This window comes from Dunckerocampus dactyliophorus, chromosome 8 (assembly GCF_027744805.1).
Source record: "Dunckerocampus dactyliophorus isolate RoL2022-P2 chromosome 8, RoL_Ddac_1.1, whole genome shotgun sequence".
Lineage (NCBI taxonomy): Eukaryota > Metazoa > Chordata > Actinopteri > Syngnathiformes > Syngnathidae > Dunckerocampus > Dunckerocampus dactyliophorus.
In genome coordinates, this window is record NC_072826.1 from 27632307 (window position 1) to 28120338 (window position 488032).

Consider the following 488032-nt stretch of genomic DNA (forward strand, 5'->3'; position numbering starts at 1 on the left):
TGTCAAATAGTACAAAAAATCGTTTCACACAAATAAAAGCAAAAAAGACAATCCTCCCAAACGTTTATTTTTTAATAATTATCTATTTGCCAGGGGCGCTTGGAATTGTCTAACGGCTCCCCTGACTAATAGCAAAGTTCTACAGTTAACCGATGTGACTGGTATCGGTTTCGGCCGATTTCACTCATGGATGATTGGTATCGGAATGTGCAGCATAAAACCTTGATCGTAGCATACCTAATAATAATATATATTGCCATACGTTGTCATTCACCCTGACTGGGATTGAAACCCTTACTTACAAAAAACCCCGAATACTATACATAACTTCCATTATTACCACGATACCGTTATTTCACGTAGAATTTCATTTCTGCTAGTAACTTTGAGCATCAGCATTCACTTACGCCAGTGATCACTGATGCTTGCAAATTTGGCGTTCAGCTAAATGTACCGAGCTTAAGTAGAACGGCTTGGTGATACAGGGTTCAGACACCTCCAAAACTCTCCACTATGTCATCATCTGGAGCACTTCGGAACCAATATTTATCTAACATGACAAAAACTTATCAAAAAAACTTTGACTACAAGATAAATCTACTCACCAGAGATGTCAGTTTCTCCTCCTCCATTGTTGGGGGCGTAACTTGGCTTGTCAAAAAGTTTTGCTCTGATCAACCAATCAGAGGTCAGAAAAAAAGCTGACGCTTGCTGACCCTGTGAGGCAAATCTGAAATCTGACCGTAAAAGAAACAGTCCTATTGCTAATAGTGTTTAAAGGGTCCCTGACATGATTCATCAACTTTGTTTGAATATATTATACATTGTTTGCAATTATGTTCTACGTTGTTTGATTTGTTGAAAGCCAACAGTAAATTTCACAGAAATTGCATTTGTTGTTCATGGCGCCATTCATGACGAACTAGCTCAGCCTCATTTGCGCGTGTGACGTAATCCGCGTAATACCGCTCAGCTTCACAATCGTAGCAGTGTACGGGACAGTGGATGTTTACAGTGATTATCGCGAAGATTTGAGCGATGTGTCAATACTCGAGGAGAAAAGAAGGAAGAAACAGAAACAGAAAACTTACCGAACACGGACTTAAGCCATAAGACATGGGGACAAAGATCGGTCGCCTTCAAAACACAGAATGGTAAGTGTTATATCGCTGTTTATGTTTATGTTTTTAGATGTTTATATATCATGTATGATGCTTTGCTAAACGTCTGATGGCAGGAGAGCAAGCTTTGCTGCCACTGACTGCACATCAGTGCTCAAACTTGACAAACTCGGCAGGCATTTCCAGATTCACCCATTGTGTGCAGGAACCTATCTTGAGTTTCACACTGAAATGGGCGCGATCGAAAGCTGAGCAGCTGTTCAATCAGCAGCGTCGCTCAAGTGTGAAGATAGGAGTCAAGGGTCAGAATGCGGAACAGGGGTTGGGAGAATTCCCTCCTCAGACACCAGAACATCTCTATCTCATTAACAGACAGGCAAGTAATTACAAACAGCACTGCAGACCCATCAACTAATGTCCCCCGGTGGGAGCGACTGTTCATAAATATAACCAGTGCCCTTTCAGCCGTCACCTGTTTGGCTGCACACATATAGAGATTACGTCTCGTCGTGGCTGCAACAACAGACTTTCAACAAGCCTGAAACAAGTGGATAGGATATTCATACAGGTACTATCGTGGTGCCTTTTCAGAATTCACATGAAGACCCAAAGACAAAGACGTCCACTCATGCACACATGCATACTGGAGGTCTCATTAGTGTTTGTGATTATGCATCACACGTCCAGTCAGGCAGCGGAGATGTAATTAACCTTTTCCAGGAGGAAACAGATGCCTGGATGTCACACACACACACACTCACACACACACACGCTGTCGGAGAAACAAAGCAAACGTCACGGTGTCACAGAAACAAAGTCCCCAAAAGCATCGCCTAGCACGCCGTGATAATCCCCTCTAGCATATTTAGGGTTTAGAAAACAGCTCAGTGCTGCTGTCTTCTGCCCAAATCTCTCTCCTCTTTGGTGGGCTTTTTGCCGACTACATTCATGGCCCGCCGTTTTCTGATCTGATGTGTTTTGTCTTGATTTATTCTCGATTTATTCAGACACCCAAAATAAGTGGACAGCTGTGATTGCGTTGGTTAATGTGCACTGTAAAAGTTTTTTTTAAAAGGCTAAACAACCAAGTCACTAATGATTGTATGCAGTATGCTTCATTGGAAACTGAGGATGTACTGTAAATCTCGTTGGGATAGACAATTCCATTTGAATCTACTGTAGATACACAGGTTACGGTGCGATTCACAAACGATATACAGTCAAACCTGTCTATAGCGGCCACTAAAGGGAAACGGCAAAAGTGGCCGCTATAGGCAGGTGGCCGTTATAGACAGGTTGGTGGCCATTTTGAATATGTTGACCAGTAGAGGGCACTGTGGGACTGCGGATAAAAGTTGGAAAGAACTACTAGGTTAATAAACCGCTGTTAATAAAGCGATTAAAGTGCATCGGCGACGTGAGTCTCTTCTTCCGCACAACAAGGGGCATTACAGTATTGACCAGTGTACATTGTCTCACACCAGGAAATAAACGGTGTCACTGTCTGCAACAAGCTCCAAAGAAGACGGCTTTTTTTTATGTGGAACAACTGACAGTTTGTGTGGATCTTGTGAATGATTGTGACTGAGCTACGACTCAGTAATTAAAGTCTACACACGACGGCTTCATTGCTTAAAAAACGAAACTTTTTCGTGCATGAAGCTTCTGCTTGAGTCGGCATTTTGGCCGCTATATGCGGTCAGATATTGACCAAGGGATACAAAATGGACAGGTGACAGGTGACTGCTATACACAGGGTCTATAACACGTAAATTTTCTATGGGGGATTTTTCAGTGGCCGCTATAGGCAGGTGGCCGTTCTATAAAGGTGGCCGCTAAGACAGGTTTGACTGTAGTTGAAAAACAGAACAATTCGATACGATTCAATACAGTGTACAAACGTAACATTTTGATTACGTAGACATTAATGTTACATTATAAAATAAAGAAGTCAATTCTATAAAAGTGACATTCTTACATTATTTTCAAATGTGTAAAAGAGCACATTATATTCCCAAGCGAGCTGTAAGGCAGGGGTCACCGACCACCCAAACTTTCAGGCGTAATGATTAAAAAAACACTGGAAAAAATATAGTAAATAACTACATCAAATTTTATGTACATATACAGTATGTCAATTTTGCAAATATATATATATATTTTTTTTTAATTGATATATATACAGTTAGAAATCCAACATATGTTGCATATATAGAGATAGTCCTTGACCACACCATCTAACTTTCTCCCATGCTGCACTACTATACTGTATTTTTCCCCTTTTCTTTCACCTCATGTTTGGTCCCAAATACTATGTGGGAATGCATAAAGGTAAGATTTGATTTCCTTATTGAGTGCTAATGTGCATATTTGTTCGGTCCACAACCTCAAATTAATTCATGCTAGCAAACAGCGACATACAGTATAATCTTCTCTCCGAAAAACAAACTCCAGGCTCGTGGCTGCAGGTAGATGGTGGATCTGTATTCATGTCATGCTTTTAATTTGATGTTGTTCCTGTCTTAGTTTTACACACTACATAGTATATGATAAATTAGAAGGCTATAAAGCTCTTTTGCACATTTGGGAATACTGTAAGAATGCCACTTTGATAGAGTTGGCTTCTTTATTTTATAATGGAGGTTTAATGTCTACATCAACAAATGTAACTGTAGAATCGTATCGAATCGTATTGTTTCTACACTGAATTGCAGCCATCACAAAATGGCGGACCTCGGTCCGGATCCGGACCCAGTGATGGCCCTTTACGGATCCGTGACCAATTCAAGTGAATGGGAAATATAAAAACATATAATTATGCTCGCGGACCGATCGCAGCAGCAGTTCGTGGGCGTAATTACCTCAGTTATTACGGTTAATGTGACAGCAAATGCGGACACTCAAAATAACCCAACAAAATCTTTTGTTTGTCCATCCAACCATTTTCTAAGCCGCTAAACTTCGAACGAGAACTACGGCTTGATCAAAAGTAAGGAGTTGATCGAGAAAATCGCACATTGAAAAGTGAAAGGACGGCCCAACATATGTTCAATCTACCAGAATCCAGTGCCACACCTCTGTGTCTCATATGCTCTGAAACTGTAGCGCACAGTGTGAAACATCTACGAGAGTCATAGCACATTCATTTACAGCACAGCAACATGCAAATGAGTCTTCACTGAGGATTGTACGGATATCGGAGCAAAACAAAACATCTGACGGGGGAGTTGTGAAGTAGTGCTTCTGCTGCAGAGAACTTACTCAAAGGTAAACAATGTACTGTTGCAGCTTTTCTGTTAAGGAGACATTTATTAAATTCATTATTATGTCTTTTTTTTTTCCCCAGTGAAACCGGCGCAGTTTTATTTAACTTAAAAACAAGGCAGTGAAGCATTCAAGCATTTAAATTGCATGCTGAGTACTACAAATTCAGACATGTTGGCAGGTGTGCAGTAATATTGAAAGCCCTCTCTGCCCCACGCCCCCCGACAGTTCACCACGCCCACCCTCCCCCAGGGGGACCCGCACCACTATTTGAGAAGCACTGGGTGTAGGGTGATGTACAGGGTTTCATTCCATTTAATATTCGTAGGAGCTATATACATATGAGCATATTTTTGAATCGTATCGTAACCTGTGTCGGCATGGGCCAGTTACCGGTTTCAAGGCATACCACGGTATGAAAAAGTCACAGTTTCAAAACCACTAAAATTGCGCGTCGTGCCGTTTCTACGATATCAGAGAAAGTGGAGGTCGAGTGTTGTCGCCGTTCTGGGTCAACATATTACTCATGTGGCGGGTCACCAAGAGTGGAGGGTAAGTGGTATAAACCATTTGTTCTTCACTGAACTTCAAGCAACATCCACTTAACAACGTCTCAGTTGCTAACAACAATCACATGACCCGGAAACGGAAGTTTGTGGAAAAGTACGACCTGCCGCTATGAAATAATAACATAACGTTAACATAACGAGTTTTTTTTATTATTATTTATGTTGTGACCTTCTTGACCCACTTGATTGCATTTATTTTCATTCTGCGTTGTTTTTTTTTTTCTTTTACTAAGAAAATATTTATTGTGTTGTGATTTAAAACGCAGGATTAGCCACAGAACTGCATTTTATTTATTTATTTAGAAAGAATTCAGTTCTTTTTTGTTATTTATTACATATGTTCCACTTTCATCATGTTATATTATATGGTTTAAAAATGACTGTTTTGACTTGACTTTTTTCTCTTTTCAATAAAGATATTTCAAAATTAGCTGCAATTACAATACAGTGAAAGTGTCAAACCGTGATACTTTTGTCCAAGGTTATCAGCCCGTATTGGTGCGGTGTCTGCGGACTCTGCATAAGTCCGTTGTGGTGAAAAGGGAGCTGAGCCGAAAGGCAAAGCTCTCAATTGACCCGTCGCTCTACGTTCCTACCCTCACCTACGGTCATGCGTTTTGGGCAGTGACCAAAAGGACAAGACTGCGGGTACAAGAGGTCGAAATTAGTTTTCTCTGTAGGGTGGCTGGGCTGTCCCTTACAGATAAAGTGAGAAGCACTGTCATCCGGTAGAAACTCGGAGTAGAAACTCTGTTCCTTCTTATTGAGAGGAGCCAGATGAGGTGGCTCGGGCATCTGGTCAGGACTGGTCAAGCACGTCCGACCAGTAGGAGGCCTCGGCCTCAACTGGCCTAGGAACACCTCGGAATCCTTCGGGAGGAGCTGGACGACGTCTGGGCTTCCCTGCTTAGGATACGCGACCTCGAATAAGCGGTAGAAGATGGATGGATGGATGGGTTATCATACCATCGGAATCTCATACCAGCCCATACCTAAACCTGTGTACCAAGATGTGTATCGAATCGTCTATCACAAAGACGTATACTGTACATCCTTCCTTTGCAGTCATTACAGGTTAGACGGAAGTAACACAAATCGCTCAATTCATAAGTTTCTGTTTTTCCTACAACAAGCTGTAAGTCGAGTTTTGAGGTAAGCCGGAACTTATACCTAAACACCTTAAACCTGAACACCGAAGTCACTCACACTGTCCACAAAACACATGGACATATAAAATACAGTCACAAAAAACCAAGGACCTCCTCTAGTGTTTTGACGATTCATTTCAGAATCTGCTTTCTTGCTTCCAAGACACAAGTTTAGTAAAATTGTGGTTTTAACATACTAGAGTAAAAAGCACACTTTTTTGCCGTAAGGTAATTTCTAGGGCTGTCAAATAATTAAAAATTTTGATCACATTAACCAAAGTTTTAAAAGTAATTAATCATGATTAATCACCATTTGCCACTAAGTGTGAAATACGCCCATTTTTGCTGTATTTTATGAAGAGAAAGATAAATGAGAGGACACAATTACACTAAGTGCCCAACTAACGAACACAACTGGTTCCAGACGACCGTTCTTATGTCGAATTGTTCTTAAGTAGGGGAAAAGGTAATATTAGCAATGATATAGGTACTACATGTACGTGTATACATATACAGTATATGCGTATGTATGTAAATATGAGTTTGGATGCAGTAGTAATATTAAACGAGGATAATTAATGAAAAAAACAATAATAAAAATGATATAATAATACGTAATGATAAATGTTATTTACCTTTGAAGAGGAGTGGTTGAGCATACGTCGTTGTGGTGGAGGAGATATTAAAAAAAAGGACAAGTCGTCGTCGTTAGACTCTTCTAAAAGAGGTAGTGTTCTGTGGGTGGTGTAGAATTAAACAGGCCTATTAACTCTTCATAAACTTTAATCACACGCTCTGTCCGGGTTGTACAATTTAGCTTTCCATTTAGCTTTATCTCCCCAGCATCTAACTCTTCCTCTGTTGGTTTCATTAGCTCTAAGGTTTCCTCTGTTGGTCCCATTAGCAACAGTGCCCTCTACTGGTCAAGCATGTACAGTAGCAGTATAAATACTGATTGAGCGACTACAAAGCAAAATAAAATAAAATATAGACCAATATAGCGAGTGTTCGCTAGTCGGATGTTCGCAAGTTGGGGACCTAGTGTATATATATTAGGATGTCTTAACATCTCCGATAACCACACATCTGAAAATGTATTTACCTAACGGTAGTCTCTTTCGTTGTAGCAGAATCACACTTAAATCGCGTTATTATGAGCTATGAAGGCTTGTGTTCAAAGACACCTCGTAACTTTCGTTGAATTCACATGTTTTGAGTGTAGATGTATTTTCTGGGATTTCCAAGCACGCGTCGATGCAGTAAATTGTACTTGCTCAGTCGTTATGTTAGTGAGAGAAAAGAATATCCACTTTGTGTTTCTGTTTATTTAGATCATACATGCACGCATAATACAGAGGTTGTTGTGATTTTTGGAGTGTCCGTGAATGCATCTCGTGGTAGTCCAGTGACAATGACGAAGTGTCGTTCCCAGGACGAGCGTACTAGAGACGTGCTTGTGAGTTGGAGATACATATATGATGTTGGAATTACACTGCTGTTGATGTGTTCAGGTCAGAATAAAGTCATTCAAGGGTCCCTGACATGGTTTATCAACATTGCTTAAATGTTATATATTGTTTATATTATGTTCTACATTGCTAAATTTTTGAAAGCTAACAGTAAATTCGCAAAAATTACATTTATAGTTTATGGCGCCACCCTTGACGAGCTAGTATCGGTACTATCACTCAGGTAAACAAACATAGCGGTGTACGAGACAGAGTATGTTTGCAGTGATTATAGTTAAGATTTGAGCGATGTCCATCCATCCATCCATCCATCCATCCATCCATTTTCCTCCGCTTATCCGGGTCCGGGTCGGGGGGGCAGCAGTCTCAATAGAAAAGCCCAGACTTCCTGGTCCCCGACCACCTCCTCCAGCTCCACCGGGAGGACACCAAGGCATTCGCTGGCCAGCTGTGAGACATAATCCCTCCAGTGTGTCCTAGGTTTGCCCAAGAGCCTTCTCCCGGCTGCATACATATCGCTGTGAAAAGATGTTTGTATAACATGTATAATGCTTTACAGCCTTGTTGCTGTCATGGAATAGTGTTTAGAAGACATGATATAAACGAGATATGACTTACTCTGTTTTGTGGCAAATTTGACGTTGTTCTTCTTGTCTTTCTTTCCTGTGTACCGGCGGAATAGCATCCTTTTTCAAAATGTGTTTATACAGTACCTTCAAGCCAAATGTTTCTTGTATAAGTGTTCCTTCATAACTGTCATCAGTGAAATGAACACTGCAAAGAGCAGAACTCGATGTGGGCGTCCATCTGTCTTTCATTCTCTGCACTTGCTTCGATCATTGTAGTCGTATACTAAACCTTCCTCTTTTGGAAAACAAAACTTACAGTATTGCATGTATCACTATAAACATCCAGCAGCAACACAGCATTTTGGCATGACTAAAATTTTGATGAAAAATATACTGAACCAAGTTGACAAGCTACCTCGAGAAGCGTTGGTTTGCTCTGCTTTAGCTGAGAGGTGTCACCCCAATGACGTCACTTCCGGAATGAGGCTGAATTGCGAGAGCTAGCTCGTCATGGGCGGCGCCGTCAAATATAAATGTAGTATTTGTCAATTAAAAAAAAATAAGAAATTAAACAATGTAGAACATAATTACAGACAATATACAGTGATGTGAAAATGTGCCCCTTCCGATGTCTTTTCAGTCAGATCATCAAACTAATTTAAATATTCGTCAATGACAACACAACTGAACACAAAATTCAATTTTTAAATTAAGCTTTTTATTATTAAGGGAGAAAAAAAATCCAAACCTACATAGCCCCGTTTGAAAAAGTGATTTGAAATGAAATTTGTTTGATGATTTAAAACATGTGTCACACTCCTGCCCTGGAGGGCCGAGACGCTGCAGGTTTTCTCTCCAACCAGTTTCTCCAGCAGGTGATTTAATTGATGAGCTCCTTCCCTCAAACTGAAGGTGTTGATCATTAAAATCACCTGCTTTAGTGACTGGCTGGAAGGAAAACCTGCAGTGTCTCGGCCCTCCATGGCACGAGTTTGACACCCCTGATTTAAAACGTTCAAGTGTGACAAACATGCAAAAAATAAGAAATCAGGGAGGCGGCAAACACTTTTTTACACCGTTGCATAACATATTTAAGCAAAGTTGATGAATCATGTCAAGGACCCTTTAAAGAGCGGCAGACTCTTTGTGACTCTGTGGGGAGGCTATTGTGGCTCCGTCTGCCCTTATAACTGAGATGTGGCTTGATACGATGTGCATGTGTTAATGACGGTAAAAAATTTTACCTAATGAATGAAATAAATGTGTTAATGCGCTATTTTTGATAGCCCTTGTAATTTCATGTATTTTCAGTAAACATACTGCTTCGGATATTTACTGTCACTACTGAAGTTATTTACTGTTATTTCGGCACACTGTTATTTAAGTGTATGCACCTGCATGGAATATACAGTACAGATTGCCTGTTTACAAACACGTGTACTGCGCTAATCAGAATTCAACAAAGCCTTAGCTATTTCATAGTGTAGAGCAAATTTGATGTTCCAATGCTGCTTCTAATGACGAGAGCCAGTGAGAGGAGGGGGTGGAAAGAGAAAAGATGAGAGGGAGGACTGAATGCGGAAGAGGGGGTCGAAGTGTAGACGGAGCAGTCATGCTAATTGGCTACAGTGGATAACTTTCTAAGACGGGATGTGTGTGTGTGTGTGTGTGTGTGTATGTGCGTGGTGGGGGTGGGATGGGAATGGAACGAACAGCCTGATCTGTTAGCATTACATTTGTTTACTGCTGCCTCCATTTCACTTCGTTAATGAGCGAAATATTTGCTCCAGTAATGGTGAATGACTTGAAATTGGTAGCGGTGCATTGCGTGCACACACACACATGCATGCATACTTATACGGGTATGCATATTTTCTCCTACTCATTTATGGATCCCTAATGGATCACAGCAATGTTCGGGGATTATAATTCAAGGACAAACTGATAAAAATAGAAGGGTGGTGCACGACTTCTGCAATGGCGGGGATGGGAGGAAGGATAGTAGGAGGAGGTGTGCATGTGCGAGAGGGAGGTTACAGTGAAAATAAGTCCTGTCGCATTAGATTTGGGTCAAGAATGGGGGGAGAAGAAGTAGAAGAAGAGGCGCATGTTACAGACAGTCGGGCGATTCATCACTTGCTTGGCCCTGCGTCTCTCCCTCCTCTGCTTAGAAACGAAATCACCTTCCTTTCACTTCCACACATACACCTACCAGAAATATGCCAAAAAAGACAAACAAGTAGCAGCAGGAAAGAAAAACAACAAAGAGAAGGTATAATGGGGGAGAAAAAGAGACCAAACCACAGCTAAGTTGCATCCTATTGTAATATTTACATTTGCAAGTCCATCCGGTGATTTTTACTGTATAATGAGGGAATTGGCAGTGCTAATGCCAGTTGGAGTATACTGTAAGCTCTGTATGTCTTTAACTTCAATAATGAACATAATTTGGAGCTGTGAAAATGTGCTGTTCCTCAGGGAGAGGAATCTTCAATAGCAGATTTATTAATGCTACATGATACAGGTCAGTTTTGCTTCCAGGGTGCCCTCATGTGCATCAGCCTGTAACGACTGCAATGCACTAAGTCACTCACTCAGGCTTAGGGTTGCCAACCGTCCCTTGGAAAACAGAATTGTCCCGTATTTAGAAATAAAAGTATGGAGCTGACAAGGGACGCACTTTGTCTGTTATTATCGTGAGAATCAAAACTTAGTCTGTAAAATGTCAGCAGAGTCCATTGGCATTAACATCATCACAGGCTAAGCCAGGGGTGTCAAACTCTTTGTCATTGAGGGCCACATCGCCGTTATGGCTGCACCCAGAGAGCCTTTTGTAACTGTCAATATACGGCGTGAAAAAGTGGTTGCCCCCTTCCTGATTTCTTATTTCTTTCGATTTTGGTCGCACTTAAATGTTTCAGATTGTCAAATATATTTAAATATTAGTCAATGACAACACAACTGAACAGAAAATGCAGTTTTTAAATGAAAGTTTTTATTATTAAGGGACAAAAACAATCCAAACCTACATGGTTCTGTGTGAAAAAGTGATGGCCCCCTAAACCTAATAAGTGGTTGGGCCACCCTTAGCAGCAACAACTGCAATCAAGCGTTTGTGATAACTTGCAATGAGTCTCTTACAGCGCTGTGGAGGAATTTTGGCCCACTCATCTTTGTTTTCCATCATGAAGCGCCTTTTTAAGGTCATGCCACAGCATCTCAATAGGATTCAGGTTAGGACTTGGACTAGGCCACTCCAAAGTCTTCATTTTGTTTTTTTCAGCCATTCAGAGGTGGACTTGCTGGTGTGTTTTGGATCATTGTCCTGCTGCAGAACCCAAGTTGGTCTCAGCTTGGTAGACAGCAGAATTCATGGTTCCATTTATCAAGTCTTCCAGGGCCTGAAGCAGCAAAACAACCCCAGACAATCACACTACCACCACCATATTTTACTTTTGCTATGATGTTCTTTTTCTGAAATGCGACATTACTTTTACGTCAGATGTAATGGAACACACATCTTCAAAAAGTTCAACTTTTGTCTCTTAAGACCACAGAGTCTTTTCCCAAAGGTCTTGGGGATCATCTTGGGGCCAAATTGAGACGAGCCTTAATGTTCTTTTTGTTCAGCAGTGGTTTTGGTCTTGGAACTCTGCCATGCAGGCCGTTTTTGCCCAGTGTCTTTCTTATGGTGGAGTCATGAACACTGACCTTAACTGAGGCAAGTGAGGCTTGCAGTTCTTTGGATGTTGTTGTGGGGTCTTTTGTGACCTCTTGGGTCATTTTGGTTGGCCGGCCATTCCTGGGAAGGTTCACCACTTCTTACCATATTCGGACAATGGCTGTCATTGTGGTTCGCTTTAGTGCCAAAGCTATGGAAATATTATAACCTTTTCCAGACTGATAGATCTCAATTAATCTCAGTTATGTTATTAACTTATGTTATTAAGTTATGTTTCAAAAGGGGGGCAATCACTTTTTCACACAGGGCCATGTAGGTTTGGATTTTTTTCTCCCTTAATAATAAGAAGTTTCATTTAAAAACTGCATTTTGTGTTCAGTTGTGTTGCAAAAAAAATAAGAACTCAAGAAGGAGGCACACACCTTCACACCTTCACACCACTGTAAATACAGGGTCAGGCAAAATGATCTGACACATTTGTAGGTTAAATAAAAGGCAAATAAAGTAAAGAAACAAGAAAGTGTTTTTATTTTGGAAAAGTACATATAATGCCATTCTGTTTCATTATGTTTTAAAAATGAAACCAGTCAAATGGGATCCATTATTGTCCACACACTCAATGCAGATCCAGTAGCTGTGAAGTTGGTAACCATAACAAGATGGTGTTTGGAGCTGCTACGGGATCATGTCTACCAAGATTGAAGGGCAAACGGAACGCTCGTTGTGTTGCAGTTACAGATTTGTTTGTTTTGATAAACTTTCCACAATGAAAGCCGATGCTCACCAGTCCAATTCATGGCAGCAACTGAAAAAGAAACAAAAAACAATGGCATTATAAAGAAACAAAGCAAAATGGCATTCTATGAAAAAAATGGCATTATATGTACTTTTCCAAAATAAAAACACTTTTTTGTTTCTTTACTTTATTTGCCTTTTATTTAACCTACAAATGTGTCAGATCATTTTGCCTGACCCTGTAGATTTCTCAGTCTCTGAGGAATTTTACCCATAAGGCAACATTATCCAGGCAGTCATAAAATTCATACATACAAACTAAGGCTGTCGATTAAAACAATTAATTGTATTTTGTCCATAGTTAACTCATAATTAATTGCAGATAGAAAGACATTTTTATCAATCATACCTTTGAAAAATGTTATTTTTTTTAATACACCTATCAACATGAGACTGGATCATGTTTGCTTTATGCACATTTTAGTTCATTAAACATTCTGGGTTTTTTTTAAATAGCTTAACACAAAATGGACCTCAATGTATAAAAAACAACCACCGTGTACAAGTGGACATTAGTTGTTATATTATATAAACACCCAGCATCTAAGTGAAATAAATAAAATAATAAATGAAGAACGAACGGTGGTCTAGTGGTTAGCATCTGGAAATTGGAAGACCTGGGTTTGATTCTCCCTTGGGCATTTCTGTGTGGAGTTTGCATGTTCTCCCCGTGTATGCGTCGGTTTTCTCCGGGTACTTTGGTTTCCTCCCACATTCCAAAAACTATATAATAATAATAATATAATAATATAATTAGGTTAATTGTCCATAGGTATGAATGTGAGTGTGAATGATTGTTTGTCTATATGTGCCTGCGATTGGCTGGCGACCAGTCCGGGGTGTACCCCGCCTCTCGCCCGAAGTCAGCTGGGATAGGCTCCAGCGACCCTAATGAGGATATGCGGCATAGAAAATGGATGGATGGAAATTCCCTTGCAAGCCTTTACTACCATCTCATTGAGCACTGTGTGTGTGTGTGCTCTCTCAAGCCCCTAAATAGCTGTCCTCGGCTATGCCTGTTGGTAACTAGCAGCTTGTAACCCAAATTTTAGCTTGCAGTTCAAAGCAAAAAATCAGCCGAGAGACGCCTCGCATCTAAAAAGAAACACTCATTAGTTGGGATACTTGTATGCCAAGGTAGCGCTGGATAAAAAAAATACCTACAGTGCTCCAGTACTTTCTCTTCTCGCTGGCATTGAAGAGTCGACGTACTATGTGACAACTCAGCTCACAGCGACAGTAGATGCAAATGACTTTGGTCTTGTGGAGAGAGCCATCTGCCAGGGCTTTAAAGCTAATCTTTCCATTCAGAATACCCGTTTCTTTCTCCATTTCTGCTCAATATTTGATCCCGCTTGTGGCTCCACATCAACTGCCACACCGATGCGTTTTCTCAAACTACAGTGTGGGCCAAGGGTCAAACAGGACGTAATCACACGTCCAAAAAAAAAAAAAAAACAGTGGCCTTAAAGTGAATTTTCATTAACTCATTATTCACCCGTTAACCGTCAGCCCTAATACAAGCATTTATCCCACAGGAAATAACGACAATAGTTTCAGGTTCAAGCTGCCACCACCATAAGCTCTTTATGAAACCTGCACAACATTCTCTGTGACACCATGAATGTGGCTTCGTGCAACATTGCAGGCATATTTTTCATAGATTCATAGTTCCACTGTCATTTTAATAGGCCATTTTTTCGGGAGCATATCACAGACCAGGTGGAACGAATAACACATGACTGATATTTTTTTTTTCTAAAAATACTACTAGGTGATGTCAAGAGATGTGTGATGTTGCGTGTTACATTGGTTGTTCATGGTAAATGTATTCATTATTCTTCAAAATTACTCAACTGGACACTTTTTGTGCTTAATACCAAAAATGTGTGATAGTCAAATTACTGTCACATGACAACCACTCCAAAATGTTTTGAGTAGGTCGTTTTGTTTCGGTCAGTTAATTAGGCAACGCAAGGAAAGGCCCGTTTATTTATTAAGCACAATTCGTACACAAGGTAATTCAAGGTGCTTTACAGAAAAGAAGGCTAAAATCACTTCATAAAATCATTCCATAAAACGTAAAAGTAAAAATGAATATAAAGTGAAGACCTGACCTCCATAGCAGTACACTGGCTGCTCGGAGCATGTGTCCGAATATAGTGCACTTTGCTGGGCCACAGCAGGTGGCTCCCTCCCCTCTATACTCTGGTTCTCCTGATGGTCATGATGTGGTAGTAGTGATGTTATGATGTTTGATTGGGACAAATCAGCAGGAGCAGTTGGTCAAATCTAATTTGAATCCTTCTTACCTTAGACATAAATTTAAAAATTTGATTAAGAAAAGTTATCGGTATTATATCGGCTTTGAGAAGCAGAAAGTTATCGGGGAAAGTTATTGCCAAAGTTCGGGAAGACTGTTCCAAATTTTGTCAGCATAAAACCAAAACGCAGCCTCCTCGTGTTTAGTCCTGACTCTGGGCACCCGCAGGAAACCACTCCCTGAGCTTCTCAGAGCCCGAAATATCATGAAAAGACTTGTACACAAGCAGAGCTGTTTAAAACTCCATTCTCTGAGTGACAGGAAGCCAATGCAGAAACCTGACTAATATGGTCATATTTCCTGGCTCTAGTCAGGACTCGAGCAGCATCATTCTGGATTTACTGTTTACAAAGCCTGGTGAGAACGCCATGACAGGAGTCCAGCCTGCTGGAGATTAAGTAGTCTCTCTAAATCTGGCTTAGATGCTATTCCCTTGATTTGGCAATGTTTTCTGACACATTTTATGAGCTCTTGCTTGTAAGTAACGCATACTGTACAGTAGATGCCTGAGGAGTCCTGAAACTAAGCTGAGTTATAACGTGCTGTTAAAAAGGTGAGCACGATGGCTTCTTAGCCGTAGCTGAGATTTAGGATCTCAGAAAATCCAGAGGGCTTTATCAGTAAATTTTGTGCTCCTCGAATAGAGGTGATGAAGAGGTTTAGTAGGAGTCCTGCAGTACAGTACAGTAGTCTCAACAGTGTTGTGTTCAGTGTTTTCCTGGAGAATATTTAGAGTCTTGCATTTTGGCAGGTACCAACCTCTTCATTCTGTCAAAGGAACAACAGCGGCTCTGCCAGCACAGTGTTACATCAAGTTTTAGGGGCTGATCTACTAAGATTCCAAATAACGAGCACAAAAAATGGCACACACCATATATGGGCGTGTTGCTATCATTGTGCAGTTTTTAACAGGCGCAAAAGTGGTGCAGGCAGCGCAATTTAAGTGAAGATTTTGCGAGAGTTTGGGAGAGCAGAGTGGCCGTAAACAAAAAAATGCTCTTTGAAGCAGTGGGGTCGGAGGTCTGCAAATTAACACACTGGTCAACTCCAGCAGAGACATCACAACATCATAATAATGTTATATTAGTCTAGTTTGTCATTTAATATACATGTTTCACAGTACAACCTATGAAACAATGCCATTTATGATTTACTAGGTCATGATATTCATGTGAACATGAGGAACTTATATAGCGTTAACTTCACTAAAGCATAGTTTGTGCTATTTGTGGTGTTCCCCAAACCACTGCAGTTTATTCTTTGCTCATGGAAAACGTAGTTGTGTTGACCGTGAAGGAATCACATCACCGCGCACCCAACCTGTAAGTCGAACGTAAGCACCATGCACGAAATCCGAGGCTGCTTCGGCGTACGGCTGTCGCTTCATTCTACAGCCAACGCACATACGTTTTAAGACCATCGTCAAACCGTCAAACTTACAGTACTGACCTTACGTTCTATGATGGCTTCGTATGAAGATTGCAAGGTACGGTGTGCATACCAATAACGTAAAATCCATACCGGAAAAATGATTGGTTCTGCACATCCGCAAGACCTACGTCCCTCCCTCCACTCGCAATCTTCTGCGACGTCACGTGTCATGATTTTGTTTTGTTTTTTCAATTTATCAACATAAATGGTCAATAACCATACGTAATATGTGTAATATATTGGGGGTTCTTTTCCTTAATGACGCTTGTTAAATGTAGATCAGGTAGATGGTCTTTATTCACCAACCGTGACCTCATGCAGCGCACATGCACAGATGCACCACAGGCGTACACCTCATATGCAGACACAATATGAATTGCAACAGGAATCAATTGCAGTATGTTACAATAGAGACATAGCAAACAGAGGATAAAACATACACAGTAGATTGATACAAATATACATAATAATAATAAACCATATTTAAAATAAATAGAATAATAATAATAATGAATGAATAATAATTAGAATAACAAATAGAATAAACCATATGAAACAAAGCCGCAAGCACCCCTGCAGCTTTATATACCCGAGTGTGCGATTGATGCACTCTCCCGTATAGGCAACACTTGACCCACTTACTCGACACACACGGAGCACGTAAGAAATATCTGAACGTGCGTTGGCTGCAGTAATTACGTGTGTGGGGTGCAAGTTTTGCCCAAACCCAACACCAGCAAAATGTACGAAAAACACGCGTTGGCCGTACGTACGACGCACAAAACAAACTGTACCAAGTGCGTAAGTTTGTGTTGCAACCTGAAAAAAGCGTAAGCGCCCGTAGAGATTGTTTGTACCTCTGTGCGGTTCCAAAATCAGCACATCACACGCGCGCCTTCCGTGCGTTGTCTGCGTTTTTGCACGTAGACCAGCCGTAAGAGCTGAGGCTTTATATAATTACATAGCCAGGTGAAATCAACACTGACATTCATACTTTTGCACTAAAAGGACACAACAGAAGTGCACGGCACAAACCGGTGCGCTGGAATGATCCGTGCACAAAAAGCAGTGTTGCATGGCAGATATGGCATGGCTCCTATTTGTGACTGGCGCCAAATCAGTCAATCCAGTTGCACAAATATGGAATTGTTGGCTAGACAGTATGTCTCTCCCATTTTTATTTCTGCCAGCCCAAAGATTCTCTCTCTCCGTCGTCTGTCATTGTACGTGCCTCCTGCTCGCTACAATGACCAGCCGTGCGTACGCACCAGCCTTTCAAATGTGCTAAAAAGGACACAAAAATAACTCGAGACGCACTCGGAGATCACAGACCTCCGCCAAGCGCCATAGTTCCCCCCATACATACATACTGTATATACATAGAAAATATTAATAATAATAATAATCCTATCTTTGATGTTTTGTAGAACCTGTTGGAAATTTGTCATGTATTTTTTTTCTGACCATTTTTTGCGGAGTTATATGCACAAAAGCCCAAACTGGTCCTATCTCACAATGTTAAAGAATCCTTTTGAAAAATTCCTGGATCCAGACGGTGATCCGGATCGCCGCCAAACTTGAATCAGTTCCTCTATATCCCATTTCAGACAATTCCATTCCAATGAATTTCATCCAAATCTTCCAGTTATTTTGAACACAAACAAACGCCGGCAAAAACATAACCTCCGAATGCACAGAAAAGAGAAGACGTGTCTGTTCATGCCTCACATAAGATTGTGGATGATGGGCAAAATTCCCAAAAAAGGGCAGTTTTCCTTTAAACGCCTGATTTTGTGGGAACTTTTGCCAAAATCTTTGCAGGGTTTTGTTTGTTGTTTATTGCAACAACAAAAAAATGCAGGAGAGCGTGAACGCTGCCATAGATAGTTGTGCTTTTCTGTAACTATAGTAGAATTTTTGGAAGAATATGTCATTGATTAATGAGCAAATATTAAAGAACAGCAACACAGAGAATTGGCCCTCAAAGCAACTTACCAACATGGCACACAAAAAAGATTACCATGACTACTAAAATGTAGCAAGGTAGCCTTTATTCAGCCACAACAGAGTACAATGTACACCGCTATTTCAAAAGAAAAATCATTAAGGTAAAATATTATCATAGCCTTCGTTTGAGGAAAAATATCACAGTAAAAAATCTAAAGTGCACACACTAATCAAAATGAAATACTCTCAAGGTACATACTACAGCCAACCTTCATTTATACATTATTCTCCCTTGGAAAAAAACAGGCGCGGATTTAGAGGGGGGTGTGGGGGGTGTACACGGCCGCCACCCTCTCCAATCCCCCCCACCCCCCACCCTGTTTTGAGGCACCCACGATTTTTTTTTGCCACAATAAAAGCTAATAACATGATAAACCATCCTGGATTGGTGGGTTTCTCCTAGTACCGCTCATTTTAGAAATAGAATGTTTTGGCTTAAACGATATATGCCAAGGATAAAAATAACAACAAACTCTTGAAATTAAGGACATCAAATTGGCCTCAGATATCACCAGATTGCAGGAAATGAGGTCTAATTTTAAAAAAATTTCTGGGGGAAGGCCCTCCGACCCCACGCTCCATTTCCAGCCACACCCCCCTTTTCAAAAAAGCTAGATCCGCCCCTGAAAAATGTACTTTAATAAAATGGTTGCTGAACTATGAAGGGTCTACTCACTCTTGTGAGATACCGCATGTGCGTATGGGCATATCGCTTCCGTACCATCAACCAAAAAGTGCAAACTTTGTTCGAGACAATTTACAGTGGTGTGAAAAAGTGTTTGCCCCCTTCCTGGTTTCTTTTTTTTTGTATGTTTGTCACACTTCGTTGTTTCAGATCAGATCATCGAACAAATTTAAATATTAGTCAGTGACAACACAACTGAACACAAAATGCACTTTTTGAATTACATTTTTATTATGAAGGAAGGTTCTGTGTGAAAATCCTGCCACCCCTGTTAAAACAGAACTTAACTGTGCTTTATCACACCTGAGTTCAAGTGGAAAAGCTTATAAAGCCATTTCTAAAGCTTTGGGACTCCCGGGAACCACAGTGACAGCCGTTATCCACAAATGGCCAAATGGCGAAAACATAGAACAGTGATGAAACTTCCCAGGGGTGGCCTGCCAACCAAAATGACCCCAAGAGCGCAGCGACGACTCATCCAAGAGGTCACAAAAGACCCCACAACAACATCCAAAGAACTGCAGGCCTCACTTGCCTCAGTTAAGGTCAGTGTTCATGACTCCACCATAAGAAAGACACTGGGCAAAAACGGCCTGCATGGTAGAGTTCCAAGACCAAAACCACTGCTGAACAAAAAAAAACATAAGGCTCGTCTCAATTTTGCCAGAAAACATCTTGTTGAGCCCCACAACCTTTGGGAAAATACTTTGTGGTCTGACAAGACAAAAGTTGAACTTTTTGGAAGGTGTGTGTCCCATTACATCTGGGGTAAAAGTAACGCCGCGTTTCAGAAAAATATGCCGGCAGTAAAAGGTGGTGGTGGTAGTGTGATGGTCTCGGGCTGTTTTGCTGTTTTTCTCTCCCTGAATAATAAAAAGTTTCCTTTAAAAACTGCATTTTGTGTTCAGTTGTGTTGTCATTGACTAATATTTCAATTTGTGTGATGATCTGACACATTTAAGTGACAAACATGCAAAATAATAAGAAACCAGGAAGGGGGCAAACCACCTGAGCTGGTCTTGCACACTGTAAATGTCGAGTTTGTGTAAAAATACATATTCCACAAACGTATTATTCATATTTTGTGCCTTTTGCAAAAGAACTACAATTGAGATGCACAGGGAAGAACAAAGATGGAACAAGTTAGCATAGCGAGATACCATATCTGAAAGTCACACACAGAAGAAAAACTAATAGCAGGAAATCAGCCAATCATTCGGGTGTCATTGACAACCTCTCAGCATGTTCAGGAAATGCACCAATTAATCAGTGAGTGTGGGAGTTTCTTTAGTGCAGGAGAGTGTGTTTAAAATGCAACACGCCACAAGAGTCCGAGAGAGCCACTTTTATACCGTGAAGCCTCATTAAAGGGACACTTGCCGCAAAGCAAAGATGTGCAGCCACACCACACACACACGTTTTTACACACACTCACCAACACTGGACGCCAACGCTCAGGCAAGCAAAAAGTGCTGTCCATGCAGAAGCTGTGGACAAATGCATTCAAGACCCATCTCACCAACTACAAACTCTATGAACAATTTCAATCGGGATTCCGTACTCACCGTAGCACAGAAACTGCCCCCCTCAAGGTCACAAACGACCTCATCTGGCCTTTTCTCTATTCTCATCATTCTCATTACACACAATCAACCGTTTCATTGTGCATTGCATTCATCACATCACACATTGACGACTGTAACAGCATTCTTTATGGCACACCAACCAATCTCCTTAGCAGACTTGAATACATTCAAAACCCGTACCCGTTCACGAGACCACATCGCCCTGTCCTTCAGAACCCCTGGCTCCCTACCCCTTACTGCATCCAACTGTGAAACATGAGCACACGCGCCTTTCCCTTTTCTGTGCGTTCCCAAGAGAGAAAAACAGTTAGCATGAGGGAGCTAACATTGCACGTCATGGGACACACCTGTTTAGACTAAAAGCCCTCCGAAAAACCTCCAACAACGTTTCATGGTTTATATACATGCTGTGACCATGCGCTAACAGGTACATTCACGATAATATGCAATACTAAGAGTATTTTGATCATTTTTTTATCATCATTACCGGAACTTCCATCGATAGGAACCAACGCTACTTCCGTCAGCGATAGCCGCATAGAAACAAACTACTAATCATGGCAGACTTTGTCAGAGCCACCGCTGCCGACGACTACTTTTGGACAAATGAGGATCCAGAACCTTATCTTTTTGAGCCCGAATATACGGAGGATGAGCTACAGGTTTTAGAAGCTGGGCCTGCAAGAAGAGAGAGTGAAAGTTCGTAGCAGATGGGGGGCAAGTCATTACACCGGCATGACTTGGTGGTGTAAATGTGGAGCTTGCCAAACCATGCCGAAAGAAATGGAGTGTTTCTGCTGCACTGAGTGGCATACAGTGTTACCGTGGATGGAAAGGCGTCGTGCGTATGGCAAAGGAGGACGTTTCTCCAAGAGATTGCATCACAGCGAACAAAGAATTATTAGCGCTAACAAACCCTGCAGCGATAGAAACTGGAAAAGACGACCCAGACCAGCTGGACCAGATGGACAACTGTCCATGGGGTAAGTCACCATGATATTGATTGTGATACATGGGGCACATAGCACATGATATCACAACACAGGCCATCTAGCCGTGTATAAACAAAACATGGAATGTGGGCTAATGCTTGACAGATAATTTGGTTGTCTATTCGTAGTTCTTCATATGTTTGTTTTTGTTTCCTAGTCAGTAGAGATTGGTGTCCTATCGCATTGTTTTGGAGTGGGCCCGTTACGTCTCGGCAGTGGCGTGAGGCGCTGCGTCCCTACGCCAGAAAAATAGTTCTTTGTGTTAGCTGCTACAATAACAATGTTGCTGCCGCTAGGTTTATATACAGGTCAGTTTATGTAAATGGAACATTGTTGTGGACGGGCTTTATAGGTGTGTCCCGTTATGTGCATTGTTAGCTCCCACATGCTAGCTGTTTTTTAGCTAGCTCTGAATGCGCAGAAAAGAGAATGTGTGGTCATGTTTCCCATAAGGATCGTGGATGATGGAGTTTGCTCCACCCCTACACCCCTTCCTGTACCCTGCGCCACTCAGGTGCAAACCTCCTGACTGTCCCTATGACCAAGCACCAAAAGAACCTGGGGGGTCAGAGCCTTCTCTGTTGCCCTCCCTTTGGAACTCACTTCCGCCACACATCCGTAACACTGCTGACCTTACCACTTTCAAGACTTACTTACGGGCTATCCACATGGAAACGTGTTCCTTTCAGCCTCTCATCCACACGGGAACGGCATTCTGGGTGCCCTGAAACGGTATTTTTTGGCTTGTCGTTGCCGTGCAAACAGCTCAACACGAGAACGATGGCGTCACCGACCCACCGCCGCCCCGTCGCCGTCACATGACCAGAAGTGCGTTTTGACTACAAGCCAACATAACATCTGACTACTTCAAAGGACATTCTGTTGGTTTTTGTTGTCTTATACTCCATAACGATTCGCAGAAATAATTCCACTTCTCGTAAGCCAAGACGGCGGACTTCTGCGCATGCGTTCTTTCTTCTTCTATGGTGTGTCACATGGTTCCCTCCGCGTGTGTGTTCACAGCACCAAACATAGGTGTGCCAGGGGTGTATTACATCATTTTCACTCAGTTATCCGTTCCCGTCTGGATGCAACTATTTCCTAATCCGGCACAGTGTGGATGCAGCTTTTTTTCAACCTCGCCACAAAAAAAAAATCCGGTGTGGACAGGGCCTAAAAAACACACTTGTTCCGCACTGCTTTTAACAGATAACTCTTTAAAACGTACGTTTTTAGTAATACATCACATTGCAAACTCTTAATCTTGTCTTTTGTACGCTTTTTTACTGTTATTTTTGCTGTTTTGTACACTTGTATTTGTTTGCTTTTACCATGTGGAGTGTCTGTGCTTTTGAAAAGCGTTCTATCAATAAAATGTATTATTATCAGAGATCTGCAATAATAAAGACATCAGTCTAAGTATCTCCTATATAATTTTATGTTCTCTTGCTCTGCATCACTCTCCTTGTTTTCCATAACATTAAAGTCCACACACTTCTCACTGACTTTATTTTTGGGATATTGTCTATTCTGTAGAGATGGGCTATGCTGTATCTTCTATCGTGTGCCTTTTTAACACGCAGGTATGAATAAATAATGTCAGTAACCACTGATTGACAAAGCCATATTGCCAGAAAGCCATGATGAAATGATAATGTAATATCTGTCCCAGTTTTGAATAAAGCACGGCCCCCACTGTTCTTCCCCTTGAAATGATCTCCCAGTTAAAGGAAGGCTCTGCAGCTGCACCTTACATTGCCTGATGACATTCTATGTACGTTTTTCACGAGTGTGCATATCTGAATAAAGCAAATGTCTCTTTCTATGCATCTGAGTGCTGTGCAGTTGTTTGAAGACAGTGATGAAGAGATGAATGCCATTTGTCCCCGAGTGGCTCTCCTGCTAATTGGCACGGAACGCAGACTCATCTCGCGGGCTGATGTTGACGGTCTAATAATGCATCGCTACTAGGTTGTGAGAAGGATTCAGATCATGTCTCCGCTCCCCGTGCAGGCTGATTAAACTGAAAAGCTGCACCAAAAATGTGGGGGAGACAGAGATGTAAATAATGAAATAGGAGCACGTTAAGTTGAAAGTCTGTAGGAGACACGAGAGGAGAGGTGGGGGGAGAGGCACAGCACAGAAAGAGAAAAATCACATCAGCAGCAGCTTCATACATTATGGATAATATATTAGCTGTATCACGTGCTTAATTTCACATATTCTTCATTAGCGCCATTTCATCTCTGTCCTCACTCTGACCTGTGGTGTGAGACTGTAAATAAAACACACATTTATGAGCATAAATGCTTGATGATGAGCTGCATGACTGTGTGGCTTTGATATGCTCTCATTAGCATATCAACACTGAGCTGACTGCCCGATGGGATACAGTAACAATAGCAACCGTGGCTGGATGGTCAATTATGGGAAACAGAGCCACAAATGGACTATCCCAGGCTTAAAGTGCTCATGACACCAAAACGCACGTTAATCTTATTATTTCCGCCATGAAGAATTGCATCGAAAGTAGGATTGTGAACGACAAACCGATGCGACCGGATATCCGGTTTGACAACGATTCCGGCATCAATAAGAATCAGACATAAATCTTTAGATTAATGGATTGTGGAGACGTGCGCGAGGTATCGCGAGCAAAGCAATCGGTTGACAGAGTGTCTTTCAAACAACACGAGAGCATGGGCTGCCAGCGAAAAGATTGTCGCGCACGCTCCATAGCTTGCCATGACTGAAGACGAGAATGGATGTAAACGTGCTAGCTGGCTCTAGCTAGCTTGGATTTTACAAGAAAGGCACAAAACTTGACCAGCCAGACCGACAGAGGTGAGTATGGTAACTTTTTTGGCTTTGTAACTTGATTACTTTGAAATGTTGCATCTTGGTTACGCGTGTTGAAAATACTATGCTCAATCTAAAATGTTCCACGCTTACTATTGTTATGACACTTTGAGTATGGGATTGTTTACTTTTCCAAGCATTGCACCCATGTGACGAAGAGTTCTACTTACTTCTGTGCTTGGATACATTTTTGCCACTTTTGAAGAGATGTGTCATTTAAAGGGGACCTATTAAACTAATTTTCGGGCCTTTGTATTGAGTTCTGGCGCAACTACACACAATAACCTGCACAGAAAGCTTTCTAGATCTTCCAGGCTCTGCACCTCTTACTGCAATGTTTCCTTGGGCTTCCTGCCTCCCGCCGAAATGGTCTGTGTAATTTACTCGACCCCCGGCCGTCCTCCAAGTAAGCCTCCCGCCGAGCCCACTGCTCTGTGATTGGTCACACTCCCTCCGCTCGCTGTATGCACACTCTATATATACACAGACAACCTCTTTTGTCCGGTCACTTACACAAAACAAACAGTTTGGACACTGATAAATTGGTACTTACAGGCTGCTCTTCTGACTCTTCAACACGACCCAGTAACGTTGGACAGGCGTTGGACTTCAGAAACAGTCTGGCAGATAGTCCAGCTCTGTAATGTCCCATGTTCACAAAACAGTCCCGTGTGAAATGCCGTTGACAGATGAGCATATTTTTCTCTTGCTGGTCGGGAAACAGCAATCCAACCAATTCTGGCTGATGCTTGCCTCTTTAGGCCCACGTAGGCATCGTTTCCTGGGAGCCATACGTGCTAAGACGGTGAACAGAGCAGTGCGAAGCAGAGCGGGGGGAGGGCAGGCCTACAGCGTTTAGCATATAAGGAAGTCCGGGTTGCGTTGCCGTCAGTGGAACTTGGTGTTAAAAAAAAAACCTCTGTAAAACACAGCAGGCAGGGTCATCCAAAACTGATTTCAAGTCTCACTTCCAAATGCGCAAACCTCATTATATGACGCGTTGGCATCGTTTAACACGAGAATACAACATTGTAAGAACATTTATAGGTCAGAAAAGAGGAAAAGCATAACTTTAAGGGGTTTTGCACTATTTATTTATTTTGTATTATTGATTGGACTGAAAGTTAAGACTGTTTTTTCATTGTTATATTTTATGTACCGTAAATTCCATTGTATAAGCCGCACCCATTAAATTTAGAGCAAATAAAAGATTTGTACATATATAAGCCGCACTGGACTATAAGCCGTAGGTATGTATGTCATAAAAATGGGATATTTAGTGCACAGAAAGACACAGAAAGATTTTTTTTCGACTTTTAATAATATAAATGCTTTTTTCCGCAAACAGTGCGTGTCAAACAGGCTATTTAAACAGTGCAGAACAGTACACAGCTAGTTAAACAGTGCCGAATAGTGCATGTAACATAGATAACAGTAGCCTACCAGAACAGTCATTCATCACCGTCCTCTTAGGGACTAAAACAACAAAAGTCTTCCTCTTCCGTGTCAGAATTGAACAACGTCATAATTTCTTCGTCACACACGTCATCGGTCTCTCTCTCTCTGTCAGTGTTGCTCTGTGTCCTCTTCTTCATCTGGCAGTAGTCCAGCCTTTCAAAACCCGTTGATGACCTGTTTGGTGGCTCCACTTCCATTTCTAGCAACCTTAAGACATGTTAAAACTTAAATGTTCCTAATGTAACAGCTTTAGAAATATAGATATAAAATATAGAATGTAAAATATTGATCCCATCAAACGAAAACATGTTCATTCAGCAAGTCTTTTGACATGTTATTCTGTTGAATTTATTTTTGCCAGTGCCTTACAGCATGGTTGGGGATATGATGTGCTCGTTTACACCTTGGAAAATACTGTAAGAATGCCACTTTCATAAAATCGGCATCTTTTTTGTGTAATGTAAGATGAATGTCAACAAACATTAACAAACATTAACCGTAGAATCGTTTGTACACTGAATCAAATCATATCAAATCATTCTGGTTTCAAATCGTATTGTAACCTATATTCAAATCGAATTGTCTATCACAAAGAGATTTACATCCCTAATTGAAAGGCATGTTTCCTATGTTAGATGTGTGCTCAAATGTTGACTTTTGTAGAGGTTTTGTTACTAAAAACAGTCTCTTTCCGGAGTCTGAAGAAGAATGCGGAAGTCAAGTCCATTGATTCAATTGTTTATGTGCTGTGGTGGCGCATTTTTGGATGAATTTCTGTTTTTGTGATACATATTTTTTTATATTATGCCTGAGCGTTGTGCAGGCTTTTGCTCAAACACTCGAGCAGAAGGAGTAAGCTTGTTCACTAGGAATGAGTCGGATACTCGTTTTAGACGAACGCAGTGCTTTTGAGAAAACTACCGTGAAAAAGACTGACAGATTATTTCCCTGTTTGCCATCACTGGATGTTCGCATGAATCAGCAACTTCACACAGATCATTAAAAAATAGTTTGATAATAAAGTCTTAGAGATCACTTACACACATACACGTAGCTGAATAATAAACAACAAATATAGCAGCTTCTGATCAATCCATGTGAATTCCCGACGATCTTTCCTCGACCCAGACTGGGTGCGAGTGAAAACACGAGCACCGACGCAGACGGCAAGACAAAAAGTGAAAAACCCAGAAGACGTTCGATGGTGGAAAAGTGTGGCAAGGTGACAGTAAGTAAATGCACATTTCTGTGCCAGATATATTATATATTTTTTTTCTACCCGATATTAGAATCATATGTGTTTTCATGTCAACTTTCCATGCTAGCGTACAAGCTAAACAGTCATCAATCACTGTTCACTGGTCTTGTAACTTATAGTCTGCATATACAGTATCTCTGTGGCAATCACTGCCAGCAAAACAACATTCCTATTATTATCATTTTTGTGTTTTTGTGGGTTACATCAGATGACAGTCTCCCACTGTCAGCTGGTGTGGACACATTGCTGTTGGCTGCCTGGTCTTCAGAGTCGTCAGAATCTGTAGCCATGTTGCTCTGTTGCTCGTCAAGATATGGCTCAAGTCTGTTTGGTCTCATGCCCAACGCTCCCTCAAACACAACTTCATTTTCTTCTACTTCAAAAAAGTCTTCAATTACCAAAGAACAGTCTGAAATGTCAGAAAATAGCTCTCTTTGCTCGTTCTCCTGTGCCTCCATGGCTGGACCGACTGCCAAGATGGCAGCGGTGAGAGAAACCCACTTGCGGACGTATCAAAATAGTGTCAAGGTAACAAAATAACCACTCATTTCACTCCTATTTAATAGTTGACCATTTATCTATGACACCAGTATGACAAAAATGTTTTATTAAGTGAGAACTTTGATTTTGTTGTTGTTTTTTTGGAAACTTTCTTTGGTTTCATGAGCGTCTGACTTTTCTTCCAATGGGGGGGAACTGGGCAGTGGCTAATTTGCATGAGACAAGACAGCCCCCAAAGGTGGCTGCTATGAACAGGGCTGTCTTAATGGTCTTAATGGGTCCATTACATGTTTCATCAACTTTGCTTAAATATGTTATATATTGTTTGGAATTATGTTGCACTTTGTTCGATTTTTTTAAAGCGAATGGTATATTCAATTAAATTCAAAAACTACATTTATAGTTCATGGCCACCCAAAGCCCCGCTCCCCACCATGCGCTCCTTCTACCGTGGAACCACAGACAGCATCCTGCCCAGCTGCATCACTGAGTGGTATGGAAGCTGCACCGATGCCGACACGCATAGTCAGAGCGGCTGAGAAGACCATCGGCATGCCTCTACCCTCCGTCCAAGACAGCACACGCTTGCCATCACACAGGACCCCACCCACCCCTCACATAATCTTTTCAGTCGCCTGCCATCTGGAAGGAGACTGAGGAGCCTGCGAGCGAGGACCAGTAGACTGACGGACCGCTCCATCCATCAGGCTGTCAGGATGCTCAACTCTCTCCCAGCTAAATTCCCTGTACTGTATATACACCTTCTTTTACGCTTTCATACTCCCTATTTATACTCTACTGTTTAATTTCATTGCACCGTGGAGGGGAAAACGTAATTTCGATGCTCTGTATGTCCTTGATATATGGTGCATTCACAATAAAGACTCTTGAATCCTGAATGATGAACTAGCTCTCACAATTTAGTCCCCTTACCAGAAGTGATGCCATCGGGGTACTATAACTCGGGTAAGCAAACATAGTGGTGTGCGAGACAGAGGATGTGGACAGCTATTATAGCGAAGATTTGAGCCATGTGTCGAGGAGGAACAAACCTTTGGAGACGAAATGGAGAACTTGCAGAACATGGACTTAAGCCTTAAAACATGGAGTTGAAGAGTGGTCGCCTTCGAAACACAGAATGGTAAGTGTACTTTGGAGTTGCTTAGCCATCAATTATTGTTTTAAATCAGCCTCTTGAGCATGAAGGGGTATTTATATTGATTGGATTTATGGCCGCTGCCGCCAAACTTGCTTCTTTGTTTTAAAAAGAAAATGTCACTGTGGTAGAAAGTCCCATTTGGAGTGTGCAGACGAAAAGCTAGGCGAATAACTCTAGCGTGTAAAACAAAGACGCAAGAAAAGTCGAACAGCATTAGGTTTGATCAGGGAGCGCTCAAAGACGCTGGCATTGATTGGTGGAACCTGTGTCAAGCGGTCAAACTGAAACCATTGAGGTTTTACAGACAAGTGTTGATTCTTGCGTGCCGACGTGACACAGCCACACGCCGATCGGGTTTTTTGATCGCTTTGAAAGGCATTTATTGGCATATGCCGATCACGTGTTTTTTACGGAAATCGACCGATACTAATCGGCGGTTCATCGCTCAGAGCATCCCTAATTGAATATGTATGGGGGCTTCTATTATTAGGGGGGAAGACAGATTGAATACTTCTCAGCACAAAGAGAACAAACAGGCTTCTTATCTCCGTGTGCAATTGTTGATGCAAAGGAAGAAGAGGATTTAGACCATAAGGGTTTGTTTCACACTCTGCTGTTTATTTGTAATAAAAACGGGAGCTTTACAGATTTTGGTTGCTGTTGTGGCAAGATAACGGGCTTTTTTGGGCTTCCCGAAGACACAACAGTTAATTGAATATCTCGATCGGTGTTCCGCACACCTTCATTTCCCCCACACAAAGGGGAGACAGGGAGGGTGGAAAAGAAAAGGTGAGAGGCAAATAGCTGTGAAAAGTCGAGAGCTTAAAAAAGCTTAACACTCACAAAGGAGCGCCTTTTTCCCCCCTAAAGACTTGAGAGGAATTGGATTTGTGGCTGTAAAATTCAATTCACCAATTCAAAGATAGTTGACCAAGATGTGCAACTCTCAAGCTGCTCTGAAGGCGTGTGTAAAATGTGTGTTTTGTCTTGCTTTGAATGGGTGTGTGCATACCAGCGACTGTGCACGCATGTGTGTGCGTGCATTTCACTTGTCCCATGAGATGTCCTAATTTTTTCATGACTGTACGTTGCGTGCCATTATTAGTTCCACTCCCTGCTAACTGTTACGCTTTTTGACAAAAGTCTTAGCACTAAAATTAAAGACTGTGAATCCTCTCAAGTCACTTTCATATGTGCCGACCTCTTTCTTTGACCTACTATTCAGAGTGGTTTTTAGGAATCGTCTAAGTAGGATTCACAAAAGTTCTAAACCTTCTGAAGTGCTTATTTTGTAGCGTAACCGGCCATCGATGCTTTTGGACGAGTATGAGACTGGGGTGCCGTTTGCACAAACAGTGGGTGGAATGTTGACTTCTATGAGGTTTGCTTGGGTGGTGAGGACTGTTAAAGATCCGGGACCTCATCTATAAAGCTTGCGTACACGCAAGACGGTGCCGAAAAGTTGGCATTAAGTACGGCATTTTCCACGCAAAGTGTGTGATCTATTAAAACTAGGGGTGTAACAATACGTGTATCTGCATCGAACCGTTCAATACACATGCGTACCGAACTGTGACCCCTGTATCGAACAATACGCAGTTTCATATTTACAGTATTTTATCAACTTCTGACAGCGCTCTGTGCTGGAAGCGCAGTGTATCTGCGATCGACTACTCTCACTTAGGTCGCATTGTCAAGCACAGAGCCACCGAGCTCCGCCTCCCACATTCATACCATAACGAAAATGTTGAAAAATGAGAAAACTGTGAAAAATGTTGGCAATTTCAATAAAATTCAAATTAAAAAAGGCAAGGTAATTTATTTTTTGTATGGAAAAAATATCGAACCGTAACACAAACGTAACGAACCAAACTGAATTTTGTGTATCGTTGCACCCCCGTATAAAAACACAACCTCACGAGAGACGGCACCTTGTAGCTGGCGTACTCACTTTTTGGAGACATGGCAAAAAGGAGACACACATTTCAAGGTGATGTTAGGAATAAACATGCAATGGAAGCCAATGAAGATTTATCCGTCATTGCATGAAAAGCAATGACTTGCCTGCAGCTTTTATTTTGAAGATTACTCATCTTATGTCAGAATTTGACAAACTACCTGGCAATATATAATTTAACAAATGTTTACAGCTATTATTTTGTGTAATATTCAAGTAACGGAGAACTGCTACGGGTTCTTGAACGTGACCAAACGCAGTTATGTAATGTAGATTAAAGGAATAAACCTAGATGGTGACTTGTTTACGTTTATAGTTTGTATGCGGTGGAAACACCCCCCTTCATAACAAACAGTGATTTAATATTAAGAAATGTGGAAACAAATTTCAAGTTTCATAATCCTCTACATCAGTGGTCCCCAACCTTTTTTGACCCACTGACCGGCTTGTGTTCCCACAAATCTCCCGCGGACCGGGAGGTGTGGTGGGGGTTATTGGGATTCGTACATTATAGCGATCTAATTTATCTTATCTCTGGAGTTTTCCAGAGAGATGATTACATCGCTGTTTGACGTGTGTGGTGAAAGGCAGTGTGCTAGCATGAATTCACTTGAGACAAATGTGCACATTAGCACTCAATAAGTCATCAGAACTTACCTTTATGCATTCCCACATAGTATCAGCATTTGACACCAAATATGAGGTGAAAGAAAAATGCTAAAAATACAGTAGTAGTCCATCTGTGCGTTAGCACACGCACAATGGACATGCGTCAAGTTAGACTGATGGAACAGAGAGAATCCGGCCACTTTTCAAAAATAAAACATCATGAAAATTTTTTCTTTCTGGGCGGCCCGGTACCAAATGACCCACGGCCCGGGGCCGCGGGGGTTGGGGATCACTGCTCTACATCATTCACTGTATTGCTTGACGGACGTTATGGTTGAAGCTGTGACGCCCCCAAACACATCGCCCCGCCCTTCCCACTACTAGTTTTTCTTTACAAAGACAGTTTTTTTAATTACAAAATACATGTATTAAGTTATAAATTGCCACAAAAGCCTAAAAAATATGTTCATAAATAAGCCATAAAAAAATATTAAACATAATAAATAGAATGGAAAATTATTTTTTTGGAATGCACAAATCCTTCCAAGTACAACCCCGCCTATCCCCCCTTCCCTCCACCTCAACAACTACAAAAGGGTGCTCCAAAAAACTTTGTCTTTTCCGTGTTTTGTTGACACAAATTAACGGCACTTTTATCATCATCTCCCACCTTCTTCCAACTAGCAGTCTAGGCTAAACCAACTCAGATCGACTCACAATCCCCTCCTTTTTATTTCACATTTTCGTAGTGAAATAACATGTCTGAGACTCTTGGTCACTGATATAATTAATCTGATAAAACATCAGCAATTAAGTATGTTTTATTTTTTAATAATTACTGCTGTAATTTACATGTTTTACTGTAATGAACCTGAGGACTGAGGCCCAGCGGCACCCGCCCCCGCTGCTCCTTTGGTTTGATCCACATCACGTGGTGGACGTTTGATCACTTTTGAGCAGCGAGTTGCTACTAGTTGGGGGCGCGAGTATCACGCCTGTAGAGGGCGCCCATCTTCCACACATATGCTGGCTTGATGAGGATATGATGAGCGCTGAGCATGAGTAAATAGGATTTTTTTTTCTTTCCACCCTGCGGCCAGGAGAATGCCGCCCTGGGCAATTGCCCACGTGGCCCATAGCTCGAACCTCCACTGGTAGGCGGTACGAAATATTTTCAGACATTTCGGAATTTTCTGACTAAATTAAAGTCTGCTCTGGGTCTCATATTTACAAAAAAAGGAGTCAATGAAGGTGAAACTGAGGAAACAGGCGGGTATTTACTTGAGGTAACACCTCCCCCACTTCATTATGCAAACCATACAGCAAGCTTTTGGAGCTAGAGTTGAACCAAAAAATACGGCATCGGTTCAACACACTTGAGGAACCACGATAATGGAAAACTAAAGCTCTGAAAACCTTCTCTGAACCAGCGCCGAACCAGTCACAGTGGAAAAGGGGTAAGTGTGAACCTCAGTTTTCCCTCTCACCTCCATCAATAACACCACAGATGCTTTCCTGCGTTTCACGGTCCTGCCACATACTTACATGCATACATACATACATACATACATACATACATACATACATACATGCATACATACATACATACATACATACATACATACATACATACATGCATACATACATACTTACATGCATACATACATACATACATACATACATACATACATACATACTTACATGCATACATACATACATACATACATACTTACATGCATACATACATACATACATACATACATACATACATACATACATGCATACATACATACTTACATGCATACATACATACATACATACATACATACATACATACATACATACATACATACATACATACTTACATGCATACATACATACATACATACATACTTACATGCATACATACATACATACATACATGCATACATACATACTTACATGCATACATACATACATACATACATACATACATACATACATACATACATCCTCCACATACTTTCAGAACCAAAGCCTGAGGGAGTGGAATAGAAAATAAAAACATCACAGATAAACAATATAAGGCAGCATTTTCAGTGGGTTGCAATTCAAAGAAGGCTGCCTTCTCTACAGCCTCATCAGGCACAATCACAGATGAAAGAAAGGTGACACACATACTCGTTGTCTTTAACCCTAAAAATCGAGTGTGATTGCTCTCAAGAACAAAATGTAATGATTAAATATGAAAAAGACAGTGCTTAGGGGTCAGGGTCAGGGGTCCATGCACAGGCCATCAAGCTCACATCGCCACATGATTTGTAGAAAGCGAATAGAAAATTCACAAAAATGACATTTATAGTTCACGCTGCCAGTCATGACAGACTAGTTCTCGTAACTCAGCCTCATTTCCGGGTGTGTCGTAATCACAGTAGTACCGCTCAGCTACACAAAAATGAGACAGAGGATGTTTACAGTGATTATAGTGAAGATATGAGCGATGTGTCGATGATTTGAGGAGGAAGAAACATTTGGAGATGATGGAGAACTTACAGAACATGGACGTAAGGAGAGCTTGTGAAATAGTTTGGAGCAGCTTGTGTAGTTAGGATGTGGCGCCATCTGCTGTACGTCCTCCTCAGTCACACGCCGCAGCACAGAAATTGGCTTGGGACAAGTGACGGTGGAGTATTGACCCAGTATTCAAAACTGGCAAGTTTTTTTACTGAACCGCGTTCACTTACCCTGCTGCTGCTAGCTAAATTAAAAAGGAGGTAACGTGGCATTAATTGTGCAAGTGTTACTCATTTGTATAAATGTATTAACCCTGTGGAAAAAGCAACAGATCTGAGGCCTCATCTGTAAAAATGTGCGTGGAACTCTGACTAAAAGTCTGCGTGCGACAGAAATGTGTGAACGGACAAAAATATTCAGACTTATAAAAAGTGGCGTACCCACACACCCAGGCCAATTTGTGGTTCAGAGATTCCACCTTGAGGAGAAATGTGCGTACGAAACCTCAAGTTACGCCACTTCACAAGAGAAGTTTAAAGAGCCTTTTTTCTGTTGCCTTAAATTAATGTATTACCAAATTATGTGTACACTAAGTCCCCAACCAACGAACACAATTGGTTCCAGACGACCGTTCCCAAGTCGATTTGTTCTGAAGTCGAAAAAAATGTAATATTACCAATGATATAGGTACTACATGTACGTGTATACATATACAGTATATGTGTATGTATGTAAATATGAGTTTGGATGTAGTAGTAATATTAAACGAGGATAATTAATGAAAAAAACAATAATAAAAATGATATAATACGTAATGATAAATGTTATTTACCTTTGAAGAGGAGTGGTCGAGCATACGTCGTTGTGGTGGAGTTGGAGGAGGAGTTATTGAAAAAAGGACAAATGGTCGTCGTCGTTAGACTCTTCTAAAAGAGGTAGTGTTCTGTGGGTGGTGTAGAATTAAGCAGGCCTATTAACTCTTCATAAACTTTAATCACACGCTCTGTCCGGGTTGTATCATACAGCTAGATCCCCCAGGACAGCATCCGTAGTCTCATTAGGAGCATGCCCCGACGTTGTCAGGCATGTTTACAAGCATGTGGGGGCCACACAAACTACTGAGAATCATTTTGAGTTGCTACAATGACATTTGAGCAAAATGGAGCAGTAAATACAGTAAGAGTGGGCGGAATTGGTGTGCCAGCACCCTCCTACTATTGGTTCCTTACACTACTATTGGTTCCTTACACTACAGTGTACAGTATAGATATAACACTACTATTGGTTCCTTACACTACAGTGTAAGGAACCAATAGTAGGAGGGTGTTGGCACACCAATTCCGCCCACTCTTACTGTATTTAAGGCCTAAGCTACCAGCACTTATTAGTTCGCTGACGAAGCTCTTCGGATGAGGAGCGAAACGTCCGACACCTTCTTCACAGAAGTACAGATGACGTCTCAAGAAGCCTTTTCCTCGATAACCTGGTTATTACTCATTCATTCAATGCTAAACGCTGCATCGTGATGTTGTATGTGTTGTGTGCCTTAAGCATCCAGCCGCCCAGCTGGTCACTAACGGCTAAGCAAAGTTAGCCTCGTCAGCATTGCCACCAATTCATTATATTGTTAGCATGCTATTTCGGTGTGTTTAGTGTACTGCTGGTAGTTGAGATGTTATGCTGCTGTGCATTTGTGTTTAGGTCTAGGGAGGGGCTGTCGCTGTGTATGACTGGCCAATCACAGAGCGTGAAGACTGAATACATAATGAGGATTTTCCGGATAATGACGAGCTGTACTCGTTTCAGGCTTGTACTCGGCAAAAATGCATCTTCCGTAACGGATACTCGTCTACAACCAGTACCCGGCTCATCCCTGGTCTTTATCATTGAAAGTGCTAAAAAAACACACACCCAAATAACGCCTGCTGAGCTTAAATCCAGTGTGTTATTTCCTAGTATCGATTTAATGGATTGATTACCTTTTAAACAATGTTACATCAATATATGTTGTCCGGAATGGAAACTTTCTGGATACAGATCAATGTAGTTGGCTCACAGGAATATAAATCGATGCATCGATGTTGCGGATGAATCGTTACACCCCTACTGGCTATAAATTCAATTTTAACAAGAGTGAGCTTCTCCCCATTCACCCCCTGTCCAGGGGGATGCCGGCTTCCTCCTTCCCATTTAAGGTCACTCCTGATGGGTTCTGATATCTGGGCATAGTCATCGCTGCATCTTTAAGGGCCTTTTTAGCAGGCTTGTTGAAAAATGTAAGCTTGATATGGCCCATTGGTCTTCCCTCCCCGTCTCTCCAACTGGCAGGGCTAGCCTGATTAACACGAGAAGTCCCAGGGTTTTCTTACTCCTGCTAGCATGCCCAGAGGACAGCTGAAAGCCTGTGTGGTTTCAAATGAACAACTTGATGGCCTACAATTACCCACCTTTGTTTTGCCATTACCTGCTGAATTAGTGGTTCGCAGACGTGTTAAGTGCTTGACTGGGCATCGGAATGTGGTTCGACCAGCATGCGCAGATCAGGGAGAGGGAAGGGTTATGTGTGAAAAAGCCTGGAAGCAGCATACCCCCGCGACCCTAGTGAGGAAGCAGCATAGAAGATGGACGGATGGATGCTGATAAACAGAAAATCTTGGTGAAAACAACAAAATACGAAAATAAATTTAAAAAATACACATAAAAAGATCGATGGAGAATGCAAAAGCATTAACAGAGCCAAACCAACTACTCCAGGGACAGTACCATATGCTGAAGCACTTGGGGGGGGAAAACTCTCAAGAGACTGTCAGAGCTCTATAATAATGTGTGGGAAAAGGGTCGACTACCAGCAAAGTGGAAAGAGGCAGTGGTCATTCCAATACGGAAAAGTGCTAAGGAATAGATCAAGTAAAACCATGAAGCTACAGGCCAACAGCACTGACCTCAAATATATGCAAAGTAATGGAAGGAATGATAACAGAAAGGTTAACCTACCAGATGGAGAAAGCAGCCAAGAAAGCAAACTACCAGAGTGATTTAGGAGGGGGAGGAGCACAATGCATCTAATAATACGGCTAAGGGGCAGAAACACTGAGCATCCATCCATCCATTTTCTATGCCTCTTCTCCTCATTAGGGTCGCGGGGGCATGCTGGAGCCTATCCCAGCTGACTTTGGGCGACAGGCGGGGTACACCCTGGATTGGTCGCCAGCCAATCGCAGAACACTGAGCATATGATTGGTAAACTTGAAGCAGCTATTGATCAAGTGACTGAAAGGGGATATGAATGAGGATGTAAGTTTTCAACAGAAACTGGGAAAAAAAAAACCTCAGAAGATATCAAGTGTAGGATAAGATATTGTTTTATTAGGTTGTTAGCTGAGATTTTAGAATAACTGCTTTGATGTTTATTGATTGAATTATTAACTGAGTGCCTTACTGTAACTGTTTTATGACTAAGTGAGTAATTACAAGCAGTTTATAGAAATAATTCTTTATTAACAAATTAGCTGAGTAGATGGACAAATGTTTATGTATCAAAGGTCAAACAGAAATAGTGCGACCTCACACATAGTGTACAATCAGCGAAGGCCAGTCAGTACCAGCAGCTAGATAAGGGAACAAAAACAAGTCAGTAGGCCTTGAGACAGACTGGGAAAGTATGTGCTTTTTGTGCAAGAAAAGTGTCTAAAATCTAATACCAAATCTAAAAATTAAAATTAAAATTAGGGGGTGTGGGAATTGGCTTAATCAATTTTCTAAAGTGGTCCTTTCGACCTTTAGTAGGTTGTGGAGAATTTAATCTCCAACACAAGTTAAAAATGTAGTAGATTGGCGGCAGTCTCGCCAAAGATAACTTTCTCCTGGATTCCTTGACGAAGCTTGCGACGCCAGCAGATGATGGCCGGCTCCTTCGCTGACCCGATAACACTTACTGTAGTTGTTGACATAAACAAAACATTCTTTTCTTCTGCTTACTTCAAGGCTCAGGCCAGTGTCTGTCTGTTTTGACTACATTCTGGACCATGCCTGGCTGCTGACCCTGGCTGGGTCAAGCCGTAGCAAACAGTATTTTTGTTTAATTTTTGACACACTTAAACAGATGTTCCATCTACTCAGCTAATTATTTAATAAAGCATTATTTCTATAAACTGCTTGTAATCATTCACTAAATTATGAGATTAATTCATTAAACAGTTATATCTATACTGTACTTATTGTAAGGCACTCAACAATAATTCAATCAATAGACATCAATGCAAACAATGCAAAATCTACTTGTAATAATGATTTACCCGCTCAGTAAATTATTTTTTTTACAAGGTATACACAGACGGGGCGAAAAATCCAGACACAGGGGTAACAGGGTTTGGGGTGACTGTATTAGGAAAAAAGTGGACATACACAAAAGCAGAGGGGATGGATTAGGGGTATACACAGTAGAAATGGTTGCAGTGTTGATGGCAGTAAGAAAGAGAAAACAGAGGAGAGAACAGAGGAAGACACCGTATCAAATCCAGCAAAAGGATTTGATAAAAGTCAAGGATTCAAGACTTGGCCGTAAGAGCGGGAGAGAAGAAGTGGTGATGACAAGATTGAGGACAAGGACAGTGTGCTGTTAACAAAAAGTTCTGGGGAAGCATGACACTGGATTGTGTGAAGAATGTCAGGAAGAGGGCTCAGGTGAGCATGTGATTCTGAGGTGCAAAAGGAGGTGATGGGGAGGGAACTGATGAAATAACACCACAAGGACTACTGAACATGGGTGAAAGGACACATCACAGGAAGTTGTTTGACTATTTAAGAAGCACAGGGTTGTTTAATAGAATATGACGGAAGGTGTGCTTAGTGTGGAGAATCAAGGTTTATGTTTCCGTGTGGCGCTAGTGTCTGTTCTCTATATACTCATTATTATTTACTATGACTAAAGATAAATCAGAACCAGAACTTTGAATACTATATTGTCATGTTACCTTATCATTTTCTTCTGTATTTTAAACTTGCAAGTGAACAAATGTATTGCAATTGATGTGAAACGGAAGAGGGTAGGATTAAATAAGCTTTCCTTTTTCCTACTCTGTTTGGACATGTGGAACTGTTAATTGTGTGATGTAGTCCAATGCAACTTGTATGCATGCAGAAATAAATGAAACCATTACCATTGCCATTACCATTACCCATCAGTAAAGGATTATGAAAGCTTCCAGAATAGAGAATAGGAATAGCGTTTACCGAGGGACAGAAGACAGTCATGCTTACATCATCTATCACTAGTAGTCATAAGGAACTACACGAACCCCAGTTAGTTGAACCCGTGCCTTACAAGCATGTGCATTTAAAGGGACTGCAACACACAACACAACTGCTTAGAAAACCTTTGAGTATTGCTAGCATGCTAATGTTAGCATACTAGCATTTTAACTATTTTCATGGGTAGACACATATACTTGTATAAACAATTAGCATTATCATGCTAGGTGTTAGCATGCTGAGGTTAGCTTGTTAGCATTGCTAGTGTGTTAACATTAGCATAGTAACATTTTTAGCCATTTTCATAGGTAGGCACTTAGACACTTCAGGAGAAACAGGTGCCAACCCCTGTTGTCACCTGTTCTCATTAAAGGAGGTGGTTCACACCTACAAATACCTGAGAGTGCATCTGCTGGAAATGTGAATTTATCTTGGAGATAAATAAAGTATCTAAAAACTTACTATCGTGCTAGGTGTTAGCATGCTAACGTTATAATGTTAGTATTGCTAGAATGCTACATTGGCATAGAAGCATTTGTAGTAATTTTCATAGCTAGACACATACACTCCTGATCAAAAACTTAAGACCAGTTGAAAAATTGCTAGAATTTGCATTTTGCACATTTGGATCTTAATGAGGTTTTAGGTAGAGCTACAATATGCAAAAACAAGAAGGGGGAGTGTCACAAAAAGCATTTTGAAAAAGAAATTTATTGAAAACAACAATTAAACTGAAATAGGCTGTTTATCAGCTGATCAAGAGCTTAAGACCATAGGATATAAAAGCCAAAATCTGCTCAGAATTGTCACTTTCTGTCAGGCATTCACACTGTCATGCCCTCCTGACGGCTAAAGCTAAGAAGGGCCGCTACAGTGAAATTTATGCTCCATTGGCGCCACCTTCTGGCAAGTGCGATCATTCACCAGAGGCCTCAGCATTCTTCAACTGCAGTGACCGACCTTTGGTAGCTGAGCGGCAAAGTCACTCACAAAGGTAGTGAAATGAAATAGTTTTAAGCAAATATAAGAAGTCTTCTGCTTTCTGCTTGCTTCCTCAATCATACAAGACAATGGACATTGAAAGACTTTGAATCTTTGACAACTCTCTGCATAAATGTTTGAACTGAAATACTTGTCAAAAGGTTAAATGTGCATCTAAGGTCAAATAATCATTTGATTTTTCGGCGTCAGTGTAATCTTGATATCACTGGGATAGCAATAGTTGAATTGTGCATTGTGTTCTGCGTCCTTCTGGTCTACTAGAGTGATCTATTGGTGCTCTGTTGTATGTGTCTGTTATTGTATTTACTACTGCTACCAGTAGAGGGTGTTGTATGCTCATGTGAGAGTTGAAGACCTGTCCAGATGTGTCCGGTTCATCTCAGTAAGCTACAACAGTCCTGATTGGCTAAGGGAGAACCCGCCCATTGTGTTCTGCGTTCTGATTGGCTGTAGGCCATTGTCAATCAATGTCCTTTGTGGAGGACTGTCTGTTTCCTGTTGCTAGCGATCGTACATGCTGACTGAAGGCAGAAGTTACAAGGTCTGTTGACGTCTTTGGCTTTTTGTCGCGGGAGCTACAGATCAAAGTCTTATTCATCTTGTGTGTGAATTTCTGACTTGTAGGCAATGTATTTCTGTCCCAGTAGGGGGCAACAGTTCTCTTTTCCTCCAAAGATTGTGGGTTGGGAGAGGAAAATGGCGAAACACATGCAGAAATTGAGCGGAGACAACAAATACAGGCAGCTAACACTGTCACAGAGCTTGTCTGGCGGTAGTGACGCGATCGCGAAAGATGGGTGTTGTAGGTGATGTAGACACAAATGCAGTTGATGCAGCTGAAGCAACAAGCTCGTGGTTAGCGTTGCTCAGCCATGTGGCGCGACACCAGAGCCTGACACCGGTTAGCAGTCCAGAGTCGGGTGACTCCGAACCCGACCAGCAACACTACCTACTGGTGCTGCTACTGTGTTGTTTGTGAGTTTGGAAAAGTTAACGCTAGGTTGTAAATCATGCCTTGCACGCGTATTGTAGGAGGTTGTGGTCAACATTTGAGATTCCACACACGACGCAACTGAAGCAGTGGATACTGGCTCTCAACTTAGACGCAAGCACGTGAGGACAAGATGGTGGTGTTCTCAACAACATAACGAAAAATGACAAGTTGGTCTTGGACGATGCGTAAATCAGCGTGGGTAACGCCTACGACACCAGCACAGGTACCATGTCAGCTATCAGCTAACTAGCATAGCATTTCTTCATGGCTTGTTAGCTCATGGAGTCAGCACCGCTGGGGTGGGGGGGGCTCTCATAAAAGCGTGATTGTTCCCCTGCAGGCATTTTCACAGCCCCCCGCAAGGGCGTGTACTTCTTCACCTTTACCTGCTTCACGGATAGCGGGTATATTAGTCTAGGTGTGGCTGCTAGGAAGAAGGATGGGAAGAGCGAGTGGATGATGCAGGTGTCTTACACCACCGCATATAAGCGCCACAGTGGGACCGTCAGCAGGATGATACACCTGGAGCAAGGAGATGAGGTGTATTCCTGGCCCCTATGGTACCCACGATCTTCAACGTCATAACGGACAAACCGTTTTCAGCGGCTTCCTCGTCCACCCCACGCAGAATCTGAACGCACCTCTGGAGGAGCTGGATGAAGTAGCATGTAAGTCAGAAAGAGTAAAGGTCATACGAGTGGATATGACCTGACACCTGATGTGTCATCTTGCAGACGAGCATGAGGTGGTGGTCTCAGTGTCAGGGGGCAACATAAAGAAAGATGACAAGTGGGTCTCGCACAAACTGTATGCCAACGTGTGTAACGCCTATAACACCAGTACAGGCGCCATGTTACCTAATGTCCAACTAGCATAGCATTTCTTCATAGCACTTTTGAGTCAGCACCACTGGAGGGCGCCAAGAAAGGTGGCACCACCAGCAGGATGGTACACCTGGAAGGTGTATGTCATGCCTTATGCTAACCATACTCGAACATTTTAACGGAGAAACGATTTTCAGCGGCTTCCTTATCAATCCTGTGTAAGATAGAGGTGGGCGCATCCATTTAGAATATTAGCGATAGCAGGGCAGTATTGGTATTATGCTAGCATGATGACACAAATATATTCGGTTAATGTTTAAAAATCTGTCGTTTTCTTGTGTGTAATGTTACATCGGCGTGTTGTGTGTAATTGTGTGACGCCGCATGGTCTGATCACGCACACTGGAAAAATAGATGTTGCTTGAGTTATAACTATAAACCATACGGGAAAAAACTATTTAAAGTATTTATTTACAAAAATCTTCATAGTATTAATGTACTTACTTTGTATTAGGTAGTAAATTTTGTATACAGTGTTCACTCAGTGTGAACCCACAATAAGTGAAATCTGCCAAGTAGCCAACTTAATTTTTTTTACAATGATTATACATGTAAAACCCCTCGCCATGCACTTGATACACTTTTCTCAGACAGGCATTAACATTTCCTCACATTTCTCCCTTGTTTAAACACTCTCAAAGTTCAAATTTAATTAGAATTTTAATGATCAATCTACTAGGTTGGACACAACCGTGCCTCGTCCTGGCGCCATTTGGCTGTAGCGTTTTTGGATCGTTAAAACATTGCTCCTGCGTCGTGTTTTCCTCAGCGACTACGCGAAAGGGGAACTGCGTTGTTGCGAGGGAGCACTCTATTGTTATGGACATTTGAATAATGATACCACTACCATTTACTTACGTAGGATCGGTAGCAGCACATTTTAAGAATACCAAGTAATATCTACCACAAAGTTCAATTTTGACTGGTATTACGTCTCAAAACTGTAAATATGTACAATGTTCCCTCGCTACTTTGCGGTTCACCTTTAGCGGATTCACTGTTTCGTGCAATTTTATATATATATTTTTTAACAGTGTATGAACGCCATTGTGTTCTGCATCCTTGTGGTTTATTAAAAGCAATCTATCGGTGCTCTGTTGTATGTGTTATTGTATTTACTGCGGCTACCAGTAGAGGGTGTTGTATACTCACACTGAAGACGTGTGCTGCTCCAGTTCTGTGTTTACATGCCTCTTCAAGCATATTAGGAACGCACAGTTGGCAATAGCCAGCTAAATATGGAGATACAACAGTCCTTATTGGCTAAGGAGAAGAACCCACCCTTTGTGTTCTGCATCCTAATTGGCTGTAGACCATTGTCAATCCATCTCTTCCTTGCCATTTGCTGTTGCGGTCAATAGTCGCTAGCAAACTCCCTGCGTGAACTAACCGCTTGCTAACCGCAAATATACAATAGGAGAAGCTAACCGACTAAAATTAATCTTTGGTTCAAGGATTAGGACGAGGACGACGACTATGGCAGGAGCAATGTTTTAACAAGGATACAAAAACGCTACAGCGACGAAGCAGTCAGAGGAGTGAATACGCTTGAGTCACTTAATGTGTCCAACCTAGTAGATTGATCCATTACATTTCAAAAGAAATTTGAAGAGTGTAATTTGAAGAGTGTTTAAACAGAGAAATGTGCAAAATGTTAACGCCTGTCTGTGAAAAGTGTATAAAGTGTATGGTCAGGGGTTTTATAGCCTTAAAACATATATAATTGTAAGCAAAGTTGGCTACTTCAGATTTTACTTATCGCGAGTTATTTTGGGAACCTATCCCCCGCGATAAACGATACATTGATGTGGAAGTGTTTGCCCCCTTCCTGATTTCTTATTTTTTTTGCACGTTTGTCACACTTACATGTTTCAGATCATCAAATTTAGTCAGTTGCAGCACGACTGAACACGAAATGCAGTTTTTAAATGAAACTTTTTATTAAGGGAGAAAAAAATCCAAACCTGTGGAATAGGTTATAAAGCCATTTCTAAAGCTTTGGGACTCCAGCGAACCACAGTGAGAGCCATTATCCACATATGCCGAAAAACATTGAACAGTGGTGAATGTTCCCAGAAGTGGCTGGCCAACCAAAACTACCCCAAGAGCGCAACAACGATTCATTCCAGAGGCCACAAAAGACCCCACAACAACATCCAAATAACTGCAGGCCTCACTTGCCTCAGTTAAGGTCAGTGTTCATGACTCCACCATAAGAAAGACACTGAGCAAAAACGGCCTGCATGGCAGAGTTCCGAGATGAAAACCACTGCTGAACAAAAAGAACATTCAGACTTGTCTCAACTTTGCCAGAAAACATCATGATGATCCCCAAAACCTTTAGGAAAACTCTGTGGTCTGATGAAACAAAGGTTGAACTTTTTTGGAAGGTGTGTGTCCCATTACATCTGGCTTAAAGTAACGCTGCATTTCAGAAAAGATCATAGCAACAGTACAATATGGTGGTGGCAGTGTGATGGTCTGGGGCTGTTTTGCTGCTCCAGGACCTGGAAGACTTGCTGTGATAAATGGAACCATGAATTCTGCTGACTACCAAAAATCCCTAAAGGAGAATGTCTGGCCATCTGTTGGTGACCTCAAGCTGAAACCAATTTGGGTTATGCAGCAGGACAATGATCCAAAACACACCAGCAAGTCCACCTCTGAATGGCTGAAGAAAAACAAAATGAAGACTTTGGAGTGGCCTAGTCAAAGTCCTGACCTGAATCCTATTGAGATGCTGTGGCATGACCTTAAAAAGGCGCTTCATGCTGGAAAACCCTCCATTGTGACTGAATGACAACAATTCTGCTAAGATGAGTGGGCCAAAATTCCTCCACAGCGCTATAAGAGACTCATTGCAAGTTATCACAAACGCTTGATTGCAGTTGTTGCTGCTAAGGGTGGCCCAACCAGTTATTAGGTTTAGGGGGCCATCACTTTTTCACACAAGGTCATGTAGGTTTGGATTGTTTTTTCTCCCTTAATAATAAAAAGTTTCATTTAAAAACTGCATTGTGTTGTCACTGACTAATATTTTCATTTGTTTGATGATCTGAAACATCTTGTGACAAACATGCAAAAGAAAAGACAGAAAGGGGGCAAACACTTTTTCCACACCACTGTATATGCTGGTTTGAGTGTTTTGATGCGCACTGTTGTGTTGATCCTGTGCTTGGATTCCACACATGCAGATAGCATTGCAGCAGAAGACAAAGTTGTAACACTCGGTGATGTTTGGGCGACAAGACCTCCAATGGCACCTTTTAAAACAGGGATTTTATTTGTCTTAAAAAAAATTCTATTTCATTGTCACTAATAGAAACAGTACGGAAGCACTGAGTCTTTGAGCACTGAAACTGCTCTTCAAGTATGTTAGTTGAGTTCATAGGTCATCTTCCTCGGCAGTCAAACGTCCAGGTGGCTTGAAGCTCTGAAGTACACATTGTGTCTCGATGGCGTGAAACCTCCAGAAGACAACCGTCATTAATATTATCATTTGATCCAGAGCCACGGATGGAGTCTTTAGCGAGGAAGAATTGGTCACAAAAGCTAACATTTAAACAAAAAGTCATTAGGAAAGTAAAAGATGGTGGATGGAGATAGATAAATTATAAATTAAAAATGAAGTGAATCAGCAGATGAGCGTTAAAAACAAATAAATATGCATTTGAATGACTCGCCTTAAAAGCAATACAAACGTGAACGAGGATGACGCAAACGTGTAAACAAATTCACTCAGGAGAGAGAAATCATGTGTGCGGTTCTCTCAAAGCCACAATCGCACCAAAGACGCCAAAGGAGCGGCCATCTTGTCTCTCTTGGGTGATGAAGTGATGGCCGTTAAGGAGCAGCATTGCAGCCACTGACCGGTCCGGTTGTGTGTTCGATTTAAAAAAGGCACCGCCATCAGGTCACCTGGGGTGCAGGAGGAAGCGATGCAGATATTCGGAGAAGGCGTACCAGTGCCTCCACAGGAAAGCCGTGAGGACGACGAGGAGCAGCGTGGAGAGCGTGCGGCTGCGCGTCTTCATCAGGGGCACCACGCAGTTGGCCACCGTGGACACGAACACCAGCAGGACGGCCATGACGGCCAGCAGCACGTTGATCAGTTTGCCCAGGAGAGTCCGCGCCGTGGCGTTCTCCAGACCCTCCAGCTGCACCACCTGCTGCTGCTGCTGCTGCAGCTGCAACTCCATCTTGGAGATGCGGGTCTGACACGCCTCCAGCGCCTCCTACGGGTAATGGACAGCACAAAGTGGGTGACGTGGTTTTTCGTGTTGGCTGCATTTAAGACTGCTAGGAAATTTGCGATTCAGACAAACACACACACATGGCTGAGAGTTTGAAGAAGCTGGTAGAGTGGAACCGGTTTAAGTATAACATAACATAATCTAAACCAAAACTAGCCCTTGCTTTGGAACTTTGGAATTGTGCCCACCATCCACAATCCTTGTGTGAAACGAGCACACATTCTTTCCCTTTTCTGTGCATTCTTAAGGGAAAAAAACAGTTAGCATGAGGGAGCTAACAATGCACATCATGGGACACACCCATTTAGACGATAAAGTCCTCAAATAAAAAACCAACAACAGGTACATTCACGATAACATGCAATACTGACAGTATTTTACCGTACTTTCATCATTTTAAAAACATTACCGGAACTTCTTTCCTAGGCGCATTGATTTACCTAGCCCAATGATAGGAACTAACGCTACTTCCGTCAACAATAGCGCCATGTGAAGAGAAAGTGAAACTTTGTAGCAGATGGGTGCAAGTCATTACACCGGTCTGAAGTTCACATTATGTGTCAAGGCAGACGTCAGCTCATTTGCAGATACACTTCCTTGATTCACTTTTAGCAACATTTTGTGCCGAATACTCTGTTCACGTTAAATGAGGTGTAACGTTTTATCACAGTTTGGTCAAAGTACATGTTTCGGATGCAGCAAAATGCGTTTGGTGCACCATGCGGTGATATACTTCTGGAAGTACGGCAGCTGAAACATAAGTTTCACCGTTTTTCATTATTTCATGTTTTTTAATGTCGCAAAATGATGACGCGGAAACGGGCTGAAATTGACATCAGATCATGTTTTATACGCAACAGCCACAAAGAAAGCATTCCATCGTGTAGCACACGACGCACACAGCTTGCGAGCGCGCGCACACACACACACATACTGTAGAGTGCTGCAGCACTCGCCCGCCTCTACCCACTGGGACAAAGACACTGAATGACTGACACTCGATTCATTCCACTATAGACCCGACGCGCGGAGACGGAGCGTGGGTCCTTAAATGTATGCAGCAAGCTGCTGGAGATCTTCTACCAGTCTGTGGTTGCCAGTGCCCTGAACTTTGCTGTGGTTTGTTGGGGGAGCAGCGCCAGCAAAAAGGACATAAACCGCACTGACAAACTGATCCGGAAAGCCGAACAAGTTATCGGCACTCATTTGGAGGCGTGTGAGAGAGGAGGACACCGGACAAACTGCTCTCAAGACAAGACAACCCCGCCCACCCACTCCACCGGACAACAGAGGGGCAGCGGAGCTCGTTCTCCAGTTCCGTTCCCACAGTACACACCATCCAGCTCTACAATACCTCACCTGTCTGTAAAAGATAATTCACCACGTTGCGCTGTACTGTCTGCCCTCCCTTTTATCAAGTGTAAATTTACTTATATTTAACATATTCTACACACTATTTGTAAATCTTGTTTATCTTATATTCTTTTTATTTATCTTCTGTTCTTTTTATTTCATTTTATCATATTGATATTGCGTTACATTTTGAGCTACTGTAACCAAGCCATTTCCCTTGTGTCTAAGTCTAAGGTCGATATATCGAGTCCGGCAAAATTATCGAGTTTTTATTCACCATGCGATTAATTGATTTATTGATTATCACGACAGGCCTAGTTGTTCAACATAGACAGGTTGTCAACGTATGAGGGTTTGACTGCAATTGTCTAGTTCTACTGTGATATCATTGCATGATGGCTTTCCTGTCAATGATCCCACTTTTTAGCTCCAGCAGAACAAGTCCAACCTTTGAGGAAAAGCTCAACCTTTGCTGACAATACGTGTATTGTTTTATTGAGCAGGTTGACTAAGAGGATAGGAGTGTGAGTAACAGTGTGACACATGACTCTGTCAGCACTCACACAATGAGACAGGGTGTGTTTGGCGAGGGCAGGGTCAGTATCGGTGTGCGTTTGTGCTCACCTGAATGTCTCTGGCTCGTTCGTTCGACTGGTAGGCAATCTTCTCCTCCATGCTGGCTAATTCCTGTTTCAAGTTGAGTATTTCATTCTGGTGCAGCTCTGTCAGATCATTGAGCTGCTCCTCTAAGCGTTCACACCTGCGGGAGAGCAGCATCACGGAGTTAAGCAAGCACGCGTCATGAGATACGCAGTAGTGTCTTCCAACCTGAATCGCTCCTCTTGCAGGGCCTCCATGATCATGGTGTAGTCCCGCTGATAGTGCGACTTTAAATTCTCAAAGGACTCCTCAAGTCGACCTTGGTTGTCCCGCAGCTCTTGGAGCTCGTGGAGTATCGCATCAAAGCCTGAGGCCTGCGACGGATCAAGCGTGTTCCCTCTGGAGCTGGGGGGCCCCCCTGGACCTCCGGTGGTGCTATTGGGCCCCGCTGAACCGGAGGTAGCACTCGAACAGTCATCCTCACTGCCATACTTTGGACTGGACTGCATGTGCCCCGTGCCAAGGGTCCTCATAACCCCGGTGCCGACGACCCCCTCATCTCCTTGGGTCTCATCCAGAGAGTCTTTGAGGGCTGCAATGTTGTCAGCGCTGCCGAACTTGTTGCGGATGAGGAAAGCGAATTCTTTGGGCTTGGACACCACGGCTCCAGCTGCTGAATGAGTGGCTTGGGAAATGCTGGAAAGGCCGCCTGTCACCTTGAATGGACGAGGGCAGCTTGTTAGCCATCATGCAAGAATACACCATCGACACCAGGGCTGGGTCTCAAGTGGAATACGGCCATACTTGCACCTCAATAAGTATCAGTGTTTCCCATACATTCATTCATAGCTAAATTAATAAAACACATTACAATGGGACTGTGTGTGAATGTAGCTTGTCGTCATCACTGTGCACAGTAGCTGGTGCTCGCTTCTTAACGCGCCTCATATGCATCTGGTCTGCCAGACAGTAAGAAACGGGCTGACAGGTGTATTAGTGACAGCATCGGCAACATTTAACGTGTTTATACCTTGGCGCCGACATCTTTGAGGCCCTGGTGCATGTCTCGTAAAACATCTTTGGGCTGACGCGGGATGCCGTTGTGCTCCACCTCGCGGAGCTTGCGGTGGTAGTTTTCCAGCTTCTTCTGCAGGTGCTGGATGGTCTGCGAGGACTTTTGGTTCTTCTTCTCAAACACCTGCTTGATCCGCACGCTCTGCAGCTTGTCGGCATTGTTGGCCAGCTTCAGGTACTCGGCCACGTTGTCGTCGCGCGCCGTCTGTTCGATTTTGATTTGCTCTGTGAGTTTGAGGATCTTCTGTTGGAGCTGGGCGATGGCCTGCTTGGTGCGCTGGGGGTCCGGCGTGCTGTCCACCGCATCGTAGCCGTCTGCGCCGCAGGAGACGGCGTTGGGGGAGACGGCGGGGGCCGATCCATCGTAACGATCCTGCTGTTGACAGAGAACACAATGCTCTCACGAGAAGTCGATAAAAAAAAAGCCCCACACGTATTCAAATTAGGGCTGTCAAATGATGAAACAATGTAATCAAATTAATCAGTTTTCAAATTAATTAATCACCATTTGCAACTATCTGAAATATGCTCATTTTACAGGATTTCTGAACAAAAAGATAAAGACAGGACAGGATTATATATACAATATATATATATTCCCAATATAGTAGATATAATCAGAGAAAATACGCCATTTAAGACATAAATAATACTCATGCTTGTGTGTGTTTCAATAAATGTCTTCTGGACGTCTGGACAGGAAGTCACGTTGGGGATTCAGAGTTGCTTGTCAGCTGTAGTACGGCCACAACAGTAGCCCATGTTATTATGATGACTGTCATTATTATTGTCATTATTATTCGTTTTGTGTTGTAAAATAATAAAAGCCTGTTGTTGGCGATCAAGTCTGGTGCGTGTTACTAGTGACACATAGTGGCCAGTTTAGTACAGTTCATCAACATCTTGTAATGCCTTAAACTGTACTTGTGGTTTAGTTCATTCTGAACATTTTTAGAATTGCAAATGCTTCATTTAGGCCAAGAAAAGGTAACGTTTATTTAAATATGCGGTTTTGGAACTAATAATAGTCAACCACAAAACAACTGTACACTCATAATGAAGACAACGTGTCGGTGAATGCACCTCGCTGTCATCTGGCGACAATGAGGAAGTGTAGTTCCCAGGATGAGCTGACTAGAGACGTGTTTGTGAGTTGGAGATACAAATATGGTGTTGGAATTGCACTGCTGTTGTGTTCAGGTCAGAATAAAGTTATTGAAGAAGGGCAGACTCTGTTGGGACACTACATTGTGCTTCCGTCTGTCATAACACATGAATGTGTCTTGACATGAAGGGCATGTGTTAATGGCGCTAAAAAAGTTTCACGTAATTAATGAGTTACTGTCATTAACATGCTATTTTACACAGCCCTCATAAAAAAGACAACGGTTACATGACTTACATTTGTGTTACTACACATTTTCATGTGGTGACTTGCAGTGTATTTAAGAAACAAACCAAAAAGGCTTTGAATCCTTGTACAGTTCAAAAAATTGCTTAACAAGGTGAGCAAAACTCAGCTGCTTCCTGCTTTTACTAACCTTGTCCGGCTCCTCAGTGGAGTGGTGGCTGGATGTGAGCAGCATGTCTGCCAGGGCGGGGCTGGTGGGCGTGTCCGTGGTGGAGGAGGAGCGAGGGCGCCCAGCCTGCAGCAGGGCCTCATGGGTGCTGCGCCGGTGAATCTGGGGGCTACCTTTCTGGGGGGCATCCCCGGTGATGGCCGCCTTGCTGCGGCGGCTCTGCAGGCTGGTGCCTCGCTTCATCATTGGCGGAGCACCGCGGATCTGCTGCAGGACGCGGCTCAGAGCTGCGGGAGGGGCGGAAGCGGCAGGGCCGTCAGAGTCCACAGAGAGAGCCGAAGGGGCCCGAGTGTCCCCGCTTTCTGAGACTGCGTCGGCGGTGGCCTCGGAAGGAGGGGCTCCGCCGCACGACGCGGCCGTGTCTTGTGGGGACACAGAGGAGCGTCTGCGCTGTGGCTGGAAGAGCTGTTTCAGGCCGTGGCCTAACGCTCCCATGTTCTCCAGGGCGTTGTGGGTGATTTTGGACAAACCGTGCTCCGACTCTGACGCCCTCCTGCCGCCTTCGTGCTCCGCCCGGCCTCCCGAGTCCGCTTCCTCTGGACACTGCTCACTACTACCCTGATCCATCAGAGGCCTCCAGTGCTACTTGGGGGGTGCACGGTACTAGCTACAAGGCGTCGACACCCCCCCCACCCCCTCCTTCTCTGAGAGGCTGCGTGGACGGCGCTCAGTTGAACTTTTTGGGTGGGCATGCATCTGTGGCCTGGCTCAATGTCATGCTTGTCTACCACAAAAACAAAAAAGTGATTGGAAAAATGAATTAAAACATGCAGCAGTGAGTAGTTAACAGAACAGAAGACAGGAAGCAGAACTAAGTGGGTTGGTGCAGAGACATCCACTATTTTCCCTTTTTTCTCCTCAAAGTCTCATACTATGTGGCATGACTGGCAGCACCAACTACCTGAAGCTAAAAAAAAAAAAAAAAAAATCTACAATTTCCATGAAAACAAAACAAAAGTCAGTTTCTGAAATGCTGTCCCGTTTTGTCTGGCGTTACATTTCAGAAACGATTCAAATGAGTGTGCTTGGATGATGCAAAGAGAGCATACTGAATGTGGAAAAATCTAGTGAGTGCTGGCAGTGGAGTCTGGCAGTCTCTTCCTTGCCTCACCTTTTTATTCTCATTTCAAGTTTAAAACCTGTAATGTAGTTACGGGCCGAGCCACTATTCTGGCTTCCAGTCAAGGACACACAGTACATGGATTCCTCTAATTAAGACAGTGGAAGTGATGAGAAAAGGCGATTGCTTACCATCAGCCCAGCCTTTCCCTCTTCTGACTCACAGAGCACCACTGGCTAAAGAAAACACAAATCAACACCTAAATCATTATTTGTTGAATATTAAATTACAGTCCAGCATGAACTAGAGAAATGAATAATTCAACACAAAGCCTATTAGTGTTTGCTAGTGGATGTCTAGACGCACCGAAGACATGCTGACCAGGGAAGAATAATCTGAAAGTAATTTGAATTGTAACTGTAATAACAACAGTATTGCAATACAAGCAGGGTTTCCCCTAGAATTTTTTGAAGCTGTGGCGGTGGGCTGCATGGGAGGGCGGACAGCCGCTGCTGCCGTGCCGCTGCTCAGTCTGCTTTTTCTTTTTTTAAATGACAAATAGCAATTTTTTATATTTATTAACTTATTTAACGTTTTTCAACAACCAGCGGGGCATGAACCAAATGAACATTGCAAAACTGTTAATTTAATGGCAAAGTTGCTGAGAGCACTTAAAGTGAAAGTGTAACATTTCACGCCTCCTTTTTTTACCCGACCTATTTAGTCCAATAGTACTGTGACTAGTACAAAAGTAAAACATTTTGTACTATTTGACACAAACCTAAATTTTATTTGATGCCTGTTTTAGAGTAATATGAATACATGAGAAATGCAAAGTTCAATAAAATATTTTGTACAAAATAACAATTTAAATATTTTTGTTACAGAAATCTGTCTTGTATAAACCGTACAATTTCAGAGTCCAGGGTTATAACACACGTGTATCCGACTTGCAGCATTATTAAAACACTATTAAAAAGAAAAGTAGCGGTGATCTATTTGACTGCCAACATTTAAATGGCACTTTACTTCCAAAGCACAGCTCCACTTAGTGTGCTCCTTTGTCATTAAATACAGGTGTCATGTTTGAATAGAAAACTTATAAAATACGACGAGGTGAAGCAAATATTATTTGGTGAACTACTCAAGATAGCGTCACTGTCTAAAGCTGCACACGCTACGTCTTTCAGGTGCACAACTTCGACACACAACTATTGTTTTGAAAACAAGCCATGAGCAGTGTAATGATAACAAGAGAACAAGATTGCTAAGTGACACTTTAATGATGATCGATGAATCCAATGAACGTAACCACTTGTAGCACCGAGCTAGCTCGATGTCGCCAACCAAGCATGTTAACAAAAATGCCATAAATGAGATTGAAACGTGCACGATCGCACACGCTGGCATAAATCGGCTTAGCATGTGACAAACTGTCGTCAATTGACTACACATTTTACGGGCTCTCAATTTCTGACACAGCAAAAGTCATAAGAGTATGAATGATTCGTGCCAATATTGGATTGATTTTGATAACGGCCAATATTCAAGGCTGCAATATCAATCTTTATTAATAGGTGTTGCTGAAAAGCCACAGAAAATGTAAAACACACCCACAAAGAATCATTTGATTCCAGCAGAGCTAACCTATGAATTTCAACACAACAAAACCCTTTCTTAGCCAATGTTGCAGCCTCAATGTAACACATCACTAATGGAATATATTTATAATCAAGTTGCTGACTCATGGAATCACGTTTCACTTTACTCCTCTTCTCTTAAAAGGTAAATATATAAAACGCTGCTTCTATAGGCTTGTGTGTATATTTGCTGGCTGGTTGACAGCAGGGATATTTGACAGGCGAGCAACCTCAACCCGCTTAGATGTAGCTGCACGCTGACAGTTCCTCGGAGCATGTTTCTGCCCTCATTTGTTTGCTAAATTTCTACATGAATTTTTGAATTATCCATTTTATATTTGATGTGTTCATTAAAAAAAAAAAAAAAACTTTCCCTACTCGGATTTTGGGTTTTATGATTTTGAAAATTTTGTATTTTGCAACAATACATACACTGTGTAAAGGGGAAAAAAATAACTGTAGTCGCACGTGAGGTTATACTAGGAAAAAAAGAAGCTAAGTAGAGCAAGCGAGTAGACAAAAGAAAAATAGTGAGATGTATTATTTATTATTATTACATATGTGGTATATATATATATATATAAAATAAATATATATATTTTCTTTACATAAAAAAGTATGTTTGTCCAGCCATTGTACTTTTCTTAAAATTTACATTAAAATCTTATCGCCTCTCGTCCTCGTAGACCCAATCTCGTGCATCGTCTCGCCCCATGACTTGGGGTAATTACCACCTTTATTTATGATTTCCTACAGGAAAACTGTTTTAGAAATAAGTATGGTTTAGAAATCGATAGATTCCCTTGCATACAAAAACAAAATGAGTGAATAATTGAAACGGTACCAATCATCCTGTCATAATGGCAGCCATTATCCAAGAGTTTCCCCAGGATGCGTGCACCTAAAAACCTTACACTGAAAGCAAACATCCCTCTGGCTTGGAGCAAATACTCCCACCGCCCTCAGCCATGAAATTACAGCAGCGTCTGACTCCTTCCTCTAAGCTGAGGGCAAAGTCATCTTGTTGAAATGGGTCAGCCAACATTCGCCTATCACTCTGTGCACATTGCAACACTGCAAGGTCACACCATCTACTGTGCGTGTGTGCGCGTGTGTGTGTGTGTGTGAGAGCATTTAAGCTTAAAAAGCAAGCAAGAAGCAATTGGTATTGTTACAGAAAGCTACTCAGTCCGTTAAAAATTATTGGAAAATTCCAGTTTCTTTGTAAAGCCTATAAAAACAGTGCAAACTGTCCACCAGCAATCATGATATAAATTCATTAAGATGACATACCTGTAGATGTGGTCATGCAGACACACCACAAGGAATAACAATCCAAAAAAAAAAAAACGTCCAACACCACCTCCTGTGGGTATACAAGTCCTCCAAAGGAAAATCTTATGGGGTGGCTTTTCGTTGTCTTTTTAGTCAGCTGTTTCCATGGACATTTAGAAAAATCACATGCTGCAAGATAAATACGCACACGCGTGAGAACAATCCCTACATGCCATGATTCATTAACGCAGCGCTTGTCTCTCTGTCTCCTCCCTATTGCACGTCCAGAAGCAGCAGGCAGACAATTTCAGAATAGAAAAGGTTGAACTTTTGTACAAAGGTTGTTTATCTTGAACAGAACAAGCAGAGCCAATGTTTGATGTACATCAGGTGGACGATGACACATAAAAGGAAAACACGAACCATAATGACTAAACATTTTTCAAAAGGTTGTGTTTCCACATTGTGGAAGACCTGCACCATGTTTAGAAGCCTCGTGACTATTAAACTCGCTGGCCAGAGCGAGATGGCTCCGCGCCCTGGCCGGGAAGGCTCACTGTGGGACCGGGTGTGAGTCCTTGAGTAAAAAAGGCAGTTTGTGATACAGCTTGTTTAGTTAAAAAAAAAAAAAACATTTATAAATTGTGTATGTCTAGAATTGGATCCCATTTTTCATTTCATGTGCAGCCCCACCCCTCAGTACTGACATCCAAGGCCCTTCATTATAAATTACACAATTACACAAACGTTAATTAAGGCGTGCATGGCCCCAATGGGACCACTGCAGGCTTGCCTATTTTTAATTACAGCAGCGCTGTCTGATAGTAAAACAAATGTCAATACTAATACTGCACAGTTCATTTACTTGTACAGCATGTAATACCTTCAACAATAAGGCATCCTGGGCCTCATAAATAAGTTACAGGTGCGTTCAGTGTATGTGATAGAGGTGGCGAGGAGCACAGATGTTAATTCAAGGTGCTGCCAGCCTGACAAATGTGTTGAAAACGTTGCACAAACAAACGACTTTACGGCACTAATAGTCTGAGCTCAACGGTTTAGAGTTAAGAAGAGGATGAACGAAGCCGCTTGCTAGCTAACGCTCCCAGGCCTCCCTTTAACGTTAAAAGAGCACGCACTCAACGCATACTTGGGACAACACGTCCTTTTAGTTTGTAATCGTTTCTAAGTGTTGTGATAGTTAAATTCTGTGGGCATTGCTGCGCTTTCTGCTGGCATGTGTGCCCTTTACAAACACAATTTAGCAGTGCACGCTAACGTGTTTGCGCCGGAGGGTGTTTTAGTGCACGCCGCACACCGGTGCGCGGAGACGCTTTAGTGTCGTTCGGCGTGTATTGCTTGCACAGCAGTGCCGAAAGGCTGTCACCTAGAACACGCCTTTGGCACTTAAACCTGCTGTTTATGTGTTAAATCACGCGAGGATAGTCATATTTTTTAGGTGTATGTCTTTAAATGCTTGTTAATTAATGAGTTGACAGTTGTATGACGTATTCTGTCGACCTTATTTATGTTTTGTATATTAGGTGGCATGGTCATTCCAATCAGATCGTGATATAGACATAAAAAAAATATTAATTTTAAGCCAAATGTAAACAAACGTCGCCCCACCCCGCCTAGCCTATCCTATCTTAGCCTAGCCTGACCGCTAAAACGGGCGCCCACTAGCCGGCCAATCAGTCTGTCAGTTAGCATGCTAGCCTCCGAGCTACATTACAGCCACAGCTAAGTTAGCCAGCTAGCTCCGGGCGAACATTCTGGCACGTCGACAAAGGCACAAACAAGCCGGCGCAAGCCTCCAGCCGAGCACAGGTCGCACGGCGGCACACGGAAGCGAATTTCACACAGAGAGTAATTGACAAAGTCGGCGGGTTTGTCGGCGTCAACTTACATGGGCGCTGAGAGGATTGTGTTGGTGAGCGTTCATCTCTCCCCATGGAGGAACACTCCCACGATGACGTCATATAGCATGCTCGGCGTCACAACACACAACAGTGGAGGACAGTGTAATGCATACGTGCAACACGACACTATATGTATGTTTAAAGACATTTCTTCTTTCACGCCTTTATATGATGTGGCAGAAGAAAATTAAAGTAAATAAAACAGCTTCATAAAGACGTGCATTTGATTGAATAAAATGTCAATTAGCCGTTTTTCCCCTGCTCTGTTGCTGTAAACAATACAGCACATGAGTGAACTAACCATGTAAAGGAATCCATTTTCCTATCACCCTCGTCTCTAATTAGCCTATAACATGCATGTTTTAGGAGGACATGTTCGAGATTCAAATTCAAATTTCCATACTGTGAAACAAACTAATCCACTATGACACAGATTTTGTGGAGTTCCGCAGGGTTACATCCCCTGCACTACATTTGTCTCATTATACCAGAGGTGTCCACACCTTTTCCACCAAGGGCTACGTACAGAAAAATCAAAAGGATGCAGGAGCCACTAAAAAAAAAAAAAATTAAAAAAACAAGTCAACTTTATCAAAATGCTGGCACTTGCAACTTTCTTTGACTCCATGGTGGGTTATTTTACAGTGCTGATGAGTAAGAAAAGCACAGACTTGAGGGGAGAAACACTACTGAATTGAAATAACTCCGAAAAACACGACGGTGATTTTGCTGGCACATCGTGCCTTTGTCGCACATCCTCAGTGAAGGTAAAAGTAACCTTAAAAGTCCCCCCCAGGGTGGGACTTTGTCTTTCCAGGTACATTTTTGCTCAGAACTTTGGTTGTTACTATATGGCATGATTTTTCCCGAAGAGGTTTTCTTTTTTCATGAAAATCAGAACATTTAAATTTCCTGATCTATGACAGAGCCCCAGCCCCCTAAAATATTTTATATGGAAAATAATTCATTTTTTCAGTGAGCTTATTGAATCATATGGGCATTTAGAGGGTTAAACATGTATTTAAATGTTTGGCTTTTACTTTTTTTTTTTAATTAGAACTCATGTTGATTGTTTTTACCTTTTCTTTGCTTAGATCTCTCAAACAAAAATTTTTGAGCAGACTTTTTCCCTCTAGGGACATGTGTGGGAAATTGAAGGGACCCCAGAAGGTTAATTTTAATTGTAAAATATAGAAGCATGTTCTGTGTCAACATCTTTGGTTTTCTGGAATGGATTAATTGGATTCACTTTTTTTTTTTTTTTAATAAATGGGAAAAAATGTATTCAGTGTAGGAGTACATTTCAGTTAGAGTCAGCGCTTCTGGAGCACATTAATGATGCTAACCAAGGCTCCATTGTATTAAAAGTTCACATTTAACTCATAGGCTCAATCACTGGCTTGTATTTGTGTAAATTCTGTCCATTTCAATTATTTATTTTTGTCGAATGGAACTCAAAACCTTACCCACACCTCAATAACACATTCAGACAACTGGAATCAAGAATCGCCTTTTATTTCCCAGGCTTTCCAAGAGTCCATCTTGTTAAGTACAACGCCAAAAAAAATATTTAAAAAAAAAAAAAAAAAAAGTGTCTGGCTGTGACCTTCCTGGGAAGCGTCACTTGTCACCAGCTCCTGCGTGACTTTAGCTGAGAAGGGGATTGCGTGAGCGTGTCACTCAAGCTGTTAGTCTAGTCTATGAGGGATGGTTGGCTGGAGGGTCTGCAAATCCATGAATCTTCTGGAGAGGGGGGTAGTACAGCGGCAGATAAGGCGGCGGGTAGTAAAAGGGCTTGTTTTGTTGGCGAGAGAAATATTTCCCTGGGGGGTACAAAACAGGGATCCGATAAGCCCGGGGGTACACATGTGGTGCCGTCAGTTCCAAGTGGGTCTTCTCAGGATCACTATCCGTTTGAATTTGACCATCTGGCTGCCACAGCTGTTTTGGAAGTGCTTTTTGGTCATGCCGAGTGGGGGCTTCTGTGGTTAGCATAGCCTCTGTCGTAGTGGTGGTGACAGCAGGCGCAGGAGAGGGTGCTGACTGGTAAAGCCAAGGTGCTATATGGAATTGTGGGACATAAGGAAAGCCGTAATGTGGCTGCAAAAAGGCAGGGTGAGCTCCAGGGTTCTTGAGTGGCGCTAGCGTTGCATATCCGGGAAACCAGTAGTGAGGCGACAACTCAGACATCATCGCAGGCACGCCTTGGTGCTGTGTGTTTATCCAGGAATGTGGAGCAGCATGTAATTGAGAGCGTGGTAATGCATGCGAGGGCACCACGGGACTTGACACTAACTGGGGGTCATCACTAGAGGGCGTCTTTGCTGTTGTTGGCCGGTTCTCAGCTAAGGAAGGGCACGAGGCTGACAGCTCAACGTCAGTCAGAAGAAGCGACAGAGAATGCACATCGTCCTGCAAAAGAAAGCCTGGATGAACATGTTTACCTTTTTAGTCTCCATTCAACAAGAGCAGCCTGCTTACCTTAGTCTCTATGCACAAGCCTTTGTGGTAGGGGGCAGTGAGGGACAGTCCTCCAGAGTACACTTCTATGGCCAACCCACAAGTGTTGCACATTGACGACAGGAACCTCCATGTGTCAGACACTGCCGTAGTTCCATTTCAAAACAAGGCTAATTAAGTTGGCAGCCATGTATTTTCCGTTGATAGTGAATCTACACTACAGCACTACGCAAAAGTAAAGTGGTGCCTTGGTTAACGTCAATCTGTTTCAGAAGGTCCGACAAACCAAAAGCAAATTTTCCCATAGAAAATAATGTAAATCCAATTATTCCGTTCCAGACACCCAAAAATGTTAACACAAAACACATTTTATAGACAATTATAGTTTTACATGCAGAAAATGATGCAAAAATAATTACAAATGAATGGACAACTGTACATTTATCACTTTTACTTGGTTTTGAAGTTTTTTTTCCCCAACAAAACTATCAATTAACAAAATAAAAACACATTCTGCTCCAAACCACAATTTGCAAAAATGTTTAAAAAAAAAAATCTAAATATCAAGGTTCTAGAACCAATAAACATGTACACCCTGCCGTTTAATACAGAAAATGGGGAGAAAAAAAAAATGCTGGCGGCAGTGACGTCGCTGAAGTGCGCCAGCAAGGATGCCTTATATCTGGTGACGATTGACTGCGGATGCCGCGAACATTCTACAGTAAGTTTGATTGTTTTGTTGGAACCAGAACTGAGTGTCATGGATGTAAAATGAGGCAGGCAGAAACAGAGTGTCACCCTCAACTGTGTTTGCAAGATTTCATCTTGTCCGCGTGATCCAAGATGGCGGCGTAAACAAACCAGATGGTATTTTGGACACTAAACAAGCGGTTGTTAACCAAAAAAACCCCGCTAACTGGGGCAGACATTAACCGAGGTACCACTGTATGTCCAAGTTTCATTTTAGTACCGTCACCTGACAAGAGGGGTAGCACTCACTTTTGTGAAGTACTGTACATTGTGTTACTACCTTTCACTTTGACCTCATTTTCTGTAACGCCACCAATCCTGACCACCATTCTGGCAGGGAAACAGGAAACGGAGGGTGGCCTTGACACGGCAGGGCATGACATGGTCATTGGGGCCCCCCACAGTCGAAGCGGCAGTACATAGTCACCACCCTGTAGTATATAAAAAGCAAACATTTATCAGTACAAGTATGCAGAGGGAAGGATTGATAAGGGAAAGGGCCACTTTGGGTTAAAAATGTATACATATACAGGTGGTCATCAAACAGAACCACATTAAAACCACCACATCACAAATCCACTACTACATGGGCGATAACCAAGCGCTAAACATAACACGTAACTTAACTTATTTATACACTGCTCAAAAAAAATGAGGAACACTTCGAAAACACATCAGATCTAAACTGGGGGAAAAATTATCTTGAATATCTTTCCCGATAATAAGTGGGTGATGTATTAGTAACAAAATGATGCCACATCATTTGATAGAAATGAAAATGATCACCCTATAGGAGGGGGGAAATCAAAGACACCCCAAAAATGAAAGTGAAAAAACGCTGCAGCACACTGGTCCATTTGGCTAAAATGTCATTGTAGCAACTCAAAATGATTCTCAGTAGTTTGTGTGGCCCCCACGTGCTTGTACGCATGCCTGGCAACGTCGGGGCATGCTCCTAATGAGACTACGGATGCTGTCCTGGGGGATCTCCTCCCAGATCTGGACCAGGGCATCACTGCGGTACCTGGACGCATGGAGGAGATTCCAGGAGACAGGTAGTTACTCCAGGAGAGCTGGACACGGCCATAGAAGGCCCTTCAACCCTCAGCAGGATTGGTCTCGGCTCCTTTGTGCAAGGAAGAACAGCATGAGCACTGCCAGAGCCCTACAAAATGACCTCCAGCAGGCCACTGGTGTGAATGTTTGACCAAACAATCAGAAACAGGCTCCATGAGGGTGGCCTGAGGGCCCGACGTCCTGTAGTGGGCCCTGTGCTCACTGCCCAGCACCGTAGGGCTCGATTGGCATTTGCCATAGACCACCAGAATTGGCAACTACACCACTGGTGCCCTGTGCTCTTCCCTGATGAGAGCAAGTTCAACCTGAGCACATGCGACAGACGTGAAAGGGTCTGGAGATGCCGTGGAGAACGTTATGCTGCCTGCAACATCATTCAGCATGACCGGTTTGGTGGTGGGTCAGTGATGGTCTGGGGAGGCATATCCCTGGAAGGACGCACAGACCTCTACAGGTTAGATAACGGCACCCTGACTGCTATTAGGTATCTGGATGAAATCCTTGGACCCATTGTCAGAACCTACGCTGGTGCAGTGGGACCTGGGTTCCTCCTGGTCCACAACAATGCCCGACCTCATGTGGCTAATGTATGCAGGTAGTTCCTGGAGGATGAAGGAATTGATACCATTGACTGGCCCCCACGTTCACCTGACCTAAACCCAATAGAACACATTTGGGACATTATGTTTAGGTCCATCCGGCGCCGCCAGGTTGCTCCTCAGACTGTCCAGGAGCTCATGGATGCCCTGGTCCAGATCTGGGGAGATCCCCCAAGACAGCATCCGTAGTCTCATTAGGAGCATGCCCCGACGTTGTCAGGCATGCGTACAAGCACGTGGGGGCCACACAAACTACTGAGAATCATTTTGAGTTGCTACAATGACATTTTAGCTAAATGGACCAGTCTGCTGCATCATTTTTTCACTTTCATTTTTGGGGTGTCTTTGATTTCCCCCCTCTATAGGGTGATCATTTTCATTTCTATCAAATTATGTGGCATCATTTTGTTACTAATACATCACCAACTTATTATCAGGAAAGATATTCAAGATCATTTTTCCCCCAGTTTAGATCTGATGTGTTTTTGAAGTGTTCCTCTAATTTTTTTGAGCAGTATATTTGCCTACAAGGCATGCTGGGTAGTCCAGTAGCAACAACAATAGGAGCTATGAACAATAAAAGTTTTGTAACATTCCTCCTTGTTTACTTCCTTGACGACCTCAATATATTTTGCAAATCAAGCAAAAAAAAAAAAAAATCAAGCAAAAATGCGACAAACACTGCAAAATGTTGGGAGAGAGTGCCACAAGTTACCCAGCATGCCTTGCAGCAGGAATATGAGTGTAATTTTGGTCCGGTATTGTACATAGATATTTGTATGCCCACATGGTGCAGTAGGTACGGTACGTTGCGAGTCACATGTGTGTTGACATGTGTTTTGATCGTCTTTTTGTACAAGCTACAGATTGCATCTGACCATTTCCTGTACGACTCAAGCGTGCCACAATAGCACTACAAGTCATGTTGCCCGATACAGCTTTGATGTTGAAGGTTTAAAAGAGGGGGGAAAAAAAAGAATTTGAAAATGCCTGGTGGGCCAGATTAAGACACTCCGCAACCCTAATGTGGCCAGCGGGCCGCTGTCTGCCAACGCCTACTATAGATATATGATGAATTGAGCACTCATTGAAGAATGTCTTGTATACCAGGGGTTTCCAACCAATAGGCCGCCATCTACTGGCCTGGCATGCATAATACAGGATGCTCTCTACCTTCTGCACATAAAGTATAATAATAAACAATCACTTCTATGCAGTTTTCTTGACCAAATCATTCACTTTCACATTTTGTGATTTCACTTCCTGTGTGGATGGAACGAAAGGAGCTCAGCATCAATGTAAAAAACGTTTGAATTATTTTGCCACTTTTCCTGCCTGCAGATATTTCAAGTCCGGATAATCGAGACAAACCAACGTCTGATCGTCAACGGTGTTGATTACCAATATTCGTAATGTCTAGAACAAAGGACTTCTGCTTCGGTTTCTGGCGCCGCACCTACAGAGGAGGAGGACGTGGAAGGAAGCCAGGAACACTACGGGAGATAATTGATGTTGAATGACATAAGGAACACTCTAAACAGCAAAATAGATTAACAGCGTGAAATCCCTAATGAAGCACATTTAGGATTTGAAGAATGAAAACGCATCACTTTGGAAACAAACGGATGGGTTGGAAGGAAAAGTGGATGCTTTAAAGAAGCAAAGTGAGGAAAAGGGTCGCATTATAAATCACAAATGACGTACGCAGTGGATGATGGAGCAGTCGATGATTGTGACTGGGCTTCACTTAACACTCGGGTCTTATGCGAGTGCAGCTGACAACAGCGGACAAGATGTTGCTCCAACAGAGCAACAGGAGGGCCAAAGTGGGTGGATGTGGGTGTCAGCAACATGGATACATGCATCCCAATGGGAGTATACTACGAAAGTGGTTCAGCAAAACCAGGCTTTGGGCTCAAGACGCAGCTCAACAAAACCTAAACTCCCCAAACAGAATTAAACAGCACCGTGACGGTGGTCATCAACCTAGTTTATCAAGTCCGCTTCTCAGCTTTGTGCTCAGTTCGCATTCACATAAAAAAGGGGTTTGACGTAAGTCTCTCAATAACAAGTTCGCCTGAACGCCTCACGGCGCACTTGTGAACGGAGCAGAAAGGAGACAGCACGCGATGTTGTTCATTGCTGTGTGCATCATATGCACAAGTAAGTAAGTTTGATGATTATATTGTGCATTAATGGTGTTTCATCTCAAAGATTTTATTTATATTGGTGTTCCAAACCCCGCACGGCGCAGCGGTGACAACTTGTCACTCTATAAATGGGGCTTTATCGTTGGTTGTATGTATTTTTGTACTCCAGATACTGCTTTATCATGATTGTTAAACTTTCCCCTTCAATTTGGTAATAAATTATGCAGATTTAAACAAATGCTATAGTCAGTGGACAAAAACAAGTTTAAGCCATTCAAACGGAATAATGCCAACATCAAACTGGAATAAAAGATATGTAGGATGATTACTTCTCTTTATCAGTGCTCATGTGACACTTTATCAAAATGTAACCATGCAAAACATATTTTGACCCAGAATTACTTTAAAATTAATTAACCAACCAATCATGTTCAATATTTGTAAAATGTTGTGAAAATGTGACCATGCAAAATACAGAATTTTGACCCGAAATTGCTATAAAATTAATACTAATTAAATTGTGTTCAATATGTCCAGTTAATATGAAAAGATGCGTTTAAGTGTGCAGGAGTTAGGGGGTACATGGCTTCAAGCCAAATGTCTGAAGGGGTACACCACTGTAAAAACTTTGGGAACCACTGCCCTATACGCAAAACACAAATCAGTTAATTCATGGCCATATCAAAGTGAAATAATTAATTACTCATTATCTGTGACAAAAAAAGTACTAGGTCGACTGGTGAGTTGGCTCAGTGTGGTCATGAGCTATGCTGTACCTCAGTAACCACTAGGTGGCAGCGTTGATGTGTTTTGTGACAACTTTTTCCTTTTTGTTGAAATAAGTGCGCCTATCTAGCGTATTCCCTCGGCTGAAAATCTCTCTCGCTTATAGATGGATCATTTCATCAGGGAATGCTAGCGGAAGCCACTCCCGTCGCAGTGCTGCTTGAGTGATTCTTGCTCCCAGGTTCTCAATAAAATGGTGGCACCACCTCCAAATGAGTTTAGCAGTGGCGCTTTCATAGCAGATTTTAAGCAGATAAACAAGGTAGCATTGCTGAGGCAGAGACGTACGATGAAAGAAACAAACATCAATGAGCACCTGACAAAAAACTCAATGCTGACATCGCCAAGAAGGCGCGCAACTTAAGGAAGCAGGGGAAAATTCAAGACACTTTGAGCGCCAACTACTAAATCTACATCAAGTTAAATGGAAGACCGGAGGACGCCAAAGGATTTGTTGTCAGAGACATCAAAGAACCGGATATTGTTCGGTAGTGAATTCACGTTTTCCATGATAATGGAAGGTACTGAAGCCTTTAATCTCCCTTTCTTAGCGAGCCGCACGGTTTTCATCTTAGCCCCGGCTCTGCTGCCTGGGTACGGCTTCTCTCAACAGGTAAACAGGGAATCACACCGATGTGGGACCTCGCTCTTAGAGCATGTTAAAAAAAAAAAAGATAGATTACTTAATAGCGTAGCGCTGTCACAAATAGCGCGTGAACGGCGGTAAGCAATGCATTAAACACATTACTTTTTTAGCTCCATTAACGCATCCGCCTTATGGCAAGCCACATCTTACTGTTATGACCACAGACGGCAGCACAGTAGTTCCCCACAGACTCTGACGATCTTTTATAGCTTTAATCTAACATGAACACATCAACAGCGGTGCAATTCCAACAACATTGTATGCATTTCCGACTCACAAACGCATCTTTTGTGCCTTCGTCGTCGGAACAACACTTGCTCATTGTCACTACACGACCGGTAGATGCATTCAGTGACACCGCGAACATCACAAGAACGTCTTTATTATGAGTCTAAATAAAACAGAAAGACAAAGAAAAACAATAAGTGGATATTTTTATCCCTCCCTTTGTAACTCTAAATGCGGAAGTACAATTTGCTGCATTTAAGTATGCTCGGAAATTCCAGTAAATATATTAAAAATGTAAAGTGAACTTACATGACGTGGTGTGTCCGAACGCAACCCCTCATTTCTAATAACAACACGGTTAGTGTGATTCAAATGTTCTACTACTATTAAAGAAAGTAGTGTTAGGTAAATACATTTCTAAAAAGGCATGTGGTATCTTTTAGCTTGATTAAAATTTTCAGTTCATTTGGTGCTGTTAATACAGGCAAATATATAATCTATACATAGAGGGAGTATATCAAATGTCACACATATCGTATCGGTTGGTATCAGAATCGGAAATTGAGAGTTGGACAATATCGGCATATCGGATATTGGCAAAAAGCAAATATTGGACATCTGAAACGGACATACCATACCATACGTTCTCTAAAGCTGTGGACCAAATTTATCCTAAGACAAGGAAAGGCTTACCTGTCTGGTGACATAGCATCCCTGGTAAGGAGCATCCAAGAGCACATCTCTGCGGGACCTCCTCAAGGAGAATCCACATCCAGAGGCCATTTTAGACACTGGGATGAGAGTTCCCTCACCTGTTTCCCCAAAAGAGTAAAAGAGATGATGAGGCTGATTTGGTGCTGCATTGCACACGTCTTATGCGGGAACCTACCGCTGTCCACAAGAAAATGAGGCACTCTGGCCTGTGTGACCCTCAGAGTCATGGCGTTGTCACGACATTGCACTGAGGGATCCATGCGTTTGAGTTTGGCATCCAGTACGCCGCTCGACACTGCAAGCGAGCACAGCCATGCTAATGATAATTGGCAACGTAGAGTAGATTCAATCAACACGGATGGCACTCATTAGAAGCGCAAATTAAGCTATGTGATGATGATCTACAACAACACTACTTCACACCACAAATAAAGTACGGGATGTTCAGTACGACTCACCAGCAGCGGGCTTTGCTTCAGTCGCTTTATCTAAAGCGAGATCAAGCAAGCCGGGCCGTGCGGGTCCCTGCTGAGGCAAAACATTGCTGAAGTGAAGTCGTCCTTTTTGGCCCACGTGAGGAGAAGATTTTGGCTCAACAGTTTCTCCATGGCACATCAGAATCAGGAGGAAACACAACGCAGGTGCTTGCTGATACATCACGCCTGATTTGACTCTTTTTGTTTTGTTAGCACTGGGCAAATGTGCCAAGGCTGCAGCTTACATATAGCTGCCATTGCTGCCTAATTGGCTGGCCAATCACACACCTGGTGGAGGTGTTGCTCACTCACTCATGCCAGACAGGGGATTTTTATATATTACTTTTGCCTTTTTTCCTTCATGCAACTCGATCCATACCGATTGTACAGCCGTGTGTGCACAGGAAGTCACTAAATCAAATAAAATAAACAAAATAAAACCAAATAAATACATTTTTTAGACCCGTATGAAGTCATAAAGTAAAACAAAAAACACTGCTGCAACTAAATTGTGCATTCAATTAAAATGTTTAACAATACTAATATGTGTAATGTTAACAGGATGAGGGACTTCATATAGTCCATTTTATTGAAAGCATCACATTCAGTTTGCTTTCACTGCACATGGACTGTTTTTTTTTTTAAATAATAGCTACATATAATATTCTTTTTAGCAGTTTTATTCATGACTTTATGGCTTTAATCTACACCCATTTTACAGCCATGTGTGCACAGGAACTGTAAAATTTGATGAAATACATTAAAATGGTGAACATATATATAAACAAGTACTGTAGTAAAAAAGTAATTTAAAAAAAACCACTGTTGCATATGTAGTTGTTGATGCATTAAATTAAAATGATTTAACTATATTAATTCACAATATGTCATTTTGACACGGTAATCAAATTTAAATGAGAGACTCCTTACAATGCATTTTATTGAAAGCACCACATTCAGTAAAAAAAAAAAAACAACAACAAAAAAAGCAAATCTTACTGCATTAATTCTTATTTGCATCCATTCCTTTCCATTATTTTGCTTCCAGTCATTCTGTTCTTTTTAATTATAGACGAGCTACTTTAAATCCAAATCATTGAACAATACTGACAAGTGTAACTGTTTAGTATATTGCTATCAAATTGAAAGCATGACATGCAGTAAAAAAACACATACACACACTGGATTCATTCTGATTGACCTTCATTTACACTTTTGACACATTAAATTAAAATGACTCGACAATACTTAAAAACTCTTATGTCCCTTTTGCACGGCTTTTGTCACAAGATGAGACAATTTATATCACATTCACAATTTGGATCCAACAATTGGTCTGTCTTACTGTACATACACAAATAACAAGATGGCCATATTACATTTTTTACCTTCAACTCCAACGTATGTAAAGAGTGAATTGCACCCACCATTTACTGGTACAGGTACAGTATTTCATTCTTTCCGCTGTTTTTGACACAGATGGTCATTCAATAGCATGAGAAAGTGCACCCAAAATGTTGACTGGTACTGAATGTCTGTGTCACCAGTTCCCCATACAGCAGGGGTGTCCAAAGTGCGGCCCGGGGGCCATTTACAGCCCGTGACTGCTTTTTTATTGGCCCTCGGCACCTTCTAAAAATACGATTAAACAATAAAATTTAAAAAAAAAAAACAGCAGCAAAAATGGAAAAAGAAGCAGTCATTTTAGAATAAAGACAAAATATTAAGGGAGTAAAGTCATTATATTAACAGAAAAAAAAATAGCAAAAAGTTGAAATATTATAGGAAAAAAATAATAATACGCTTTGTCACCGATAAAATGAATTTATATATTTTATATGTGTAAATATATATATATATATATATTAAATATTTTGTTTGGGTTTTGTTTTTTAAAAAAAAAGTAAAAGCGGCCCCCGCATCTTCTGATTTTTCAGTATGCGATCCTCAGTGGAAATAGTTTGGACACCCCTGCACTAAACTACGTTTTGCTGAGTTAGCTTAACATACACTCCTGATAAAAATTTTAAGACTATTTGAAAAATTGCAAGAATGTACATTTTTCACTGTTGGATCTTAAGGAGGTTCTAAGTAGAGCTTCAAAATGCAAAAAGAAGAAATGGGAGTGGGACAAGAATTGAGCAATTTATTGCAAACAAGCATCAAAGTGAAATGGGCTGTTCATCAGCTGATGAAAAGTTTAAGACCACAGCCTGTAAGACACACACATGGCAAAAATGTGGATTGAATGTGATTTAGTGTCAGGTATTCACACTGTCATGATCTCTTGATGGCAAAGGCAGAAAAGCTTCCTCTCGTCGAATGTGGTGGGATTGTTGAGCTGCATAAGCAAGGCCTCTTCCAGCGCACCATTGCTGCTGAGGTTGGACGCAGTAATACGAGGGTTATGGAACAAAAACGTCAAGTGGTAGCCCCCAAAAAATGTCACCGGCCCTGACCTGGAGGATCCCATTGGCTGTCCATGCACGGGACCATGCTCGGCCCAAATGAAGGTTGTTACTGGTGCCGAGTGCAGTCCAATAACCATCAGACAGCATCTGCCAGAGAAAAAAAAATCTTCAAAGGCCTCATCTTCAAAGCCACAAAATTGCCCGTTTGGAATTTGCAGGAGAGCACCAAACATGGGACATTGAAAGGTGGAAGAAAGATGGTGGCTGATGGCTTCCGACGTTACCGGCATGACAAGCAGATTCCACCTGAGATGTTTTCCACACGGCACAGTGGAGGGGGCGCCATCACGATCCTTCAATGGAACAATGGAGCTTCAGGTTGTGCAGGGGCGTCAAACGGCAACCGGGTATGTGGAGATGTTGCAGGGGGCATCCCTCATGACTGAAGGCCCTCATCTGTGTGGTAATGACTGGCTTTTTCAACAGGGCAACGCTGCACTACACAAAAGCTCACTCTTTTGGACCATCCTGCGTGTTCCCCTGATCTATATCCAACTGAGAACATTTGGGGATGGATGGCAAGGGAAGTTTACAAAAATGGACACCAGTTCCAGACAGTGGATGCCCTCCGTGAAGCCATCTTCACCACCTGGAGCAACATTCCCACTTGTCTCTGGACACACTGGCATCAAGCATGCCCAAACCCATTTTTGAAGCTCTACTTAGAACCTTTTTAAGATCCAACAGTGCAAAATGTATATTCTTGCAATTTTTCAACTGCTCTTAACATTTTGATCAGGAGTGTATGTTCACCTATTGGTTTTAGCATCTTTCATGCACAAAACGTATCAAAGTTGCTCCCTTGCATTCTTGAATTGTTCTGTATGAAAAACATAAGCAAGTCAGCTGAAGTTTGTTGCAAAGGTGACGGAGTCAATCATGCTGAGCTAATTGATAATAATCTAAGATGTTATGTCTTAAAAGTTGGTGACGTCTTCATCTGACCAATCATTCTGGTGTGATGGCGTTGATAACCTTGAGCTAAGCTCCTCTTCCCGATGCCGTTTTGGAGACTGCCCATTGCAACTGTGATCAGTGAGCGACTGTGACGGCTCCCTGGCTTGGAAGTGGTCCAAAGATGCCGGGATGGATTCTGTGTCCATCATCCAGCTGTAGCCAACATAAGCCGGAGGGAACGCCGCCGTGCCGTTCTCTCCATCAGAGTGCGTCCAAGAGGGAGGAGGTGGTGTGAACAGACTCCCGGCCAGGAGCTGTCCGTGATGAAGAGCACAGTCGATGCTGCGCCTCAAGTCAACGGGAGATGGCGGCCTCATGTCAAACTCGATAAGCGAGAGGATACATTCGCGCTCACCCACTTTTTGCCACAGGAGTGCGGCCTGAGGGTCACAGTTGCTGATGCCGGAGGGCTCGTGTTTGTATTCTGATACAATGACAGATGGTGGGTCACTACTATATGGACACATTATGTTGTTGGTGAAACTCGCTCGACAGAAGTTATTCTTTGCCAAGTTATTTGGCATCAGCTCTTTCCATTTCTTCTCACGCCGCTTGATCTGCCCTCGATGGACACAGGCTAAGACCCTGTCCCACACGCTTGTTTTCTTGGACGTCTTGCGCCCGCCACGCCTCCTAGAGGGCATCCAGAAGATCCAGGAGCCCAAAACAAGCAAGGAGAACCCCCAAGCTAACTCGAGGATCCGGGCCCAGAACTGACAGAGCCACCAGCCCCAACCGAAGCGCCTCCAGTTCCCCATCAGCCCGTAGAGCCAGAGGAGACTGCACATCTGAAGGCTGCAGCAGACAATGCCCGTGCAGGCGCACACGGCTGTGACTCGCTTTGAGCACATCTCGATCCTCTGTGAAGGAACCACCTGAGGAAGCGATGACCTGAGGAACATATTTACACGGGAAAGGGACTTGGTGAGGATTTCCATGCAGAACGGGAGGCCCCAACAAAGGGACAGAGTCTGCAGGAAAAGAGGGAGGAGTGGCAATAAATCTGTGAAAAGTACGTCTGCTGCTGAGAGAACCGTGCAGTGTGAGACAAGCAGCCCTGCAACCACCTGAGGCTGCTGAAGCATGACTGGGAAAAGGAACAATTTGAACCTCCTGGGTGTGACAAGCGTGAGGGTGACCTGAACCCACAGGAGCAGCTGCATGGGGACATTCTGCAGCGCCGCCAGGGCAGCGTGAGACACGATCTGACGGGTGCCGTAAGGATCCAGCAGCAGGTGGATGGCCCGCAGAGCACCGCTCACAATCAGGACGCTGTTAGCCAGCATCAGAGCGCCGCAGTGAGGGTAAGGGAGAGTGGAGGCACCGGCCAGTCCTAAAACGGCCAGGGACGCCATCAGAATGAAGAGGCCGGCCGAGCCGAAGACGTGGATTTCCCAGGCGAACGCCAGCGTGCGCCTCATGTCGTCCCACAGCAGGTTGGTGCCGTTGTAGTTGGTGAGAAGGACACAAGGTCTTTGGACGCATGGTCGTGCAGATCTTGACAGGTTGTCTTTTGTCGCTGAGGAAAATACACGAGTTCGGACAGGGTGGCCCCGACCTAAAAGGAGATACAGTACAGTTTCTATTGAATGACACATTTTCTCTTTCATTTATAACGTCTGCCGTTTATTAAAACAGGAGTGTCCAAACTTTTTCCACAACAACAAACAGAGATGCATTTCATTGATGGCATTTTGAGTGCAGAGAGATACTGTGACGCAACCCTGAGGCCCATTGTTGTGCCGTTCATCCACGACCGTCACCTCATGTTGCAGTATGATAATGCACGGCCCCACGTTGCGAGGATCTGTACACAATTCCTGGAAACTGAAAATATCCGAGTTCTTGCATGACCTGCATGTCACCCATGGAGCATGTTTGGGATGCTCTCGCTGTTTTGTGGTAGACTATGGTTTGTTATTAGTCAAAACATATTGAAATGCAAGTGATATGTAGTATTCTGGCCACTGGGCAGCAGTAATGTTACATGGATGAGGCATCCATCCTTACTGCATTACCCTGCGTTGCACTCAATGTAGCCAGCTGTGGATGCAGAGTGAAAAAAGGTTCTCCCATTCCATGTGGAAGTGGTAAGTTTGTAGCTTCTTACTTTGTCCTTCTTCATTACTCCGTTTGAAACCCTTTCTTAAGTTTAGAAGAAATAAATTTGAGGCTAACTGGTTAGCCTAGCTTTCCGTCAAGAGTCCCTGTAGCACAATCGTGCAATCCGTTGGAGTAGAATAGAAGCGGAGTCGTGACAATAGGGGTGTTATTTCATGTCTACAGGGCTCTAATAATGTTAAAAACCATATTTAGCAAGTCATAAACAGGTTTTCTATACTCTGACTATGAAAATAGTCCCTTTATTAACATTGAATCCGCTTTTGCGGAAATTCATTTATCGCGGTCAGATTTGAAGAGCTGAAGTTTGGAAGACCTGATTTCGAATCTCCGTTGAGCATCTATGTATGGAGTTTGCGTGGGTTTTCTCCGGTTACTCCGGTTTCCTCCTACATTCCAAAAACATGCATGTTAGGTTAATTGGCGACTCTAAAATTGTCCATAGGTATGAATGTGAGTGTGAATGGTTGTTTGTCTATATGTGCCCTGTGATTGGCTGGCGACCAGTCCAGGGTGTACTCCGCCTTTCGCCCGAAGTCAGGTGGGATAGGCTCCAGCATACCCGCGACCCAAGTGAGGACAAGCGGCATAGAAAATGGATGGATGGAAGTGTGACAAGATTTAGTCACATAAAAAGAGTGCTGACTAAGCATAATGTTTGTTTGTTTGTTATTAAACATGTTATTAAACGTTAATAGGTGCAACTAAGGATTATTTTCATAACCGATTAATGGAATTAATCAATTAATTAATTAATGGACTAATTGGCTAGTCTATAGAGGGACCAAATTAATATGAAGCAAACACCTACAATTAGTGGTTGGGTCCGCAAAATATCAGAAAACAGGCAAAAATCACTGTTTTCCAAAGTCAAAGCTGATATGTGTGAATATCTTGTTTTGGCTAAAACACAAAAGGAAATTTTTAAAAATTCACATTTGAGAGGCTGAAATCAGAGAATATTTACTTTTTTAAATCAAAAAACAATTAATCCATCACCAAAATAGTTGTCCTTTAACAGGGCAATCAATTAACCATCGATTAATCGATTAATTGTTGCAGCTCTAATATATAATACTTTGAATGGGGACACATTTAGCTCAGCACATTCACTGAAAATCTCAAGTATTTTCAAATCATCAGACTAAAGTCCGAGTCATGTCCCGAGTCACTGATGACAAAGCTCAAGTCAAATTAGCAATTCTTTGATGATATTGTCAAGTCGAATCCAAAGTCATCAAAATTGGGACTCGCGTCTGACTCGAGTCCACATCTCTGGTTTTCAGACCCCTCCCGGTCTATACAGTTCAACTGCACATTTTGGAGTGGCCTTTTATTGTGGCCAACCTAAGGCACACCGGTGCAATAAACATGCTGTCTAATCTGCATCTTGGTATGCCACACCTGTGGGGTGGATGAATCACGAATGCTGAGATTGTAAAAAACAAGCTGTGGGCCTAAAATGGCCCCCGGGTCGCAGTTTGGACACCCGTGCTCTATGGGAAATTGGTAGCACATACTGTACGTACAGTACCAGTCAAACGTTTGGACACATATAGTATGACAACGTGCATCCAAGCTTTGTGTTGGATGCACGTTGTTATGCTATTGAATCATCCATAACATATTCTGCAAAAAAGAGGTCCATGCTGTACTTTGGACTCCCTCCCCCAGTCATAAGGATGGGCATAATTATTGATGAACGATTAAAAATGTGTGTGATCGTGTTGATTGTTTCCTGAAGCAATCAAAATGGATTGCAGTACTTGGCGCTGGTGATGACAAACTAGTTTGCTGTCTAAAGAAACACAATCTGGAAAATTGGAGTGCAGAACATTCAGAGAGAGATTCTCTGATTCTATTAAAACTAATTTGAAAACAACAATGAATTTTTAACTAATCTATCGATAATTTTAGGGTTTTTTGGTTACATTTTCCACAAATAGTGCACAATTTGTGCAGTTGCGCCTGTGTTTTTTTTCCATTGCCTTAAGCCTAGGTCACTATGGCCTTTTTCGGCCGGTCTACGTGCAAACAAACGCAAGAAACGCACGGTGTGACGTTCTGATTTTTCGAGCCGTAGACTGGCCGCAAACTGGCCACAGAGGTTTTCTGTCAAACTCTACGGGCGTTTACGTTTTTTTCAGGTTGGAAGACAAACTTACGCACTTCGTACGTCTTTGTGGGTCGTCCGTACGGCCAACGTGTGTCTTTTGTGCGTTTTGCTGGTGTCAGGTTTGGGCAAAATGTCAATTCTTTTGCACGTCGCACTTGCGGACTCTTATGTGTGTCATGCGCCACATGTGCACCCCACATATGTAATTAGTGCAGCCAACGCACATTCAGATATTTCGTGCGTCCTCCATGCGTGTTGAGATCTTACTTCTTCATGGTCACCACAGTTACGGTACTTTCGCCACGAACAAAAACAAAAACGCAGCGTTTGGGGAAAGCCAAAAATCGCACGGCCAAAAAATTGTACGTCCAGTTGTGACCGAGGCTTTAAATAATTAAGATAGGCTTTTTTAAGACAATGAACCATATTTTGTAAGTAAACCTATATCTTAAATGAGCTAAAATTATAATTAAACATTTGAAAAACAACAAAGAATAATTAAATATCATTTAGCATTTATATTGTACTACTATATCATTATTCTGAAGATAATAATTCATGTCAAAATAAATATTAAATTAGATACAATTATATCAAAAATTAAAAAACAACAACTATATAATTCATAATAATACAGTCGTCCCTCATTTATTAGGGTTAATTGGTTCCAGACTCGACCTCTTTGAATTAATTTCCACGATACAGGATTCCATGCTAATAAATGGAATATTTTTGTAGTTAGAGCATAGAAAACCAATTTATGGCTTTCTAAATACGGTTTTTAACATGATTAGAGCCCTGTAGACATGAAATAACACCCCTATAGCCACCTTTACATTCCTATTATTCAGTGTTTACACCACAATGCAACTCTTATGCTGCAGGGACTCGAGACGGCCGCTAGCAAGCGAGGTAGCAAGCTAACCATTTTGCCCCAAATTTATTTCTTCGAAACTTCAGAAGCCAAAAGCGTACCACTTCCACACGGGATGGGAGGAGAACTTCTTTTCACTCTATCATGGGGGACATGCCATGACTGACTTCATGACTTTATGCAGTGTTAAGGTAATGTAGTGTAAGGTAATGTCTCAATGTTTTGTGGCACAACTGCCACCTAGTGACCAGAATACGACATATCACTTGTATTTACATATATCTTGATGAGTAATAGATCACAGTCTACCACGCAACAGCCATTATTTATTGATTAATTTCTGAAATACTGAAAAACTATAATAATGCAATTACATTATCAAATATATATATATATAGATTTTTGTTTTTAATTCAAAGGTTACTGATGTTATGAGCTCAAAATGAGGCAATGTTTTGCCAATTCTTTCAACTGTCATGTTGCTGTTGCCATTTCCCACTGCTGAGCGATAGTGATGACGCTAACAATACCGCGACACATATTGACATAAAAGGACCCATTTTTCATAAAAAAAACCTCCATGGCTGTCAGGTTTTATGTCAAGCACGTATATCGACCTCAAATTAGTAATAAGAACAACACGGTGGACCAGGACTTGATGACATAGATGGTTTGTCGACATAAACTGTCCGACTTAAGCGGGTTCCGCTGTATTAGCGTGTGTGCGTGTGTGCAAAGATAAATAGAAAAAAAACAATATTTATGTCGCACATACCAGTTAGGGCGCTGTTATCAACACTTGCAGTTTTGAGGCGCCCGTCCTGTGCCTTTACACTTGACCCACTTGACCGAGTGTGCATTGTAGCTGAAGTATTAGCGTCTGCAGCTCCAGAGGCTCCAGGCCCCGTTAAGTGAGGCAGTGGAACGGCGGTGGATCCAGTTGGGGTCAACCCCAACCCTGCTGGGTTTGCCGCTTGCTCATCTGGAACGGGGTGGCTTGTTCCACCCAGTCTGTGTGCACTGCTGTGTTCTGCATGGAGGATTGCTTCACTCAGTGGATGGACTTCTGTTTCTGGGTTTTGCTTGCTTCCAACCAAAGGGTAGCGGCCGTGTGAATCTGAAAAGCTGCCAAGCGAAGGCAGACAGACAGTCAGGGTAATGAGGAGCATGGCGGAACACCCCATTTTGGCCAGTGGAATCCAAATCCTGTGGAATAAAGCAGAATTACAACTTCATACGTACGTGACAACATAGGTCAACAATCAATGGTAGACAATGAATAGGATACCTGTGACTCCTTATGCCTTCATGGATGCATCATGTAAAACAGGTCCACAGCCGCCTGCTGCTGCCCTCTGATGACGTTCATCACGGACCATCACGCCTTCAAGCTGGCGTCTTTATTCTTATTACTGCACCGGCTGCTGACTTGGCAGCCTCCCATCACCATGCCGCCTGCAATCTACACAAACTCGGGACCTGATTACAGGTGGCATGAACGCATGGGCATATTCTCAAAGATCCCCTATTCGAAAGATAAACAAGTAAAAAAAAATTGAAAAAATAGTGACGTTTTGATTGTTGCCGTTTTAATTGTCACCTGCCGCTGTCTACAGCAGTTACGTTCAGGTAAATCCCTCTCAAAAGGATTACATTAATGTTCTTACGGAAGCACAAAGTCACATGAAGCACAGCCAACTACACACGAGCCCAGCAGTGTGAACGCTTTATAATGCCACTTTACATTGCATATGTAATCTGTGGGTGTAATGTAGGTCGTATGCCAAATGCAACGCTACAGTGCAGAGGAAATATGCAATAATAACTATGGCTGTCAATCCATTCAAATATTTCATTGCGATTAATTGCATTTTGTCCATAATAAACTCTGAATTAATTGCAGATAGAAGTAAGTGTTTATCTATAATAAGTAGGGACGTAAATATCTTTGTGGTAAACGATTCGATACGCAACTACAATGATAGCTACATCAAATTTCATGTAGAGGGAAATATGGGCCATTATTTTACTCAAAAAATAATATACCGTTAGAAATCCCCCAGTTTTTGCATTCTTAATGCGAGCGCCGTTTTGTGCCACTCTGTTTGATGGTTCACGAACGCACCTTCTAACTTTGTCCCACGCTGTACAGATAGACTACTATACTGTATTTAAACCTTTTTCTTTCACCTCATATTTGGTCGCAGATGCTGATACCATGTGGGAATGCATAAAGGTAATGCATTAATGACCGTTAATGAGTGCTAATGTGTATATTTGTGTGGTGCACCACTTTGAAAAAAACTCCAGGCTAGTACTGGTGGACGGTGGCTCTGTGTTCATTTTGTGCTTTTAATTTGATATTGTTCCTGCCATAATTTTGAACAATACATCATGAATAAGATAAATTAGATCGCTATAATGTACATAGGTTTTGCTGGTGTGCTGAAAATCTTTCCCGGTGACTAGCTGGTGTGCTGCTGATGCTATTTACATCCATTCTCGTCTTCATCTATACCTGTAGTCACATTGACACAAATAGCTGTCCTCGGCTATGCCTGCCGGTAGATAGCAGCTCATAAACCCAAATTTTAGCTTGCATTTCAAAGCAAAAAATCTGCAGAGAGAAAAAAAACACGTTGGTTGGGACACTCGTATGTCAAGATACCACTGTATAAATGACAATAAAAAATACCGGCAGTGCTCCAGTACCTTCTCACTTCTCTCTGGCAGGCGATGTACTCATACAAATAACTTTGGTGTTGATGCAAGAGCCATCTGCCAGGGCTTTGAAGGTAAATTTCAATCAGAATAACCTTTTCTGTGTCCATTTCTGCTCAATATTTGCTCCCACTTGTAGCTCCACGGTCACCATTTCTTCAGATTACGATACAGGCCGACGGTCAAACAGGACGTGCGCACGTTAATGGCACGTCAAAGTTAAAGGAAACTTCCGCGTTAACTTTGACAGCCCTAATAATAATGCGTAGGATTTCCTCATTTATTTAGATCCCCACTAGTGTCCGCTCCAGCGGTTGCTCGTCCTCCTGACTTTTTCCTCTTCATATTTTTACTTGACTTTTGTAAACTTACTGATTTTTCCATGTGTGGTGTTGTTGAGTTTGTTTGTTTTTTTAGTTTTCTTGTTAAATGATATTTTTCAAATGTGCCGAGGGCCGCACTTTGGACACCCCTGATAAAAAAGCATCAAAATAGCGGAGAATATACATCATATAGACATTTATGCTCAAGTAAAATTCTTTAAATCCACAAAATTGGTCCACCCTCGTTAAATACCACGTGTACACTTGACTTGATGTTTTTAGGCAAACGTCAAAAATAATAATACTTGGTAAATCGCTTATAATGGCCATTTTATTGTATTAATTTGACACAAAAAAACATTTAAAAAACCACTGTGTTTTTTAAGAAATTACTTTTAATATCCCTAAATTTTTGTGAGTTGGCATTTGGCTTTATAAGCTCTGCTTCTTCCAACTCCTTTTCAGACATGTCGAAATGTGCAAATGTCCTTCTTATCCATGCTCTAAATGAGACAACATTTTGTGACACCGCCATACCACGTCCTATTTGTCTAATCATGTTATCAATATGACGATGATTAGAGTTATTGTCCCAGAAACCACACAATATTGACAAACAATCATACACATGAGTACACACAGCCAAAGCATCACAAACACTTGCAGAAAAGCAGAAAGCAGAGCATTTAACCCTTGGCTGCCCAGTGCTCCATACATGGAGTCTGTGCACAGTTCCCATCTATCCCGGTCCACCTTAAGAGCAGCGGCGAGGCCCGTGAAGCGGAGCCGGCAGGGGGACGCCCTCGCCCGCACACGCCGGTCTCTTTAAGGGGGACTGGCCCGGTTAGATGCCGTTAAAGGTACACGCCTTCCTCTTCCAGTCAGTCGGGCTGAGCCTCATATCACATGTCACTTTAACAAATACCGAACTTTTTACTACTTATGATGACGGTTCCAGATCAACACTAGGCACACTTTGGCAATGAGAGAGCTATGGATCTAACAGTATGTGGTTGCAGTTTGCAACGGTGTGTAATTCCCCTGCATCAACGCGGATATTCTGCTGGGTACAAACTAGAATTTTTTGTAGCATAAGAGTGATTAGTCGTGAAAATGTGCCTGTTGCTAAATGAATTCCTCTCCGAGAGTGTCAATCAAAACAGAGTGAATGCTGTCTCTCTGAGAGAGACGACACTCTTTAAAAAAGTATATTTTAGAAGTTTTGGGTGAAATATAGCAGACTATAAAAATAACTAACTCCGCAGGCATTTTGGTTTGCAATATTTGAGTTACGTCACGTGAGATGTCGTGAAAATTGTCCATCAAAGTCTTTATTTTCATGCAAATGTTCTTTACTGCACATGACCAAAAAATACCAGTGTGAACGAAGTTTAGTATGTTAATACAATTAGTTAATAACTTAGTTTGATACACACAAGAATCGGATATATCAGCGGTGATTAGTAGTGAAAATGTGTAAATTCGTGTCTGCCAGTGTCAAAAACTATACATTTGAGTCTGAATAGAATATAATCTGCCATGCCACAGCTGCGATTAGGAGTGAAAACGTGTTGTTTTCGTACAGGATTTGCGCTATCAGGAGGACAGCCATTGTTCGCAAACTGCAGGGCTCGGATCGCCTTATGTTGTTTTTTCGGGGCCTTTTCTTCCGTCATTTCATATCATACGGAAGAACACCAACGAATGGCGTTGGATGGATGCATGTGTGTTATAAAATGCACCGCTCCTTGTCGCACTTGTGCTTAAATAAATATGCACTTCGCGGGAGGTGGAGAACTATAGCATGACACCGAAAAAGGCGCCTGGAAAAAAGACGCAGACGTCAGAGAGAGACCTCGCCTGCTAACCAACGCGTGTTGTTAAATTGTTATTGCAAACTATTCGCAGCGTTGTTTTGCGGGCATCCCATATGGACTGTGCGACGGCGTGGGTGGTATGCTGCTGGTAGCTGCTGGACGATCATCGGCTTTTTACTTTTAAACACCGTGCCTTGGCGCAAAGGAAAGGATTTGCTTTTATTTAAGGTAGCATGACAGGATCCACGGCGACCTAGCCTAGCTTGCTAATGTTAGCACGGTAGCTAGCGTCGTGTTGTCTGGTGTCATTGTCTGTCGCGGCGCCACACGGGTATATATTGTGGCGTCGTTAGTCATTTACAGTACACACCAACATGTTGGGTTGCATTAAAACGCATTTATCCACCGAGTTAACCACATACGTCGTCAAAACCCAGTCCGGCTAACAGTGCGAAGCTAGCATGCTAACAATTAGCGTGGCTAATGCATAAACTCCCGTTTGTTTGTTAACACAGGCTAGCGTTTATTTGGTTTCCGTGTTCATTTACACCAAATTATGGCTATAAATTAGTAAATTTAAAAATTTCCTGTCCGTTTCTGTTAAAATGTGGACTAAGTCTTCGTAGAAAGGCAACACGACCACACCAGTTCATACACTGTGCTAACTGTCAATAGCAGTGTTTTTTACTCCTATATCAAGTGCTAATGGTGCTCGATCATTGTACATTGTACATGATCATTGTACACGTCTTTGCTTTGGCCGCACACCTGCACTGCCCGTAACATTGTGTCAACCTTTTGACTGCTTCCCAGGTCCTGCGACAATGAACGAGCAGGAGGCTGGTGTGGTGTCGTTTGACGAATATGTGCGCCAGAAGGCCAGGACTGTACCCCAGCACAGGATGAAGGAGTTCCTGGAGTCCCTCTCCAAGGGCCCCGAGGTGCTGCAGGAGTTCAGTCAGCAGGGAGGAGGGGCCGCCACGACAACCACCACTACCACCACCACAGCCATGGTGTACCAGGAGCAGACCAACAACTGTGTCTACACTGACAGCACTGAGGTGGCAGGCTCCCTTCTGGAGCTGGCTTGTCCGGTAAGAACAACCTGTATTCCATCCATCCACTTTCTATACAGCATGGATGAGCTGGAGACTATCCCAGCTGACTTTGGGGAAAGGTCACCAGTCAGTCCCATGACCAAAAAAACATTGAGTCACGATTTGTCGATCTTATAAAGAAATCACACTTTTGCACACATTTAAGGTAAATGCTTTCCGCTTTCGGCTCTGAGTTCAGTCTGTGAAACCTGGATAATTAGGCCTGTCACGATGAAAAATTTTGCTGGCTGATGATTGTTCTACAAATTATTGGCGATAAACGATATTATCGTCAACATTCTTTTCAGACCATTTTTTTCTTTAATGTAATGACAATATATGGCATGATGATGTGAGTACACCATATCAAAAGCAATAAACTTTAATTTCTCAAGAGTATTTAAAGGGTCCCTTACATGATTTATCAACTTTGCTGAAATACGTTATATATTGATTGTAAATATGTTCTGCATTGTTCGATTTTTGAAAGCGAACGGTAAATTAGCAAAAATTACATTTATAGTTCATGGCGCCAGCCATGACAATCTAGCTCTCGCTGTTCGGTCTCGTTTCTGGAGTACTAGCACTCAGTTACAAAAGCATAGCGGTGTCCGAGACAGAGGATGTTTACATTGATTATAGCAAAGATTTGATGTGTCAGTAGTTTTTGAGTATTCTTCAATCATTGTTTTAAATCGGCGTCTTAATGGCCGTAGGGGTCTTGATAGCCTGATTTCATATTTCATTGCCCCCATTCCCCACGGTAAACATACATATCGCTGTCAAACGATGTTTATATAACATATATAATACTTTACAGCCTTGTCGCTATCATGGAATAGTGTTTAGAAGACATTATGTAAACTCACTTTGTTCTGTGGCAACTTTGACGTCGTTCTTGTCTCTTTTTTTTTACCAGCAGAATAGCATCCTTTTTTCAAAATGCGTTTATACTGTACTTTCAAGCCAAATGCTTCCTGTAAAGGTGTTCTTTCATAGCAGTCATCAGTGAAATGATCACTGCAAAGAACAGAACTTGAGGTGGGCGTCCGTCTGTCTCGTTTTCTGCACTTGCGTCGTCCAGTTTTATCTTTAAAGCTTCCTCTTTTGGAAAAGAAAACAAACGTACAGTATCACTCGGATACTGTGAACATCCAGCAGCAACACAACATTTTGGCATGACTACTATTTTGATGAAAAATATACTGCACCAAGTCGACCAACTACTTTAATAAAATAAACAAAGACCCAAAAAAAACCCCAGTGAAAATAATATGGACTCTATTAACAAAAATTGCGCTTAAATAAAAATCACAACCAAAAACAAGAATAAATAGACCTCCTAGAAGAAAAAAAACCACAATAAAAACAATAAATAAAATGGAGTATGGAGTCTCTGTAAACAATATTGCACTTCAATATATAATGACGTTATGGGGTGATGCCTGCTGTTGCGTGCCGTCATGCGGGACCAAATAATGCCAGGACTACTTCACGGATGCGGGAAGTGGTGGTGACAATGCATACCCATGCGGAAACAATGTGCATCATCACGCACGCTATGGTCGTGCACTAGACAAGGCGTAAATATGTCGTGCGGTAGCATGGTCAGTTCATGGCATTTTCGGTCATGAATTGCGTGCCACCTGTGTAATTTATGCGTAAACAGAATGCAAATAGTGCGCAAAATGAATGCAAACGGCGCTTTACTCCTCACTTGCACCACTCTGCGTGTGCACTCGCCAGCGGCCCCGCCTCCACCCACTGGGACAAAGAGACCGAATGACTGACAGGAGGGTTCACTCACTGCATTCATTCCACTACAGAACCAAAGCGCCCAGGTGTTGAGACAGATTTCACAGAGTGAACCCTCTTGTCATCCAGCCTGTTAGGTAGAGAGAGAGAGAGTGAAGGAAAACAAACGCATGCACATGTAAATATATGCTCCTGCATTGAGGCGCCAGTGTAAGCTACGCCCGCAAGTTCTTCCCCTTTCAAGCCTACCTGCGTAGCATGGCCTGCACCTCCAAAACAGTCTAACCCCCCAGCTCGTGATTCAATTCATGAATGCAATCGCTCCTCCCTCCAGCGAGACTCGCCAGCCAGGACAAATTTGCTTCGCTGTTCTGTCCAAGGATGTGTCGGCCGTCATGGTAACGTCAGTGCAGTGTTTGTGATGGAACTCGTTGAGCAACATGAAAAAATAAAATATTCATTTAGAAATTATATTGCGTTTTAGTGTGGACCATTTTTGTGCAGCCTTAAGTCACTCTCGCATTCATAGTCTCTAATTAGCGTGTTTTTTGTAGATGTGGGAGGAGACAACCCATGCAGCCTTTACTTATTAATAGGGGTGTAACTGTAAACATGGGTTTATTGAACCGTTTCGGTTCGGCATGTTCGGTTCGGTCCACTTATTTACCGTTTCGGTTAGATTTTATGTTATTTTTGTCATTCAATTTATTACAAGAGTGATCTATGCGCTTCACGTGGAACTAAAGTCCCGGGCAAGTTTCCACACGGATGCCTCTGAGTGTCGGACACTACCGACTGAGGGGGAGGAACGCTAGTAGCTCGCAGGTGTGACAAATGGCATCATGGAAAATGCAAACGAGAAGCCTGAGCTGGAAGACCCTCCCATCTGACTACGGTCTCCTGTTTGGGAACACTTTGGCCTCCCTGTTAAAATGACGGATGCACAAAGACAAGATGTGTGTCGACATTGTTCCACGGATATCGAGTATGCTGCAGGAAACGCGTCTAACATGTTAGCGCTCTTAAAACAACATCGTCAGGCAGTGAACGTTACATCTACAAGAAAGAAAACCAGCTTAGTGCAAACACCGATAACTTCAGCATATAAACAACCTCTAGCAAGCAACTCTGCCCGGGCCAAAGCAGTAACACATGGTATTGGAGTTTTTATAGCCACGAGATTGTGTCCATATTCAGTTGTTGAGAGTGCTGGCTTTAAGTACAGTCATGGAAAAAATGATTAGACCACCCTTTTTTCTACACTTTCTCATTCATTTTAATGCCCGACACAACTAAAGGTACCTTTTGCTTGGACAAATATAACAATGACAACAAAAATAGCTCATAAGACTTAAATTGTTTGGCAGTACAATGCTATAGCTATTCATGTAAGTGATTTTGGTTATTATCAAGAAAACCATTGAAGTTGCTAGATATCAGCTCTAAATTAAACTCTTATGAGCCATATTTGCTATCATTATTATATTTGTCCAAACAAATGTACCTTTAGTTGTACCAGGCATTACAATGGATCAATAAACTGAAGAAACAAGGGTGGTCTCATCATATTTTCTATGACTATATATGATTAGCGAGGTTCAAGAACTTTATTACAAAATACCATCACATCCTCACTTTAGCCAGAAAGTTCTACCAGCACTTTATGAAAAAGCTAAAAGCGATATCGTCAACGATCTATCACATGTGTCCGCTATTTCACTTACGACAGATGGATGGACTTCACGCGCAATAGAGAGCTATTTAACTGTAACTGTCCATTACATTTCGCCACAATGTTTAAACAGTTGCTTAAATACAACAGTTTATTTAATTATTATTTTTCTATTTTAAAAAAAAAAGGTCAGTCTAATTTATTTGAAATTTCACTGAAATGGGTCGCTTTTATTAATTTAAAAAAAGTTGTCTTTGCATTTTTTTTTAAATAAAAGCATTTTAAGTCTTTTTTTTCTTCTTTTTTTGTACTGAAAACTGAACCGAGCACTTCAAGAAACTGAACCAAACCGAAATTACATTGTTTAGTGTACGGTTACACTCCTACTAAATAAACAGTTGTATTGACTCCACTGCCCTAATTACTGCTTCTGCTGCTTTTGACAGGTACAGTTGACCTCAGCAGAGATTTCCCCTCAGCTTTCCATGCATTCAGAACCTGAACAACAGCTTCAAGTGCAGGTATTATAGTGTGCACGCCTGGGCCAGCTTCATTTCAAACACAAATAATTTCACGTAATATTCTGTGATAATATATACATACAGTATTCTTTGAAAAATGCAATTCTGTAATTCAATTCCTCCGTCCCATTAAACACCTTACCCTTAATAGATGTCCACGGTACTCTGCATTTGAGCGACTGCGTTTGTACACCTCTGCAAACGAAACATATTTTTAAAATTCATGTGTCTTTAACATTAGTAGCTTTGGCAAATGCAGAATTTGTAATACATCTCTTGTTTTGGAACTTATTAGTGTGTGCAAGTGTGCTTAATGTTGTGGCCATGGGTGCATTATCTGGTTGAGTGCAACCGTTACATTTTATCATCAGACAACTTTGTATCTGTTAATAAATAGCAACTCTTTTTATTATGGACCTGTTTATGTTTCATGCTCCTCCTCTGTGGCAGGTTCAGATCCAGGAGCAGCCGGTTCTGCAGATGGCAGCGTCCTCTCAACAGGACCTGCAGGGACTGTCAACCTCTCAACTTGTGCCCCAGGAAGGGCTCACAGAGGAGCAGAAACAGCAGGTATGCTATCAAAATAAAAGTAGACTGGCACCGTAAGGTCAAACACTATCTACACAGGATGCCTGTAATGAAATGACTCTCTCATTAATACTATAAGTTGTGATGGAGAAGTAGCCTGTAAGGAAGTGGCGAGATCGGTCGCATTCAGGCATCGCACTTCTTAACTGTCACACGAGTAAAAAGAACGCATTTACTGAGTGTGCCTGGAAGGCAAGCCTCTTCACATTTAGATCAGTCATATCGTACTGAGCAGAGATGTGTCCCTGCTTTTGTAGGGACCCTATGAAATCCGTTGTTTTTTCCCCAAATTCCGTTTAATTTTTTCCCATATTTTTTTTTCCGTTTACATTTTTTAGAACTCCGCTTTTTACCTTTTACACTTATTTTACTAGCATAGAGTGTGTGCTCCTTGGGTCAGTGAATAAAATGCCCATTAATTAAAAATACTTACATTTGTTGATGCATTTCATCACTGGCCAATTTTGCCCAGTAATTCACAAATGGATGTAGCCTGGCTAACTTCTCTCATGGGATGTCAGCCTCTGCACACATTGCTGCAAAATCTTCAACAAACCGTAACGATTAGGGAAGATGTAGTCACTGATGCAATTCCAATTGCATGATTAATGTACCCCATATTTTGTTTACACAATTAGACAAGCTATGGCAAACAGCGATCTTATTTTGAAGACCGGAAGTGTTTTGTGTGTGTTGAGAATGTTTGTTGACAAAGGTGGTGGTGACAAAGAATAAACGTGCCTCATCCTTTTTTTTCACTCAGACGTAGCACGACAACAGCGGCCTCCTTACATTAAAGTGGTAAAACGCAACACAATGTAAACACACTCATACAACCTGAGTCGCACACACACATCCGCACTCGCATGCTCTGCTAAACTAAGCTAACCCAGCTAGCTTCCATTCACGCTCCGTAAGAGGAGTTTTTCCGCCAACTTTGGCTGGTGTTTCAGGTCAAGAATTTTGACATGTTTAGTTCCGGAGGGGGCAGGTTAGTGTTTGTGATGAGATTCCGCCATGGTTGAGCAGTCCGCCGGCGAAATACTTCCCCCACGCAAACGTTCCTTCCCCTCTCGATGACAGGATTTCATTCACATTATGTCAATTTCCGTGAGATTCCGCGTTTAACAGTAAATTCCGTGTTTATTGGTCAATTCCATGATTTTGTTAACACGGAAATCACAGGGCCCGACTTTTTTTGTTTTGAGTATTTATCCTAAACAAGGAATGGGTTTGAAACTGAGTGAGGAAGAAGGACAAAATAAGCAGGCAAAAACGTACCACGTCCACATGGAATAGGCCACAGTCAGCCAGGCAACAGCGATGTATTAATGAATACTTCATCATCATTCAGTTATTAGTGAGTGAACGAGTGATATTTTAACCTCGATGTAGCAAGGCATGGCTGTACTTGGATTTGCCACATGGTACACATTAAAAGTGAGGGACAGGGAGTGTAACTGCCTTGCGTCAGGAGTCTACTTGCTAAACCAACACAGTGCGGCCCAGCCTCTGGCGAGCAGGAGTCATGGCTACTGGGAAGCCAGAGCTTGAAATCCCTCTTTTGTACACCGCTCGCAATAACCTATCCCAAGTACATTTTCAAGCTTGCCTGACACCCTGCAGCTGGGTTCTCATCAAACCTAATGTGTTTTGACAGATTCAGGCACAGCTGGTAGCAGCTGTGGGCGGAGAGCAACAGATTCAGTTGGCAAGTGGGCACCAAATCCAGCTGCAAGGTACACAACAGATACAACTAGCAGACGGCCAGCATATTCAGCTCGAGGCTGGCCAACAGATCCAGCTACAAGACGGGCAGCAGATCCAGCTCCCAGGTGGCCAACACATTCAGCTTCAGGGCGGTCAGCAGATTCAGCTACAAGACGGGCAGCAGATTCAGCAAATCCAGATACAAGACGGACAACAGATCCAGCAGATCCAGCTACAAGACGGACAACAGATCCAGCTACAAGACGGACAGCAGATCCAAATACAAGACGGACAACAAATTCAGCTACAAGATGGACAACAGATCCAGCAGATCCAGATACAAGACGGACAACAAATCCAGCTACAAGACGGACAGCAGATCCAGATACAAGATGGACAGCAAATCCAGCAGATCCGGATACAGGACGGACAGCAGATCCAACTACAAGATGGACAGCAGATCCAGCAAATTCAGCTACAGGGTGGTCAACACATTCAGCTCCCTGGGGGACAACAGATCCAGCTACAAGATGGACAGATTCAGCTAATGGGAGGACAGCAGATCCAACTACAAGGAGGACAGCAGATTCAGCTACAAGATGGACAACAGATCCACATCCAAACCATAGAGGCCATATCTCCTTCCCAGCAACAGAACTCTCCCAGGGAGACAGACCGGCGGGCCAGTAGCGTCTCCTCTGTCCTCCCACCCGTCAAGAAACGCAAGGTAGACACTCCTTTGACGGTGTCCTACGCCGTCCCACAGGGGCAGCAAGTGGCCACGGTCATTGCCATCCCTCAAGGGCAGCAGCAAAGCTATGTGTCCCTGCGGCCCGATTTGCTCACCGTTGACAGCACTCAGCTGTACGGCGCCACGGGGACAATCACGGGCCCCACAGGGGAGACGTGGACCATCCCCGTGTACTCCACCGCTCAGCAGCAGGGTGTGACTCACATCGCCATACCGCAGGAGACGTACAACACGGTGCAACTTGCCGCCGCCAATGGCAAGCCCGGCTCCTCGGCCAGGTCTGCGGACGTGTCGAGCGGGACGCAGGAGGAGATAGTACAGACACTGTTTCCCGCACAGTTTATGAACGGGAACATCCACATCCCGGTAGCTGTGCAGACCGTAGGAGGGACTTACAACACGACACAGTCAGTACACATATGGGACCCCAATCAGCAACAGAGCCAAGAAGATGGACAGGAACAACAACAACTGCAGCTTCAGGTTAGATCGGTCGCCCTCACCCCGCAAACATACATCCTTGGATACACCTAAGATAGATGATGAAATGTGTGTTTAATATCGTGGTTGCAGTTAACAGTAATATAGAAATGCACTGCATAAGTAGGACAAATATAAGAAATATATACCATTGCAAACTACAGCCATTAATACAGTACTTCTCTGACTGGGTCAAAAACCAAATCCACATCAGGCAGCTGAAATTGGCTCTTTGTAAAGGCAAATGTTCCGATGCAGCTCTTGTATTGGTTCCCATGAGATCATGTTGCTAAAGTTGTAGCCCTTTGTTGTTATCGAGACGTCTGATGGGTATTAAGTCTCATACTGTACTGATCCAGTGGAATTTTATTTTTGTTAAAAAAAAAAGAAAAAGAAGGGTCTTCTTTATATGTGATATATTTGGGTCAGTGCAGTTGTGGCTGCATGATGACATGCTGGTGGAAAGAAGTCATACGAAGTGAACTATGTTTGTGTGGTGCAGGCACAAGGAGAGACGGAGGGCAATGCCGAACCCTCCACAGAAATTCTAGTTCCAGTCTCTCTGAAGCCCGAAGAAGGCCTGGAGGTGTGGCGCCTTTGGGTAAAGCGGAAAAATGCCGAGCTAATCAAGCAGGACAAGACAAAGCTCGCACCCATCGGACGTAAGTGGGCTTGTAGCCATGTGACAGTCTCCAAATTTAACACGGCTGGCAGATCTCAGGGTTTCCCCTACCATTATATTAGGATTTTATTCATCCTTTTATTATTTCTATAAAAATATGATTTTTATGATTAATTTATTATCACCCATTCTCCTTATGTCGCTGACGACAGTCACCAGTAAATGCGCAAGCTATGGCTATTATGTTAACAACCGCTTATGTCGACGACATAAGGTTTGTGAAAGGTAACGATAGGAATAAGCCACGCCCCCTGCATTTCCAAAGGTCTAAGCATTGGGGAAACACTTAGACAGGAACACTGGTAAAAACGATCTCCTGGTGTGTGTCCAGGTCGCCAACCGCTGCGTTTTCAAGAAGACTTGATCTCCAGCGCGGTAGCCGAGCTGAACTTGGGTCTTTCCCTGATGACGCAGGAGGCCCGAGGAACAGAGGATGAGGAGTTTGCTCCAGATGTTCTCTATTACGTATTCTTGTGTATACAGAAGGTTGGTAATAATTGTGATCAAGCCTGAACGCATGTTACTGCAACAGGTGGTTATCTTAAGTTTTGTTTATTTTGTACTTTTCTTTCTTTATAGTATCTCTTTGAAAACGGTCGTGTGGACGATATTTTCTGCGATGCGTACTACACTCGTTTCTGTGAGAGCTTGCATAAAATCCTGACTGGATGGAAGCCCAGCGTGCATCATCTAGGTAAGAAACACTCTCGTTTGTCCACTATCTAGTGTGGATGCGAGGAGGTGACAAAGTTTTTCTGTGTCCTCTTGCAAGGTTACATCATTCCCAGTCATGTGACAGAGGAGATGCTGTGGGAGTGTAAACAGCTTGGTGCACATTCACCTGGCACCTTGTTAACAACTCTAATGTACTTCAACACAAAGTAAGTTTCCTCTATGAGAATTTCACTTTATTTCCTCATATTGTGGCCTCCTCGCTAATAAATGCCATCTAGGTGCATTGTCCACTTAAATACATGAACGCCACACCTCCTTTTTTTTGTGGGAGGCTCTAGTTACATGTACCTTTACGGTGACCCCCCATTTATCACGGTTAATTACATCCAAATCTAACTGCAATAAATTAATTTCCGCAAAGTAGGATTCAATATGGAATGTTTTTGTTAAGGCATAGAACATTTGTTTATGATCTTCTAAACACGGTTTTTAACATTAGAGCCCTCTAGACATGAAATAACACCCTTATAGCCACTTTTACATTTGTATTACCCAATATAGTAGATATAATCAGAGAAAATAAGACATATTGGACATAAATAAGATAACATAGACTCACATGTTAGCAGTTCCTTTTTTTCCTGCTGTGGCTATCGTCTCTTCAATGTATTGTAATGGCAGCTTTAAATTGTTTCCTAATAAGACGAAATACGAGTAAATAAGCCATTTTAAGACGTAAATAAAACTCCTGTTTGAGTAGTGTCACAGTAAATATGTTCCCTCGAGTACCTTAGTGGTGGGCGGACAGATGTGTGGAGGACAGGAAGTGACATCAGAGGTTCAGAGTTGAGTTTTAGCTTGTCGTGGGTTATGGCCCCCAAGAGTAGCCCGTGTTGTTATTATTATGAAAGCAAGTTAATAAGCATGTATTAATAAACATTTTACTTCTAATGGATGCCTGGTACTCTTTTCAGTTGAGTAAAAAACACCCTTCACCACTATACAGTATATTGGTTTCATTATCCTTATAAGAAAAGTGCACAAATATGTTTTCTTTTTATACTTGCATAAAAAATGCACTTGTGCAAATGACAGCATCCCTGTAATGTGCATCGCTAATAGATTCCTGGTACTCTCTTCAGTTGAGTAGATAAGTAAGGAAATGTGGTGGTGCTAAAAAAAAAAAATAAAAAAAAAAATGCTTGGTCCACAGGTGTTTTCGTCTGCTGACAGCTGAGCAACACCTGAGGGTGGCCTTCTCCAAGGTGTTGAGACACACCAGGAAGAACCCCACACACACCAAGGACAAAGCAACCACCATCCGCCTTCTGAAAGGCCAAAGTTCACATAAAGGTGTTTTGACTTCACCTCACCTGAGACTTAGACTGGAACTAGTAGTCATGTTGCTACCTGATGTGTGCTTTTTTCCCCTTTTTTCCCAGAAGACTTGTACGACGAGCAGGTGGAAGATCTTGAGAATCCTCTCCGTTGTCCCATCAAGCTGTATGACTTTTATCTCTTCAAATGGTGGGTCACACGCCAACAAATAATCGCACGCATTTCCCCCCCAGCCGTAACTCCTCTCCTCCCCCTCGTCGCAGCCCTCAAAGCGTCAAAGGCCGCAACGACACGTACTACATGACTCCGGAGCCCGTCGTGGCGCCAAACAGTCCCATGTGGTACTCCTCTCAGCCCCTCTCCATTCAGCAGTTGGAGCAAATGCTGGTGCGCATCTTGGTGGTGCGAGAGATCCAGGAGATCATCGGCGCCGGTTCCGAGAGCTAAAAAGGAGCGAAAGAGGACTGACTCAGAGCGAAAGGAATATTGGAATTCCGTCACCGATTGCTGACCCCGCAGTCCTCCCCCCATCATGACTTGATGAACTTGCCGACTCAACAATCACATGGAAACGCTAATGAACGAGTGAGTAAGTGATTTAAGTCAGTTAGCGACCCAGGACTGTGATGAAGTCTTTTCAAGATGAGGATATTTAACCGTTTACTCTTCTTTAACCTCATTTTTTTTCATTTTTGTTTTGTTTTGTTTTGTTATCATCTCAACCGTCTTGCAGGGACCACTGCTCACCTTTTTTTTTGTATTCTGTGTTGATATGTATAAAGACGACCTGGTGCCTGTTTTCAAAGTGTTTGATCTCTTCAGTTGTCTCGAGGTGAAATGCTCTAATGTAGTCCGTTCAGGAGACTGGAAAACTTTTTTTCTCAAGTCTAAGGCTGTGATTGAGACTCATAAAGGCATTTTTCAACATTTTCGTCTACACATTATTCAGTGTTCATTAGGGATGTCACAAGATCTCGCAAGATTTAAACGTGCCAAGATTTCCCATTAACTGTAGAAAACTGTCTCCGGAAAATAAATAAATAAATTAACAACACAGTAATTGTCAATTAAAACGTGAGAACAAACTTGCTCACCTCAAACACATCCACCCGACCCTTTTCCCATATGGGGGGGGGGGAATGCACATCAAGATGCAGAGCCTTCGTCTCAACAGTCGACACTCACCGGGATGTTTGGTCGACAAAGCAAATACACACGGAGCAACGCAAAATTGTGTGCGTTCACAGCAAGTCATCGCAAAACGAATGTTGCTCTTAAATACAGTTGGAAAGCCAGCATATCAAGAAATGCTGAAAACGTTAGACCGCGTGAGATAATACATGTCACAAACAACCGTTGCACAACTTTACAACAGATGACATTAAAGGAGCTATTGCAGTATTATGGTATGTTATAACAGTAGTGGCTTATTTGGTCTCCAAAAATGTAGACGGTAAAAAAACAAAAAACGATACACATTGAGATGCCGAACCTTCGCCCCCACAGTAAACACTAACTGAGGCGTGTGGTCGGCAAAGTAAATACAGCAAATACAACGGACCACAGAAAGGCATCGCAAAAGAAATGCTGCTCTTTAATACAGGTGAAAAAGCCAGCATTTCAAGAACTGCTGCAAATGTTTGACAGACAGCAGGTATTGCCTGTGAGAAAATACCAATTCCACAACTTTACAGAGTGAAAAATAAAATTACATATTAAAGAAAATATTGCATTATTATAACATTATATAATCATAACATTTGGGGTTTATGTGATCTCCAATAATGTTGACAATAATATCGTTTAGCGTAAATTTGTGGGACAAACGTTTCAAAATGCACCTGCATTGTTTTGTGACGCAGTTAAGTAAAAGTTTGTCCTGCCATATTTGTTTCTTATAAGGCTTTTTTAGGTCTGTGAAAAATGATGCGTTAATGGCAATAAATAATTTATTACCTTAAAATGTTTTGCGTAATTAACGCATGTGCACCATGTCTTTGTTATGATGGCACATAGACACAATAGTGTCCCCACAGTCTGCCGCTCTTTCATAACTTTATTCTGATCTGAACACATCAACAGCAGTGCAATTCCAACACCATGTAGAGTGGTGTGGAAAAAGTGCTTGCCCCCTTCCTGATTTCTTATTTGTTTGCATATTTGTCACACTTAAATGTTTCAGACCATCAAACAAATGTAAATATCAGTCAGTGACAACACAACTGAATACAAAATGCAGTTTTTAAATGTAACTTTTTATTAAGGGAGAAAAAACATCCAAACCTACATGGCCCTGTGTGGGGGAAAAAGTGCCCCCCATTAAAAAATAACTGAGATTGAGATCTATCAGTATGGAAAAGGTTATAAAGCCATTTCTAAAGCTTTGGGACTCCAGCGCACCACAGTGAGAGCCATTATCCACAAATGGCCAAAACATGGAACAGTGGGGAACCTTCCCAGGTGTGGCCGGCCAACCATAAGAGCGCAGCGACGACTCATCCAAGAGGTCACAAAAGACCCACAAAAACATCCAAGAACTGCAGGCCTCACTTGCCTCAGTTAAGGTCAGTGTTCATGACTCCACCATAAGAAAGACACTGGGCAAAAACAGGCTGCATGGCAGAGTTGCAAGACCAAAACCACGGCTGAACAAAAAGAACATTAAGGCTCGTCTCAGTTTTGCCAGAAAACATCTTGATGATCACCAAGACCTTTGGGAAAATACTCTGTGGTCTGACGAGACAAAAGTTGAACTTTTTGGAAGGTGTGTGTCCCATTACATCTGGCGTAAAAGTAACACAGCATTTCAGAAAAAGAACATCACACTAACAGTAAAATATGGTGGTGGTAGTGTGATGGTCTGGGGCTGTTTTGCTGCTTCAGGACCTGGAAGACTTGCTGTGATAAATGGAACCACGAATTCTGCGGTCTACCGAAAAATCTTGAAGGAAAATGTACGGTCATCTGTTGGTGACCTCAAGCTGAAACCTACTTGGGTTTTGCAGCAGGACAATGATCCAAAACACACCAGCAAGTCCACCTCTGAATGGCTTAAGAACAACAAAATGAAGACTTTGGAGTGGCCTAGTCCAAGTCCTGACCTGAATCCTATTGAGATGCTGTGGCATGACCTTAAAAAGGCGCTTCATGCTGGAAAACCCTCCAATGTTGCTGAATGACAACAATTCTGCAAAGATGAGCGGGCCAAAATTCCCCCCCAGCGCTGTAAGAGACTCATTGCAAGTTATCACAAACGCTTGATTGCAGTTGTTGCCGCTAAGGGTGGCCCAACCACTTATTAGATTCTCCAGCTCGCAAACAGTCTCATAGTCCTCCTCAGGACGACACTTTCTCATTGTCACAAGAAAACAACGTCTTAATTGCGTGTATATGTGGTCTAAATAAACAGAAAGACAGAAAAACAATAAGTAAATATTCTTAGCACACACTAGCAGAACTTCTACGGCAGGAGTACATTTTGCTGCATTTAAGTATGCTCGGAAATCCCATGAAATACATCTCCACTCAAAACACTGAATTCAACAAAATATTACGTGGTGTCTTTGACCGCAACTCAGATGTTCTGCTACTATAAAGACTAGATTTTCAGACATGTGGTATCTTTTTAGCATGATAAAATTTTCAATTTCATTTGGAGATGTTAACGGACGCAAATACTGTATATAAAATTCTGTCCTGTCATTTATATTTTTGTTTTAAAAAAAAAAAACAGTCAAAAGGCCCCATTTCTCACACAAATGGTGATTAATCATGATTAATTTGTAAACTGATTAATTTGACCAGAATTTTTAATCATATGACAGCTGTATTCTTTTATTGTACTTTTCTTAAAGTTAATGTTAAAATATCGTCCTATTTTCGTGGACCCAATCTCGGTCGTCTCGGAAGTTGGGTGTCTCCTGAGTCGTGACACCCCGAGTATTCATGCAAGTGAATCAACAGTCCAAAAAAAAACTACTCGCAAAAAGTCACACTTCTGATTCAAGTACTCTTTGCACTCTGTTGTGAGGCAAAATGTACTCTTTTAGAGTAGTGTACACGCCATCCATATTCTCATAACAAATCTAGGAACTGGCCTTTTATGATGCAACCACACATGCATTTACATTCATTTATTAAAAAAAAAAAAAAAGGCAATATAGCATCTAGATCCAATTCAAACAGTCATAGACATAAGGACAAAATAGCAAGAGCAAATGTTATTTGTCATCTTTTTCATTAGGAAATGTTAAATTCAGTTGACTGAGTGTTTGTTTGAAAAATTTAGGCAGCGGGCATGACACCCTGATGGTGGTGTTATCGGGTCCCGGCAGTGTCAGCTGTCGAGCGTGCAAGTGGAGTGGGACGTGCCGGACCTTGCTCTGTTCAAGGCGCAGCTTCCCCAGCACGCGTTCCGGCAGTTTCTGCAGGAGGGATATACGTATTTAATGTTCATATATTATGGCTGCGTGGCAAAAAAGGTTTGCTTTCCATAAATGACACTACCTGTGGTGCCAGTTTGCTCCAGTGCGAGTACTTGTGGTCACCCAAAATGGGGCATGCCAGCGCAAACGCCATATGGACCCTCATCTGGTGCTTCACTCCTGTGGGAAGAAGACACCACATGGATTGGACGCTGCACAGTCTTAAGTATCGTATCAGAGGTCATACCAGTAAGTGCTTGGAGCTCCACAAGGCTGCAGCCAGCGCTGCTGTCCAGGACTCGGTACTTTGTGACGGCAGGAAGGGCTTGGCGATGGCCTCGCATTTTAGTTACACCACTGCCTTCTTCGTTCATTCTGTAGACAGGGCTTAAAGCCATCTGAAACGGAATGGAATGTGACGAAAACGACCGTGTTGGCCACGGGTGTCCAAACTTTTTCTACCGAGTGCCACATACTAAAAACTGAAAGGATGCAAGGGCCATTTTTGTAAAAAAAAAATAATTTTTTCTGTAATATTTCAACTCTATCTTGGAGAGTTAGGAAAAATAAAATAGAATAACAACAAATAAACATGTAACATATCAATTTCAATAATAAATAATAATAATACATAATAAGTCCAGTCCGTTGTGTTTTTACCACTCCCCCTCTGTTGTGTTGAAAAGTCGCATGGCGTGGGGGAGGAATGATCTGCTCATTCTGTCGGTGGAGCAGAGCAGTGATAGTAATCTGCCAATGAAACTGCTCTTCTGTCGGGAGACGATGCTGTGCATTGGATGATGACAGTGACAGTGACATTTTCCTCATCATATTACGAGTGTATTCTCGTAAAATGTATACTTTTTCCCCCTCTTAATATTTTGATTTTATTCTTGTAAAATGACAGCTGTTTTTTTTTCAAATTTCAACTTTCTTTTTGTAATTTGTTTTCTCGTAATTATGACATTATCCCCATAAGGCTTCATGGTTATTATTACAAACTTTTTTGGCAACCTAATTTTCCAAAAATGACAACTTTATTTGCTGTTTGTTTAACATAATATGATTTTAAAACCTCCTTTCAATATTAATTTTTCAAAACAACTTTTTCTCGTTAGATTACAACTTTTGATTGTATTCTTGTAACAAATGTTTTTTTTCCGGTCTAAACTTTCTTCTTGTGCATTATTTCTCATAATTATGACTTTATTCCCATAATACTTTGACTTTATTTGTGTTCTAACATTTTCGGGAGCCTAATTTTCCAAAAACTACAACTTTATTTGTTGCTGTTTGTTTTTCATAATATTATGCCCTTAAATACTTTAAAGCCTTTCAATGGTAATTTGTCAAACCGACACTTTCTCGTTAGATTTAAACTTTTTTCCCTTAATATTTGTACCTTTTTTTTTTTTATTACTGCTGATTTATTTTTTAAATTTAGTTTCCTTGATAATTATACTTTTCGAATGTGCCGCGGGCTGCAAATGGCCCCCGGGGCCGCACTTTGTACACCTCTGGTGTAGCCGATAATCATACCGGTAAGGTGAGTTGGCCTACCTTGAAGTGAGGTTGGGAACCAGTGACTTCTCTTTCTATCATGGGAATGTCGATCATGCCCTCAGACGGCACCGGTACACCCACTGTGACGATCCTGAGGAGCGACGGTGGCCAATACATAGACTTTTTACTACTTAAATACATTTATGTCATTTGAAGATGATCAAATTTGTTCCCCAAGTGAAACTTACCAATATTTTCTCTGCACTTGATTATTTCTGTGGAGTTCTTGTATGTGCTCCACTGCTTTTTCACTCTTCGCCAAGAGGAGAACACCAGTCACCTCCTTCTCCAGTCCCAGACATGGCAGCAGCTGAGAGTCAGACCTGACCTTCATCCCGTCCATCATTTTGGACAGGACGGGAAGCACAGAGGAGATAGACGTCTCCCCGCTAGAATCTGACAATAGATGCCGCTTAACACCACTTAAAAGCAAAAGTGAGTGCAGTGAATTTTGGTTACCTCTGACGGGAACGTCGTAGGGTTTGTTGACAAGGACCACGTGCTGGTTCTGGTACAACACGCTTCTGCTGAGGTGCTTCGCCAGCACGTTGGGATGAACATTCTGAAGCTGCAGACTGAACTTTTTCAACTCCAAGACCTTCTTCTGCACGCCGAACACCGGGGCTTCAGCCGCCTGGGCATTGGACTTCTCCTGCTGGAGCTTTCGGGCCAGGTCTATGGCTCGAAGCCGACGTTTCTCTCCGTTGTCGGCGGCTGGAGCTTGCTTTGCGGCGACAGTAGCCTGACCCCGGCTGAGGCACGATGCCGCCGCCGAACACCGGCGACAACTTGTCCGTGTTTTTACGAGTGATATGAAGGTGTTCAAACCGGAGCTCCAGTTACCCGTTAATAAAGTTCTTCTACAGCTGTTCATCGTGTCAGTTTAAACCGCACAACATCGCAAGTAAACAACATTAACATTGGTCACAAGATAGCCTAGCATTTAGCTACTTCCGGGTTATTCCTTCCAGAGTAAATATTTTGTCGTAAAGTATTTAAAACCGCAATAACATCGTACTATGCAGTATTTTTCGTAACTACTCGTAAATTATTGCTGCATTAGAAATATAAAGACAGAAACCAGAATTGATCTTTTAATCGAACACTAGCTACAATACATTATAAGAAATATATCCAATAATATCCTGGCATAGCTTCATTTTTTGTTGTTTGTATTGTTTTATAGAGAAAACGAACACTTAATTGTATATTTACAGTTTGTCCAATTTGCGCAGTTAATTTGATATTTACCCAGTAACTGAAATTGAAAATACAAACAATTGAAAAAGAAAATAATATGATATAGATTATAGAATTAAAATAATATTTAACTGATATCATATAAAGGATGGAGCATCATTTATTTGTAGTGATCGAGAGTATTTATGACCTTCAAAATTTGTTTTACTCCTTTTACTTCCTGTTTTGTGACGTCATTTTCTGGTATTTTCTGGTAGGCTTGTTTTGGTGACAGAAAAAGCCCGCTGTCCATAATGTTAGCCAAACCGAAAAGGTCCCACCTTTTTACGACATAGCTGTAACCACATCAAACATACTAATGGCTAAAGCACATTTTTGGAGGGATAGATTGTTGGCCGATAGATGTATCCCAAAATGAATGTTATGCTCGACAGTACCTTGAAACAATGGACCAAATAAGGCAAAGAACCACGCACATTATCGCGTAAATTGTTTTTAATTTTATATGCGCTGACATTGTGAAACATGAAGCTCACGGACAGCGCGTTAAGGAGCTTCAGGGTTGCAAGGACCTACCGAGAAAATTCCGAGAAAGTCAATTGTTTAGACTACAGTCCAAACGGCGAAAATGCCATCTCAAGCAGCGACGACGACCGCATTGTGTTGTATGACATTGTCCGAGGAAAGTAAGTAAGCACTGGGAATGTCCACCTCTCATACTTCTATCTAAAACACTACACTGTGTGTGACTGAGCCATTGAACAATGTGTTTGTTCTCGTGTTTATTATCGTGCCTGGTAGTTTGTCGGGGTGGGCGGCACTGCAAATTTTGGCATCGATCCGAATCCAAATAAATCCGGTTTGGCTTTGCCAATACTGATACTGTTGTGGATACTTTTTACGTTAAAATGTTTGATACATTTAATGATTTTGCCTTTAATTTGTTGCTCGTGAGTATAATCAGAATAAAACACAGACTAAGCAAAAACTACTTTTGGCTCTCATTCACGTCCTTTTTATTTATCATATAGTCAGTTAGACTTAGTTGTTTTTGTATGTCAGTTTTATTTAGACTAAAACGACAATTTATTCAAACACTACATAATTATATAATTATGACAGTTTTATTCTCATTCTCTCATTAACTAAGGCATTATCGTACAATTTTAATTTTTCGTAATATTACAACTTTTTTCTCGATGACAGCAGTTTTAATTCTTCTAGTATTACAACTTTTTTAAAGAAAAAAAAAGCCCAATGTAATTCTTGTAATATTACATTTTTTTCATTAAAAACTTTAAAAAAGGTTTTAACACTATAAGAATTCAATTGTATTTTTTAAAGAAAAAAAAGCCCAATGTAATTCTTGTAATATTACATTTTTTTTCTTTAAAAAATACAATTTAATTCTTATAGTGTTAAAACCTTTTTTCTTAAAAAAAATAAGCACAATTTAATTATTGTATTACATTTTTTTCCGATAAAAAAAATAAAATTTTATTCTATAGTATTACAACTTTTTTCTTTAAAAAAAAAAACCCAAAAAACATTCTTGTAATATTACATTTTTTTCTTAAAAAAATACAATTGAATTCTTTTAGTATTAACTTTTTTCTAAAAAAAAAAAAAAAAACATACACAATTTAATCCTTGTAATATTACATTTTTTTCTTTGAAAATAATACAATTTAATTCTTACAGTATTATAACTTTATTTAAAAAAAAGCACATTTTAATTATGTTAATTTTTTTCTTTAAAAAAATACAATTTAATTCTTATAGTGTTACTACTTTTTCTAAATAAAAAAAGCACATTTTAATTCTTGTAATATTACAGATGTTTCTTTAAAAAAATAGAATAAACATAAATTGTGGCTAATAATAAAATGAAAGTGTGGTTACGTGTTGTTTTCATTGTAGTATTGATGTCAGATTATGTTACATTTCTATTTTGCTGATGTTTTTAATACCAGGCCCATTCAGACCCTGTACAGCAAGAAGTATGGTGTAGACCTGATCCGTTACACACATGGAGATTCCCAGAACGTCATCTACACTTCCAATAAACTGGATGGTAACGTAGCACAACAATACATAGAAGTAGTAGTAGTAGCGATTGACTGTATTTCAGATTCCACATACTGTACGGTATTTTTTATACTTTTATCGTGCACTACTGTCTTATGTTTAACTCATCCATCAGCATTGCACTTTTATCTGCTATTGTTTTTGCACTTGTACATTTTTTTTTACTGTACTACTGCCATTTGCACATAATATAATGGAAATTTCTTTGAAATATAAATATTATGAATAGGGGTGAGAAGAAGACAAGATTTTAACATGAATTTAAAGAAAAGTACAATGAAAAAAGCCGAGTCGCAAAACAATGCAGGTGCGTTTTGAAATGTTTGTCTCACAAATTGACAATAAACAGTATTATTGTCAACATTCTTTGAGACCAAAAAAACCCACTGATGTTATGATAATACAGTATATAGTAGTAATATGTCATAATAATGCAATACTTTCTTTAATATGCCATTTTTCACTCTGTAAAGTTGTGCAATTGGCATTTGTGGCATGTATTTTCTCCCAGTCAATACCTGTCCCGGCCTGTCTGTCAAACATTTGCAGCATTTATTGAAATGCTGGCTTTTCAACTGTATTAAATGGCAGCGTTTCTTTTGCAATGTCTTTCTGTGAACACGCGTAATTCTGCGCTGTTCCGTTGTATTTGCTGTATTTACTTCCCGACCAAACGTCTCAGTGGGTGCTGACTGTCGGGACGAAGGTTCTTCTGGTGTTTTGTTGCCTTTTATGTTGCTGCTACCACCTTGGCATACTGGCTCATTCGTGTTGGAGGGCTGACCTTGCTCATTATTAATATTCCCACGTGGGGGGCTGTGGCATTTGGCTTTGCAGGCACCTTTTTCCCTCCTAACTTCTACTGCGTTACCTTGCATTGCTCCCCATGAAGCGCCACTCTTTTGCTTTGTGTGTATGCTAGCGGCCCCGCCTCCCCCTACAGAAACAAAGCGACTATATGACTGACACAAGGTCTCATTCTGTCCAATGTTGTTCTATGAAGCGTCTACTTGCTGAAAGCAATGCACAACTTGAACCCTCTTCTAGCCGGTTATTCATATTTATGGTGTGATGCGTTTATTTTATTATCGCGATGCAGTTTTTGTCGGAACGAGAACTCTTGTCACGTTTTAATCTCGCAAGATCTTGTGACACAAAACCTTGTGACACCCCTAATTATTATTTTTATTGTATAAGTATAGACTCTACATTCGCTACACGCCAGGTTTCAGTTATTCTTGTTGTCTGACCTGCACGTTTAGGGCAATGGACACTGTATTAAAGAAAAAAAAATAAATATGAAAATATTTTCAAATGTTTCTTTGTGACCTGCAGATACGATCCGCTATCTGTCGCTGACTGACAACAAGTACATCAGATATTTCCGAGGTCACACTGCAAGGTGAGTTGTGAGTCAAGTACAATCTGTTTTATTTACTGTTGAAGTCTTTTTCTTCATTTTGGTCAAAACTAACAGAATGTTTCCTGCCTAAAATGTGTGGGTTTTTTTTTTTTTTTCAATTTAATACAGTGGTGTGAAAAAGTGTTTACCCCTTCCTGGTTTCTTTTTTTTTTGCATGTTTGTCACACTTAAATGTTTCAGATCATCAAACAAATGTAAATATTAGTCAATGACAACACAACTGAACACAAAATGCAGTTTTTAAATGAAACTTTTTATTATTAAGGGAAAAAAAATCCAAAGCTACATGGCCCCGTGTGAAAAAGTGATTGCCCCCTAAACCTAATAACTGGTTGGGCCACACTTAGAAGCAACAACTGCAATCAAGTGTTTGCCATAACTTGCAATGAGTCTCTTACAGCGCTGTGGAGGAATTTTGGCCCACTCATCTTTGCAGAATTGTTGTCATTCAGCCACATTGGAGGGTTTTCCAGCATGAAGCGCCTTTTTAAGGTCATGCCACAGCATCTCAATAGGATTCAGGTCAGGACTTGGACTAGGCCACTCCAAAGTCTTCATTTTGTTTTTCTTCAGCCATTCAGAGGTGGACTTGCTGGTGTGTTTTGGATCATTGTCCTGCTGCAGAACCCAAGTTGCTTTCAGCTTGAGGTCACCATCAGATGGCCGGACATTCTCCTTTAGCAGAATTCATGGTTCTATTTATCACAGCAAGTCTTCCAGATCCTGAAGCAGCAAAACAGCCCCAGACCATCACACTACCACCACCATATTTTACTGTTCTTTTTCTGAAATGCTGTGTTACTTTTATGCCAAATGAAATGGGACACACACCTTCCAAAAAGTTCAACTTTTGTCTCGTCAGACCACAGAGTATTTTCCCAAAGGTCTTGGGGATCATCATGATGTTTTCTGGCAAAATTGAGACGAGCCTTAATGTTCTTTTTGTTCAGCAGTGGTTTTGGTGTTTGAACTCTGCCATGCAGGCTGTTTTTGCCCAGTGTCTTTCTTATGGTGGAGTGATGAACACTGACCTTAACTGAGGCAAGTGAGGCCTGCCGTTCTTTGGATGTTGTTGTGGGGTCTTTTGTGACCTCTTGGATTAGTCGTCACTGCGCTCTTGGGGTCATTTTGGCTCGACGGCCACTCCTGGGAAGGTTCATTTTCGCCATTTGGGGCCATGTAGGTTTGGATTTTTTTCTCCCTTAATAATAAAAAGTTTCATGTAAAAACTGCGTTTTGTGTTCAGTTGTGTTGTCATTGACTAATATTTAAATTAGTTTGATGACCTGAAACATTTAAGTGTGACAAACATACAAAAAAATAAGAAATCAGGAAGGCGGCAAACACTTTTTCACACCACTATGTTTCTTCCCGATGCTGCTTTCCAGAGTTATTGCTCTGTCCATGTCACCAGTGGAAGACATGTTCATATCAGGATCCCTGGATAAGACCATACGCATCTGGGATCTGCGCTCTGAGAACTCTCAGGTGAGTAATACAGTGTGAAAGCGCACACACACACGAGCAAACCAGTCCTGATATAACAACAGTAAAATACATACAAATATATTAGATATTCAAAAGCAATACGGATTAAAATGAGAAAACAATTCTGTGATTCATATGCAGTCATATATTTGTATATTTCTATGGTTATTGTAACAAAAATAAAAAAAATCATAATATTAATAATGTGCATATAAATACTTGAAACATATGAGATATTAAAACATCTAATATACAACAAATACATCCTGTTATTTATTTGCATTTATAATGATTATATCTTTTTCTGACTACATCAAAGAATAATAAATAAATAAAATAATAATGTCATGAATAATAATAACATGCATATAAATGTTTGGAACATCAGATATTGAAAAATATATTTCTTATTTTTTGTAATTTATTTGCATTCATACGGTAACACAACATTTCTGTGATTACATATGAATATAATTGGAATATTTATCAATAGGCATGTCAATATTTGAAACATATCAGATATCGAAATATCAATATAATTAATATATTATAATGTATATATATTTTTTTACAATTAATTTGCATTTATACAATAACGATATTTCTGAGATTACATATTCTGAATCCAATTGAAATATATATTAATACCATGCATATAAACACTTATACGCATATCAGATGTTCATCTCTTATACAAAATGTTATATTTTTGCAATTTATTTATTATTACAATTATTACAATTTATATTATTATTTATTTTATTTTTAGGGTAGTTTTTAGCCTTTTTTACGTCCTTTACAGCATGTCTCACCTTACAAAGCGTTTATCTTGCCTGAGTTGGCTTCCTTTTTTTCCAGTGCAACCTCAATTAAGATAAACCTTTCACAAGAATTCACAATTCAGTAAGAGTTTGACTGAACTCAATGCAACCCCAGTGCAGGACTATTACTATCATGAAGTATTTGTGTTTTTCAGGGTCTAACAGACCCCCTGGGCAGACCTATTTGTTCCTTTGACCCAGACGGGCTCATTTTTGCCGTGGGGGTGGAATCGCAGACCATTAAGCTGTATGACGTGCGCGCCTTCGACAAGGTACCTTGCATGGAAATGGAGTCAGTAAGACGTCGTGAATGTTGAATCGGGATTTGTTGCGGTGCAAAGGGTCCGTTTAAGTCGTTCGAGCTGAGGCTGCATCGGAACTGCGTCTGGAGCGGGCTGAAGTTCAGCAACGACGGCAAGCAGATTCTCATCTCCACCAACGGAGGGATGATTTGCATCCTCAATGCTTTCAGTGGAGATATGATGCACACGTTCTCCGTAAGGCCACAAAGCTCACGTCACGCTTTTATTGGTTTCCAGCAACTTGCTACGCATGCTTACACTTTATTCAAGACGGATAAATACACACAGGAGTGGAAATGTGATGCTGAAGTATGTTCTTGCTGATGTGAAGGGCTACAACAACAGCAGAGGTTTAACCCTGGAGGCGTGCTTCACCCCGGACTCCCAGTTTGTGATGATAGGTCATCTCCTCTGCTTCATATATTCTTCTGCCTCCGTGAGATGTGTGCCTTGCGACAACCTCTCTCCTCGTGCTTTTAGGCTCCGAGGATGGGAGAGTCCATGTTTGGAATACTGACAACGGGATGAAGGTGGCTGTGCTGGACGGGAAACATCCAGGGCCCATCAGCGCCATCCAGTTTAACCCCAGATACATGACCTTTGCCACCGCCTGCACCAACATGGTGAGATGATGCACCGTGGACGCAAACCATTGGGACAAATACCGTAAATGCTCTCATTATAGCCGGGATGTTAATTGGAAGCAGGTGATAAGTGGTGAGACATGGTGGCCCGTGGGTCTGGACAGATACGCAAAAGCTATTACTAAAATTAATCAATTAGAACTATTTCACAAATATTTTATAATTTGTATAATTTTACAAATATTTTTAAATTTAATCAAATTTTTTTATATAAATACAAATGCTAAAATTAGTCAATTAAAATATGTATTACTATTATAAATAGTATTTATTCACATTATATATGAATAAATATTTTTCTTTCAATTTATTAATAATATAAATACATTAATAATATAAGTAAAAATATTAAAATGTATCCATTAAAAATAAAATATGTATCCATATTATGTGTGTATAATATGTATTCAAATTATATTGTGTGTATATGAATAAATATTTTCTTTTAATTGTCATGTTTGTATTTGTAGTCAATTTTATAAGTTCACAGCAGCAAGAGAACCGATGTTGTAATAGCCAACTGCTCAGCCAGCATTTATAGCGCTGATGATGTTCATTGTGAACAACAGTGCGGCAAAGCGCAACATGCATGACTTTCACAACAACCGCATTGCAACATTTGAAAGCGCACGCAGAGCTAGACACTTCAAATCTTGTGGAGTTAATACATTGTGACATCGGGAGGAGATTTCCTACAGCCACAGCTGCCAATGTTTTTTGACCTGGCGCTAATAAGTGACCCTGGCGGTTATAGACCAGACACCCGGTGACAAAAGGAGGCGGTAAATTGAATAGAGCTGTTAATTGGAGCATTTACGGCAGCTGTACTGCTATTTTTCATTCTTATGTTAGTTTATACTGTATTGCGATTCAGGTTGGTTCTAATTCTCTCTTGTTGGACTCTTCACAGACATTTTGGCTCCCAATCCTTGACGACACGTAAAAGACGCGACGGAGATTTCACATCTAACTATTTTACACTATTTTATTTGACTTTTTAAATTATTTTTTTTATTTTTTACATTACAGCAGTTTTTAACTCGGGTTGATGTTGGCTAAAGTCATGTACTGTAAGTTGTATTTTTATCGGTTTCGCCCTGCCCCAAAATGATTTTTAGCTTATTCATGTCTTTTTTTTAACAATATTTTTTAATGTTTTAACATCAGTGTTTTATTATATTGTCAGCTGCTTTTGATGACAAATAAAGTTGATTTTTTTAATTTTTATTTTGGGATAATCCAGGACGACTCTACCTACTCTTACTGGACAACATACATATTCAAATAGTTCACAAAAAATATGATCAGATATTTTGTAACATAAAATATTACAAAATAAAATAAGGCAATAAATTACAAAATAAGAAGTTAAACACATATATGCTAAAATATTTTGTAATAAAATATTACAAAATAAAAACTAGCAACAAATTACACGTACATAATTTTGTATATTATTTTATATTACAAAGTATTAACTAAATATTTTGCTCATATACAGTAATTTGCAGTTATTTTATTTGGTAATATTTTAAAAATATTTGTCTATTGCTAAATTAAAAAAAAATGCAATAAAGTACACATATCCATGTACATAGAATTGATTGCTAATTTGTTTACATTTTGTAATATTTTATAATTTAGTAGTACTTTTCCTGGTTAAATCAAACTAAAATAAAACAGTATAAAATGATCTGTTATTCCAATATCTTGGTTGGCCTACAACACATTCTAAAAAGATAATTTCACAAGAAAAAAAAACAGCAAAAATGGAAACACCAGCAGTAATTTTACAAGAATAAAGTCAAAATATTAAGAGAGAAAGGTCGTCATCTAATGAGAAAAAAGCTGAAATTTTCAAGGAATAACATTGTAACATTATGAAGAAATATAACATCTTATTTACGTTTTAGTAGCATAAAATTGAAATATTAAAGAAAAAGTACATTTAATTTTTTAAAGTAATATTATGAGAAACAAAACAAAAAGTAATTTTTGGACGAAATGTTTTGAAAATAAAGTCAAAATATTGGAATAAAGTCATAATTAAGAAAAAATTTACAAGAAAGTTGAAATAGAAAGTTTGGGTTTTTTTAAACAGCAACAGCAGAAATGAAAAAAAGATCACATTTTAAGATAATAAAGTCAAAATATTAAAGTTATATTCTGACAAAAAAAGTCCCAATTTTGTGAGAAAAAACTCATACGAGGCAAAATTGTCATTTTAGTAGTATAGTGTTGAACTGTTCAAGAAAAAATACATTTAAATTAAATTTGAATTTTTTTTTTTAAATGAGGTCGGGGAAAGTTACACTGGAATAAAGTCAAAATATTATATAAATAAAGTTATAATGTTACGGAAATAACATTTATGAAAATTATTTTAGAAGAAAGTTTAAATATTTGGACATTTTTACAAAAACAACAGCAAAAATGGGGGAAAAGACTGAAGTTGATACTAATAACAGCCGTTTTCAAGTATATGACGAAGCTGAGATGCAGTTTGACAAAATATCAAAGTGGCAACGTTGCATCCTTTCATTTTTCACAAACATCCATCCATTTTCTATACTGCTTCATCCTCATTAGGGTCGCGGGGGCATGCTGGAGCCTATTATCGGGCAACAGGCGGGGTACACCCTGGACTGGTCGCCAGCCAATCACAGGGCACATATAGACAAACAACCATTCATACTCACATTCATACCTATGGACAATTTAGAGTCGCCAATTAACCTCACCTGCATGTTTTTGGGAATGTGGGAGGAAGCCGGAGTGCCCGGAGGAAACCCACGCACACACGGGGAGAACATGCAAACTCCACACAGAAATGCCCAGGGGAGATTGGCCAACGTGCTAACCACTAGACCACCGTGCGGCCCTTTTCACAAACAACTTCTCCATTTTATTATAAATGGGCTCACTGATGACTTTATACTTTTATTTTTAGATTATTATTTATGATACAGTTGTCAGTAATGTTTTGTAAAACGTTAATCTCGATACAAAGCTGTATATATTTCACACAAATAATATTGAATAAATAAAACAATGGATGAGTTAATTTTAATAGAAATATGTGTGTGTGTGTGTGTGTGAGAGAGAGAGGGGTTGGTGGGAGTCGGTTCATATAAATAATGAATGAATGCTTGGGTTATGTACTCGCCACTAAATGAATAATGCACCGTGCCGTCACAGCTAACCTCACTGCTACACACTTTATCTTTCTCACAAGCACCTGTGTGTGTGTGTGCGTGCGTGCGTGATACGAGCCAACACGTTGCGTTAATTCATGGTTTCCTTGTTGGAGACATGGTACGCTAGCTTGCCCTTGAGCAACACCCAGAACTCTGTCTCAAGGGACAATCCTACAGAAGTGAAACTTGGATATACTTTAGAGTAGTCTGTGTGCAGCTTGTATAGCAGTATAGATTTACTATCCACTGACAGTAAATCCACACACAGCTATTATTGTCTACATAGCTGGCAACCCAAGTTGATGTGTACCAAGATAGTCAAGCGTGGTGGTGGTAGTGTCATGGTCTGGGGCTGCATGAGTGCGACCACCACTGAGGAGCTGGGGTTCATTGAGGGGAACATGAATTCCAAGATGGATGGATGGATGTACGGGAAGTCCACATTGTGGGATAAATTCAGGGATGAAAAGCGTCACTCTCAGCTTCATCCCTCATTGTCCGCGGCTGTCACGAGCGTCTGGCTCTTGCTGTCGTCGTGTGTCTTACGTTTGTTGTGACTGTGAATAAGGTTGACACCTTTGATGGTGTTGATGAAAACTCTTTGTTTTCCTCTCGCCTTCTCTGCTCCACTCAGGTAGCGCCGCCTCATTTTTCCCCAAAACCGCGCCAAAAAGTTTGTTTTGTTTTCCACAGTCTTCCTGAATCAATCTGCACATGCTCAGTAACGTGGAATAGTCCATCGCATGAGACGGGAGGAGGGAAGCGGTTTCCAGACTATAGAACGTACCGGTATTTAAGTTGCACCCACTAAATATGAAGAGGGGAAACACATTTGTCCAAACATAAGCTGCTTGTTTCCACGTCGTGACATTGGATATCTAGTCCACTGTTATTGTTGCCGTCTTTATCCTTCTCTTAAAAAGACCAGACGTCTCGTTGAATGAGCTTGTGATGGAACATGGAACCTTGAACATGGAACCTGGCCCAGCAAGGTGCACTGTGGTCGGACGCTCCCTCCACGTAGCCGATATGCTGCCTCGGAAGTCAGGGGAACCAGGGTAGAGAGCGAGTGAAGCCACCTGGTGTGGCCTAGCAAGGTGCGCTGTAGTCGGACACACTACAAGCGCCCCGGTGTGCCACCCTGGAGGTCGGTAGAACCAGGGTACAGAGCGAGTGGAGCCACCTGGCATGGCCCGGCAAGGTGCACTGTGGTCGGACACACTCTCCGAGCAGCCCTGGTATTCTGGCATGACAAGCAAGCGTCTCTTCTTCAGACATTTACTCAACATTACTGAGGATATAACTACTATACTATATACTACTACTATATAACTACATCTACAGGTCACATTTGGTACTACAATTTACCGCACGGCCCTCCCGACACCTCTCCAACACGTTCTCCATGATTAGGGCGCTCCTCGGGAGCACACGAGATGTCACGAGACCGGAACGTCACCACATATTAGCCGCATCACTGTAGGGTTCCCTGGAAATCTCGGGGCCTGAGGCAACTTCCTGTGTTTGCCTAATGTCTAGTCCGCCCCTGAATAAGTTCCATCCAGTCATTTGTAATCATTCCACATTGTTTTCTGCTTATTATTTCCAATGGGAAAAAATGCATTGTTTTTTGTACTGTGCATACAGTTTTCGTCAAAACCTTTGGAAGAAATGAATAACGGAATCTGAGACATACCACTGTACTGTATTCGCTTTTACGCCAAGGCACCAAACACACGCTGACCCCCTCCCAGCATCCTCGGTCCAGGGAGCAGTGTTGATTCTTGCCACGGTGTCACATTTCAGAGTGCAATTTGAGACAAAGCGATTAATGCCGAGCTCTTATATGAAAGACTGATAAAATGTCCTTCTGACATGCGCCACACCTGTGGATCAGGCACACACCCCTCCCCAAGACTCCTAAAAAAAATGCGCTCAGCGATCCGTGGGGGCTTTTAGATCAGTGGTCAGGCTGCCATATCCGCTGACAGCCGCAATATTACTCATCCAGTTCCGCAGATTGCATTTCAGGTGTGAGGAATCTCCAAACTCCCCCTTTCAAGGGTTGGTGTCACTGGTGTGTGTGTGTGTGTGTGTGTGTGTGTGTGTGTCTCTCTCTATCTTCCATCAGTGGACGGGTAGACTTCCCGCAGAGCGACAAGAGCGAAAGCGACAAAGCCGCTCCTTCCATGAAAGCAGCCCGGCGAGAGACGGCCAGAGAAGATGTCACACCAAACTGGAATTAACGGTATGTTTGCACTTTTGTCTTTTCAGGACATTTTTTCAAGTTTGTTTCCAAGTTAGGCTTCATTACTTTTGTGTGATTTACACTGCATTCACCCTCACACACTCGCACATGAATGCATTTTGATGGATTTCCTTCAAATTGGGAACATTTCTACAATTGGAACATCACCTCACTGCTGCAAATAGGATGACTTGTACGGTTTTCATGCTCACGAGGGATTCAAAGCATTCAATTGGAGTCAAAGTCACTTTGGAGGGTTTTTCATGAGTGTCATGGCATTTGGTAACAGGAGCACAGGTGGATGGTTGGCCTGCAGCGCACCTCTCTCACCTTTCTCACCTGATCATGCATCATTTATGAGTGCCGTGTTTGGTAACCATGGCGATGGGGGAAGAAGGGGAGGATGACACGTAACACAAATGTAGTTTTCTGCGCCAAACTCTTGGCTTTTAATGTTTTATTTGTATTTTTTGGCCTGTTTTTCCACCGTTGCTTATCGTCCGTTTTGTTTTGTTGGCTTGTGGAGGTCATGTGACTCCGGCCTGCGTGCTCTCAATGGGGTGTCTCAGGTTCTTCTTCACATCAGCGTGAGATGTTTTTCATCACAAATACAGTATCAAAGGACAATAATCTCTATTCTATTTTTAGATATTTTTTAATTACCAAATACTTTTCAGCCAACATTTGCAAGCCATTTTAATAAAGGCAGCAGTACTACAAAATAAAACAAGTCAAATTTATATACAGTAGTGTGAAAAAGTGTTTGCCCCCTTCCTGATTTGTTTATTTTTTGCATGTTTGTCACACTTAAATGTTTCAGATCATCAAACTAATTTAAATATTAGTCAATGACAACACAACTGAACAAAAATGGTGTTTTTAAATGAAAGAAAAAAATCCAAACATACATGGCCATGTGTGAAAAAGTGATTGCCTCACTTGCCTCAGTTAAGGTCAGTGTTCATGACTCCACCATAAGAAAGACACTGGGCAAAAACGGCCTGCATGGCAGAGTTCCAAGACCAAAACCACTGCTGAACAAAAAGAACATTAAGACTCATCTCAATTTTGCCAGAAAACATCTTGATGATCCCCAAGACCCACTCAGTGAGACAAAAGTTGAACTTTTTGGAAGGTGTGTGTCCCATTACATCTGGTGGAAAAGTAACCCCGCATTTCAGAAAAAGAGCATCATACCAGCATTAAAATATGGTGGTGGTAGTGTGATGGTCTGGGGCTGTTTTGCTGCTTCAGGACCTGGAAGACTTGCTGTGATAAATGGAAGCATGAATTCTGGTGAAGGAGAATGTCCGGCCATCTGTTGGTGACCTCAAGCTGAAAGCAACTTGGGTTGTGCAGCAGGACAATGATCCAAAACACACCAGCAAATCCACCTCTGAATGGCTAAAGAACAACAAAATGAAGACTTTGGAGTGGCCTAGTCCAAGTCCTGACCTGAATCCTATTGAGATGCTGTGGCATGACCTTAAAAAGGCGCTTCATGCTGGAAAACCCTCCAATGTGGCTGAATGATAACAATTCTGCAAAGATGAGTGGGCCAAAATTCCTCCACAGCGCTGTAAGAGACTCATTGCAAGTTATCACAAACGCTTGATTGCAGTTGTTGCTGCTAAGGGGGGCCCAACCACTTATTAGGTTTAGGGGGCAATCACTTTTTCACACAGGGACATGTAGCTTTGGATTGTTTTTTCTCCCTTAATAATAAAAGGTTTCATTTAAAAACTGCATTTTGTGTTGAGTTGTGTTGTCATTGACTAATATTTACATTTGTTTGATGATCTGAAACATTTAAGTGTGACAAACACGCAAAAAATAAGAAATCGGGAAGGGGGGAAACACTTTTTCACACCACTGTATGTCGAAGTCATGATTTTATAGATTTGACATATTATGGGTAAATAAATCATAATTTTAGCATGGCAGTAAAATAATAGTAAGAGAAATTATTACCGTTTCATATGAATGACACCCAAATTTTATGCGAATTAAATTTTAATACTGCCATTTATTTAGTGTGTGTGCATGTATACATTATTTATTTTACAAGAGTAAAGTTCCTCATACCAGAGGATAATTTGAAAGACTAAAGAGAGAAAATTGTGAGAAAAAAAGTGTTATATTACAAGAATAAAAGGGTTTTTGCAAGAATTAGGATATTTAATATTAGTATAAAGTTGGAATTTCATGTGAATAAAGTCATATAAGGAGGGGCAAAAAAAAATCACAGTTTTATAGGTAAAGTGGTCATGTTGAGAAAAAAAATATAAACGTCGTTTTATGGCACTAAAGTCACAGAATTGCAAGAAAAAAAATTGCAATGAACAATGAAGAACGCCATTGCATTATTATAAAGTCGAAATGTTAGGAGAAAATGATTTTAGGTGAGGAGAGTTATCAGCAATATCACGTGACTATTAGTAGAAGTCATTTCATTGCCTTCATAAACTGCGTGGAAATGAGGATATTGTCAATTTAGACTTTGGCATAAGTGAGACACTGTTTTGAACAAATATTAAATGATATTACCCAGCTGATATATGTCAGGTATGAGTGTTCATAATATTGCCTATTCTTATAAATGTATTGTAATTATATTTTATTATATTTTCGCCTGTTTTGCAGTATTTAGTTTTTACTGTGGTCCTAATACTTTTTTAATTTAATTATGAAATTATTTGTATTAAGTGATTAATATATAATATATAAAAATATATATTTAATATATAATTAATTAATTTAAATTTAAATAATTTAACTTTTACTTTTTGTGTTTTTATTGGTCATCAATCATAATGCCCTATTGTCCAATAACAAATTAACACATGTTTGGATGTCAAACTAGGGGCTTTTCACTGCTCTGTATTAAATATAAAATATCAATCGGGAATTACAGCTCCATCTGCCTTATTTATTCATATTTTCTGACTGGTTTCTAGCAACATCGGAGCTCAAAGACTTCCTGGCCCAAGCAAGGGACGGTGCCATCAGGATCATGAAGATCGTCATCAAAAATGGTAAGCCTGTTTTCACAGAGGACTTCAGGATCTCCACCCGGCTCACGTCAGATCTTTGTCCACAGAGGAGTTGGTGCTGGAGTCGTACAGACAGCCGGCACAGAGCTGGGACAAGGACTACGACCACTTCCTGTTGCCCCTGCTCACGCCACAGCAACCCTGCTACGTCCTCTACCGGCTAGACTCCCAGAATGCACTGGGCTACGAGTGGATCTTCATTGCGTGGTCACCTGACCAGTCACCAGTATGTCCGCGAGCACGCGCGTCACACAAACGTCACTCGGCCAGATTAAAACATGAGATGTCGTCCCTCGTTTATCGCAGTTAATTGGTTCCAGACCCATCCGTGACTTTCCGCGACGTACGATTCAATATTAATAAATGGAATATTTTCGTAGTTATGGCATAGAAGACCTGTTTCCAATCTTCTAAATACGTTTATTATTAGAGCCCTCAAGAGATGAAATAACACCCCTATAGTCACCTTTACATTTATATTACCCAATATAGTAGATATAATCAGAGAAAATAAAATAAATAAGATAACACGGATAATACCCTTGTTGACTTCCCCTACTTCCCCTTCCCATACCATAAGTGTTGGTCCATTTCTCCAAAAAGCTGAAGTGAACCATCAGGTTCACTTCAGCGGTAAGGGCGGTTTCCTCCCACATTCCAAAAACATGCATGTTAGGTTAATTGGAGACTCTAAATTGTCCATAGGTATGCATGTGAGTTTGAATGGTTGTTTGTCTATATGTGCCCTGCCATTGGCTGGCTTGCCCGAAATCAGCTGAGATAGGCTCCAACATGCCCCCACGACCCTAATGAGTCTAAGCGGCATAGAAAATGGATGAACTGTAGCGCTACACCTACAACTAGTGTAATTGTTTGGGGTGAAAGTGAACAAGGGAAGGTGCGTTCCATTTATTACATCCAGTCCTCCCACATCCACTTTTTTTTTTTTTTTTTTTTTTACATCCACTTTCCCTCAGCTCTGCAAGTGGCCTTCACATGACGTCAGCAATGATGTCATACCCAGTGCCTAGGGGAAGTCAACGAGGACAACTCGAACTGCTATTGGAGTGCAGCCATAGACTCACACGTGAGCAGTTTCGTGTTGTTTTTTTTTTCTGGGCAGCGTACTTCCGCCATTACAATACATCAACGTATTGATTTGCATACACACACTAACACAAGCCTGCTATATATCAATGTACTGTAATGGCAAACGGCTTTACACTCGTATTGTCCAATAAAGTAGAGGAAAATAAGAGTAAATAAGCCATTTACGGCGGAAATAAAATTCATGCTCGAGCAGTGTCACAATAAATATGTTCCCTAGGGAACCTTAATGTGACGAGTTGAGTCAGTAATTGTGTCACCGAACAATTACTGACATCTAGTGGCTCATGTAGAATAAAGTACAACCTACTCAATTGCAAGGCTTCTTCTGCTTTGTATTTGTATTTTAGTTCATTTAGCCATAAAGACACCAGAGTTACCTTTCAGTTTTTCTGTATCTTGGGCAACCCCCGATCTAAGATAACCGTGCGCTGCTGACCACGTGCAGGTCAGGCAGAAGATGGTGTACGCCGCCACTCGCGCCACCTTGAAGAAAGAATTCGGAGGAGGTCACATCAAAGACGAGGTGTTCGCCACAGTTGAGGTGAGAATGCAAGTCTTTGACGTCCGATTCACCCTCAGACTCACCTTTTATTATGGGTATCCCTTGGCAGGATGACGTGTGCTTCCAGGGATACCTGCGTCACATGACCTCCTGCTGCTCTCCGGCGCCCCTCACAGCAGCTGAACAGGAACTACAACGAATTCGAGTCACAGAGGTGAAGCTTGATTTAGTTGGGATATGAGGTGGAAATGGGAAATCGACTGAATGTCTGTATGTTTGCCCCGCAGGATAAAGTTGTATGGGTAAGTCGGTTTGATTGCCACATTTTTTTGGCTTAGTGTTTGTTTCAAATGTCTACAAACTAATGTTTGATTGTCCACAGGATGAGCGTAGACGAATTGGGACTCCTCGTGCAAGAGTATGTAACACACCACGCATCTATCTATCATATTGTATTTGTGGGATAGAATAAATAATAAATAAATAAACAAATCCAAATCCAAAACTCCTTCAGTACAAAAAAGGCTGTTTTTTATTGACCCTCTTGCAATTAAACAAGAAAACTAAAAAAAAAAAAAACAACTGAAAAAAAGAGAAAAAAATAGCATGGCGGTGAAATATGACAGACTAAAATATGTAATTAAAACAAACTAAACAACAACAAACTAAACAAGAAAGTGACAATTTTAGAAAAAAATGGTTTGGTAAATGCTATAAAATTACAATAATAAAGGATAGAAACATAATATCACAAGGAAAAATGTACGAGAAGTTAAATGCAGCCCTTAGTGGAAAAAGTTTGGGCATGTTGTACATTGAGGTGCATATTGTATACTGTACTCGAATATTGAAAGAAATGATATAAAACAAATATATGCCCAATATATTTGAAGTTTGTGTTAGTGTACGTTTTTTATGTGCAATAAATCAATAATATAAAGAATATCTAAAAAAAATATAATAATAAAATAATACATGTTGCATCAGTGTATGTATGCAAATGTTAATAATCAAATCAAATAAATATATGTTGTATGCAATAAAAAGTATAAAAATACACAGTCAGGAGAATATTGTTTAGTACACAATGTATGTGTTCTTGTGTTTGTATTTATATGCTATGGATTTAACTGCATTTTATTCTAGTATCGACATGTATTTATCTGCTATATGCAGCTATAATATTTATTTGATGACAAAGAGGATGAAAATGCACCAGATTTAGCGCAATAAATAAATAATATGATTAAAAAAACAATTTAAATGCAAAAATATTTGTAATGTTGTGTCAGTGAATGTTTGCAATTATGCATGGGGAAGAAATAGATATCCATGATACACGTGGCATATATTTTCTTATGTATTTTCAGGTTCCAATGGAGTTCGGCATAGACAAAAGGGTCTCTCAGGGTCTGGCGTTTCCATTACAAGAAGAGGCCAAACGTGCACTGCAGCAGCTCAAGCAGAAACGAATCAACTACATCCAACTGGTCGGCTCTGAGAAGACAACACTGAACGCTAAAACATACAGAAAAAAGTAGTGCCCGGCACGACTAAACTTGTTTTTTGTTGTTTGCAGAGGTTGGATGTGGAGAAAGAGACCATCGAGCTGGTTCACACTAAACCGACAGAGACGCGTGATCTCCCCTACAGGATCCCCACAGATTCACCCCGATATCACTTCTTCATCTTTCAACATTCTCACCAGGGCCGCACTCAGGAGGCGCTCGGTCAGTACGCGGCCGCAATGAACATTGAGCTGATTTGCAATACAGACCAGGCTTGGCCCGATACCGCTTTTTCATGTCTGATATCAATGCTGCAACATTGTATATCAGCCGATGCATGTCTACATATACTTGTATACATACCCATCCATACCAGTCCGATACAGATGCATGTACCTTGCCTAATCAGTGTTTCCCACAAGACTGCAATTTATCTGTGGGTGTAGATCAGAGCTTCTCAAATGGTCTCAACCTGGGACACTCATTTTCCAATGGTCATGAAGTCGCAAACCACTTTTATTTCCGTCATTTTTATTTATATTATTTTTTTTACACATTAATGTAAGTCATTTTTACTTTAAATTGTTTGTTTTGTTGTTTTATTTTACAATTTAAGCCATTTTTATTTGTTATTATTTTTTTTCTTTCATTGAAGTCATGTTTCTTTTTTATTTATTTTTAATGCTTTTATATGAGGCGTTTAAAATATTTATTTCTTTTTTATTTATGTTTTTTTTAAATTTTTAAGTCATTTTTATTTATTTGTATTATTTTTTTGCACTTTTATTTACCAGTAAGTCATTTTTATTTGTTATTATTTTTATGCTTTTACTTCAGTCATTTTTCTCTTTTTATTTATTTTTTTCATGCTGTTATAGGAGGCTTTTTTATATTCATTTATTTTTTATTGAGGTTTTTTATTTTTATTTCAGTCATTTTTATTCATTTTTATTATTTTTTCACACCTTTATTGAGGTCAGTTTTAGTTTAATAGTTTTTACTTTTATTTAAGTCATTTTTGTTTATTTTTATTTTTATTTTTCACGCTTTTATTTGATGTATTTTTTATTTGTATTTATTTTTTAAGCTCTATTTAAGTTTTGTTTGTTTTTATTTATTTATTACATTTTTATTGCAGTCCTTTATTTTTACAGTATTTAAGTTATTTATATTTGTATTTGTTTTAATTATTTTGTACACTTTCATTTGATTTTTTTCTTACACTCTTAAGTCATTTTTATTTCTGTTTATTTACCATTTAAATTTTTTTTTTAAATATTTTTTACACTTTTATATAAGTAATTTTGATTTTTGTATTATTTGATACACACATATCCAAAGTGGACTTCAGAGGAATTTATGAAGGCATTTTGTCAAGACCGCCCAGGATGGATCCGCGACCCACCAGTTAAGAATCACTGCGGTAGATAACGTCATCATCTAATTTGCATAATTGACCATGACGCGTGTGCGAGTCATTTTTATGGACACCGTGGGAGCAAAAAATATGAAAAGCAACACAAATATGTTTATACATACAAATTAACTTTCTTCTGTTGTTTTTTTTAATATCACAAGCAAGACAGAGCCGCCTGTGAGTGCCTTTAGATGGGCGTAGGGGGTTATAGATTTTTTCCAATATCTGATCTTCCAGTATCGGCTCGGACCACCCCTAACATAAACCTGATAAAAGATGGTTCAATGCAGCACAGGCCATTATTGCCTCCAGAGCAGGGGTGTTCAAAGTGCGGCCCGAGGGTCATTTTCGGCCCACAGCTTGTTTTTTATGGGCCCTCGGCCTGTTGTAACGATAACATGAACTGATTATTAATGAGATCCCTTATTAGATGTTACATTTGTCACCTATGGATGTTAGATTCCGATGAGGAAGGAAGCGGTATTAGATGACAACATACTTTCATGTTCAAGCATCACAGCAGCATCAACAAAGCTCCTGTCTTGCAGTGTTCATCTACTCCATGCCTGGCTACACGTGCAGTATAAAGGAGCGCATGCTGTACTCCAGCTGTAAGAACAGACTCCTGGAGGAGGTGGAGAGAGATTATCAGCTGGAAGTCGTCAAAAAGGTAACACATGGACAACTAAACGTGCCTGCAACATTGCAGTCTTAGTAGACAGTGGAAGCTCTAAGGTGGAACAAGGTGGATCTGTTCCAGAGTCAAATTGTCGCATTAACGGCCATGAAACTGAAGGAATAACTTACCCGCTGCTTATATGGAGACGTAAAAACCATGATGAAAATGTGATGTTGCGTTACGCAAGGATAGCAGCATTTAAACAGTGAAAAAGGTGGAAATTCACACGTGGAATCTGCTGCTGCAAGAGTGCTTTGCTGTATTTAGGAATCTGCTGCACAAACGCAAGTCAAAGATCCTCCATATGACAGGAGTTCTTTGCTCTATTGAGGAATATAATGCAAAATTGGTTGTCAAAAATCCTTTTTATAACAGGAGCGCTTTGCTTTTTTTTTTTTTTTTAGCAATCTACTGCAAAAATGCTAGTCAAAGATCCTATATTTGACAGGCGTACTCAGCTGTTTTTAAGGAAGTACTGCAAAAATGCTTGTCAAAGATCCTCTGTATGACAAGAGTGCTCTGCTGTTTTTCGAAATATAATGCAAAATTGCTTTTCAAAGATCCTCTATATGAGAGGAGTGCGCTGTTTTTTTGTTGTTTTTTTTTTTTAGAAATCTACTGGAAAAACGCTGTCAAAGATCCTGTGCACAGAAGGAGTGCCCTGCTTTTTTTGTAGCAATCTACTGCAAAAACGTCAAAGTCAAAGATCCTTTATATGACAGGAGTTCTTTGTGGTTTTTGGGATTATAACGCAAAATTGCTTGTCAATGAACCGTTATATGACAGGAGTGCTCTGCTTTTTTTTTTTTTTTAGCAGTCTAAATGCTAGACAAAGATCCTCTATATCAGGGGTGTCAAACTCGTGCCATGGAGGGCCGAGACAATGCGGGTTTTCTTTCCAGCCGGTCACTAAAGCAGGTGATGTTTATGATCAACACCTTCAATTTCAGGGAAGGAGATCATCAATTAAATCACCTGCTGAAGAAACCGGTTGGAGAGAAAACCTGCAGCGTCTCGACCCTCCAGGGCACGAGTTTGACACATGTGCTCTATAGACAGGAGTGCTCTGCTTTTTTTAGGAATATAATGCAAAATTGCTTGACAAAGATCCTCTATATGACAGGAATACTTTTTTTTTTAGCAATCTAGTGCAAAAACGCTCGCCAAAAATCTTCTCTAGAGGAAGTGCTCTGTTTTTTTAAGCAATCTACTGCAAAAATGCAAGTCAAAGATCCTCTATGTGACAGGGGTGCTTTCCTGTTTTTAGGAATATAACGTCAAATTGCTTGACAAAGATCCTCGATATGACAGGAGTGTTCTGCTTTTTTTTTTTTTTTTAGCAATCTACTGCAAAAACAGAAGTCAAAGATCCTCTATGTAATAGGAGTGCTTTGCTGTTTTTAGGAATATAACATCAAATTGCTTGACAAAGATCCTCTATGTGACAGAAGTGTTCTGCTTTTTTTTTTTTAAGCAATCTACTGCAAAAACAGAAGTCAAAGATCCTCTATGTGACAGGAGTGCTTTGCTGTTTTTAGGAATATAACGTCAAATTGCTTGTCAAAGATCCTCTACTTGACAGGAGTACGGTGAATTTTTTTAAGGAACAACTGCAAAAATGCTCGCCAGAGATCCTCTATATGACATCAGCGCTCAGCTGTTTTTGGGAATCTGCTGCACAAACGCAGGTCAAAGGTCATCTATTGTATATGACAGGAGTGCTCTGCCGTTTTTAAAGAACTACTGCAAAAATGCTTGACAGAGATCCTCAATATGACAGGAGAGCTTTGTTGTTTTTAGGAATATAATGTAAAATTGCTTGTCAAAGATCCTCTATGTGACAGGAGTGCTCTGCTGTGTTTAGCAATCTACTGCCTCTCCATAGTAAAGATCCTCTAACTGACAGGAGTGCTCAGCTGTTTTTAGCAATCTACTGAAAAAGGTTGCTCATCAAAGATCCTCTATATGACAGGAGGCAATGAGAGACCAGACAGTGATGTGTGTACTGTATTATTGTGTGTGTGTGTGTGCATGTGTGTGCAGATGGAGATTGACAGTGGCGACAGCCTGACAGAAGACTTCCTGTACGAGGAGGTCCACCCGATGGAGCACACCTTGAAGCAAGCGTTCGCCAAGCCCCGTGGACCGGGCGGGAAGAGGGGCAACAAACGCCTCATCAAGGGCGCAGGAGAGAACGGAGAGGAAATCTAAACACGCTTGACATCTGTCAGCTCATTCAACTCTTTGTAGCATCTTCATTTGCTTCTAAAAATGAAGGACAGGCCGTTCATCTTCAGAGCTCAGAATCTCTGGCGACTACGTGACCTATCCTCGTTATTATTATCCTTATTAGTATTCATGATCCTGTTTTATCACCCAGCCAGGCCGTAAAACTGTGCTATCCAACACTCAACGTCGGTGTTTGGCGTCACACTGACGTTTGCTGAGGATGTCCTTGACAATAAAACAGTGATGTTCTTTCTTCTTGTGTCTGTGTGGACATGCTGTAGGTCTTCCATTATGTCAATTCTATGAATAACTTACTTCAGGGTTGTTTTCTGTGTGTGTGTGTGTGCGTGTGTGTGTGTGTGTATTACAGGAAGGCTCCCTACTGGGAATGTCTAATAGACTCAGGCTTGGGAACTGATTGACAGCATTCACGGGATCATCTGACAATAAACCGATTTATGGCCTGCTTAAGATTAACACTTTTTCAAGATTTGCTTCTTGAATTATTTTCATGAGTGGAGAAAAAATGTGGAGAAAAATCACAACAGTGTTGAAGCTAAAGATGTTGATAGTGTTGAACTTTGCTATAGCATGTTCTTGATGACCTGCTGATCAATTAGGTGTGGGTGGAGTGAGCAGCTCACAGGTCATTTTAAGTAAATGGCTGCTGAGGTGTGTGCAGGACAAACGTGATGCTGTGCTGAGTGCATTGTTTGTTTTTCCTCCGTCCTTTCCAGATCTTTTTAACATGACCGCACCAACATATAGAAATATTGTTATTATTATTACATAATACTGTAGAGTGTGTAGCAGCTTTAAACTGCCTCAAAACAGACTAGGTCACAAATACTGCCGGAACTGCTACATCGCCTCTTCAAATTAATATTCAAATATCATAGCCCCAAAAGCGTATTGTTGCTTAATAAAAACGACACCGACATTAAGTGTTGGTGAAACGTTTTGATTTTGAAAGCCAACATTGTGGTAACCCTGTAATTCCTTTTGGAAAGGGTGGGGACAGCGTGTGTGTGTTTTTTTTTTTATTTTATTTAAAAGCGTGGGCCGGAAGTGTAGCGTGGTGACAGTGGCGAGCTTCACTCGCATCTGCTAGCGGCAACACGCGTGTCAGCAGCACTGAAACACAAAACCTTTCTTGGAAACAAGATTCCTGGAATCTGCCAGCTTGAACTCGGTTCACTTGTTTTCAAGGCTGAGCGTCAGAGCACATTTGTCTGGATTATTTCCTCACTCTGTATGATTCGTTGTGGCGAAAGGTGAGGGAACATTACTATCGTGTTTACATTTGAAAGGTTATTTGTGCCCAGCAGTAACATCTTTTTTGTGTTATGTGCTTTGTTAGTATGCTGTCTTCACATGTACTGTAAATGTTATTTTTCTTATTGTTAGTCTTAGTCTTGTTAGAGTTACTAACTATACATGGATGTCCTGTTAGATCTCCGCAGACATGGTTGCCCCGGCTGTGACCATGGTCTATCCTGTGGACCAAGGTCCATGCTGCCCACATCCTCCCCAGACCTCCTTGGATCGCGGAGAGGATCTGTCCGGCATCGCCGCCACCTTCCAGTATTTACACACCTCAGGTACCGTGACATCAAATGTCAAGTCTAGTTGGGTATCAAGTGGCATGGACAGTCAATAAACAGATGCGCTGGAACATGAGCCATTCCAGAACACCGCTCTGCCTTGATCGCTGCAGATTTGGAATGTGTTTTGTTCTGGAGCAATCATAGGCTACGTTCACACTGCAGCTTAATTCACATTTTTTTGCTCAAATGTGACCTAGGGGTGGGGGAAATGATCGATTCTTAGATGCATCGTGATGCGGACATTGACTTTTAATTTCTGATTCATAAATAATCTATGCTGACGGAACACAAAGACAGCACCCGGATAGTTTATGGTGGTGCACCTAAGGGTAAGACGCTTTCACGTAGTTGAAGGTAAAAATGAGCTGGACAAGAGCCAGACAATATGCAAACTTTGTCAAACAAGCTTCAAATATTTTGGGAACACGACAAATACGAGAAACCACATAGCACGTTTCCACCCGAAGCAGGGGGAAAAACAGTCAGCTGACGTTGCTGCCAACCAGAGAACCATCGAGCAGGTGATAACTAATTTTCCACCCAATTCTGAAACTGCCAAGCGAGTCACAAAGTCAATTGCAACTTTTATTGTGAAGGATTTGCGTCCGTATTTGGTTGTTGAGAAGGAGGGCTTTCGTGCTTTGTTGTGCGCTTTGGAACGCAGCCACAACGTCCCATCGCAACGTTATTTCACTGACAATGCAATTTTTTGGGGGGTTATTAGAAGAAATCTATATTTTGTAAGAAAGCTGTTTTTGACTTTGCTATAGAGCAAAAATATTATTTTGGCAGAGATTCTGTGCTCAGGATTTAGTTTGAATTCAGAAGTCTTATTATTTATTTGTGAATATGGCAGATTTGTTTCTGTTGGTTGCTCAGAATATGCTGAAGTTTGTTCATTTTATACGGGGGTGTCCAAACTTTTACAAAAAACAAAATATTTATTGTGTATATATACACATATAAAATATATTTACTCCTTTTATCAGTGCCAAAGCGTATTATTATTATTATTATTATTATTATTATTGTTATTAAGTGTTCCTCCTTACATTAATTTTTGTCTTTTTTAAAAAAAATAATTTTTACAAATATTTCAACATTGTACTTGTCCATTTTTTTCTCATACTAATATGACTTATTCTCATAATATTTCGACTTTATTATCATAACATTATAGCATTTACCCAACCTAATTTTCCTAAAACTTCAACTTAATTCTTTGTTTGATTTGTTTCTTATATTTTTACATTTTTTTCTGTTAATATAATGACTTTACTCCCTATTTTTTCTTTATTCTTGTAAAATTAATGCTTTTTTTTCAATTTTTGCTGTTTTTAAAAATGTTATTGTCTAATCGTAGTTTTAGAATGTGCCGAGGGCCAATGAAAAAGCAGTCGCGGGCCGTAAATGGCCCCCGGGCCGCACTTTGGACACCTCCTGATTTTATACATGCTGCTACTGGTGCCCTTTACTTTTCCTGAATAATGGAAGTCATCTGTTCATGAGTTTCATGTTTATTTGAACTGTGGATCGTTATAAATATGCTTTGTTTTAGTAGTACACAGTGACTAAAAAGAAATTTATATAGAGGAAAAAATTATGCATGAAAAAACTGATCCCAAAAATGACACATCGATAATCGTTTTATCATCACATTGCAGGCCTCTGAATCGTAATCGCATCGAATCCGTGAGGCGGCCAGAGGTTCCCACCCTTAACGTGACCTGTAGCTGATTTTTTCCATGTCAGTGTGAATAGTGCACAGAGATATTTTCAAATGCGACTCTGGCCTCGTTGGTATGTAGCTATAAATCCAGTATGTATCTACTGCGGGATCTACTGCAGTCTGAACGGTCACGAATGGACGAATATCCGACTTATGACGTCACTGTGGGAGACTAGGATCGAGGTACTCACTGATGTAGGCAGAAATTCTTCTGATTTGTAAAAGGTGCCACGGCACCATTCCTGCCACACACGTGCTCCTCGGAACAGACGTCGCAGCACATAGCCAAAATTCTAGCCCTCTTTCTTCTTAATCTCCTACAGGGAATCATTTGGTTGAGAAAATATTGACTCCCGTTGCACAACTTGCCACAAACGCGCTAAGGAGAGCATACTGGTGAAGGGCGTACTGAAATATTGATGCTTTCTATACCAGCTCGTCGTGCTCTAAAGCAGGAGTCACCAACGTTTTTAGAAAATGAAAATGGCCACGAGCGACTCATTTTTGTAGAAATGATTTTCATACCTTATTTCAACCCAAACAAATCAAATGTGCTTGTTTTACCAAAACATTAGCAAAATGCTGGTATCCACAACTCACATTTTATGTTTCAGAATATTTTTCTTTCTAGTGTTTTCACATTATTAACTGAAAACCTGAATGAAAAGCAGGCTTGCGGGCGCCTCATGTGGTCGTGGGGGGCTACCTGGTGCCCGCGGGCTCCACGTTGGTGACCCCTGGTCTGAAGTCTATTCTCAAACAAAACGCATATATCTGACCTACAGTGGTGTGAAAAAGTGTTTCCCTCCTTCCTGATTTCTTATTTTTTTTGCATGTTTGTCACACTTAAATGTTTCAGATCATCAAAGAAATTGAATTATTAAATGACAACACAACTGAACACTTCATCCAGTTTTTAAATGAAGCTTTTTATTATTAAGGGAGAAAAGAAATCCAAAGCTACATGTCCCTGTGTGAAAAAGTGATGGCCCCTTAAACCTAATAACTGGTTGGGCCCCCCTGAGCAGCAACAACTGCAATCAAGCGTTTGTGATAACTTGCAATGAGTCTCTTACAGCGCTGTGGGGGAATTTTGGCCCACTCATCTTTGCAGAATTGTTGTCATTCAGCCACATTGGAGGGTTTTCCAGCATGAAGCTCCTTTTTAAGGTCATGCCACAGCATCTCAATAGGATTCAGGTCAGGACTTGGACTAGACCACTCCAAAGTCTTCATTTTGTTGTTCTTCAGCCATTCAGAGGTGGACTTGCTGGTGTGTTTGGGATCATTGTCCTGCTGCACAACCCAAGTTGGTTTCAGCTTGAGGTCACCAACAGATGGCCGGACATTCTCCTTCAGCAGAATTCATGCTTCCATTTATCACAGCAAGTCTTCCAGGTCCTGAAGCAGCAAAACAGCCCCAGACCATCACACTACCACCACCATATTTTACTGTTAGTGTGATGTTCTTTTTCAGGAAATGTGGCGTTACTTTTACGCCAGATGTAATGGGACACACACCTTCCAAAAGGTTCAACTTTTGTCTCGTCAGACCACAGTATTTTCGAGTATTTTCCCAAAGGTCTTGGGGATCATCAAGATGTTTTCTGGCAAAAATTGAGCCGAGCCTTAATGTTCTTTTTGTTCAGAAGTGGTTTTCAGCTTGCAGGCCGTTTTTGCCCAGTGTCTTTCTTATGGTGGAGTCATGAACACTGACCTTAACTGAGGCAAGTGAGGCCTGCAGTTCTTTGGATGTTGTTGTGGGGTCTTTTGTGACCTGTTGGATGAGTCGTTACTTCGCTATTGGGGTCATTTTGGTTGGCCGGCCACAACCACATAAAAGATCAGATTTTAACAAAACACCTGAATTGGGCATCATAACCTGCCAATACAATAGTCAATACAAGGGCTTCTTCTCAATCAAGACAAAACCTGCTCCTGTTCGATTATCCCTCCCTCGCTATATCGTGTTTTTTCAAAAATTAATTAATAAATGATGATCGTTTCGAGGTTGCATACGGCCTATTATTAGTAAAAAAAAATTAAAAAATTTTTTAAAAGCATATTTAAGCAAATTGTACTTATTCTTGTCCTAAATTAAGCAGTTTAAAGCATGAAAATGGCTAAATTATCTAACTAAATCAACTAAAATACAAATACAAGGTGTCCAGTGAGACAGACACGGGACTCCTCACTAAGGTTCCCTCGGGGACACATTTACTGTGACACTGCTCGAGCAGGAGTTTTACTTATGTCTTACATGGCTCATTTACTCTTATTCTTTCTACTATATTGGGTAATACGAGTGTAAAGCCGCTTAAAGCCGCAAGTGCGTACATTGGAAGTACGCTGACCAGAAATAAACAAGGAGCTGCTAACGTGAAAGTCTGTTATCATATTTATGTCTTAATGTCTTATTTTATCTGATTATACCTATTATATTGTGTAATACAAATGTAAAGGTGACTATAGGGGTGTTATTTCATGTCTAGAGGGCTCTAATGTTAAAACCCGCATTTAGAAGATTGTAAACAGGTTTTCTATGCCATAACTACAAAAATATGGAACTAATAAACAAGGAACAAAAAAGGGATTACTGTAAGTAAGCCATTTAAGACATAAGACTCGTGTTTGTGTGTGTTACCATAAATGTGTTCCCTAGGGGACCTAAAAGAGTGGAAGACAGGAAGTGACATCGGGGGTTCAGAGTTGAGTTTCAGTTTGTGTAGGTAGTGACCGCAAAAGTAGCCCATGTTTTCATTTGGGATTTTTATTAGGGATTATTGTGCCTGTTGTGAAAAATATCAAGTTAGCCGCCACGTGTTACACTGGCATTGAAACAGGAGTTCATAACATTCATAGAGGAATTCTCATAGAAAATATACAAATGCAAACGTGTGTTGTTGTTGCAGGCTGGTACTGGGGCTCCATCTCAGCCAGTCAGGCTCGGGATACACTCCTGACAAAGTCGGAAGGCACTTTCCTGGTGCGGGACAGCAGTCACCCCCAGTACATGCTGGCGCTGTCCGTGATGACCCACTGCGGTCCGACCAGCGTACGAATCCACTTCAAAAGGGGCTCTTTCTGGCTGGACTCCCTCAGTCCCGAGCTGCCTAACCTGCAGTCCTTCCCTGATGTCCTTAGCCTCATTCAGCACTATACCGGCTCAGGACACACGCCGCAAGGCCCGGCAGCGTCCATCCAAGACAGTCCCCTCTCCAAAATAAAGCCAGATGCCGTCCAGTGCCCCCCTGAGCCCAAAGACAGCGGCGTTCTGCTGAAGCTTCTGCGCCCGCTTCACAGGCCGGAAGCCTTCCCGTGTTTGCAGCACCTGGCACGACTAACCATCAACAGAAAGACAAACTGCCCCGACCAGCTGCCACTCCCAAAGCCTCTCCTGGACTACTTGCACGATTACCCTTTCCACATATGAGGGTGTCGGGAGGCAGAGACGGGGATACATGCTCAGGCAGTCAGGTGTTTGTTGGTCCACACTGACGAGACGAAACTACCGTCACCTTCCAAGATGCTTTTTGTTGTTTTTTTTTCCCCTTCAATATGATACGATACGCCGCTGTTTGTTGTCCACAATAAATGCATTTGCGCTTTTTATGGCAAGAAGATCACACAAGCCGACTCTAAAAGCCTTTGTTTGTTTTTGTGTAGAATTTTGTTAAGAGTTTACCAAATAAAATACCATGACCTCGTCATTTGCCAATGCAAATTAGCACGTTGACACACGCAGTCTTGATCTCACAGAAATGTAAGCCACACCCTTGTTGTGTGTTCTTAAACCTGATTGGACCTTTATGGATGCATTCGAAGAGGCAGATTCTGTGGGAAATTTTGGTGTCTTCCTGGAATGTACGACTTTTTTTCTCGCAAATTTACAACTTTTTTTCTCGTAAATTTACAATTTTTTTCTCATAAATTTATGACTTTATTCTTGTGATATTACAACTTTTTTTTCTCGTAAATGTCCAACTTTATTCTCGTAATTTACGACTTAATTCTTGTGAATTTACGACTTTATTCTCGTAAATTTACAACTTTTTTCCCCATAAATTTATGACTTTTTTCTCGTGAATTTACAACTTTTTTCTCGTAAATGTACAACTTTTTTTCTCGTAAATTTACAACTTTTTTCTCGTAAATGTACGACTTATTCTCGCAAATGTACCACTTTATTCTTGTGAATTTACAACTTTTTTTCTCGTAAATGTCCAACTTCATTCTCATAATTTACGACTTTATTCTTGTGAATTTACGACTTTATTCTCGTAAATTTACAACTTTTTTCCCCATAAATGTATGACTTTTTTCTCGTGAATTTCCGACTTTATTCTCGTAATATTACACATTTTTTTCTCGTAAATGTACAGCATTATTCTCTTAAATTTACGACCTTTTTTTCTCCGAAATTTACGACTATTCTTGTAATATTACGACTTTATTCTCATAAATGTACAACTGTTTTCTCGTAAATGTACGACTTTATTCTTGTGAATTTACAACTTTTTTTCTCGTAAATGTCCAACTTCATTCTCATAATTTACTACTTTATTCTTGTGAATTTACGACTTTATTCTCGTAAATTTACAACTTTTTTTCTCGTAAATGTCCAACTTCATTCTCATAATTTACGACTTTATTCTTGTGAATTTACGACTTTATTCTCGTAAATTTACAACTTTTTTCCCCATAAATGTATGACTTTTTTCTCGTGAATTTCCGACTTTATTCTCGTAATATTACACATTTTTTTCTCGTAAATGTACAACATTATTCTCTTAAATTTACGACCTTTTTTTCTCCGAAATTTACGACTATTCTTGTAATATTTTGACCTTATTCTCATAAATGTACAACTGTTTTCTCGTAAATGTACGACTTTATTCTTGTGAATTTACAACTTTTTTGATTTATTTATTTAGCCCTGACACCCTGTCGTAGAAATTGTTGCCAGGCTGGAAAAAGAAAACATTTGATCGTTTTCAAAGAGGCACTACCGGCAGACAAGAGGTCACGAGGCCCGATGAACATCATTCACTCTTTCTGCTAAAAGAATCATGCCCGTGGACTTCTGAGAAATAAAACGTCAATGTTCCACATTTATCCATTCACCACAGATACGTGTGGGGGCTAACTGCCTTGCTGTGCGGACGCAAGCACGTCTGTGTGGCTTTCCAAGTGGCAAAAGGGAACAGTTCCGAGAAAGCCTCTTAGGGGGATTAGTGAGCTGTTAGTTATGAGCACGCTGACTGCTTGACCAGCGGTGAACAAGCCCTGACGGCCTGCGGCTCACTGCTTCAACCTCACGCTACACAAACAAACCAATAATATATAAACAAACATATAAAATCTTTTACATTCATACTTTTTCCTCAATTTGCTGCTCATTACTACGGTGGCTGACAGGGCCAGCAATGTCCAAACACAAAAATGATCTAAAAGCTAACACATGAACACCATGAAGCAAATGAAATGTCGCAAATGCCCAAAACGCACACAAACCCACGAAACACATGACTCAAGGAAATGCTGCAAGTTCACCGAGCAAATGGGAAGTTAGCCAGGACACCAGGAAGTTAGCCCGAATCAAGCTAGCTCAAAAGACAGCATTAAAAACATGAAAACAAAGTAAAAATAATAAAAGTGCAGTCGTCCCTCGTCACGTCGAACTTCGATTTTCTGTGGCTTCACTCTGTCACAGTTTTTCAAAATATATTCATTCATAAATCATCGCTATTTCATAGATGAATCCAGCCTACTATTAGTCCAAAATGATAAAATGTTTAAGCAAAGTGTACATATTTTTTGCCCTAAATTAAGCATTCTCAAGCATAAAAATGACGAAATGAAGTAAAATACAAACATAAGACATGAATCCAAAAACGCACTGAAAGACACACTGATATGTAATATTCTACACTGGTCACTAGGTGTCAGTGATGTTACATTAGCCACCGTAAGAAGTCCCGCAAGTAAGAAAAGAAACAACAAGGAACTCTCCAAACGCTCACATGTGAGAGTCTATATCAGGAGTGTGTTTCAGCCAAAACTTCTAAACGTATAATTTAACAAGCAAATTTAAAAAAAACATATACAATCTGCAGTAATTTTACAAGAATAAAGTCAAAATATTAAGAGAAAAAAGTTGTAATATAACGAGAAAAAGTCAGAATTTTACGAGAATAACACTGTAATGTTATGAGGGAAAATAACGTGCTTTTAGTAGCATAAAGTTGGAATATATATATATATATATATATATATATATATATATATATATATATATATATATATATTTTAAAGTCATAATATTATGAGAAACAAATAAAACAAAATAAAGTTTTTGGAAAATTACTTAATTAATTATCGGACTAAAGTCAAAATATTATGAGAGTAAAGTCATAATATTACAGACTTTTTGTGTTGAAATATTTGGAAAATAAAAAAAAAAACAACAACACCCAAAATGGAAAAAAAAAAAACAGCTGCAATTTTGGGAGAATAAAGTTGTAATATTATGAGAAACAAACAAAGCAAAATAAAGTTTTGAAAAAAGGAAATATTTATATGTTATGGGAATAAAGTCATAATATTACGAGAAGAAAATTTACAAAAAGAAAGTTGAAATATTTGGAAAATTAAAAAAAACACCAAAAATGGAAAAAAAAAAAAGATTTTAGGACAATAAAGTCAAAATATTAAGAGAAAAAAGTTGCAATTTTACAAGAATAAACTTGTAATATTATGAGGAAAAATAATGTCTTTTAGTAGCACAGAGTTGAAATATTAAAGAAAAAATGTTAATTTGTGAAAAAAGCTTTAATATTATGAAAAACAAACAAAACAAAAGAAAATTTTAACTTTTAGAAAATTAAGTTGGGGAAGAAGTTCTAATGTTATGGGAATAAAGTCAATAAGTTCTATATTATGACTTATTTTCTCTTATTATGTCTACTATATTGAGTAATAAGCGTGTAAAGGTGACCATAGGCGTGTTATTTCATGTCCAGAGGGCTGTAATGGTGTTAAAAAACATATTTAGACGGTCATAACAGGTTTCCTATGACTTTACAAAAGTATTCCATTCTCACGGTCGGGTCTGGAACCAATTATCCGCGCTAAACGAGGGATGACTGTGAAGCATTGTAAGCTGGTGTCAAATAAGGACGGGAGGAAATGGACCTGAAGCCACAATTTTAATCACAAGACACATTTCCAAAAGAGTCACCAGCTGGGCGGCGGCTTAACTGCATCAGCATCAGCACATTTCCACAAGACTAAGCTTCATTGCTGACAGGGCTCATTCATTAATTAAGGAGTGTAGCACAATGAAAACCACACCCACAAAGAGCAATTGTGGCAAAATAGAGTGCACTACTCGGTGGCAACCAGCAGAGGCGCTGTTGCCTCAGTCTTTGCCTTCGATTTGTTGCATTTTATATTTCATTAGGTTGCGCCGGATGTAATAAAATGGGCTAGATAAATTATAACATATATATCATTTAATATATATTATATAAGAACATGCCTTTTAGCCACTTTTACAAGTAGAACTCATAGAAACAGTGTTATCATGCCAGGTGTCAGCATGTTAATGTTAGCATGTTAGCATTGCTAGCATGCTAACATGAGCATAGTAGCATTTTTATCCATTTTCATGAGTATTAACATTGGCAGACACTTAGCGCTATCATGCATGCTAAAATTAGTATTGCTAACATTAGCATAGTAAGATTTTAGCCGTTTTCATAAGTAGAAACTTATATGAACACTTCGTGCTGTCATGCTAGGTGTTTGCATGTTAGCACTAGCATGCTAACATTAGCATAGTAGCATTTTTTTACATTTCCATAAGTATTAACATGCACAGACACTTAGCCAGTGTTATCATGCCAAGTGTTAGCATGTTAATGTTAGCATAGCTAGCATGCTAACATTAGCATAGTAGCATTTTTAGCCATTGTCATGAGTATTAACATTGGCAGACACTTAGCGCTATCATGCATGCTAATGTTAGCATAGTAGCATTTTAGCCGTTTTCATAAGTAGAAACTTATATAAACACACAGTGCTATCATGCTAGGTATCATTCATTTTACATTTCAGCAATTCACCACGGCTTCAGCTCTTCTGCCTACAAACCATTCTATATTTGTGCCTTTCCACCTCATTTCTGTTGTTCCTACAGCGCTTAAGCATTCACACGTGATGTCTTCTGACATTGCCATCATCTTCTAGTACATATAATAGTGTACATATGCAAAGTATTCCAGTATTTAATACATATTAAAATATATCCATCCATCCATCCAGCCATCCATTTTCTATACCGCTTCATCCTCATTAGAGTCGCGGGGGCATGCTGGAGCCTATCCCAGCTGACTTCGGGCGACAGGCGGGGTACACCCTGGACTGGTCGCCAGCCAATCGCAGGGCAATTAAAATATATACAGGTATATAATAAAAATATACCGTATAGGTAGATACATACAAGGAAATTAAATAGAAACAATGATTATTATTAATAATATAAATATTTATTTTTAAGCGACCTTGACTACTACCAACTGAGTAATACTAACTAGTACTACTGAGTAATACTAACTAGTGAGCCCTAGAGGAGCATCCTCCCCCCGCCCCCTCCGTCCTCCCTCACTTCCCTTCTCTTCATCCTCCAGCAGCGCACTCCAGCAGGCCAACAAAGCACAATTTGGAAGTCATTGTTTGGACAGACTTTAAAACGATCACGACCGGGTAAGCACATCGCACTTACCACCAATTAAAAATGCCTCCCCCCCTCAGGATAATTTAACGTTAGAAACCGAATGTCTGTGTGAAGCTACGTTTTCTTCCGTTAGCCGAGCAGCTAACGGACCCGTAAAGTCGCATTCACTTCCGTTATGCTAGGCTAGATGCTAAGGTTAGCTAGCTAGCTAGCTATCTAGCTAGCCTCGCCTTTGGATGCGAGTGTTGTCGGATTCGTTTTGACGTAAAGCCCCTTACAAAATTGCTGAAGTGGGGATAGTATTCCAGCACTGTTTCCTATTTATCGCCGAATGCCGCTGAGAAACGTAAAGCTTGACTACTAGCGTCATATATCCGGCTAGCTTGTATGGCGCTGGCGTCGTTCCTTTAGTAAACACAACAACTTCCTCCTTTGCCGAAATGTGGGCCGCGGTCATCTGAAAGAAATGGTTCAACTTTGGCTTTCATGTATATCACCGTATATAATCTTGGTGTTTGTTTTTTTAAACTGTGATTAAATGAAAGACGTACTTTGCCAAGCTCGCCGGCAGGGTGGGTCACTAAAAGGTTGGAGAGGAAATGATGATGGAGGAGTTCCATTTAAAGCTAATGTCAGCCGAACAGCATGGCTGCCAATGCTGCAACTTTTAACAGGTTGATTTTTACCATAGACAGCCTCGGTTAGCGTTATTGTTTGGCAGCACAGGAGAACCTCTGTTTACCAACGAGTTACGTTCCTACGATGCTCAGTCAGAAGGTTTTTGGTGTGAAGCCTGTATTATGCTCCCGTGTGGTCGCAACGCTGGTCCTTTAATAGGCTTTTGTCTGGGTCGAGCATGTCACGTCCTCCGCCGAAACAAAAATATATTTTAGCTTGTTCGCGTGCTTCCTTGCTCACTCCGTTCATGCCCAACAAACGCTCCAAGGTGCTGAACGCAATGCACAGACTGAACCCTCTTCCTGCCTGTTTGGAGGCACGAGGAAAGCGGCCACACATGCACATGGCAATATATGGAGGCTGGCAAAATGATCCAGTTCGTTTTCACTTATTGTGTGATTAAATAATTATTATTGTCCCAGACCTGGTGCTCTTGAGACACGTTTTTTTTGTCATTTTTTAATCTCACAAGATCTTGTGACACCCTTGCTAATTTCACATCCGTGGTGATTAACTTCCTTTTAAGAGTCTGCCTTACACTTGGGAGACACAATGATGGGCGAAAAGTTAACAAAAAAGAGCAAAAGCGGCATTGTCCTCCCACAGTGTCCCCCAGTTTACTCCGTAGTCTTAACTAGTTCTCAGAAGGGTCTGGTATTTCTAAACCATACCGCTTGGGTCGGAACTAAGTTTTATTCATTGACGGGAGTGCTTTTTAACCATGAAATGTCGTAACGTTGTGCACTGTACCCCCACGTCTTCATTATCTTGCGGTTCTCAAACTTTATCTTTAAAGTAGGGGTGCACAATAATTATCGGTCCGAGATGAGGGAATTATGACGTCATACCGATAAATTCGATAACATTAAAAATAGTTGTGATAACTAGGGATGGCCCGATCCACATTTTTTGTGTTCCGGTCCGATTTTTTAAAAATAGTCTTGCCGATTCGATCCGGAAACGATGTTTTTTTTTTTTTTTTTTTTTTAAATAATAATAATATGCTTTTGTTACAAATGTAAATTTGTGGATTGAATATGGTTACAAAAATAGCTCTTTAAAGCATTCAAAATAATGCAACCAAAGTGTTGCTGACTTTACCTTTTTTGTTACACAGCGTGACCAACGATATTGTTTGGCTTTTGTAACAAACCTCTGTGAGTCAGATCCCTAATCCAATAAAAGTCCATCCAATAAAAGATAAAAGTGGAAAAAAATGGGCGTGCAAAATACTTTTATGGTAGGAGTAATCATTCGACATGGTTATAAATCAATTTAGCAATTAAGCGATTTAGAATATAGGACTTTTTTTTTTTTTAACAAACTCTCACAGGGCCCTATGAAATCATTTTAAATTTTTTCCCCAAATTGCGTTTTAATTTTTTTGGATTCATTTTTTTACCTTTTCCACTTATTCGACCATCATTGAGTGTGTGCTATTTGGGTTAGTGAATAAAATGCACAAATCTTTCCATTTATTGATGCAATACATCATTAGCCCATTTTGCCCAGTCATTGAGAAATGGATGTAGCTTAGCTAACTTTTCTAATGGGGTGTCAGCCTCAGCACATATTGCTACAAAGTCTTCAACAATGCCCGTGTAATGCCCGTGCTTGTGATTAAGGAAGATGTTGTCACAGATGTCATTCCAAACGCGTTATTAATGTAAGATATTTTAATGACACCCTTATTTTGTTTACACAGTGAGACAAATGTGACAAAGAGCGCTCTTATTTAGAAGGCCGGAATGCGTTGCGTGTGTTGCGAATGGCAAGTGATGGTTGATAGGCGCTGGTTGCGAGAGGAAACGCACGTCGTCAGTGGGCATTGTAAAATGGTCCTTACATTGAAACAGGGTGAAAATACCGTATGCTCATCCAGCGCTGTAACAGAGGAGTTTCCCAGTTTTTTCGCCGCCGTTTCGACATGTTTGGTAGTGTTTGTGCGGTCCCTGTTATACGCAACCAGCGGTCAGAGCAGCACCTCCCGTGCCAACTCCCGACACCGTGACACAGCAATCCGGGCACAGCGAGAGGGAACGACCGCTGTCGCTACAGAGCCGAATACCCAACGTCACCACGGTACACAGCGGACATGTCTGCATGGTGGTGTTGCGTTGTCTTCTTCTTGCGGGCGGCCCGAGTTGAGTGGCAACCAGCTTTGAGGCGCATTACCGCACCTACCATGTTGGAGTGTGGCTCACAGTTACGAACGTGATACGGCAATCAGATCGGCCCAATGTCGTGGCGGAAGCCGATATTATTCGCTCTTCACAAAAACAGCGGATCAGCGGCGGATCCTGATCCTGAAGATCGGCTCTGGACATCCCTACCGATAACTGATATTTTTTAAAAACCCCACTCCAGTGAGGTGAGATTACCCGTACCGTTCGGGTGAGCACATCAAACGTGCCTTTTTTTAAGGCCTGTGACGTTAACGGCCAGTCCATAACTTCCCCAGAGCTCACTTGTAAATAAACATTCACTTTCCGAGAAAGGCATTTTGCGCTCCAGTTGTACCAAATCCTCTGAGATGAGGGGAATACACCCCATCGAGCACACATAAAAACCCCACCTGAAACGCCAGCGCCGCAGCGTTTGAAAAGGTTTGCCAGAGACCTCCGTGGCGTCACGTCGGCTGCTTGGGTCGTGCGGCCGAGTACAGTGCTTGCTGGGCCACGCCAGGTGGCTCCTCCCGCTCTATACTCCGGTTCTCCTGATCTCCGTAGCAGCACGCCGACTGCTCGCAGCATCTGCCCGAATATAGTGCACTTTGCTGGGCCACAGCAGGTGTCTCCCTCCCCTCTACACTCTGGTTCTCCTGGTAGTAGCAGTAATGTTGATTTGATGAGCACAAATCAACAGGTACAGTTGGTCAAATCCAAATTTGTTTGAGTCCTCCTTAACTCCAGGTGTGCACAAACTACAGTTAAATCAAAATTTATCAGTTATCTGTACCGTATCGGTCTTGAAAAGCAGAAAGTTATTGGTATTGGTATCGTGCATCTCTAATGTGAAGGTCCAAATTAGAATTTTGTAATCAACATCACACAATGTGTCATTGGTCATGGTTTGGAGTATTTTGAACATGCTTAATAAAATTACACTACCTTTACTACTTTGGCACTACCTGTTTGCTCTCGCTTATAAACACATTATAACGGGACTGTCTGTGAATGTAGCTTGTTCCAGTCCGTACAGTGGATGGTAGGGGTGTCACAAGATCTCACAAGATTAAAAGATTTCTCATTCAGTAAAAAAAAAAAAAAAACTTGTCTCGTGGGCACTCGGCCTAGGAGGATAATAAATAAATAAATGAATTCATCGCACATTTAATGAAAATGAACTGAGTCATTTTGCCGGCCTCAATATACTGCCATGTTTCCCTCCTCCAAACAGGCAGGTAGCGTCTGTGCATAGGTTTCAGCACCTTGGTACGTTCCATAGAACAACAGCATGCAGTCATACAGTCTCTTTGTCTTGGTGGGTGGAGGCGGGGTCAGTAGCATACACACAAAGTGCAGAAGAGTCTAACGTGGAGATTCATGCCTTCAGCAACTTCTATTATCAAGGGAAACGTAAATTTACTACCGAGCAAGATGGACGAGCTGGCAAGAACGTCAAGACCTCCAGGGAGTGCATCTTATCTGTGCTTCACTGAATGGCTAACAGGTAGCGTCCCAGATGCTACGGTGGAGCTCCTACTGACTTCAGGCCAGTCAGAGCCTGTGGAAAGCGCAAAGGAGGCGGGCTTGTACTGCATGTGAACAAACTGGGGTGTCATCCTGGCCTGTGAATATTAAAAAAGTCGTTTTTTACTATCTGATGCCGGGGTCGACTACTATCTGATATGGGTCGATATTATCGGACATCCCTGATTGTCATATATTTTTTCATTGTACATTTCTTAAAAGTGAATCTTGTTTCGTTCTCGTAGACCCAATCTCATGTATCGTCTCATGTCGTGAGACCCCTAGTGGATGGTATCGTAACTCTGCTTCTTAACACACCTGGTCTGGTGTGCCAGAGAATAAGAAGATGTAGCAGGAGGGATCATTGTTGCCAGCTTAGCTACTTCGTCGTTATATTCAGCGAGTACTCAAACTCCTCCAGGCTTCTCTTCTCAAAAAAGGCGATAAATCACAACTTCTTTTTGTTTTGTTGGGACACTTGGGAGACTCTAACATGAAAGCACGTATCGCCCTTCTCAACGAGCAGCTGTTCAGTGGTGTCCTAACACAACCTGTTTCCTGCAGCTATGGCGGCAATCAGGAAAAAGCTGGTCATCGTGGGCGATGGAGCGTGCGGTAAAACCTGCCTGCTGATTGTCTTCAGCAAGGACCAGTTTCCTGAGGTCTACGTGCCCACCGTCTTTGAGAACTACGTGGCGGACATTGAAGTGGATAGCAAACAGGTACGGGGAGCATCTGATTCCAAACGTAGGAGTAAAGCGGAGGTAGATAGGCATAAAACTTGAAGAAAAGACACAATAGTGAAATGAAAGTAGTCCAAAATCTATCTTTGATGCTGGAATTTAGACAGTAGACAATTTACACGTGCTTTTAGCAAGCCCTGCTGGGAACATGCCGTTTTGTGTGTCTGTAGCTTTAATGCTAGTAAGCTGTGTTTGTCTGTGCCTGTCTCCAACAAACTGTGTCTCTCCAAGCAGCATTATTCTGCACTTTACCCACTTTTTACATATACGCTAACTCTGCACATCCCCACTTCTGGAATTGTCTGATAGTTGGCAGAGCTCCAGGTTGCATTTTAAGACGTGTAGTGAAGCCTGCCGTTTTTCTTTACATTTTACACAGTAACTACTAACTCTGCACTTGCCCAATGTAATAGATGCCCTATATCATATACAACAACATAACTTTAAGGAGCGGAACAGGAGGACACATATGAACTACGCTGCTAACATTTTAACAGCAACATCATGCCAGGTTAGCCTATTCACGGAAGAAAACAACATGATCAAACTTACAGCTGCCACATCTGCATCTGACTGACGGTCAGTTATTTTAAGATGTGTGGCAAAGCCTCGCACATGGATCACCTGTGAACGCTTCTGGCAGGTGGAGTTAGCACTGTGGGACACAGCGGGCCAAGAAGACTATGACCGACTGCGCCCCCTCTCGTATCCAGACACTGACGTCATTCTCATGTGCTTCTCCATCGACAGCCCTGACAGTTTGGGTAAGTGACTTGGAGCGATGAACAACCAGTTTTTGGGCTTGCTATGTAAAAACTGGACAGTCACATCTCTTGTTCTGTTTTGTTTTTTTTTTAATTTTATTTATTTTTTAGAGAACATCCCGGAGAAGTGGACCCCAGAAGTGAAACACTTCTGCCCAAACGTCCCAATTATTTTGGTGGGGAACAAAAAAGACCTGCGCAACGATGAGCACACCCGCAGGGAGCTTGCCAAAATGAAGCAGGTAAATAGACAAGAAAGCGATAGATTCTCAATGTTTGCCAGATAGATTCGTAATGCTTGGCATTGGTAGGTTCCAAACGCTAGCTAGCGGTATATTCCCAATGTTCAGCAATGGCAGCTTGCCAGTGTTTTTTTGTTTTTTTTTAACCCCTGTCCTGTCCAGCCTTTAAAGCAGATAGAATTGTAGATCTAAATGCTGTCAAGTGCTCAACAGATTTACTCTGCCAGGGAGAAGTGTAATATAGAAAGGGGGGGGGACAAAAAAAAGAGACAAGAGACAAGGACAACAGCAGCAACAACAACAATTGTGATAACAACAACAGAACAACAGAAACATACAGAACGACATCAGCAAATAAATGTCTGTGACAACTATAAAGACGAACAAGGACATAAGGACAAAGGACAAAACAATATCAACAACCACAATGACAACGCTGTCAGTGACAATCACACATAATAGTAGTCATGAAATGATTAATTATGATTGTGATCACAATGACAATACTGCATTGAAACAATCACACATAATAGCAGTCATGAAATGATGAACTATGATAGTGATCACAATGACAATTGCCAATGCAGCTTGCCAATGTTAACTGGATAATGGTATAGTCATGCTAGGTAGATAGTGGTGGATTGCCAGTGTTAGCTAGTGGTCAGTTCCTAGCTCCAGGTAAGGGAAATGGATGTTACATATTTCCAGCTAGTTGACAAAAAAATATTTTGATACTCCAGTGCACTAATATGATTGACAACTGAAGGAATGTAACACCTTACACATACTTTTGTGGAAATTGGTTCCGATGTTTTCGCGCAGTCCTGCAACGTCTGCAGTACTGTGTACACGTTTCCTAACACCTTTTTGGTCATAAAAAAAATCCTAGGAACCCGTGAAGCAGGAGGACGGACGGGACATGGCCAACAGGATCAGTGCCTTCGGATACATGGAGTGCTCAGCCAAAACAAAGGATGGCGTGAGGGAAGTATTTGAGATGGCCACCAGGGCGGCGCTACAGGCCAGGCGGGGAAAGAAGAGCAGTAAATGCACCCTCCTGTAAACAGAGGGGGCACGAGGACTGCTTCCTGTTGGTTGGGGGAAAGAAAGGAGGAGCAGGTCGACAACCCCCACCCCCCCAAAAAAATACACCCACACAAAAGACTGTTCTCACCAGTTTTTACAAAAGGTGCAGCGCTTTTACTTTTCTTTTGTCTTAAGTTAGTCCAATTTTGTCAGTATTCGATTTTGAGGCGACGAAAATCTTCTTTTTTTTGTACTAAAGCATCAGTCAATCAGGCCATAATGAAAGCTCCGGTATGAGCATGTTGAGTGTCAGGAGAAGTTAGCAAAGGAACGTGTTGTGTGAAAGCTGCCAACTGCAAGTCAAGTGCTGAAGCCCCAACTGCTGACCTGACGAATGTTCCCGCAGCCAACCACAACACTGTGAGCCGTTCAATCCTGCATTGACTTCAACAAGCTAATGCACACGTGACGTCAACGCTTGTTAGTGTGCTTCATTTACAAATCCTTGTGTGCGTTCTGGTGCGCTGCACGACACCAGGCTCAAACTCAAATTTTGCAAATGGAAACTTTAGTGTTTTGTGTAATAAATTACTTTGTAAGAATCATCTTGCTAATTTGCATCACTGGCTGGAAAAGACTGAATTGTAGTGCTGCTTGGATACAAAATAAAAAATTTTAAGTAGGATTTTCAGCACAAGTTTGCATTCTGGTGGTGTAAGATGGCTTTTGCATTGCTTTTTGAGGTTGACGTTTATTCATGTTCAAGTAAAATACAACACATTCCACATTGACATTGTTCATAAAAAGAAATACTTCAACAAAACTACAGCTACTAAAGTCTTTGGCATCTTTTTTTGGGGGGGAGTGGTCTGATATTTTTTTACTTCAAGTGGTGTGGATTAATTTAATTAAATTTATGAAAAAAATCAGATGGTTAAGTATTAAAAATAAATGTTCCTCCAAACGTTAGCAACATGTATTATAATTATATATACAGTCATCCCTCACAGTACCAGGGTTCGATTATCGCTCCTTCGATACATCTGGCTTTTCAGAAATGACTAGTCAAAACATATTGAAATATAAGTGATATGTAGTATTCCAGTCACCAGGGGGCAGTCACGACAAAACACAGTAAGCCATGACATGTCTTACATAATAGAATGAGAAAAAAGTTGTCACATTCCGTGTGGAAGGCTCTGGCTTGTTAAGTTTAGAAGAAATAAATTAATGGCTAACAAGTTAGCTTGCTGGTTAGCGGCCATCGCGAGTCTCCGCAGCATAAGAGTTGTGCAATGTGGCGTAAACAATAATAGGGGAGTAAAGGTGGCTATAGATGTGTTATTTCATGTCTACGGGGCTTTAATAATGTTAAAAACCGTATTTAGGAAGTCAAAACAGGTTTTCTATTCTCTAATTACATAAATAAAGTGACAAACGTGATAGTGACAACTGACGATAGCCTGATGCCGAGCCTTTTTTTTTTTTTTTTAATGTCATGCGCCATATTGCGGAGATGAATTTATCCCGGTCGGGTCTGGAACCAATTAACCGCTATAAACGAGGGCCGACCATTTATATCGAACAATTATTTACTTGCCTTCTCCTGTATAAATGTAAATGTGTATACATTAGCACAATGTCCAGATTGTGAACATTTTGCTCCTATAAGCATTATAACCTGACATCCAAACTTTGGCAGCTTATTAGTCACTGGTGCTTCTTGGCTGCGAGTCCCGAGCGTGCTAACAGCAGCGGAAGCAGAGCCAAAGCTCCCAAAGCTGCTGCCACCAGCGGGCGATAAAACAACCAACTGACTGCGATGACGAGGAGAGAGAGCGAGGAGGAGACGCACAGGGCGAAGATCTTCAGCCCCACGGACACGAGGTCTCTGACGATCGGAACCCAGTCCACTGTGGGCGTGAAAGAGTGGAGAAATACATGAGCCCAATGCAGTATCTCACACAAGTGAGTACACCCCCTAGCATTTCAGCAACCATTCTATCTGGAAATGAAACGTGGATGTTGTACATGTATATGTGGAGTGCACACACTTTTTCAGCATGCAAGTTATAGGTCGACATGATCTGCCTCGTACATACAACAAATATAACCGGTAAATTACTACGATACTAAATACTAATGATTAGTATTTCACAGTCACAGTTATAAAGTTTACAGGTCAAAGCAGTTGCTATCATTCAATAAGTCAATATGGCGATAAAGATAATTACACGTAATTACTAAATAGTTGCGTACGTAACCTTAGCAGCGGTAACATGTAAAATAGCAACGTAGTGTTCGTTAGACACACAGTTCATGTATTACGTCCAGTTAGCATTTGCGCTCAAATATTTCAGATATACAAGAAATGAAAATGACGACGCAAAAGACAATGCAGCTGAAGTTGAGGAAACATTAAAAAGCCTTCAGCGATGGGCACATTTGGACGCCGAGCAAAGTACGATGGAGTATCAGGGCCACATTGAAAAAAAAAATAATGTGAGATTTTGGGAATAAAGTCGTAAATTTACGAGAAAAAAGTCGTAACATTAAGAGAATAGAGTGTCGAATTTACGAGAATCAAGTCGTAATATTAGGTGTCATATTCTCAGAGGGAAACGTGGCAGTTGAGCATTTAGCACCCTTCTCACTTGCACCTTCCGTACCCGCCCCCTCCACATGCCCATGACCAAAGGTCACATAAGTCACCCCTTTTCATAGTTGTAACATAGAGGTTATGAGTTTTTTGTCATAAATTTACGACTTTATTTTAGTAAATTTACAACTCTATTCTCAAATACCTCAGATTATTTTAATACACAGTCGTAACAGTCGTTGCCTGAGACAGCTATGAAAAGGGGGGGACGTATGTGTCCTTTGGCCTCGGGCATGTGCCGGGGTAAGGAAGTCGGAAGTGAGAAGTGAGTCTGTTTGTGCTCGACTGCTCTGTTTTGCTGCCATGTTATAAATAAAATGAAGCAAGAGGATAATTTCCTTCCTTCCTCAAAAGCTAGGCTCTATTTTCCCGCTGACACGTAATGTTACGACTTTATTCTCATAAATGTACGTCTTTTTTCTCGTACATTTACGACCATTTTTCGCGTAAATTTACGACCCTATTCCTGTACACTTACAACTTTATTTTTGAAATCTCCAATTATTTTAATACTCCGTCGTGAGAAGCATTGTCTGATACACCTATGGAAAGGTGGGACTGATGTGACCTTTGGCCTTGGTAGCGGGGGCGGGGTAAGGAAGACAGAAATGAGAAGGATTAGCATGGCTAGCCATGCTAATCTGTTTGTGCTCGACTGCTGTGTTTTGCTGCCACGTTATAAATAAAAGCTTGCCTGAAGCAAGAGGAAAGTTTCCTTCCATCCTGAAGAGCTGTGCTCTGTTTTCCCTCTGACACGTAATATTATGAAAATGTACAACTTTTTCCCCTCGTAAATTTACAACTTTATTCTCAAAATCTGAGACGTGCTGGCTGGACGTGCGCTGCCTAATGTGGTCTAATGTGGCAAAGCCATCAGACGACTGATGTTTTTTCAACAAAGCTAGCCGTTCCAAGCTTTTGGAACGGCTAGCTTTTGTCATAGATATACGGCAGGCATCTTACCGCTGAGTTAGTTTACCCGTAATCAGAATTTAAAAAAAAGATAAAAGTTGCATCTCCGAGTCTCCGAACTTGAGACGTCTGTTCACCGCTTAATCTTTGCCATGGGGAGGGGGAGCAAAACCAAATCAGAGGAACTTAATGTCAGCTGACTGATGCCATATGACATCTACAACGTGACGTTTACAGTATGACCTTTGTGATTGAGGTAATGGGCGCCTCTGTTCTATAATATTGAATGTGCACGAGTGCTGCGGGAATGGGTGTCTACCCAGAGTGTAGATGATGCGCATGGTCAGTTGAATGCTGAGGAACATGAGGGCCCATCCCGCAGCTCGGAGTCCCCACGTCTTCATGTTGTTGTGCTGCTGCTCCCTGGCAAACACCTCCTGCACATCACAGCACGTGGGAATGTGGATTATGCATGACCTGACACACACATTCGTGTTTACGCCTTTCTTTGGCCTGACCTCTGCTGTGATCTCCTCCAGGTACAAAATCTCCAGGACATCGCCTGACTTGGTTCTGAAGGGCGTCAGCTTCTCTCCTCTCTGCTTGGCCACAACGCTGACCTGGGGTTTGGGGGTTTGAGGTTTGTCCGCTCATTCACACGACACTCCAAGCACATTCTTATCCAAACTACAACAGTCGGAAGCCTAGTTTCAGACGATGTTTGCCTGACACATTTTCAGCACTCACGGTTTGGGCCGGGTCGAGGCCGGACGTCTCACCGCTGAGTCCGGCAAAGGAGAACCTCACACGGACATCTCCGACCTTCCAAAGTGTAGCAATGACGAATAAGAGAAACAGGTTTTTTTTAACAAGTTCATGAGGTCATCGCGGCGCTCACCTTTGGCCACTTTGGGTTCTGAGTGTGATAGAAGTAATCGTCACTGATGGTGAAGAAAGGGTCTGAGTCAGAGGACGTAAAATCCCTGAGACTCAGCGTCTGGAAGTTATTAACTTGTTCCACCAGTCCTGAGTCAAAGTAAACAATGTGACACAGACTAGTCACTGCGGGGTGTGTCCCATGATTGATTGGTCACCTTCAGACAGAGTGAAAGGTCCCACTTGGACTTGGCGGGCCACAACTGTTACGCTCTCAACTGCCATGGCGCTGAAGTAAAAAGACGACATGAGGGTTTGCTGCAAAAATACGGCACAAATCTGCACGGTGGCGCAATCAAGCACCTTGGGTTCTGGTGCCCAATTTCCTGATCAAAATTGCGACTGTTGATCAGCTCCGATTTCCACTCCGTGTCTAAAAGAAGAAAAAGGAGAGCTTTTAGAATTTGGCCTTTAACGACCACCACAATGGACGAAATACAGCACTCAATTTTAGCTAGAATTTAAGATGTTTCACAAGATTAAATATCAATATTTAGTGTGATGTTATCTACCACTACCTGTTTGTCACACTTAAATGTTTCAGATCATCAAACAAATGTAAATATTAGTCAATGACAGCACAACTCAACACAAAATGCAGTTTTTAAAATGTAACGTTTTATTATTAGGGGAGAAAAAAAACCCAACAACATGGCCCTGTGGGAAAAAAATCATCCCCCCTGTTAAAACATAACAGATTAATTGAGATCTATCAGTCTGGAAAAGGTTATAAAGCCATTTCTAGGCTTTGGGACTCCAGCAAACCACAGTGAGAGCCATTCTCCACAAATGGCGCAAACATGGAACAGTGGTGAACCTTCCCAAGAGTGGCCGGCCAACAAAAATTACGGAAAGAGCGCAGCGACGACTCATCCAAGAGGTCACAAAAGACCCCACAACAACAACCAAAAAACTGCAGGCCTCACTTGCCTCAGTTAAGGTCAGTGTTCATGACTCCACCATAAGAAAGACACTGGGCAAACACGGCCTGCATGGCAGAGTTCCAAGACCAAAACCATTGCTGAACAAAAAGAACATCAGGGATCATCTCAATTTTGTCAGAAAATATCTTGATGACCTTTGGGAAAATACTCTGTGGTCTGATGAGACAAAAGTTGAACTTTTTGGAAGGTGTGTGTCCCATTACATCTGGCGTAAAAGTAACATCGCATTTCAGAAAAAGAACATCATGCCAACAGTAAAATATGGTGGTGGTAGTGTGATGGTCTGGGGATGTTTTGCTGCTTCAGGACCTGGAAGACTTGCTGTGATAAATGGAACCATGAATTCTGCTGAAGGAGAATGTCCGGCCATCTGTTGGTGACCTCAAGCTGAAAGCAACTTGGGTTCTGCAGCAGGACAATGATCCCAAACACACCAGCAAGTCCACCTCTGAATGGCTGAAGAACAACGTAATGAAGACTTTGGAGTGGCCTAGTCAAAGTTCTGACCTGAATCCTATTGGGATGCTGTGGCATGACCTTAAAAAGGCGCTTCATGCTGGAAAACCCTCCAATGTGGCTGAATGACAACAATTCTGCAAAGATGAGTGGGCCAAAAAAATGTGTCTCTTAGGAATGAAAACAAAATCATTTAAAAGCTTAATTTTGTGTTTAGTTGTGTTGTCTTTGACTAATATTTAATTTTGTTTGATGATATTAAATATTTAAGTGAGAGAAACATGCAAAAAAAAAGTGCAAACACTTTTTCCCACCACTGTATGTTTGGGCTCCTTATCGTGATGGAAAACCATTTCCCAGGGGAGGGGATCAAGCTCTGCTCTGCTTGATGGCCAAATTCATTTTCTGCCTCATGCATGCTACCACCACCATGCTTGACTGTCTGCAAGGCACAATCATCTTGCTACTCACCTGTGTTGCCAGCTAGTTAGACACTAACGGCTGTGTGTTGACTCATTTTAAGTGGGTGGTAAATCTATACAGTCATCCCTCGCTCCATCGCAGTTCAAACATCGCTCCCTCACTCTAAAGCGTTTTTTAAAAACGTAAGTAATTAATAAATGATCGCTGTTTTGTGGTCAACTATGTTTTTTTAGTCCAAAAAACGCATATTTAAGTAAAATGTTACATATTCTTGGCCTAAATTAAGCATATTCAAGCATAAAAGTGTTGTAAATGAACTAAAATACAAATCCATTTCAAGACAGCTATGAACTGTAGTCTACTGGCCACTAGGAGTCAGTAGTAACACGCACTAGACTTGATTGCCAACAACAGGCTTTTATTATTTTTATCGCACAACAGGCACAATAACAACTTAATAACAATAACAGTCAGCTTCGGTCTACTGTTGTGGCCGTACTCCAGCTAAAACTCAACTTTGAATCCCCGATGTCACTTCCTGTGAACACATCCGGAAGACATTTATTGAAACACACACAAGCACGAGTCTTATTGTCTCAGATTGTATCTCTTATATTGGGTAATATGACTGTAAAGGTGACTATAGGGGTGTACGTTCATGTCTAGTGGGCTCTAATAATGGTAAAAACCAGTTATAAACAGGTTTTATATGCTCTAACTACTATTGAGAGCTATTAATACTGAATAAGACTTTGAGGAAATGCACTTATTGCATTAAATGAGGAATTACTGACTACTCTAAAGTTTATCCAGGTTTACTTGTAGTATTTTCCCTTGAGAAGATATATAATAAAAAATGGTTACTGAAATCCAATGTGGTGGTTTATAAAGGCAAAAATGTCCAAATATAACTGGATCTAAATATTACACATTACAAATTGTTATAAATATTTAATTTAATATACTAAGACTCACTGTAGGAGTAGGTGGTTTCAGTTTTGGTTTCACCATTTTCTTGGTAGTCCCTGAAAAGAATGACACAGGGTTAGGGTTGATACAGACCTGATCAAAATCTTAAGACCAGTTGAAAGATTGCTTGAATATTCATTTTGCACATTTTGATCTTAATGAGGTTTTAAGTACAGCTACAGTATGCAAAAACAAGAAGGGGGAGTGAGACAAAAAACATTTGGAACTTGTATACTTGAACTTGAAATAGGTTGTTTATCACCTGATCAAAAAAGTTTAAGACCACAGGCTATAAAAGCCCAAATCTGCTCAAAATGTTCATTTTCTGTCAGGCATTCAGACCGTCATGCCCTCCTGATGGCTAAAGCTAAGAAGCTTTCTCTTTTTGAACGTCGTCGGATTGTGGAGCTGCATAAGCAAGGCCTTTCGCAGCGTGCCATTGCTGCTGAGGTTGGGTGCAGTAAATCAGTCATTCTACATTTTTTGAAAGATCCTGAGCATTATGGAACAAAAAAGTCAAGTGGTAGACCCAAAACAAAATCCAATTGGCTGTCCATCAAGACACAGGGCGGTCTTCCACCCACATTAAGGCCCTTACTGGTGCCGACTGCAGCGCAATAACCATCAGATGGCATCTGCGGAAAAAGGGTTAAAAAATAAAATAAAATAAAGAAAATCCAAAGACCTCGTCTCCTTCAACGCCACAAAACTGCCAGTTTAGACTTTGCCAGGGAGCATCAAACATGGGACATTGAAAGGTGGAAAAAGTTTTATTCTCTGATGAGAAAAAATGTAACCTTGACGGTCCAGATGGCTTCCAACGTTACTGGCATGACAAGGAGATCCTACCTGAGATGTTTTCTACCGAGTACAGTGGAGGGGGGTCCATCATGGTCTAGGGTGCTTTTTCATTCAGTGGAACACCGGAGCTTCAGGTGGTGCAGGGTCGTCAAACTGCGTCTGCTTACATGCAAATGTTGCAGCAGGCATCCCTCATGACTGAGGGCCCTCGTCTGTGTGGTACCAGCTGGGTTTTTCAACAGGACAACGCTGCAGTTCACAATGATCGCTTGACCAAGGACTTCTTCAGGAAGAACAACATCACTCTTTTGGACCATCCTGCATGTTCCCCTCATTTACATTCCATAGAGAACATTTGGGGATGGATGGCAAGGGAAGTTTATAAAAATGGCCATCAGTCCCAGACAGTTGATGCCCTTGGTGAAGCCATCTTCACCACTTGGAGCAATGTTCCCACTAGCCTCCTGGAAACACTCGCATCAAGCATGCCCAAACCCATTTTTGAAGTGATTAACAAGAACGGTGGAGCTTCTCATTACTGAGTCATACTGAGAACATTTTTTGTTCTGGTTTGGAGAGTTTTTTGTTATTTTTTGAGCGATGGTCTTAAAGTTTTGATCAGCTGATAAACAGCCTATTTCAGTTTAATTGTTGTTTTCAATAAATTACTTTTTCAAAGTGCTTTTTGTCTCACTCCCCCTTCTTGTTTTTGCACATTGCAGCTCTACTTGAAACCTCATTAAGATCCAAATGTGCAAAATTCAAATTCTAGCAATTTTTCATCTGGTTTTAAGATTTTGATCAGGAATGTATTCTGGACTGAAGACAAAACATGTGTAGGCCCCACCCTTAAGCCTTCAGAGTTGGCAACACTCACTTGCTCTCCCGGTACTCCACCCACTGATACATCTCCACCTCCCTCTTCAACTTCACTGCCTGCACTGCTACACCATAGTTGGGGTCGTGCAGGGGCTGTGCATACAAACACACAAACTAGCATGAGACTGACAGCTAGAGAGGTATTCATTTATCAATATGTTTATTATTGTGTACAACGGCACTGCATCATACTGCAGCCTGCCTGCCAGTTTGCCTCATTATTGCACGCTGCTGATTGCAGACACTATCTTAGCAGAGCTTTACCGACTGCCTTTCATATCTTTCTTTATGCAAAGTGTTTGTGTTGAATCTCATTCGAACATAGTAGTTCAGACAAAGCAATGCCGTCGTATTGAAGAGCAATGGAGTCTCATCTACCTGTAAGGTGCGTAGCTGTGCCGACAGGTGAACTAAACGATTGTTGTTCTGCAGGTTGAGGCTGGCAAAAGTGTCCAGTGACACAACCTGAGAGAGACCTTCATCCAGGGACAAGGCCGTCCGCAGAGCCCGGCCCTGAGGACAGAAACAGCTCATTATTCTTACAGTGACTGTACATACACAATACCTCCCTGACAGTGTGAGCGTTTCGTACCTCATTGGTGAAGAGAACATAAATGGAGAGGAAAAACAGGCCGACTCCGACAAACGTTCCTCCTGCAGTGTCACTTAATCTTTGCAGGAATCCTGGGTTGGTTTTACTCCTTACACGCGTGTGAGAGTCTTTGCCTGAAAACTGAAACAAATGTTATGTCAGTGCCACTGGAAATGAACAATAAGAAACGTTTGCTGGAGGTCAACTTTGACTTTGCGCATTAAAAATGTTAAAATGGGGGACAAGCAAGTTTTCAGATCTCAGACCTGCTGTGTGTATGCGTGAGCTTTAAATCATAATCATATATTTTATGTGCAAATTTCTTGAAAAAAAATATTCTGAACAGGCAGCTGCACCCTGTTCCACACTTAAACTGACACGCCTCCCTCTGCACTTAGTTATAGTTATGTCGGTCCATCCATTAACAAATGTAAAGCTAGTAGCAAGTGAAAACTGTACAGCTACAGTAAACATAATGCAGTGCAATTTTAGCTACGATGATCCATAAGTTTAAATGACTAGCACGCTAGCCTGGTTAGCAACCTCGACAGCACCGGTGGTAACATTACAACAATATGATTGACTGTCATTAATAGTAAAGCTCAGAATTAGGTAAGTAAACAACTCACATTGGTCGGTGACGACATGTTTAAACAACGGACACAGAAAAGTTGGAGACGCGACCCAAGAAGTCAAAAACTACAAACTCGAAAGTACCATTGGTTTGCTTATTCTGATTACCTTGGTCTCCCGATAAAACTGGAGGCGAGCGGAGCTAGGTTTATGGGTTTAAGCAACATAGCATGTCATCCCCTATACGGGAGTGCGGTGTAAGAAAACAAGCGCACACTTATCGGGGGCAGAAATGGCTATTTCGAGAAGCATTATGGGTAATGGAGTTTTAATTTCAGCTCACAGCTTTGTAAAAGTTGACGACTTCAATGCAGAATTTATCCACAAATGTTAAAAAAGGATACAAAATAAACATTTAGGTAAATATATTCTTTATTCGCCATTTAAAATGACACTTGAGATTATAGATTATTATAGAAAATTAGCAGTAGACAATAGAATTATTGTCTCATTATTATTCTGTTTTGGTTTTAAACCACACTATTTTCAACAACAAAAGCCTTGGTGCAGGGTGATGAAACATACATATACACACACACACACACTTAGACACATAGATGTGCCACTTCTAAGAGGATTACTGTACAGGGGAAGACAAAGCAATTACTGGCACTTGTCATCCTCATCATAGCATAGCAGTCAGAAAGTGAAGAGCCTGTTAAAATGCAGGAGTATGATGTTATAGTGCTTGGGACTGGACTTAAGGTAAGGTTATTTGTTGAGTGAAAGTTGTCATTACTTCTCCGAATATAGGTGCTTCTGATTGTAAACCTACACAGTGATCTCATGTCCCGTGCATATTATGTGACTTCATACATGTGCAGTCAATAATGCAATCAAATGGGATTATTCAGTAGGTTTACAACAAGGAGCAACTCTTTTCGGAGGAGCAGGTGCATACATTTGTGCACTTTGACTTTATTTTGCCTATATTTCCCCCACTAACATTTGCCTGGCTCCTGCAGGAATGTGTCCTCTCGGGTTTAATGTCACTAAACGGCAAAAAGGTCCTTCACATCGACAAGAATGGTTACTACGGAGGACAGAGTGCGTCAGTCTCTCCTCTCGAGGAGGTGTGCTCACCTAACTGCATGAATTGTTGCCATCATTGCTTATTGACTTCATTGTTCTCTTCTCCTGTCAGCTGTACAGGAGGTTCAAAGTTCCCGGCCCTGCTAAATGCACCTGTCGTGGAAAAGAGTGGAACGTTGATCTTATCCCAAAGTTTTTCCTCGCCAATGGTGATTACCTGTTGTGTTGATTTCCTTTCATTTCATCCCATCCCTTCACGCTGTGTGTGTTTGCTGCATTAGGTGAGCTGGTGAAAATGTTGGTGCACACAGAGGTCACACGCTATGTGGACTTCAGAGTGGTTGAAGGGAGTTATGTGTACAAGGCGGGCAAACTGCACAAAGTGCCCGCCACTGAGGAAGACACCCACACGTCAGGTACGTTGACGCTGTCATAAATGGGATAGCAAATTTATCCCATTTAATTGACTGCTTGGACTGTCAATAGCCCCTTTACACTGCCTTAAAAGCCTGTATTTTGCTCTATACTGTATAAATGACACTGACACCGTATGTGGAAAGGACCCGGCAATATTTCACCTTTGGAGGCAGTATCAGAAGGCTCTTTCACACAGACATCCTGCAAAATTACATTCTGAGGGTCATGAAAGAATATCTGTCATTTATCCACCTTTGCCTATTACAAACAACTCAGCATGAGCGGGATATTGCAGTAAGAGTATGTCCTTTCACACAGCCACACGGCATCCTGCAGTCATATGATTGGATGCAAGACAACATTAGTGTCTAGTGTGACATATGAAACACTTGCCTTAAAAGGAGGAATATTGCCAGCTGGATTTGGTTCCCCCATTCCATGTCAGTGTCGTTTACACAGAACAGTGAAAAAAGGGAGAAAAATGATGGCTTTTACAGGAAGTGTGAAAGGGGTTATAGCCCTAACAGAGGTATGACAACTCCTGTGTAAAAGGGTATACCAGGACTGGGGTGTGAGGTGTAATTATCTTATTATGGTATGCCATGTCACTGTGGGAAAGGGCACACGGTTCTGTCAATATCCCACTTTGCTTTTGTGTAAAAGGAAAAGGTAAATAAAACCTTCTGTTACGGCACTGGTCTCTGTGTGAAAGGCGGTATGTCATAAGTTGTATTGTATTGTGCATTGTGAACAGGATAAGTGGTACACAATGGATGAATGGTATCCAGCCATCTATCCATTTTCTTCCGCTTATCCGGGTCCGGGCAGCAGGGTCAACAGGGAAGCCTGGACTTCTCAGCCTGTGGCCACCTCTTTCAGTTCCATCGGAAGGACACCAAAGCTTTCCCAGGCCAGCTGTGAGACATGTCCTAGGTCTGCCCGGGGCCTCCTCCCGGCAGAGCATGCCTGGAACACCTCACCAGGGATGTGTCCGGACTAAATTCCGGACTAAATTCCCGAGCCACCTTAGTTGGCGCCCCTCGATGTGAAGCAGTGGCTCTACTATGACCAAACTCCTCACCCTGTGTTTTTGGGTGAGTCCAGCCAAACTTGTTTTGGCCACTTGTATCCGTTATGTCTTTCTTTCGGTCACGACCCAAAGGTCATGACCATAGGTGAGGGTGGGAACATAGATTGAGAGCTTTGCCTTACGGCTCAGCTCTCTCTTCACCAAGATGGTCCAGTACAGCAACCACATTACTGAAGACGCTGCACCGATTCGCCTGTCGCCCTCACGCTCCAATCTTCCCTCACTTGTGAGCAAGACCTCAAGATACTTGAACTCCTCCACCCGGGGCAAGACCTCACTCCCAACCCGCAAGCCATCGTTTTCCAACTGAGAACCATGGCTTGTAGGTGCCGAGTCTCATTCCAGAAGCTTCACAGTCAGCTGCAAACCGCCCCAGTAAACGTTGAAGGTCACAGCCTGATGAGGCCATCAAAAACACATCGTCTGCAAATGGCAGAGACGAGATCCTAAGGCCCCCAAACTGGACTCCCTCGACGCCTTGGCTGCACCTAAAAATTCAGTCCATAAAAATGATGAACAAAATCGGTGACAAAGGGCAGCCCTGGCAGAGGCCAATGTTCACCGGGAGCGTGTGTGACTTATTGCTGGCAATGCGAACCAGACTCCTGCTCCAGTTGTACAAGGGGCCGAATGGCACGTGGTAGCGTGCCACCAATCCCGTACTCCCGCCACAGAACACCGTGAGTGACATGGTCGAAGTCCACAAAGCACATGTCGAGCGGTTGGGCAAACTCCCTTGTACCCTCCAGTACCCTTGCACGGGCGTAGAGCTGGTTCAGTGATCTGTGACCAGGATGAAAACCACATTGCACCTCCTGTAGCCAAGGTTCGACGGTCGTACCCTTCCTTCCAGCACCCTGGAATAGACTTTCCCAGGGAGGCGGAGGAGTGTGATCCCCTATACTTGTAGCACACCCACCGGTTGCCCTTCCTGAAAAGGGGGACCACCACCCTGGTCTGTCAATCCAGGGGTACTCTTCCTGACTTCAACGCAATGTTGAAGAGACGTGTCAGCCAAGACAGTACCTCAACATCCAGAGGTATTGACATTAAAATGTCCAATATTTTTCAGATCTGATGGGCATGTTTGACAAGAGGAGGTTCAGGAAGCTGCTGCTTTTCGCCCACAACTTTGACGTGAGAAACCCTCGCACGTATCAGGATGTGGATCCCGACAAAACCACAACCCGGGATCTCTTCTCTCGTTTTGACCTGGGGCTGGATGTTGTGGAGTTCATAGGTCATGCCGTAGCCTTGCACGGCAGCGAGAGGTCGGTCACATTGCGTCACCCGAACCAAGTCAAAGCATTTTGATGTTACATAGGCCGTCTTTGTGTACTTGTTAGTTATCTGGACCAGCCCTGCGTGGAGACCATCAAGAGGATCAGACTGTATGCTGAGTCTCTGGCTCGCCACAACACCAGCCCATACCTCTACCCGGTCTTTGGACTGTCTGAACTACCACAAGGATTTGCCAGGTTATACTTTCAATCACTTCTTGAAGTCTTGGGAAGCACATGATCAATTTGCCCTGAATATAAGCCAATGTTTCTTCAGGGAAAAAAATCAGAAAACCACAGGTCTAGGTTTATATTTGTATAACACGCCTAGTCCAGCGAGCCCCGCGTTCCGTCTGGGCTCGACCCATGGTCCGCAGAATGAGTCGAGTCCGTTAGCAATCAAGCTAAAGGCCCAGACTATTAACGCAATGTCCAGCATGACGCTTCAGGTGTCAGGGAGTGAGGTTTACCAAAGTACAGCTGCACAGCAGCACCAGCTGGCATCGCCAAATTACAACTCCTCACGTGAGCCGGAGCTTTTCTTCCTGTCATTCACATTGTTGAAAAGTATAAGCAAAAGTCTTGGAACGCATGTAATCCATTTGACCCGAATATAAATTAGAATTATATCCGGTGTTTAGATTTATGTATGCAAGCCAGAAGGTGGCGCCTAACGACTCCCCAAGCAAGTCAGAGCTTCTCTTCCTGTCACTCACACACACCAAAGACCTGGAGAGATGCAGCCATTTTTCGATTATGGGGTTCGTCTTTTCTTCAGGGTTGTCTTGTATTCAGGGTCTAGAAATTCATACATGCAGACCAGCAGGTGATGCCAAATGACTTCTCCCCAGAGCTTTTCTTCTCGTCACTCACACGTCTAAAACATGTAGGCAAAAGCCTTGGAACGCATCTAATTAATTTGACCTGTTTTTTTCTCAGAAAAAAGACAGGTTGTCTTATACTCGGGGTTTAGATTTATACATGCAAACCGGCAGGTTGTCCTTTATTTGGGTCCATACAGTCCGGGGTTGGACTAGGCCACCTGAATGGTAATTATTCATCTTTGCAAGATATTTTGGCCCATTCTTTGCTTCCAACTTTGTGGCAACATCTTAGGTCAGGCTCTTTTCTGTCCATAAAGGCATACTTGGATGAATTTTAATGTAGAACAGCTTGAGAGCCCTGACCTCAAGCCCATCATACACATTTAGAATGAACTAGAACAGACACAACATGTAAAAGCCAGCATTTTTCTGCCGTTTTTTCTTTTCGCAGTTGTTTGTATGACCGGCACTGGCAATAAAGTTGTAGCAGAGGCGAGACTGCACCTTCACGTAACGAAGTGGGTGTGATCTTTAACACTTCTGTTGTCTTGAAAGCAAATGTCCCCGCCCGACGATTTTATACATAGTGTCACACCAGATGCCAGGATGCTGTGTGAAAGCAGGCAGAGCTGCAGAAATATCCCGCTGGGCTGGGTTCTGTGTAAAAGGCAAAGACAGATAAATGGCAGATCTTCTGTTACGGCTCTTTGGAAATTGTGAGCCTGCAGGGCCAAAGCGGAAGCTGTTATAACCTGCGATCAATGCCATGTTTCCTTTCATTTTCACTTCCTGTGTATACGTCCCAAGTGTCCCAATGCTTTTGTCCACATATGGGCTTAAGCTCTCATGGTCTGAAATTGTGAATTTGTGCGTCAGGTTGAGTGCAGAGTACGGCGGAACGTTCCTGCTCAACAGAGCGGTGGATGAGATCGTGTTGGACAACGGCAAAGTGAAAGCAGTGAAATCAGAGGGCAAGGTGAGTGTGTTCGCATTTGAAATGAGTGTGGTGCACATACGTAGCAATTCTTTGTCTTTCACAGTTCTTCCAGTGCAAACAGCTGGTGTGCGATCCTGGCTACGTTCCCAACCGTGTGAGGAAGGTGGGGAAAGTCATCAGGGTCATCTGTTTATTAAACCATCCCGTAAAAAACACCCATGAGGCCAACTCGTGCCAGATCATCATCCCACAAACACAACTCAACAGGAAGTCTGGTGCGCCGTCTGCCGAGTAGTACAGCTGCTGTATTTGGGGTGCCTTTGCAATAACCATTGTGTGTCTATGCAGACATCTTCATATCCGTGGTGTCCTACGCTCATAACGTGGCTTCAGATGGGATGTACATCGCCACGGTGAGCACAGCTGCAGAAACCAACAACCCAGAGAAGGAGGTGCAGGCAGGCTTGGACCTTCTGGAGCCCATCATGCAGAAGTGAGTTAGTTCAACGGAGCTTCTAATCACCTTTAAATGTCATTGATTGTTTTTTTTTTGCATCCAGATTTGTTTCAGTCAGCAGCCTGCTGGTTCCCAATGACGATGGAAGCAAGAGTCAGGTAGTAAAAAAATGGTACAGTGCATCCGGTGAGTCGTCACAGCACTTTTTTCACATTTACAGCCTTATTCCATTCCTGTGTAGTCTACACACAAATAGCCTATAATGACGAAATTATAAGTTTGTTTTTTTTTAAGTTTGTAAATTTATTTAAAATAATCATTAAAAAACCTAAGAAATTGAAAAAAACTTAAAAAGTATTCACAGCGAATAGTGGCGGTCCTCCCTGCAGTGTTCCTGTAGCGTGCGCAATGTGATGTATAGTAATAGTAATAATGTAAAAATGACTATTGGGGTGTTATTTCATGTCTAACGTTAAAACCCGCATTTAGAATGCCAGGAACAGGTTTTTTATGCTGTAACTATGAAAATATTCCATTTCTTAATATTCACTTACGGCAGTTGGATCTGGAACCAATTAACCGAGATAAACTTTATTTATTCCATTTTGGAATAAGACTGTTACATAACAAAATGTGGTAAAAGATAAGCTCTGTATTTTCCGGATGCACAGTACTGTACCTACAGCGACATAACAAAGTGTGTGTCACATGGTGACAAGCTTTCTTCTCGCTCAGATTTTTGTGTCTCGCTCCTATGATGAAAGCAACCACTTTGGGAGCGAGTGTGAGGACATTAAGGACATGTATCGTCGCATCACGGGTCACGCACCTCCGATGAAGACTAGCTAAGGCAGCAAGTAGCAAGCTAGAAAGACGTCAGTGTTGTTTTTTAACATAACTGCTGAATGGCATACTGTATATTCTGAATAAAAAACTAGGTTTCTATTTGTACAGAACACAACCCTATTATTCCCTATTATTATACCCTAGTATTCAGATTGGTCATATAATTCATGGTTGTGGTATTTTCTTTACAGCTAGCTAGCTGAATCATGTTTGTAAGATTATCTTCTTCTGTGGTGACGTTAAAGCGGCTAAAGAGAATTTTGCTACTTTTGCTCTAGGGCTCCCCCTATACTTTTAAAGTGACTCTAATTTATGAAGCGCTTTAATGATTGCTGCGTTCATGGCTACCGGGAAATTAGAGCGTGTTAACATTGGTGAACGTAAACCATGATAAGCTAGTTATTGCTTTGTTTGTGAATACAGTAGATCATTTGACTTTCAGCAGTCCTGACAACAAACCTTATCTGTTTGACAGTATGGGTCTTTTTATATATATGTGTGTGTGTCATACTGGAAGCATATAGCGATATACCTGCACACAAATTTCCATAGTAAATAGCGATGTCTTATTTAAGCAATACATATAGATATACTCTTTTACATCACTGTGGTTGCGGGCGTCAGATTACTGTATCTGGCTGAAGTCAGGGATATCAATTTGTCAAGATTTTGCGACTTCCCAGGTTTCCTGAATGCAGCATAAAAGCTAGGAAACACGATAAGCTAATGGTAAATGCTAGGAGAAAGTCGTCGTTTTTATGTCGTCATATTTTGGAATAAACAATGTATGATCACGTAGTGTGTGGTGTAAACTTTGTTTTATCACGACACATAACTCTGAACCTTAAAACTTGCACTTAATTGTCCAGGGTGGTTCACTCACATTAGAGACCACTAAAATAGTAGGTCACCCACGGTAGCCATGGCAACAGGAGAGACGCTATTGTCCTTATTACACGCCGGTGTGGCATCAAAATTAAGTTAATACAATTTTTCAACGTGACAGCCCCCTTTTAATGAACAAAACCACCAAACATCGCTTTTTTTAGTGGTTGCAATAGGTGCAATTCCACAGCAGGGATTTAAGGCTTCATGCCAACATGGGCGCTCTGCGCGAAGGCCCGGGTTGATGAGAGATGAATGCGGTGGATTTATGGATTGTGTTGGAGCTTACGTGCGACAAGGACAAAGCCACTGAATTATGTCATATGCTACACACACACGGTGGTGCTGCAGGACACACGTATAAGAGGCTTAAGCATGTGAAGGACATAAACGAGTGAGGTGGAAAGGTGTAGTGGACCCTTATTTTTTTACATGCAAAAGCCTTTTAGCCTACTGAACAGCTTTCTTCTTTTGTGTAGCAGTGGAAATTGTGTCCATTCTCATTTTGGTCTATTATCTAAGCACACTATAAACCTCTAACACACAAAATAAATAATAATCAGCACACATAAATAGTTTAAATATATAATTTAGCCATATAGGTAACAGTTTATTTACAGGAGGGAAGTCACACGGGTGTCTTTGCAGCGACAGTACAGCTTGTTATGTCTAGTTCACTGAGGTTATAAAAAAACCCAGTGTATATCTGAGCGGACGGTTGTCATTTAGGATCTCGGTGAGAGAAAAGTCTCTCAGACTGAAGCTCTCGCTCTCTCGTTGCTGGAAACAGTCCTGGTTTGTGGTTCATGTCGCCTACTCCTCCTCGTCCAGCATCTTCAACGCCGTGCTGACGGACGGAGGGATCAGACCAGCGGCCACTACTCGTCGCTCACTCATCAGGAAGTTGAATGTTGCACATGCGTTTGGCTGGAAAAAAACCAAAAATGCAACATTCAAACAGGTTGCTTTGCAACAGCAGGACAAGGACAGCAAAATAATCCAAATGTGAAATAATAATCGCAATAAATATGCAAAAAAGGAAATCACTGGGGTCGGGAATTTAGCAAGAATACAAGGGTGCATTTAAAAAGAACAGGAATAAACTGAAAATTAGCAAAATGGCAGTTTGGCCTGTAAGAGATAAATGTAGTTGATAAAATATTTTTTGCAGCATAATGTAATAAAGACGAATAAAAACACTTGCTGTCATGTAAACCGAGTTTACATGAAATTTTGATGGGTTTACTAAACCCATCCAAATTTCTATTGTACACTCATCGGGCTTATATACAGTGGTGTGAAAAAGTGTTTGCCCCCTTCCCGCTTTCTTTTTTTTTGTCACACTTAAATGTTTCAGATCATCAAACAAAATGAAATATTAGTCAATGACAACACAACTGAACACAAAATGCAATTTTTAAATTAAACTTTTTATTATTAAGGGAGAAAAGAAATCCAAAGCTACATGTCCCCGTGTGAAAAATTGATGGCCCCCTAAACCTAATAACTGGTTGGGCCCCCCTTAGCAGCAACATCTTAACATCTGCAATCAAGCGTTTGTGATAACTTGCAATGAGTCTCTTACAGCGCTGTGGAGGAATTTTGGCCCGCTCATCTTTGCAGAATTGTTGTAATTCAGCCACATTGGAGGGTTTTCCAGCATGAAGCGCCTTTTTAAGGTCATGCCACAGCATCTCAATAGGATTCAGGTCAGGACTTTGACTAGGCCACTCCAAAGTCTTCATTTTGTTTTTCTTCAGCCATTCAGAGGTGGACTTGCTGGTGTGTTTTGGATCATTGTCCAAGTTGGTTTCAGCTTGAGGTCACCAACAGATGGCCAGACATTCTCCTTCAGGATTTTTTGGTAGTCAGCAGAATTCATGGTTCCATTTATCAAAGCAAATCTTCCAGGTCCTGAAGCAGCAAAACAGCCCCAGACCATCACACTACCACCACCATATTTTACTGTTGGTATGATGTTGTTTTTCTGAAATGCGGCATTACTTGTACGCCAGATGTAATGGGACACACACCTTCCAAAAAGTTCAACTTTGGTCTCATCAGACCACAGAGTATTTTCCCAAAGGTCTTGGGGATCATCAAGATGTTTTCTGGCAAAATTGAGACAAGTCTTAATGTTCTTTTTGTTCAGCAGTGGTTTTGGTCTTGGAACTCTGCCATGCAGGCCGTGTTTGCCCAGTGTCTTTCTTATGGTGGAGTCATGAACACTGACCTTAACTGAGGCAAGTGAGGCCTGCAGCTCTTTGGATGTTGTTGTGGGGTCTTTTGTGACCTCTTGGATGAGTCGTTGCAATGCTCTTGGGGTCATTTTGGTTGGCCGGCCACTCCTGGGAAGGTTCACCACTGTTCCATGTTTTGGCCATTTGTGGATAATGGCTCTCACTGTGGTTCACTGTAGTCCCAAAGCTTTAGAAATGGCTTTATAACCTTTTCCAGACTGATAGATCTCAATTAAACTCAGTTAAGTTATGTTTTAACAGGGAGGAAATCACTTTTTCACACAGGGCCATGTAGGCTTGGATCTTTTTTCTCCCTTAATAATAAAAAGTTTCATTTAAAAACTGCATTTTATGTTCAGTTGTGTTGTCATTGACTAATGTTTTAATTTGTTTGATGATCTGAAACATTTAAATGTGACAAACATGCAAAAAAAAAAAGAAATCAGGAGGGTGGGGGGGGGGGCAGTTTTTCACACCACTGTAAATGTTTACTTTATTCAAAAATCTGATTTTGTTGTTTTGTTGTTCTACTCACAAATGAGCAAAATAACACTACTTTGCATTATTTTTGCATTCATTCATTTGTATTTGCAGTTGCACTTAAAATTATTTAGCCCCCATTGTAAATGATATTTGCTGTATGAAAATTTTAGTTGTGTTGAGCTGTGAACGACTGTGAATTTATAGTTTGCCAGTAAATATGACGCAAGTTTATAATCTTTGCAAAGAAATAATAAAAAATATAACACCAGTCAATAAAAATAAAAGAATTTTAAAAAAGAAATATTAGCATGATATGTCATGAGCATACATGCATGGAAAGTTTGTATATTGTTTGCATTTTTTTAAGTGTACTATATATTTGTATATGATTTCCCATTAACTCCCATTGATAAAATATGCATGTAAAAGTAGGTTAATTGAAGACTTTAAAACTGTCCATATGTGGGAATGTGAGTGGCTGTTTGTCTATGTGTGCCCTGTGAGTGGCTGGCAACCAGTCCCGGGTGTACCCTGCCTCTCGCCTGAAGTCAGCTGGGATGGGCTCTAAGGCTAATGAGGACAAGCGCTATATAAAATGGACGGATGGATGGATGGATGAAAATTTGTGAGTTTAACATCCCATCTAAACTGCCAGGAAATGTTCAAACCGACAGTTACCGTGTCTTGCACCTCCACGGCGATGTGTTTGCTCCTGAAAAGCGCCAGGACTGGTGGATGAATGCGTTCAAGCCGTGCCCCCGTGCCCAGCACCAGAATCTCTACAAAATAATGCCACACGTGACACACAAACTCATTTGTTTCACAGTATTTTTCTTGAAATAACTCAAATTTGTACCTATTTTTGGTACAAGCATGTGGAAAAGTGACACACTTTCTTCTGTGATGTCTTTAAAACTCCCAACCTGCAAAGTCACACATAGTGAAAACAAGAAAACTCAATAAATATCGTAGTAATACAAATATTTAAGCACACCTTCCATTGCAGGATGGCAGGGGGTAGCACTGCACAGGGCCCGAACACTTTGTTGCCATCAATGTTGAATCCGTGGGGACTGTAGCTGAGGATCATGATGCCGCTGCCGGGCTCCTTCTTCATCATTGACACTGAGGTACGCTGGTATATCTCATCATCACTCGGGCCCAAACGGTGACCCCGGGACAAAAATGGACTGGTAAAAATATAAAATACATAAAAATATTGGAATATAATGTTAGTAAATGGATTAAATGCACAGATTCTGAAATGTCTCCAAAAACAGGCTGTCATGTGACCCATTTTAAAAGCCCCAAGTGCTGCTTTTGTGGAAAGAGAAGACAAAATGTCCTCTTGCATAACCTAAATTTGAATTCCTGACTATTTGCCTGAAATAGAATAGGTTCTGGTACTGGATGGTCGAACTGGACCTGTTAATTACTGCAGCCTGACAGGGGAATGTAATTACTGAGCGTTCCACCAGATGGAGTCAGAGAGAGACCAGGTACTAAACGATATCGGTCATAACAAACAAAAATATACATAGACGGGTTTTACTCAATTAATTAACAATAAATAAACGTATACGTCCATTATTTTACTTAAAGATGGAGATGTAAAAAAACATACTATATAGAGACATGACAAAAACAAACAACAGTACCGTACATGTTGCCAGGTGTTACAAACAAGCCCATCAGAACAATAGGCCTCATTCACGAACATCTTCTTAAAAGTCTTCTTAAGAAGTGTACTTAAGAAGGCGTGGGTTGGAAACTGCGCCACATTCACGACACGTTCTTAAGTAGGGATAATCGTTCGCACCGGTGTTCTTAGGTTGATGAATGCCAACTGCGATGCCCGTGCATGTGAGCCCTAATTTGCATAGGTCACCGCCTATTATTTCCTATATAAGGTCAAAAATGTGCCGTGCGCAACAGGCAGCTGGAGGCGGAGATGGCAACGCGCAAGGGCAAGACTGAGGAGCAGCTGGACAACAAACGAAAGAAAAACTTCAATTGTACTGAAATAGAGGTGCTTTTACAAGGAGTGAGCGAACACAAGACCACCTTATTTTCACGTGTATCCACCGGTCATCAGGCCATCCAAAAAGAGTTGGCATGGAGCACCATTGCAGGAAACATAAATGCCGTTTCCACGGAGAAACGCACCACCGCAGAGGTTAAAAAGAGGTGTTTTGACTTAAAATAGACTAAAAAAAAAAGATTAGACTGCACCGGAGGGATCTGGAGGAAACGGGAGGTGGGCCATCAATCAGAAACCAAACCATTTCGGAAACTCTAGAAAATATTTACACAATCATGATGGAAAAATAAAGTCAAAATACATAGTTTGTGTGTGACAATTTATTTTTTCTGTGGTTACATTTGATTAGACGCTGCCTAATTAATACAGCAGCCCCGTGCTCTGGCTCATGACGTGGCTGGGGGCGCATGTCGTTATCTGGGGGTGCTACGTGCGCAATAGACACACCACGTTTCATTGCGATGTTATTCTGATGATCCTGCACACCTGCAAGAACAGAGAGGGAAGCCTGAAGAGGGACATCAAATATTCGTGGCCTTCAGCAAATAAATCTAATGGTCCCTTTACATTCTCTCTCTGCGCAGCGCACGTCCAGCCAGCTACTTTTTTTTTGATGAATTGGGATTTGAATATATATTTATCCATGGAGTATATTTTAGTTGTTTTGATGATAAATAATTGTTGGGATATTTTATTTGCACTACATTTTTTGGGATCAGGTTGCAAAATCCATCATGAGGGCGATTGCGCATTGAAAGTGCAAGCTTTGCTTGTGCGTAAGAGTCCTCCTGAGCGTTCGTAGAATTTGTTCTTAGATCTAAGAACTGTGAGTTAAGAACATGTTTCATGAATGCCAAAAATCTTCGTAAGAAGGCTTTAAGAACAGATTTGTGCGTAAGAACGTTTCGTGAATGAGGCCCAATATTCGTATTAAGGAACAGGTTCCGATTAATTTACTTATTTCAGTTTAGTGATTTCAAACCCCACGTGCCGAAATGAGCTATCCATGCCATCGTTTACAGTCAACATGCTTGTTATCTGTAAGACAAAAATGCTAAACACAATATTGCGTCCATTTAATAACAGCATTAAATTGGAGAATAAGGAGAACGTTGTCATCGTATAACGCCACATAGCAGGCCTACCTCAAGTGCAAATAAAAATGAATTGTAAATTAAATTATTGTTCCAACATTAACAGAAAGTACTATCTGCAACGTGACATCTGTTAGACAATTAAACATAAACAACCCTTTAGTGATGATTGTGGTGTGCTACAATGGAGGAACAGAGGAGAGTCAGTCGTTAAATGCCTCCCATATGAGTCTAATTCTACTTCATAGGTGACTTAACTATTTTTTAAGTATTGCTTGAAATATACCTGGGAAGCGCCGATGTCTTTCTGGGAGAGAGGATTAACCTCTGCCATGATTTCTGAAGGAGGATTCTGGCACAAACCAATGCGGCCATGTTGACAGCAGCAGGGGGACGACATTCTGTGTGACACCAGCCGGTGTTGTGTAAGGAAAAATCGATCAATTCTGACTTGACAAATCATAAAGTGTTGTCTGCATAGCTTACATTCACGTAACGTATGACTTAAATCACACTATTTAGAAACTATAAGCGTGTATGTTGTTCGGTGTTGAGCTACACCACTGTTTATAAACATTAGCAAAATATGAAAAGGACGAATAGCTCTGCTTTTGATTAGTAAGCCTTGGGGCGTGTCTGGTGAACAAGAGCGCCCCAAGCGAGATTGAATGGTAAGAACAGGCAGCGATCATGTGACCGCTGGAGCTGCATTGTAAATAGACAGCAGGGGCCATGCCTTCATAACGTCTTTAAAAACACCGCAAAAGGTCACTTGTTTCCTTTCAGAGACTCCTTATCACCCTACGAGGATTTTCCGTACGGTTCCGCTTTATTCGGGGCGTCTAAAGTGTTAAACAACAACATGTACCGGTCTCTGTACGCCTTTCGATCTGCTGAGCCCAACTCGCTGCACTTCTCAGCCGGAGAAAGCTTCCTAATCCTGGAGAGGAGCAACAAACACTGGTGGTTGGGATCCCGGTGCAGCTCCGGTGAGACCGGTTATGTCCCCTCCTCATACATCGAAAAGATCCAGGTAAACAACACTTGTGATCGACTGAAAAATCTGGTGAAGGACAGCTGTCCCTGGATTATTAATGATCTATCTACTGTATCTAGGCCTTTCTATAAATCTCCGTGATTCAGCATGTGTACTTATTATTTACAAGATACTCTATGTGACCTACTTCAAAAACGCGAGTCACAGAGCCTCTATATGACATGAGCTCTCTGCTGTTTTTAAGGACCTCCAGTACTTCAAAACGCTAGTCAAAGATCCTTTGTATGACAGGAGTGATCTGCAGATTTTAGGAAGTACTGCAAAAAACTATGGCAGTCAAAGATCCTACCATAGGTGCACGCTGCTGTTTTTGTAGTCCTCTATATGACAGGAATGCTCTGCCGTTATTAAAGGGCATACTTCAAAAGTGCGAGTCAAAGATCCTGAATATGACAACAAAGCTCTGCTGGTTTTAAGTACCTACTGCAAAAAATGCCAGTTAAAAGATCCTCTATATTACAGGAGGGATCTACAGTTTTTAAGGATGTATTGCAAAAAATGCTAGTCAGAGATCTTACAACTGGTAGGCAATGCTGTTTTTATGTATCTACTGCAAAATGCTCATCAAAGATCTTCTGTTATGGCAGGAGCTCTCTGCTGTTGTACTTACAAAATGCTAGTCAAATATCTTCTGTATGACAGGAGCGATCTGCAGATCTTAGATAACTACACGAGTCAAAGATCCTACCATTGCTGTACGCTGCTGTTTTTTGTAGTCAAAGATCCTCTATTTAACAGGAATGCTCTGCTGTTATTAAAGGGCACACTGTACTTGAAAGGTGCCAGTCAAATATCCTGAATATGCTGTTTTTTGCAAAAAAATGCTAGTCAGAGAGTCAAAGATCCTCTATACAAGAGGCACGCGCTGCTGTTTTTATGTGAAAGATCCTCTGTATGACAGGAGCCCTCTGCGTTTTTTAAGGACTTACTGCATAAACGGTCGTCGAAGATCTTCTATACATAGGAGCGCGCTGCTGTTTTTGCAGTCAAAGACCTTTTTTATGACAGGAGCTGCAAAAATTCTAGTCAGAGATCCTCTACAAGTTCTTTGATCTCGTCTAATCAGAACTCATTTATAATGACTAGTTTATTTTTAATTTTATTATTTTTATTGTATTTATTAAAAAAATATTTTTTAATACATTTTCTCTGCCGCTTATCCTCACTAGAGTGGAATGTATGGAATGTATTCTTTTATTTATCTTTATTATTTGAATTATCATTTTAAATGATCTTCTAAACCATGGGTTGTCAAAGTGTCAGGTGGCACCATAACACCTCAGGGAGGTGCAGCAACCTGAGAAAAATAAAGAAAATGTTATTTTCCAAACCCGCGAAGTCAAAACAAATTGATTGTTAGTTCAACAGACTGCGGTGTGAGCACAAAATGCCAGTTTTTCGAGGAAGCCCCGTCTGTATTATATTCCCCGAGGGGAGGATCATTCATGTTCTCCACACTCGGTGTGTTGGCATGTTCCTGGAATGCGGATTTCCTTCCAGCGAACGAGTCCGAGCGTGCATCCTCTACCACATTGGAATGCTCTCTTCTCATTGGCTGTGCAGTTTCATTGAGCTCCAATTTGGAGTCTTGCTGAGCATGCGTCACACTGTCTGGTGAAAAGGCTGCTTTTTGTTTTCAGATAACTGACCCAATTCCCTCCTGTCACACACACACACACGCACACACACACACACACACACACACACACACGGTGCACGGCTCAAGGCAACAATGTACTTCTGTTGTGTTTAAAGTTTCATGCATGCATGAGTAAATATTTAATTCCTACAGCTCTTCATTTTTAGACTTTTTCTGTGTGCCAGGCTCCGGAGCAGGATGAAGTGTTGCAGTCCATCGACAGAGCTATCGAAGGCATTCACAATGTCGCCTTAAAGAATGGAGGCAAATACAATCTGGAGCAGCGGGATGTTCTACAGTGAGTGAAAATGCTCTTAACCAGCATGAAAACACTTGAGTACTTTCATTGTCCGTCGCATTCATAACTGACATGCTTAACTGTCGTACAAGTGTAAAAGGAAGTTAACCACGGCATGATGAAACCGTCAAACTAAAATGAAATAAAACTACTCGTCATTTGATGTCGCGTGATGTGGCCATCCCAATTTTTAACTTTATTAACAAGTGTAAAAAGAAGTTAACCCTCGTATGATTAGACGGTTAAAGCAGGGGGGGCCAGAGTGCGGCCTCAGGGGCCATTTGTGGCCCGCGTCTGTTGTTTTTTACATTCTAAAAATACAATTTATCGACAAAACAAAAAGGAAAAACAACAGCAGCAGCAATTTTACAAGAATAAAGTCAAAATATGAAGAGAAAAAAGTTGTAATCTAACAAGATTTTTTAAATTTTTATTTTAGGACAATACAGGCGTAGTATTATGAGGAAAAATCAGAGTGTTAGGGTTTAATTTATTTCGAACATGCCTACAGTATACATTGAATGCTTACAAGTCACAGTTTCACATGTCCGAAAAGGAGTAGGAAGAAGCAGATCTTATTTAATCCTACCCCCTCAATTTCTAATACATACCTACACTCACTCAAAAAATATAAACGCAACTCTTTTGTTTTTGCTCCCATTTTTTATGAGATGAACTCAAATATCTAAAACTTTTTCCACATACACAATATCACCATTTTTCTCAAATATTGCTCACAAATCTCTCTAAATTTGTGATAGTGAGTACTTCTCCTTTGCTGAAATAATCCATCCCACCTGACAGGTGTGCCACATCAAGATGCTGATTAGACACCATGATTAGTGCACAGGTGCTAGACTGCCCACAATAAAAGGCCACTCTGAAATGTACACATATATTTTTAAAAATCTATCCTATCCTTTGTCTGCTGTTAATAACCACATGCTTGCACTGTGAGTGTCACCTCATTTAATTTCTGTATTGAGCTGGCCCATGCAACAATTATATCGAGGTCCCATTGTTATTGAATGTACTCCTTCTAGCTGCATGGTTCTCTCTTGTAGATTAAATCCTCCATTGTCCTTATTTTCAAAGTCATGTGGTCTTTAATATGTACCCAGATGGCTGGTATCTTTTACAACAGGCACTCTTGCTTCTCCTGGGCCTCCATTTAGTTTGAAGAAGATTTTACCGTTGGTGCTCCAAGTGCTTTGTGTCTTTCCCCGCTTCCTCAAGTCCCATGCTTTCTTGGCGATGTTGCCATTGGGTTTTGTCCGATGCTCATTCATGTAGACGTTTGTGCCTCTCAGCTTCTTTCCCTGTTTCAGCAGTGCAGTTTTGGAATTCCCTGTTGGTGAACTTAATGAAGACAGGTGTGATGTTGTTTCTGCCATATAGTGAGACGCAAGTGTCGATGCTGTTGATATCTACATCCACCTGCTTTGATTGTAGGAAGTTAGCAATCTGTTGCTTTATTGAAGGAACATCTCATTTGGAGCCCTGTGAGGACCACATCATTCATTCGTGCATTCTGATCCATCTCCTCAATTAAGTTTTTCATTGGCTTAGTGAAATTCTCCTTTGCTTCCTTCTCTTCCTCAAAGCTGGTGCGAAAGGCAGTATTAGCCTTCAGTAGTGCCTTGATATCATCCTGTGGAATGTTGATATCATTGCGTATTGCTCTATTTTCTTCCATAGGGTCTCCAACCTCCTTAAAAACAGCATGCAAGACAGCTTCCATAGGGTTTATAGCCTCCTTGAGGGCAGTGCACAAGGCAGCGTTGTCTTCCAGTAGTGCCCTGATATCATCCTGCAGAACCCTAACACCCTTGCACAATGCTGTATTTTCTTTAGGGTTTTTTGCTTCCTTAAGAGCGGAGCGCAAGGCAGCATTGTCATTCAATAACACCTTAATATCGTCCTGTACAGCCTTGGTATCTTCCATAGGGTTTTTAAACTCCTTAAGAGCAGCGCTAAAGTTCGCATTTTCTTCTCGCAGCTCCTTGACTTCTTTTTTTAGTGCTTTGACAGCCTTGCTCAGTGCTTTATTTTCTTCCATAATGTATGTTATAGCCTGGCTCTGTCCTATATTTTCCTCCGTAATGTACTGTATGTGATCGCCATGTCTGTGCTCTATTTTCATAGAGGCTGTTGTAATTACTTTGAATTTCTGATTCCAGAAGCGATATATCCATCCTTATATTTGAATTTGAATTACAATTTTTCTCTGCTTTTAATTGCAGATTCTCATTTCCTTGCATTATCTGCAATAGAGTAATCTCTGGTGCCTTCTTCTCGAGAAAATCTGTAAATTCGGAGCCAGCATCATTTTGCTTTGTGTTTGGCATTGTTGCTAAGCAACTGCTTTGAACTTCAGCAGTTAGCCAGGTGGCTTGACTTGCTAGCAGGTATCGACATTTGTAAGTACCGTAAAGTACCGCACCCTCATTTTCAGGCTCATGGCGGGGAAAAAAAAATTTTAGTTCATAAATGCTCGCCAACTCTTTCATCTCAAATCAACATGCGTAAAGGTACTAAGCAATTTCAAAAAGAAGAAAGGAGAAATCTGCCGTCCATCAATTCATCTGCAATGGAATTACATAATGCTGCATTGCTTCAGTGTGAATTTGAATAAACTCCGTTTAATGTTTATTCAAGCATACACAAGCATTTTCAGCAACTGTAAAGCAGAGGGCGGTAAAGTCAAAGCAACTGTCTGACCCACAGACGGCTTCCCAAATGCGCTTCTGGTCAATTTCTCCCCGTATTTATAGCCAAATTCTGGCCTAGCGGACCCAAGCGTCCACGAACCTGCATCTAGCGGCGCCAAACTTTGACTGGGCTCGTAATATTTTGTGCAGCTCAAAACTTTCGGAGCGGTAGGAGGGACCATCAGCGGTGGCCGAGCGGATACGGCGTTGCCTTAACGGGGTCCAACTTCTGTTGAAATGGTGGTGAACGAGCGGTGATTCATTTTTTTCACCGCTCCAGCAAAGTTCAGGCGGTGTGACCGGGCTTGTAGTACGAATGATCTTCCGCTGAAGCGTTGTAGAAGAGTTGTCTGAGATTACTTTTCAGTCCGAGTCTGGTCACAGACCTGTCATCGTGTATAAACCGCACCCCGATTTTTTGCTTCTTATAGGTGGAAAAAAAGTGCGGTTTATACACGATGCTTTACGGTAGTTTAATTTCAAGGAACCTCTACCTCTCGCCTATCCAAGTTAAAGTTGGGGGATTCAGCAAGGAGTGCTGATCTTGTTCATGAAGTGTAGTCAGGAAAGCACCAATATAGTTAATATTTCCAGTATCTTCAACAGAGCTCCTGCCATACACGTCCTTCCCCGTCAAGGAAGAAAAAGAAACAAAAAAACCCTACAAATATTAAAGTAAAAAAATAAATGTTAAAGACAAAAGCTGTTGTTTTTTTTAAGTCATAATATTATGAGAAACAAACAAAACAGCTAATAAAGTTGTTTATTAAATTAGGTTGCGGAAAAAAATTAAAATGTTAGGAGAAAATATGATGGGAATAAATTTGTTATCACGAAGAAAGGTTGAAATATTTTGGGGGAAAAACAACAGAAAAATAGAAAAAAAAGTTGTATTCTAATGAGAAAAAAAGTTGCAGTTTTATGAGAATATGTTGTTCCCTCGTTTACCGCTGGGGATAGATTCCCAAAATAGCCCACAATAAGTGAAATCCGCGAAGTAGCCAACTATATTTATTTTACAATTATTCTATATGTTTTAAGGATGGCATTAACATTTTCTCACATTTCTCTCTTGTTTGAACACTCTCAAAGTTCAGATTTTGTTTGAATTTTAATGATCAACCGACTAGTCACATGACAGTGACTCACGCGTATTTCACTCCTCCGACCGTCGTCCTCGTCCTGGCGCCGTTAGGCTGTAGCGTTTTTGTATCCTTGTTAAAACATATTGCTCGAGTCGTCGTATTTTCCTCACACGGTTAGCTTCTTCTGTTTCTTCTATTGTGTACAGTATTGGCGGTTAGCAAGCAGCTTGCACGGTTAGCTAGTTTCGTAGCCATGACCACAACAGGAGACGGCACAAAGGAGATTGATTGACAATGGTCAGCAGCCAATCAGGACAAAGAAGACAATGGGGCGGTGCCGACAGAAGAGCGAGAATAGAGAGACACCGACGCCTCCTGCTAAAACACAGAACTACAACACTCAACTTTCCATTATGCACTTCTTCTTAAAGGGCCAGGCTCGGCCTGTAACAGTGGTCATACGCAGTAAAAAAAAAAAAAAGCACTAAAATTGCACCAAAAAAGCCGCGAAACAGCGAGTCTGCGAAATGTGAACCGCGATGGAGTGAGGGAACACTGTAAACTCATAGTATTAACAGGAAAAATACCGTCATCTTAGTAGCGTACAGTTGCAATATTAAAGAAATAACACAAACAAAACAAAGTTGTAATTACATTTTTGGACTATTATATAGGTTGTGGAAAAACTTATAATTTTATGGGAGTACAGTCAAAATATTATGAGAATAAAGTCATAATACAAGGAGAAAATGTACAAAAATTATTTCAGAAGGTGAAATATTTCGAAAACGGAAAATGTGGCCGCTATAGGCAGGTGGTCGTTATAGACAGGTTGTCGGCCATTTTGAATTTGTGCGCGCACATATTAACATGTCTGTGATTAGAAGCTTGTTGTGGGACTGTGGATAAAAGTTGTCAAGAACTACTAGGCTTGTTATTCTACACCACCCACAGAACAAAGCTGTGCTACTATGTACTTGTATACGGCAGAGTGTCATTACAGCTTTAGTTCATCGGGAAGTGACGGTGCGACGTCACGAGCAGGAGAGCTAGGCTCAGTGCTAGCTGTGAGTTTGGAGAGAGTTGGGAAGTGTGTTTATGTTGGCGTGGATGTAAAGTCCTGCAGTGTTCTCCGCTGTTAATAAAGCCATTAAAGTGCATCTGCGACGTGAGTTTCTCCTTCCCCACAACAAGCGGCATTACAGTATTGACCAATTGACCAATAAACGGTGTCACTGTCTGCAACAAGCTCCAAAGAAGACGGCTTTTTTTTATGTGGAACAACTGACAGTTTGTGTGGATCTTGTGAATGATTGTGACTGAGCTACGACTCAGTAATTAAAGTCTACACACGACGGCTTCATTGATTAAAAAATGAAACTTTTTCGTGCATGAAGCTTCTGCTTGAGTCTGTATTTTGGCCGCTATATGCGGTCAGATATTAACCAAGGGAGACAAAATGGGTGGCCGCTGGCCGCATTAGACAGGTGACTGCTATACACAGGGTCTATAACACATAAATTTTCTGCGGTTTTTTTTTTTGTGTGGCCGCAATAGGCAGGTGGCTGTTATATACAGGTGGCTGCTAAGACAGGTTTGACTGTATATGTCGCTCCCTCACTATATCGTTATATGCAGTATTGTGGTCACTAGGCATCAGCAATGTTATGAGACATCATGTTAGATTACATTACCTTTCACACTGCATGCAGACTGGCTACTGAGCCAGCAGAGCCGAGCCGACATGCCATGGCTGAGATCTAGTGGGAAAAAAAAGGTTCTTCTCTTATTCGGTGTGGAAGTGGTAGATTTTTGGTTTCTTTGTCCTTCTTCCCCACTCCGTTTGAAACAGCTGTCTGTTATGTACCTGCCGTGATGCCGTAGCCTGCGCAATATTGATGTAAACAAAGAATAATAGGAGTATAACAGTGACCATAGGGGTGTTATTTCATGTCTAGAGGGCTCTAATAATGTTAAAACCCATAGAAAGTCCTAAACAGGTTTTCTATGCTCTAACTAGGAAAATATTCAGTTCATTAATATTGAATCCTACTTCACGGAAATTCATTTAACACGGTCTGGAACCAGTTAAATAAGATAAAGGAGGGACGACTGTAATATGGTTTTTCAGCTAAATCACAAAGCTGGGATGCAGTTTTTTCTTGAAATATGGAATTTCTTAGCATATCTACGTGTGTTGCTTTACAAAATATCAAAGTGGCAAAGTTGCATCCTTTCATTTTTCACTATGTGGCCCTCGCTGGAAAAGTGTGGACACCCCTGCATTCAAGTAAAATAACTACTCATCCTTTGATGTGACATGATGTACTGTAGCATACCAATTTGCAAGGTCAACTGTCATACAAGTGTAAAAAGAAGTTAACCCTTGACTAATCAAACTTAAAAACAATAAATTGTGCCCTGATCCCACATGTCTGTAATGAATGTGTGAAAGGTTATTGTGTGTCATTTCCTGGTCTATGGTTATCATCACACTTGGCCACCGCATGGAATGCAATGCAGTGCAATGCACTGGCATGCAAGCTCGTACTAAAAAGTCCCTTCTTCTGTTGTAGAAAGTTGATCCATCACAGAAAGGAGACGCTGGCACGGCGGAGCCTTTCGGGTCACTCGCAGGGCCTCCCGGCTTCCAACAGCGAAATATCCCTCAGTCAGACTCCTCCGCCGCCCAATGGCCTTAACCGAGACTACGGAAAACAAGGAGGCGTGCCGCTATCAGGGAGCATGGACAGCATGCACACAGACCCGGGCGTTTATCAGGTACCATCCGACAGCTTTGTCACAAACAGTATCTCATGACAGTGAGTACACCCATTACACTGCAGCAATTTACAGTAAATCTACAGTAAATACCATAGAAGGTAAACTTGCTTACATACTTTAGAGTAGTCAGTGTGCAGCTTGTATAGATGTATAGTTACTATCCACTGAAAATGTGTAAAGAGCTGACAAGACAAGCAAGTAGAGCACGAGTGCAGCCAGTAACAGGGATCTGCGGTTCATTGCGGGGTAACCTGCTGTAGTATTGTCCTTTTGAGAAGAAAAAATAAAAATGCTTGATGAAATGTATGAGGGGGTCCTCACTTTTATGAGATACTGTCTTATTGGGGGATGCCTTGCATGCATCCCTTTCTGCAGGTGCCCCCGCAGCCCAGACGGGCAGCTCCCATAACGCCGCCCCCTCCTGAGAAACAGCGTAACAGCCGGCGTGCAGGTTAGTGTGCGTCTGTGTTGGAATAATCCTACGCTACTGAGAATTCGCTGTAACTGGAGCTGTCTTTCCCTGCAGAGCCCGACGTCCCCTCCAGAGTGTCCTCTCTCCCTCCGTCCCCGGTCCCCTCCCTCACAATCAGCACCACTTCTTTAGAGTCTGGCTCCTCCCACTCTGCACTGTCCTCCGACGTCAGCCTGCCAAGTGTCTCCAGCACCCCCCCTCCCCCGGTGCCATCCCGCGTCAAGCCCGCCGGCGCCGCCGTGCCACTTCCAGACACCCCCCCTCAGTCTGCCCCAGTCAAGAGCCCGGCCCCTCAGCCTCCTCAGCCGGCTGCCGAAGAGGAGCAGCCGGAGGGAGAGTGGCCGGTTGCCCCCCCGTCTGTCGCCGAGAGCCCCCCCGGCAGCCCGGCTCCCTTCGAGCCGGTTCCCCCGACCATCGGGGCGGAGCTGATCGAGCTGGTGCGGAAGAACACGGGCTTGAGTTACGAGCTGTCGCGGGTGGCTGTGGGGGTGGTGGTGGGCCACCTGCAGAGCACCCTGCCTCGCGCCTCCGCCGCCCTGGAGCGAGTTCTGGTGTCGCTGGTGGAGAGCAAGGTTAGACTTGTTTTCGTGAAGTCATTCCGTGTCACGCTCACAGTTTAGCGTTACAGCTCAGGCTGCTTTTAGCTGTGAGAAAGTTTGCGTGGGGGGGCGTTGGCATGTCATTCACTCATTTCCTGCAAGCTGTACAATGATCCAATGATACATGAGCACGCTGACCTCCGCCAAGGCTCAAACATTTGTCACCTGGGGTTCCAACTAAATGTAACACGACTGTACACAAGCACAACAAATTACTCACTTAATAGCACTTGACAAAACAGCTGAACACATTTAAAAGAGGAAATGTAATTGGAATGTTACGTCTTGCAACCCGGCACCAGTAAATTAGATTTTAAGTAGGACGCATTTGTTCCATCTTTTAAGATGGAACACATGGTGCCTTCCCGGTCTTTTTGCATAGGAAATAATGGAAAGAGAATTCATCTGTTCCTGGGTCGAGTTGTTTCCACATTAAACATCATTTAAAAGTAACAGTTTAACATCTTTAAAGGAAAACTGCACTTTTTTTCGGAATGTTGCCCATCATCCACAATCTTAACATGGGACAAGAACACATGTCTTTCTCTTTTCTGTGCGTTCTAAAGATATAAAAACAGGTCAAAAGAGGCATTCATGACTGCATGTAATGGGACACACCTATGCCGCCTACAGAGACCGCTAATAAAACACCCCCAAAAACTTTCAACAAGATTTTATGGTTTTATATACAGTGGTGTGAAAAAGTGTTTGAGTTTTTATTTATTTATTTATTTTTTTGCTTGTTTGACACACTTAAATGTTTCAGATCACCAAACAAATTTAAATATTGACAACACAACTGAACACAAAATGCAGTTTTTAAATGAAACTTTATTATTGAGGGGAAAAAATCCAAACCTACATCCCCCTCCCATTTATAAATATATTTCGAAAGCTTTGGGACTCCAGCCAACCACAGTGAGAGCCATTATCCACAAATGGCAGAAACATGGAACAGTGGTGAACCTTCCCAGGAGTGGCCGGCCAAGCAAAATGAGCCCAAGAGCACAGCGACGACACATCCAAGAGGTCACAAAAGACCCCACAACAACATCCAAAGAACTGCAGGCCTCACTTGCCTCAGTTAAGGTCAGTGTTCATGACTCCACCATAAGAACGACACTGGGCAGAAACGCCCTGCATAGCAGAGTTCCAAGACCAAAACCACTGCTGAACAAAAAGAACAAAAGTTGAACTTTTTGAAAGGGTTGTGTCCCATTACATCCGGCGTAAAAGTAACGCCGCATTTCAGAAGAAGAACATCCATCCATCCATTTTCCTAGGCTTATCTAGGTCTGGATCGCGGAAGCAGCAGTCTCAATAGGGAAGCCCAGACTTCCCGTTCCCCGGCCACCTCCTCCAGCTCCACCGGGAGGACACCAAGACGTTGCCAGGCCAGCTGTGAGACATAATCCCTCCAGCGTGTCCTAGGCCTTCTCCCGGCTGGGCATGCCAGGAACACCTCACCAGGGAGGCGTCCTGGAGGCATCCGGACTAGATGCCCGAGCCACCTCAATTGACTCCTCTTGATGTGAAGGAGCAACGGCTCTACTCTGAGCCCCTCCCGGATGACCGAGCTCCTCACCCTATCTCTTAGGGTGAGTCCAGCCACCCTACGGAGGAAACTCATTTCAGCCGCTTGTATCCGCGATCTCGTTCTTCAGTCACGACCCAAAGCTCATGATCATAGGTGAAAGGAACATCATAGCAACAGTGAAATGTGGTGGTAGTGTGATGGTTTGTGACCTCAAGCTGAAAGCAACTTGGGTTGTGCAGCAGGACAATGATCCAAAACACACCAGCAAGTCCACCTCTAATGGCTGAAGACTTTGGAGTGGCCTAGTCCAAGTCCTGACCTGAATCCTATTGAGATGCTGTGGCATGACCTTAAAAAGGCGCTTCATGCTGGAAAATTCTCCAATGTGGCTGAATGACAACAATTCTGCAAAGATGAGTGGGCCAAAATTCCTCCCCAGCGCTGTAAGAGACTCATTGCAAGTTATCACAAACGCTTGATTGCAGTTGTTGCTGCTAAGGGGGGCCCAACCACTTATTAGGTTTAGGAGGCTCACTTTGTCACACAGGGTTATGTAGGTTTGGATTTCTTTTCTCCCTTAATAATAAAAAGTTTCATTTAAAAACAGCATTTTGTGTTCTGTTGTGTTGTGTCATTGAGGAAGCAGATCTTATATGAGATCATGTCTTAGCAATTACTAGAATAGATTGTTCATTCCCTGTCTTTAAATGTCACCATTTTGCAACAGGGAGCGAGAGTAATAATAATACTACAATAAGTGGACGTGGTCTCTCTGTGCAGGACTCCAGCGCAGCGTTGCCGCGGGGTCAGGTGTGTCACGACGAGCAGCGGCTGGAGGTCATCTTCGGCGACCTTGCCCGCCACCGGGACGACTCCCAGCAACGCAGCTGGGCGCTTCACGAAGACCACGCCCTCATCGCGTGCTACCTCGAAGAGCTCCTCAAGATACTGGTAATAGACAGCGCCGCCTTCAGGTCACCCCACACATTCTTCTACTGGTTTTAGGTCAGGGTTCTCGGTGGTGGTGGTGATCTTTGCTCTGTGTTTGTGCTTGTTGCCACGCTGGACGCTACGCCATCCCTTGATACAACTATAATGTAATGCAAGCTTTTCTGCGGGTGAACGTATAATCCGCCCACGGGACAGATCCTGCTTCAAATTCCAGACATGTCTGATGGGATCAGACAGGCCAGTTTACAGACCCCACCGTGTTATTAAAGTCAACGTGACAGCCTGCCAAATCTCTCTGGTTGGCATTCCCCCCCGCCTCAACTAAAACGCCCGATGGATCCTGCGATGTGTTCAGGGACCAGACAGACTATGGAGCATGTAGTTAGCAAGGGAGGTCTGTGTTTTATTGCTGATGCCGTAAAAGCTGCTTGTGTGTTTTTCAGACCGATGCCGATCCCGAGGTGTGTAAGAGGATGTGCAAGGCCAGCGACTACGAGAACGTGCTCTCTCTAGTTTCCTACTATCAGATGGTGAGAATAACCTTTTATGGCTATTTTTCATCTATCATTTGCAGTTGATATATACACATGTGTTATTTTTAAGTGGGAAAAACACAACCAACAGTGTAAGCAACCCTACCCTAGTTTTATAATAATTTTATAATGATGTATTATTTTAATATACTGTATGTATTAGGTCAATTATATTACCAAATGAGTATGAATGTAAATTACAATTTTATAATATTTAATATTATATGTATTTTATTATGCTAACTAAATCCTAATTACAAAATAGCTAATACAATATAATATGTATTAAAATAAAAAAATACTGATATTAAAAATGTATATATATATATATATATATATATATATACACACACACACACACACACACACACATATATATATATATATATATATATATATATATATATATATATATATATATATATATATTTGGCAATATAGTAAAACATACATTACATTATATTATATGTTATGTTATGTTATTAGATTTAATTAATTATTCTAATTAAATACTAATTACAAAATAGTTACTACAATGCAATGTGTATTATATTAATATTCTAAGAAACATAACACTGAAAAGAAAATAATTAATACAAATCATAAAATCATTTCAAATAATATTTGAAAACAATCAAATAAGAGTGTGATATGTTATTTTTGGCTCAGTATTTAGCTTTTCCCTTTCAAAGTCCACCAGAAACGTCAGCTTTCCAGATGCCATGTGTGCTCTGCATGCAGTGTGTGTCGTGGTATGGTGGTTTCATCCATGGTAAGTCTAAATTTGAGGCGTTTGTTTAAGTCATTATTTGGGTAACGCCCTCAATTAGAGCAGAGACCACCACCATTTGAGGAAGGATCCTGTACATTATGTTGTTGATTTTAGCGACTCTCGTCTAGAAATCACCGTGCAGTGCAACTTGTCACATTAAGTAAGAGGCTTTGGTGTGTCTGTTGCTGTCATGTGACGGCGCAGGAGCTCCGCGTGACTTTGCGCCTGCTGCTGCTCAAAGTGTTTGGTGCAATGTGCAGCCTGGATGCTGCTCTCATCTCCACCCTCCTCAACTCCATCCTCCCCATGGAGCTGGCCAGGGACTTACAGACAGACACGCAAGGTGGGAGTGACCTCACTGGTCCACTAAACTCACATATACTGTACATTTCTTGGTATACTGTATGTGTGCTCGTCTCCGTTCAGAGCACCAGAAGATGTGTTACACAGCCTTGGTGCTTACCATGGTTTTCTCAATGGGAGAACAGGTGCCATATCATCACTACGGTAGGTGATGGCAAGTGAAGCACAAGCACAAACTCGTCTCGATGTGTGACATTGTCGTGTGTGTGTGTGTGTGTGTGTGCGCGCGCAGAACACTTGAACGCTGACTTTGTTCAGTTCCTGCTGGATGTGGTGGAAGACGGACATCCCGCCGATGCCACGGAGCAGCTGCCGGACATCTTCCTCAACCTGCTGCTGGCCTTCAACCTGCACCACACAGGTAGTCGGACGACAAGACTCACTTTGGATTTTCACTAAATTGCACAGTCGTTCCTCGTTATATCGCGGTTTGAATATCGCTCCGTCATTATGTTGCGCTGTTTCAAAAAATAATTAATAAATGATGGCTGTTGCGTGGTTCACTACGGCGTAGTATTAGTCAAACAGTATTGAAATACAAGTTACACTGGTGTGAAAAAGTGTTTGCCCACTTCCTGATTTAACTGGTTGGGCCCCCTTAGCAGCAACAACTGCAATCAAGCGTTTGTGATAACTTGCAATGAGTCTCTTACAGCGCTGTGGAGGAATTTTGTCCCGCTCATCTTTGCAGAATTGTTGTCATTCAGCCACATTGGAGGGTTTTCCAGCATGAAGCACCTTTTTAAGGTCATGCCACAGCATCTCAATAGGATTCAGGTCAGGACTTGGACTAGACCACTCCAAAGTCTTCATTTTGTTGTTCTTCAGCCATTCAGAGGTGGACTTGCTGGTGTGTTTTGGATCATTGTCCTGCTGCACAACCCAAGTTGCTTTCAGCTTGAGGCCACCAACAGATGGCCGGACAGTCTCCTTCAAGATTTTTTGGTAGTCAGCAGAATTCGTGGTTCCATTTATCACAGCAAGTCTTCCAGGTCCTGAAGCAGCAAAACAGCCCCAGACCATCACACTACCACCACCACATTTTACTGTTGGTATGATGTTCTTTTTCTGAAATGTGGCTTTAATTTTACGCCAGATGTAATGGGACACACACCTTCCAAAAAGTTCAACTTTTGTCTCGTCAGACCACAGAGTATTTTCCCAAAGGTCTTGGGGATCATCAAGATGTTTTCTGGCAAAATTGAGACAAGTCTTAATGTTCTTTTTGTTCAGCAGTGGTTTTGGTCTTGGAACTCTGCTATTCAGGCTGTTTTTGCCCAGTGTCTTTCTTATGGTGGAGTCATGAACACTGACATTAACAAAGGCAATTGAAGCCTGCAGCTCTTTGGATGTTGTTGTGGGGTCTTTTGTGACCTCTTGGATGAGTCGTCACTGCGCTCTTGGGGTCATTTTGATTGGCCGGTCACTCCTGGGAATGTTCATCACTGTTCCATGTTTTGGCCATTCGTCTCTCACTGTGGTTGGCTGGAGTCCCAAAGCTTTAGAAATGGCTTTATAACCTTTTCCAGGGGCCGCACGGTGGTCTAGTGGTTAGCATGTTGGCCACACAGTCACAGTCTGGAGATTGGGAAGACCTGGGTTTGAGTCTCCCTTCTCCCTACTCCGGTTTCCTCCCACATTCCAAATGCATGTTAGGTTAATTGGAGACTCTAAATTGTCCATAGGTATGAATGTGAGTGTGAATGGTTGTTTGTCTATATGTGCCCTGCCATTGGCTGGCGACCAGTCCAGGGTGTTCTCCGCCTGTCGCCCAAAGTCAGCTGGGATAGGCTCCAGCATGCCCCCGCGACCCTAAAGAGGAGAAGCAGCATAGAAAATGGATGGATGGAACCTTTTCCGGACTGATAGATCTGTTAATCTCAGTTAAGTTATGTTTTAATGTGTGGGGCAATCACTTTTTCACACAGGGTAGGTAGGTTAGGGTAGGTTTGGATATTTTTCCTCCCTTAATAATAATAATAATAATAAAAAGTTTGATTTAAAAACTGCACACGGCCCGTGGCGGAAACACAAGACACATGAAGGATGAGCATTCCAAAGTACGCCGTGACGGCCTCTCATTTGTCTTTTGCACGTCTTTATCCCGCAGTGCCGAGCAACAACGTGATCATGCAGCAGCTGAAGAAGAAAAACGTCAAGATTCTATCAGAGAAAGCGCTGCTGCTCCTCAACCGAGGAGGTACGCTGTGTTATTTACACTTTTCTTCACATCACCGCAGCGATGATGTCACCGCATGACATCACTGTGTGTGTTTGCTCCCGTGCAGACGACCCGGTGTGCATGTTCAAACACATGCCGCCCGCCCCGCACGCCGTGCTCAAGTTTCTGCAGGATGTCTTTGCTAGCCGAGAGACGGCCGACATCTTCTACCGCACGGACATGATGGTGATGATTGACATAGCCGTGCGGCAGATTTCTGACCTTTCACCTGGAGATAAGGTGAGTACGGTTTTTCAGTTCGGGGTTTTTCCGCAGTGGTGTCCCTTTCGGGCTACTATGCAACTTCATTCAAGATTTCATCAGACAGATGAAAAAAATTATTTAAAAAAATATAAAAACATTGTATTATAAATATACAGTAAGTTAATTGTATAATTGAATAATATATAATACTTTTTATACATGTATATATATATTTTTTAAATAAACAGGTAAGATTCAAGATTCAAGAGAGCTTTATTGTCATGTGCATAGTACAACAGCAGTTATACCATGCAATGAAAATCTTATTCTGTTCATCCTCCCAAGAAAAGAAAGAAAACAAATGAAAGAATAAGAACATAAGAAACATAAACACATAAACATAAATACCAATAAATTAAGCAACAACAACAGAAGAGACATTAATACAAGTAAATAATACAAATAAATAAATAAATAAAGTGCTATGAGTGTGTGCGTGTGTTGCGTGCGGCGTGTGCGAGTGCTTCGTTGAGGAGCCTGATGGCCTGTGGGTAAAAGCTGTTTGCCAGCCTTGTGGTCCTGGACTTCAAACTCCTGTAGCGTCTGCCTGACGGTAGGAGTGTGAATAATGAGTGTTGTGGATGTGTGCTGTCCTTGATGAGGTTGTGTGTTCTTCATAGGACTCTAGATTTATAAATGTCTTGCAGTGAGGGGAGGGCTGCCCCAACAATGTTCTGTGAGGTCTTGATCACCCGCTGGAGTGCCTTCCTATCACGTGTTGTACAGTTACCGTACCAAACAGTGATGGAGGCGGTAAGGACACTTTCGATAGTGCATCTGTAGAAGCAACTCAGGATTGTGGTGGACATGCCAAATTTCCTCAGTCTTCTCAGGAAGTACAGTCTCCTTTGGGACTTCTTCAGAATTTGTTGGGTGTTGTGAGACCAGGTGAGGTCCTCGCTGATGTGTGTGCCAAGGAACTTGAAGGTTTTCACCCTCTCCACCTCAGTCTCACCAATAAACAGGGGTCCATGCGGCTCCTTTTCCCTTGTTCTTGGGTCGATGATCATCTCTTTAGTCTTATCTGTATTGAGAAGGAGATTGTTATCACGACACCAAACTATGAGGTCCGCCACCTCTCTTCTGTATGATGTTTCAACACCACCAGTGATCAGTCCGATGACTGTAGTGTCATCTGCAAATTTAATGATGCTGGTGTTGTTCTGGGAGGCCACGCAATCGTAGGTGAAGAGCGTGTAGAGGAGTGGACTCAGCACACACCCCTGTGGGGTCCCAGTGCTCACAATTCTTGAGCTGGATGTGCAGTTGTGGACTCTGACTGACTGGGGCCTGCCTGTGAGAAAGTTAAACACCCAGTTACAGAGGGAGGGAGACAGGCCAAGTGTGAGGAGCTTATCTGTGAGTTTGTGGGGGCTGACTGTATTAAAAGCAGAGCTATAGTCTATAAATAGCATTCTGACGTATGTGTCCTGGCCCTGTAGGTGAGAAAGGGCTGTGTGGATGGCAGTGTTGACTGCATCATCCGTGGACCGGTTCTGGCGATATGCAAACTGTAGAGGGTCCACAGTTGCCGCCGGGATGCTCTTTTTGATGTGGGTCATGACTAATCTTTCAAAGCACTTCATAACAATAGGAGTGAGTGCTATAGGGCGATAGTCATTCAAGCAGGTCACGTTGCTCTTCTTGGGTACGGGCACTATGGTGGTGCACTTTTCCGTATTAATGTGTCTTACTTGGGTTGCCTTTTTTTTTTAGATAATAGTTATCAAATAATGTAATTAAAGTATTGTATATCTTGTAAAAAATATATAAATATTAATTTGTCATTAAAGCAAAGGTTGCGTCAGTATTAAGTTGTTTTGTATTATTTTATAGCTTTTTTAATGTTATGTTATTTTTTTTAACAAATTTGCTTTTTAACTGAATTTTACAGGTTATGATTCACTTTTTTGCTAAATTTGTTTCAAATATTTCATGTTTTTCTTTTTTTTTTTACATGAAAAAAAACATGCACTTGTTTTTTTTAACTTTCTCTTTCCAGTGCATATAAAAGTACTTTATTGTTTTGTATTATTTGAGTGTATTTTTACTTTATTTTTTGTAACAAATCAGTTTTTTTCATTGAATTATACAGATAATAATATTTTTGGGGAAAAATTAATTTCAAATATTCCAATATTTAACTGAAAAACTTTTTACAGTTTCTCTTTCCATTATACTGTATAGATTAAAATGTTATTTTTTAACAAATCAGTTTTTTTCATTGAATTTTGCAGATTATATTTTTTTTTTTCAAAATTAGTTTCAAATACTTCTTGTGTCTTAATTTTTTTTTACATCAGAAAATCCTACACTTTTTTTACGCTTTCCTTTTCCACTATATATATATAAAAGTATTTTATTGTTTTGTATTACAGTATTTGAGAGTATGTTTTTACATTTTATTTTATTATTTCATTTTTTTGACAAATTAATTTAGTTTAAATTGAATTTTACAGGTTATAATTCACTTTTTGTTTTTTGTGCAAAATTAGCTTCAAATATTTCTTGTGTCTTAATTTTTTTACATTAGAAAAACATACTTTTTTTGCACCTCCTTTTTCCAGTATATATAGCAGTATTTTATTGTTTTGTATTAGAGTATTTGAGAGTAAAAATTTTTTTAAATTTTTCTAAATTGAATTTGACAGGTTATAATTCACTCTTTTTTTTTACATCAGAAACTTTTTGTACACCTTCTCTTTTCAGTATGTGTAACACTATTTTGTTGTTTTGTATTATTTGACAGTGTTTTTATTTTACAATTTTATTTTATTTTTTTTTTAAACAATTTTTTTATATTTAATTTTACAGGTTATAAGGCCCTCTTGTTTTAAATATTTCCCTTCTTGTGTGTTGTGTCTCTTTCCGGTGTGTACATAAAACAGTAGTTTGTTGTTTTATTTGAGAGTATTTTTTTTTTACATTTTTATTTTATTATAAACTAGTTAGTTTTTTCCATTGGATTTTACAGATTCTGATTCACTTTTGTTTTTTTGTTTTTTTGCAAAAAAAATGTTACATCAGAAAAACATGCATTTATTTATTATTATTATTATTATTATTATTATTATTATTATTATTATTATTATTATTATTTATTTTATTTTTTTTTCCACCTTCTCTTTCCACAGTATATTGTTTAGCCTCTTAAAGTACCCCCCCGGTGTCTAAACTCTGTATTCACAGCTGCGGATGGAGTATCTCTCCCTTATGCACTCCATCATGCGCTCGACGGATTACTTCGAGCACCTGCACCGCCTCTCCGACCTGCAGGGGGCGCTGCAGAGGATTCTCAGGGAGGAGAATGACCCAGGGGAGGATGAAGGGAGCGCTACGGCCAAACAGATGGATAAGCTAATTGTACAGCAGATCTACAAGGAGTTCCCGCAGATGAGCCAAGCCTAACTAACCATCGGAGTAACACACACACACACACACACACACACACACACACACACACACACACCCACACACACACACACATAGTCCACCGCAGGGAGGCGCAGTCTGGAAAACTGATGCCCTTTGGATGCTGAATGCCGAGAAATGCAATCACTCATGCCAGTGTTTCCTTGGACTCTGCTGCAGCGTGCATGCGATGTGGTGGAATTCTTACAGATTTGACCACATCTGATGATGACTTTGATTTGAGTGTGACGCGCTTGTGTGTTTGTTTGAGTGAGTGAGAGGAAAATGCACAAGATGCCCGTGAGGTTTAGTCTCAGCTGTAACCGAAACAATAGCAATTAGCAATAACGAGCCTCTTTTACTTCAAAGGTCCCATATTGTCGTATTTTCAAGTGTCCCACAGTAAAATCTAGCCTTGACGCTGGAATCTAGACGGTTTAAAAGTGTTTTAATAAGCCCTACTTTGTGTGTCTGTAGCTGTAATGCTAATCATGAAGGTTCATTTGTTTCTTTACTACCAAACATCTTTTGCACACTGAATTGATGCTACTGAATTCTTGCATCTGCATTTTTGCTTTTTTTTTTTTTTTTTTACATCAAATGATGCTGAAAATGTCTTTGACTAAAAATTCATGTGTTAAAATTTCAGTTTGTGAAAATAGTGTTTTAAAATGTAGTTTGTAAAACTTCAGTTCACAAAAGTTCAGTGTAAAAAAAAATAAAATAAAAAATCGGTGCAAATAATTATGATGTTTCAAAACTCACACGTCCGGTTTGTGTAAGACCTGTGTCACGTGACGATGCACTTTATACCGGATTGGCTGAGACAATCGATTTATTCAGCCTTCATCTGAATGCGAACTTTGAAACATCAAATTCGCTTTGACCCAATTTTTTTGCACTGAATTCTTATCAAATGAACTGTTAAACTCCATATTTTAATAAACAACATTTCAAAACACTTGCATTTTTGTATAGAAATGTTTACTTTTTAAAAAAAAGTAACATTTTCAGTATAAAATCAGATCAAAATCAGTTCGCAAAAAAAAATCAGTTACATTAATTCAGTGTGAAAAAAAGGCTTTGGTGATTAAAAAAATAAACAAAAAACTTTCATATTAATGTGCTGTGGGTGTCCACGCCTGCCTCTGACAGTGGGTGTGGCTTCAAGAAGCGCTTTGTGCACTTTATCCTCTTTTCCCAATGTTACAGATGCCATATATCACATAGAACTACGTGACCTTAAAGGACGACTGCACTCATCATCCACAATCCTGACTTGAGACATGAACACACGTCGTTGTTTTTTCTCTGCATTCTATAGATATAAAAACCGCTAAAAAGAGGCAGCGTAATGGGACACACCTATACTGCATATAAAGCCTTCTGAAAAAACCTCCAAAAAGCGCCAACAACGCTCCATTTACATAATGTGAGCTGCATATCAACCAAGCTACAGCGACATTGTCATTATTGTTGTTAACACTGTTACGCCCAAGAACTACGTTACTGGCGTAGTGACACCTCGCCACATCGCACCGGCTAGCTACTTGCTGGCCTCAGGCCACTAGAAAAGGTAACGCTACATACTGAAACTGCCGCCACTGCTGCTGTGTCTTTGTTTTTGAGTTTGGAAAAGTTAACGCTAGGTGTCGCGCTCCTTTCTATGTCGCTATGTGAAATCATTGCGCCCAGGAAGGACGTTCCATTAATGCTTAAAATCACCAAAGTACGGCAAAATACTGTAAGTATTACATGCTATCATGAATGTACCTGCTACTACATGCTCACAACATGGATATAAAACCATAAAACATTTTTGGAGGTGTTTTAATAGCGAGGTTTGTAGGTGAAATAGGTGTGTCCCATCACATGCATTTAATTAGCTGCCTCATTTTATCTGTTTTTTATCTTTAGAACACACAGAAAAGAGAAAGACGTGTTCATGTCTCACATAAGGATTGTGGATGATGGGCAAAATTCCCCCCCAAAAATGCAGTTTTTCATGGAAGGAGTGGGACAGAAGGACAAATGTTTGCTAGGTTAGCCCATTCGCTGAAGACAATTAACATGATCAAACTTTACAGCAGAGCTCCAGGGTGCATTTTAAGATGCGTAGCGAAGCCTTTTTTTGTTTTTGTCATGTTTGATGCTCATAAAGAGGCTCTCGGGTAACACATGACTGTCAGAACATCATTAAAAAGTCACTTTTGAAGAATAGGGGACCTTTCAAGTAACACATTCGAACCAACGATGCACTCAACTGTTATTTTGCTGAAAGAAATGCACATTTACGAGCATATACTTTTAAAAGTGACTTCACCCTTCCCACCCCTGGGGTGGTTGATCAAAGCTTGTGACTAGACGAACTTGTTTCTTTACCCATGAAGCTCCGAATCAAGCAGAACAAGATGAGCAAGTTGTTGGCACATATCATTCAACAGAACGGTTAGCAGTGCGCTCACTCGTGCAAAAGCTCCTCAAGCATCAGGATGGTTGACTTTCTATCTTAAGGGACTGGAGTGTGTGCTTTCCCACAATGCTGCATTTAAAGTGTCAATAGAGCCGTGTACCGTAGCTTCTGCTGATGTTCTTGCACTTACCGTGTGAGCTAACGTGGCCGCTTTCTCTTTATCATCCACTGAAACCCAAGACAAAGTTGTTCAAGTTTACCGACTAATAATTGAACATGTTTTTCTTCACGCTGTATTGTGGTTGGCCGTGTTCTCTTACTTTGCAAGCTCACATGATCTTTTCTTTGTGTCTGTGACATGCTTCCATAATTCTAATATTGTTGGACGTCATTCTGAAGTGATATCAGTTTTTTATATCGTGTTCAAACGTCCATCAGTTGTCTTGTTTACAGCCAGTGTGAGAGAAGCGAACGTGTCCCCTTCCTTGTTTAGCTCAAATAACATGCAAGAGGAAAACTAATAAAGTTATTTTTAAAAGTGGAAGCCGTTTGCTTGGTGTATTTGTCAAATCGACAGTGCAGTACTTGCTGGTGTGTTTTGGATCATTGTCCTGCTGCACAACCCAAGTTGGTTTCAGCTTGAGGTCACCAACAGATGGCCGGACATTCTCCTTCAGCACAATTCATGCTTCCATTTATCAGAGCAATTCTTCCAGGTCCCGAAGCAGCAAAACAGCTCCAGACCATCACACTACCACCACCATATTTTACTGTTGGTATGATGTTCTGTTACTGAAATGTGACGTTACTTTTACACCAGATGTAATGGGACACACACCTTCTAAAAAGTTCAACTTTTGTCTCGTCAGACCACAGAGGATTCATCAAGATGTTTTCTGGCAAAACTGAGATGAGCCTTAATGTTTTTTGTTCAGCAGTGGTTTTGGTCTTGGAACTCTGCCATGCAGGACGTTTCTGCCCAGTGTCTTTCTTATGGTGGAGTCATGAACTCTGACCTTAACTGAGCCAAACGAGGTCCGCAGTTCTTTGCATATTGTTGTGGGGTCTTTTGTGACCTGTTGGATGACTCGTTACTTCGCTATTGGGGTCATTTTGGTTGGCCGGCCACAACCACATAAAAGATCAGATTTTAACAAAACACCTAAATTGGGCATCATAACCTGCAGTGCCAATACAATAAACCGTTGCTGCTCTCTTGGGGTCATTTTGGTTGGCCACTCCTGGGAAGGTTCACCACTGTTCCATGTTTTCACCATTTGTGGACAATGGCTCTCACTGTGGTTTGCTGGAGTCTCAAAGCTTTACAAATGGCTTTGAAAGGTGTGAAAGCTTAGAAATGGCTTTATAACCTTTTCGAGACTGATAAATCTCAATCTGTTATGTTTTTTTGGGGTGGGGGGAATGTAGGTTTGAATTTTTTTCTCCCTTAAAAATAAAAAGTTTCATTTAAAAACTGCATTTCAGTTGTTCACTTGTGTTGTCATTGACTAATATTTATATTTGTTTGATGATCTGAAACATTTAAGTGTGACAAACCAGAAGACAGGAAAGGGGTAAAGACTTATTTCACACCACTGTGTATACGTCATATTTAACCAATATGAAAAATGTACAGCTATATTTAAATACCAGGAACTATGAGTGGCTGATAAAGCAAAATTTAGTATTGATCCAATACCAAGTAAATATTACCCATACTTTTTTTCAATTTCATTGAATAATTTGGGAATTTTTGCCTTTACTATTTGATTCATTATTCCCATTTATTACGTAAAATAATTTGAGCAAAATAAAGTCAATAGCGCAAAATATTAAGCAAAAGCAAAAACTACCATTGGCTCTTGGCTCTTTTCCCCCAAAGGCAAAAGAGCCTTTGTGTCCAATAACTTATTCCCTAGTTTGTAATAACAAACAAAAACACGGATCGTTTTGAAAATAAGACCTGAAAAATCTCGTTCTCGTCTGATACTACCCTTAGTATCAGAAACTACTGTAACGACCTGTTGGTGTTGTCATGCTGCTGTTCTAAATTCTGATGTCACTGAACGCACCTCGCAGTTAACGTTATTCGTGGATAAGGAGGAAGTGTGCGAACGAGAATACGAGTGTGACTCTGTCAGAACGCTACACTACATTTAAAAAATCACATTTAATATAATTTTTTTTTTTTACAATTTTTTTACAAATGAACCTGTAGGTTGCAATGTGTTTGCAAAAAGATATAAAGTAAACAGTGTTTAACCCGGACGACAAACTGTGACGTACGAGACTCGCTAGTGTGTGTGCTGCAGTCAAATGTGTCCAGCTCAGTAAGCATAGATAGACTGTCAGTAAGTGGGTGAAAGGTCCAGCAGTAAGCAGGGGCATACTTAACAGTTTCTCTTACAGCTGCGGCCGACCAGGTGAGCTATCTCTCTTCTAGTTTAAGTCACGTCATGTATATTTATCTTCACCTTTCTTTATTCTGTTGTTTTGAATTCCTGCAAAGCGTCCAAAGTCCAAAATGTCGAAACAGCCGCAGCCAATCAGTCCCCTGAAGAACTTCTTCGCTGGAGGTTTCGGTGGCGTCTGCCTCGTCTTTGCGGGTCACCCTCTCGACACCATTAAAGTAAACAATTTGTGCATTTTGTGGTATTTTGTGTGTTGCTGGACACTGGGTCACATTAGAGGGGTGTCTGGTTACAAACAGAAGAGCAGCGATTAAACACTAGCACCCTGGTTCCGACATTCAAGTCGCTACTTGATTTTTATTTTGCTATAAAAAAAAACTCTGGGTTCTAATTCATTCGCACTTCCGTATTCACACTTCAATAAGTATACTCTTATTACTAGGAAGCGAATTTTGACTATGTAGTACTGTCCCAAATCGAATACTGTCGCGGAGACTTGCCGGAAATGCCAATCGAAATAGCCCCTCCTTTTCCTCTACGTAACCCACCTGTTATCAAATTTGAAGTTATTTAATTTATTACATTTCGAGTAAAACAAGTGAATATTTGTCTTGCATTACATCACTCTGGATTTGTGAATATTACATTTGGCGACTTGACGTCAACGTTTTACAGTGTTTTACAATTCTTTATGACATTTACACTGCAGAAACAAGACCATTGCTTATTTTACTCCATCCATCCATCTTCTATGTCGCTTTTCCTCATTAGGGTCGCGGGAGAGAGGCGGGGTATACCCTGGACTGATCGCCAGCCAATCACAGGGCACATATAGACAAATGCTCACATTCATACCTATGGAGTCGCCAATTAACCTAACATTCATGTTTTTGGAACGTGGGAGGAATACTCGGAGAAAACCCACGCACGCCCGGGGAGAGCATGCAAACTCCACACAGAGATGCCTAACGGAGACTTGAACAACATGCTAACCACTAGTGCACCATGCGGCCCGATTTTATATCATTAGAGTAAAACAGAAACCACAGATCTGACGCTTTGTCATACTTCCCAGTGGAACACACTTGTGCACTCAAAATGCAAAGTGTAAGCGTGGAAGTGCATGAATGGAAACAGCCTTCCTCACGTTGCTGCTGCACTTTGACCCACATTCACACCCACTCCATCACATGACTGCTCATACTGGGGCTGGCTCGCTCAATACAGACCTATTGATCACCCTCTCTCACTGCTGTTCATTGTGTGCGTTGCACTTGCAGTCATGCTGTTAATCGTTGTGGTGGTGTAGAACGATGCTGCATTCAAGTATCAGAAAACCACATTAATAAAGAGATTTCCTTATTATCTTTGCAGAGGCAGTCTGTTTGAAGGATTGAACATGTCTAACTTAATGCAAATGTCTCCCTTCAGGTGCGTTTACAGACTCAACCAAAGCCCAAACCGGGAGAGAGCGTCATGTATGCAGGAACCATTGATTGCTTCAAAAAGACTTTAGCCAAAGAGGTAAGAATGCCCCCTACTATCACTTAGTACTTGATTGACGATGACTCGCCTTCATCCTCCCCCATTTTGCAGGGTGTGAAGGGGCTCTACAAAGGCATGGCGGCCCCCATCATCGGAGTCACGCCCATGTTTGCCGTGTGTTTCTTTGGATTCGGTCTAGGCAAAAAGCTGCAGCAAAAAAGCCCCGGTGATATCCTCACGTAGGTCACTGCGCTTGTTTGAACCTGCGTTCATGAGTGTCGATATGTTGGATATGTTGTTTTGCATACATGCCGACACTCTTTACCCTGGGGACCAATTAGGTCCCATTGCCTTCCAATGTAACCACATATTTTGGATATACTCTCATCCCTTGCTACATCATGGTTCCAACTCACTCACTCGATTGTGTTTTTTTTCCACAAAGTCATTCATAAATGAGTGCAGTTTTCTCGTTGAATACGGCCTATTATTCATTTTAAAAAATGCATATTTTAGCTAATTGTACTTATTCTTGGCCTAAATTAAGCATAAAAATGGCTAAATGAACTAAAATACCAATACAAGGCAGGAGAAGCTGTCCAATTGTGGCTGTAGTATTCTACTTTGGCCACTAGGTGTCGGTTTTCGGTGAGACAAGAGCCGGACGTGATCGCCAGAAAAGGCGTTTATTCCAAGTTTAAATGATCTCGCAACAGGCACAGTAATCATAATAATACCACGGGCTATAACCAACGACAAGCTAACACACAGCTCTGAACCTCCGACATCCCTTCCTGTCCTCCACATTTGTCCGCCCGCCACTAATGACCCCTATGGAACACATTTACAGTGACACACGAACAGGAGTTTTATTTGCGTCTTAAATGGCTTATTTACTCTTATTATCTCTACTATATTGGGTAATACGATTGTAAAGCCATTTTAAGCCGCCATTACAATCCATTGATGAGACAATAGCCGCTGCATTAAGTACGCCGTCCGGAAAAAAACAAGGAACTGGTAACGAGTGAGTCTATGTTGTCTTATTTATGTCTAATATGTCTTATTCTTTGTGATTATAAGTACTATATTGGCTAATACAAGTGTAAAGGTGACTATAGGGGTGTTAGTTCATGTTTACAGGGCTCTAAAAAAGTTTAAAAAAACATATTTAGAAGATTGTAAACAGGTTGTCTATGCCATAACTACGAAAATGTTCCATTTATTAATATCAAATCCTACTTCGCGGAAATTCACTTATCGCAGTCGAGTCTAGAACCAATTAACCGCGATAAACGGGGGATGACTGTACTGCAATCCTGACATATTACAATGCTTCTCCCATGAATGCCTAATAAATTAAATCTACTGTAAGCTTCTGCCTTCAAAATACTGGGAAAAGATACAATTTTGGAAAATATTGCATATTAAGTCTTTTTTGACAAAGATTCTTCTGACACAAAAGTCATAAAAAAATATAAGAATAGTCACTAAAAACAGACCGTTTTTGGACCTTTAGCGTTAAAACGTCATTTTTAAAAATTGCTACCACTGTAAGTAATTATTGGTTTGTGCCACTCCAGGTATCCGCAACTGTTTGCTGCTGGTATGTTGTCCGGCATCTTCACCACGGCCATCATGACTCCTGGAGAGCGCATCAAATGCCTCCTGCAGGTTAGATGAGTTCAACCCACCTTTTCCTTGTGCTCTTTAAGGTTGATCGTGTGTTGTGTGTGTGTGTGTGTGTGTGTGTGTGTGTGTGTGTGTGTGTGTGTGTGTGTGTGTGTGTCTGCGCTTGCAGATCCAGGCATCATCCGGGCAGGTGAAGTACGCCGGGCCGATGGACTGTGTCAAACAGCTCTACAGGGAGTCTGGCATTCGAGGAATCTACAAAGGCACCGCACTCACGCTCATGAGAGGTGCCGCTTTTCACCTCATGGATCAATGATCACAGAAAAGGAGAAAAATGAAGAAAAAAAGGAGTCTTAAAATCAATAAACACATTGAAATAATAAAGAAATCATAATAAATAAATAATATTTCTACAAAATAAATAATATCATATAAACATATTAATATTTAATGTATATAAATAATGTAAATAAATACATTTCATTAATAAATCATGAGAAAAATAATTAATTATTTTTAATTTATAATATAAATAAATAAAAAAATCTAAAGAATAAAGAGAGCGCCAGTATTGAAAATCCTGCCTTTACAAAGATGCAAATGGCCAGTTTAATAAATAATAAATCATCATAAATAAATGATAATAAATAAATAATGTAAATATATTTAGATGCATTTAAATAAATAAATCATAATAAATACAAAATTTATACAAAAAATACAAATATATTTATATTAATGCATATTTGTTAAATAATAAATGCATTGAAATAAATAAATCCTACAAATAAAATAAATATATAATTAAAAAGACGATGCCTAAATGTATTTAAATAATAAATAAATTGTAACAAAATAAATAATATAAATGAATAAATGCATTTAAATAAATAAATCATTCAAAAATAAATAACATAAAAAACAAAGGATTAGAGAGCCAATATTGAAAATCCTACCTTTCCAAAGATGATAATGGGTAGTTAAATAATAAATGATACAAAAATAATTATAATAAATAAATGTAAGTAAATGCATTTAAATAATAAAATGAATAAAAATGTAGTTGTACAAAATAAACAATATAAATACATAAATGTATTTAAGTTAATGAATCATAATAAATAAACATGTATTTATACAAAATAAATAATATAAATAAATAAAAAGATTAAGGAGAACGGCAATCTTGCAAATCCTGCCTTTCCAAAGATGATAATGGCCAGTTGTGTGTGTGTGTGTGTGTGTGTGTGTGTGTGTGTGTGAGACGCAGATGTTCCAGCAAGCGGGATGTACTTCATGTCATACGAGTGGTTGAAGAACCTCCTCACTCCAGCAGGAAAAAGGTGAAGAACCCGAACGTCACCTGTTGTAAATAGAAATACGCTGCTCATGAAGCTGCTCTCTCTCTCGCAGCCACAATGAGCTTAGCATTCCCAGCGTGCTCTTCGCCGGAGGGATGGCCGGCATCTTCAACTGGGCCGTGGCCATTCCGCCCGACGTGCTCAAGTCCCGCTTCCAGACGGGTATCTCTCCATCAAGTCATCAAATTCGTCATTAGTGCATATCATCCATTTTTCCCAAAGCAAAGCAACAATGTGGTTGGTGTCTATGTGGTGTAGCTCCTGAAGGAAAGTATCCGAATGGTTTCCGTGACGTTCTGCGTGAGCTGATCAGAGAGGAGGGCATCGGCTCCTTGTACAAAGGCTTCAATGCCGTCATGCTTCGAGCTTTTCCTGCCAACGCCGTGAGCGCTTTTTCAAATTCCCAACTTTACCTTTTTTTGAATGTTTGCACCTTTTGTCGTTTTGACTCGCTTTCAACCTTTTTGTCCGTTTGTGCCTCAGGCTTGCTTCTTGGGATTCGAACTAGCGATGAAATTCCTCAACTGGGTGGCGCCCAACCTGTGATGAAAGCTTGACGACAGTGCATGATTGATGAGTGCACACCCAAACAGTACCATTTTAACATATGATTGTCTTTTGGAGGAAAGACGATAGCTCGCAAAAAAACACATTTTCTCAAACAGTGGCCGCAGTTCATCGCTTGATGCGTCGTCCACTTGAATGAAATAGGCGCCTTTTCAAAACGGGTAGGGAATGCTGGGTTTATAATTTATAGTTCACACCCTGACAGGAAAGAGTTAACAGCTGAGACCATTTGATCTCTGTCGCTACCCAAAACAGCAGCACCCAACATAAACATTCTTCTGTAACCTTGCGTTATGTGTGAAGCGGCACACATAACACCCCCACACCATTCCATCGCCCCTGTGTCGTTTTTTTTTTTTTTTTGTTCCCGGGTAGCGGCACGTGTGCTTCGTACTTCGCTGCATTTTCTCTAAAAACCCAACATTTTTTAACGCATACTCTAATGCTAATACAACATTTTTATTTTTTTAAGGCTTGAATGTGGGAATTGATTAATCATGTCTCCTGGGGATTGAGGTGCACTACTTGGCTGCAGCCAGCAGAGGCGCTGTTGTGATTCAAGCTATGTTCACAACAATGCGGATGTGTTAAAAAGGCATGTTATTCTGTACGTTTTGACCTTTGCACACACAAATGCAGGTTTTTGTCCTTAAAGACAGACCTTTTTAGAAAGCTCTGCCCAGGGAGAAGATTGGAAAAAAACAAACAAACAAACTCCGGCCTCAGTGTTTGTGTGCGGGAAAAAAAGGATTTTATTGATTTACGGGTGCATAGGAAATTTAGAAACAAAAACCATTCATGGAGTTTTCTGGGCTGTGTGTAAATGAGTGCTGATTTGAAAGATAACGTACACATCATTGAACATCTAATATCACTTTATTGATGAACAGATGCATTATAATGCTCAACCAAGTCACATGTGGTTGCTTTTTCAGGATTGTGATCGGACAAAATCAGCTTGACAGCCGGTGAATGTGTTTTTTTATGTGGACAGACTTTTTTTTTTAATTTTTAAACTCCACCGGAGAGGATTACTTTAACACCGTAATGGGGGAATATGCGTGTTTGTGTGGACATGGCCTCAGTTTCAGCTAGTTTGCTGTCTTTGGGGTATTGGACTAAAGCCACGCTATGGCACACTTCCTTCAGGAGGCATGGAAACAGGAGTTCAGAACATTCAGGGACAATCTGGTTAAAAAAAAAAAAAAAAAACCTCTATAGTGTGGAAATTCAGTCAAATGCCTGTTTTATAATATATTATATTACAACATAAAAAAAATATAGTACCATTAAAATGTTTGGAGACACTTTCCCATGCTGTTGAATGAGAAAGTGTTTCCAAACCTTTGACTGGCGCTAATATATCAATAATAGCAATAAATAAATTATATATAAATATACACACACATACGTGTATTTTAAATTTATATTAAAGGCAGAATTTACTTTTGGCTGGCATTAATATGTAAATATAAATAATTTATGTATATTCAAGAGTTTTATTGTCATATGCACAGTAAAACAGGTAGTTATACTACGCAATGAAATTCTTATTCTGTTCATTCTCCCTAAAAATAAATAAATATATATATATATATATATATATATATATATATATATATATACACACACACGTGTATATACAGTATGTATGTATGTACAGTATATATATAAAATTTAGATATTAAAGGCAGAATCAAGTACCATTACGCCACCAGGAGGATATCTACAGTATATAAAAATGCCCATATTTATAATATAACATTTTTAGCGCCTTAGCATTAGTAGACGCCAGGTCCTCTCTGCAGCTGAGTCTGTGGCCACTGTTTGAGAAAGGGATAAAACGTGGAATATTCTCACTCCTTTTGGTTGGTAGTTGTATTTCCTTCTGCAGTGTCTTTCTAAGAAGCAGTGCAGGAGTTGAACATTTGGTGCCTTACCGCTCTGCCTTCTGTGAGCAGGTGAACATATCAGGGACAAGGTACATTTCTTTTTATAGTGTGTGTGTGTCAGCAATACAACACACACACACACTTCACAGTGGGTGAGATTGATTGAGCACTATATGAATGTTAGCGTGTAGAAAGAAAACATTTCTGTGTGTAATGTGACTTTTTAAGGATGTGTAGCCGTCCAATGGCGGTGCATAAAGTGTGAAAAGACATTTTTTTCAGTGTCCTTTCTTTGCCTACGAGGCATGGGTCGGGTATGATGGGGGAAAGCGTGGGTCGATACTTTCCAACAGGCTGTGCTAGATAAAGCAATCAATAAAGCCGCTGCCAAGTGTGCGCACGTCCAACAGATGCTGACAGCAAAAGGGCAAAGCACGGGACTGGTAATGTTTTTTGGGGGAGCGTTCAGCGAGCTCTGAAGGCGAAGGATGAGTACCGCCGAGATCCCGGCCGGCCTGAAGGAGCTGCTGCACAGGTACACGGTGGAGGTGCTTCGCCACAGGCCCGCAAACTTGGTGGAATTTGCCGTGCAGCATTTCACGCAGGTCCTGGAGAGCCAGAGGCACCAGAAGCCAGGCGACAAGAAGCGTGGCGGCAAAGCGGCTCGGAAGGGGGTCACTTTTGCGACTGATGAGAAAGCCCTGGAGGACAAAGAAGGCAAAGAAGAGGAGGAGCCTGTTAGTGAGTACTGTATTATTATCCAGTCTTATCACCCTGCACTTAGCACAGGTGTAATTATCATGAAACGTGTCTTTGCAGAGTCCACCACTGGCAAATACAACCGCAGAGTTTCAGGTGTGCAACAATCAACCTTATTAATATTTCGCCCTGTTTGAACACTTCTCGTGAACCCGTGCCATGCAGTTTGTGCAGAGGCCTACGACCCCGACGAGGATCAGGACGACGACTCTGAGCCTCGGATCGTGCATCCTAAAACGGACGGGCAGCGTCGCAGGCTTCAGGACGCATGCAGGGACATTTTACTCTTTAAAACGCTGGAGCAGGTGTGTGAAAATAGAAATGCGGTAGCACTCACAGGACACTGCATTAGGTACACCTGCATCAACCGGTCATACGGGCTACTACGGCAGGTCGAAGTGCAAAAACACACAATAAGCATACGGAGAGCACACGTGGGACGTGCTGATTTTTGAGTTTGTTTGTCATGTCAAACAAACTCTACGGGCGCTTACGTTTTTTTTTTCAGGTTGCAAGACACACTTACGCACTTCGTACGTCTTCATGGATCGCCCGTACGGCCAACTGGTGTCAGGTTTGGGGAAAAATGTCAAATTTGCCCATACGCACGCTCGCGTACCGTGGTACGCAGATCGATAATGAAATAGATACTTACGCTGCCTCAACATACTTCAGGGTTTAAAATAAATCAATAAATTACTACGATGTCTTTTATTCTATATGCTATGCATTCAATTACTGAACATCCATCCATCCATCCATCCATCTTCTTCCGCTTATCCAAGGTCGGGTCGCGGGGCATCAGCCTAAGCAGCGAAAACCAGACTTCCCCCTCCCCAGCTACTTCGTCCAGCTCCTCCCGGTGGTTCCCGAGGCGTTCCCAGGCCATTTGAAAGACATAGTCTCTCCAACGTGTCCTGGGTCTTCCCCGAGGCCTCCTACCGGTCGGGCTTTCCCAGGGAGGCCTCCGGGAGGCATCCTGACCAGATGCCCGGAGTGACCTCATCTGGCTCCTCCCAGTGCGGAGGAGCAGCGGTTGTACTCCGAGTTTCTCCCGGATGACAGTGCTTCTCACCTTATCTCTAAGGGAGAGCCCAGCCGCTCATTTCGGCCACTTGTACCCGCGACCTTGTCCTTTCGTACCTATGGACAATTTAGAGTCTATATATATTAGTTTTAATACTTTTATTTTAGTAGATAATTTATTGTATTATTACTTTTAGTATTTAGTATGCTTTTTAAATTATTTATTATTTTTATTTATTTATATTTTGTATTTTTATTATACTTATTAAAAATAGATAATTTCTTAAATTCATATTTATATATTTATTTGTTTTCCAAAGTATTATTGTCTGCTAAGTATTTACATCATTTTGTATTTTATGTCGACCATATCAATGACCTTTTATTTGTCGAATGGGGCGGGGCGTCTTTTAGCCGGAAATTACACCAGAAAATGGCAAAAGGCTTTTTTTTTTTTTTTTTTTTGTACATTTCTGACAAACGTTACCTGTTTTCACTCCGTACTCATTCAACATTCTAAATAGATACTGGATGTGGATGTTCTTATACGACAAGTTACCAGGAAGGTGCAAAAGATTGCATTTCCTCAAAATTGTTTATTCAAATCAGGGATATGAATCCATAAAATATAAAAATGATATCATTTTCACGTAAAAGATGCCACTTAACAACTACAAATGCACTTTAACTCCAAATATGGTCGGGACATAAATCATTTTGGCCTTAAAATGCAGCTATAATAATCATTTGGTATAAGAATCTTGTGTTGGAGCTCATGAGGTGTACCTAATGTTGTGTCCTTCACGCTGCGTCCTGCAGGAGCAGTTCTCTGAGGTTTTGGACGCCATGTTCGAGGTGCAGGTCAAAGCTCAAGAGCACATCATCGACCAGGGAGATGATGGAGACAATTTCTACATCATAGAGAAGTCAGTATTCTTTTTATCAAATTAAAAACAACGATAAATAAAGTAAAATGCTTCTAATGTGTGTGCGCGCTTCCTCGGCAGGGGTGTTTACGATATATTGGTGGAGAAGGAGGGAGTGAGCGTGCGCGTGGGAAAGTATGACAACAAGGGCAGTTTTGGCGAGCTGGCTCTCATGTACAACACGCCGCGAGCCGCCACCATCGTGGCGACGGAGGCTGGCGCCCTGTGGGGCCTGGTGGGTGACCTGCACGCGCCGTATGCAAGGGCGCCCTGAACGTGACTTCCTGTCTGCTCTTTCAGGACAGAGCCACCTTCCACAGGCTGATTGTGAAGAACAACGCCAAGAAGAGGAGGATGTACGAGGCCTTCGTTGAATGCGTTCCTCTTCTCAAGTGTCTGGAGGTTTCAGTTCTTGACATAGACTATGTATCACACACGCACCATATCTTTTTTTTCTAATTCTATACCAGTAACGTTCTGCTTCTCAAGGCCGATCATCGACTTTTTAAATTTCAGATTTATTTGTGCACACGTGGAGGTGAGAAGGACTGGAACAAATTAGGATTAGACCAACTGTACCTGTTGATTTGTCCTAATCCAATATCATGACATCACTACTATCAGGAGAACCAGAGTATAGAGGGGAAGGGAGCTACCTGGCGTGGCCCGGCAAGGTGCACTGTACTCGGGCACACGCTCCGAGCAGCTGGTGTGACCCCATGGAGGTCTCTGAAAAACCTTTTGCACTGTTCAAACACCGCCGCGCTGGCGTTTCAGGTGGCTGATATATGCTCGATGGGGTTTTTGTTCCCCTCAGTGCTGAGCATTTGGTACAACGTCCGTCCTCTTAAAGCGAGGGGAGGTTACGACAGGCCGTTAACGTCACAGGCAGGAGAAAAAATAAGCGCTTGATTTGCTCACCCGCACACGACGTGTAATCTCGCCTCATTACGGCATTTTTTTTTTTTAATTATTGGTTATCTGAGCTATTTTTCACGTTATCTGATTTAGCGTTGTAACGTCATAATTCCCTGATATCGGCCCAATGCTTATCGGCTCGTTCATTATTGTGCACGCCACTCCTGATTTTTCCGTTTTTGCTGTTTTTTTCCCACTTTTCTTTTGAAATTCTATTTTTAGAAAGTGCCGCGGGCCGAATAAAAAAAAAAAATCAGCTGTGGGCTGCAAATGGCCCCGGGGCCACACATTGGACACCCCGGGTCTCGTGGTGGGGATGAAAAGAGCGGCCAATATCAGCAGGCGTGTCTCCTCGCTCTGAGCTTTTTATGATTTTCATTTTCACTTCCCCGGTGATGGCTTTCCTTTTCTTTGGCGCACAGCCACTTGGGAATGCACAACATTTATTGACCAGAAATGACATTTTTCATCAATTAATGTTCTGAGCAGCCGGTGTGCCGCTACGGAGGTCAGGAGAACCGGAGTAGAGAGCAGGAGCAGACACCTGCTGTGGCCCAGCAGGGTGCACTGTATTCGGGCACACGCTCCGAGCAGCCGGTGTGACGCCACGGAGGTCTCTGGCAAACCTTTTCCACACAAACAACTTCTCAACATCTGCCGCTGTTTGTTATACTCTTTTTACATCTTTAGGAATATGTGAGTCAGGTCCCTAATCCAATGAAAGATCCGTCCAATAAAAAAGTCAATCTAATAAAGGATAAAATTGGAAAAAATGTGCGTGCTAAATACTTTTAGGGTAGGGCTAATCATTTGCCATGTTTATAGATCCATTTTTGGTGTGATTTAGAATATCTGACATTTTTAACAAACTCTCTTCAGCGCAATAGTCATTTATCGACGGTCCCTAGTATAAACAACCAGCGGTTAGAGCAGCACATCCCGTGCGAGCAGTGGCGGAGCCAGAAATGTTTCATTGGGGTGGCCAAGGTGAGACCATGACCCACATAGGGGTGGCAATAAGTTGATACCTGAACTGTCTAGATGGCCAGTGGGGGTGGCCACCACGTAGCTCCGCCACTGCGTGCGAGCTCACCACACCATGACGCAGCAGTCCGGGCACAGCGAGAGGGAACAATCACCGTAGCTACGGAGCCGAGCGTGAAACTAATAACTTCAGCACGGTACACCTCGGACACGTCTGCATGGTGGAGTTGCGATTTCTTCTTCTTGCGGGTGGCGGGAGTCCAGTGCCAACCAGCTTGAGGCGCACCTGCCGTGTCGGAGTGTGGCCCAGAGTTACGAATGTGATACGGCAACCGGATCGGCCCAATCTCGTGGCAGAAGCCGATCTTCAAAATACAGCGGATCGGAACGGGACATCCCTAATTTACATCCCTACTTATTATAGACGTAAACCTACTACTATCTGTGATTAAATGTGATTAATTATGAGTTAACTGTGGACAAAATGTGATGAATTGCTTTAAATATTTAAATCGATTGACAGCCCTATAAAATACAAACATTTGTTACCTGCAATATTGTATGTTAACCAAGTCATATGCAAACTGGGGCGTTTGCAAACCGAGGTTTGACTATTTTGAAACCAGTTTTCAATCCGAATAAATATAAATGCAAACTGTGGTTCTTGTTGAAATGTAAAAGAATTGCAAAGACGTATTTGTCCCACCCCCCACCCCCCCAGCTCTCAGAGAGGATGAAGATCGTGGACGTGTTGGGAGCACGAAGCTTCAAAGATGGAGAGCGCATCATAGCGCAGGTAAGACGCGAGTCTTCACGCCAACTTGGAAATGGACGCGGCGTGTCACGTCTTTGTGGTGTCGGCAGGGAGACACGGCCGACTGTTTCTTCATCGTGGAGTCGGGGCAAGTGAGGGTCACGATCGAAAGCAAAGTAAATCTCCTCTTACACTTTGCAGCCGTGTGTGTGGTCGTGTGTAATGTGTGTGTGTGTGTGTGTGCAGGCGAAGGCGGGCCAGCAGGACCACGCAGAGGTGGAGGTGGCTCGTTGTTCCCGAGGACAGTATTTTGGGGAGTTGGCTCTGGTCACCAACAAACCTCGTGCAGCTTCAGTCTACGCGGTTGGACTAACCAAATGTTTAGGTGATTTAAAATACTCCAAAATACAAACGTTCCCTTTGGAAATGATGTCAAGTGAATTAATCTGTTCCAGTGTCAAACTGTCCCCATCATGAGACCTTTATTACCTGCACTGGCGCTGTTTGAACCAATATTTATCCAACACTATACTCATGAATTACAACACAAGAGCCGTGTCCACACAAATCAAAGATCGTCTATACAACAGGAGTGCCCTGTTGTTTTTAAGGACATGCTGCAAAAAAAAAAAAAATGTTGGGCAAAGATCCTTTATATTAAGAGAATCACACTGTTTTTAAGACCGTAATGCGAAATTGCTCGTCAAAGATCCTCTTTATAAGGAGCACTTTGCTGTTTGTAAAGGGCTACTGCAAAATGGTAGTCATAGATCCTTCGTATGACAGAAGCACACTTGTTTTGAAGGACGTAATGCAAAAAGGCTAGTCAAAGATCCTCAAAATTAGAGGAGAAAACTGCACTTTTTGGGGGGGAATTTTGCCCATCCCCCTTATTCCACATATAAATCCTGCTATTAAAACATCAAGGTTTTATATCCATGCTGTCACCATCTAGTAACAGGCACATTCAGCGTTAACTTTGCCAAACTCAAACACAAAAACAGCAGCAGCAGTGGCGGCAGGTCCAATATGTAGCGTTACCTTTCGCTAGTGGCCTGAGGCACTGAGAGCGAGTGTGTGGTGAAGCTAGTTGCAGCTAGCCGGTGTGGCGAGGTGTCACTACGCAAGTAACGTAGTTCTTTGGCATAACAATGTTAATGACAATGTCGCTGTAGCTTGGTTAATATGCAGGTCACATTATGTAAAAACGAAAGTTTTGGGTGCTTTTTGGGGGTTTTTTCCAGAAGGCTTTATAGGCGTGTCCCATTATGTGCATTCTTAGCTGCCTCTTTTGAGCTGTTTTCATATCTTTAGAATGTACAGAAAAGAGAAAGATGTGTGTTCATGTCTCAAATGAGGTTTGTAGATGACGGGCAACATTCCAGAAAAAGTGCAGGGTTTTTTTTTCTTTAAGAAGCGACTGCAAAAACACTAGTCAAAGATCCTCTATATGAGAGTTCTATGTTTGTCAGGTGGTACTGCAAAAATGCCGGTCAAAGAACCTCTATATAAACAGGAACGCTCTGTTGCTTTTAAACTACTGCAAAAACACAAGTCAAAGATCCTCTATGACAGGAGTGCTGTGGTGTTTTTAAGGTCCTACTGTAAAAACACTTGTCAAAGATCCTCTATATGACAGGAGCGCTCTACTGCAAAAACGCTAGTCAAAGATCCTCTATATGACAGGCACTGTGGTGTTTTTAAGGACCAACTGCAAAAACACTAGTCAAAAATCCTCTACAGGATCTTGTCAGAACTGTGGTGTTTTTAAGGCGCTACTGTAAAAACGCTAGTCAAAGATCCTCTATACGACAGGAAAAATACACCACACTGAAAAAACTCGTTGCTCTGATTGTGTTTCAGTGATTGACATCCAGGCGTTTGAGCGGCTGCTGGGTCCGTGTAAGGAGATCATGAAGAGGAACATTTCTCAATACGAGGAGCAGCGTGTGGCTTTGTTTGGGTCCAGTATGGATTTGAAACACTAGCACTCTAAAACTCCATGTTTCATGTCAAAATCACATGACTTAGTTCCTAAAAGCTGGCTGTTTTATATAAATTGGCCAGGGTATAAACCATTTAGGCTTAAGTGTATTTTGTTGACAGTAAATTCCATTAGAATTACAGACTGGCTGAAATAAAAGATTTCGGCTTGTGTGCCACATTCAATAATAAAAGCATTTGAGCTAAATATGCCAAGTTTGCTGTAGATTTTTTTTTTTATTTGAGTTACAAAATATGAAGTGCCATCAGCAGACTCCACAGGAGAGTTTGCTAACCTTCTTGTGTTACAAGTATTTACACCCAAGAACAAAACAAACAAAGCAAGAAGTGAAGAATATCCATCTGTATCCACACTTTCTGGTACAATCCCAGACTTCAAGTCTCTGCCAGGTTTTCCAAGTTCCATTATCAAAGTTTAAATATTTAAAATATTTACAAAGTCCTGTATTCCAAAACCGTCCCAAAGCAAACTGTAGCATGGTCAATGAAAATGTAGGAGCCAGATGTGTAAACTGTTTCAGTAGTGTGGAAAACAAAACCAACCAAGCTGGTGGAATTAAAATGTGGTCCTCTGCAGGGTCTCTGTTTATTCCTCCATCTCCTCCGAAAGAAAGCGGTCTGTACATTTTTAAAATTACGTAATGAAATTGTCTTTTCTTTCCATCCTCCTCTTATGGAAACAACAAAAATCAATAAAAAGACCATCCAGGCAGTCAGTCATTCTTCCTCATCAAGAATCCTGATGTTTTTTTTTTCTTGAGAGTAAACTCCAATAAATAGAAATACAGCAGAAATGGTCAAAAACAAAAAAAAATGATTCTGGTTTGGTCCATCCCTGAGTTCTTTTGAGAAGGACAAAAAACACCAGATAGAAATGACAAAAGGGAGGAAAAGGAGGAGGAGGAAGAAGAAAAAGTGATATATTCCTCTGGTTTCCTGAGGCTCATGTGTGAACATCCATCCAGGAGAGAGTCCCTCCACCCCATCCCCACCCCCATCCCCCTTCACAGTGACGATTACACGGACGTGATGACGATCATGAGGTGAGGAGATATACTGGAGATCCTGTTGAGAAGGTCGGGGGCCAACTGAGATAAGTGGCTCTCGGAAAATTCACATGGGGGGAAGATTTGGAGCACGTACGCCGGCTGGGGGGAAAACAACAAAGACAAATCAGTCACTAAAATGTATATATAACAACACATTTATTACAAGTAACAACCACAAGAAATAGAGCTAGCATTGATGGATTTTTACAATACATTGGTATTTATCGACCTAAATTACAAAGCGGATGGGAGTGGAGAGGCTTTATGTTGCACAACAGAGCATTGATAGCGTGGATGAGTTCCTTGTGTACAGCAGGTAACACATGACTTCCACACCAACAGCTCAGCAGCAACATTTTAAGGCGCATGCAGAGATAGATAAAGCTGGTGGATGCTAACCACTCATACACTTCAAATGGAGTTAATAAAAAGTACATCACGATGTTTGACCTGGCGCTAATTATAAGACCCTGGTGGTTAATTTGGCACCCGGCGCCTATGGGAAACTTTGCAGTGAACAGCATAAAAGTGTTAATACGGAGCTTTTCTGCTAACAAAACAAACAAGGCTTCTTCACCTGATTGGAACCTGGATTGGGGATGTTAATGATACCAGCAGCCAACTTTGCCTGCAGGTAGTTGATGAAGGCGGCCTTAAGAGCTTGAGTCTGGTTCAGAACGTCGTCTTGATCCCGTCCACACGGCAGTGCCAGCAAAAGGCAGAAGTCGCACTCCCCCTGCAGCGACACAAATCCATCGGAAGAATAAAAACGACAGGAAAAGACGAGTCGGACCTCGCGGCGAGCCGGTTGCTGCGTACCGTCATTCTTCTGGCGACGCTCTCCAGTTGCGAGGCCTCCAGCCTCATTCTCTGGACGATTCTGAGCAAGGCGCCGCCTTCCTGGTGGGGTAGGGACCGATGAGCCAAAGCTTTGTTGCCGCACACAAAGTGCAACTGGACTGCCGCCGTGTCGTTTTTCAGTGCGAGGAGACCTTGCCACACGATGGGGTATTTCTGCAGAGACAAGCATGCGTATGTTAAAACAACAACTTACCCAAAAATATATTTTTCTAATGTCCTACCGTGAGCAACTGCACCATGTTAACAGGCTGTGCAATCTTCCCATCCGGTTTAGCCTGGAGGTCAGCGCCCTATGGATACGTGGGGAAAGCAACATGTCAAAAATGCAAAAATGACACTTCCACTACCCTGCAAAAAGCACAGCACTAACATTAGCTACAGTTAGCTTAGCAAACAACCAAAGAAAAGTGGAATTGCAGTCAACTCACCATGGTTGGAGTGACATTCAGCGGGGGCTGACCGTGTCCAACATGAGTGGCATCAGGCATCTGAGAATGGATGCTTCTTGGGTTTGAGTACATCCCAGCGTAATCCGGGAAGGCGCCACTTGGTCCCGGTGGCATGAGTGGAACTCTCTGAGGAGATGCCATTGCAGGCCCAGGGTGCCGGATGGCCATTATTCCATCTTTCGCAAGAGGGGAGTGGGGCCTTTTCGCCTCCAGAGGCTTGGCTAGATCTTTCTCAGACACGCCTTTAGGTAGAACATGTGCCCTTGGAGACAGCGACATGGGTAAGCTGGATGGTGCAGAGGTGGGAGGATGAGTCTCCTGAAGGTGCGCTGAATGAGGGTCTGTGGAAGTGCGCTCTCCTTGCTGGTGCAAGAGTGCGCGCATCTCCCTCTGCGCTATATACGCTTCCATTGACACGTTGCTACGAAAACCCCCTCGAGCATCCGACTGCATCGTCTCTGGTTTTAACTGTGTGGCGGCCTGTCGTCCCTGCTGGTGGAAGCGTCTCGATTCTTCAGGGTCTACATCATGAGGCCTTAAAGAACCCGGGTTCACCTTGAGAACCTTCTCTCTGCCAACAGTCTGAGGCGACGGTGGGCGTTGCTGCATGGAACCGGACCAGGGAGATGTGAGAGAATCACTGTGCATCCCATAGCTCACTACAGAGAGAGGCGGAGTATTGACTCGAACGTCTCCCTGAACAAGATGCCCCACTGGAATGGACTGCGTAGCACGGTGAGGAGACATACGGCCTAAGCCTCCAGGCACGCTGTGAGGTGGCATGATGACAGACTGCTCTGGGTGATGCACGCCTGTGATAAACTGCTGCATGGCGGGATGGCCAGTGGGCAACATTACTGGAATGCTTTTAGGCGATGACGAGCCAATGGGGGAGGGGACCTTGGTAAACGGAGAGTGTGGATGACCTGACTTGCGTGGGGATCGTGGTTCCTGTTTGATCCCACTAAGATGCGAAGGAGGTCGATCTCCAGCAGTGGTAACAAAGCCTACATGGTTTCCAGGGGGGGAGGGCAAATGGGGGCTTATTGCAGGACTTATAGCAGAGGTCCACGGTGCCTTAGCGCCATCTGCACTATGTGGATCTCCGCAGTCGATTTTCTTAGGATGTTTTGACGACAGGTAATCTTGATGGTACATTGGGCTGATGACTTGATTACTAACCCCCTGTGTGAGACGCTTCACTACTCCTTGAGGTCCAGAGTGATAGGAAGGCTCCATTTTTTCCAAACTAGCGCCTTCTTGTTTAATGGCAGACTGTGTCTTACCAGGATACCCGTGATCTGCCTGCATAGACCCCTTCTGAGCATGACTATACATTTCCTGTTTAATTTGGGGCATTGATACCAGCTGCTGAGATTCCATGTCACCTGGTGTCGCTTGTGGAATCTGACTTATTTTTGCACTTATCCGTTGTGGTCCCTCGGTTTTTTGTCCCGAGTGGCTCAGTACCACCACTCCTTCGGACGTATTCACCCGAAGGCCTGGGCAAGATCCTGTACCATGAGTGGAACTCTCGACAATAAAGCGTGTGATACTTCCCCCTTCATCACCAATAATCGGCCCATGGTATGAGCCAATATCGTCTTTGCTGGGCCTATAATTGGGTTTGGGTAGGCTCATGTCTGCACCCTGGTTCCCAATATTTAGGTTGACTTTGTCTTCATGCTCAGGAGGGTTGCATACTCGACTAATGACAGAGGTTGCAGTGGAAGCAATGACTGAGATCACAGACTTGGTCTCAGGAGACGGCAGTGGAGCTGGTGGTCGTACGGACTGAGAAAGCATTCTGCCATCGGGTAGTGGTGACTTACTAGGCATAACTGCTACTGGAGTATTACGTTCGGGAAGATTCTGATCTTGGGCCGTGGGCAGATTCGCAGGAACGTAACTACTGCCTGGCAGAGGAATATTTTTGTGTTTCAAAAGAATTTGCCTTAGATCGCTTGTGCCGCGATCAATATCCATGTTTTCAGAGTCAGGTGAAGGTTGGCTTTCCCTGGGTGCTGGAGGCAAGGCTTGTAAAGCTGGAACCCCAGTATCTACAGACTGGTGGAACCAATCTGGTGGAGAAACAGGAGCTCTGCTGTTTTGAATGGGTCTAATATTTGGTCTGTTTGCTAATGGTGACAGGGAAGAAGGGGATTTGCAGTCGGGTGGCATCTGTTGGGGCTTTGCACACGCTGGACTGTTGGACAGGGGGTAAGAAGATTTGAGATGTTGAACCTTCTCTTCAGTGGATGACTCTGTCTCGATTTTGGCATCTGCAGACTTGAAAGGTGAAGGCTCTTCCGGCTTCCATGTAGTGGGAGTAATAACTGCAGCAGCAGCTGAAGATGGAATAATGTCTGGGACAATCTTTACACCAGACACTGTGCTTTGAGCTACAACAGTTTGTGTCTCTTCATTTAATGGAGGATCTTCTTTTGAATCCTTCCGCACTTGCTTTTGGCCTTTAGGGCGTTTGGGTGTTTTAGGTCTTCCCTTAGTGGCCTTTTTGGGTGTGGCTGGTAAGAGAGGCTCCTCCTGGATGGCAACAGTATTCATTTCAGACGCCTCTTCCTTGGCTGGCTGAATAGAGTCTTGTATCTCTGGTTCTGAACCTACATCAACGCCTATAGGTGTTGCTTGAGTTAAAGAGACAGCTGCATCCTCAGCAGTGATGGAGTCAATAGCAGCAATGAGTTCTGTCTCACTGGCTGGATTAGGTTTTTCTTCCTCCGAGTAACCTTTTAAGTCTGTGAGCGGGCCGGTTGACGTTTGAGGTTCTGTTGGAAAAGCTGGATCTGTGAGCTTGGCAATGTTCTCCACAGCCTGCTCCAATTCCATTTCATGTGAACTCAGACTTTTTGATGTTTCCAGATGTTGCTTTTTTTCCACAGAAGCGTCATTTTCATCAATGTTCCCCCCTCTGCTGGTGCACTTGGAAACATGATCTTTCACCTCTTTGACATTTAGCCTGATTTTAAGGTTTTTGAGAACAGGAGACTTTGGGGTCCTGGGTAACTTGCCTTTGCCTTTACCTATCTTTTCTGAGGTGCTTTTTTCGTCTAATACGAGGGAGTCTTCCTCTTTTCCATTGGCTTTACCTTCACAGGTCTTTTCATTGATTACCTCTTTGTCTTTGACCATTTCTCTTTTGTGTTTGTCTTTCTCCTCTTTCTTTTGGTCCACTTTAGGTGGTGGCTCTTCTTTAGATGTACATGAGTCTAGCAAATCCAAAGCACGGTCATTTGTGCCATCCATTTCTTGATCGATGCACTCGGTCAACATTGATCTTTCTCCTTTCCTTGTTGGACCACATACCTGAGCTGCAGACAGCTGACCTGATGAACCTTTAGTGGCACCGGGGGAGGATTTCCCCTTGAAAATTTTAGGGATCTTCTCAAAACTCTCAGCTTCATTTGATTCTATGTCTTTGGTTTCCGTTTTCATTTTGTCTGTTTTAACTGTTGAAGAATCCTCACCTTGCCTACGATTCTTTGGAGGTCGGCCCCGTTTAGTTGCAGGAGCTGGAGCAGGTGAATCGTGTTCAATATTGTGTTGCTGTGTTGGCTCTTTGTCTGTGGCACGTTTTCTTGCCGCACGTGGGGACTCTTGAACATCCTTTACAGCACGACAGGGGATATCATCTTCAACGGGGGTCGCATACACAGATCTCACATTCCGACGTCTTGCTCTGCCTGATGATATGCTCTGCTCTGAAACATCGGCATCTGATCCATGTACAGGAGATTTGCTTGTAGATTTAGATTCTGCTCTTGGAGAGGATCCACGTTTCAGCTTCTCTTTGTCAATGCGCTCACTCTTGCGTGTTGCTTGTTTTTCAGGCGCAGATGCACAAACAGCTACAGGTGGAGGAGCTTCAGCCAGGGATTGTTTACACTTTTTATTTTTCATTTCTTTTGATTTATACTCCTTATGGGCAGAAGGGTTTGACTCACTGTTTGATTCATCGACAGGCATTTGAATAACTTTTACAATTTTTTCTTCTTCAGGCTCTGAAGCGGTGTTATATACATCTTTTTTGACTAAATCCAAGTCCTCTTCATGACTTGGTCGTGTCGGACTTGTGGCACGAGACACTTGTGGCTGTACTGCCTCAAGTTTAAGATCTGGTTCTGAACTACTGGCAAACTCATGAGAATTGCTATGTTCTTCTGCTTCAGCTTTGGCATCTTCTGTAACCTCATCCAGCTTAATTTCAGATGGAGAAAGTTCACAACTATCCTTTAAATGACTGAATTCTTGTTTGACAGGTGGAGCTTCCAAATGAGGGATCTCAGGGGTCTCTGTTGGCGGATAATCCACAGGTTCAAGTTTAATTTCTTTTTCCTGTTTAATGAAATGTGCAGTAGGCGGTGGCTCAATGGGTAACTGACATGTCTCTTCTGTAGGAGGAAAGTCTTTCAGTACTGACTGGGAGATAGGGGGTGTTGCACGGGGTTCAGGCACCAACTCTTCAGCTGGACTGATGGGCTTAATTTCTGGCTCGGTGATAGATTCTTTAGTTTCAGGTGATTGTGGTTCTTCAGGAGGATCTCTTTCAACTTTAATTTCATCTGTTGGCAAGTTTTCTTTAGTTTCTGGCACCTGGGTTTTATTCTTCTGTTGTAGTCTTGTGAACTCCAAAAAACGACTATGGAAAAGGACCACGGGGCCCGACTCGAGTTCACCGTCTCCAGTTACCTGCTGGCTATTTTGTTGGTTATGAACAGACTCAGATTCTTCATATTTTCGCTCCAGATGCTGAAGACGTCTAGAGTCCAACTCAAAAACCGGACTGTGAAGGAAGCGGGAGGCAAATAGCTCCCTTCGTTCTTGTTCCTCTGGTTTTGGCTCCTCTTTCCTATCATCAAGTTTGTCCTCAGACCCACTTCGGATCTTTTTCTTTTTCATGTACCAGGATGGTGTAGGCCGTGGTGTTGATTCTATCTTCTCTGTATCCTTCCGGTTGCGGAAACTTGCAAAGTCAGAGTCGTAGTCTAAGAAAGACCAGTTATCTTCTCTGGAAGATGACAGGGATTTTGCACGTTCAAGCAGAGCCTTAGTATCAGGTGTAATGGTATGGTCAAGTGCAAAGGAGTAGAATTTATTTCTTTCTAGATGTGCTGTTTTAGGGTCTGAAAACCTCTCACCCCTTGGTCTCTCTGAAAAAGAATTTGATGTTGATGCCATAGGAGAACGCGGTTTGGCTTCTCGATCCTCTTCAGAGTCTGATCTTACTTCACCTGGCTCTATATCGTGCCAAAGGCCATATTCCAAACGTTTGCGGTTGTGGACATTTTTATTTAGACTTCTGGAGAAGTTTAGGTCAGGAAGCAAATCTTGCTTCACTCTGTTCTCCCATCTCTTTTGTTGTTCCTCTTCTGCACTAAGTAAAAGAGTGTTGGATTTGTCTTTGTGTGCATTATGTGTCCTTTTCACAAGCAGCTCCAAACCTGGGTTATGTTTTTCATTTCTGGCTGTCTCTTTCTGAGAATGATCAAACCCCTCGTCTGTGTGGTGAGAAAATTGGTGCCCTGGAGAAGAAGTGTGGTTCCATTCAGGATCTTCACTTTTCTGTCTAAAGCTCCTGTAAACACGCTCCCTCTTGATTCCTGAATCAGCGTCAAATGGGTCTAGTTTCTTAAGTTTGTGAGATGGAAAATTATCCGTGACATCCTCAGGTGGTTTGCCAACCTCATGCACAAGACTACGGTGTTCCAAATCCTCACTTTCATTTTCTTGAGGACTGCCTGGTTTGTCACGTTTGCCAAGTTTGTCCGACTCTCGATGTTGCTGCTGGTGCAACCGTCTATTTTGCTCCATTTGTTTACGGTAACTCTGAGACAAGTCAATGTCAACGTGCTCTTCCTTATGTTTAGCGCTTTTGGGGGTTTCAGCAGCCTGGCCACTAAATTTGAAAATGGCACTGTGTTCATGTTCTCTCGTAGTGCCTTGGTCTGCATTTCCCTCGTGTGACATCCTTCGAAATGAAGTGTGACCAGGAAAGCGTTTGGACACTGAAGGGTCCAACAATCCCTCAGATTTCTCTCTTGGTCCTCTAATGTCCTCTTGAGCATCCTTCTGAGTTCCACTTTTGTCCATTTTGAATCTTGAATCTCTGCGTTGGGCATCTTTGTGTTTATCAGAGTCAATTTCCTTATCATATGCTGCAGCAGCACTAAGGTCTTGGGATTGATTACAATCGTCTTCGTCAAGCCTGCTTCGTTTTTGATTAATTGTCCTTCCACTTGAATCAGCAAAACGTCTTTTTCTTGCAGCAAGGCGATCTGAATCCACTGCCTCTTTCCCCTCATTTCCTGTCTCAGATTTGAGCTGTTTCTTTACTCGACTTTTTCCATCCATATCAGGATTATCAACTTTACCCGTTTCAGATCTTTCACTTTTCAGGGAGTCATGGTGAGCAGCTGAGAATTGACAGTCATTGTCCACCTTATATTTCTGCCTCTCATGGGTGTCGTGTTCTGATCCCTTTCCTCTTCCCGTTGCTGCTTCAGGAGCAGTATCAAGCTCCGTGTCTGGTAGTGGATTGGATGGAGATTGCCCCTTTGCTTTCCTTGATTTGACCCGCTCGGCTTTGTCTTTCTCGCCTTTCTCTTTTCGTTTTGTCCGTTTGGTTTTCTCGGAGCCCACCGCTCTTTCTGGTTGACTGCTCTTTTCACTCTTGTCACTCTTTGAGGGAAGTTCCAGCAAGCTTGTCTTTTCAGACTTTTCAAAGTGTGGCGGTGAGAGTGAGCTCACACTTCCGCTTCTCTCAGATGACTGGCTATAAACCCGTCGCTCCGATTCTCTGGGAGCACGTTCAGACGGTGATGGCGACACTGTTGGGGTAATAGGTCGCCGTGGATGAGAGGGGCTCCATCTGTTACGGTCCGCTTCAAAACGTTCCCGCTCTCTTTGAATATATGTATATTTTCGAATGTCTTGCTCAAAAGGATCTCTGTAATCCCTGTAATCCCGTGGATCTTCATGGTAACGTGGGTCAAAATGATCCCCTTGAAAATGTTCCAACTCAGGGAAACGGTCCCTGCTGCGGGCAGCATACTCTCTCCGGGCATCTTCTGTATAAAGGCCCGATGTGCGTAAATTGTCGTAGTAAGCCCTCTCCGCTGTAAATTCATGGTAAGGGGGCCTGCGATCCTCCCTGTTGCATGGACAGGGGATAGAAGGAAGAGGAATTCACATGTTAGCCAACCAATTTGGAAGGCAATGGATTCCGGTTGAAATTCTTCAACTTTGAACAATGTAGTCAATTTACCGTCGTTCCGGGGGAATTTCATAAAAGTCTCTGATGTCTTGACCAGATGCCTGCATAGATCTGTAAAATGCCACCTGACTCTCTTGACTTGCAAAGTCCACCTACAAAAATAAAATGATCAATGATGAAATGTGATAATGTCACGTATTTTGCTTAAGACACAAAATTAAAGGTTTGTTTTTTTGGTGTTTTTTTAAACGCCAAATTCAACAAAATTCTTCACCTTAATTTTGCTGCCTCCAATCTTCCAGCCTTTGGTCTCTCTCACAGCTGTCTGAGCAAAATCTGTGTTGTTGTAGAAGATGAGGGCCATCCCTTTCATTCGGTCTAACAAAACCTTTAAACAAAAGCATCACAGCTGCTTAGTGCCGTTCGAGTAATAACAAAATTTTTACCAGGTAAAACAACTTAGCAACCCCTTACCTTAACAACATGCCCGTAGCGACAGAAATGCCGTGTGAGGTATTGCTCTGTGATATTGGTTGCCAACCCATCAAGCCAAACACATGTTGTGGGCATACTTTTCCCGAAACCAAGCTTTTAAGAAAATGACATGGCAAATTAGTCAAAAAGAACACAGTTGACTGAACAACACAAAATATTTAACTGTTTTGTTGGTAAACGCTACCTTTAGTCTGTTACTGCCAAGATACTCGCCGTCCATCTTCTTAATGGCTTTGCACACACTGGCAATATCAGAATACTGCACAAACGCATACTGTGGAACTCCATTGACTTTCTTGATGTCAATGTCCTTGAGCAGAATAGAGCAAACATTTACAGACCAAACACAAACGCACAGCAAACAAATGCTCAGATGTCATCTTACCACAATTTCTCCAAAGCGCTGGAAAATATCAAGAAGTTGCTGATAACTGGTTGTCTTCTCGAGATTGCCAATAAACAACGTCCTAGTGGCTTTTGGGTGGAATTCATCTATCCTGCCATCCAAGGGCCGGAACTCATTTTCACTCTCAGTTTCTAAGAGCAACATTATATAGTTAGTATTCCATACATGTAGCTCAGCCCAGAAAATTAACCTATGATATTACTAATCTCGCGTTTTTGGACATTGACATGCATTGATATCATCCGAGCCATACCACACAAAAAGTATTATTGTAAGGAAAAAAACAACGGGTCTTATATTTGGGTCTACAGATTTATACATATAGGCCAACAGTTGTCCCTCGTTTATTGTGGTTAATTGGTTCCAAACATGACCGCTATAAGTAAAGTAGGATTCAATATTAATAAATAGAATATTTTCATAGTTGGAGCATTGAAAATCTGTTTGATTTTCTAAATACAATATTTACGATTATTAAGAGCCCTGTAAACATGAAACAACACCCCTATAGTAACCTTACACTCCTATTATTCTTTGTTTACACCATATTGCTCAACTGTAAGGCACAGGCTACGGGATCACTGCGGGGAAACAAGGGTCGGCAAGAGACAGTTAGCCTCCCATTTATTTACTATATTCTAAAGTTACGAAAGGATTTAAAACAGAGTGGGGAAGGACAAAGATGGCAAAAACGTACCACTTGCACACTGAATGGGAGAACTTCTTTTCATTCTATCGTGTCAGACATGCCATGGCTGACTTCACGCAGTGTGATGGTAACCTAATGTCATGTCTCAATAATGGAACATCACTGACGCCTAGTGGCCAGAATTCTACATATACCTTTGTCTTTCAACCTGTTTTGACTAATAACATGCCATAGTCAACCACAAAACAGCGATCACTTTTTAATTCATTTTTGTAAAAAGCGCAATAGGGCGGCGGAGCGATAAACTGCTATATTGCGAGGGATGACCGTATACCAGTTGTGGCTGGGGGCATCTTTTATTCAGGTCAAATGATTACATATTCGGGTCAAATTATTACAAGAGTTGTCATTCGTAGAGATGTTACAACTTACCAGGACCATTCCACGCTGTGACTTCAATCAGCATGCCAAAGAACAGTTTTCCCTTGGAAACGGTAAGTGCTTTCTCTTGATCCTCTTGTTGTCTGAAGAACACCAAACCATAGCGGTCCTCTGACGCTCCATGGATTTGCACTGAAGTCACTTTACCATGTTTCTTGAATTCATGGAAGAGTCCGTCTTTTAAACTTGTGTCTGAAGAGAAAGCGGCAGCTTAGTCATATAATACAAAAAAACTGGCCTACAGCTAATCCTACTATGACAATGGTATACATCTCTTCTCACATTAACATGAGCAGCATAAGGGCTCACCTGTCGAACGCACTGGTAGGTTTTGCACTTTAATCCCAAAGCTTCTGCGTGGCTCGTCCGAGTCGAGCACCATTGATGACTGAGGTGGTGCGTGTGCAGCTGACGACTGAACAGAACGTGCTCGAGACCCATCGCTCGAACTGCTGTTGGAATCACTGTAGTCAAAAGAGTAAATGGTCACACAAAGAAAATGAAACATTTTCCTCAATACGTTAGTGGTATCATCAGGCAGTGGGATTTAATAATGAAAAGTACAATACCAACAAAAATATCTCACCTGCCGCTGCCTGTACTACTAGCACTGCTCACGGAATCCGAGCTTGATGATCTGCTGCGGGATTGAGATCGTGGGCCTCTGCCAGGGGACAGAGGAGCTCTTTTCGGGGAATGAGCACTTTTGGAGGTCTGTCCTGTCCGTTGGGGCGAAGGGTGTCGAGACTGAGAGGAATGGGATGATCGGCTCCGGCGGTGATGGTACGTCCTGTCAACACGTCGTCCTCTGTCATCTCTGTAGAGGTCGCGGCGCGACGCACTCGCGAGAGAGAAGGGGTCTCGAATTCTAGAGTCAAAATGAGGGTCTGACGCCTCAAAGCTCCCCCCGATGGCACTGCTCCCCGGACCGGCAGCGGCAAACAAAGAACGCTCCCTGTAATAGTCTGCGTTGTAGTGGCGCTGCCTGTCGAAAGTGCCACTGCGCTCGTGGTGTCCATATGGGCTGTGGTCATATGCACGCTCACGGCTTTCTGAGCTACTGTGGAATGACAAGAGGATAGAGAAGGGCGCGTGTTAGCAGGATTCGTGTGCAGAATGGCTTTCTGCAAAGAGTGACTCTCTAATGAAAACAGTACAGTCGCAAATGTAGTTCTTTAATCTGCATAACGAAAAATCCTGTATGTTTCAGATGAGATCATTTGACACGCATGTTACTTGTTGGACAGCGACGACATTACATAAGCTTAAGAAAAAGACCAGTAGTCTGTAAAATACACAGTTGCAGCCAATTTCTTGGGCTCTTATTTCTGACAGAAAAGGCTGCGGCTGTCGCATTTATGACATACTGTACTTCAAAAAGCAGCAAAAATGTTACGTTTTATTCAGTATTCGTAATTTAACTTTTACTGAAAAGGAATCAAAACAATGATTGGTCAGCCCAGATAATGTATTCCATGTGAGATTAACTTTGAAACAATCAAATCACATATAATACTAACAAGGTGTCCATATACTCTCTTTAGAATTCTAATTGTATTACAAAAGCAAGTGAATTGACAAGTCTGTGAACGTTATTACAAATTGAGTCACTGAAGTTTTTGCCTCATTTAATACACCACTATCTGGGCACACAACGCACATCAGGAGTCAGTAATCGCTGATGCAAGATATCTTCAATGTATCTATAACCCCAAGAAAAAAATCCAGGGGTGTGAACAAAGTGGCCACGAAGTTGAGCAATCACTTTCAATATCAGCAGTTGCTTTTTTAATACATTTTTAAATTTTGTGGACACCCTGTGGTGATCAAGTAAGCTCCTGATCAAAACTTTAAAGACCAGGTGAAAAATTGCAAGAATGTACAGTTTTCAGTGTTGGATCTTAAGTAGGTTCGAAGTAGAGCTTCAAAATGTAAAAAGAAGAAATGTGAGTGAGACAAAAATTTTTTTTTTTGCAATTTATTGCAAACGAGCATTAAAGTGAAACAGGCTGTTAATCAGTTGATCAAAAGTTTAAGTCCACAGCCTTTAAAAGTCAAAATCTTGGCAAAAATGTGGATTCAGTGTCATTTTCTGTCAGGTATTCACATTGTCATGATCTCTTGATGGCAAAGGCAAAAAGGCTTTCTCTCTTTGAACGTGTTGGAATTGTTGAGCTGCATGAGCAAGGCCTCTCGCAGCGTGCCATTGCTGCCGAGGTTGGATGCCGTAAGACAGTCATTTGAAACTTCTTCAAAGATCCTGAAGCTCACAGAACAAAAAAGTCAAGTGGTAGACCCAAACAAATGTTACTGGCCTTGAGTCAGAGGATCCCATGGGCTGTCCGTCAAGACATAAAGGTTGTTACTGGTGCTGAGTGCAGTCCAATAACCATCAGACTCCTCCTACTAGGGAAGGCTTTAAAGAAGAAAAAAGGTTTTCAAAGGCTTGTCTCCTTTGACACCACAAAATTGCCTGTTTGGAATTTGCAGGAGAGCACCAAACACGGGACATACAGTATAGAGGTGGAAGAAAGTTTTATTCTCTGATGAGAAAAATGTAGCCTTGACAGTCCTGATGGCTTCCAACGTTACCAGCATGACAAGGAGATCCCAGCTGAGCTGTGTACCACACGGCATAGTGGAGGGGGCGCCATCATGATCCTTCAATGGAACAATGAAGCTTCAGGTTGTGCAGGGGCGTCAAACGGCAGTTGGCTACTGGAGATGTTTCAAGGGGCATCCCTCATGACTGAAGGCCCTCATCTGTGTGGTAATGACTGGCTTTTTCAACAGGACAACGCTGCACTTCACAAAGGACTTCTTCCAGAGGAATAAGCTCACTCTTTTGGACCATCCTGCGTGTTCCCCTTATCTAAATCCAACTGAGGACATTTGGGGATGGATCGCAAGGGAAGTCTACAAAAATGGACATCAGTTCCAGACAGTGGATGCCCTCTGTGAAGCCATCTTCACCACCTGGAGCAACATTCCCACTTGCCTCCTGGAAAAACTGGCATCAAGCATGCCCAAACCCATTTTTCAGCTGATTAACAAAAATGGTGGCGCTACTCATTACCGACTCCTTTTTTCAACATTTTATTTCTATTTTAGGAGGGTTTGGGCATTTTTTTTTTTAGCTATGGTCCTAAACTTTTGATCAACTGATGAACAGCCTACTTCACTTTAATGTTTGTTTGCAATAAATTGCTTTCTCAATTTTTTTCCTCCTCACTCGCATTTCTTCTTTTTGCATTCTGAAAAAAGATGCTCTACCGAGAACCTCCTTAAGATCCAGTAGTGTGACATGTAAATTCTAGCGATTTTTCAATTGGTCTTAAAATCTTTATCAAGAGTGTATACAAGCATTTTCCTAACAGGTGCAACACTAACATTTAGCTAAAAGTGATGCAATATAAGAAACACTATTGGTGATAAGTATACAGACAGAGGACATAGAAATACCAACCTGTTGTGAAAGAAGTTACTGAAACTAATCCAAATAAAATCTAGGTGGTCGGAATGCGAGAGCCGGAATGAAAAAGCAACCAGGAAAAATCTTGTAAATTCTAAATGTGCCAAAAAACGGTTCTCTTCAATCATGTAATCTTCAATTATTGTGGAGTACACGGCCAGCAGATAATCCACTGTTAGGCTACTGAATTCTCTTCACTGGGTTGGGGCGGGGGGGAAGAAAATAATTACAGAAATGAACTGCTTAATGGATTTCTGAGGATGTAGAGCAGGAAAATAAAACAAAAGAAAACATAAAGCTCTTAAAAAAAATAAGATGATGAACCTCAGGATGATGCGGCTAAACAGTAACGACGCTAAAAAATATATATATTTATCCAAATGGACCATCCAAGCAAAAAGGTAGTTTCCATAAATTTTGCTTGAAAAGTTATTAAAAATATATTCCTGGGATCATTCATAGAAAAAAAAAAAAAAAAAAAAAAAGGTAGACACTTTGTAGGCAATTTACTTTAAAATCCCATTTGCTGGTTATGACATAAATCCACACTCCATGGATCGTATCCGATCTTGATTTTTTTTTGGCTATTACTTTGGAAAAGTTGCCTTCGGATGTCAGTACATTTTAGGGGCTGCTCCAGAAACCTCACACCGCGACATCCACACATAAGTAATCCAAATGAAAGGCAGCTACACCTATCCATACTAGGAATGGAGTATATCCAACATACATCCAGGAGGGCATGTCCCAATCATGCCGTCTTCTTGTGTCTTCATGGCCATCACTCCAAACAAGAATAGCTCCATAAAACTTCCAGGGCTGGTTGTTGGGATCCTCAGTGCTCCTGTCAAGTCTTCTTGGTAGAGCGTCTGTATTATTATATTACTCATGCTAAAATTAGGGTCAAATAAAAAAATAAAAAAAAAGTCGCTAAATATGATGGTGTGTAACGCTTAAGTTCCTGATCCAGAACAGCCTGTATCCATGGATGCAAAAATAGGTTGTGGGGGTGGGAAAAAAAAGTAATCCAGCTATCAACAGATGCCGAGATGGACAAAAGGATAACCAGATGCTGGTAGTCCTGAAAAGATTACAATAGAATACCCAATACCTGTGTATCCGTCATGGTGGAGATTTACTTCCAGTTTCCAAAGTCAAAATAAAAAAAGTTAGATCCCATGTTCTGGAGGAAAAAATGGGTTTAAAGATCCAAAAGCTCCCGGGGGTAATTTCCAACAAAATAAATCCAGAACGTACCAGGATATTCCTCTCTCGGCTGGTAATATCCGTAAAGACCTTGAATTAATGTAACCGTAAGAAATCATAATGGTGTGGTTAATCTGTTTAATCCCATGGGCATGACAAGTCAATTATGATGACAAGTGGAACGATCCCTAGATTACCTTTGTGTGACCCCCATGAGGTATACATCCCTCCGGAATAAACCCAACTATGTGATGAGGTGTTACACCTATCTCATACAGAGATTTCCACCGATTGGGAGACCATGTCCACTTACCCATCTATTCTCCGTTCATAACGTCCCTCTCTGGTGTGCAGGGACACAGGTGGGCCAAACACCGGTCCAACTGTGCCCCTAGAGAATCCCGTAACGTCTCGACTGCTCGAGGGGGAGCTGTCGTCAAGGCCCCGAACGGCACTTGGGACTGACCCGGGTTCGTTGTAGTCAGTCCGAAGGTCCCTGTCTCCCATCTTGTTGACGGCATTGTGAGCCTTCTGAGCACTTTTGATATCCACAAAATCCACAAAGGCTGCCACGCCACCCTCGGAGCCCCGTTTCCGCAGGACCTTAACGCTCTCCACACGTCCATACCTGGGAGAATGGATGAAATCAAATACAATTTACATTATAAGCTTAAGAAAAGGAACAATGGCGTCCGTTAAATACGCGTTATTGGCAATCTCAGTCATTTTCTTAGCCTCTTATTTCCGACAGAAAAAGGCTGTGGCAGACACATTTACAACATTATGTACTTCAAAAAGCTGTGATAATTTGAAGTTTTATTCAGTCACAGATGTATTTTCTCATACTGTAATTTCAGGCTGCTCAGTCTTTTTGGTACGGGTAGCGTTCAAGGCTGTTCAACAGCGCGCTATGGTATAGTTTACAAGTTTTTGGTGAAATCTGAGTTAGTAAAAACAGCTAAATATGAAATAACGTATTCAACCCTGCAGACAGCATTTTGTTCTGGAATATTTCAAGAGTTTTGTCACGCAATGAGCCCAATCATGTCCTTACTTATGTTTTTACTGCGCAACCGGATGACATGATTTGGAAATACGCAGACTGAACCAAAATCTGCAAAAAGTACTCAGCTCTTTAAAAAAAATAATATAATATTTTTGTCTTAAACATATCTTAAATATGCAGTATGATGCTTATTCACTTATGAGCCCACAATGACTCTAAATTAAAATGACATGTGCTTTAATTCTACCAATAGTGTGGTAAAACACATCATGTTGCGGTAGCTTCTGCTTCGTGCTGATAATGTTTGTTTGTGTTGCAGACGCTGTTCGTTAACGAGTTCCTCAAGTGGCCCTTGACTTTCCCAAGATTGTCCAACCTTAAGAATATAAGACAATGCTGTGTAGCTCTCCTCGTTTTAGTGCATAAAAGGCTTAGAATGGAGAACTTTGATAAATGTGCGGTTAACAGCTCGGTAATATTTGACGATGGGCCCAGTTTGCTCGCTCTTCTGTCGTAGATTTGAATGTTTCTCACGCAAGACAATGGTTGAAGAATGTGACGACTAAATCAATTACGGTGCATTGCAACATAATGTTATGTGAATTGTTGGCCATTTAAGGCTTGCAATGGTTTGTGTGGCGGCGATAAGGAAAACGTCCCGACTTGACACAAAATGGTTGGCTGGGTGCTAGCTTTGGCGGCTAGCGACTCGCCTCTTGGCATTAGCAAAAAAAAAAAGTTGACTAATTCGGCAAATCTCGTCAACGGTAGCGTCGGTTGAGTCTTCTTTGGGCGACGCGGTGTTTTCAACGGCGATGTTGTGTAGTCAAACAAAAAAAATACACTCCTTCGCTTCGTTAAAACTTTACACACGCTAACGTTAGCAGCGTTAGCTTTCATGCTCGGCTAGCCGCGGACAGCTAGGTGTTGTATATGGCGCGCTACTCCGCCAACACAGAAGCCCCTCTTGCGTAACCTACCGTTTAAAATGCTCCACGATTTTCTCCTCTCGGACGTGTTCGGGTAAATTCCCCACCCAAAGGTGTCTGGTTTCCCGAACCATCTTGAGCTATTCTTTCCCCCTTTACACACATATGCTCCGACACGTTTTCTAATCCCAGCTGGCCGGAGGTCCGTCGGAACAAAATGAACGACGATGTATTCCGAGGAGACGCGGGCCTGCTCGCCCGCTGCTAGCGTAGTTGTGGTTTAGCTGTAGTGTAGCTTTAGCAGCTGCGTCCTCCACACAGGCACGGGCGCGCGCGTCGCAGGTGCGAGCGGGGCGCGCGTTCACTGAATGCGCGCGCCACTTAGGGGGAGGGAAGACTTGATTTCACCAACTGTTGTTGAGTTGAACTAGTAGTAGTACAGCAGTAGGTCGGGTTACTCTGAGACTGCGTTCACACTTGTGGTGCGGTACTCTGACCTCGACCAAAAAAATCATAGACAAAATTGGTCTTTTTAACATTTCATAACAGATCAATTTCAATAGTCAAAATAATCAAAAACTCAAGTGATTCAAAGAATCGCCTCAAAGAATCACTTGAGTCAGTGCAAATCAATTACCGTATTGGCCTGAATATAAGACCACACTGAATATAAGGTTGGCACGTATAAACCTCCAGTCCTTGAAAAAATAAAGTCTTATAATTTGCTCAATATGGTATACGTTTACCAAAATCAAAATGTCTTCATTGTAGAACAACAGGCAAATAGAACCAATGGCAAATAACAAATCACCATCATAATATTCATTCATTCATTTTCTATGCAGCTTGTCCTAACTAGGGTCCCGGAGGGTTGCTAGAGCCTAACCCAGCTGACTAAAAAATGCTGGACGGTGGCCAAGTGGTTCGCATGTTGGCCATACAGTCAGGAGAAGATCTTGGTTCGAATCTCCGTTGGATATCTCTGTGTGGAGTTGGCATGCATGTTCTCCCCGTGCAGTTGTGAGTTTTCTCTGGTACTCCATCCAGCCATCCATTTTTTTTACGCTCTTCCAGGGCTGTGTCGTGGGGGCAGCAGTCTCAGTAGGGAAGTCCAGACTTTCCGGTCTCCATCCACCTCTTCCTGTGAGACGTAATCCCTCCAGCGTGTCCTGACTCTACCCCGAGGCCTTCTCCCGGCTGGGCATGCCCGGAACACTTCACCAGGGAGGCGTCCGGGAGGCATCCGGACTAGATGCCCGAGCCACCTCAGCTGGCTCCTCTCGATATGAAGGAGCAACAGCTCTACTCTGAGCCCCTCCCGGATGACCGAGCTCCTCACCCTATCTCTTAGGGTGAGTCCAGCCACTCTATGAAAGAAACTCATTTCCGCCGCTTGTATCCGCGATCTCGTTCTTTTGGTCACGACCCGAAGCTCATGATCATAGTTGAGTGTGGGAACATAGATCGACCGGTAAATTGAGAGCTTTGCCTTCCGGCTCAGCTCTCTCTTCACCACGACGGACGCTGTGCCAATCCGCCTGTCGACCTCACGCTCCAACCTTCGTTCACTCATGAACAGAGCCCGAGATACTCAAACTCCTCCGCCTGGGGCAAGACCTCACTCCCAACTCCGGTTTCCAGTTAGGTTAACTGGTGATTCTAAATTGTCCATAGGTATGAATGTGAGTGTAAAAAGTTGTTTGTCTATATGTGCCCTGCGATTGGCTGGCGACCAGTCCAGCCTGTAACCCCGCAGACGTTTCAAGCAGGAATGAACCCACACAAACACGGATATTCTCAATACTGCATGTCCACATAAAAACACATTCACCTGTTCCCATGCACATTTTGCCCCAGCCTGATAACGCAACCACAGCTGCCTGGCACATTATATTGGTCCGCAAAGTTGGTATGTTCCAATACAGCGGAACCGGGATAAAAGGTATGTAGGCTGCTAGCTTATCTATTGGACATTTTCTCCAAATCTGACCAAACAAAATACTATTTACATGCGTGTGCTATATTCATTCATCAATTAAGTTGGATAAAAAGCAGGGCTGTCAAATGATTACAATTTGTAATCAGCAAAGTCCGTGAATGCATCTCGCGGTAGTAACAACGAGGAAGTGTTTAGTGTTAGCGAGTTGGAGTTACATTTATGGTGTTGGAATTGCACTGCTGTTGATGTGTTCAGGTCAGAATAAAGTTATAAAAGTGTGTCAGACTCTGTGGGGATGCTAGCTGTGCCTCCGTCTGCAGTCAGTCTTTGTTATGCATAACAAAGAGGCGTGGCTTGCCATGATGCTTAGGCTAAAAAATGTAAGGTAACCAATGAAATACATTAGTTACCGCCTTTAACGCGCCATTTTCGACAGCCCTAATAAAAAGACAAGATGAAACTTCTGACTCACGATTCCTGATTCAGTACGATTCGGATCGCCAACTAGTGACCAGAAATTTGAATGAGGCCAACAGCATACAGTACAAAACAGCATGTTGCACTGGGTGCTTTTTTTTAAAATGGATTTTAGGGCCACACTGGAAAGAAATGTACGTATGTCAGTTGTACATGCTTCATGTACAGTAGGTGGAGGATTTTATGTCAGGAACAGCTGCAGTCTTCTACTATATGTGTGGATCAGCAGAAAGTCTGTTACACACTAGCACTCTGTGTGCACCCAATATCAGATTTGTCATATTGCGTAAGGACATAAAGGACACAGTGACTTTGGCATAGAATTGTTTTAATACACGCATGTCATTAAAAATACAAGTCTGATCAACACTTTACTGTGAAAAGTCATATTAGTGAGTGAAAAAAAAACATTATGGGCATAAAAACACAATTTGGCATTACATGCAATTGTTTGTGAGACACAAACTCGAATGAATTTCAGCTTGAGTTTTATAGCCGACACCCGGACAGTGGGACAAAAATGGTGATTTTGTGATGTGGTGGATTGATTTCATCGATACACGAGCGTCCAATCTCAATATAAGCACTTCATAACAACTTTGACCTTTTAATTAGTGATTTAGGCTGGTATCAGCGATACTGAGGCCTGTCACGATAACAAATTTTAGTGGTCAAAACCACTAAATGGTACTCAAGTACAGTATACGGTGTACCTGTGTGAGACATTAGCTTGACACAGAAGTCGCCTGTACGTATGTTTTTGCAATGTAGCCAGCGACACTGTGAGCGTGCACCATTTTCCACTGTTTTGTTTATATTTACTTCGCCGACCAAACGCCTCAGTAAGCATTGACTGTCGGGACGAAGGCTGTGCTGCCTGTGGCATGTTGAGAGAACTGTCCGTGTCGGTCATCGGTGTTCATGCGCCGACCATGTTCATTCTGTTTAAAACCAAAATATTCCCACGCTGTGGCGCTCGTCTTAGAAACTATCGCTTTTGTGCCGTCATTCATGTTGGCATGCTAACTTGCTACTACACTTGTGAGGGGAGGAGACGACAGGAGGGTTCACTCTCTCCGTTCATTCCACTGTAGCATCAACGCGCACAGGCAGCTGCAGAGTGAACCCTCGTCATCCAGCCTGAAAGAGAGACGAGGAATACAAACACAATGCACGCACATGTCACTTTACGGAGGCCGACAAAAATGACAGGCGTTTTTTTTTTTTTTTTTAATCGTTCGATTAATTGATTTATGGATTATCGTGACAGGCCGAGCGATACCGATCCGATAGCAATACTTTGTGCAAATTTTAAAAAGTGGTGTATTTCATATCATAGCATAAAGAATACAAGACATTTAATTAATTTATGAATTCAAGAAGTTATAAATTTAAATAAATTAATTCATTTAAACAAAAATAATTAAAATACATAAATCAAATAATGAACAATGTAATTAATTCATCATTTAAATTCACAATTAATTGAGGTAATTTATTTATTTATTTCAAACACTGAAGTATATTGAGGTAGCGGGGTGATTCACAATATAGCCAAGCTAATATACTGTACAACAAAAAACAGACGGCAGAATCATTTAAAATGTGAAAATGTTATTTTAAACAACAAAAAAAGAAAATAAGTAAAATAATAAAACCATTAAAATAAATGACGCCATAGCAGGGCGTCAATCAAGCCAGAACCGCCACTGCATGTTGGATATTCGGCTCCGTATCTAGAGCGGTAGTTCCTCCTCACTGTGCGTGGACTGCTGGGTCATGGTACGGGGAAGTCACAAGGGAAGTGCCGCTGTAACCGACGGTTGTTTATACTAGGGACCGTCAATAAATTGCTATTGCGTTGAAGAGAGTTTGTTAAAAAAAAAAAAATCATATATTGTAAATCACACCACAAATGGATCTATAACCATGTCAAATGATTAGCCCTAAAAGTATTTTGCACGCCCATATTTTCCAATTCATGGATGGACTTTTACTGGATTAAGGACCTGACTCACAAAGGTTTGTTTCCAAAGCCAAACAATATTGTTGGTCATGCTGTGTAATAAGAAAGCAAATTTAGCGATACTTTGGTTGCATTATTTGTAATGCCTTGAAAGAGCTATTTTCATAACCATATTTATTCCACAAATTCATGTTTGTCAACAGTACCGGATCGGATTGGCAATACTATAAAAAAATCTTTTTTAAAAATCTGATCGTATGCCAAAAAATGTGGATCGGCACACCCCTTGTAAAAATCATACTTAGAAAGTCATAAACAGGTTTTCTATGATCTGACTACAAAAAATACTGCTTTTACTAATAGTATGACGAGGGATAAACGGGGATGACTGAATACAGTAAATGCGAAAAACAGTGGATGATTCTTAATCATTATGTCATCAGTTTTAGCGACTCTGCATCCTTCGATTGCAACTGAGGCAAAGTCTTTTGCCATTCAAAGAATAGCAGCCATATTCCCCCTTCTCAGAATCGAGCTTGAAGCCACAGACCTGCAGGGAATATGAGAGTAATTAGAACTAAGAAAGACAGTAATCACACTCTTTGTATGAAATTCAGTATCTCCAAGAATGCCGATACCTCACATCTGAAGCACTCGTGATGGAAGGGGCGTCCGTCATGTTTAATGTACTGGAGAAGGCTTCCATCAGTGTCTATCATTGGCTTCTGACAGACACTGCACTTCTCAGCGTGCTTCCTTAACACATTACAAGAAACATTTGACAAGGTATCATCATTATATCAAATTAATAACAATCAACAATCTTGATCATATTGACCTCAATATAAGACGAAGATTGTTTTCCCCTAGAAAAAAAAATTCGGCAAGACATGTTGTCTTCAAGGAAAAGTGCACTTTTTTGGAATTTTACCCATCATCCACAATCCCTTTGTGAGACATGAACACACATGTCTTTCTCTTTTCTGTGTGTTCTAAAGAAAAACAGATAAAAAAGAGGCAGCTTAGAATGCACGTAATGGGACGCACCTAAAAAACCCCTCCAAAAAGCGCCAACAAGGCTCCATTTACGTAATATGACCTCTATATTAACCAAGCTACAGCGACATTGTTATTACTATTGTTATTAACATTGTTACGCCCAAGAACCACGTTACAGGCGTAGTGACACCTCGCCACACCACACCGGCTAGCTACTAGCCGGCTAGCGACTAGCTTCATCACACACTGCCACGCTCACAACGCCTCAGGCCACTTGCGAGATAACGCAACACATTGGAGCTGCCGCCACTGATGTTGTGCTTTTTTTTTGAGTTTGGAAAAGTTAGTGCTAGTTGTAGCGTTGCTTTCTATGTCGCTATGTGAAATCAATGCACCCAGGAAGGAAGTTCCGCTAATGCTTAAAACGACCAAAATAGGGCAAAATACTGTAAATATTCCACGTTATCATGAATGTACCTGTTGCTACATGCTCACAGCATGGATATAAAACCATAAAACCTTGTTGGAGGTGTTTTAATAGCGGGCTTTCTCGGCGGTATAGGTGTGTCCCATTACGTGCCCCTGCCTCTGTTTTTATATCACATTTATACACACAGAAAAGAGAAAGACACGTGTGTTCATGTCCCACATAAGGACTGCGGCTGATGGGCAAAAATAAAAAAAAAAAGTGCAGTTTTCCTTGAAGTTCTAGAGATTTACAGTATAGATGAAAACCCACAGGTGATGCCAAACCACTTTTCCCCCCAAGCATCAGAGCTTTTCTTCCTATCACTCTCTCTCACACACAAACACTCACGCACACACACATAATGAATTAAAAATAATGGGGATCAAGATTTTAAAAATATATTTTTCCCAAAAACGTCTTGAAAAAGCAATGTTGTCAGGTTTGTCTTATATTCAAGTCATATATTATTTATAATTATTTTTTTAAAAAACAAAAAAAAACATGTCCTTCATACCTGTTGTAGTCCAGACAACAATACACTTCTCCAGTATCTGCCTGGATAAAGCTTTCAAGCGGCCGTTTGCACGTCACGCAGGTAAAACAAGCAGGATGGTACGCTCGATTGAGTGCTCGCACTAGTTTGGCTTTGATGCGATAGCCACATGACCAGCAAATCTCAAGACTGGCCTGCAACAGTGGAGAGACAAGTTGCGTTTAATGACCTCAGTTGATTTCTACATCAATACAAATCACGGGATTTTATTTGATCGGACAAATCTTAAGTCAAGTTGAGCAAATGTAGAGTACCATTTGGGAAAATAGACATCTCAAGTACATCTGTAGCCCGCAGCTCATTTTTTAATTGGCTCGCGGCATGTTTTAAAAATACTGTCCTGGCTGCTCAGTACAATATCCACCTTTTAAAGTTGGACTCTGTGGAAGACGTTCTGTTTACCTCATGACACTTCTCACATTTAGGGATCTCCGCCTCGTGGTAGAAGTGTTTTCCAGCCAGAGGGCTGTAACAAGACCTGCACCTGAAGCAGTCTTGGTGGTAAAGCTTCTGCAGGGCGGTTACCGCCCCTTCAGAAAACAGGATGGGCTTCCGACAGAAAGCACAGACACCTGCACATTGGCACAAAAATGAAAGACTAGGTTATAATTAATAATAAAGGTTATAATACACAGAGTACATGCATCGACAGTACATGACAAATGTTAAAAGAGGTCAGGTTACCTCGACTCTTCTCACTGGGGTTATCTTTCTCGATCCCGTTTGACTGTTCTTTTGGAGTAGTTCCAATAGAGGGTGCTGTTTTTTCCTTCAATGTGAAGCACAGGCCACAGCATGAGATACAGGTCATACACTGTGTAAAAACACACATAACATTATTTTTTCCTATCTGAAATTAAATCAGACTAAACCTTTCCAGTTTGAGATCAGTTAGGATTACCAATATTATTTCTATTTGATGAATGCTGCAATTACAACTATTTGAGAGTTTATTACTTTCAAACAATGTGGGCAATTCTAAGGAAATGTATGTAAACTTTTAACTTTGAAGAAAGTCATAAACAAACCTCACAAACCTCTCTAAAATATTCGCTCTCTCATAAATACCCTAAATTCCGGTGTATGAGCCGCTACTTTTGTCTTAAACTTTGAACCCTGCAGCTTATACAGCGGTGCGGCTAATTTATGTCAAAATTCTAATCTCGTGACACCTCCTATACTTCGGAACTACTAATAATTGTTATTATATACTGTGCTGCTTGCGAGTCGGTGAGGAAACGGTAGCTCTTTCTTTGGCAGGAGCCAATCACGAGCTATCAGCGAGCTTGTCAACACAATGGAAATCGCAGAAGGCCGTTATATACCTGTATAACAGAATAAGAACATAACAGTATGACTCCCGGTGTCATCTTTCAAAGAATACTTTACTAACAACACTAAATTCATGACAAAGCAACTTAACACTCAAAGGGTGTACCTGACAAATATACAAACATGTATCAATATGAGTTTAAAGTGGGAAAAAAAAAACAACGTTTTAAAGTTTTTCCATAAGGCACTGAGTCTGAGCAACACATGACGTCAGCCTCCCGCTGGGCTTTGGGCTCCGAGTCCTCTGGCTGCAACGCCATTGCAACGCCATCCACCATTTTCTGTGCTTTCTATGCTCCTCGAAATGAAATGGTTTTCTCAAACGAAATGCATTAAGTGAAAACTCTAAAATGGTGGGGTTTTTCATTTTAAACTCGGATTGGAACATGTTTGTATATTTCTGAGGTATAACGTTTGAGTGTTAAGTTGCTGTGTGATGAGTTTAATGTTGTTTGTAAGATGAAACAGTAAGTCAGACTGTTACATTGAGTAATGACCTCCTGCAATTTCCAATGTATTGACAAGCTTGTCATGATTTTTTTCATAGCTTATGGTTGGCTCCTGTCAAATAAAGACCTGACTGGTCCTCACAAACTCGTATGCCATTTTTTGGTGTAGACACATGTGGCTTATACACCGGTGCGGCTTATACAATCGGAATTTACGTTACATCATTAATCAAATTGAAAAAATTTTGTCAACTCTAACGGGCCTAAAACAGGAGACATTTAGTCCAACCTAATTTCAGACAGTAAGAAGAAAAGTCTCCCTTGCAATATCGCAGTTCGATTATCACTCCCTCACTCTGTTTTTTCAAAAATTTATTAATTAATGAGCGTTTTTTTTTTGGTTGACTATGATGTATTTAGTCAAAATACTGTATATTGAAAGAAAGGTATATGTACTATTCTGGCCACTAGGCGTCAGTAATGTTCGATTATTACTAATGATAAGGGTTGACTTATTTTGAACATGCATACATGTAGCATTGGAATACAAAACAATTCCACATGTCCAAAAAGAGGTAGGAAGACGCAACGCTTATTTAATCCTGTCCCCTCTCCGTTTCACAGTAAATATATTGGAGGCTAGCTAGTTAGCCCTCTAGCTTGCTAATGTTTAATGTTTCTCTTATGTCCCTGCAGTGATCCCATAGCCTGCGCAATGTGATGTAAACAAAGACTATTAAGAGTGTAAAAGTGACTATAGGGGTGTTATTTCATGTCTACAGGGCCCTAATAATGGTAAAGATTGTATTTCCAAAGTCATAAAAAGGGTTTTCTACAATCTAACTATGAAAATATTAATACTTTGTGGAAATTCAACAAACGAGGGATCACCATGTCTTTTCACATAGTGTACGTGCATTTCCGGTTTCAACTGTGTATCAGCAAAGGATCATGCAGGACCCCATTGTTCTTTGGTTATTCAACTGCAACACACTTTTGTAGAGATCATTGTATTTTCAAAAATAACCTTTGGAAAATGACTTAAAAAAAAAAAACATCTGCATGCTCACACAACACTAAAAACCTCTAGCATATCAATATGTGGAGTTTAAGTCAAACAATGTACCAGCATGAGCCAGTTTAAGAAACATTACAGTATTATATGGATCCAAATTTGCAGAATTTGCACCGTAGTCGTACGCCGTGACTTGACCATCTGACACCATCATTCATTAGTAACGAGTACCTAAAACGTGTTTTAATAAGTGTGTGAGGTATATTTAGGGCTTAAACCAGGATTGTGTCAGAAGTGAACAATGGCAATTGAAGAAAGAAGGGGAGGGCTCTGGAGCTAAATGTCATAATTACAACAGACATACAACGGACATAAGGAAGCATTGAGAAACACTGTTCTCAGTGCTTTTGCCCACTTTAGCCTTGTCGTCACTGTGTTGACCCTTCTTATCTCATTCTTCTGTATTATATGTGCAGTTTACAACACAATGCAGCACATTACACAATAACAATTTAGTGCCTACCTCTTTTTTGGAATGTGGCGGTGCCTGCGAGGTCACTGGACTTTGTTTCTGGACAGGGAAAGGTGGAGGTGGTGGGGTTACTGGATCTGGGGAGTATGAAGGCATCTCAGCAGCAGCAGGAGGAGGAGGAGGAAGAGGGGGAGAGGCAGATGGAGAAACAGGAGAGAAGACATCTGTTTGACCTGAAAAAGAAAAAAATAAGAAACTTTTTAGGTTTGCAGAAAACTACGCTCATGCTTTCTTTTTATCTGAGCACGAGTGATCTTCCTTCGGCTGCCTCAGCAAGGCGCTTGTCACCTTTGAGGTGTATTCGGGCTCCTTCTCATGCTGGAAAACTGCCACACGGCTCAATTTTCCATCATGCTCTGCTTCACAATGTCACAGTACATGTTTTGGAATTTGTTTTTCCCCTCAGTGAACCGCAGCTCCCCAGTGCCAGTAGCACTCACGCCCCACCATGCCCGAATGCAGGCAAGACACAGTTACTGTATTTTACTACTCACTTGGGTTGCCGGCAATTTAGACAATCATGGCTGCATGCTCATTGGATAGTACATCTATACAGTACGCCTATACAAGCTTTACACTGACTACTCTAAAGTATATCCAAGTATACTTTGTGTAGTATCGTCCTATGACAGGGGTGTGCAGTGTTTTTCCAGCGAGTGCCACATAGTGAAAAATGAAAGGATGCCACTTTGATATTTTGAAAAGCAACACATGCAGATATGGTAAGGCGTTTTATATATTTTTTAAAAAATTGCATCCCAGTTTTGTCATATCGGTGAAAAAGCATATTATTACTATCAACTTAGCTTTTTGTTGTTTTTTTTCCCCATTTTTGCTGTTTTTTTCAACTTTTGTCATAATCTTTGTAAATGTTCTTGTCATATTATGACTTTATTCCTAAAATATTTTTACTTTATTACCATATTAGAATTTTTTTTCCCTAACCCAATTTTCCAAACACGACAACTTTGTTCATTGTTTTGTTTGTCTCTTGTAATATTGCAATTTTTTTAAGTCTTTTTTTCTTTTCAACTCTATGCTACTAAATTGAAATTATTTTTACTCACACTAGGAGTTTATTTCAAATAAAATTGCTTTTTTTTTTGTTAGAGTACAACTTTTTTTTCTTTTAATATTTTGACATTTTCGTAAAATTACAGCTGCTTTTTTTAATTAATGCTGTTGTTTTTTACTTTATTTTCCAACTATTTCAACCTTTTCTGGTAAATTTTCCTTTTGTAATTCTGACTATTTCCATAATATTTTGACTTTATTCTCGTAATATTATAAACCTTTTCCCCAACAACTTTATTTGTTGTTTTGTTTTTCATATTAAGACTTTAAAAAAAAAAATCTTTTACTATTTAAAGTTCATGCTACTAAAATGAGATTATTTTTCTTCACAATATTACAACTTTTTCCTTTTAAAATTACGACTTTTTCTCGTATATATTAATATAATATTTATATTTTATATTTAATATTTAGTAATATTTTCACTCTGTCATAAAATTACAGCGTTTTCAACTTTCTTCTTGTAAATGTTCTTTCCGTCTTTATGACTTTATTCCCATAATATTTTGACTTTATTCTCATATTATTAAATTTTTCCGTAACCTAATTGTCCAAAAATTACATCTTTATTCGTTGTTTTCTTTGTTTTTCATATTACGACGTAAAAAAAAAAGGTTTCTCTACTATTTCAACTTCATACTACTAAAATGATGTTATTTTTCCTCATCAAATTGTTTTTCTTGTACAATTACAACTTTTTCCTCATAAAATGATCACTTTTTTTCTCTAAACATTTTGACTCTATTCTTGTAAAATTACAACTGTTTTTTTCTTTTATGCTGTTTTCCACTTTCCAACTATTTCAATTTTCTTCTTGTAAATTTAGTTTTTGTAATTCTTTATAGCCACAACATTTTGACTTTATTCTCGTAATATTCGAACTTTCCCCCAACCCTAATTCCGAATATTACAACTTGATTTGTTGTTTTGTTAATCATATTACAACATCATATTACAACAAACAACAGTTTTTTTAGTATTTCAACTTCATGCTACTAAAATGACATTTTTCCTCATATGATGTTTTTCTTGAAAAATGATGCCTTCTTTTCTCTTAATATTTTGACTTGTTGTCTTGTTAAATTCTATTTTCAGAATGTGCTGTGGGCTACAAATGGCCCCCGGGCCACACTTTGGACCCCCCCAATTTAGGCTTTTTCTACGTTACAGCCAAGGTTTATCACCTGGGGTTAATTCGGTGCATAAAATAATTACGGTCAAACATTAACATGAGTAAAGAAGGGAGCAAGACCTCAGAAGAGGAAGCAAATGTTACAATAAACAAATGACACATTCATACATTTCTAATCAACTCAATTCATCAATCTATTTGACTTTGAATCCAAGAGAAAACATCTTGTCATACCTGCAGCATCCCTTCTGTTGTTTTCCCATGCAATTCCTGACTGGACAGGTGCAGGGTTCTCAGACTCCGAAGCCCTGTGGGAAGGCCTTGTAGGTGCAAGGTTTGCAGGGTTCTCAGACCCCGAAGCCCTGTGGGAAGGCCTTGTAGGTGCAAGGTTTGCAGGGTTCTCAGACCCTGAAGCCCTGTGAGAAGGCTTCGTAGGTACAGGGTTCTGAGACAACGAGGGCCTTGGGGAAGGCCCAGCATGAACCCAACCTTTTTTGGGTCCACGTTGCTGCTCGATGTTAGTTTGGTGGGGACGTGACAGGGTGATGAAGACGGAGGACACCTTCTTGTTTGATTCTTCCGAGGCCATGCCTATGGAAAAGCACACTTTTCTTACTGTGAAGAGAGGACACGTCTTTCCAAATGGTTTTCCTGTTTATAAAAGGGATCCTCTTTAAATATGGAGCCAGAACACTGCCATTAAATTTGGGCATTGACAAAAAATGCTGACAGAAAAGGATTCACACTGAAAAATAAAACCCGCACATTAAAAAAATGCAATACTTTGTGTTGTTTGCGTCTTTGTCTGGGGGAGCTTGAGAGCAGGGTCGAGGAGCTGACGACTGGTCTGACAGCTCCAGGTGAACTTGTGGCTTAGCGGCGGTTCAGGGGCTCCTAGCCCCTCCCCTCAAACCCTCCCACTCCACACCAAAACACTGACATTATTGAAAGTGGAAAAATTACAGTAAATTGAAAGTGAAAACTAAAAACACTGTGAGACGCTGAAAAAACTGTCTCAAAACATGTGAATTCAACCTAAATTGCGTGGTGTCTTTAAACGCAACCCTTCATGATGCATAATACAGTAATCCCTCTTTTATCGTGGTTAATTGGTTCCAGACCTGACGACGATAAGTGAATTTTTTACGAGGTTGGATTAAATATGAACAAATGGAATATTTTTGTAGTTATGGCATAGAAAACCTGTTTACGATCTTCTAAATACAGTTTTCAACATTATTAGAGCCACCAAGACATGGAATAACACTCTTATAAACACCTTTACAGTTTTATTACCAAATATAGTAGATATAATCAGAGAAAATAAGACATATTAGACAAATGATAAGACTGACACCTTAGCAGTTCCTTGTTTTTCTCAAGACAGCGTGCTTCCTGTGTACTTGTGGCTTTAAACGGCTTTACACTCCTTATTTACACTCATATTACCTAATATAGTAGAGAGAATAAGAGTCAATAAGCCATGTAAGACGTAAATAAATCTCCTGCAAAAGCAGTGTCACAGTAAATGTGTTCCCCAGGGAACCTTAGTGACAGTCTAGTGCCTGTAGATGTAGAATGTTAGCTCATTTTGGCTCCAGCATACCCGCGTCCCTAATGTGGATAAGCGGCATGGAAGATAGATAGATGGATGGACTTAGCTCATTTAGCCATTTTTATGCTTGAAATTGCTCAATTTAGGCCAAAAATAAGTACAATTTGCTTCAATGTGCATTTTTTTAACTAACAGGCCGTATTCAACCACAAAACAGTGATTATTTTAATTAATTTGAAATAAAAACGTGATATAGTGAGGGAGCGATAATGAAATGTAATTATCGCGAGGGACGACCGCAATGCGGTTAAAATGGGATTAAAATGTTCTGCTACGATTAAAGCGAGACAAATAGGCGAATACATTATCAGACGAGTGGTATCTTTCAGCTTGATTTAAATTTTCAGTTCATTTGGAGCTGTTAATACATACAAATATATGTAACTATAATATATGTTACTGATTAATCTGAATTAATTTGATAAGGGTGATTACAATTTATAATCATTTGACTATGAAAATATCCAAATAAATAGTTTTTAATGTCCACGTTGGATCTTTCGTGTCAATACAGCTTTTTCTACAATGCTAACATTTATTTTCAATATGAAAACTTAATGGCAGTGTTCCGCCTCTCTGCCATTTTATGAAAAAAAAAAAATACTGCGGCTACAACACGGGAAACCTACATGACACTATCTTACTGTATGTTGTGCAGACGACAAAAATATTTGCAGTAAAATTTAACTTAAATGATATTTTAACTATGTAAAAAGGTCATTTTGTTTTTCCTGGTCAACATCACACATTTTCATGGCTCCATCGAGCTAAATCGTAAGTGTCATACCACGCAATGCATACACAATTGAATCCCTGCTCTGTATTGAATATAAATACATCATGCAAAGACACAAAGTGGTAATTCATTGTTAAGGATGGTATCCTATCACTGGTATCTCAACGGTACTACCTGAGCGATGAAGTAGTTGTCGTCCTTTCTGTCGGCGTTACTTCTCAATTTTTCTTCTGCCCGCAAGAGTGGACTTTACGCTGTACGCCGAGGAGGGTGATTTATATCTGCAGGAGGCCACTCCTTGTGCGACTCCAGCAAGAGGAGTACCACCTCCACCCCAAGCCATAAAAGGCCAATAGGTAGGATTTACAGGAAAAGCCAGCAGAAATATGACGTACCTGTCCCTCCATCGATACTTCACGGGGGAGTTGGGGCTTATGACAGCTGACTTTGGGCAAGAGGTGATGTAGTATTTGTAGGTACTGTTGTATGATCCTCTATAAATTTCATCATAGCATGGTTATGCATGATACAAGTATGGTGTGATATACAGCTGTACTACCGTGGAAGTACACGTGGAGCATTTTCTTGCTTCAGCTGGACCGATGGGATTCCAGGAATCAAACCTGCCTGAACCACGTTACCTCCTAAAGAGAAAGTGACGCGATGCTTGCGCAATAATACACACATCAGGTTTTTTTTTGATGAGTATACGATAAGCTTTCCTCCCGGAAGGCCTAACATTTACAAAGCCACCACCCAATGTTATCTTTGGAAATGATGCCTCCAACAACTCTTGTTATTTCCCGGCATTCTGCCTAGTCCCCTTCCTTTATTGCAAAATATTGTTGGCTTGACATGGTATCGGCATACGTCTCATACTTTGTGCAGAGATACAGTAATTACAATGTACAGCTGTCAATCAATTAAAACATTTAATCGCGATAATCGCATCTTGTCCATAGTTAACGCATAATTGATCGCAATATATTACTCTTTTGAACGCATATTGTTCTGAGAAGCAAAACTCTTTACTTAAGTGGCCCCACCAACTAACCGGAACTAGGTTCCTCATCACCGAAATCAGACCTTACATCCATAACACCCATTTCTGGTTCCAACAACAAAATGTAAGCATTCAACAAAACTAACTAAAAGGTTCATGTTCAGTTGTCCATTCATTTGTTGTCATTTATGCTAAACACCACAGAAAGTGTGCAGCTGCACTATTTATGGACCTCTCAAAAGCGTTTGGTACAATTAATTACAACATCTTAACAACAAAATTAGAAAGGTACGGAATCACAGAATTAGTTTTGAATTGGGTTAAAAGCTACCTGGCAAACAGGAAGCAATATGTAAAGCTAGGAGAACATGCATCTGCGAATTTAAATATTACATGTGGAGTACCCCAGGGGTCAATATTAGGACCAAAACTGTTCAACTTGTATATCAATGACATCTTTTAAAGTTCCCCACATTACTCACCGAGTTAACCAGGGTGTTATTATGTTGTTGGTTTTATGACAGCAACGGTGATATCAGCAGTATGATTATATATTTTTTTTTTTTTACAATGATGTGCATTACAGTAATTATCATTCTGTTCACTATCATAATCATTTCATGACTGCTATTATGTGTGACTGTTTCAATGCAGTATTGTCATTGTGATCACTATCATAGTTCATCATTTCATGACTACTATTATGTGTGATTGTCACTGACAGCGTTGTCATTGTGGTTGTTGATATTGTTTTGTCCTTTGTCTTTATGTCCTTGTTCGTCTTTATATGTCACAGACATTTATTTGCTGATGTTGTTCTGTATGTTTCTGTTGTTCTGTTCTTGTTGACACAATTGTTGTTGTTGCTGCTGTTGTCCTTGTCTCCTGTCTCTCTTTTTTTTTTGTCCCCCCCGTTTCCTTTTCTCTTCTTCTCTGTCACCTCCTGCTCCGGTCCCTTCGCTCCAAATTTGCTTAATAACCAGCATCAAAGTCAAATAAATTCTGTATAACAGGGGAATTGTATATCACACTTCTCCCTGGCAGAGTAAATCTGTTGAGCACTTGACGGCATTTAATCTGCTTTAAAGGCTGGACAGGACAGGGGTAAAATAAATAAATAAATAAATAAAGTGACGAAAGACTTAAAGTTGGTATCATTTGCGGATGATACTACTGCCTTTTGTTCTCGAGAAAGCACACATGAGCTAATTTAAAAAAGTCACGGAGGAAATGGCCATATTAAAAAGATGTTTTGATAAAAATAGATTATCCTCGACTTACGTAAAACTCAAATAATACTATTTGGTAATCACAGAAAGGACACGTACGACCAAATACAAATAAACGGAGTGGACATTGAAAGGGTGAATGAAAACAAATTTCTGGGGATCATAATAGATGGAAAAAATGAGCTGGAAATCTCACATCAAAAATATACAACATAAGGTGGCGAGAAATACTTAAATATTAAATAAAGCAAGATTTTTTCTTGATCAAACATCACTCCACACTCTTTACTGTTCTCTGGTATTACCAGAACTAACTTATTGTGTGGAGATATGGGGTAAACACTATAAACGCAATCTTCACCCGCTAAATGTACTACAAAAAAGATCAGTGAGGATAATCCATAATGCTGCGTATAGAGAATATACAAATGTATTTTTATAAATCACAAATATAAAAATTCGCTGATTTAGTACATTTTCAAACAGCAAAAATAATGCATAAAGCTAACAATAACCTACGACTCAAAAACATCATGCAATACTTTTCTACAAGAGAGGAGAAATACGATCTTAGGGAAAAGCTAAACTTGAAACAATTATATGCGAGAACAACGCTAAAAACCCACAGCATTCCACTATGTGGAATTAAATTATTGAACGGATTGAGTAAAGAACTCAAACAATGCACCAAGATGAGTGAATTCAAGAAAAAATATAAGCAGTTGATGTTTGCAAAATACAGTAGTACCTCGCATAACGTAAACCTCTTTTTACGTAAATTCCACTGAACGTAAAGAATTTATGTAAAATTTTTGCATCGTATTACGTAAGAAATTCCATATAACGTAAAGCGTCAAGTCGGTGCAAGTTCAGAAATTCAATTTGAATAGCTCGCGCGACAGAGAGAGGGAAACATTTTCCATGACTAACAGAGTACACTTGCTGACACCTTCTGACACTACATGCTCTCATTGGCTGATTAGCTGGGCACCGCCTACGCTCTCATCTCATTGGCTGATTATCGGGGCACCGCCTACGCTCTCATCTCATTGGCTGACTTGTACAGCGCGTACGTGAGTTTGTGTGAGAGACCGGCTTCTCCCTTCAACCTCCCTTCCTCATCGTAGTCGCCCTTAAACTAGTTGATTGTTTTTGTTTTTCAGTTTTATTCATTACAGTAATCTTATTTATTACCTTATTTTATATTGGAATGTTACTCTACTATGTTTATGCTAACGTTTTCTTATATTTTCCCACCATATTTGGTGGACTTTGAATATTTTGAAGGGCTAGAGGGGTGAGTTTGGGAAGATCTTGGAACGGATTAGGCTATTTACATGTATTTTACGCTTCGTATAACGTAAAAACCCTATAACGTAAACATTCTCGGAACGGATTATTTACGTTGTAGGGGCATCTACTGTACAAGGAAGAAGAGTATTGAACTTGTTTTGTTACGCTTTTCTCTATTATTACACTGATTATTATATGATTCATATTTATTGTGAAAAACCTTAATTACATCATCATATTGTTACATTACCTTATCATTCTTCTATGTATTCAGAAATCACATGAAATACAGGAGGTGAATAAATGTACTGTAAAAGATGTGGAACGGATAGAGGGTAGGATTAAATAAGCTTAGATTCATCCTACTCCTTTTGGACATGTGGAACTGTGAATTGAATTATGTGATGTATTCCATTGTAACTTGCATGCCTGTTCAAATAAAACAAAACCATTATCTTTTCTGCATGTAAAACTTTAATTATTGCCTATAAAATGTGTTTACATTTTTGGGTGTCTGGAACGGAATCAATGGATTTACGTTATTTTACGTACGGGAAAATTTGCTTGGGTTGATTTTGGTTTGAGTCGGACCTTCTGGAGCGGATTAATGATGTTAACAAGACGCCACCGTACTTGTCTCATTCTCAGAACTTTCAGCCATGCCTGCATGCAAGCATGTCTTCCAAGGCATTTTGAGCACAACCCGTAGGGGGCGCCACAAATGTAATTTCCAGTCATGAATAAATTAGGACACCCCATGGGGTATCATGCTTTCCCGCTGTTGGAAATCAATCACAATTCATTAAAAAATATATCAAACATGAGTATATTTATTAACATTGTATTGGAGGGAGACTTCAGCTGTTTTTTGATAGTGTTTTACTTGTGTAGTCCCTTTTTCTGTAGCTTTGTCCATATTTTCTCATGTGGGTCTCTTGTTCTTCTTCTTCTTCTTCCTAAATGGGAAGTAATGGATTAGTGATAGATCAAATTTTTTTTTTTGTGAATATTATTTGAACTCATTCATTACCAAAGACGAATGTATATGTTTTTATAAACCCGAATGCCCGATCCTAACAATGTATTTATACGTCTTTTCCATTTTTTTGCGCGAGAGGCAAAATGAGGTGATGATGCAACTCCACACTAATGCACTTTACTTTCAGAGCAATTTTAAGCCATAAAAATGGCCACAGGGTGGCAGAAGTGCATTTGATAAGAGCTCGTCATGGATCATGTAGATGTAAAAATCACACGACAGGAAGGAGGAGTGAGAGCGTGTGGAAGAGTGTAGCGTGCAGAAGCTTACGCATTGTATTTTAACGCATGCGCGCGCACAAACATGCACACACAATTCAGTTCCAAATGTGAAAATTGTAAACAGTTCATGGTGTTATATTTGTAAATATATTGTTATTTTGATGTAAAACAACCCCTTTTTGTTTTGTTTATGTTGTGGTATAGTTGTTTAGATATTTGAGCTGTCACAAAAGCAAAAAATATTTGTGTCAAAGTGAAAGTCATGCTTGAAATATATCTTTTTGCAAAAAGCTGTTGTTCTCCCCCTTTTTTTTTTTTAAGTCAGGAAGTGATATTTTCCTGAAACTTACCTATGTTCTACTGCTGATTACTAAAGAACGGAAAACAATAGAAACAACAAAAAAAAAAGACGAGAGTCTAACCTGTCTTTTGGTAGGTTCCATGTTTATATATGCATAGAACACAATATTCTGTGCACCTTGAAACATCAGTCAAAATTGTCTAAAACGGCCGGTACTGAAGGGGTTGTCTTTTGTAAAATGGCTGGGATTGAAATGTTAACGTGAATGGAGTGGGTGAATCGCTCTATGAATGTTCTGAACTCCTGTTTCCATTCCTTTGCCCCGATGCTGATGTTGCAGAAATGACAAACGAAGCCTTTTCGGCACAGACCTTTAAGACGATCTGTAGCAGGTCCTGCGAGGACCACAGGCAGACAGCTTCCCCCAGGAAAGTGACGAGGACATGGAGTACATCAGACCAGTTCCCCACAGTCAGCATCAGAACCAGCAAGGCCCCGAGTCGCACCACCACAGTGTGCAGCAGGGCCTCTGCACCCGTCTGACGTTGTTGATCCTCTGGATGAAACCAAAGAAAACACCGTTAAACATCCCCCATTATGCAAAAGTAAACTTTTTTTTGAATGAGTAATTCAAGCATCAAACAACATTTTGGACGACACACTTCCAATACACTATCGTGGCACCTCAGAGACTTACTTTTCATTCACTCATAAAGTCCTAAAGCCTTGTGACTCATCCCCACCTTGATTATACACCACCAGCATTGAGTAACAAAGTGTGAGCGGTGTCCAAAACTTGAGCGCCTCCTTCTGGGACAGGAAGTGGTCATAAACTGTGGCAAGGGAGGCCACGGCCGCCACCGCAAAGACTAAAACAACCAGTCTTTTTAGCGAGGCCAGCAGGGTGTGTCCTGAGGCCAGCAGGGTGATGCACTTCCCACAGTAGCGCTCCGTGCTGTGCAGAGGGTACAGTCGGCCCACGTGACTCCACAGGGAGCTGCAGAAGCCCGACAACGCCCAACTGAGAGCGGCAGCCAGGAACAAGCTGAGGGAGCTGTGTGGCGCTCCCTGATGGAGGAAGTACAGCGTACAAGTGATGCTGCACCCGAGCGAGAAGTGGCTCTGGATGAGGAGAAATTGAACGCCCCTGCCACCAGAATCCTGAAACATCAGAAAGCACGCTTATAATAAAGACAAAAATATATTGACTTTTCTGTGTGGACTCACCGGTCGGGTAGACACAAAGGCAGAGACGGCCCGCAGGGAAAACTCCAGAACAATCAGAGATGAAACACGCGAGCCAACCAAAGACAGGAGGCCTGTCAAAGCCCAGAAGTGGACTAAAAATCTCCAGTGTGCTGTGAATGGACTTCTTGCTGAAGGTGTCTTCTCATTGCTCTCAGTTTTACTGCTCAGAGAAATGGAAAAATATGTTTGCTGTATCAGACAAGAAATGTATGAGACCAGGGGTGTCCAATATGTGACCTGGGGGCCATTTTTGTTATTACATCAGCCCTCTGCATTTAAAAAAAAATAAACATTTATTCATTTTTAATGAGAAACATGCCTGATCAAAATGTTAAGACCAGTTGGAAGATTGCAAGAATTTACATCCACTGATGTCAAGGAGGTTCTAAGTAGAGCTTCAAAATGCAAAAAGAAAAAATGGGAGTGAGACAAAAAAAACATTTCGAGTAAGAAATTTATTGCAAACAAGCATTGAAGTGAAACAGGCTGTTCATCAGCTGATCAAACGTTTAAGAGCACAGCCTTTAAAAAGGAAAAATGTTTTTGCAAAAATGTGGATTGGATGTGATTTAGTGTTTAATGTCAGGTATTCACACTGTCATGATCTCTTGATGGCAAAGGCAAAAAAGCTTTCTCTCTTTGAACGTTGTGGGATTGTTGAGCTGCATAAGCAAGGCCTCTCGCAGCGCACCATTGCTGCTGAGGTTGGACGCTGTAAGACCGCCATTTGAAACTTCTTCAAACCTGAGGCTCATGGAACAAAAAAAGTGTTCGACCAAAAAAAATAAAAAACAACCCCAAGCCAGAGGATCCCATTGGCTCAAAACACATGACCATCCTTGGCCCAAATGAAGGTTGTTACTGGTGCCGAGTGCAGTCCAATAACCATCAGACGAGATGAGACAAGGGTTTTAGGAAGAAAAAAATATCTTCAAAAGCCTCGTCTGCTTCAAGGCCACAAAATTGGCCATTTGGAAATTGCACTAGAGCACCAAACGTGGGACATTGAAAGGTAGAAGAAAATGTTAGAGAAAAAATATATATGAGAAAAAAATGTAACCTCGACGGTCCTGATGGCTTCCAACGTTACTGGCATGACAAGGAGATCCCACCTGAGATGTTTTCCACACGGCAAGGTGGAGGGGGCGCCATCATGATCCTTCAATGGAAAAATGGAGCTTCAGGTTGTGCAGGAGCGTCAAACGGCAGCCAGCTATGTGGAGATGTTGCAGGAGGCATCCCTCATGACTGAAGGCCCTCGTCTGTGTGGTAATGACTGACTTTTTCAACAGGACAACGCTGCACTTCACAAAGGACTTCTCACAGAGGAATAAGCTCACTCTTTTAGACCATCCTGCGTGTTCCCCTGATCTAAATCCAATGGAGAACATTTGAGAATGGATGGCAAGGGAGGTTTACAAAAATGGACATCAGTTCCAAACAATGGATGCTCTCTGTGAAGCCATCTTTACCACCTGGAGCAACATTCCCACTAGCCTCCTGGAAACACTGGCATCAAGCATGCCCAAACCCATTTTTAAGGTGATTAACAAGACTGGAGCAGCTACTCATTACTGACTCCCTTTTTCAACATTTTATTTTTATTTTAGGGGCGTTTCAGCGTATATTTTAGCTAAGGTGTTAAACTTTTGATCAGCTGATGAAGAGCCTATTTCACTTTAATACCTGTTTGCAATAAATTGCTTACTCCAAAATGTTTGTCTCACTCACATTTCTTCTATTTGCATTTTTAAGATCTACTTAAGATCTCCTTAAGATCAGAAGAACAGTGAAAAATGTACATTGTGGCAATTTTCCAACTGGTCTTAAACTTTTGATCTGGAGTGCTTATTAATCAATATCACATCTTTAATGTACAGATATGCATCTGTGTGGCCCCCCACCTGCATCCTTCAACTTTTTTCTCTGTGGCCCTCAGTGGAAAAAAATCAGACAGCCCTGGTTTAAGCTGTTTTTAAAAACCTCACCTGCACATTTGGGTGAAGTAGTACACTCTCGTCAGACTGCACAGCACTGATACTCCACATGCGCCGACAATTCCTTGAAAACGCAATCAGAATCATTGCAAAACTTCTCAATTAGCATCAACTCACCTTGAAAAAAGCAGTCAACTGGATTAGACTCAAATGGCAACAGCGCCAAGATCCAAGAGAAAGGGAAAACCATGTTTTTTTGTGTATTAGTATTGCAACAAAGACATCAAGCTAAGAAACCTCACACTTGTTTATGGGTAATTTCCTTAAGCCAAGCCTCTGGCTAAAGATTGATCATTGCTGATCATTGTCAACACTCTTTGACACTAAAAGATCCAAAGGTCAGAAGTGATCTCACTGTGATTGTCAGTCCACTCAGTGCATGATGAAAGAGTCTGGAAAAAGTCCTCCCAAATAAAACCAAGCAATCAAACGTATTAGAAAGGTCGCCTTGATTGAACCGATCAAAGAGTCTCCCATTGGATAATTACTGCACACGTGATTATGTTTTAACTACGTCAGGCCAAAGCGATATTTCCCTAGCTTGTTTTACATGAATTAATTCAAGACGTACAATAACAACTGTTAAATTGTAATATTTGACACCTTATTAAATAATTTGAATTGTTAAATTGGATTAAAATGTGATTTTCATGGCAAAAAATAAGCTTTTGGAAATGAGCTAGTGTACCTTACCAGACACACCTCCATTTTGGGGAAGCCAGGACAGTCACGAGAGGTGGGCGGCAGTGTTGCCAGGTGTCGCGAGAGAAGCAAGCGGCGAGCTCTCTGAAAACAAGCTCAAAAGGACATGGAATTTGGGAATATGCAAGCGACTTTACCAATAAAAAAATAAGACCAAAACAACATGGAACTTTGGAATTTGCGAACAAGTTTACAAAAAGAAACAAGACCAAGTAGCTTAACCGAGCGAACCTCGTAACGCGAGTGGGCGGATCGATTCAAATATCGATCGTGTTTGAGTGACCGATACTACCGTGACAAATGTGATATTTTTCAGTTCCCTTCCATGTTTATTGTCACATTATCTGTGTCTTTTGTTGTATTGTTCAACTATAATGTTATATTGTCTACAAACACAGGATGGATTTAATTAAATGAGAACCAATAGTAGTTTTTGTTTTTTTTTTTACTTTAGACTTTATTTTGCTCAAACAATTGGGTGTAACAAAAGGAGATGCATGTATTATTTTGTTGATATTGTTATACTGTCTATTCACAAAAACTTATAAAATACAAACTTAGCACATTTTTTTGCCCCAAATCTTTGTCCTGTGTTTTATTTGATTATAATCAACAAATTAAACTCCAAATCACAAAATTATTGAAGGGTCTTGAAAAGTCTCAAACCAAAAGTGTCCGTATCAGAAGTACCACCCCTGCCTGTACTTGGTGTCGCACTGGTACCAAAATTTGCAGTATCACCCAACCCTATTAGTCACATGACTGTCACCACTCCAAAAATGTTTCTTATGGAGAAGGAGAAGGGGTCAGGGGGAGGGCTAAGGGGCCCTACATGAGTTCAAAGTATGGGGCCCATTTTAGGACACGGCTTCTTAAGGGTTTTAAGTATCTAACAGGATCTAATACAAGAGCTGTATGTGTCAACAAAGATAAAAATGAGATGTACTGATATGGCAGCACACTTCTCAGTATGATGAAGTGCAGTTCCTAACCACCGCAAACAAAATGATACGTTTGTCATCATCCAGGCACACATGAAAGTTATTGCTAATAAATATACAATTGGAGGTATTCAAGTAAAATCATCACACTTCATGCATTTGACAGTAGCTTCTCAAACCCCAGCAGGATCCATTGTTGGTCAAGAAAGTTCTTTGTTCCTTCTGTCCTCCCCGACTTAGTCTTTTACAGCGTTGTGATGTCGTATTTGGGTCCATTCATCCCCGTCCAGGGACCTGCGTGCCCTCCACCGCCTGCTGCCTCATCACGTCCCAGAAGAGCATGCTGAGAACCGTGTGCGGAGCCAAGCGCAGGAACACGGGGCCCATGCCTTTGTACAGACCCAGCAGGCCTTCAGCTTGGCACACCTTCAGCAGACAGTCCCAAAAGCCTCTGTAGAGGCGGCCCTAAGAAGAGCATCCAGAGAACGAGCACTCGTCAGAGCTTTTGTCTGAGCAGGATGCGTGCGCAAAGTGGACCATCCAAAGTAAAAGGAGGGCACCGCCGATGGTAAAGAGGAATAGTGTGACGATAACCGCAGAAGCGGCAATGGAACAAACTGCGAGGCTGGAGAAAGCGGTATCATCATCAACATCTCTGTCCTGGTTGCTCAGCACTATATACATCCTATTTTCCGCCTCATTTAATTATGATTTTAGTCTGATTATATGGCGGTTGGCTTCTTTTTACACTTGTATGGCAGTTTTAAAATGCACAATACATGATAGATACCACCTTCTGCCACATTTCATTATATTTTACTTTAATTATACAACGCTTGGCTTCTTTTTACACTTGTATGGCAGTTTTAAAATGCACCATACATGATTGATACCACCTTCTGCCACATTTCATTATATTTTACTGTAATTATATGGCGCTTGGCTTCTTTTTACACTTGTATGGCAGTTTTAAAATGCACCATACATGATAGATACCACCTTCTGCCACATTTCATTATATTTTACTGTAATTATATGGCGCTTGGCTTCTTTTTACACTTGTATGGCAGTTTTAAAATGCACCATACATGATAGATACCACCTTCTGCCACATTTACTTTAATTATACAGCGCTTAGCTTCTTTTTACACCTGTATGGCAGTTTCAAAATGCACCATACATGATAGATACTACTTTCGGCCACATTTAATTATATTTTACTGTAATTATACGGCGCTTGACTTCTTTTTATACTTGTATGGCAGTTTTTAAACGCACCATACATGACAAATTCCACTTTTTGCCTCATTTAATTGTTATTTCAGTTTAATCATACGGCGGTTGGCTTCTTTTTACACTTGTATGGCAGTTTTATAATGCACAATACATAATGGTTACCACTTTCCACCTCATTTAATTATTATTTTTGCTTAATTATAGGGCGGTAAGCTTCTTTTTACACTTGTATGGCAGTTTTAAAATGCACCATACATGATACAAACAAGTTGGGGGTTCAGGAGTTCCCCAGTAAAGCTCCAAACCCACCCTTTGAAACTCATCCACCGGCTGATTGTAGAGTCGTGTGCTGATGACGTCAAAGGGTGTCATGGTGACGGCCACGGCGACCCCGCTGATGCTGGCCGCTACCAAAGCCGTGAGCCAGCTGCCCGGGCTGAACCGCTGCGAGGGCAAAGGGAGGAAGATCTGTGGCAGCTGCTCCGTCACGTGCACTCCAAAAATGGCCGCCGTTAATCCCCCACGCCTACCTGGGAATGTGACACCCACTCCTTGGCCGAGGTGAAGGTTGCCAGTTGAGCAGCCGAGCCGACCATGACTCGAGGCACGGCCCCGTTCACGCCCCTCCACAGTCCGATGAAACCGTCTTTTCTGTAGATGCTAACAAAGGCATCGCACACTCCCTGCAATGTGACAAAACCAGCATCAGATGTCTCAATACATTCTACATTCTTTACGTCTACGATAGCTGACGGTTGGCTCCATCTTACAGGAACATAACCTTTCTTAATAACAGCGGAGGATTCCCAAAAACAGCAAAGCATTCCTGTCATATAGAGGATCTTTAATGAGTGTTTGTAAAAACAGCCAAGGCATTAAACCAGGGGTCATCAACACAGTGTCCGCGGGCACCAGGTAGCCCCCCCACGGCCACATGACGCGCCCGCAAGCCTTCTTTTCTTTCAGGTTTTCAGTTAATAATGTGAGAACACTAGAAAGAAAAGTATTCGGAAACACAAAATGTGAGTTGTGGATACCAGCATTTTGTTAATGTTTTGGTAAAACAAGCATATTTGATTTGTTTGGGTTGAAATAAGGTGTGAAAATCTATCCATCCATCCATTTTCTATACCACTTCTCCTCATTAGGGTCGCGGGGCATGCTGGAGCCTATCCCAGCTGACTTCGGGCGACAGGCAGGGTACACCCTGGACTGGTCGCCAGCCAATCGCAGGGCACACATACATACTCACATTCATATCTATGGACAATTTAGAGTCGCCAATTAACCTAACATGCATGTTATTGGAATGTGGGAGGAAGCCGGAGTACCCGGAGAAAACCCACACACACGGGAAGAACATGCAAACTCCACACAGAAATGCCCAAGCGGAGAATCGAACGCAGGTCTTCCCAATCTCCAGGCTGTTACTGTGTTGGCCAACATGCTAACCACTAGACCACCGTGCAGCGGTATGAAAATCATTTCTACAAAAATGAGTAGCTCGTGGCCATTTTCATTTTCTAAAAGTAGCTCTCGCAAGAAAAAACATTGGACCCCTGCTTTAAACCATCATAAAAGACTTTTGACGAGCGCTTTTGCAGTATGCACAAAAAAAACAAAACAAAGCCTTCCTGTAGGGGATCTTTGATGGGCATTTCTTCCAGTAGATTCCAAAAAAACAGCAAAGCACTCTCATTGTATTGAAGATTTTTGACTAGTAGGTCCTTAAAAACAGCAGATGGATCCTGTAATATAGGAAAATGCAAAGCATTTTTACAGAAAATCCTTAAAAACAGCAGTGTGGGCCACCCTTAGCAGCAACAACTGCAATCAAGCGTTTGTGATAACTTGCAATGAGTCTCTTACAGCGCTGGGGAGGAATTTTGGCCCACTCATCTTTGCAGAATTGTTGTCATTCAGCCACATTGGAGGGTTTTCCAGCATGAAGCGCCTTTTTAAGGTCATGCCACAGCATCTCAATAGGATTCAGGTCAGGACACGGACTAGGCCACTCCAAAGTCTTCATTTTGTTTTTCTTCATCCATTCAGAGGTGGACTTGCTGGTGTGTTTTGGATCATTGTCCTGCTGCACAACCCAAGTTGCTTTCAGCTTGAGGTCACCAACAGATGGCTGGACATTCTCCTTTAGCAGAATTCATGGTTCCATTTATCCCAGCAAGTCTTCCAGGTCCTGAAGAAGCAAAATAGCCCCACACCATCACACTACCACCACCATATTTTAATGTTGGTATGGTGTTCTTTTTCGGAAATGTGGCGTTACTTTTACAGCAGATGTAATGGGACACACACCTTCCAAAAAGGTGCTCAACTTTTGTCTGGTCAGACCACAGAGTATTTTCCCAAAGGTCTTCGGGATCATCAAGATGATTTCTGACAAAATTGAGATGAGCCGCAAAGTTATTTTTGCTCAGCAGTGATTTTGGTCTTGGAACTCTGCCATGCAGGCCGTTTTTGCCCAGTGTCTTTCTTATGGTGGAGTCATGAACACTGACCTTAACTAAGGCAAGTGAGGCCTGCCGTTCTTTGGATGTTGTTGTGGGGTCTTTTGTGACCTCTTGGATGAGTCGTCACTGTGCTCTTGGGATCATTTTGGTTGGCCGGCCACTCCTGGGAAGGTTCACCACTGTTCCATGTTTTCGGCATTTTTGTAGAATGGCTCTCACTGTGGTTCGCTGGAGTCCCAAAGCTTTAGAAATGACTTCATAACCTTTTCCAGAGTGATAGATCTCAAATAATCTCATTTCTGCTTTAACGAGGGGGGCAATCACTTTTCCACAAAGGGCCATGTGGGTTTGGATTTTTTTTTCTCCCTTAGTAATAAAATGTTTCATTTAAAAACTGCATTTTGTGTTCAGTTGTGTTGTCATTGACTAATATTTACATTTGTTTGGTAATCTGAAACATTAAAGTGTCACAAACATGCAAAAACATGAAAAATCAGGAAGGGGGCAAACACTTTTACACATAACTGCGTCTATACATCTTCATAGAAATAATTTGTATTATTATTATTATTATTATTATGATTATTATTATTATTTTTAGCGATACCCTCACAGTGTCTGCCGAAAAAAGTTCTGTCCCTTGGACAAATGTAATTGAGGACCACTAGTCTTACCAGATGGTTATGCTGATGGCCCACTGCTATGGCTTCCACTGTTTGAGCCTGCAGATGCGTCTTCACCTGCCAATCAGACAACATTAGGAATGGCAGCAAAAGAAGTTAGAAACAGGATGGCATTGCATATTATGCAAACTGAATCACTTACATGCAAATGCATAAATGCGCTGACCACATTATTAGGTACACCTGCACAAACTAAAATCGATAGAGAGGCTTCATTCTTGTTGCATCTGCAGCATATTGTTGTAATGAACATATTGACTTTTCAAACGAGTAAAAGCGAGTAAAACAAAAGATATGAATCCCTTTTATCAACTTTTTGACCAAATTTTTACAGTCAGTGGATCCAAGAAATACAAGAAATGTAAAATAATATAAAAAAAAACATTTTCACAGCAGTTAGAGGCATTTCATGAACTGCCAGGTGCTGCACATTTGCCATGTGTGGTGTGTCTACAGGGGACGTCCCAAGTGCATTTACGACCCACAGCAGATTTTTTTATTGGCCTTGGCACGTTCTAAAAATACAATTAAACAAGAAAAAAAAAAATGAAAAAAAAGCAGTAATTTTACAAGAATAAAGATGAAATATTATGGGAGTAAAGACTTAATGGTATGAGAAAAAATTAAAAAGGTAAATAATTGAAGGAGAAAAATAATATGAGAAACAAACAAAACAAAGAACAAATTGCAGTTCTGGGAAAATAAAGTTGCGAAAAGTTATAATATTATGATAAAAATTTTAATTTTATGGGAAAAAAAACTCTTATGAGAATAAAATCATAATATTAACACGAAGAAAGATGTTATTTTATAAGCATAAAGTTGAAATATAAAAAAAAGGATGTTCGTTTTAGTCTCTAAAGTCATCATATTTTGAAAAAACAAAATAAAGAATGAAGTTGCAAATTTTGGATAATTAGGTTGGGGAAAATTTATGATATTAGGAGAATAACTTCAGAATATTACAAGAAAAAAATGGTCGTCTTACGGGGAAAAAGTGAGAATTTTACAAAAGTAAAATCATAATATTCATAGGAAAAAACATGTCATTTTTAGAAGCATAAATTTGAAATATTAAAGAAAAAGGATGTTATATATATATATATATATATATAAAATATATATTTATAATATATATTATATATATATTTTATATTAAGTCATAATATTTTGAAAGAAAAAAAAAAAGAATGAAGTTGCAAATTTTGGAAAATTAGGTTGGGAAAAAGTTATGATATTAGGAGAATGAAGTCATAATATTACGAGAAAATGGTCATCTTATGGAAAAAGACTTTTCCAAGAATAAAATCATAATATTAATAGAAAAAAACATGTCATTTTTAGGAGCATAAAGTTGAAATATTAAAGGAAAAAAAGTGATTTATCTAGTGTCATAACATTATGAAAAACAAAACAAAGAATGAGGTTGAACATTTTGGAAAATTAGGTTGGGAAAAAGCTATGATATTAGGAGAATAAAGTAATAACATTACAGGGAAAAAAATGGTCATCTTATGGGAAAAAAGTCAACATTTTACAGGAATAAAGTCATAATATTATGAGGAAAAACATGTACTTTTTAGTTATTATGATAGTAAAGTCAAAATATTCTGAGAATAAAATCATAATATAAGAATGAGATGTACAAGAAGAAAGTTTAAATATTTGAAAAATTTTTTTTTAAAGTGTAATGTAAAGAGAAAAAGTTCATACTAAGTAATACTTTGTCACAGATAACACAAAGCTGATGTTGCAGGTGTTTTTTCTGGAAATATATATAAAAAAAACTCAAACACAAACTGGTTTAAAAAATGTAAAAGTGGCCCCCGCATCCTTTCATTTCTCAGGATGAAGTTTGGACACCCCTGGTCTATGTATATAGATGGTTGTTATTCATATATAGTGAGGTGAAAAAGTGTTGGCCCCTTCCTGAGTTCTTATTCTTTTGCATGTTTGTTACACTTACATGTTTCAGACCATCATACAAATTTTAAATATTAGTCAATGACAACACAACTGAACACAAAATGCAGTTTTTACATTAAACTTTTATTATTAATGGAGAAAAAAAATCCAATCCTACATGGTGCTGTGTGAAAAAGTGATTGCCCCTTCTGTTAAAAAATAACTTGAGTGAGATTAATTGAGATCTATCAGTCTGGAAAAGGTTAAAAAGCCATTTCTAAAGCTTTGGGACTCCAGTGAACCACAGTGAGAGCCATTATCCACAAATGGCAAAAACGTGGAACAGTGTTGAATCTTGCCAGGAGTGGCCGGCCAACCAAAATCACCCCAAGAGCGCAGCAACGACTCATCCAAGAGGTCACAAAAGACCCCAAAACAACATCCAAAGAACTGCAGGCCTCACTGGCATCAGTTAAGGCCAGTGTTCATGACTCCACCATGAGAAAGACACTGGGCAAAAATGGAGTTCCAAGACCAAAACCACTGTGGTAGTGTGATGGTCTGGAGCTGTTTTGCTGCTTCACGACCTGGAAGACTTGCTGTGATAAATGGAAGCATGAATTCTGCTGAAGGAGAATGTCCGGCCATCTGTTGGTGACCTCAAGCTGAAAGCAACTTGGGTTGTGCAGCAGGACAATGATCCAAAACACACCAGCAAGTCCACCTCTGAATGGCTGAAGAACAACAAAATGAAGACTTTGGAGTGGCCTAGTCCAAGTCCTGACCTGAATCCTATTGAGATGCTGTGGCATGACCTTAAAAAGGTGCTTCATGCTGGAAAACCCTCCAATGTGGCTGAATGATAACAATTCTGCAAAGATGAGTGGGCCAAAATTCCTCCCCAGCGCTGTAAGAGACTCATTGCAAGTTATCACAAACGCTTGATTGCAGTTGTTGCTGCTAAGGGGGGCCCAACCACTTATTAGGTTTAGGGGGCAATCACTTTTTCACACGGCCATGTAGCTTTGGATTGTTTTTCTCCCTTAATAATAAAAAGTTTCACTTAAAAACTGTATTTTGTGTTTAGTTGTGTTGTCATTGACTAATATTTAATTTTGTTTGATGATCTGAAACATTTAAGTGCAACAAAGACGGAAAAAGAAATAAGAAGGCGGCAAACACTTTCCACGCCACTGTATATACCTGTATATAGTACATGTACATAGAGTATATAGTGTATATATGAATAACAACCGTTATATAGCAACATGTCATCACACAGGATTGTCTTTCCATGACATTGAAAATTGTGCTGTTTAAACTCATTGTGTAAAAGTAGTACTACCAATGCTGTGACATGCACTTATACTGCTTTTGTCGCATGTGTTCATTCACTGCATTTGACCCACTTTTGGCCTCTCAGGGCGTCCTATATGGCCTAATCATGTCGCTGCATGAACACGACGGGCTTTGCCGTGATGCTTTCAAGGAAGTGTGGTCAGTGTGCATGAGGAGTCCACTGAAACCTCCTGCATAATGCAGTATATATATCCTCTCTTGCCACAGAATACCTATCATCTTCCATGGGGGGTCATGGAGGACAATCATGTTTTCTCTACACTGTTATCCTGACTTAGGTCGACGGTTGCAGTGAGTGGGGATTGATCCCACGCCAGCTGCACAAATGTCAGCTAAGTGAATGACTAAACATCTTGTACAGCGTCTGATAAGTACACGTAGAGAACTGAGAGAAAAGATAACTTACCAGGTAAGCAGGAGAGGCAATAAAAGCCCCAAGGGCCCCTGCCCCGGCCCCCGATAGAACACTTCCTCCATGGTATGAGGTGATGCCCAGAGCTTCACAGTAAGAATAGGACCCCAGCCTCACCCCGTTCATCACCCCCTGGTAGACCAACCCCACAGAGAGCCCCTTCTGCAGACCCCGGAGCCCGTCAGTGCGCCCCACCACCCAAAGAGCCTGGAGGACTCCGCGATAGTGCCTCTGGTAGGTTCCCCGCGCCCGCAGCTCGCCCTGAAGCTGCAGACGCGTCTTCACCACCTCCAGAGGGTTGGTGAAGACGCAAGCGGCGCAGCAAGCCAAAGCACCCAGGGCAAAGTCCAGAGGAGGCCAGACGGCCGGGCGTGGTGGCAACGGCGGGGCGAAAATGCCGCGAGGTACAGGCGACACCGTGGATGCCATGGTGTGACGGAAGGCCTAAGAAATCAGGAGAGGGCTTCTTGTCATCTCACACAGGTCACACTTTGTCCTCCTGGAGATAAGGCAGCGTTGTTTGTATGGCGAAAAGGTGAAAAGGAATGCTGTCAATCTCTCGGCATGTCTGACGTGTCACATTCCAGCCTGCTTTGTCTCCGGAGCGCCTTTCACCTTCGCCTTCCTCTTCCTCTATCAAGGCAGGCATCACCTGCAAGACAAGGACGGCCGCGCTTCAGTCGTGCACAAAAACATAATAATGATAGAACAACGGCGTTCCATAGAACAACAACATGAACGGAGTGAGACCTCTTGTTAGTCATCCAGCAGCGTTGTTTCTGTGGGGGAAGGCACACGCCAAAAAAGTGGAGCTTCGTGAGGAGCGATGCAAGGTAGCAGAAATTAGGAGGGAAAAAGATGAGCGCAAAGTCAAGTGCCACGGCCTCCGTGTGGGAATATTAATAATGAGCAAGGTAAGCTCATCAACACGAGCGAGCCTGGATGCCGAATTTGTTCCAAAGTGGTGGCAACATAAACAAAACGAACTTGCACGCCGCAAAAATATCCACTCGACCCAGTTTTCCCGTCTGGGGATAAAAAAATCTACACACCGACAGTCAACACTCAGCGAGACATTTGATCGGTAAAGTAAACAGAAACGGGGTAGAGCAAAATGGTGTGCGTAGTTTAATACATCGGCAAAAATATGCTGCTCTTTAATACAGTTGAAAAGCCAGCATTTCCAGAAATGCTGCAAACGTTTGACATCCAAACACCAATTCCACAACAGTTAAGGATGACGTATTAATAGAAATATTGCACTATTATGATTAGGGATGTCTGATAATATCGGCCCACCGAGATTATGCCTCACAGCTGGCCTGAGAACGCCTTGGTATCTTCCCGGTGGAAATGGATGGCGTATTTGGCCCACAGACTGCATGATTTGGCCATTATAACATCATTTTGAGAGCAAAATTTGCTGATGTTGTGGAAAACACTGTATTCCCGCGCACAATTCATTCATTCATATGTCTATGGGGTAGCGGGAATGTATAAAAAAACGCAGAAATATGAAAAAAAACACAAAATATGTAAAAAAAAAAAAATTATGAGTTGCAAACTGTAATATTTGCGGTTATTCAAGCCATGTAGGACAAGAATTAATTGAAAATTAATTCAAATGAAGTTACACTCTTTACCCCCATGTGCCACAATGGCCCCTCTCATAAAAGTCTAATAAAAATGTTTCACCATTTCAAATTATTCAACAATTTTAAACCAGGCCAGAGATATATATTTTTAAATATATTTGTATGTGTTTCTACGCTCTTTTTTCATAAGAACCTCTGATTTTTTTAATGAGAAAACAAAAAATATGCATTATTTGGGATGAGGTTATTACAGCCTTGGTGAGGGCAAGAACTGATTCATACTGAATTCAGATTAAGTTTTTACCCTTTGGTCCCAAAACGCCCCGTCTCATAAAAGTGTAATAAAAAATCTAACGGCATCAAGTTTTTTCAACAACTTCTGACATACTTTTTAAAAAATGCTTTTCTATATTTTCACGCCCTTTTTGTCTTATGAACGCCTGAGTTTTTTTTTTTTTAATGGGAAAAATGGGGTGCCAAGTGGAATATTTGGGATGGGAAGTTGAGAATTTGTGATGGTGTTATTACATCCTTGACAAGGTCAATACTTGATAGCCACAAAGATTTTGAGTCATTGTTATTTTTGCCGCAGAAAGCTTTTTAAGTTGCAAAATGTCCACTTTCATAAAAGACTTAAAAATATACAGAGGTCCCTTTATTTTGAAGGTAGAGCCATAGACGTATTAGGTTTTTGTGTGAAAAGCAACCCAATATGTCAGCATTATATTACGGCATAGAAAAATTTAGACTTACAATGGATAATGGATGTGCAAATCTTCTTCTAAACACCTTGCAATTCAAGGATGAAAAAAGAAATAAAAACAAATCTTAGCCAAGTTTCATACAATTAACCTTTAAAAAATAAGCAGAAAGTGCCTCTGGGGGTCGAGCATGAAATGGCATTAGCAGTAAATAGACATTCAAACTAGCAAACAACCAATTAAAAAGCGGTCACATGATAAAATACACTCTTCTCGATGCTTACTTGGAGATCATGTCCATTCTTCATCTGCAATGTAAACATGTGGCCACCTCCACAGTCATTGTCAGTGGCTCCGCCCACTGCCCCTTTGCAGCAACCAATAGGCATGCAGCCCTGTCTGCCACCTCACCAGTTCATGAATTTGAGCCAATCGTTTGGCTGGCTGCTCCGACTAGACCGCCCCTCCCTCTCTGGGTAAAAGGTTACCGTTGGTTCAGAGTGGGGGTGTGAGTCTATGGGGTGCAACGATCTGATGAGTCCCACCAAAGATTATAGGAACACAGAGGCTACTATACATTTTTAACATATAAGTCAAATATATGGACAGTTTCTAAAAGTCATAATGCCCTTAATTAAAAATGTTACTAGAGCTCATGCATTTAATAGTGTGGACATTTTAAGCCGCTAGAGGGCGATGTTTCACAAGGCTTCAACTACATATACTGAACTGTATAGTTGTACATTTTAATTATTGTATTTTATTAAGTAAGGCAGTAATTCACACAGTATTTTAGTTAATTTTAGTGGTTACATTTTTTTACTCCACTATTTCAGTTCAATAAATCAATATATATTCCTCAATAAAAATAAGCAGGGATGTTTTATTTTACAGTATTACAATAATACACCGTAGTGTGAGTCCATTATCAAAATCAGTATTAGTGTAGCTGCTATCATTTTATTTACTTTTTTCTAATAAAAAAAAATCACATATAATTAACATTGTAATTTTAATTGAAAATTATTTCATAGCATGGTAGCAAATATTCAGACTTCAAATTATATTAAGTGTTTTGATTAGGTACTTTTTCAAATTTCTATTAACTATGAACTATTCGTATAATTCAATATCACGGTAGCAACTATTATTGATTTATTAAATTAATAAATGTTATGGCAATGACTTACTGTATTCAATCAATGTTAACGACTATATTACATTAATGAAATTAAATAAATCAATATTACAGTCGTCCCTCGTTTATAGTGGGTAGTTGGTTCAAGACCCTACTGCGTTAAATTAATTTCCGCAATATAGCATTCAGTTAATAAATGGAATATCATTGCGGGAGCATAGAAAAACTGTCTAGGACTTTCTAAATACGATTTTTAACATTTAACACCACTACAGCCACCTTTACACTCCTGTAATTCATAGTTTACGCCACATTGCTACTCTTGCAGGAACTAGCAAGCTAGCGAGCTAACCAGTTAGCCTCGAATTTATTTCTTCTAAACTCAGAAAGCCAAAAAACTTAACACTTCCGCACAGGCTGAGAGAATAACTTTTTTCCACTCTATCATGTCGGATATGCGATGGCTGACTTCACGACTTCATGCAGTGTTAAGGCAATGTAATGTAAAGTCGTGCCGTGTCTTATCAATGTTTTGTGTCGTGGTGTAGTTACTGCTGACCAGAATCACAGTTGGCTGTCCTACAAACCACTAGATGACGCCATCTAGCCATGCATATTATTTGCATATGTTGTAATAGATACTATGTGTAGGAAAAACGCAGAACCTCATAGGAGAGATGTTTATGTTTACAACTAGAAATAAACTTGATCCTTAGTTCACTTCATCAATATAAAATAACTAATATTTTATCTCGGTTACCGCCTCTCAAGAGTCTAGAAAACGTAATAATTACTTCCGGACCCCTTTGATCTTGTAGTTAGGGCTACTTGTTTAACTTATCGCACATTATTCTCCCATGACACGTTCTGACACACTGACAGGCAGGCAGTGTCCCAATGAGGCATGACTGTAATGAATTGTAATTTAATGAAGATTAAGAAACATTTGTTTTACATCCTGCTCTGTAAAACAGGGCGAAATCCACCCCGGTGACATCGTGCCTCAAGCATGTGTGGATCTACACTATGCTATGTGTACAGCGGGAGCTGACAGTGCACGGGCCGTTTGTGACTGCTTTGGGGGCGGGGCAGACGTCTCAGCAGCATCCGCTGCTGCTCAGAGAGAACAGAAACTGCAGATCACTACGCGCTTTCACTTTTACGTCCCCAAATATCAGGAAACTCTCCAACGGCGCCAGACAAAGTAGCTACATTTGTCACGAGTAAATTTTGAGAGAATACGTTGCCCAGGGACTTTGGAATGTCGCCAAATTAAGCGACAAAGTTGCCAAGTTGGCAACAGTGACCAGAATACCACACGTCACTTGTATTTCAATATGTTTTGACTAATAGCCTATAGTCTACCACAAAACAGTGGTAGACTAACAGTAATTCATTTCTGAAAAACCGCGATATAGCAAGGGAGTGATAATCAAACCGCCATATTGCAAGTGACAACTGTATAGAATGTTCTTGATTTATTATTAAACAAAAAAAAAGACGTGGAGGCCTTTTATTGTTTTACTATGTTTATAGTATAGTGCCACATCTCTCACAACTTTTAACCACCACTGTGCATAAAGACGCGCGCACAATGTCTCTTTCTTTCTCACTCACACACTCTCACACACACACACACACACACTTGATGTAAACATTGCAGGCTTTAAGAGTGATACCAAAAGCAAGGTAGTTGTCAGCCATTTCCGTCAACAGCATCCATTGTCAAGAGTCCATAAGATGATGACAGAATCAGCAGAAATGTTATGGTTTTGTTCATCAGCCTATCAGGGGCTAATCAATAATGTCCTGTTGGATCAGTTAAAAACATCTCCTCGCATCAGGTTTTTTTTTTCTTAATATCAAACTGTGGCTAAAAGGTTTTACTTTGCAGAAGCCATATTGGGGGTGTGTGTGGAGGGGTGTTATGAAGTGGAACATCTAATAAAGATTCCCCAAGAATCCTTCCTACGAGAAAAAGGCCTTGTGTGTCAATTCCCTTGTTTGGTCACGGGGCTGAGCACCTATCACTCCAACCCGGCTCCATTACCTTTTTGCACGGACAAAGTACAAGGCGTTGGTTTTAGGGTAGTACTTCACGTTCTGTTTTTTGTCCATGAGACCCCCGAATATAATAAGCTCTCCCCTGCCCTGTACCACAGTGTGGAGGCTGGTCTCCGGAGGCCCCGGAACTGCAGCCGGAGTCCCGTTTCCATATACTCTCCAAGACACAGTGCCGGCGGTTTTGGCGCGGGACACATCCAACACGTACATCTGCATCGGCTTGCAATTGAGCGACTGATACAGAGGTTTACCCACGTTCAGACTCTGAGGAGGATGGTGACCGAGGCGCCTCGCAATCGGGGGGATGGCGTGTCCGTCTGCTCCCGCGGCCTGCGGCGGGCTGGAGGACGACGACGGTGGGGTCCCAGGGGGGCCCGCTCCTGCTCCAACACTTCCTCCTCCGGGAGACGCTCCCTGCGTTTGAAGGGAAGGCGACGATAATGAAGATGGTAAGGATGAGGGAGATGTGTTTTTGACCGCCTCCAGGCCTCGTCGTAAGGCAGCGGGGGACACGGCCCCCGGTGGAGTGCGCGGCGATCCCGCAGGGGGGGTGTCCAGGCCGTTAGTGCTGGGCACTTCTGGGTGGTGAGTGGCTGAAGGGGTGGACTCCCAGCCATAGTCTGTAGAAGCAGGCGGATGGGGGCGAAGGGGTGGAGATGCAGTCTGCGCAGGACTGGTCCGCGGCGAAGGGGAGGAGCCATTCAGTAAGGGCGGATGCGGAGGCAGAGGGGGGCTGTCGGGGCATTGTGAAGGTGACGGCTGCGGAGAGGAGGATGGGCTCCCATCTCTGGCACCGACTCTGGCTGAAGGTCGGGGTCTCAAAGTGCCCCATCGACCGTTAACACATGGAGCCTCTTCGATCGCTCCTAGAACGACGCCGGCTGCCCCGCTGCGAACGGGAGACTGGGAGCGCAAAGAAGGCGGTTCCGGGCCCAGAGGGGCAGGTATGGCACTTATGGGCGAGGGCCGGGAGTTAAGACTTGGACTGAGTGGTGCGCGGCCGGATGGAGCCTGGGAGAACACCACCACACACTGTCCCACCTTGAGGGAGAGGTGAAGAGAGGTGAAGTTGGTGAGATACTGTTGATGTAGTTAGCCTAAAAGCCAACTTACCCGACAAGCTGGGTGGCACCAAAGCTCCGGTGCACCGTGATCCTCATTTTCTACCTGCAGCTGCTGCCACCTCCAGGTGGGTGCGTCCATGTGAAGTAGCCAGGCATCTTTGAGGAGCTGGTACACCAAACAATCACAATGTAGCCCGCCGGATATCATAAATACACTCCTGATCAAAATTTTAAGAGCAGTTGAAAAATTGCAACAATGTACATTTTGCACTGTTGGATCTTAAGGAAGTTCTCAGTAGGGCTTCAAAATGAAAAAAGAATAAATAAGAGCAAGAAAGATTTTTTTTTTGAGTAAGCAATTTATTGCAAACAAGCATTAAAGTGAAATAGGCTGTTCATCAGCTGATCAAATGTTTGAGAGCACGGTCTTTAAAAGCCAAAATGTTGGGAAAAATGTGGATTGAATGTGATTTAATGTCAGGTTTTCACACTGTCATGATCTCTTGATGGCAAAGGCAAAAAAGCTTTCTCTGTTTGAACGCGGTGGAATAAGCAAGGCCTCTCGAGCTCGCCATTGCTGCTGAGGTTTGATGCAGTAAGACAGTCATTTGAAACTTTTGGCATCCTGAGGCTCATGGAACAAAAAAAAAAAAAAAAAAAAGGAGCCGCAGGATCCCACTGGCTGTCAGTCAAGACACGGGGCCATCCTCAGCCCAAACGAAGGTTGTTACTGGTGCAGAGTGCAGTCCAATAACCATCAGACATCATCTGTGAGAGAAGGCTTTTAAGAAGAAACATCTTCAAAGGACTCGTCTCCTTCAACGGCACAAAATTGGCAATTTGGAATTTGCAGGACAGCACCAAACATGGGACACTAAAAGGTGGAAGAAAGTTTTATTCTCCCTCGACGGTCCTGATGGCTTCCAACGTTACCTGAGATGTTTTCCACACGGCACAGTGGAGGGGGCGCCATCATGATCCTTCATTGGAACAATGGAGCTTCAGGTTGTGCAGGGGTGTCAAACGGCAGATGGCTATGTGGAGATGTTGCAGGGGGCATCCCTCATGACTCGTCTGTGTGGTAATGATTGGCTTTTTCAACAGGACAACGCTGCACTTCACAAAGGACTTCTTACAGAGGAATAAGCTCACTCTTTTGGACCATCCTACATGTTCCCCTGATCTAAATCCAATTGAGAACATTTGGGGATGGATGGCAAGGACACTTTACAAAAACGGACATCAGTGCCAGTTCCACGCATGCCCAAACCCATTTTTCATCTGATTAATAAGAATGGCGCAGCTACTCATTACTGACTCCTTTTTTTCAACATTTTATTTCTATTTGAGTCGGGGTTCTGTATTTTTTTTTTTTTTTTTTTTTTTTTAGCTATGGTTGTAAACTTTTGATCAGCCTATTTCACTTTAATGCTTGTACTTAGAACCTCCTTAAGATCCAACAGTGCAAAATGTACATTCTTGCAATTTTTCAACTGGTCTTAAAATTTTGTTCAGGAGTGTATATCATACACAGTTGATCCCAAAATGATTCATACCCTAGATCTTATTGGACAGATTTGTGGAATATATTATAGTAACATTATACTTAGGGCATTGTCCTTTTGTCACTTTCTTGTGTTATGTCCAGGTAAATGCCAAAAATGGGCGACAATGAAAAGTATGGGTTACTTACAGCATTCGGGCCTCCACACCCTCCCAAGATGAGTAACGTCTGATCATCAATCACAATCTGGTAAGGAAATGTGACGTCAGACATAAGTTACATTACCAGTCAATCACACCTTGATGAAGACTTTTGGTCCTGTGCCTGTCCCTGTTCAGCCCACGTCAGCTTAATTGAATTGGAAAATAAAATTCACATAGGTTTACTTCATGCATTTATTGTGAAGTTCAATGATGGACTGCTAAGTTTTTTGTGAAATTAGAGGTAGAGCTGTCAGTACAGAGAAATTCGAAAACCAGGTTAATTTGTTCAAGTCAATTGCCACAAAGTAGGATTCAATATTAATAAATAGAATATTTTCATAGTTATGGCGCAGGTAACGTGTTTACGATCTTCTAAACACGGTTTTTAACATTATTAGAGCTCTCTAGAGATGAAATAACATCCCCATAGTCACTTTTACATTTGTAAAACTTAATGTAGTATATGTAATGAGAGAAAAATAAGACATATTAGACATAAATAAGATAACACACTCATACGTTAGCGGCTCCTTGTCTTTTGCTGGACAGCTACTTCATGCGGTGGCTATTGTCTCATCAATGCATTGTAATGGTGCCTTTAAATGGCTTCACACTCATATTACCCAATATAGTAGACATCATAAGAATAAATCAGCCATCTAATACATAAATACAACTCTCGCTTGTGTGTGTCACAGTTGAGTTTTATCCTGTCGTGGGTTATTATGATTATTATGTTACTATTATTGTGCCTGTTGTGAGATCATTTAAACCTGCGAAAAATGCCTGTTCTGGTGCATGTCTCTACTGACACCTAGTGGCCAATGTAGAATACCACATTCACAATTAGAACGCTTCTTCTGTCTTGTATTTTACTTCATTTAGTTAGTTCATTAAGCCATTTTTATGTTTGTAAGTGCTTAATTTAGGCCAATAGTAAACACAATTTCCTTAAATACACATTTATTTATTCTTTACTAATAATAGGCTTTATTCAACCACAAAAAAGTGATCATTTATTCATTTTTGAAAAACCATGACAAGAGTGAGGGCGCAATGTTCGAACCGCGATATAGCGAGGGACGACTATATACTTCTTTTGCCCAGCACATATTACTGATGCCGGTATCAAGTGATAAATATAGGGAGCAGTTCTTCCCTCAAACTAATGTCACATGTTGACATGTATTTATTAGAAGAAGCAGCCTTACTCCCCCTTCCTATAACCAGCACATTCATTGCAAATTGCATATTTTCTATCCAAAGGCCAAACTTGGCATTAGTCCCACACCGCAGACACTGTGGGGAACACGGCATCACAGGTGCTTCACAGAAAAAAAAGATACCGATATGAACTGATGCCAATATTATCGAACATCACTAATATTACCGTAAAGCACCGTGTGTAAACCGCACCCGTGTATTAACCGCACCCCCATTTTCAGGCTCATGGCGGGGAAAACAAAATTTTTAGTTCATAAATACTTGCCAACTCTTTCATCTCAAATCAACATGCAGGTATTAAACAACAGGTATTAAACAATTTCAAAAAGAAGAATAAAGGAGAAATCTGAACCTCGGCATCTGGATCTTTAATATTATGGCTACGTACAGATTAATAATAATAATAATAATAATAATAATAATAATAATAATAATAATTTAATAAAAATCCAAATAAAGAAATTTGCAATTTTCAGAGATGTTTTGATATCTTATCTTTCACTGCTTCTCTTTTTCTCTATTATTATTTTATTGCATTGCTTCAGTGTGAATTTGAATAAACTCCAACGTTGTATTGTATTTTACAATGGAAGCTTAGGTTAGCTTCAGTGTATCTAGAGATGGTTTCACTGTGTGAAAATACAGACAGCCGTCAGATAAGTTTCAGCAACTGTACAGCAGAGGGCGGTAAAGTCAAAGCAACTGTCTGACCCACAGACGGCTATTGTAAAATGGGCTTCTCGTCAATTTCTGCATCTGGTCACAGACCTGTCATCGTGTATAAACCGCACCCCGATTTTTTGCGTCTCACCAGTGGAAAAAAAGTGCGGTTTATACACGGTGCTTTACGGTACGCTTATTTGTTGGCCTGGCCCTACACAATGTTTTCTGTTTATCATGTGGCCCCTAAAAGGATTCACTTTATTTAGCTGAGGTTGTCTTACCTGTGACTGACCGCCTCGTGGGTGTGGAGATGGGCCAGATATGGCTGGTTTGGACCAGGACCACTGTTCCAGATCCAGGACCCAGACCTCATTACTCCTAAAGAACAAAAAATGTGGGTGTGAGGTGTGAATTGTGTGCACAAGATAAGAAGTGCATACATTTGCCGCGCTCCTAACGAGCCCCCAAAGACCACCATGACGTTTCCAATGACAGATGAGGAGTGGCCTGCCATGGGCGGCGGGCCGTGTGTGGTTACTATGCAGTTCCACCTAGGACAGCAGCGATGCAGATAAACCAAAGGAGAAATGTCAAATATGCCTCATTGCACACGTTTCGCTTTCACTTCAAGCTCACCAGTTCTTTGACGGAGAGTAGGTGTGGATTTCATCGAAAAACCTTTCCGGTTGGTGCAGTGGGTACGGGCTGGGGCGGGTCCAGCCTCCAAACAGCACTAACAGATCTTTGTGCATCACGAGGGTTGCTCCAGCTTTAGGGGAAGGATAAGAGCCTATAGAAAGGAGAATCCTTCCACGGTTATTCACATTTGAATGTAAAAAAAATCAAGGCCCAGCGTAGACGACAGCAGTGGATGGTATATCAATGTGTAATACAAGGTCATGATGTTTCACCCCGGCTTACCAGCGTCGGAAAACATCACATGAATTTCATCTTAACGATCTTAAAATAGGCAACGGTAATGCATGCGTCACACTTAAGAACCAAAGGCAGGAATGCATGGCCCGTGATTCTGACTACCGCTCAAAACATGCAAGCTGCGATGGTGACTGATGATATGCAAATTGATACTGCCATGCATTGCTTCAACTCCAGGCAGCAGAGAAAATGTATTTCTCGCAAATGAGAGCATTGTTTGTTACGGGGTGAAACAAAATTTCCTCCATTTGGACTCCCCAGAGCAGGGGTCGGGAACCTTTTTTGGCCAAGAGAGCCATGAAAGCCACATACCAGTATTTTAAAATACATTTCCATCGGAGCCATGTAATATTGTTTTAACACTCAATACAACTGCATTTTCAAGCAAGACCAACAATTTTAGACTATCTGAACTACCGGTAGTCTCTGAATTTATTCTTTTTAATAACGTTGTTACACTGAAGCTAAGCAATAATAAAATACTCCATACACGCACGATACTCCTCATCTTTCTCTTTTTCCCCATCTTCTTCGTCAAAAGGGTTTGCGCTACAGGATTAGCTAGCTGATTATTTGAATAACGGAGGGAAGTGTCCTTTTTGACCTCTCAATGACCTGGGTAGGCTCGTGCATTATCCAATTATAATCAAGTTTTGGTGTCCGACCCGGGAAATAACCTGACAGCTGGCATTGACTCTGGCCACCCGCATTGCGCTGGAAAATGGATGAATTAAAATTTGTTGTATAAATATTTAATTGTGGTTAATTGCATTTTGTCCATAGTTAAGTCATAATTCATCACACTCTATCGGAGATTGAAATAAGTTATCTACCATAAATAGGGATGTAAATCTCTTTGTGGTAACGATTCATTCGGCAACTACAACGATAACAACAGAAAATTTTATGTAAACGGATATCAATTTTGGACATATGGGCCATTATTATATTGAAAAAGTAATATACAGTTAGAAAACTTGCCCTAATTAAAATGCATAATAATGTTTTATATTTTGAACGTTATTTTTAACACTGTGACATTTCACTTTAAAATGTCAGTGGAAAAAAATGAAAATAAATCAATTTTATCGTGTTGAAAAATGTCTGAGAGCCAGATGCAGTCATCAAAAGAGCCACATCTGGCTCGCGAGCCGTTGGTTCCATACCCTTGCTCCAGAGGGGAAAAAAAAAAAAAAAAAAATCTAAAAAAGATTCAGTATCCGCACCTGTGGTAGTCATACCTGAGGCTAGCGGGCGGATCCACTCTTTGCTGTTCAGGTCTAGTCTCCATAAATCATTAAAGGCAGCGTTGCAGCTACTCTGGGTGCAACCCCCAAACACATACATGGACTGGTTGGAGTCGTAATAACAAGCACCTGTAGAAAGACAGAACAGTAGAAAGAGAACGAGAGAATAAAGAATAGTTAATGTTTTCTTGCTTAGAATTGAGATTGTGATTCTTAGGGAAGCACCATGTTCAGTGTAACCCTAAATAAAAATTCAGACCTGCAAACGCTTAGATAGTGTGATGTCGTTTTTTTATTTTGTAAAAAAAGGCTTAAAGGACGACATATACAGTAATCCCTCGCTATATTGTGCTTCGGATATTGTGGTTTTCCGAAAATTAATTAATTAATCAATGATTGCTGTTTCATGGTTGACTATGGCCTATTATTAGTCAAAAATATTGAAAGACAAGTTATATGTAGTACTGTGGTCACTAGGCACCAGTAATGTTATGAGACATGACGTTAGAGTACCTTTCACGCTGCATGGAGACTGGCTACTGAGCCAGCATAGCTGAGTCGACATGCTATGGCTGACATAGACTGGAAAAAAGGTTATCCTCTCAATCTGTGTGGAAGTGGTAAGTTTGTGGCTTCCTGGTCCTTCTTCCCCACGCCGTTTGAAACACTTTAAGTTTAGAATAAATACATTGGAGAGGCTAACTAGTTAGCTCGGTAGCTTGCTATGCTGGTAGCAGCAGTCTTCTGTCCCTGCAGGGATCCTGTAGCCTGCACAATGTGATGTAAACAAAGAATAATAGGAGTGTAAAAGTGAATAGAGGGGTGTTACTTCATGCCTACAGGGCTCTAATAATGTTAAAATACATATTTCGGAAGTCATAAACAGGTTTTCTATGCTCTAATTACGAAAATATTCATTTTATGAATAAGGGATCCTACTTTGTGGAAATTCACCGATCGTGGTTGGGTCTGGAACCAATTAACGGTGATAAACAAGGGCTTATATTTAAAGACAAAGCTTTGTGTTATTACTACGAGAACAGGCTTTTATTGTCACTGCACCGTTTGAACCGTCCATTTGATGAAATGACACTTGTGGATTGTCATGAAATCTTTCTATTGATTTCTCTTATGAAAGTTTGCAAAATTTAATTGTGGAGTGCAGTACAGTTGGCTACGCTGCGTCATCCCAATCCCCCCCACCATCCCTCACCCACAAATATGCCTCACATGTAACAGCAGAGGAGTGATCGGATTGTAGGTGTCAATGCGCATTTGTGTTGATGTGAGTGTCTTGTCACATTCACATGAACGCACAGGCAACAGTGCACAGGAATACGGCGGGAGACAAATATATAACGCCAAGTGTTTTGTGAGGTCTGATTTTTTTGAGAAGGCATTTTTGTGATGCAAATGTGTTAGTCTTTTGAACGCATATTGTTTTGAGAAGCCAAACTCGACTTAATTGTCCCCAGCAACTAAGTGGAACTACCTTCTTCATCACAGAAATCTGACCAGAAATGGATTTAGGAGACCAAGTTGGGGGTAAGTCGCTGTTATTGGACTACAACACTGATGGGGATGTCATACAACTTCATGCCAAAAAATCCGAACTATCACCTTATCGCTGCATGAAGTCATGAACTTAGCCATGGCATGGCCCACATGATAAAGTGAAAAAAAAACCCTCTCCTCCCATTCCGTGTGGAAGTGGTAAGTTTTTGGCTTCTTAAGTTTAGAAGAAATAAATTCGATATTAGCTGGTTAGCTCCGCTAGCTTGCAGCCGTCTCAAATCCCTGCAGTGTAACAGTTGCAATGTGATGTAAACAATGAATAGGAGTGTAAAGGTGACTGTAGGGGTGTTATTTCATGACTACAGGGCTTTAATAATGGTAAAAATCGTATTTATAAAGTCATAAACAGTTTTTACATGCTCTAACTACAAAAATATTCCATTTATTAACATTGAATCCTTTATCATGGAAATTCATTTATTGTGATCGGGTCTGGAACCAATTAACTGTGATAAACGAGGGATTACTGTAGACTGACTCAACGTATTTTTTCACACTTCTATGACATGTTAAAATGTTACTTTAAAATGCCTGCACCACTGATAAAGGTCATGACAAGTTGACCCTGGAACTGATTCATTCACATTACAGTAATTAGACAAATCAGGTCAAGCGGAACCCCAGAAAGGAATGTGCTTGACCTTTCCAAATGCTGGTAGCTGTGACGCTTTGTAAAGGTTATCGTGCGTGTATACTGACTGTGTGAAAAGCGCTGAGTGATGGGAGTTCCGGGATATGGGTATGTCCGACTTTCCCATTGGATGTTTCCCTCCTGGACGGCCCTCAGAAAGCCATGGTAGCACTGATAGGCAACACCTGGTTAAAGGAGAAAAAAAACACAGTTAAAAGGATACACCGCAATGCTTTATCATGTACAGTACGACTAAACGAGTAGCTACCTTTAATGAGGCGATACCACTGCTTGCACACAAGCGCTGCTGTCTTGTGCTCCTGGTAAGGTGACAGAAAGGACAAAATGTACTCCAGAACTTCCTCTGGCAGCTCCACCATGGTTCTCCCTCCAGCTTTGGCACAAGTGTCCATGTTCCCTTCTCCTCCGTAGGACCCCATCTTTGCCTCGGCCACCTCTGTTATTCCGGCAGGATCAGTGGCATTGTCTTCCGTATCCATGGCAACAAAACATCCATCGTCATGGTCAGTTGTATGGGACATTATTGTTATCTGTTGGGACAGGAGACACGACGGTGATACAGTGGAACCTGCTTATGTCGACGCTGACATCGTCGTAGCCGAAACCGAAACCAATGCAAATCATTGCTTGCGCATTTACTTGTGAGTTAGGACAGGGACATAAGAAGAATGGGTGATAAAGGATTTTTCCACCTAGATTCTTGTGATTTCATATAATATTGTAGCAAAGGGAGCAGTATGGCGGTTTGATTATCGTTCACTTGGGATTTCCAAAAATTAATTAATGATCACTGGTTGACCATGGTGTATTATTAGCTAAACACATTTAAAGCCAGAGGTATACGTAGTATTCAGTAATATTCCATTACTGAGACATGACATTAGATTACCGTTACACTGCATGGAGTCGGCCACGGTATATCAGACATGTTCTCCTCGCATTCCATGTGGAAGTGGTACGTTTCTGGCTTTTTTTGTCCTTCTTCCCCACTCCGTTTTAAACCCTTTCTTACATTTAGAAGACACTAAATACATTGGAGGCTAACTTAGCTCGCGAGCTTGCTATTGGTTGAAGCCATGGCTGTCTGTGTCCTGTAGTAATCCCGTAGCCTGCGGATTCCAGTTGCGCAATGTGGGTAATGGTAAAGATTGCATTCAGAAGGTCACAAACAGGTTTTCTATGCTCCAACTAAAAAAATGTTCCATTTATTAACACTCAATCCTACTTCTCAGAAATTCACTTATAGCGGTTGGGTCTGGAACCAATTGACTGTCTTGTGTATGGTTCTGAGCTGTGATTCAACGGTTGGGCTATAGGGGGCAGTGTCATTTGCCTGCTATTTAAAGGAAAACTGCACTGTTTTTATACCTTATCTAACTCACAGAAAAGAGAAAGACGTGTGTGTTCATGTCCCACATAGGGATTGTGGATGATGGGCAAAATTCCCCAAAACGTGCAGTTTTCCTTTAAAGCCAGACCCAAAAGGAGAAGAGTTGCCCAGCCGAGTTGGCTGCATTGAAGTGTGGAGTGCGTCTTGCCGTAAGGTATCTAGTGCCGTTTCGTAGATGCCAATAAAGAGCTGATTTGTGCACAGTCATCCTGCCTTGTCATTCTGCTGACATTACAATATTTTACACGCTTATCAAAACAGAGCTGCTGCACTACTACTTTTGTTGTATGTCTTGACCACACTGAAAATAAAGCTTCTGTATATGTGCAAATCTTTCGGTGGCTAACAATCTAAAGAAAATTATACAGTGGAAGCTTGGTTAGCATCACTAAGCCGCTCAAACCAAGCCAATTTTTCCCATAAGAAATAATGTCAATTCAATTAATCCGTTCCAGAAAGACAAAAATGTTAACACAAAACACATTTTTATAGTTTTACAATTGGAAATGGATTTAAATACATGTAAATGATGAACAAAAGGGACAAATTAACATCCAAGGTTACTTTTACCTTTGTTGAAGACGTGATACTTGACGCAAGTGTTCCCAAAGACACCAAGTAGTAGTGATATCAACACGGACACCACCTTCCTGTTTTGTCATGAGTTCTTTTTTAAAATTCAATAGTGTTTCTCACCTCAGTAACCCAAAATGGAGGCAAACAAAGTTGCAGGTGCCAGCTTTTGATAAAAGTGAGAAACACTATTGAATTAAAAAATAACTCATGGCAAAACAGGAAGGTGGCGTCCCATGTTGATCTCGCTGCCGCATTGTGTCTCTGGAACAGTCACATCTTCAGTGAAGGTAAAAGTAACCTTAAATGTTCATTTAGCCCTTTCATTAGTCATTTATACACATTTGCAATTGTTTTGTGCATGCAGAACTATAAAATTATGTATTGTGTAAACTGCGCTCTTTTGGAATTTTGCCCATCATCCACAATCCTTATGTGAGACATAAACACAAGTCTTTGTCTTTTTCGCATGTAATAAAAACATCAACTCAAAGTGAATCATTATGGGTTGTGTGCTACAACGCTGCCTGCAGCTGCATGACTGAAGCCAGCACTGGTACAACTACTGCAAACCATTTTTAGGTTTATATCATGCCACTGCAATGGCATGTTGAATGTGTATTACATTGCATTCAATACATGGCATTGAATGGCAGCAAACACTGCAACCATTTTGGACTTTGGTGCACCTTTCGCTCAGCCCTTCGGACGTCTTAATTGTTTTCATTGTTCGAAACGCCCTTTCTTCTCCCTTCCACATCCATCCCACTTTATCGTTAGCCGCATTAGCCTAGCCATCATCATAACGGAAACGTTGGGGTGCTCCTGGCATTGATCAAAGAAAGGCGGCTTGTTAGCACAATCCGCTAATGTTGTGGGTTTGCGGTTACTCGCGAAACAGTGTGACAAAAAGCGGCGTTCAATTACGATTTTTTTTAGACGCCCGAGCCTCACAAGTGTTATGCTAATGTTGCTGGCTAGCCTGACACTAGCATTTTAACGGACACCCGGGAATACATTTACGGTGCAAACAACGTGATCGATTCTAAATATAAATTTTTAATCAGTTAATAAAGCAATGTTCTAACCACTCGAGAGTATCGATGACATGGCAGTGTCTAACGAGCGTGTCAACAGATGCTCACGTCCTTCCTTCCTGGCTGGCTGCTAATCTGGGCTAACGCTAGCTACTAATTAGCTCGCACATATTTAGCCGAGCTTTCACGGAATGACGTTGTCACTTTCAGGCCCCTTTTACCGTCGGAGCGTCGACAGATCCGCCGTTTAAGACGTTGCTCCTCCGTGGCTGCGTGTTAAGGGTCCGCTCGTCCACGGTTATCAGCTCCGGTGGGTCCTCAGCAGCCGCCGAGCAGTCGCCATCTTGCGCTCTGCAAATGCGCGTCCCTCCGCAGCACAGCGACGGCTCCTCAAGCGGCAGACGCGGCAGCCGGGCGGGTATGTGGGTGGGCACTGGGCCGGCCCCATCACTGGAAGGGTGGGTCCTCCTTCGCCTGGGACCTCTCGGGGGGATGTGTGAAAGTCACCTTTTTACTACTTTGTAAAATAATACTAAACACTGCATTTTTCACTTTGTCATTTGTGTTTATTGATTTAGTGTACTGCGTTTAGACAAGTATATCACCGTTTACATATTTACAACAACAATAAAACGCATCATTAATTTTTAAAAATCAGCAAAGAGAACTGAAAATGTTGATCAAACTCATATTAATCTAATGCTAACACTACCAATAGTATCGACGCTATCAAGAATTTGATCCATCCGCCCAACCATACTATGTTACTCAAGAGGTGGGCGATACTGCAAAATGTGGTATCGATGCGATAGCAAGCAAATACCGGGAAGTAGTGCGGATACTGATACTTTAAAATACCCGAAGGTCGTTTGATTATTTTGCCTTAAATTTGTTGAGCATAAATCATAAATTAATACACTCATTTGTGAACAATTTAACAACATATTCATGCAACACGAGCAACAATATAATCAAATCATTCTCTTTAATTACGTACGGGTGTTTAAGCAAAATAAAGTCAAATCAGTGCAAAATAAATAAAACCGAAGTAAAACATTCAGATCCTTTGGGTTTTTGCCCTCAAAGTCCTCCTGTGTCCATAAATTCCTTGACTTTGTAAACAATATAGCAATACATTTAATAAAAATACAACAACACTGCAAAAACACATATTTGTGAAATTAAACATTACAAACAATATGACAATACATTTGAACAACAGTGCAAAAAGCAGATATTTGTGAAAATAAACGTCAGTGTAAAATATCGATCTCATAACGCCTAGTAAACTCCTGGTATCGATAATATCAATACTTGGATCGACCTGCCCCCTCTCTGTTCACCACCACCACAACAAGGAAGGATTAAGCTAGCAGGCTAACACGCGGCCAAAAAAATTGCTAACCACACCGGGAAGTCCAGCATCCGGAGAGCGGGAAAACTAGCAAAATATCCTCATCAGTATCAAGCGAATAGACGCTGCTTCCCAGCCCGTAGCCTCTGTGCGGATGGGAAACAGTTAGCTGGTTTGGAGCCGAACAGGGAAGCAGGCGACGGTGTGTTAAAATGGAGGATGAGGAGGTTGCAGAGAGCTGGGAAGAAGCGGCGGACAGCGGGGTAAAAACCACCAACACAACAGACTGTACTCTAAAATGTTTCCCTACCTTATTTTAGGTACATGCATTTAAGTCAGATGCATTGTTTAGTTTCGTACAATCTGACTTATTTTGCTATTGCAACCAGCCGGGCTCCCCAGAAGGCCCAATTTACAACGTGCCATGTACATGGGTGATTTTCATTGATGCAAGTTTTTTTTTTTTCACTTTCAATTGGAATGAAATTAATTTGAAGTTGATCGTCGTGGTAGTGACGGGCTGCATTGCATTGGAGCGTCACGGCACGGCAGTGTGTTGTGGTTAGGACAAAATACGGACTATAATTAGTCATAGCTGCTTTTATTAAAAATATGTTGGAATATTATCCACTGTGTGCTACAGTAGCAGTGTATATACTCAAAGGACTAACGGCCCTGGGAGAAATGTATAGGTTTTGTTTTACCTCGAAAGTATGAATGCGCCGCTGTGAGTGACGTCACTTCCGTGTTTCCCCTAGTTGCTGTTCGCTCGTCGGAAATCCAAGATGGACGCCCCCGATTTAATGTTTGTGTTTTTAATTCAGGAGTCAAATACAGACGTAAGCGTGGTTCTGCCACTTCGAAGGAGTCTGGCTAATCAAATCGAACTTTATTTAAATAACACTTTTGGTTCGATAAAAATGCAGCACAAAGTGCTTTACATTAAAATCATTCCTGGCATGCACGCACAGACGCATTAAACATGGAGACATAATACACACATAAGGAAGTTTTAAACCAGGGGGACTTAAGAAGTAGAAAAAAACACAAGTATCTCTAGGGGTAAATAATATTAGAGCAGTACATTAGTACAGGAAATTAGTTGAAAGGGCTCTGAAGATCAGTGACACAATGTGAAGGTTTAAGATCTTGTAGTCCTGGTTGATCAGCAGTAAATTCACCACCGTCTGTGATTGATATCTACAATACACTTCAAAAGGGAATCAATTATGTATAATAAATGCTTACAAGGGGGACAAAACATTAGAAACATCTTTCAGATTAAAAAAAAAATCTTTCAGATTCAATGCACCGCTGCAAATTCTAACCACAATAATGAACACTTTGTTGAATGAATACCTCTCTGACAGTGTCATTCAAACCAGAGCATTCGTAAAGGCAGTGTTTTTCAACACAGCTCATGAATGTGACTATGATGGTGTAGCTAACCAAGTACTCATGAGTACCTGTATCTTTGAAAAGATTTCTTTGAAGACTTGCAACAAATACAGCATGTCTCCCCCAGGAAATAGAGAGAAGACTTGAGGCAAAGCTGAAAATAAATCAGGAGGCAAAGTAAGTAAAATATCGAAGTATTGAAAAATAAAAACCCGCACATTTATTTCATTTAAAAAAAATCTGAAACCTCATCTGTGCAGGAAGTCCAGTTCAAGTTCGCCAGTGAGAACTGCCATTGTAATCCAGGACGAATCTCTTCCTGCAGCACCGCCGCCGCAAATTCGAATTTTAAAGCGTCCGTCAAACAACGGCACTGCGGGGAATGCCGCGTCGTCATCTCGACCTTCCCAGCAGATGAAGTCTTTGGCGCAACGTGAGGCAGAGTACGCTGAGGCCCGGCGGAGGATTCTGGGTAGCGCTTCATCAGAGGATACCCCTCAGGACAACCCATGCCAAGACAGGTGAAATCAGGACACTTCTTCCCTATTTCTCTTGCTGCCCCATCGCGATAATGCAGGTTGATGACGCAGTCTAGCAAAGCGTCGTCAACATAATAAGTCGGGGGTGGCCAAACTTTTCCCAGCGAGGGCTGCGTACGGTAAAATCTAAGGATATGGGGGCGACATGACTGTGGTGCGTTCAAGGACTGTCGAACAAAGTGGGGCAGGTTGCAGCTTGCAACAAACAACATAAACATGCAAAGACTGTGGGATTTCTAACTGTATATTGTTTTTTAAATAAAATAATGTCCCGTATTTCCTGCGATTGGCTGGCGACCAGTCCCGGGTGTACCCCGCCTGTCACCCGAAGTCAGCTGGGATAGGCTCCAGCATGCCCCCGCGACCCTAATGAGGAGAACCGGCATAGAAAATGGATGGATGGATGTCTCATGTTTCCAAATTTGTTATGCATTTGCATAAAATTTGCTGTAGTTTTTTTTTTTTTCTTTTTCCCCATTGTGCTCGAAAGTTTCCCGTGGCCCAGTTCGGCCCCACCCACGCACTGGTACTGGTTGGCGACCCATTATTGGTGACGGTGTATTATTACTATGAACCTTTTCTTCACTGCTTGTTTTCCCATTTAGGCAGTTGGGTTTTTTTTTCGTTTTTACAGATATTTGTACTTTCTTCTTGTGATATTTTTCATAACATTGTGACGTCATTCCCATAACATTTTGATTTTGTTTTGGTAGTACAGTATTTAAATTTTCTTCTCAACTTAATTTTCTAAAAATTGCGGCTTTCTTTTTTGTTTCTAATATTATGTCTTTCAAATTAGTTTGCTATTTCAACTTTATGCTTAAAAAAAGCCACATCCTAAAAATATAATTTAACAAGCAAACTAAACTAAACAAAAAAAAAACAACAGCAATAGCAAAAATGGAAAAATCAGTAGTAATTTTACAAGAATAAAGTCAAAATTTTAAGAGAAAAAAAGTTGTAATCTAACAAGAAAAGTCGTAATATTATGAGGGGAAAAGTAACATAATTTTACTAGCATTTTGGAGAGGAGTGTATAAAAGAAAGACCTTATTGTTTTAAAGTCCTACAACTATGAAAAACAAACAAAACAATGAATAAATTTGTAATTTTGGGAAAATCAGGTTGCAGAAAAAGTTATGTTATGAGAATAAAGTCATAATTACAAGAAGAAAACTGGAATAGGAAAAAAAAAACAGCAGAAATTGAAAAAAAACCCACTAATGTTATGAGAATAATTTCAAGCTATTAAGAGGAAAAAAGCTGTATTCTAACAAGAAAATAAGCGCAATTTTATGAGAATAAACTTGTAATATTATGAAGAAAAATTGTCATTTTTGTAGCATAGAGTTGAAATATTAAAGAAAAAAATACAATTAAAAAAAGTTACATTATGAGAAGCAAACAAAACAAAATCAAGCAAAACATTTTTAAAGAGTAAAAAAAAAAAATGTTGCTTTAATTGAAAAAGAGCACAGCACCAAACGTTGCAGGCTATGTTTTTATTTCAAGTATCTGTACGTGTGAAGAATTTTCTTTTTTGAAAGTAGCCTTGCCTATTACTTAGTATTTACCTAATTCACAGTATTTGTTCCTTTTATTAACAAGACACCCGTTTTTCCTCTATCTTTTGGTGTCATCATGGACTACAACTAGCTGGCTGTAGTGCCTTTTGCACTCAAAAGCATGACATGCTCGCTCACTTGACAGTACATTCATGTACGTAATAAAGAATACAAAATTTGCTCGGCTGACGGGATGCTCGGAATAGGGCTGTTTTAGTGGGTGTTTTAGAGTGCTGTCATTCTGGATCCTTGGAGTATTATGATCTTAAGACCCCTAAAAAGTGTTTTGTTCTAATCTTTGTCTTTTATTCCTCTAGGTCAGTTCGTATGACTACACAGCAAGCGTCGGAAGCAGCTCGTCCCAACAATCATGTGATCCGCCAGCCCGCCGGGCCTGACGGCACCACCGGCTTTCGACTTTGCAGATAAAACGGAGCCGCCTGCTTTTAAGCGGTCAAACGAAGAGAAGTGAAAAGGGGGTGAAGAGCAGAGTGGCGTAGTAACATTTGCAACGTGAAGATATATACAATGAACTTGTCCACCTGCTCTGTGCTCAGCTGGCATGGTGTTTGCCTTCTGCCTCGTCTTATCCCTCTATGGAACGATGAGAGGGACTGGCAGAGATTAGCTGGGTCCCCCATCAAACACCCCCCCAGTCTGTTCCACACTGTGAAGGAGGCTTTTTTTTGCCTAACATCCCTAAACACTGTGATACTTTGCTATACCACGAGGTGCCCTTTGAATCTTACTCCCATTGAGAGATGAGTGTGCGGGGCCGTCGGGCGTCAGTCCCTTCAAGGTCAATTCAGTGAGTCGGGGAACATCCCCGGAGAGAGCGTCGGAGCTGGGCTTCCCGCCGAACACGCAAGTTGAAAGGAGTCGGTCACGGCTGCGCGCCCTCCGGTAAGACGGCAGTGTTTGTGTTCAGTAACTGGAGGATAAGGCGGCAGACGGAAGGTCATCCTGGTGTCACCCTTTGAGGCGTCATTCTAAAACGGGAGGGGCCAAAACCAGTGCTCCACAGCCTGCAGGCCTCCACTGGGTGCTGGTGGCTGCCTAAATGTCACTGCAGCCGCTGGCCAAAGATAAAAGATGGGAAGGATAGAGTTTCATTAATATTCAAGCAATAACAAATGTATTTCACACCCCCCCCCCCCCCCCCTTTTTTTTTTTTAATCACCCCATTTTCTGTTGTCTGTGTTCAAATGTGGGCTTTTAAAAAAAAAAAAAAAAAAAAAAAAAAAACCTTTTGTGTTTTGGAGGACTCTTGCAAGGTAGTCCAGGTAGTCAATTTAATAGCTAATACTGTAGACACTAAATTACATAGCGTGCATTTTGAACCGGGGAATTCTTGTGTCAAAATTGTTATGGACTTTTAAATGAATTGAAAGCCTAATTGCGAAACTGAAGTGCGTTGTGTTTGCTTTCTCAGCATAGAGTTGGAAGTTGTCATTGATTCTTTTTTTTTTTTTTTTCCAGTCAATGACCATTAGGGTTGGGCATCGAGCATCGATGAGAACCAGGTCTAACATTCCCGTTTAAACCTTTCGATTCGTAGTTTTGATGCCTTGTCCGCCAACTGGAAGAAGTAGCAGCGAGCACCAACGAAGAATAAGTGGCTACAAAGTTCGGCTTGACTTCATAAAAAAAAAAGGAAAGAAAAGTGGTCTGCTCAGTGCAACATTTGCAACACAATGATATCATGCACCCATGATTAAACACCTCCAGATTCATGCTGTAGGAATAACAGCGTTCCCTGTCTTTGATGCACTACGTCAGGCTTCCTCTAATCAGTAAGAATCACGGACGTCAAAGAATAAATGATGTCTGTCTCATGCCAGTGTAACTAAGGGTTTCAGGGTGTAAATAAAGCACAGGAACTACGGCTGTAGGATGCAAGTTTAGTCATATTAAGTCAAGAGACCTTCTTGACCCACACAACACCCTTCTGGCCTTTGCACTACATCTTGTTTACTTGTGCTAACAAAATAAGTGTGTCATAAAAATAACTTACACCACCACTGAGGCAGCAAAGTATAATAGTGCTAATATGGTCGCTCATAGACAAACCTTTTACAAGTTGTTTGATATTTTCCGCCCAGCTTAGTGCATGTTTAAAGGGTCCCTGACATGATTTGTCAACTTAGCTTAAATGTGTTGAATATTGTTTGTAATTATGTTCTAGATTGTTCAATTTTTGAAAGTGAACGTTAAATTAATGGCGCCAGCCATGACGAGCTCGCTCTCGCTGTTCAGTCTTTCCAGAAGTGATGTCATCGGGTGACGCCTCTCGGCATAGCGGTGTACGAGACAGAGGATGTTTACAGTGATTACAGCCGAGATTTGAGCGATGTCTGTAGCTTTTGAGGACAAAAGAAGGGAGGAAAATGTGGAGATGAAATAGAGAATTTGCAGGACATGGAGATGAAGATTAGTCGCCTTCAAAAACACAGAATGGTTAGTGTAAATTACTCTGGAGTTGCTTATCCTTCAGTTACTGTCTGAAATCGGCTTATTAATGAGAGTAAAGGGGTCTTTATAGCCTGATTAAGTTTAGATTTCGTCGCGTCCCAGCCCCCCGCAGTAAACCTGTGAAAAGATGTTTGTTTAACATGCATAATGCTTTACAGCCTTGTCGCTATCATGGAATAGTGTTTAGAAGATATTATGTAAACAAGATGTCGTTCTTCTTGTCCCCCCCCCCCCCCCCCCCCCCCTCCTCTGTGTACCGGTGGAATAGCATCTCTTTTCAAAAATGTCAAGCCGAATGCTTCTTGTAAAGGTGTTCCTTCGTAGCGGTCATCAGTGACGATCACCGCACAGAGCGGAACGTCATCCTTCCTCTTTTGGAAAAGAAAACAGAATCAATTGCAGAACATCCAGCAGAAACACAATTTTTTGGCATGACTACTATTTTGATGAAAAATTACATGAACCAAGTCGACGATCTACCTTGAGAAGCATTTGAAGAACTACCAATGTACATAATTCCAAACAATATATGACATACTTAAGCAAAGTTGATGAATCTTGACAGGAACCCTTTAAGTGCCTGCAGCATCACACACTAACACACAAACTACCGCAGAATGTTTTTTTCCTGAGCCTTTCAAAAGTAAACATCAGACATTTCATCTAAAAAAAAAAAAAGAACACCCTCATTTAAACAGTGCAGACTTTTGTGACCTCGCATCTTAAAGGAAAACTGCCCTTGTTGGGCGGGAATTTTGCCCATCATCCACAATCCTTCTGTGAGATATGAACACACGTCTTTCTCTTTTCTTTGCGTTCTAAAGACTTACGGTAAGACAGCTCAATGCTGCCTACAAATCCCGCTATTAAAACACCGCCAAAAAGCTTTTATGGTTTTCTATCCATGCTGTGACCATGTAGTAACAGGCACATTAGTGATAACATGTAATACGTACAGTTTTTTGCTTTAAGACTTCTTTCCTGGGTGCAGTGATTTCACATAGCAACACAGAAAGGAACACTGCAACTCGCGTTAACTTTTCCAAACTCGAAAACAAAAACCGCAGCATAGCAGCAGCTCCAATAAGTAGCGTTACTTTTTGGTAGTGGCCTGAGGTACTGTGACGCGCTGCGGGCGAGTGTGTGGTGAAGATAGTCGCTAGCCGGCTATTAGCTGGCCGGTGTGGTGTGGCGAGGTGTCACTACAGCAGTAGCATAGTTTGATCGGTGTAACAATGTCTCTATAGCTGGGTTAATATGCACGCCACATTATATGTAAGTGGTGCGTTTTTGGCGCTTTATGGAGTCTTTCAGAATGCTTTATAGGTGGAATAAGTGTTTCCCCTTTCGGGCATTCATAGTGTATTTTTAGCTGTTCCAGAACGCACAGAAAAAAGAAAAACATATGTGTTTGTGTCTCACATAAGGGTAATTGTTAGGGACCGGCATCGTTCAAATTCTCAAACGATTTCCAACTCTAATGCCCATGCACCAGCTGGCAAATGAGTGAAAAAGTGACTTTTTGCTGCCTAAACAATGCAAGAAAGGAGGATATCGTAGAGAAAAATGTATTGGCATTTTGTGGCTTTCGGAATATAGTCAAATCTAACTGCTTTGTTTGGTTGGGGTTTTTTTTTTCTCACTACTACACCATTTTACACTTACACTGATCAGCTAGTCATTCAGAGCATTAAAATGACATAATGCAGCATTTTTTTTTAAACTTTCAACCCATATTTGCCTTAAATCCCAATTGACAAACATTCATTGATGTGGTATGGCTCCTGTTTATGAATGAACATGGTTTTAAATAATTCCAAAACCACACAAACGTGTTTTTTTTGTTTTGTTTGTTTTTTTAAAGAAGCACGTGGTGATAATGCTTGTCTTTGAAAACATTACTATACTGTAAGTGCTTATATTAAATAGTAAATTCTATCATTGCTAAAACAGTCTCTGAGAGTCCAGTAGTTGGAGTAAACCACCCAGTTTGTCGATCCCAATCATATCCTGTTGATTTGGTTATTTCACACAAATTATTCATGAAATAAATGTCACACTAAAAGAAATGAATGCTGGGATCTTCAAATTAAAATCACACCTGGTAAATCTGTACTTCCGTGTTATTTGTATTTTATTTAAGATGCTATTTGCTGCACTGTGTGTACATGGAACACCTTCCTGTATGCATGGTTTTAGCTATATAGCAGAGACACACAAACCTGGGAAAGGTTATCGCATATGCTACTGAGGCTCTGTTGCGATTTAAAAAGAAAAAAACAAAACAACTCAGGGTAGCGTATTCATGACTACTATTCCTTGCATGTAAACATTCAACTTTCAATAGGGGCACGGATAACCTCGTGCAATGACACGGAATTCAATCAATGAACTTCAATCAAGAGTATCGACCACACGCATAAATATTGTGTAGCTATTTGATCTGCTCATGATGCTCACTTTTTGCGCCTCCCGCAGTAGTTTGGGGCTTGCTTGATGTCATATTTAGAATCACGAAGAAGCTGATGGAAAAAAAGACAATTCCCTTTAATAAAACTACCATGAAATTACGTGTTTTGTGTTTTTGATCTTTTGAAATGAAAAATTGACATGGAGGCAGTTCATTCGGTACACCTGCGCCCTCCAAAATCCTATCTTTGTTTTAATTTGTTTCTGTGTATTTTATACAGTGTTCCCTCACTCTATCGCAGATTCGCTGTTTCGCAGATTTTTATGGCGCTTTTCTTTTTTAATTACAGTATGAAAGCTTTTACAGGTTGAGCCTGGGCCTTTAAGAAGAATTGCATTGTGGGAGTTGAGTGTCTATCTCGTCCCTCTCTCGCCTGTCTGCACCGCCCATTGTTTTGTGCTTCCTGATTGGCTGTAGACCATTGTCAATCAATCTCCTTCTGCCTGCCTGCCATGTCTCCTGTGTCATCGCTAGCTTGCTTGCTTGCTAGCTTGTGAGTGAATCCTAGGTTCGTCTGCAGCAATATTTTTTAACAAGGAGGATTTGAGGATTTTTGCACGTCCTGTCGTAGTGAAAGTGTTCCAGATTTGGTAAGTTTTTGAGTATGTTAAAGCCCTCAAAAAGGGTGATTTAGTTGCCAGATTAATTGTAATAATAATAATAATAATAATAATAATAAAGAAGAAGAAATTAACCATTTCAAGATGGTCCCTTTTTTGTCAGCTTAATGCCATTGTGGAAAGTTCCGGATAGTTCCTGTTGACTTCATCCAAAATGATGGCACAGCAAACATTTCTAGCTTGCCCGGAAGTGACAAAACCATATTTAAGGACGCTACTGGCCTAATTTCAATTGAATTCTGCTTTTGAATTCTTAATTTTGCATCGTAGCCTTCAAATTTCTATGGAATCCCGTTTCCGCCACTGAAAGAAAAAAAATCCCAATGGAAAGTCGTAATTATGAGATAAAAATCGAAATTATAAGATAAGGAAGTCATAATTGTGAGGTAAAAAGTTGACATTATGAGACTGACACATGCGCAATTTCTACCTCAATGTTGTTTTATCTCATAATTATGACTTTTTATCTCATAATTATAACTTTCTACTTCATAATTTTGACTATCTTGTCATTTTGCCTTTTTTATCTCAAAATTATGACCCCTCATAAGTATGCCTTTTCATCTCATAATTTCAACTTTTTTATTCAATTAAATTCAAGAGTTTTATTGTTATATGCACAGTAAAACAGGTAGTTATACTAGGCAATGAAATTCTTATTTGGTTTTACCTCACATTTATGACTTTATCTTGTCATTTTTTTATTTTTTAATCTCCAAATTATGATTCATCTCATTATTATTAGTTTTTATTTCATAGTTATGACTTTTATCTCATAATTTTGACTTTTTACCTCATAATTATGACCTTATCTTGTAATTTCTGACTTTTTAATCTCAAAATTATGACTTATCTCATGATTCTGACTTTTTATTTCATAGTTATGACTGTTTACCTTATAATTATGACTATCTTGTAGTTTTGTACCTTTTAATCTCAAAATTAATTCTGACTTTTTTTTGTCACTTGAAATTTTATTGACCATAATTATGACTTTTTATTTCATAGTTTTGACTTTTTATCTCACAATTTTTACATTTTACCAAATAATTATGACTCTATTTTCAATTTTGACTTTTTTAATCACAAAATGTTGACTTACTTCATAATTATGACTTTTTAGCCCATAATTTTGACTTTTAATCTTATAATTATATGGAAACCTGTTTGCGCCACTGAAAGAAAACAAATATCCCAATGATAAATCGTAATTATGAGATGAAAATTCGAAATTATCAGTTAAAAATTTAAATTACGAGATGAAAAGTCACGATTATGAGATAGAAAAGTCCAAATTATGAGATAAAACTTAATAATTATGGGCTAAAAAGTCGAAATTATGAGATAAAGTCATAAATATGCAATAAGAAAGTCATATTTTTGAGCTAAAAAGTCGAAATTATGAGATAAAAAGTCCAAATTACGAGATAAAAAGTCATAATTATGAAATTAAAAGTCACCACCGAAAGTGACCACCCTGATTTTATGACGATAATCATGTTTTCTAAACTTTTTTTTCTATACATTTTTTTCCACTCAGTAGCACTTTGACTTTGCCAAAATTTAAAGTGCAATACAAATAAAATGTATTATTATTGTAATTATTAAAATGTATTATTATTATTATTATGTGATAAAAAGTCATAAGAAATCAAAAGCGCACATTGTATCGTATAATGTCGACTTTTATCTCATAATCTCGATTTTTTACTTTAGTATTATGACTTTATCTTGTAATTTCGACTTTTTATCGCACAATTATGTCTCTTATGTCATTGTCACGACTTTTTATCTCATAATTTTGACTTTTTATCTCAGGATTATGACTTTCTTATGTCATTATTACGACTTTTTATCTCGTAATTTCGATTTGTCATAGTTTTCCTTCATGCCCGAGAGAACAGTCCGTAGGTGCATTAACCCTCCTGAACAGAGGGGGCGCGGAAGAAAACACGCAGCATCTCCTTCGAGGTTCGTTTCCTGTGTGGCTTCAACGGCGGCCGAGGTGTTCAGTGAAAAGTCGGAAGTTGGGAGTTTCGCCAAGTGACACTTGACAAAATGGCAGAAGATAACAGTTACGAATCTATGCTCTGTGTTAAACCGGAGGTCCACGTCTACCGGATCCCCCCACGGGCGTCGAACCGCGGATATCGGTAAGAAATTGGTCGCTTTCACGAATAGGTCCGGAACTGTCAAGTTGCTAGCTTTAAGTTGCTAGTAGACCTATTATCGGACACTTAGTTCGCGTCAACTATTTATTATTTGTTGTATGTTTTTTTTGTCCGATTTTTCACTCACAACGCTTTGAAGCATTAATAACTTTGATTCACAACCCCAAACTGTATCAACAAGCACTTTACTTTTTTTTCTTCTCTCAAACCCGTCATTTTACACACCGTGGCAACTTTTGTGACTATTTATATCAGGTGCGGTCATCTGTTTTTTATGTCCTAAACGCTTCGTGATTAGTTGGTGCATTTTTCAGGTCAGTTGATGAAGCTTCCCTTTTTATATAAAGGTTTCTCTAGTAGGCACGAAAGTACAAGATTACCTTGTCTGTTCTGCCTTTTCAAAAACCTTTGACTTCCTCTTGTTGTGAAACTGGACAGTTGACATCTGTTTGTACGAACTAGTATGCTAAATAAACTCTCCTTGGGTGCTTTCCTCTGCATGCAGATTCCTCATGCTTGCATGCTATGTTATCACTTGGCAAGGGACTCGCACCCACTAGTGGCCCTGCAAGTGTTATCAGTGCAGAACCCAGAATATCCTTTAATGGCTGCCACAGGATAACTTAAAATGATAACTGGGAGGTTTTTCTGAGGACTGGAACTGCACAGATGGCATTATAGGATGGACGGCACTTTCATGCTGATTTTTGTCCTCTGTAGTGCAGCCGACTGGAAGCTGGACGAGCCTGCATGGAGTGGGAGAATGAAAATCACCGCAAAGGGCAAGATGGCCTTCATCAAGTTGGAGGACAAAAACACAGGTAAACAAAGAAAATGCATCCTGTTCAGGGTTATGTCAGTCAAAGGGAACATATAGACATACAAGCATTCACACCTTGTATGTATAGTCTAAAGTTTCTATTTAACCTAACAACCGTGACTTGTGATGGTTATTTCTTTTGCGTTCTCTCTTAAAATCACACATATTGAACTATGTTGCATATTGAACAGAGAATGTTCCAAATTGTATGACTTTGTGTTTCAGTTTTGAGGTACCACTATGTGTGTTTTGCAGGAGAGCTTTTTGCCCAAGCTCCAGTTGATCAGTATCCAGGGAGTGCAGTTGAAGCCGTCACAGACTCCAGCAGGTATTTTGTCATCCGGATAGAGGATGGAAATGGTAAGACATCTTCATGTATAGCATAATACAGTATAATTACAAAGTTTTATAATGGTGCACTTCGCAAAAGTGCAGTCTGGAACAGGGGTGTCCAAAGTGCTTTCCGAGAGTCATTTGCGGCCCACGGCTGTTTTTTTTTTTTTTTTTTTTTTTTTTACTGGCCCTGCGGCACATTCTAAAAATCAAATTTAACACGAAAACTTAAGAAAAAAAAAAACAGGAAAGAATGGAAAAATCATCAGGAACTTTACAAGAATAAAGAAAAAAAAAGAGAAAATAGTTGTCACATAACGAGAAAAAGTCATAATTTTATGAGACACTGTAATATTATAAGGGAGAATAATGTCATTTTAGTAGCATAAAGTCATTTTTTGAAGTTGTAATATTTTTCTTATATAAAACAACGAATGAAGTTATATTTTCTGGAAAACACGGTTGCTGAAAAAGTTATGTTACCAGACTAAAGTCAAAATACGAGAATAAAGTCATAATTACAGAAAATTTACCAGAAGAAAGTTGAAATGGTGGTGGGGGTGGGGAGTGTTGGCTTTAATTTAAAGAGTAAAGAGTCAAATGGCTTATATATAAAATATGTAGGGGAAAAAAAGGCACAATTTTACAAGAAAAAAATATATATCATAATTATATTATGAGGAAAAATCATGTCATTTTATTAACAGAGTTTAAATATTAAATTAAATTAAATGTTATTTTAGGAAAATTAGGTTGGGGAAAAAGTTATAATAATAAGAATGAAGTTGAACTATTATTGGACTAAAGTCATAATATTGCAAGAAGAAAATTTATGAATAACTTCCTAGCATATCTACATGTGTTGCTTTACAAAATATCAAAGTGGCCCTTGCATCCTTTCTTGTTTCACTATGTGGCCCCCCCTGGAAAAGGTTTGGACACCCCTGATCTAATCTAGGGCCTTAGACCGCACATTCCAAACCACTAGGGGGCACCATATTATGAAGGAATGAGTAATATGATCCGATGTTACATAAAATACACGTGTAGCTTGTCAAATACGTGATTTACAAGTGTTGCTCTGTCTGCAATGTTTTTGTAAAAGGCCGCCACGCTTTTATTGGGCTGGGATTTGCTGATCGTGGAGACTCCTTTGACTTCAACGTAGCTTTACAAGACCATTTTAAGTAAGTTATGCCTCTGTGTAAAAGATGCTGTTGTTTCCAGTCAGTGTGTCTGCCATGGTCGTTTTGTCTGGCTTGTTCTGCACTGTAAAACTTAGGGTTGTGAACGATAAACTGATGCGACCGAATATCAGGTTTGACAAGCGAGAAATGCGGCTGCATCTGGCCTCCTGGCCTCCTGGCTCGTTAAGAATCAGCCATAAATTGTTAGATTAATCGATTGTAGAGGCATGCACCGGGTATCGTAGGATTAGCAACGACGCAAGGGTGTAGGCTTCCGGGGAAACGATTGTCGTGCGTGCTCCTAGCTTAAGGATGGCCCTGTAAATAGCATTAGCAGTGCTAGCATTGGCAGCATGTGAGCTAGTCACCGGGAAAGATTTTCAACACATCAGAAAAACATACGTGCATTATAGCGATGTAATCTATCTCATTTATTGTGTAAAACTAAGACAGGAACAACATCAAATGAAAAGCGCTAGATGAATACAGAGCCACCATCCAGCAGTACGAGCCTGTACGAGCCAGTACGAACCCAATAATGTCATCAAATCTTTCCTTTATGTGCTCCCACATAGTATAAGCATTTGGGAGCACATAGTGTATGAGGTGAAAGAACAAGGGGAAAATACAGTATAGTAGTCCATCTGTGCAGTGTGGGAGAAAGTTAGGTTGTGCGTTCAAGGGCCGTCGCCGCTCGCAACAAACAACGTACACATGCTGCAAAAACTGGATTAAAATTTTTTTTTTTATTAAGTAACAGCCCACATTTCCAAAATTGATATCAATTTGAAAATTTTAATGAAGTTATTTACAAATTGTTATAAGTTTTTAAAGTGTTTTTTTCAAATTTGTTTATTATTGCACCGGAATGTTTCCTGCAGAAATACTGTAGGAATGCCACTTTTGTAGAATTGGCTTATAATGTGAAATTAATGTCTACATCAACAAATGTAACCCTATAATCGTATCAAATCGTATCATTTGTTCACTGTATCGTATGAAATTGTTCAGTTTTTAAACTGTATTGTGTTTTTAATCGTATCTTAACCCCTATATCTTGATTAGAGGCAGACCAGTAAGGGAGTTTTGGGGCAGATACCAATACTAATATTGGGGGCTCAAGAAAGCCGATATATTTGCCGATATCCGATATACAGTAGCAGCCGATACATGAAATAAGAGCATTGCTATACACAGGATATATACTGTATATGAGCATAAAGTGAGTGAGGCAGGAAGAATGCTGCTCTGTATGTGATGGGGCCTCAGAGGCATTTGACTCCAGCAGTGACACTGTACTTATATTGTCACACTCTTCTTTCTAAAGGTGGGTAAAGCAAGAAGGTGAGCTGGCCAAAATGGAGGCATCCCAGAGCGCTGAACCGAAGCTTGACCTGAGCTTCAAGGAGGGGCAGACCATCAAGATCAGCATCGGGGTCAGTATGTTCCCTAATATCCTAGTCACATTAGAGGTAGATTGAGCCAGAATGCCATTGGAATGAAAATTTGTGGTTTATTCCTGGATATTCTAAGTGCATTCTCAAAATTCTGACTGCATTCTGAGTGCATTCCAAATAATAGGGCCCAGTCTTGTGGCCAGGCCGAATGTTTTATGTATGCTAAAAACTTTCGAGGTGGATTCGAAGGGGAAAAACATCAAACATTCCAAAGGTATTCTAACAGCATTCTAAACATTTTGATCGAATTAAAAAAAAATAAAAATAAGCCATTTGTCGCTGAAACGTCGCTATGATGCGTCGCCATATTCACATCACTTCATATGCCAAGGGAAAAAAGGAGCCAAGGTAACTCCACCAGCGGTTGCCAGCGTTGACAGTGCAGAGGTGCTGAAAAGAGATGCTGAAACGCCACTTTCCATTAAAGCGTTGCCACTTCACATTACGTCATGCCGACAAGGAAAAAAGGAGCTAAGCTCCACCACCGTCACATCACGTCATGCTTCTATGGGGAAAAAAGGAGCTAAGCTCCACCACCGGCACATCACGTCATGCCACCAAGGAAATACGGAGCCAACCTCCACCACCGACACATCACGCCGCCAAGGAAAAAAGGAGCCAAGCTCCACCACCGGGACATCACACCGCCAAGGAAAAAAGGAGCCAAGCTCCACCACCGGGACATCACATCATCCCGCCAACTAAGGAAAAAAGGAACCAATATTACGAATTTCAAATCCACTCCTGAATGTGGTGCGAATTTTGAAACGTTTTAATTCCGGCTGGTTCTGCTTGATTCATGCTTAGTGTGACGGAGGCTTAAGCATAACAGTTAATTGGGTGGATGACAATAAATTGATTAGCAGTGTATTAATGTTAGGAAAATGTTATAATTCTTTGTGGCAGAACATCAAGAAGAAGGATGCATCTAGTGCTAAGCCCCGGCCCGCGACTGGAGGTTTGCTCCCACCACCGCCAGGAGTCAAGGCTGGAGGCACCATCCCACTGCCAGCACAAACAAACACAGGTGATTGACTTTCTGTTCTTCTACTACAAAAATTGTGGGGGTTTTTTGGTCATGAGCGCAAATGTATACCCGCTGAGAACTGTAGTCAAGTTAGACTTTACTAAAAATTTGACAGATAATAAAATAGTTGTCGTGTAGTCAACACCATCAGGAGTTTCATGTGATTGTGTCTGTTCCTGAGAAAGAACCACACCAGTGTTTCCCCATACGTTCATATATTTCTTGCGGCCCGACACAATTAAATTTGGGCCTGACGCAGAAAGATTTTGCACAATCCTCATATTTATTTACATATGGCACTTATTTGCTCACATTCACATTACAATAAGACTGCTGTCTGCTTCAACCATATGTCTTTTCTTTGCTATGTATTGTTCGATCAGCAAGAATAATGATGTCAGACATTGCACTCACACTAAGGGCATTACACAGGCTGTAGAAAGTCATGGCGTATAATGAATATTTTTGCAAGCATTCTACATTGGAACCTTGTTTTGCATCATTAATTTGTTCCAGAAGGTCCGATTCTAACTGAAACTCAGTTTTTCCCGGGAAGCCAAAAATGTTAACATAAAACACTTTTTTAAAGTTAAGACAACTATAGTTTTACATGCAGGAAGCAATTCCAATGCATATAGATGCATATCAATGATGAATTAAAGGGATAAATTACTATTTAAGGTTACTTTTGCCTTCATAGAAGACGTGATTCTTGATGTAATTGTCTCCAAAGACACAATGTGGCAGTGAGACACCACCACATGGACACCACCTTCCTGTTTTGCCATGAGTTATTTCTTGAATTCAATAGTTGTCATCTCAATAACTCAAAATAGGGCCACAGAAAGATTAAATTGCCATCATTTTGATAAAGAGGGTGAAAAACACTGTTGAACTCATGACAAAACAGGAAGGTGGTGTCCATGTTGTCTCGCCGCCACACTGTGTCTTTGGGAACACTCTCATCAAGAATCCCGTCTTCAGTGAAGGCAAAAGTAACCTTTTAATGTTGATTTATCCCTTTTCATTTGTCATTTCTATGCATCTAGAATTGTTTTATGCATGTAAAACTATAAAAACGTGTTTTGTGTTAACATTTTTGAGTCAACTGCTGATGACATCATAGACGGATGACGTAACTGACTTTCGCTTCCGGTTACCATTTTGTAACTTAGCAAACTAGCTTCTTTGTTAGAAGCTAAGGACATTTTGTGGTTTAAAAAAAAAAAAAACTATTAACAACACAGTTGGACTCGTGTATCAATAATATGACAAGACGCATGCCGCATTGTACGATTTTTTTTTACCTTAACCGAAAAACACGCCAACCGGGGTGAACGCTAACTGAGGTTCCCACTCTGTTGGCGACATGCTGAGTTCAGAAACGGGCCACCCAGTTTGTTTAGGATTGTGCAATGAGTGAAGCTCATATAGCCGCTGCTTCACTTCTGGTTTCTGCCTGATATTTGGTCGGGAAATGCACAAATTCTGCGATTTTTACTTAACAAAATGATTACAAATGATTGAAATCATAGAGAAAAATATTAACAATACCTGACAAGCAGTATAGAAAATGGATGAATATACATAAGGCCCTATGATTTCCGCGTTGATGGAATCTACTGTTAAACACAGAATCCTGCGGAAATTGCCGTGAATGAAATGCTGTCATTGTGACGAGAAGAAACGTTTGTGTGGGGAAGTATTCTTTCCGGGCGTACCGCTCAATCGCTCAAAAGCTCAAACGCTAACCCCCCTTGCGAAGTAAACATGTTGTTACGGTGGCCTGAAACTCAGAAAGTTGGAGGAAAAACTCCTCTTACGGAGCGTGAATGGAAGCTAGTTCGTTTAGCTTAGTTTAACAGAGCATGCTAGTGTGGCTGTGTGTGTGCGCGACTCGGGCTCTACGAGTGTGTTTACACCGGGTTGACTTCTACCGCTTGTTAATGTAAGCGAGCGTTTTACGATGCCCGCTGACACTGTGCAAGTTTTGAGTGAAATAAGGCGAGAGGCACGTCTATTCTTGCTCCCATCTCATCTTAGCCATCAACTGACATTCTCAACATACACAATACACTTCCGGCCTTCAAAATAAGAGCGCCACATCCTGTTTAATTGTCCAAACAAAATACAATTGGATTTGCATTGTCTTCCTTAAAGAGTCCCTGACATGATTTATCAACTTAAATACAGCATGGTATATAATGTTGGTAAATATGTTCTACATTGTTCAGTTTTTGAAAGCGAACGGTAAATTTTCAAAAATTCCATTTATAGTTCATGGCGCCAGCCATGACGAGCTAGCTCTCGCTGTTCAGTCTCATTTCCGAAAGTGACGCGATCGGAGTACTATCACTCAGCTGTATAAATGTAGCGGTGTATGAGACGGAGGATGTTTACAGTTATTATAGCGAAGATTAGAGCAATGTGTCAATAGTGTCCGACGAGAAAAAAAGGAAGAAACATTTGGAGATGAAATAGAGAATTTGCAGAACATGGACGTAAGCCTTATGACATGGAGATGAAGATTGGTCCCCTTCAAAACACAGAATGGTAAGTGTAAATTACTCAGGAGTTGCTTATCCTTCAATTATTGTTTGAAATCGGCTTATTAATGAGCGTAAAGGGGTCTTTATAGCCTGACTTAGTTTACATTATGTTGCGTCCCTGCCCCCCACAGTAAACATCACTGTGAAAAGATGTTTATATAACATGTATAATGCTTTACAGCCTTGTTGCTATCATACCTGTAAAGGTGTTCCTTCATAGCAGTCATCAGTGAAATGATCACTGCAAAGAACAGAACTCTAGGTGGGCGTCTGTCGGTCTCTCGTTCACTACACGTGCTTCATCCATTGTTGTTTTAAACCTTCCTCTTTTGGAAAAGAAAACAAACTTACAGCATCACTCGCCATGATGTTTGGCATGACTACTATTTTGATGAAAAATATATTGAACCAATTTTACGGTTTACCTCGAGAAGCATTTCTTTACTCTGCTTTAGCCGAGAGGCTCACTTCCGGAAACAAGACTGAACAGCAAGAGCTAGCTCGTTATGGTGACGCCATGAACTATAAACGTAATTTTTGCGAATTTACTCTTCGTTTTCAAAAATCGAACAATGTAGAACGTAATTACAAACAATACATAACAAACAGTCATGGAAAAAATGATTAAACCACCCTTGTTTCTTCAGTTTCTTGTTCATTATAATGCCTGATACAACTAAAGGTACCTTTGTTTGGACAAATGTAACAATGACAACAAAAATAGCTCATAAGAGTTAATTTTTTTTGGCAGTACAGTGCTATAGCTATTCATATAAGAACTTACCGTATTTTCGCGACCAGGCGTTTTCCCACTTTGTGTCTTGTTTTCTACACAGTTCAATAATTGATGACATGTTTGGATTACGACTGCAACACGCACGTTGACGTTTGTGATGATTTTGCCACACATTCTGTTTGGATACCTGAAGGAGAGAGTGTACTGCAACAACCCACAGACCACTGAGGCCCTGAAGACCAACATCCAGCCAGGAAATTCGGAGAATCCCTCTTGAGATGTGTGGCAATGTCATCACAAACTTCAATGTGCGTATTGCAGCTGTAATCCACAGAAGAGGAGCGTGGATTGAACATGTCATCATTATTGAACTGTGTAGAACTGTGGTCTCAAACTCGTGGCCCGTGGGCTACTTGCGGCCCGCCAAGTCACATTTTGCGGCCCGTGACTTGTCTTCAAAGATTATGCACACATAAGCCTACACTAAACTAAGAGTGAGTGAGTCACTTAAAAAATGTGGTGAAAAAATTCCACCCATTTTCTATCCCGCTTGTCTTCATTAGGGTCACGGGTAAGCTGGAGCCTATCCCAGCTGAATGCAGCAAAATATAAACTGTGAAATTATTTATTTATTTGATTCACCCTATTACTGTATCAAGCTATTGTTATCGTGAGCCATGTATCGCGTGTCGTATTGTGAGGTAATCGAGATTCTCAGCCCTACTCCCAATACTTGATGCGGCCCAGCCTCACTCAGACTCTACCTGCAGCGCTCCCCAGGTAAATTGTGTTTGAGACCCCTGGTGTAGAACAAGAGACAAAGTGGGAAACCTTTGGTATCAAATGTTAATTTAATGATTCTGTTAAAAATCTGTAAATAGAATTTTTGAATAAGTTCTCATTTCAAAAACTTGTGTATGATTTAAAAAGTGCTAACATTTTATTGGCCCACCCTGTACAGCAGCCACACTCACACGATCCACCCTTATTCCTCCCAAATTCAGCCCCTCTTTTAGACTTCGGGTCTTCCAGCTCTGAAACCCAACCCAACTCTGACTTGTGGGGAGATTTCACGTCGGCGGGTTCCAGGCAAGTACCACAGCACCACTGGATCACCTTATCCATCCTGTTTTGTTTCCTGTCACGCTCCTGTTTGCCTTTCCTCCACAGCTCCAGTACAGATGCTGTCAAATCGGGATGGGTGCAGTTTAGCTGAGTGTGGGGGAGGAAAAGCGCACGCAGCCACTTGGTTGCATACATTCCATGGACGGAGATGATTTTTTCGGGGGGAAGAAAAAAACGTGGGAACTGGTTCAACTCCCTCGCAGCACCCAGCCAGCGAGGATCACATAAAACCTAGCTTGCTCTCTAGGGGAAACACATGGTCATATGTAAATATATACATTATACACCTTTACACTCTATGCAGGAAGAGCACTCTGTGATTTTAGTAGCACGGTAACCATCAAATCTCTGGAGTTGCTTCCCTCCCTGGCCTTAAATCAAACATCTCCTCGTTTCATTTCTGGGACTGTCACACTGAATCCCTGACTGGGATCTGTGCAGAATCGGATGAAATCATTTCATTGTCATCGTTTTCTTCCTCCATTCATCGCATAGATGCCCTATTGCAGTTTGTGTGTGTTCAATAACTATTCCCATTCTTAGTTTTGTTTTAGGAGGTCCTGCGATACTGAGCTTGGTAGTAATTTTTTTTTGTTGTTGTTGTTTTTTTGTTTTTTTTTTTAAAGCTGTTTAAATTTTATTGAAAGAGCTGTCGGTCTCTGATGAATTTAATTTCATGTTTTCATGTCGTTTATTTCTTTGATTTCTGTTTTAATGTTTTTAATGTGCCTTTTACCAAAAAGAAATTTCCTTTAATCTTATTCAAAAGTTGCACTAAGTATTTGATTAAGTGCCTCTCAGAAAAAAAAACCCCGCAAATTGTACAAAATTTAAACATCTATGTAAATAAACAATATATAAAATTTCCTTTTATTTTTTTATTTCTTTTAAATCTGTTTATTAGGTGTTAATTAGTTGTAAATTAGCACATTTTTAAAGCACACATTTTGCAATAAAAGCAGCCGTGTGTGTATACATGTATGTGTGTATATATACCGGTGTGTCTCAATAAGTTAGAATATCTTTAAAAAGTAAATTTGTCATTTGTTCAATTAACATGTTGAAACTTTTCTTTGTGTGAAATATTTTAAGAATGTATTTCTTAATAATTATGATTATACCTTACAGTTAATTTTAAAAAATACAAATTCAGCAACTCATAGAATGTGCATGAATTGTTAAAATGTCCAAAAAGCAACGCCGCTGTCATTTATTTAATTCAGGCCTTTTCAAAACGTGTGGCGAGTCCACAAAATACTTTGGGGGAGGTGCGGCAGCTTGAGCAAAACAAGGAAAATAATTTTACAAACCTGCTAAACTCTACTTCTGCAAAAGTCAATTAATAATCCACAACATATGCTCCAGAAAACCAGTTTTTCAGGGAGTCAGGAGTCACCCCAATTATATTGTTTTCAGACAGGAGGTAGAATACCCCAGATTTATTGATATTATATAGAAAATCTATTGCATGTTTAGGACTGATCGGAGCTGTGCTGTACTGCATAAGATAGCCTCTTCAGATCGTCATTGCAATGCCATTAAACATTTTTTGCAGTGCAAAAACTTTGTATATCACTAACTTCCATGCAAACAGCTTGTGATGACTGTGTCCCATGACTTCATGTATCCTTGTGTGTGTGTGCGCGTTTGCTCGTGCATGCTGGAAGTCCCTCCCCGGAAGAAAAAGCGTGGGGGTAAATTCGGAAGAAGGCGATGCTGCAGTGGCTAATGTGTCGCGATGCTAACTGGGTGTGATTTGCTGCCCAAAGAAACGCAGTAGAACGACGTTAAAACGTTAGCGATCCACAGAGGTGAGTAACAATAACGACGATGGCTGTACTTTACGCACATGCGCATTAGCGAGCACGAATAGCCCGCGCTTACGTTTCACTTGTTAGCTGTCAAGTTTCTTAATTCGTCATCACTTTAGCCTGGGTGGATGCTGTACTTGTTGGACTGATTATTGAATAAGTGTCAATACGTAGTATAGTTAAACCCATAGTGTAGCTCCCCATTTTCGGTACGAAGGAATTGAAAATGCTGCATTTGTAGGAGTGATGTGTATTTAAAGTGGAAGTGTGTAGAAATCAGCAGTAGTGAATGAATCGGCTCTCAGAGCCGGCTGCTTGAAATGAACCACAGGAGCCGGTTGGCGTCGTTGGGAGCAATTTAGGAGCCGATAATTTTTTTCCTCGTCTTTTTTATGTTAAACGCGAATGTCATTGGTCAAGATGTGTGGCGGTGTCTCGGTGTCCACACTGAGCAGTGGGAGGGTTGAGGTTAAACACGCTGTAGTGCTCTTAGAGCCGATTCGTTCGTAAGAAATTTGCATGAAGAGATTTGACCTATTTTTACCAAATTTGTCTGTTGAGATGGGTAATGCTCTGAGATCGATTATAATCGATAATAATCGATAATAATAATAATAATGCGAGTCCACCTTATCAAAAGCAAAAAATTATAATTTCTCAAGAGTATTTAACATTATAATTAGAATATCAAGAGCTTTTAAATACAAATAAATGAAACACGTGCGTGATGTAAACATGATGTAAAACAATAGCTCAATCAAAGTGTATTGATTAGAAAAAAATAGATCAGTAGAAAACCGTAACGTAACGCGTACCATAGACACTACGCCATATTTCTGATTTTGAATCAGTGTCACTTTCATTATTTTCCAAATATTGACAAAAAAAAAAGAGAAATAACCTGGAAATACTTAAGTTTACATTGCGAGTCAATTCAGACGACAGCTCATTTGCGTATACACTTCTGTATGGAATACGCTGTTTATGTTTAATGGGGTGTAATGTTTTGTCAGTCTGGTCAAAGGACATAGTTTGGATGTAGCAAAATGTGTTTGGTGCGCAACGAGGTGTTGTCCTAAAAGTGCAGGTAGAGTGATGTACGCAGAGCTTCAAAATGCAAAAAGAAGAAATAGGAGTGAGGCAAAAAACATTTTGAGTAATCAATTTATTGCAAGCATTAGAGTGAAATAGGCTGATCAAAAGTAAAAAATAAAAAAAGCCATAAATCCCACTAAAATAGAAATAAAATGTTTTTTTTGTTTGTTTTTTTTTTAAAAGGAGTGAGTAATGAGTAGCTGTGCCATTCTTGTTAATGAGGTGAAAAATGGGTTTGGGCATGCTTGATGCTAGTGTTCCCAGGAGGCTAGTGGGAATGTTGCTCCAGGTGGTGAAGATGTCTTCACGGAGGGCATCCACTGTTTGGAGCTGATGTCCGTTTTTGTAAACCTCCCTTGCCATCCATGTCCAAATGTTCTCCACTGGATTTAGATCAGGGGAACACGCAGGATGATCCAAAAGAGTGAGCTTATTCCTCTGGAAGAAGTCCTTTGTGAAGTGCAGCGTTGTCCTGTTGAAAACGGCAGTCATTACCACACAGACGAGGGCCTTTGGTCATGAGGGATGCCCCCTGCAACATCTCCACATAGCCGGCTGCCATTTGCCGCCCCTGCACAACCCGAAGCGCCATTGTTCCATTGAAGGGTAGTGCCGTGTGGAAAACATCTCAGGTGGGATCTCCTTGTCATGCCAGTAACATTGGGAGCCATCAGGACCGTCAAGGGAGAATAAAACTTCCTTCCACCTTTCAATGTCCCATGTTTAGTGCTCTCCTGCAAATTCCAAATGGGCAATTTTGTGGCGTAGAAGGAAGCGAGGCCTTTGAAGACCTAAGAGCCTTCACTGGCAGATGGCGTCTGATGGTTATTGGACTGCACTCGGCACCAGTAACAACCTTCATTTGGGCCGAGGATGGTCCCGTGTCTTGACGGACAGCCAATGAGATCCTCCAGCTCATTTTTTTTGAGTCTACCACTTGACTTTTTTGTTCCATAACCCTCAGAATGTTTGGAGATTCATATGAGCTCAACAATCCCACCGCGTTCAAAGAGAGAAAGCTTTTTTGCTTTTGCCATCAAGAGATCATGACAGTGTGAATACCTGACACTAAATCACATTCAATCCACATTTTTGCCAAGAGTTTGCCTTTTAAAGGTTGTCCTTTTAAACTTTTGATCAGCTGACGAACAGCCTATTTCACTTTAATGCTTGTTTGCAATAAATTGCTTACTTCAAACATTTCTTCTTTTGGCATTTTGAAGCTCTACATCCAACAATGCAAAACGTACATTCTTGCAATTTTTCAACAGGTCTTAAAATTTCAATCAGGAGTTTATGTTAGCAGTATAAATGTTTAAAATGATAAATTAATGTTTTTGAATCACTGTGTTTTAAGACAGCAAGTTCAGCGTCTTGTGTTTTTGTTTCGTGGGTCTGTGGGCTGGCCCGTGCGTGGGAGTGGGGTGGAACTGGGAGGCGGCTGAGAAGGAGGAGGGCTGTGCTTCTTTTCTTTTTAAACCTGCTAATCCTGCTGCTGCCCTCAATCTCTGTGAGGAGGAGGTGAGCAAGGACGCATACTCTGTAGCTCCTTTATTAGTATATCGGCTTCAGAAGGTGTTTTTTTTTTTAATGCTTTTGATGGTTGAAATATGTCTGCGACAACCAGTGCCGCTGAACACCAGGAAAGCGACTCCAACAAACTGGAGTCTGTGATACAGGTGAGCGCCACCTGCTTCCCCACCTTACTTGCTAGTGTGTGCGTGACTGACTTTGTTTGCTTTCCACTGTCATCATCACTTTTGTGTCTCTGTGTTGCCCCGAGCTGCACAGCACATTGTCACGTCCCCAAAAAAATGTCCCGTTCTGTTCGTCAGAGACTGGAGGAGAGTGTTTTATCTGAGGAGAAGAAGCTGACCGTGCGGGGACCCTCGCCGGATGCTCCCCCTACGTGTCTACCAGCAAGAGTTCGGGAGATTGTCACAAAGAACCTCAAGGAAAGCCGTGAGTGCGCTCAAATTGTTGAATAATGGTATATATCTTTTCGTTTAACGCCCGAGTCCTCGTCTCTTTCAGCTCCGGCGGCAATGTCCTCGCTCATGTCCCTCCAGGAGGAGAACCGGGTTCTGCAGGGAGAGTTGGTCAAGCTGGAAGACCTGCTGGCCCACAGCAGAGCGGACCGGGATGAGCTGGCCATCAAGTACGGTGCAATCAGCGAGAGGGTAAGACACAAGATGGTCCGTCATGTGAAAATAACATTCAGCCAAATGAGGCATTTGGTATTTTTTGGCTCTTTGTCTGAGATTTACTGGTCTCCCAGGTGATGGGGCCTGGAATGAACTGAAGTGGAATGTTGCCATGGCGTCTGTTGCCCTGGGCGACTCCAAACAGGGGCTTCAAGTCATTTAGATGAGGGTCTCTTGGTGGGAAAGCTACTACATACAGTGTAGAGTTAAACATCGCCAAAGGGAGCATTCCAGCTATACGTCCAAACATACCAAGTCTTGAGGGACATTAAGTACGCCTGCACATGCTAATCAAATCATTCACATCAAAAATAATAATGTTTTTGTTGACACTGTCAGAGAGGTATTGGTTCAACAATAAGTTTATAATTCTGCTTGTAGTTTGCGGTATTTTGGTCTCCTTATTTAGCTACACCAGAGGGCCAAAATATTACAAATGGGCATAAAATTTGACATAACTGTAAACTACAATAATAAACACTGTTAGATAAATCTGGCAATGTCAATCAATAGGTCTGTCACGGTAACAAATTTTGCTGGACGATAATTGTCCTACAAATTACTGCCGATAAACAATATTATTGTCAACATTATTTTGAGACCATTTTTTCTATAATAATAATATATAGTGGTGTGAAAAAAAAGTTCCCCCTTCCCGATTTCTTTTTTTTTTGCGTGTTTGTCACACTTAAATGTTTCACATCATCAAATAAATGTAAATATTAGTCAATGACAACACAACTGAACTCAAAATGCAGTTTTTAAATGAAACTTTTTATTATTAAGGGAGAATAAAAATCCTAACCCACATGGCCCTGTGTGAAATAGTGATTCCACCCCAGAAAGAAAGTGATGAGATCTATCTGTCTGGAAAAGGTTATAAAGCCATTTCTAAAGCGTTGGAACTTCAGCGAACCACAGTGAGAGCCATTATACACAAATGGGGAAAACATGGAACAGTGGTGAACCTTCCCAGGAGTGACCGACCAACCAAAATTACCCCAAGAGCGCAGCGACGACTCCAAGACCTCGAAGAGGTCACAAAAGACCCCACAACAACATCCAAAGAACTGCAGGCCTCACTTGCCTCATTTCAGGTCAGTGTCCATGAATCCACCATAAGAAGGACACTGGGCAAAAACAGCCTGCATGGCAGATTTCCAAGACGAAAACCGCTGCTGAACAAAAAGAACATTAAGGCTCGTCTCAATTTTGCCAGAAACATTTTCATGATCCCCAAGACCTTTGGGAAAATACTCTGTGGTCCGACAAGACAAAAGTTTAACCTTTTGGAAGGTGTGTGTCCCATTACATCTGGCGTAAAAGTAACACTGCATTTCAGAAAAAACATCATAGCAACATTAAAATATGGTGGTGGTAGTGTGATGGTCTGGGGCTGTTTTGCTGCTTCAGGACCTGGAAGATTTGCTGTGATAAATGGAACCACGAATTCTGCTGAAGGAGAATGTCCGGCCATATGTTGGAGACCTCAAGCTGAAAGCAACTTGGGTTGTGCAGCAGGACAATGATCCAAAACATACCAGCAAGTCCACCTCTGAATGGCTGAAGACAAACAAAATGAAGACTTTGGAGTGGCCTAGTCCAAGTCCTGACCTGAATCCTATTGAGATGCTGTGGCATGACCTTAAAAAGGCGCTTCATGCTGGAAAACCCTCCAATGTGGCTGAATGACAACAATTCTGCAAAGATGAGTGGGCCAAAATTCCTCATTGCAAGACTCATTGCAAGTTATGGCAAACGCTTGCTTGCAGTTGTTGCTGCTAAGGGTGGCCCAACCAGTTATTAGGTTTAGGAGGCAATCACTTTTTCACACAGGGCCCTGTAGCGTTGGATTTTTTATCCCTTTATAACTGCATAACTAAATTTTGTGTTCAGTTGTGTTGCCATTGACTAATATTTAAACTTGTTTGATGATTTGAAACATTCAAGAATGACAAACAAGCAAAAAAATAGAAATCAGAAGGGGGCAAACACTTTCTCACACCACTGTCTGGCATAATAATGCGAGTCCACCTTATCAAAAGCAAAAAATTATAATTTCTCAAGAGTATTTAACATTATAATTAGAATATCAAGAGCTTTTAAATACAAATAAATGAAACACGTGCGTGATGTAAACATGATGTAAAACAATAGCTCAATCAAAGTGTATTGATTAGAAAAAAATAGATCAGTAGAAAACCGTAACGTAACGCGTACCATAGACACTACGCCATATTTCTGATTTTGAATCAGTGTCACTTTCATTATTTTCCAAATATTGACAAAAAAAAAGAGAAATAACCTGGAAATACTTAAGTTTACATTGCGAGTCAATTCAGACGACAGCTCATTTGCGTATACACTTCTGTATGGAATACGCTGTTTATGTTTAATGGGGTGTAATGTTTTGTCAGTCTGGTCAAAGGACATAGTTTGGATGTAGCAAAATGTGTTTGGTGCGCAACGAGGTGTTGTCCTAAAAGTGCAGGTAGAGTGATGTATTTCCAGTTGGGCAAGGGCACATTAAAATTTCTTTGGAAGCACCTTATAATAATTGGAGCAAGTGCCACCAGCCTGTAGTCATTCGAGCGGACAGGGATAATGATTGTGGACTCGAAGCAGGTGGGGACAATGTTCTGGCAGAGGGACAGGTTGAGGATGGAGGTAAGAAAGAACACGAGCTAGCCTAGTAGTACACGCTCAGAGGGCCTGTCGCAGGATGTTGTGCAGATTCATAAATTTATTAGTGAATAATACAGGGATCATAATAATAAAAAAAAGTTCAGGCACATGCAGGAGTTGGCTATCTGTGGAGATGTACATTGTGGTGCATTTGCCTTAGTGGAGGTCTACTCTCAATTATTTTTGCAATAACGTCCCTATTGGATGCTATTGGTTTGTGCACGTGTACCTAATGAAGTGTCCAATGACTTCCTCCTCACTATATACAGTTGGAGCAGGCCCTACGGTTCGACTCGGGAGACGGCGACCGTGATTCACCAGAATCTCGCAGCCTGGCTCAGCAGAACGTGGATCTCCGCAGGCGGCTGGATGAGGAGCAGGCGGCCTACAAGAGAAAGCTCACTGCCTATCAGGAGGGCCAGCAGAGGCAGGCGCAGCTAGTGCAGAAGTTGCAGGCTAAGGTTTGTATACTGTTATTTTGTATTTTTTTTGTGATGCAGCCTTTAGAGCTGAGTGTTTCTGTAGGTGCTGCAGTATAAGAAGCGGTGTGGAGATCTGGAGCAGATGCTGCAGCAGAAGTCGTCAGAGTTTGAGAAACCCAGGCTGAGTGTAAGCAGTGAGCCCAAACAAAAAGTTGCCAGTACAGATGAGAGCACAAGTACAAGTAGAATCATGTTTCACAATCAGGATTCCAGTGAAGCATCTAATGGTCGCCATCAAGACGAATCGAGCAGCAACCTGGAGGACGCTTTAATCCGTCTAGAAGAAGAGCAACAGAGGTAGGTGTTGATTTGAAACTCACTTTAGACATTTTCTCTCATGTATTGTTATGTTCTGTTTTCAGGAGTAGCAGTTTGTCTGCGGTGAACGCCATGCTGAGGGAGCAGCTGGAGCAGGCCGGTTTGGCCAACGAGGCTCTCAGCCAGGACATCCGCAGGCTCACTGCTGACTGGACCAAAGCCCGAGAAGAGCTGGAGCAGAAGGAGTCGGACTGGAGGAGAGAGGAAGAGGTGTGTGTTTTGGCTTTGGAAATAAGCGACACATAAGCCATTGATTTATCTGTGATTGTCCTCTCAGTCTTTCCATAGCTACTTTAGCAGTGAGCACAGCCGCCTGCTCACTCTGTGGCGACAAGTGGTCGGCTTCCGTCGGCACATCTGTGAGCTGAAGAGTGCCACTGAAAGGTAATTTAGATGCACTGGAGGATGGATAGATGTACTGTTGCATGGCTAGATCAACACAAGCGCTGATTGATTCATCATTGCTAGATGGGTGGATTGGTAAATAAATGACTGAACGGGTAGCTTGATGGATCATCGATGTTGACAGATGGATGGATGTGCTGGTGGTTGGATGCATCTGCTGCTGGAGGGATGCGTGGAGGCATGAATGGGCACATGCCTTGATTAATGCATGGCTTGACAAGTCTGCTGATGGATGGATTGATAGATAGATGGAGGGATAGACCTGTGTTGATGGAAGAATGGATGGCTAGATGGATGGATTGATGATGCATCTGCTGATGGATGGATGGGTAGATGGCTGGTTGGTTGCATCTGCTAATAGATGAATGAATGATGCATCTGCTGATGGATGGATGGGTGGATGGTCATGTGTTAATGGATGGTCGGGCATATCTGTTGATGGATGGATGGATGGACATGTGTTGGTAGATGTTCGGATGTACTGTATGTGTTGATGGATGGATGGACTCTTTTCCTGATGGATGAATACATGGATAGATGGATGGGCGGACGGATACGTGTTGATGGAATGCATCTGTGGATGGATGGGTATTTCATTAGCACATGTTGAGTAAATGACAGCCTCTCCTCCGTGTCCATGTCGAATCGTGTCGTGTCCTCCCTTCCCACAGAGACTTGTCAGACATGCGTAACGACCTGGCCCGAACGTCACACTCCGCTCAGGTGTCGTGCACATCTCTGTGCGCGACAATGCACAATCGAGAGGGCGGAGCGGCGCTGGCCCTGGAGCGCGAGAAGGCTCTGCGGGTCCAACTGGAGCAGCAACTTAGAGAACGGGTGGCCGAGATGATGAGCCTTCAGTCCAGAACTGACACCGAGAGAAGCGAGCTCAACATCAGGTCAGAGGCCTGCTCTGCAGCGCCCCCAACAGTGGATGTCTTGTCAATTCATATAAAATGACATGACTGATGACTTTATTCTACGCCCACAACAACAGGCTGTCTGACTCAGTGCGGGATGCAGAAAGGCTGAAGGACAAAATTGAGGAGAAAGAGCGAGGACTTGTGCTCCTGTCCAGGAGACTGGAGGTGAGAGGCCAATCACGATTAATGTAATTATATATACAATAATCCCTCGTTTATCACGGTTTAGTGGTTCCAGACTCGACCGCGACCAGTGAATTTCCATCCAGTAGGATTCCTTCTTTATAAATGGAATATTTTTGTAGTTATGGCATAGAAAACCTGTTTACGATCATCTAAATATTTTTTTAAACATTATTAGAGCCATCTAGACATGAAATAATACCCATATAGTCACCTTTATACTCCTATTACCAATATAGGAGATACAGTATAATCAGAGAAAATAAGCCATTTAAAATTCTTTACCTTGTCGGGGAGCAGAATTGATGGCGGACAGGAAGTGACATAGAGTTGAGTTTTAGCTTATTGTGGGCTATGGCTGCAACAGTAACCCGTGTTATTATTATGTTGCTATTATTGTGCTTGTTGTGAGATCATTTAAACCTGCAATAAAAGCCGTTGTTCTAGTGTGGTGGTGGTCTCACCGAGCAGTTGCTGACACCTAGTGACCAATGTACTGTAGAATGCAGAGTGTAGAAAAATGGAGCCTTGTGAGGAGCAATGCAGGGTAATGTTGTACAAATTAAATTAGTTGATTTCAATAAATTTTCATTGTGCTTTTCTTAAAAGTAATGTTAAAATCTGGTCTTGTCTCGTTCTTGTAGACCCAATCTTGTGTATTGTCTCGTCTCGTGACACCCCTATTCATTTGGGCAAAAAATATGTACAATTTGCTTAAATGTGCATATTTTTTGACTAATAATAGGCCGTAGTCAACAAGGAAACAGCGATAATTTATTAATTAATGTTTGAAAAAACGCTATAGAGTGAGGAAGCGATGTTGAAACCACGATGTACTGTAGCGCGGTTCGACTGTATAATATAATTATATGGCGAGAGTTCCAGCATTGTGTGATTGCCTCCTCACTCTCTGTTTTGTGATGCCTGTGTTTTTTTGGGGTTTTTTGCCTTCAGGAGCAGAGCAGCAATGACGGGAGTGACATGCAGCTGATGAGAGCTCACACTGAGACGCTATTGGACACACTGCGGGACATAGCGCAGGTGAACCCACGCTAGGGCCGTTCACAGATAAATTGAAGGATGCAGGGGGTCCACATTGATAGATTTTGTAGAGCAAAACATCAACGTATTAGCCAAAGGCCAATCAAAAAACAAGCTGTGTGCAGAAAATGGTCCCCGGGCTGCAATTGGACACCCCTGTGCTACACATATGATCACACCATTATGATGAAGCCTAATCATGCTGATCGGCCCTTGTTTATGTTTTTTTAAGACGGTACTGTCAGATGCAGAGTCGTCGTCGGAGGCAGACCAGGACAACGCTATGGCTCCGCTGCTGGCCTTCATCCACAGCTCGTCCCCTAGCGCTGCTCCTCGGAGGTCATCCTCCCCCTCGAGGCTCACCTCACTGTCTGCTCTCCCGGAGGCAACCCTGTCAGCGCTACGCTTGGCAGTCACAAACAAGACGCTCCAGCTGCAGGTGACGTGGCGGCATACACTCACTGGCCACAACATTAGGTACACATTAGGCACAATTTAATGCCATCCCCTGCAAAACTCTATCAAAAAAATCTGCATTTTCACCAAGTCAGTTTTGAATGCTTATTATTAAAAATATGGTGTTGAAGGGCATTATTATCTTTGCAAAGGCAACATTGTATTGGATGTACCTAATGTAGCGGCTTCTTAGGGTTTATGGACATACTGTATGCATGCAGATAAGATGCATGGGATTTCATTGGCTCTTTTAACATGTTGTGCCGTGTGTCTTGTTCACCTGGTAGGATGCTCGGGGGCGTTTGCTGTCTGCTCAGTCCTCCATACAGCAGTTACGAAAGCAGCTCGCTGAGGCCGATTCAGCCAAAAGGGAAGCGGACCAATGCAATCAGACACTACAGAGAGAGCGGGATGCCGCCCAGAGGGACAGGGAGACCACGCAGCGAGAAAGGGATCGCCTGCGGCAGGAGAGAGACACGCTGGCCAGGTTGACATATTTTGTTTCTTACCTTATTCGGTTTGAATTATACTGGTTGGTCCACACATCCTTATCCGCGTCACCACACATGTTTCTCGTTAATATTGAGAGTTTTACGTATTATTGTGGATTTTTTGTACAAAATTTCCTATTCACCTGCAGCAAATTAATTTAATTTTACTTTACTTTCAATGTATTTCATTGTTTTTTATTCAAATGTATTTAAAGTACATTTATTTACATTATTTTATTTGTAATTTTTTAAATTTTATTTCAATGTATCAAAATGTATTTAATGTAAATGTATTTATTTTTTACTATTATATAGCATTATCTATTCTATTTTTTTCTATTTCATAGCAATTATTAATTAAAATGTATTTCATTAACATTTATTTAATTTAATAATGTATTTGTTTTTAAAATATTTTATTTCATTTAAAATTATGTATATTTCATTTTTAAAATATTTTATTTCATTTAATTTCCATTTATTTTACTAAAATTGTTATTAAATTCAGTTCCGTTCCCGCATTTCTATAACTCTTCACTGTGTCCCTCCACATTCTCATTGCTCTCGCAGTGAGAAAGTGAGCCTGGAGAAGAGCGTGCAGGTAGCACAGAGCGGAAAGCAGACTCTTCGGATGGACTGTGAGAAGCTGCAGCTGGCTCTGACGTCCACGCAGAGGGAGAAGGACCACCAGAGGGAGGAGAAGGAGGCCGCCATCCAGGAGAGGGACCGGGCCAAGGCCGAAGTTCAGAGGATGTAAGTAGGCTAATTGACAGTGAGTAAGCGAGGGCCATGTGTACACACTAATCCACAAAGTCTTCATCCAGCTGATACACACACACACACACACACACACACACACAAGCTCACACGAAGCCATTCAGGAGTTTTAAGTGATCCTCTTGACCTGTCATGACTGTGTCAGCTTACAGGGCATCTTGTGACATGCATGACACGTAAAGAAGGTCCTATGCATGAAAACCCGACAAAGATTGTTTAGTAAACTGTGCGTTATGTATGCTATTAGTCAGAAACAGTGGGACCAGAGCGAGAGCCGAGCCTCAGCCCAGCGTGGCGAGCTGTCTGCAGTGAGAGAGACTCACCAGCAGGGGGAGATTGAGAGGCAGCTGCTGGAGAGGGAGAAAACCCAACTTTCTGAAGCACTCACTCGGGTAAGAAGATGAGTAAATGAACTTACTATGAAGTTTATTGAGCTTAATTTTGACCGTCATTCTTTGCCCCCACCCCTTCCAGGCTGAGAGCAGTAATGCAGAACTCTCTCTACTGGTCAATAAACTCCAGTCTGAGGATGCCGCTCTCAGGGACTCTTTAGCCAAAATGGGTAGCATGAATGAGGCGCTGTCCCAAGACAAGGTCGACCTTAACAGCTACATCCTGCAGGTAAATCATGCTGTATTTGCATCTCTTCTTTCCCATCTGGAGCGTCACTATTCAACTGTTTGAAAGCTGGAGGAGGAGAAGGCCCTCCTGCACGCTCAGAAACGCGAGGCTGAGCAGGAGAAGCTGACCATCAGGGATGAGCTGGTGCGCTTGGAGCAGGACCGGATGGAGCTGGACTCTGCCCGTATCACGCTGCACCAGTCCCTGCAGGACACGGAGCTGAGCCGCGTGGGGATAGAGGCGGAGCTGCAAGGTCTCAGAACAGAGAGGCTGCAGCTGCAAGGGCGAGTCACGCAGGTACCAGCTCTGGCAAGATCATCTTTATGAGGCTGTGTCTCAGTTCACACACTTCCAAGTAAGTGCGTTCACTTAGGCCAGGGGTGTCCAAACCTTTTCCAATGAGGACCACATACTGAAAAATAAAAGGATGCAAGTACCACTTTGATGTTTTGTCAGGCAACACATGTAGATATATTTTTAGGCCTGTCACGATAATCACAAAATCGATTGATTGAACGATAGAAAAAAAGGAAGTTGGTAATTTTTCCGGCCTCAATAAATTGACATGTGCATGCATGCGTGTTTGTTTTCCCTCGTCTCTCGTTACCACACAGGCTGGATGACAAGAGGGTTCACTCTGTATGTGTCTGTGCACATTGGTTCTATAGTGGAATGAACGGAGAGAGTGAACCCTCCTGTCAGCCATTCACCCTCTTTGTCCCAGTACGTGGAGGTGGAGCTCTGTATATCCACTAGTGGATATACAGAGCTAGCAGCAAGTTAGTAAGCAAATGCTAATATGAATGAAGGCGCAAAAGCGACTGCCGATTGCCGACTGCCACAGACCCAGTGTGGAGGTGCAGCAGAGCCTTCGTCCAGACAGTCAACACTTACTGAGGTATTTGTTCGGCAAAGTAAATGTAAAACCTTGCAAAATGGACAGATCACAGACAGTGTCGCTCGCTACATTGCCAAAGAAATGGCAACATTTTGGGAAATGTTAGAAGTCTTTGACAGACAGTACGAATTGCCTGGGGGAATGTACATGCGCATGTCACAAACATCAATTCTTGAACTGTGTAACCAAGTGAAAGAAAACAAGTTGGAAAAACATCAGAAACATTGCATTTTACTCCGCCACCACAGATATGTGGTCTAGCTCAAATATGACCCCTACATTAGTTTAACAATACCCTACATAACTGTGAGTGTGTGCTCGCACGTCTGTGTGTGTGTGGAGACAGAGACAGGGTCTATTTTTTATTAATAGGTTGTTATTTTTATTTAAGCGCAATTTTTGCTCAAAGAGACTGAGAGTCCATTTTATTTTCATTAATATTTTTTTGTCTTTTTTGTTTGTTGAATTTATTGAAAAGCTCTTGACATTACAATTACAATGTTAAATACTCTTGAGAAAGTCTCATTATTATGCCATATAATTAATGAAATGAAATGGTCTCAAAAAATGTCCATAATATCAATAATCGACAATAATTTGTGAGACAGTTATCGTCCAGCAAAATTTGTTATCATGACAGGCCTAGATGAAAACGGCTTTTATTAGTATCAATTTCGGGCTTTGCTCTTTTGTTCCCATTTTACTGTTCATTTTTTTTCAACTTTCTTCTTTTTTTCTTCAGCATTATAGTTCCAGCTTGTAGCCCTGTTCCTCATCTCTCTCTTTGTCCGTTTACATATTTCACTGGGAAGGGCCAAGTGTTCCCAAACGCAAAAGCTCGAGTAGATGCGTGACTATATTGCGACACAGTTACACTCCCTGTCCCTCACTGCTGCACTGAAAATGCATGTACCGCTACACCGCTGCTATATATTTATTAGGATGATGTCATCTTTCATCTGCTTGGCAGCTGTGTGCTGAGGTGGCCTCCCTGGGTTCCGAGTTAAGCCTCGCCAGAGGAGAGGGCCAACGCAACGAAGCGGCCTTGGAGGAGGTCGGCCGCGGACGGGCGGAACTGGCCCGAGACAAAGCATCACTTCTCGTCCAGCTGACGGCATCCGAGAGAGACAACAGCACGCTGTCGGAGGAATTGGCTGCTTACAGGTGCTTCTTTAGGCGGCATGTAAAATCATTTTCCCTTGTTGTCTGTCTTTTATTTTTTTGTTTATGTGTTTGGGTTAACTGCTGCAGGTCTGAACGCGAGTCTCTGGAGAGCAGCCTGTTTGAGGTGCAGCAGCAACTCGCTCAGGCGGAGTCTCGCAGGGAGCAGCTGGAATCAGACAACCAAAAACTGAGAGTGTGCTGTGACACGGCAACAGGTGAAGGATGGAACGGGAATGGATATTGAGAATATAAACTCCGGTCGTTCCATGTGGCGTTTCCATGTTCTTCCTGTGTTTGAGTGGGTTTCCTGCAGGTACCTGCTCCCACATCCCCAAAAAATTCATGTTACATTACATTAATTGGAGACTCTAAATCAGGGATGCTCCCACTTTGTCAGTGAGCTACTTTTAAAATGTCCAAGTCTCAAAGATCTACCTCCTTCTATAAACAGAAAATATATTTATAAATACAGATACAGATACAGTGGTGTGAGAAAGTGTTTGCCCCGTTCCTGATTTCCTATTCTTTTGCATGTTTGTCACACTTAAATGTTTCAGATCATCAAACTAATTTAAATATTAGTCAATGACAACACCAGAAAACCAGAAACTCGGTGAGACAAAAGTTTAACTTTTTCTAAGGTGTGTCCCATTACATCTGGCGTAAAAGTGACGCCGTATTTCAGAAAAAGAACATTATACCAACAGTAAAATATGGTGGTGGTAGTGTGATGGTCTGGGGCTGCTTTGCTGCTTCAGGACCTGGAAGACTGTGATAAATGGAACCATTAATTCTGCTGTCTACCAAAAAATCCTGAAGGAGAAAGTCTGGCCATCTGTTGGTGACCTCAAGCTGAAAGCAACTTAGGTTCTGCAACAGGACAATGATCTAAAACACACCAGCAAGTCCACCTCTGAATGGCTGAAGAAAAACAAAATGAAGACTTTGGAGTGGCCTAGTCCAAGTCCTGACCTGAATCCTATTGAGATGCTGTGGCATGACCTTAAAAAGGTGCTTCATGCTGAAAAACCCTCCAATGTGGCTAAATGAAAACAATTCTGCAAAGATGAGTGGGCCAAAATTCCTCCACAGCGCTGTAAGAAACTCATTGCAACTTATCACAAATGCTTGATTGCAGTTGTTGCTGCTAAGGGGGGCCCAACCAGTTATTAGGTTTAGGGGGCAAACACTTTTTCACACAGGGACATGTAGCTTTGGATTTCTTTTCTCCCATAATAATAACAAGTTTCATTTAAAAACTGCATTGTGTGTTCAGTTGTGTTGTCACTGACTAATATTTACATTTGTTTGATGATCTGAAACATTTAAGTGTCACAAACTAAATGATAATTACTGTTTCACATTCAAAGTTTAAAAGTTTGCAGGTAATCAAAGTAGTTGATATCATTCAATAAGTCACAATTCAATTCAAAGTGGCAATAAAGATAATTAACGAGGGAAAGGCTTCTTGAGACGTCATCTGTACTTCTGTGAAGAATGTGTCGGACGTTTCGCTCCTCATCCGAAGAGCTTCGTCAGCGAACTAACAAGTGCTGGTAGCCTAGGCCTTAAACACAGTATGAGTGGGCGGAATTGGTGTGCCAATGCCCTCCTCCTATTGGTTCCTTACACTAAGACTGGGAGGAGTGGTGGTCTAATCCTCTCCTCCCATTCCTTTCCCTCGTTGGACAACTCCTGTACGACTGAGAGCCTACACAGATGCAAATAAAGATAATTGCACATAATTCCTCGATAGTTGTGTACATAACCTTAGTAGTCTGTCACTCAAAATATCTATGTAGCATTGATTAGACACACAGTTCATTGATTAAGTCCAGTTAGCATTTGCTGTCAAACATTAGTGATATACAAGAAATGAAAATGATGACACAAAAGACAATGCAGCCCAAGTCAAGGCAACATATTAAAAAGGTCTCAGTAATGGGCACATTTTCCATGTAATCATGAAAATAATAGTTTAACAGGTGGAAGTGTAGAAAACACACATTTCTATAGTGGAGTTCAGGACGCGAAGCAGAGCCATCAAACAATTCCCTTTTCTTCTGCATAACTAGCTGCTACAAATAAACGGATAACTTTTGTTACAGATATACGCATCTTGCATCTTGAGTTAGTTTACTCGTAATCGGAATAATAAAGATAAAAGTTAGATCTGTGTGTGTAGCATAAGACGTCTGTTTGCCACTTAATCTTAACTGGGAGCACCAGTAAATCAGGAGGGGAGCTTAATGTCAGCGGACTGATGTCATATGACATTTTATGTGATTGACCCACGCTACCTTTGTCATCGAGCGGTAGATCGGGATCGACATAATGGGCACCCCTGCTCTAAATTGTCCATAGGTGTGAATGGTTGTTGGTATACAGTACATGTGTGCTGTGATTGGCTGATGACTAGTCCAAGGACCATAATGAGGACAAGCGGTATAGAAAATGAGTGGATGGATGCTCTTCTTGTCTGATTTTTGGACCTTATTTCCTTACAGTGGTAAGTCATACTGTAAAAGTTAACCTAACTGACAAACATTTTTCTTTCCTTGAATGTGATTTTCAGCTGATCTGCGGCGTGCTCGCGCTGAGGTGGAGAGCGCGTTGGCCCAGGCTGATAAGGAGAAACAAGCTCTGACTCAGACCCTGAATGCAGCACAGTTGGAGGCCCAGCAGGCTTTGCGCAAGGCCGTCTGTGAACATCAAGAGGAGTTGGAGAAGCTTGTCTCGGAAAAGGTGAGGTGGTAACAATACTTCTTCCGCGTTGTCTATTTTATTCTATTGGCAAGCCTTAAAATGATGCCACACTGTGCAAAATTTCCCCTGCCTGTGCCAATTGATCTTACATTTGGGGTTTTCCACCGGATTCGCCCACAGGAGGACCTGCGGCAGAGTCTCACAGCATCCCATGGCGGTGCTCTGCGGAAACTGAGGCAGGAGGTCGAGGATGAGCTGCACAAAGCACAGAGAGAGAGGGAAGACCTACAGAGTGAACTGAGGACGCTGCAGCATGACCGAGATCAGAGTCTGCTGCAGGCCGAAACGGAGAAGCAACAGGTTAGAGACACGATATTCCCAGCAAGATGTTGGAGTGTGTCTGCGGGAATTTGGTATCCATTATTTTTCTGTCCTTTTGCATGTTTTCTGCTACGTTTTCATGTTTCCAGGCTCTGTCCCTGAAGGAGGCGGAGAAAGCGGTGCTGTGCGACAGAGTGTCCAATCTGCAGGCTGAGCTGTCAGCTGCAGCCCTCGAGGTTGAGCGCAAAACCAGAGCGGCGGCTCTTTGCAAAGAGCAGGAGGAGGTCAAACAAAAGACACAACCACCTGATGTTCTTTTTTTTTCAGTCGACTTCACAAGATGGCAGTACAGTCGTCCCTCGCTACATCACGCTTCAAACATCGCTCCCTCAATCTATCGCAGCTTTTCAAAAATTAATAAATTAATTAATAAGTGCTGTTTCGTGGTTGACTACAGCCTATTATTAGTAAAAAAAATAAATTTGCATATTTAAGCAAATTGTATTTATTTTTGCCCAAATTAAGCATTTTCAAGCATAAAAAGTGGTTAAATGAAGTAAAATACAAATACAGTATAAGCCATTAAGACCACCATTCAACTTGTGAATGTAATATTCTATATTGGTCACTAGGTGTCGGTGAGACAAGCACCAGACTTGATGGCCGGAACAACAGGCTTTTATTGCAGGTTTAAATGATCTCAAAACAGGCACAATAATAATAACAATAATACTGTAATTTCTGGTGTATAAGCCGTTGCTTTTTTCTTAAACTTTGAACTCTGCGGCTTATGCAGCGGTGCGGCTCATTTATGGCTAAGACATCTCCTTTACTTCAGAACTACTACATTGTTTTTGGACAGTAAAAAAATGCAGGGGACCAAAACCAAAGAAAGCACCCTACGCATTGTTGACTCATTGTCCGAGCGTATTTTAAATTTAATTGAGTGCGACTGCTAAATAACTCGCCACGGGACCAAAGAAAGTTGCGAGTGCCAGCAATTTGTTAAAGAAAGTGAGAAAAACTATTGCATTCAATCTCGCCATCTTTGCATTCAATCTTCGCATCAACAATAAGTTTCATCCAGTCGTCATTTATAATTATGTTTCATTGTTTTCTAAATGTGCAAAAAAACTATAAATATTATCTATAAAATGTTTTTATTTTAATATTTTTAGGTGTCTGGACGGGATGAATTGCATTTACAAGATTTCCTATGGGAAAAATTGCCCCGTTTTTTTGTACTTTCCGGTTTTCGTCTACAAAATTCTGTTCACTTCTTGCAGGCCAGAGTTGGAGCTCTCACCAGCGAGCTGCAGGAGCTTCGCTCTCAGCTTGAGGATGCTTCCTCTCTTCGTGAAAGGGAGCTTCAGAGTCTGCGAGAGAGTCTTAGCGACTTTGAGTCACGTGCTGACAGTGCCGTAAAAGAGGTACATCAATATGCACACATTTCTACCAAATGTACTAAAGAATGGTAACAAAGGGAGCATCTGTTTAATATATCAGTTGTTTGTGCTGTCTCTTCAGCTGGACAAGTGCAGAGCTTCTCTTGCCGTCAGCGCGGAGAGCCGAGATCAGCTCAGGCGAGACATCCTGGAGGCCGAGCGCCGTCTCAACCAAGCTCAGGACGAGGCGGAAAACTACCGGAGGGAAGGGACGGAACTGCGCCGCAGCCTGAGTGACGTCTCCAAGGAGAGAGACGCCCTCAGCCTGTCCAACTCCCAACTCAGGGAGAGTCTTCGAGGGGCGGAGACTGAGAGAATCAGGTGAGCGGTCTGGTGACGGTAATGAAGGTGCAGGTTCAGGATGTCCTCACTTGGGATGTGTGTGTCGGTCAGTGTGAAGCGACAGTGCGAGGAGAAGGACCAGAGGCTGACTGTGCTGCAGGAGAATTTCTCCTCCGCCCAGAAGGAGGTGGCAGAGCTGCGCAGCTGCCTGAGGGAGGTAGAAAGATCACGACTGGAGGCACGACGAGAGCTCCAGGAGCTGCGGAGACAGGTGAGACAACTTTTCTTTTTTTGTAATTTGACCGGAACAAAAACCAAATATGAACGATTCGTGATGTTTCCAGTTGAAGGTTCTGGATGGAGAGAAGGAGCAGAAAGGGAGGGAGGTCGCAGAGCTGCAGACTCGCTTGTCCCTGGAGGAGCAGAGAGAGGAGGAGCGAGGGAAGGAGCTTTTTACCTTCAAGCAGAAGTTCACCGAAGCTGAGACAGCGCGAGACACACTCAAAAGAGAGGTGAGGATGCGGGAGACATTTGAAGAAATTTTGACTGGTGTTGTGTTCCGGTGATTATGCTTTCAAGTGCACTACGCAATTCAGGCCTAAATCTTGAACCTGACACAAACTGAACACCACAAAATGCATACCTGGAGCGCAACAACGCGTACAATCGTATTTAAGGGTCAAAATGTGTGCCAGGTACGAAAAATGCTGGTAGTCGTCCCTACATCACTCTACCGCATTTTTTCAAACATTAATTAATTTAATTTGTGGTTGAATATTATTATTCGGAAAGAAAATGCAAATTTAAACAAATTGTAGTATTCTTGGCCTAAATTATGCATTTTCAAGCATAAAAATGTCTCAGTGAACTATCTAAAATACAAACAGAAGGCAGAAGAAGCAGTCTAATTGTGAATGTAGTATTCTACATTGGCCACTAGGTGTCAGTAATTGTTCCGTATATGTGCTCCCTAGAGAACACATATACTCTGAGTTTTATTATCTTAAATGGCTTATTTACTCCTGTTTTGTCTACTATATTGGGTAATGCGAGTGTAAAGCCATTTAACCTGCCATTACAATATATTGATGTATTGTATTGGATGCTGTCCAGAAAAAAAACAACAAGAACTGCTAACGTGTGAGTCTACACTATGTTACCTTATTTATGTCTAATGTCTTATTTTCTCTGATTATGTCTAATATATTGGGTAATACAAATGTAAAGGTGACCATAAGGGTGTTATGTCATGTATTGAGGGCTCTAATAATGTTAAAAAATGCATTTAGAAGATTGTAAACAGGTTTTCTATGCCATAGCTATGAATATATTCAATTTATTAATATTGACTCTTACTTCACGGACATTCACTTATCACGGTTGGGTCTGGACCCAGTTAACCACGAGAAATGAGGGACGACTGTACATTTATTTCTTCCTTCTTTCGTTGTAGCTCTGCCTCGTTCAGAAGCGCCTGACTGAGTCCGAGTCCGGCTGGCGGCTCTGCGAGAGAGAACTGACGGCTCAGCTTCAGGAGGCACGAGGCTGCGAGAAGAAGCTGCAGGACGAAGCCAAGAACTTGGCCCTGCGCACTCAGGCCGCCCAGGACTCGGCTGGCGTGTACAGCCTGCAGCTGAGTGAGGCGCAGGGCCGCCTGGCAGCCACGGAGGCCGAGCTTGCGCGGGCCGAGGCCTGCAAGAGGGATCTGGAGTTTCGTCTGAGCGGCCTCCAGTCGACACTGACCAGGACGCTAGGTATTGGAGTGAGAGGGGTCAGGGGGCGGAGCCCGGGAGGGAGCTCTGCATCGCCTGGCCCCATGTCACGCCATCACAGCATCTCACCCCTACGCTCCTCTTTGTCACCACCTAAAGGTAACTGTTCATTGTGCAGCAGGAAATGACACTTTTACATTTTTTGATGATGGCTCGCAGTTGCATGAATGCAATACATGCCTACCTCTCTCAGAATTCCACACCAGCACCCCTGACAACACTTTGGGCTCCAGAGCTGTGTCTCCAGAGAGAGGGGACACGCCTCTCCCTCTCTCACCCCCTCAGCTAGAGCTGGACACTGACGCTCTACGAAGTGGTCTCAAGGATTTCCTCCAGGAGCTTCGTGATACACACAGAGAGCGGGTAACACGAAGAACTGAATCTTGCATGAGTTTAAGAAGATTTGTCAGTGTTGAAATACAAGATGTGTCCTATGAAGGATGACGCCTTGTGCCAGTTGGGGGCTCTGCAGCGTGAGGTGGACCAGCTGAGGGTGGATGGAGATTTGGCGCAGAGCCGCCTCACTCAGCTGCAGAAGACCTTACAAGAATACCAAGAAGGTGTGCGTCTCTTTTTCACGTCCGCTGCTCACAAGCACACGAGCAAACGTGTCACGGGTGCGTTCGCAGGTAAACGAGGCCTGGACGAGCGCCTGACGCACTCTCAGCTTCAGCTCCATCAGCAGGAGGAGGCGGCCAGGAGAGGCGACAGAGACAGGCGGGCCCTCGTCGACCGGGTGAAGGAGCTGGAGCGTATGCTGCAGGCCTGTGAGATGGAGAAGCAACACATACAGGTACACACGATTGTGCGTCACGGAACACTACGTGACATTCAACTGTGTGACAATAACAGAGGATGGTAATAAAATAGCAGCAGATGGGCTTTCGCTGCTTGTGGCGTCTCATGCCAGCGCGCCTTATGTTCCAACCTTTCACAATCGTTCTGCATCATAGACACTGACAGAATATTATGTATGCATGCTTATTTCCTGATTGGGTTGCAACTTGTTCCACGGTGCTGGAATGTATTTTACTTCCTTTGATCTCCGCAGGATCAGCTGGACAAGCAGCGAGCCGCAGAGGTGCGTCTGGAGGCCGAGAGAAGGCGCTTGCGGGAGGCGCTGGAGGTGGCCGAAGCACGGGCCACCAGGGTGGATGTGGGCAGGCGGAGTCTGGAGGGGGAGCTGCAGAGACTCAGACTGAGCATGGGGGACCGGGAGGCCGAGAGCCAGGCCTCACACGATCGCCATGACACTCTGCTCAAACAGGTACGGCATGGTTTGTTTGTTTCAGACATGCTTGACAAGTCAAGGTTAATAAAAGAGAAAGTTAAATAGAAAATAAGAGAGAATGAGCAGCAATGGCCAGTGATGAAGGAAAAAAAAGAAGGAATAAGTGTTGATTGATTAATAATATTTAATAAAATTAATCTACCATCTACTTTAAGACAAAAACACAAGCATTTTTTTATATGCATCTATGTATATACATCTATGTAGGCGTTAAGGTGTTAAAAGAAAGGATAACTTACTAACAACTTGAAAATGAAATGGTAGAACTAAAGATGTTATAATAAGGACAAAATCAAATAAAAGTGTCATAAGTGTAAATACAATGACAATAAATGTCATGAATGATCAATTATTAAGAATAAGTGAATAATATGAATAAATAAATAATTATGAATATATAACCAGTTTAATTAGTGAAGGAAGAAAGAAAAGAATGGAAATGTGTTTAAAAAATATATTAATAAGCAAATATGAGTAAAAAAATAATGAAAAAGCTGACAGTATACAGCTTGTGCAATGTTAAAGGAAAACGAAGAAATAAATATGTTTAAATCCAGGTCAAAATGAAATCAAAACATAATAAGAGTAAATAATAGAGATGCACAATATCTTTTTCCAAACCGATACCGATAATGTTCTGCTTCTTGAGACTTTTTTATAGCTACTTTTTTAAAATTTAGATTTAACTTAAGTTTGTGCACACCTGGCGGTAAGAAGGAATGAAACAAATTAGGATTTGACCAACTGTACCTGTTGATTTGTCCTCATCAAATATCATGACATTACTACTACCACATTAGTACTATCCAGATCAGGAGAACCAGAGTATAGAACGGGAGGAGCCACCTGGCGTGGCCCAGCAATGTGCACTGTATTCGAGCACACGCTGCGAGCATCCGGTGTGACACCACAGAGGTCTCTGGCAAACCTTTTGCACGTTTCAAATGCTGTGGCACAGGTGTTCCTGGTGTTTTTTTGTGTGCTTGATGGGTTTTTTGTCCCCTCATCGCAGGGCATTTGGTACAACTTGCACACAAAATGTCTTCCTCTGACAGTGTTTGTTTACAAGTGAGCTCAGGGGAAGTTACGAGAGTGGCGTTAACGTCACAGGCAGGAAAAAAAGGAGTGCTTGATTTGCTCACCCCCACAGTACGCGTAATCTCGCCTCATTGGAGCGTTTTTCAGTTATCGCCGTTATCGGATTTATCGGTATGACATCAGAATTCCCTCATGTTGGCCCGATAATTCTCTGGACAGATAATTATCATGCACCCCGGTAAATAAAATAGAATTAATAACCGACAATAAAAGAAGTTAAAAAGAGTACAGATAATAAGGATAAATTAATAAATAAATTGATGTTGAAATCAAATGTGCACAGAAATACACAATTCGTAAATAAATGGTGGATATCAATGAAGCAATGATGAAGGAAATAAAAGAAATGAAAGGTGTTGAAAAAAATTAAATAGCAATCATGAAGGAGACATAATAATAAAAGCAGCAAGCAAGAACCTTTTTGGTGCCAAAGCTGAGCGTTTTGATCCTTGAAAAAACAGAATTTGTCATAGTCTCCTGCTGCTCAAATTGCAGGTAGCAGACGGAGAATCCCGAGTGTCTCTGCTTCAGCGGGAGGTGGACCGATTGAGTCAGGCTCTCCTGAAAGCCGAAGAAAACGAAGCTCTGCTGCGAGAGAAGACGATCTCCCTCAACCAGACCCTGCAGGAGGTGGCGGCTGCTCATGGCAACACTCAGAGTCGCCTGACTTCTCTGCAGAACACTTTGAGCATGACCGAGCAGGAGAAACAACACCTCCAAGTAGGAGATGGGGGGAAAAAAGGCAGTGCGTGCAAAAGGAAAATGGGCTGATGTGTGCTTGTTCCGTCAGGAGAGGATCGACGAGTCGCAGGCGTCGTTAACCGAAGCGAGGCGCAGCATGGCCGCCCTCAACGAGCACATGCACGACCTGCAGAGCGAGCTGCATCACAGTGAGCTGCAACGCGAGGAACTGGCGACCGAGGTCACCAAGACCCAAGAGGTGGTGATAACAGAGAAAGATATCACATATTCATTTGATGTGTGGCCTCCTGTTGCTAGGCAGAATTTGCACATATTCTTGTCCTTGTTCCTTGTCTACCAACGACGCCTTGTCGCTCATTGCGCGGCAGGCTCTGCGTCAGCGTACGGCCACTCTGGCTGAGGCCCAGCATGGCGCCCAGACATCTCAGATGGAGCGGGCCGCTGTGGAGGAGCGTCTGCGGGCGCTGCAGAGGGCGGTGGCCCTGCTGGAGACGGAGAAGAAAGATGCCGAGAGGCAGGCTGTGAGGCTGGAGAAGGATAAAAATGCCCTGAGGAACACGCTGGATAAGGTGACGGGAATCATTTCCGTGCAAGAGCTAAACAGTAACTCACACCACTAATAGTGAACCGCGTGTTAAATGGTATATGGTTTCAGAGCCAACATTTCAACTTCTATGGCACTGATCGAAATCACGGTGGAAATTACTACTGCTATAGACAACAGAAGATGCGCAGCAGCTGTATTCATGGATTTGACAAAAGCTTTCGATACAATTAACCACAATATCTTAATTTCAAAATTAGAAAGGTACGGAATTAGAGGATTAGTTTTGAATTGGGTTAAAAGCTACCTAGCAAAAAGGAAACAATTTGTAAAGCTAGGAGAATACACATCTGGGAGTTTACACACCATGTGTGGAGTACCCCAAGGGTCCATACTGGGACCAAAACTATTTAATTTGTATATCAACAACATTTGTAAAGTAACTAAGGACTCAAAATTGGTCTTATTCGCGGATGATACCACCGCTTTCTGTTCTGGTGAAAGCACACAAGAACTCATTAAAAAGGTCAAGGATGAAATGGTCATATTAAAATCATGGTTTTACAGGAACAGATTATCCCTGAACATAAGTAAAACTAAAATAATGCTATTTGGAAATAGCAGAAGGGAGATGTACGAGCAAATACAAATTAATGGAGTGGATATTGAAAAAGTGGAAGAATATAAATTCCTTGGGGTTGTAATAGATGAAAAAATGAGTTGGAAATCTCATATTAAATATGTACTGTACAACAAAAGGTGGCGAGAAATATCTCTATATTGAATAAAGCAAAATATGTCCTTGATCAAAAATCACTCCACACTCTGTACTGTTCCTTAGTATTACCATATTTAACGTACTGTGTGGAGATATGGGGTAATAATTACAAAGTAATCTTCACTCACTCACTGTATTGCAAAATAGATCGGTGAGGATTATTCATAATGCCAAGTATAGAGAACATACAAACCCTTTATTTTTAAAATCACAGATTTTAAAATTTGCAGATTTAGTTTCAAACCGCTAGAATAATGCAGAAAGTTAATAATAACTCATTACCCAAAAACCTCATACAGTATTTCTCAATCAGAGAGGAGAAATATGATCTTAAAGGAAAACAAAACTTAAAACACTTATATGCGAGAACTACGCTGAAAACCCACAGCATTTCCGTGTGTGGAATTAAACTATGGAATGGATTGAGTAAGGAACTCAAACAATGTACAGAGATGAGCACATTCAAAAAACAATACAAGCAGTTGGTGTTTGCTAAATACAAGGCAGAAGAGTCTTGATCATCACAATGATGTTCTGTCACGTTTGCTATTTCTTGTTTTGTTTTGTTTAAAGAAAAAAAAATTCTTTACTCATATTTATCTAATTATTTATTTATTATCACTTATTATTACTATTATTACTTAGTTACTTATTTTTGGGACTTACTGATATGGATTATGTATTATTCTGACTATCACAGAAAACATGATATGGAATGCAGTAAGTACTGTATGTAACAGTATGTACTGTACTAGATGTAGAATAGATTGGGGGGTAGGATTAAATAAGCTCTGCTTCTTCCTACTCCTTTTGCACATGTGGAACTGTGAAAATGATTCATGAGATGTATTCCATTATCACCTTCAAGTTCAAATAAACTAAACTAAACTAAAAATGTACGTCTCTCCTGTCAGGTGGAGCGTCAGAAGCTAAAGAGTGAAGAGGGCAGCATGCGTCTTTCCGCCGAGAGAAAGCGCTTGGATCGCTCGCTGAACACGGCTGAACAAGAGCTGCAGGAAGCCCAGCAGCAGATACTCATGCTGCAGGTAATTCACACAGCTATTGGAAGCCACGTGCGGTAGTGCGTGTGTGTGTGTGTGTGTGTGTGTGTGTGTGTGTGTGTGTGTGTGAGTGATGGGAAGAAAAGCTCTGGCTCGCTCTGGTTGGTTTGCAAAGAAAAGAAGATTGGCCTTTTTGAGACATTTTTCAAGGGAAAAAAGTATTATATCTATATACATATAATGATGTAGGTGCATTTTAGAAAAAGTACTTGTATACAGTATTCTATAGATTCACAACACACTGAGTGGAGTATTTCAAGACTGTATGGATAATTTTTAAAAACAGTTTGTTATAAAAAAAACAAAAAACAAACAAATTCAGTCCACACATTTAAATAATGTAAAAATATATATGTATAGATATTTTAAAAATATTAAATACACAGTCTTCCCTCGTTTATCGCGGTTAATTGGTTCCAGACTTCACTGCAATGAGTGAATTTCTGCAAAGTAGGATTCAATTTTAATAAATGGAATATTTTTGTAGTTATGGCATATAAAACCTGTTTATGATCTTCTAAATAGGGATTTTTAACATTATTAGAGCCCTCTAGACATTAAATAACACCCCTATAGTCACCTCTACATTTGTATTACCCAATATAGTAGATATAATCAGAAAACAGTAGCCCATGTTGTTATTATTATGATTATTGTGCCTGTTGTTAGATCACCTTGCAATACGTCTGCGATCACTTCTGGCCTAGTAGCCAATGTAGAATACTACATTAACAATTAGAATGCTTCTTCTGCCTTGTATTTGTATTTTGGTTCATCCATTTTCTATACCACTTCTCCTCATTAGGGTCGCGGGGGTATGCTGGAGTCTATCCCAGCTGACTTTGGGCGAGAGGCGGGGTACACCCTGGACTGGACAGCACAATGGCAGGGCACATATAGACAAACAACCATGCACACTCACATTCATACCTATGGACAATTTAGAGTCACCAATTAACCTAACATGCATGTTTTTGGAATGTGGGAGGAAACCGGAGTACCCGGAGAAAACCCACGCATGCACGGGGAGAACATGCAAACTCCACAAGAAATGCCCCAGGGGAGGTCCTCCCGATCTCCAGACTGTGACTGTGTAGCCAATGTGTTAACCACTAGACCACCGTGCGGCCCTATTTTGGTTCATTTAGTTAGTTTATTTGTCCATTTTTATGCATGGAAATGCTTCATTTATGACAAGAATACATAGTTGTTTAAAGGAAAAACACTTTTTTTTTTTTTTTTTTAATTTTGCCCATCATCCGCAATCCTTATGTGAGACATGAACCCACAGAAGAAGTTTAAAATAAAAAAAGTTAAAAATAAAAAACTAAACAAAACAGAAATGACCAAAAACAAAGTTGTATTCTAACGAGAAAAAAGCTGCAATTTTATGACAATACTCTTAATATTGTGAGGAAAAGTGATGTCATTTTCATAGTGTAGAGTTGCAATATTAAAAAAAATAAGGTTTTTTTTAAATTTAATTTTAAAAGTTTTTAAAATAAACAAAACAAAATAAAGTTATAGTATATATATTTTTAATTATGTTAAATTATGAGAATAAAGCCATAATATTACGAGAAGAAAAACAACAATGAACTGCTAACGTGTGAGTCGACATGTATGTTGTCTTATTTATGTCCAATATGTCTTATTTTCTCTGACTACATCTACTTTATTGGGTAATGCTAGGGATGCTCCAATCAGGTTTTTATGCTGTTTTATTGTGCTTCTAGTTTGCAGTGGTACATACGTAAATGCCCTGCATCAAACTGAGAGCTATTTGTAATGTTTTGGCCCTCTCACGTTGCTAAATAAAACATCCTTTTGTCTATTTTATTTATGTGTTTTGAGTAGACGCAGATGGCTGACATGGAGCAGTCGCACAGTGTGTGTGAGAGTTTCGCCAGGCAGCGTGATGATGCTCAGCAGGAGGCCGAGAGGCTGAGAGCCAGCTTCAGGGACCTGGAGAGGACTCTGGGCTCCAGGGAGCGCACGCACAGGCAGAGGGTCAAAGGTCTGGAGGAGCAGGTATACCCGTCTATGAATTATTGGGGCTGATGTCTTTTGTGAGTGCTTGGCATGCAACTTTATGAAGTTCATTTGAAATTGTGTCAGTCGTGTCTTGGAGTAATTGAGTTGCTCTGCAGCCAGCAGAGGCGCTGTACATTCTGTCTCAGTTATGCTATGTGTTACATAGCATTTCATGTGGAATTGTTTCAAAATGTGTTGTTTGGTTTGGTTTTGGTTTTGGTTTTGGTCTGGTTTAATTTTAGTTGAACATGCATGCAAGTTATAATGGAATACATCACATGATTCATTTCACAGTTCCACAAGAAGCAAAGCTTATTTAATCCTACCTCCCATCCATTCTACATCTTGTGCAGTACATATTATTCACTAATATGGTAATACCAAAGAACAGTAAAGAATGTGGAGTCATTTTTAACAAGAACAAATTTTGCTTTATTCGATATTTAAGTATTTCTCGCCACCTTTTGTTGTATATTTTTGATGTGAGATGTCCAGCTCATTTTTTCATCCATGAACCCCAGAAGTGTATTTTCATTCACTCTTTCAATGTCCACTCCGTCCATTTGTATTTGGTCGTACGTGTCCTTTCTGCTATTGCCAAATAGTATTATTTTAGTTCAAGGATAATCTGTTTTTATCAAACCATGTCTTTAATATGACCATTTCATCCTTGACTTTTTTGATTACTTCTTGCGTTTTTTCCTCAGAACAAAAGGCATTCCGCAAATAAGACCAACTTTAAGTCCTGTGTCACTTTACAGAAACTTTGTCGAAACACACTTTTATTCAAATTCTACGCCAGCAAATAATATGTAAGGATTTTAAATAAAAATGCCAATCTTTGGATGAGTGGACCGTCAATTGGTCAATAGTACAAAAAATGAGGACTGTCAAAGTTAACACGTTATTAACGCGTTAACAGAAGGTTCCTTGAACTGCACTATTTTTTTTGCCACGGCATTAACATGCGCACTTCCTGTTTGACCCACACCGTAGTTTGGAGAAATGCAGTGGTGGACGTGGAGCCACAAGCGGGAACAAATATTGAGCAGAATTGGTAATGGTAATGGCAATGGTAATGGTTTAATTTATTTGAACATGCATACAAGTTACATTGGAGTACAGTGTTCCCTTGTTTAACGCGGGGGTTAGGTTCCAAAAAAATACCAGTGTTAAGTGAAATTAGTGTACTGTAGTAGAAATATTTTTTGTTTTTTTTGTTCATTATATATTTTTTGTTTACGGGATATGTTTTTGTGTTTACAGGATATGTTTTTTCATTTATTATAGTATGTTATTTTTTGTTTACAGTGCATTTTTTTGTGTTTACAGGATATGTTTGTTTATGTATGCCTCTGCCCCGGCATCTGCAAAGGCGCCCTCTCTGTGGTTTTGTTGCGGACAGTTAAAGCCCTTTTTGCATCCTTGTAAAAATGTATTGCTGCTGTCGTCCTTATGTTATTTTCCTTCTTCTTTATGGTACGAACCGAAGATTCATTTATTCCATAATGGCGCCCTACAGCTGCGTAAGTTCTACCTTCCTACAGCATGTCCAGAATTCCAACTTTCTGGGCATCTTCCTCTGCCTTTTGGGTGCAACTGTTGGTGCCTTTGTCGGTGCAGAGCGTTTAGTCGACATTGTGAGTTTTGTCGGGGAGTAAACATACTGCACTAAAGAGCCACACTGCTAGCGATCAAACAATTATGCAAATGAGGCAAGCTGAACGCATTCTGTACTGTACAGGACACATGGCATGGAGGAGATTGATTGATGGACTACAGTCCCTGAGCCAATCAGGACGCAGAAGGCAATGCAGTGCAATGCAATGAAGTTGAACAACTTCAAATTAAAAGCACAAAATGAATACAGAGCCACCATCCACCAGTACGAGCCTGGATTTTGTTTTTCAGAGTGGTGCACCACATAAATATGCACATTAGCACCCAATAAGGTCATCAAATCTTACCTTTAGGCATTCCCACATAGTATCAGCATTTGTGTGCAGATATGAGGTGAAAGAAAAAGGGTAAAAATACAGGATAGTAGTCTATCTGTGCAGCGTGGGACAAAGTTAGAAAGTGTATTCAAGGACCGTCAAACAAAGTGGGACAAAATCACCGCTTGCGTTAAACATGCAAAAACTGTGGGATTTCTAACTGTAAATTATTTTTTGAATAAAATAATGGCCCATATTTCCAAAATTGACATCCGTTTACATCAAATTTGATGTAGTTTTCGTTGTAGTTGCGTATCGAATCGTTTACAACAAAGACTTTTACATCCCTACTTATTATAGGTAAATTAAGGATTAATTATGGTAAAACTAATACAAAAATATCAAAATAAAATGAATATTTTTATTTGAAATTTTAATTTAAAATTTTCCCATTTTTGATAGATAATTTTCAGGATTTGCATTACTTTCAAAATCGTTGGAAGACTTTTGTTTTTCCTATTAAAAAAAAACAACCTTTTTTTAATTTGCCTGTTTTTTTCTACTCTTTCATTCATACACTATAAAAGGATTATGACTTTTTCCAAAAAATACAGTATATACAGCATGTTGGTATTTTAATTTACTCTGATTTAATTTGAATTTGTATTTATTGACTAATTCATTAATTAAAATAAAAATTGCACATTTCAATTTTTGTAATTAAACTTTAGGTCGAGACACTTTTACACTTTTACAGCTTATGAATAAAAAAGTTGAACAAAATTGGCAAATAAACAAAATCAATTAAAATTACAGTGTTTTAAATAATTAATTAACAAATTAATTGAAATATTTTATGTTGAATGATATATATTTTTCTATTAAAAAAAAAAGTAGAACAAAAGTCTTGCAGTATATCAGTCGTCCAAGGATTTGGACGTACGTTAAATCCTGAATCTGTTTGTCTACTAGTATTTATCGATCTATACCGTACATCCGTATTGTCGAATTGTCTTCAATTTCATCATTGTGTCCTCCGTGCAGGTGTCCACCTTGAAGGAGCAGCTGCAGCAGGAGATGAAACGACGACAGCCTTCACTTTCCTCCTCCTTTCTGTCCACGGCCAGCTGAGAGATGACCGCCAAGAAGGCCAAACGTCCTGACAGCGTCACGTCTGCACTGTAATTCTATGAATATTCAATACTAAGCATGTGTACATCCGCACAGTCCAGTGAGCTATATTCACCGTTCTGTGTTTACAAAGATGATAATGCTCATTTTTGCGCATTTGGAGTTGTTTTGTGATTTACAGGAAGCGGTCAAAATATTTAAAACAGCTCAGTATGACTTAGGCATGTGCAGATGTACCTAATCAAGTGGCCACTGTAAACATATATGTATTATGTCCGGCTTTTGAACATTTTTTAAAACTTTTTTTGTTCTTTTGAACGTTAAATACCGTCTTGACCCAAATATAAGATGTCAATCTTTACCTTGAAAAAAGTCTGCAAAACACAAGAATATTTATATACATCAGAAATGACAACAAAACAACAGCTGTAATTTTATGAGAATAAAGTCAATATATTAAGAGAAAAATGGTGCAATTTCACGAGAATAAACTCGTAATATTGTGAAGAAAAACAATTTTGTTTTAGTAGTAGAAATATAAATAGTTTAAATATTAAAGAAAAATAAATTTGTATTTTTTAACTCGTTTTTTAAAGAAACAAAACAAAATAAGTACATTTTTTGGAAAATTATGTTGGGAAAAAGTTAGAATTTTATGAGAAAAAGTGACAAGAGTATGACAATAAAGTCATAATACTACAAGAAGAAAATTTACAAAGATTATTTAAAGAAGAAGGTTGAAATAAATACAGTTTAAAATCAATTTGAAAAAATCTGAAATAACAAAAACAAGCAGCTGTAATTTTCCGAGAATAAAGTCAATATATGAAGAGAAAAAAGTTGTTTTCCAACAAGAAAAAAGCTGCAATTTTACGAAAATAAACTTGTAATATTGTGAGGAAAAATAATTTTATTTTATTAGCGTAGAGTTGAAGTATTACCAAAAAATAAATTTTTTTAAAAGTCATTTTTTAGAACTTTTTTAAAGAAACAAAACAAAATAAAGTTGTAATTTTTGGAAAATTATGTCGAAGAAAGTGATAATTTTATGAGAAAAAGTGAAAATAGTATGAGAATGAAGTCATAATATTACAATTATTATACAATTATTAAAATTGCAATTATTGTTGGAAAGTTGGAAAAAAAAAAAGTATAAAATAAAAAAAAAAAGTCAGAATGACAAAAAAAAAACGTCTGTCATTTTACGAGAATAAACTATATATACTATATAGTATAGAAAAATGATGTCATTTAGTAGTTTACAAAATATCAGGGTGGCCCTTGCATCCTATCATTTTTCAGTCCGGGGCCCTCACCGGAAAAAACTTTGGATCCCCCTGGTCTACCAGCTAAAAAATGTGATATCCTTTTCTTTTGTTGCAATCTAACACTGGCGACTTAAAAAAAAACAAAAAAGGATCTCTTTTTGTCTTAAAAAAAGAAATGTGGTCTTATAGTCGGGTCAGTACGGGATACAGTCGTCCCTCTCAATATTGCGGTTCAATTATCGCTCCCTCACTGTATCGCGCTTTTTCAGAACTGAATGAATTAATAAATGATGGCTGTTTGGAGGTAGACTTTGGTCTATTATTATTATCAAAACATATGGAAATACAAGTGATATGTAGTATTCCGATCACTAGGCGGCGGTAATAACACAAAACATTGCGACATTAGCTTACATTACATTACCTTAACACTACATGAAGTCATGAAGTCAGCCATGGCATGTCACACATGATAGCATAAAAAAAAAAAGTTATACTCCCATGCCGTGTGGAAGTGGTAAGTTTTTGGCTTCTTAAGTTTAGAAGAAATACTTTTGAGGCTGACAGGTTAGCTCCCTCGTTTGCTTGCTAGTCACTGCAGCATACGAGTTGAGCAATGTGTTGTAAACAAAGAATAATAGGAGTGTCAAAGTGACAGTATTGGTGTTTTTTCATGACTACAGGGCTCTAATAATGGCAAAGGTTGTATTTAGAAAGTCATAAACAGGTTTTCGATGCTCTAACTATGAAAATATTCCATGTAGTAACGTTGAATCCTATATTGCGGAAATTCATTTATCGCGGTCGGGTCAGGAACCAATTACCCGCTATAAAAGGGGGACGACTGTATCATGCTGCTTGTCATCCACTTTATAACTTTACACAAGAAGGCTACACGCTGCATGTAGATATGGTGTTATGTAAATGAGACAGTATTTTGTTACTAACCTTAAAAAGTCAAAAAGTGCTTTCATGTGAATTTAAAGTACTATTTTTTAAATTATTATTTGATGTTTTTGCTCACTGTGTGAATTGCTGCCATTTGTGTACTTTTTAAAATTTTTTATTAATATTTAGCTTAGGACCGAAGCTCATCCTATATTGCCGCAACATGGACACATACTGTAAATAAACCAATGACAAAAACACAAGAAACATGAATCAAAACGCACTTTGCCAAGAAAATGACGTGCCTACTTCAGTGTTTCCCAGACCTTCATTTATTTGTAGCGGGTCGCCACACATACTGTAAATTTGGCGCTACCTGCTTCATTGGCACTTATAAACACATTATAATGCACTTGGTCTGCCAGAGTGGGGATATTATTATTATTATTATTATTATTATTATTATTATCAGTGTTGCCAACTGAGCGAGCAATCAGACCCCTCTAGATAATCGCTTGCATGTATTGCTCTTCTCAACGAGCAGCAGGTGCTTTTTTGTTTTGCTTTTCATGTGTTTTACTTACTTTTTGCAAATGCGGCATAGCCAATTATGCACACAGAGATTGCAGGCTGGGGAAACACTGCGCTTGATGATCAGAAGGTGAAGAAACCCTGTGTTAGATGACCAACAGTGATACATGTTTGTTTGTAACGTACAACAAAAACACACACAACCACAGATAAAAAAAAACAATTAGGACACAAAAAGTTGAAATGATGAGATAAATAGTTGAAATGATGAGATAAAAAGTGGCCGGACGATGGCCGAGTGGTTAGCATGTCAGGAGATTGGGAAGACCTGGGTTCATCTCTGTGTGGACTTTGCCTGTTCTCCCCGTGGGTGTGTGGGTTTTCTCCGGGTACTCCGGTTTCCTCCCACATTCCAAAAACATGCATGTTAGGTTCATTGGAGACTCTAAATTGTCCATAGGTATGAATGTGAGTGTGAATGCTTGTTTGTCTATATGTGCCCTGCCATTGGCTGGCGACCAGTCCAGGGTGTACCCCGCCTCTGGCCCCCAGGTCAGCTGGGATAGGCTCCAGCATGCCTGCGACCATGAGGATAAGCGGCATAGAATGTGGATGGATGGATGGAGATAAAAAGTCATAATTGTGAGATAAAAAGTCATAATTATGAGATAAAAACTAGAAATTATGAGATAAAAAGTCATAATTATGACGTAAAAAGTCGAAATTGCGAGATAAAAAGTCATAATTATTAGATACAGGTCATAATTATGACATAAAATCTTTTCTTGGGAGAATGAACAGAATAAGATTTTCATTGCATAGTATAACTGCTGTTGTACTATGCACATGACAATAAAACTCTCTTGAATCTTGAATAAAAAGTCAAAATTACAAGATATTTATAATTATGAGATAAAAAGTTGAAATTGTGAGATAAAAATTTATAATTATCAGATAAAAAGTCATAATTATGAAATAAAGTCAAAATTACGAGAGAAAGTCATATTTATGAGATAAAGTTCTAATTTTGAGACAGGAAAGTTGAAGTTATGAGATAAAAAGTTGAAATTCCAAGATAAAAAGTCATAATTAGGATATAAAAAGTCAGCATTATGAGACACAAACTGTGCACATGCCGCCTTCTTCACTGGAGCCTTTGTCACATACCGCATGCACAGCTTGTATCTCAGAATTACGACTTTTTATCCCGTAATTTAGACATTTTATCTCATAATTATGACTTTCCTATCTCATAAGCCTGACTTTTTATCTCATAATTTTGACTTTTAATCTGTCTATCAATTTTAAAATTATGACTTTCTCATAATAATGACTTTTTATCCTGTCATTTCAACATTTTGTCTCACAATTTTGACTTTTTTTTATCTCCTGAGTTGGACTTTTACAATAAACACACATAACGAAAAGCTGTAATTAAAAAAAAACAAAACAAACAACTTTATTATCACCTCAGTCTTACTGGTGAGACTTTAACAAAGCAGTAGTAGCGCTTGTGAGAAGCCTTCTCAAAGCATTTTGGTAGAAAAAGCTGAGGTCATCTTCTTGGCTGCTTGGACTGCTTTTTGGAAAAGTACACCACAGTACAAGAAGTACAGTACAAGTAAAAAGCGGTTAATACGGTGACGGTATGCAAAAGAAAAGTGGGAGTCTGCGCAGCTCGTGGCGTGTGGAATACGCAGCACCAGTGTGATGGTTGTTAGCACCAGTGATTTATACAATCATCAAGCTTCTTTGGAGTATAGGCAAACATACACACCGGCTCATACGCCGCACAGGTACAGGACATTATACGACACAACCAGGAGCAGAGATACACGGCTGGTGGATGAGTGGGAGCGCCGCCGTCAACATCATCAGCACCCGCCGCCGCAGCTCTTCCCGCAGCTTCCTCCCACCGACCCGCAGTGGCCGCTCACCGCCGCCACGCCACAGCGGGAGAACTGGTCCCGACACAGGTCCGCTAAACACAGTCAGAGCACATGTTGTCCCAAAAACCGCTTTTCAACTTCTACCCAAAATGTATCTTTCAAACATTCATCAGATTTTCTTTTTTAACCCTTAAAAGACCATGTTCACATAACCACTGTTTTTGTTGAGGAAAAAAACAAAGATAGTTTCCATAAATACATTTCAAGGAGTATTTGCTGGTTGTTATCATCACCCGGCCCTGAAACGAGTCAACGTTTGGCAGCAATATTGATTTTTTTTTTTAAATTATAGTTCAGTTGCAAAAAAACCCATCCAATGTCCTGAGGACAAAAAAAATGTCCACTTCCCAAAAACTGCTGTAAAAATATTATATATTATTTTTTCCACTGTTAAAAATTATTTCACACTAAAATATTTTTTAAAATATATTTCATTATTATTATTATTATTATTATTATTATTATTATTATTATTATTATTGTTATTATTATTAATAATATTTTACTATTACTATTATTATTATTATTATTATTATTATTATTGTTAGGCCCTTAGTTGGGTCAGTGATTGCAGCAACACTGATTTTCATGCATTATTTTTTTTCTACAGTGTCAGATTTTAAAAAAAAATCACACTGTAGTTCCTGATGACAAAAAATGTCCACTTCCCAAAAAACTGCTGTAAAAAATTATGTATTATTTTTTTCCACTGTTAAAAATTATTTCAAACTAAAATATATTTTTTTGAAATATATGTGAAATCTTCATTATTTTTTTAACCCTTTAAATGCCACATCTTAACAGATTTTCGCCCCCATAAAATACATTTATATTTTAATATTTTACTATTACTATTATTATTATTATTATTATTATTATTATTATTATTATTATTATTGTTAGGCCCTTAGTTGGGTCAGTGATTGCAGCAACACTGATTTTCATGCATTAATTTTTTTCTACAGTGTCAGATTTTTAAAAAAATCACACTGTAGTTCCTGATGGCAAGAAATGTCCACTTCCCAAAAACTGCTGTAAAAATATTATCTATTATTTTTTTCCACTGTTAAAAATGATTTCAAACTAAAATATATTTTTTTGAAATATATTTGAAATCTTCATTATTTTTTAACCCTTTAAATGCCACATTTTAACAGATTTTTCCCCCCATAAAATACATTTATATTTTAATATTTTACTACTACTATTATTATTATTATTATTATTATTATTATTATTATTATTATTATTATTATTATTAGGCCCTTTAGTTGGGTCAGTGATTGGCAGCAACACTGATTTTCATGCATTAATTTTTTTCTACAGTGTCAGATTTTTAAAAAATCACAAATTTCTCAATGACAAAAAATGTCTGCTCCCCAAAAACTGCTGTATCCATATATTTTTTCTACTTTAAACGAGTCAATCTTTTTCAACAGTGGTGAGGCATCCTTGCAGAAAACGGTGTAAGATGTAAAATGTTGCTGCATGCTTTGAGCGGGAATAAAGTATAAAATATTCAAATTTAAAATCGAAAGTCAGTCGCCCAAATAGAAACGTTAACATGTTGCATCGGTTAAATAAAATGAGTAAAATTGACATTTTCAATGGGACGTTTTTGGTGGTGAGGAACACATTTCAAAAGGTTCGGGCTGTGTTGCAGAAATATTGCGGGATGTTGGGACTGTTGTGCACCCACCTCTGAGCAGCTCCTCGTGCGCACACACAGTCCTCACACACACCTCCCTGTTGACGACGTACACCCGCCTCAAACTGCAAGACAACATGGAAAGGCCATAAAGCAGCACTCACCTCCAATTCATAAAAAACAAAATGACAACAAAAAAACAACAAAAAAAAAAGTTTGCCCTGTGCTGTATTGTTCCTCGGAATGGAGTGCTCAAACAAAGCTGACTCACTGTTTGCGTATTTTTGTTTACTGAGTGTGACTAGTGAATAACCCGCCATGGGGCCAAAGAATGCTGCGAGTGCCGGCAAAAAAAAAAACAAGTGAGAAACACTGTTGAATTCTATGGATGCCACCGAAAGAAAAAAATATCCCAATGGTAAGTCGTAAGTATCAGATAAAAAGTCGAAATTATGAGATAAAAAGTTGAAATTAGGGGATAAAAAGTCAAAATGACGAGATAAAAAGTCATCACTAGAAAAGCAATCGGAGAGCGCCATATTTCCATATTTCATATTTAATGCCTGATACAACTAAAGGTACCTTTGTTTGGACAAATATAACAATGATAACAAAAATAGCTCATAAAAGTTACATTTTTTGGCAGTACAATGCTATAGCTATTCATGTAAGAACTTAAGTTCATGTAAGAATTAAGTTAACTTGTTTTCCTGTGAGGAAAATTCCAAAGGTCCCCTATTTTTTATAGTATCTGGAATGATCCCATTACCTGGATCAGTCTTTGATATTTTGTAGACCCTTTTGGAAACTTGTCCTGTATTTTTATTACAAGTGCTCTGGCCATTTTTTGTGGAGTTATATGCACGAATCCCGAAAATGGTCCTATCTCGCAACGTTAAAGGATCCTTTAAAAAATGCCTGGATCCAGAAAGTGATCCGGATCACCCCCAAAATTTTATCAAGTTCTTCCATATTCCATTTCCGACAATTCCTGAAAATTTCATCCAAATACATCCCTAATTATGAGATAAAAGGTCGAAATTATGAGAGAAAATGTTGAAATCGTGAGATAAAATGTCATAATTTATGACATAAAACATTTATGACATAAAAAAGTCAGAATTATGAGATAAAATGTCGAAATTACATGATAAAAAGTCATAATTATGAGATAGGTAAGTCATAATTATGAGGTAAAAACTCAAAATTCTGAGATAAAATGTGACAATGATGAGACAGGATAATTATGAGATAAAAAGCCGAAATTATGAGATACAAACTGCGCACTTGGAGCACTTTGTCACATGGCATTCGGTACATGCGCAGTTTGTATTTCATAATTTCGACGTTTTCGCTCATACTTATCACTTTTTACCTCGTAATTTAGACTTTTTACCTCATAATTATGACTTTCCTATCTCATAATTGTGACTTTTTATCATGTAATTTCGACTTAATAACTCCTAATTCTGACTTTTTATTTCATAATTTCAACATTTTATCTCATTATTCTGACTTTTTATCTCGTAATTTTGACTTTATCTTCAAATGTATCTCCCAATTTCAACATTTTATCTCATAATTTCCACCTTTTATCTCATAATTATGACTTTCCGATCTCATAATTCTGAGTTTTGATCATGTAATTTCGACTTATTACCTCATATTCTGACTTTTTATTTCATAGTTTTGACATTTTATCTAATAATTATGACTTTTTATCTCGCAATTTCGACTTTTTACGTCATAATTATGACTTTTTATCTCATAATTTTTTAGTTTTTATCTCATAATTGTGACTTTATCTCAAACTTCAACTTATCTCATAATTTCAACTTTTTAGCTCATAATTATAACTTTCCTGTCTCATAATTATGACTTTTCATTTCATAACTTCCACATTTTATCTCATTATTATGACTTGATCTCATAATTAGGACTTTTTATTTCAAAACTTCCACATTTTGTCTCATTATTTTGACTTTTTACCTCATAATTGTGACTGACCATTGGGATATTTTTTTTCTTTCAGTGGTGGAAACGGGCCTCCATAGGATTCAATATTTTGGTTATGGAAAAAAAATGTGCTAACAACATTTGCGACGCTTTTTTGAGACGTGGGTCACTGTGTCACCAGGTTACTGCTGTGTGTGAGCGACAGGAAGAAAAGCACTGCTTGGGGAGAAGTCGTTTGGCGCCACCTGTTGGTTCATACATATAAATGCACGTCCTTTTCCGAACTTTTTCGAGGGAACAAAGACTTCTTGGAGTGTGTGGTCTTATTGTGGGGTGAGTACGGTAAGTCTGATGTCTCATGTTTGTGCATCTGTGAGGACTTAGTGAAGTCCTTGAGGCGATGTTGGTTGATTAAGCCCAGATGGGCTTTGTGGCCAATAAAGAGATAATGGAACGGCGTAGTCAAGTACATCATCTAAGTGCTTGCAGGTGGAGCCCACCTGTAAAAGCAGAGCGTGTTGAGGCACTGCTTGCACGGCTTGTGCACAGAATAGAGTCTGGTGCACGGGTACTGCTCCTCTCTGCAATCTGCAAATCACACATTTCCACTCAATCAGCGCCGCTCCTTTGTCTCCGTCCTCTTGTCTCCAGACGATGCTTACCGAGAGGGCCGGGCTCCGTGGGCTCCGTCTCCAAGCCGGCGTCTGACGTGAAAGAAAAGACAACTTTGATGCGTTCTCCAGATGGAAACAAAACGACAGACGAAAAGTTGAGCAGACATACCTGGTTTTTCTGGACGAATCACAGGGTCGATTAGAACCTGCTGCTGGAAGTTTTCAGGAAGAGAATCTGCATTTTCCGACTCTGGAAAAGTAAAATTTAGTCTTCACAAAGATTGCTGTTAACTTACTGCAACTATACGGTTATTATTGTGTGTGTCAATCAAAACTGAGCATTGTTTGAAAACAATTTGATTGTATATTTGCAAACAAGCATTAAAGTGCAAAAGGCTGTTCATCAGCTGATCAAAGGTTTAAGCTAAAAAATAAAAACCTGAACCTGAAAGAGAAGTAAAATGTTGAAAAAAGGAGTGCGTAATGAGTAGTTGCACCGTTCTTGTTAATGAAATGAAAAATGGGTTTGGGCACGCTTGATGCCAGTGTTTCCAGTGAAGATGGCTTCATGGAGGGCATCCACTCTCTGATGTCCATTTTTGTAAACCTCCCTTGCCATCCATCCCCAAATGTTCTCCATTGGATTTAGATGAGGGGAACACGCAGGATGGTCCAAAAGAGTGAGCTTATTCCTCTGGAAGAAGTCCTTTGTGAAGGGCAGCGTTGTCCTGTTGAAAAAGCCAATCATTACCACACAGACGAGGGCCTTCAGTCATGAGGGATGCCCCCTGCAACATCTCCACATAGCCGGCTGCCGTTTGACACCCCTGCACAACCTGAAGCTCCATTGTTCCATTGAAGGATCATGATGCCGCCCCCTCCACTGTGCCGTGTGGAAAACATCTCAGGTGGGATCTGCTTTTCATGCCAGTAACGTTGGAAGCCTTCAGGACCGTCAAGGGAAAATAAAACTTTCTTCCACCTTTCAATGTCCCATGTTTGGTGCTCTCGTGCAAATTCCAAATGGGCAATTTTGTGGCGTTGAAGGAGGCGAGGCCTTTGAAGACCTAAAATCCTTCTCTGGCAGATGGCGTTTGATGGTTATTGGACTGCACTCGGCACCAGTAACAACCTTCATTTGGGCCGAGGATGGTCCCGTGTCTTGACGGACAGCCAATGGGATCCTCCGGCTCATTTTTTTTAGGTCTACCACTTGACTTTTTGTTCCATAACCCTCAGAATGTTTGAATGATTCAAATGACTGTCTTACTGCGTCCAACCTCAGCAGCAAAGGTGCGCTGCAAGAAGCCTTGCTTACGCAGCGCAACGATCCCACCGCGTTCAAAGAGAGAAAGCTTTTTTGCCTTTGCCATCAAGAGATCATGACAGTGTGAATACCTGACACTAAATCACATTCAATCCACATTTTTGCCAACATTTTGGCTTTTAAAGGCTGTGGTCTTAAACCTTTGATGAGCCTATTTCACTTTAATGCTTGTTAGCTTACCCAAATTTTCGTCTCACTTCCATTTCTTCTGTTTGTATTTTGTAGCTCTACTTAGAACCTCCTTAAGATCCAACAGTGAAAAATGTACATTCTTGCCATTTTTCAACATTTTGATCAGGAGTGTAGCTACTCTTTTATGTCGATATTATGCAAAGTACACACATATATACAGTATCTATTACTGACAGTATCGGCTGATACACAACACTGCAGTACTGTATCGGACATGAAAAAGTGGTATCGGGCCATCCCTGGTACAACAAGGTACATGTAACAAGGAAAAAAGAAGATACAAATAAGAGTTGGGGGGTTAACAATTTGCCATCATCATGGTTCGGTATGTACAGTACCTCGCTTTTGGTTTTGGTTGGGTTCATTTTGGGTAGACTAAGTACAAAATCAAAACGTAAAGCGGCTTAGCTTTTATATAAACAACTTAAATGAAACATAAAAAACTGCTAGCATGTCATTCTCCAATGATTGTATTTATAAATATAGATATTTTATGCCTATTGGCATAATGCGAACACTGTGCCGATGTACCGTAGGAATACATGTATTGTTACACCCCTGTTAATATTATATTATAATAAACAACAAGCTGCTGTTTGTTAAATATTTATAACAATTCATATGTAATTCAATATTAATAAATCTAATAACATAAGTAATACAGTCGTCCCGTGCAATATCGCAGTTTGATTATCATGTTTTTTTTTCCAACATTAATGAATTAATAAAAGATCCTGTTTTGTGGTTGACTATGGCGTATTATTAGTCCAAAAACATTGAAAGAAAAAGGTATATATAATATTCTGGCCACTAGGTGTCAGTAATGTTTCGTGGAGTCAGCCATGGCAGGTCTGAGTGAAAAGAAGGGCTCCTCCTGTTCCGTGCGGAAGTGGTAAGTTTTTGGCTTCATTGTCCTTTTTCCCCACTCCATTTTAAACCCTTTCTTAAGTTTAGAATACAATAAATTACCTAGTTAGCTCACTAGCTTGCTAATGGTTCAAGCCATTGTGTCCCCGCAGTGATCCTGCAGCCTGCACATTGCAGTTGAGTAATGTGGTGTAAACAAAGAATAATAGGAGTGTAAAGGTGACCATAGGGGTGTTATTTCGTGTCAACAGGGCTCAAATAATTATAAAGATTGTATTTGAGGAAGTCATCATCAGGTTTTCTATGAAAAATATACTGAAATATAATATAAAGTATCAAAATTCATCATGGAAAAAGTACACATCATATGGATAGACTGAACAAAATGTGCTTTATTTTTTTTTTACCTGGGAAATAATCGGGTTCGTAGTCCCCTGGAGAAGAACAACAAGATGGATAATGAACATTGTCAAGAGTCACATGACGCACAGTCAGTAATCATGCATAGAAAGATGTCGTATAGAATTCTCAGCCAGTTGAACTCACCCAGGAAAGGAAAAGGTTCCTGGTACGGAACCTGGGCGAGCAGCACGACTGTTGATGACAAATGATGTGATCGTCTACAACCACACTTCAATGAGAACAAATCTGCCTTTGAAAAGATCATAATATTCATTTATCACGTAGCGGTAGGCACGATTTAATCACGTTTTTGAGGGCCTTCACATGCATGAAGACTCACCAAACCTTGCAAGTGCATCAGGTCCGGCGAAAATGTTCATATTTCATGGGTCTCAAACACGAGCCCCCAAAACTCACTCAGTAGCCCCCTTTACATTTTGAAAAAAATTAGCCCCCGCCACCAGATTCACCGATCGTCACGACATTTGGTGGGGACGTCAATCATGACGGGACGCATGAAAAAGTCTCAAGAACTCATGTTCCAAAATACACAGGAAGTTGGCCATTTTGGTTTCCGGGAGTCATTTTGGGGCGAAAACACGGGTTTTCGTCTTCGGCACTTTGACCAAATACTAGGCAGACGGGCAATGTTATATCCCGATGGAAGAAGCTGTGGGCGGGGCATGGCAAAAACAAACTGAACTGTAAACATGAACTCATTCAATACCAAAGACGTATTTATACGTTTTTATAGTCCCGAACGCCCGATTCCCGACGACGTATTTGTACGTCTTTTATGTAGGTAATGATGCAAGTAACATTTCAGAGCACTTTTAAGCCATAAAAATGGCCACAAGGTGGCAGAAGTGCATTTGATAAGAGCTCAGCAGCGTCATTCCAACGGAAGAATCACACACGACAGGGAGGAGGAAGTGAGAGAGCGTGGAGGAGTGTAGCGTGCACGAGGTTACGCTTTGTGGGAAATTTTAACGCGTACGCACGCGCGCGCACGCATGCACACACATAGTTCAGTTCCAAATGTGAAACTTGTAGATAGTTGATGGTGTTATATTTGTAAATAAATTGTTATTTTGATGGAAAACAACCCCTTTTTTGTGTTGTTTATGTTGTGGTATCGTTGTTTCGATATTTGAGCTGTCACTAAAGCAAAAAGTATTTGTGTCAGAGTGAAAGTTGCGCTTGAAATGACACACAAAAAGCTGGTTTTCTCCCTTTTTTAGTCGGGAACTGATATTTTCCTGAAACTTACCTATGTTCTACCGCGGATCACTAAAGAACGGAAAAAGGTAGAATACAAGCTTTTTTTTCTGATGAAAGACGAGAGTGTAATCTTTCTTTTGGTGGGTTCCGTGTTGATGTAGCCGTAGAACACAATATTCTGCGTGCCTTGAAAGATCAAATCGTCTACAATGGCTGGGATTGGATGAGTTGAAAAACAAGTGAAAACAACACCCTGAAGCGATGCATAGGTCACTTCCTGAATTTGTCTCAGCGCCACCCTGTGGCAACAGCAAATGGAGTGACTTACGTGAACCCTGCGAGGTCCGAGGGCCCGATCAGCGCTGCTCGCAGCTTTAATTATCATTGTTGTCCTTTGCAGCCGTCTACCGAGTCAACAGCTGTTTCTAATATTTTAGTGATCTTACCAAAGTGTTTTTTTGCATTATGATCTTTGTAAAGGCAGACTTTTTGCCACTTTACGCGGGCGGTGGTGCAGTTACCTGGCATGCAGATGAAGAGGAGGACTCTCATGGTGTCTGAGGGAGGTAGTGTGACGCTCACTGGGAAGAAAGATCAGGAAGGTAAGGTGAGTGGAATCAAGTGTTTTCTCTGCCTCGCTTTTCTCTCCCTCTCTCAATCCCCCCCGACACACACACTCCCCTGCTGGCCCCCGCTAACGGGGGCTGGGGGGGTGGACATGAAAAGTATGACAGCAAGAATGTGGAAGGTTTGTCCTTGCTAAGAACAATCACTTCTTCTTTTCCTTCTTCTCACACTGCATTCCAGGAAAACAAATGGCGGACCCCAGCACTCTCTCTCCTTCATCCCTCCTCTTCCTCCGTCTGCCCGTCTGTCTCCACATCCCTCATTTGCCTTCTACCCCCCCCCCCCCCCCCCCCCCCACCCCCGTCCCTTTTGTCCCCCTTTTTTCTTCTAAACAGTCTCTACTCGGGGTTGGGATAAAAGAGAGAGAAAAAACACCAGCCAAAACTTTTTTTTTCGTCTAAATGACCATCTGCTGTTTTTAAAGACCGACTGTAGAAACACTGGTCAAAGATTTTCTCTATTGCACAGGAGCGCTCTGCTGTTTTTAAGGACCTCCTGCTAGCCATAGATGCTATACAGTGTACCACAGAGGCACTCTGCTGTTTTTGGAACCCACTGCAAAAAAAATGATACTGAAAGATGTTGGAGAGCGCTGCTGTTTGTGATGACAGACTGAAAAACTACGAGTCAAAGAGCCCCTGCATGCCAGAGGCATGCTGCTCTTTTTGAGGACTTCATGCCAAAAATGCTAGTCAAAGATCCTATATTTGACAGGAGCACTCTGCTGTTTTTTTTTTAGGAACCTACTGCAAAAAAAACCCAAAAAAACGTGCTACTCAAAGATCCTCTATATGACAGGAGAGCTCTGCTGTTTATAATGAAAGAACAGACAAAACACAAGTCAAAGATCCTCTATATAGCAGAGGCGTGATGCTCTTCCTATATTTGACAGGAGCACTGTTTTTGAGGACCTACTGCCAAAACAACAAAAAAAAGCTACTCAAAGATCTTTTATACGACAGGAGCGCTGTGCTGTTTAAAACGATGGACTGAAAAAAATGTTACTCAAAGATACTCTTTGGAAAGAGCGCTCGGCTGTTTTTCGGAACCTACTGTGCTGCAAAAAAACAAATATGCCACTCATAGATCCTCTATGTGACAGGAGTGTGCTGCTTTTTTAGAAAACTACTGCAAAAAATACGAGATGGGAGCGCTCTGCTGTTTGTAATGACAGACTGAAAAAAATAGCTTGTCAAAGATCCTCTAGACAACAGGAGTGCGCTGCTGTTTTTGAACGCTGCTGCTCATTTTTGAGGAGCTTCTGCCAAAAATGCTGGTCAAAGATGCTATCTACGAGAAGAGCACTCTGCTGTTTGTAGAAGCCTACGGCAAGAAAAATAAGTTACTCGAAGATCCTCTACATCACAGGAGCGCTCTGCTGTTTTGCAGGACCTACTGCAAAAATGTGAGTCAAAGATCCTCAATGTAACAGGATTTCTGCTGTTTTTAAGGGTCTGGTGAAAACCTTAGTCAAAGATCATCTCTGACAGAAGAGCTCTGTTGTTCAAAGTCTACTGCAAAAACGCTAGTTTATACGACAGGAGCGTATAGATGATCTTTGACTCGTATTTTTTCCCCATAAATGATCAATGCACAGATTTTAAAATCTTTGTAGTTGTGTCGTTTGTGTACTTTGTACGTACAGGTCCTCCACTTTACACGCAAAGTGAAGCAGTGGTGTGTATTTGGGCATTTTTTACGACTTCTTTGTGCGGTGATGACAAGTTTTGTGATGCGAAACACAAACAAGATGATGTTTTTTTTTTTGCTGTGTCCCCACGCGTTAGGTCAAATCATTTGGAAACACACAAAAACACACACACACACATTCCAATGGTGCATCACAGTGGCATCAAAGGCCATATGTTTTCACAGCACACATCTGGGAGCTATTAGCCCCCGCTTTCCTCCTTCCCCACCAATACACACACACACACGCACGCGCACGTATATATACTGTATATGTGAAGTAGTTTGACAAGACATAAGCAATATAAACGCGTTTTCATTTTTGGTTTAATCCAGCAATGACTTCATCTCCTTTTGCCCCCATCGACCCTCATTTGTCTGCTACCACCCACCCCCAGCCCATTCTTGCAGGAGATTAACTATAGCCCCCTCCCCAATGAAAACACATGACCACATGTCAGCTTCCATAGATTGTTCACGCCAAGACTTCACACTCCCGCATGCAAATCCATGCACACAATCAAGTTTGTTTTCTCGGCACGAAAATGAAGTTTATAGTCTTCATTCGTCGTGAAACGAAAAGTAGAAGCTGGAAGGGGGGAGAAATCTTACCAAAGTTTGGATAAAAGTATTGCGACTGTCCTCCAGCCTTCATGCGCCCCGTGAGTGCAGCAGGACTCCACAGCCTCACTTTGCACCACCCAGCACGGCTTTAGTCTCCACCCACTCCAGCCTCCAGAACCGCGATGCACGCTGCACGAGGATGCGACAAATGCTGCACCTGAACTGGATTATCGCTCCCTCACCTTGTAGCGTTTTTTTTCAGAAATTAATTAAATGATAAATGATAGCTGTTTCGTGGTAGACTATGGTCTATTATTAGTCAAAACATATTGAAATACAAGTGACATGTAGTATTGTGGTCACTAGGCAGCAGTAATGACACTAATAAATTCGAGGCTAACGGCGCCAGGACGAGGAGTGAAATATGTGTGAGTGACTTCATAATTTCTTGTGTTGATCATTAAAATTCAAACGAAGGTTTGAACTTTCTTGATAGTGTTTAAACAAGAGAGAAATGTGAGAAAATGTTATTGCCTGGCTGTGAAAAGTGTATAAAGTGTATGGTGAGGGGTTTTACAGCCTTAAAACATATACAGTATAATCATTGTAAAAAAAAAGAAGAAAAAAAGACGTCGGTTACTTTGCGGATTTCACTTATTGCAGGCTATATTTGTAACCTATCCTCCGCGATAAATATATACGTATATATACACTCCTGATCAAAATCGTAAGACCAGTTGAAAAATTGCTAGAATTTGCATTTTGCACATTTAAATCTTAATGAAGTTGTAAGTAGAGCTACAATATGCAAAAGCAAGAAGGGGGAGTGAGACAAAAATCATTTTGAAAAAGTAATTTATTGAAAAGAACAATTAAACTGAAATAGGCTGTTTAACAGCTGATCAAAAGTTTAAGACCACAGGCTACAAAAGCCAAAATCTGCTCAAAATGTTCATTTTCTGTCAGGCATTCCCACGGTCATGCCCTCCTGATGGCTAAAGCTAAGAAGCTTTTTCTTTTTGAACGTGGTGGGATTGTGGAGCTGCATTAGCAAGGCCTCTCGCAGCGTGCCATTGCTGCTGAGGTTGGGTGCAGTAAATCAGTCAATCAAAATTTTTTGAAAGATCCTGAGCATTATGGAACAAAAAAGTCAAGTGGTAGACCCAAAAAAATCACACCTGCACTGAGCCGGAGGATCCGATTGGCTGTCCATCAAGACACAGGGCGGTCTTCCACCCACATGAAGGCCCTTACTGGTGCCGATTGCAGCGCAATAACCATCAGACGCCATCTGCTGGGAAAGGGTTTAAAAAACAAAAAAAGAATTCAAAGACCTCGTCTCCTTCAACGCCACAAAACTGCCAGTTTAGACTTTGCCAGGGAGCATCAAACATGGGACATTGAAAGGTGGAAAAAGTTTTATTCTCTGATGAGAAAAAATGTAACCTTGATGGTCCAGATGGCTTCCAACGTTACTGGCATGACAAGGAGATCCCACCTGAGATGTTTTCTACCGAGTACAGTGGAGGGGGGTCCATCATGATCTGGGGTGCTTTTTCATTCAGTGGAACACCGGAGCTTCAGGTGGTGCAGGGTCGTCAAACGGCGTATGCTTACGTGCAGATGTTGCAGCGGGCATCCCTCATGACTGAGAGCCCTCGTCTGTGTGGTACCAGCTGGGTTCTTCAACAGGACAACGCTGCAGTTCACAACGCTCGCTTGACCAAGGACTTCTTCAGGAAGAACAACATCACTCTTTTGGACCATCCTGCATGTTCCCCTCATTTACATCCCATAGAGAACATTTGGGGATGGATGGCAAGGGAAGTTTATAAAAATGGCCATCAGTTCCAGACAGTTGATGCCCTTGGTGAAGCCATCTTCACCACTTGGAGCAATGTTCCCACTAGCCTCCTGGAAACACTCGCATCAAGCATGCCCAAAGCCATTTTTGAAGTGATGAACAAGAACGGTGGAGCTTCTCATTACTGAGTCCTACTGAGAACATTTTTTGTTCTGGTTTGGAGAGTTTGTTGTTATTTTTGTGCGATGGTCTTAAACTTTTGATCAGCTGACAAACAGCCTATTTCACTTGAATTGTTTTCAATAAATTACTTTTTCAAAATGCTTTTTGTCTGACTCCCCCTTCTTGTTTTTTCATATTGTAGCTCTACTTGAAACCTCATTAAGAGCCAAATGTGCAAAATGCAAATTCTAGCAATTTTTCAACTGGTTTAAGATTTTGAGTATTAGAAGGTTTAACACACAGAAGGGCACTAAACTGCCAGTTTGTTAATGGGAAAAGCAAAAAGTGTGCGTGTGCGCCCCATAGAGGACATATTGAGGGCTAACAGAGTCAATGTTTTATTCCCAGCAAAGCACACCAGTCAGCTGCACACTGAAAAGGCTGAGAGATAAAAACATTCCAGAAAAAAATACCATGTACCATGCACTATTTACCAAGTGCACATAAATACACACAATGGTTTTGAATACACGGCAAGAAAAACATGTTATGGTACACACAAATCAGTATGTACATGTGCAAGTCCTCAGACGTGATTCACATACACACACATTTATTTATGATGGTGTGTGTGTGTGACGTGTACAAGTCCATCAGCGCTGAAGAAGCATTGTTTAGAATGAATATATAATTTAATCATAGGTTGTAGAGAAGACATCTACTGGTCGCTCAAACAGCAGCTGCTTTCTTGTCCTTGTAGGTGGCCATCATCTTCTTGATCTCTGCGATGGCTTTTCCAGGGTTCAGACCCTGTCGGGATGAAGCGTCATGTTCAAGTCATGAATTCAAACACAAATGCGATGTTCTACACCAGTTAATAATTCTACATGACAGGCTATGGTTACACTAGTAATGACAGGAGTGCTGTGCTGCTTTTAAGGATCTACTGCAAAAACGCAGATTAAAGATTCTTTATATGACACGAGGGCCTTGCTATTTTTCAGGAACCCTAGTCAAAGATCCTCTATATCAGGGGTCACCAACATGGTGCCCGCGGGCACCAGGTAGCCCCCCACGACCACATGAGGTGCCCGCAAGCCTGCTTTTCATTCATGTTTTCAGTTAATAATGAAAGAACAGTAGAAAGAAATGCATGCTGAAATACACAATGTGAGTTGTGGACACCAGCATTTTGTTAATGTTTGGTAAAACAAGCATATTCGCTTTGTTTGGGTTTAAAATAAGCTCTGAAAATAAATGTTACAAAATGAGTAGCTCTTGGCCATTTTCATTTTGTAAAAGTAACTCTCACAAGGAAAAACGTTGGTGACCCCCGCTCTACAGTATATGATAGGAGGGTTCTGCTGTTTATAAGAACTCACTGGGAAAAACCCTGCAAAAACAAAAAAGTTAAAGATCCACAATATGACAGGAGCAGGCTTCTAATTTTAAGGACAAAAACGTCAAAGATCCTCATATCGCAGAAGCGTGCTGCTCTTGTTGAGGACTTGTTGAAGGACTTGCTGCAAAAACGCTAGTTAAAGATCCTCTATATCAGTGGTCCCCAACCCCCCGGCCGTGGGTCATTTGGTACCGGGCCGCACAGAAAGAAAAAATAATTTCCATTATTTAATTTTTTTTAATGTTTTATTTGGAAAAGTGGCCGGATTGTCTCTGTTACATCCGTCTCACTTGAAGCATGTCCGTGGTGCGTGTGCTAACTTTCTCTCATGCCGCACAGATAGACTACTACTGTATTTTTACCATTTTTCTTTCACCTCATATTTGGTGTCAAATGCTGATACTATGTGGGAATGCATAAAGGTAAGTTTTGATGACTTATTGAGTGCTAATGTGCACTAGCACACTGCCACACATGTCAAACAGCCATGTAATCATCTCTCTGGAAAAACTTGGCTGGAACTTGAACTGGTGGGTGGTGGGTCGGCATTCATTTTGTGCTTTTAATTTGATGTCATTCATGTCTTAGTTTTACACAATACATAACAAATAAGATAAATTAGATCGCTGTATGACATTAACTGGGACTGGGGAGTGGGGGGGTGCATGTTTACCTTGGGACAGGTCTTGGTACAGTTCATGATGGTGTGGCAGCGGTACAGAGAGAAAGGGTCCTGCAGTTTGGACAGACGCTCCTCCGTGAACTCGTCTCGCGAGTCGATCATCCAGCGATACGCCTGAAGGACAACAGGAAGTAGACACGTCCTTCACTACCTGCTCCTGTCTTTTATTGATTGATTGATTTCTTCTTCCAGCTCGCACCTGCATGAGCACGGCAGGTCCCAGGTATTTGTCTCCGTTCCACCAGTAGCTGGGGCAGCTGGTGCTGCAGCAGGCGCACAGGATGCACTCGTACAGGCCGTCCTAAACAGGAAGTGATGACATCCAGATGGTCATGTGACTTGGGAGTGTGTAAAACGGCCGTGTGTGTGTGGCGAGGGACGTGCCAGTTTCTGTCTGTCGTCCACTGTCTGCAGGTACTGCTCCTTTCCCTCCTGGGACTCATCCTTCTTCTTCAGGTAGGGCTCAATGGACTTGTACTGGGCGTAGAAGTTGCTCATGTCCTGTGGAGCACAAGCACAACCTTCCTACTGATTTGCATGGGATGCGGGGATTGCTATGATATGCTGTCATGTAGAAGAATGGCGTAAAATAAGGAGGTCAAGCACAACCTTCATCTTAAGTCACTGAAAACTCGTGCATGACGTCACACCAGACCTCATTTGGTACATACAGCATAGCATGCATGACATTTACCTTTTTCTTTTGCTTTTTGGAAAAGTCACCTGTCAACATCAACTTTAGAGTGTTTCACTTCTTTTTACACTTGTATGCCAACCAAAATTGTTAAAAATGAGGTACATTAGGTTAAGAATTGTTTTAAAATGTTTTTACGTCCTCATGTCACAACAGTGCTGAACTTCTTTTTACACTTGAAGGTTAATTAAAAATATTAAAAATGGGGGCATTAGGTTAAGAGGCTTTTAAAAATTGTTTTTACGTCCTCTTTTAACAGAGGTTATCTTCTTTTTACACTTGTATGACAGTTAAGAATGTTAAAAACAAGGTGCGTTATGTTTTTAACATTGCTTTTATGTCCTAACTTTAGCAGTGGTTAACTTCTTTTTACACTTGTAGGTTAATTAAAAATGAGGTGCATTTGGTTAAGAGTTTAAAAAAAAAACTGTTTTTACATCCTCGTTTAACAGTGGTTAACTTCCTTTTACACTTGTACGACAATTGAGACTGTAAAAAATGAGGTGCATTGAACTAAGAGGGTTTTTTAACGTCCATGTTTTAAGAGTGGTTAACTTATTTTTACACTTGTATGACAGTTAATGTTAAAAATGAGATGCATTATGTTAAGGCTGTTCTACTTCTTCGACCACCTTTTCTTTTTCGGTGGCATCAAGCAGATCAACCACATCTCCCAGCATTTTTTACCTGTCCAAGCAGTTTGCTGCCGTTGTGATGCGACTCCCACTAAAGATGAGGACGTGGAGGGCAGAGGTCACTCACCGGCACGAGGTCTTTGACCACATACATATGTGGGAGGGGGTAAATCTTGGTGGCTTTGCTGGTGTTTTCATCAATCTTGTTGAGGCAGGCCAGCGTGTTTCCACCGTTGATGTTCATGGCGCAGGATCCACAAATCCCTGTGTTTGTGGAAGGACGTGAGAAATGTTGGCTCCGACGTCAAACTTGCACTTTGAGGCTACCTTCTCTGCAGGAGCGGCGGAACGTCAGTGTGGGGTCCATCTCATTTTTGATCTTGATGAGAGCATCCAGGACCATTGGGCCACACCTGCAGGAAGGATATGGCAACGTGTCAGGCATATTTTACCAGACTGTTCTCGGGCATTTGGCCTCCATTGGCAAGATCTGAAGAGGATTTAAAGAGCAGATGATGGATAAGGATCAGAAAGAAGACACAGTCGGAGCATCCTGCGCTCAAACCACATCAAGGCCGTTCTAAGCCCATTAAAGCGAACATGTGTTTACATGGCAAACTACTTTGAAAAGCTCTGAGCAGTAAACAAGAAGACAAGAAGACAAGCCCTGGACAAAAGGCAGCAGTGTTCACGATAAGCGACAACAGAGGACTTGACTGTTAATGTTTTACCTGCAAGATTTTCCCATCATCGTCTCATCTTTTAGCTTACTTTAGCCACAATTTAACCTCTAAGGTGCACCGTGGTGGATTCTACCTCAGATTTGTTCATATTTAGAGACAATGTTCCCCATCTGCAATAATATAAATTCTGTCTGAAATTCTGCCCAAAAACAAAAAAAGTCTGAAAAAAATGGGCTGTCTTATATTCGGGGTGTAGAGAATTTATACATGTACACCGGTAATTTTACGTCATAGAAAACAACAAATACTGTATTGACCCTTACATGAGACAGCAGCCCCCAGCAGAAGGCAGCACCACTGTGTATCATATTCAGAAACTATTTTCCCGACAGAAAATAACAGAAATAGCAGGCCTGTCACGATAACTAATTTTGCTGGTCGATAATTGTGCTACAAATTATCGACAACATTTTTTGAGACCATTTTTTCATTATTGTCATGAGAAGTGTAATTCACATTTGAACCACTAGGTGGTACTCCAGTATAGTGTACCTAGGTGAGGCACATAGCTTGACACAGACGTTGCCTTTACGTATGTTGTTTAAAATTTGTGCCACATAACCGTACTGAATGGTTTCATTTCTTTTGCAGTGTAACGAGCAACGCTCTCTATGAGCGTGCACCATTTTGCACTGTTTTGTTTATATTTGCCAACCAAACGCCTCAGTAAGCGTCGATTGTCGGGGCGAAGGCTCCGCTGCCCGAGGCACGTCCATCGGTAGTTTTTTCCCCCACTTGAGAAAACTGTCCGTATGGGTCATCAGTGTTCATGCGCTCACCTTGTTCATTCTGTTTAAAACCGAAATATTCCCACGTGCCTTCATTCATATTACCGTACGATGCCTCACGAAGCTAACTGCTAACCCTCTGTATTCACTCACTAGTAGCCCCGCCTCCACAAAGAGCCTGAATGAGATGAGGGCTCACTTTCTCCGTTCATTCCAGTATAGAACCAATTATGCGCAGACAGATGCAGAGTGAACCATCTTGTCATCCAGTCTGTGTGGCACAGCGAGACGAGCAAATGATACACACATGCACATGTCAGTTTATGGAGGGCGTCATTTTCCCCCCAGAAAATATTGGGTTGCTAAATATTCAGGGTCTACAGGTTTATACATGCAAACCAGAAGGTGGTGCCATAATTGTTCATAGTTATAAACAATTTTCTCCATCGCAAATAACAGCAACACCCTACTGACCCAAATATAAGCCGGTATTTTACCCACAGAAAAAAAGTAAAAAAAAACAGGTTGTCTTATATTCAGTGTCTACAGGTTTATGCAAGTGGAACCAACTTTGTTCATACTGTATTTAGAAACAATTTTCCCCATTGTACATAATAGAAACACCATATTGACCCGAATATAAGACAGTATTTTTTTTGCCAGAGAAAAAGATGGGGCGTCTTATATTCAGGGTGGTCTTTTATATTGCGGAAATTTAACTAATCACTTCCAGAGTCAAGCTGTTCCCCTTATATTATAGTTCATGTATAAAAAATAGGCAATATTTAAAGTAACAACTTTAACTTCCCTACAAGTGTAAAAAAAAGTCAACTTTATTGAAACGCCGCTAACTTTGTTGACTACAGTCCAATCTTTTATTATATATTGCACTGAGCGGCCAGGTTCTATAATCATCATATTTCTCCTCTTGTCTATCACCAAAAAAGCCACAGAAAAAGCAAAACAACACATGGACAGTCTTGCAGTTGAATTTCTGGACTTTTGTATCACTTTAGAGACAATCTTTGGCTTTTTTAGGTCAAATTTGAGGCATTCCGAGGCCCCACTGTATTTAGGACAGCACTTAATGCCTAGCAGCTGTCACAGGCTCATTGCGGCCAATCCATGTCACTTACGTGTTTAGGTCGATCTCGAAGGTCTGCATGCGAGGTTTGTCTCCTGGAGTGTCTGGGTCCCACCTGTATACCTGGAACTTCTTAATCCTGGGCTGTGCGGCTGGAGCGGCTGCTGTCTGCGCATACCGCACTGCCTGCCACAACATACAACAACAGCCAGTCAAATAAAAACAGACGCTATGGCTCTTAACTCACTCATTCTCAAACCGCGGTGTGAGTACCATTGGTGGTACATGGTTACATCTACGGTACTTGGAACTCAGGAACACCATTCACATTGTTTTGGGGAGAATTTAAAAAAAAATTATTCATAACTCATTTTTAACATTAGAAATCCTTGCTAACAAAACCGTTTACATTCTATACTAGGTGTATGTCACTAAATGGACCTAAGGGAAAAGAAGTTTTAAAAAAAAGAAACACAAACAATACCATGCTAGTTAGCTAATAGCTAACCTGTCGGGCTATTATGTAATCGGGATTTCATGGTATAGATGGGACCATCGGTTGTCATGCTGAGCTGCACAAACACACGGCGACATGATATGATCATGTCTTAAAGCCTGATGATAGTCCAGTGATAAATATTCACATACCACCAGGCCGGCTGAGGGGCGCAGCGCCAAAACACCGCAGCGGCTCAAGGACGTCAAGCTAGCAACAGACATGTTGTTGCCGTTTCTCTACTGACCTCCACTTCCGCCCTCTCTGTCCCAGCAACCACCACGGCGGCGTCGCTGCATAAGAGAAGCGCTTGTTTTGGTTAATAGCATTGTCCGGATGGTACAAAGTCGCTCAATAAAACTGGGTCTGTTAATATACGTCTGGGGTTTACAACTATGTTATCATCACAATTTGAACAACAATTCCGTTTTATATACTCTATACCGTTATTTTTCAATTTCTTCTGTTCCTTCTTGAAGTAAACCCATTAACACAATAGTGCATAAATCGGATTCCCGGCATTCAGAAACAAGCGAACCCATCGTGCCTCTGCCACTTTGCAACTTGACTCGGTAACAGAAGGAACGTGTGGCTCATGTGGAGCCGGTGTAAGGTCACACAGAACACTGCACTCTTTTTGCGAAAGTGAAGCTCCGAGATGGTGTTCTTGACCGCCCCGCTTTGGATTAGGTGCCGCGGACCGGACAGATACTGGAAGGTTCAAGAACTCCTCAAGCATGCACGGGTAAGGACCAGGCTATTAACTGGAGCGTGACGACATACTTTCTGTACTCTAATGACATAGTCTTTTGTTGAGAAATGACACCATGACGCTAAAGTGCATTGCAAATGACGACGTGATCATCATTTTTGACTCTTTCAGCACTTTAGAGGGAGAAAGAATCGCTGTTATAGTCTGGCTGTGCGGGCGGTGAGGAGGGCTTTCGTCTACGCCACTAAAGGTCGCAAGCTGAAGAAACGCAACATTAGAACGGTGAGATATTTAGATTTCAGCAGTGGAGCACGTGCAAGAATCTGTATGAGTAGGAAAAACCTAGTGATGATTGCACTGCATTATAAAGAGAGGTGTCTCTGGAGTGCCTTTGCCACTATATATATCTTTTTGAGAGTCTCTCCGTTTTGGTCTCCAAAAGTCTCTTGACTAGATTTGTCGCTAGTCGCATTTTTGAAAGAGTATCTGACTACTCGGTAAATATGGCGACAAATCTATATTGTTGCTATATGCTGATCCCTGTTGCCACATCTTCTTATTCTCTGGGAGACCAGTTGTGTATGAGGTGTGTGAACGAGTAGAGTTACACAGACAGTCCCATTTATGTTGTGTATATGAGCAAGAGCAAACAGGTAGCACCAAAACATTGATTTGTGTTATATATCATTCACGTTTTCTTTGTAATATTCCAGCTTTGGATCACACGTATAGCAGCAGCATCCCGAGAGCACGGCATGAAGTATCCCGCCTTCATGAGCAACCTAACAAAGGTCAGTCCATTCCGAGTTGTGCTGCCTGTCAATCTCCCCTTGTATTGGATCCTTATTAGATTGTGTACTAATGGTAATGTCTGTCATTTTGCTCTACAGAGCAGCGTGCAGCTCAATCGAAGGGTTATCAGTGAGCTGGCCATCACAGAACCACGGTCGTTCCTCTCCCTCGCCAAGCTGGCCAGGGCCCGGCAACAAGAAGGCTTCTGCGTGGCGTTGGGTGACGGCAAAGAACCTCCTGGTGTCTTCTCCCGTGTGGTTGTGCAGCAGTAGTGGCTTAGATGGTGGAGGTGTTTATTAAACAACACAGTGGACACATACAATTTTTTTTTTACCGTTTGTCTTCTGCAGTGTAAAGTTTTGTGTTGTCATGTGATTTTATTATTTACAAATGAAAATATTACTTGGCAGAGTGGGTTTTCTTCACTCTTCTCATCCTTTTTTGTTTGTGACCTGGTGAAGCCGTCACTCTGAGGATATTCAATGACCTTACAATTGTGTCAGAAACTCCCCTGCTGCAATTTAAATTGAACATTTCTCATATTTTCTGATATAATGTGAATGAATGGTCACAATTTTCCCCCTTGTAAATATTTATTTCTCATTGTGTGCTTGTCCTCTGAATGTTTAGTCAATTAAACATTTTGATACCCAGTACATGCATAGAGTGTTGTTACTATTATAAAAAACAAACTGATCTAAATGCGTTTCCAATTGTGCATCTGTCTACACACTTATATTATAAACAATATATATGTAGTCATGTGTCACATCAATTACTGTTTACACACAATTACTATTTAATTATGTTAGGATGGCTGCGTGGGGACCTGTGGTTAGCATGGCAACCTCATAGTCAGGAAAAATGTTCTACATTTTAGGTTTCATTTGAGACTTACCTTGTCCACAGGTGTGAATGGTCCTTTATTTTATATGTGTCCTGTGACTGACTGGTGACCATTCCAGGGTGTACTCCGCCTCTCTTCCAAAACTCAGCTGGGATAGGTTCCAGCTCAACCATGACCCTAATGATAGCAAGCGTTATAGAAAATGGATGGGTGGATGCTTTATGTGATTCGTTTATATAACAGAGATACATAAACATATAAATTAATATGGTTCTTTTTCCCAGTTCAGAGCTAACTAAGGGCATCCAGCAAAGTCAAACCTGACGCAATAAAACCGACATGTCCTTTAAAGAGAGTAGTATACATTTTGTCACTTCACAGCTACCATATCCTGTCTGGGTGGGGTTCATACGAATGACCTCTGCAGTCACGTTAGCCAATGAAAAGAAAGAATACTCACTCAGGGCCAATCGTCGTTGTTGTCCCTCAGCCATACCGGTCCTTTGTGCTGCGCATGCGCAGAGCTCTGCCGAGTGGCACGCGCGTGCAGGAAGTGCAGTGACAGATCCTAGGCACATTCCTCCATCTCTTCCATAACTGCCTAAATTACACTCTTTTTAGTCCCGAAAATGTCGTGGCTCTTCGGCCTAAACAAGGGACAACCTGAGCCTCCCCCTGGCCTGCCGCTTCAGCCTCCACCGCCGCCGCCTGCCGGAGGGTCCAGTGGCGGTGGAGATAAACCCAAGGACAAATGGAGCAATTTCGACCCCACCGGGCTGGAGAGGGCTGCTCAGGCGGCCAAGGAGCTCGACAAATCCCGTAAGTGTTCAGACAGAGAATAGGTGGGGGCTGTATGCTCTTTTTGGAACGGCTTGGCCATAACACACAACTGCCTTTTGGTTCATACTTTCGGAACGACCCTCAAAGATTCGGAACGACCCTCATAGAAACCTACCAGTCCTCCCACAAGTGTACATTATTATTCCATGCTAACAGCTACTAGCAATGTTAATCAATAGCAATCATTTCACTGTGTTTAATTCAAAATGACAGGGTTAAAGGGTTAAAGGGCGTCCCTTCCCTTCAAAATAAAGGTCATGGCTTGTGAAGCATTAACAGGTTGCAATTGCTAAACTAAGGTAAGCTAAGCTACACTATTATGCTGATGTCTGTCTCTGTCACATCCATGCAGGACATGCCAAAGAAGCGCTGGAATTGGCTCGCATGCAGGAGCAGACCACCCAGATGGAGCATCAGAGCAAAATGAAGGTACAGTAAGGTTCATGGCTTGAATTGTAATGGTCTGAATGCATGAAATGCATGCTTCTCACATGCGGTGTGCGATGTAATATACAGGTCCATCTCAATAAATTAGAACACCATGCCGCAAGTTATTTGGTTTGCGGAGTTCTTTCAAACTAAGGGTGCGTTCACGTGTATCATTTTTGGTCTGATTAAAATGGGTGCCTGGCCATTTCTTCAGCGTTGTCCTCTGAAAAGATATCATAAAATAGCTGTAGAAATGTGAGGTACTGAACCTTTAATTCATGAGTACCTAAAACTCAAAGCAAGCGCACACAGCCAGAAAAACGTGCTAACAAACTTTGCTGTAAACGCAACTTTAGCGTTCCTACTTTAACGTTCCTATATGCTATTTTCCGCCATGACAGGAGTACGAAGCAGCGGTGGAACAGCTGAAAGGCGACCAGATACGAGTGCAGGGAGAAGAGAGGAGGAAAACTCTGAATGAGGAGACCAAGCAGCATCAAGCAGTAAAGTTTTTTTCTGTTCAACACGCTTCCTCTTTTATTGTGAAGTTGATGCTTATCCTTCCTGTCTCACCAGAGAGCTCAGTACCAGGACAAGCTGGCCAGGCAGCGTTACGAGGACCAACTGAGACAACAGGTGAGGTGGGGTTAAAGCAAAGACGCCAAACAGTACAGGCATTTGCGGTGTTTCCCCACAGTACTGCAATCTATCTGTGCAGGGGGGGGTTATGTTAATGTTAATGAGTGTTTCTTCCCTCAGCAAATGCTGAATGAGGACAACCTTCGCAAGCAGGAAGAGTCTGTCCAGAAACAGGAAGCCATGCGGAAAGGTACGAGCGTGACGGATTCATTGATGGCAGGTGTGTCTCTGAAGGCTGACGACGTCTTCCTTCCACGACAGCCACCATCGAGCATGAGATGGAGCTGAGGCACAAGAACGAGATGCTGCGCATCGAGGCCGAGTCTAAGGCGCGAGCGCGCGTGGAGAGAGAGAACGCCGACATCATACGCGAGCAAATCCGCCTGAAGGCTGCGGAGCACCGACAGACGGTCCTGGAGTCCATCAAGTAAGACAGGGCGGTTTAGACCGTGGGGTTTTCAACCGCTGGCCTGCGGACCAAATCCTGCAAATGTCATCAGACCCACCCAACGACACACAGCTCAGTTCAAAAACGTACACTTAGTTTTTGCTGCAGATTCGGAAAACACCAGGGCACTCTGATCAAATAGAGGATCTTTGACTAGTGTTGTTGCAGTAGTTCCTAAATGCTGTCATATAGAGGATCTTTGACTGGTGTTTTTGCGGTAGAGCCTTTAAAACAGCAGTGCTCCTCTGTTATATAGACGATCTTTGACTGTCTAGTGTTTTTGCAGCAGGCCCTCAAAGTCAGCAGAATGCTTCTGTCGTAAAAAGGATCTTTGAATAGCATTGTTGCTGCAGGTCCATAAACAGCTGTGTGGTCCTGCCATATAGAGGATCTTTGACTTGAGTAGTGTTTTTGCAGTAGGTCCGCAAAGTCAGCAGAGCGCGTCTGTCATATAGAGGATCTTTGGTTAGGGTTGTTGCATTAGATCCTTAAAAACAGCAGTGCTCTTCTGTAATACAGAGAGTCTTTAATTTGCGAGTGTTTTTGCAGTAGGTCCTCAAAGTCAGCAGAGCGCTCCTGGCATATAGAGGATCTTTGACAAGCGTTTTTGGATTAGGTCCTGAAAGACAGCAGAGCGCTTGTGTCGTATAGAGGGTCTTTGATGAGTGGATTTGCATCCTAGTAACAGGAGAGCGCTCTTGACATTTAGGTGATCTGTGATTAACGCTTTTGCTGTAGGTCCTTGAAAACAGCAAAGTTCTTCAGGCAAATAGAGGATCTTTGAGTGTTTTTGCAGTAGATCCTTAAAAAGGGCAGATCCTTAAAAACATCTTTTCTGTAGATTTTCTGTGGATCTTTGGCTAGTGTTTTTGCTGTTTTATAGATGATCTTTGACCAGCGTAGTCATATTAAGTTATGATGATATTAATATTGAAGTTATGATATTGATGCTTTTTACATCATAAGAATGCAAGTGAAGGGTCTGTAGTTTTAATAAGTGCCCCCCTCCCCCAGAAAACTTTAGTTGAATATCCCTGGTGAGGACGCTCAGGCCACAACATTAGGTACAGCTGCAAACTGATGCCTCATAAAATGTCTTGCTGTTGTCATGCAGACGTTAACGTACATGCCTACCGCTTTTAGGACGGCAGGCGCCGTGTTTGGAGAAGGATTCCGAGCCTTTGTGTCCGACTGGGACAAAGTCACCGCCACCGTAAGTCATCCGCTTCTTTTCAGTTCACTGACTCTTTGACCTGTGATGTGGAAAGATGACGTGAGAAACGGAAAACAGGCCTGTCAAGTCACAGCGAGCATGAAAGATCTGGATCTGGATGTTCATGTGCGCTTTAGTTGCGAAGCGTGAGAGTGTAACTGAGGGGTATCGTGACAAGGAATCGTCGCAGTAACATCGGACCATCTGTCCTCACGCTGACCAGGTGGCTGGACTGACGCTTTTAGCAGTGGGGGTGTACTCAGCCCGCAACGCCACCGGAGTGGCGGGTCGTTACATCGAGGCCAGGCTGGGGAAGCCATCTTTGGTGCGAGAGACGTCCAGATTCACTGTGGGGGAGGCGATGAAGCACCCGGTCAAGGTAGTGTTTCAATTCACGCAGACGTGTTTTGTTTTATTCAAAGTTTCTTTTGACTGAAATGTTTCTTTTTAGACGGCCAAGCGGCTGAAGAGCAAACCTCAAGATGCTCTTGAAGGAGTTGTTCTCAACGTAAGCACATCACACCACAAACGTACAATCAAATATTGATTACGAGAGGGTTTTTTTTTTTTTTTAACCCTTCTAGCCTACCCTGGAGGAGCGCGTGCGTGACATCGCCATAGCAACAAGAAACACCAGGCAGAACAACGGCCTGTACAGGAACATCCTGATGTACGGCCCCCCAGGCACCGGCAAGACCCTGTTTGCTAAGGTACGCCGTCTCTGACAAAGCAATGCACCTCCATCAGCTTCAGCTGGAACACGCGTGTCTTTCTGGAGCAGAAGCTGGCAATGCATTCTGGGATGGACTATGCAATTATGACGGGCGGCGACGTGGCGCCCATGGGCCGCGACGGTGTGACCGCCATGCACAAAGTCTTTGACTGGGCCAACACCAGCCGACGCGGGTAAGCGACCTCACCTAAATAAATAATATTAATAAAATAAATACATTAATTATATAATGCAAAATGAATAATAATAATAATAAAATGAGACTTTTTAAAGAAAATAAATCAATTATATAAATAAATAATAATAATGAAAGTAAGAAAAAGTAAAGTAAAAGTTAAAAAAAATTGTAGAAAATAAGTGTAAAAAAGGTACTTAACATTGTTTTAATTGAATAAATAAATTAAAATTATCTAAAAATCAATTAAAATTAAAAAAATATATATACATTATCTATATATATATATATATATATATATATATGTGTGTGTGTAATTTTTAAAACCAAAATATTTATTTTTAAAATTAATAAGGTTAAGTGGCCTTTTTAAATGACTAGTTTTCTATCGTTTGTTTGCTTTTTGAAATAAAAAAGGCTAAAAATCTTTTTAAAATAAAATATTGATTTATTAATATGTTTTTTTTATTTAAAACGAGTATTTTATTATATATATTTTATAATAAAATATATACATTTATACATATATCTAAAAAACAATTAAAATGTAAAACGCATTTTATAATAAAAGATATATTTTTTTAAATTAAAAATGTTGTTTACTTTTTTTAATGGAAAAAAGGTTAAGCATCTTTTTGTTTATTTCATTTATTAATGTTCTTAAATATTATTTATAATCATTTGTTAAAAAAAAGTAAAACGAGAAAGTATTTTCTTTTATATGTCATATTTTTATATATATATATATATATATATATATATATATATATATATATATATATATATACGCGCACACACACACTTTTTTTTAAAATTTTTTATGTATAATTAAAAAACCTGCACGAATTTAGCAAAGAAGAAAGTAAAATGGAGTGAAATACTTGTTAGAATACTGATTTGCCTTGAAAGGCAAGTGGGCTCCTGAGAGTTAATGATGATTACTGGTACGGGAGTTACTTAAGAAATGTTTACTGTGTTCCAGCCTGCTGTTGTTTGTAGATGAAGCTGACGCATTCCTTCGCAAGAGATCCACCGTAAGTTGTCACAGTTTTATGTCTATTTCCTTTTTTTCTTTTTTTTTATGCAACATTTGCGCTCCAAACTAACCCGACCCGACATAACTTGTCGTCTTTTGTGGGTGCTGTCTGCAGGAGAAGATCAGTGAAGATCTCCGAGCCACTTTGAACGCCTTCTTGTATCGTACCGGAGAACAGAGCAACAGGTGACGTTCTCCTCCGCCCGGCTCTACAACACGTAAGCGCCCTTCACATCTCTTAAGTATTTGGTTGCTTCTTTCCCCATCAAGGTTCATGCTGGTGTTGGCCAGTAACCAACCCGAGCAGTTTGACTGGGCCATCAACGACCGTATCGATGAAATAGTCAACTTCGCTCTGCCAGGGCTGGAGGAGCGAGAGAGGCTGGTCCGCTTGTACTTTGACAGATATGTGCTCGAGCCCGCCACCGGAGGGAGACAGTGAGTACAATTTTCATTAAAAAGGGCAGACTGTGTCCCTGCAGTGTTTTGTTTTTGTTTTGTTTTTTTCAATCTGTCGGTCACATAATGCTACTTAAGCTTGTAATATCTTGTCTTCTCGCAGGAGGATGAAGCTAGCACAGTTCGATTACGGTAAAAAATGCTCCGAGATAGCCAAGCGGGCAGAAGGCATGTCCGGCAGAGAGATCTCCAAGTTGGGGGTGGCCTGGCAGGTAGAGTACTGTATGTCCTCCAAAGATGGCATCAAGCGCCGTGGTCTGACAAGTTTGCCTGATATCAGAAGTGTTCACACTTTTCCCACTGTGGGCCGCATCCAGAAAAATGAAAGGATGCGGGGGCCGCTTTTAATGGTCTTCTTTTTTTTTTTTATTCATCACCAATTAAAACCAATCAAATGTAGGCCAAGACTAAAATAAAGACCAATACATTTTTGTATTTTTAGAATGACATATATCTAATTCTGCAATTATCACACATGATTTGGGTATTGATATTAATAACCATTTTTAATAATTTTTTTAAGTAGACTTTTTTTTTATTGTCTTTGACATTTGAAATTAATGAGTAAATTACTCCTGAGTATCCAAATAGCACAGAAATACTAACTAGAACAGTGCATTTTTCACTGCTATTTAAAAAAAAAATACATTTTTCACAAAATAAAAATACATTAAAATAAAAACAATTATAATTTACCAGTCAAGTTTTTCAATCTGATTTTAATTGTAAACAAGAAAAATGAGATAATATACAGAGAATTTCTGATTAATTTTTAAAATAATAAGCCATTAAATTATGATTTTAATGACGGGCTGCTATTTTTTTTTTAACAATAACTTTTTTTGTCTAACATTTTTTTCTGTGGCATTAATCATTCTTTGCAATGATCTGATGGATGGTATGTTAATTTAATTTTTTTTAAGGGCCCACAAAGGGCCCATGGTCTGGACTTAGCACACTTTTATGTGATTTATTTTTTATTTTTAAAGAATTCCCACACCACAGCACTGAGTGCTACCATATTGCATTGCAGTGATATCAGTCTTGGCACTGACAAATTGTGCTGCGTTGAAGTCAGAAATATCCCAGTTGAAAGTAAACAAAAAAGCCTGGCTGACGACCCCCCTGATGTCTCATCACAGGCAGCGGCTTATTCCTCTGAGGACGGCGTTCTGACGGAGGCCATGATCGACGCCCGCGTGGATGACGCCGTCAAGCAGCACCAGCAGAAGATGGACTGGCTGCGTGCCGAAGAGGAGGCTCAGACCAAGACCCTCACTCCCCCGCCAGCAGGGGGCGCCGGCGGAAGTAAAATGGGCTTCAATCTGCCCCTCAGCGAGACGCCTCAGGCGCAGGAGGTGATCACGCCGCTCCTCCAAGGTGACAGTCTACCTCAACAGAGGACAGCACAGCCTCAAAGCTCTTCTTCCCCAGTCGGAGCGGGCTGTGAAGAAGCTGTCAAAGCTGGTTTCAACCGGCCTGCCCCTGGCAGTGAAGGCGTCATGGACAGAGGGGACAAGGCCGGCTCTCCTCCAAAAGATGGAACTCCGGTTTGATTTGTGGATGAAATATGTGAATCATCAATCTTGAACGAGTCATTGTCATTGTGTCCTAAGACATGTTGGGGACTCTCCTTGACTGGCTCATATGATTGTGTTGTGGGAGGAAACTAACCTTGCCTGTCTGTAACCTCATAGAAAATGTGCACAATGGAGAGAAGAATGATTAAAGTGATGTTTTTTAGAACCACTATAACCGTTCATCTGTTTCATCAGGGGTGCCCGAAGTAGCCCAATTATAAAATTATTTCACAACAAAGTAAAAATGGAAACAGCAGTTTTACAAAAATAACATCCAAATATTACGAAAAAAAGTTGTAATCTAACGAGAAAAAGTAAAATTTTATGAGAATAACAATGAGGAAAAATGTCATTTTAGTAGCATAAAGTATAAATATTCCTTTTTTTTTTTTTAGTAAGAGTTGTAATTTTTGGAAAATTAACCAAATTGTGGAAAAGGTTATGAGAAGTCAAAATGAGGGATTAAAGCTAATTACAAGAAGAAAATGTACAAAAAGAAACTTGAAATAGTTGGAAAATTGAAAAAAAAAAAACCCCTGCAGAATATGGAAAAAACAGCTGTAACTTTACAAGAATAAAGTCAAACGATTAAGAAAAAGTTGTATTCTAACGTGAAGAAAAGTAGCAATTTTACAAGAATAAGCTCGTAACGAAAAATGTTTTAACAGCATCGAATTGAACTATTACAGAAAGTGTTTTTTCAAAGTTGTAATATGAGGAACAAAATATTTTTTGGAAAATTAAATAGGGGAAAAAAGTTACATTATTATAGGAACAAAGCCAAAATTTTTGGCAAAGTCATAAAAAAAATGTACAAAGTTGAAACGTTTGGGAAATTAAGAACAGCAAAAAAGAGAAAAAGAGTAAAGAGTGACATTCATACTAATAGGCATATATCAGACAAAATTCCTTTCTCACTATGTGGCCCTCACTGGAAAGTTTGGACAGCCCTGACGTACGACATTGAAATGACGTTTGTGGCAGCTGCAGTTACCACAGAAAACAGGCTATTTTTTTTTTTTTAAGTGCCTCAATTGAAGTACTGCTGAAATTAAAATAACGATCAAATGGTGGCAAGAGTCCATTCCCTGGAAATCAACATGAGCTGCTGCATTCCTGATTATCGGGGATAAAAGACTAACATGCATGCACTAAGATGTGGATGAAAATACATGTAGACTATTCCTACTTCATTGTTTTCCACACGACAGCTGGCACCAATCTATCTGTGGCGCTCCAAATGTGTCTGTGGTGGGCCACTGCATTTAGACTTAGGATTAGATGAGCACAATTTGCTGGCCTGAATGCAAAGCGTTTCATGCAACAAGGGTGAAGCCGTCACAGGACACGCTCATGTGACCAGGATCCTACAGAAACAACAATTGAGCCACAAATGATTCTTAGATTCTTTTAGTAGATTCCTATGTACAAATCAGGCACTCTGAGCTGACAATGCATCATTTTCTTATATAAGAACATATACAAAAGAAAAAAAAGAAAGAAAGAGGTACGCCCTGAAAGACAGCATCATCATTTGAATATCAAAATACACTCGGGGAGGACGTCGAGGTTTGGTTATTCATCAGCTCGAATTTTTAACGGAACTAATCCACAACACAAACATTTCTTTCAGTTCATTGTCCATCCTGCATGGCTCAATAAAACATTTACAGAGGTGCAGGAGCCCACTAAAATAGCAATCACCACTAGAGATCACAAAAAAAAAAGCATAATTACGATGCACTGGAGCAAATCAGAGCGTCAAATGTTGGGACTAGCCGTGACATCACGGCGCTCCCTGAGGGGGCGTGGTTTGACCTTGATGAGCAGGAGTAAAAGGCGAAAGGCAGCACCTCTGCATTGAGGCAAGCCGCACCGCTGCTTACACATCATACCTCAGCCAGGTCCTGTCACAAAGCTCTACGTGTGCACGTCACATGCGACGTGCGAGAGCGAGTGTTTGGGTGTGTGTGTGTGTGTGTGTGTGTGTGTGTGCTTATTGCAGGCCAGGTCAGTAGAAGCAGACCGTGTGAAGGAAAGGCCTGTTGCTCTTGTCCTCAAACTCTTGCAGCAGCTCGTCTATTTCATTCTCCATGTCGTCCGTGTGTTGGATCTGCACAACACAAAATGGGGGGGGGGGGACGGCCTCATCATTAGATTTGAAATTCAAAGAGAAAAGTGAATTGCTTTAGACAAAGTGCAGCCTATGGCACACTCTACAAATATAATAGAAAACTCAAAAGAAAAAAAAGCAGCAAAAATGTAAAATTCAGTAGTAATTTTACAAGAATACAGTGAAAATACAAAGGAAAAAAAATTACAATTTAACAAGAAAACGTCCTAATTTTACAAGAATGTCGTAACATTGTGAGGGAAAATTAGCGTCATTTTAGTAGTATAAAGTTGACATTAAAAAAAAGTTGTCATATGATGAAAAACTAAATAACGAAGTGGTAATTTTTTTTTTTAAGTGCTGTAAAGTTATGTTACGAGAATAAAGTCCAAATATTAAAAAAAGAACGTCATAAAAGAAAAAAACAAACACAAAACAAGTCATTATTTTTTGGAAAATTAAGTGGCTTTAGACACATGTGCTGGTGGGCCAATACCAGCATCAAACGTACCCTTTTAGAGTTCCACACTAACCGGACACCTCATTAGGTACACCTGCACCAGCCTTTCACCAAGACGTTAAGGCTCAGGTTTGATTGACACCGACAAAAAGATCTGAATTTAAATATGTTTATTATAGATGAAAATATCATTACACAATATCTTTATTTGTAAAATATAAAATATAATTCTATATACATTTTCCACTGGAAGCGGTGTAGTAGTGTTTAGACACACTTATGTAGAAAAAATGAGGACATGTAGAGTTAGGCTGTCTACTCCTAAAAGGCTGCACACAAAAGGGTGAAAATGCATCAAAACATGCATCCCTACTGTTTTGCCAGGTCTCAAATTTTCACTCCATAACTCAGATTGACATGATTGACCACAGCCGCCATCAAGCAAGACGCTTATTGTCCATAAGTCATTCACTGCTTGCCAAATGCTTATAAACCTTTGAGGATGCCTGCTAGCATGTTTCCTAAGCATTTGGAGCACAAGCCACAGGGGGCGCCACAAATGCTATTTCCAGCCCCCCCCCCCCAATGCAAATGACAAACCACAAAAATCAACATTGTCATCTTCTCATGCAGCCCTTGTACTGGTTGATGGTACGGGTGTACCTAATAAAAAGTACAGTGGAGGAGACATGTGCAGTGTGCTCCGTCTAGCCGACACTCACACATTGACACAGCTCACAGATGAGGAAGGCGCCCAGCGTTGCTTCCTCGTGGTTGTCCTGAATGTCTACGTTGATGACGTGTACGGGTTGCAGGGTCTCCTGCTCCCTCGAGTTGAGATCTGGTGAAAGAAAGGATGGACAAATGGTGAGCCGCAATTCGCCAGAAAGAAAAATAGAGTGGAGACAGGAAGGCCTCGCTCACCCTCCAGTACTTGGTCATACACACGCTCCTCGCAGGTGATGACCAGGTCAAACTTTTCCTTGCACTTCTGGAAGCGCTCCGGGTTGGACTTGATTCGCTTGTTGCGGTCAAGCATGTGTAGGATTCCATTCTGTGTGTATCTGCGGAGGGTGGGGGGTGTCAAGGAACATATGAAGGTGGTACAGTAAAGCCAAGTCACATTGGGAATGCACTAGTGCATGGGAACTGGTGCATTCTAGCATTTTTTGTGTTACAGGTTTGGATGCTTGGGCCTCTCATAGCAGCAGATGCAGCTTTGCAGTCAGCTTGACCTGAGCTGCAGCACCCTCTAGTGGTAGCCCTCGGGAACATGCATTAGTAGAGGACCAACGATTACGTAAGTCCATCGAAGAAAAAGGCATATTAGGTATATATTTTAACACATTAGTGCTATAAAGTCAATTCTGGGTTGCATCCTCAACTTTACTGCTATTCTATGTGGACTATTAGATATTCCAAGATTTGGGAATAAACAGATTTTGGTATTAAAATGCATCAAGAAACCCCCCTTTGGTTAAAACACTGACAGATGACTATACTTCTTTCTGGTGCACTTTGGGAAATTGTAGACACTTCACAAGGAACATCCACACACTCAGCATTTCTGCCTCAAATAAATTCACAAAATATAATAGTTACTGTCTTGGATCATGCAGATCTACCCAATGTTGCATCCGATTAGTATTTTTAAGTATGCATACAAAATATATATATATCTTCTCTGTAAGGGTTACATGTGAAAAATCAAAATTCTCCACATACTCTTATAAAATGGACCAAGTCAAAATACTTTCCGTTAAAATCACCCATTTGCAACCATACACGTTTTCCTATACATGCATTATGAGATACCAAATAGTAATTTTTTTTAAATTATTTTTAAGTATTAGTTTTATGGGACTGATCCTAATAAAGTTATGTGCCAAAAAAAGAGTTAAGCTTCACCATCTCCCATTAAATAAGCAAACTCATTAGCACCGGGCAACATGTGGACGTTAGCTTGATTTGGTTGCCTGATTTAATGACTATCACCCTTTATTTGCTGTCAGAAACGGAATAGATTCGACTCACGGTCACTCCTTTCTGAAACATCTCCATTATTTTAATTGTCGGTCATTTACTTCAACACAACTAGCATTTTGCAACATGTCTTTAAATGTCAAGAAAAGCTTTTACTAAAAAAAAAAAAAAAGGTTCCTGGCATGCAATTTACCAGTCAGCATCCACTTTCCTTGTGTCCATATTTGAATGACCTAAAAAAGATGTATGTACATGTTGATACTTATCCAGCTTGTGTCAGTGTGTGTGCGTGTGAGGGAGGGAGAAAGAGAGGTGGGGATACAGTTCCTTGTCCTTGCGGACCAAGTCGTTGTACATCTGTTCATATGTTGTTTTGAAGTCGTACACATTCGGCTTGTCTGGGGCAGGGCCAGGTAGCTTCACGTGAGTCCCAGTCCCAAATGAACGCACGTCAAATCCACGTTTACTGCAAGAGAGGAGTAAGCACAAATGTGGAAATTAGTTAACATTTCTTCAGACAGTTTGCAAGCGAGGTAACAAAACAGTCTTGGAAGCATGGCTGTAAAACTTGATTAACCTCTTGTCTCAAATACTAATATATAGATAGCACAATTAAATCTTGGTTTTATTTCAGCTGACTGTCACTGCAACGCCATTGAGACGCCTACAAAAACTCACAAGGTGCTTTCAAAAACTACACTGGGAAATAAACTCAAAATGTGAGTGACCACAGGGGGCAGCACTGCGCTGTTACGTCATGAAAAGCCGCTGGACTGCAGTTACCTCCTTCCGGAACTTTTCCACCTAGAGGGCGCGCTGTCAACATTAATGGTTATAAAAAATAATTAAAAAAAATTGCCCGACTATTGAAACAGTCTCGATTAAAAATGAAACTGTGTAGGGATTCTGCTATTTCAAAATGAGAAGCTTTTAAAATGACAGCTCAACAGCCGGCGTGACACTGCACTCAAAGAAGAGTCCATTGTTGGGACTGCGGAGGCCCGGCAAGTCTGCCATGTCGGCGACTGGTAACCTCTTCGCAACACAATTCGATAAAGGAACATTTTCGTTCATGTCGTCGTCGTCGTTTGGTCGTCTTCTTTCCCCGGCTGGCCCCTCTTTACCTGAGGATATTGTGCGCTTCCATACTGCGGTTCTGGTTGCTCGAGCACACAACCGCTACTCGCAGCGGGTGGCTCGGCATTGCGACTCTCCGGCTGAAAGTAAACTACTCGAACGGTTGGAAACCACTCGGAGTCGTTTGATTGTGTCCCCTTTCAGAAAAAAAGAAACAAAATCACCCCCTATGTTAAACGAAACGGTCGAGCGCTTCGAGTACTGTTCGAGTGATTTCTCTCCTCCTTTGAAAGCAGGAAGTTAAAATGGCGGAAGCTCTTGCTGAGAAAAGTACTTATCATCGTGACGTCAGCGGTGGGCGGCGTCATGTCGTGCATTGCTTATGCGACGTCAGCCTACGTTTTGAAGAACCTTTGCGTTTTGTAAAATAATAACAAAACTCACGAAGTATAGACTAGTTCAGAATTGAATTAAGTATTCTTTGACCGAGATTAAATACACACGGCATGGATCCTAAATATGATCATTACCTCCGCCAAACGCAAGCGCGGACGTTATGTTTTTGCCGGCGTTTACCTGTTTTGTTTGTCTGTTTGTGTTCAAAATAACGTGACAAGTTCTGAATGGATTTGGGTGAGATTTTTACGAATTGTCGGAAATGGGATATGGAAGAACTGATTACATTTTGGGGTTATCCGTCTTGATCCAGGAATGTTTGAAAGGATTCTTTAACATTGCGAGATAAGACCATTTTCGGCATTTGTGCATATAACTCCACAAAAAATGGCAAGCGCTCTTGGAATGTAGGTTTTTTATTTTGGTATGAATCACAATATGGGGGGAATTATGGTGCTTGAACAAAAAAAAGAACAAAGTGAAGTTGATAGTATGCTTTTTCACCTATGACAAAGCTGAGATGCAGTAATTCTTAGCATATGTACACAGTGGCCAAACATTTTTCATTGGGGTGGACAAGGTAGGACCGTTACTCTCACAGGAGTCGAGATAAGTTGATAACTGAACTGTCTAGATGGCCAATGGGGTGGCCGGAGAGCGATCACGGCCACCCAGTGACCACCACATAGCTCCGCCACTGTATGTACATGTACAAAATATCAAAATAGATCCTTTGGTGCAAGGATTGGTGTTTGCAGACATGTGACCATGATGCCAGTGGTTTGCTATAAAAGCAAGGCCACACACACCTCTCTGCGGGTGGGCTTGTGTGCAAACAAACCAAGATGCTTGAATACATGAATACGTGTTGTCGTGTATAGTAGACTCCAGCATCATGAAGTCCGTCCGGCTCACCTCAACTTCCGAAAGCTTGGATGGGGTAAATGTGATGGAAATGCTCCTTTTTTATGCTTCATTCATTTCTAGCCATACTCTAGGAGACTTATTTCCATACTCGTGTATTGAGTATATCGATCTTATTGATACCTGCACATTGTAAAACACCACAGCCCGTTTTAGTCTTGTCAAATCAATTAAGTCTGGTTAACTCAAAGAGCTCTGACAACCTCTTTTGGATTTTAAACTTTATTTATGTGTTGCGTTAACCTCGGTTGATCATGATGGGTTCTCTTAACTCGAATAAGTTAAACAAAAACAAAAGTTCTTCAGTAACTACTCTAAATGTGTTCCTCAGTAACTCTACTCTTTATTTCCTCATTAGTTCTTCATTACTTCTTCAGTAAGTACTGTAATTTTGTGTACCTTATTGTAAAGTGTGACCTCAACTTTTTGTGCGATGGTTAGCATCCTCCTCTGCCTTTTGGCTGCAGAACGTTTCATCGACATTGTGGGTTTTGTTGGGGAGAAAACTTGCAAACATACAGAGTTCAGAGTCACACTGCTAGCTGTTTGCTAGCAATCGAAAACACCAGGAGACATGGCACGGAGGAGATTGATTGACAATGGTCTACAGTCCATCCATCCATCTTCTTCCGCTTATCCGAGGTCAGGTCGCGAGGGCAGCGGCCTAAGCAGGGAAGCCCAGACGTCCATCTCCCTAGCTACTTCATCCAGCTCCTCCGGGCGGATACTTAAACTCCTCCGCTTGGGGCTCATCCCTAAACCGGAGATGGCACTCCACCCTTTTCCGAGCGAGAGTCATAGACTCGGACTTGGAGGTGCTGATTCTCATCCTGGCCGCTTCACACTCGGCTGCGAACCGATCCAGTGAGAGTAGAAGGTCACGGCTCGATGAAGCCAGCTGGACCACATCATCTGCAAAAAAGCAGAGATCTACCGTCCCTCAGCCAATCAGGACGCAACACAATGCGCGGGTTCCTCCTTAGCACAACGTGCACTCAGATGCTGTAAAAAAATAGCATGCACTAAAAAAATCAGCGAAAGAGCGAGGCTGCGAAAGGTGAACGGCGATGTAGCGAGGGACGACTTTCCATTGCGGATGGATAATATGAATCGCAGCCTGATGACAACCTGTGACTCGAGTATTTTTAATCATATAATATCCCGGATAAAATAGTTTTCATCAGTTTATGTAAAAGTACAACACTGTATGCCATATTGTAGCACTCTTCTTTAATCTCCCAATATACAATATCACATAAAATAAAAAAAAAAGGTACCATGGGGGACCCTTTAACTCTAGAACACTAACGTTGGGTGATTTTCATCCACGCAATTCTTGTCATGTGATTTTTTTTGTTGTGTTGCTGCTGTCTGAGTTGCATGTGTCCTTGGCTAGCTTCACGCTGCTCACTGATGTCATTAATGGTATGTTTGTTTCCCTCCTCCCGTTTGTTTTTTTTCAAGAGGCATGCGTTTGGGTGATGGAATTTACCCGATGTTAGTGTTAGTGTGTTTAAATGAGGCGCTCTTTGCACTTTTCAAGGGAAACAACATTCAGGTCGGCCAGATTCTCTGCCCCATTTCATCCACAGCTGTCATCCTGTCACAGTCTTGGTTACTCTGGCATGCTAACAAGCGAGTAACATGTAGCTAATGTTAATTTACAGAATACACACGCAGTCGTTAGCTATGCAGAGTTTCGACCAGGTGTGTGCTCGCCATTCCTCTCCTGCCTGTATACCGACTGCATGTAAGGCATAAGGTAAGTTAGTTGTCCCACAATTTGCATGTAATCCTTAATTAGTATCATGGCTATGAATAAACGTCACTTCATGGTAATTTCCAAGGAAATTCATATAGTCAAAAAAACGTGGTCATTTTTCCCCTCTAAAAAAAACTGCAATTTTTTGTCTATGGTTCCCACAGTTGACAGTGATGCAGGAAGACTGTGCCTTTAGTAGCCATGGCTCACGTGTCCCAGAAATGGGTGGACCGAAGAACAAGTTCCCAGCTCCATTATTTTCGTGGATTGGACATTTCTCATTAAGGATGGCCTGATTTTTCAGTAATTTTGCAGCCTTTAAAATGACGTTTATGTCTATCATAGCTTTAAATGACCTTTTGGCGGCTTTTTTTTTCGGTATGATGCGCGTGACACGTGTATCTATCTTGGCTTTAAATGACTGACGTTTTTTTTTTATGTGGGAATGATGCGGGTAGCACGTGTATCTAGAGCACGAGGCAAGCGGAAGAAGCCGTACAGAAGCAGAGAAGACCTGAGAGCCGACCGGTTAGTCCCGATGAACATTGCTTACACGGTATGCCGTAAGAAGGACAGGCCTTTATGACAAATAAGATGGCAAAAATAATTAATAGTATGGTTTTTAACGTACTGGATGTTATACTTCATCTTAGTGGACATCATAACAGCAGTATTCATTCCTCTTTTTGCAAATATGACGCGTCTATATGACACTTTCTATGTTTTTAAAGGAGCTGTGCAGTGCGAGACAACTGACACGTTTTTTTCCCCAACGACGGGTGCGCGTGTGTTAGTCACTAGATGGCGTTTGAACGCCTCGTGCTTTAACTGATAATCGAGATCCATAAGAACTTCCGAGTCCGTAAAAGGAATGAGTTTTCTCATTGAGGTTATTGCATTCAAATGGACAAGTATTTGACATTGAAATAGTCGTCATAGCAATGAATAGGTGCATTCACGTCATATTTATTCACGTTCAACTGTCGTTTCTCCTTTTCAATCAACATTGACTTGGGGCTGACCGCTTTCTTAAAGCAGGGGGGTCCAAACCTTTTCCACCAAGGGCCACATCCTGAAAAAAGAAAGGATGCAAGGGCCACTTTGAAGTTTTGTATGAGAAAAAAACTGCAGATAGATAAAAAAAAGCCAAATTGTAATATAAACTTCATTCAATCGCTTGCTCTTTCCCCCACATTTTTACTGTTTTTTCATTTTCCAAATATTTCAACTTTCATCTTAAATAGAGTTGGTAAATGTTCTCCTAATGTTATGACGTTCTCCCCAACTTTATACAGTTTATAAGAGTTTATTCTTGTAAAACTTGCACCTTTTTTCTCGTTAGAATTCAACTTTTTTCTAACTAATTCAACAGTAGGTAAATGTTCTTGTAATTATGACTTTATTCCCTTATTTGGACTATTCTCATCAGCTTTTTTTTTCCTGCAACCTAATTTTCCATATGTTGTTTTGTTTGTCATAATATTACAAGTTAAAAAACAATTTAAAATTAAACTTTATGCTTCTAAAGTGGCATTTTTTTCCTCAATATTACAACATTCATCTTGTAAAATTGCTACTTTTTGTCATTGGAGTAGAATTTTTTCTCTCTTCGCGTTATAAAATTTCAGATGTTTTTCCCATTTCTGCTGTTTTTTTTAAATTTCCAGCTATTCTTGTAATTTTTTAAAATATTCATATATTTTATGCTACTAAAATGATGTTTTTTCCGCATATTACGACTTTGTAAAATTATGACTTTTTCTCGTTAATTTTTAAATTATAAAATGACGATGATGATTTTTTTAATCAGTTGTGATGCAAGCCATATAAACTGCTGCTTTGGACACCCCTGCTCTTAAAGTGTGTTTGAGTTGTGTCGCCTCTTGTTCCCTCGTTTATCGCTGGGATAGGTTCCCAATAAGTGAAATTGGTGAAGTAGCCAACCAATTTTTTTACAATTATGTTTTAAGGCTGTAAACCCCCCCAGCATACACTTTATACACTTTCCTCAGACAGGCATTAACATTATATCACAATTCTCGTTTGAATTTTAATGATCCACCTATGAGGTGCAGAACATTGTGGGTTTTGTCGAGGAGAAAAGTTGTAAACATACAGAGTTCAGAGTTACTGTACACGGTTAGCTTCTATTTATTGGCGGTTAGCAAGCAGCTCACACCGTTAGCTAGTTTGCTCGCGATGACCACAACAGGAGACGGCACAAAGGAGATTGATTGACAATGGTCTACAGCCAATCAGGACGCAGGAGACAATAGGCGGTGCAAACAGAAGAGACATAGCCACCCCCCCCAGAGCACAGAACTACAACACTCAACTTCCCACAATGCAATGCTTCTTAAAGGGCCAGGCTCAGCCTGTAACAACGTTCATACGTGGTAAAAAAATACACTAAAATTGCACAAAAAAACCCGCGGAAGGTGAACTGTGATGGATCGTGGGAACACGGTAATTTGCAAAATAATAAATGTGAAACAAATTTGGAAGTCTTTTTCACTCTGGAATTTCGTGAATAAAAAAACTGCAAACTGCAAAAGGCATGCAATTAAATATGACGTCTTTTCTTCACCAGCAGTCCAATTCCCGTGTGGAGGACACCACACGTCCAGCAGGCATGGACGGCATTAAAGACCTGTGCCGAGCCATGGGCCTCTAATGGCACTTTGGACACGCCTGTCTTAAGGGCTAAACATATGTAATATAAGATGGGTGTACAAGTTTTACATTCCTGCTTATGTCAGCAAAAGGCAAACATTCATTTTCATAATTCAGACAAAAAGCACACCAATGTTTATTTTGTATGCCGTAGCAGTGTTTCGATTGCAGCGACACTGGATACAAACGCCACCAGCCTAATTAGATGATGCAGTGAAGCCTATTTTTGTATCGTGACACGTCCTTGTGGAGGTTCTTTTAGTGCTGTTTTGTACGTGTGAAGTTGAACACACGGCCACGCTCTCGGGCACACAAAAAAGCAACACGAGAAATAATCTCCGGATACTTTATTGTCTGACAGAAGGACACAAAGGTATTGTGATTCACGGTGTTTGGTAGAGTATTTGAAGATTGTATTGCCCTTCACAAAGTGGTACATTAGTGGAGACCTTAGTGGAAAATGCAGTCAGACGGACGTCTGATTCACGGGAGTGTCTTTACAGCGAGGACACAATTAATCTGGACACTTAAGAGGCGTAGCACACTGAGCAAACATCAGCTAATGGGGTTGTACTCCAAAGCATTTGGTTAATTATATTGCTGTATAATGCTGTCGGCGCACAGATGAACGCACTCCATTACGGACGACACTTGAATGCAACACAGATGGACTGAGTGGAGAGGACAGTGGAGCCTCCAGAGTCAAAACGCTGTGGAACCCAAGCTAAATTCTTTGGGGAAAATGCCTCTTATGACGACCACAAATGTCATTAGCCTTCACTAAAGGAGGAGAAATGTGATGAAGACCATAGAGCAGGTGTGAGGAATGCACTTTGATACATTTTGTACTTTTAAAGATGCTAAAAGCATAGTTTAGCGTCGTCTTATATTCAAAGCATATAGTTATTAGCATGATAATCCAATAATGTATGATAAAATCATATGAATGAATACGCAGAGCCACACTTTGGACACCACTGCCCCTTTGTCCTGGCTGCTCAGTACAATATGGCTCATCATTTTAAAAAACATACTAAAAGAAAATCAGCGGAAATAAAGTGCAATAAATAATAGCTGCTGGACATGATGTTAAAATCAGCATCATACACCCCTTGACACACTCCTCCGCGTGTGAGTGACAGGAAGAAAGGCTGACGTCCTTCACTGGGGTCAGTACGGTAATTGATCTGACGGTGTTGGACATTGGAGGTTCCGCTGCATCACAGAATTTGGTTTAGCGCTTGTTTGCTGAGGTGGATCAGTTAAAAAAAAACAACAAAACACACCTCCTGTGCTTTAAGTCACGTGTCCAGTACGTCAGGGGTGTCCAAGCAATAAAAACGAAAGGATGCGGGGCCGCTTCGATGCATTTTGTGAATTAAAGATGCTAAAAGCAATCCACTGTTGGTCAATTTAAGTGAAACTAGCCAAACCAAACATTGGAAAATATGCCGAGGGCCAATAAAAAGGAGCTGCAGGCCAAAACTGACCCCCGGGCCGCACTTTGGACACCCCTGCAGTACGCTGATGTGGTAAGTGGACAATGGGTGGCGGTGGCATCGCGCGGACGTCCGATGGCAGCAGCGCAAATGTTTGAGGTGACCCTCAGTGTCGCGAGCGCGTGCGGTAGGAGTACGTGTGCTGCGTGGAGGGGCTCATGATGTTCTCCGTGATGTACGCCACCAGCAAGCAGATGATGACCAACATCACGCAAATGGCGCCCCCGACCGTCGTCATGGCAATGACGATATCCTGCATCCCGGACGGCGGCAGGACGAACTCCACGCAGTCGCCGCGCTCGTCTCTCCGGGCCGGGGCCCTCAGGCAGACGCGGTAGGGGATGTTCTCGTGCAGCTCGCTCAGCAGGAAGTCCCTGCACCCGGCGCCCAGGTGGACCCCGGCGCACTCAAACTGGGTGTAGCTGCCGTTCCACCGGCAGCTCAACTCGTAGCCTCCACGTCGGTGGCGGCGCCCGGCGAAAAGACTGGATGGCGTGTGACCGGGTGACCCTCGGGCGTCTCCGTCTTGGCTCCACTGTAGCAGCACGCTGCCGTTGAGGAGGATGTTTGCCGCTAGCCTCCCCGAAGACACGGCTGACCTGCAGTCTGCCTTGTGACACGTGTAGCCCGACAGCGTGTGTCGAAAGCAGAGGGGGCCGCCGATGCCGCCCTCCATCACCTGGTAGGCGCACAGCGGCGGCGACTGTTCTGACATCACAGCGGATGCGTCGCCTGGGCTGCTGTTGAAGAAGCCGGACGTTGTGCCTTCAAGGCTGCTGTTGCCATGGCGCCACCTGCCCTGCATCCCAGAATCCTCCCTGCCTCTCAGCCCTGTTGGGGATGCTGAGCTGCCGCCGTGAGTCCTGTCCTGCGATGTGCAGAGCAGGAGTGCCGCCAAGGCGAGCACCGATGGCCGCTGCAGCTGGCTGCTCATCCTGCCCTCCGCTTTATAGCGTGCTGATGGCGGCCATAAATACCATCAGCTTCAGCATGCTGGCAGCGGAGAAGGAGGCATTATAAGCTCGTGCAGAAGCGACACTTCGGAAGAAGCGACACAATCAGGAATAATAAAAAAATGTCTTTCACGCAAAATCGTCACTTACTTCCTCGGTAACGGCGCCAGTGTGGCGTCTGCCGTCGTCTTCCTGGCGGGCTTGACGTAAGCGCTTTGATGTTCGACGTGGGCGGGAGGGCGCGCGCCGCACTGTGCACGGGTGCAAATTATTGTGCTCATAAACATTCGACGTAAGGTGACTCACAGGCACACGCAAGTAAGTGGCCACATCGTGGTGGCGGTGTGTGGGGGGTGTAGCTGTAACACACCAGCGCTTGAGGTGGGCGGATTTTAATACCGATTTTGCCGATACAGGTAGGCTATACTGTGTATATTTTTGAGTTCTCTTCTACCTGTATGTCTATTTTCACACATATCTTATATTTATATATGATATCATTTACAAACCCACGCCAGTGAATAAAAAAGGTAAAGGTTTTTAATAATAATGGATTAGATTTTACATAGCGCTTTTCAAGCTACCCAAAGCGCTTTACAATGGAATGAAGCCATTATTCATTCACTCCTCAGTCACTGGTACTCTACATCTGTATCCACAGCTGCCCTGGTGTAGTCTGACGGAAACGTGGCTGCCTACACGCCTACACGGCCTCTCCCGCCACCACCAAACATTCATTCACATTCATAGACCAGTGTGGGCGGCACTGGAGGCAAAGTGGGTGAAGTGTCTTGCCACGGACACAAGAACAGCGAGTGGGTGGAGGGAGCGAAATCCTTGTGCTGATACAGTCTTGTATTCATTTCTTCACAAATAAAGTGTGTTGATGCAGATATTTCTTTGTTGTCTACCGGGGTGGGGGCCGCACAGTGGCCCAGTGGTTCGGGTTAGCATGTTGGCCACACAGGCAGGACATCCGGAAGATCTGGATTCGAATCTCCGTGTGGAGTTTGCGTGTTCTCGCTTTGCGCTTGTAACGTTACAAACAAACGTAACTTTAAAGAATGGACGGTTAGGGTTCAACTTCATTGTAAACTCGAGCAGCAGGCACCTCCATCGTTACACACGCTGACCCGACTCACTAGCTGTAATGTTGTCTCCCTTAAACCGGTCCCCCTGCGAACCCGTGTTAACTAGGAACCTTTACATTACCAATCGTATTAACTGCCGCTTACATTGCTACGAGTTCTTTCTGGCAACTTTTTAGCAGCCGTACTTAAAAAAGGAATAAAAGCACAGATTCGTCTACGCACAGTGCGCTTGAACGCGTCATCGGTGAACGCCACAGTCTTTATGAAAAGAGAGAAAGGAGACAGATAGGAGTTGCTCATCGTTCCACGTGCATTCTATGAACAATGAACCCCCCCACCACACACACACACACACACAAATGATTAACTTGTTCAGTACCAAAGATGCAGTTGTACCTTTTTATAAACAGGAACGCCCCATCCCAACAACGTATTTATACGTCTTTTACGTTTGTTTTTTTTGCGTGAGAGGCTAAAGGAGGTGATGATGCAGCTCCTCACCAATGGATTAGAGTTGAGAGCATTTTAATGCCATAAAGGTGGCCACTAGGTGGCAGAAGTGCATGATGACAGGAAGGAGAAACACATGACAGGAAGAGGAATCCCTTGCATAAAGGCAGCTGCTACACTGCGGACCACAAACACAAAAAATTGTAGGGAAATTTTAACGCCAGCATGCGCACACACCTAGTTCAGTTCCAAGTGACATAGTTCATGGTGTTATATTTGTAAAAGAATTGTTATTTTGATGTAAACAACCTTTTTTTCCTGTGGTTTATGTCGGTATGGTTATTTATTTTGCAAAAAAGAGCAATAAGGGTAATTAGTAGAAAACAATACAGAGAGCCAACAAATCCATTATTTCTTCAGTTAAAACTATTGAAATTTCATGAATTAGTAGATTAGAATATATTGCAAATTATGCTGAAAGCTTATAAAAAAAACTTTGCCAATTAATCTTAATAAAAAGAGAAAGCCAGTATTTGTTAAAAGGCACAGTGATTTTCAAAAAAACAGAATTCAGGACTAAAATGATGGAACGTTGTGTTTCTGTAAAAGGAGTCAGTTTCTGGAACAATCTGAATGAAGAGACTAAAGAATCCAAGTCAGATATCATATTTTAAAAAATAGTTAAAATGAGTCTGTTGAGGAAATATGAAATATCTTAGTTATGATGGGCTGTCGTTTTATGGTTATTTTTATTGTGGGAAATGGCATTGGTTGAGTTGTAATCGAGGACATGTGTAACCATCTGCGTGAATGTCATATTGTTTTAATACTGTTTGTTTGTTTTCTTCTTTCTTGAATGAAATAAATGTTTCAAATCAAGTCAAATTTAGATATTTCAGCTCTCACAAAAAAGCTGTTTTTCTCCCTTTTCCAATTGGGAACTTGTATTTTCCTGAAACTCACCCATGTTCTACTGCGGATTACTAAAGAACGGAAAAAGGTAGAAAGAAACTTTTTTTTTCAGATGAAAGACAGGAGTCTAATCCTTGTTTTGGTAGGTTCCATGTTGATGTAGCCATACACCGCAACATTCTGTGTGCCTGGAAAGATCAGTCTAAAACGGCCGCGACTGAAGGGGTTGTCTTTTGAAAAATGGCTGGGATTGAATGAGTTAATAAAGGATTCCCTGGCCGGAATCTATCGTGTCTATCGTGTCCCAACTGTAAACGAGCGACTATCCATTCGTCACAGAAACTGAGTCACCAAAGTGTGGATTCTGTGTTTGGACACACGATTCCGGGGGACTAGTTTGTTAGACGCACTGTTTGCCTTTATGATTAGTGTGTGTGTGAAAGCCGAGACATATTTTTTTGCAATAATCTGCGTCGAAAACAGAACCCTACAATAAAAAAAGGGACGTAGGGAAACCAAGGTTCCACTGTGCTAATTACATTTTGGGAATTAACCCATTAATGGCCAGCATTTTATTTTATTTTATTTATTTACAGTGACACCTTTTTTTTTAATTGGACAAATCCAAAATAATTTCCATAAAATGTAGTTTAATATTTCCTTATTAGATGCTTATTGTCCTGAGGTGTGGTTGAGAGCATCATTGATTTTCATGCATAATTCTACAGCTTTGCAAGTGTTTAAAAAAGAAAACGGAAAACCTCGAGGTTCTCGTGACAAAGGCCGCTTCCCAAAAACTGCTGTAAAAATGTTAGATATTTTTTTAACACTTGGAATGAGTCAATGTTTGAATCCAATATGAACTTATATTATTGGAAGCATCACCCTTTAAAGTTCAGTATGTTAAAACACACTTATTTTTATCCAGTGCATAACAACTATTATCCAACATCAGTAGCAACACACACTTGTCATTTCAGTCAAATGAGTTTTCTGCATGCTTCCTCACGAATGTCTTATTCTTATTGACTGCTGACATCTCGTCACTTTTTGCTTAACAGCCTCCAAAACCCGTCCTGGCAAACCAGTTCTGGTCGCCACTGGGCTTCACAGAAAGTGGCGGCGTGCCCGTTTTGGCAAGCGGTCGCCACGAATGGACACCTCTCCCAGCTCCAAATTCTCACCGGAGGCGATTATTTTGCCGAGGAAGCGATCCAAGCCCCCGTGTGCCGGGGGTGGCTGGTTTAGGTGTGAACATGCAAATGATAGGTGTATGTGGCAGCCTTCTCTTTTCCCTTATGAGCAAAATCACATCATAAACTACCAGTCAGAAGTTTCAGGACGCCTTCTAAGACAACACCAGGAATAAAGTGTCATTATTATAATGCAATGGAGAATGTGTGACAAGTCAAAATGCCCCATTTTGCCTTTTGTCAAGCGTTTTACCGTTGAACTTTTTTGTGACAAGTGAGCATATGTGTCCCTTGTCCCTTTGTTTCGCTGTTTTTAACGTTTCACTACCGTTATTTTGCTGTGCAGTTATGTCATTTTCTGTTTTTTTCACCGTTTTTTGACACCATGACGGATGTAAAACAGATGTTTTACGCATACGTTTGCTTTTCTGCTTTTCAAACATAGCATATGCAAGACATTTCATGTTATTTGCGTTTCACACTGGTTAACTTACTTTTGACGAGTGGTTAACATCGCGATATAGGACCATTTTCGCCATTTGTGCATATAACTCCACGGAAAACAGAGCACTTGGAAACAATGCTGCCTGTGTCCATCAGAGGGAGCCAGAGGAGCCCAGATGGAGGCTGACATCCTTGCAGCGCCCCAGCAGGAATAAGCAATGAAATGCTTTGCTGGGACTAAATGCATTATGGGAAAAAGTTAAAACAGTTGTTTAATTTTAAACTCGTATTAGTACTTGTATTGTATATTTCTTAGGTACATTATGAGTGTTAAGTTGCTGTGTGATGATTTCAGCGTTCTTCGTAAGATGACAGTAAGGAGTAAGGACCTCCTACAATGGGTTGACAAGCTCGTGAGTTTTTTCATAGGTCATGAGTAGTTTTTTCATAGGTCATGAGTAGCTTTTTCATAGGTCATGAGTAGTTTTTTCATAGGTCATGAGTAGCTCCTGTGTCCTCACGGCCTCGTGTGCCACAATATGCCGTTTTATGACCAAGACATGTGTGGCTTGAGCAAATCTGTTTTTCTCTCTAAATTTAGTGTGTGCGGCTTGTACGCCGGAATTTACAGTAATTTGTATCAATTCTTTATGAGAATCATGGATACCGAATCGATACTCATGTGAGTATATCGATACCACGGTCTATACTAATGGTATTTAAAAAAATGTGTTTTAATAGTTCCTTTTTTCAGATAATTAAATTATTTAATATGTGTTATTAGCGTACGTCCTCATGCTTCTTGCTAGCTGTTAGCATGCTAGCTGTCAACATTGTTAGCGCTGCCATTTTGGGGGGATTTGGGTCAGATGTTAGCGAATCCTTCTGAAAAATGTCCACGTAAAAAGTTTCAGTATCAGCCATATTGGCCCTGTATTTACTTGATATCGGATGGATACCGAAATTTGTGGCGTCGCCAACCTCTAACTAGCACAGCACACACGGGGAAGCTTTTTTTTTTTTTTTTTAAGGAGATCCCGGGAGAGATACGTGGTAAAAGGCAGCAAACAATTAGCACCAAGAGACGACGGGATAAATTGCTGACGAATAAACGGAAAACTGCTCCTCAGCAGCAGTGGGTCACATGGGAGACCTCACGAGCTGCGGCTTCAGGGAGATATTAACCATGAAAAAAATGACCTCAGTGAACTTAACAGGGGATAAAGAAGGATAAGAGAAGGGTTACTTAATCAGTATGTTACTCTGTTGTAATTTGTATGAGCTCTTTAATTGGAGCAGGCAAAGTTACTAGTAAAAATGCGTGGTCTGTATTAGCCGGGGGTGTCCAAAGCGCGGCCCGGGGGCACGCGGCACATTCTAAACATAGAATTATACAAGCAAAAGCCGAAAAAAGACCAATGTAATGTAACAAGAAAAAGTGTGCAACGCTATGACTTTTACTTTCGCTTTTTTCCTCTGAAAATCAGCCGTTTCACATTCTCATTCACGCTAAGTTGGTAATCATTCATGATACGCATGATAACACAGGTCAAAAGTACACCACTGTTAAGCAAGCCCACCTTTTGTACGTGTTTATGTCTTTACGCTTCACTCATTATGCTCTTTTTGTGTTGAGATTTCGCACTTTGTTCGGCGGTCCTTGAACGCACCATAGTTGTTCACTGTGACTGCCTACATTCGATTCCATCTGTTCATCTTACATGATCATTTGTTAGTGGTGCGTACGTATACGTTTAACTATGAAAGTATTCCATTTAATATATATAAACAAGGGAGGAATGTGATTAAAACAGCCACTTTTATTGCCCCAGTTGATCCAGAATCAGAGGAGAACGCCAACCTCAATCTAGCAGGAGGGTTTGGAGGGGGAGGAGCGAGCCGTGTGTCAAAAGACAATAATAATAGACAATAGTCTGGGCGCATCGATTACTCCTTAGTTTTTCGTCATTCGCTGGGGGCCCCAGAAGACTGTATTCAACTATTTTGCCCATTTTATGAGACACTGAATTTGGATTTTTATTGTCTGTCAGCTATAAGCATCCAAATGGTTAAGGGAAAAGTTTGGACACCCTTGGTGTAATCTAACTCTTCTCCGGAGGGAACCGCTGCACACAAACGGCTAAAAATTTGCCAGAACGTGCGCCCCTACTGTGCTGCCTGTGTTGTTATTTTTCTGACAAATACACCACATGGTGGCGCTGTTTTTACGCCCCATAAGTGGAATGGACTTGACATTTCTCACACAGCTTAACACGCTCTACGAAACAACGTGCTGTAACTTTAGGGCTTTCAGCTGAATCGCCACAAAAATTGGTACACACCTTTAGGGGACTGACAAGCACATGTGTGTAAACTTTGAGCGAGATTGGTTGAAAAACATGGCCGCCATCAAGCAAAATGTCTTTGCAGGGGCATGGGCGGGAGTGTCACGAGACAAGACGGGTCTGCGAGATGAGATTTCGACTTCTAAGAAAAGTACAATGAAAAAATATCCAAAATATGACAATACATTGCCATCTACTCATTTCATTTCTACTACGTGACACTCTTCTGCACTCTGTGTGTATACTGGCGTCTCCGCCTCCACCCACCAAGACAAAGAGACTGTGTGACTGACAAAAGGGCTCACTCCGTTCATGCTGTTGTTCTATGGAACAAACGTGTCAAGGTGCTGAAACCAATGCACAGAGTGAACCCTCTTCCTGCCAGAAACGAGGAAAACAGCCATGCATGCACACGGCAATATATTGAGGCCGGCAAAATTATGGAGTTCATTTTCATTTAATGGGTGATAAATGAATGAATGAATTATCATCCCAGACCTCATGAGACCTGTCACGTTTTAATCTTGTGGCACTCCAGTCCATTAGTCACTGAGCATGTGTCTAATGATGACACAAATATGAGGATATCTGTATTACTTGTGTGCTAGCAAGTCTTCCAAAGCATTTTCACCACAACCCATAGGGGGCGCCACAATTGAGCTCCGACTGTAAGTCAAAGCTGCGATAGCTGATGACTGATGGGTGAGGCAGAGCGAGACGGTGGAAAATGTCTACCTCTGCCAAAAGTAATGAACCTTGAGGCTTGTCAGCGAGGATGAAATGATGTGTGCGCGTATAAAAGGACACCAGCTGCCTCCACGAGAGAACACAGCGAGCCAACAATGCCACCACGCACGTGAGGCCATGTCGGCCGCCCTCACCGTAGACGCCATTCTGTTTGGGCTGCTGGTGTTTTGTGGCATTCTGGGAAACATCCTGGTCATCTATGTGGTGAGAGACACATGAGCATCGTGTTGAGGTGAGTGGTTGTCCTGATCCTCCTCATCTTCCTCACAGGTGGTCCAGGCTTCCACCGAGAGTCCATCTAGGAGACTCCCCCCCTCGGACACGATCTTGGTGCATCTGTCACTGGCCAACCTCCTCACCTCGCTTTTCCGTACCGTGCCCATCTTCGTCTCCGACTTGGGCTTGGATGTGAGTCTGTCTCCGGGCTGGTGTCGGGTCTTCATGCTGCTGTGGGTGTGGTGGCGAGCGGTGGGTTGCTGGGTGACGCTGACGCTCAGCATCTTCCACTGCACCACCCTCAGGCGGCAGCACGTCACCTTCGGACCCCTGGCCCAGCAGCAGGAGAGGCGTCGAGTGTGGATCCTCCTGGGGGTGGTGTGGGGCGCCAACCTGGCTTTCTCTACCCCGGCTCTGGTCTACAGCACCCACGTGCACGGCAACGCCACCGTGGAACTGATGGTGATCAGCTGCACCACCCGGCCTCTGCTGGGCTGCATTTGGGAGTTCCCCTCCAGCCAGCAGGGGGCAGCGTTCGCCTCCGCCTCGCTGGCTCTGAATGAGGTGTTGCCCCTGCTGCTGATGGTGGGCACCAACTTGGCCACCCTCCACTCTCTGGCCAAGCACATCAGGGCGGTGACGGCGGCGGGGGAACACGGCGAGCTGGACAAGCATGTGTCCTCCGAGCGCAAGGCGGCTCACGTCATCATGCTGATGGTGTCGCTCTTTGTGGTCTGCTGGGTGCTGCAGGTGGCCGCCGTGACCTACTACAACCACGACGGAGGGCACCACGCCGAGGGCCTGCTGACCGTGGCCCACTTCTCCGCCTCACTTTTTGTGGGCTTCTGTCCCATGGTGGTGGCCCTGGGGCACAGCAAACTGAGGAAGAGGATCGGGGGCATGGTCATGGGCTGGTCCAAAGTTCTTCAGTGGCGCCGTGCAGACACTAAGTCACCACAGGCTGAAGGGAAGAAGGACAAACAGACCGTTTTTGTCGTTCACAAGCAGAGGAATCACAAAGACAGAAGAGAGAGTTAGAGCATTCTGGATCAAGTACACACTTTTAAATGGATCAATTGTAAATCTTTATCATGAAAAAAAGAAACTATTGGTCAAAATGTCCAATTCAGTGGCCTTGCTGGTGTTTTCAGAGAGAATTAAGTCAATTATGCAGCACTGATTGAAGCAATTGAGGCAACATGGAGCGCACTACTTGGCTGCAACCAGCAGGGGCGCTGTTGGTTCAGTCGCGATTGGTTTGCAGGCTAAAGAAGAGTAAAAAAAAAACATGTCAGCTACGGGACGGGACATATATGCACAATACAACGCTGGCATGGAAACAGGAGTTCAGAACATTCAGAAAAAATAACAATAAAAATGATTAATTAAGGGTAGCCAAATGCCCTTTAGTTTTTCAATTTTTAATTAATTTTGATGAAAATGAAATGAAATTGAACATTTATAATAAAAATGAGAAGTATAATAATACATTTTGATCAATAAATCACTTTTCAGGGTACTCAAAGACACTAATTTAATTTAATTTTATTTAATTACATTTTATTAAACTTTATAATTTCCTACAATCCCAAACCATCAGAAATCAGAATGAAATTTGCTATATACATATTTCTAATATTAATAAGTACAATACATAATAATCAATACAGAAATTAATAGCAAATAATAAAACAATACTCTTCAGCATAATTACTATTTATTATTGGTAATTAATAATAACCATTCATATTATAAATTAACATTAACAGCAATAATTAATAATTAATAACATAATAATAATTATTAATATTACTAATAATGAATAGGAATGAATAATAATAGGGGTGTTGCAACTTCCAATGCAAAGTCAACACTACACCAACAAAATTGATATCAGGGCTTCAACCTGAAGGCTGATGTGATGTGGGGCCACAATATTAGGTACACCTACTCCAGGAGCCAAGACAAGAGCTGCAAAAATTCAAAATCCTCAGTCTGCACTGACACTTTCAGAGAGGTATTTATTATATTTAATCATATTTTTATGCTGCACAAATATTTGTGCTCGCTGTAGTTTGCAGAAAACAAAGAAATAGTATAATAAATAAATGATGAAAATAAACAAATAAATACCTCTTTCACCAAAACTGAGCATGATTATCTTTGCAACTTTGGACTCTTGTATGGGAGGTGTACCTAATGTTGTGCCCAGTGATTGGCAGCATGCGGGCGAGGTGCACCTGCGGTTGTCCGTCAGTGAGAGAGCACAGACTTAATGAAGGAGCGCAGCCGGCGGTGGCCCACCGCCAGCACCATGGGCGACATGGCGATGAAGATGATGTTGGCAAAGCGAGCGATGACCAGGAGGAACTCTGCCGAGGAGCCGCGGTTGTAGTTGAAGTAGTTGACGGAGATGATGCTGGTGCCCCATGACACGATGAAGAGCATGATGAGGGCAAGGATCACCTGCACAGGAACATCCCAATGATTCAAGCCATAATAATGGCGCTGGTATACACGATATCAATGAATGTGTGTGGAGCCATGTATGGAGGCGCCTCGGGAACCTACGGTTGCTCGCTTTTTCTTGAAAATAGCAGCCAGAAAGTGTATTTTTGTTATGTAAGAATTATGAACAGTGGTGTGAAAAAGTGTTTGCCCAAGTCTCTTACAGCGCTGTGGAGGAATTTTGGCCCACTCATCTTTGCAGAATTGTTGTCATTCAGCCACATTGGAGGCTTTTCCAGCATGAAGCGCCTTTTTAAGGTCATGCCACAGCATCTCAATAGGATTCAGGTCAGGACTTGGACTAGGCCACTCCAAAGTCTTCAGCCATTCAGAGGTGGACGTGCTGGTGTGTTTTGGATCATTGTCCTGCTGCACAACCCAAGTTGCTTTCAGGTCACCAACAGATGGCCGGACATTCTCCTTCAGCAGAATTCATGCTTCCATTTATCACAGCAAGTCTTCCAGGTCCTGAAGCAGCAAAACAGCCCCAGGCCATCACACTACCACCACCATATTTTACTGTTGGTATGATGTTCTTTTTCTCAAGTGTTACCCCAGATGTAATGGGACACACAAAAAGTTCAACTTTTGTCTCGTCATTTTCCCAAAGGTCTTGGGGATCATCAAGATGTCTTCTGGCAAAACAGAGACGAGTCTTAATGTTCTTTTTGTTCAGCAGTGGTTTTGGTCTTGGAACTCTGCCATGCAGGCTGTTTGTGCCCAGTGTCTTTCTTATGGTGGAACCATGAACACTGAGCTTCTTAAGAAGTGTACTTAAGAAGGCGTGGGTTGGAAACTGCGCCACATTCACAACACGTTCTTAAGTAGGGATAATCGTTCGCACCGGTGTTCTTAGGTTGATGAATGCCAACTGCGATGCCCGTGCATGTGAGCCCTAAGTTGCATAGGTCACCGCCTATTATTTCCTATATAAGGTCAAAAATGTGCCGTGCGCAACAGGCAGCTGGAGGCGGAGATGGCAACGCGCAAGGGCAAGACTGAGGAGCAGCTGGACAACAAACGAAAAAAAGCTTCAATTCTACTGAAATAGAGGTGCTTTTACAAGGAGTGACCGAACACAAGACCACCTTATTTTCACGTGTATCCGCCGGTCATCAGGCCATCCAAAAAGAGTCGGCATGGAGCACCATTGCAGGAAACATAAATGCCGTTTCCACGGAGAAACGCACCACCGCAGAGGTTAAAAAGAAGTGTTTTGACTTAAAATCAGAGTAAAAAAAAAGATTGGACTGCACCGGAGGGATCTGGAGGAAACGGGAGGCGGGCCATCAATCAGAAACCAAACCATTTCGGAAACTCTAGAAAATATTTACACAATCATGATGGAAAAATAAAGTCAAAATACATAGTTTGTGTGTGACAATGTATTTTTTCTGTGGTTACATTTGATTAGACGCTGCCTAATTAATACAGCAGCCCCGTGCTCTGGCTCAAGACGTGGCTGGGGGCGCATGTCGTTATCTGGGGGTGCTACGTGTGCAATAGACACACCACGTTTCATTGTGATGTTATTCTGATGATCCTGCACACCTGCAAGAACAGAGAGGGAAGCCTGAAGCCTGAAGCGGGACATCAAATATTCGTGGCTTTCAGCAAATAAATCTACATGGTCCCTTTACATTCTCTCTCTGTGCAGCACACGTCCAGCCAGCTACTTTTTTTTTTGATGAACTGGGATTTGAATATACAGACCCTTTCCAAAAATTTAGAATGTCATGGAAAAGTTGTTTAATTTCCATAATTCCATTCAAAAAGTTAAACTTTCATAGATTATAGATTCAGAGCCACAATTTAAACGATTTCAAGTACTTATTTGTTTACTTTTACATTATTTGGGCTTCCAGCTCATTAAACCCACGAAAACAGGAATTCAAAAAATTAGAATACTGTGAAGAAATCAGCCCAAATTTTGCAGGGCATGAATGTTTTAAACTGAGTGTCACACACTAATCATCTACTAAAGTCAAATCACCTGCACAGGCTTCCCCAGGTGTCATTAAATTGCTTCAGTTTGGTTCAATTGTCTCAGTTGGGTTCAATATGGGGAAGACTGCAGACATGACAACTGGCCAGAAGACCATCATTGATACCCTCCATAGGATGGGTAAGCCACAAAAGTTCATAGCTAAGGAGGCTGGTTGTTCACAGAGTGCTGTGTCCAAGCATATCAATGGAAAGTCTAGAGGAAGGGCAAAATGTGGCAGGAGAAGATGCACCAGCAAAAGAGATGACCGTGGGCTTCAGCGGATTATCAAACAGGGAAGATTCAAGAATCTGGCAGAGATCCAGAAAGAGTGGAATGAGGCGGGAGTCACAGCTTCAAAAACCACCACATTCAGACGCATCCGGGAGATGGGCTACAACTGTGGGGTTCCTCGGGTCAAGCCACTTCTGAACCTGAGCCAACGTAGGAAGCGTCTCCACTGGGCCAAGGAGAAGAAGGACTGGACTGTTGGCCAGTGGTCCAAGGTCCTCTTTTCCGATGAAAGTAAAGTGTGCCTTTCATTTGGGAATCAAGGTCCAAGGGTTTGGAGGAAGACGGGTGAGGAACAGAACCCAAGCTGCCTGAGGTCCAGTGTGAAATATCCACAGTCCGTCATGATGTGGGGTGCAATGTCCGGTGCAGGTGTTGGTAAACTCTGCTTTCTTAAATCCAAGGTCACCGCTACAGTCTACCAGAATGTTTTAGAGGATCTGTATGGAGATGCAGATTTCATCTTCCAGCAGGACCTGGCCCCTGCCCATACTGCCAGAAGCACCAAAACCTGGTTTGATGCCCATGCCATCACAGTGCTTGACTGGCCAGCCAACTCAGCGGACCTAAACCCCATTGAGAATCTATGGGGTATTCTCAAGAGGAAAATGAGGGGCACCAGACCCAACAACAAAGAAGAGCTGACAGCAAGCATCAAGGAAATCTGGGCTTCCATAACTCCCAGGCAATGCCACAGGCTGATTGCTTCAATCCACGTGGCATCGAGGCAGTGATTAAGGCAAAGGGATTCCCAACCAAGTATTGAAGATTGACATATCGTTTTGAAAGTAACATATTTTGATTGGTTTGATGTAATCCTAATTTCTTTCTTTTTTTTCCTGCAAAAACTGAGAATTAAATGGTGATTTCTTCACAGTATTCAAATTTTTTGAATTCCTGTTTTAGTGGGTTTAATGAGCTGGAAGCCCAAATTACGTAAAAATAAACAAATAAACACTTGAAATCGTTTAAATTATGGGCCCTGAATCTATAATCTATGAAAGTTTGACTTTTTGAATGGAATTATGGAAATTAAACAACTTTTCCATGACATTCTAATTTTTTGGAAAGGCTCTGTATATTTATCCATGGAGTATATTTTAGTTGTTTTGATGATAAATAGTTGTTGGGATATTTTATTTGCACTACATTTTTTGGGATCAGGTTGCAAAATCCATCATGAGGGCGATTGCGCATTGAAAGTGCAAGCTTTGCTTGTGCGTAAGAGTCCTCCTGAGCGTTCGTAGAATTTGTTCTCAGATCTAAGAACTGTGAGTTAAGAACACGTTTCGTGAATGCCAAAAATCTTCGTAAGAAGGCTTTAAGAACACATTTGTGCGTAAGAACGTTTCGTGAATGAGGCCCCCTGACCTTAACTGAGGCAAGTGAGGCCTGCAGTTCTTTGGATGTTGTTGTGGGGTCTTTTGTGACCTCTTGGATGAGTCGTCGCTGCGCTCTTGAGGTCATTTTGGTTGGCCGGCCACTCCTGGGAAGGTTCACCACTGTTCCATGTTTTCGCCATTTGTGGATAATGGCTCTCACAGTGGTTTGCTAGAGTCCCAAAGCTTTAGAAATGGCTTTATAACCTTTTCCACACTGATAGATCTCAATTACTTTCTTTCTCATTTGTTCCTGAGTTTCTATCTAGTATCTATCTAGATCTCGGCATGATATCTAGCTTTTGAGGCTCTTTTGGTCTACTTCACTTTGTCTGGCAGGTCCTATTTAGGCCTGAGTGTGGCTCGAGAAATTTAACTCAGGTGTGATACACCACAGTTATGTTTTAACAGGGGGCAATCACTTTTTCACACAGGGCTTTTTTTCTACCTTAATAATAAAAAGTTTCATTTAAAAACTGCATGGCACACGACACAAAAAAAGGACATTTTGCACATTTTGACGGTAACAAAACGTACGAAAGACACACGTTGTCGGTACGGATGACGCACGAAGACGTACGAAGTCGAAAAGCCCCTGTAATGAACAGGATAGGACCCCTTTCAATACAGTCGTCCCTCGTTTATAGCGGTTAATTGGTTCCAGACCCGACTGCGATAAATGAATTTCCGCATTATCAATTCAATGTTAATAAGTTGAATATTTTTGTAGAGCATAGAAAACCTGCTACCTTCTAAATACGGTTTTTAACATTATTAGAGCCCCGTAGACATGAAATAACACCCCTGTAGTCACTTTTACACTCCTATTAATCATTGTTGACACCACATTAAGCAAGTCTTATGTCGCACGGACACGAGACGGCCGCGAGCTGGCAAGCTAGTGAGCTAACCAGTCAGCCTCAAATGTACTTCTTCTACACTTAAAAAAACCCAAAAACTTACCACTTACAATGGGAGGAGAACTTTTTTCACTCTATCATGTGTGACATGCCATGTTTGTTAAGGTAATGTCATGTAAGCTAATGTTGCAATGTTTTGTGTCATTACTGCCGCCTAGTGGCCAGAATACTACATATCACTTGTATTTACAGTACATATGTTTTGACTAATAATCATTTAATAATTCATTAATTTCTGGCCAAACGCTATATAGCGAGGGAGCGATAATCGAACCTCGATATTGCGAGGGACGACTGTAACTATCCAAAAAATATTTCTTACCTTTGCCGCTCGTCTCTCAGCCGGCACTCTCTTGATGACGGGGGCGTTCCGCACCGACGTGCGCACCCTGCCGTGTGTGTAGAGTGTGTAAAGGGAGCCCAGGTTGGTGAGGGCCATCAGGATGATGGGGATGGTCTCATGGATCACCATGGAGGTGGTGGCATAGGACAGGCCGCTGAAGGAAGACGGGAAGTTCCACACACAGCCCAGCAGGGGGCGTGTCGTGCTGCTCACCAGCATTAAGGTCTGGAATTGGAGACCAAGTACAGCAACCTTAGTGGTAAAGACGGGCAGTGTCGCACCAGATCCACTACATGTTGCTGTTTTTTCTTTTTAACTGTATTTTTATTAACAGTAGCCTGGCGACCAGTCCTGGGTGTACCCCGCCTGTCTCCCGAGGTCAGCTGGGATAGGCTCCAGCATACCCCCACGACCCTAATGAAGAGAAGCGGCATAGAAAATGGATGGATGGATGGATGGATAGCCTAAAATAGCAAAGACACACAAAAACTGACACATTTGTTACTCGTAACAAAAAAATGTCCCATTTGTCTCATATAGAAATGTCATTTTTGAGCCTAGTTTAATCTAAACATCAGCAAATACAATACATTACATGACACAATAATTACTTTCAATTTTTATTTTGTTTTTAAATTCGTCCACCATATAGCGCTGCTTTTTCGCCATTCAAAGCATGCAGCAAAAATGTACTTTTTTCTTTGGTGTGTACATTTGAGTGTATATGTAAAGACAAAAGTGATTTTACTTTACTTTTCGTTAAATGTATTTAAATATGTAAACATGCTGGCCTATAAAGACTTAAAAAAAAACATGAGTTATAGTTGATATATGTATAGTTCAGGCTGCGTTTGTTTTAAAAGCCTGACTTTTTAAGTGGAAAAAAATATTATATTTTTACAGCAGTTTTTGGGAAGATGGCACTTTTTGTCATCAGGACCTTTTCTATAAGAAAACAAAATGAAAATCAGTGTCACTGACCCATCTCAGGATCTCAAAACATTAATAAGCAAAGAGTACTTGAAACATTTTTTTTTTTTAATTATAAAACAATGAAAAATAAAGGGTAAAGATATGAAAATTATATGGTTAAAAAAAGGAAAAATATCAAAACAGTGTTACACAAGGGGAAAAGTTGAAAAGTTGACGCTAATAACACAACAAAATGGTTATAGGCAACAAAATGGCCGCCGCACCCGTTGATGTTTCAGTATGTAGCCCTGAACTCCGCTAGCTTAAAGGAAAACCAATGACGCAACTCTCCACTAATGCATTTCACTACAGAGCAATTTTAAGCCATAAAAATGGCCACGAGGTAGCAGAAGTGCATTCGATAACAGCTTGGCAGCTTGAACTGAAAAAACACACGTGACAGGAAGGAGGAAGTGAAAGAGCGTGGAGGAGTGTAGCGCACAGAAGGTTATTTGTATGTATGCACACGCACGCACACGCGAACACACACATGCACACGCATAGTTCAGTTGCAAATGTGAAAATTGTACATAGTTTATGGTGTTATATTTGTGAAGAAATTGTCATTTTGATGTAAAACAACCTCTTTTTTGTGTTGTTTTTTGTGTTTTGGTATAGTTGTTTAAATATCTGAGCTGTCATATTTGTGTCAAAGTGAAAGTTGCGCTTGAAATGCATGTTTTCACAAAAAGCTGTTTTTATCTCTTTTTTAGTTGTGAACTGATATTTTCCTGAAACTTACTTGTGTTCTACTGCTGATTACTGAAGAAGGGAAAAAGGTAGAAACAAACTTTTTTTTCCTGATGAAAGACGGGAGTCTAATCTGTCTTTTGGTGTGTTCCATGTTGATGTAGCCGTAGAACACAATATTCTGTGTGCCTTGAAAGTTGTAAACATCCAAGACCATGGACAAAGTGTGGGCGACAGGTAATTTATACAAGATTTTTTTTCCACATTTCGAGGACAAATAAGAATGTGTTTCTCCTAAAAGGTCTCACCTCCGTGCTGTTCATGTTGCCGTTGGTGGAGAAGATATAAGCAGGAATGGAGTAAACAAAGTTGAGCAGCCAGATGAAAGCCAGGTTAAGCAGGAGAACACTCGGGGCGCCTCGGGGCCCTCGAAGGGTAGCGATAGTCGGAGCCACCCGCCTTAAGGTCTGGAGGTGGAAGGCACTGAGGAAGAGCGTTGACCACACGTTGACCGAACGCAGCCACACCCACACGCCCATGAGGAACTGACACCACTCTTTGGACGAATACAACTAGGGAGGACACGGCACACGTTTACAGCACGATAGAGCGAAAACAGCCAAAACACGTCCGCCTACCTCCAGCCCCATGTCTGAGATGACCAGCAGCGTGTTCCTCATCACCGACACCAGCAGATTGGACAAGGCCATGTTGATGATGATGATGTCCGAGTTACGTCCCCGGCCGCGCTCCACGTACACGCTCTTGCCGATCACCCCGATCACAGTGGCGTTACCCAGGATGCCCAGCATCACCAGCAGGATGTAAAAAGCTATTTGGATGGGGGACACCGAGACACGAAGCCCCATCCCCACCAGCTCCATGTCCTCCTCCATGTAGCGTTCCATGATTTTTCGCCACAATTCCGTCTTACCAAGGCACAGGATGCTGCAGCTTCATTCCTGCATGGTGTTCACCGTGTGAATAAAAAACTGATATTCCTGCTACGGGCCGGCGAAGAAAGACGTGCTTGTTGTGCCATCAGGGCAACGATCAAACAAAGAAAAAATCCTAGTTAGGAGGTGAGAGTCAGGGGAGCTCAACTGCATGCTAATAATGAACCACAAGTGATTAATCAGCCTCTCTCGCAATGAAATGCTTCATGTGCAACATGACTGGCTGGTGTCACTGCTTCATCCTCAGGGAGGTGGAAGCAAGTTGCAAGAGCAAGAAAAATCACCTCAGCAAAAAGATTTAGCAGCGCAACACAAACAAAAGAGGTACACTCCTGATCCAAATGTTAAGGCCAGGTGAAGAGTTGCAAGAATTGACATTTTACACGGCAGGAGGGTCTAAGTCAGGGGCACCAAAAATATAATTTAACAAGAAAACGTGAAGAAAAATCCAACAACAAAAATGAAACAATCAGCAGGAATTTAACAAGAATAAATTCAAAATATTATAAAATATTATAAAAGGAGTCATTTTTACGAGAATAAAAAAAAAAATAAAAAAAAAAAAAAATAATGTCATTTTAGTAGCATAAAGTTGAAATATTACGGAAAGACGTTATTTTTTTAATGCTGTAATATTATGAAAAACAACAAATAAAGTTGTAATTTTTGGAATCTTTGATTGGAGAAAAAGTTATAATGTTATGAGAATAAAGTCATAATTAGGGGAAGAAAATTTAAAATCAAAATTTAATTTTTAAAATTTAATAAATAAATATAATTAAAAAAAAACAATCCAAACAAAATTTAAAAAATGTAATATTTAGAAAATTAGGCTGGGAAAAAATATTATGGGATTAAAGTCAAAATATTACAAAAAGAAACTTTACGAAAAATATTTAAGAAGAAATTTGAAATATTTGGAAAAAAAAACCCAGCAAAAATGTGAAAAAAGAGAAACGACCAAAGTTTTTATTAATAATACTCTTTTTCACCTAAATCACAAAGATGAGATTTAGTTTTTTCTTGAAATGTATATACTGTAACTTCTATAGCATATCTACACCAGTTCTCAGTAGAGCTTCAAAATGCAAAAAGAAGAAATGGGAGTGAGACAGAAAAAATGTTTAGAGTAAGCAATTTATTGCAAACCAGCATTGAAGTGAAATAAGCTGTTCATCAGCTGATCAAAAGTTTAAGAGCACAGCCTTTAAAAGGCAAAATCTTGGCTTGAATGTGATTTAGTGTCACGTATTCACGCAAAGCCTCTCGCAGCGCGCCATTGCTGCTGAGGACGCAGTAAGACAGTCATTTGAAACTTCCTCAAACATCCTGAGGCTCATGGAACAAAAAGTCAGGTGGTAGACCCAAAAAAATGTCACGTGCCGTGAGCCTGACCGTCAAGACACGGGACCATCCTCGGCCCAAATGAAGGTTGTTACTGGTGCCGAGTGCAGTCCAATAACCATAAGAGGTCATCTGCCAGAGAAGGCTTTGAAGAATGAAAAAAGTCTTCAAAGGCCTCGTCTTTTTCAACGCCACAAAGTTGCTTGTTGGGAATTTGCAGGAGAGCACCAAACATGGGACATTGAAAGGTGGAAGAAAGTTTTATTCTCCCTTGACGGTCCTGAAGGCTTCCAACGTTACTGGCATGACAAGGAGATCCCACCTGAGATGTTTTCCACACGGCACAGTGGAGGGGGCGCCATCATGATCCTTCATTGGAACAATGGAGCTTCAGGTTGTGCAGGGGTGTCAAACGGCAGCCGGCTATGTGGAGATGTTGCAGGGGGCATCCCTCATGACGGAAGGCCCTTGTTGTGTGGTAATGACTGGCTTTTTCAACAGGACCAATGTTGCACTTCACAAAGGACTTCTTCCAGAGGAATAAGCTCGTTCTTTTGGACCATCCTACTGTACATGTTCCCCTCATCTAAATCCAGTTGAGAACATTTGAGAACATGGCATGAGAATTTTACAAAAATGGACATGAGTTCCGGACAGTGGATGCCCTCCGTGAAGCCATCTTCACCACCTGGAGCAACATTCCCACTAGCCTCCTGGGAACACTGGCATCAAGCATGTCCAAACCCATTTTACAGCTGATTAACAAGAATGGTGCAGATACTCAATAAATTTCTTACTGAACAACATTTTTGTGTCACTCCCACACTCTCACTTGAAGCGCTACTTAGATTCCAACAGTGCCAAACGTGCCAGTGCCAATTTTTCAACTGGTCTTAAAATGTTTGCTTCGACTTTCATGACTTGGACTTTTGACTTGGACTTTCACGGCTTCCCTCTATCACGATTTATCCAAGTATCTTCATGAAAAAAAACAAGCTACGAGCTAAGAATGGCTTGCAGGTTACACTTTGGCTACACTGGTGTAACTTGACCCCTGTAATGTCTATCAACACCCACTAGATGGTGCCATAATCAACCAAACGCCAGAGCAATAACAGCAAAAAGCAATAATTCTTTTTCAAATTTTTATTAACTTTTGTCATCACTTTCCTTTTCCTTCATCGCTACATACGTGTAATATTATATTATACATAATATAATATATAATATTATAATAACACACCTAAACAAACTTTTAATGACAAATGTAAACAGGTAAATGATTGTAAGTGTTGTTATAAACAAAGCATGAATGAATGATCAGTAACAGCTGAGACATGGAGAAGGGGTAGGATGGAATACGATCCGCTTCTTCCTACTCCTTTTCGGGCATGTTGAATTGTGCAAGTGTAAACATGTGTAAACATGTGAAACAAACGTGTTCTCTTTTTACGTTTATGCTTTTGCTGCAGATAAAACTGATCGACCAAACACACGAAAATAAAAGAAAGGGAGCGATCGGGTACTGCTAACCTCTTTGGTTGTCTGTCGTGCAGCATACGCCCTCTCCTCGACCCCACCCGTACACTGGAGACACACACACTCGGCTGCTCGGCGCGAGGTGTGCCAGTCGCGTGGAACGAGAGGACGGCGGCAGGTACGTGGAAGAGACGCCGTCCCCGCTCTCCCAGTTAAGCCAGTAGCCTCTCACGCCCTGCTGGGGGGCCTTCCACTCTACCTGCACCTCCTGGTGCTCCAATGACGTCAGCTGAAGGTCGGCGAGGGCAGGAGGAGCTGCTGCTGCTGATGATACATGACTGACGTTATTCCAAAACCTGCACAAAGGCTAACTGAAGTGGTGATACTCAAGTCATGGGACAAGAAGATTAATTAATTTGATTAATTTGTTTCTTTACTACCAAAGAATTTTTAGACACTGAATTTAGGTAACTGATTTTTTTGCATTTTTATTTTTGTGAACTGAACTTTTTTTTTTTTGCATCAAATTGTACCAAAAACGTAACTGAAAATAAAAAATGTAATTAATCATGTTATAATAAATAATAAAAATAATATAGCTATTATAAGTCAAAAAATATGAATCAATTAATATATCTAAGTAAAAATAATAATAAACAAATTTCAAGTCAAGTTAATTAAAATTCATTTCAAATTTATAATTAAATGAATCTTAAAAATTCATAAACAAAATACGCGTGTTTAAAACTTAATTTAAAAAAAATACGGCGTTTAAAAATTCCGTTTATAAAACTAAGTTCATAAAAATTCAGTGTAAAAAAAGAGCCGGTGCACAGTATGTATGCTGTTTTCGGAACTGGGCTACTGGCTGGAGCTTGTGGGTTGCGTGCCTGGAGGGCGGCGAGGCGTACGGTCGTGTTCAGTGGTCAAAATGCGTGCTTGTTGGTCACTCTCCGGGAGGGGAGGGCACTGATGTAATAATATTTTTTTCTAATATTCTCGTGATAGACCAGCAAAGTCCCAAAGACTAGTGGCTCGCAATCGACGGCTTGGGGACCCCTGCTGTTGTTTAGTAAACTACATGTCAAAACACATGCATTTTGCTTACACACTTTTACTCAATAAAATTGTCAGCATAAAAAAATTAATTCACAAAATTCAAACAAAAAAAATTCAGTTCAATAAATCCAGTGTTGAAAAAATGTTGGTAATAAAAAAACAAATTCACCTTCATAACAAATTTACACACCTTCTTGAGTGCACGCTTTCACGGACATGGCTCTTTCTTTCCCGTCCTCGTACAAAGCACTGACTGTGACCAGGTACTGAGTCCCTGGCTCCAGGCCGGTAAGCACAGTCGAGTTCTGATGGCTCCGTAGCGTCACTCTTTGCACCGCTCCACTAGGAATGGCTCCGTATTCCACTGTGTACCTCTGGACCCGAGCTGGCTGCAGGGGACCCCAGCTCACTCGGGTCTGATGGGGGCCGGAGTCTGACACTGAGACCACAGCAGGGCTTAGAACATCTGGTGTAAAAAGAGGTGACGTGAAAGAACACCGCTGAATGAACCAGAACATCTCAAAGTAGAGTTTTTATGCCCCTTTATAAAAAAGTTTGGAAAGACAGCTTGTCTTATATTCAGGGTCTAAAGATTTATATTTGCAAAACAACAGGTGGCTCCCCAAGTGGGTCTGACCTTTACTTCCTGTCACTCACACACACAGCTGGAGATATGCAGCCTTGACACAGACACCAACCAAAAAGTGTCTTATAGGTTTTAGCAAGTTAACTAACAACAGAGGAAGAGTTATGATGCCAGTTTGAAGGTAATGGTGATCAATGATCTTTTTTTTTTTTTTTTTAGTACAATCTACCACTTCCTGTCACTCACACACACACACACACACACACACCCACACACGCACACACACACCAGTGACCTGGAGAGATGCAGCTGTGATACTGGGGCTGCACAAATACTGATCAATGAAACAGTGACATCCCTATTTCTGATATTGAAAAAGACATACCGTCGTCCCTCGTGATTCCAACATCACACACTCACTCTATTGCGATTTTGTCTAAAATTTATTAAATGATCGCTGGAATTAGTTTGAAAGTGGTGGCAACAAAACACACTTGCACACCTCAAACATAACCACCCGACCCAAAAAACTACACATCGGGATGCAGAGCTGAGACTGAGACGTTTGACTGGCAAAGTAAATACAAATGGAACAGAGCAAAAGAGCGTAATTCAACACATCGCTCAAGAAATGCTGATCTTTGATACCGTTGAAAAGCCAGCATTTCCAGAAATGCTGCAAACATTTGAAAGACAGTATGAATTGCCTGTGAGAAAATACATGTCAATTAAAAGAAATATTGCATGAAACATATTATATATTATCATAACATTAGAGGTTTATTTGGTCTCAGAAAATGTTGACAATATTATTGTTTACCGTCACTTTGTGGGACAGTAAACATTTGAAAATGCACCTGCCTCGTTTTCTGACTCGGTTAAATGAAAAAGTTTGTTTGCCGAGTCATATTCTTTCATTGAACTTTTCTTAGAATTCATGTAAAAATCGCGTCTCGTCTCGTGGACCCGATCTCGTGCACCGTCTCGTCTCGTGAGCTGGGCGTCTCATAATTACTGCAGAAATTGCATGTGAAACCGAATAAATGAATGGAGGACTATAGTGGCTATTAGTACATCCTAGCATGTGGTAGCAACTCCCAAATACGTCCCTCAAGACTGTGTGTTAGTATCACAGCTGATTGGATCTAATAAATTCTACAGCCTTTTTACATCATCTCACCAGGAAGCGTGGTGAAGATCACAGTGAGGGTGCTGAAAAGCCTCCGGTTGGACTCAGGCCGCAGGAAGGCGGAGTAGGTGGTCTCAGGCTGCAGGTCGGTGAGCTCCACCTGGCTTGATTCGCCCGAAAGGAAGCGTCTTGCCTCTGTTTGCGTATTCTCTTTGTCGTGATACCACAGCTCATAGAAACCGCTGTGACTGCTCAAAACAGGGCGCCACTGCAGCACGGCGCTGTGGGATGTGACACGAACCGCACGCAGTCGCTCTGCTCGAATGATTTCTACAAAGAAAACACACATGAGAATGAATGCCGAGGTTGGAAACTTCAACTATGGCGCTCACATACTGATGATGGCCTCCCGCAGGTCTTCTGTGATGATGTCCATGTTGTCTATGTCCACCGAGTACAGGTGGGACTCCACAGGAGGGGAAACCGCACGCTGCAACACATGGAAGTTGCCGTGCACCGTCGACACAATCAACACAAAAACCCCCCGCTCCTTCAGCTGGGCGATGGGCTCGTCCACCTCGCCCAGCTCCACGCCATCAGTCAGCCAGAGGAGAACCTTGGGCAAACGTGTGTCTGTCAGGACACGCTGAGCCACCCGCAGTGCCGCCTCGGTGTTGGTGTCCCCCTGCAGCTGTTTGACCCCCAGCAGAGCTTTCTGCAGACTTTCCTGTTTGCTGTGCACATCCAGGCCAAACTCCAGGTTTGGGTGGGTTCCCACCTGCAGAAGCCCCACTCTCACATGGTCACGACCCAGCGAGAAGGGGCGGAGGAGCTTGGCGGTGAAGCGCAGGAGACGTGAGAACTCGTAGTTGGCCACGCTGCCCGAAGAGTCCAGCAGCAGGAGAATGTCCCCCTCACAGCAGTGTAGCACTGGACACAAGACAGAAGAAAGGATCGTGTTTCTATCCCATACCAAGATGTACCGTCTCAATGGACAATAGCACACAAATGAAACTTGGATATACTTTAGAGTAGTCAGTGTACACTGCAAAAACAGCCACACTTGACAGAAGCCCAAATTATATTCAAATGAGATAATTTCTCTTATTTCAAGCAAAACACACTGGAGAAGGCAAAATGTGCTTGGCTAGAATTCTTAACTCTACAATACTTTTCTTGTGACTTTTAAGAATATAATCGGCAAGTTGTTCTTAATCACACAGCGAGATTTAAGTAAAAGTACAACATGGACAACTTCTAGAGTCTCAAATGAACCTATCATGCATTTTGGTGGAAGGTGGAAGGAAACCAGAGTACAGAGAGAACACCCACGCGGGGAGCGTGCAGGTTCCGCACAAAAAGGTGTTTTTGACGTTTCTCGCTGCCTCATCGCGAGGTCAGCATGCTATCCACTCGGCCACCGTGCAGCTAACATCTCTTCTTGTCGGCATGTTAGTGATGTTGGTTCCTTCCTCACCGGACTGAGCTTTTCAACAAGCATGAAGCAAATTACATGGTTGGAACTTTTTTTTTTTTTTTTTTTTAAGTGTGATTATATCTAAAATTCACTTAATTTAGGAAAACCAATTTTCATAAAACTCTTTTTTGGCATAATTTGCATGTAAATTCACTAGTTTTAAGATTTACAAACTAGATAAAAAGAGAGTAATATTTTCTTGAATGAACTGTAGTAATTTTACACATATGGTATACACAGATGTTATGACGAGATACTAAGATACAAAATCTTGGTACGCTCTATGAAATTGGCTGTGCAGCCTTCACATTGATCCGAAATCAGCAAATCTTTAAGAAATGGTTGCTTAAAATGGGACTTTTTCAAACACAATTATCTTACAAGTCACTTGTGTTGCCAGCGATTTAGACAATAATGGCTGTGATTGATTAAAAGTAAATTAAAAATGAAGCATTTTCAAGCATTAAAACGGCGAAATGAAATGAAATACAAATACAGTCGTCCCTCATTTATCTTGGTTAATTGGTTCCAGACCAGACCGTGATGAGCAAATTTCCAGATTACTTCTTCAAAAAAGAATCTTTTCATAGTTATGACATAAAAAACCTGTTTATGACTTTCTAAATATGGTTTTTAACATTATTAGAGCCCTCTAGATATGAAATAACACCCTATAATCACTTTTCCAGTCCTATTACCCATTAAAGTAGATATAATCAGAGAAAATAAGCCATTTAAGACGTAAATAAAACTTGTGCCCGCGTGTGTCACTGTAAATGTCTTCCCTAGAGCAGTGGCCTCCAACCTTTCTGGGCCCACGCACCGGAGGGGGTCGTACATTATAGCGACCTAATTTATCCATCTAAGACAGGAACAACATCAAATTAAAAGCAGAGAATGAAAAGAGACGCAGCATTTGGAACCAAATTGGAGGCGAAAGTAAAACAGGAAAAATGCAGTACTGTATAGTATCTGTGCAGCACAGGAGAAAGTTAGATGGTGCGTTCAAGGACTGTCGAACAAAGTGGGACGGGTTGGCCCTCACAACAAACAACATAAACATGCAAAACTGTCGGACATCTAACTGTACATTATTTTTGGAATAAATTAACGGCCCATATTTCCAAAATTGATGTGCATTTTCATCAAATGAAATGTCGTTATTTATGTATCCTTCAGATGCGTGGAGGCCAGGACGTGATGTTGAGGGTTATGGCCCCAGCAGTAACCCGTGTTATAATTATGACTATTATGTTATTATTATTGTGCCTGATGTGAGATCATTTAAACCTGCAATAAATGCCTGTTGTTCTGGCGATCAAGTCTGGAGCTTGTCTCTTCAAACAATTACTGACACCCAGTGACCAATGTAGAATACTACATTCACAATTACAATGCGTCATCTGCATTGTATTTGTATTTTACTTTATTTATTTAGTTAATTAGCCATAAATAGCTATTTTTATGCTTGAAAATGCTTAATTTAGGCAAAAAGTTGCTTAAATATGCATATATATATATATATATATATATATATATATACTGTATATACTGACTGTATAGTATACTGTATATACAGTATATATACAGTATATATACAGTATTTAAATATATACTGTATTACTGACTGTATAGGGCATTCAGAAGACGCGCTGAAAGATGTTGTGTTAATGTTGGGTGAAACACACAAGCACCAGAGTTGATTGCCGGGACAACAGGCATTTATTGCAGGTTTCAATGAGCTCAAGCGCAGGCACAATAATCCCTAACACGGGCTAATGTTGCGGCCGTAACCCACGACAAGCTAAAACCCAACTGTGAACCCCCTGTGGCACTTCCTGTCCACCCCCCACTCAGCTCCTCAAGTACCAGAACACATTTACAGCAATTATTTCCTCCTATTATGTCTACTATTTTGGATAATATGAGTGTAAAGGTGACTATAGGGGTGTTATTTCATGTCTAGAAGGCTCTAATCATGTCAAAAAATATTCCATTTATAAATTCACTTATCATGGAGATTCACTTATTCACTGGAACCAATTAACCGTGATAAATAAGGGATTACTGTATTGCCCTTGGAGAAGATATAATCAAATGGTGTAAAAATTGATCTCATACATTCACACTAACGATTTGTGGAATTCACATTTTCCAAAGTAAGGTCAAAATAGGATGGAAAGGAGGCAGAAGAGAGCTACCAAAGGAAGTAAGTGTCTTCCCCATGCACAAAATGCTGTTATATGTTGGACAGAAGCAGCTGAAGTGGGGTAAAAAAAAACAAAAAACAGAGCCCCAGACAAAACACATGAGAAACACAGATGAGGGTTGTTTAGAACAACTCCTCTTGGCTTGGCAGAGACGCGTGGACGGAATGTGGCATCTTTGCATTCATCCAAAATTGTGTTAGTGTGTCTTGATGAGAAGATGGATTACTCTCAAGAGAGAACGTTTGCTTGTCTTCCTCGCACAACAGCTGACCAGCAAGCTACAGACAAGAGAAGCAGGTGTGAGCAACAGCAGCGGACAGCCTCCCTCCACATGCATCAAAGCAAAAGCGCCGGAAAAGCAACTCATTATTTTAAGTGTCACGCTGCCATAAAAGGCCAAGTGTTTCTCTGTCGGGTGTTCAAAGATGTTTTTATTGAAAATATGACCTGAAATAAGAAAGAGCTGGGGTAGGATGCTGCAACACATCTAGTAGACTGGATTGATATGCAGTCAAACCTTGGTTCTCCTAGAAACATTACACCAGCCCTCTAGACATGAAATAACACCCCTAGAACATTATTAGAATAACCCATAATTAGGCATAATAAGCCATTTAAGACATAAATAAGACTCATGCTTGTGTGTGTTGCTGTTCATGTGTTCCTGTGATAGGGGAGCTGAGCAGGGGGTGGACAGGAAGTGACGTTGGGGGTTCAGAGTTGAGTTTTAGCTTGGCGTGGGTTATGGCGGTAACAATAGCCCGTGTTAGGGATTATCGTGCCTGTTGTGAAATCATTCAAACCTGCAGTAAATGTCTGGTGCTTGTGTGTCGCACCGAACACTACGGTAACATTACTGACACCTAGTGAGCAGCGTAGAATACTACATATGATCCACAACGTCTTTGAATGCGTTTTCTGAATGCCTTATATTTGTATTTGACTTCATTTAGTCATTTCTGGCAAAAAAAACATGTAAAATTTGCTTAAATAGGAATACAGTCAATATCTCGGTTCGATTATCGCTCTCTCACTATATCGCCATTTTTCAGAAATGAATGAATTAATAAATGATGGCTGTTTTATGGTAGAATATGGTCTATTATTAGTCAAAACATATGCAAATACAAGTGATATGTAGTATTCTGGCCACTAGGCGGCAGTGATGACACAAAATATTGAGACATTAGCTTACATTACATTACCTTAACACTGCATGAAGTCAGCCATGACATGATAGCGTGAAGAAATGTATGGTAAGTTTTTGGCTTCTTAAGTTTAGAAGAAATTAATTCGAGACTAGGAGGTTGGCTCGCTAGCTCCCTAGCTTGCTAGCTAGGGGCCGTCTCGAGTCCTTGCAGCATAAGAGTTGCAATGTGGTGTAAACAAAGAAGAACAAGAGTCTCTACAGGGCTCTAATAATGTTAAAAAGCATCTTTACAAAGTCATAAACACGATTCTAAATCCTGTATCGCTGAAATTCCTTTAACGGTCTGGAACCAATTAAAACACTATAAATGAAGGACGACTGTGTTTTTGTGTAATAATAGGCCGTATTCAACCACAAAACTACATGATTTATTAATGAATATATTTCTGAAAAAACATGACAAAGATGACTGTATTTACAATTCAGCATCCGCAACCCAGCACATTTGTGGATTTTTGAACAAAAATATATTTTGAAATTATTCTTTATTTAAGCGTATTTAATTATTATTTTTCATTATTATAATAATATTATTTATTTATGTATTTATTTGCAGCTTATCTTAAGTAGTTAATTATTTGGAAATATGCGATCATAAAGCATAAAATGTCAGCATAGTAGATAAACATGTAATAATACTGAAAATGTCACTTTTTGACTCGCTATTACTGTCTTCCAAAGTAATAGGTACACATAGGTACACAGCATAGGTACACCTGCACAGTCTAATAACATCCAGTACAAAAAACTGTACAAAAAAAACAACTGCGTCATTGTTTTGTATATTACTGTAATTCTATTATAGCTACTATTTTCTTATTTTGTCATGAAGCTAAATAACCTTAATGATACAAACGGTATTGTGCAGTGCAGTAGTACAACAGTACAGTACAGTAATAAACACATTGTTAGCGTGGGTGTCTGGATAGGGGCGTCTTCTCACCTGTGTCAGGTAACACAACAACCTGCAAGCCGCCCCGCTGCAGAAACATCGCCCACAGAAAAACAACACAACCGTGTAAAAAAATCCTCTTCATCCTCCCGCGGGGAAGCATTCAAAGACGCCACAACATGGTCAGAAGCTGCAAGACAAGAAAGTCAAACCACCAAACTGTTCTTGTTCATTTCTGTGCAAGCGTTGAACGCACGCAGTCATTTTACCTTCCTCATCCTCCTCCAACTCCTCCTCCTCCCCTCCTTCAGGCAATCAGGAGATCACATCATTGGTGTGATATCGGAGAACATTTGAAGGTGCTTCAACTTGTAACAAGCTCGCCACGGGTCATGACACACACGCACACACAAGCGCAGATTTCATTAGAATGTGTATTTGTCATACTTACAAAGTACTGTGGCGGCTCGTTAGTCATCCCCCGCCATCTAAAATGACAGAAAAGATTAGGACCATGCTGAGTGATGCTGTCACCACACTGGAATATCACCTTGAAAGCTTGTACTACTTGAAGTTTCTCCAAAATTTGCTGGAAAAATATGCATCAAAAGTCCCTCTAAAGGAGCCATTTCAGTGAAGTCATTGTTACTTATTGGGAGTCCAGGGTAGGATTTGCTGACTTTACATAGCTTTGTATTTATCTTTATATCTCCCTTTGTTTCCAGCACAACCTCGTGTGTGTGAGCGTACAGTTATTCGTTCATTTTGATATTGTGTGTTAACACACTGGACCTAAAATCATGCCTAAAATTTTGAAAAAGGTTCTCCTCCCATTCCGTGTGGAAGTGGTAAGTTTTTAGCCTAAGTTTAGAACAAATACATCTGAGGCTAGCTGGTTAGTGTGCTCACTTGTAGGCCTGTCACGATAACAAATTTTGCTGGTCGGTAATTGTGCTACAAATTATTGGCGATAAGCGATTTTATCAAAAAACTTTTTTAGACCATTTTTTCAATAATTGTCATGAGGTGTACTGCACATTTGAACCACTAGATGGTACTCAAGTATGGTGTACGGTGTGCCTGTGTGAGACATTAGCTTGACACAGAAGTTGCCTGTACCTATGTTTTTGCAATGTAGCCAGCGACACTGGTCGTGAGAGCGCACCATTTTGCACTGTTTTGTTTATATTTGCCCACCAAACGCCTCAGTAAGCGTTACTGTCGCCACAAAGTCATCGATATTTTGTCCGTGTCGGTCGTCTGTGTTCATGCGCTCACCGCGTTCATTCTGTTTAAAACCAAAATATTCCCACGTTGTGGCTGTCAGATGTGGCATTCGCCTCAAAAATGATCGCTTCTGCGCCTTCTTAATGTGAGCGTGTGCTGCCTCATGAAGCTAACTGCTAAACCCTCTGTATCCACTCACTAGTAGCCCCGCCTCCACAAAAAGGCTGAACGAGATGAGGGCTCACTCTCTGTGTTCATTCCACTATAGAACCAATGCACACAGACAGATGAAGCGTGAACCTCTGGTCATCCAGCCTGTGTGGCACAGAGAGACGAGCAGATGAAGCACACGCATACATACACATGTCAATTTATCGAGGGCGTCATAATTATCGACCTGTTTTTTTTTTTTTAATCGTTAGATTAATCGATTTATCGATTATCGTGACAGGCCTACTCGCTTGCTAGCTAGTCCCTGCAGCATAAGAGTTGAGCAATGTGTTGCAAATAAAGAATAATAGGAGTGTAAAAGTGACTGTGTGCCTGAAAGCATATTTAGAAAGTCATAAACTGGATTCCATTCCATTTATTAACATTGAATCCTATATTTCATTTCATATTTCCTATATTTGAATCTGTTTTCAGTGTCTTAAATCAACCACAAGAACGTCAGCGAAAAGCTCAAACAAGCCAATTTTAGACAAACAAATTACCATTCTAAGCACAATAACTTACCGTAAATGAGCAAACGTCAAAAACAAGAAAGCAGTCCTAGAGCGGTGTACGTCATTAAAAAAAACCCACCAGTGGGACAAACTTAGCACCGTTTGAAAGCTAACACTCTGTCCATCATTCCTCTACCACTACAACTCACTGAACAAGCAGCTTCATTTAGTATTCCTTAGAGTAAGTCTCACAGTCTCCCCAGGACCATCTACGTAACCCAGGCGCAGGCAAATTATCGCCGCATCAGGCCCGCCAAATGTCTTAATCCGGCCCACCGGGCATTTCCAAATGACTTTTTAAGAAACACTTAACATCAAAACTGTAGCTGGCAACACGACTTGCACTGCTACTGTGGCATGCGTGAGTCGCACAGGAAGTAGTGAGATGCAATCTGTAGCTTGTACAAAAAAGCACACACGTGACGCACAATGTAAACTACCTACTGCACCATGCGGGCATACGAATAAACGCACAAAATTACGCCCATATATTCCCGCTGCAAGGTATGCTGGGTAGCTTGTGGCACTCTCTCTCCCAACACGTCGGCGTGTTTGTCGAATTTACACACAGAGAGACGATCCAATGTTTTATCATTCTCAGTTCATACTGCTATTGCCACAGGACTAACCAGCATTCCTTGCGGGCTCTTGTGTGTAAATAACAGTTTTAGTTGCATGTTATGTTTAGTGCTTAGAGTAGTTGTTTATTACCCATGCAGTAGCAGTGGTTGATATGATGTTTGATGTTGATGTTATTTCGTTATACTGTAAGTATGTCGAATAAAGGCTTTAGGATTCACCGTCTATACAATAGCATGTGCAGCGCTGTTGTTGTTCTCCCTTCCTGATGCAGAGGAATGAAATGATAACGCATCAGGTCTCTTAAAGACGACACGTCTGCTGGAGTCTGCCTCTCCGCTGTGGTAAACAAACTCTTTTGCTTACATACCAGGCCTCTATGTTTTCTACTCACGTAAGCAACAGGTTCAATAATCTCAAAATCAATCCCGGGGTTTTCGGCGAGACATCAGTCGATAACATGTGCTGCTCAACTGGAAGATCTTGTCTTTTTTCCTCATGGTGGTTTTGAGATAATTCGAAGTGTTGTTTTGCATGTACCGTTCAGTATATGCAAAAGGGTTAAATAACCACTTGGAGATTGAGGTCCCTGTTGGAGACCGGCATTTGTTTTAAAGGTCTCCTATGATGCAAAGTTGGCTTTTTAATGATGATCTAGCAGTAATAATGTTTCCATAGAGTCTGCTTATGAGCACCAAACGTGATAAAATACGCCTTCTAAAAAAAAAAAAGATGCGTTTTGTGAGGTCAGATTTTTTTGAGAAGGCGTTTTTGTAATGGGAATGTATTAATCCTTTGAACGCATATTGTTTTGGGAAGCCAACCTCTTTACTTAAAAGACCCCAGCAGAAATCTGACCAGACCTGGACTTAGGAGACCAAGTGGGGCGGTAAGTCGCTGTTAGTCGCAGCACCGCATCATCTGCAAAAAGCAGAGGGCCCTAACATTTGTGTCCTCCTGTCCCACTCTTTCATGTTATGTTGTTGTATGTGCAAAGTGCACAGTAGCGTTTCTTGGAGACACACACACTGTCGGAGGCAGCCGTGGACAAACACAGCTCATTAGCATTGAAGCTACAGACACACTAAAAGCACATATAATGTCTAAAATCACCAGTAAACCAGAAATTATGCCAATTTCAGTGTAAAGTGTCTCAAAGCATGTGTCGCGTGGTGGCGCCCAGACTTCCAGGTGTGTGTTTGACTCTGGAGGCTGTAAAATACAGCTTCAGCTCCAGGTCCTACCGCTTCCGCTGTGTTCCACTTAGGGTGGTGCCATTGTAGACGAGCTTTCTCTCCAGTTGCAGTCGTCACTTCAATCGCTTATTTGTGATGTCAGCCATCAGCTCTAATTGTGCAGCATGTGTGCCAATGCTCCTTTTACAAGCTGTTAATAGCAGGGCTGTGAAAGGAACATTATACACATGTAGCCCCAAGACATAAAAACTATCAGCATAAACGATGCTTCACTGTGTGTAGGACGGATGAACACGCGTTAATGAGGCTGGCAAAGTGAACGTGCACACAAATATGTCAGCAACAACACTGATCATATATCATCTCCAGTAATACAGTAATACTACAGACTAGATATTACAGCATAGCAGCGGTTTTATCAGAACAATCAGCACAGTATTCCTCAATAAAAGAAGACAAAACATCTTTTAAAAAATTTTAGGCGGAACTCCTTCCACTGACACGAGTGTCCCATGGTTGACAACTCCTATTTTGTGATTGATTGCCTGAACTGTGACCCTTATCCAATATTGCTGTGCTTGCAATACTACTGAACAACACACAAAGTGACACCATTTTTTTGGTCTGAGCTCCTTAGAAAAGGGGTGTTTCACAAGTGACGTCGGCAAAGGCGCTAAACGCCTAGCAAACAAACCCTTCAAGAGGCAGCTCCTTGACTTTGTTCGGTATATTTTTCATCAAAATAGCAGGTATGCCAAAACGTTGTGTTGCCGCTGGCTGTTCACGGTGTCCGAGTGATACTGCAAGTTTGTTTTCTTTTCCAAAAGACGAAGGTTTAAGACTGCGGCGAATGAAGCAAGTACACAGACAAGGGACAACTGGACCGCCGCATCGCGTTCATTTCACTGACGACTGCTATGAAGGAACACCTTTACAAGAAGCATTTGGCTTGAAAGTGCGGCGTAAACGCATTTTGGATGCTAGGATGCTATTCCTGATGCTACGCTACGCAGGAAAAAGGAGGAGAAGGACGTCAAAGTTGCCACAGAACAGAGTAAGTCGTGTCTTATTTCCATCCAGTATTCTAAACACTATGCCACCATAGCCACAAGCATTCAAAGCATTATACATGTTAGAAAACATATTTTCACTGCGATATGTCCACGGTGGCGACAAACTACACGATAAAAAAGGCTCTAAAGACCCCTTTACGCTCATTAAGAAGCCGATTTAAAGGAATAATTGAAGGATAAGCAACTCCAAGGTAATTTACACTTGCATGTGTTTGTCATCGTACACCTCCACATCACACACTGTATAGTCCCATCGTCGGTGGTTTGAATAAATACGGCTTAATTGCTTCTGCAAGTTCTCCATTTTATCTCCAGATGTTTCTTCCACCTCAAAAACGATTGAAATAATCTTTGCTGTCATCACTGTAAACATCTTCTGTCTCGTCCATCCGCTCCTGTTAGTTTACTGTGCCTAAGATGACACTTCCGGAAAACAGCACTTTTCTGCGGCGGTCAGTGAACACTTCTCTCGCCACGTATTATAAATGTAATTTCTACGAATTTACCGTTTGCTTTCCAAAAACTAACAACGTAGAACATAATTACAAACAATATAGGACATATTTGAGCAAAGTTGATAAATCATGTCAGTGAACCTTTAAACATTACAGTGTTTAGGTTCACTCTTTGCATTGTTTAGGGCAGGGGTGTCCAAACTTTTTTCCAGCAGGGGCCACATAGTTTAGCCGGGTTTAGGGCTTTATGGTGCAAAGCAAGGTCCATAAAGACATGCTTGGATGATTTTGGTGTGGAGGAACTTACACAGAACCTTGATTAAAACGCCCTCTGGGGTGGACCGAACAGAGACGGTCAGCCAGACAGCCCTCACTCAGGTCCGACATCAGAATGAAAGCTTTCCTTCCACTTTCACTTCCTTTATGACCAAATACTTTTGTCTATTCAGTCATAGAGCCCAGTTTTCATCGTAAATTTTCACTCAAATTTGGCCTCGGCTTTTGTGCTGAAGCGCCCGAACAAAGCAGGTGCAGATTCATCGTCTGTGGCTTTTTTTTTGAGTGTGACTGCTAAATAACTCACCATGGGGCCAAAGAAACTTGCGTGTGCCAGCAATTTCATAAAGAAGGGGAGAAACTCTGGAATTCAAAGTCCAAGTCCATTCATAATTTGTAATTATTTTGCATTGTTTTCTGCATGTAAACCTAAACATAACCTAAACCAAATTATTCTACATCTATTCTATATTGTATTTTTGTTCACGTTTTTGTATTAATTGTATTTACATTATTTCCTACGGTAAAAATTGCCTCGGTTATCGTATGTTTCGGTTTCTGTCAAACCTTTTGGAACGATTTAATGACGGTAACCGAGGTGCCACTGTACAGTGCAGGGCTGTCCAAAGTGCAGCTCGGGGGGCCATTTACAGCCTGCGACTGTTTTTGTGTTGGCCCGGGGCACATTCTAAAACTGTTATTTAACAAGAAAACGAAAAAAACAACAGCAAAAATGGAAACATGAGGAGTAATTTTGCGAGTATAAAAATAAACAGTAAGAGAAAAAAGTTGTAATCTGGCGAGAAAAGGCATAATTTTACAAGAATAACATTGTAATATTATGAGGAAAAATGTCATTTTAGTAGCATTAAATAGACATTTTTTAAAATACTTTTCTTTTTTTAAGTGGTAATATGCAAAACAAAGAAAACAACAAATAAAATTTATTTTTTATTTTTTATTAGATTGCAGAAAAAGTTATATTATGGGAATAAAGCCCAAATTTTATGGGGAAAAAAGTCAGAATATTAAGAAAATAAATTTTCCGAAGATTATTCAAGAAGAAATTTTAAATATTTTAAAAATCTAAAAAGCAAAAATGGGCAAAAAGAGCGAAGTTTATACTAATAATAAGCTTTTTCACCTATATCACAAAACTGAGATGCAGGTTTTTCTTGTTTTTTGTTACTTCTTTGCATATCATAGATAGATAGGATAGATAAGACAAATCAAAGTGATCTTTGCATCCTTTCATTTGTTTGGATACGTCTGGTTTAGTGTATGATCAATGCCTGTTGCAACGCTAAGGATATGATGACAAGATGCAAACCCGAGGGCTACATGAAAGAAAAAAATGTGGAATTGAGTCACCGTGTAGCGTAAATCAAAATATAGCATTGGGCATACCAATTTACAGGAAACCCCCCTTGAAGAGAATGCTGTTATTACGCGCATATAGTCCGTGTTTAGTGTTTTCATTTCAAGTTTAAAGTCAAGGCTTGAGGAATACACACTTAAGATTAAGGTTTTAAGATTTATTGATGAGAGGTACTTACCAGTGTTTATACAGGCGGATACGGATGCAGCCTTCCTTCCGTATGTGTGTGCTGCATGTCTGGACCTGTGCTATCACAGCCCTACCTGCAAAACATAAATGTGGAATTTCCCGATGAGAAACTTTTTGGCAAAGTTTGTCTTATTCCTGTTGCAAGTCTGTTTTAGCACATACTAGATATATTTATGCAATGTGCATGCTTGCTGCTTCGTGTTCTGCCAACAAAACTGTACTGATGCAACCTATTCCAGTGTAGTTGCTCACAATGTGTTTTTGTCGCCCCCAAGTGGCCGATATTATAGTACAGGTATATACAGTACCTGTACAGTTGAGTGTTGGAAGTGCGTTGTCCAAAATCTAGCCCTGATGCTGGAATTTAGACAGATTAAAGGTGCTTTTAGGAAGCCCTAGCAGACTGATGGCGTACAGTCTTTACTATGACTTATTATTAGTTAAGTAAAATGCATATTGAAGCAAATTTTACGTATTATTGACGTAAATTAAGCATTCTAAACCATAAAAATGGCTAAAAAAAATGCTCACACAAATACAGTCGTCCCACGTTTATCGCGGTTAAAATAAGTGAATTTCCGCGAAGGAGTATTCAATATTATTAAATGGAATATTTTCTTAGTTAGAGCATAGAAGAAATGGTTATGACTTTTCAAAAACGGGTTTTAACATTATTAGAGCCCTCGGGATATAAAATAACAACCCTATAGTCACTTTTACGCTCCTATTATTTTTTGTTTACATCACATTGCGCAGGCCACGGGATCACTGCAGGGACATAACAGACGGCTCCCTGCTAGCATGGCAAGCTACTGAGCTTACTAGTTAGCTGCTCCAATTTACTTATTCTAAACTTAAGAAAGTGTTTCAAACGGACTGGGGAATAAGGACAAAGAAGCCAAAAACTTACCACTTCCACACAGAATGAGAGTAGAACCTTTTTTCCACTCGATCTCAGTCATGGCAGGTCCGTCTCAGCCATGGCATGTCGGCTCGGCTCTGCTGGCTCAGTAGCCAGTCGACATGCAGTCTGAAAGGTAATCTCACGTCACGTCTCATAACATACTACATATAACTTCAGGGGTGCTCACACTTTTTCAGCCTGCGAGCTCCATTTAAAATGACCAAGTCCCAAAGATCTACCTCCTACTATACAGTAAATATAGAAAATATATATATTTACAATATTTATGAAAAAAGTACGTATTTATGTATATCCGAGGTGCACGCACTTTTTCAGCATACACGTTACAAGTCAAAATGATCTACCTCTTTCTGTAAAACATAAAGTATATATAACATCTAACAGGTAAACATTGAAATACTACTGTAAATATTAATGATTAGCATTTTACATTCACATTTTCAAAGTTTACAGGTAATCAAAGTAGTTGATATCATAATTATATTCAATATGGCAATAAAGATAATGACACATAACTCCTCAATAGTTGTGTACAGTCAAAATAGGTACGTACGTGACGTTCACTAGGCGACACAGTTCATGTATTACATCCAGTTAGCATTGGCTGTCAAACATTAGCCATATACAAGAACTGAAATTGGTTATGCAAAAAGACAATGCAGCCGAAGTCAAGGTGACATATTAAAAAGGTTTCAGCAACGGGCACATTTTCCATTTCATCATGAAATAATAGTTGAAGAAGCGGACGTGTAGAAAACACTGATTTCTGTAGTGGAGTTCATGACGCCAAGCAAAGCCATCAATAATAAACTTTTTTTTCTACATAGCTGGCCGCTACAAGTGAACAGATAGCTTTTGTTGTAGATGTAAGCATGTTACTGCTGAGTTAGTTTATCCGTAATCAGAATAACAAAGATGAAAGTTGCATCTCCGTGTGTATCTTGAAACGCCGCGGGGGAGCAAGAGCGAACCAGGAGGGGAGCTTCATGTCAGCTGACTGATGTCATATGACATCCACAAAGTGACGTTTACGCGATCCACCCAAACTACCTTGGCGATATACCTGTAGCTCGCGATTGACGTAATGGGCACCCCGGTACGCATTAAAAGACATTGATTAAATGCAGTATTCCACACTGGCCACTAGGTGTCACTAGTAGCACACGGATCAGCCTTGAGCACGGAACGACACACTTTTATTGTAATTATCTCACAACAGGCATAACAATAATAAAAAGATTCAACACTGAACCCCTGATGTCACTTCCTGTCTACACATCTGGAAGACATTTATTGCAACACACACAAGCAAAAGTCTTATTTATGTCTTAAATAGCTCATTTTCTCTTATTATGTCTACTATATTGTGTAATAGGAGTGTAAATGTGACTAAAGGGGTGTTATTTCATGTCTAGAGGGCTTTAAAGATGTTAAAAACCTTATTTAGAAGGTCGTAAACAAGTTTTCTATGCTCCAACTACAAAAAAATTCAATTTATAGAAAAGTAATAAATACCAGTTTTGAACTTGAAAAGTGAGCATTTCTCAAAAGTGTAGCGGGATGATGGATTTTTCGCACTTTTGGTGCTCTGGGGACACATTTTACTGTCATTAAAAGATCAAGTTTGCATAATAATAGCTACTCTGTACTAGCTCATATACAGTCATATACATATACTCTCATATATAGTCATATACCCTCATATACAGTCATATACATATACTCTCATATATAGTCATATACCCTCATATACAGTCATATACATATACTCTCATATATAGTCATATACCCTCATATACAGTCATATACATATACTCTCATATATAGTCATATACCCTCATATACTGTCATATACATATACTCTCATATATAGTCATATACCCTCATATACTGTCATATACATATACTCTCATATGTAGTCATATACCCTCATATACAGTTATATACATATACTCTCATATGTAGTCATATACCCTCATATACAGTCATATACATATACTCTCATATATAGTCATATAACCTCATATACAGTCATATACATATACTCTCATATATAGTCATATACCCTCATATACAGTCATATACATATACTCTCATATATAGTCATATACCCTCATATACAGTCATATACATATACTCTCATATATAGTCATATACCCTCATATACAGTCATATACATATACTCTCATATATAGTCATATACCCTCATATACAGTCATATACATATACTCTCATATGTAGTCATATACTCTCATATACAGTCATATACATATACTCTCATATATAGTCATATACACTCATATACTGTCATATACATATACTCTCATATATAGTCATATACCCTCATATACAGTCATATACATATACTCTCGTATGTAGTCATATACCCTCATATACAGTCATATACATATACTCTCGTATGTAGTCATATACCCTCATATACAGTCATATACATATACACTCTCATATATAGTCATATACCCTCATATACAGTCATATACTGTACATATACTCTCATATTCATATTCTCATAGTCATGTACCCTCATATACTGTACAGTCGTCCCTCGCAATATTGTGGTTCCTTTATCGCTCCCTTGCTATATTGGTTTATCAGAAATTAATGTATTAATAAATGATGGCTGTTTTGTGGTAGAATATGGTCTTATTATTAGTCAAAACATGTAAATACAAGTGATATGTAGTATTCTGGTCACTAGGCGGCGGTAATGACACAAAACATTGAAACATTAACTTACATTACATTACCTTAACAATGCGTGAAAGTCATGAAGTCAGCCATGGCATCTCCTGTGGAAGTGGTCAGTTTTTGGTTTCTTAAGTTTAGAAGAAATAAAATTGAGGCTAACTGGATAGCTCGCTAGCTTGCTCAGCCATCTTGAGTCCCTGCAGCATAAGAGTTGCAATGTGGTGCAAACAATGAATAATAGGAGTGTAAAGGTGACTATAGGGGTGTTATTTCATGTCTATGGTGCTCTAATAATGTTTAAAAAAAACGTAATCAGCGTTTAAAAAAAAATCCCATTTATTAACATCGGGCCTCATTCACGAACATCTTCTTAAAAGTCTTCTTAAGAAGTGTACTTAAGAAGGCGTGGGTTGGAAACTGCGCCACATTCACGACACGTTCTTAAGTAGGGATAATCGTTCGCACCGGTGTTCTTAGGTTGATGAATGCCAACTGCGATGCCCGCGCATGTGAGCCCTAATTTGCATAGGTCACCGCCTATTATTTCCTATATAAGGTCAAAAATGTGCCGTGCGCAACAGGCAGCTGGAGGCGGAGATGGCAACGCGCAAGGGCAAGACTGAGGAGCAGCTGGACAACAAACAAACAAAAGCTTCAATTCTACTGAAATAGAGGTGCTTTTACAAGGAGTGAGCGAACACAAGACCACCTTATTTTCACGTGTATCCACCGGTCATCAGGCCATCCAAAAAGAGTCGGCATGGAGCACCATTGCAGGAAACATAAATGCCGTTTCCACGGAGAAACGCACCACCGCAGAGGTTAAAAAGAAGTGTTTTGACTTAAAATCAGAGTCAAAAAAAAGATTGGACTGCACCGGAGGGATCTGGAGGAAACGGGAGGCGGGCCATCAATCAGAAACCAAACCATTTTGGAAACTCTAGAAAATATTTACACGATCATGATGGAAAAATAAAGTCAAAATACATAGTTTGTGTGTGACAATTTATGTGGTTTCTGTGGTTACATTTGATTAGACGCTGCCTAATTAATACAGCAGCCCCGTGCTCTGGCTCAAGACGTGGCTGGGGGCGCATGTCGTTATCTGGGGGTGCTCCGTGCGCAATAGGCACACCACGTTTCATTGTGATGTTATTCTGATGATCCTGCACACCTGCAAGAACAGAGAGGGAAGCCTGAAGCCTGAAGCGGGACATCAAATATTCGTGGCTTTCAGCAAATAAATCTACATGGTCCCTTTACATTCTCTCTCTGTGCAGTGCACGTCCAGCCAGCTACTTTTTTTTTTGATGAATTGGGATTTGAATATATATTTATCCATGGAGTATATTTTAGTTGTTTTGATGATAAATAGTTGTTGGAATATTTTATTTGCACTACATTTTTTGGGATCAGGTTGCAAAATCCATCATGAGGGCGATTGCGCAAGTGCAAGCTTTGCTTGTGCGTAAGAGTCCTCCTGAGTGTTCGTAGAATTTGTTCTTAGATCTAAGAACTGTGAGTTAAGAACACGTTTCGTGAATGCCAAAAATCTTCGTAAGAAGGCTTTAAGAACACATTTGTGCGTAAGAACGTTCCGTGAATGAGGCCCATTGATTCCTATATCGCAGAAATTCATTTAACGTAGTCTGGTCTGGAACCAATTAAATGCCATAAATGAGGGATTACTGTTTACGCGGGGAGGGCTCATCTAGTTCAGGGACGGTCATCATGTCCATGAGGAAGGAGGTTTTGAACTTGAAAAGTGAGCATTTCTCAAAAGTGGAGCGGGTTGATGGATTTTTCTCACATTTGGTGCTCTGGAGACACGTTTTACTGTCATTAGAAGGTCAAGTTTGCATAATAGAGAAGTGGTGACATCAGCGTGGTACCTCCTCAAGCCCCCTTTGACTTTTCTACTCTGTACTAGCCTCTGTAGGCTACTATAGCCTCCTGGTATCTCATGCACACTCTCGACACAGCAAAACATCAGGCCATAGAGCGTTGTGTTGCAAGTTCCTAAATTGACTACTTTTCCCGAACAAGTCGCCAACTGGGGAGTCACAAAATAAATCAACGCCTTGCCCTCAAATTGCACCACTTATAAAGAGTGTAACATCAGCACAAACCCCGTGATCGATGGTGCTGCATTCTCATTCTGCGCAAACGCCACTGCATACATAAATAGGCCTCAAGCTGATTTCATATTAATACAGGGACCCAAGATACATGGCTGCCTGCAGGGGAAGGGGGGGGACACACATTCAAGTACCCACTTGAAGACGAACTACATACCTTATGAGCTATGCCCGCTTGCAGAACTTCAATTCTCCACCAGAGAGATGAATGAAAATGTTCCAGATGACGATGTGACCCTCGCCAGGCGCCACAGTGAACACTGAGGAGCACAGGCGTTGTTAAACATCACTGATATGTTTTGTGCTCGTGTACGTTGACCCGAAGGAAATATATCGTAGCAGCAGCGGCACGTACGTCCACGGTGACCTGTGACCAATCAATGCTGCTTTTCGGATGGCTCCACATCAATAAATCACATGACCTTGGTGGGACCGTAAGCGATGCTTTGCAAAACTGCTACTTACTTGACTGCTTGGTGTCCAACAGAACATCAGAGGGTTGTGATGTGGAGGACCAACCTGGTGGACAATTTAGCAGGTGTCAGTGAGGACAAAAGCAATGTTATTATGTATGAATGTAATAAATATGTTTAAGTAAAGAAAAACAAGAGTGTTCAGTAAATACTTACATGCGTGTGGAGACATACGGGAAGGGTGTTCAAAAATTTTGACACACTTTGTCATTCAATAACATGGGAAAGTGTCTCCAAACTTTTGACTGGTGTTGTATGCATGAGGCCCATATTTGGCCTTGTTGGAAGTCTGTGCTCTATTGATGTGTTTTCATCTTATCAAGGCTGAGTCATGAAGGTCTTTTGGTCCGTCTCGTCCATTTACTGTCGCCTTTCAACCAACCGTCTGCTCACTTTCATAACGCAAGCATTTATCTCTTTTAGCGCCCATAAAGAGTAGTAAGTGTTTTCATGCACACGTCGCTGTTTGTGCTTTTATTCCTCATCTTTTTTTTTTTTTATCACTGCAAGACAAAAACTGAAAGAGTCAATACAGTGAGTGGTACCTCATTTTCGTTATTAATTTGTTTCAAAAGGGCAAATGAAAACCGAAACATACAAATAGAAACATTATTTTCCCATAGAAAATAATGTAAATCCAATAAATCCTTTTCTAATTCTAATTCAATTGTGTTTTTCACCTTCTTTATCAAATTGCTGGCACTCACAACTTTGTTTGGCCCCATGGCGGGTTATTTAGTCGCACTCAATTAAAAAATGCACAAACAGTGAGTCAGAAACGTGTAGGGTGCTTTGTTTGGGCACTCAGTTTCGAGGAACGATATACTGCAGGGCAAACAGACTAGTTTGTTACGTGCAATAGTGTACAAAAATCAAGTCAAAATTTTGGTATTACAATTTTCCAATAAAAACCCAATCATACAAAAACTGGGGCATGCAAAAACCAAAGTTTGACTGTAGTTTGTTACAAAGAATAGTGTACAAAAATCGAGGCAAAATTTGGCCAACATTTTTGACAAAAAAACAAATCATGTGAAAACTGCGGCGTACGAAAATCAAGGTTTGACTGGAATTTGTTACATGCAGTATTGTACAATTTTGATGAAAAACCGAATCATACCAAAACTGGGTTATACAAAAACTGAGGTTTGACTGCAGTTTGTTAGGCGTAACATTGTACAAAAACTGAGACAGTGTACTCAAACGAAGGCAAAAGTTTAGTGAACATTTTCAACAGACACCCAATCATACGAAAACTGGGGCGTGCAATAAAGGAGGTTTGACTGGAATTTGTTACGTGCAATATTGTACAAAACTGATGCAAAAAGAAACATTTTCTACAGAAAACAAATCATACCATAAGTGGGCCGTGCAAAAAATCAGGTTTTTACTGCAATTTGCTACATGCAATACTGTATGAAAGGTGCAATATTGCACAAAAATGGAGTGTACAAAAACAGAGGCAAACTTTTGCCAATTTTTTTTTACGAAAACCGGATCATACAAAACCAGGGGTGTCCAAAAAAACAAGGTATGACTGGTTTTAATTACATGCAATATGGTACAAAAACCAAGGAAAAATTTTGGCAAAAATGTTCAACAAAAAAACAAATCATACCAAAACTGGGGCATACGAAAACAGAGGTTTGAGTGTAGTTTGTCAAGTGCATTATTATACAAAAACCTGGGTAAAAATTTACATTGAAAAACAAATCATAATAAAACTGGAACGTAAAATAAAATTGTTTTGACTGTTTTTTCTTTCACGCACTATTACACAAAAAGTGAGGCAAAATTTTGATAAAAAAAATAAATCATACCAAAACTGGGTCGTACAGAAAACAAGGTTTGACCAGAATTTGTTGCGTGCATTAGTGTACAAAAACCAAGGCAGGATTTTTTCCAAAAATTTTCGATGGAATTTGTTTTGTGCAATATTGTACGAAAACCGAGGCAAAATTTTGGTGAACACTTTCAACAACAAAAAAAAATCACACAACAGGGACGTATGAAAACTGAGGTTCGATGGGTTTGTTATTAGCAACAGCATACGAAAACCGAGGCAAAATCTTGGCAAAGGTTTTGACAAAAAACGAATCGTACAAAAACTGGGGCCAACCTTTAACACCTGCCAAAGTTGACAGAAACAAAACAGAAACATTGTTTTGTAATAAAGCAGTTGCGGGATATGTGATTTTTTCAAAACCTGCTTCTTGATGATGCTTGCTTGTAGAAGTGCATGTCACCACACTGACAGTTGTTTCTAACATCCCTCTAAAGTTTTTAAATAAAGTCATATTTGGCCATTAATATTTCTCAGCTTTCCTCTCGTCTGACCTTTCCCTCTTTCCTCTGAGGGCTTTGACTCTGCAGAGCCTCAGAGCAAAATGGAAGGGAGGAGGTCAGATTATTTATGAGCGCTTTTTTCTGTCGTGTGTCCTCGTTGGTTTCAGTTTTAGTCAACATATTGTTAAACGCACGCCCCTCTGACAGCGTCAATGAAAGGACAGCATCGTGATGCTATTTTACTGCTTAATGATGTTTATGCACGCGCATGATTCATAATTCTCTGTTGAAACTTTGATCCGGTGCTCCCTGATCACCTTTTCCAGCGTCCATTCTTCAACACATTCATTGTTATTCTGCACAGCGCCAACCGTGTGTGCTAGGGTCACTCCAAAGCTCGGCTCCTTGCCGGTCAGTCGGCTGATTTTCACCACTGCAGTCCAATCAGCTGACTTTGAGCCATTGATGAACGCAGTGGGGATACAGCAGCATATTTCCCCCCCCCCAAACGGTTTTGCTCAGTTTGCTGGACTTTGGAACACAGAAACACACACAAAAAACGCAAAATACACAAACAGAGTTAAAGGAAAACTGCACTTTTTTTTTTGTTTTTTTAGAATTTTGCCCATCATCCACAATCCTTACGTGAGACATGAACACACATGTCCTTCTCTTTCCTGTGTGTTCTGAAGACATAAAAAGAGCTGAAAAGAGGCAGCTAATTAATTCACGTAATGGGACACACCTAGGCCTCTATTAAAATGCCTCCAAAAACCTCCAACAAGGTTTTATGGTTTCATATCCATGCTGTGAGCATGTAGTACCAGGCACATTCATGATAACATGTAATATCTATCGGTCATTTTGAGCATTAGCGGAACTAACATTGATTTCACATAGCAACATAGAAAGGAACGCTACACCTAGCGTTAAAACAAAAACACAGCAGCAGTGGTGGCAGCTCCAATAGGTAGCGTTACCTTTCGCTAGTGGCCTGAGGCGCTGTGAGTGAGTGTGTGTTGAAGCTAATCACTAGCTGGCTAGTAGCTAGCCCGTGTGGTGTGGTGAGGTGTCACTACACCGTTAAAGTAGTTATTCGGTGTAACAATGTTAATAATAATAATAATGACAATGTCGCTGTGGCTTGGTTAATATGCAGGTCACATGATGTAAATGGAGCGCTTTTTGGAGGTTTTATAGGTGGAATAGGTGTGTCCCATTAGGTGCATTCTTAGCTGCCTCTTTTTAGCTACTTTTATATCTTTAGAAGGCACAGAAAAGAGAAAGACGTGTGTTCATGCCTCACACAAGGATTGTGGATGATGGGCAAAATTCCGACACCAAAAAAGAGCAGTCTTCCTTTAAATTTTGAGATGCTCATTGAACTGAAGTATTGCGTTACGAGAGGGGGGGTTGGCGTATTTTTCAAAAAAACAAGGCAAATTTTTCAGTTGTTTTGTCGAGGTTCCAGATTGGCAGTAGAGGCGAATCCGCCTCACTATTTCTTTAAAGATACAAGTTACAACTCTTGTTAGTAAGCCAAAGTTCAAAGCAAATGCCTAGCAACACAATGTCCCGGAACGTCTCAGCCCAGTGGAAGAATTCGAGGACGGGTCCCAGGAAAACGGAGGAAAGGGACAAGACGGCGATAAATATGAATGAGTGAGAGAAAGTGCCAGGATTGGGGATGATTAGATTAGATGAGATTAGATTAGACAGAATTGTATTGATCCCCTGGAAATTAAAGTTCCAGTAGCAGCAACACCCTACACAGTGTACAAGACGGTGGTAATGTATACAGTATGTACTGCTGGTAATGCATGTACAAAAATCTAAAGGAAAAACTCAGAATGGATGAGATGGAACAGAGCACACACACGAACAATCGTATTGTCACTGGGCTCAGCTCAGCATTACGCGCACTGAGAAGCGAGCTGAAAGGAGGAAGAAATGTCTCAATAAATGAGCATCTGATGAAACAATACGCTGGCATAGGCAAGAAAGCACGCGGCTTAAGGAAGCAGTGGAATATTCAAGGCGATTGGAGCGCCAACTGCGGAACCTCCGCCAAGTTAAATGGAGGACCAGAAGAAGCTGAACGGAGTTACAACACAAAGGACTGCTGAACAAGACCATCTGGAACTGGAAGTTCGGATGCCAATATCAGCTCAATCAAACAATACAATCCATGCACTGAACATTACAGTGAGTTATTTCTTCATTTATACCCCGCATATTTATATACTATTCTTATACACTAACCTGCATTTATTATTTATTGTTTGCTCTTTTATATTTCATCTCCTTGTTTAGTTACAGTATTTATTGTTCTACTTATTTATTATTCTGTTTCTTTGTTTTTCTTTTCCCTCGTCGTTGGTCACTGAATAATTTAGGCTACATATTGCCTACTTCGTTCTCTCCCTATTAGGAAATGGACACCTAAACACATTTTCGTTGCAAAACTGCAAAAACGTATGCTGGTGAGAATGAACGTTCACTAACAGACACGGAGAAGGGTCAGGATGAAATACTGGAAGATTGGCTTCTTCCTTCAACTCCCACTGGATCGGTTTGCAGCCGAGTGTGAAGCGGCTCGGGTTGACAATCAGCCCCTCCAAGTCGGAGTCCACGGTTCTCGCTCGGAAAAGGGTGGCGTGCCGTCTCCGGGTCAGTACCTGGAGTTTCAGAACCACGGGGTCTTGTTCACGAGTGAGGGAAGGATGGAACGCAAGATCAACAGGCAGATTGCATCTGGTGAAGAAGGAGCTGAGCCGAAAAGGCAGAGCTCTCAATTTACCGGTCCATCTACGTTCCCACCCTCACCTGTGATCATGAGCTTTGGGCAGTGACCAAAAGGACAAGATGGCGGGTACAAGCGGCCAAAACGAGTTTTCTCCATAGTGTGGCTGGGCTCTCCCTTAGAGAGAAGGTGAGAAGCACTGTCATCCGGGAGAAACTCAGAATAGAACCGCTGCTCCTCTGCTTTGAGAGGAGCCAGATGAGGTGGCTCGGGCATCTGGTCAGGATAGGTAGGAGGCCTTGGGGAAGACCCTAGGACGTGTTGGAGAGACTATGTCTCTCAACTGGCATGGGAACGCCTCGGGATCCTCGGGAGGCGCTGGACGAAGTAGCCGGGGAGAGGGAAGTTTGGTCTTCCCTGCTTGGATGGATGGATGGATGGTCTTGGATGGATGGATGGATGGTCTTAGATGGATGGATGGTCTTCTTCCCAGTGATTTTCAGATATGACGAATTGTGCAAGTATATAAGTCCACTCTATATAAGTCATATTTATCAAAATCGGCATCATAACTTCTCCTACTTTGTTTGCTAATTTAATAACAATAACAATCTTCGAGACATATTTTTCCTGGTGTGTGTGTGAGTGACTGGGAGAAAAGTTGTTGCCACCACTTGGTTAGCGGATGTAAATCTCTAGACCTTGAAAATATTTGCCTGCAAATCCATTTGCAAATCTATTTGCTTGCAAATCCATTACTTTTGTTTATAAATCTTTTTTAATGTTTGCAAATGTTTTTTTGCTTGCAAATCAATTTTTTTTGGTTCTCTAATGTTTTTTTTTGCAATTTTTTTTTCTTGTTTGCTAATCTTTTTTTTTGTTTGCTAATCTGTTTTTTGATTGCAAATCAGTTTTTTGTTTGCTAATCTTTTTTTCTTGTAAATCTATTGTTTTTATTTGCAAATCTTTTTTTGCTTACAAATACGTTATTTTTGTCTGCAAATCTTTTTTTTGCTTGCAAATAAATGTTTTTGTATGAAAATCTTTTTTTCACTTGCAAATACATTTTTTGTTTGCTAATCTTTTTTTGCTTGCATATCTTAATAATCTGATAATCTTTTTTTTGCTTTAAATTTTTTTTCTTGTTTGCTACTCTTTTTTGCTTGCAAATCTATTATTTTTATTTTCAAATAATTTTTTGCTTCCAAATCATTTTTTTTGGTTTTGCTAATGTTTTTTTTTTTGCTTGCAAATCCATTTTTTTGTTTCACAAATCCTCTTTTTCCTTACAAATACGTTATTTTTGTTTGCCAGTCTTTTTTGCTTGCAAATTCATTACTTTTGTTTGCTAATTATTTTTATTTGCTTGCAAATCCATTTTTCGTTTGGTAATATTTTTCCGCTTGCAAACACATTTTTTGTTTGCTAATCTCTTTTTTGCTCGCAAATAAAAAAAATGTTGTTTGCTAATCTTTTTTTACTTGCATATCCATTATTTTTCTTTGCTAATCTTTTTTTTTGCTTACAATTTATTTTCTTGTTTGTTGCATTTTTATTTAATCGGACAAAAAGACACAAATTTCTCTCCATAGAATGCAAGACAACACATCCTTTTGTTTACTAATCTTTTTTTTGGTTTGCAAATCAGTTTTTTGTTTTTGCTAATCTTTTTTGCTAACAAAGCTATTATTTTTATTTGCAAATGTTTTTTTGTTTGTAAATCTCTTTTTTGCTTGCAAATCCATTTTTTTGTTTGCAAATCTTTTGCTGTTTGCATTTGTTTTGCTTGCAAATCAATTTTTTGTTTGATTGGATAAAAAGACACAAATGTATCTCCTTAGAATACCAGACAGCGCACCTTTTCGGTGAAACAACATACAGTGTACATGTATAATTGTGTCAGTAGGGTATCATGTCTAAATGAGCCAATGTGCTTACCATGCTTTGCCTTCTTGAATGATGCTGCAGCAGAGGTCGGAAGCGGCGCTAATGAAAAGCCCGCCTTGATTCCCTCTTTTCATCTGAGAGACACACAGGCGACAGGCTGTAATGAGATCGGAATGGAACATGGAAAATGGATTTCAGATGTCTGAAAATAGGAAGGACGGAGAAGGGCGGCGGCATCCTGCATGGAGATAAAGTATTAAGCCATGGACTGGAGGGAGAGTAATGAGCCAACGGCTGGTGGAGAGGCAGGAGATGATGTGTCCTCATAGGAGCTCGCCTCCTCGTCTTCTTCTCGTTCCTGGTGAAAGATCATGAGATGTATCTGTGGTTAAACTGTACTTTATTTGGAAGAGAAGCCAAAACAAATAAAATCATAACACATCATGTAACTAAACTCAATCTTCATCAATCAGAGCAAAATGGGGTGCACTACTCGGCTGCAACCAACAGAGGCGCTGTTGACTCAGTCTCAACAAGTTTATTGTCTGAAGAAGAAGAATTGTTGCAAAGCATTTGGTTCAAAGTAGCATTTACTTATTTCTAATAAACAAGCAATTCGTTGATTAGTTGCTTGTTAGTCTGTTGTTTCCTTTCAATCTAAATGGGATATTCTGTTCATTCTCGGTAAATGCCCATTGCTACCGTGAAGTCAGCCCATCCTGTCAGTCCCTGGTGGTGTAATGGTGCAAAAAATCCATTCATTTGTTATTTTGCACAAAAAATATTTTTTTAGGTTAGGTTTTTGGGGGGCAATGTCATTTTTTTCATGGGGCCCAGAATTCCTGGCAGCTCGCTGTTTGCGATAGTAGCTAGCCGGTGTGGTGTGGCGAGGTGTCACTACACCATTAAAGTAGTTCTTGGGCGTAACAATGATAACTAGAAAAACACTCGGACAGCGCAGACCTCCGCCAAGTGCCATAGTTCCCCTCATGTTGTGATTCACGCCAAAATAATAATCCCACATTTTTTGGACTAGTCTTTGATATTTTGTAGAACCTGTTGGAAACTTTTTTTTATAAGTGCTCTGACCTTTTTTGTGGAATTATTCCAAAAATGGTCCTATCTTGCGATGTTAAAGAACCGTTTAAAAAATTCCTGGATCCAGACTGTGATCTGGATCACCCCCAAAATGTAATAAATTCTTCCATATCCCATTTCCGACATTTCCTGAAAATTTCACCCAAATCCGTTCAGCACTTTTCAAATTATTTTCAACACAAACAAACAGATAAACGCCGGTAAAAAACATAACCTCTGGGCTGCGCGGAGTTAAAAACAATGTCGCTGTAGCTTGGTTAATATGCAGGTGGAACGTTGTTGATGCTTTTTGGAGTTTTTTTTCATGACGGCTTTATAGGCAGATTAGGTGCGTCCCATCGCGTGCATTAAATAGCTGCCTCTTTTTATCCGTGTTTATAGCTCTAGAACACACAGAAAAGAGAAAGACGTGTGATGACGTCTCTCGTAAGGATTGTGGATGACGGGCGACATTTTTTAAAAAAGTGCAGTTTTCCTTTAACATGTGAGCAGATCAATAGCAAATCAATCAAATATTTCTCCTGTCTGATAATGAAGCACAAAGAGGCTGTAAAAGGAAGGTATGGTGGTGTACAAGGACACATTATAGTGTCCGTAATAAACGCCTGGCTGTGTGTGTGAGAGACAATGAGTACACAGGAGGCAAATGAATAGAGAGTGCAGTAAAATGCCTTATAGATTCACCCCGAGTGCTTCATAAAGTGGCAGAGAACGAGAGCGCACAGACGAGACAATGTCGTCTGGATGCGTCTGTCTTTTTTGTGCGCAAGCCGTGTTTTTTCGTTTGTTTTACAGCCAGCTTGAAATGAACAAGGCAGAAGATGAGGAAGAAAAGCGCACCACTGTCAACACTCCTCCACTTCACTTTTCTACCGTGTGTTCAGGTGTTTCTCACCCGTATCGCCGACGAGCTTGCATGCACACGCACGCGTCTGTCTGTCCATTCACACGCACAAACAATGTTAACCTGTATGTCTGTTCACACACAAATATTTGTTCAAACTTCTCTCAAACCATCTGTCTGTCCAATCACGTACACACGTCATGCAAACAAGCGCTTGATCATTCTCATACAAGACGTAGAAAGGGGTTTGTACGTTCGCGTACAGCACAAACATGACGACAAAACCCGTCTGTCTATTCACAAACACACACCATGTAAACATCAGCTTGTTCATTTACATGCACACAACATGTACAGATGTAAAACGCAGTCTGTTAATTCACATACAGTACAAGCATGATGTAAACATCTGTCTATCCATTCACGTACACACATAATGTTGACATCCGGCATCTGCCTGTCCATTCGTATACAAACATGATGTAGACTGCCCAGTCACAAGCACGCATAATGTTAACATGTATGTCCATTCACACACATGCATACTGTGAATATCTGTATGTCCATTCACATGCAAACATAATGTTAACATGTCTGAACGTGTCTGTCCATTCACACACATGCATAATGTAAATATCTGTCTGTCCATTCACATCCACACATAATGTTAACATGTATGTCCATTCACACACATGCATACTGTGAATATCTGTATGTCCCTTCACATGCAAACATAATGTTAACATGTCTGAACCTGTTTGTCCATTCACACACATGCATAATGTAAATATCTGTCTGTCTATTCACATCCACACATAATGTTAACATGTATGTCCATTCACATCCACACATAATGTTAACATGTATGTCCATTCACACACATGCATAATGTAAATATCTGTTTATTCACATGCACAAATAATGTTAACATGTATGTCCATTCACACACATGCATACTGTGAATATCTGTATGTCCATTCACATGCAAACATAATGTTAACATGTCTGAATGTGTCTGTCCATTCACACACATGCATAATGTAAATATCTGTCTGTCCATTCACATCCACACATAATGTTAACATTTATGTCCATTCACGCATATGCATACTGTGAATATCTGTATGTCCCTTCACATGCAAACATAATGTTAACATGTCTGAACGTGTTTGTCCATTCACATCCACACATAATGTTAACATGTATGTCCATTCACGCACATGCATAATGTAAATATCTGTTTATTCACATGCACCAATAATGTTAACATGTATTTCCATTCATGCACATGCATAATGTAAATATCTGTTTATTCACATGCACAAATAATGTTAACATGTATGTCCATTCACACACATGCATACTGTAAATATCTGTCTGTCCAGTCACATGCACACATAATGTTAACATGTATGTCCATTCACACACATGAATACTGTGAATATCTGTATGTCCATTGACATGCAAACATAATGTTAACATGTCTGAACGTGTCTGTCCATTCACACACATGCATAATGTAAATATGTATATGTCCATTCACACACATGCATAATGTAAATATCTGTCTGTTCATTCACATCCACACATAATGTTAACATGTATGTCCATTCACGCACATGCATACTGTGAATATCTGTATGTCCATTCACATGCAAACATAATGTTAACATGGCTGAACGTGTCTGTCCATTCACGCACATGCATAATGTAAATATCGGTCTGTCCATTCACATCCACACATAATGTTAACATGTACAGTATGTCCATTCAGGCACATGCATAATGTAAATATCTGTTTATTCACATGCACAAATAATGTATGTCCATTCACACACATGCATACTGTAAATATCTGTCTGTCCAGTCACATGCACACATAATTTTAACATGTATGTCCATTCACACACATGCATACTGTGAATATCTGTATGTCCATTCACACGCACAAATAATGTTAACATGTCTGTCCATTCACACACATGCATAATGAAAATAGCTGTCTGTCCATTCACATGCACAATGTTAATGTTAATATATCTTGTTAATAATGTTAATATATGTCCATTCACATGCAAACATAATGTTAACATGTCTGAACCTGTTTGTCCATTCACACACATGCATAATGTAAATATCTGTCTGTCTATTCACATCCACACATAATGTTAACATGTATGTCCATTCACATCCACACATAATGTTAACATGTATGTCCATTCACACACATGCATAATGTAAATATCTGTTTATTCACATGCACAAATAATGTTAACATGTATGTCCATTCACACACATGCATACTGTGAATATCTGTATGTCCATTCACATGCAAACATAATGTTAACATGTCTGAATGTGTCTGTCCATTCACACACATGCATAATGTAAATATCTGTCTGTCCATTCACATCCACACATAATGTTAACATTTATGTCCATTCACGCATATGCATACTGTGAATATCTGTATGTCCCTTCACATGCAAACATAATGTTAACATGTCTGAACGTGTTTGTCCATTCACATCCACACATAATGTTAACATGTATGTCCATTCACGCACATGCATAATGTAAATATCTGTTTATTCACATGCACCAATAATGTTAACATGTATTTCCATTCATGCACATGCATAATGTAAATATCTGTTTATTCACATGCACAAATAATGTTAACATGTATGTCCATTCACACACATGCATACTGTAAATATCTGTCTGTCCAGTCACATGCACACATAATGTTAACATGTATGTCCATTCACACACATGAATACTGTGAATATCTGTATGTCCATTGACATGCAAACATAATGTTAACATGTCTGAACGTGTCTGTCCATTCACACACATGCATAATGTAAATATGTATATGTCCATTCACACACATGCATAATGTAAATATCTGTCTGTTCATTCACATCCACACATAATGTTAACATGTATGTCCATTCACGCACATGCATACTGTGAATATCTGTATGTCCATTCACATGCAAACATAATGTTAACATGGCTGAACGTGTCTGTCCATTCACGCACATGCATAATGTAAATATCGGTCTGTCCATTCACATCCACACATAATGTTAACATGTACAGTATGTCCATTCAGGCACATGCATAATGTAAATATCTGTTTATTCACATGCACAAATAATGTATGTCCATTCACACACATGCATACTGTAAATATCTGTCTGTCCAGTCACATGCACACATAATTTTAACATGTATGTCCATTCACACACATGCATACTGTGAATATCTGTATGTCCATTCACACGCACAAATAATGTTAACATGTCTGTCCATTCACACACATGCATAATGAAAATAGCTGTCTGTCCATTCACATGCACAATGTTAATGTTAATATATCTGTCCATTCACACATATGAATAATGTAGATATCTGTATATCCATTCACGTGCACAAAATAATGTTAACGTGTATTTCCATTCACACACATGCATACTGTAAATGTCTGTGACGGTTCTCATGCACAAATAATGATAACGGGTTTGTCCATTCACACACATACATCTGTCTATTCACATACAGACACAACATTTACATCTCCACATGTAAATGCCAGTTTGAGACGGGGATAGGATGTCACGCATGAGAGTTAGAAAGAAGGTGAGACAGACAGTCACTATTCCGTGAGTGTTGAGGTTGGACGCCGCCACTTCCTCCTTCTCTTGACATGACAGAGCCTAATTGGCTGAGTGTCTTTACATGGAGCATAAAAGAGGAGAGGTTCATTGCACTAATTAAAAGTCTCCACTTGTCTACGCCTCCAGCCTTCCCTGGAAGTGTTTCTCCTCAGCGAGCCATGCCTCACGGGCTGCTGGTAATTATGCACTTGAGTGCTTCATCACCCGCACTCGTTATTGTGCAGACAATGTGCAAATCACAAAGCGCGTTTGCCATTACTCCTGTTTTTAAACTTTGTTATCTGCTTGGCCGCTTCTGCCCAGAAGAGAGAGAGAGAGAGAGAGAGAGCGAGAGACACCCGCGCTTATTGGAAATTAATAGGCAAAAGCTCAACTTTATATTCCCTTCATAATTAGTCTGTTTTCTGTGCACGACATCCTGATGAATTATTATCCCGTTCATGTAGAATGGGATTTTTTTTCCACACACATCTACAAAATATCTCAATTTAAATGCTCTTCATCTGTTTTCATTTGAAAGTTAAATCCAGATGAATGTATTGACAGAGTGTAATTGCTTTTTGCTTTGTTTACATCAGACTAATCTACTTACCTTGGTTACACTAAGGCCCTGCCCAGACATTTTATTTATTTTTTTCGGTGGGTTGAAAAAAATCCGTGTCCACGCTGTGCCGGATTAGTAAATGGTTGCATCCAGACAGGAAGGGATCGCTGAGTAAAAACGATGTAATACACAAGACACACCTGCGTGTGGCGCTGTAAACAGACACGCAGACGAAACCACGACAACACCAAACCATCGAAGAAGAAATCGCGTGCTTATAAGTACGTCGTCTTCCGCTTTCCAAGGCTTATCTAGACTTCAATGATGGAAATTTCAGTTCTTTTTAGAGAGTCGGTTCTTATGGCTCAGCTCACTAAAAAGAACCGACTCTTTCGGCTCCCGAGTGGCTCCTCAGATTTTGTTGTTGTCTTATTTATCACAAAATGTGTATTGTGTAAAATGAATTACTAATGTAAAAAATACATATCAAATGTTTATTATTGAAATGGATTTATTTAAACCCCAACAAGCAGCTACAAAAATATATTATAAATAGAAAAGACAAAAACAGAGACCCATCTCAATAGACAAATGACGTCACAATAGGTCAGATCTCTTCATGCAAATTTCTCACGAACGAATCGGCTCTAAGAGCACCACGGTGTGTGTTTAACCCCGCCCCTCCCCCTGCTCAGTGTGGACACAGAGACGCCGCCACACATCTTGACCAACGACATTCGCCTTTAACAGAAAAAAAGGAAAAATCAAATCGGCGCCCAAGAACGCCAGCCAGCTCCTGTCGGTCATTTCAAAGAGCCGGCTCTTGCAGCCGATTAGTTTGTGACCGACACATCAAAACTAGACTTACAACAAAGTGGAATTACTTCTGCGAGTCTTTATGGAGTATAAGACAGCAAAATATCAGGAGGATGTCGACTGGGGTGAGTCATGCTTGTCGAACTATTCAGATATTATGTTGGCTTGTCATCAAAGCTCACTTCATGTGAAGGCGACGGGTGGCGTTGGGTCGGTGATGTCATTGTTTTTACAAAAATGACAAGCTGGCATTTTCAGATTTTCCCACTCTGGAAGCCGTTTTCAAAAATACCGTTTCGGGGCACCCAGACCGCTGTTTCCATGTGGACGAGATGCTGAAACGATCACATATTTTGCGGTTTTGACCTGAAAACGCTCCCGTGTGAATAGCCCCTAAGTGGTTGAAAAACACTTCAAACTGTGGATGGAACACTTGGCAGCAACAAGGACCTCGCTAGTTAGATTATGCATCAAAACCAAAAAAAACGGAATTGACCTTAATATTAAAACTTTAAGTCTTGGGTGCGCCCCGAGGGTGATTTGAAATAACATTACTGAGGTAATTAATAATAACAGAAAGCTCTGTTTTTAAATACTGTGTAATGTGTTGTTTTTAAGCCGTTTACAAAATTAAAAAACATAGAAAAATATCAAACCTTTGATTTTTCAGTATGCGGTCCTCGATGGAAAAAGTACACAAAACGCATCCGGTATACCAAAAAGAAGAAAATTAATCTTTAAGCGCTAACTGTAATAATAATTTAAAGGGATAGTTGGGATTTTTTGACAGGAAGTTGTATGACATCCCCATCAGCAGGACTACAGCCACAATGACTTACCCCCCCGCCCCATATACCAGCCTATCCCAGCTGACTTGGGGCGAACATACAGACCCTTTCCAAAAAATTAGAATGTCATGGAAAAGTTGTTTAATTTCTATAATTCCATTCAAAAAGTTAAACTTTCATAGATTATAGATTCAGGGCCCACAATTTAAACAATTTCAAGTATTTATTTGTTTATTTTTACATAATTTGGGCTTCCAGCTCATTAAACCCACGAAAACAGGAATTCAAAAAATTAGAATACTGTGAAGAAATCAGCCCAAATTTTGCAGGGCATGAATGTTTTAAACTGAGTGTCACACACTAATCATCTACTAAACTCAAATCACCTGCACAGGCTTCCCCAGGTGTCATTAAATTGCTTCAGTTTGGTTCAATTGTCTCAGTTGGGTTCAATATGGGGAAGACTGCAGACATGACAACTGGCCAGAAGACCATCATTGATACCCTCCATAGGATGGGTAAGCCACAAAAGTTCATAGCTAAGGAGGCTGGTTGTTCACAGAGTGCTGTGTCCAAGCATATCAATGGAAAGTCTAGAGGAAGGGCAAAATGTGGCAGGAGAAGATGCACCAGCAAAAGAAATGACCGTGGGCTTCAGCGGATTATCAAACAGGGAAGATTTCAAGAATCTGGCAGAGATCCAGAAAGAGTGGAAAGAGGCGGGAGTCACAGCTTCAAAAACCACCACATTCAGACGCATCCGGGAGATGGGCTACAACTGTCGCGTTCCTCGGGTCAAGCCACTTCTGAACCTGAGCCAACGTAGGAAGCGTCTCCACTGGGCCAAGGAGAAGAAGGACTGGACTGTTGGCCAGTGGTCCAAGGTCCTCTTTTCCGATGAAAGTAAAGTGTGCCTTTCATTTGGGAATCAAGGTCCAAGGGTTTGGAGGAAGACGGGTGAGGAACAGAACCCAAGCTGCCTGAGGTCCAGTGTGAAATATCCACAGTCCGTCATGATTTGGGGTGCAATGTCCGGTGCAGGTGTTGGTAAACTCTGCTTTCTTAAATCCAAGGTCACCGCAACAGTCTACCAGAATGTTTTAGAGGACTTCATGATTCCTTCTGCTGAGGATCTGTATGGAGATGCAGATTTCATCTTCCAGCAGGACCTGGCCCCTGCCCATACCGCCAGAAGCACCAAAACCTGGTTTGATGCCCATGCCATCACAGTGCTTGACTGGCCAGCCAACTCACCAGACCTAAACCCCATTGAGAATCTATGGGGTATTCTCAAGAGGAAAATGAGGGGCACCAGACCCAACAACAAAGAAGAGCTGACAGCAAGCATCAAGGAAATCTGGGCTTCCATAACTCCCAGGCAATGCCACAGGCTGATTGCTTCAATGCCACGTGGCATCGAGGCAGTGATTAAGGCAAAGCGATTCCCAAGTATTGAAGATTGACATATCGTTTTGAAAGTACCATATTTTGATTGGTTTGATGTAATCCTAATTTCTTTCTTTTTTTTCCTGCAAAAACTGAGAAGAAAATGGTGATTTCTTCACAGTATTCTAATTTTTTTAATTCCTGTTTTCGTGGGTTTTATGAGCTGGAAGCCCAAATTACGTAAAAAAAAAACCAAATAAACACTTGAAATCGTTTAAATTGTGGGCCCTGAATCTATAATCTATGAAAGTTTAACTTTTTGAATGGAATTATGGAAATTAAACAACTTTTCCATGACATTCAAATTTTTTGGAAATGGTCTGTATACTGTAGACAAATAACCATTCACATTCATACCTATGGACAATTTAGAGTCACCGGAGTACCCGGAGGAAACCCACGCACGCACGGGGAGAACATGCAAACTCCACACAGAGATGCTCAAACGGAGATTCAAAGCCAGATCTTCCAGATCTCCTGACTGTGTGGCCAACATGCTAACCACTCGGCCACCGTGCAGCTGAGAACAAAACAACTTATATAATAAGTGTACGTTTGTAGACACCTTCTCATTCAATGCGTTTTCTTTATTTTCATGACGATTTACATTGGAAATTCTCAAAACTATGAATGAATACACGTGGAAAAAAGTAAGAAATAACTCTAAATATGTCTTATATTTTAGACATATATATTTATGTCTTATAAGTTAACTAATAAACTAATAAAGTAAAGTTTTTTTGACAGCGCTGCAAAGGTGTTCTCTCAATGAGCTTCATGAGGTAGTCACCTGAAATGGTTTTTACTTTCACTGTATGTGTATGTACAGTATATGTGTGTTTGTATAGATGTATATATATATGTATATGTATGTAAATTTATATATATATATGTACATATATTAAAAATTAATTAATAAAAGTAATTAATAATTAATTTAATTAGTTGTTTGTTTTAATTATATTTATATTACATAATTAGATTATATTTATATTTATTATAATAATATGTACACATATATAAATACACACACATATAAAGATAAAATAACATTTAATAAAGAAATGTATTGATATATATTTTTTAATTAATTAAAAAAATCCATTCATTAATTAATAATTAAATTCATTAGTATTTTTTTATATAAGTAATTTTGTTTTAATTATATTAAATAAATAATATACAGGGTCAGGCAAACTGATCTGATACATTTGTAGGTTAAATAAAAGGCAAATAAAGTAAAGAAACAAAAAAGTGTTTCTATTTTCAAAAAGTACATACAATGCCATTTTGCTTTGTTTCTTTATAATGCCATTGTTTTTCGTTTCTTTTTCAGTTGCTGCCATGAATTGGACTGGTGAGCATCGCGCTTTCATTGTGGAAACGTTTATCAAAACAAACGAATCTGTAACTGCAACACAACGAGCGTTCCATTTGCACTTCAGTCTTGGTAGACATGATCCCTTAGCAGCTCCAAACACCATCTTGTTATGGTTACCAACTTCACAGCTACTGGATCTGCATTGAGTGTGTGGACAATAACGGATCCCATTTGACTGGTTTCATTTTTAAAACATAATGAAACAGAATGGGGTCTGCGCGGTGGTCTAGTGGTTAGCATGTTGGCCAACACAGGAACAGCCTGGAGATCGGGAAGACCTGGGTTTGATTCTCCCTTGGATGGAGTTTGCGTGTTCTCCCCGTGCGTGTGTGGGTTTTCTCCGGGTACTCCGGTTTCCTCCCACATTCCAAAAACATGCATGTTAGGTTAACTGGCGACTCTAAATTGTCCATAGGTATGAATGTGAGTGTGAATGGTTGTTTGTCTATATGTGCCCTGCCATTGGCTGGCGACCAGTCCGGGGTGTACCCCGCCTGTCGCCCGAAGTCAGCTCGGATAGGCTCCAGCATGCCCCCGCGACCCTAATGAGGAGAAGCGGCATAGAAAATGGATGGATGGATGGAAACAGAATGACATTACATGTACTTTTCGAAAATAAAAACACTTTCTTGTTTTCTTTACTTTATTTGCCTTTTATTGAACCTACAAATGTGTCAGATCATTTTGCCTGACCCTGTATTAGTATTTTTGTTCAATATAAATAATTTTGTTTTAATTATATTAAATAAATTATATATATATATATATATATATATACTGCTCAAAAAAATTAAAGGAACACTTCGAAAACACATCAGATAATACCCCTATAGGGTGATCATTTTCATTTCTATCAAATGATGTGGCATCATTTTGTTACTAATACATCACCCACTTATTATCAGGAAAGATATTCAAGATCATTCTTCCCCCAGTTTAGATCTGATGTGTTTTCGAAGTGTTCCTTTAATTTTTTTGAGCATTGTGTATTTATATATACAGTAGACGCCCCTATAACGTAAATAATCTGTTACGAGAACCTTTATGTTATAGGGTTTTTACGTTATACGAAGCGTAAAATACATGTAAATAGCCTAATCTGTGCCAAGATCTTCCCAAACTCCCCCCTTTGGCCCTTCAAAATATTCAAAGTCCACCAAATATGGTGGGAAAATATAAGAAAACGTTAGCATAAACATAGTAGAGTAACATTCCAATATAAAATAAGGTAATAAATAAGATTACTGTAAATGAATAAAACTGAAAAACAAAAACAATCCTACCGTTCACGAGATGTCTTGATCAGGAGCGCAAGTGGAGGCAGGAAGGAGGAGGAGGACTAGCCTGAGTCGAAACGCGACTCAAAGAGTCTAAGAGTCAGCTGGTGTCACAGACAAACGCACACGCACTACACGATAATGCTGTGTGCAAAATTTTAATTTGTAACTTAACTTAATTGTTTAAGTTAGTTTAAGGGCGACTACGAAGAGGAAGGAGTTTGAAGGGAGAATCCTGTCTCTCACACAAACTCACATACGTGCTGTATAACTCAGCCAATGAGATGAGAGCGTAGGCGGTGCCCCGAAAATCAGCCAATGAGAGCGTGATGCGTCAGAAGGCGTCACCAAGTGTTAGTCTGAACTTGCACCGAATTGAGGCATTAATAAAGTTGATTGAAAAAAAAAAAGACTTGCACTGACTTGACGCTTTATGTTATGTATATGTAATACGAAGCAAAAACTTTACATACATTCTTTATGTTCAGTGGAATTTATGGAAAAGGAGGTTTATGTTATGCGAGGTACTACTGTATATACTGTATATACACACACACATATATATCCATCCATCCATTTTCTATATCGCTTCATCCTCATTAGGGTCGCGGGGGCATGCTGGAGCCTATCCCAGCTGATTTAGGGCGAAAGGCCTTGGACTGGTCGCCAGCCAATCGCAGGGCACATATAGACAAACAACCATTCACACTCAAATTCATATCTATGGACAATTTAGAGTCGCCAATTAACCTCACCTGCATGTTTTTGGGAATGTGGGCGGAAGCCGGAGTACCCAGAGAAAAGCGCACACGAGGAGAACATGCAAACTCCAAACAGAAATGCCCAGGGGAGAATCGAACCCAGGTCTTCCCGATCTCCAGGATGTTCCTGTGTTGGCCAACGTGCTAACCACACATATATATATATACATTTCTTTATCAAATCTTATTTTGTCTTTATCTTTTCACACAGGAAGCGAGCAAATGTTACATGAGAAAATGTAAGCAAAGTAAATATTGTAAGTGTCAACCTACTGTAGATACGGTGCGAATGAATTATCAGGAATAGACATGGAGAAAGGGGAGGATTAAATAAGCTCCACTTCTTCCTACTCCTTTTCTGGGACACTGAATTTGAAATGTACCTTGTTAAGCACGTCTGAAACAAATAACTTGCACAGTTGGTTTCATACAATGCCACTTATTGGATATACAGGACACGGTGCGGTTGTGACCTTTTCCTGTGCTTTTGGACACACTTGACACACTCGTGCATACATAAGCATCCATTATCTAATCCACTTCCAGTTGCAGCATTCGCTGGTCTCGTGGAGATGTGTGGGCTGCTTGGAGCAGTCGGACGAACCCTCATGGATTCAATTTCGAGTTATGCTAAGAGCCTTGTATTCGGATTCACAGAGTGCTAATCTGCTATGATGTTGATGAAGGGGAAAAGCGGATGTTCAGTAGATGAAGCACGCTACATGAAATGTGCAAGGTTGCAGTTCAACGGTGTGATCTTTCTAAATGATGTGCTTGTCTATAAGCACGTTGCTCACCGGGATGAATCCAGGAGACTTTTCCCCTGATTAGGTGATTAACTGACTTGTTCTGCAGATGTGGGTGCATTGTTAATATTGATTAGCAAAATGAGGATGTATTAGGGTGGTTTGTCTTAAAATTGCAGCCTGCACCGTGTCCTTTGTGTGTGTGTGTGTGTGGGTGTGTGTGTGTGGCGTCTTTGTGTGAGTTGAATGTTAAATCTAATCTCGTTGTTAAAAAGGTCACATCACAAAAGAGATGCTGCAGTTCTCTTTTTATTGATAGGCGCTCTCAACATGGTATTGTGTGTTGTCTTTGTTTGCTACAAGCAAACACACACACACACACACACACACAGGAACACACAAAAAGCAAGAGTCTGTCACCATGGCTATCGCAGCTTTAACCAATGATTCTCAACTGGTGGGTTAGGTTTCAAAAGTGTGTCACTGGTCCATTGACAGGTTGTGATGAGTTACGTGAAATATGTAATACCACATGATTCCTGCATCACATTGACGAAGCACAGGAACTTTGGAAGTCCAATAACAATTGTTACCTTACATGTCCGCCGCCATCATGCTCGTTGATTAGCGTTTGGAAGCACCTTGAACGCCTTAATTATGAATACTTATATCTAAAAATCACGTGTGTGGTGTCCAGTCATCATGATTGTTATCACTAACATATTTCAAAGCACTCGACCTCCGCCAAGATCCCCCCATATTGTGATTCACACCAAAATAATAATCCTACATTCCAAGTGCTTTGACCCTTTTTTGTAGAGTTATATGCACAAATGCCCAAAATGGTCCTATTTTTCACACAAACAAACAAACAGATAAACACCAGCAAAAACTTATTACTTACTTAAAAACGTATTATTGCATTATGTGCAAGGTTTTATTTGCCACTATTTTTCATTAAGTTAACCGTGCACAGTTATTTTTACCTCCACCTTTTTTTTTGTTTGTTTGTGTTCAAAATAACTTGAAAGATTCTGAATGGATTTAGATGAAATTTTCAGGAATTGTCGGAAATGGGATGTGGAAGAACTGATTACATTTCGGGGGTGAAACAGGTCTGAACCGTCCGGATTCAGGAAATTTTTTTAAAGGATTCTATAACATTGCGAGATAGGACCATTTTCGGCATCTGTGCATATAACTCCACAAAAAAAAAAATAATACGGGACAAGTTTCCAACAGGTTCTACAAAATATCAAAGACTGATCCAGATAATGGAATCATTCCGGATGCAAGGATCCAGAATATGAAAAAATAGAGGACCTTTGGAATTTTCCTCATAGGAAGACACCAAATGAAGCTGCAAACATGCAACAAACACCATGACATATAGCCAAGACACTGTGGAACCTGGAGTGTGCCAACAGATTTGTTGTATCTTCAAAAGCTACAGTATGGAGCTTGATCCAGAAGAAAACCGCCATTACGGAAAATGCACTTTCTGTGAATAACAACTGAACTAATATTGATATCATTGTGAATCCAATAGCTAATGCTATGTTTTCATGGTCAAGGAATCTAAATATGTAGATCTAGAACTAATATTTACAGTATGGTGTAAATCACAATATGGGGGAATATGGCACTTGGCAGAGGTCTGCGCTCTCCAAGTGCTTTTCTAGTTTTACATGTTTTTTATGGAAAAGTAAGCAGGTTTTGAGCGCACCGCAACTTTAAATTTTGACTCCGTGGTCAGGTTTTTTTCTTCAACAGGTTTGAGGAAGGTGTCATGCACAGCTGAGTGAAATTAGTGAAATTTTGATATCTCATTTTAATAATGTACAGTAGAAACCTGGTTAGCGTCATTCATTTCTACCAGGAGCTCCGACTCGAACTGAAATGGATGGTAACCGAATCAGTTTTTCCTCATGAAAAATGAATCCACTTAGTCCATTCCAGAAAGCCCAAAATGTTAACACAAAACACGTTTTCATAGTTTTACAATTAAAGTCCCTCACTCTATCGCGGTTTTTCAAAAATTAATGAATTAACAAATGATTGCTGTTTTGGGAAGTGATGTGTGTGACGTCAGCTAGCTAGAGTTTACTGTTAGTGAGTGCTAGCAGCAGGTTAGCAGTATAGAGAGTGGCCGACAGCAGCTCCTGTGCGTTCTCTGCTTGTTAATAAAGCCATTGAAGTTCATTATGAGTCTCTCATTAACCATCTCTCCTTACACTGGCCTCTAAGTGTCCGTAACGTTACATTGATAAGACAATAGCCACCAGGAAGTACGCAGTCCATCCTACCGTGTGAGTCTATCTTGTCTTTATTTATGACTAATATGGCTTATTTTCTATTATTATGTCTACTATATTGGGTAACACAAGTGTAAAGGTGACTATAGGGGTGTTATTTAATGAACGGGATAAAAGAACATTTAAGGTTACGCTTACCTTCACTGAAGACGGGATTCTCGATGTGAGTGAAAACAGGAAGGTGGTGGTGGTTGATGTCGCTGCCCCGTCGCGTCTTTGGGAAAAGTCACGTATTCAGTGAAGGTAAAAGTAACCTTAAACATTTCACTCCTCATTTATATGTGTATATACATTTTTTATGCATGTAAAGTTATAAAAATGTGCTTTGTGTTGCCATTTTTAGCTTTCTGGAGAATGCACGCAAACCGAGGCAAAATTATGGCAAAAATTTCAAACGTTAACGGAAAAACGCGCTAACCATGGAGGAATCTAATCGATGTTCCACTATATTCCTTTTTGCATGTAGTTACCATCTTCCTCCTTCTTTCTTTAATAATGTGCTCTGAAATGTACGTTGCAAGGGTAATTATGTGTATTTATGTTTAAAAAGATGACATAAAAAACAGCTGGTTGTTTTGACTGCAATAAAAGTGGGTTGTGACTTAATGACCACAGAAAAAAGTGGGTCTCAGGGTAAGACCAGTTGAGAACCCCTGCCTTAATGTACAGTCAAGCCGCTGTATTATTCAAACCTCTGACAAATTTTGAGTTAAAGTGACTTATTACTAGTAAAGTGAGTATTTTTTAACTGGAAATCACACAACAATATGACAAAAGACAGAGAGGACTTGTGTTAAGAGATTTTTGTGAAAAATTGTATTGTTTTTTTACATTTTAGGAGTGATTGATATTACTGATCTTGTAGTTAAACTTGATAGTTTGCATTACATGTATTTAGAAAGGGATTATTTGGACATGGAACTTTATGTTAAAATCCAAAAACTAACATACTTTTTCCCCCAAATTATTGTCTCTTGTCTCTTCTAGTGTCATTCCCAGCTAAAATTTAATTCAACATATTGATAAATATACGTCTGCGCAACTCAAGTGAAGTTTTTGAAGGCATTCTCAATGACACCAATACAAAGCAAAGGCACACAGAAGGAGGAGGATGCTGGGCAAAATGACCCGGCGGCAAAAAGGCAGCACAATGAGCTAAAACAAACCCCCCCAAAAAGCCTGGCTCTCTTTCAACAGCCATGACTCTGCCATATTGCCATCTTCTGTTTTTCTAATGGCGTTTTTATGGTGCTATCTAGACACACTTAAATGCAACGTTTCATAACCTCCCGCCTACAAGACATGACTGCTAATAAGGCTACATGAGGTACAGTTGTACTATTTTTCCCATAGGAAGTAATGGAAATAAACATAATCCATCCCAGGCATCATGATGCCTTAAAGGGGTCCTATCCTGCTTGTTTCTGAGGTTTTGAAATAAGTCACTTTTAATAAAACGCTATATACGGTACATCTCAAGTTGTGTACAGGGTAAATCTGCATTCCTCTCCTCTTGGATTCCGCAGCCTCCTCCACCGACCACGCCTACTCTGTTGCCACCGTTTCAGAAGCGGCATAAACGTTTTGAAAACACACCAACCATGATGTGGCACCACGTTATGTAGAACCAGTGGTGTGCAGTTAGGGCCAGCAAAGCCTTCTCTGCTGGCCTAACCACTACCAGAAACACTGATCAAAATTCCAAGCTTCAACTTTAGAATTTGTTCAATTAATTTATATTAATTTATTCCCAACAGTCTATTATCTTCATTTTGTAGCATGTTTCTTGGCTGCCGTGCTTCCAGTATGCATCTTACTTTTTTTTGTCCAAGTTTGTGTTGCCATATCAATGTAATCTGCCCAGGGCCTTCAGAATCAAATTCCCAGACATCCTGATGAGGTCCTACACAGTAGCAATGGGGCTGTTTTTTTGTTTTCAGATTTCTGATTTGCCTCAAAGCCAGCTTGCAGGCCCCCAATTCTGACTGGTTGATCAGAGCAAAACTGTTCTACATGATAAGTTATGAAAAAATTCTTGCCGGCCCACCGACGGGCCAGGTCCCAAACGCAGCGCCCACCACTGTATGGAACAACATTTGAAATATATACGTATTGTACATGAGTTTGAAAAGTTGTACATTTAGGATAGGGCCCCTTTACAGGGGCTACAAAAGTAGATAGCATTTTCACATTCTTAACTCTCGACCTCTCAAAACGGACCTTCCTATTTTGTAAGATGCAGTGGCCAGTGAGTGTCGACAGTATATGACAGGGGTGTCCAAACTTTCCCCAGCGAGGGCTGCATACGGTCAGATCAAAGGATCCCGCGGCCACTTTGGTATTTGACATTTGATAAACTATGCCATGCAGACATGCTAACAAGTTTTATATATCTAACAAAAATACAGCCTCTGCATCTCAGCTTTGTGTTATGGTGTGACTAGGTGTATTGTTACTTTTTCTCCAATGCTCGTTTTTCCATTTTAATATATCGTTTTAATATACCGTTTTTTAATCGTATCTTTAACTGCATATCGAATCGTCTACCACAGAGATTGACATCCCTAGTACATGGCGTGATGCATGAAGACATAAAAGACGATGGAAAAGCACTGAAACCTTATTTTCAGCGTCAGACAGAATGAAAACAATGCTTCTAACATGTCTATTTGCGTCCTTACACCAAATAAGTCTGCATGAATCCATTCTTGTATGTGTCCTTTGTCGTTTCGCTGCACTGTTTGGCAAAAGTCTGAGCTCTATAGCCAAGTTGCAGCCGGATTTCACGCACTGTTTCCAGGCTGCTAGGAGCCCTGGACCGCACCACACTTCTCCGTGGAATATCGCTGGACATTCTTCCAGTGGAATTTACACCAGATTGCACAACTATTATGCTACAGGGACTCTAGCAGCTAGCACGCTAGTGAGCTAACCAGTTAGCCTTGACTTTATTTCTTCTAAACTTTAAGAAAGTGTTTCAAACGGAGTGGAGAAGGACAAAGTAAGAAGCCAAAAACTTACCATTTACACACGAAATGGGAGGAGAACCTTTTTCCATTGTGCATCCATGGCTGGCTACATCAAATGCAAGGTGTAATGTAATGTATGGATGTCTCATCCATGTAACATTACTGCTGCCATAATACTACATATCACTTGCTTTTGACTAATAATAGACAATAGTCTACTAGGAAACATTTAATAATTAATTTCTGAAAAAACACAATATATTGAGGGAGCGATAATCGAACTGCAATATTGTGAGGGACTGTATATTTTTTAATGGTATTTATTGAACAATTGGGCACTTATACAGTTGGGACATTTAGATGAAGCGGTATGAGGAAATGACGAATCTATAGATTTCTGTTATAAGGCAATTATTTCTGGATTTCACATTTTCGAGTTCCAATAATGAAATATAACTTAGATTTTAATATAAATTGTTTTCCCATTATGATGGACTATCTTATTAATAGTGTTTTCCGAAATACTTATTTGAACAATTTCCACGTGACAGCTGCACATTGTATGCGGCAATTTTACATGACTTCTAGTTATGAATACACTGATTTGCCCCCAATCTCTTTGAGGCAAGCCTGAAAACAACAGCATGTGACATCACGTGAAACCCAGAAATATTTTCACTTTACAGTAATCCCTCGCTATATCGTGGTTCGAATATCACTCCCTCACTATATTGCATTTTTTCAATAAATAATGACTTGATAAATGATCGCTGTTTCATGGTTGACTTTGGCCTATTATTAGTCAAAAAAATATTGAAAGACAGGTTATATGCAGTATTGTGGTCAGTAGGCATGTTATGAGACATGACGTTAGATTACATTAACTTTCACACTGCATGGCGACAGAGCCGAGCTCACATGCCATGGCTGAAAACGAGTGAAAGGAAGGTTCTCCACTCATTCAGTGTGGAAGTGGTCAATTTTGGCTTCTTTGTCCTTCTTCCCCACTTGGTTTTGTTACTAATGTTGCGAAAATTATTGTGCAAATTACATTTTTTTCCCATAGTATTACGATGTTATACTCGCAAAAGTTTTTGTTGTGATGTTACAATTTTTTATGTTAATATTATGACTTTATTCCAATATTTCTACATTATTGTCGTAAAATTACTGGTCTTTTCCCATTTGTTTTTGTTAGTTTTCTTGTTTCATTGTATTTTCAAAATGATAAAAATTGGCCATGTGCTGCAAATGGCTCCTCGGGCCACACTTTGGACACCCCTGTTATATGAGGTCAAAAAAAGCCACCTTAGACCCAACATGGTGTCTCATATTCGCCATCTTCATGTAATCAGACCCAAGCATGGACGCCGCCCACCCAGTCCATGAGCCGCCCCCGATACCGTGCACGGGTGATTGGCTGGATGAAAAGCAGCAGTCGAAACCTTCGCAGCAGCCCGCAGAAGACCGCCGCTGCCACGACCACAAGTGGCGACATCATCACAAAGCCGAGAATGATGAGGGCTGAGCTGCTGTTGTCGTCTAGGTAACGGCAGACGGTTGACGAGCCGTTCAGAATCTGTAAGGACACACAAAGGAGGGGTGTCGTAAGAGTCTGCACAGGGGCCTTGGAGGACGTGTGGAAGTGGGTGCCGTGTGTGTTTCATCGGGAGAGACATCATCGTGCGGGTAGTGAGGTGTGACGACAGCTGACAAAAAGTGTCTCAGAGTTGTCCGCAACTCTCTGAGCTGTCAATCATCACACACATCACACACCAGGGGTACACAATAAAAAAAAAATCTTCAATATGAGGTTATTCGAGCAGGGGAGCAGTCACGACAACTCGCCAATCGGCCCTCCAATTGTGGACGTATGCGTGTAGATGTGTGTCAAATCATGCTGCACTTTTCCTGCTCCAGTAGCTCACAGTAGAATCCAGAGTGTCAAAGTGGCTGCAAGCTGTGCAGAAGGATGCAGGAAGTCTCACCGCAATTAAAGCCATCACAGCTCACTCGCTTGCCAGCTCATTTCCAAGCAGTTTCGATTTTGTTTTACATTTGCAAAAGACAGGAACGTTGCAGTCATCCATCCATTTTCGAAAGCGCTCGTCCCCATTTGGGTCACTGTGCGAATGAAATGTTTAATCAAAATAAATAATTTTTGCTATTCGCTAGAAATTTTTAATACATTGTCAGTAGCAACCGTCAGGAAAATTGAACCAAACCCTTCAAGAGCACTATTTGGGGTTGCCCATGTTTCATCTCCCTTAAATCCAAAAAAGATCTTTTAGCGTTTGCAACTTTGTTGGCTCCAGGACTCATTGTGTTGAAGTGGAAAGCAAAGGCACCACCCTCCCACACCCGCTGGATGAAAGACATGCTCTTTTTTCTTCAAATACAGAAGATTAGGTTGTCGCTGCATGGCTGTTCTAGGAAATTAAGGGAAACATGGGGTCCTTGTGTTAAATTTGTTAATGAGACTGATCTCCAACTCACTCCTAAGTGGAAAAACTGTAGATTGACTTAGACTAGTCTTACTGAAATTGTGTCTTAAAACAAAAAAATATGAATACATTTCCCGTAAGACATCACAGTAAGACACTAAAGTCTTTTTTTTTTTAATCAGAAATGTTAAATCTCTTTGAATTGGCACTTCTTTGGTCTTGGGTCTTGCTGTGGGTTGTTGCACTCCTACCTACCTGTCTACCCTCGTATCTCTCCCACACTCAATGTGCCACCCTGGAGGAGATACACTACCTGAGCAACTTGTGCAGGCTGCAGACTGCGGCACAGGCTACCATTAGTAATGAGTGCGCTGAAAAAATACAAAATGATATGTATTTTATAGGAGCGGCTTTGCTAATTACCGCTTTTTCCCATATGCTGTCTTTTGCTGACTCACAATTGCTGCATCTTGATATCACAGATCTTTCAGAGTGTATCTTAGTGCCTCGCCTGTGTTTATTGCCGACTGAGCTGTCCATACCCCCACGCAACAGTGAAATATGTTGGCTTGATCAAAAACACAGCTGTAGATCTTCACAGGAGGATGTGCCACAAGACTCAGGTAGAACCAAATCTATTAGTCCCTGAGGTCTACACCGTCGGCTGTAAGCCAGACTGCATGATGTCAAACGGGTAGATCATTCTTTACTGACTGTTCACACTGCGCAATGGAACATACTGAATTATGGCTACCAGGCTTTAAACGTCATTCCATCATCAGTGCAGGCCGCATGTTGTTGTTGTTGTAGTGGTGAGCTGAATGTATGAAAATGATAACACAATATACCATATTGACCCGAATACAAGACGTCTTATGTCCAGGGTGTAGAGATTCATAGTTGTGTGCAAAAGTTTGGGCACCCCTGACAATTTCCATCATTTTCATGAATAAATCAGTGGGTATTTGGATCTATCATCTCATTTTGATATATCACAGAACTGATGGACAGAGTAGTATTTCAGAAGTAAATTGAGGTTTATTGAATTAACACAAGATATGCAATATGCATCAAAACAAAATTAAACAGGTGCAGAAATGTGAGCACCCCTGTCATTTTGTTGATTTGAATACCTCTGTCTATCTAGCATCGGTTAATTGGAGCACAAAAGATAGGTTTTGTAAGCTTATTAAGCCTTGAATTTCATAGATAGATGCATCCAATCATCTCATCAAAGGTATTTAAGGTGGCCAGCTGCAAGTTGGTTTTCTCTTTGAATCTCCTGTGAAGACGGGCAACATGGAGTCCTCAAAACAGCTGTCAAATGACCCGAAGATGAAGATTGTTCAACATCATGGTTTACACGCAGGCTACAAAAAGCTATCTCAGAGTTTCCACTGTGAGGAACATAATGAGGAAATGGAAGACCACAAAGACAGTTATTGTTAAGGCCAGAAGTGCTAGGCCAGGAAAAATATCAGAGGCAAAGGCGAAGGATGGTGAGAACTGTCGAAGACAACCCACAAACCACTTCCAAAGAACTATAACATCAACTTGTGGTTCATTGCTTTGAGGTATGCAAAAGAACATTTGGACAAGCAAGCCTAATTTTTTGAATAAAGTGCTGTGGTGATGCATATTGCACATCTTGTGTTAATCCAATAAATGTCATTTCACTCCTGAAATATTGCTCTGTCCATCAGTTATTTGATATATTACTTGTAAAATGAAACTGGAGATTTGTAACTCAATGTACCCAATGATGTATAAATGAAAATGAAGGATATTGTCAGGGGTGCCCAAACTTTTGCAAACTACTCTACCTGCAAACCAAGAGGTGGGGCCAACTGACTTATTGTACCAAGGGAGTCAGAGCTTCTCTTTCTGTCACTCTGATTTTGTCTGGAAAAACTATGATTAAAAAAGCTTGTAAAAAAAGATGAGTCGTTTTACAAACTCCTCATCACAATTTTAAGACCAGTTGAAAAATTGCAAGAAGTTACATTTTCCACTGTTGGATACAAGAGGTTCTAAGTACAACTTCAAAATGTAAAAAGAAGAAATGGGAGTGACACAAAAAAAAAATGTAGTGAGCAATTTAACATGTTAGACAAGTTTCATGCAGCACACCCGATATCCGTGGAACTATGTCGACACACAACTTTGGATTTATCCACTTGCCTTTGTCCATCCGTAACTTTAACAGGGAAGCCAAAGTGTTCCCAAACAGGAGACCGTAGTCAGATGGGAGGGTCTTCCAGGTCAGGCTTCCCGCTTCCATTTGCCATGACGCCATTTGTCACGCCTGCGAGCTAGCGTTCCTCCCCCTCAGTCTGTACTGTCCGACACTCAGAGGCGTCCATTCGGAAACTCGCCCAGGACTTTAGCTCCGCGTGAAGCGCTTAGATCACTCTAGTAATAAATTTAATGAGAAAAATAGCATAAAGTATAACCAAAATGGTTCAATACATCCATGTGAACCATTACACCCCTAGTTGTTACTGGTGCCGAGTGCAGTCCAATAACCATCAGACAGATGCCATCTGCCAGAGAAGGCTTTGAAGAATGAAAAAAGGTCTTCAAAGGCCTCGTCTTCTTCAGTGCCACAAAATTGCTCGTTTGGAATTTGCAGGAGAGCACCAAACATGGGACATTGAAAGGTGCAAGAAAGTTTTATTTTCCCTTGACGGTCCTCATGGCTTCCAACGTTACTGGCATGACAAGGAGATCCCAACTGAGATGTTTTCCACATGGCACAGTGGAGGGGGCGCCATCATGATCCTTCAATAGAACATTGGAGCTTCAGGTTGTGCAGGGGCGTCAAATGGCAACTGGCTATGCGGAGATGTTGCAGGGGGCATCCCCCATGCCTGAAGGCCCTTGTTGTGTGGTAATGACTGGATTTTTCAACAGGACAACGCTGCACTTCACAAAGGACTTCTTCCAGAGGAATAAGCTCACTCTTTTTTGACCATCCTACCATACATGTTCCCCTGATCTAAATCCAAATGTGAACATTTGAGAACATGGCACAAGAAGTTTACAAAAATGGACATCAGTTCCAGACAGTGGATGCCCTCCGTGAAGCCATCTTCACCACCTGGAACAACATTCCCACTAGTCTCCTGGAAACACTGGCATCAAGCATGCCCAAACCCATTTTTCAGCTGATTATCAAGAATGGCGCAGCTACTCATTACTGACTCCTTTTTCCAACATTTTATTGCTATTTTAGGGAGGTTTCGGGGTGGTTTGCAATAAATTGCTTACTCAATTTTTTTTTTTTGTCTCACTCCCATTTCTTCTTTCTGCATTTTGAAGCTCTACTTAGAACCCCCTTAAGATCCAACAGTGCAAAATGTACATTCTTGCAATTTCTTAACTGGTCTTAACATTTTGATCAGGAGTGTATAAGGAAAAATACAAAAGGAGGAAGGGGAAAGTGCATGATACAAGCCACAGTCTGCCTTTGGTCCCATGACACTTTTTGTATGAGATTTACGAGCTCTGTGTTTGAGCTACGACGACCAAATTTTGCTGTGACTACACTATCTATTGTCTGAGAGGTCAAAAATTGTAGTATTTACCTTGCTTTAAATAGGGCAATCTGTCCTCCAGAACGCCTACAATAGTTGTTTATACTAGCATTGTTGTACTGCACTAGCATTGCACCTGCAGCGATGTGTATACCAGAGGTTGTCACATCGTCTCAACCTGGGACCCACGTTTCAGTCACCACCTTTTTTATTTAAGTCAAACAGGCTCTGCAAAGAAGACAAAGATTAAAATTAAATATCAAAATTGCAGTAAATAAGACCACAAAATCAGATATCTCATTTATAACTGTGCAATGAATATATACCAAGGAGGAAGATGACTAAAATATTGTTTAATTTTACCTCTAGATTACAAAAACAAGTCAAATATCAGTTGTTTTTTTTTATATATTGTTATTTTTATTTGTATTTATTTTACAAAATGCCTCAGGCATTTTATAAGGCCTCCCGAACTCCTCTCTGGGGAGGTATTTAGGGCATGTCCGACCGGTAGGAGGCCTTTGGGAAGACCCAGGACATGTTGGCGAGACTATGTCTCTCAACGTTGCAGTTACACAACATTACACATCGTGTCAAAGCATCTTCCTGCTGGAAAATGTTGAGTGAATTGACTTGTGAGAGAGAGCCCTGTACTGGACCCCTTTCTATCTGAGTTACCGTTATTTTTTGTTTACAATTTAAAGCAGAGAAAAGAAATGTGTGAGTATACAGCAGGGGTGTCAAACTCGTGCCATGGAGGTCCGAGACACTGCAGGTTTTCTCTCAGGTGCAGGTGATTTAATTGATGAGCTCCTTCCCTCAAATTGAAGGTGCTGATCATTAAAATCACCTGCTTTAGTAACTGGCTGGTAAGAAAACCTGCAGCATCTCGGCCCTCCATGGCACAAGTTTGACACCCCTGGTATACAGAGTCATGAGCAGGGGTGCTGCTTTGCTGCCCTCTATCTGCTGTCTGTTGCAGCACACTGCTGACTGCTGTGGGAGGAGCTACCAGTACACACCTGCAGTCTATTACTCACCTGGACAACTTAAGCCGAGCTGTTTCACTTACCTGTTGCCCGATTGTTTCCTGATCCACACCTGCCTCGTGTAGTCTACCGTGAATTAGCTGTCTGGTCATACCTGCCTGTTTTGTGAGCACTAGTCATTTCCCTGCTCGGCTATCTCCAGCAGTGGCTTTTTGTTGTACTTTGGCTTTTGTACTTTTCCTGCTTGATTCTCAGCAGCTCCTTTTGTTAGTATTAGTGTTTTAACTGCTTGGTTCTCAGCAGTGCCTTTTGTTAGTATTGGTGTTTTTCCTGCTCGGTTCTCAGCTGTGGGTTTTCGTTAGTGTATATCTTTTGTCTCCTGCTATCCCCGTGTCTGGCATCGCTTTGTGTTTTAGGATTTTTGTTGTAGTTTTTTTTCCTGTGGCAAGGCCCGGTAGATTTGTATTGTACTTTTGCCCTTGGTGTTTTGCTTTGTGTTTTTTGGACTCTTGTTTGAACTCATTTTTGTAAATAAACTTCTGTTAAATGGACTGTCTCTTCTTTGCATCTTGGGTCGTATTACTGGCCTCGGCCACTCGTGACATACGGGAGAGGAAATGTAAAATTACATATTAATTTTTTTATGATTAAAAATCCAGAATATATTTTACAATAAAGTATAAAATACTGTGTGTGCCCAGAGGTGCTCATCACTCACCCTGGAATGGCACAGGAATCCAGCATAGAGCGGCAGCACAGCAGGCAGCAGCACCACAGAGAAAACCACAACCAGGAGCAGAGCGCCAGCGAGGACCATCATCATGTCCCAAAGGACCAGAGCTGCCCCGCATGCCAGGCAGCCACACCTTCCTCTCTGGCTGCCCCAGGCGGAACCTCCACTGTGAGCCACGGGAGGGGGCAGCATCTTGACTCGCTCACCCATCCACAACTCTTCCTCCTTGTCCTCGTCACCAGAGCCTCCATCGTCCAGGTCCACATCCATGCCACACATCCTGAGCGGCAGAAGTGCAAACTCAGCACTTGAAAAGACACAAGTAAACAGATTTTTTTAATGAAGACTGGTCAATCTCATCAGCAAATGTTGATCAGAAAGTCATTAGATTGTAAATCAGGACACACACACACACCATCTTATTGATCAGTGTTTAGTCACTGAAGGCACTAAAAGCATGTTGATACTGTACATCCATCTTATGATATCAACAATAAGGCTAGCAAACACAGTAACTAAATAGTCCACGTAGTCTTGACCTACCTGAAAGTCTATTCGAAATCCACTCTATCCTCTCACAAGTCTTCCCCGTGCGGCAAGCTTGCTCTCACTTCGAAAAGAAACACCAAGTAAAATACAAAATAATACCTATGTTATCAGTTTTTGAAAGGTTAACAAGAGCGGGAGGAAAACAATCACCTGCCAGTTGATGAGAGACGCGGCGCTGCGCGAGAGGGAAGAGAGAGAGGAGAGGCGCGTGCCAGCCCAGCCGCGTTCACGAGACGTCACGTGGTCACAGCCACGCTCTTTCACTTTTACCACAACCCCACTCCCTTTTTTTTTTTTACTTCTTGGCTAATTATTAGTTATTTTAACTTAACTTTCTAATTTAATAGCTCATTAATAAGAAAAGTTATAGCTTAATAATGTTGCACTGTTTACAATTTGCGCCTTTAATTTTTATCTAGCTTCCATTCTATTGAAAAAAACTTTATTTCTTCTCTTAGGTGTTCAAAGTACGGCACAGGGGGCATATGTGACCTGCGGGTGCTCTTTAATTGGCCTTTTCATTAATAAATACACAGTTAGGGCCGATGAAAAGACAACTAGAAGTCACAAGAAAGAGTTGATGTAAAAAAAAATGTGAAAAAAAATCGCTTATAACACACAGCTAAAAACTTTTTTCTCTCAGTATATTTAGCATCATTCACTGCTTAGCATATTTTGACCTACAATGGATTGGTTTCAGCACGGGGGTGTCCAAAGAATGGCCCTGGGGCCATTTGTGGCTGGCAAATGGTGATAATTGGCCCACCGCATATTCTAAAAACATTATGAAAAAGGATTAGTGCCATTGAAAAAAAAAGCTAATAAAGTTACAAGAAAAAGTAGACAAATATGCTAAAAAATGCAACTATAATTATCATAACTATTTGTTTTGTCACCTATGCTCCTGATCAAAATGAGAAGACCAGTTGAAAAATTGCAAGAATTTAAATTTTGCACTGTTGGAGCTTAGGGAGGTTCTAAGTTCAAAATGCAAAAAGAAGAAATGGGAGTGAGACAAAAAATGTTTTGAGCAAGCAATTTATTTCAAACAAGCATTACAGTGAAATAGGCTGATCAAATTTTAAAAGCACAACAAAAGGCAAAATTGAATGTGAATTGAATGTGATCCAGTGTCAGGCATTCACACTGTCACGATCTCTTTGATGGCAAAGGCAAAAAAGCTTTCCCTCTTTGATGGGATTGTTGAGCTGCATGAGCAAGGCCTCTCACAGCGCACCATTGCTGCTGAGGTTGGACGCAGTAAGACAGTCATTTGAATCTTCGAACCTCCTGAGGCTCATGGAACAAAAAAGTCAAGTTGTAGACCCAAAAAAATGTCACCGGCCCTGACTCGGAGGATCCAGTTGGCTGTCCTGTCAAGACACGGGACCATCCTCGGCCCAAATGAAAGTTGTTACTGCTGCTGAGTGCAGTCCAATAACCATAAGACGCCATTTGTGAGAGAAGGCTTTTAGGAAGAAAAAAGTTCTTCAAAGGCCTCATCTCCTTCAACGCCACAAAATTGCCTGTTTGGAATTTGCAGGAGAGCACCAAACATGGGACATTGAAAGGTGGAAGAAGGTTTTATTCTCTCTTGACGGTCCTGATGGCTTCCAACGTGTTTTCCACACGGCACAGTGGAGGGGGCGCCATCATGCTCCTTCAGTGGAACAATGGAGCTTCAGCTTGTGCAGGGGCGTCAAACGGCAGCTGGCTATGTGAAGATGTTGCAGGGGGCATCCCTCATGACTGAAGGCCCTCGTCTATGTCGTAATGACTGGCTTTTTCAACAGGACAACACTGCACTACACAAAGGACTTCTTCCAGAGGAATAAACTCACTCTTTTGGGCCGTCCTGCGTGTTCCCCTCATCTAAATCCAACTGGGAACATTTGGAAATGGATATAACACGCAAAGCTAAAGATGTAAGATTGTTTTTCTTTCAATATCTTGAACAGCTTGGCATATCTTGACCTAAATTGGGCTGTTTTTAGCACATATTTTATTTTATTTTTCTGTTCCCAGTCGTCACAGAATGATCACGAGCACACTGTAATGATCTGATGTTTATTCCAACCTTTGCGGCTCTTAGCGAATGACAAGATCCATGATGAAGAAAGTGCTTTAAAACAACATCAATCACTCTAATGGCTCGCTTGTTTCCACCTGTGTCCCTCTTCTTATCTTCCCAAATGGAACAGCCTCTGCCATGCAGGGTCGGGGTTCATCAATAAAAGCATGCTGTAGCATCAGACGGGACGACAGCATGCCGAGAAAATCCCAAACAAGAGCTATAAGTCTCCATCGCAAGGATTACCGTTGCCATGACGCCACTCACAAGAAGAACAGCGCGGGGAAAGGAAGGCGAGGCGTGGATATAATAATTCCGTGTGATGTGTGCAACAATGTCCGACTTTGACAAAGCTCGGTTGTGCGTCTGCGAGATAAGGAGAAGGCGATTGATTTGTTTTGCAGCACAGACGGAATCAGACGGAACAAAAGGGTACCAGATAGGATGCGGGGACGAGAGCAGATAAGACGCGGAAGGGATGATGGCTAAAGATGATTGATAGCGGCTAATTGATGTCTTCCAGCAGCGTGTTGCGCCTCCTGGTTTGGGCTCTGCGTTTGACACGAGCACCTGCTTGGTATAGAAGTCATGAATGTAATTGATTGTATTGCTCATGTTGTACTAAATAGCCCCACCCTTTCCCATTTGTGGTTCTGTGGGTATCGTCACACTTTTTCGGCATCCACAAATGCATTTTTGTTAGTAACTTAGAAAAAGGTAAACAGCCAGCAATGTCAGTTACTTATTAATACTACTAATAATCAGCCATTCCACCCAAGTGGTGCCCAGGAAGTATAAATGCACAATACATTTTTAAATGTCTTCAGGCAAATTGTCCCGCACATTGATATGATCGCATATTTCAGTCATAAAATTTTAAATATGAATTTTAACTCCCTTGAACACTGGAAAAACAAACATTTGTTGCCTGTCCCCAATTCCTCCATGTGAAATATAATCATTTAAATTCTTCAGAAATATTATCAACTTTTTTTTTTTTTTTACATATTTGTTTATTTTCTTGAATGATTTTACAGTACAAAATGAAGTAATAATGGCGTAAGACATTGTGGCTGTTGTTGTTATGGTTAATATTATTACTGCTCGTGATGTTTATAGTGATGATGAATATTGTTCGAATTTGTTTTGAATCGTTTTCTGCATGTCAAACTATAAAAATGTGTTATGTGTTGACATTTACATGATATCTTATGGGAAAAATGGGTTCAGTTAGCATCCGTTTTGGTTAGAGTCGGACCTTCAGGAACGAATTAATGACACTAACCAAGGTTCCACTGTATTTTAGTGGTGTGCGGATCGATACTGAAATATCGATGCTCCCGATACCAGCTCTTCCTGCTCAAAAATCGACTACCAAATCAAAATAACGATACTTTCGATATTTCAGTCATTTGAGGTAATGTTTGTCCTAAAATATTTATTATACTAGTTCTTAATCATCAATCATTTATTTTAATGGTTTTATTATTGTACAAATTTTCTTTTTTTTGCATATTTTATATGATGCTGTCCTCTGTTTTTTCTGTTGTTGCATATTAGCTTGGCAAAATCGTAAATCACCCCGCTGCCTCAATATACTTCAGGGTTTAAAATAAACAAATTACTTAAATTCATTTAAATTATTTATTTAAATTATTTTTATTTGTAAATTTTAAATAATGTATTGAAATTATTAATTAATTTATATAAATAATGTATTTAATAAATGAATTAATTAAATGTCTTGTGTTCTTTATGCTATTGGTTGAAATACACCACTAGTTTGAGAGAGTTACAACAAACAAAGAGCACCGGTTTGGTGGAATGGCCTTAATACTAAAATATTGATATTACTATTAGTATTAAACATGGTATTATTGTGTTTTTGGATGATTTCTGTGTTTGGAGCGTTGCTGTGCGTTCGCCCCTGTTGGCCACCGTAATGCGCAGCCTGCGGCGCCCTCTAGTGGTAAATGTATCACATTGTTCATCTTTCTTGTTAAATGTGGCCAACAAATGTACTGTGTTTTAATGGCGGCTGAATAACACAACGGCGGGATGGCTGTCAGCGTTTTATTTGCAGAAAACACAGCGCTGTCTTGCAGGCAGATGCTATGAACACACTTCAACACGCCCCAGTTCTCTTCTTCTACGGGCTCTAAAGCCGGCATGCAAAAAGTCACGTCCGTCTACAGCCAACACATTGAACAGCAGCCCGGAACTACATAATTGGTTCCGACCCGACCGTGTTAGTAAATGGAGTATTTTTGTAGTTAGAGCATAGAAAACCTGTTTATGATTTTTAAAATAAAATGTCAACCATTAGGGCATTGTAAACTTGAAATAACACCCCATAGTCACCTTGACAAATATTATTGTTTGTTTGCGACACACAGCTCGACTGTAATGCGCAGGCTACGGAATCACTGCACGGACACAAGTGACGGCCGCCGCTTCAAACAGGAGCATGCTAATTTGGTAGCCTCCCTAATTGACTTACTCTAAACATTAAAAAGTGTTTCAAACGGAGTGGAGAAGAAGGCCACTGTAAGAAACCAAAACCTTACTAAGTCCACACGGAATTGGAAACTAGGAGGTCTTTGTTTTCATGGTTTTATTTGACTTATTTTTGTTTTATTGTTTAAAATACCATTTTCACTTATAAAAACAGCTGGGATTGAAAGAGTTCATTCATTTTGGAAAAACGTGAAGGAGCGATACTGGAACCGCGATGCAGCGAGCGACGACTGCACCCCTGTCGCAACAACGTCATTACGTTATTGATATTCAACTTAAACATGCAGTATCATCACGCTGGGCCTGGTAATAAACGAAAGGAAACGGATCAAGTGCAGTCATTATAAGAACAGAATTTATTGCGGATTAAAAATGGTGAGACCACAGTTTCTGAACAGACCAGGGTGGCGTCTGGTGGATGCGCATGCAAACAAAGACAAAGCAGTGCATTTACAGTATAGGCTGGTGTGTTTATATTATATTATATTAACAATGCCGTTCCACTCAAGAAAACTCATTTAAACACACACGTGAAACCATACCATATGGTCAAAGTGCTTCTGCAACACTACACAATTAGCAAGGAGGAGAGTGCCTGCTGCTCGGAGGGGGTCGGGGGGGGGGTCAAAGGACCTACCCTCCGTCGGATGTATGTGGAAGTGGGTGGTGACGGTGTGCGTGACCGTGCTTGGGCTGGCTATCTGAACGGGGCGGAGGCGGGCGAGACTGAGCCTCGATGAGGGCGTCAGGTAAAGATGGAGGCTCCAGGCTGTTGTCTGTGGGATACAGCTGCATCGTCGCCCCCTCCTGGACACCTTCCTTACTGCAGGACTGGCAGCTGCAGTGGAAGATCCTTTCCACCAGCTTGTCCACACGGGGAGTCTCGTTATTACCCGGGCAGTCCAGAGTCACCTGTAGTTGGCAGAGCTGGATTTTAAGATGTGTGGTGAAGCCTTTTTTTTTTTCTATCAACATTTTTGTTCCCATCTTCACCAAAATGTGACGGTTTGTGGAAATCAGTGGTGTGTTTTTTGCGTAATTCCTTCCTGACTAAACACAGAAGCCAACCCAAACAAATGATCCCATACTTCATCATGGAAAGTCAATGCATTTATCCCATCATAAACAGATTATTTTAAAGCAGGCATGTCCAAAGTGCGACCCGGGGGCCATTTGTGGCCCGCAACAGGTTTTTTATTGATCCGCGTCACATTCTGTAACTATTATTTACAGCAAAAATGGAAACATCAGCAGTCGTTTTACAAGAATAACAACAAAATATTAAGAAAAAAGTTGTAATCTAATGAGAAAAGGTCGTAATTTTACAAGAATTTACAAAAATAGCATAATTTTAGTCGCTTAAAGTACAAATAGAAAACTTTTTTTGGTTGAAACAAACAAAAGAATGAATAAAGTTTTAGAAAATTAGGTCGTGGAAAAAGTTATAATGTTATGAGAATAAAGTAAAAATAATATGAGAATAAAGAGAATAAATAATTACGGGGGGGATTACAAAAAGAAAGTTGAAATAGTTGGAAGATGAAAATAAAAACAACAAATGAAAAGAAACAGCTGTAATTTTACCAGAATAAAGTCAAAATATTAAGAAAAAAGATGTATGCTAATGAGAAGAAAGTCACAATTTTACAACAAAAAAATCATAATATTATGAGAAAAATGATTTGTCATTTTAGGAGCATAAAGTATAAATATTTAAGAACAAAGACATTTTGTTTTTGTCGTAATATCATGAGAACCAAACAAAACAACAAATAAAGTTGTAACTTTAGTTGTAATTAGGTTGTGGAAAAAGTTCTAATGTTATGAGAATAAAGTCAAAATATTACAGCAATAAAGTCACAATTACGGGAAGAACATTTTTCAACAAGAAAGTTAAAACAGTTGGGGGGAAAAAGCAGAAATGGAAAAAAAACTGCTGTAATTTTACGAGAATATAGCCAAAATATTAATTTAAAAAGTTGTACTATAAAAGAAAAAGTTGTAATTTTACAAGAATAACGTAATATTATGAGGAAAAATAACGTCATTTTAGTAGCATAAAGTATAAATATTATAGAAAAATGACTTGTTTTGGTCATAATATTAGCAGCAACAAACAAAACCGTGAATAAAGTTGTAATCTTTGGAAAATTAGGTTGCGGAGAAAAAGGTGTTATGTTAGTGTTATGAGAATAAAGTCAAAATATTATGGGAATAAAATCATAATTACGGGACGAGCATTTACAAGAATAAAGCTGAAATAGTTGGCAGAAGAAATGGGAAAAACAGCTGCAATTTTATGAGACTAAAGTCAAAATATAAAAAAAAAAAAAAGTCATTCTAACAAGAAGAAAAGTCGTAATTTTACAAGAATAAACTAATATGAGGAAAAATAACGTTGTTTCAGTAGCATAGTTTAAATATTAAAGAAAAAATATGTTATTTTTTCAATGTTGCGATATTATTAGAAACAAACGCATTTTTGGAAAATTACACTGGGGACAAAGGGGACAAAATGTTATGGGAATGAAGTTAGAATATTAGGAAAATACATTTTAAAAGGTTATTAAAGAAGAAAGTTGAAATAGTTGGAAAATTGAAAAAAAAAAACCAGCAGAAATGGGAAAAAATATTAAGAAAAAAAGTTGGACTTTTACAAGAATAATGTAATATTATGAGGAAAAATAACCCCGTTTTAGTCGCATATAGTAGAAATATATATTTTTTTTAAAAGACAGTTTTTTTGGTTGTAATATGAGAAAAAAAAACAAATAAAGTTCTGGAAAATTAGGGTGGGTAAACAGTTATAATGTTCCGAGAATAAATTCAAAGTATTACAGGGAAAAAAGGTCCTAATTACGGAAAGAAAATATGCAAGAAGAAAGCTGATATAGTTGGAAAATTGGAAAAATAAAATATTATTAAAATATTATGGGAATAAAGTTATAATTTTAACGACATTTAAAACAAAAATTTTATTTAAAAAAGTATTTGGAGGAAAAAAACAACAGCAAAAACAAAAAAAAAAACAGCTGTAATTTTCCCAGAACAAACTTGTAATATGAGGAAAAAAACATGTCATTTTAGTTTAAATATTAAAAAAAAAAATAAATGCAATTTTTTTTATTTTTAACTTTGCAAACGTTAACAAACGAAACAAAATAAAGTTATTTATTTTTGGAAAATTAAGTTGGGGAAAAAGCTACCATGTTATGATAATAAAGCCAAAATATTATGGGAATCAGGGGCGGATCTAGCTTCTTTGAAAAGGGAGGGTGTGGCCGAGGCCGTAGGCTGAAGTGCCGGAAATGGAGCCGGGGGTCTGGTTGTACCGCCCCAGCAAAATGTTTAAAATTAGACCTCATTTCCTGCAATCTGGTGATACCTGAGGCCAATTTTATGTCCTTAATTTCAAGAGTTGATCTGTCTTGGTACTAGTAGCAGTGCTAACAATCAACGTGTACCGGTTTAGACATACATGTACCTTCACTGGGACTGGGTGACTGGAATCCAGGATGGTTTATCATTTTATTAGCTTTTATTGTGGCAAAAAAAAAATCGTGGGTGCCTCAAAACGGGGGGACACCCCCCTCTAAATCCGCGCCTGGGAATAAAGTTATAATAATGCAATACAATAAAACGACAGCGAAAAAGAGCGAAGTTGATACCAATAATAGGGTTTTTCATATACATCACAAAGCTCAGATGCATTATCTTCCTGAGATACTGTATATCCAGTATAACTTAGCATATCATAAATAGATGGCTAGGCTACATATCAAAGCGGCAAAGTTGCATCCTTTCATTTGTCAGGTGGGAAAAGTTTGGAAAAGGTGAACATTCTTAACTGTCATGAAAGTTCTATCAAACCAAAGTAGACATGTAATGGAGAATGCACAGAAAGGCGTTTGTGGAGCGATACTGCCACCTAGTGGCATGGTACAGGTACTGCTGGAATGATGCGTTTTATGTGTGTGTCAGCAGGCAGCGTAAGAACACATCCTCAGCTTTGTTGCTCACATGGTCTTATTTGGCTGGGACTTATTTTCCCCACAACATCTTGGTCCAAATTGCAAAAGCGCATCAATTCCAATCCGAGCTGTTGCCCAAGCTGAGCGGCGGGAGCTCCAGACCTCACACAACGTCCCCTTCGCTGTTTGCGTTGAAAGTGATCATTCAGCACTTTCATCAAGACCCTAGCAGCCCCGACTCGTATCGTCTTTCATGAGAACCCACTGTTATTTCCAGCCCCAGTTCAACTCATGCAACAATAATCAGAACCACCAACATAAACTTCCATTTGAAGCTAATTAAAAGAGAGTTGTGCTTGGATTCTCCGCCTCACACGCACACACACACACACGCTACACAAGAAGCACCGTGACTAATCTACCAGGTAACGGCTGTAATGTTTTCCACCAACACCAGGTGAGCCCACCTGCGCTCCATACATGGCCTTCCAAAGTAACTAGCCCTCGCCACAAGTCCTCGGGAACGAGAGCGCCCACCTATCCACGTCCGCGCCAAGCATTTTTGTGTGAGAGCAATAAACACGCTCGCCACCTTTCAAGTCCGGGACGTGGAATGCTTGCGCTGTGAGCTAACTTTGAACGTGCAATAACTCTTACCACTTCCCACTGAGTCTGTGCGGGCATGCAGGAGTCACAGTGCACCAGAGACTCGGTGGACTGTGGGAACGTGTTGGGGACGCTGTAGCTGAAACACTGGCCCAGACAAGCTCTGCAAGGAGGACACAGGACAGTTCATTCATGATTATTTCTTTGCTTTTGTAGACGCTTAACATTTATTCTAGAACATATTTCTGGAGTAATAATAATAATATTTTATTAGCCATTTTTCAAAAGACAAACCCTTCAGTAGCCGCCATTTTACACGATTTTGACTGATCTTTCAAGGCACACTGAATATTTTGGAACCTACCAAAGAAAGATGAGACTCCCGTCTTTCACCTGAAAAAAAAGCTTGTTTCTACCTTTTTCCGTTCTTTAGTAAACAGCAGTAGAACATTGGTAAGTTTCAGGAAAATATCAGTTCCCGACGAAAAAAACGAGAGAGAAAACCAGCTTTTTGTGAAAAGACACATTTCACACTTTGATGCAAACATGTTTTGCTTTTGTGACAGCTCAAATATCTAAACAACTATACCACAACATAAACAACACAAAAAAGACATCAAAATAACTACGGATGTCTGATATTGGATTTTTTGCTGAAAGCCGATATTGTCCAACTCTCAAATTCCGATTCCGATATCAACCGATACTGATATGTGTAACATCACATATGGACAGGACTGGACTTATTTATTACCTTATTATGTATTATTATTATTTATTATTGCACTAGAAATTTGACGTGATCTGTTCCTTATTTATTTATTTATTCTTATTCTATTTTCTTATTTTTCTTATCTCTCATGCCTTGCCTTGGTTGTTTTATTTTGTGATTAATTGATTAAGTTCATTATGCCATTTTTGCAGATATTGAAGTGAATTTCGTATCCTACATACCTTCTATCTTGTCCGAAAGCTCCGATCCATGAGTTTGAAAGGCTTAAAGTTGGGCTGAACATTAAAAACACTCGTATGAGCCGAGGTGGTTCAACACTCAGTAAAAATCCCATCCGAAATTGAAGAAGAAGAAGTAATCTACCTAACAAACACGCATACGAATGAAAATACAACCGATATCATAAGGAAAAGCAGCATTTTCACGGACGTCCCCACAGACTCTCCTAATCGAGCGTGCACATAACATTAACATTCCTACTAGTGAGGATAAGCGGCATAGAAATGGATGGAATGGAAGGAGCGTGCTAGCTTGCTAGCGACCCACGGTTGTTTACACGCTTGAGAGGAGGATTGATGAAGTCATCATTTGCGCACCGGAAAATACAGGAGCCCATAGGTCTATATACAGCATTATGTTTATTATGGGCTTCCATTATAGGGAAAATAGCGATATGCCAATATCAGGTACATCTGATAATATCAGTGGGCCGATATTATCGGACATCCCTAAAAATAACAATTTATTTACAAATATAATGCCATGCTAACTATTTCCAATTTCACGTTTGCAACTGAACTGTGTGCGTGCACATGCGTGTGTGCATGTGCATGCAAAATGTCCCTACAATGCGTAACCTCCTGCACGCTACACTCCTCCAAGCTCTCTTACTTCCTCCTTCCTGTCATGTGTGTTTTTTCCATTCAAATTCACATGCCGAGCACTTATAAAATGCACTACTGCCACCTTATGGCTGTTTCTATAGCTTAAAACACCTCTAAAAACGTATAAATACGTCTGTGAGATCGGGCGTTCGGGTTTATAAAAATGTATAAATACGTCTTTGTTATTGCATGAGTTAAATTTAATTAATGTTTTACATTAATTCAATTTATAAAAATATTTGTTCTTTTTTTATTATTATTATTATTGTTCTATGGATCTAAGAGCTGCTCATCTGATTTTGTTGCAATGTCCAATTAATTTCATTGTCAAAATATACATTTTATTCTATTCCTAAAACTAGAAACATAAAGGTATATTTTTTATTGGTCAGTATTTTTTATATAAATTCATGGAACTGACAAAGCTGCTTACCTCATTTTGATGCATTTGTTTCTGTACCGTATTTTCCGGACTATAAGTCGCACTTTTTTTCATGGTTTGGCTGGTCCTGCGACTTATACTCCGGAGCGAATTATTTATGTTTTTTTCCCACACTGGCAGCCACGAGAGGGCGCTCTGAGCTTGTGTGCCAGTATCTGCTACTCCTATCACTCCTGTACCACTGAAAATATATAACTTGCCTTTCAAGATGAAATGTCTGTTCTTGGTCTCTGATTTGATCAAATAAATTTCCCCCCAAAAATGCGACTTATAGTCCAGTGCGACTTATGTGTGTTTTAAACAATTAGAATTAGAAACGCACAAAACAACTCAAAATAATCCACTAAGTCAAGGCAACGTGATGCATAGTTAGCATTATTAGAAATAACCGCCACCTTGAGCAGTATAAGTAAACCCAAAATAATCCAAAAAGTTGAGAAAGCCGCAGAAATGCTTTGTTGCGTTACAGCCTGGTGGGCGGGGCTTACATGTGCTTTTTAGTTTTTCCATTAGCCTATGGCGCAGGTGTGATTGAGCCCTGTGAATGGCGGCCGGTGGCCAGGAAAAACAATTTGAGCAATTCTGTACAATTGTGCCATGTCTTCTACGTGTCAGTGATTCCTAACCAATGTGCCACGGTGCCTTTGTGTGACTCAGGAAATATCCACTTCCACTTCTTTGGTCTGAAAATGATACATTACTACAAATAATGTATCTTTATTTGTGGATCTACGTCAGCGATGCGTAGGGGCTGGCAGAACCATTAAATCAGGGGTGTCCGAAGTGCGGCCCGGGGGCCATTTGTGGCCCGCGGCACATTCTAAAAATGTAATTTAACAAAAAAAAAACTCAGCAAAAATGGGGGAAAAACAGTAGTAATTTTAAAAGAATAAAAGAAAAAAAAAACTGTAATCTAACAAGAAAAGGTTGTCATTTTACGAGAATAAAAATCTTATGAGGAAAAAAATAACATCATTTTAGCGGCATAAAATTGAAATGTTAAAGAAAAAAAAATTATGCGATACAAAGAAAACAAAATAAAGTCATAATTTTTGCAAAATTAGGCTGGGGAAAAGTTATAATACGACGAGGCTGAAGTCAAAATATTATGGAAGTACAGTCCTAATATTGTGAGAAAAAAATGTACAAGAAGAAAGTTGAAATAATTGGAACCCTACACCAAAAAACCCTGCATCCATTTTTTAAAAAGCTGTAATTTTTTCAAGAATAAAGTTATAATTTATATATTTTTAAAAGTCGTATCTAACAAGTTTATGAGAATTGACGCATAATATTATGAGGAAAAATAATGTCATTTTCTTGCATAGAGTTGTAATATTATATATTTCATATATATTTATCATATTTAATATATTATATATAATATATATATTTAATATCTATTTTTTGAAAGTCGTAACATGATGAGAAACAAAATAAAGTTGTCATTTTAGGAAATAATTACAAGAAGAAAATGAACAACAAGAAAGTTGAAATAGCTGCAAAAAAATTTTTTCAAATGCAGAAATTGAAAAAAACAGTTGTAAATTTATGAGAATAAAGTCAAAAGATTACAAGAAAAAAATCATATTCTAAAAAATCAAAACATGCAATTTTATGAGAATTTAATATTATGAGGCAAAATGTCATTTTAGTAGCATACAGTTGAAATATTAAACAAAAAATATGTTTGTTTTTTTTACGAAAGAAACAAACAAAATGAAATAAAGCTGTAATTTTATGAAAATTAGGTTGGGACATACAGTAAAATTATAATATTATGGGAATAAAATTATAATATTACGAGAAGAAAATGTACATTATGAACATAGAAAGTTGAAATTAAAAACTAATAATATGCCTTTTCACCAACATTACATCACAAAACTGAGATGCTGTTTTTTTCTTGAACTACACAGCGGTGAGAAAAAGTGTTTGCCCCTTTCCTGATTTCGTATTTGTTTGCCAGTTTGTCACACTTAAATGTTTCAGATCATCAAACAAATGTAAATATTAGTCAATGACAACACAACTCAACACAAAATGCAGTTTTTAAATGAAACTTTGTATTATTAAAGTAGAAAAAAATCCAAACCTAAATGGCCCTCTGTGAAAAAGTGACTGCCACCCCCTGTTAAAAAAGAAATGAGTGTTCCAGTGTGGAAAAGCTTATAAAGCCATTTCCATAGCTTTGGGACTCCAGCAAACCACAGTGAGAGCCATTTTCCACAAATGGTGAAAACATGGAACAGTGGTGAACCTTCCCAGGAGTGGCCGCCCGACCAAAATGACCCAAAGAGCGCAGCAACGACTCTTCCAAGAGGTCACAAAAGACCCCACAACAACATCCAAAGAACTGCAGGCCTCACCAACGCTGAAGGAAACTATGTGTGGGTAATAGGGAGCTGTTGGCCATCGTTCTTGTGCTGCAGGAGTGGAGGCATTGGCTGAAGGGCGCGACCCTTCCCTTTGTGGTGGTAACAGACCATAAGAACCTCGCCTATATCAGGACTGCTCAAAGACTTAATTCCCACCAGGCACATTGGTCCTTCTTCTTGACCACATTTCATTTCTCAATCACATTCAGACCCGGTTCACGGCACATCAATCCCAATGCCTTATCTAGAATTTTCGGTCCCGTTGAGGTGGATGGAGCTCGTACCTGTAGCCCAAGTGCTGGGGGCTCTCCAGTGGGAGGTGGAGACAAGGTTGTCGGAAGCAGCTGAGAGAGTGGAGTTACCGGAGGGGTGTCCTCCGAATAAGCTTCTCGTGCCAGCGGAAATAAGATCTCAGGCGCTTCAATGGGGGCACTCTTCCAAATTAGCCTGTGACCATTTTGGTGGCCCTCTATGTCTGCTGACGTGAAGGAGTTTGTCTCAGCCTGCTCCGTCTGCGCCAGAAGCAAGTCTTTGCATCGCCCGCCTGAGGGTCTCCTACAGCCGTTGCCACTCTCTTCCCGCCCAGTCACACATAGCATTGGACTTCATGACGGGTCTTCCGCCCTCTAGCGGCAACATGGTGATCCTCAATATAGTTGACCGCTTGTCCAAGATGGCCCAATTCATCGGCTTGCCGAAACTGCAGTCATCCCTGGAGACAGCTCGGATACTGGTGAGACATGTCTCCCACCTGCATGGTATACCTATGGACTATCTGACAGGGGCCCCCAGTTTGCTTCACGGGTGTGGAAGGCCTTCTGCAGGGCATTGGGAGCGTCGGCCAGCCACCGACCAACGGACAGACAGAGCAGGCCAACCAGGACTTGGAGGCGGCCCTGCGTTACGTCTGCCACCGGCAGACACCCTTCTCCGTGGTCTGGCCACATCCCGTGGGTGGAGTACGCCCACAACTCGCTCATCTTCTCGGTTACAGGAATGTCACCATTCAAGTCTGCTTTTGGTTACCAACCCCGCAGTTTCCCTCCCAGGAAGCTGACGTTCCGGTGCCGTCGGTCCAACTCCATCTCCGGCGGGCTCGGCGAGTGTAGCGGGAGACCCGGGCTGCGCTCTCTCGGACTGCGGCACGTAACCGCCAACTGGCAGACCGCCACAGTATTCTGTCGGCGGCTTACCAACCTGGTCAGGAGGTGTGGCTTTCCTCCCGGAACTTACCTTTGGCGGGTACCTGTAGGCTGGTGCCTAGGTTTGTGGGACCGTACGTCATCATCTCCGTCATCAGCACCTCTTCTGTCAAGCTCAAGTTGCCTCCTTCACTCAAGGTGCACCCGGTCTTCCATGTGTCCCGTCTCAAACCGGTGTCCACAAGCCCGCTGTGCCCGCCTGCTGACCCTCCTCCTCCGCCGCGCATGATCAATGGTCAGCCAGCTGACACGGTGAAAGCTACTTTGGACTCCTGACTGAGGCGTAGGGGGGTGCAGTATCTGGTTGACTGGTAGGGGTACGGTCCAGAGGAGCGCTCCTGGGTGTCCCGCTTTTGTATCCTCGACCCGTCAACTGTTGGGACCAAAGGAGCGAGCAATATTGGTGGGAATGTTCGCTTCCTCTTCCATGGTGATGGCTTTCCTTTTCTTTGGCGCACTGCCGCTTGGTAGACCTAATGAACTGTTTGTATATTTGGGTAACAGGGAGGAGTGTGAAGCTAAACTTTCATTTTTGTTTTGTTTCACTGCAGTTATTTTATCTGGAGATAATACTGTAGTTTCCCTGCTATGTTCTCATAAAAATCCAAGTGCTAAATGGATAACATATTAAAAATCTCCCATCTCCTCCATAGGATTTTTTACAGCACTTTTTACGGCAATAAAAATATGTTTAACATGCAAAAGTCATTAAAAAGAACATTTTTGCAATAGGCTGTCCTACAATGACAGAACGGAGAGATGGTGAGACACACAAAAAAGGGGGTGGGATACATTCCGACCTGTTTTGAATGGAGCGAGGCTGACATCCCGTGTGCCCGACTATCTGCGTGATGTTCTTGGCCTCGCACCAGGCGCTCTTGTCAGGGAACAGCGCCAGGCGGTTGATGTGTGCGGGCGGCGCCGCCGCTGCGTACAATCCAAACAGGGCGCAGCAAATGGGAAAGCTCTGCCACATGACTGCACCTTAAAGGGGCCACAACAACACAAGCTGGTCAGATCGTCCGCTCAGACGTGCAGACTTTCACCACTCTTCATCCTTTGCTGCGTGCTACATGCTAGCGCAAGGGGGTCCAAAATGAGGCGCGGGGCTGCGGCACATTCTAAAAATATAATTTAACAAAAACATTTTGGAAAAAAAAACCTACAGCAATGGAATAAACACAAATAAAGTAAAAATATGAAGAAAAAAACTGTAATCTAAACAAGAAAATTTCATAATTTTACAAGATTAATAATTTTTTAAAATCACATTTTAGTAGCAAAAAGTTGAAATATTAAAGAAAAAAGTCCTTATATTACAAGAAACAACACAAAATCAAGTCATCATTTTTTGAAAAATTAGGTTGGGGAAAAGTTATAATATTACCAGAATGAAGTCAAAATATTATGGGAATAAAATCAAAATATTAAGGAAAAAACTGTAATCGAGCAAGAAAATGTCATCATTTTAGGAGAATAACAGAATGTTTTGAGGAAAAAAAACATAATTTTAGGAGCATAAAGTTGAACTATTAAAGAAGAACATTTTTAAAGTTGGAATATGAGAAACAACACAAAATCAAGTTGTAATTTTTGGAAAATGAGGTTGGGGAAAAGTTATAATATTATGAGAATGGGGTCAAAATATTATGGGAATAAAGTCAAAATAATAAGGAAATAACTGTAATCTAACAAGAAAATGCAACAATTTTATAAGAATAACAGAATTTTATGAGTAAAAATAACATCATTTTAGTAGCGTAAATCTGGAATATCACAAAAAAATGACATTTAAAAAAAATAATAATAATATGAAAATCAAATCGTCATTTTCAGAAAATGAGGATGGGGAAAACTTATAATATTACGAGAATGAAGACAAAATATTATGAGATTTTCTCACATTTTAATGAGAAAAAAAATTGCAATTTTGTGAGAACTGACTTGTAATAAAAAATCATGTCATTTTAGTAGCATAAAGTTGGAATATTACAGAAAAAATACATTAAAAAAAAGTTGTAATATTATGAGAAACAAGGCAAAATCAAGTCGTCATTTTTAGAGAATGAGGATGGGCAAAACTTATAATACCACGGGAATGAAGACAAAATATTATGGGGGGAAAAGTCATAATATTACAAGAAGAAAGTTACGAGAACATATTATGAGAAACAATATCATATTGTAATGAGAAAAAAAGTTGCAATTTTATGAGGACTGTCTTATAATAAAAAAAATAATGTCATTTTACTAGCATAGGGTTGGAAATTATTTTTTTTAAAGTCATAATATGATCAGAAACAAACAAAACAAAATAAAGTTGCAATTATGGAAAAAAAAAAAGGAAAATTAGGTTGGGGGAAAGTATTACGAAACTATGGGAATGACATCAGAACATTACGAAACGAAACTTTACAAGAAGAGGGTAGAAATAGCTAGAAAATGGAATTAAAAAAACGTGCAGAAATGGAAAAATAAACAGCTGCAATTTTACGAGAATAAAGTCAAAATATAAAAAGAAAAAAAAGTCACATTCTAATGAGAAACAAGTTGAAGTTTTATGAGAATCGGCTTCGAATATTATGAGAAAAATGTCGAGAGTTTACGTAGAGTTGATATATTAAGGAAAAAAATGTTACTTTTTAAAAGTCATAACATGATGAGAAAAAGGAAACCAAATAAAGTTGCCATTTTAGCAAAATGAGGTTGGGGAAAATATATAGTATAATGAGAATGAAGTCCAAATATTACAGGAGTAAAGTCATAATATTACGAGAAGAAAATGTACAAGAAGAAAGTTGAGCTATCTGGAAAATAGAGGGGGAAAAATGCAGAAATTGAAGCTAAACAGCTGCAATTTTACAAGAATACAGTCCAAATATTATGGAAAAAAAGCTCATTCTAACGACAAAAAAGTTTAGATTTTTCGAGAATTGACTCGTAATGTCATTTTTCTAGCACAGAGTTGAAATATTAAAGAAAAATTTGTTTGTTTTTTTTTAAACTTGCAATATGATGACAAACCAACAAAACAAAATAAAGTTGTAATTTTACCAAAATTAGGTTGGGGAAAAAATTATAATATTAAAATAATAAAGCAAAAAAATATGATGGGAATCAAATGATAATATTACCAGAAGAAAATTCACAAAGATTATGTAAGTAGAAAGTTTAAATATTCGTAATTTTTTTTTTTAAAAAACCCAGCAAAAATGGGGGAATTTGATATTAATAATAGGCTTTTTCACCTATACCAGGAAGCTCGGATGCAGTTTTTTCTTGAAATACACAACATTCCCTCGTTTATCGCGGGGGATAGGTTCCCAAACTAATGAGTGAAAATCCAAGTAGTAGCCAACTTCATTTTTTTACAATGATTCTATTTGTTTAAAGGCTGTAAAACTCGCCGTACACTTTATACACTTTTCTCAGAGAGGCAATAGCATTTTCTCACATTTCTCTCTTGTTTAAACACTCACAAAAAAAGTTCAAACCTTTGTTTGAACTTCAATGATCAACACACGTTTTCTTCTCCTTGCCATCACCGGTGGTGCCCTTTTGCAGGAGCATCCCAAAAAGCCACAGAAAGAGCAAAACAGACTTAACACTTAAGATCGGGGGTGTCCTTTTCTTCCCATGTGGCGTCCATGTGGATATTTACTGTATTTCAACTTTTTTCACATGACTTTTTATTTTTTGGCCCTAATCGTTATTTGTAATGTTAAAGTGTGTTTAGAATAAGCCAGGGGACAATGAAAAAACAAACTGTGGGTTAAATATAACCACCCGGGCCAGACCTTGCTAAGCAGTTCAATATACTGAATGAAAATAAAAGCCTACGTTTTTAGCCTTGTGTTATATGCGACAAAGCAAATAGTTATTAGTGCAGTGTGTTATTATTCCTTCCAAAAAGTTCAGCGAAAACTGAAACGTACAAAAATCAAAGGCAATTTTCCCCACAGGAAATAATGTAAATCCAATGAATCCGTTCCAGACACCCAAAAATATTAAACAAATAAATAGTTTAGTGTTACAGTCGTCTTTTGCTTACAGTGGTTCATTGGTTCCAGACCCCACTGTGTTAAATGGATACAATTGGAACATTTTTGTAGTTAGAGCACAGAAAACCTGTTTAGGACTTTCTAAATACGGTCTTTAAGATTATTAGAGCCCTGTAAACATGAAATAACACCCCTATAGTCACCTTTACACCGCAGTTAATCATTGTTTACAACACATTGCAACCCTTGTGCTGCAGGGACTTGAGACGGCCGCTAGCAAGAAAGCTAACCAGTTAGCCTCGAATTTATTTCTTTTAAACCTGAAGGAAAAGTGCATTTTCGGGGCAGAATTTTGCCCATCATCCACAATCTTTATGTGCAACGAGAATCTTTCTTTTTTCTTTGCGTCCTAAAGATATTTTAAAAAACATGTAATACTTGTATTTTGCCATATTATAAGGATTAGCGGAACGTCCTTCCTGGGCGCATTGATTTACCATAGCAACATAGAAAGCAACGCTACACCTAGCGCTAACTTTTCCAAAAGAAAAACACAGCAGGGGGCAAAGTAAGTTGGGGGCAGCATCGTCACCTTTCGCTAGTGGCCTGAGGTTTTGTGAGTGCGGTGCTGACGTGCTGCGGGCGAGTGTGTGGTGAAGCTAGTCGCTAGCCGGCTAGTAGCTAGCCGGTGTGGTGTGGCGAGGTGTCACTACACCACTAAAGTAGTTTTTCAGCATAACAATAACAATAACAATGCCAATGCCGCTGTAGCTTGGTTAATATGCAGGTCACATTATGCAAAATGGAGCGTTGTTAGCGCTTTTTGGAGTTTTTTTCAGAAGGCTTTTTAAGGGGAATAGGGGCGTCCCATTACGTGCATTCTTAGCAGCTTCTTGTTATCCGTTCTTATAGGTTTAGAAAGACATGTCTCACATAAGGATTGTGAATGATGGGCAACATTTTTTAAAAAGTGCAATTTTCCTTAAACTTAAGAAGCCAAAAACTTACCACTTCCACACAAAATGGGAGGAGAACTTTTTTGACTCTATCATGTGGGACATGCCGTGGCTGACTTCATGCAGTGTTAAGGTAACGTAATGTAAGCTAATGTTTTGTGTCATTACTGCCACCTAGTGCCCAGGATACCACATATCACGTGTATTTCCATATGTTTTTATGAATAATAGACCCTAGTCTATCACGAAACAACCATCATTTGTTAATTAATTTCTGAGAACCTGATACAGCGAGAGAGGGATAATTGAACTGCGATAATGCGAGGGACGACTGTATTCAGGTACTGTTGTAACTTTTTAATTTTCTTTTGCATTTTTATACAATTTTCCCTCATAACTTGAACTATTCCGGTCTTTTCAGTGGCCCTAATCCGCTTTTGGGGTGCTCCAGAATATGTGCTTTGCGGGGGAGTACTGGTGTATTACTACATTGTCGGAGGGAAGGCTCACTGTGCCACACTTTGAAGACCGTCTCAGGTTTTTGTAACTATGCAGTGAGTCACTAAAAAACAGCCGGGGGACACCTTGAACACCCCTGCCCTCCATGAAGTCACTGGCGTGGGGAGGTTTTGAGGTTTATTTCCACAGAGAACGTTTGGTTGAACTTCTTTGGAAGGTTTACTTTTGGGGATTCTTTCGTCGCCTCAAGCAGCGCTTCATAGCGAAACATAACGTAAATAATAAATACATAAAATACACGAATTAGAACGTTCCTTGCGCGAATTAGAAGCTTACCGTTGCTGCGCCACCAAACTTGACACTTGTATTCCAAATTTGGAAAAAAAAAAAAAAAAAAAGAAGCAGAACTCGGACGGATCCGACGTGTTCAAACCCCAAAATAACAAGCGTTTCCGAATCCGTCGTGGTCCATGCGAGCCTGCCGTGTCATCGAGCGGTCACATCATCATCCAGCCCGGGCGAGGAAGGAGGAGGATGAGGAGATCTGCACGGAGAGCCTCCATCAGGACGGAGCGTCCCACCCCTTCTTTGCTTCTTCTTCCTTCCTCTCTTTCACTTTCCAAGCTTGTAAAAGTCTCGCATCCAATGCCGGCTTCCTGCTGCGCACCAGCAGGCTGGGAAGTCCAATTTGTAAAATGCGCCCCCCTCCCTCAAAAAAAAAAAAGTTGGGCCGAGGCGAGAAGTATAGATCAGATGGTGATAACACGGATTAGTCACACTTTTTTTTACACACACACACACACACGGCATGCATGCATTATGTATGTCAGGGGTGTCCAAAGTGAGGCCCCAGCGGGTGTTTTTTTTTTTTTATTGGCTCTTGGCACATTTGGCACATTGTAAAAGTATAACTTCACAAGAAAATGTGCAAAAACAACCCCAAAAATGTAATATTACAAGAATAACGATGAAATATTAAGAGACGAAATAGCACAGCGAGTCGACCATTTTTGACCGCGGACACGCTGGATAACAGCCAAACGTAACAGAATTAAAACAAACAAAAAACAACAAATGACTGTATTGTTGCAGCATGTAATTTAAATGAACATAAAACTCAACTACTTTTGGGTTTTGAAAAAAAGTGAGTTGACTTTAATATGTTCATTTTAAGTGTACCGTTTAATGTGGAATAATACTACGTCTGCTAGTAATAAGAATACACTAATACAAATATTACAGGAACTGCATAAAATAATAGTGGAAAGATAATAAATACACAATATGTTTATTACTGTGGTTGTAAAACTGCACTGCATCCTGCTGAGAGTTGTTTCTAACATTTTGCCTCGTCGGTCACCCAAAATATTAATAACGTCTGTCAGCGTGGCGCAGAAAAAGTTAAAAGCTAAAATAATACTTCATAGAGAGCATTGTTATGTTTGTAGCTCTTGTCTTGAAGCTCATTAGATGTGCACAACTAAAGTGTACTGGAACAAAGTGAGCCATACGGGCATGAAATGACCAGCAAAGACAGGAAGGTGACGCCTCATGCAGTGCAAACAAAAAAACAAAAAACCCAACCCTGGCTTTATGCGTTCACCTGACCTGTCACCAAGTTCTTGCACTGCACAGGTGTCGGGCCTGGCAGGAGTCCACCGGCGCCCTTATCTGTTTCACGAGCAAACACGTATTTCAATGAGCAGGGGATGAGCGACGGGCTCGCTTTCTGCCAGTCAAAGACCTTTGAACCCTCTCTTCTTTTGTCAACTGGAATGTCGACCAACTAAAACATGTCCTCCGTCATGTCTCCTTACACGAGAAAGTCTGCTCAGACATGCAAAAGTGTGGCGCTCACCTGTTAGCAATAAGACCCGAGTTACAGTCCAGAAATGGCCTTTGTCTGCATTCCAGGGATTCTGCTTCACCAGGGGGCTAAACGTGTACGAATGTCCACGCTAGCAATCGCTCCTCTTCCATCCGCACACAGGATGAAGCTGCCGGTGAGTACACGAGCCGCGTCGTCCTCATGACGCTCTGCTGAGAAAGCTTAAGTGCACGGGAAAAGAACGAGAGACCAGAGAAGGTGAAGTCAAGGTCGCAGTGGTTTGAATCTGTTGAGAAATGTGAACAAATGCCATTTATGACCATGGTGGGGGAAGGGGTCTGCTCCGGAATACTCTATGTGGAGTTGGGGGAAAACTGGGAATTTTTGGAAGGAGCTGAATGTTTTGACGTTGGACTGGTTTGAATCGTCTGAAAAATGTGGAAGAAAGGCGTAAGAAAAAATGTGGAATTTCAGGAAAAGCGGGAGTTGCAAAATTGTTAGCATGAATGTTTTCACGTCGGGATGGCTTCAATCGGTTGGGAAAAGCGGAAGCAGCGGGAATCAGAGGGGCGGGCTCCAGTCAGTTTTGATGACTTTGGACTCGACTTCACCAAAGACTTGCAACTCAACTTGGAGTCTAACATCAGTGACTTGGGACTTTGCTTGGACTTTAGTCTCACGACTTGAAAATCCGTAATACTTTTAATACTAAAATACTTTTTGTGTCCCCATTCAAAGTATTTCACGAAAGTGATCGTTGTAGCGTCCGTGTGACGTGCTGGTTTTTCGAGCGGCAGACTGCCCACAGAGGTTCTTTGTCAACAAACTCTTCTCAGGTTGCAAGACACACCTACGCACTTCTAAGTCTTGGTGCGTTGTCCGTACGGCCAACGTGTGTCTTTCTTACGTTTTGCTTTTTCAGATTTGGGCAAAATGTCAATTTATGTCGCTTTCGTATGTTTGCTGGTGTTAATATGGCCAACACGAGTTTGGATATTTCGTACGTCCTCCATGCGTGTCGAGTAAGTCGGTCGTGCGTTTCCCGTACACGAGAGTGCATCAATTTGACGTACGGTGATGTGCGGATCGATGCTGAAATATCGATACCAGCTCTTCATGCCGTTAGCATTGTGGCCACACAGTCAGGTGTTCTGGGGCATCTGGGTTTGAATCATCTCTGTGTGGAGTTTGCATGTTCTCCCCGTGTGTGCGTGGGTTTTCTCCTGGTACTGCGACTTTAAATTGTCCACAGGAAAGAATGTGAGTGTGAATGATTGTCTGTCTATATGTGCCCTGCCATTGGCTGGCGACCAGCTTGTTTTCTATTGGCTCTTGGCACATTGTCGAGATAAAATTAGTAAAAAAAAAACCCCCAAAAAAACAAAAACAAAAAAAACTGCAAAAATGGGAAAAATTTAGCATAAAGACAAAATGTAAAGAGAAGAAGCTGAAATGTTGACACTAATAACTAACAATAACAAAATGCGTTGTCTTTAAATATATACAAATAATGTAAAATGACATTAGTTGTTTTCATTATATAATTCATATGATTTTTTATTGATATAAATATACTCAAATTAAAATAAAACAGATTTTTCTGCCATTTTACAAAATATCAAAATAGATAAAAAATACGAAAGTACCCCCCCACCCCCCCTGCAGCTTTTGATTTTCAGTCTGCGGCCTTCGCTGGAAAAAGTTTGGACACCAATCGTGAATGCTGTGTCAGGGCTTTTTCTCTGCGACTGAGTCTTGGCACACTGATCTTGTTTTAGTCAAAAAAATAATCATAAAAAATTAAAAAAGACAATACAAAAATGTCATTTCATTTGGGAGATGCTGAATATTGTTCACAACTTGTGAGGACTCGAAAATTCCAAGCCTGTGACTTCGGACTTCAATTGACCTGTCTTATCTTGACTTCAGACCTGACTTGGACTTGCATGTCTTTACTTGAGGCTTGACTCGAGACTCAGCATGAAAGACTTCTGACGGTATGACAACCTTGGGCAAAAATATCACGCTTTGACAGTTTCAGGGTATTATGACAAAAATGTGTTATTTGGAAATATCTTTATTGAAAAGAGGAAAAAAGCCAAGTCAAAACAGTCATTTTGAAACCATAAAACACGATGGAAGCGGAACATATGTATTTCAAATAAATAACAAAAAAAGAATTATTTCTAAATAAATAATAAATAAATAAAATGCAGATCTCGATGCAGTGGGTTAGGTTGGGTTAGATTAGGGGTGGGTTAGGGTTAGGAGGGTTAGGCTTGGATTAGGGTTAAGGTTAGGAGGGTTAGGGTTAGAGTCAGGGTTAGAAGCTAATCCTGCAAATGAAGTACACTAATATTTTCTTTGTCAAGAAAACAAAGCAAAATGCAAATAAATGCAATCAAGTGGCTCAAGAAGGTCACACAATAAATCACTTTTTAAAAGCTCGTAATGTTAGATTATTATTTCACAGTGGCAGGTCACACTTTTCCACAAACGTCCATTTCGGGGTCACATGATTGTTGTTAGCCACTGAGATGTTGTCAAATGGCTGTTGCTTGTTGTTCAGTGGCGAATAAGCACTTTATGCCACTTCATCTCCACATCTGGTCACCCTCCACGTGAGAAACGTGTCCACCCGCAACGGCGACAAACGCGCGGCCGAACTGGCGCCGCTCAGTGCCGACAACTTTTGGCAACACATCGAAGCCCAGCTCCGACTGCGAGGAACAACACGGGACGTGGCAAAGTATTTTCCCGTAGTGGCCGTCACTTTCTCTCATATTGTAGCAACGCTATGGCGCACAGTTTTAGTGGTTTTGAAACAGATTTTTTCATACCGTGGCATGAAAAAGGGAAAAAGGGAATTGGTGTTATGAAAAATTTTGAATTTCAGGAAAAGTGGACATTTTGGAAATTCCAGGGATGTGAAAAAGAAGAAAGTCTGACTGAGCGGAAGGTTTGGACATTGGAATGGTTTGCATCTGTTGAGACATCATAGACCGAAATTAACCTGACGCAAGACGCTAAATGCGTGCAAAAACTGTCAAAATTGTTGACTAATTATTTTGCGTTTGATCGGGTCAGTTCGGTCACGAGAATAAGGGCACAATAGAATTTGCAAAAACCAAATTGCGCTGGAAAGTACGGTATTACGGTATTATGGCCATGGTGCGTATGAAAGCAGATCTCTGATTGGTCGTGAGACATATTCCCATCCAATCACGATCTGTGTTGCAGCAGATCGTCTGTTGCTGTTGGAAACAAATATGGTGGTCCTGCTGCTGTTTTAGCTGGCGATCTGCAGGCTGAACACAATGATTACTAAGTATTTTGCCAAGGCGGACCCATGTCACTTGGAGTGGGACAACAATAACAATAACAACACTCCGAAAAAACAAAAAACAACGGCCGATGACTTGGATAAGCCCGTGGTTTCTCAGTTGGCCTCAACCTTAGCAGGCCCCTCCAAAGGCACCAGTGACAGTTCCTGGACGCCGACGACGCCGACGGTGAGTGATGGGCGACAGCTGCCACCGAGACCTGGTGCATCTCATGTCGCCATAACCAGCTCGTTAAAAACAGTTCGGAAATGGATGAAAGAATTGAACACGGACATTGGTTATAAAGTCAAGGACGACGATTGTGTTTATGAAATTTGGTGTGAGGTGTGCAAGGAACATGGTACTGGTTCAGATCGTGGGTCGGCTCTTGTGACTGGTAGCAACAGGGTGAAAGAGGAGGCAATACAGCAACACATTAAATCAACACTTCACCAACGGTTGTTAGCAACCAGGCACGCCAAATATTTGGAAGCAAACAAGAAAGCAACTCCAGTTGAAGACGGCTTTAAAAGGGCTGATGAAAAAACATTGGAAAAAATGGACAATTTTTTTTGCCTGAAAATTGCTTCTTAGATGAGCAATTTGCTTGTAAAGTTAAAATCTACAAGCAACAAATTGCTTCCACTGGATTTTGTCAATTTCTACCCCTGGACATGTGGAAGTTCGGCCTGTCACGACAACAAATTTATTATTGTCCTACAAATGATTGCATGAATAAACAATATTATCGTCAACATTATTTTGAGACCAATTTTTAATGACTGTAATGACAACGGCTGGCATAATAATGCAAGTAGACCGTGTCAAAAGCAATATACTTTAATTTCTGAATAGTATTTAACATTGTAATCGGAATGTCAAGAGCTTTTAAATAAAATGAATTCAACAAACAAACAACATAATAAAATAAACAAAAAAAAAAACAAAAACACCAATGAAAAAAAGTGTCTCTTTCAGCAAAGATTGCAGTTAAATAAAAACCATAATCGATCACAATATTTCTGATTTTGAATCAGTGTCACTTTTGGTAATGTTTGAATATTGGAAAACAAAACACGGAGAAACAACCTGGAAATACTCTGAAGTTCACATTGTGTGTCAATGCAGGCGTCCGCTCCTTTGCACATCAAGTCCAATTGTGCGTGGAAGACGCCGTTTACGTTTCATGAGGTTTAATGACGTTTTGTCGTAGTTTGGTCAAAGTACATATTTTGGATGCAGCAAAATGCGTTTGGTGCGCAATGAGGTGTTATACTTCGGGTATCGCGGCAGCTGAAACGTAACTTCCACCGTTTTGTATGGTTTATTTCATTGTCTGTCACAAACTGTTTCATGTCCCAAAATGAGGGACATGCGGAAACGGGTTAAAATTGGCATCAGATGGTGTTTTATACACAACAGGCATAAAGTAAGCATTCCACTCTGTTTATTCAATACGGTGGCAGTATATTTTCTTCAAATCACTGTGGGCTGTGCGTCGTGACCCTCGAAAGTCACTGCACGGTCGCTAGTGCGCCTGTGAACACGTTCACTCGCTGGTAGACCTTTCAGGAGAATCACGCGCTTGTGTTTGCTTGCTTGTTACTCCTCAAGACGCTCACTTGCAGCACTCCGAGTGCAAACTCGCTTGCGCCTCACTAACGCCAACAAAAACGTCAATTTATCGCGGCCGGCAAAATTAGAGTTCCTTTTTATTTATTGTGCGGTCCATCAATTTATTGATTATCGTGACAGGCCTCGTGGAGTCGGAATCCTCAACCTCAAAAGGCAATCTGGGAAAAATGTGGGATTTCAGGAAAGGTGGACATTGTTGGATGTTAAAAAACGATTCCTGGACGTTGGAAGAGAAGTCTCAAGGTGAAGTGGAATTAGTGTTAAGGGAAATTTGGGGAAAGGTGGGACTTTTGGGGGAGTTGGAAAATTGTTAGTCTGAAAGTTTAGCAGTTGGAATCATTTGAAGTTGATGAGAAACCTGGGAAAATCCCATTGATTTCAAATGGGATTTTTTTTGGGGGGTGGGGGCGGGGAGAATTCCAGGAACAGTGTGAGTTTTTGGAATGTCCGAAATAATTAGCGTGAACGAGCTGAATGTTTTGGCAATCAAAGGGAATGTGGTATTTCATTTGATTCGGTAAGCATCCGTTTCGGTTCGAATCGGAACAAATTAACGATTCTAAGCAAGGTTCCACTGTAAATATTAATATTTATGAACGCTGACTACTCTAAAGTACATCCAAGTGTACTTTATATAGTACAGTCATTGCGGTTCGAACATCGCTCCTGCACTGTATTGTTTATTTCTTTCTTTTTTTATGTGGCCTATTATTAGTAAAACATTATGCATATTTAATCACATTGTACTTCTTCTTGGCCTAAACAAACAATTTTCAAGCATAAAAATGAAAAAGTGTAAAACAGTATGTGTGATTGTTGAGAGCGCCTTGAAGAATTGGGCCCAGGGAAGTGACGAGTGTGACAGCCGCTTGCTACAGTTCATGGCAGCTGAGCGCTAGCAGCAGGTTAGCAGTGTAAAGAGTGGCCAACAGCAGCCCCTCTGTGAATGGACACTGCTTGTGTGTTCTCCGCTTGTTAATAAACAGACTGAAGCACATCGTATCTCCTTACCCACAAACTGCGGCATACTGGTCCCGAGGTGTCAGTAACGTTACGTTGATGAGACATTAGCCACCGCAGGAGTTGTCAATGCTAATGTGTGAGTCTATCTTATCTTATTTACGTCTAAGAGGGCTTATTTTCTATTGCTATGTCTACTATATTGGGTAATACAAGTGTAAAGGTGACTATAGGGATGTTATGTCATGTTGACGGGGCTCTAATAATGGTAAAAACCGTATTTAGAAGGCCATAAAAAGGTTTTATATGCTCTAGCTACGAAAACATTCAAGTTTTACATTTACATACATGCATAAAACAATTCCGAGTGAATATCAATACATATAAATGATGAATGAAAGTGCTAAATGAACATTTAAGGTTACTTTTACCTTCACTGAAGACGTGATTCTTGACATGACTGAAAACAGGAAGGTGGTGGTGTTTAATCTGCTGCCACATCGGGTCTTTGGGAACAGTCATGCTAATGCTAATGATTTCATTCATTTTGAACATGCAGGAGTACATCACATAGTACAATTCACATGTCCAATAAGGAGCAGGAAGAAGCAAAGCTTATTTAATCCTACCCCTCATCGGTTTCACATCAGTTGCAATGCATTTGTTCACCTCCTGTATTCCAAATGTACCTTCGGCAAACCTAAGAAGGTCACGTTGCGTCTTCAATGAAGGAAAAATTAATTAAAAGTGCTCATGACACCAAAACACATTATTTCCGCCGTGCAAAGTAACACTGAAAGGCACATTTCCTGTCTTAGTGTGCTGAAATATTGAAATATTTACCATCAGAGCAAGTGACCGTCCCACCCAGATGTTCCTATTCGCTACAGTGCATTCCCTGGTATTACACTCCAGTTCTCTGTGAATTTATGTTGTATATAGTTTTATATTACGCCCGCTTGTTGTGTCAGAGGCTTTTGCCGGACGGCATACGCTTGTCCACATTCCTAAAAAGACGCCATTCGCCATGATCAGCAAACTTCGTGGGACAAATCAAAAACCCACAAGACGTTCGACCGTGGAAAAGCGTGCCAACGTGTCAGTAAGTGCGTCCCATTACGTGCATTCTTAGCTGCATCATTTTATCTGTTTTTATATCTTTGGAACGCACAAAAGGAAAACTGCACTTTTTTGGGAATTATGCCCATCATCCACAATCCTTATGAGACATGAACACGTGTCTCTCTTCTGTGCGTTCTAACCAGAGGATTTATGCGCACACCTATTCCACCTAGAAAGCTATAAAAACACCTCCAACAAGGTAGTCGCCTGAGGCGTTGTGAGATGCTGCGGACGAGTGTGTGGTGAAGCCAGTCGCTAGCCGGCTAGTGGCTAGCCTGTGTGGTGTGGCAAGGTGTCAATACGCCAGTAACGTAGCGCCATAGTTCCCCCCCATGTTGTGATTCACACCAAAACAATAATCCTACATTTTTTTGGACCAGTCTTTGATATTTTGTAGAACCTGTTGGAAACTTGTCCTGTATTTTTTGTGGACTTATATGCACAAATGGCGAAAACGGTCCTATCTCGCAATGTTAAAAAATCCTTTAAAAGAAAATCCTGGATCCAGACGGCAATGCGAACCACGCCCAAAATGTAATCAGTTCTTCCATATCCCGTTTACGACAATTCCTGAAAATGTCATCCAAATCCATTCAGAACTTTTCAAGTTATTTTGAACACAAACAGACAAACAGATTAACAGCGGCGAAAAGATAACCTCCGTGCTGCGCTTGGTGGAGCACGGAGGTTATCTTTTCGTAACAATGTTGCTGTAGCTTGGTTAATATGCACGTCACATTATATGGCGCTCCTTATATTGGTAGTTTTTTTTTCCAGAAGGCTTTATAGGTGGAATATGCGTATCCCATTCTTTGCGGCGTCTTTTTATCTGTTTTTTCTACCTTCAGAACGCACAGAAAAGAGAACGACATATATGTGTTCATGTCTCACATAAGGATTGTGGATGATGGGCAAAAGTTCCAAAAAAAAAGTGCAGTTCTCCTTTAAGAACACAGGTGAACTCACGCAGTGTATTAACAACAGGACGCTAACCGGCGAATGCATGCATACCGAGGGAAGATGGTGGCGTAAATTTTCGACGTGAACTGAAAAACACGCAAACCGGGTCGGCCGCTAACCGAGGTTCCACGGTGTTTTGACTTGATAACATGCTTGACAAATTGTGAGCTACTGTATGTAGGGTCAAATTTTGTTTTTTATGACATGGAAATGTCACAAAAACCTGAAAAAAGGACTAATTTGCCCTCATTCTAAAGGATGAGGATAACTAACGAAGAGCATTGTAACCACTATACACTGAGGCTGTTGGATGTTTCTGTTTCGAGAAGGGGCGTGGATAATGTTTTTTTTTGTTGAAGCAAGTATTTTTCTCTCCCTTTATTTCATAATATTCTCCTAAAGTCTTTCTCCTCCCACTCTCCAACAGGGCTGCAGATGCTGAACCTGGCCTCCATTCCAAAGCAGCAGGAGTTCAAGTCTCTGAGCTCATTAACACACAATATCACCTCCCACACCCAAACCACGTTGCATTGCTCTCAAAGAGACAGAGAGAGTCCTCCTCAGTCACTTTATTAAATATACATTGGCTGCCCTGAGCTGGGCAAGATTGGACGTAAAGTGGCGGGGCAAGGGAAAACAGATGCCTGTGCGGTGAATCCGCATCCTCGTTAATCCTTCACTGCTGGTCCTGAGAGGAAACAGAAATCATGTAGCCTGAGGTGTGCATGTGCAACAGCCCTACAACACGCACACTTCCCTCGCAGGCCCTGCCCCACGCTCACCTTCACCAAGCGTCCGGGAATCAAATACGGCGACTTGAAGTCATTCTGGCAGTTGGCGCAGGCCATGCCCAGACCCAAACCGGAGCCGAACGAGACGGGCCATGTGCGTCCTGCGGGGGAGAACAAAACACTCATTCATGAGGCAAACGAGGACAGCCTGCTTCTCCTTACAGCCGGGACTTACGTTTGAAGAAAAGGACAGAGAAGACGATGCCCACGCCGAGGCCAGTCACTGCAAAGAAGACGACGACAAACAGGGATGCTGTTTAAAAGTGGCGAGACGACCACTCGAGACGGCCGCTAGCTCAGCAAAATAGTTATGCAACGTGATGTAAACAATGAATAATGGGAGTGTAAAGGTGACTATAGCGGTGTTATTTCATGTCGAGAGGGCTCTAATCATGTTAAAAAAACATATTTAGAAAGTCAAACAGGTTTGCTATGCTCCAACTATGAAAATATTAAATTTATCAAATCCTACATCAGGGAAATTCATGTATCACGGTTGGGTCTGTAACCAATTACCCGCTATAAACGAGGGATGACTGCATTATGCCTAGCCTCCACTACATTGTGGCTAAAACTATCCCCCGCATGATGTGGAATTGATTACAAAAAGAAATTCATGTCAAATCATGGAACTTTTAATTAACATAAATAGGTTCAGCCAATGGAAAAGGAGGTTTTATACTAAATGTATCCATCCATCCATCTTCTATGCTGGTTATCCCTACTAGAGTCGCGGGTATGCTGGACCCTGTTTTCCTCATGCCTCCAAACAGGCTTCACTCTGTGCATTGGATTCAGGACCTTGGCGCATTTGTTCCATACAACAACGGCATTAACAGAGTGAGCCCTTTTGTCAGTCATACAGTCTCTTTGTCTTGGTGGGTGGAGGCGGGGCTGCTAGCATATACACACACACACACACACACACAGTGCAGAAGATTGTAACATACTAGTAATTAAATGAGTACATTGCCTTACATTGTAATATATTTGATTTATAGTTTTCATTGTTCTTTTCTTAAAAGTAATTTTATAATATCGTCTCGTTCTCGTAGGCCTAATCTCGTGTGTCGTCCCGTCTCGGGACACACCTATTTGCATACACAGCTTGGATCGACTTTCGCATCTTTAATGATCAAAATGTATCACAGTGGTGCCCAGCATCCTTCAGTTTTTCAGTATGCGGCCCTGGCTGGAAAAAGCGTGGATGCAGAAAGTGTAAAAGGTGCCAAAGTGGGGTAGGAGGTAAGGTAAGGGTGTCGATGCCATGCAAACAGTCGGGCAGTGGCACACAAATCACCAACGCTTGTTTTGTCTCCGTCTGGAGAGGACCTTGAGGAGGAATGTGTTTGTGCGCTAAGCTTCACCTCGCTGCAGGCCACACCGCACCCAAAGGCAGGCCAGCCAGCACAGAAAACATATAAAAACAGCCATTTGGGCCCCTCTTGACTCTTAATTGGATTCAGAGAGCTATGCAGCATGACCGATGTGCTTGAACCAGAACCCTCAGACTGTTTTCGATTACACAGCTTTTGAAAAGTCAAACACTACAAACTCATCTTCATTATCAGTCCAGATCGGCATTAAACCATATGCATTCGCTTTCATACAAATATTTTGCTCAACTTAAGACCCTATGTTTGTTTCGCTCTCGCTTTGCTCTTGTGCCAAGCACTGATTTTCATAGGCGGGAACACAGCAATACTCGTTGGAAAATATGAGAGCACATCAACATGTCCTTTTGAATCAGCTTGTCTTCGAGTGTGTATAATGAAAAGATTTGTATGGCAATAGAAAATCTACAAGCCGCAAGCATGAAAATCCTCGCCAGGTTCCCAGCGTCCGATTGTGGGATATTTGTTTATTCTCTCAATTCAATAATCACATGGATTCCAGGAACATGTAAGAAGCCCACCAGTGATTGTAGAACACTGCTGCAAGTAGTCATCATCAGACATTTATACTATTCTTTTCAAAAAAATGGTGGCAGGGTGGTGTCTGTTAAACAGCTCGACATAAGAATCACGCGTACGCACGCTTTAACCCTTGCCTTCAGCAGAACATATGCTGCAGAGCTGCTTCGGCCACGGGAGGCACTTCTGCACAGCTGGCAGTTTGCTAGACCGAGCTCAAAGACTGCAGATGTTTTCCTCCCGGCAAGAAGCACATTTTATTGTGCCGACGGTGGCGTCACGCAGAGTCAAGTGGATCGTCTGCCAGTCTAAGTATTTTGCCATTTTCCATTTGTCTCAGCTTGGATCACTTTTTGACTTTTTGTTCTCCCCCCACATCGCCCTCACGCTCCTCTCCGTTGTAGCTGGTCTTTGCCGCGGCGCTACGTGAGACTAGTTTGGCGTCGTTTACGGCTAAGACTGTTAAACAACAGGACGTCCAGGAGATACGACCCGTAGACATTTCTCAGGCCAAGAGTTTATAAAAGCACTTCTCATCCTGGAAGGATGGATGAATCATTCTTTGGATATTTATGTCAGACTCACATGTGGAAGAACTCCAAAGTACTGTACAGTAGATGAACTTAAATGGCGGGACCTCAAAGATGGTAATGGTTTCATTTTATTTGAACCCGCATACGTGTTACAATGGAATACATCACCTAGGATGGAACACAATGCCAGGCGGACTGCATTTACACGGACACTGAAGCCATCAAAACGACTTTATTAATAACTATAGAGTCAATTTTTTTCATACAAGTGTGAAAAGCAATATTCAGGGCTTGTTCGCTCTTCCTGGAGGAGCCCCTCCCTGGGTTCCTTTTATACTCTTTTCCAAGTCTTGACCATTTGCCACCAAATCGGTCAGTGGGTTCTGATATATTTATACAGGGTCAGGCAAAATGATCTGACATATTTGTAGGTTAAATAAAAGTCAAATAAAGTAAAAAAAAAAAAAAAGTGTTTTTATTTTCGAAAAGTACATATAATGCCATTTTTTTCATATAATGCCATTTTGCTTTGTTTCTTTATAATGCCATTGTTTTTTGTTTCTTTTTCATTTGGACTGGTGAGCATCGCGCTTTCATTGTGGAAACGTTTATCAAAACAAACGAATCTGTAACTGCAACACAACGAGCGTTCCGTTTGCCCTTCAATCTTGGTAGACATGATCCCGTAGCAGCTCCAAACACCATCTTGTTATGGTTACCAACTTCACAGCTACTGGATCTGCATTGAGTGTGTGGACAATAACGGATCCCATTTGACTGATTTCATTTTGAACATAATGAAACAGAACTTTTTGAAAATAAAAACACTTTCTTGTTTCTTTACTTTATTTGCCTTTTATTTAACCTACAAATGTGTCAGATCATTTTGCCTGACCCTGTACTTTGTTGCACTTTTCAAGGCACCCATCTGTAACCACAGCTGTCCAAGGGTAGTCTGATGGAAACGTGACTGTTTCCAATTTGCACCTAGGGCGTCTCCAACCACCACCGAACATTCATTCGCATGCATACACCAGTGTGGGCAGCACTGGAGACGAGGATCGAACGGCCAACCTTCCAGCTTCTGATCCCATTTGCGACAAAGAAACAGGCTAACACATTCAGATAAACAAATAAACATGGTAGGTGTGCAACAACAGTACCTTCATTTATTTAGTGACACGGCAAGGAAGGCTAGACAAAACCATTCGCAGGGATGTCACGATATGAAAATTTCATATCACCATTATTGTGACCAAAGTTATCATATAGCATTGCCTACATCAATCTGTATTCCTACGATTGAACTGCATCAATCTGAAAAAAACAACAACTTGCTGAAACTCCGCCTCATTTCTTGCCTTAAAATTCACTGTCGGGACAGAAAATGAAGTCGGCGTAACAGCCTTACCCATTTTAAATATGAGCCAGTGTGTCTTCTTCCTAGTGCAGCTAGCAGCTCCTCTGGATTGTGCCACTGAAGCGGATGATCTTATTAATGCGCGGTAAGTGTAGGTCAGCGGTAGGCAACCTGCGGCTCTGGAGCCTCCTTGTTGAGGCTCCTTTCAAAAAGGTTATTTATTAGTGTAATTATTATCTGTATATTATTTTACATCTTGGAGCTGAAAGTGAAACTTTAACATTGAATTTTTGAAAATATTAAGAAAGACTCAATTAAAATATACATCATATCCACATCTGTGGCTCTTGCGTTTAACTTTTTGCGTTTAACTTTTTTGAGCGTTCAATCCCCGTCGTAAGCTCACCATGAATGCATCAAAAAATAAATAATTCATCAATATAGTACTTTGTGAAGAGCTAAGTCATATGACTGCTCCGACATCGGGAAGATCAGCATTGAGCATCAGAAACACAAGTCCCTTTAAACAGATTTCAGAAAAAAAAACATTTATTATTTCAGACCCGTCAAGAACTGTTCCTCAGTTTAGGTTTACTTTTTTAAAACTGCCAAGCTGCAGCTATGTTTTTTTTTTTTTATATATTATATTCAAGGAGGCTTGGTCATAATTGACTTGGTTATGAACAATAACTGTGCACTTTCTTGTCGAGCTGCAACAATTAATCAACAAGTCGATGATGCATTTCATCGACATCAACTATTTTGATATTCAATTAAAGTTTTTTTATTTGAAAATGTAAATATCCTCTGATTTCAGCCTCTCAGATGAGAATATTTTTTGATTTCCTTTGTCATCCATGAAAGCAGACCTATTCTCTTCTGTGTTTTAGGCAAAACAAGATACTCACCGTGCTTTGGTATGTGTTCACACTTGTTTTTGTCAGCGGACCAAATAATGCTCTCAGTTTATCATATGTAAGATGGCAGAAAAGTGCAAAACACATGAACAAAAACCAAAGGAATGTACCAATTCCCCGGAGCTGATTGGTCCAAACGTCCTAGAACTGTGGGATTTGGTACATTCCCTTTCCGGGGGGTGTAGTTGTCATTTGATTTGTTTTTCATTGCACTTCTCGGCCACCGTACATATGCTTAAAGTCGCCCCTTTCAAGAATAGTAAAAGTGAATAGTGTACATAAAATGTTGCTCTCGAGAACGATGCAGACTTTAATTTAGACTTTTAATCTTTTTTAAAACACATCAGACGACTGTTGCAAGCTCATTAGTAATACACTTCCATTCATTTGACCTCAGTAAGGCGTCACACATACAGTACATAGTGATCAAGTTCTCGTCCCGCTAAAACACATTGAACAAAGCATTGTCCTCAACCATATGCTATCTTGCCGATACGTAACACTAAATAGTTTTTCACTAATATCACGTTTAACTGTGCCACTATGACGTTTACCTGTTTTCACAGCGGTGTCTGCAAGGCAACGGTCCCACTTTCTCCCGTGTTCCTCCGCCATGTTTCCGGGTCTTCGAGATCATCCCAAGTATCGCGAGAGATTGATATCCCGTCAGCGTCTTTACTGTACTACTTGTACTTTAGCATGCACATTCGCTGTTCAACGCAACATTTGTTTGGTTTTGTTTCTTTAAACTTCATAATAAATTATAAAGTTATTAATTATAAATGTAAAAAACACAATATTAGACACAGTAATGGTCAAGTTAAATAAAAACTCAGCATATAGTTGCTCTTGAATATTATTTATTTTTTGCAGTTATGACTACTGGTGTACATTAGAGGTGGGCAGATCGATCAAAAATATTGATATTATCCATACCGCCATGAGATTTATATTTTTCAGTTCGCTTCTACGTTTATTTTTTACAAATATTTGTGGGTTTTTTTTGTGTTGTTCAAATATACTGTTATATTTATAGATTACTATAGTGTTCACAAACTCAGGGAATACGTTTTTGGACAAAGGAGGGCTTTGGGGCCAAATGTTGTTGATATTGTTACATTGTCTTATATTGTTGTATTTATATATTCTTCACAAATAATTGTGATGATACTAATATTGTTTTTGTTTGCCTAAAATTGTTGTCTGTTTTATCCATCCATCCATTTTCTATACCGCTTCTCCTCATTAGGGTCGCAGGGCATGCTGGAGCCTATCCCAGCTGACTTTGGCGGGGTACACCCTGGACTGGTCGCCAGCCAATCGCAGGGCACATATAGACAAACAACCATTCACACTCACATTCATACCTATGGACAATTTAGAGTCACCAATTAACCTAACATGCATGTTTTTGGAATGTGGGAGGAAACCGGAGTACCCGGAGAAAAGCCACACACGCACGGGGAGTACATGCAAACTCCACACAGAAATGGCCAAGGGAGAATCAAACCCAGGTCTTCCCGATCTCCAGACTGTTACTGTGTTGGCCAACATGCTAACCACTAGACCACCGTGCGGCCCTCCTCTGTTTTATACTGATTATAATTAAAATCAGCAAATTAAAGCCACAAATCACTAAATCATTCAATGATCTGGAAAAGTGTCCAAGTGAACCGCATTGGTAGCAGCAATAATGGCCCTTTATTTACTTGGTATCGAATAGATACCATAATTTGTAGTATTGATAGTGCATATATTCGTGCATGCCACTCAGAAAGTAGTGAAAGAAATCGTGTATAAAAAATTACAATCAGCAAAGCAACGCTCACAGG

General features: G+C 41.0%; 34 protein-coding genes and 1 long non-coding RNA gene across 59 annotated transcripts; 16 read left to right on the forward strand and 19 right to left on the reverse strand.

Moving 5' to 3' along the window:
- Nucleotides 1-25868: 25868 nt before the first annotated feature.
- On the reverse strand, nt 25869-56947 carry tmcc1b (transmembrane and coiled-coil domain family 1b). Of its 5 annotated transcripts, XR_008572220.1 has the most exons (9): nt 56810-56947; nt 54919-55089; nt 52177-52221; nt 50887-51649; nt 49302-49721; nt 48500-48987; nt 48296-48431; nt 43218-46300; nt 25869-26165 (listed from the first exon to the last, which is right to left on the reverse strand). XR_008572220.1 is itself a non-coding variant. In XM_054784383.1 (8 exons), exons 4-8 carry the CDS (start codon nt 51109-51111, stop codon nt 45980-45982), a joined length of 1590 nt encoding a protein of 529 aa, XP_054640358.1. In that variant the 5' UTR covers nt 51112-51152; nt 52177-52221; nt 54919-55089; nt 56810-56947; the 3' UTR covers nt 39645-45979. The 5 variants fall into 5 exon arrangements, 4 of the variants coding, with proteins under 4 accessions (XP_054640358.1, XP_054640355.1, XP_054640357.1 ...); XM_054784383.1 differs by lacking the exon at nt 25869-26165 and having other exon boundaries at nt 39645-46300; nt 50887-51152; XM_054784380.1 differs by lacking the exon at nt 25869-26165 and having other exon boundaries at nt 39648-46300.
- On the forward strand, nt 32877-92176 carry LOC129186284 (transcriptional regulator QRICH1-like). 5 transcript variants are annotated; one of them, XM_054784378.1, is made up of 12 exons: nt 32877-32899; nt 80922-81202; nt 85079-85153; nt 85604-85723; nt 87402-88685; nt 89185-89344; nt 89696-89850; nt 89944-90058; nt 90137-90245; nt 91253-91392; nt 91482-91566; nt 91641-92176. In XM_054784378.1, exons 2-12 carry the CDS (start codon nt 80933-80935, stop codon nt 91822-91824), a joined length of 2697 nt encoding a protein of 898 aa, XP_054640353.1. In that variant the 5' UTR covers nt 32877-32899; nt 80922-80932; the 3' UTR covers nt 91825-92176. The 5 variants fall into 5 exon arrangements, with proteins under 5 accessions (XP_054640353.1, XP_054640350.1, XP_054640351.1 ...); XM_054784375.1 differs by lacking the exon at nt 32877-32899 and adding an exon at nt 79175-79319; XM_054784376.1 differs by lacking the exon at nt 32877-32899 and adding an exon at nt 79245-79358.
- On the reverse strand, nt 58289-67012 carry LOC129186286 (uncharacterized). The gene is made up of 6 exons (XM_054784384.1): nt 66691-67012; nt 66408-66527; nt 66212-66330; nt 60313-60463; nt 59304-59425; nt 58289-59234 (listed from the first exon to the last, which is right to left on the reverse strand). The coding sequence occupies exons 1-6, from the start codon at nt 66887-66889 to the stop codon at nt 58521-58523; spliced, it is 1425 nt and encodes a 474-aa protein (XP_054640359.1). The 5' UTR covers nt 66890-67012; the 3' UTR covers nt 58289-58520.
- A 1454-nt stretch (nt 92177-93630) lies between the features above and the next one.
- Nucleotides 93631-99534, reverse strand: LOC129186836 (pseudouridylate synthase RPUSD4, mitochondrial-like). Its single transcript, XM_054785502.1, has 6 exons — nt 97824-99534; nt 97553-97760; nt 97362-97455; nt 96049-96199; nt 95884-95981; nt 93631-95801 (listed from the first exon to the last, which is right to left on the reverse strand). The coding sequence occupies exons 1-6, from the start codon at nt 98236-98238 to the stop codon at nt 95598-95600; spliced, it is 1170 nt and encodes a 389-aa protein (XP_054641477.1). The 5' UTR covers nt 98239-99534; the 3' UTR covers nt 93631-95597.
- On the forward strand, nt 98938-106682 carry LOC129186837 (WD repeat-containing protein 82-like). Its single transcript, XM_054785503.1, has 9 exons — nt 98938-99250; nt 100538-100638; nt 101988-102054; nt 103464-103563; nt 104540-104656; nt 104726-104881; nt 105018-105087; nt 105167-105309; nt 106241-106682. The coding sequence occupies exons 1-9, from the start codon at nt 99090-99092 to the stop codon at nt 106271-106273; spliced, it is 948 nt and encodes a 315-aa protein (XP_054641478.1). The 5' UTR covers nt 98938-99089; the 3' UTR covers nt 106274-106682.
- Nucleotides 106683-110575: 3893 nt separating this feature from the next.
- Nucleotides 110576-121496, forward strand: LOC129186369 (twinfilin-2-like). The gene is made up of 11 exons (XM_054784583.1): nt 110576-110775; nt 113733-113810; nt 113876-114054; nt 115384-115479; nt 115550-115654; nt 115728-115742; nt 115823-115858; nt 116811-116930; nt 117020-117170; nt 118914-119035; nt 121088-121496. The coding sequence occupies exons 1-11, from the start codon at nt 110751-110753 to the stop codon at nt 121253-121255; spliced, it is 1095 nt and encodes a 364-aa protein (XP_054640558.1). The 5' UTR covers nt 110576-110750; the 3' UTR covers nt 121256-121496.
- A 900-nt stretch (nt 121497-122396) lies between these two features.
- On the forward strand, nt 122397-129249 carry LOC129187017 (cytokine-inducible SH2-containing protein-like). The gene is made up of 3 exons (XM_054785866.1): nt 122397-122547; nt 122727-122874; nt 127522-129249. The coding sequence occupies exons 2-3, from the start codon at nt 122739-122741 to the stop codon at nt 128040-128042; spliced, it is 657 nt and encodes a 218-aa protein (XP_054641841.1). The 5' UTR covers nt 122397-122547; nt 122727-122738; the 3' UTR covers nt 128043-129249.
- Nucleotides 129250-133265: 4016 nt separating this feature from the next.
- LOC129186091 (rho-related GTP-binding protein RhoA-B) lies at nt 133266-141319 on the forward strand. The gene is made up of 5 exons (XM_054783962.1): nt 133266-133375; nt 138281-138438; nt 139103-139223; nt 139335-139465; nt 140355-141319. Exons 2-5 carry the CDS (start codon nt 138283-138285, stop codon nt 140526-140528), a joined length of 582 nt encoding a protein of 193 aa, XP_054639937.1. The 5' UTR covers nt 133266-133375; nt 138281-138282; the 3' UTR covers nt 140529-141319.
- Nucleotides 140786-150815, reverse strand: LOC129186090 (transmembrane protein 43). Its single transcript, XM_054783961.1, has 12 exons — nt 150692-150815; nt 150063-150203; nt 149849-149983; nt 149469-149563; nt 147797-147846; nt 145302-145371; nt 145157-145227; nt 144961-145088; nt 144810-144884; nt 144581-144682; nt 144382-144499; nt 140786-142404 (listed from the first exon to the last, which is right to left on the reverse strand). Exons 1-12 carry the CDS (start codon nt 150707-150709, stop codon nt 142202-142204), a joined length of 1206 nt encoding a protein of 401 aa, XP_054639936.1. The 5' UTR covers nt 150710-150815; the 3' UTR covers nt 140786-142201.
- Nucleotides 150816-151168: 353 nt separating this feature from the next.
- Nucleotides 151169-161031, forward strand: zgc:112334 (uncharacterized protein LOC619199 homolog). Of its 3 annotated transcripts, none has more exons than XM_054783958.1 (11): nt 151174-151400; nt 151661-151742; nt 151840-151936; nt 152009-152143; nt 154307-154505; nt 154581-154712; nt 156215-156314; nt 156379-156550; nt 156624-156768; nt 156836-156890; nt 157468-161029. In XM_054783958.1, the coding sequence occupies exons 2-11, from the start codon at nt 151722-151724 to the stop codon at nt 157579-157581; spliced, it is 1170 nt and encodes a 389-aa protein (XP_054639933.1). In that variant the 5' UTR covers nt 151174-151400; nt 151661-151721; the 3' UTR covers nt 157582-161029. The 3 variants fall into 3 exon arrangements, with proteins under 3 accessions (XP_054639935.1, XP_054639933.1, XP_054639932.1); XM_054783957.1 differs by having other exon boundaries at nt 151176-151400; nt 151661-151768; nt 157468-161027; XM_054783960.1 differs by lacking the exon at nt 152009-152143 and having other exon boundaries at nt 151169-151400; nt 151661-151768; nt 157468-161031.
- ndufaf3 (NADH:ubiquinone oxidoreductase complex assembly factor) lies at nt 158618-164713 on the reverse strand. The gene is made up of 5 exons (XM_054783963.1): nt 164608-164713; nt 162181-162376; nt 162043-162109; nt 161865-161965; nt 158618-159390 (listed from the first exon to the last, which is right to left on the reverse strand). Exons 1-5 carry the CDS (start codon nt 164694-164696, stop codon nt 159277-159279), a joined length of 567 nt encoding a protein of 188 aa, XP_054639938.1. The 5' UTR covers nt 164697-164713; the 3' UTR covers nt 158618-159276.
- Nucleotides 164714-164984: 271 nt separating this feature from the next.
- Nucleotides 164985-187862, forward strand: LOC129186792 (NCK-interacting protein with SH3 domain-like). The gene is made up of 13 exons (XM_054785402.1): nt 164985-165354; nt 167203-167315; nt 173688-173892; nt 174271-174346; nt 174422-174939; nt 177284-177454; nt 177898-177984; nt 178964-179102; nt 179186-179266; nt 179355-179483; nt 181233-181322; nt 181411-181583; nt 184797-187862. The coding sequence occupies exons 1-13, from the start codon at nt 165184-165186 to the stop codon at nt 185013-185015; spliced, it is 2172 nt and encodes a 723-aa protein (XP_054641377.1). The 5' UTR covers nt 164985-165183; the 3' UTR covers nt 185016-187862.
- A 1832-nt stretch (nt 187863-189694) lies between these two features.
- Nucleotides 189695-197037, forward strand: slc25a20 (solute carrier family 25 member 20). The gene is made up of 10 exons (XM_054784122.1): nt 189695-189854; nt 189941-190060; nt 191274-191366; nt 191439-191566; nt 192911-193001; nt 193129-193246; nt 194230-194302; nt 194373-194482; nt 194579-194703; nt 194804-197037. The coding sequence occupies exons 2-10, from the start codon at nt 189956-189958 to the stop codon at nt 194864-194866; spliced, it is 906 nt and encodes a 301-aa protein (XP_054640097.1). The 5' UTR covers nt 189695-189854; nt 189941-189955; the 3' UTR covers nt 194867-197037.
- A 193-nt stretch (nt 197038-197230) lies between these two features.
- Nucleotides 197231-204803, forward strand: prkar2ab (protein kinase, cAMP-dependent, regulatory, type II, alpha, B). Its single transcript, XM_054784121.1, has 10 exons — nt 197231-197520; nt 197599-197634; nt 197704-197843; nt 199384-199490; nt 199572-199725; nt 199791-199892; nt 202114-202188; nt 202257-202322; nt 202393-202531; nt 204010-204803. Exons 1-10 carry the CDS (start codon nt 197268-197270, stop codon nt 204132-204134), a joined length of 1197 nt encoding a protein of 398 aa, XP_054640096.1. The 5' UTR covers nt 197231-197267; the 3' UTR covers nt 204135-204803.
- On the reverse strand, nt 204326-222685 carry si:ch1073-335m2.2 (msx2-interacting protein). 2 transcript variants are annotated; one of them, XM_054784119.1, is made up of 15 exons: nt 222396-222685; nt 220723-221037; nt 216318-216791; nt 216041-216195; nt 215723-215923; nt 214621-214772; nt 214420-214545; nt 214215-214328; nt 214015-214128; nt 213792-213892; nt 206489-213677; nt 206282-206350; nt 206019-206213; nt 205777-205935; nt 204326-205298 (listed from the first exon to the last, which is right to left on the reverse strand). In XM_054784119.1, the coding sequence occupies exons 1-15, from the start codon at nt 222476-222478 to the stop codon at nt 205167-205169; spliced, it is 9579 nt and encodes a 3192-aa protein (XP_054640094.1). In that variant the 5' UTR covers nt 222479-222685; the 3' UTR covers nt 204326-205166. The 2 variants fall into 2 exon arrangements, with proteins under 2 accessions (XP_054640094.1, XP_054640095.1); XM_054784120.1 differs by lacking the exons at nt 220723-221037; nt 222396-222685 and adding an exon at nt 219198-220719.
- A 3806-nt stretch (nt 222686-226491) lies between these two features.
- On the reverse strand, nt 226492-238971 carry fblim1 (filamin binding LIM protein 1). Its single transcript, XM_054784367.1, has 8 exons — nt 236807-238971; nt 234516-234872; nt 232067-232248; nt 229432-229516; nt 229150-229319; nt 228709-228881; nt 227365-227482; nt 226492-227276 (listed from the first exon to the last, which is right to left on the reverse strand). Exons 2-8 carry the CDS (start codon nt 234868-234870, stop codon nt 227172-227174), a joined length of 1188 nt encoding a protein of 395 aa, XP_054640342.1. The 5' UTR covers nt 234871-234872; nt 236807-238971; the 3' UTR covers nt 226492-227171.
- On the reverse strand, nt 238963-245729 carry LOC129186858 (transmembrane protein 82-like). 3 transcript variants are annotated; one of them, XM_054785550.1, is made up of 6 exons: nt 245657-245729; nt 244955-245027; nt 242946-243126; nt 242462-242879; nt 242090-242274; nt 238963-241113 (listed from the first exon to the last, which is right to left on the reverse strand). In XM_054785550.1, exons 2-6 carry the CDS (start codon nt 244960-244962, stop codon nt 241015-241017), a joined length of 891 nt encoding a protein of 296 aa, XP_054641525.1. In that variant the 5' UTR covers nt 244963-245027; nt 245657-245729; the 3' UTR covers nt 238963-241014. The 3 variants fall into 3 exon arrangements, with proteins under 3 accessions (XP_054641525.1, XP_054641526.1, XP_054641524.1); XM_054785551.1 differs by lacking the exon at nt 245657-245729 and adding an exon at nt 245319-245352; XM_054785549.1 differs by lacking the exon at nt 245657-245729 and adding an exon at nt 245081-245230.
- Nucleotides 245730-246864: 1135 nt separating this feature from the next.
- slc25a34 (solute carrier family 25 member 34) lies at nt 246865-257319 on the reverse strand. Of its 2 annotated transcripts, none has more exons than XM_054785553.1 (6): nt 257250-257319; nt 254664-255321; nt 250985-251050; nt 248373-248525; nt 248152-248286; nt 246865-247071 (listed from the first exon to the last, which is right to left on the reverse strand). In XM_054785553.1, exons 2-6 carry the CDS (start codon nt 255096-255098, stop codon nt 246883-246885), a joined length of 978 nt encoding a protein of 325 aa, XP_054641528.1. In that variant the 5' UTR covers nt 255099-255321; nt 257250-257319; the 3' UTR covers nt 246865-246882. The 2 variants fall into 2 exon arrangements, with proteins under 2 accessions (XP_054641528.1, XP_054641529.1); XM_054785554.1 differs by lacking the exon at nt 257250-257319 and adding an exon at nt 257018-257216.
- Nucleotides 257320-258965: 1646 nt separating this feature from the next.
- fbxo42 (F-box protein 42) lies at nt 258966-272651 on the reverse strand. Its single transcript, XM_054785560.1, has 10 exons — nt 272457-272651; nt 269483-269765; nt 269283-269399; nt 267003-267137; nt 265462-265615; nt 265266-265376; nt 265107-265203; nt 262925-262981; nt 261281-261397; nt 258966-261208 (listed from the first exon to the last, which is right to left on the reverse strand). The coding sequence occupies exons 2-10, from the start codon at nt 269754-269756 to the stop codon at nt 260150-260152; spliced, it is 2121 nt and encodes a 706-aa protein (XP_054641535.1). The 5' UTR covers nt 269757-269765; nt 272457-272651; the 3' UTR covers nt 258966-260149.
- Nucleotides 272652-273549: 898 nt separating this feature from the next.
- LOC129186049 (SUZ domain-containing protein 1-like) lies at nt 273550-281290 on the forward strand. The gene is made up of 4 exons (XM_054783868.1): nt 273550-273852; nt 275115-275164; nt 275248-275508; nt 277409-281290. The coding sequence occupies exons 1-4, from the start codon at nt 273802-273804 to the stop codon at nt 277518-277520; spliced, it is 474 nt and encodes a 157-aa protein (XP_054639843.1). The 5' UTR covers nt 273550-273801; the 3' UTR covers nt 277521-281290.
- A 3310-nt stretch (nt 281291-284600) lies between these two features.
- necap2 (NECAP endocytosis associated 2) lies at nt 284601-295612 on the forward strand. The gene is made up of 8 exons (XM_054783866.1): nt 284601-284806; nt 285545-285645; nt 285900-286004; nt 287083-287164; nt 288492-288600; nt 289528-289648; nt 293938-294022; nt 294104-295612. Exons 1-8 carry the CDS (start codon nt 284712-284714, stop codon nt 294147-294149), a joined length of 744 nt encoding a protein of 247 aa, XP_054639841.1. The 5' UTR covers nt 284601-284711; the 3' UTR covers nt 294150-295612.
- A 114-nt stretch (nt 295613-295726) lies between these two features.
- On the forward strand, nt 295727-329377 carry LOC129186046 (rootletin-like). 3 transcript variants are annotated; one of them, XM_054783865.1, is made up of 38 exons: nt 295782-295869; nt 298592-298643; nt 298800-298926; nt 298999-299144; nt 302123-302314; nt 302379-302462; nt 302541-302632; nt 302698-302863; nt 302931-303037; nt 303730-303957; nt 304056-304146; nt 305119-305205; nt 305438-305644; nt 305949-306148; nt 306723-306905; nt 307177-307321; nt 307404-307550; nt 307617-307847; nt 309419-309612; nt 309700-309827; nt 312188-312357; nt 312499-312678; nt 312789-312923; nt 313926-314069; nt 314167-314405; nt 314478-314637; nt 314711-314878; nt 315820-316237; nt 316332-316501; nt 316578-316698; nt 316768-316931; nt 317190-317405; nt 319023-319247; nt 319318-319467; nt 319598-319798; nt 321466-321597; nt 323470-323643; nt 326628-329377. In XM_054783865.1, the coding sequence occupies exons 4-38, from the start codon at nt 299010-299012 to the stop codon at nt 326712-326714; spliced, it is 5871 nt and encodes a 1956-aa protein (XP_054639840.1). In that variant the 5' UTR covers nt 295782-295869; nt 298592-298643; nt 298800-298926; nt 298999-299009; the 3' UTR covers nt 326715-329377. The 3 variants fall into 3 exon arrangements, with proteins under 3 accessions (XP_054639839.1, XP_054639840.1, XP_054639838.1); XM_054783864.1 differs by lacking the exon at nt 298592-298643 and having other exon boundaries at nt 295727-295869; XM_054783863.1 differs by lacking the exon at nt 295782-295869 and having other exon boundaries at nt 295887-298643.
- A 1453-nt stretch (nt 329378-330830) lies between these two features.
- mfap2 (microfibril associated protein 2) lies at nt 330831-342590 on the reverse strand. The gene is made up of 9 exons (XM_054783867.1): nt 342506-342590; nt 340099-340158; nt 338501-338548; nt 338362-338388; nt 335738-335818; nt 335617-335658; nt 335455-335542; nt 333050-333123; nt 330831-331382 (listed from the first exon to the last, which is right to left on the reverse strand). Exons 1-9 carry the CDS (start codon nt 342546-342548, stop codon nt 331276-331278), a joined length of 570 nt encoding a protein of 189 aa, XP_054639842.1. The 5' UTR covers nt 342549-342590; the 3' UTR covers nt 330831-331275.
- A 2218-nt stretch (nt 342591-344808) lies between these two features.
- sdhb (succinate dehydrogenase complex, subunit B, iron sulfur (Ip)) lies at nt 344809-351170 on the reverse strand. The gene is made up of 8 exons (XM_054785771.1): nt 351040-351170; nt 350444-350577; nt 348164-348249; nt 347964-348100; nt 346892-347008; nt 346707-346808; nt 346499-346621; nt 344809-345233 (listed from the first exon to the last, which is right to left on the reverse strand). Exons 1-8 carry the CDS (start codon nt 351109-351111, stop codon nt 345153-345155), a joined length of 852 nt encoding a protein of 283 aa, XP_054641746.1. The 5' UTR covers nt 351112-351170; the 3' UTR covers nt 344809-345152.
- A 246-nt stretch (nt 351171-351416) lies between these two features.
- mrpl20 (mitochondrial ribosomal protein L20) lies at nt 351417-353045 on the forward strand. The gene is made up of 4 exons (XM_054785772.1): nt 351417-351632; nt 351771-351881; nt 352313-352390; nt 352490-353045. Exons 1-4 carry the CDS (start codon nt 351546-351548, stop codon nt 352661-352663), a joined length of 450 nt encoding a protein of 149 aa, XP_054641747.1. The 5' UTR covers nt 351417-351545; the 3' UTR covers nt 352664-353045.
- Nucleotides 353046-353773: 728 nt separating this feature from the next.
- Nucleotides 353774-360949, forward strand: atad3 (ATPase family AAA domain containing 3). The gene is made up of 16 exons (XM_054785188.1): nt 353774-354057; nt 354431-354507; nt 354909-355010; nt 355084-355143; nt 355267-355336; nt 355408-355573; nt 356738-356807; nt 357031-357186; nt 357259-357315; nt 357392-357517; nt 357589-357713; nt 358698-358749; nt 358867-358937; nt 359022-359189; nt 359314-359422; nt 360353-360949. Exons 1-16 carry the CDS (start codon nt 353868-353870, stop codon nt 360764-360766), a joined length of 2013 nt encoding a protein of 670 aa, XP_054641163.1. The 5' UTR covers nt 353774-353867; the 3' UTR covers nt 360767-360949.
- ssu72 (SSU72 homolog, RNA polymerase II CTD phosphatase) lies at nt 360014-366734 on the reverse strand. The gene is made up of 5 exons (XM_054785191.1): nt 366471-366734; nt 365669-365812; nt 364288-364427; nt 364086-364204; nt 360014-362903 (listed from the first exon to the last, which is right to left on the reverse strand). Exons 1-5 carry the CDS (start codon nt 366548-366550, stop codon nt 362802-362804), a joined length of 585 nt encoding a protein of 194 aa, XP_054641166.1. The 5' UTR covers nt 366551-366734; the 3' UTR covers nt 360014-362801.
- On the forward strand, nt 366341-369706 carry LOC129186696 (uncharacterized). Its single transcript, XR_008572280.1, has 3 exons — nt 366341-366374; nt 369411-369505; nt 369670-369706. It is a non-coding gene; the product is annotated as an uncharacterized LOC129186696 (long non-coding RNA).
- Nucleotides 369707-370530: 824 nt separating this feature from the next.
- Nucleotides 370531-374963, reverse strand: fndc10 (fibronectin type III domain containing 10). The gene is made up of 2 exons (XM_054785189.1): nt 374781-374963; nt 370531-374670 (listed from the first exon to the last, which is right to left on the reverse strand). The coding sequence occupies exon 2, from the start codon at nt 374609-374611 to the stop codon at nt 373784-373786; it is 828 nt and encodes a 275-aa protein (XP_054641164.1). The 5' UTR covers nt 374612-374670; nt 374781-374963; the 3' UTR covers nt 370531-373783.
- A 6966-nt stretch (nt 374964-381929) lies between these two features.
- On the forward strand, nt 381930-383066 carry LOC129186277 (olfactory receptor class A-like protein 4). Its single transcript, XM_054784368.1, has 2 exons — nt 381930-382016; nt 382083-383066. The coding sequence occupies exons 1-2, from the start codon at nt 381930-381932 to the stop codon at nt 383064-383066; spliced, it is 1071 nt and encodes a 356-aa protein (XP_054640343.1).
- A 1215-nt stretch (nt 383067-384281) lies between these two features.
- On the reverse strand, nt 384282-392548 carry LOC129186411 (olfactory receptor class A-like protein 4). Its single transcript, XM_054784669.1, has 4 exons — nt 391754-392548; nt 391424-391687; nt 389433-389678; nt 384282-384494 (listed from the first exon to the last, which is right to left on the reverse strand). Exons 1-4 carry the CDS (start codon nt 392021-392023, stop codon nt 384282-384284), a joined length of 993 nt encoding a protein of 330 aa, XP_054640644.1. The 5' UTR covers nt 392024-392548.
- A 2005-nt stretch (nt 392549-394553) lies between these two features.
- LOC129186697 (von Willebrand factor A domain-containing protein 1-like) lies at nt 394554-443904 on the reverse strand. 8 transcript variants are annotated; one of them, XM_054785195.1, is made up of 14 exons: nt 443791-443900; nt 423768-424074; nt 416793-416846; nt 416485-416587; nt 414249-414290; nt 411466-411585; nt 410545-410629; nt 403909-403945; nt 403727-403762; nt 403509-403647; nt 398065-398598; nt 397720-397998; nt 396144-396419; nt 394555-395218 (listed from the first exon to the last, which is right to left on the reverse strand). In XM_054785195.1, the coding sequence occupies exons 10-14, from the start codon at nt 403618-403620 to the stop codon at nt 394944-394946; spliced, it is 1476 nt and encodes a 491-aa protein (XP_054641170.1). In that variant the 5' UTR covers nt 403621-403647; nt 403727-403762; nt 403909-403945; nt 410545-410629; nt 411466-411585; nt 414249-414290; nt 416485-416587; nt 416793-416846; nt 423768-424074; nt 443791-443900; the 3' UTR covers nt 394555-394943. The 8 variants fall into 8 exon arrangements, with proteins under 8 accessions (XP_054641175.1, XP_054641170.1, XP_054641171.1 ...); XM_054785196.1 differs by having other exon boundaries at nt 403727-403825; XM_054785200.1 differs by having other exon boundaries at nt 394554-395215; nt 403727-403945; nt 443791-443904.
- Nucleotides 437395-450835, reverse strand: LOC129186699 (transmembrane protein 88). 2 transcript variants are annotated; one of them, XR_008572281.1, is made up of 5 exons: nt 450789-450835; nt 450633-450699; nt 450075-450396; nt 442440-443966; nt 437395-439632 (listed from the first exon to the last, which is right to left on the reverse strand). XR_008572281.1 is itself a non-coding variant. In XM_054785201.1 (4 exons), the coding sequence occupies exons 3-4, from the start codon at nt 450366-450368 to the stop codon at nt 443739-443741; spliced, it is 522 nt and encodes a 173-aa protein (XP_054641176.1). In that variant the 5' UTR covers nt 450369-450396; nt 450633-450699; nt 450789-450835; the 3' UTR covers nt 437395-443738. The 2 variants fall into 2 exon arrangements, 1 of the variants encoding a protein (XP_054641176.1); XM_054785201.1 differs by having other exon boundaries at nt 437395-443966.
- A 4502-nt stretch (nt 450836-455337) lies between these two features.
- On the reverse strand, nt 455338-471504 carry nbl1 (NBL1, DAN family BMP antagonist). Its single transcript, XM_054785400.1, has 4 exons — nt 471195-471504; nt 466243-466426; nt 459855-459966; nt 455338-456138 (listed from the first exon to the last, which is right to left on the reverse strand). The coding sequence occupies exons 2-4, from the start codon at nt 466416-466418 to the stop codon at nt 455860-455862; spliced, it is 567 nt and encodes a 188-aa protein (XP_054641375.1). The 5' UTR covers nt 466419-466426; nt 471195-471504; the 3' UTR covers nt 455338-455859.
- An 8911-nt stretch (nt 471505-480415) lies between these two features.
- LOC129186791 (MICOS complex subunit Mic10-like) lies at nt 480416-486862 on the reverse strand. The gene is made up of 4 exons (XM_054785401.1): nt 486755-486862; nt 481653-481700; nt 481469-481578; nt 480416-481374 (listed from the first exon to the last, which is right to left on the reverse strand). The coding sequence occupies exons 1-4, from the start codon at nt 486813-486815 to the stop codon at nt 481363-481365; spliced, it is 231 nt and encodes a 76-aa protein (XP_054641376.1). The 5' UTR covers nt 486816-486862; the 3' UTR covers nt 480416-481362.
- Nucleotides 486863-488032: the final 1170 nt, after the last annotated feature.

Coding starts and splice junctions, on each gene's coding strand:
- LOC129186286 (XM_054784384.1), bottom strand. CDS start 66,889: ATGTATCAGCAAGCACCTGCGTTGTGTTTCCTCCTGATTCTGATGTGC. Junction 59,426..60,312: donor AAATGAGGTCAAAGTGAAAG/GTAGTAACACAA, acceptor GAACTACGGCAG/TGTCTGACACATGGAGGTTC. Junction 59,235..59,303: donor GCTTGTGCATAGAGACTAAG/GTAAGCAGGCTG, acceptor TTTCTTTTGCAG/GACGATGTGCATTCTCTGTC.
- zgc:112334 (XM_054783957.1), top strand. CDS start 151,359: ATGCAGGAGTATGATGTTATAGTGCTTGGGACTGGACTTAAG. Junction 151,769..151,839: donor CAGTCTCTCCTCTCGAGGAG/GTGTGCTCACCT, acceptor TTCTCCTGTCAG/CTGTACAGGAGGTTCAAAGT. Junction 156,769..156,835: donor CTGGAGCCCATCATGCAGAA/GTGAGTTAGTTC, acceptor TTTTGCATCCAG/ATTTGTTTCAGTCAGCAGCC.
- LOC129186699 (XM_054785201.1), bottom strand. CDS start 450,368: ATGTGTGGCATGGATGTGGACCTGGACGATGGAGGCTCTGGTGACGAG. Junction 443,967..450,074: donor GATTCCTGTGCCATTCCAGG/GTGAGTGATGAG, acceptor GTGTCCTTACAG/ATTCTGAACGGCTCGTCAAC.
- LOC129186277 (XM_054784368.1), top strand. CDS start 381,930: ATGTCGGCCGCCCTCACCGTAGACGCCATTCTGTTTGGGCTGCTGGTG. Junction 382,017..382,082: donor ACATCCTGGTCATCTATGTG/GTGAGAGACACA, acceptor TCTTCCTCACAG/GTGGTCCAGGCTTCCACCGA.
- fblim1 (XM_054784367.1), bottom strand. CDS start 234,870: ATGGCCTCGGAAGAATCAAACAAGAAGGTGTCCTCCGTCTTCATCACC. Junction 232,249..234,515: donor CAACAGAAGGGATGCTGCAG/GTATGACAAGAT, acceptor TTTCTTTTTCAG/GTCAAACAGATGTCTTCTCT. Junction 229,517..232,066: donor CGCCACATTCCAAAAAAGAG/GTAGGCACTAAA, acceptor TTCACATTGAAG/GAAAAAACAGCACCCTCTAT.
- LOC129186836 (XM_054785502.1), bottom strand. CDS start 98,238: ATGAACAGCTGTAGAAGAACTTTATTAACGGGTAACTGGAGCTCCGGT. Junction 95,982..96,048: donor GGAGCTCCAAGCACTTACTG/GTATGACCTCTG, acceptor TTCTTCCCACAG/GAGTGAAGCACCAGATGAGG. Junction 95,802..95,883: donor GGAGCAAACTGGCACCACAG/GTAGTGTCATTT, acceptor TCCCTCCTGCAG/AAACTGCCGGAACGCGTGCT.
- atad3 (XM_054785188.1), top strand. CDS start 353,868: ATGTCGTGGCTCTTCGGCCTAAACAAGGGACAACCTGAGCCTCCCCCT. Junction 357,714..358,697: donor GCCAACACCAGCCGACGCGG/GTAAGCGACCTC, acceptor ACTGTGTTCCAG/CCTGCTGTTGTTTGTAGATG. Junction 358,750..358,866: donor TCCTTCGCAAGAGATCCACC/GTAAGTTGTCAC, acceptor TGCTGTCTGCAG/GAGAAGATCAGTGAAGATCT.
- prkar2ab (XM_054784121.1), top strand. CDS start 197,268: ATGAGTACCGCCGAGATCCCGGCCGGCCTGAAGGAGCTGCTGCACAGG. Junction 199,726..199,790: donor CTGGCGCCCTGTGGGGCCTG/GTGGGTGACCTG, acceptor CTGCTCTTTCAG/GACAGAGCCACCTTCCACAG. Junction 202,532..204,009: donor TGGACTAACCAAATGTTTAG/GTGATTTAAAAT, acceptor ATTGTGTTTCAG/TGATTGACATCCAGGCGTTT.
- si:ch1073-335m2.2 (XM_054784119.1), bottom strand. CDS start 222,478: ATGGTTCGGGAAACCAGACACCTTTGGGTGGGGAATTTACCCGAACAC. Junction 221,038..222,395: donor ATCGTGGAGCATTTTAAACG/GTAGGTTACGCA, acceptor CCATTCTCCCAG/GTATGGACGTGTGGAGAGCG. Junction 214,773..215,722: donor CACAGCGTGGAATGGTCCTG/GTAAGTTGTAAC, acceptor TGTTGCTCTTAG/AAACTGAGAGTGAAAATGAG.
- LOC129186090 (XM_054783961.1), bottom strand. Junction 147,847..149,468: donor GTGGAGTACCGGGAGAGCAA/GTGAGTGTTGCC, acceptor CATTCTTTTCAG/GGACTACCAAGAAAATGGTG. Junction 144,885..144,960: donor AGAACCCAAAGTGGCCAAAG/GTGAGCGCCGCG, acceptor ACACTTTGGAAG/GTCGGAGATGTCCGTGTGAG.
- sdhb (XM_054785771.1), bottom strand. CDS start 351,111: ATGTCTGTTGCTAGCTTGACGTCCTTGAGCCGCTGCGGTGTTTTGGCG. Junction 346,809..346,891: donor TGGACGACAGACAGAAACTG/GCACGTCCCTCG, acceptor CTTCCTGTTTAG/GACGGCCTGTACGAGTGCAT. Junction 345,234..346,498: donor GTACCAAGACCTGTCCCAAG/GTAAACATGCAC, acceptor TCATCCCGACAG/GGTCTGAACCCTGGAAAAGC.
- mrpl20 (XM_054785772.1), top strand. CDS start 351,546: ATGGTGTTCTTGACCGCCCCGCTTTGGATTAGGTGCCGCGGACCGGAC. Junction 351,633..351,770: donor AACTCCTCAAGCATGCACGG/GTAAGGACCAGG, acceptor TGACTCTTTCAG/CACTTTAGAGGGAGAAAGAA. Junction 352,391..352,489: donor TCATGAGCAACCTAACAAAG/GTCAGTCCATTC, acceptor TTTGCTCTACAG/AGCAGCGTGCAGCTCAATCG.
- necap2 (XM_054783866.1), top strand. CDS start 284,712: ATGGCAGAAGATAACAGTTACGAATCTATGCTCTGTGTTAAACCGGAG. Junction 289,649..293,937: donor GCCAGCACAAACAAACACAG/GTGATTGACTTT, acceptor TCCCAAATTCAG/CCCCTCTTTTAGACTTCGGG. Junction 294,023..294,103: donor TTCACGTCGGCGGGTTCCAG/GCAAGTACCACA, acceptor TTTCCTCCACAG/CTCCAGTACAGATGCTGTCA.
- LOC129186284 (XM_054784378.1), top strand. CDS start 80,933: ATGAACGAGCAGGAGGCTGGTGTGGTGTCGTTTGACGAATATGTGCGC. Junction 88,686..89,184: donor AACAACAACTGCAGCTTCAG/GTTAGATCGGTC, acceptor TGTGTGGTGCAG/GCACAAGGAGAGACGGAGGG. Junction 90,246..91,252: donor CTAATGTACTTCAACACAAA/GTAAGTTTCCTC, acceptor CTTGGTCCACAG/GTGTTTTCGTCTGCTGACAG.
- LOC129186046 (XM_054783863.1), top strand. CDS start 298,575: ATGTCTGCGACAACCAGTGCCGCTGAACACCAGGAAAGCGACTCCAAC. Junction 302,315..302,378: donor TGCAGAAGTTGCAGGCTAAG/GTTTGTATACTG, acceptor GTGTTTCTGTAG/GTGCTGCAGTATAAGAAGCG. Junction 316,932..317,189: donor TGGAGAAGCAACACATACAG/GTACACACGATT, acceptor TGATCTCCGCAG/GATCAGCTGGACAAGCAGCG.
- LOC129186837 (XM_054785503.1), top strand. CDS start 99,090: ATGAAGCTCACGGACAGCGCGTTAAGGAGCTTCAGGGTTGCAAGGACC. Junction 99,251..100,537: donor TATGACATTGTCCGAGGAAA/GTAAGTAAGCAC, acceptor TTTTAATACCAG/GCCCATTCAGACCCTGTACA. Junction 104,882..105,017: donor ATATGATGCACACGTTCTCC/GTAAGGCCACAA, acceptor GCTGATGTGAAG/GGCTACAACAACAGCAGAGG.
- LOC129186091 (XM_054783962.1), top strand. CDS start 138,283: ATGGCGGCAATCAGGAAAAAGCTGGTCATCGTGGGCGATGGAGCGTGC. Junction 138,439..139,102: donor TTGAAGTGGATAGCAAACAG/GTACGGGGAGCA, acceptor CGCTTCTGGCAG/GTGGAGTTAGCACTGTGGGA. Junction 139,224..139,334: donor CGACAGCCCTGACAGTTTGG/GTAAGTGACTTG, acceptor TTTATTTTTTAG/AGAACATCCCGGAGAAGTGG.
- LOC129186697 (XM_054785192.1), bottom strand. CDS start 403,620: ATGCTTCCCCGCGGGAGGATGAAGAGGATTTTTTTACACGGTTGTGTT. Junction 396,420..397,719: donor GATCTTCACCACGCTTCCTG/GTGAGATGATGT, acceptor TTTTTACACCAG/ATGTTCTAAGCCCTGCTGTG. Junction 395,219..396,143: donor GAAAGCGTGCACTCAAGAAG/GTGTGTAAATTT, acceptor ATGTATCATCAG/CAGCAGCAGCTCCTCCTGCC.
- LOC129186049 (XM_054783868.1), top strand. CDS start 273,802: ATGGAGGATGAGGAGGTTGCAGAGAGCTGGGAAGAAGCGGCGGACAGC. Junction 275,165..275,247: donor AAAATAAATCAGGAGGCAAA/GTAAGTAAAATA, acceptor TCATCTGTGCAG/GAAGTCCAGTTCAAGTTCGC. Junction 275,509..277,408: donor GACAACCCATGCCAAGACAG/GTGAAATCAGGA, acceptor TTATTCCTCTAG/GTCAGTTCGTATGACTACAC.
- LOC129186792 (XM_054785402.1), top strand. CDS start 165,184: ATGTACCGGTCTCTGTACGCCTTTCGATCTGCTGAGCCCAACTCGCTG. Junction 173,893..174,270: donor CAGACCCGGGCGTTTATCAG/GTACCATCCGAC, acceptor CCCTTTCTGCAG/GTGCCCCCGCAGCCCAGACG. Junction 179,267..179,354: donor GGTGCCATATCATCACTACG/GTAGGTGATGGC, acceptor GTGCGCGCGCAG/AACACTTGAACGCTGACTTT.
- fbxo42 (XM_054785560.1), bottom strand. CDS start 269,756: ATGTCCCATACAACTGACCATGACGATGGATGTTTTGTTGCCATGGAT. Junction 269,400..269,482: donor GTGGTATCGCCTCATTAAAG/GTAGCTACTCGT, acceptor TCCTTTAACCAG/GTGTTGCCTATCAGTGCTAC. Junction 267,138..269,282: donor CACTCAGCGCTTTTCACACA/GTCAGTATACAC, acceptor GTCTTTCTACAG/GTGCTTGTTATTACGACTCC.
- fndc10 (XM_054785189.1), bottom strand. CDS start 374,611: ATGAGCAGCCAGCTGCAGCGGCCATCGGTGCTCGCCTTGGCGGCACTC.
- mfap2 (XM_054783867.1), bottom strand. CDS start 342,548: ATGAAGGCTGGAGGACAGTCGCAATACTTTTATCCAAACTTTG. Junction 335,819..338,361: donor CGAACCCGATTATTTCCCAG/GTAAAAAAAAAA, acceptor TTACTTTTCCAG/AGTCGGAAAATGCAGATTCT. Junction 331,383..333,049: donor GCACGAGGAGCTGCTCAGAG/GTGGGTGCACAA, acceptor GACTGTGTTTAG/CGGACCTGTGTCGGGACCAG.
- LOC129186791 (XM_054785401.1), bottom strand. CDS start 486,815: ATGGCGGAGGAACACGGGAGAAAGTGGGACCGTTGCCTTGCAGACACC. Junction 481,701..486,754: donor AGACACCGCTGTGAAAACAG/GTAAACGTCATA, acceptor TCTTCTTTGCAG/TGACTGGCCTCGGCGTGGGC. Junction 481,579..481,652: donor CTCTGTCCTTTTCTTCAAAC/GTAAGTCCCGGC, acceptor TCTCCCCCGCAG/GACGCACATGGCCCGTCTCG.
- tmcc1b (XM_054784380.1), bottom strand. CDS start 51,492: ATGGATCAGGGTAGTAGTGAGCAGTGTCCAGAGGAAGCGGACTCGGGA. Junction 48,988..49,301: donor TCAAAGATGTCGGCGCCAAG/GTATAAACACGT, acceptor CGTCCATTCAAG/GTGACAGGCGGCCTTTCCAG. Junction 48,432..48,499: donor CTGCAAGAGGAGCGATTCAG/GTTGGAAGACAC, acceptor GCTCTCCCGCAG/GTGTGAACGCTTAGAGGAGC.
- ssu72 (XM_054785191.1), bottom strand. CDS start 366,550: ATGCCGAGCCACCCGCTGCGAGTAGCGGTTGTGTGCTCGAGCAACCAG. Junction 365,813..366,470: donor GAAGCGCACAATATCCTCAG/GTAAAGAGGGGC, acceptor CCTCTCTTGCAG/TAAACGTGGATTTGACGTGC. Junction 364,205..364,287: donor GTATGACCAAGTACTGGAGG/GTGAGCGAGGCC, acceptor TTCTTTCACCAG/ATCTCAACTCGAGGGAGCAG.
- LOC129186369 (XM_054784583.1), top strand. CDS start 110,751: ATGTCACACCAAACTGGAATTAACG. Junction 115,859..116,810: donor TTGGGACTCCTCGTGCAAGA/GTATGTAACACA, acceptor ATGTATTTTCAG/GTTCCAATGGAGTTCGGCAT. Junction 116,931..117,019: donor GAATCAACTACATCCAACTG/GTCGGCTCTGAG, acceptor TGTTGTTTGCAG/AGGTTGGATGTGGAGAAAGA.
- ndufaf3 (XM_054783963.1), bottom strand. CDS start 164,696: ATGGCCGCATTGGTTTGTGCCAGAATCCTCCTTCAGAAATCATGGCAG. Junction 162,110..162,180: donor CTGCCATCCTGCAATGGAAG/GTGTGCTTAAAT, acceptor GTGACTTTGCAG/GTTGGGAGTTTTAAAGACAT. Junction 161,966..162,042: donor CATGCTTGTACCAAAAATAG/GTACAAATTTGA, acceptor ATTATTTTGTAG/AGATTCTGGTGCTGGGCACG.
- nbl1 (XM_054785400.1), bottom strand. CDS start 466,418: ATGTGGCAGAGCTTTCCCATTTGCTGCGCCCTGTTTGGATTGTACGCA. Junction 459,967..466,242: donor CCTCGCTCCATTCAAAACAG/GTCGGAATGTAT, acceptor TCCTCCTTGCAG/AGCTTGTCTGGGCCAGTGTT. Junction 456,139..459,854: donor CACAGACTCAGTGGGAAGTG/GTAAGAGTTATT, acceptor TGCCAACTACAG/GTGACTCTGGACTGCCCGGG.
- LOC129187017 (XM_054785866.1), top strand. CDS start 122,739: ATGGTTGCCCCGGCTGTGACCATGGTCTATCCTGTGGACCAAGGTCCA. Junction 122,875..127,521: donor CCAGTATTTACACACCTCAG/GTACCGTGACAT, acceptor TTGTTGTTGCAG/GCTGGTACTGGGGCTCCATC.
- LOC129186411 (XM_054784669.1), bottom strand. CDS start 392,023: ATGGAACGCTACATGGAGGAGGACATGGAGCTGGTGGGGATGGGGCTT. Junction 391,688..391,753: donor TCTCAGACATGGGGCTGGAG/GTAGGCGGACGT, acceptor TGTCCTCCCTAG/TTGTATTCGTCCAAAGAGTG. Junction 389,679..391,423: donor GCAACATGAACAGCACGGAG/GTGAGACCTTTT, acceptor CTCCAATTCCAG/ACCTTAATGCTGGTGAGCAG.
- LOC129186858 (XM_054785549.1), bottom strand. CDS start 245,153: ATGGTTTTCCCTTTCTCTTGGATCTTGGCGCTGTTGCCATTTGAGTCT. Junction 242,880..242,945: donor CCTTTGTGTCTACCCGACCG/GTGAGTCCACAC, acceptor CTGATGTTTCAG/GATTCTGGTGGCAGGGGCGT. Junction 241,114..242,089: donor TGCTACAGATCGTCTTAAAG/GTCTGTGCCGAA, acceptor CTTCCCATTTAG/GAAGAAGAAGAAGAAGAACA.
- slc25a20 (XM_054784122.1), top strand. CDS start 189,956: ATGTCGAAACAGCCGCAGCCAATCAGTCCCCTGAAGAACTTCTTCGCT. Junction 191,367..191,438: donor AAAAGACTTTAGCCAAAGAG/GTAAGAATGCCC, acceptor CCCATTTTGCAG/GGTGTGAAGGGGCTCTACAA. Junction 194,704..194,803: donor GAGCTTTTCCTGCCAACGCC/GTGAGCGCTTTT, acceptor TTTGTGCCTCAG/GCTTGCTTCTTGGGATTCGA.
- slc25a34 (XM_054785553.1), bottom strand. CDS start 255,098: ATGGCATCCACGGTGTCGCCTGTACCTCGCGGCATTTTCGCCCCGCCG. Junction 248,287..248,372: donor AGTGGGTGTCACATTCCCAG/GTAGGCGTGGGG, acceptor TTGCCCTCGCAG/CGGTTCAGCCCGGGCAGCTG. Junction 247,072..248,151: donor CGGTGGATGAGTTTCAAAGG/GTGGGTTTGGAG, acceptor TGCTCTTCTTAG/GGCCGCCTCTACAGAGGCTT.